Here is a 487,587-nt window from a genome sequence, read left to right as displayed (position 1 = left end):
TCTAGACCTGGATTGTCTCTATTCTTGCCCTCTTCACAGTGCTGAAATTGTCTCCACTCATTACCTTCTAACACCTGGCTTCCTTTTACTTTCACTTAGAAGGAGTGCAGGTTAAGACAAATGTCTTAATTGAGTAAGACAAATGTCTTTCCTGTCCTTTTCTTCTGGATGGCCTGAACAATTGTCACAACCAGTCAAATAACTGACTCATCTTCCAGACCACAGAATGCAATCTCAGAACAATAAGGTCCTCACTTCTGTTTACTTTTCTTTTGCCTCGACTGTTACTACACCTTCCAAAAGTGTTTTTGTTCAGCAGAAAAAGTGCCCATAACAACATCATTCTTTGGAATTCCTGCACTTTCTTCACACAGCCTATTTATAAGAACATGGAGTTTGTAGTCAAAAAGATCTGTCTTCAGATTTCACCCAGGCCCTATATTTTTATCTTGCAGCAGCCCAGCATATTGTTTTTCTCTGTCATATAAAATGAGTTGTAATAAATAGTTCCCATTGTGATTGCTGGTTTTAGCACATTTAAGAAAGTAGCACAGGTACCACACTGTTAACCACAGCGAGTCCTGTGGCTGATAATGGCAGTGCTCGCAAAGATGAATCACCAGCAGTGAAAGCAGGTCAAAACACACACACACACACAAAAAACCCTACTCAATCCAAAACAAAACCAAAAGGAACTCGCTCCACCAGGAAGGATATCCAGGGAAAGAGATAGGAGTGTAACTGGGAATGCATGCCTTGTAACATACTCTGCTTTGAATACATTGCTCACAGTATGGACTTGCCCTCAGGAGTCATGATCTGAAAATACTTTATTGAATAATGTGATACCCAGATTTTTCAACGAAAATGTATGGTTTTGTCCATTTTTCTCACTACTTCAAATGATGGTTGTACACCTTCCTGTAAAGCAGGTTTTCACACACCAGAAGTTCTTATGAATCCTTAAGGGGTTCTGCATTTTCTTAGCTCTTGCCTCACTAGAATAAATGATTGCCAGGGTAAAGATTATCTTTATTTGTGCTTTCCTACTATCTACTATTCTGGACATCCAAAATCTGTGGGGACCTTCATGTGAATGCCTTCATTCAAATCATGTCCATCACCCCTCACTGACAGCAAAGGCAAGAAACACACCACCATAACGCACAGGACAGAACAAAACAGAACAGAACAGTGCTTCAAGACAGGAATGATTCCCTTGAACTGCTTCCCACCCTATGAGAAGGAAAAGAGGGTGAGTCTTAGTATTTTCTTCTAGCTAAGGAGAAATAATCAAGATAGCTGCTACACCATCAGGTATTGCATAGGAAAATACAGGGAGACTTTGCCAAATGGACTGGCTGGCTCACTGCATTTTGAGAGCTTTATGAATCCTTAAAAAGCTCTTCTCCTCAGAATGACTTCAGGTGAGCAGCACACAGTGCAGCACACAGTGGCAGCAGCATTTGACCCTCCTGTTTGGGTATTCTGCTGGGTATTCTCTTTCAATACAAGATGGGCCTGGGAATGACAGAACAAGCACAGTGGCTTTTGAGGAAAAAGTGACTTTCTTTTTAACTTCTCAAGTGTCAGAGCTCAAACAACTGGAGGGCCATTCCATAACCATTCTCTCAGTCAGCCAGCCAGCTGGGAAATATTACTGTTCTTCAGAAGGAGAGGGCTGTTACTACAGTGGCCCTCTTGCTACATCCTTCATTTTCACATCTTCTATGAAGAGTAAGTTATGGACTGTATTAACTAGTTTATTATCCCTAAACCTCAGCATAATGGTCCAACTAATAGCTGTCAATTAACTTTTGTCTCAATAGGAGAGAGCAACTCCAACCCTTGCCTCTATTTGGGAAATGGTAGATAGGAAGAGATAGAAATGAAAACAAACACTACAGCCTGGTGTTTAAAGCTGTTAAGTTTTCTTATGAACACCCAATGTAAGAACACACAGACTACCTTAAATTTGACAAGGATCACGGGTGTTCTGAGAGAGGAAAATAAGTTCACATTTTAGAACACTGCATGTCTGTGAGTTAAACAAATCAGAACTACCTACAAATGAACAATAGAGTTTTCCTCTTGTTTCCCTAAACATTAAGAGTCATAGTGTGTTCACTATCAGCCAGGCACCTATCCTGTCACTGTACATTCACAGTAGAAAACCCTCTCTCCAGTGCGTGTTACTCATAAATGTGCTAAATCAGACTGCCTCTGCCCTTCTGTGTTCTAAGGTGAATTAGGAAAGGGTCTGTTATAGGATGATACAGGCCATTCTTTTGTAATGGTCTGCAGTTTTCTCTCCCAATACATTTTCTTTTTATTTAGCACTTCCATTTTTATCCTGTGCTCTTCTTCAGCCATCTCACACTCTCTTTCTATTTGCTGTATCTTTGCCACATGGACTTCATTCATTTGGATTAACTGGAGTTGCAAAATTGACATTTGCTGATGATGTTCTTCCTCATGCATCTTTTTCAGAGCACTTTCCTGAGATGCTTTACTTCTGTAGTTCTTATCTGCTGCTATTCTGATATCAGAACACGAAGGCTCAGGCTGGGAGGTACCTTCACATACTGGAAAATGTACCATCTCTTTGTCTTCATCACAAAGTTCTCTGTTTGACACAACAAACGACTCTATAAACAAAAGAAGAAAAAGTATTATAGTATTCTCTTCCCCTCCTTCAAGAAACAGAAATGTGGTAATATAAGTTACTGACACATGCACCTAAACCTTGTGCTCCAGTAGCAAAGCACAGGAGCCACTACATAATGCAGTTCTACTGCAGAATACTAAGGGCATAATGTTCTGAACAGAACCACTTGGGGCTCTGTTGAAAGACCTCCAAGGCTATAGTGGGAGTTCATAAGACTAAAGTGAATGCAGACACCTGTTAGTGGACAGCTAGATTTAGGTGGCTGAGCCTGGAGCAAAACCTTAATGCAGCCATTTAAGTTAAATCCATACGTGACTTGCGATATTTTTATGAAAGATCGGAGTGTCAGGTGAAGCTGTATCAACATTAATATCAAAAGACTGAGGAAATACTAGGAAGAACGCTTCTTATTTCTTCCTTATTTCTGCTGTAGATATTGTAAACACAGTAGTGTATATTTTTAGGAAAAAAATCCCATTATTCTAACTTTGAGAAGGCTCTATGAATTCTTTTGAAATAAAGGAGACTATGCAGGGAACAGAATAATTACCACTGCAAATGAGGGTCTCAAAATACATTCCTATCCAAATCCCAATGATTAATTATGGTAAATGCAATTATGAAAGACACATTCTAAGAATGTTATCTAGCAATGTAGCTGCTGTTGTCTTTTGAGCAAGGACAATCTTCTGTGTGAGATCCTGACATAATAAAATTTGCAAGAAACTGTTGTAGCTGCGCTCCCTTCTGGTATTGAATTATTCCTTCTGGGAATGCTTGCCAAACAAAGAAGAATGTAGAGCTGAACTTTTTCAGAAAGGCCATTCTCCAGTGTGGACTGCAGTGTGAAATATGGCTGGCTCTACGTACTCTTTTTAGTCCTTGAAAACAAAAGAGGAAAGACCTGCAGGGAACTGTTGCAGCAAGCAATTGTGTATCAATTTGCTGCTGGTGGCTTTTGTCTTTTTCTTTTTTTAAACCAGCAAAAGGATACTTTAGAAATTATAAAGATAGCCTTGGGACTGTTCTCTGGAAAGCCAGCAGGATAGCAACTGTGATGCTTGCCACAAAGCAGCAGATATGTCAAAAACAGATGAAAAAAAATTATGAAAAACCTCACACCCGTTTAACTCCCAGAGGCCAAGGGAAATACACAGAGCCTTGTAATATCATAGCTCCTAAATTACTTTTCTATATCCAGCAGTCACAGCTAAGTGGAGAGATTTGAAAAAGAATCACTGGCAAAATCACATACAAAGCAGTACTACTCACATCATTACAGCAACATTTATACCTTGACTAGAAGCGTCAGGCTGATATTCAGAGTCTTCTTCTGGTGGGCTCTGCAAAAAGTACATTTGCTCAGGCATTATGCCGGCAATCTTCTCTTTCCCTACGATGTGAGTATTTATAAGTGGGCTAATACTTCTTTTTACCTTCTCCCGCCTTTCATGTGCCATTATCTTTTTTGTCCGTGCCTTGATATTTTCCCAGCATTTCTTTAACTGTTTGAAGTCTCGCAGTGATACACTGGGCTGTGAATTATATTCATGAGCTAGTGCTTGCCAGGTGCGTTGTTTCAGAGCAATAGTTCTTGCATCACTTTTTTTACATTCAAGCACGTATTTGTATTTTTCAACTAAGGCAAGCAGCACACTCTTCTCCACTTCTGAGAAGTATTTAGCAGGCTTTATTATTTCGTTTTGCATTTTCTACGGTTTCTCCAAGAAGCCAAAATTCCTATGAAAACAACAATGAAAGAAAAAAAGAAAAAAAAAAAAAACAAACACAAATTAGAACTGGTTGCAGTATCAGGAAACTGATATCAAGGTTGCAGTGTTTCAGCAAAAAAACCCTCCTCAGGATAGCTTCTCATTAATCTTATTTTCTAGAATAGCTTGAGAGTAGTTCTAGAGTACATAATGGAATGATCAGGTGAGATATAATACAATTACACGCTGGTTTATGTTGCCACTTCAGTGCATACATAGTGCCAGAAGTTAATAATGAACAGTTGTCTTTGTTACAATTTGTCTTGCTACAAAATACTCAGTATGTACTTAGTATCTAACTCTTAATATCTTGTTTTCATGTTCATTGCACGTTTTCACTCGCTGAAAGTTTTCGAAGCCCTGAAGGTAGGAACAAATTCTGAAATCCAGCGCTCGCTAGCTTCAGGTTTATGTCTAAAGCCACCTTCAGCATGTTTGGGTTTCCTTTGGTGTAAGAAATACCATCTTCTGTCCTTGTTGATTGTGTATAACTAATTTATCCCTTCTCTCTACAATATTTGAAAGCTGTATGAGCAATGATAGCAAGAAGTTGTCTTTTTAAAGATTTTTCAGCTTGGTTCTCCCCCATGCTCTGTCCCCCCAACCCCTCCTCCAGTTGGTATCCAGTAGGCAGCAGGATCCTGACCTGTATTGCAATGCTGAGAAGCAGCAGGAGTTGCAAGGAGACAAGAAATAACTACAGGAACCAGCCATGTGGAATGTACAGGTCCTTCGCCCTTGACTGCTGGCCCTGCACGTGTGGCACTTCCTTGCACTTGTGCTGTTGATCACTCTGGGGAGCCAACAACCAGGCTAAAAAGAGTTTTGGAATTACTCAACACAGCCACTGCTATACACTTACAGTGTGTCAGCAGCCACTTCTCTTCTCAGGCCTGTTAGTATATACTACAGGAATAGTCAATAGCAAAAAGGTAGCTGATAACAGGGAATTCTTGGCCATTCAAAAAAAAAGAAAGGCAAAAAAGCAGTGTTGCCTTGAGTTAATAACATATGACTGTGAAACAAAATGTATTTTTGCTTCTTTTATATTTTCACACTTTTTCCCGCCTTCCTTTCTGCTGTAACTATGTAGCCCAAATTACTTTTAGATTTTGGACAGAAATGCTGCCTTAGCTCTCATTTATTTTGTTTTTAATCATTAAACCCAGTGATACAACATATATAACTGGTTCATATCCCTAACAGTCTAGGATTCTCCCAAAATTAATTTTCTAGTCTTTTGCCCATTGTTTCTACTACGACTCTCATAACATTCCTTGATGATGCTCTAGATATCACCATCAGGTTTCCTCCTCTCAATATATTTTTCCTTAACTCCACTTCACTAGGACTTTCTTTGTGGCATCCTTGTAGCTCCTTTCCTCCAAACATCTTAGTACTTTCAGTTATTCCCATCTCTTTCAGTAAAGGTAACTACTTATATTTTTAAAGCAAGCTAACAGACAAGCTAATAGTGAAATGAGAATCCAAGCCTGACATAAAAACAGCATCTCTCTCGAGTAGCCCATAAAATATGACAAAGCCCAGCTGCCCTGGTTTCAGTGCAGACAGACTAAATTTTCTTCCTGGAGGCTGGTACAGTGCTATGGTTTGGATTTAAAGAGAATAATGCTGATAACACATGGATGTTTTAGCAGTTGCTCAGTGGCGCTTATTCAAAGTCAAGGATTCTCAGTTCCTTGTGCTCTGCCAGAAAGCAGGTGCACAAGAAGCTGTGAAGGAGCACAGCCAAGACAGCTGATCTGAACTGCCTAAAGGGACATTCTATGCCATAAAATGTCATATTCAGTGTGTAAATGAGGAGGGAGTTGGCCAAGTCTGGCAGGTGGCGGGCAATTGTATTGTGCATCTTTTGTTTCTCTTGAGTTATCTTACTCTCTCCCCCTCTCTTTTTCACTACTATTATTATTATTATAATATTTTATGTTGTTTCAATTATTAAACTGTTCTTAGCTCAACCCACAAGTTTTACTTTTTTTCTGATTCTCCTCCCCACCCCTCTGGGCAAGGGGTGAACAAGCAGTTAGTTGCACAGTACTTGGTTGCTGGCTGGGGTTAAACCATGACACCAGCAAAACAAAGGAGTCAAAGAACAGGGGACACAGTGAAACAAAGCCTGGAATAGCAAAACTGAAGCAAAGTGAATAGAAATAAGTAATAGTCTAGGTCAAGTCAGTAGCTAAGTTGTACCCCTACTGAAAAAGGCGGCAAACACTTGGTTTGCACTTTCTGTCAGTGCATGACTGGTTATCTCCGGCCACATCCAGCAGCTGGGGCAGCTGGCACCTATGTGGGTCCTGGATAGTCACAGTTCCGCTCTCTCTTACCAAATCCTGGTGTCACAAGGACATGGGAAAGATGAAGTTTTTGCAGCAGGCAGGATCTAGGGGACTAAGGGAAAGATCCATAGGAAAATAGAATGTAATAGTGCTACGGCTCATAGAAGAGCTAATTTATTTTACATGAAAGCAAAAGGAGGAAGAAAAAAGAGAGCTGGGTGGCTGAGCATAAGGAAGAGAGTTTCGTGAGCCAGTATTTCCTCTGTCACACTGTATCAAGTTATTTTTTATGTTCTGTGAAAACTTAAGTCACCCCCCATGTTGGTGACAGGAATTCTTAAACAGCTATAAACTCACAGAACAAACTAGGTGTAAGAAATTTCTTTCATCGCATACCAGTCATTATAATGTCTAGGTCTAATAGGAGTGAATCTGCTTCAGTAGCTCCTTAAATAAAATACAAATTAGGAAAAAAAACCCAACAAAACATAGTCAGGAAACTGACATCCTAGAAAAGATACTGAAAAATGGCAAGTTCTCTCCATGAAACCACTCTGAGAAAAAGTAAAATAAAAGAGACCTATAATGGAATCAGCCTCTATCTATTAATCTACTTTACTTACATACTTACTGCACCATTCCAAACCATTAAGTTGCTTTAGACAGCTGCTGAAATGAAATTCTTGGGACTAAATATTGGTTCTCTATCTTAGCCTCAATTCCACCAAGGAATGGAGTGAAAATGCAGTCCCACCAGTAAGTTGCACGGCCCTATAGCTTATGACCCTGAAAAACAGGGATCAATCCATGTGGTTAGAAAGGACTGATTCTACCTTCCACTGATGCATGTAAATCTTACTTCTAGTTTTGAAAAGGTGAGAGAATCTCAGACAAAAATCGTTACATGTTTATATTTAGAAGATCCCTTTATTTAGAAAAACTGGATTTTCAGAACTTTGGAGACTACATTCAAAAAGTTAAACAATGTTTCTAGGACTTCTGTATTCCAGGTGCTCAATATCTAGCTCCACAGACTGGCTGAGATCAGCTGATGTCAGTAAATATCTGACATCATAATCATCAAAAATAAATCTCTATAAACATTTATAAATATGACTTCTGATATATTACCAAGTGATGTACTAGAATAAAAGCTCATCTTTCATGGATGAAGAAAATTTAATTATCACTTTCATACCACACTGTAATTTACTTCTATTATTTTTTTACAGTGGTAGCATCTGAGATCCCCAGTCATAAGTTCAAATACTAAATATTAAAGAATTGCAACATAAGTCCTACTCTGAGAAGAATATATCAGTCTTTCCTTACAATAATCACATTCCTAGTATTTGTTTTCCTCGTATTTGTTTCCTAAACATACACATTGTACTTGTGCCCTTTCTGTGAAGAAGTCAGGATTATGATCTAGGATGCATAAAGGAACTCAAGAACTGGTGTGGGTAGTTTAATACAGAGAAGAAAAAGAGTTTTGGAAGACTCTTCTCAAGCTCAACATGTTTAGCCTACTTTCTTCAATGTATTAAAACCCATTTGCAATTAGGTGAACAAGAAAGCACTCTGAGATGTCATGAGAATTTAGAATACCGAGAAGTTGCGTCAAAACACCACCATGTATTTATATTCACCTCTTTTTTCTTTATGCATATTATTCACCTTCTTGCAGCCCACTGGCTCCTCTGCAGATTATGAGAAAGGACTCTCACAAGCCCACAGAATTTCCATTTTGAGGCTAAGCAGTCCTTCTAGGACATATGTCTGAGATTTAATTTAGCAGGTAGGAATCTGCTGAAATCAAAGTAGTTTACTGTGTATAGCTCATCCCATAAACCGGATTGATTTGTGTGGGCACGTGAGGACAGCTGCAAAGTAAATTTTAAGAAACAAAGACTAGAAAGCTTCTCTCACTCTTACAGGTGCCTAGGCACCAATACACATGCAGTAAGAAAGCACTTTATCCTAAATATCTTCCCCTGCCATGACTCAATTCAAAACTTGCCTTAAAACAAAGCAGTGTTCTAAGTATTTGTCCTCTCATACAAACCTCTACAGTTTTAAGATAACAGAAATATTTCTCAGCTCCTCGTCTTTACTGTGAAATGTTGTGCAGCATTCTTCTTTTAAAGACTATAAGGCATGTGATGTGATCTTCTGGAAGAATAGCTTGAAAAAAATTTACACAAGTTAGGAAACGCACATATGTTCATAAAAATGACACACACGTGCATTATTTTACTTGCACACATCTAAATAGATACCCAAGCTCCAATCAGTTGCAAAGAAGCCAAGAAAAAGGAAGAAATTTGGTTTAAGTTGGCACGTGTGAGCATTTTTAGTCCTTGAAATGTTTTTTTTAGCCATAAGAAAATGAAGACAGAAAGTTATGGTGGAAGATTTACCCCAATTGTTAAAAAGGTTACACTAACCAAACCTAAAGAAAAGAGTTCATTAGCAAACTGGGGTCACTTATGGGGTGAAAATGAAGTTCACTGACCAGCGCCAACAGAATTACTACCAGAAATATTCCAGGATTGATAAAAACAAAATTTATGTCTCTAATGTAAATTGCAGGTGAAGCTCTTAAACCTAATCAGCCAGTAATTAACAACACTGGATATCCATCATAATTCTGTCCTTTTCATCCAGTGCTTGAGGACCAAAGAAAGGCATGGAAATGCAATGACCCAAACTAGTCACAACAGGTTTATATTTCATTTGAATGACAGAACCAGCAGTAAACAGTGTTCTTCTCCCTCAGATGTTATGTTTTCCTCACCAAGCTTCTATCAGTGTTCCAGGCCTGACCCTGCCTACCTTGAGACTTGAAATCACTAGGTAATTAAGAGCACATTGCAAATATGAATGAGATCTACACTCATAAAAATGTGTTTTAATCAGATTTTTAAAAAATCCCACCTCCTTGGGTGCTTCCCCCCACGCTTTAATACAAATGATGTTATCATGGACCATCCAGCAAACAAACAAGATAATCTATTAGTAAAATTCACAGTACTTTACCCAAATTTCTCTTGCCAGATTTTATATAGCTATACAGGGAAAGATATTAAAATATATACGTATCCGTATCATATTATACTATAGAAACACACAGATAGGTTTTAAGCGGGTCATCCCGCTACCTATGGAGGACATCCAAAGCGCTTCCCGCAAGCAAGGTAATGGATGCAGGTTGTTATTCCGAACGACTGCCAGAAATCCATCAAAAATAGGCATAATGTAGTAATCCTACCAGACTCTCCCGCACCCGAACTTCTCAAACATTAACTCGAGCTTGGTGGGTTTTTTTTAAGTCTCCTCGCTAGCTCCTCTTCTGCTCGAAGGAGAATAGAGAGCAGGTCCCGTCTCCACAAAGGCGGCGGCTCCCCGCCGGGCGGGCGCGGAGGCTGCGGCGCGGTGCGGGCGCATCAGCCGCGGCGGCGGGGGGAGCTCGGCGGGCGGGCGGCCGCTGTCACCCAGCGCCCGCGGGGACGGGCGCCGGCGGCGGGGACAACCCCACCCTGCGGCCCCGCTGGCTCCTCGTAACAAAGCGCCCCTCGGCTCCCTCCCTCGTTCCCTCGTTCCCCGCCTCCCTCACCTCCCCGCCCGCAGGCCGCCGGCACCGCTCCCTCCAGCTCCCCGCAAACCCCGCGCTGGATTCCCGCCCGCCGCAGCACGGGCGGCGCGGCGCCGGCCTCTCCCGCGGGAGACACCGCCGTGCCGCGGGGACAGCCGGCCCGGTCGATCCCGGGCCTGCAGGTGCGGCGGCGCTGCAGGAAGGCGGCCACGGGGAGATGCCCGAGTGTGTGTGTGTGTGCGTGTGTGTGTGTGTGTGTTGTGCGGAGCGGCGTGCGAACACCCAGCGGCCACCAGGAAGCGGGTGGGCAGCCCCGCCTGCACCGGGAGCGGGCGGAGTTCCCGGGACGCACGTCCCTGGCGCGGCGTGCTCATCCGCATGCCGATCGCGGGGCCCCGGAGCGGAGCGGGACGGGGAATCCGCGGGACGGGGAATCCCCGCCCCGGTGCGGCGGCCCCGGACCCAGCTCGGGCTTTACCTCCGACAGCGCCCGCCGGCCCGACGCGCCTGCGCGCCAGCGCCCCCAGCGGCCGCCGCGGGAAGGGCCGGGGGTGCCGCGGCCGCCCCGTCCCCGTCCCCGCCCGACGGCGCCGAGCTCAGGGCCGCGGTACCGGGATCCCGCCACCCTTCCGTGCCTCTTCCGCGCCCGGCCTGGCGCAGTTCCCGCCCGCAAGCGGATCGGTGGCAGGCTCCGGTGCGGCGGCGGGGAGCGCCCTCAGCTCCTCCGGGCTCTGGGCGCTGACGCGCCCGGCCCGCTGGGGTGAGTTGTGCGCAGCGGCGGCCCGGCCGTCTCCCGGCTCCGGCGGGAGCAGTGTCTGTGCCCTCCTCGGCGGGGCTGGAAGTGCCGGGAAGGGCGCTCTCCGGCGTGATGCCGCTCTTGGCGTGGGGCTTGGAGCTTCAGGGCCTCCCTGCTTCCCTTCCTTCGCTCCTTTCCCTCCCCCCTCCTTTACTTCCTTCCCCCCTTCCTTCGCCTCCGCGATTCGTGTGGGAGCGTGTCCTTTTCCCAAGCCCCGCCGTGTGCCTCCTGTTCCCCAGGCACGCCTCGGGCACTGCGTGCTGGCTCTTCCCGATGTGTCTGTCATCTGTCCCAGCCCATGGCTGCAGTCCTATCCCAGGAGAGAAGGGGGAAGCTTGAAATGGTTCGGGTTAGGTTTTGTTTCGCTAGTTTTTGTTCTGCGTAATCTTCTGGTGACGTTAATGTTTCCCGAGGGAAGCTCTCGGAGTACGGTTGTTTCCATGCTGTAGTTTTGCTCTCAGTTTGAAAATGGGATCATTAGCCTGGAAATTTAAAGGCTGAATATAACTCAAGGCGAGGCACAAATTAAAGCTGGAATGTGCCCAGCCTTCATATAGGCGGAACAAAAATATAAATAATTTTGTGAAGCTAAAACAACAGTTTGCAATCTTTCTGCAATTTTCCTAGAGTTTTTTTATCATCTAAAGACTCAATATGGACCCTGAAAATGAAATAAAGAAGCAAGTAAACCCCTTTTACTGCAATGTAAGTATTATTTACATTACATTACATTACTTACGTTACTTGTAAGCTAATTGTAGCTAATGCAAAGTAATTTTGGTGGAACGAAGTTGTACTAAACCAAGTGTGAACACTATTTTTTTCTCTTGAGCAAGCTTGAAAAATAGCACTGGAGCTGAACATATTTTGTTGGCTTTGTTATGTTTGACTTGGATGTGTGTTAAGAATTTCTTATTTAAATTATTATATTAAAATTATTATTAAAATGAATAATATTATGTTTCAAAATAAATACATTCTTTTTAAAAGTGCATGATTAAGTGTAGGTCCTTTTCAGAACAAAAAATCCTGATCTCTCTGGTTGTCAGGTTTATTGCTGTTTTTTTAAAGCATACTGGGATTTTTTGAGGAGAAGAAGGTAATTAGGCTGCTGCTGTTCATACATGTGAATTTAAACCTAGACTGCTCACATTCTGAGCTGGCCTAGGCATAAAACAGCTGTGACAGGGAAGTTTTCCAAAGTGAGCAAGGCAGGCTCCAAACTGATCAGAGTAAGTGTGTTAGTGTGGATGCAGCACTGAGGGGAGCTGGCTCACCTCAGGCAGGTGTGTCCTGGCTTGTCACAATTATGCTGTGTGTGCCTGTGGCTTGCCCTCTAGAGTGTGTGAGGAAGGTGTTGGATCTGTCTTCACTTATCCACACATGCCCACACAGAAAGTGCTATGAGATAGCTGCAGAGTTCTGGAGCATCTGAAATTCTTACATGATGTGGGGATTCTGGTTCATTCACTGTGTTTTGGTGGTCTTGGAGCCTTATAAAATTCAGTTTTAGGAGGCTACTCTAGTTTGTCTTTGAAGTAGTAGTACTCTTATAGAACTTAACCTATACCAACAGTTTGATAGTAGATCTGTTCTGGTATCAGTGGTATTTTATTTCTCTTGGTCTGTGTACAATGCTAGAAATACTTCTCTTTAATCTAGATTTGCAAAATCTGGTGTTCTTCTGCATTAAACTTACAGACTCACTTTCTTGGAGCAAAACACAAGACGGTAAGATCAGTTTTTGAATGCACATTTTGTCAGATTTTACCAATTTATTTAGCAATAGATTGTGGGGTTTGAAATCTAGTTTTTCATGTGGTGTTGAAACATACAATTTCAGATATTTAGCTAGTTTGCTAATTTAATGTCTTTTCTACTGTGATAAAGTAGAACTTGGTTTTGTACATTAATCCTGTCAGAAAATGTTATAACTTTACGTCTACTAAGGACAATACATGAGAATACTTGGCTGTTAATAAGGGGAGAAAGGAGTTACTTAAATCATAGACAATCTCCAGAAGAAAAAGGGATGTTTTTAGTTTTTCATTTTCATGTAATTGTTCACCTGAGATAGTCAATGCTGTTGGTATTAATCTAACTTATTAAATATATAACAAAAGCTTTGCATTGTTGTTTTTTGACTCTTAAGTGTCTTTCTTCCTTGTTGGTTGATAACTTGGTAACTCAGGTTGAAGAAGCATTGAAACTTCATGGCATGTGTAAGTGCAAGATTTTTTGCTTCCTGCTGTGTTCTGTACTTCCATCTTTCTCCCCACCCCAATGTAGTTTATGAAGCAAATAAGAAAAAGGCTTTCTCAAGACTTGTGCTTTAAGACACAATCGTGTCTCGTGTTTTTTTATGATATAACTACCTAATCGATCAGTAACATGAGCAAGAGGTATGCAAAGTTGATTAACAAGTAATAACTAGGATACTAAAAATCACCTACATTAAATTTTTGAGAAACCCTAAAGAATTCAAGGCATTAGAGACCTTTGAAATTTAAAATATAATTTAAAAACCTATGCTTCTTAAAGCATGTAGAAATACTGTATATACTTTATATTTGTTTTTGAAAATGGGTTAATTTGCTTCAGCTAATTAAGACATTTTTAATAGGTTTAATAAATCTTTAAACCTTCTCTGGGTCTTGATGAACTGGTTTAGTTCCAGAAGGAATGAAGGTCTAACTACATTCATAGTTGTTCTCCTAATTTGGTTTCATGATGCACCAAAATGTATTTTCAGGTTTCTACAGTTCACTGCTCCTAGAATTGAAAGTTGTTGTTCAAGTCAGACGTAGTCATTGGACCTACCATAGTCCTTGGTCTGAGAATTTTTGTTTGGACTGTAAGGGAAATTTAAGTGATGAAATATTTAGCAGCTGTATGCTGCTAAATGTCCTGAAATTCCTGGATGCCCTGAAATGTTTAGAGATATTGAACTTGATTGATCTTCCTCTCTGCCTACTTCATTTAATTGCTTGACGTTAAATAACTTTGTTGTTGTTTGGTGTGAATGTTTTTTATCCTGGAGCATGGTGCTAATGACACCAGGGTCATTGGTAACATAGTTTAGTTTTCCCATATCAAAAAAAGCTCAAAAAGTTTTTTATAAAGTAGTCAGTTATTTTACAAAATTGTTCTTTCAGTTGTACTAACAATTTTATTTCCACTTCTTTCGGGTTCTTTCTTTTGTTTTCTTCTTTGGTTTTTTGTTTGTTTTTTTTTTTAGTTAAAACAGAAAGTTGCTTAGGAAAGAAAGTGAAAACACCTGCAAAACTTCCTGATTTTGGTAAGAAGGTTTAATGCCTCTCCCCACACCTCCCTGAAAAAAAAAAAAAAAGTGGAAGAAATAAAAAATTTTGAAGTACAGCATTACAAGTGATGTCTAGATCTTAGCAGGTCATTGGGAATTCATTTCTGATCATTGTACTTTCAATTTGCAGTAATATTTTGTAATAATACTTAATTTTTGCAACCCAAATGCTTTAAAAAGTTTTATAATGTATAATTTTTTAAAAATGTTTCATAATAACTGATTTAATTTGTGATGTGGTATCACGTATGAAAAGGGATCCACTTGTATGTGAATTTCTTACAGTACCACTGGAGCCAGAGAAGTTTCATAGACCACAGAAGTTTCATGCACAGACATTGGAAGACCAGCTTAATACGTGTAAAGATTCTGAGCCTGCACTTGGTGAGAGCTTTTATTGCTGTTAATTGCTGGTTTTGTGATATTTACCTTTAGAGAGTTTTTAAAAATGTAAAATTAGGTAGTGAAATCTTCTTATGGGTACACTGGGTACTCAATAGTATGGTATGGAAGTGATAGGTCATAGTGACAAAATAAATTGATTTGGCCTGGAACTGATTTATTTAGATATCTCATGTTGACAATATCCTCTAGGAAGAATCTAAAGTGATATGACAGAAATTAACTTTAACTTAAAAGATCAGTGTGGCTCTTTGCAATTTTAACTACTCATCCAGTGGAGGGGAGATAGGAGTTGACAGAAAAAAATACCAGGGACGTATATTAAAATATATTCTAAATAGTTAAAAAATAATTGTTGCTACTATTTTTTAGCATTTTTTTAAAAAAATGTTGAGTCTTATATGGTGTCTCGGTTTGGAAGACAAGTGTCTGCTAGGGAGGGCAGGAGCCTTCCTTGGAATGAAAATGTAGACCCCCTCCCTCCGAATTACTGTGATTTTGAAATCAAGGGGCTCTCAGGCAGAGATCTGGGCATAGGAATAACAGTTCTTTACTAGTATGTATAACGAGGCAAACAAACAACAATAACTACAGCGTCAGGAAGGAAACAGAACCAGGGACCCCGTGACAGCTTTCTCGGCTGAGACGGGAAGGGATGGAGGAGAGGCTTTGCTTCACAAACCCCCTCGGGCAGTCAGTCCCGGTGCTCCTGCAGGGCTCCGAGGAACAGTCGGCTGGAACAGCAGGGATGAGCTGAGATCCTGGGCCGGTGGCTGAGGTGGATCAGCAGCTCCGCGGCGGTGGCTGGCACTGCCACACGTCCCGGCAGGACAGGGGGTGCGAGGTCCACCAACAAAGAGGGAAGAAGGAGAAGAAGCAGCAGCTCTGTCTGGGTGATGGCGAGTTCCCTTCTCTGCACAACAGCTCTGACAGTGTCTCTGTCTCCAGCCCAAGAAACCAGCAAGCCCCCAGCTGCCCCCGCCCTCCCCCCTGGGCTAGCTGAACTCCCTGTGTTTCGCAAGCACCCACTAAGTACCATCAGTCAGGTTTTCCGAAACTAATGGGCAAAAAATTCCATAGGTGAGACAGAACAAAAGGAACCCCCAACATGTGGAAAACGTAAGACATCCTAAAAACATCAGTTTTATATCTTTGATGTTCAAAAGTCTAGACACCCAAAAAATAAAATATCTGATGGTTCTAGAAGTCTTTATTGATGTATTTGACATGCAGTAGTAATCTTTTCCTTATATGTCATCCCTTCAAGATCAGTTCTTTTGCAACCAGCATTGATGATTTGTTCCAGCAAATGTAAAATTTCCTAAGCTGTTTGCGTTTTATTTCAATACAGGACTTAATTACATAATAGAATACCGAACAAAAGACAATGTTCCTTTTCTCTATGAATGTCAATTATGCCACTGTAAAACAGGACTGAGTAACATGTTCATGCATGTTTGTGGTTCCAAGCACAGACTGGCATACTTGGTAAGTTCTTTTGTTTGATTGTTTTAATGTAACAATTTAAGGAGAGAATTTTTTAGTCATATTTTGATTTTGTTAAAAAATCAAAATTAACGTTTTACATTAGCTTTTGTGAAAATCTTGTATTGCAGTTGTGGAACTGTGATGAATAGACTTAAAACTCTTATCATCAGTGATCTGTATGTCGGTCCATAGTGTCCATTGCTGAAACTGAGTTTAGTTTATTCTGTTTTGGTCAACCAGTAATGAAATCTATAGCTAAAATGGACTAGAAATAGATGTTTGACTGATTTTTGTATTATGTCAAAGAACAGGATCAGTGAAGAAAGTATTCCATCTTTGAGATGCTTTAAAAGGAATATATTTATAAATGAACGTGATACGTATTAGATAATGTGATACATATTAGATTATTAGATACTGTGAGTTGGAATCAGGTGGGGGGATGTGGGTGGGGTGGGAACCCAACTTTTATTCTGTTTTGAGGCTGGACAAGACATGTCTGTTCTGTTGCTTGTTTTATGACAAAGCTCTTCAGGTTCATGTCAGCTCACAAACATTCAAACACATTATCATTTCCAATATGTTTAGAGAAATGAGGCTCTCCAGTCTTTGAGTATTTGCTTGGGTCTGTTGACTTAGGATGGGCTTTAACAAAACTGAGAAAGCAATAGTCTGAAAAGTATTTTGATACTTCCCATAAAAGTCTCTCAAAATTGGTATTATATTCAGCATATTTTAAAGTCATAGCTGAGTTCACACAGTATTTTGGGGCAGCTTTAGGCCTAATGTTGTGTGTGCTGCTATGAATCTGCAGTGATGTCTTTCATAAACACCATGCTGCTTCTGGTCATTAATATAGACATATATGCTGAGTTTTGATGTTCTCAGCTATTGCATTTCTTTCTTACTTGGAACTGTTTCCTGCAATTCTGAATCTTACACTTGTTAACTGCATCTCTGCTAAATTCCTAAATACTATAAAAATATAATAATTTATGAAGGATAACTTTTAAGTCATGAACCTGAACTGGATTAACCCTAGGTAGCAAAAAAAGGCAGGAGACTGAATGACTGGAATTTGTTCTGCTGAAAAAGGAGCCTGGGGATCCTGGTGGATAACGAGCTCAGGATAAGTAGTGTACCTTCATGTCAGTGAAGGCTAGCAGCAAGCTAAGCTCTCCTAACAAGGGTACAGCCAGTAAATCAAAGGAAGTGATTGTTCCCCTGTTCTTGATCCTTGCTAGGCCATATCCCCAGGGTATTTTGTTCAGTTTTGTGCTACTGCAAAAAGGAAGCTATTTATGAAATTGAGCTAGTCCGGTGGAGAGCTGCCAAGATAGTCAGGGGGCTGAAGCACACTTGTACTATGAAGAGAAGTTAAGGTAATTGGGTTTCTTCTGGCTGGAGAAGAAGTGTCAGAGTGATCTAACAGTAGCCCTCCAGTACCTCAGAGGAGGTTATTAAGAAGGCAGAGCCAGACCCTTTTTGGAGCTTCTTGGCAGGAACATAAATTCAATCAGGGGATTTTCCTACTCGACATAAAATTTTTGCTATGAGGGTAGTCAAGCATTGGAGCAGGTTGTCCAGAGAAAGGGGGAAATCTCTCTCTCCAGATGTTTTTAGACACAAGCAGGCAAAGCCTGGTGCAACCAGTTCAGCATTCAGTGTCAACTCTGTTTTGAGCTGAAGATTTGGCTTCAGTTTCCTAAGTTATTCTGTACATAACCATTTTAAAAAGTTCTGCTATGTATATGTAGAAGTTGATTTAGCTCCCATGATTATTAACTGTGCTAGATCTGGAAAGAGTTTGTGTGACTTAAGGACTTGCATTTATTTTCTAGAGACAACATTATCCAGAGATAGCACAGTCTGATGAAGTTAAGGGTAAAGGCTCTGAACTGAACAAAAGAGTTAGGCAAGTTGGATTAACAATTGAGAAGAAAGAAGGAAGAAAACAAATACAGGTAAGTTTCTCTTAAGAATTCCAGAAACTTTATATTTAATAAAGAAACAAAGAATGTAATTTCCATTATGGTTGGAAGGTAGGAAAATACTGGTTTTTAAAACTTTATTACAGGTGCTTTTTGTCATTTTAGTAATTCTTCCAGGATTATTCTGGACAATATTTCCCTGAGTGCATAAATAATTCAAAATATATATACTAATATTTAATCAGTTCTCAGCTTTGTGTGTAAAATAAGTTGTTTCTTTGTTGCTAGGAAACTGCCTTTATAACTTTCAGAATATTTTCTGCTTTGTGAGCAGCTTGTGGCAATTCTCAGAGGAGCTAGGTAGAATTTCTGATAGTACAGATGGAAGTGTGGGAATTCTCAGGTTGACATGAGATTATCAGCAGTGCTATGGGATCACAGAAGTGCCATAAGCTTAAAGTCTTAGTGAGCTGCACCCTTAGAAATATATTCTTGTGGAGAAATCTTCATATTGCTCTCTGTTGGTACTGACAATGCAGTATTATTTATAATAGCTTTATGTGGGCAGGATATTGGTGAAGTTTCTTCTCAAGGTGCACCTTACCACCAGCTGGTTCATGACAAGCTTATTGAGGTGCTTACTGTTCTTCATGGTGCACGTTTAATTTGTTTTCTCCATCAACTTCAATTTCACTTAGCATCCTGCTTGTTAAGCAGTGTTTGTTGACAAGATCCCTTGTTAATGCTACTTAATGTGCATAGATGTCTCCTTCCAAAATGGAGTTCCCAAGGTTCCTATGTTAAAGCTGGCAGTGTTATGCCCATCTGCAAAAAGACCTGTGTTTCTTTCTGCATGATAGGTTCACATTTAGGCTCAAGAGCTTGTTCTGAACCTATCCTTTTCTGATAAAAAAACACATATTGAAATATTGTAAGATCAAGTTAAGAATGAATGCTGTAGAAGGGAGAGATTTCAGATTATCAAATCCATTCTGTCGGCATATCCTTCATTTTTAACTTCTGAAAAAGAGGTCAAAAGAAAAGCAGCTGACTGTTGGCAGCAACTTTTTCATTTGACCTACTTAAATTTCTTCTTGACTTGAGACTGTTTATTTTATTTGATATTTATGTTCATAGATATGGAAATATTTACTTCCATCTATATCTTCTAGACCTTTTTGTTTTTCTAGGTAGTTTATTATATCCATAGCAATCCATTCTTGATTTAAGGAACTTTTAAACAAAACGTGTGTAATTTTACTCCTATATCTTCTGAAACCAGCTGTTTAATTTTCTTTTTTTTTCTAAGCTCTAGAAGAAATTTATTTCTGGTAAATAAATGTCCAGGTAACTAACTTATTGACTTTTTGAATATCCATTGAGGGATTTGCATACGTGTTTTACACTACTGATCATATATTCTTAAAAAAAATAAAATTAATGCTGATGGAGTATCTTAAAAATATTTTATCCACAAAATAACGAACATACATGGGTTTTTATTTTTAGGTTGTTACAGGTGTTCCAATGAGAAGGAAATGGCAAGAATGTAAGTGTGCTCAGTGGGGTGCAAATTGTCCATTTCTAGTTTGGTCCTCCTTTGATCTAAATCAGACCAGGGTAGTCTCTGCAGCGCCACATACTCACAAGCATTTTGGTGAGCTGGACAAAAGGAGCAGGTTGGGGCTCTATGCTAGTAGTTAATTTGCAGTACAGAAAGCCACACTGAATTCTTAAAGCACAGCTATAGCTCTTATCTCTGGAAGAAAATTTTCTGTTTTACTAGCCATTGATACTCACAAAATTGTAGGAACGTGGTATCTGTGAGATTTCCCCACTCAGTTTAATGTTTTAAAATTCATTGCACTACAATGTTGTCCAGGTGGACAGACTGAATGCCACTTGAGGAAATGGCTAAACTTTGCTATGATTCTCATTGCCTGAAAAATAAAGATTTGAATTAAAATTAATGTACTTAATTTTAATGTATATTAGCATGTAAATGGTACTTTAAAATAGCTCAATAGAAGTAATGAGGTTAAATTAGCAGTGTTCTACTCCAAAGAGGAAAAATAGCCATTTTGAATCTAGGAAAGTGGTCTGAAATAAGTTGAGTCCTATTCAAATTAGATTTCTCGACTGTAACCCATTGGTAAATGTGTCTTACTTTGCATGCAACTTTGTGACACTCTACTACATTTACAGTGTTTATGTATTTTAGGAAATGCAAGTATGTAATTATAACCAGGCTATAAAATAGTTTAAACTTTGTTCCTGATTTGTAGTTCTTATTTAATATGCTAATACATAATAATGCTTGTAAAATTATTCTTGGTGTTTGTAAGTACTATTGCACAGAAACAGAGCAAGGTGAAATTGAAGTGCAGTGGTATAAGCACCCATTATCAAGATAATGTCCATTGTGCTACATTTCAAGCATGTTTGTTTAGTTCCCAGTGTAGAGGACAGCCCTTTAAAAGCTAAAGTTCAGCATGTGGATGCACCCCTTAGTAATGCAGAAAAAACAGATAATAAAGATGGGAAACTGACAGACCCTATGCAAGGTAAGAGGAAAAAAAATATTTCTTTATTGTTTGTTTTTTTTAACTTTCACCAGTGCATGAATTATTTACTACTGTATGTGCCTGTTCATGGCTTTCACAGCTGAGTTATAAAGGTGAACTTGCACAGTTGTGTGGATGGCCTTGGGGTCTGTGGCAAAGGAAGGAATAATCCCAGTGTTTGTGAAGAAAATATTGTATTTCTATTGATTTTTTTTTAGGTTCCATTTTTATTTTACTTCTTCATAAGATACCTCCACCTTTAAGTTTTATTGATGTTGTCTTTAGAAGTATTCTTTGTTTAGAATATTTTTAAAATTAAGACACTGGAAAAGCATTACTTAATATACTTTTTTATTTTTTTAGATGAAAATAATGTTCAGGAGGAGAATAAAGAAGGGCAGAAAGAACAGGCAAAACCAGATGAAAACTTTGAACCTAATAATGCTATTGAAAGCAGCAAAGTCAGCAACTCAGAAGGGTAAAAGAAAAAAAAATCGCCACCTGCAAACCCATTTAAATTAACGTGAAGGAAAATGTTGTGCATGACCATTGCTTGTAATGGATTTGCATAGCAAAATCCATGTCTTCTGAAATTGTGCTCAGCTGTAAACTTCTGTCATCAACAGAAAGCCTGTGTATGTAAAGTGACCTCAGACTTTGCTCTGGTTGCAGGTGGCTTTCGTATTTAACTGTTGTCCTTAAGGTATAATTGTCATGTGCTGTTCAAAATATTCAAGAAGAATGTTTCCTCATGATTTAAAACTGCCTGTGTTACAGGTTCATGTCAGGTAGTTAGGGTGGTATGTGAACTGATTTTGGAAGGGAAAGACAATCAGTTGACACAGTTGGGGTTTCTTCTTTACAAATGATTGGAGGAATACTAAGTGTTTCAAAGGAGCAGCAGTGTTTTAAAATGGTGAAACTGTGCTGGCTGCTTGTGAGCATCTTATTAGTAACAGAGTTGTGAGTTGAGTAACTGTCAGCCTTTGTGTAAGGAGGACATCTCCAGCATTGGTCATCTTTGTGTAGCACCAGGAGCCATGGGAGGGCATTTGATAAGGGATATACAGGCATCAACCCAAACACAGGACTTTTGTTCCAACAATTTAGTTACTTGTTTTTTTCTTAATGGTGTTCCCTTGGAACGTGTTCTAAGTTTAAACCAGTAATATCTCTCCCGGACATGGAGGGCTAACATCTTTTGCTTGTTTATTGTTAAAGGAGAAATTTTCATGCTCCTGAAGTACATTTTTTCAGACTTGCCTCTCTAGAGCAACCATTATGGAAAATGATCAGTTGAAACCAGATTCAAGTCCAGGTTTATGAATCTTTGTGTTTACTTACTGACTTTCAAATAACTAGCAGTTCTGAATCAGAGCTAGAAAACATGAAGAAGAATAGGAAATGAATAAAAGCTCAGCTATCCACCTTTGGAGACGCTGAGGTGTATGCCTGGTACTGATCTTCACTCTGCAGTCTTGTACTTTTAAGAACAACATCCTTTGGAATCACTTAATGTTTTTCTTTTAATCTGGCTCAGATGCATTCTGGCTGACTATTAGCAGCCAGGTGTTTCAGTGAGAGACTGATTTGGAAGTTAATTACTAGATTAGGACTTCAGCTTGTTCCTTTACTATTTATTTATTTTTGTGAGACTACTGAGAAGATATGAACTCAATATATAGTGTCTTAAAAGAATTAAGATCAGATCCTCATTGACAACTTGTTTCCACTTAAAGATTCTGCAATGTCTGTCTGAGAATTTCTATGACACCTCATTTCTTTGTAGTTAAGTTTCTGAACAAACAGTCACCTGAAGATGTAAATTATTTTATCATCGTCTGCTTTTACTAAACTTTTGATTCCTAAGAAACATTTTAAGTCAAAAGAGGGCTTAAACTTGGCAGCTATGTGGATTTGGTTAATTTAACAAACACCCAGCTACTCGCAGCCCTGATTCCTGGGCTTGCAAAGGGATGGAATGTATCTGTAGTAGTTGTAATGGCAGAACAACACAAATATGGCACAGAAGTGTTTAGCTATACAAATCATTTTATGCCCATTATTTGTGTGACTGCATTGTAAAACACTGATTTTTAATAGCTGAATTTTATAAAGACAAGTTTGTGAAGTGCTGATAAAAATACAGCTGTAATTAGGAGCCTTGTCTATGTGTACAATGTGTACAAAAATCTTACAGTTATTACCACCAATGTCAAGCTTTTTGTTAACTCTGGGTTTTAGAGCATATGTGCTAAATAATCACACTAAAAAGAATATCCAAACCACATGAATAATTTTTATGATGATCTGGGATGACTGGGATTTCTCTGAGGAAATAATATGTGACCTTTCTTTCAGAGTGTGTCAGAACTACTGTAGTAGTAGTGTGTCAGGAATTTAAACTGATTATCAGTTATTGGCTGGCTACAACTTTTTGCTGGATCAGCCAACTGAATGTTTTATTTATTCTATTTTAAGGTGTGAGACCAATAAGCAATCAGAGGAAGAAAACAAGGAAGCTCAGGTGAATATTTTTCTGTTAATGGGTTACTACAGTTTCCAAATAGTTGGTGAAATAATTGATATATAACTGGCAATGGTGTTTCCTTATTCAAATTAATATTACTCACAATAAATTAGCTACAAAGTTACTAATGCAAAACTATTAACATGTTTTTTTCCTACTTTTTAATGAAAATCTATGTAGACATTTCATAATGGTACAAACAATTTGAATTTTAGAGTAATCATAATTATTATTGTTTGTGTTTACTGCATATAATGGATCTCAACACCGCTTTCTTTTTATGTTAAACAGCAAGAACTTACAGCAAGTCCTGAAGAATTCACTAGTCAAGAAGAACTTTTGGGTTATTTGGTGAGTGTTAAATCTTACCTTGCAAGATAATTTTTGGGAAAGAAAAATAAAAAAAAAAAAGTAGTCACTGGTTTGCTAAGTCAAAAATGTAGCAAGTAATGAAAGCAGATTGTAGGCACTCTGGTAATCTAACAGATTACCATTTTGCCAGAAGGCAGGATTCAGAATAAAATGAATGTCAGTGAATTTACAATGTGTCTATTAATTTTCAAGTCTCTAGACATTGTTTTTGCCAAAGTACTGGTCTACTGTCAGAGGAATTACTTGCATTGAAAATTCTTTTTTTTCAACTATATCTTAGCTTCACTCCTTAACTACATGTTTAGGCAATATTACCTTTTTAAACTTCTTTTCTCCTTTGTTTCTATAACTGGTCTATAATTTTCAAATGAGGAATTTGGAAAGATGTAATTCAGTAATGGAAAGAAGCAGAATGAAGACAAATATCAGAGATATGTAGAAAGGAAAGGAGGGGTTTTTAAGAAATAAAATGCAAGCTGTGTATTTAAAACAGGGCATTCCCCCACTGCCCTTGCCCAGAGTGCCATAACTGCAAAATCTGCCTCTCTAAAATACATGTCAGAACACCAGAATTCTGTTCAGTTTTTGAAAATGTGTACTATGTACACATGTACAGCAGTGATACAGTGAATAAGCGTGGTAAAATGTTAGTTTCCATTTGTTCGATGTATCAACAACAGTTGTGGTCTTGCACACAGAAATAGTGATTTTCATAAAAGCACTGACAAACTCCACAGAAATCTTTATTGATAGCTGCTTTACTGATCTTGACTGAGTTGCATGGTAATTCAGGCTCTATTGGCTGCCATAATTTTTTTTTTCCTTTTTTTTATAGGGAATTATTAGGTATAGAGATTACACCTTGTTAATAAAACTTGAATTTGTTTTGAGGCATCTTCTTGCTTAGTATGATTGTCCTCTGAGAGGAAAAGAGGACTGTTGGGAATGTGATTGGAACAGTGTTCTGTTTTGGAAAATGTGAAGATTATTTATTTTTACATCTACAGTAATTTTTTCAAAAGCTGCGTTGTGTTTCTGTTGTTGTTGGATTCAAAGGTTTCTTCTGTGGTGAAAAGTAATTTTACAGGTATCTTTTTTGCACTTGCTGTTTGCATTCTCTAAAGCTGTCCAATAATTATCCATGCTATATTTCTTTTATTACCTCATAGCAAAGATATTCTTGCCACAATTTAGTCTTTTTTTTTTCCAGCTAGCTTTTGACAAGATCTTAATTAAGTACAGTTTGTGCAAACCAGGAGACAGAAATACTGTTAATGTTAAAAATGTAATACAATCCCTGTTATGCTGTCCCCTAAGTTTTTATTACTTATTTTCCATTGTTTTCCATTGTCTGGTGTGTTTAAAGGTGTTTGTTTCTAATCCAGAAGACTTTGAGCTGTTAGGACACACCTGGAGTTCTGTTTCTTTGTCCCCAAGAAAGTGTTTTCAGCAGAACTTTCTAGGTGTAGACAAGAGGGTGGCATATGTAGCCCTCTCTGTGAGTGCTGTTGGTGCTGGAACTTGCTTCCCTAGTAGAGCTTCACAGCTTCAAGACTGCTTTTTCCTCAGATTTCTATGGAAAAAGAAGGTCAATGTAAGGCAAGGCAGCATGTATTTTTAAATTCAGTAGCACTCTGGCTTTTTGCTACTATTCTAGAGAAATAGGTTATGACTATATATTGCCTCAGTGAAGGTATACACATTCATTTGTTTGCAGATGTCTTGGCAGGAGATCAAAATACTTAAGGAAAAGTGTTATCTTCTATATATTTCCAGACATATTTTTGTGTTACTCCTTTTCAAACAGAAATGATTGTGTTGGGTAGCTGCATCTTCCTTCTCTTAGGATTCTCTTTCATTGTACCTTCCTCCCCCCATTTATGGGTTTAAAAATAAAAACTGTATTTGTTTTGTAATTCCTTCCAAGTCTGACAGAAGGGTAGAGACACAGAGAAAATGAGGTGTCTGCAGGTGTTGTTTATAAATTTTGATACTTCAGTTTTTCTGAGGAAAAATGTTTCATGGTGTGTTGTTTTGTTTTGTTTTTTTAACCCTAGCAAAGTTTCGAGATACTGAATGAAGATGATGCTTCATTTATCCTGAAAGTTACACAGACTCTCACAAATGCACTGGTGGAATATCGTCAGCAGGCTGCATCAAACAAAGTAATGAGGATTTTGTTTTGGTTTTGTTCTACAAACCTGTAGATTTCTGTGATTGTGTTTTTATTATTCAATAAAACAAAAAATTATGTGGAGACTATATTAGAGACTGTATCTTAGTTTCTGTACAGTGGTGCTTGCTTATTTTTTTGTTTATGACGGAAACTAAAAATCATCTTGTCACTTATTTCTCCTGCTTTTCCTTACCTCAAAGTTTTTCTGATACTTTTGCCCATTTTTAATTCTAACTTAAGCTTTTCTCATCTCTACTGACTTGCCTAACACTCCTGTTCTGTATCCCATTTCTATTCCCAAGCTTCACTTCATTCACATTGTAATCACGCATCAGTGACATTAATTTTTTTCCTTATACAACTTACGGTCCCTAGTCTTACTCTTTGGACTCTTCTTTCGGAGGTCTCAGTCTTCTTCCATTGTTAGAAGCCCAGTTTTTCCCCTCTCTGCTATTACTTGTGACTGACTTATCTTCGCATAGGCAGTACATATGGAGGTGTCTTGAGTATGTCTCTGAGGTTGTTGACATGTTACAAAACTATGAAGTTCTAACTGAAATGACTTCTAACTTAGAAGTTGTGGAAGACCAAAATGTTTTCCCACATTAGGCCTTGTTAGTATTCTAAACTGTGATCTTTCAATTGGTAATTTTTTAACTAAATCTTCTATTCTGAGTATAAAATGCTTCCTTTTTAGATCTGACAAGTTGAGAATTAGGCTTAATGAGTATCACTTCATTGCCTAATGCAGAGCTTTTTCAGACATAGAGAGATATGATGGGCAGCGTATACACAGGAGTTATTTGCCCTATGATTTGCAAAGAAATACTTGATTTTGCAGATTTTGTAGCAGAAAAATTGGTCTTTTATTTGGTTTGTGACCATTAAAAATGTAGTGGCTCGTTGTTCCAACAGGTTATCCTGATGAGATTTCAGACCTTTTTTTTTTTTTTTAAACTCATAGGACCACTTAGATACTGGATATAATGGAGAAGCAGCACTAGAATATTCCACAGAACAACCTGGCCTGCCTTCAGCAGATAGTAATGACTTTGACACTGGTAATGTTGGCTTTGCTGTCTTTAGTGTGCTTTAATCTTAACACCGAACTTTGCATAAATGATAGTAAGCCTTTCTTCCTGCTTTTCTAAAAGCCATGCTTAAGAGAATAGCCAGAGAGACTAAAGAAAATAAAGCCAGGGTCAAGTAGCATAAATGAATAACTTGGATTTTTTTCCCCATCCTCTACTTGTATTAGAAAGAGAAGACTATTAAAACACATTGATCCTACTTAACTGTAGGATCTGGGGAGAAATTGAGTTAGTACCAACTCTGACATTCCTGTGTTTGAAGGCAACTGTTTCTGAAGAGACTTTCAAAGTCTTTTTGGGGTTTTTTTTTCCCCCCAATATTTTTTTCCCTTCTTGATGGAGGAGATGTTTCCTTCAGGTTTAGTCAAATCAAGATGTTAGTAGAAAGTTATGTGGTAGAGGATGGATAATTCTCTTTAATACCTGAATACTCCAGCTACTTGGCCTCAGTACATCTGATTAATTTTTTCAAAGAATCCTGGACTTGTTGGAGGTCATTTTCTTCTGATAGAAACAAATGGCTGTTTTTCTTAAACCTAGGAAGTACAATCCTATGCTTAGAAAGACAAAATACCCATAATACTAGTGAAGCTGTTTTGTGCGACCTTTTTCTTTTTCTGTACAGTGTCAATTTTCTAGTTTTTGAGAAAGTTTAGCTTTTGAAAACCTCAATTTTTACAATAGTAATAGAAAAAATTGCAGTGACTTTGAATATAAGAGATGTGAAACTTTTATTCCGTTTTTGTAAGTGTAATGGAAATAGCTTTCACCTACCTCCCCACCCTTGTTTCTCTAGGATTTCCTGTAACTGGAAAGCATTCCTGACTCTTGGTGGTTTGAAAATGTAGCAAAGTCAGATGTGAACCCTACCAGCAATGCTGCTGTGCCAGACTGGAAATGCTTGGTTTGAAAAATCCTATCTAGAGAAATAAGTAATGAAGGCTCTTCAGAATCCTTTCTTACTGAAAAATAATATTTCTCTTCTTTAGACTACTCAAGCAGCAGATCAGCTGAGCAGTTCTTACCAGTCAATGAAGATGAACCCCAGAACTTCTCAACTGGCTCTTTGGAAACAGCATACGAGAACAACATCACAACTGAATTTTTGAACAGTGTAAGGAACATGAATGCTGAGGAAGTTACTGCCACCCTACACAAAATAGCAGCATCAAATCCAGCTTTCAGAGGTAATTTTCATATACATGTATACACAAACACACATATATATATAAGAATATACATAACACCATTTTTTAGCTCTGTGAAATATTAAGGATTTATATGGGTCAAAGAACCTTGAGGTATTAAGGAGGGCTGAAGAGACTTCTTTTTTTCCCACCCTTTTTCAGGATCCAGTTTAGGAATGGTAAGTCAGAATAGCTGCTTTCCCATAAATGCACTAATAATTGCTGAAATTTTTTTTTTAAAATTCTTCTCTCATTTTTGCAAAGTAACATTTACATGGCAAGAGACAGTAAACTACAACCAAGCATATTGTTATTAGGAAATTAAAATCTTCTCTGTGCTATTAGTGGAGAAATGCTAGAATTGTGAATACCAACAGTGAAGAATTTTTTATTTACTAGGTCCTGAAAGAAGTGTATTTGCACAGTAACATAGAAATAATAATGAATCAGAAACAAGTAGTCTTTCTTTTGCTTGCAACTTTCTAGTGAATGTCAGCTATTAAACCTTCCCACATCTTCAGTCAACTACCGCTCTCTTTGCAGAAGTTTCCTGTGTACTCGGAATGTGTTTAGGAATGATAAAGGTTAAAAAAAGAACACTAAAGATGAGTACATTGTAGAAAAGTTACAGTTTCCAGGCACAGATTGTTCTCAGTTAAGATATTTTTCTTTTAATAAGGAAAGATCCAAAACTCATCTTAGCATCTGAATGTTTCAGTATAACTTGTTTTTAAGTTTTTAAGTGAATTTTATCATAAAATTGCTTGTTTTCTGATTTTGTTTGTTTGTTTGCCTTTAACTAAGGAATTGATATACCGAATGTTATAAGGATCCTGACTGAAAGTGGAACTCTGAGAGGACCAAGCAATGGCAGCACACAGTGACATGGTATTTAATAGAGATATTACGTGGGGACTGACAGTGGTCAAATAAGAGATTTTTCGGCTTCAGGCACTAGCTTGAGCACGTGGGAAAGTCAAGTACACAACACTCTCACTCTGGCCTGAGAAATCACAAGAAGGAATCCAAACAGTCCTTGGAGAGGGAAAACAACCTTTGCAGGTGTTGTTTGTTCCTTGTTGTTTACTTGTAAGAAAGGGTCAAGGGGCAATGTTCCTAACTGTCCCATGATGGTGATGTGTTAGTTTCATGACCAATGAGAGTTTTACCTGTTTGAACTTGCTTGGAACTGTCTATAAAAGAAGATCTGGAAGAATAAAACTTGCTCTCTTTTGCAACTAAGGCTAGAGAGTTTGTGTTGTCACTTCACCGTTCCTAATACAGTGCAACAATGTTATAGCAATGTTTACTTTCTGTAAGTTTGTTATTTTACTTCATTTTACCTCAGTGGAGTTATTTTGTTACATTTAAGCTTTGTACAGTTTTTTTTTTTAATTAAATTCATAATTTGGGTTTGATATTCTTGTTATTTATTTCTCCATTTAGCTGAAAGTTCCGTATTGTGGAAAAGTTGTAAAGCTCATGTTCATTCTTTCCATCTTAAAACAGCTCTTTAAAACAGGTAACTTGTTTTTTTCATTATTATTAAACACTGCACATTGACAGTCTGATCTCTTCTTATTGTTGGTTCTTTTACAAAGAATTATCAGCAGAATGAACTACTGCACTCAGCAAAACAAGCTCATCCTACAACTAATAATTGGAAGTTATTCACTGTGTCTGTTGGGACTGACTAGAAAGCCTTTGTAATCAAAAACCCTTTCCCATGTAAGGGTTACTAACAGGTCTCAACATTTTTTTTCTTAAGACGAAAAATAATAATAAAAAGTCAGCGCTGTAAATCTCATGCTGAGATGAGAAGTGCCTGGATTATAGCAGATTTGGGGAGTATAGAAGCTTCAGCAAAGTTAGTGGAAATTAGGTATGTTTTGCAAATTTAGAGATATATCCCAAGGTGTAACCAGGCTCTGGCTAAGAGGCACTGATGTGGTGGTAAAAGCATCTTTTGTCATTTATCCTGCCCGTATGAGAATGAAATGAAAGCTGGCTTATATTGTCCTTCAGGCTCCTTTAACATTATTTTTTTTCCAACAAAAGTAGTACTGGTTCTGACTGAATGTACATGTCTATATATTAATGACTTCTACTTTTGTAGGAGGGTGAAAAAAACATTTTGGATGGTTAGAAATCAGTTTGCTTGGGAAAAAATATTTTTTTTAAGTGAAGCTGTGTGAGTAAAATTCACTTCCTGCTTGTGATGCTGGGTAGCATTCATTGGTTCTAATTAAAGCTCTTCAGCTTTGCAGCCAAATACTGGTGTAATTTAGACATGCTGGGGCCAGATGGCAAATGAACTTTTTAGTGTTAACTTATATTTTTTTTGAGATCTGGATGGAATTTGAGAATATTCATCCTGATGGTTTCACATCTCCATACCATGGAATGCAAGATGCAGTAAAACTAAGGTAACAAAGAAAGCAGCAACAAAATTTATGAATTTGATTATATGAACAGACCCAGGGAGGAAAACAGTTTACAGACAAATCACTGTTTTAAAGAAACTGAGGAATTTCTGGAATGCACCTAAATCTGTTCTTATCAGAGGCAGAGATGGAACCAGAGTTCTTACAGTTCGTTTACTTTGTATAGGAAATGTTATTGCCTGCTTAACAAAGGATGAAAATATAAATGCTGAAAATATAAATATCTTTTTCCTGTTTGTTTTCAAGGTGCTGAACTCTCTTTGTATAAAAACAATAAAACCAGAATATTCAGCTGTTGTAAATGGCCATGTCTGAGACAGCTTCTTTTTCCTCTTACTGTGGAATCATTCCAAGTGGAAATAAAGTTACAATAAAGTTGAAATAACTTGGATTTGAGGTGGATTTTTTTGCTTGGGTGCAGGAGGGGCATGCTGAAAAAATAAGACCCCAAAATCTGTAGTACACAGACAAAATGGTTGAATGGTGTACTGCAGAATGCTGCTGTACCTCTCAAAGACATCTAAGAAACTTGAACTGGGTAAGAGTCACCAAGTGTGTGCTTCTGGAAACACTTACAAAGAACACAGTCCAACGTAGTTAATGGGGGTTAGGTGTCCTTCCTTTAGTTCTGGCTCACCTGTGGAATTTTTACCCATTAGTTGCGGGGAAAACCTGATTGATGGTGCTTAGTGGATGCTTGAGAAAGAATTCGGCTGGGCCCAGGGGAGAAAAGGGGCAGTAAAAAAGGAAGGCAGAGGCAGCTTGCCTTCCTTTCAGCTTCTTCAGGTTTCTTCAGCTTCAGAAAAAGACACTTTTGCTGGGAGCTGTTGCTGCAGAGAGAAGGGAATTCGTCATCACCCAGACAGAGCTGCTGCTTCTTCATCTTCCTTCTTTGTTAGTGGACCTCGCACCCCCTGTCCTGCCGGGACGTGTGGCAGTGCCAGGCACCGCCGCGGAGCTGCTGATACACCTCAGCCACCGGCCCAGGATCTCAGCTCATCCCTGCTGTTCCAGCCGACTGTTCCTCGGAGCCCTGCAGGAGCACCGGGACTGCCCGCCCGAGGGGGTTTGTGAAGCAAAGCCTCTCCTCCATCCCTTCCCGTCTCAGCCGAGAAAGCTGTCACGGGGTCCCTGGTTCTGTTTTCTTGCTGACGCTGTAGTTATTGTTGTTTGTTTGCCTCGTTATACATACTAGTGAAGAACTGTTATTCCTATGCCCAGATCTCTGCCTGAGAGCCCCTTGATTTCAAAATCACAGTAATTCGGAGGGAGGGGTCTACATTTTCATTCCAAGGAAGGCTCCTGCCCTCCCTAGCAGACACCTGTCTTCTAAACAGACAGTAGTCCATTCAGCTGTACAATTACTTCTGGTTTTATTTTTTTCTTTCTTACCTGGTGCAAATAGAGGATGAAAAAGCATTGTATTATTTTGTTCTTGTATCTGCCTCTGTTTTGCGATGGCTTGGTGTATTCTTATACTAATAGAAAACTGTATTTTTGTTCCAAAACACATTTTTATGTTTTACTTGTGCCAGTTCTGCAAAGTAAGGGGAAAGAAAAGGCATTATCTTTACTGATAATATTTAAACAATGCTGTTGACTGTATTTAATATTATACATTTTTGGTTTCTCACAATAGCAGCAAGGCAGACTTCTGCGGTAACTAGAGAATTAATAAAATTAAAAGTTAAGCAATAACAAGAAAAATTAAACCAAGAGAAAATAAATTTTCTATAAAGCTTCATCTAGGTTTTACGTATTTTACTGAGATCAGAGAGGTCTGAGGAAATTATTTTTAACAAAAAGCTGCAGCACTCCTATTCCTTGCAGAAAGGGGAAAGGAGAAGGGTGTTCACAGGTTAATTGACAAGAAATCAAAAGTTTAAAGTGTGCAACTGCAGAGTTACTGTCTGGTGTGAATTGAGACTATCTCTGTTGTAGAAAGGTATAGAAACACCCTCCTTGTTTGTTGCTTCCTGGGCCTCCCAGGGTTTTGCACTCTTTCTGATACAGGAATTCCTTACCCCTTGGGAGCAGCAAGCTTTATCTGGTATGCATGTCCAAAAGCGTATAGCATGCCTCATCATTTATATGTGATCTCATGTATGTGAAATAATAGCAACAACCTCAAATGCCAGTGCGTTTTTGGGTACTGGTTACTCTTAGTGTGTTCTTGTTGTCTGCTGTGGTGCTGGAGCAGCCATGCTTCAGGGCAAGGGAGTACATCTTCAAAGAACCACAGAATAAACCAAGGTGGAAGGGACCCACAGATATCATCGAGTTCGGCTCTTGGCCGGGGTATATCCCGCACAGGATACCCTTAGAGTCACACTATGTGATTCAGAGCCTTGTATAAGCACTCCTTGAACCCGGCCGTGGCGCTGTGATCGCTTCCCCGGGGAGCCCGTTCCGGTGCTCAGCCACCCTCGGGGTGAAAAACCTTTTTCTTACATCCAACCTAAACCTCTCCTGGCGCGACTTGGGGCCATTCATTCCCTCGGGCCCTGTCCCCTGGTCACCACAGAGAAGAGATCAGTGCTTGCCCCTCCTCTTCCCCTCTCGAGGAAGACGTACAAGGCAAGAAAAGCCCTGTCCCAGCCGAAGTCTCGGGGCTGTGTTCCCGCCGGGCAGGGGACACCGGCGGGACCCCCGGGGCCGCCCCGCCTGCAGGGGGCGCCAGCGCGCGCGGCCGCGGCGGAAGCGCGGGTCCCCATGGCACGCGGGGCGGGCGCTGGCGGCGCCGCCCCCGTGGGCGGCCGCTTCCGGGCAGGCGCTCGGCGGGGGCGGAAGCGGGGCTGGCGCTCCCGCGCGCGTGGTTGGTGAGTGAGCGAGCGGCCGCGCGCGGGAGGAGCAGGAGCAGGCGGACGAGGAGGAGGATCGGGACCCCGGCCCCAGCCCCGACCCCGGCGCGGTCTCCATCGGTTCGTCCCTGCTCGAGGGGGCCGCCGCGCTCGCCCGGCCCCTGCGCTAAGGGCCGCCCGCCTTTTGTGCGACCCGCCCTCCCCTCGCGTTCCTGCGCCAGGGAGGCGGCGGGAAAAGCGGGGGCCGCCGCGGCGCGGGCCGGGTGCCGCTCCCGGGGAAACCGGCGGCATCGGCTGCGCCGCCGCCCCTGCCCCACCTCCCCCGGCGGCTCCCCCGTCCCGCCCCCCCCGCCTCGCCCGCCGCTGAGGGCGCTCCCGGGGGCCGAACTCGCGGCCTCCCCGGCGCCGGGCCGGCACTGACGCGCCTTTATTTGAACGCCTCGTAGAGTGACTGGAGCGCGGCGGAGGGAAGCGGTGTTCGGGGAACGAACCGAAGGATGTCCCGGGACGGCGTGGAAGGCAGCGTGACGGCCTAGACCCGCGGGAGGAGCGGCCGCTTCGGCGCTCGGGTACGGCGTGCGCGGCGCGGGGTCGGGCGGTGCGGTGCGGTGCGGTCCGGTCCGGTCCAGGTGGCGGCGGCGGGGGATGCGCTGCCGGCGGGGGAGCCGCGCGGAGGTGATCGCCTGTAAGTACCGCTGTCCTGTGCCGGGAGAGAGCTGGCCCCGGGGGAAATCCTAATCAGATAGGAAGAGTTTGTTAGGGCGTGTGCCTTGCCTTCGGGTTTCTCAGGATTTTCCTGACCGGGCAAGGTAATAAGGTTCCCTAAGGATGCCGCTTGTGAGCTGCGAGGGAGTGAAACTAGAATAATTTGGTTGGAAAAGAGCTCCAAGATCATCGGGTCCGACCTGTAACCGATTTTTTTCTCTGAGCTTGAGGTGAGGGTGCCTGAGTGACATCTGAAATTGTGTCTGAAAAGCGCTTCATGCTGCTTTATGTTTAAAGAAGCCTGCATCGATGGGAGGTTGTTTTAATGTTTTGGTTTGTAAAACCTTGTTAGTGCTTAACTGTGAGGTGCACTTAGCTCAGTCCTGTTGGAGGAGGGCCAGGTGAAAATACACAGAATCACAGATTACTTAGGGTTGGAAGGGACCTGTGGAGATCGTTTAGTCCAGTCCCCCTGGCAAGGCAGCATAACCTAGAGCAGGTGACATAGGAATGCATCCATGTGGGTTGGATTGTCTCCAGAGACCTTCCTAGGCAGCCTGTTCCAGGGCTCTTATACCCTCCAAATAAAGAATTTCTTCTTCATGTTGAGGTGGAACTTCTTGTGTTTCAGTGTATGGCCATTGCTCCTTGTCCTGTTGCTGGGCACCACTGAAAACAGTCTAGCACCATCTTCCTGGCACCCATCTTGGGGAAATTTAAATGCCTTAATGAAATTCCCTCTCAGTTTTCTCCAGACTAAACATGCACAGCTCCCACAGTCTGTCCTCATAAGATGCAGTTTGTTTCAGCAAGAAGTTTCAAAGGCAGTTGTTTCAGCAAGAAGTTTCAATGAAATGTTTGCATACTTTCATCAGCTGTATGCAGTTTTGCCTGATGTCTTATTATTTAGTCTCTGTGGTGTTTACACGACTTTGGTTTTGTAAGGATTTTATCTTTTGATGTAGCATGGTACGTATGAATTAGAAATGGATAGTCTTAGATTACCAATTATTTCCAGAATATTTATTGTGAGGTAAGCCATGCTGCTTTTAGTAGGAGAAGAAATATTTTACAGGCCTCCTCCTTTAAAAGAACATAATTGACTCTGTTCAGGTGTGTGCACACCTGTATTGTGAAGTTTTTATGCTGATTGGGAGCCAAACATCTACTCTTGTAAAAGCAAGCCTTGTAAGTGGAAATAACTTTTGCCTCAAAAACTTCTAGCTATTTTTATATGTCAAGTAGTGAAATTCTTATAATTCTTTCCTAAAAGAGGCATATGGTAAAAATCAAACGTTTATAAAGCCATGGTTGTTATAGTTGGACATTAAAGGACATTTTTATTTCGGCACCAGACTCCAAGTTTTTTAAAAGCCTTTTGAGTTGATAGGTTACTTATACCTTATTTGTACTTAAATTAAAATGGTCTTGAATATAATTTTTTAACCTAGTGTGTGAAAAGCAGAAATTAAGTTGTAGTCAAATGTTGGTGTAATCAGTTGTTTAAATTGTTTTAAAATAATAGAAAATGAGTTTGCTTTAAAACATTCTTTAATGATTATCTTATTGATGTATATATGAAGTACTCTAGTACAGCACGAATTTCAGCTTGAAGTCCATTGGGAAAATCAGCTGTAGGAATGATGATCACATCCACCAAAATAGAATCATTGTTTGGATATGTTATTTAGAAATTTCTGGGTTTAGTCAACTGTATTGTTGAGGTTTCTGGCTTGGGTTTTTCTTGTTTCAAGTTTTTTTTGTGGGGGAAGTGGATGGTAGTTTGTTTGGGGTTTTTTTTTTTGAGAGGCTTAAAGGAATCTGGTGTGGTGTTTTTGGGGGCTTTTCCGCATGTTAATTTTTTTCTTTTTTAATCTAGTAGAGGTAAAGTACTTCAGTAACAAAGCAGAACAAAACCAAAAAATCCATTTTGAAACTTACGGGGGTTTTAATTTGTTTTGGTTATTGTACTTCTATTCCTGTATGTTTGTACAGCTAATAAATATAGAGGCTCAGATACCATGGAGGCTCAGATACCTAATTTCTTTTGCCTTATTGAAAGCATCTTAGTTTTCCATTCTTTTTACTCCGTTGTTGCGCATTTGACCTCTTCTTCCCCCCCTACTTCTAGTAATTTTTAAATGCACAGACTGGATTTTTCAGCGTGTACTGGAAGTTTTCTTAGGTTTTTTTGTGTCCTTTTATTGATGAAGTCTTGTTTAAACCTGTAATTGTACATGTGCAGACTGTGTGCTGTTAGTGATAGACTCGGTAAGGAACGTACTATTGAAAGGGAACAGTTTTCTGGGCTCCTTGGCTTGACAGTAATAAAGTATGTAAAAAGTTGCTTCGTTGCCAGGAACTTTTTAAAACAAAACCAAATCAGCAACTTAACTCTTAATAAAGCAGTGGCAGATGCAGATATCTGGATGCTTTATAATAAAGTAGTTTTCAGAGCATGATGACCAAAGGTGAAGCAGAATGTTTTCTGGACATGGAAAAACAGCTTCATGGAATCAGTCTGCGTGTCTCTTTAGTCTAGCATCTTGTCTCAGGAGTGGACACTTGTTTATGCATAGACAAAAGAATAAAAACACTAGCCATTGTTAGGAGGTTGCTGCTCATTGGTGGAAAAACTACTTTTGTTGTGTATTTAATCAAATTAAATTCTCTTTTTGCAGAGAATCAGGATGACTAAAAAAAGGAAACGTCAGGAAGATTTCCAGAAAGTGAAATTAAAAGTTGGGAAAAAAAAGCCTAAACTAGAGAATGCAACTGATACTACCTTCAAGACAAAGGCCATACAAATTCCTGAGCAGCTTAAAGAAGATGGATTGCTTCCTACGCAAAATAGAAAACTTAACATAAAGGTATACTGTGATACTGCATTATGAAATGAAAGAAAATTGCTTGCCTTTTATTTAGGTTTACTATGTTTACTGCAATTTGGGAAAAAAGCATTTATTTAAAAAAAAAATAAATGCAACAGGCTATCTGAATGCAGCCCCATTTTTAAAGAATCCTGTATTTCTCTGGGGGGTGAATTTGTTTTCCTTTCTTTGTGTCATCTTCTGTCTCTTGCAGCTCTCTGCTTAAACTGAAAAAAGCTATTCAGGCTGAGGTTTTGTAGTTCTGCTTTTGAGAACGAGAGAGAAGACTTGCCTTTGGTCATCCCTCTATTGAGTCAGTAGGGTTGTGCATAAACTTAAGACTGAGACCCAAGGACAAGTCACTATATCTTGTTTTTCCTATTACTGAATTCTGATTATTTGTTAATTGTTGTGCTAAAAATGCATACCATGTTTGTTCTAAACACATTTTGCTGTTGTGAACAGCAGTGCATTGTAAGAATCTTCTGTATTTTTAAGCGTTTAGGAAAAATGTGCAGAAAATAACGTGGAGGAAGTTTGAACAGCTTAAATAATGATAGCAAGTGTATATGTTTGTTTCCTTATAGGATCTGCTCTCACAGATGCATCACTATAGTCCTGGGGTTAAGCATAATGCACTTCTTGGACTCAAAGAACTCCTGTCTCAGTATCCCTTTGTAATTGATGCACACCTTTCCAGTATAATAAGTGAGGTGGCAGCTGTGTTTACAGACAAAGATTCCAGTGTCAGAGGAGCAGCTGTTCACCTGCTGCAGTTTTTGGCTTCAAAAATAAGAGCGGAACAGATTGCTCCATTTTTTCCTTTGGTAAGTGCCCATCTCTCTAGTGCCATGACTCATATCAGTGAGGGAATTCAGGAAGATTCATTGAAAGTCTTGGACGTTTTATTGGAAGCATACCCAGCTCTTCTTACAGACCGCAGCATTATATTGTTGAAGAATTTTGTAGAGCTTATTTCTCACCAGCAACTCTCAAAAAGACTGAAAAGCAGGGACAAACTTTCCTGGATGCTCTCTGTTAACCCAAATCGCAGAGTAACTTCTCAGCAGTGGAGGTTGAACGTACTTACCAGGCTCAGGAAGTTTCTCCAAGCAGTGGTAGACGGATCCAGTGATACAGAGGATGAAGGGCTTCAAGAGCAGAAGGACAACTCTCATTCTGTGAGGAACCCTGTATGTATTAGTTGGAAGCTCCATGCAAATAATCAGCAACATATACAACTGTTTGAAAGTGGTGGCTTACGACCAAAGATCAACTCATCATTTAGACTGAGGTGAGAAAATGTTACCTAGTTTGGGAATTAATGTCAACTGTGTGATTGCAGCTTGATTTTTTTTGTGGGTTTGTCCCTTAGTCATATTTTAGGACACTTAATGTAACGTGTAGAGACTTACTCTCTTACTGTAGAGACTTGAAAATACACAAATACTCAGCAGATAACTGTATTATGTGTATGTCACAAACTTTTCCATTATAAAGTCTTTATTTTATGCTATTAGTAATAATTTTGGATTACCAGCTCCACTGGGATATTTTTGGAATGCAAACTGACAACTTCTTGCAGCATGTCAAACAGACCTAGGGACAAGTAGGCAAATTTCTTTGTGAAATGTAAGCTTGTTTGTGATAATGAATTTTACTGAAATTTTGTGCTTCTACCTTCAAGAGTCTATCATAAGCTTAGGAGTCTGTTATCTTTGTAGTTCCTTTTGAAAAGGACAGCAGGGTGAGACGTGTCTGGTGGTATGAAGTTCTGCTGAGTTTCCAATTCTAGATGTTTTAATCACCAGTTTATATATTCACTGTGGATGAAGGATGTCTCGGCTGAGACATGCTGATGAGTATGAAAGAAATTGTAGTGTGCTTAGTCACAGAAAGGTTTGTGTGGGTTTCAGTAGTACTCTAAACAGATGTAAGCTGAAGTTAAGGGAGAAATAAACAATTGTTTTGATTTCTCTTCTTCCTCTCTGATTCACCCACTAGAGGGGAACCTCCCCACCTCACTTCGTGGTACTTTTTGAACAGTGGCATCCTTATATGCATTACTGTGGATGTTACATACCTGCTGGCAGGAGACCTGAAATGGTGACTTTACAAATGGAAGCAGTTTAGCTGTTAAACAGCTCTGTTCCCTGTAGACACCAAGGTGGTTTGAAGAGAAACCACAATCTTTTTTTTACTGCTGAAGAGGACAAAATAAGAGATATAAAGCAGTTATACCAAATTCATTTAGAAAGTCAGTGACAAAGAAGTGGGTATAAAACCCACTGCCTACTCCACTGCTATGTCCATCTTATGCCTTTGAAGGAATGAAGTGCAGAAGAGGTGTTCTCTTTGAATACCACAGGTGTGGACCAGAATTAGCAGGTGTTTTCCATCTCTGTCAGGGAGAGACACCCATTCCTGCTCTTCTAGGCTTCCTCTTTGGAGGTAGCATATTACTTATGGTAGGTATAGAAGCATACTAAGCTAAGTAAAAAGTGCAGCTTATTCTCCTAGAAGTGGTTGTCAGCATAAATGTTCAGTCATGACCAACAGTATCTGCTGCAGATAAAATTTTAGCTGGCAACTAGGCTGGTGAAGCCCCCTTGAGGCAGGGGAAGGTTCAGTGCTGAGCACAGAATTATCCTGTTGAGTTTGTCTTTGCAGTCAGAAGCACACAGTTGTGGACCACTGTATATCAGAGGATGCTTGTATTGTGCCCTGGGTGATATGCGGTGTACCAGGCCGTGTAATACCATTGTATCCAAGGTCTAGGAAAATAAACTTTACATCTGGTGTCACCTGAATTGGATTCTACTTTTCTGAGGAGCTAGATTTTGGTGGAACATCGTGATATATTTCTGGTTATAAATACTTACAAAAAGATGTTTGCAAGCATGAGGAGGAGCCAGAAGAATAGAAGGATGCATGGCTAGAATCCAAGGCGAAATTGGCAAAGCAAGCTGATGGCAGCAGAACAGAAGAATAGAAAGGGAAGGATCATCTGCTGAAGGTACTAAAATGTTCTTATTTTATTGCATTTGTGCATATTTTTGGTGTGTTCATTTTTCACAAAGGGCCAGTACATCTTGTTTTAGTGACTATGTGTGAAGTTCCAATAGGGAAGAGTTGTGGTGGTGATTTTTGTATTTGCCACTGAAATAATTTCTAATAATCTAAAGGTGTTTAATTCTGTTGCTTCCAATCCCATTTGTTGTCTTTTACAAACATTCCCAGGCCTCTACTGTGGCCACTACTTCAAGGACAAAAATTAGTTGTAATAAGAGGTGCAATACCCTGTGTATGTGTTTAAAGTCAAATAGTCAAGTCTAGGACTATCTAAGGATAATGCGTTGACCAAATAAGTACCTGTTTGCAGTGTGTATGTATTGATGGTCTTGTCACTAATACTGCAAGTAAGTTTCAACTTTGTTCTTTAACAAAGAACAAAGGCTTCCAAACAGCATAATTGTTTGCTAGATTTTTAAAGTTCCTGTATCTGTTTAATCTTGAAAGCTCATTGGACAGGACTGACATGTCACTGATAACCTGGTGATTATGGAATGAGATTTTCTGAATCAGTTTGCAGTATTAGTGTTTAATAAAAGGGATATATTCTGGACTTTGAAGGCTGGGTGATTAAATTATGCAAGTCTTAAGACTTCATTATGTTCTGTTGTGTGCTAGATCTTCCTACTGTGTGTAAATTAAAAATTGCAGTGTATTAGGAGATTGTTGGAATGTATTCTTTACATTATGTGCTGACTATGCTGCTTTTTGCATCAAACTCATTTCAGGTGTGGACAAATGGAAAGCCTTCACAACTCAAATGTGGTGGTACCAAGGCATGCGGTGATTTTTTTTTCACTGGAAGAGAAACAGTTGAGCTTCAGATTCTGCTGAGGACGATATGAAGCTGCAGAGAAAAGCTAAAATTACTTGAGGGACTGAAATGGAGGATGAAGCATAGCCAATAAATATGTACACGTGCATCAAAGAGAAAAGGAAAATGCAGTTCACTCAATGTCCTGTGTGTTTGCTGCATTTGGCAGTGCACACAGAAAAGGAGGACAAGTAACCTGGCTTAAACTGCAAGCCATAAAAACTTAACTTCCAAAGACTTTTCCTGTTTTAAAGAACAGCAAGTTGTTTCCTTATTTTCTGTTTCTTTTACACTTCCTTGACTTCCCTTTGCTGAATTTCTGTTGTCTTCATACTGTCAAATGGCAGATAATTACAGTTTTTACAATTTTTGTTTGTTTGGTCCTGCTATATAAAAATACTGTCATTTTAAGGAAAAATGACAGCTTAAGGGGTACACGAATATCTTGAAGCTCCCTCCAATAATATTCCATTCTGATATAAAGGTAATATGCTTTGCAGTGTTTCTGAGAGTCACACTGCCACTCAAGTGTAGTGATAATAGATATGTGACAAGAGTAATTGATATCAAACCTTCCCAGGTCGAGTGAACCTGTATTGCTAAGGATACTGTACTAATCAAATAAATGTTGGACAGATTGCTGTAACACTTGGTCACCATCTGTTACTGGCACTTAAATTTTATTTTATGCTCTTATTGTTAACCTTGAATATGTGGAGGAATCTTACCTTGAGAGATAGGGGCTTCTTCTGCAGGGATACATGAAAGCCATGCTAAGTATTCTTACCCAAATGCTTTCAGCAGCTGTGAGAAGTATCCCGTTTGGCATGAATTTTTCCTTTTTCCATTCCTTGTTTCAGAAAAGTACTGAAATAGTTGTGTGTGTGTTATACTTCTGTCGGAATTTTCAAGTGTGAATTACCAACTTCTCAGGATTCATGCACTATTCACTTTTTTAATTGGGAAATTTTTGTGTTCCTTAAATAGATTGCTGGAATTCCAGAGTTCTGCTGTAATATTACGTATTTTTAAAAAAGAAATTATTAAAGACTACTACTTCAGAACTATTCCAGCCAACTACTGGAATTTCAGACTCTCATCTGAGAGTGTAAACCTGTCACAGCATAGCATTTACAGGGCAGCTCACTTTTTCAATGGGATTATAGTCTTGGTATCAACTGTCTTTAGAATTCGTTGTGGTTGTAACTGAAAGATGGGATTTGTCTACTGTATTTGAGATGACTGAGAGTTAAAAAGTCTAAGATAGAACCATTCACCTTAAACTCTTTCTAGTCTGAAAGAAACCAGTGTCTACTGCAGTGCCTGCAGCACAGAAAAATAATAAGGCAACAAAAGACAGATAAACCAAATTATATTTAATGGATATGTTGGTTGCTGCAGTTAAAGCTAAGCTTTATAAAATGTTTAGATGTTAGATAATCATAGTAAATACTGAAGTAATACAAAATTTTTTTCTTATGATCACTTGTGTTTCCAGTTATCCCTTTTATTTTGTGCTGGAGATCGAAATTCTCCCCCATCTTGCCTTCCTTGAAAAATAGCTTGTATTTGTCTCACACTTTGTTTTTATTCCTTCTCCCTGTTCCTTTGACATGTCATTAATACCTGGGTTTGTTTTGGTTTAGTAATTTTCGTGATCACTGATGTCATCAAGAAATGGCAGAATAAAATTTTCTCTTATTATTTGTATTATAGATGATGGCAACAACATGTAGGTTCATAGAAGGATATAACTAACTGGATAATTGAGAAATTACTAGGGAAAACGGCTTTACATCTTCAATATGAAATTAAAGTATTTGTAAACAAAATTTCTGCAGATTTGTGGAAAGTTTTTCAGTTCTTATTTTGAGAGTATATGAGTATACTCATATACTGAGTGTATATATAAAGAAAAATGACTTGGAGATCATCGCTGAAATGGAAAGGAGTTTAACAGGAGGTTCAGTATGCTAATGTTAACGTACCTTAAGAAATCAGAATTACGATAGGAATTCCCTGCTATGAATTAGGAAGCAAAATTGTGATGGAAAACAATTTCACAAATGATCAATTGAAACTGTTATTGCCTTGTTTTAAGGAGTCTGTACTCCTTAAAATTAACAGGAATTATTCAGTTTTGGTTCTTAAAAGAATCTTCTATTTGAATTGGATGCAAATTGCTTAAATTTATCCAGTAGCAGGATTGGGTCTCATCTGCTGATTATCCCTTCAGAGACACAAAGTGTTATTTGAATGGAAGGAGAAAAAGAGTTGGGTTTCTTTATTTCTGGCAGATGTTATTTTAATTTAAACTATATCTTAGTTTTTAATGTTTTTTTTAACTTCATTATCAGATAATTTTCTGTTTAGTTGCTTTTCAGAGCATAATGGCTAAACATCAGGTGGGAACCAAAGGTATATTTTTACAGGAACATTTTTTCCATATTTAATATGAAAACCATTGTGTTTATGATAGTTTGAGATGGATATTAACTGTAATAAACCTCATGCATTTGACAATACCTTGTAGTCAGCTTCGTTATTTTGCTTTAATGAACTTAAATTTTTTTTTTAATTATTATTTTGTAGTGCTGAGTATACTTAATTCCTTCCTGTTGGTTGAAGGTGATGGGATAATGCATATCACATTTCTCCATTTCTTAGACTTTACATATAACAATGGAGAAAGAAATACTGAAATCTAAGAAGTTGTTAAGTAGCCACACAAACTTGCAGGGAGACTTGGGAGCAAGTTTGCTGTAGATGGTTTGAACTCTTTTTTGCTGTACTGAAATACCTATCAAGAAAGCCAGAAAATATTTAATGTGTAAAAAAAATAACTTTTCTCGTTATTCAGAAAACAGAAAAGTGGTATTACTGTAATCTTGTTTTGAAAGGTGTGATCTTTATATTTTTATGCTTTTTTTGCTTTTGTTGTTTAGGTCTCTGGCAAGTGTAATGGACAGTGCAGAAAAAGGCCTGTCCTCAGCTGAAAACTTAAAAAGTTTTATTGAGATAATAATTCCATTACTGATTGAGTGCTGGATTGAAGCATCTCCTGCACAATCAGCTCCCATTCTTGGAAACCTTTTGGAATCAGAATCTCAGCAGCTTATGCATCAAGTTCTTAGCATAATACATTTATTGTGGAAACTCACAAAGCGACATGATGAAACATACAAAATGGTAAGAGAGAAATGATCCATGGTATAATGATGACAGTTCATTTTGTTTTGATAAGAAACTAGTGGTTTGATGATTTGAAGTAATGAAGAATCTTTGTTGAGAGAAAAAGCCTAGGTGTTGAGTAGATTTTGTATCTGGATTTTGTTGTCTCTTACTGTAGAAAAGAATGTTGAACTGAGCCATGAGTTCAGTAAATAGTCTTCAGGAATCCTCCTTGGCTGCAGCACAAAAGCTTTGGAAACTGGAAGTGATATTGGAGAAGAGGGGCATTTTGTCTCCTAGATAACATCTAGAATATAAATTGGAACAATGTCTAGAATGGGGTTGTTTGTTCCTTGTTTTAGTGTGTTGAAAAATTTCATGGGGTTGGATGGGAATGAACAAACCCTAAATGTTTGGAAGGGTAGAAGATAATAGTGGTCTGAGATTCTGTAATTGCTTGGTGCAATCTGTGTTGATGTGTCATGATTCATAGGATCTTAAGAAATTGAATCAAAAAGAATTTTAGGAGGTATTTTGCCCAAGTTATTTTCTCTGTCTTTTACTTAGATAAATGAATTGCTTTTTTTTGGTATCTTTTGCTGCTTTTCCAAAAAAATTTTGCAAATTGGAACCAAATTTTGACTTTGGCTATTGAGTAGTTGGAAGGAATGTCTTGACAGCTCTTGATTTAGCCTGTGTATAGAGCTGTGGGTCCCTTTGCTAAATGGAAAGCAATGCATAGGGAATTATTGGAAAGCATTTGTGGAATCATTACATTAGACCAATGTTATCAAACATACACAGCCTTGAGAGATGGATTCAGTGTGAATGAGCAAAACACTCTGTTCCTCTTTCTCGTTCTTCATCTTTTCTAGAGGCCCTCTTGGAAGTGGGCAAAAAAGCAGGCACTTGACGTGGTAAATTCCTGTGGCAGCCTCCTGTCCCTTAGCCTTTTTCTGAAGGATCCTGCAGAGCTGCTGCCCTTAGCCATAGGGTGCCTGTATTTTGGTCATGTGAATGGCATGCTCTTCTGTCAAGATATGAGCTGGTTTGGGTACACACATTGGATTCTGACCTTAAGTTGTTTGTGGGGAGAAAAAAAAATCTGACGTTCATATAACTTGGTTTTTTGTGGAGCGAATTTCATTTTAGATAAATGGTTTGTTTTGTCTTTAATAGCTACCTTTATATACAAAATGCATTCAAATGGCTCAGTTTGAAAATGAAAGCTTTGCTTATTTAATAGCCTTTGGACTTACAGGCCAAAGTAGCTATTACAGTCTCTGTGGAAAACCACTCTGAATATGCTTGATGGAAAGCTATTGATCTTTGAAATAGTTTAATGGCCATTCCCTGTTCTTAATGGTTGAATATCAAAAAGATTATTCTGCCTGATCAATTTGATAGCAGTTCAGGCTTTTTTTAGTGGTGAGTTCTGCTGGACACTTTGTGGAATGGTGACTGTTAACTTGCAAAGCAGAATTATTTTAAAATACTGAATAATTTTTCTGTAAGGGTGGCCTTTCTACTGGAAAATATTTTGTCAGTGGGCTTTCAGCCACAAGTACATTAATGATACGGAAAGATGAAAGAAGTATTAGAGTACATTTTAATGGAAAACTCAGGACAGTCATTGCAAGTAAACAGTCCACTCTGATTTTAAGAGCCCTGAAAAATTGATATAAAAGTACTTTCATTCAGATCTGTAACTCAGTTTAGTATTACTTATTATATATTATAATATATAGTATTATATTATATATATATATAATATAGTATTATATATTTAGTATTATTGCACTTCACTTGGAAGTAAAGATGTATAAACAACTGTCAAACAGAAGTTAAAGTTCCTAGTTTCATTGATTCCAATAATGAATTTTGGAACATAATTGGTTGGATTTATTTAATTTACTACCATGTTTTCTGTCTATCATCTGCTTTCCTTAACAGGAGCTATGGCTTCGGATGAATTACCTTGTTGATTTCAAGCACCACTTCATGCGTCATTTCCCTTATTCTTTACAAGATACAGTAAAACACAAAAAGAAAGATCCGTGCAAAAGGTAAGAATAAAATCAATGTCATGTAGCAGCTTTTAATTTCGTAAGATAAATGGGACAATGTGACCTGTAAGTTTTTAATGGTGGAAAAGAAAACTTTTTATTGCGTATTTCTTGAAGATCTGTAGAGATGCCATTATAGGAAGGTTGCATTGCTTCAAATTGAGAAGTTTTAGTTGTTCATTATAAAAGTATTGTATAGGAAGTTGTCTGAATAGCATCCAGTAGAAAATTAAGTGCTGCCTTAGGGAAATGAAAGTATTTTATTCAACTCTTAAATTGGAATTTGCCTATTGCTAAATGATGATTGTTTTAGGCTGACTGGTTTCATATTTCTCCATGTTTTCTTCAGCTGACTGCTGAATTACATTAAACATAGTTCAGACATTCTTTTCATCTCCATATAGTCTTCTTAATTTGTATTTTGGGGCTGGGTGAGCACAGCTAAGAGTGGAGATATGGGGCACACCATGTCTGTCCTGTAGGGCAAAGTGATACTAGAGCAGAAGCCAAATACACATTTCTTCACAATTGAGCTGTCAGAGCAGATGCACCAATTCTATTTTGGTACAGGCCAATAGTAAGTTGTCTCCTCTCTCCGCTCCCAGATCTGAGACTACAATCACGCTAAAGTTGTTCTGAAATCATTCTGCACCTTTGCAGTCTACATAGAACACTGGTGTATGTACAAGGGGTATCAGCTGGTGTCTATTTTTATTTAAAAAATAATTTTTTGAAATATTTCTGTTCTTCCCCCCCTCCTTCTCTTAGCAACAGGAACTGTATGAAATCCTCAAACAACATAGACCATCTTTTACTGAATTTAACCTTGTGTGACATAATGGTTTCGTTAGCAAGCACTTCAACACTTCAGACGGACTCTGGTTGGCTGGACATGATAAGGAAATTTGTGACAGATACTCTGCAGGATGGCAGCAAGTTGAATAGCAAGCAAGTGAACAGATTGCTTGGGGTGACTTGGAGACTAATGCAAATACAGCAAAATAAGGGTAAGATGAGTAGTTTCTGGAAAACACAATTATGCACTGACAAAGCCGGAGTTGTCTTAGTGTTTTAATGTCTGCACCTTATGTTCTCAGTTGTTACATCATAATGTATTTTGTCATAGAGGTAAAACAAATTTCATGGTAATATGCATGTAGCATTTAGCATTGCAGACTTATTTGGAATGCTGTTAGATTCATGCTGTTCATATGCAAAGTACAAATATATTTGTACCTGTTTTCTGGTTTTGCTTCTCAAGATACTCTTATAAATGGAAGATCAGCTTTATATTGAAAAAATAACTACTAGGCTGTAGAGGTGCGTGGTACTTTAATATCCCAGTCCTTATTTAAAGTCATTAAGATAGCTGATAGACTCTCTTGAGTAGTGTCAGATGACCATTTTAGTTCTGTGATGATGTGAAATGCCAAGATACTTTTGATGGAAGCTGCTGTTGAGTGTTTTCCAAGGTGTTTGATTTGAATCCTTTTCCAAGAGAAAACATTTCTAGTTAAGATTTGCAGGACCAGTCCAATATTTTAGCTTGCTTTTTTTCTTTCATTTCAAATACTACTTGGTTGTATTCCAAGTGAGACCTTCGATAGAGAGCTTCAAGAAAGGACTTTGTCAGTAAACAGAAAAGTGACAGCAGTCTTTTATGTTTTACCAGTGTGATAGAAATTAATTCCACATCCAAGTAGTTTATAGAAAAGTCCTTAGCAACAGATACAATTGTTAGAGTTGTAAAATGAAAAGACGTCAAATGTACCTCAAATACATTTTGTCAGTTAGTTATATTTCCTGCCAAATCCATTTTAATTGGGCATCTGTCTATTCCCATGTCCCTGGTGACAAGGGTAATAACTACTCATTCCTATCTGTACTTCAAATTTAGCTTTGTGTTGAAGGCAAATAATAATGCAAAGTCAGAGCCTGTTGCACCACCTGAGCTAAACCAGAGGAGGAAAGTAGCTTCCAAACAATTGTTAGACTGTTAGATCAGATACTTCAGGCCTTTCTTGGTAATGAAATATTGATTTTTTTTTTAATTTTATTTTTTTATCTTTGCTGGACTTTTACCAAGTAGTGGATAATGGCTGATGTTTTTCTACTCAAAGTGGCCATTTTAGTGCAATAATTTCCCTCAGGAATCCAGAAAATAAATAAGCTTAAAAAAAGTTAAAATGAAATTGTGAAAGATTAATATGTATGGATCTTTTCTGCTAATCCTGTAAAAGTTCATTGTGAAATTAGTTACATCACAAAGCTTTGTCTGAGTGGATGGTTATCTCATCCCTTCAAGATAATACTTGAGCAGTATTGAAAACCTGACTAGATGCTGGATTGTAATTAATCTATCAGCTAGTAGAGGAGATACAGCCTTGACATACTGGAGAAGCAGGAGGATGGTTCAACAAGAAGTGCAAAGCCCTGCACCTGGAGAGGAGCAAGCCCATGCACCTTTACATGCTGGGGGACAACCAGGTGGAAGCAGCTTGGCAGTAAACGGCCAGGGCTCCAGGTAGAGCCAGCAATGGCCCTTGTGGCAAGAAAGCCCAGTGAGGTCCTGGGCTGCTTAAGAAGTGTTGGCAGCAGGTTAAGGGAGATGATCCTGCCCCTCTACTCTGCACTGGTGTGGCTACTCCTGGAGCAGTTTGTCCAGTTTGGGGCTCTCCAGTACAAGAGTGGCATGGACATACTGGTGAGAGTCCAGCAAAGGCTGTGAGGATGGTGAAGACACCTGGAGCATTTCACCTTGAGGAAAGGCTGAGTGAACTGGAGATAAGATTCAGGAAGCATCTCATCAATATATGTAAATACTTAAAGGAGGGGTGCAAAGAGGGGAGCCAGGCTCTTTTCGGTGTTGTCTGGTGACAGGACTAGCAGTGGGCACAAACTGGAACACAGGAGATGCCATCTGAACATGGGGAACACCTTTTTCACTGTAAAGATGACCAAGCAGTGGCACAGGTTGCCCATAGTGATAGTGGAGTCTCATCCTTGGAGATAGCCAGAAGCCATCTGGACATAGTTGTGAGCAGCCAGATCTAGCTGATCCTGTTTCAAATGAGCTCAGAGTCATTCATTCCCACTTCAATCATTATGTGATTCTATGGAAGAAAAACTTTCTGTCCTTGATTGGTTTTTCTGATAACACTCTAGAGATTTTGAACTGTGTTTTGTCAGATAGGACTGCAAAAGATGGTGCATACAAAAAAATTAACTCTTGATTTGTTGAAAACCTATTTGACATTGAGACTAAAGCCTGGAAGGGTATGCGTTTTTTAGAAGAGAAAGCAAAGTGAAAAATTAGCCATTACAGTAAAAAAAAAAGTGTAGAGCACAATGGAAATCAAAAGAGGGGAAGTTTACATAGAAACACCAAAAGAGCTAATGAAAAAGAGATTAAATAAAGCCATAGTAAACCTCCTGTGTGTTATGCCACACAAGCATGGTTCCATTTTTCTGGATTGCCTGTTTTGAGTAGGGATTTATGCTGGGGTGAAATGCACATATCCCCCTTTTTCTGTGAATGTGTAGAAGAGCTTGTAGCTGTGTTGTCTTTAGTTCCTTAAGCTTAAGATCAAACTTGGGACCTCTCTAATTAGGAGGTCTGCTCCTTTCTTGTGTTTCTCAGATATGACTGCAACAATAGCTTGCCCGCTAGTTGTGTTTTTGATAAATTTTCTTCATGCAACAAAAGAGAGCACACTCAGTCACTTCAGAAGGAGACTTGACATGTGCCAGTTATAACTGGCACATTTTAAAACCTCATGAGTTCTTCAGCTGTTTTGGACATCTGTATAATGTGAGCCTTTTAAAGTATTACTTTTTAAGAATACCTTATAAAACTGCTTCCATTTTTAAACTTGTCCTGTTCACATGAAACAATTCAAATAGTAGGACCTGTTTTAATTAACATGCCACAGAGTTACTAGGAAGTGAGAATTCTACTCACTTAGAATATTTATTTATTTTTATATTTTTTCAGTTAGCAGTTCATCAATTAGGTATAAACTACATAAAGATGTAATTGTTACTCATTTAAGAATAAGCCATTATTCTGTTTAAAAAATGCTGTCCAAGGTGAATCTTCACCTGAAGAATATGTGAATTGAGTAAGCTGATACTCCTGATACATTGAAAATAATTTAGTAATATTTATCTTAGTTACATGAAGTATTAGAATGGATTTTATTTTTCTCTTGAGAAATATGTTAGAGTTCAACTTCTAAATGGCTCCTGCTTCATGCTAGCATGTGACCATGCTATTTCAGGTGATTTTTATCCTTATATGGTAACTTGAAGTTGAGTAAGAGTTTTACAGACCAAGACTGGGCCCTGACTGGATCATTTTTAGAAAGGAACATTCTTGTCTGTCTCTGTGGGCAGAAGTTGCTCTGTTCTCTGGAACACAGTATTTTATCTGGTTTTGCCACATAACTTACTAAGACTGATCTGTGTACCTGGACAAAAAGACGTTTCTCAGCTTTGGTTTATGAAGATTATGAAGTGATTGCTGCTACTTAAGGGTGCCTTGATTGGATTGAATTCCTTGGGACCACAAACTCTTCTGTGGTGACAAACTGAGTCTGGTCTCATACCTCTCATGTATTGCTTAAGTTTTAAGATGCTTTCCTATTCTTTCCAGGCTTGTCTTCCCTGAATTCAGGTATTTTTCCATGCTTTGGTAATTTTTCCATCCAGTGGTTTAGTCTGGTTTCCAGAGAAAATGTTTGGTCTCTTTTTCAGTCTATTACAGTAAATTCTGTGTTTGCTGGCTAATTTTAGCCAATTTGGTCACAGTGGTAAAGCTTTCAAATGTTGCTTTAAGTCTGGTGATAACATATGGTTGATGAGAGCTTCAGAGAGGGAAAGGTTGCAGGGGAGTTAGCAGTTCTTGCAGTGTCTCGCCAGCAGCTTCTTGAGGTATTTCTTTTCTGTTTAATTAGCAAGTGTAACTTGGAGCCAGCTGGTTCAGAAACAGGGAGAGCTGCTGGTGAGGTTAGCATGTGTGGTGGGGAGAAAGGGATAGTACAGAGAGAACTGAAGGCACTGTGTCAGTGAGGTTTTGGGGAAAGAAGTAAATGAGTAGAGAACATTGGTCTGAGGTTACTGCACTAGGGGAGAAGGATTGGAAGATAGCTGTGAAAAGCAAGAATTTTTTGGTTCTCAGCTACCTTGCAGCCTGTCTTCAGGAAGTTCTGGAGTTTTCACTTGCATGTTGTCTCTATTCTTTTGTCTGTTCTTTTCACAAGCTGCACAAGAAAGTTTTGTTTCAATGGTTCAGAAGTCAGTCCAGAAGTTACTTCAAAACATTTTGATACTTCCCTCTGGAGTTCAGTGTAAACAGTTGTAGATAAAGATCACAGCTCTGTGTGTGTGTGCATGTATAAAATCAGAAGATTAAAAAGTATTACTTCCGTTTTTTTTATTTTTTTTCCAGTAGCAACGGAACCCTTGATAAGAGCAGTATATACACTATACCAGCAAAGGAATCTGCTCTTTCCAGTTCGTACATTGCTTTTGAAATTTTTTAGCAGAGTTTACCAAAAAGAAGATTTGAGGACACAAAGAATCAGGTAAAAAAAAAAAAACCAAAACCATATTCTTTTTCATTTCAAAACAATGTATTGGTTTCAGGAGTGAGAATACTGCATTTATATGTAGATGTCATAGAACTTCATTCTGAATCTGTTTTCACTGGAACTAGAAAGTTCGTGTGCTTTGTGAGATGGAGATGTATCAGCTTAGTCATCTATCTTAGCCTAAGTACTAAACAGATCTCAGTGACATAAATTTTAGCTTGAAGTACACTGCTACAAGCTTATTGTACTGACTGTGTGGCAGTCAGTGGGCATGTCAGGATAGTGCAGCTGTAGCCATGGAACATTGCCATCACTTCAGCCTGAGGTCATGAGCTTGTCACATAGTGCCTTTGGTGTTCTTATAGAGGCCATGTAGCCTTTCTGACTTACCTTCAAGAAAAATACTCTTGTTTTGGGGGTGTGGTTCTAAAGAGACTGGGTTTAAGGAAGTCCTTCTGGGCTCCTGGTTCATTGTGGGATTTATTAGATCACGGGCAGCTTTCAGATATCTCACTTGCTTCAGATGTAGTCAGTAAGAGGAGATTATTCTCTCTATGTAATGCTGCTGCAACAATTTTTCATTAATCAGATTGTCCAGATTGTCTCCAAATCTTAACTTTTCTAGAATGTATTTTTCAGCCAAGTCATCTAGTTCCAGGATGTAAAAAACCTTAAACCCAAATCATGTGTTGATGTGTATCCGTTAATCCTGCTTGTTTGGGAATGTTTAGGACCCCTTCAGGTACTGTAAAGCAGCTTTAAGGCTTTGGGAAGACCTTCTCCAGGCTGAGCAACAGCAGCTCTCTCAGCCTGTCTTCATAGGAGAGGTGCTCCAGACCTCTGATGATCTACATAATTTCCTTGGAATTGCTCCAATAGTTCCTGTCCTTCCTATTTCTGGGGACCCAGAGCTGGATGCAACGCTCCAGGTGGGCTCTCACCACAGCAGAGTAGAGGAGCAGAATCCCCTCCCTTCGCCTTCTGCCCACACTGCTTTTGATGCAGCCCAGGACACAGTTGACTTTCCGGGGCATGTGATCTATTTCTGCCACTAAAGAAGTCAAACCTTAGATCTCTCAGAAGTCCTGGCATCCGCTAACACAGTGAAGTTTTGGGAAAATTGTTCCCTTCTATAGCTTCTTTTCTTTGTTACATTGTTGTGGTAATGCCTGAGTACATGTAATTAGATCTACAGCCAGAAATAATCTAATGCTATGCTCTAAACATTATAAAAAGTGTAGAGCATATGAAAGACATGGAAAAACACTTGGGAATATCCCATTTTCCTCCTCTTTTCACACAGAGTGAAAAAGAGATCTTTTTCATACTGACTAATTTCCCTGAGGTTACATAACCACTGTTCTCTGTACTTACCTGAAAGACTTGAGCATCTCATTCAGTTTCGTGTGATCATATGACTATCTGGAAAGCTTTAACTTTCTATCTTTAGACATCACAAACAGCAGTAGTTTTGCTGCTGTTCCTCCTAGTCTTCTACATGGTTCTGTGACATTTTTAGTAACAGAAGAATTAAATCTCAAAAATTCTTTGCAAGAAAGTATGACTACACTTACGTCTGACAAGACATTTGAAGACAACATAATATTTGTGTACTGCACTATTCCATTTCTTTAGAAATAAGTGGGGTAGCTCCTGGACGACATTCATATTTTTCCATTCAGTTTGATGTCATAGCTCCTTCAGCCCTCCTATGGCTCTTCTCCTCATTCTTTTAATTTATTTTTTCTCAGAAGCTTGTCAAGAACAGTCTAAGAGGAACAGAATTAACATTGGAACATTTTTCCAGATTTTTTTGTGAATGTGTTTATTTTTTAGGCGTGTCTGTATCATGAGCTTTTCTCATCATTCCGTGGACCAGTCTAACTCAAGAGCAGCTGCAGCATCCTTTGGCAGGGAGTGACAAAGCTCAGCTGTGTGAAGACCCAAATTACTTTTGCTTGTTTAATCGTGGCTCCTCCTAGCTTCATTTGATTCTAGCATCTGCTTCTTTCTGTGGAAGATGGATCAAATGTTTTATTCCCATCCACTATTTCCATTTCAAGTGATTTTAGACCTCTGACCTCACCTCCAACTCGCCCACTTCAACGATCTGTTCTCCAGGCTTTTCCTGCTATTGAGCAGTTCATCTCTATGCAAGGCTCTTCCCTCTTGTGTTATGGGTATTTAATATCCTTTAAAGGTCTTTGATTGACAGGTCTTCAAGAGTGAAATATCTGCATCATCATCATGCTACTTTTGTTGACATCTTCAAAGACCTAATTTGAACTTCTTGATTTGCATTTGGCGGCTTTTTTTCTTGTGATCATCACTTTAGTAATAAGCTGATGAAATGCTTTTGGTTCCTAAATGATACTTGATTTGATAAGCCAGGGTGACACAGAAATTGTAGCTTATGAAAGATAGGATTAGTCCATACAGTTGTTTCAGTTTGAGCCAGAAAGGAGAAATGAAAGCAACTTGGTCAAGAACAGGAAGAGGAGTTTGGAGTTTCTGTTGTTTTGTCTTTTATTTTTCTCCAACTGATTTTTCTCTCTTTCTTTAGAAGTCGAAGTAAAGTTTTATCTCGTTGGTTGGCTGGCTTACCTCAGCAACTGGCTCTGCTTGGCTTGAGGAACCCTGAACTTTCCAATCAGCTCATTGATATCATTCATTCCGCTGCTTCTCGTTCAAACAAGGAATTGTTGCAAAGTTTACAAGCCACTGCATCTCGAATATACGGTAAGACTTTGGCACTATAGCACAAGGAATCTTGTCCCTCACCTGGCAGGCAGGTTGCAATAGGTGGAAAATCCTGTTGTTTCCTAGGTGAACCTAAAGACTGGATGGGGGGGCAGGGTTGCAGATTGGTTCAGTTCCCTAAAGGTTAAAATTAACTGTGCGTGTCATTTACTAGAGAATAAAAAGATCGAGATCTTTAGTTCAAATTCATAGGACTTAAATCTGATAGACTGGAAACTTCAGTTTTTGTGTGTCAGAGATTCACAGAATCATTTAGGTTAAAAAATACCTCTTAAGATCCAGGTGGTAACCCAGCACTGCCAAGTCCCCAGATGCCACATGTGTTTTGAACACTTCAGGGGATGGTGATAGCACCACTTCCCTTGATCCAATGCCTGACTACTCCTTCAGTGAAGAAATTTTTCCTAATATCCAATCCAAACCTCCCCTGGTACAATTTAAGGCCATTTCCTCTCATCCTGTCACTTGTTACCTGGAAGAAGAGTAACAAGTACCCTCACCTGGCAGCAACCTCTTTCAAGGTAATTGTAGAGAAGTGATGGTTCTTCTCCAAGCCTCCTATTTTCTAGGCTAGTATTGCCTTTTTTTTTCTCCTTTTTTCCCCCCCTCTTTCATGTCAGTTATGATGTCCTTATGTCAGTGGGTAGCTGAGGTAGCTGGTCAGTGCAGCCGGGGCGCGTTGGGCTCGTGCTGACCGTGCGTTGTGTGTGCCGCAGATCCGCTCGAGGGCACGCTGGTGCTGCTGCCAGCCGAGGCGCAGCGGCGCCTGGTGCAGCTCGTGTACTTCCTGCCCTGCCTGCCCGCCAGCCTGCTCGCCTGCCTCAGCCGCTGCTGCATCATGGGCAGGATGTCCTCCGACCTCGCCGCCACCCTCATCGGCATCCTGCACATGAGGTACCGCGCTCTGTGCTTGGCTCTAGCCAAGCCTGGTGGGGATATTTAGTCATGAAGTGTGAACTTGGTGACAGTTTGCACACAGAAAATCAATATAATGTGCAGGAACTGATGGTGTGGTTGGCCTGTTGCTTTGACTCTGTCTTTACGCTGCCTGATTTTCTGCAATACACGTTGAGAAAATCATACTACTGTTTAGGTTGGAAAAGACCTTTAAGACCGAGTCCAACCATTAATCTAGCACTGCCAAGTCCACCACTGTTTTTAAGTGCCATGTTCATCTATCCATGTTACTATACTGTCCTTGTGTATATTAATGAAGTCTGCCAAGAATTTTCGTCTTGAAATACAAACATTAGTGCTTTTAGTATCTGGGTCCTTTCATTAAGGATGCAAAGCAGCATTAGCCCTCTGCTTTACGAGATCTGTAAGGCTGCACTGTATTGAGCACCTTCTACCCAGAACGTCATCATCAGTGGTCTTGTTCTGCACTAATTGCAGCTTTTCCTTGTGAGTGCTTCAGCCTGACACAGGTGATAGTGAAAAACAACCAACTAGTTTTTCCCATGTTCTGCTTTCTTTCAGCTCACTTTTTCTCCAATTACCACACCTAAATAGCCAAATTACAGTTGCTAGGCAAGTGCCTTGTTCAAAATTATTCATGCTCTTGTTTTTGTTTTTTTTTTTCCCTGGCTTGAAAGAGGGTGGGTTTGCCTGTGAAGTCAGGGAGTGAAGCTGTTGTTCCATTCAAGTGAGTGGAGGGCTTGCTGAGATTTCACAAAGGTGTTTTGCTTCACTGCTTCTGGGAAAAATGTTTCTCCATTGGTCAGTATTGTGAAACCTTGGATAAACAGGCAGGAATTAAGCTTATGTGAGTTATACTTAAAGCGATTCTTGATGCTTTTTGGATCTGAAACATTTTTAATTAAAATAGAACACAAGACAGTGTGCTGTCAAATACAGACCTGCTTATATTAGCTGTGTAATGTGGGTAAGGTGAAGTAACATAAGCAATAATGGTGAAATTTGTATCCTATATGTGTAATGCATTACTGCTGTAAAGGTGAAATTCTGTCTAGTTTTGGCAAGGTGGACATAGGATTTTATTTTAAAAATTAAAAATTGTCTGGTGTATACTGCAAGCTCAGTGGCAAAGTGTAACCAATTCAAACAGTCATTGTAAGAACTGAAGTCAGTAATAAGGACTCAGGTGCTTATTTTATTGTTGGATCTTAGTGGATCTTCATTGTGGGAGATTTTTGTAGTAATGGAGTAGCTGTTTTCTAAAACTTACCATAAAGCTGGAGGTGGGTTGTGGACATTTGATCTTTTTGGCAGAAGATGCCAGTGGCAGACGGAAGGCTGTGTTCTTACCAAAAGTAGGTTACATTCTGAGAACAGAGCAGGAGTAAATTCTTTGTTTTGAGAGGCGCAAGGGAAGTATTTTGATTTTATGGCATTTGGAACACGTTTTAAGCTTGCTTTGGATTCAAAGATTCTAGATAATCAACCCAAGAAGTCTGTCTGAAATCACTAAATGAAAGAAAAATGTACTGATGTTCTTACTGCAGTGCAGCTTTTTGTATTGATAATCCCTGACAGTCCTTACTTTCTGGAAGCCTGCAAGTTTTGATAAAACTTGAAAAAGAAAGATTGCTGTTGACAGAGCATTGTTTTTATTTGATAAGGTTCTCGCTTCACTGAGAGCAATCAGTATTAAGAACAGGAAGTTGATTAGTTCTCTTTAGAAAGCACATCTGAAAATAATACAGATTATTGGATAGATTAAAATGACTCTTTCATAGACAAAGTAAATGTAAGGGATTGAAAATACATTCTTACAGATTACACCTTTTTTAACTTTGGCTTAGGTGAAATGTATTTTGTGGAAGACTCTTTCCCCAAGCCCCCGCCCCCCCCAGTTATCATGACAATAAATGTTTTATCCTAAAAGATTAATCTAAGGTTCCTTGAAGACTTAGGGAAACAAGGTGATAGAAATGCTTTTGGCTGAGGGGGATGTCCGAAAAACAGTTGCTTTGTCTACGTAAACATGCAAAGATAGGGAGATAACTAATAATAAATATTAACTTTTCAAGAACAGAAGAATCTGATATTTCTTCTCCATTAGAAAATAGTTTTTTTTAGGAAACAATAGTAGGTTTTCTAGATATGAACCTTAGGTGGGTTTTATGAGCTTCATAACCTGTTATTGCACACAGGATAAACTGGTTTTCTATCCTTTATCAGAAAGGCCAAGCTGAACTGTTGTATGCAGTTTTGTGGCTTGGTTTTAGATAATGACATGGACAGACTGGAGTGATTTTCAAGAAGAGCAAAAAATATGATAATGGGGAATGACTAACAAATTGGCGTTTTAGGCTGATAAGGCTGGGAAGAAGTCAGTTAGCTGTGTAAAGGCTGTTGAGAACGAATGGGAGAGTGCAGACCTTAAATGTCATGAGAATGTTTGGTCTGAGTGCTAGCAAAGTTTTATGAAAGCAGAGATACAATACTGGAATGGGTTGTGTAGCAAGGGGATACAAATATACTTCACTGGAAATACGTAGTATCAGGCAATCAGGTTGGATATGGATGGCAGAGGGTAAAGCCTTGAAGGAGGTAGAGAGACTGGTTAACACCTGGTCATCATTTACAGCTCTTGTGACACTCAGAATTAAACTTTCAAGTTATTCAAATGAATGAAACTGTAAAAAAACTTTAAATTCCACATTTCTGTGCCACAGCTTGGTTTGTGGGGCATTTATTGTACTTACAGATTGTGACTTGGTCAGAGAAAACTGTCCCAAATCCATGGGGAGCCGTCATTTACGATTACCCCGCTGCTGTCAGTAGATGGCGCTGTTTCTCTTCCGGTACATTCCCGTTCTCTGTGCTGGGGTGGGACTCTCCATAAATTTCTTTTCTCCTATGGAATCTACTTATCCGTCAGGCTTTAAATGGATTGCATTCAGGAGCGTCAGAGGGTTTGGTACTTGTTCTTAATGTCTTCAACAGCCTCCCGTGCTGCTTTGACGGGTAGAGGATGGCTGTTTTTACACTCACCCAAGAGTGCTCGTATGGAGCTGTATTTGTCAGGGACCAGCTATGTTAAGGTGGATTCACTGAGAGTACCTATAGATCATAATAAAACTTGCAGTTTTTCCCTGAACAATCATTAGAAACACAAGGAACTCATAGTTTTTTTTGTGTGTAAACTATAAAACTAATAGTAAGTGTATTCAGATGGTTCAAAGCGCAGCCCTGTGATAATATCAAGTGGTAACGTTAAGTTGTAATTATTTTGTGTTGCATTTCAGACCTTTTTGTTTGGTTGTTTATTAGAAGTGAATTTTGAAAATATTCAATTTTTATTTTTGCAATGTTGAAGTGAATACCCAAGTGGTGTGTAGGAGCCCATTAAGTGGGCTCTGTGTGCTGAGAATGAAAATGATGTTAGCAATATTTCCATATAGAATGGGAAGGTTTCTGAGGCCCTGGGAGGTTGATTACCTATACTGGTTAATTATTAGAATGATTTGTGTAGCGCTTTTGGTCTATGTTTGCTGAAACTGGCGCAGACCAAGGACTGTTCTGAAAAGAGAGCTGAAATGCAGCCACCCCATTTTGGATGCTGGTATGAATGTGGCCACATTTGCACTAATTGGTCTCTGTGCCAGTGAACAGACATTGCTGTTGTGTTTGGGTCACTGGGATGGCTACAGCTGGTGAGTTTCAGGTGAAACTGAGGATCAGAAGGTGGTGTAGTAGCTTAATTTCCCTGTTCTTCTCCTCAAATGCCTGCCTTGTGCTTACTGTATGGGATCTGAGATGTAAGTAGCTTCAATAAACCCAGGCAGGTAGAGTTCTGAGAGATGGAAGTGTGCCAGGGTTTTGGGGTATAAGTCATACAGGAACAGGTGAAGAAGGGTGTGGAGCTACATGAGTGAACAGTCTGTCACTTCTGCCTGAGAAATGAGAGAGCAGCTTCTTGACAGGAGATGAGTTTTCTGAGTTGGCCTCTGATGAGCTTACATTTATGGAGAAAAATGGAAGGATAGTAGTTTAGAAAATGTTTTGCATCAAATCTACTGGATTAATTTTTTTGGTGATCTTTTAGGTGGTATTGATATATTGAGATAGGCAGTTCATCTTGATGCAGTGTGCCGCATTTCTAGAAGAGTTAACTTCAGTATTTTTCATTTATGATTTATTGGAATAACTGTTAAATAAGCAACTAGTAGTTCACTGCTAGTTAAAGGTGAATGTTTTAAATGTTGGTTTGGAATATACAATATATGGCATGAGCATGACCCTCTTTGGCTTGAAATTCCAGTTGTAGCTTTTCCTTGACAGTTAAGTTCTGGTAATTCCTTGAGGCTATGGACAGATAGACAGTTCTCTCCAGGACATGAACAAATATATAAATCATTGATGGTTTGATAACGACTGAGGTAACAAACTTGAGCAGTGTCAGAGGTAGAACTGGAAAAAATTCTTGTATAATCTTGCTGTGCCTGCTTTCTGTGTTAATAGGGTGGAAGGGTTACTTCAAAATGGTTGTAAAGAACTAGTGAGGCATGTGCTTATTTTTTGAGCACTTTTTGGAAAACTGACTTTGAGGCAAGTATTTTTGTCAAATGTGGAAATGTATTAAATGTTGTAAATGTACCTTCTTATGTAAGGTAGATTACTGTGTTTGCCTGAAAAAGTGGTCTGCTGTTTACATACCAAACTCTGTACTATTACAGCTGCAGAGAAACCCATTTGTCAGGCTCTGTGGTTTTAGTTGCCACTCAGTGACTTTGTGGTGATTGAGGGTCAGATACTCTTGCAAAAATAAAAATTTTACTTTTTTTTTTTTTGCATATGGTGCTATGTTTAAGGTGATTAATATATAATATATTAATATATAATCTGCATACTTACTGTTATGTGTTCTATTCTGTGAACTGTGGATTGAGAAATGCAGGTTATGGGATTGTGATCAAATACATAAATCAGGAAGTTAGATTGCTGACTTTATGGGAAAATTTTGTCTCCTCTCATTCCTTGAAGTACAAATAAGGAAACTGAAATGCAATTTATTTATGTGCCTTATTTGGGCATAATAGTTATGGTTGTTTTACAACTTTTTATTCATTGGAACAGTGTGTCTGGAAATTATTTCACTGTAATAGAGAGTTGGACAGATAATATTTCACTGTCTAGATAAAAAACAATGGGAGTTAATTTATGGCATTTCTCTCTTGAAGTAGGGTGTCCATAAATGAGATCTCCAGTGGCTTCAAACAGCCATTTCTTATTCTTGTGGGACTCTTTCCCTGCTGGGGTCTTGCCAAGAGTTGTTTCTGTTTCTGTAGAAAAGGAGCAGGGTGAGTACCATATAAATGAAAGCTGAGTGCTCTCTGGAATAAATTGTGTGGGAGTTCCAAGTTTTCACAGGTTTGAGATAACCATGGGGGTAACTTGCATTCTGCTTGATGGAACTGTAAATGGACTCTTCTCTTAAGAGGTAGTGCCTTTAAAATATTCTGCTGCTTTCCAGACAATAATGAGGGAGCTCAGCTGGTGTCTCATCAAGCATCCAGGCATGCCTACTGGTTCCTGCTATCCTCTGGAATCTGGTGCTTAGAAAGAACTGAGATGGACATTTTAACATTTGTTTGCTGTACGGTGTAAAATTCTGCGTCTTCAGATACATTACTCAGAGATGTTTTAGGGTTATAATAGAGTTCCTTATGGATATTTCCTTTGTAATGAAATGCTGTTTTTTCTTTATTTAGCCATTCTAGTTATTTTATCTGCAACCTTTGCCAGTACAGCATGAGGAGGCACAGTGAGACTGCAAACTGTAGCTAATGAAGATCCTCTATACTACTTGATTAAAGAATTATTAAATGCATAACTGTAGTCAAGAAAAAGAAGAATAGCACATTTCCCCATAGTGTTTGCAACCGGGAGAGAACTTGGAGAGGATATTGTAACCCATTGTTGTGGTTAGCAACACTGATAGAACAACTGAATTCAGTAATTCTCATGCAAGTAAAGTGTAGAAAATATTCCAGAACAGTATATTTATTTTAAAAAGATGTGGACAAAATGAAAGTTTTGCCAAAATAAGCTTATTTCATGTTAAATAAATAACACAGAACAAAAAAGAGGAAACTCTAAATTCACTACAAATGGTATATAATGGAAAGTCAGCTCAGTACATCTTGGAGAGTAAGTCAAAAATCATACATGTATAGACAGGTGTAGTAGTTATGAATGGGTTGATAGGAAAAATGGAACAATAGTAAGGTCTTTGTTTGCTGAAGTACCTTTTCTGGCTGTATTTTTACACCCCTCAATTAGAAACAAAAGTAAAAGAGGAAAGTATCAAAATGGCAACAAAAGTGCTTAAGGCACAATTGAATAAATGAAACATTAGAGTGTGCTCTCAAAATTCTGGCTTTTCCCTGTTGGGCTACCACTGAGGATGAAGGGTAAAAAAAAATCTGTTTTCCTTGCTGCAAGATGAGAAAGGATCTGTAGTTCTTGAGAATCAGACCCTGGGGTGGGTTACAGCATTCCTTCATCCACATCTGGTCAGCAAATTTCCTTTTCCTTGCTCCCTGTTTTGTACATGTGTAGGACTTGAAAGAGGGAGAAGTCCAAGCTTGTTTTAAGGACACAGCCCCTAAATTTTTCCCCAGGTTGGCTGTAGTGTGAGGTTCCTAATCAAAGGAAAAAGAATTATGTTGCTGCACTACAATTGCCGCCGTCAGTAAATGCCGTTTGCTCATTAGTGAATGTTTCTTCTGATTTGTGCTCTCATTTATAATGTGAAAGCAGTGCTTTGCTTCAGACAACCTCTGCAGCTCTGGAGCAAATGAGCAGCTGACAGGCTTACTTTTAACAATGCATAGCTTAAATTGTTGTTTTCTTAAAACAGGCTTCATATTTTTCCTCAAATCCCTGGTAATTCCTTTCAGATGTTTGTTGTATTTTGCTGCATTTTCAAATGGGAAGACTTGATCCTTCAAAAGAGATAATGAAAGTTAAAACAAAAAGCACTCACTAACAAACCAGTGGCTACACATGGTAACCTGATGGAGGAAAAGGAAGATAAAAAGCTCTCACTTGCTCTTGGAGCTTAGATTCAGACCCTGTACTACCTGGAGCTAAGTTGGTCTGAATGATGAGATGGGTATATGGTTGAAGAAGTATTCAAAGATTCAATTTTTTTGTTTTTTTTTCTCTCTCTCTCTCTCTCTCTCTCTCTTTTTTTTTTTTTCCTTTTTTTTTTTTTTTAGCAATTTCAACATAATTTTCTGACAGTCATGGTTTCCTGTCTTTTTCAGAACTGATATGAAAACTGTGAGTGCTGATCCTCATTAGCAGTAGAACTCAAAACTGATTTGATTAAGGTGATGCAGGGACATGAGTTTATACTTTATTGCAGTTGCATTTCAATCTGACAGAAATTATTTTTCATTAAAGCTGAACAGGAATAAACTGTGCCAAAGCTGAGATAAATATTGGCACAGGGCTTTTTAATGTTTTAAAATGTTTTACAGAAGTGCAAGTACATGCCTACACTGGTAGAAAATGTTGTATATTTTTCTTCCATAAAGGTGCAATAGTCCTGGTGTGGTACTTGTATGTGATTTTGCTCCTTTCAATGTGTTTTGTTGTTTATACACACAGTTCCTGGCAATGATAATATGGAAGTGTTTGGGATGTATTGTAGCATACCTTCCATCCTCATAGGTAATTCCATAAGTGATCCGTTACCTTGTATTTGACAGGTGTTTTTACATGTTAGCACTGTTTTAAATCGCAGTCAGACAATGCAGCTGTCATTACACAGCTGGCTGGCTGTAAAGCATGCAGAGTTCATAACAGTCCTGTGAGAAGGCTGCCTAGAAAACACACCTGTACACTGTTGTCCCAATGTGGTTTTATCAGCAGAGCAGTGTTTCTGGGCTCAGACTGTTCCTGGGCACTGTGCTGAAGGATTCGAATGGGTCCTCTAGAGCTAAGGGAAGGATGCTGCAGTTTCTCTGTGGAAGTCTCCCACTTCTGATGCATACTGATCAGTAGCTGAACAGATCTGTGTTGATAGATAAACTCTGGGCTGATGCTAAACTTGCTGTGCTGGGAGGTCATAGATAGCACAGGTCATAAAAGTAAGAAGCCAAAAGAAACAAGGGAGCCTTTTCTCTACACTTCTCTGTGTATCAGTAAAGATTTTTTTCTCAATGCAATTTCTGGTTGATCACAATGGAAGATTCACAAGTGCTAAAAGAGTGCTGTTCTACATATCTGTGGCCCTGGGTTGTGAAGGAAAACTCAGCTCTGTTTCATGCAGTGGAAACAATTCTTTATGATCCTTGGTTGCAGTGTGATTATTTTGGCTATTGGGGAAGAACCACTTAGCTTTTCATATTTCCAAGGCCTTAACTGAACTTTGGATATGCCAAAAGGCCTGCCCTGCTGTATCCTGATGAGCTGCAGAACACCAGAATGTGGGAGGTGCTAGTGTATCATTTCCATTGTTAGATAGGTAAAATGACCTAATTGCTTTGTCAAGAGACAAAAAAGACAGTCTTGTCTAATATAGCCTTGTATATGTATATAGCCTTGATTAACTTACATGTCTAAGTACTTATGCTTATTAAATAATATGAATGCTTGTGGACTTCTGTCACCAGAGATGTCTGTCTTCTGCTGTATGAGCTGATCAGTTCTACCCACCATCTCCTGCCTTTAAGCCAGGTATCTCATGATACAAGGACATTTGTTTAGATTTTGCTTAGATTTCTGGAATTTTTTTTCCTAAGTGTTACAGGGTCTTTCATATTCGTGTGCAGCTACCGTTAACAAGACTTCTAAGAGGAGCATCATGCAAAAATTTTTCTTTCAGAAACCATTCTGTCTGTTCCCAAGCATTACACAGGTGTTCATGTGTCAGCTAGTTTCATCTGTTACAGTGTCAGTTTGTGTGGTGTAGGCACTGATGTTACAGACTTTAGTTATTTTTAAAAATAAAGTATACCAACCAGTTCCAAAAACACCCCACCAAAAAGCAACTGAAAAACAGCCTAAAACAGAAATTTGTCACTCCACGCTCTTGCAGGTGTCAGGGAAGTTCTCAGATATCAGGTTGCTCATGGCTGCTAGTTCAGTTCATCCTTGCCTTCTCTTGGAGGTCTTTTGCAAGGTGAATGCCATCTCATCCTGGTAATTTCCTTTTGGTTTGTTTGGTTCCATAATATTTTGTGCAGCTGCTTGAAGTTGCAACAGGTTATCTCGAGGAGGTGTCCTGGGAACCAGAAGAGTTTCTTCTCTGGTGATCAGAGATGGGCAGAGTCCCTGTAGCTGCTCTCCTATAACCTTTTCCTGCTTGATTTCCATCCTCATGCAGTGGTTGTCTGTTGGGTGTACAAAATTTCTGGAAATTTTCTGCTCTTCTGTGTGTTTGAAGGACAATTTAAAAATAAATTAATAATAGTATCTTGGTTGTTAAAGCACTTACTGAGGTTGCGAAAAGTCTGTGTTCACTGCCTTCATCTGAAGGGAAGATTGATTTCCTCTTTCTCTAACACAGTGACTTAGTCACTGAACTAGTCTGAGGATTTGTACTTAATAATTTTATTGAATGTTATTAAATTTTCATAGAGTTGAGGCCTAGAATGCATAGTTAGTTTTTTTCAGGAAATGAGTGTATCAGCTACTGACTGTGCCTGTGACTGTTTAAATGTTCTGTCTGGAACAGAAGTATCAGTGAAAGAAATAGAGGGGAAACTCCTTTTACAGTGCTTTTATAACCTAGAATTAAACAGTTGTCAGAGGGCTGGGTTTAAATCTTTGATCAATGGTTGATAAAATCAATTTAAAATAGGATCATTTAGTACAGTACAAATTGTGTATCTCAGGCTGTTGTCTTGCCGGTGTTCAAATAATTCTGTAAAGCTTCAGGAATGCTCTGCACTAGATATTCTGAAATTCCTAATTATGGTGCTGGGACTGTTTTCCTGGAAGGTGAGAGAATTGGATTTTATTTTCCTTGAATAGAAAACACAAACCCTTGAACTTGCACTTCTTGAGTGTTAGAACCCTCATATTTATGAACAAAAGGGTAATAGTATTAATGCCTCTGAAGAACTGTGCATCTTGCATTTGCTTTTTAATGTTTTACTTTAAAATACTTGGAGACTGAACTCGGGGTTGAAATTAGTCACATTTTTTCAATTTTATTGCTAAAAAAATAAAATCAAAACCCAACACCAATCCATATTCTGAGGAAAACTTGCTTAGCAAATGCTAGATAGGTGCATTGCTGTCTGTGCTGGGTTTTGAGTTTTATAGGAGGACAAATGGAAGGATAATTTCTAAAATGAATGCAGCGAGTTTCATCAGAATTCTTCTGTTAGAGACCTCTAAATTACCCAAAGACTCCTTTGACTGTATAAGCCAATATCAACACCTTAAATCTGAACCGTAAGTCAATTAATACCTAGTTTAGGTCAGGAGGCACAGAGATAGTAGTCTGCAGCTGAGGAATAACTACTCTTGCACAAACTGCAGTTTTATTTTGCAGCTGTGTGATACAGTCAACCTGAAAATAACAGCAGCATGAACTAAAGTAGTGAAGTCCATCTGGAGGTAAAAGAAAAGTTAGCAGCAAGTGATGAAAGGAATGCACTACACACTTGCTTTGGCAGAGAAATATTTGTTCTGCTACTGACAAGAGAAGCAATAATTTTTAAGTTAATTAGATTCAGCTTTTATTTCAATACCATATGGTGTACAGAGCAGGTTACCTAAACGTGCAATTCTAAACCTCAAAAGAGAAGTTCCCACAGAGAGCAGGTGACCTTATGGAAATTACAACATGTAATTCATCACAGTTAATGTGAGTTTGGACTACATGACTGGAGAGGTCTCACTCACACACAGTTTGATAACAGGTTCCCATTGTCAGTAATAATTTATACAAAAAAGACAACTTATAGTATGCTTATTACCTCTTTTCCCCATATAAAGCAGATAATTTTTTTAGTCAGATGTCTGACATGTAATTTACAAGCATCTTGAAAACACATTTTAAAAGTGCATGCAGTCTCCAATTATTCATGGTAGTCTTAATATATTAAACTAAGATTTAAAAAATATTTTTTATGTACTTGCAGTACATCAACATCTGTTCTAGAATGGAATCTCCTTTGTTCTCTGTTCTTTATCTTATTTTTTATTTCCTTTAATGTCAACTTCAAAATTGAGCAGCTTTAACAAGTGTCTACATTATAGGCACTTGGGCTCTAAGGTAATTGAGGTGATGACAGCTGGTTAGACTTATATTTAAACAAACCTCTGTGCTGTAAAGCTGCTGTGTTTGTATTATTATAAAGACATGGGTTTTGGTCTTGATTTATTGTGAGATTCTCATGTGGTGTTTCAATTACATGATTTCATGGTTTTCTTCTATCCTGCTTTCTGTGCGGAGTACATCATGAGCACTGAAGGAGCGTTTACTTCATGTGAGAGTTTGGCCCTGTTTCAATAGGAAGCTCCATGTTTTCTCTATTGTATTGTGTCCCGCTTGGAAAACAAAGGGATTCCCTCCCCCTGCCCTCACCCATGGAAGTATTTTGTTGTGCTCAAGTAATTTTCACAGCTGCAGGAGACGGGAAGGTGATGTTTTTCCCAGTTTAAAGATGAGGAACTGAGGCAAGGAAAGGTGCAGGCAGAAGTACGTCGAAGTACCTGATGACTTTAGGAATTCAATGAAACATTTGGGTTCTGATTTTTCAGAATATGTAGCATCTTTTGTCTTGAAGATAAAATATTGACCTCAAATTTACCTTAAGTGGAGAAGTAGAGATCAGATGGGTGCTGCTCTTAGAAATACTTGAAGCTCTATCTCTCCACAGCTGTTAGTGAAATTTTCATATTTTAATCACTGTTGAGCTGTTGCAGTACTAGAGATAACTAGCTGAAAAAAAGGGATGAGGAGCTTCCAGTATTAATAATATGAGCTTATTCTGTCTTAAAACTAAAAAAAGAAATAAAATCTGATGATACTTGAAGAAATGTGTTAACACTGATTCCTGTCTTCCAATTTTAAAAAGTATTTTTCTCGCATTTTGTATAACCTACCTGAATTTCTGAGCTAATACTTTCTTCTATCTTTTTAATTATGCCTCATACACTGTGCACGTTATAGATGATGCAATAAATAAGGACAGGTCAGACTGTTATCCTTCGTTGTGTAATCCTGACTGATCCATTCATCCGTGATTTGAATGAGACATAGTTTTGGGTTTTTTTCCTAGAGAAAATATGACACATAGTATTATCATACTCTAAGGTGTACTCTAAATGTAAGAGAGGCCAAGCTGAAGATCAGAGGCAACCTTCTATGTCACTTTCTAAATTTAATGCTAGATTATTTTTAACTATAATGCTCTTTTAACATTGCGGCTTCTCCTATGTATTTAATAGCTTTCACTTTCTAAAAAAGTAAACTGCAGCTGAATTTAGTGATCTTGATTTTGTGTGTGTGTGTGTGACTCAGTGTAGCTCTGCTTGTAGAGATGAATCTTAAATTAAACCATGTAATGGCTCTGTCAAGGGTTTGGTCCTTATGCTGCCTCCATGTTCCCAGGGCAGAACTGCAGGGATTCTCTCTGCTTCCTCTTATGTCTGTAGCAGTGGCCCTTAGCCTGGTGTTTTCTTAGGATACTTAACATGCTTCTCCTGTTTGTGAGTTTGTAGATGCATGGGAAAACAAAACTGATGAAGTGTTTGATTTCCAGATGTTTAGCAATAAGATTTGGAATTATTTTTCCTGTCCAGGCATCTCCTGAACCTATTGCAGTTTCTGCTTGCTAACCTTCAGTGAATCCTGAGTTTTTGTTCAGTCTCTTCTGGAGGTTATGTAAAATTCTTGCGTGCACTGGTCCTAATTGTAAAGCATTCAAAACGGTTGCATATGGAAGTGGAATTTTTCCAATATTGAATTTTTTTTTATATGTGATTATTTTAAACCAGATTCTAACAAGATTTGTCATGCAAGTCCCTACTTCCTGAACTGGGGCTTATCACATGTTCTTTCTTTCTTTCTCTTTTCCTACCCAAGATTTATTTATTTTCACATTTGCCTGATTGTCTTTGCAGCTCCTCATCTGTCATTATCTCTCCCAGCCTCTTGCATTCCCACCATTTTGCTCAATGGTTGCATCACAGTTTGAATTTCTGTGTCTAGTCTATCAAGTCCTAAACCCTTTTGAATCTCTCTCCATGCTCCTCAATGCTTACTTTGGTAGAATGGGTGACCTCAAGTCAGACTCATGGTCTCTCTGCATCAGATTAAAGGAGATTCTTCTCCTGTGCTGAACAGGACATGGATTTCACTCTCTCTTTTGGTGTATGGATCTGGTTCCTGTGTAAATATCCACCTTATGTAGGGAAGTAGTGGCAAGAGCTCTTGCTGATTTAGTTGAGTATGTGTGAAATTTCTTCCATGCTGTAACAAATGGGACTGGCACCTGGGCTGGGACCTCCTTGGAAGAATGGAAAAAATTCACCGTTCCCATGGCCAAGGGTTTTGTCCTGGGAGAACCTGGCAGCCAAGTAGCAGCCTTAGGACTGGGGAGCGATTGAGAGACTACAGGTTAAGAAAAGGAAGTAGTCAGCCAGGCCTCAGGGCAGGACCAAAGGCCTCCTACGAACCAGAAGGGAGCATGCAGAGCTAATCACATCACCTGAAATACAGCAAATCCCTACTGCCAGGCATTAATGTGAAGTGGGAGCTTTATTTAATAAAGCCTTACTTTGTGCTCTCTCACCTCTGATTTTTCCCTCCCTAGAATTAACTATCCTACATGGTAATCTGATGGAATCCTGAATTTTTTCTTTAATTTAAAGAAATTCTGGGGTTTTTCTCCTTTCTTTTTGAGTAAGTCCAGACACGTGCATATTCTAGCTGTCATTTTTGTGGATGCTGAAATAATATGGATGGATTTTTGTGGGTGGCAAAATGTATATGCCTGGCACAAAAGTATTCCAAATTTGATATTTTTGCTCCCAAAGCATGGAGCTGTAAAAAATTCCTGCGTAACAAGCTTTCCAGACTTTTGTTACCCATGAGCTAAGCCATTTTGGCTGTTGGCACAGAGAAATTAGGAAAAAAAAAAAAGATCCAAGGCAGAGAGTTGGCTTGGAAAATTGCATTCAGAAGCTCTGAAATTTCACAAGATTGTAAGAGTGGAAAGCAGCAATCTCTTATAGCAAAGATCCATAGTCTGCAGCACCAGTGCCAAAAGCAGCATACCAGGCAATTTGAATAATGTGCATTTTTGCATAATGTGATCTGGGTCTGAGCTGCAGCCTGGTGAGGAAAGCATGTGTTAGATGTCCTTGTTCCCAGCTCCTGGCTTCCTCCTGGTTCAGCACCAGCACATGGGCCAGACTCTGCCATTAGGTGGTCACTGGTGTCTGTTTGCTCTGAGTTTCCACGAGACTGGCTTCTCATTTGAGACACCAGAGTAGGCTGGTGCTTCACTTGTTCCAGATTGCCCTTGAGATGGAAAGTGTCAGACAGCTTTGATAACGGGTTTGCTCCTCTCTTTGCATATTGCTCCTTTTTGTGTTCTAAATTTCCAAACAACTTTTTTACTTAGCTGTCTTCAATAGCTTCAGCAGTTCTGAAAGAGATGCTGAGACTGCTTTCAGATGGGGTTTCTTGTTCATGTATTAAAAGTAGTGGATAAGATGAAAAATATAGCCCAGCATTTGTAATATGAAGACTTTTACCAAGTAAGGGAAATAAAATTAATTTAATTTATGGTGTCATCAGTGTACTGAAGATTATACCAGTATTAATGAAAAGTTGCTATTGCAGTTAATTTAAATCATCTTAGCAACCTAAGGCCATGCAGGGGTACAAAGTTCAGTATGTCTTGTCTTTAAAAGAGCCGGTCCTGGTTTTGGAGCTATTTAAAAAGCTGTTCTAAGAACAACAGTTAGAAACAGGGATGCTAAAATTGTAACAATTTAGGCATGCTAATTGATTGTATTGTGCAGGTAGGTTGTGAATTCTTAATTATATGTTTTTTAATAAACTGTCTGCTATTGGTTTTGTGTAGATCATCCTTTGCAGGCTGGAAGTGCCAAGTGCAGGATAATTCAGTGAATGATGTGGACTACTTCAGCTTCTTGTTTTCAACCCTTATAGGTAATCCATATGAATGTAATAATTCAGAATTAACAAAATGAAATTTGTTTTGATAGTCAATTATCAAATTTAATTTAGAGTAAATGGTTTAGTAAGTACTTCCTGAAAGTAATTCTAATCTTGTTATATATTTTTGATATGAGATTTTATTTTCTTGATCTGATTTTTGACACTCTATTTTTACACTTTTCCATTTGGGCTGAATATTTGCATACTTTTTTTTCATTCTAGCTTACTTAGGAAAGTATGAGGAAAACCTAAATTCAGCATATGACATAAACTAATTTTTTTTTTCCTATCTTGAAGTAAATGCCTTTTATTGACTCATAACAATATAAAAGATTGTCTCTGGGATTTCCTGTAAACGTGCTTACGCTATTTAAAACATTCCATCAGAATAAAGTAATCAGAGTACGTTTAAGTGAGCTGGCCAAGGTCAGTGTGTGAGCAGTACTTCTGCTACTCTGTTCTTACTCAGCTATAAAAATAGCTGTATTCTGTGGTGATGCAACTTTGGGAAGTTACAGTGGTTAAAGTGGTGTAATATTGCTAAGAAGTAACTCCTGCTGACTTTTGCTGTGGTAAAAAATAGTGTGTTTTCTTCATCACCTTGGTTATTTATAATGTTCAGCTACTTTGTATTCAAAAATTACCTTTTTGTTCCTAAAATGGTAAAAAGAGTGCTGAACTAATGGCAGAGAAAATGAAAGCAAAGCCCAAGTAACTCCTGTGGAGTACTCGTCCTTTTTTAACTAAAACACCTAATACCTTTCTAGAAAAAATAAGCTAAATGATATTTTTTTAGCCCTGAGGTTATATTATTTATTACTAAGGTTACTGAGTTATTGTGAATACATGAAGTATTTTGCATTATACCCATTCTTGTTATTTTTTAAAAGATGCATAGATTTAAAATAGCATAACACTGGTAATTTAATTTTTTTTTATATCACATTATAGTACTATTGGGTTTTAAAATATTTTTGTTTTCTGTCAAAAGTCAAAATTTGTACTTTGATATACTTAGTTTATTAAATCAAGGAAGAGCTTTTAAGAAAAAATGATTGTGTTGACATAGTGTAAAAGACAGTGTTTGTCAATGATGCTGTTAAAGTAGAACACTGTTTGGCTTGTTTTGTGATACTGTTGTACTGCTTCTTCTTCCCCAGGGTTCTCAAGAGAGGAGCTGACTAGTCTCCAGGGCATTAGAGGAAAACCACACATTAGCCAGACACAGCTTTCACCTATCCGTCTTTACCTAACTGATCTGGACCAGTTTTTACACCACTGGGCTGTGACAGAGGTAATACATCAACACTAATTCTAAATGACAGCATACAAACTCTGAGTGCTCTCCATCTCTTTTCCAGAGATGCCTAAATCCTGTCTTGATTTGAGTTGAAAAAAGAATGAAAAATATAAAAGCTGTCGAACAGCCAAGATTTTTTTTACAGCCAACAGATAATATTTTGAAGGATGCTGCTTTAAAAGTTGAATGTTTAGGCATGTAGTATGCAAAGCAATACTCAAGGAAAAAGTTGGTAGAAACCTTGGTGAAAATTCTTATGCACTAATATTAGAACCAGCAATATGTTTTGGCTTTTAAGAACAAATTAATTTTAGAAATACTAATTATAAAGAGTTTTCCTGGAGAATAAGTGCCACTATTAATTGAAAAGCACTTGCATTAAATAAAATTTGAACTTGGAAGCAATATTAAGTTGGCATTAGTCATTATTTTGAATGGTTCCTGATTAGTTAACCAACATATGCTGGGATTAGAAACTTCAGTCTGAATTCAGTACCTAACATCATAAGAGCTGAAAAATTAATTGGATTGTTGGTTCTAAAGGGATTTGAGCCACAAGATTTTATTCATAAGAGGTGGATTAGCTGTCTTTCTGCATCAACTCTTTTTATTGTTTAGCTCACCAAAAACCACGTTAAGGTGTGAAATCATGTTTTGATGACATGCCAATTTGATTGTATTTGTGAAATCATAGTCCTGAATTCAGAAAGAAGAGCAAAACAGAAGGTTTTAGTTTTATGGTTTTTTCATTCAAGAGAGCAATATAATAGCAATATAATATTCTACTTCATAGTGTTTGTGACAACATTCTGAAATTGATGATAGTCTGAGATTACACATTGAATCTGTGCTGCTATGTATTAGAAAGTATTTTAAGCAGGGCTGTTGTTTGGTACCATGACTGACTCACATATTTAGGTGTTCTGCCTTCAGTCATATTCAGCCTGTGGAGCAGCTGAACTTATTAATTTATTTTGCTTTGTCTGTTTCCTCACCAAAATACCTTTCTCCAGTTTGGAGGGATCAGAATGTTCTCTTTCCGTGTTCTGTTGCTCTGTGAATGCACAGAGTGATTATTTGTTTCTCAGAGTTAGCATAATCCAGCATCTGAAGGATTTATGTACACCTTCCTTGTTTCTGAAAATGTCACCTTTAGTGTTTTCTTTTTCCTCTTTTTGCTTCTATTCCAAAAAGCTTTCAAAGTTGGCAGTGAAGTAGGACTGTTTTCACGCAGGAAACAATGAAGTAGTTTGATTTCTTTTTTGCGTGTTTGGTTCCTGGTTGCAAGTTTGAGTGTCTTCTACCACAATCTTTAGTGTTTTGGTGCTATCAATGAGAGTTAGTATTTTCAGAAACTTGAGACTTGCTTTTGTTTAAGTACCTTTTCTGAGGAAAGATACAAGGTGCTCTCCCAAGTTGTTAGAAGGGGATGGTGATCACTAAGCAAAGAGCTAGATATCCTTGGTTAGTAATGAAAGATGATTTGGGCATCCTGTGGAGCACTGCACTACTTCTGCACTTTAATCTGAAGTCTTTTCTGGAGAATGTTTTATGGAAGACAATAGGAGCAAAAATCCCATGCATCAAAAATCTGTGTGAAGAAGGATGAGACCTTCTAGCCCCACCTGATTTTGTAGGTTCTTAACCAAAGAGAGTTTTGAACTGTCACTTTTCTCAGTGAGGGTGGTCAAATACTGGAATAAGTAGCCTGGAGACATTCTGGTTCCCATCTATGGATGTACTCAAAACCATGCTGGCCACAGGGTGGGGTGACCTGACCCAGGTGACTCCAAAAGGAGCCTTGGATTAGAGGAACTCAAGGATATTCCTTCTAACTAGGGATTCTGTGATTATTTGAAAACTCCTTCTGACAAAAAACAGGTCTTTTTGTTTCCCCATCAAAAAATCTCTTCATTATTTTTGCTTTTTGGACATAATGAAATTCACAGTTGAGTAAGGGTTTGTAGTTTTATTTGGTAGGTTTGTTACAGTTATATTTGATAGTCAAACTGCTCCCATTAAAGTCCTGCCAGGTACTGCAATGCTGTTTGGGGTGTGCCCCCCCACATTTGCTAATTTTCCTTTTTTCCCCATGGAATTTTGTGAACAAAAAAGCAGGGGCACCTCCTCAATAGCTTGCTTTCATGCTGGAGAAAAATCAAGATATTCATGCCTCTGATCTGGTAGTAATGGTGGCATATCTGGTTGTGTTACAATGAGAAGTGATCATTGGTATTGAGGCAACCACTTTTATGAGTTGCAGAATTCCATTCATTTTTCACTTGTCTGGTTTTGATTTCAGATGCAGTCATAGATATGGTAAATGACACATAAAAGCATTCTGAAGCTCTTCAGTTTTTAGATTACTTTTTTCTCTGTGTTTAAATATCTAATACAGCAGCATGTTCTTTAAGTTTTTTGGGGTTTTATCTTTTCCTTGTATCCATCAAACATGTTGATCAATATGTTATATAATGCTCAATTTCTGAAGAAATTATTGTGGGAACTGTAGTCCATTAAAACCTTGGGATTTGGAGTCTGACAATTTTTTAAAACCAAGAAGGTAAGGAAGAAAATAAACAAGAAAGAAGAGGGCAGGCTTGGTTAAAACTTTTCCATTCAAGATTTGCCATAAGCTTCACAGGAATACTTTTCTTAGATCAATTAGTTTTCACTAGGTACTGAACAAGCTAATCTGTTCTCAAAAGGAAAAAAAACCAAACAGCAGCAGCAACAACAAAAAAAATCCCAGCCAAAAAAGCAAACCCCAGAGTTGCAGGCTCTGGGGAAAAGAAAACTGCCAACAAATCATGAGGCTCTCCAAAGTGTCTGGCAAGACAGTGTGATATGAGGGCTCTGTGTGCATTGAGTCTGAGGGAGGTAGGCTTGGAGACTGCCTTCTTCCAAGTGGACATAGTTCAAGGTATGCTAGAATTTTGGAGTTAAAACATTTTTAGCTGTGGCAGAAAATTACTTTATTTAGATTGAGCAGTGCTACAGGAAATAATAAACCCCAGCTTGAATTAGTCATGCTTTTGCTGGAATTTGGTTGTAGTGCAGAGCTTCTGAATGCTAACCTTTCATCTGTTCCCTTGCTGAAGAAGGAAGTTTATGGTGATGTTGTAATGTTAAGCAAAATGTTTGTAGTAGTTTTAGATACCTGCTAAATGAGAGCAGTGTTTGTTGGCTGCAGACCAGGCCTCTCTTCTATGATGAGAATTGTTTGTTTAAGAGTTCTCATTATGTAGTTGTAATCTAGGATTTCTTCTCAATGGAGAAGTATTCTAATGTAGGTGAAAATAATTAAGGAACTTTGATGGAATTAGAATTTAATGGCCTGGTTTCCTATCATTTAATAAATAAGACTGGTGATCAGATTCCTATTAGTCCTTCCACTGTTGTCTTTCATCTCTTCCATCTCTAGTTTTGTCTAAACCATGGTTAGTTTTTTAGCTTTCTGCTGAAAAGAAAAGTTGCAAATAATAATTCCTGTAAGTTCTATGAAAATAAGCAGATGGAAGAGAAAAAGCTCTTGATTAGCACAGGGTGGGTTACAACTCTGCTCCAGCATCCTGCTTGGCAGGAGCTGTCACTTGGCCAGTGGGTTGTTGGGGTTGTGAGGCAGGAGTAGGGGTGGTGGGACTGAAGAAGGGACCCAGGTGTGAATCTGGAGGACAAAGCTTGTTGGCCTCAGTGCTCAACTTTGTTTCCCAGTGCAGGAAAAGGCAGTCCCACCTTCCTGTCCATAGCTGTGCAATGGGTGATATGTGTTTCTAAGGGTAAAGCGTTGTAAGAGGGAATTTCACGTATAAGATATATGTGCCAGAAATGTGGGAGAAAAAGCAGCGTGCCTTTGGAAAAGGGGCAAGTTCTGGAAAGGAAGAGAATAACTTGAGGCATTTTCAAAGAGCAGTTTGGACTTCTGGAGTGTTATTATAGCCAGGGCACCTGGTAGTATATATGGATGACAGTAAGCACTTCTGCTAAGAAGTAATGCTTTTAGGTAGTTGTTAACAAAACCTGTTTTGGGATGGGTATTATTTGTAAATTACTTTTCTTTTGTCTGGAGAGTGGTAACTGGTATAGTGGTAATCTGAAGCCATGTTTTTTTTTTTTTTTAGAAGCTTTTAAGTAGTGATGATTTTCAGTTGAGGAACAATGCTTCAGAAAAGTGTCTCTTTAAATGCTGTTTTCATAGCTCTAAAGGTTAGTCTTCATGATTTGTCTAAAAGAGATGTTAAATGTGGGAACTTTTAACAGGAACTTTTTAATAGGAACTTTGGTTCCTTTTCTGGAGGAACTTCTGCTTAAAATTACTTCTGTCTTGTTAAAGCCAATTATTTAAAATCACCCCCCTGTAGTTGAAATAAATGGGACTCCAGAATAAATGCTTGCAGCCCGAGGGAAGAGCTTCAGCCTTGGCTCATTTTAACTGTGCCCATAGTGTTTGTCAGTGATATTGTTCACTCCCCTGTAATTGAATTGCTCTGCCAGGATCAAATGAACAAGCGCCCACAGAAATGAAGAGTTTAGCGAGGTAACCGTGTATACATGGTAATTTCTGTTGTAATATTTGATGTTTGTGACGGTTGAACATTTTAGAGGGGGAAAGCAAATGATAATTAGAGGGTTTGCTTGAAGTCGAGATTCCAGAGCTGTATCAAGCACACAGCAGACTTGAAGAAATAAAATATTCAAACAATTGTTCAGAATGTTTAAGAGCAAACACTAGGGAAGGTCAGCTGCTTTTAAAAGCAGACTTGAATTCAAAAACCTTGAGATGCATGTAGTGTAATACAGTAATCTGTGTCAAAACCTGTTCTGTCTTATACATGAAATACAGTTGGGAAGGCTGGATCTTCACAGATGTGCTATGAAAAATTACAGCAAATCAATAAAGATAGCAAGTCAGTGCATATAAATTAAAAGCCCTGCAAGGATGTTTGTCTTGAGAAGTAAATGGTGGTGTTGTAGTGCTGTAGCTTAACTTGAAGCAGAGATTAATGCTCCAAAAAAAACCTCAAAAAATTTTACAATGTAGATTTTGAATTGAACTTCCTGAAAGATTTCAACTTGTTGTCTTTATTGAGATTTACAGGTTAGGGTTACACTAGGGAGAAAAGGCAGCTAAGGGTAAGTAAATTTCCTTCTAAATAAAATTCCTTCTCAACTAGGAATATGGTACAATTTTAATTTTCTTTGAAGAAGACAAAAAATTCTGTATAAGCCTGTTAGTGTTTAGTAAAGCTACATCCTATCCCAGCTTTAATGTTTAGAAGTGAGAATAATTATTTTATTGGAAAGTAATGCAAAGTCCAGAGAAACAGAAGGGAAATAATTTAAGTAAAAGGAATGCCTCCTAAAATTAATAAAGCTCTTTTTCAGAGGTCTCTTTCATAAAAACCCAAAGCAAACAGAAAGCACCAAAACTAGCCCCAACCAGTAAAAAAATAAATAGTGAAACACAAACTTCCAGAAAACCTAAAGCGATCTTCAGGCCAGTGCTCCATTGTACCTGCATCATATACTTCCTATCTTTTAACACCTTGGAGCTGGGACTTCACTGCAGTGTTACTGCACAGAACAACTCCACAGGTACTGTGTATTGTACTTTATATTCAAATCCTGGCTTGTGATACCTAACCAAAATTTGCTCAGAAAGACTGGCTCTGTGGGACAAGAGCTAAGTGCAGGGTTTTCACTGCACTTTGTTTTAGCTAAGTGCAGCTATGTTCCTGTGTTTTCAAGCCCTTTTGTTTGGAGAAGAGATAGGCAGGTGAATTTGGAGACTTCAACATCAGGTGTTCCTTTGACTGTCCTGCATGTAGTCTGACAAGGAGGCATCCAGAGGAGGAGCAGCTGGCTCTGGTGGCATTTTATAGCTGTGAGGAAGTTGCAGAGCTGTGAAATAAGGGCATATTATGGCTACAAAAGGATGAAACAAAAGCTGTTTTGTGCTGTCTTTTCTTTGAATTATGTTAATAAAATGGCTCTCGGAATAGAACCCAACCTGTGATGTTCTTCAGGTATTGCTTTGTAGCACAGTGGCTTTTGACCTTAAGCCCTGGTTTTGCTGATAACAGTATTTTCAGAAAAGCCCCTCACTTAGAGAACCTGGGTGATTGTCTCTAGCCCTCTCTGCCTTGTAGCACCAAATCTTGCTGGTACCCAGACTTGAGCACGTGTTCAGATTGTTGCACAGGTGAGCTGTGGTGCTTGCCATTCCAGTATTTGTGTCCAGTAGCAAATAAAGATAACTTCCCTTAGTTTAATTGATTCTCAAATACAGATTTTGTATCAGACCCCATGACAGCCAAGGAGCCTGCAGCCAGGCAAGCATCACGGTTAGCAGATGCAAGATGAATTTGTGTGCTGCAGTTACCCTGTTTGTGACCAGGACATAAACTGTGTGTCGTAATTCTTCTAAGTCTTTGGAAATACCAAATCTCTATCAATATGTGGAACACCATATATGTTCTTAAGTATTTGTAATTCTTTAATAAGTTTCTGCATTCCCATTTTGCTACCCCAAATGTAAAATTAGCCCAATAGTGGGTTTTTTACCCTTGTTGCTCACCTGTGTAATGTTCTCCTGCAGACTCTGTTACTCTTCTTGGCTATTTCTTTTTTTAACTTGGATTTTGTTTTATTGTGAATGTGTAGAGGTTTTGTGTGGAGGTTTTTATGTTTTTTTTTTTCTGGAGTCAGTGAATCAGGAATATCTTTCACATCCGCCCCTGTGCGCTTACCCAAGGCAGATGAACAAAGATCTCTTGTTGTACGCAGCTTTCTCAACAACTCAGGGCACTGTTAATATTGCCCTGTCAAATCAATTTATTTCAGAAAGAGAAGCAGCACCTGTCAGGGGAGTACACTGTCTGAAAGGCGAGGGTGCTTCGGGGGAGCTGGTCAAGATTCAGACGCCAAGCTTCATTGCCTGCCCCATCACCTGAAAACTTCTCGTTTTCTACGCTCCACACTAACATGTTACACCGGATACAGTCCTGCTCCAAACAGGCATTTCACTAGGGCTGGGGAATTCACCACAGAACAGCCTGTTACATTTTAGTTATCCATGTCTGAGGTACATGTTGATGTGAGTTGAAAAATATATTTTAAAGTTCACCTTAGGTTATAGTATCTGGTGTGTGCCAACTTTCTTTTTTTAAATAAAATCATTTCTCAGGGAGTCTGAACTGCACAGTGGCTCACTAAAATACTCGATCCATTATCTTTCCTACTTGCTTGGGTTTCTCTTTGTGCTCTTGCTTGTGTGTATCTTCAGAGGAAGGTGAGTATTTTTCTTTGAAAAAAGAGTACTTTGCAGCATTTAATAAACTTGAAATAATACAGAAATTTTCTCTAGACAGTTGCTGATAAGGTGTTTCCTTGAGACTTTGAATCAGGATTCTGTCGTGTTACAGGAAGCATTGAGGGAGTGGGAACAGTTCAATAATGAAGAAAACATTAGTCTTGGTTCATCAGGTGTGCTTGTTCCTTGGGTCATCCCAACTCTGTCGTCCGGAGGTGAGAGCATCTTAGAGATGAACAACATTAAACTGATGAATTCCTCTGGTTCTGCATTAGAACTGTGAAAAGCCTGTGTGGGATTGCATTGTCAATCAGGGTAGCTGTCAGTGGCAAAAATGCTTTTAACTCATCCAGTTGAAGTAAAATACTCCATGGTGTCAGGATCTCCAAAAAACCTGGATCAGGCTGTGCTTCTGAGGGGCCTTCCCAGCCTTTTTTTTTTTTTTCCTTTTTTTTTTTTTTTTTTTTTTTTAATTAATTTGTTTGAGGTTGTTTGTTTTATGGTGTTTTGTTGTTGTTGGGGTTTTTTTTTCCTTGTTGTGGTTGGCTGCTGTTGGAGTTTGTCTTCAGTGTGGCAGGCAAGGAGGCTTCTGTAGCAGTGACTTCCCAAAGCACTAGTAGGGAACCTGCTCTTGCAGTTGTATGGCTCGTGATACTTGGGCTTGTCTGATGAATACGGATTGGCTTGAAAATCTGACAGTGGGTCACAGAGCCCCTAGCATTTGCTGCATAATGCTAACAGATAAACCCTGTGTTTAAGAGAATGATTTTCTTTAGGTTAATTTTTTTGAGTGAACATTCAAACAAAATTAAAAAGGACACCCCAACAAAATATCTAAGCCTAACCCAAACCTGTTATATAAAATACTTATCTCAAAAATAATAAAACCTCCCTGATCAAAAATGCCTGTTCTCAGTCCATTCACTTCAGGATTGCTCTGAAACAAAACTACTCTGGCTTTGGTCCAAAATCAATCTATGAATGTGCCAAAAATGTGATAAATGCTAATCAAATGTAATGTAATGAATCAGCTGTGACATTTTATTATGGAAATTAAACATCATGCAAAACCTTGCCTAAGGAAAATAAATTGTCAGGGAAAATACTAATTTTCATGTGATAATTAAGTTTTCTTTTCCTTTCATTTCCATGTCTAAAAACGTTTCAGTTTCACTTTTAATAACAGGCATTTGGTATGAAAGCCATTTCAAGCAGGATTTAATTTAAAGAATTGAAAAGAATCACCACTCGCACTTAACTGCAGGAAAACAGAACTGATATAGGGAATGGTGGTGCTGTTTTGAGGGTCAGAAAGATCTAAAAGATTGAAAAATCAATTTGCACTTTACCACAGCCCTTCTAAGGAATTATGATGCTGTCCAGTGGTATGATGCCTGTTTTCCTTGCCAGTTCAGGAATAATCTTTGAGTGTGGGCATATTGTACCCATTAAATGCTCCTACAGTTTGTCCTCTCAGGGAGGACAGGGAGAGCCTGAGGGAATGGTGGGCTTACTCTAGGGACATAGTCCTGAGGGTGAAATATTAGTAATGAAATGGTGTTTTTGCTGGGTAGGACTGGTGGATTTGCCTTCAAGGTCTTCAGTTTGTGGGTCTGTATTGAATCAAAAGGAATCTCCCTGACGGACTGTGTCTGGTGTGATTTGCTCACAGGCATATGGCAAACCCCTTTGTAAACTTCCCAAGCTCTGTCCTATGATCAACAAATGCCTCCTCCATTTTCCCCTTTCATAATCATCCTTCTCAATTTCCCTCATCTGCATTCCCAGCCAGCCATGATCATGGTTATGTTTGGTTACATTTGTTTTGGTGCAGCATTTTTCACCACTTTGTAAGTGACAATAAGATCCCTTCTTGGGTGTCATTTTTCTAGCCCAGGCAGGTTAAGTTCTTTGCACTGACACCGGTAAGACAGGATCTCTGTGCAATTTTTCTGTGTCTGTTTGGTTTGAATTTGCCTTTCCTGAAAATGAGTGTCTCTTACTTTGCACAGTGTGTCAGAAGTGGTCTAATTCTTAGCAAGATCTTACAGAGTAGTATTGAAGAGATGATTCTTATTCTGTCTGAGCACTTCTATTTGGATTATCTTTATTTTTACATCCTGAAGTAACATTTGCCCATTTTGTGGTTGTCTCACAACCACTTGTAGTCAGCTGTTACAGAATTTCGTCATTTCCAACTGGTAAAACTCATAGCTTCATGCAGAAGTTTTTATCAGTCTCCAAGCACATGACCCACCACATCTTTTTCACTGATTTTTTTCTGTAGCTGTTACTCATCAAACCTGTGTGATCTTTTCCATAGGTTAGTCCCTTCCTCCTGCCTTTGCAGGGTTTCTCAGCTTGAAGCTGTCATCCAGCAGATTTCATCAGTGCAGCTTTACCTTTTGTGTAAGTGGTGCTCATTGAAATAGCAGCTCAGACTGGAGTCACAGTTTGTCCTTGACATGACAGTCCCCAGTAATAACCTCTGTTGCAGCTTGACTTTATCCCTTGACACAACTAATAACACAGATGTTTTGAGTGGATTTCTTGGGAATATTCCAGAGTACTTAATATTTTATCACTTTCAAATTGTAATGGACAAAAGCCCTACTATATTTAGGATGATGTACTCAGTTTTGTTTCATTATTTATGTTTCATTATAAAGTAAATATATAGTAAAGATACTGAGTGCAAGAGTATATATGAAATTGTCTTTTAAATAGTCCTACTAGTCAAATGAAACACTTGCACTACACCTGTGATACTGACTAACACAAGCAATGTCCTGACAGCCCAATAATGTTGTGTTCCACTAGGCAGATGTGTTAAGGATCTCCTGAATTTGGCTGGCATAAGCAGGGCTGAAACCAGGGTGTGGCATGTAATTTTGAAAAAGCTGAGTGTGCTTTGGTATCATGACAAATGGTGCTGCTTGGCCATTTCTGATTAAACTAGCACTGGCATCCACATTAGTTAAGGCTGAGTTTTCATACCACAGGACCTTGAGTTAATGGTTCTTTCCCTAACCTTTCCCATCCTCCAGCTGCAAATGTTGTGGACTATTATTTTTGATGGTTGATATGTTCTGTTTTGTCATTATCTCAGTTTGTCATTTTGTCATACTATGTTTTGGTGTCTTGACCTGCCTGAACTCAAAGTCTCAAAATCAAAACACTATCACAGAATTTAATCCCTCAGGCCAGATCCTCCTGTGCAAATTCTCTTTAGATTTTGAGTCATGAGGCATCTTAGAGGAATGTGTTTTGTGTAGTTGAGATATTTGTAAAATGCCTGGACTTGAATTCTTTCATCCTTCAAACATCTGATCTCGCTACTCTCTGATTCCCTTAAGCACAAAGAGAAGATTCCATTCCTCATGTATTGGTTCTTCTGTTAACCTTGTCCTTAGCAGGACATCACAATTGCTCATGGTCTGATAACACACTTAGGCTGTGCACATTGGCTTCTCCAGAGGCTTTAGTTGCCACTCTGGTGAGATAAGCAGTGGATGTGAACAAAGAGAGGGCATCCAAGCTCTCCAACTAGCTTGCAAATTATTGGAATAGAGGGGAAGGAAAAGAGGAACAGAGAAAGCCATCTGCTGAGGATTGCAGTACAGCTTACCAGCAGTTCTACTGGAGCTCTTGCTTCTTTATCCTATGCCCAGGAGACTTAAACATTTTATGGTAGTTTGCTAGTGCCTGATATATAAGCACCAGAAAGTTCTATGCAGTTTATAAAACTAGATTTTCCATAGTAGTATTACAGTTTGTATCGTTTTTGAACATGACATTTTTGGCACTGAAGAGGAAACTTATGTTGAAAAATGGATCTTTGCTATATTCTTCTTTGTTGTATTACTTTTCTGTTTCACTGTGACCCCTCTGTTTCATGCTTGATACAGTTATTTGGGGAGTTGTTTCCTGAAATTCTTCAGCTCCAAGGAAAGGCATTTGGAGGCTTGGTGTGGCAGTCTCACTTGATAAGAGTATTTTTTGCCTTCTATCACACAGAATGCGGAGAGCCATTCCCAAAAGCCCTAATGGTGTAGACCATCGTCTCTTTAAGCACTGAACTATGTATGTAGACAATGCTATTCATCTATACTGTGAAGAATCAGTACTTTGAGACAAAGCTGCTGTGTGTCCCTGTAGGTTCTTTGGATTTACGTCTGTCAGCAAAATATGACTGCACAGTGAGTGATTGCTGGTTGCATTTGGAGTGCTTAAATATAACTTTGTTTTATTAAAACAGGTGATCTGTCACAGTTTGTCCACTATACCTTCACAAAGTCAGTGTTTTGACATTCTCCAGACTGGCATCTGTAAATATCTTGTAAGTACCATTTGTCTTCTACATTAAAACTTCCTCGTGATAAATTTGCTAACAGTGTCATTAATCCTCAAATCCACTTATCCTACGTATTTAACATATAATTTCAGCATTTGCAAAAGCTTTAAACAAGATTTGGGGGACTTCAAAAAATACATAATAACTGTTGGTATCTGAACTTATAGGGGTCATTTTGCTCAGATTTGTGAATACTTCAGCTTGTCTTCAAGGTTGCTTATCCATAAATGAAACATTTCTTGGTTTGCTTTGCTTTTCAAAAGAGTGACCAGCAGCTTTTAGATGAGGTTTTTTACCTCATCTATATATTTAAGTATCTAAAGTATGCTAAGAAGATGGAGCCAGGTTCTTTGTGGTGCGGAGCAATAGGACAAGAGGCAGTAAGAAGAAACTGATGCTCAGGAAGCCCCACTTGAACATGAGGAAGAACTTCTCTACTGTGTGGGTGACTGTGACATGGAACAGGTTGCCCACAGATTATGTGGAGTCTCCCTCACTGGAGATATTCTAGAACTGTCTGGACACAGTCCTGTGCCATGTGCTTTAGGATGACTCTGCTTGAGCAGGGAGGTTGGACCAGATGAGTCCTTGTGCTCCCTTCCAACCTGACCCATTCTCTGGGTTTTACAGCCTGTCTTCTAATCCTGAATGTGCCAGAACTGAGCATGGGGTGGCAAAGCCAGAGCTGAGTAACAAAGAATGGTCAGGGACAGAATCTGAAGTTGATCCTGTGATGCTGTCTGATGAGAGAGAGGACACAGGGACTGCCCCTGCCCTCCTGTCAGGGTGGTTCTGTGATCTAACCAGTGTCTGCCATTCCCTGTATGGAGCCATATTGAGAAATTACTAGACCAAAGCTTCCATAGGGAGTAGCTTACCTATAACCATAGTCTGGATTTTTAGGGGTGGATGTTGACTTAAATCAACTTTTAAAAAGGCTTTTATGTTCTACTGCCCTGTCCCTTTAAGAGCAAACCATTAAGTGGGTTTTTATGGTTGGCAAGGCTACTGCCCAGAGTCTCCAACTGGCTGCTGACACCTCTCAGGAAACAAAGGCATCATGGAGGCAGTATCCTATATGGGGACTTACCTGAGCAGCCTCATCTACTGGACTTGTATAAATTGAAGTGTCTCTGTATCTTTCAGACTGGCTGACCAGCACATTCCATCAATATGTTAGCTCAGTTGATCTTCAGGATGGTTCTTTATAGATCCATCTAGATCATTGCCATTATTTATTTATGGTTGATCAGGAAGAACATTATTCTTTTTAATTGTTTGGTGCCTCAGTGTCCTGTAGTATTCGGCAGGGTCGTGGTAACAGCTGCAGTCCCACCTTCTGTCAGGCAGGACCATCATCATCCTCTTCTTGCCTCTGCACCTGACTAGCACAGGGTCAGCCTGGGACAGCGATCTGTGCTTGTGGCCCTGAAATACACCCAGTGTCTTGGGCTGGAAGGATTTAAAAGTTTCAGCTTGTAGTTGTTCTGTATCCCTTACCTCTCACAAGTAATGGTATGAATGAAATACATTTCACATTTCTGTAGCTTGTACTTTATTGATCTTCTAAACATTTCTAAAAGAAACAGCCGACCTTGTTAAGTGAACCAGCTCCCTCTGTCAGTTTAAAATAGTGTACTTGCAGGTGAGCAAATTAGACAACTCTCAAACTCCTTAATAGTTTTTTAAAGGTAAATGGTGCCACACTAGCAGTGCATGATTTTTTTATGGCTTTACAAGAGAAAGTTCTAGGGTACTTACTCCATAGTACTTCAAAATTTAAACTGCTTTCTAATTCACCGCCTCTACAAAAACCAAGATTTTATTTTAAATTATTTATCATGCCTATAAAATCGTTACTCAAGATGATGTTCTCTCTTTAACAACAGCAGAGCATCACCCCACTTCGGGCTCACCATATATTTCATTAGCTTTGATTTACCTCAGTTCATAAAGCTCCTGTTGGTCTTCAAAGGAGACTCACCCTGGTGACAATTCAGTAGAAGCTTTTCTTTCTGTAGCATAAATCAGAGTTTTCTTCTACCTCAGTGACTGCTCAGTGCCATTTCAAGACTCAGAAGGCCTTCCCAGTCCCATGATATATGGTTAAAAGGAAAGACCTGTTCTGCCCAGAAGATTGTGTCTGCACTGTCATTCAGAGCAAGGCTCAAAGCAGTGCTGCTTTTCAGATATGTTTGAGATGAGTGTTTGTTTGGAGGGGATGGAATGAAGATGTCAATTTAACCTTCTGTTGGTATGAACGGCAGTTTATTGGGAAAGCAGGGATTTGAAAAAATGCAGTGGTCTCTAGAGTTTGAAAAGAAACAAAGTAAAATATGTCACCACAGGAAAGCTCTAGGTTTGTGTGTATCCCAGCAAAAAATCTTGTATAAAGTGATGGACTTGGGTGGTTGTTTTTTTTTTTTTTTTTTGTCTTGTTTTAATACAGGTTGGATTGGCTGTAATACCTGATAGCACAGCTGGATCTGTTCTGTGTGCCATAAATAAGCTCTTGGATCAAGCCTGCATCATAAGTGAAAACCTGCACAGGTTCTTGGCCTCTTGTTGTTACAGTCTTCTGTACTTCCTGTTAACTATAGACAGAGAGGATGCAGAGCATTTACAGAAAAGGTAAAGCTGCTTTTCTTACAGTCTTGTCTCTGTCTTTGCAGCCACAAGTATTTAGAGATGTGAAATGAAAGGATACCCCCCTCCCTTCAGTTTTTTTTCCTGTCTCTCTTTTGCTTGCTTCAAATCAGCACTTAGATTTAAGAAAAACACCTGCAAAGTTACCAGGAATTACTTAAAACAGTAACTGAAGAAGGTTTCATCTCAAATTGTTTTGCTTGGATGTCACAACTACCCTGATTTTGTAAAGTTGGATATTTATACCTTAATCTTTAACCTTAGCTTCATTAGGTACATTGAAAAGCACCATGCAAAGGATTTGGCTTTATGAGTACATTGATTTGATATTTCAAACTTCTCAGGCATCATTACATAGACTGCGATGCCATTTGATTTAAAAAATCCAAAAGCTACAGATAACAAATTCAAATAAATTCACCTGAAACACAGAAATGTCTTTAAACAGGTCAAACTTTTCCATATTCAGAAAAGTTGTTGAAAGCTTCCTGAAAATTGAAAGCCCAACTCCTCCTTCTCTTACTGTATTTAATGACTTGCATTCACAAACAGCTGAGTCCATTATTTAATTTCTTATGAATCTTAAAAGTTCAGGTGTACCTGAAAAATGACTGAAACAAAAACCTCTTCACAGCTGCATGAAGCAGAAATTCACTGTGTGAGAGATTAAACAACATTTGTAGCTTCCAGGTCAGGCCCTTAACTTTTTTCCAGTGCTATACAAAATTTTGGAATATTTTCAAGTTTGGCATTTTCTGGTACAGATTTTCTGCTTTGCCACTAATTATAGTGAATGCAGCTGGTATGATTGAATCCACAGAAGCAAGTTTCCTTGTACAGCCATGCAGCCAGTTCACAGAAGCATCCTTGAAATGTGTGTCCTCAGTCATTTCAGTTTTGATTATCTTTTCCTCTCAGGGATATGCTGTGGAGATCATGCATTTCTGCATTAGCACTCCTGCCACGGTTACTGAGGCTGATGCTGCAAAGCCTGCAAGTGAGCAGGATCTGTCGGGAGGAGCTGCCCATTGTTGCTCAGTTGCTTCGCTTACTAATGCAGCACGGGCAGCTCAGGAGCCATATGATCACCAATGAGTTTCTGGTGCAACAGATCATCAAGGACATCATGGTATGAAAGTTCTTGTTTCCTAGAGACCACATGTATGTCATGTTTATTTTTAAAAATCATTGCAAATGTTCAAGAGGAGCTGTTTTTAAACGGTGGTGAAAGCAGATATAAGACATTATGGCAAGGTTCTCTAACCTGCAAGTTAGGGAGGGGGTTGTTTCCTTTTAGTGTAGAAAATACCACAACCAGTTCTTGTGTTGTTCCACCGTGGGTGGGTTATATGTGTTGCTGGGTTCTTTTAAGCCACCTATATAATCCTGAGAAGAGGGAATTCCTGGGCCTGGACTGGGTGGTCTGTTGGTAGCAGTTCCCCTTAGAGTGGGTTGGGGAGCTCTGCTGCATTGGTAGCACTGTGCTCATTTGCATTTTAATTGCCTATAAATTGCAGAATTGCAAAGTGAGCCACTCTAATTAAGAATAAGGAAAGCACATCTGGTGTTAACTCACACACTTGGTAATGTAATGACTTAGTGTACCCAGTTGTAACACTTTATTATTATTTAACAGACACACAGTGTTGAAATGTATAAAAGAGAGGAACAATGTCACTGTGTGCAGGGGAACAGGGCTGTCTTGTACCTTTAACAGTGCACCTGATTACCTGTAAAAACAAAGCCAGGTTTTGCAAATGCTGTTGGGGAAATTGAGTGTTACCTTTTTTCTCCTTCTTTCTAGACACTGAAGAGTGGTGAAGTTCAGGAGCAGTGGCTCACAGACCTCCATTACTGTTTCAACATCTACCTTGCCTCTCATCCCCAGACACCTGGCCCTATAAACACAGTATATTGAAGAGGTCAAACTGCATTTATTGTAAAGCATTTACTTCTATTTAGTTTTGAATGGAATATGTTGGAACAAAGCTTGTCAATTTTTTTGTAAGTGAAACAATAAAAATTTTACAGAGAACTGCAATACCTCTGCTGCCTTTTTTTTAAGCAAGTAGATGGTACTGAAAGGGATTTTACTAAAATGTGGTGATGACAATGAGGGGTGTTAAAGTCAAGTCCTTGATGCTGAAGAGCTTGCAGACAAATGGACTTAAATTGACTCTGCTCATCTATTACTGTGAAGCATCACATTATTTAAAAAAAAATAGAATTGTGTAATACCAAGTAGAAAAAAAAAATTGAAAACAGTATGCTTTAGAGTAACATTTTTTATTTTTGCTGAGTTCATATTTTTAAATACTTTGAGCAAGGTAAATACTGTACACTGTGGCAGCTCCAAAGCTATTAAAAAACTTTTTTTTTTTCCTAGAGTAGGGCTCATCTTTTCTTGCTTCTCTAATGCACATAGAAAAAGAGTTATTAAAAAAAATTGTGATCATTTCAAAGGGTAGAAAACACAGCCCTAATAGTTTCCATAGGTTGTGAAAGCAGTTTCTTTAGTGTTTTTTGTCAATAGGTCTACATTTCCTTCCACATCCATAGTTAGCTAAGGAACAATTGGTTCTTTAGGAGAGAAGTGGAGCATGAAGGCTGTTCTCCCATTCCTGCTTGGATTTTGAAATTATTTTAATGACCTTGAGGTAAAATTGAACACTGGTCTCTCAGAACTGTAGTATCTTCAGTACAGTTTCCCTCTTCTTTGAAACTCTGCTTGATGGACACATTCAAAATTCCTACTTTTTGCAATGGAAAGCTTTTATTGCCCCTGCAATGTTATTGCAATACTGGGCTTAGTGCTTCATTTTCTGTCTTCAAATGCAATTCAGATTTCATCCTGTACTGGTGAAGAAATTAACAGTTGCATTTAGAAATCAGTTTGTACACAAAATGAGTCCAGCTCCTTAGAAGTGTGTTTGGCATGTAATGCTGAGATAATACAAAACCGAAAATGTTCAGGTTTAATACATCATAGATGGCTTATACATTATGGAAGATAACAGCTGTACTGGAATGGATTTTAAATTCCAAACATTGTTTTGCTTAATGCTTGAGTCTTGTATTTTTTGGTTTTGCAGCAGTGGTTGGTCTCATGTTGTATGAAAATTGCCTTGATTTTTCCATGTTCTCCAGCAAATTAACACACTGTAGGTTGCTCACTGTAAAAGAACAAAATAGTTTTGATGAGTAACTCTAGTGGGTGAAAAGGAGCTTCAAATACACTGTGTTCTAGATTTCATAAGCAGCAAATCTCCTGGGAGCAGAACGTGCCTTTTTTCCTGGTAATCACTGCTGATGGTCTCTCAATAGAGTTTGGTTTCTGCAGCACTGGGTACAGCTTGTGTGGAACACAGCTGATGATGCTGCTGCTGCGTGTGGGACTTCAGCAGCCTCTCACGAGTGTAACAAGGTTCACTCCCATAAATGAACGTAGGACTCCAGACTAACACTAGACTTGTTGAAGAGAGAGATTGTGTTGAGCAATCTTTAGCAACATGAGGTAGGCAGTGGGCTCTTCCTAGAAAGTCTGGGAAACTGGTCCAGGGGCTAAAGTGAGTGCTCTGAATTGCTCATGCAATGTTTTTTTATTTCCTGTAATGTGGTACAAGTAATATGCATGTTTTCCTTTCCCAGGTTTGTGAAGATCAAACATTTCAATGCTTTCCATTCTAGCCAGGGTCATCCCAAGTGCAAATCTAAATGTTTCACTGAGGGTGTGAACCCAGCACATCTTAAGGACGTCTTTCTAAAGCCAAGAGTTGCAAAACCTGCTCCTTTGCAACTCTGAACACACTTTAATGTCCACAGTGAAACAAAGAACCAGGCTGTCTGGTTCTGCTGGAGAGCACCTCTTTAAGTGCCACTTGCTGAATTGACAAAAGGAATCTATTTAATTTTTAAAAAGACAGCAAACTAGAAAAAGTACACATTTCAAGTTTTGAAAATGTTTTAATGATAACAATCTTTAAAGGGCCTATTTGCCAGAATATTCCAAAGCACTTACCCTGTCCCTTTTCTACCTTTCTACCTGTCACCTGCCTTACTGAACATTTCCTTTGAACACCCTCTGCATATCCCCCCTTCCGCAATGTTTGAATGAGTTGGGTGCCAATCCCTGTTACAGATTTGTCACTGCACACTTCTTCCAGGAGCTCTATGAACATTAAAATTCGGGCTGACAGTCAGCCTTCACCTTCCCAGATGTACCTTCTGCAAGGGGAAATGAAACTGAACAGTCCATTCTGACCTACTCCAGGCACCTACGTCAGAAACGGAGTATCTGGCATTAGCCACTGACAGCTCTGAACTTTTCCAACAAACCTAATGTTGTCATGCACAAAGGCAGGCAGATGAAAAACATGTTATTGTCTTTTAAGTAAGGGCTAAAGTTCCCTGAGCTCTTATTAGGTGAATAAAAGTAGGTAGTGTTCTAAAGGAACTGGGCAGAGTTCCTATCACTAACCTATTCGTCACCAAGTTATGAAAGCAAAGGCCATTCCAGCCTCAAGAGAAAGCCTTTTTATTTCAGAAGACAGGGAGATCTGTTGTCCTGAAAAGTTAAACGAAAAGAGCTAAAAGCTCTTTTAAAATTTAGATTTGTATCTGCGTGAAGAGGTGGCAATCAAACACCTGTCTGGTCATGCCTCTTAATTAAAACAGTTCTCAGACAGTGAAAGAAAAAGGCCTCTGTCTCTTAGTGAGGCAGAAATTCACCTACAGTTCTAACAAACTCAAGGATAGGTCCACTGTCATATTTCCTTCTGAGTTCAGAGTTGTGTTAAACTACTTGGAAAATGTATTTTACTTCCCTTTGCAAATTACCTGAACTCCTGTTTCCTTGAAGCAGTTGCTGTGTTCCCATCTAGCTGTGGCCTGTCTGCCCGAGGTGTAGCACAGCCAGGAACACCAAATGCCCAGTGGGACACTGAAATTTCATGTGGTGAAACACCAACATGACCACAGCTCCCAACCCCAAGTAAGTCCATAATACACTTTAAACAGTCTGACAGATGGACTTCAGTAAAAATGTTTTTCATCTAAATGACTCAAGGATAGAAGTGCAGTGCTCAAATAAGCCCAAACGCAGTGAAAGGAGGAGCGTGCAATCACAACAGTTTGGCAGCAGTTACGCATTTTGATAAGAGATCCTAGTCCTTAAGCAGATTGTTTTCTTCTTAGATAAGAAAACAATCTCAGGTATATAAACATCAAAGTATTCTTAAAATGAGATGTGTCCTACCTGAGACCAGCTGCACATCAGAAAGTTTCAGCTTAGAAGGAGGTCTTGTTGACTGACACACTTTGCCTTCCTGAGAACGTCCTTTAACACACAATGTGAACAGCTCTGTGTTTATCACATAAACATGTGGCTGTGTATAGCTACAAAATATTTCAGTAAGATATAGCATTATTCTAAAAGTTACTCTCATTTTTAATGGGGAAACTCATGAGACATGCCGTATGACAGAATATCATGACATACACAACTGAAATTTAAGTAACATTACAATACATCTTGCAGCTATTTAAAAAAAAAAGGAAAACAAATTTATTATTTATTTATTTTATCCTTTTTGGTTCTCAAAGCTACAGAGCCATGATAGAAGTGACTTACCAGCTGCTAAAATACATATAATTAGCATATCCTTATTCCATCAGTCATCCATACTGTAAAGGAACTCAAGGTCTAGAAGCAAAACTTGGCCTCTACCTGTTGTTGAAGATGCATTCCTTTGCACGTCCACATCCAGGCACAGTGCAAAGCAGTGCAGAATTATAAAAGACAATCTTGCTTTTGCCAGAAAGGCCACTTATCTTCATACAGAAAGTTACCAACATTGAACATATTCTTCAAATGAAAATATTTTTAAAACTGTAACAAACAAAAAGTTTAAAACAATGCTTTAAAAAACCAAACCGTGATCCAGATAGCCACTCTGCATGGATACAGCCAGCTATCCCCAGCTTAACTGCTCTGTTCTCTTTCCACATTGATATATGGTGAGCAGCCCTGGCAACATAATTATTTGATTGCTCAAGATCTGTGTTGAAACAATGCTGTGTGGGGATTCAAACAGCTTTAGCAGCAGCCATTTTAAATCACCGAGTTGTTTGTTTTTTTTAACCTGAAACAGAAATACAGTTGCCCAGAACACCTGAGATTCAGACTAATTTTTATAAATAGCTGAAATCCTTAACAGTTAGGTAAGAAGTGCATAGACTAATAACACTCTGTTATAAAAAATAAAAGCACAGTTATTCAAAATCAATGATGGTGAAAAGAAAATTACCATATATCTGCTTTAGGATGGACTGCTTGCTGGTTTTTATGGCTGAGCTGGTTTTGTTTAAGGATTTCAGATTTTTACATGAAGGAACTGATTTCAGAGGGCTATGGTTCAGCTGTTTCTTCCAAGCAACCTGAATGAAGAAGGCAGCTGTCTCTTGTCTCCATTTGTCTTCATCTTCCTTGCACTGCCGCTTAGCACTAAGGAGCTGAAACAACTCCTGTCTTAGCTGGTAACTAGAGAGCAGAAAAGAGAAGAGCACTTGTTTTAGGTGACCTGTTTTTACTTCTGTGCTTTCCACGCATCAGTTCACATGGTGGATTACATGAGTAACTGGGAAAACAGAACTCCCACTGATGTGCTAAGTCACTTGGATGAGAAATGTTTGTTCAGAAGAAAAACTAGGAGTTGGGTTCAATTTTGGATGCATCCACTATTTCACATAGCTACTAAAGAACTGGCATTACAGGTATCAAAAGTTACAGTGCTTCAACATCAGCTTATCAGCTGTTTTATAAATAGAAAATCATCAGAAGACAAAACTAGAAATATTTATGGCAACAGTATAATCAGCACTGCTTCCCCATGTTCACTATATTCACAGCTTAATAACACCAACCTTTCTCGTGTGCCTTAGCACTTCATGTCCTCAGTCAATCAGTGCAAGAGACAAACCAAATCTGCCTCCTGTGGGTTCAACTGCACATTTCCTCTGCAGAAAACTGAGCTGCTCTCCACCCCTCCTCTGAAGATGCTCCCCTCACCTTGTTTTCAGCAATTTTTGTTTTTTCCCCTTCCCTTCAAAAGCTCCCTGTTTTCTGATCCAGCCTTGCCTCAGCTGCTTTGATCTTGCACGCAGTCACAGCCCTCTGCGAGTGGCAGCAGCAGATTGTCTGTCCCTCACACCCTCACACTCCGGTGGCAAATGGCACCAGCAGCAAGGAGTTGTTTGGGGTTTTTTTTTCCCTCGAATCGGACGTAAGTATTCAATCGGATATTGGCGTTTCACATTCACAAGTCAATTAACTGGCTTAGCAATTAACTCTGAATCCTCCCAGTACAAACCTGTCACAAATGAGCATTGAGTCACACTTGCAAAATATTTATTATAAGTGTTTGGTAACAGGCCAAAACACATTGATCATCATCCCCTCTGGCATTCAAAAAGGCTTCTACTGGGTGCCCCAGGTAAAGCAAAGGAGGAAGGAGAGAGAAAGAGGTGATTTTCTTCTGTTGCTCCGTCTGCAAAAAGTTCTACATTAAAAGACAGCCAGCCAGACACAAATTGTTTGAATATATGTTCTAAGCCAGCGAACTACCTAATTCAAACAAAGCAGCAGCCATATACAAAAAATGAGTACATAAAAGCACAATAGAATGCCAAAGGGGGATGATATGCTCTGTTACAGCCCAAATAATTTTAAACCTCCAATAAGCTTAGTAAATTACCTCCGTGAAATTTGCTGGGTGAGACAAATGTATTTAATCTTAATTTAGTGAAGCTTCAGAATTCAGGCATGTACTGTTATGCAGCTCATTAAAGTACATAACAAATGCAGGCAGCAACTGCATCTTGTCAGGGCCTGCAAGTTTTGAAGCATGGTATGAATTCAGAACAGGAGTGTTACTGAGACACAGAGGGAAAAAAATGATCCAGTTTTCTTAAATAACATGCCACCTTTAGCTTTTCAGAGGGGTAAGAGAGGAAAAGAAAGTGAAGAGGGAGCACAGTTGCAGTGACTTGCTAACATAATTTGAGCTAAGGATGGGTTAAGCGAATACTTAACTGCAGAAAAAACAATTGGGGAACTGTTTTATGCTGGAGCAGAAAAGAATACTAAGCTACTGTCTTGGAATTCAGTAATTGCTGCCAGATGCCTTTGCTGATACGTGAAATGACCCATTCACAGTCCCTCCACCTTTGCACCCAGCTGTGATTTCAGTTTGTAGAGAACCTCTGGTAGTTTTTAGCAACAAGAGAACAACTGTGAGGTTCTGACACTGAGAAGATGTAGGTAGTTATCTGTAGAGCAAGTGCACATTGTTTTAATTTAGCTCTCTCATAACAGATCATTCTGATCCTAGTGAGAAAAAAGGAGAATGGGACCAGCTTTGATACAATATCAATCTGACATGGTCAGAACGCTTAGTCAACAAAACTACTGCACATAAAAGAAAAGTGTAATATCCATGTGCAGAACAAAGCTGGCAAGTGGTATTTTCACTCATTGTTACAGAAGCTCTAATCTTAAAAACCACTGCTGGCCGAAGTATGCACACGGCAATAATATATTAAAAAAATACAGCTTGACTCCAGTGGGAGAACAACAGCAACCAACTTATTCCAGCTTCTGTTGGCTCCCTGTGGGCCCTGGAGCACAGTACAGGCCCCGGTGGCCCCCAGGAGAGAGAACACAGACACAGAATCTGTAAGCCTCAATGAGCAGGATAAGCAATTAACCTTTGGCAAGCCACACACCTTAGAATACACTTTTGAGGACTATATTTATAAAGTTTGCAGATTTGGGAATTGAAACATTCTCTTGAGAACGGCAAGTTTAATACACTTAAGTAGACCAGTACCACTCTGCTGTTGCGTTTCCCTTCAATAAGTGATTCAGGACTATAAAATCTGCAGTGAGACAACTGCATTTAATGCCAATTTAGAGAAATTCGAGAACTCAAGCATGTACTTTTACCTTTTTCTAATGTAGAATTACACAATAACATTGTATAATTTTACTTCTGTCTACAAGTACACGCTATTTACCATGTGCAAGTTTGGGAAAAAAGCAAACACAGGACAGTGAAAGAACTGCCAAATGAATGTCTCCTGCAGCCTTGCAGAATTTTTGATCTTTGTTAGTGTTCTATGAGTTCTTGCAAACAGAACAAATATATTTATTTTTCACTATTAAGTATTTAAATAACAAATGTAACTTAAACAATCTTTAATTCCCACAATTTCCAAAATGCAAAGTGTTAGTAAGCACATGCGCTTCTTGGAGAGAAGGCACACCATCCCTGTTTCAGCAGGTGGACAGTTTAGAAAGGCCTATCCAAAATCTGTAGTGTAAATGGAATGCAGATTTCTGTGCAGGTAAGCCAGCTTAATGCTTGGATCCCAATTCTTGTGGGGAGATTTGCACAAGCACTCACTACACATCGCTTCTGCTTTGTCTTAAAGCCATGGCACATGCCTGCCCCTCTGAAAGGATTTTAAACTGGTGTTGAGTGAAAGCAGCAGAGCCAGCAGCAGCAGCAGCAGCATCACTTGCAGGTACACTCTCCTAACCTACTCCTGGCTTCCTTTAGCTTTTGGTATCTAAGAAATTTGAACACATAAGACAAAAACTTGGGATCTACATCAGAAAAGGCCGAGGAGAAAGCAGCAGAGAGGGCAGAAGTGGTGCAACCCTTGGAGAAAAAGTAGCTGCTTTGCTTCACAGTTCAGAGGAACGTGGCATGGAGTCCCAGAACCACAGAGTGGTTTGGGTTGGACCATCTCGTCCACCCTCCCTGCCATGGCCAGGGACATCTTCAACTCAGAGTAACTCAGAGAAAATGTTAAAAACAGTGAGAGACATTGAAAGAATTTTGGTAAACACAAACAATTTATAATTTTCTGCATTCAGTAAAATCAAAGAAAGTTTAAATAAAAACAAGAAATAAGAATAATTTGAATATTATATACTTCCCTTACATACTCTTCCTGCCAATTTTGATAAGAAATTAAATATTAAGAAGCATGTACTTTTAGAATGACTGCATTTCTGAGGTTGAAACTCACACATTCATGAAAGCAGGATAATGCTGTGGAAAGCACTCTGTACATTCTTCTGTACAGCAGTTGTTCCTGCTTAATCAAGGCATTCAAGCTACCTCCAAGTTTTGGCAATGAACACTCAAAGCTCTCAAACATTCTGTGGTTTGGTTATGTGGTTAAATGTTAGGTCAGAGCACAATTTCAAGTTTGTCACTGAACTCCAGGTTTAGGCAAATCCTGATTTGCACTCTCTAAAGAAATGCTTGAAATAGTGCTTGAAATAGAAGTTTAATGATTTCTCTGATTATTAAAAGTCATCACTTACACCTTGCAGTTTTTATGAACTTTCTAATGTAACTGTATGCAACTGAAACCCACTTCCCCTTGTGCAGAGAAACATTATTAACTGCCTCGTTTAGCACTGGCAACATTGAAAGCCAAGTAAAGCACATTGCCAACAAGCCTAGTTTCATTTACATCAACTTGTATCTCACTCTTCTCTAGTCACTGAAACAGAAATCTTACCTTCTCCACGTCCTCTGTATGACTGTGGCAGCATAGTTCTTCTTCCGAAAAAGCTCTTTTCTTTTTCTTTCTTTCTCTATGATCTGCATTCGAATCTCTAAAGGGATTAGTTCAATATTTGTACTTTGCCATGGAACAGAACATAACTCATCATCTGCATTCCTGGATACAATTATGCCTGTTTTTTCCAAGTTCAAACTGTCATCAGAAGCAGAACATGCTATTGGGTTTCTTGGCACAGTCCTGGTAGGATCTGCCTCAGCAGACAATAATGAAGAGGCCTTTTTTGCTATTTCATTGTTTCCTGCTTTGACGGCTTGTTCTACAGCATGCAGGCTGTCATTTCTGGTGCTTACAAATACTGTCTTGGCACTTCCTGGTCTGCTAGAACCAGCTGGTGAACATCTCTTATCGTTTACCTCTTTATTTCTGGGTTTCTGCTGGCGCCTTTTGCCTTTGGAAGAAGCTTCACCCAGCTTTGAGTTTTGTGCCATTCCACTGGTACAACCAACATCACAGAAGAACACAGACCTTCCTTCTCCATGGTCCCTCTTGCCAGAGGGAGGCTGACTTGGATCCCTCAGCTTCTCCCCAGCACTGGCAGTCCTATGGGCAGAAGCAGAAAGCCTCCTGCTCCTCCGAGCACAGGCACCCGTTGTGTTGCCAGCGTGTTCCTTGTGCTTTTCTCCATCCAGTTCTGCAGCAGCCACAACCTGATGTTTCACTTCAACCTTTGTTCCCTCATTTGCTTTGTCACAATAGAAATGGACACAACTTGACTTGCTTTTGATGTGTTTCCTCAGTGAATCTTTAGACAGAGAAATTGAAAACAAATTCAGTCTCTGATCCAGCAAAACAGTTTATGTCTCTGATTTTTTTGCTCAGTTACCTTTGGGGCACATTAGGATTCACTGAAATGAACAAAAACTGCAAGCAGGAAGAATCAGAAGAGGACATGATTACCTGTCACAGTAGAATCCCAAACACCTTCATTTGCTTAATGTTTTACAAATGGTTTTCTTTCTAACATGACACTTGAGTTACATGCCTGAAAAACTCCTGCGGTATCCATGCTGTATCCTGGCACAGGATAACCCACTGACCCAGGAAACTCAAAGCACTTGGCTTCTCAGTACTTCCCTTGACCTCCTGAATGAAACTATGAAGTCCTTCCTATTCGTCCCTTGCTGCTGTGTGATCACTGCTTCTAAACACTCTGGTGAGGGTGACTCAGAAGCCAGGAGAGCAAAAGGGAAAATTCTCCATCTTCCATTCACCTTCCATTCTGCTTGGAAATTAACAGGAGAATGAAAAAATAGACCAGAGAGGATGAAATGTAACAGACAGGATGTTACAGGGCAGGTAGGAGGGGAAAAAGAAAAGAAAGAGATCTCTGAGATACTGTCATTCCAAAAAATCATCCAAAACCTCGTGAAACCATGCTATATTCGTAATGCCTTCACAGGATATCCTTTTGACTGGATAACCAGATCAGAAAACACTCAACAACTGAATCATAGTTTTCACAGGCCAAAAGGTCTAAATTTATATTTAATTCCAATAAAATGCCCAAAGTCCATTAAAGTTTTGGTCACAAGAGGATTGATCAGAACACCTAATGAGAGCTGAGTATACAACTTCATGGTTTGATCCTTATTGCATCAACTTTCCTGGCATCACTTCAGTATCAGAAAGAGAATGCATACCTAAAAAAGGCATAGCATTCTTTCAAACATGGATTGTTTGGATTGAGCGAGAGGATAAATCTCATTTGAAAACCAGAGTTACCATTTCTCCATTAACATTCTTTGTGTGCGCTACAGATGGGTCAAGTATCTTTAAACTTATTTATCTGAAGAGTGCAACTAATAGAACAATTGCCCACAGCCTGTTTTCACATATTCTGGGTATTTTTATAGACACCATAAGACACTGTACTGGTGTTTTTCACTACTTCACACAGACTAAAACAATCTGTATATAACTCTACCCTGCTGCACAAATTGCTTAGGTGATGAAAGAATATGAAATCAGAGAAAGACAAAATGTGTTCTATATATAAAATCCCCCCAAGAAGTGGATGAAGCAGATAAACAGCACAATTAAAAAAGATCACAAACCTTGCTTGATCTTATGACCTTCGCTCTGAGGCTCTGCTGACAGGCAGCTCTCCTTTGGGGTGCCTTTGTCATGACCAGCTTTAGGTGAACCTCTGCTGTTCCTCCCTGGCTGGATCTGTGAAGCATTGAGGGACAGAAGCCTCTTGCTCTGTGTGTCAGCTGCTTTGTTGGGTAACACTTGGACACTGGTAGCCTTCTCCCGATTTGTGGTATTCTGTTGTACCCGAAACTTATTTTGTTCCATGTTCTGCATCCCTTTCTGCAGCTTGGCTTCTTTCCTCTTACTTTCCTCTTCACGTTTCCTGCAATTACAGTCCATACCATAAGAATTCTGAAGATTAAATCTAGCATGTATCTAACTTGAACACACTCCTCTAAAAATCTGACACTGCCACAACAAATCCTTGATTTGACATCCTTTTCACGAGAAAAGGACATGTATTGCACTGAAATGTCTTAGCTTGATCCAAAACAACAACTGACTTGCAGCTACAGCATGATGAAGGTTAAGTCCTCATCAGCCAGCTGCCCATTCAGTTCGCAGTTGTTCTGACTGATCTTAAAACACTTTACTTAATGAAAACAACTATATTTAGGGGGTTTTATAAAGATACAAAAATCAAAAGCAGGATTTAAAAAAGAATCATAGCACTAATAATTGTGTTTGTAATTAGTAATGAGCAATATTTTCATGTGAGTAGTAATGCAATGCACCGTATTTGAAAAGCAAAAGACTTTAACAAAAGACACAATATCTTTGAAAATTACTTTTTAGTACTTAAATGTGTCATAGTTAGTACAGACGATTATAAACCAACTTTGAACTAGCTAGTGGTACTAACATGCTGCTATGTATTTGTCATTGGTAGGTAATTAATTTTACATAAACATTATATGTCATATAAATGACAAATACTGATGAGATGTGAATTAAAAACTTGTGTGCACATAGTTTGTCATTACAATGGTGACATTTGGATTTCCAAAATGAAGTAAATCATGCATCTTTTAATAGTGTAGCCATGAAAAAGAATTTTGGACGAACTTAGGAAGGGTGCATCCATTGAATAAAATTTTGCCGCCTATTTCGAAACAGAGTGGGCTATCATTACACTTTAGCTTTTAAATTCTTGCTAGTACCAAGCAGGATAAACCAAATAGCACACGGCAAACGTTACATACCTACCTCCCACTGAATCTGTTTTTATAAATTAAGCCCTGGTTGTTGGATGAAGTGACACTTTTCCTGTTGGAACGGACAGGCGGTAAATGCCGTATCATGTAGCTGCCTGGTATTTTAACTTGCTTCCAGTGCTCCAACACAGTGTGCAGGCTGTTGCCACATCACCTCCCAGCATGGCGTGTGACAGGTGAGTTATGCAGCACGCCAGCCCCAGTTCCTGTGAGCGGTGTCACTGCCAGCGCATGTCACTGCAGCTTGAGCTGCCAGCCAGAAGCCCTAACTTTATCTGTCAGTGCTATCTTATCAACTATGCTCTGCAGAAGAAGCTGATTGAACTTTGCACCTGAAAAGCTGCTAATTGATCTAAAAAAATACACTCCTAGCAGCCTGGGATTCAGTATTCCCTCTGGCATGAAAAAAAGAAGTGGCTACTTTCAATTAATATTGGCATTCCACAACCGGACTATGCAGGGATGTTGGGACTGTGTACAGTATGGATCTCACTGCCATTACTGTGCCATTTGAGCTGATAAATCAGATTTTGCTATTCACAGAATAGTAATTTTCTATTCTTCACAAGAATAGGCCACCTATTACCAATGTCCTCTAGTCAGGGTTTTAGAGAAGGAAGTGTGAGATGGGCTGTGTGGTACACAATCAAGCCAGAGTGACCTGCACTCCTCTGATGAGCAGATCAACTCAAAACAATAAATTCAGCAACATACCAATAGTAAAGTTATTGAAATGACACAGGACCAGAAACCAAGAAGTAACAAAGGGTTGTTTTTTTTCTTTAAAGGTCTTATCTGTGTGCTAATTTTTCAGATTCAATTGAAGAAAGAATAAGGGGAAGGGATTTCAAAGCTCCCTATTTGTAAAGCATCATCACAATTGTCACAGTACAGCTCAGTTGAATAATAGACTCCTGAATACATAAGAACCTCCTCTTGTGTTTTACTTTATTTAATCAGAAATTCAGCTTGTATTACAGTGAAGAATCTCTTTGAAATTAAAATTTCCAAGTTTTACTGTTGTCCAACTTGAGAGGCTAGGTTTCTTGAACAAGTGAAGGAAGTAGACAAGACTCTAACTTCAGGGCTCTCAGACATTCTCAGGAGGTTCTGGCAACCCAACAGGATCCAAATTTGGGCTCTCAAGTTAGACAGCTACAGCTCAAAAGTGGTAACAGAGCTGGCAGGCCAACATTTTCCATTGTAAATGCAACACAATTTTGTCCTGAATGGTCATAAGCTTGCATTTTGTTGCAAAAGTGAAAGAATGAAAAGTGAGCCTTTAGCAGATGGAAAGGAACAGTTTCAGCCTTACACACACATTTGTGAAGACACAGAGATGCTTTGAATTTTTGATTCTGCTAAAATGAATTCAACCTTTTCTATTCTGTTAAGAATAGAAACTTAACTTTTTTATCTGCACACTGAAGATTATTTTAAAAGAGAGTGTTTTTAAAGTTATCCTTGCAAAAAAAAAAAAACCAAAACTTAAAAAATCTCAACTGAAAAGAGATCTCCAGGTACGATCCTACTACTGGTAGAGCTTTCTCTAAGAGGACTAAGAGAAGTTATATTTCATGTTGTATTAACAGTATCTCCTGCTACACATCTAGCATGATGATTATTTTCAAAAGAATGATACCACTGACTCATGACATGTTCAGCTTCTGATCTATAATAATCTTTTAACCTGATAATTCTTAATAAATCTGTTAAGACAATGGTCAATTTCTGTCCAGTATTCCTATGTTGACAGGTCTTCCCAAATGTGTAGAGCAGTCTGTTATCTTTTATCTAAGTCCCTATATTTTCCTCAGTCATTTCTTGTATGTATTTTACCACCATTCCAATTTCTAATTGAGTCTTCAACATGCTTACCATCTTCTGTATCTTGGTGCTATTTTCAAATTCAAATTTACTTTTTTAAGTGAAAATACAAATTCACGATGGATTTATGTAAAATTCTCATCAATATACACTTCCAGTTAAAAGGTGAGAAATGAGAAATTTCCCATGAGGATGTATGAAGACTTCAGGCAAGTCTGAATGACAGCTACTGTTTCTCCATGGCCACAAAACTTGTTATTCAGACACAGAAGAAAATGGAGTTGGTTTCATGTAATTTCTTCTGAAGTAAAAAAAAAAAAACAACCCACAGAACAGTTCAGTCTACTTAGCATCTCTCATGGACCAACTGTTTCTTTACTCTTCCTTTTCCAATGAGTATGTTTATAATGGTTTATTGTGATTACCTATCACACATCCTTTGCCAGTTCTTACTTAGCACCTCAGCTTGTTAGCTTCATCATTGTATGTTCTTATTACTGTCAATTTTAGTAATTACATCAAATTTCCAATATGTGCTTTTCCCTTTTCAGGTTGCTGAAGAGCTCATTATTCTCTCTGTTGCCACACTCCTCTATCTTTTCTCAGCATGCAAGGGTAACCACCAGTCTTTTGTAAAACCTCATAATCTACTTGTACTCTCTTGGAATGAGAACATTTTTCTGAATCTACTGAAGGCCGTTTAATTGAACTGCTTATTTTCTTACTGTTCTTCTCTTCCTAAATATCATGAGCTACTTATTCACTTTCATCCATTTCCCTTTCACATCCATATTCTCAATCAGTTTCCTTCAATTGGTCAGAATGAAAAACAGAAGTATGGATTCAGGAACTCATCCTGAGAAAGTGAAAGGGGAGGTGAACAAATGAGGAATGAGTTCTGCAGCCCTTTCAAAATCCAATATATTGGAAATGAGTTTTCTCTGAATATGTTTTAAACACTTAAATATTATTTTCTTATTTACCTGGTTTTGCAATAAGTAAACCAAAATCCTCTTTTTGAAGTCTGGAAGTCTCTTTGACTCAGGAAGTCAGCAAGGCTAACAGGCTGCTCAAAACAGGGTCAGATTGGGTGGCCCAGGTTTTTATCCAGTTATGTCTTGAAAACCTTTATGGACAGAGACCATATAACCTCTTTGGGCTGTTCTACTGCTCAATTGTCCCAAGGGTGAAAGAATTTCTCTTTATTTCCAGATAAAATCTCAACTTTTGCCTGTTAAAAGTTCCCCAGAGACCAGAAACACCAATCAGACTACAGTTCCCCAGATAACTTTTTTGGTTCTTTTTGAAGCTGGGTGCAACATTTTCTTTCCTCCCATCATAGGGGACCTTCCCTGGTCTCTGTGACCTTTCAAAGACATTGACCTTTTAAGGGCATCAGTTAGTTCCTTCTGTACCCTTGGATGCAGCCAGTCTGGTCCCATGGACTTGTATGGGCTGAGTTCTCTCAAGCCTGGACTCATTCACAGCTGGCAGTTCTGCTTCTCCTTGAAGCAATTTTCTTAGCAAAGGTGTGGGAGACCTTCTTCTGGTAGACTGAGGAGCAGGAGGCATTGAGTACTTCTGCCACACCTGTGTCTGTTGTCACTAAATGCACCATTCAGCAACAGGCCCAAACATTCTTTGCTCAGTCTTTTACTAATGTATTACTGCTTTTATTAATGTAGAAGCACAAACTCACTTCGTAACCTGGAACATTTCTTTAAAGTCTCAACTCCATTTGAGTTTTGGTGTTTCTGACACCATTAACATGCCCAAGGAATGCTTCTACACCCTGCATTTGCAGTCTGTCCCAGCTTCTGCCTCCTGTAAACTGCATTTTTACATTTGAGCTCTGTCAAGGATTCCCAGCTTACCCAAATGGGTCTCCTGCTGTGTCTCTTTGCTCAGTGATGTAAGAGTAAGCATATTGTTTTGGCCTTTATCAAACTTAATTTTATAAATTACAATTTATTTTATATAGGTGAGAACATGGGAGAAGATATTTGTATATAAATATTTCACAGGCTTTAAATACAGTGATTGTAATTTTACTAGAAAATAATACAGGTATAAGATGCTGGCTTTTTGTTATGGTAAAAAGGAAAAAAAAAGCCCCACAGAAGAAGAACAGATTATCTAAACACAAGCAGATTTAGGAGTGATTTATCTTAGAGATACTCTCTAAAGTAACATATTTCAAAGCAAGATTTAAATATCTGCACTGAAATTGTTGGGGAGAGGGTGTGTGTGTTCAATCTAGGAGTTCACCATCATTCTGGATCCCCACATAATGTCTACTTTTATCTGGAGACCAGATTTTTAAACACCAGTAGGGATAATAGTTTTTTGTATGCAGGAACACCCTGGCCAATTTTAGCTGTGGAACGCACAGATGGGTACGCAGAATGATGACAACATAATGTCCCCTTCAGTTTATTACAGATCATAAAATTGCAATTAAATAAAATTTGTTATGTGACAACCTGATTTGCTTGTACACTCCAATTGTACTGTAATTCTCTTTTTATGGTATTTGGTACACAGACTTTGTTTCTATTGTTTTCAAACAAATCAACAACAGCTAAGTAAGTTTCAGAAACTACATCAGAAACTCACAAAGGAAAATTATTATAAAAATATCCCCAAATTTCCATGAGGCAATTCTTTTCCATTTAATCTTCCACATGGTGGATCAGAGATTCTTCTAAAAATGACTGTCATCACAAAGGATAAAACTATCTCATTTGGTAAAGTCAGTTGTGACCACACAGCAAGAAGCAGAGCTCTCCACTTTAAAAAGAAATATTTTCCAAGGCAGCTTCTCCATGCATGGTTTTAACTTACGTTGATTTCAGCAGAAAAGACAAACAGTGGGAGAGCTACAGGTTACAACTTCAGGATGTAAAGATGTGAGTAAGAGATGAGTTATCTGGTATTTCTAGCTTTGGTTGTTCCTGGGGAATAATAATTGTTTTATAGTAGCAGCAATCAAACCCAATGAAGGTCTGACTGGCCAATTATGCAGAACATCAAACTACAAAATTTGATACTGAGTGGAGCACAGCTGAATTTGTCTGTGATACACAGATGCAGCAAAAATACCTCTAGCTGCAAAAATTATATTGTATGCTTTTTTCATATGATCTCTCTTTATCAAAATGCTCCTCCCAAATCATGCAGAAATCCTTTCACACTATTATGTTTTTTAATTTCAGAATCAGATTTCTTCAAGAGAAACCAGGTGCTAATTTCATACTAAGAATCTTAAGGATGAACTCCAAGCAAGCAAAGTATTGTGATAATCATTTATCACATACCTTCTGATTTTAGAATTTCACCACTCTGTTACCATTACCACATTCAAATTGGGTTGAAACTCAGCCAGACCCTACATATCTTGCTGACAACAATTTGAATTGCATGTTAGTTATCTGTAATCCAATATAACCAATTCATAGGAACTCTCTAATTTAAGACCAGAAAATACAAGTGCAGAGAATGCTAAGGCCCAAAATGAAGTTGCAAATAGAAACCAGGAGTTCGGGTTGCTAGAGAAACAATAAGTTAAGCCTTACTAAACCAGGCTTCCCTGGTTTGTTTCCATCTTTTATCTCAGCTACTGATTAATTTCTGTTCAAAACTGATATCGAGACTTGACAGGCAAATAATTATTTCCACTACTTAAAAGTGGTAAGTGTTTTCCAAGCCTTTTCACCATCATGCAGAACATCAGCCAAAGGTTCATGGATGCTAACATGCTATTTCCTCAGTTTTTGGTATTTTGCCTTGCTGTGGTATATTATTAAGGTGGTTATGTGGTCTAAGTTTGTTATTTAAACTGGGATTATACGGAAAATAGCTTCCATCTGCCTATAGTTACACGGAAGTTATATGCTCCCTTCAGTTTCATGAATTTTACCAAGAGGAACAAAAGCCAATGAGCAACAGATAAAATCATACACTGGTAAATACAAACTTACAACAAATATGTGCTGGAGTAGATTTCAAGTCTCAGACTTACTTGGCAGCAGCATCTTTTCTCAGCTGTTCATGTTTCATTAAAAGATTCTTCCTCTCTTGAAAAGCCTTTCTAACTTTGTATCCTTTGTAGACAGCCTGAATTTTGAAAGCAGCAATATCCTGAATGGCAGCTATAGACAGAGCCCCGTGTTCTAACATGAACTGAATCACTTCATGGTGTTCACCAAGCAAGGCATAATCAAGTGGAGTATATCTAAAAAAAACAAAACCCAAAACCACAACAATTACTATGGATCTAGAATTCTAGCTATAATGTGCGTTTCTTCACCCTCATTTCATAATAAAGCAACTTCTAGTATGAAGACAGATTAAACACTGTGCAGTAGGCTGTTTTTCTCATCTTTTTAGGCATTATTTTTCTACCTTATTTATTCCACACACTGTGGTTATGTTTAAAACTTTTTTTAGCTTCCTAATATGGAAGGGGGGAGAGAGGACCTGAAGTGTTTGGACAAAATCTCCCAAAGCCCTACCCACAGCATTAACCGCTTTAGGAAAGCGGTCTTAAAAACGTGTTATTTAAGTTTTCATATAGAAATATAAAGGAAAAGTGAGTTAATATACCTTTGTGTTATTTCCATATGCATTTAACTTCTAAAAATCTACTGTTAAATCTCGTTTAGCTTCTATAACGTTGGCTGAAGACACCATGACTGACAGAGCAGCAGGATTAGATCCGTATTAAAGAATACTATCTTTTTTAAGGGACTAGGAAAACTTAAGTCTGTTTTCAAATGGACAGAGGTGTTCAAAGTATTACATTGCTTTGGGTTTTAATAGTGTCCAAGATGCCTAAGCCTTTTTCAAAATAATTCCCAAATTTCCCACTGTTGACATGGGAGCAAAATTTACATATCTCCCTCACCAACACTGAAAATTCAGGGAAAGACATTTAAAGACAGAAGATTATCAGTCACAAACCATAATCAAGACCATATAACATAAGACTATCCAATAACAAGTGTCAATGCATGTGATTGTGAAAATTAGGGCTCTTGTTGATGGTAACTTGCTGGGACACAGTGCTGGTAAGCAAAGAAAGACAGAAAGCACAATTAGACCTGCCACACAGCAGTGGTTTGATGGAAGGATAAACAGTATCTGAACTGAAGTGTCTGCAGGAATAAAGACAATGACATAAGACGAAAATTTGGATGTCAAGGTGCTGATAGCATTTAAAGAGATACAGATTTTTGATAACCCAGAAATGGGAACTTCAGAAGGAATGTTTTTTCAGAAAAACACATTTTTAAAAATATTCAAAATTAGGAATACTTTAAGACACAAAAGACACTAAAGTAAACTTTATGCCATACCGTGTATCTACCAAGACAATGTGTTCTATTGCAAATTCCAGTCACTAAGAACCATATTTTTAAATGTGGATTCTCCAACTCCATCCAAGCTACATTTGAAATTAAAAAAAAAAAAATCAGTTACTCAAATCTGAAGAGGGATTTTTATGACTGGACACTTACATACACTCCTCTGTTGTGTCAGTTCAAAGCCTGATGTAAATTTCCTTTTCCCTTGGTTCTCTCTAAAGCAGATAGCTTTTAAATCAAACTGGCCTCACAGGGAAACACATGAAGACATCAGCCTTCAGCTGTTATAGGCAATTTAACAAGAAGGTGGTCAAGCAGCAGCTTGATGCACCCAGGACATTAAGTTGGATTACAAAATAAATTTTCAAAGAACAACAAACCAAATACCCTCCAGATTAGCACTTGATAATATATCTGGCAAGCAAGCAGGCACTTCAAAATTCTGCAGTCTCAGTTCTATCTTTACTCTAATCTTTTAGTTAAAACCACTGTGTTTAAATTTTTAACTGATATCTCATACTAAGTTCTAAGAAAGTAAAGAAGGGAAGCTTTTTTTCCCTATAGGAATATTTGGGGGAAAAAAAAAGTCACTATGTACTGAAATTGTTACTGATTAAAAAACAATTTCATCCAATTACAGGTGAACTATTTCCATGAGGTTATTTTTCCTCTCTCTTACAACACTCAACTTGATTTTCTACTTTCCAAGCTTCCAATATCTTAACAATAAAACAAGCTTCATAGATATTCATTAAGATGCAATTGTGCGATTTTTATATATATTTTAGGAGAATTATATTTAAAGATTGATCCATCTAGAAATACTGGGGATCTCTTTTGTTCTGCACATGCACTAGTGCTTATCAGCAGAAATTCAGAATACTGCTAGTTGTATTTTGAGTAATCTACATTTATACATTATATATATATATTTTTAATTCCAGAAGGAAAACAAAAACACGTACTATCTGAATGACTGCAATAAACCAAAGCTAAGGTATTTTCTTTTCATTTGAACATCATTAGTACATTTCCACAAATAAGGATAACACCAGTCTCCAATCTGGCAAAATTGTGGCTTTTAATCTTACTTATTAAAAGCAATTTAATTAAAACAGTTTATTAAATTTTCAATCAAAAATTACTAAAGAGAGCCTTGACACTACTTAATTGGAAACAAGTTATACTTCCATTTGTGTTTCTCAAGAAAAAATAAGAACAGAAAAAGAAGAGAAATCTGAGTGGTTTAGAGTGGAGAATGAAAGAAAAATGATGGAGGAAGAAAGCATTTAAAACCTGGGGTTAAGTACAGAACTCTCAAATTTAGCACTGAAATACGGGGTTGCAAACGCCTTAAGTTATTTAAAATGCTGAAATATTCAAATTTATATGGCATGCTGTTCATAATCTTGTAATTATGAGGAGGTCATCTACTTTAGAAAAAGGCATTAGAAATTTCTGCTAATAGTAATTATCTTCATGGTCATGTGATTAATTCAAACTCCACAACCCAAATCATTTTTAAAAAACTATTATTTATATGTCAATGAAAGACAAAGAAAAGAGATGCAAATGTGCTGTCTCTTTGTGATTACAGGAGACTTTTTTATAAAACCAAGCCTTTAGCATACAGGTAGCCACCAGGTACTTTGTAATCACCATTTTAAAACATAACATTACATTTCTCCCATTTTCTTTCCTCTTGCTGTATTTGTGTCAAATATAAAAGAAAAATTCCAGTCTATTCCAAAGCAGAACTGCCTTTTAATCCTTTGTCCACACGTATCTGCCTTCAGCTCTACATAAACGAGAAAGATCTTTAATATTTCCAACAAGACCAGAGTGAGTGAATACTTCCAGAAGTTCATGGTTCGGAAGTATAAAAGTTGAAGTTGCAACATCTTAGCTAAAGAAGGGAACTTTCACATTAGAAAAGCTGCTTACGCTGAAGCCAAAGGTTACAGCACTCCTTTGAGATACAAGATGACGATTCTCTTGCAGAATCCGAACATTTAACATTTAAATGGAAGGCAGCAGCGCTTTGGCACAAGTACAAAGTAACACCTTCAGACAAGCAATACCTCTCCTCGCTGTTCTCCATGTGATTGGGGAAAGCATCAAAGCTGAGCAGTAACTTTATAGCATCAAGGTAGCCATTGTTGCAGAGCCAGTGCAGGGCAGTTCTGCCCTGTAAAACAACAGCACAGAACAAAAATAAACATTACCCCCCCACGCCGCAATAAAAGTCATAAATCATAGTCCAATTCAGTGCTTTTCTGGACATGAAGATAAAAAAAGTTCTTCTAAATAAACTTCCTTGTTAAAAAAGAAGAACACAGCACTTAAAAAATTATTTTTTTCTTAGAGAAGATTTCGATACTAGTGCTTTTTCACCTAAAACAGCTGAAAAGGAGCAATAGAAGATTAGCCTTAGAGTTGCCTTCTTTGCAAAAGATGCATAGCATGCTCTGTAGAACTCATCATGAAAACCACATTTCCATTATCTGGAATTATCTATGCCCTACAACAAATAGCTAAAGAAAATTTCAATAAATTGGGTGAGGCTCTTTTGACTGATGAGGTTCTACTGACTTCTGAGAAATTACGTCATATAACAAAGAAAACTGTTATAGGTTGCACAATTATTCTGGCTCCTAATTTCAATTACTGCCTGAATAATGGCACAAAAGAACATATAAACCAATCAGTATTCTTTTATTTTTTTTTCACCTGGAAGAGTGATACATATTATGTGGGTTCTTAATGTGGACAAGTTATTGTACTTAATGTGAAGCAGTTATTGTGCCATCTCACTTGCAGTACCTTACTTTCTTACTTGCTCTCTCTCTGTATGCTGAAGAACAGATTAAAATCACATTCCTATGTCAGCTGTTAATAAGGAATGATAGAAGAAATCAGATCATTAGTCTGATTCCTCATATCATCACACTTTGATAAGGAAAAACCAAAAAGTGATCTGGAAAAATATGAATCTTCAATTCATGTTACATATTAAAATACTGATTTTCTTGCGAGATTTTAGAAGTGAAGGCATAGGGAAAATGACATCAGGATGCATTTCCTTTTGTGACAAACAGCAGCACAGATGTTACTATGTCCTGGAAAAGGAATGACCTTGAAGAAAAGGAAAATGTTTTGATTTATGGTTATTCTAAAGTTAACGATATACCTCAGTGAAGAAGAACAACGTACCTCTTTATCCTGAATATTTGGATCTGCATTGTTTTCCAGCAACACTACCATGCAGTTAATGTAACCTCCATAAGCAGCACACTGCAGAGGTGTTCTACCTGCATAATCCTGCACATTAGGGTTGATTTTATTTTCTATCAGGATTTGGCACACATCAGCATTTCCTCCCAGGGCTGCCCAATGAAGGGGTGAATGACCATCTTGGTCAACCAAATCTACTCTTGCTCCTCCTGTGGAAACAAATACATTTTTGAGCACAAAAAGAAAATACTGTTGAATGCTAAGAACAGAGTGAGTTTATGTTCAACTAGAAACTTATTTCATAAACTAACAATTCAGCGAAGTATTTCGGAAAGCAATTTCAATTTTGTTACTCAAATCCTAAAACTTAAATCAAAATTAATTTGGAATGAAATAGTTTCAAAGAGACTCAGATATCTACCTTTTTTACAATCTTCTAACTATCCTCTAATATGCTTTACAATATCCAGACTTACCAAATGCCTATTAAAAAATCTATTTTATTTGTTTCAGGTTTATCAATTTTCAGTAGAACTTTTCTCTCTTAACAACAAAATAACTTCTAAAAATTAGATTTCAGATTAAATGTCTTTTTAAATCTCTAAAGCAGACAAGATAAAATATTCACAATGTAATAATAATTTTTAAAATAAACTTATTTTTTTTAATTCAAGCCTACTAAGACTCTTTTATGCAGATAATTAATTTCTCTATATGTTCTTGCAAGGTGTAAAAATTCTGTACAAAAAAGTTGTAAAACTCCACAAATACAAGAACTTGAACCAATCAGCAACAATGACTCTCTATATCACAAAATATTCAATTAAACATAACTTGGATTCTGACAGCCAAGCTTCTTCCATCTACAAAAGCTAAATGGCACAGAGAGTGGGAGGAAGAGCTTAACAGGAGGTTAAAATATGCCCAGCAGATCATGGAAGGAAGAACACTTTTCAGTAAGAAAAGCTGGTTGATGGAAAACTTGCAAAATTTAGCCTTGATACTACATCTATCCTTAAGTGGGATAATGTCAGAAGTAGGAAGGAGATGTTTCTGGGAAGCTGAAATGACAGAATTTTGCATCTAAGATGCCACTGTTCTTTCACTGTACTTCTTACCCTTCAGCAGATATTTTATAATTAACTAAAACTGTGTACTTTGTTAAATCCCATTTCTGTCTACAAAAAAGCAATCAGAAGAAAATATTAATGATGTAGGACTTTTGATATCTATCTACATTAAAAAAAAAATAAAGACTCACTTAAAAAAAGTCTTCAAAAAAAACCTAAAAATGGTTTCTCACAAAAGTGAAGAAAGCTTAAATTGGTCTTATTTATTTACTGGGGGGAAAATAACAAACAAACAAAAAGAAAAGTAAAGAAAAGGAGGGAAGGACTTGCTGAGGGAAGAGCTGGTTTGAGAGAGTGAAACGTACTTGCAAAGGCTTAAGCAGAAACAAACTGTGAAAAGAACAATCCCAATTTTGAAAGTTTTGTATTTAACACTTCCAGACATTTTGCACAACACTGAAAATCTTTTAGATTCTCTAAGGCTATTTCACAAGGGGAACTTACAAACAAAACCTGCTTTAGGAAAGCAGGTTTTCCTACCCCACCTCTTGCTCAGCTGCTTATTTCCCATTCCCACAGGAAGCAGCACCAGAACTCTGAACTCTGAAGTCCTGAGAGCTGACCTTGAATGAGTGTTTGAATCACTTCCTTGTGACCCATCTCACAGGCTCGGAAAAGCGGGGTGTGTTTCATCACGTCCAGAGCATCCACCTGTGCTTTATGCTCCAGCAGCAATTTCACTGTGCTGACGTGGCCAGAAAGGGCAGCAGCGTGCAGTGCTGGAAGAATAAAGTAGTTGGGGAAAAGAAACCACAATATCATGAGCTTTAGAGGTCCACAATTAGAACAGTCAAAATAAAAATGAATTATGACTATTTTGGTGGGAAAAGTAATTTTCAACCTCAAGAAACTGAAAAATCATAACACATGATGATGTAACAACACTTTCTCGCCATACAAGCAACAAGCAGAAAAACTGTTAGCCCTGAAACATGTTTCTAACTTGCACAAATAGAAATTTTACATTTAACACCATCAAGATTAGCTTATAGTGAGGATTTGTGGAAGAATAGCAGATTTTGATTAAGAGAACATAACATGATTTACTTCTGCCTCTGTTTTGTGCCATTTCTGAGATTGCTCACCACCAGTGAAAGAAAGCTTTCATTATTTCTTCAATGCTTTCCTGAAAATGACTTTTTTCTTTTAAATAAGAAAAGTTGACTCATTAAAACTAACTTCAGAAAACTACCCAGCTGTTCCTACTCCTCCCTGACACATTTTTTTGTTTCAAAATTACCTGAAGAAAATTTTATATGAAATTATGTAGCAAGACCATCATATCTTGTACAGTATCTCTGGCTCCCTGTTTCTTCAAGAAAAAGAAAAATATTACAGAAGTACCAGATGCTGCTACGCTCCAAATACTTCACAACTCAGGTAAAGATGTGGTGTCCTGTAACTGGAGTTGCTATTGCCTAACACAGCATCTTGCAGGCACTGGCAGCCAGAGTTGAGGATGACCAGTTCACAGCTCTTTTTGAATGAAAAAACTGCACACAGCAATGAGATTTCAAAGCAATGGAGAACACATGTATTGGTGGTTTCACTTACAGTTTGACTTCAAAATGCTTTGGGTTATTTCCTATACTCAGCAGTCAGATCAGACAATCTACATTCTCAAGTTGCCTTAAATGTAGAATATTTTACAGACAATAAAATCAAAATAATATAGAATAAAACCACAAAATAATGCTGTGTATAATTGTGCATTTAATAAAGTGAATTCATATTTCCCCATCAAATTTCAGAAATATTCATGCTTAGTGAGAACTGAATCTGCTCATGCAAGCAAAATGTGGGGCTGTAAACACTACCTACATGTCTGTATTTGTTTAATGTTAAAACAGACATCGGGATCCAGCAGAGGCATTATACAGAAATGCACACCACAAAGACCAGCATTAGAAGAAACAGCTTCTTGAACCATAGCCAGCATATAAAACCAGCATTTTTGTATTTGTCAGCTTCTGTTTACAACCAGTAGCAGCCTATGAGACAGTAACCCAGCACAACCTGTTACACAGGCCCTGCTAAAGCGCTCAGGTTGTTCATGCCGTCATTGACCCGAATCCAGCTGGTGTGCGCTGCCTTAGAAGAGTCACAAAATAATCGATAGTAACACTGTGACACGGACTAAGCATTGGGGTCAGAGACACTCTGAGAAGTGAAAATTGAAATCATGCCTTTGAGAGGACGCTGATTTAAGTGCAGCAGCCTAAAAGAGCAGTGGAGCTCACCGCGCTCGTGAAAAGCGAGTGCGGGTGCAGCAGCTACTGCGAGTGGGTGGCTATCAGTAGGAACTGGACCAGAATGAGATCCCTGCCGCGTCGTACATTTGGATGGGCCTGGTTTTCATGGTCTGACCTCACAATAAACTCTAGGTTCTGGTTTTTGTCCTGAATCCCTTATGAAACCAAAGGCAGTAAACCACTCCATCAGATGACACATGGGGTGTGTGTAACAATACAATAGAAAAAGAGCTGCTGTGTCAGCTTGGCCAGTTCTTCCCCCCTATCACTCATTCTGACGCAGGCATCTTGTTTCGCACTTTGTGCTCAATATTTTCTTGTAAGCCAAATTTTCTGTGATGGAGTCACGGTGACTGAAGAGATTCTTCAGCCAGCTGGTCACAATGGGCCCTTTGTTCAGCCGACAGACAGAGCCCTCTCCATTGTGCACAGTGACGGCAGAGCTATAAAGCTGCCCCTGTAATGCTCCTGCAGCGCTGATCTCTGAGAGGAGGGAAATTCCTTTCCCTTGGTGTCATTCTCCTACACAATGCCGAGAGTCTCGATGTTCTAGCGGAGCTCAATGGAGAGCTTGCTCTTTTTGAGTAAATGCAAAAGGCTGCGTTAACACAACATTACAACCGAGCTGAACTGAGTTCTGCACACAAAAGTCAGAAAAACTGCAGCCTTGAACTCTGCTCAGCAACTGTATCCCAGGCACGGAGGCATGTGTGCTATTTTCTATTAGTGCATAGTTTCCCCTCCGAACACAACACTGCTTTTCCCTCACGAAAACTTGGGAATGATTAAAGCCCTTTGAAAAAAAAATAAAATTTAAAAAAAAAAATCAGAGAGTGATTTACTGGTGGGCTTCCTTTTATGTTTCGAGCTCTTTATAATAAAGCCCAGGCGACGCACTCGCTGGCACAATGGTGCAGCTCGGGCTGCTCGGCAGCACAGCTCCCCACTTCCAGACTATTCCTGTGCTCTACACAACGGCACTCCCAAGCAAATGGAAAATCCATTCATTTCCTTGGATTAAAAACCCTACAAGGAAACCGAGATTAAAAGGTGATTACATATCACCACTACAAAAGGTTTAAGACTGAAAGATAATAAACCCAACCACCTGAATTATTCAAGCATGAAATCCACACCTGAGTAATTTCAGAAACACAGTATGTGATTACTGATTACTGCCTGCAAAGAAAAAAACCCTTTGTAAGGAGGTTTATACAGTAACAACAACATTGGTGCACCTTAAGGTCTGAAAGAAATACTGAGAGGTATTTGAAAGGGAACCGTCACGAAGTAGCAAGTGTGAGACTGATAAAAGGTAAAATAAGACTAAAATTGTAGAATATTTAGTTTGTAACATCATCAGATATGAAGACTGAGATTTTATTTGTTGCACTATTTCTTACCCTCAAAAATGTCAAACTATCACAACTTGGAAAGACTGATTTATTTTGTGTGTGTTACATTGTAAAAAACCAAGAATTTATATATTTAAATAGAATTTTATGTTAACTGTAAATTGCTTTTTGTTAAGATCCAGCACTAAGTTTCAAATCCTGAACCACACAACCCTGACATATATATTTTGTGCTTCTAACTCTGTGACTGTATCTGGCATTGGGTAGTTTCTGATCTCCCTACAGAAAGCCTACCCTGAAGCCCTGCTATCAAACCTCCCCAAATTTATACCAAATATATCCACATTTTCATTTAGATGCCATCAGCATACTATACAACTCAACTACTTTTCCTATATTTCCAATATAGGAAACAATTATGTTGAATACATAAAAACTTCAACACCTGACTCTCACCTGTCAGAACTGTTACTCTGTTTTTGTTGAAAGTACTACATAAGTACAACATTTCTACCAAAAAAATTCTTTTTTTTTTTTCCTTAAAGGAGATAAATTCATAGTTACCACCGGAAATTCTGTATTTCATTACTTGTATGCTTGAATACTGAAACACTGTGTTGCCTACTTATCTTTTGCTTCAGGGAGATAACAGGATGATAAACTTGGGGGATATCAGGTTCAATCTCTTGTTTGGACAACAAAAGTGCAATCTAATTTTTATTTCACTATCTTTACAAATAGCTATGGAATGATTTTCATGATGATAATTTAGCTACTTCAGTAGTTAGTTTGCTCCATATTGTTTCAAAGTATTTGTCACTGTACTGTCAAATAAATTTTTGAACAGGCATTTTTATGCAACTATGTTCCATTTTATTCTTCAAATTACAGAACAGCTTTTCCTGTCACAGGATTAGAGAACTAACTAAATAGCATTGCAGTACACTTCCTCTTGCTACGCTTCAAATGAACTGTTCCAATCTGTGCAGAAAAGGTTCATTTCTTTCCCACAGTAAGGAAAAGAATTGACTCACACATGTAATTCAACTAATGCAGAAATGTTTTCAGGATTGAAGTACACATACAGAAAAACATTAATACAGATTCTAACAAGGTTTCCACTTGGTGTAAATCACACAGACTGGAAACATGCAGTGGCTCTTCACTGTAAAGAAAGCATCTTACCTGTGCCAGCATATTTGTCTGTCATATTGATATCAATATCCAATTTTAAAGTCAGCATAGTCCTAATGACATCATCACTGCCTTTGCCAGCTGCCCACATGAAGGACGTTCTTCCCTCAAGATCCGAGTCATCTTTTACAGAAGGATGTTTCAAAAATACTTCAACTGTTTCCTGAAAAGACATACTGTTGAAATTAACATGAAAAGGAATCTGCAACAAGAAACCATTATCTCATGTTCATGTTTGTTTATGAAGCAAATCAAAGCCTCTTTTTTCCTTTTATGTTTATAAAGAGTATCAGCTCAACAGGAGCACTGTAACTTCTGCTATGCCTTTTCCCTCACCAATGATCATAGTGCATCCTTAACTATGAGTTTAACAGTGTCATTTAACACTTTTTTCTTTTCAATGTTAAATATGATGTGTTAGTCACAAGGAAGCAAAAGATGCTACAGTCTCTATGAAGAAAGCAATGGGAAAAATATCACAGGTTTATCAAAACATGACTGTAATACTGTGATGAAAAAATTACAGAAGCTTTTGAGTTGGAAAAGACCTCTGAGCTCAAGTCCAACCTATGACCCAACACAACCAAGTGAACCAGCCCATGGCACTGAGTGCCACACCCTGTCTTTCCTTAAACACCTCCAGAGGTGGTGACTCCACCACCTCCTTGGGCAGCCCATTCCAACATTCCACCAGCCTTTCCTGAAGGAAAAAATTCCTTCAGATGTCCAGCTTGAACCTACTCTGAAAAGAATATTCTTTCAAAATATTTTCCCAATATATTTTTTCTCTCCAATTATAAATACAACTGCACATGCAAGTATTTTACTTTGCCTATATCTAATATTTTGACTGTTAAAAAAAATAAAAAGGGTCAACATAGACATATTTCCTAATGTTTAATAACATCATCAGGTTACTAATTCCTGAAATAATATAACTCAGAAAATATTAAGGAAATCTTTACAGCTGAGTCCAGTCTTTCTACTGTAACTGTTAAACTAAAATCTCAAATCAAGGCAAAAAATAATTTCCTTCCTTCCTTTCCTTCCTTCCTCCCTCCCTCCCTGCCCTGTTAAGCTGTCAAGCAAACAAGTCCACTTGTTTTACCTGCTGCTAGTGAGTCGCCCAGGAAAGGAAGGGAGAGAAAATCACAACTATTAGAAAAAGAATAAAAGGAAGATTTTCCCTTTTCTATCTAGAGCCTTATAAGGCTGTGTGTATGTAACAGCTGGGAAACATCTAATATGAATCATTGGTAGGCTAGCCAATAAAAACATGAAAAAAAACCCATGTTTCATTATTTTACTTTCTATTTATATTTTATTATTAATGCTTTCTTAGCCTTTCTTCTGTGTGACCCCACCATAGCTCTATCACTGCTCTGGGTAAGACACGAATTTCCTGGCTATAATGAACTAAATTATTTTAATCAAGAAGACATTTGAATGCCTAAGTACCATTGATCAATTTGGATTTGTTTTTTCACTACTACTTACTACGTCATCCTTCTAAAGAATTAGTAAATTTCTCATTTATCTTATGCTACTGATCTAAGTTCCTTACAGCTCTGTGAATTTAGGTCTGAACTAGCATTTTATTGTGAAAAGGTCCAGGCAGAAGCAAGGAGAGATGGAAGCATAAAGCTTTCCACACAAACCCAGCATGAGTTTATAGCTCTGTGTACTCACACTGACCACCACAACACCTCAGACAAAAACAGCCTCTCATTAGGCCAGAAACTCAGCACCCTCCCAGGGCTCTGCACTGCTGGAAATCCTGCAGAGTGAAAAGCACTGCAAAGGCTGCGCTTCTTCAATACTAAGGCACATGTTCTACAAAATATTTTATTTTTTCATTAAGTTTTGGCAAAGCAACACTTCTTTCAACAACTCTTTCTTTTCTACAGCTTTTAATTGGAAAAAGTGGAAGGAAATTCCAGAGTGCTATAAGCACTATTTTCCAAAATGAAGTTACCATAACCTGAAAACAAAACAAAATTAAATTACACCAAGATAATTAAAAAATCAAGAAATAGAAGTATTAATCAATTTAATTCTACATGTATTGTGTAATGAAAGATCACATGTATTCTACCACTACTAAAAAAAGTGGCGTAAACAACATAAAAAACAACAAAGCTGAAAAATAACAGTAGAGGAGAGAGCTAAATGTGAAATATTTAATTCTGTGCTATCAGAAAACTGAAAAATACTACATATTATTTTTGAATATTTAAAAATAAGACAGAGGTATCCACATTTCATTTACTAGATCAACCTATATAAATACATGAAAGGAAGGTATATAATTTTGAACACCTCTGGGAAAATTCAGAAAAAAAAAATTAGCCCTGCATACTAAAATCAGTATGAAGAGAGCATCTTAGCTCAGTTGGTTATAGCAGGGTGTTAATAACACCTGGGTTCAATCCTTGTTTGGGCCATTCACTTAAGAGCTGGACTAAATGATCCTTGTGGGTCCCTTCCCACAAACAATATTCTGTGATCTGGAAATGAAGATTCTCCTAATTCAAAAATTTAAATAGCAACATTTCTTGGGACCTCCTCTGGGATACCCAAGACATCTAAATTTGGGTGGTTATATTAGGTAATGCCTCTTCTTCTAGAACTTTTCCTGTCTATAGTAAGTGGGGATTAGCTAGTCTTAGGGAACAAATTCTTCACATAAAGCACTAGCTAAATCTCTTCAGTCTTTAAAAAACCCAAAAATGTCATATTATAGTAAGTAACCCACAGAGAAACAGAACAAAGAACAAGACATCAAAGCAAATAAAACTGAAAGCTATGCCAATATTTACCATAAACACAAAAGAATAAACTTTCTTCTTGTTAGGGACTAAGAAACATCACATTTTAACTGAGAAAAACCACACCTAACCAAAACTGGGCAGACAGAATAGAACAAAAATGTGGCTCTCAAACCATGATTATAGAGCTGCTACTGCCAGAATAAACATAGATGTATCTCCACTCAGTTGTCTGATCATGTATATGGAGTTCAGTGGTGGGAATTACTCAATGATATGCATGTAAAGGAGAAAAAAAGCAAATAGTGGTACTCAGAAACAACTGGACTGGTGAAAACAGACTCCAGACATAATTTAGGCAGGGACTGCTGAGTACAGCACCAGCTAAAAGAGACTTGCAGATCTGAATGAAACTCTCCCGTGTGATTTTTCATCTAAGATGGAAAACAGTAAACAGTACATTAATTGTAAATATACAAGATTACAAAAGAATGTCTGATTCCACCATGTACTTCATTTCCCCTTGAAATGCAGATGATATCACAGTTTGGCTGGATGATGGGATCAAAAGGCAGCAACATAATGAAGATGTTTCATTCAACTGAATCAAGCCCAGGGAAAGAAATCCAGTATGAAAAATCTTTTTAGGAATACATCAATATAGAAAAGAAAAAAATAACAAGATTAAAGAATGTTGAGATAATTACCAGATAGTAAACACTTTTTTTTTATGAGTCTAACTCAAACATGAAAGAAAGGCTTTTACAACATAAATATTTCTGATGTGTAAGTTAGGCCCAAACTGTACACAGCCCTAAATGGACAAAAATCAGCATCAACAAAAAATTCTTTAAAGTGAAGATTACATAGAGAGATATGCTTCAATAAAGGTCTGAATTTAAAAAAATATCTGGATGGTCTTAGTAAGACCACCTCCAAAAAAACCCCACTGAAGCCCCAAAATTCACTCTCACAAGGGAGCAGAGATATTGGTCTGCTCCCTCTTTCAATACCACTTCTAGATTTGTTAACTTGAATTGTTCTCAAGAGCATGTAAATTTTCCTTTTTTATTTTCCTTGTTAACATGTAGGTATGCAAGAAAGACCCAAATTACTATCCCTGTTAAGAAAATGTTGCAATGTGGATTACATAACTATTACATTAACTAGGCACTAAACAATCCTTTCTGTAAAGGGAGGGTATGAAAACTATGAGAGGGGTAAAGGAGCTTAAGAAAAGTTTTCCTAATTTGCAGTGCTTGAGAACTACTTCTGCAACATCTGTGACCAGCAATCATTGAAATGCTGAGTTGGCTCTACTGTATCTGATCTTGGTCTGGAAAAAAAAAAAATTACCTATTATACCAAGGTATAAGAATTCAGCTGCCTGAGAAACCAACATTCTTTGTTGTCTGAGTTTAAAAAATATTTCTAAAAATTTAAAAAATATCGTGTTTGTGAAGAATTATGACAAAAGGCACTCAACTCTTGAGCCATGCTTCATGAGACAACAGTTCATTCATAATGCCAAATATTCATAAATCAATCACCTTCTTGAATGCAAAGACTGGTTTGACTGGTCCTGCAGCAGCTGTGCAAATACTCCTACAAGTCATCTTACTCTAGATACCTTATAACTACTTAGACCTCATTCTAATGAGCCCTAAAACCTGAAAGCACTGTGAAATAGTAGGTGTCATTCTGCCTTCTGTTGAAGTAACTGAATGAGTATTGTGTATTCTGATGCAAACATATAGCTAAAAGGGCCTTTTTTTGTACAGAAAGTTAGTTTTTGTAAATCGATCATTTAATATTTTCAAATTAACTACATTTGTATCACATAACATTGGAGAACTCTGAATGAAACTCGTGCCAACAACTCTGTGTTTATGTGATTTCAAAAACAACTCAAACACTCTACTAAACTATAAGGATTTCAGTATATATTTACTTCACATTTAGGGTATGTTCTACTTACAGCAAAGTTGCTCTGAGCTGCATAATGTAGGGGTGTTGCACCTTGACTATCAGATGGGATAGTTCCAAACTTATTTCTTTCCAGTAAGAGATGGACAATCTGTGCATGACCTGAGAAAAATAATATAATAAAACCAAATTTGTATAAAATCCTAAAGTCAATAAAAAGCTTAAAGTAAAAAAAAAAACCCGCTGACAAACAAAAAACCTAAACTCAAACAGAGAAAGAAAATGAAGAGTTTAATAAATAGCTATATATTTGTGTTTTAGCCATTATAGTTTAAATGTAAGAGAGAATATTGAGAGATTTGAAATTTGGATTATTAAGTCTGGCATGTACTTTTTTCCCAATAGTGCTCCAGTGCCATACTCTGTATCATCATTTTTGGGGGGCATCTATAAATCAGAATGACTTATAAACACAAAATTTCTTTTAACAGAAAGAGCTTTTCCCTAAATAAAGAAACCAGCAGTAACTGGCCAGATAGCTGTGTAATGAATTGGTTGAATATTTTCAGAAAAAGCTTATAATAGCTCAGTTGAGATGCTGCATTTGAGTGACAGGTCAGTCAGAAACAGTAAAGTGAGCATAGGTTGATGATAATGAGCATTTGTCCATCTGCATTAAAAGACAAGCTAAACCAATGTTGACAATTTCATCACACATCATACTGTTTTACAGAAAGCAAGTGTAAATTTTTAACTTTTATTTAACCAAAATTTCATCTGAGAATGTATAGCAGGATCAGAGGCTAGTCTACTTCTAGCTGCTCTATATGTGTTCACACACAACTCCTTCCATAAAAACAGATTAAAATATTTTGAGATTAAAATCACAGCGCTTTTGGAGGATGAGTAAACTTTATATTCACTTCACTGACAGGAAAACAAAGACAAATACAGTATATTGCCACTGAAGTCAACCAGTCCATTCATATATTTGTTTCTACCAGCATATGCAGCTCACAGAGTATCTTAATGATTTGGTATTTTAAGCAGTACTATAAAATCACTCTGATTTTACAGGTGAAAACTCCCAGTACCTCATATGTCAGAAAAGCAATCAATTTTTCAGTTTGTTACTTTTGCACAGTTGTCTTGAATCACTTTAGAATAAATGAAAAGGTAGGTAAACCCTCCTGCTAGCAGTAGACTACTTTTAATGAAAACACCAACAATTACATAATGAAGCTGTGCTATATTTGTAGTCTGTAGCTCTTAAAAACCTAAGACATGGAGGACTAGGTAAACCCTCTTTTGTGAAATGGTACTTTGAGACTTTATATGTACAGAAGTATCAGAAATGAAAGAAAGTGGTAATTTGGGTCAAAAAGGATGAAGACTTATGTGAGCATTTTTTTTTTTTCTAGGGGCCTTAGAGTGTACAGGAAGTTTCCTCTTTCCTGTCAGCCATTAAGAGAACCCTGGATGCAGAACATGACATTATTCTGTCCCTTCTTACAAAAAAAAAAAAACAACCCAAAAAGAGGAGATATTATTTTGCTATATATTCCCACCTCAAGAGTATAAGAAGTAAATTGATGTTCACTGGAAGAAGTCGCTTTGGAGTGGAATTCTAGCAGAAAAACCATAGGAGTACTGAGCCTGAAAAAAAGATTCCTAAACTTTCAGGACAGACAACTAGAAAAAAGAAACCTAACTCCATAACCAGGACAGGAAGTCTAGCTAAGTTGCCTAATTCCATAACCAGGACAGGAAGTCTAGCTAAGTTATCTATGAGGGTAAGGTTTGAGAGAGTTGAAAGAAGGAATTGTATTGGGTGCAACAGTAAATAAATTGGTGCAAAAGTGGATCTCACTTGGCCATTAATGTAAATATTAAAATTAATTTCTTGAGGTCAAGAAACGTCATTTCTGTTGCACTTCAGCAGAGATATAACTTGGCTGAGATTTTATCTACACAAATGAAAAGGTAAGAAGAGCAACAATGCCCTTAAGATGCAGTCACATGCAATCCATCACATCTAAGAAAACTCACGGCAGCACCGCTGCACTGCTTTAAATCTCCTGCTGTTAACCTATATAGTAACATCTTACTCTCTTTAAGACCTATTTAGAACATTAACTTCAACTTAAAACCCTAACCCTGAAAATTAATAATGATTTACTAACCAGAAATTCCCAAAGAGCATATGCCTCCTAGAGACCTCATCAAGTTCACAAAATAGTCTGGAGGTCTTGGCACATCTTCCCCCTTTATTCTACATCGATTAGACAATCCATTTTTCCAACAGACAAGACACCTCTCTTAAATACAATTAATTTCAAAACACAATAAATTTTGCTTCTTGGACAGAACCAAGTGATAATGACTATTTATTTGGCGAGCTGATCCTATTACACTTAAAATGCTTCACAATTTCTCTGTTAAAATTCAATATCCCTAAATATATGCAAATTTGACAACATCCTTCTCTCTTTTTTGTTTTAATAAATATAATCAAACTACATGTATATTGCTACTGGAGTTGCAGTAACTCGCTCCAGTGAACATCTGATTCTTATACTGGCATTCCTTGTCTGCAGTGTCCCAAAGGATCTTTGGGATGAAGCCTGTTAAAAGGGGAGAGAGACTGTTTGAAGATTCTTTTATCCAGTGGTTATTTTTTCCCCCTGAATGGAAATAGGAGGTAAATTTTCTAAATCATATTATCTTTGCGTCTGTCATTTTATGGATTGTGCTTCCCTACATTTAGACTATTTACATTTAATTAGATTTTAACTTGTTTTACAAGGATCCAGTTTTTGTAAATACAACCCAAAATTTACAATTTACAGAGCATCTGAGTCTCAGAGTAACAATCTAAACAGAGAAAAACTCTGCACAAATGAAACCCGTTGTCAGGTTTGATTAGATTGTCATAGCATGTCTGATGAAGAGCTTGTACCAGAAGTGTCAACTCTGCAATTTTTTTGTTTACTTGTGCTGGCATTGTCAGAGTATCTCCATTTTCTTTGTGGGAATATTCTTAAGCCTCTTATTTAGCTTGTGAGGGGTAGTTTAATTAAAACTAGAAAATATAATCATAAACCCACTTAACCAGGCAGACACAAACTGCAGTACATCACAGTAGGCTGAAAGCGAGCATGTGGCTCATGATGCCACCATCAACCACTCTGCATTGTGGAGCAGCTCAGCTCCCTCAGGCACCTTGCAAACCCCATGTGACCATCTTACATGTGGACCAAACAAGGGTACTAGCTTAAATCTGTATTTGAAATATTAGTCAAGTTATTTTTTCAGATAAAAAATACACTGAAGCTCTGATATTTTCTTCATGCACTCCCATACACTGTGTTGCTTTCATGCTGGGCTGTGTACACCCCACTTCAGACACCGATGTTCCAGAGTATCTGGGTTTTTTTTAACCTATGATCAAAGCTGCATATGCAAGAAGAATCTCAATATACCCTAATTGTTCTTAAATCATCAGCATATATAACCTGTTGAAGTAATGCATTGTACAATGTTTTGGAGAATCTGAAGCTAAAATAAGCAGTCTACACACAAACTTCTAATCCTGGTTGAGCAGAAACTCTTATTGCTCTAAGAGATTAGTTATCTTACTGCCAGGCTGGAATGAAATAAAAAGCAGAGACAAAGATTAAACAGTACAGTTAATTAATGACTAAGTCACTCCAGCAGTGTCCAGTTTACCAAGTAAGGCTGCCCAGTGGAGGGGAGTTCGAAACAAGTTGTCATAAGATGTCACATTGCAGCCTTCATAGGAGGTCAGGACATCCACAACTGCTACATTTCCATCTGCAACAGCAAAATGAAGAGGAGTTCGCCCTTCATAGTCTTGCCAGTTGAGCAGAGATTCTGTCGGTGCAGCTTCCTTTAAAAAAATAAAAGAAACAACAAAATTTTAAGAGTACTTAAATTGAAGAGAAAACCTATTCAATTTTACAGATGCTTTTTCAGAGAGATACACTATCCTTGTTCAGTAGAATGCAGCTTTACAACCAAATGCTTTTGCTACAGTGTAGGCTACTTTCAAGTACTTCTTATGGAATCCTTTTTTTATACTTAATTATTGTAAAAGACCTCATTTCTGGTACATTCATACCCCACAGTTTTACCAGTCTGCTATGCAAGTGGTTCCTTAAACAGATCTTTAAAAGATTAACTCCAGCTCTTATGAAAATAACTAGAGATTCTTACATTATTTACAAGTTGAAAATTACATATATATCTTCAGATTTTCTCCAAAAACACTTCAATTTTTGCACAAATCAATTTTATGATTTATATTTCATTATAATATTCTTCTAGTGTTTTATACCCCTAAAGTATTTCCAAAGGAGACGTCTATACCTCTAGTTGACAGGATAGAAGTGAGAGAGTACTTCTAATCATGCATCTACTTCTAATGGGCCTAATTTTGAATTTAAAAAGCCTTTTAAAGTTTCATGATTAGTCACTTGATCATGTAACATAGGCTTTAATAGACATGATTTGACTTTTCATGATCTTTTCTTAAAAAACATGCTTAATTACTTTCACATAAGGTCCTGAGCTATATAGTTTCATATTATAATAATTTCATCTCTCAAATGTTTTTCTATACAGATCTCTCTTCGTGACTTTCTTTTTCAGGGAAAAGAGCAGAACAGGTACAAATGAACATCACCTGAGCATTTGAGAGATCTTCAAATAGAAAATATCATAAAGGCCCATGAAACACAAACTTTAAACTTTTCTGAAAAAAAGGTATTACTTAAAAAAGTGATAAACAATAATACAGTAGGAACTCAGGATGCAGGACACTAAACATCTAGAGTAAAAGCAGATTTTCAAAACAAGAGTTTAAGTAAACCAGAGCGATAGAGTCTGCTTTTCTATCTCAAACAATTCAGAACAATTCACTGAAGTCATGGGAACCCTGTGCAGATTTAAATGGGATTGTAGTCCTGAGATTTTTAACTTCCAACACTAGAGGGGATTTTAAGCCATGATAAGTGAGAAAAGCAAACCTCCTGAAATACAGAGCCACACTATATATCACAATACATTTATGAAAGAGGAGCAAGGGACTGTGATCAGTGCAGCTTGTTAACTTTTAAATTAAGTTCCTGACCCCTTTCTCACTAAACTAACTGCAGTCTTTCCTTTTCACTCCACTAGGTACACAAATTGGCTGTAGAATCACTTGCATTTGCACTATTTGATGTGTAGTAACTATTACACAGAAAACAAGTACCTAACATTGAAAACAATAAATCAAGAAGAAGAAAGGAAATTTCAGAATTATGGTTTCTATGCAAATATTAATTGACCAAAGTTGTACATTCTATATTTTCTATGCAATGGATTAAAAAAAAATAATTCTCAAAATCCCGCAAACATTTCGAGTTATATTTCACTATATTTTCTAAGTGCAATCTGACTTAGTTAATACAGCAGTAGTAATTTCAACTTTGCAATGCCCTGATTCTTTGTTTCTTACACTGCCAAGTTAAGCCTCCTAATATTTGGTTAATGTAAATTTTCTAGATCTAAGGAGCTACACACTTTGCACACTGTATGTAAATCACAGAATCACAGAATGGTTGGTGTTGGAAAGGATCTCTGGAGATCCCCTAGCCCAACCCTCTACTAAAGCAGGTTCAACCACTGCAGTTTACACAGAACAAAGTCCAGATGGGTTTCAAGTATCTCCTGAAAAGAAGACTCTACAACCTCTCTAGGCAGCTTGTTCCAATGCTCAGTCACCTTTCATCTCAGTGAAGATGCTTTCCTTCATGTTCAAATGGGAATTCCATATTTCGGTTTGTACCCACTGCCCCTTATTCTGTTGCTGAGCACCACTGGAAAGTGTCTGGCTCTGTTCTCTTGACTTCCACACAAGGTATTTCTCATTGGTAAGATCCACTCTCAGTCTTCTCCAGGCTGAATGGTCCCATCTCTCTCAGCCTTTTCTCATAAAAGAGATGCTCCAGACCCCTCCTCATCTTCATAGCACTTAGCTGGGCCCTCCCCACTAACTCCTGGTCTTTCTTGAACTGGAGAGCCCAGAACTGGACACAGCATTTCAGATGTGGCCTCATTAGGGTTGATCCTCTAGGGATGATCACTTCCCTTGACCTTCTGGGAATGCTCTTCCTAATGCATCCCAGGGTACCAATGGCCTTCTTGGTTCCCAGGGCACACTGCTGGCTCAGTGGACAGCCTGTTATGCCCTAGAAGCACCAGGTCCTTCTACTGGAGCACAGCGTGATTCCTCCCCTGGTGCAGGACTCTCTATTTACCTTTGCTGAGCTTACATGTGACTCCTCTCTGCCCAGTCCAGGTCCCACTGACTGGCAGCACCCCACTATGGTGTACCAGCCACTCCTCCCAGTTTGACATCATTGGCAAACCTGCTGTGAGTACAGTCTTTCCCGTCATCCAGGTTATTAATGAATGCATGGAAAAAGTCTGGGCCCAGTACTGACCTCTGGGGAGAACTTCTAGATACAGGCATGTAACCAAGGCTCTGTGCCACTGATCACAGCCCTCTGAGCTCTGACATTCAGCCAGTCCCCAACCCACCTGCTGCCCACTCAGAGAATCCACCCTCCTTGAGTGGATTCTCTGAGTGGGACAATATTATGACAACGTTAAGGGGGACAGCGTCAAAAGTCTTGCTGAAGTCATGGTAGACAACACCCATTGGTCTTCCCTCATCTACCCTGCTGGTCCTGCCATCACAGAAGGCTCCCTTATTGGTAAGGCATGATCTCCTCCTGGTGAATCCATGTTGACTACTAATTAATAACCTTTTCCTTCACACGCTTAGAGATGACATCCAGGAAGAGCTGTTCCATCACCTTTCCAGGGATTGAGGTGACACCTGTCGTTTCCTGGGCTGTTCTTCTGGCCCTTTCTCAGGACACTGGAGTGGCACTGGCTTTCCTCCAGTCCTCAGGCACCTTTCCTGTTCTCCATGACTTTTCAAAGATGATGGACAGTATCTTAGCAATAACACCTGCCAGTGCTAATTAGATGTAATTAAGTTGCCCATCTCAGACAAAAAACTTCATCTGTTTTAGATGTTTTAGGTATCAGAACTGTCAGCCATGTTTTATTAGTCAAAAATTAACATACATAAAACATACTAGTGTTCACTAAGATATGTAGTCACCAGAACAATAATAAATAATCTATTAAAAACATAAAAAATTGATAAATATGTCTCTCAACTAAAAATACAAAGTTAACATTGTTACATGCACAAACCACAATAATCAAAGCATGTATAGCACTTCTTTTGAATAGCATTCAAAAGCATTTACCTGAACCACTACAGCAAAAACTTGTATGTGCTTCCCTAACTTTAATAATTCTCAAGGGAAAATGAACTGATAATATGCTTACTTTTTGTCTATTCATAGAGCTCAGCAGGGGGAGCATAGAGCCTACTGCAAAAATTCACTTTATGAGAATTACTTTCAAGAATAGCTAAACATGAATTATGATAGGCACAGAAGTTATGACTGAAATTCTAAGCCCACCAGAGAAAAACATGTTTGAACAAAATGGACAAACAAGAAAACAAATGCTTCTTCACTTATAATATGCTGATGTAATCCTGACAGCTAATTTTCAAGCCTTCCAGAAGCACGACAACATCCTAAATAAAAGAACCCTAAAATTCCTGGCTTAAGTCATTAATGTTGCCAAGAAATATCCCCATACTCAAAAGTGTTACTTTTGCAAAATGGTACAGAAGCTCCAATGACAAAGCCACTATTTATATTCTAGTCTTAAAGTATTCACGTGTTTTGAATTTTTTGACCACTTAAATAACAATTTTCTAGGCCTGTTTCTGCCTACATTCACAAGTATAATTTCTTTAGATTTTAAGCGGGTTTGGTTAGCTATAATTAAACTGTCATACTGTATTAATATGTTAAGCACAATGCAGAGAAGAAACAGAAGCTAAGCATTTTTCTATGGCAATTAGAACAATGGAATTGTAGGCAATAATGGAAAGTGTGGTATAAACAAATGTCATGTCTTTTACCATGAAGAATAAATAAGGAGAAGAGATACAAATAAACAGAGAGCACTAAGCTGTTGCTTCCATCATGATAATGGAACCTTATTCTGTTCTCTTCTCCTTAAATCTTCCAAATGTTTTTAATAACCAAGCAGAATCTGGAAAAGGAAGCTGACCATGAGAGGATCTCCAGATTAGAGTTGCTCTCTACTTCACATTTATTTTCTACATATGTCAAGTCTCTTTTTGGCTGTATTTCATGGATTTCAATACCAGATATAACCAATTTGTGTGTAACTGTCACCCCTGCATACCCAATCTACTTTCTCAGCATTCAGCTGAGCTCTTTTCATAATTGTTTATTTTGACAATACCAATGGACTATGTACTATTCAATATCAAACAGAAAGATGACCCTTAATTTTAAGAATTTATAAACAGGAGACAATATCTGGCCACACCTAAAGGGCAGAGTACAAAAAAACAAGACAGTATTTTTCAGTACTATAGACTGTGGTCTAGATAAAACCAGGAACTTAACATTTGTCAAGTTTTTGTAAAGCACAACTGAAGAATTCCAAGTAGGATACTAGAGAAAAAAAAAATTTCTGGGAAATTCTTCCACAGTGTTCAAGAAAACAAGAGAGAAACAACAGCAGTGTTGGTTTTCATAACTCGGCCAGCAGGCACCAAATGTAGTCTGGAAGTAGACATTGATACCTCACTGCTGTCTGGGCAATGGCACAGTGCTTAGAGAAAGCAAAGATAAATGGTTTGGTTGGATGTGATTAAAAATGGGGAAGCAACAGTGACACAGACATTTGCCTTTTATACTGCTAACATCTCAAGACAGTATTTTCACAAACTTAAAAATGCAATTATATGTTAAGACAAGATGACAGAAATCTTCACTCTGTGGGTACATCCATTAGAAATACAATGCAGAATGTGAAAAACTATAGTTAGAAGACCTGAGAGGAATGAGAATCAAATGTGATGCTTAGACAACAGACTTGGAACTGTGTAATATGGCAAAAGGTAGTTAAGAAAGGAGGGGAAGACTCTGAGCTCTGCTGTGTCTCTGCTGTAAAACTCTGTCACTTCAAGACAAGTAAGAAAAACACTTCAATTTGGAGAGAACATCTTACTACAGGATAAAAACTCAGGGCCCCACCACCACCACAAAAAGATATTTATAGTCAACAAAAAATTCAGTCAACAGATTGATTACCTATTAGCATTTCTGTATCATCAGCTTTACAGCTTAGCTAAATTGCTTTTTCATTTAAACTTATTATTAACCTACTCCATTAGTAAGCACATATAGATGTAACTAAGTGCAATATAAACAAGCAAGCTGATGCATGAAAAAGCCTAGATGAAATCAAGAATACACTCTTTTCAGTCCAGCCAAAGTGCCTCTATATCACTGCACCCAGCATGAGCAACAAACAAGAAGAGTTGGAAGCCTCCAGAAGAAAGCTATGACCCAGTTGCCACTACTGGAAGTTGGTGGGATGAATCCATGACTAGTGTGGCTACAGACTGTTCAGAAGTGACCGGACAGGAAGGAGGGTGAAAGGGGTTGCTCTCTACAATAGATAGATAGAGTGCAATGTGCTGCCCCTGAAGAGCAGCCATGAGCAGGAATCATGGCAATAAAAAGCCTGTAGGCAGGAATCAGAGACTGAGGCAATAAAGGGAACCTTGTGGTCAATGTCTACTACAGGCTGCCTGACCAAGGGGACCCTCCCAACAAAGTCTTCTAGCTCCAGCTGCAGGAGGAATTGTGCTGGAGGCTCCTGTCCCACTGTGGAATTTCAACCACCCTGACATTTGCCAGAGAAGCAGCACAGTGGGCTATAGGGAATTCATGAGACTCCTGGGATGAAAGGAGGATAACTTCTCAAGAGAGGTGACAGACAGCCCTAACAGAGGGAATGTGACACAGGATCTGATGCATTGCCTGACCAACCCAGTGGCCTTCTACGACAGAGTGACTATATCAGTGGAATGGCTATGGATGTTATTTTTCTGGACTGCTGCAAAGCCTTTGATGCAGTCCCCTACAGTGTCCTTACCTAAAAATTGGAGAGATTTGATGGGTGGACTGTTGGGTTGATAAGGAATTGGCAGGACAGTTGCATCCAGAGCAGTAGTCATTGTCTCAACGTACCAATGCATAATGATGATGTCCCTCAGGAGGCTGTGCTGGGACCAGTGAGATTTAATGTGTTCTCTAATGACACAGGTGAAGGGATTAAGTGCACACTCAGCAAGTCTGCAGATGACACCTGAGTGGTGCAGCTGTCAAGCCTGAAGGATGGGATAGCATCCAGAGGGACCTGGCCAAGCTCAAGAAGTAGGCCCACGGGAAACTCATGAAGTTCAATGAAGCCGAGTGCAAGGTGCTGCACCTGGGTCAGGGCAGCCCCAGTATTAGCACAGACTGAGGATGATCAGATGGAGAGCAGCCCTCCCAGGGGCTTGGGGGTGTTGGGTAAAAGATGAGAGGCTGGACACAAGCCTGCAATGTATACTTGTGACCCAGAAAGCCAAATGTGTCCTGGGCTGCATCAAAAGCAATATGGTCAGCAGATTGAGGGTAGGCATTCTGCTCCTCTGTTCTGCTCTCCTGAGACTCCACTTGGAGTACTTTATCCAGCTCGGGGGTCCCCAGCACAGGCAAGATAGCAACCTGTTGAAGTGAGTCCAGAGGAGGCCACCAAGATCATTAGAGGGATGGAGCACCTCTCCTATGCAGAAAGGCTGAGAGTTCTCACATGCAGAAGAGAAGGCTCCAGGAAGATCTTACAGCAGCCTTACAGTACCTAAAGGAGGCCTACAAGGAAGATGGAGAAGGACTATTTACAAGGGTATGTAGTGACAGGACAAGGGGGAATGAGTTTAAACTGAGAGTGGGTTTAGATAGGATATTAGGAAGAAATTCTACAGTGAAGGTGGTGAGGCACTGGGACAGGTTGCCCATAGGAGATGTGATTCCCCATTCCTGGAAGAGTTCATAAGGCTGAATAGGGTCCTGAGAACCTGATGTAGCTGAAGATGTTCCTGCCCATGGCAGGGTGGTTGGACTAGACAACCTTTCAAAGTTTCTTACCAACTCAAACTATTCTGTGATTCTTTTAATTGTCAGAATTTAAAAATAAACGAACAAAAACAAACAAAAAAAGTCCTCCAAAAAACCGGGACATGATTGTGATTCTGGATTACTTAAAGAGAATTGTTGAGTACACTTTTAGTAAGGAGTTTTGATTCAGTATTTTTGATCTTTTGCAGTACAGCTGTCTGAGATGCAGCTAATTTTCCTTGCAGCAGCTGGGCTTTGTATTTGTGATTAAAATGTTGATAACACACCCATGTTTTGGCTATTGTGGAATAGCATGGATTCTTCTTTTTCATGTCCTGCTCCCCTGCTTACTCCAGAGAATGAGCTGGGTGTGGGAAAGAGATTGGGACAGGACACAGCTGGAACACTTGACACAAACTTACCCAAGCAATACTTCATACCATATTATATCATGCTCAGCAAAAATCCTCAGGGACAGGGGAAGGGCAGGAAGGATGCTCATGGCTGCACTGTTTTCCTAAGCATAATTAAGCATGCTGAAGCTTTTTTTCTATTTTTCTGGAAGTGGCTGACATCCATCTGCTGATGGGAAGAGTGAATAAACCTCCTTTTCTGCATGCAGCTGTTGCTTTCTATACTGGGCTGGAATTATCTTCATCCACAAGTGTTTTGGGTTGCAATGCAAGATGTAACCAAAGTATGTGTTCTGTTACCATCTGTTAAAACCAGCTGGGCCACTGCTCTTTATCTCTTCCATGACCCATCCTTCATAACTCCTGGGGGACATCTTCTGTTAATGGGCCATTGAGTCTCACTGAATGACTGATAAAATTACATCATCCCATTGCCAGATGCTCCACCCAGGAGGAGGAGCCAACCATTCCTACCTGGATATAATCTGAGACTTGAAACACCACAGCAGCCTTTCTCCACTGGATTCCCAGAAGAAGACAGGGCCCATCTCCACCACCACTGGACCTTCAGAGGAAAATTACACTCTTCTCCAGGACCATTGCTTCAACAGAACCACATCTGTCACTGCAGGAGGACTGCAGCCACCATTTAATCTGATTGCTACCAACACCCTGACCAACAGGGCATCCGGTTATATTCTGACTCTGTCAGTGGTTTTTTGTACTACTGCATTTCTATTTTAATTTTCCTGCTAAAGAACCGATATTCCCATTCCCATATCTTTGCCTGAGAGCCCCTTGATTTCAAGATTATAATAATTGTGTGTGTGTGTGTGTGTGTGTGTGTGTGTGCTGTGTTTACATGTTCCCATTTCAAGGGAGGTTTCTGCATTCCTCAGCAGACACCTGTCTTTTCAAACCAAGACAACAAGTCTTCTTGCCTTCCTTCTATTTTCTCTGCCTTGAAAGAAAGCAGGTGAGTGAGTGGGTCTTGTCTGAACCCAACACACCACAACTTTAAAATATATTTGCCTTTTGACTACCAAATGTTTGAAAAAGACTGTAGTTAAATAGAGAGATCTTTATATATTTTGCAGCAAGTTTACTTCTCCAGTGTGGCAGAAAAGCAGATACAAATTCAAAGTTTGTAACAAAATTTTGTTTGTAACAAATTGTTTCACAGCTGGATACAAATTACAAATATATTGAACAAAAACCAGTAATACATAAATACATTATCTTTGATGCTGGAAACTTCTTGAAAACTATTTTTATGGTAAAAAGAAGTATCAGTAACTAAGATTGTCAGTGTAATTTGAAAGAAACAAAGGAAGTTCATTTTCATATTTAAATTCTCTTTAAATTTAAATTGCAAGCTAATTAGACAGACATACAAGTCCTTGTAGTTAAAGTACAATCACTATAAGTCTAGTTCTGAAAGACATTTCAAGGACAAAGATACAGGAAGATTGTTCTAATTTGACAGAAAATTTAAATTGAGGCTTCTGCATCTTTCCATATTAGTGAAGCTCAGAGATTTTCACAAAATAAAAATCAAGGTAAAAATCAAGCTGAGCACATTATTTCATTATACCCATTATAGCTGTCATTGCACAAGACAAACTGAAATAGTGAAGAAAGAGAAAATGTGGAATCAAGGAAACAGTATTAAATTCATATGCAAAATTACGTAGAAAGTCTCCCAGCAAACTGATTGTGGCCTGACTGACAACTGACCAAGTATTTCCCAGAATTCTAACTTGAAAAACCAAATTTAAGTAAGATTTTCAGTACAAATAACTAGATATAAACTTTCAAATAACAAAAGACATAACAAAGAAATCAGTGTGCAAAATGCAACTGAAATGAGCAATATGACTGGCCATTTTGTCCAGTAAAACTTTTAAGTCTTTCCTCTCCCTCCCCTTACAAAACTTAGAGCAAAGACATTCACCCATAGAACTCAAAACAAATTCTTTTTGAGAGAGCAAAAATATTTAGGATTATTTCTTACAAAATTCTGGATATTAGGAAAAGCAAATCATTTCATTCTCAAAGAGTCAGTGGACAAAAATGAGAAATCTCAAGAGAATAAAAACATATTTCTATTAGAGGAAAGTAGTAAGGACAGAAAGTGTTATATACATATATAGCAGACTTTCTTACCAGAATACATTTCACTGTGTGGATCGCACTAGGGTCCTTGTTGTTAGCTGCCCAGTGAAGTGGGATTTTTCCTTCAATATCAGGAATTCCAATATTTGAATCATGTTTTATGAGAAGTTTCACATGCTCTGGGTTATTGTAGTAGGCACTCCAATGCAATGCAGTTTGCTGCAATACAATTTTCACAAGCTTTTTCAACATGTTGAAAAATTGTTGAAACATGAAAATTAAAGTTGGCTAAAGCCAGGTTTAAACAACAGGTAAATAAGCAAGCTTTTGTTACACTTCAATAAAGAGGACTGACAAAATCTGAGCACATGTATCTGGTGTGGCTGACAACTGAAAATTTGTGAAAATGGGCTTTAAACAAAGCTGAACAAGTGGCCCATCTACCTCAGTAAGAGCAGATCTTCACACACCTTTGCTACTGAGGTCTGAATTAAGTCTAAGCTGCACCACCTTACACGAGAAATAAACTGAGAAGCCCTTATGCTTGTAAGTATCTCTGGTAGGAGAGTAACTGCTTTTTATGAAGATCTGTTGGACTATGGTAAAAGAAAAACGTGTGTGCCACTTAGCACTGCCCTCATGGCCGTTCAGACCTGGAGAAAATATCTGTGCTCGGTATTAAGCAATGACATCCAAGCTACAACAATCACCTGAACCAGGCCTCAGCACCAGAGATGCACTATAGAACAACTGCAGTGATTAGTGTGGTCCCTCTTAAATTTCAAACTCTGTTGGGATAACACAAATTGATAGAGACTACTCTCCACTAGGGGAAGGTGACACTGAATGCTGACACTAGACTTAGATCCATCTTGAACAAAGGTTTTGACTTTACTGTCTGTGATGACTCAGAATTCTGAGGTTGAATATTAGTGAATCTAATGCCCAATGACCCAATAGCAGTCCAATAAAACATCAAAAGGCAGTCCATGCTCCTATTGCAAATTATTGACTGCTAACAGCTTTTTTACAGGCCTTATCAATGTTCATAACTACATAAGCAGAACAATGTGTGGGGGTTTCTTAATCAGCAAAACATTGGCATATTAACAAGTATTTCATTTACCAGACACACCTCTCCCAGCTGCTGAGTAACAGAGAGTTATAAGATAAAGAATGAATTTTTTTTCACAGCTCTCTTACCCCCTCACCCCTACTAACATTACATAGTGCTTTGATTGAAAACAGAGAAATAACTCCAGCAGGACATTTTTGTATAGAAGTACGATACCCTGGATTAGCATCCTTAAACTGTGACATGGAATGTGTAAGTTCACTATCATATCCTTAACTGCTCTGTAAAGGAAGAATGCAAAAAGGAGCCTATTTGTGTTTGTTGCTGCCAGCTGTTAGCTTAGTACCATGGTAACAACAGTAAAATAACACAGCCTTCTTTTCTACCTGTCACTCACTGAAGAGGGGCTCCACAAAGTGCCACCACAGCCTTGTACCAGTAAAAATTTGTAATAAATTAATGAGTGTTACTTATTAAATGGAGCTGACCAGTATTTGTGGAAACTAACAGTTGCAATGAAAGCAGGAACTCTTGGTTATCAGAAGGCCAAAATAGCCTTGGTTCACTGCCTTTTCTCACCTACAACCAGTTTCAGTCAGTTATCCACATGGAAGCAGATGCAAAAGACACTTGCTCTCCCTCCCTCCCTCACGTTCAGGAATTATATTTGACAATTTTGATGTGCACAGTCACAGCGAGAAAACTGAAAAAGCCATGGGCCCAACAGGGTCAAACAGGTTGGACTCCATGCCCAAGATCAGTTTTCACCAATCTGAACTTCATTTTTGTTACTGTGACTACTCATGATGTGAACCAGGAGAAAAGCACTCCATGTTTTGTGGGGAACCTGGCAACGCTTTAAATACTGGCTTGGAAATCTGCTGAACAGGCAAGGTTGCTAAATGGTTTTGGCTGGTTTATGCATACCTTTGTTAATTAATTAGCATGGTCATGAAGTCAGCATGACCTCTCCAGAACGACTGCTATAATTACAGGCAATTTTCTATCAACTCTTATCATTAAAAGATTCTAAATGCGAGGTTTTTCAAAGCAAGAAAAGCAACATAAGCATATGCTATGCAGACTCTAACAAGGATCATAATGTTACAGAAAGACTTGGATGGTTTTTGAATCCTCTATTGTCTTAACTACTCTTAAGAAGAATGTCATTGGAGCCAGTGCAACTGAACTTTGACATCATTACATCAGGAAAATATTAATACTTCTACTTTGAAGACCTAGAAAAAGTTTATGACAAATAATTTTTTGCACATAACTGCTTGATGTAAAACCAATTTCTAAAGTTGCTACAAATCTTAAAATAAGCAGTTGTCTTAAAATAAGCAGTACTTTTACCTTGTTTCTGTCCTGAGTATCCACTTCTCCAGGTGCCATATGTTTTAACAACAAAGCTAAACATTTTGGGCTTTTGTGACGTGTAGTTAAATGTAATGGTGTCATATCCTCTAAGTCCTTCTGCATCCAGTTCCCTCTACGAGCCAGTAGAAGTTTCATGAAGCGGTAATTTCCCTGGGCAAAGAAAAATATCAGAAATTTATGTCAGTTTATCAAACCAAATTATGATACTTAGATATATATATATGTATATATATATATAGTATTACAGTGCCTAAAAAAGCTTGCAGCAAAACAGCTTAAAGCTTTGGAGACATCCAATGAAGATTTTTTTTGTTAACATGAACTCTTCATTCTTAGGTCTCTTGTGCTACCTGGTTTTAGATATTTATATTCCATTAGCAGAATAAGACAGGGTTCATTAATACCAAAAATTCTGCAATATTAACAGAGTTTTTTAACTTTGCCTCAGTAAAAATCATGTAAAAACTGAAGTAAGATCCTTACATGCTGGTTTCGGCAAGGTAAACAGGTATCAGATGAGGAATAAAACTAAACATGAAGAAAGAGTATAATTTTCAAAATGAAAGTACGAAAAATAACTGGGGATGATTCAGAAAGATAAAATGTACTCATCTGAACACATAGCAAATATATGCAAAAGTGATTGTTAGTTTTTAAATTGTGAACTGTATGAATTTTGGTCTACAATATACATAACAAATGGATGGAACAGCTAGCTTTACAACACATTGAAAATACTTACTAGGACTTCCACTAGGTTTTCACTATGTTTTCAAAAAAAGTAACATAGATCTGCTTCTTTGATATAAATATAATGATAAAATAAATGATGGTGGATCCCAAAAAGCCCAATCTGCTTTTATTTCTCAAATCATTGAAGAAGCCAGTGAAAATTAGTGACACAAACATGTAATCATGAAGAAGCTGTACTGATTTAGTAGTACAGCCAGCCTTGACATGCTTCTACCCCTTGCTTGAAAGTTATTTTCCTTATAGGAGAGATGTTACAATGTTTTTATGCTTCCACTTCCCAAAGCCCGTGGGTTTATCAAATCACCTTCAGCAGCAGTAACTCACTAAAGCAAAACATCCACACCTGCCTTCAGTCATCATGGTTTAAACACCCCTGCTCCTTTCACACTAACTTTTAACCCTTCCTAAAGTGAAAGGAATGTGTTGTCTCCTAATTTTGCTCACTGTCTTCCAATTTTTCCCCAAGATATCAGTTTTTTCCAATTTCCAATACAGATCATTACCTTTATAATGAAAATAGAAAGCTCAGAAGAGAAGAAAAATTGTACTAATTCTCCCCCACTCAGGGAAAAGCTGGAGCATTTGATGAAGCTTTATTAGACAATGTACACAGGAAAGGTGACACTCAAATCAATAGAAGTCATGTCTTTGGATTCTTCTGCTTATGAAACTACCTGCAAATTAACATACTTCAGTCTGCTACAATTCTTTTATAAATTCTGCATGTTAGCTTAGTCCCCTTAGGCTGTCTTTGGAAAAACAATGAAAAAAAGCAATCAAGTAGACAAGGGCAAGCAGTACTACTGCACGGGGGCACTTCGGTATCTCATAAGGCTCAGAATTGCAAATCATTTTTGTCAGCAGAATGGTAGGATGGAGACACGCCAAAGGATTCCAGAGGCCTCCACAGTATCCAGTGCCAGGGCATAAAAAATATTCAAATTTCATTTTTCAAAGCAGCCATGAACTTTGGAAGGGCACACTTGACAAAAATTAGTGTTCTGGCTCTTTGTCTAACAGCAATGGAAGACTTAAGTTTTATGGATGGAGAATGGATTTGACCAGGTATGGCCAAAATAAATGAATACGACTTTTTTTTTTTTCTCTGCTACACTATTTTATTTTAAAATACAAATAGGGAAAGCATATCATGAATGAGCTCAGACAAAATTACCTTGTTCTGCTTCTACCATTTATTGTTACTAGCCTTTGCTCGTCAGTGACAGCATACAAAAAAAGCCTGTCACAGAACCTACCACAAACCTGCCTGAACGTGCAAACTTCTCTTGCCAGAGACAGCATGGCTACTACACAGCATTCCTACTCAGAAGTGACCAAATACATCTTTTTCTTCTGCTGGGTGTCAGGGAAAACATAACCTCAGGATTTTGTCCCTTTAGTACACAGACACATATTAAGGCATACTCCAAAGTACAGGGACAGAGCAGCATGATGTCTGCAGAGCTCCTAAACCACAGAGAACACACTCAGAATTAATTCATGATAAATTTGGGGTGGAGCTGAGGATGAGAATACTACTCATATTTGCCATCACACTGTACAGGCAAATAGCACAAAAAATTTACAAAACTCATTAAAAAGAAGAATTAAAACTAGCGAAAAAAACAACTCTGTATCTTGATGTGGTTGGCAATTAGACTGGAGGAAGACAATATTAAATAACTTGAGAGAGTATTAGTCTTCAAAGAAATATAGCTGCATTTCTCCATCACAGAGGATAATACATTTGGGTTGTTTTCAGTATTTCCTGCACACAGTGCATGCATACCCATGAGAGAAAAAAAAAAAAAAAGATTTTGTCTTGTTGATGGGTACTTAATGGAAGATTTAAAAGTATATTCTGCTTTTTAAATTACTTCCACTGTAAAGAAGACTGAAAGTTAAAATAATGCATAAAACTAATGAAACATGCCCCTTTATTATTAGAATTTCTCTCTCTATACTGTATTTTACATTTGCTATTACACATTTTTCCATCAGTTACTACTACATTATTCTCTTGCATGCTTAGTCAACAAATCCTTTTCCTTAGAAAATGAATTTGTAATAAATCCCTTCATTCTGAAACACAAAAGATTATGTTTCTTCCAAGTGATTTAAGTTTTTTTTTAACACTACCACAGAAAACACCTGTACTTACATTACTTATTTGAATTATCTTATTCATGCTTTTGCTTCTGACTGCTATTCTTTTCTTTAGTAATACCATGAATTTTGCTGTCTTCTTTTCACTTGTTAGAAAACAATATTGTGCTTTTTAATGACAATCCACCTTCAATTGATTACTGCTTAAGCTTGTAAGTATGGAATGTATCAACGTGCCTTGAAGGCAGATGTAATTTATGTCTTATTAGGTGGAGGGAGGGAAAGCTTAATTTGAAAAGCCAATTCCTCAATTTTTATAAAATTTTTGTGTATAACAAGTCTTCAAGCTGGCTATGTTTCTGCTCATAAATAATGCACTTGACTGGCCTAAACATTCCTGGGCAGCATGAATCTCCCTGAGTCAGTCCATGGTCTCTTACCATTGATAGTGACTCAAAATTTATTCTATTATAAACAGAAAACATTGTGAGCAAGCAGGATTAAATACTTGTACAGAAAACTCAGTTCCTGGCAGCAAAAATTTACCTTTCCAATGCCAATTCTGAAAATTCCTTTAGATTCTATTTAAATTACTCAATCAAAATACTTGACTCTGCAAACTACAGCAGAGTTTCAGAGCACAGCTGACTTCAACATAATCAGAAGAAACACTTCTGCTATTTCAAAAATTCACCCACAGGTACTAACTGCTCTGATGTAGAACACATTTTTGGTAGACGGTAAGCATATAGCTCTGCCATCAAGTAATGACTTCAAAGAAAGTTCTGGACTCCAAGCTAAACTACTAAGCAGTCAGAAAAACTTTCCTTTCCTGAATGTTTTTATGGAAAAGAGAGTTATGGAAGAAATATTTTAGTCAGAATCAGTGAATTTGCCAGAATTTAGATTATCTCTGAAATTGAAAAAATTATCCCCGAAACTGCAAGTCTGGTCACTAAAATAGCTGTCTAGTATATTCAAAATGATTCTACTGCCAGGGGAAGGTTTCAGTGGAAAATCACTGGTAAACTTTTCTACCTAGTTTTCTGGATCTACAAGAAAATGTGTTTTTTTCTTTATTAATCTAAAGTGGCTTTTTCAATTTTCTCTCCCTGGCTTGTTGAGGAAGTGTAGTGAGAGAGCAGCTGGGTGGGCATCTGTCAAACAGCCACAGTCAGGCTGTCCCATATGGTCACCTAAGTGAAAGGCTAAAGGAAAAATGAGCTCTGCTCAGCAGCGCTATAATTCTAATCATAGGTTGATGCTGAAACTACTGGTTTTATTACCAGTGCACTAAAAACATTTGCCTCACACTTCACATCTTTCCACTCCCTACAGCCCACAAGTCCTGTTCTGAGTCATTCAGTGCCACGTGCCTCTGTTTCAAACACTTCCTCAGAAGTAGTTTTCACAGCAAATTTTAGGTATTTCACAAGCATACAAACTTGCTTTAAAGAGTACACCTGGTTTCCAGAAATATTCTAGTGACATGCAACAGAGCTCTGTGAAAATTTATTTCCATTCTCATACCACTATTTCTTGGTGAGTTAACTTGGTTATTATATTAAACTGTGTGCTTTTACACTCTGGCTAACCACTTCTCCTACCCTGTAGTGTGGCTACATCTCTGACATTAAACTTTTCATGTTCAGATTTTAAAAACACACTGCAGAGATAAATACAACACATTTTATAAGGGGAGAAACTTAGCTGTACAAGGTAAGGCTAAGAGTCAGAGGCATTTGTGCATCTCTCCAAGCACATCAAAAGCATACCCATAGTTAGGCTACCATCACCTCGTCATCAGTGGGTTAAAAGTGGACAATTAATCCAGAAAAATTGCTTATTTCCCTATTAGTTGCTGAGACCACATATTAAAAAACCCTAACAATTCTAACCCACATGAAGCACTTAACATGACTTGAAAGACTGATCTGTAATAATTTACAATGTAGAGCACATGAACTGACAACTGTTAAAGTACAGTTAGGCTTGATTTTCGGAATACCTACAATGGGCCTGTGAAGATTTAGTGCACTGTGAGGGTTGCCAGAGGAACTGGGGAAAAGCAGCCCAGCATCTCTATACAACCTCCTGGTAAAAACAGCAGGGGTCATTAAAAAGAATGCCAAGCTGTTAAAGCGTGAAGATGCTACCTTGGCTCCACTCCAAAATTACATACCTGCTTTCCCAGGACTGGGAACAGACAGACCAAAAGAACACAAACCCTTACAAAGGAGGTGGTTTTCAAGGGCTTTTCATTGCTGACAGTCATAAGCACTGAAGATGCAGTCAGGGCATATACTTGCAGCAGAACAGAAAGCCTTAGAAGTATTTATAGATAAACCACAAATTAGAACTGAAGGTTAAAATTGACCCTCTGGATTAGTAAATCCATCCTCCAGCACCATAGGGAGTAAGAACATCTAATCCTTTTCAAAAAATTCCCAGTGATTTCTTTTAAGTGGAATTACAGCGTTCAGGACTTTTTTCCTCCCAGTTCTCTGTTTCAGGCTGGGGCTTTTAGGTTTTGTTTCTTGTTTGGGTTTATGTTTTTTTAAAGCCAACACACACACAAGGACACAATTTCATTCTTCTACCCATGAAAATACAGTGTGTCTTTTAAAATCTTAACAAGCATTGGTGATTTTATCTCAGGAACAAAGAATAAGCCCTACATTGTCCTCAAAAAATAATCAGCTCTCTGCACTCATTCTAGTTGGAACCCTTCTATTTTGAACACAAGTAAGGAGAGATTACAGAGCTACTGGAGGGGGTGTCTCACAAAGTACCCTCCTGAATCCCAGTGACACTTGTCTACTGCTACTGCATATATCTTGTCAGATATACTTAGAAGTGCATTTCTCTCATAAATTAAGTACAATCTCCAATCAGTTAGCACATTACATCCTTCTCAGACATGTTCCAAATAATAAATTCATAATACACAGAACAAATCATTACATGCGTCATCTGTCCCCCCCCTGGGACCTGCATTTTGGACTTTAACATTTCTAATAATTTCAATTACTTTTAGTATTCCTATTCTTCTGATATCCTGGCCACCACCATCCTCTCTTTGACTGACAATCATGCCTAACACTGGGCCACTCTTAAGTATCCTTTAAAAAAATACTACTCATGATTGTAAGTTAGCTTGTGAAAAATATTGACTAATATTAGATTCAAGTGCAACTGTTAAGGAATTCTAACCCATGCCTTCTGATCTTATAGCTCATATTTCAGCTGTATCTGTTTTCAGTTCATTATCAAATAATAATTTACCATTGTCTTATATTTTATGTCCAAATTTCTAATTAAACTCGCAATTTTCCATCTAGCACTATTGTTAATATTTTTGTACATGCCTAAAAAGGCAGCCTATTGAATTTCTTTCTATGAAATAACTTAACTAAATATCCAATTACTCTTAAAGAACCTACTGCTGGCAGAAGGTGCTCATTTTACCTGATTTTCTATTTCTGCTTACATATTTATCCCCATAATTTTAAATTCTTATATGCTTCTGAGGTCAAATAGGCTGTCTCTCTCAGCTGCTTCCTTCTTAAAACATTACTTACTACTATTTCAAAATGTTATTGAATACCCTAAATTCTGTAATGTCATAATCCCTAAAGGATGATTTATTGATTAAAATATTTTTGCACCTTATCCCTTACTGTTTCTGTACTTGTAAGATGAGATTTACCAAAAATCAGGCATTAATCACTGACCACAGCCCCAAACACAGAGCCCTGCAGTAACTAAGCCTGGTCAGCAAGTGTGCAGCAGAGTACAGGGAAGTGGTAAAACAGAGGCCTCCACAAAATCAGAAGCACAAAGGTCAGCCTATTGAAAAGGGTGTGTTTGAAGACAGCAGTGCAGCAAGTCCACCAACTAAGACAGAAAGGATTTCAGAGATCTGATAATTATACATCTCTACCATAGATTAATAATTTATTAGCTTATTAAATTTTGATTGTTGAAATATATTCATTATTAATTAAGCAGCACTTATGTAAGACATTTTAGCAAAATTTTCTTAGCAATCTTTTGTAAAAAGATAGACTATTTAACAATCAATAAATCCTCTTCAGAGGAATATAATATATAATTCAGTTACTTTTACTCTTTCACAAACAGAGCAGCAAAAAATTATTACAGTCAAATTAATTGCAAAGATAAAACATCTCCTGTTCTAATACTGCACCAATCATAACATGGACAGTGATTATACAACTATTAGATAATTATTATTGTATTTAAATATTATTAATGGTTTAGTTTTTCTTTTAAATGCTTAAATAGTATTTAAGAAAGTAGAGCTGGATATATAACAGCATCTTGAGAACAGAAAAAATACTTATATCATGGGTTATTGCATATATATAGTCACTCATGTACACTGTTCATTTGCTTTAGGCCCAGATTAAGAACCAGTAAGGTACACTGAAATTTAGTATACCACGCCCCACTTATCTCCTTTTCCAGAGAAGCACATTCCACCCCAAATATACAAATAGATAAATAAATACATACATACATACATGTAAAAAACTCCAAACAGATCGCTATGATCTTTTAACAGTCAGATTAGATTAGTTAAGCCTTTTAAACCCCGGACTTCTTAGGAGTTGGAGTCAAGACTTAATTGTTGCTTATGCCTGAAACATAAAAATGTCTATACTTTTTAATAGTGACACATCAGTTTCTAAAGCCAGTAGAAATCTATACACTGACAAACACTAAATCATATTGTACAGTCAGACACTCATGGAGGTAAAACATGTACAACAGGAAAGTATTTTAGATTTTGCCTTAAAAACCGAAGCAGAAGATATCAGCCACTTGGCACTGCATTAACACACTTTGCCAACAGATTAGCACAGATGCTAAAGCCAAAGTTGAGAACAGTTCTTCGCTGTCAGACGCTTTCAAGAAGCAGTGAAAGTCAAAAAACTTGAACTCCTTAATTGCTAGCTAAGCCTTTGAAAGATAAATACATCCACGAGGTTTCTCTTTAAAACAAAAATGGCAACTGAATTTAACCTGCTTATCTTCACAGAGTAGAAATCGCTCTTTGATCTATTTGATCTTACAGAAGATAATCTTACTATCTACACAAACGTGCTCGCTCTCTTTCCAAGTGAGGAGGTGCTGAAGAGAGGATACCTCACCCCACAAATAAACTTTGTACCAAATAAACAGATTCTCAAATTTTCAAAATTTTAATTACTTAGGAAAGGGACTGTGCACATGGTTTCTTTAGAGGTTGTTTCATCTTTCAGTGTCTCTTTGAGAAGAGGCACATTCTAAGAATGTCAGAAACCACTTGGAATGATGTGGACTTCTGTCACTAACACCTACCTGTTTCCGTAGCTTTTCAGGAAACAAACTAAGCACTTAGAAAAACAGAATCTGTCCTATCATACTTCTAATTCAATATCTATAGGAACAGACTACTGTTCCAAAAGTAACTGAAATCCATATATCAAAAGGAGTATTTTGATTTGCTTACATTATGAGCTACTCTCCAGAAATCTCAAAAGAATTCTTCGGAAGAAAAACTACTAAGAGATGCTAGCAAGTAGATATATGAATTTAATTGCAAATAAGAATTACTTGGATTTATAAATTAGCACTTTTGGTTTGAAATATTACCCATACACAAAATACTACATCATCTTGTTTTCTAATACACTCAAACAGAATTCATATTGCCTGGTTACAACAGCTAAAAGCCCTGTAAAAGCTACCCTTTACAGTATATGACTGCACTGTTCTTACACTCCTTGAATATCAGTAAGTTTGTTTAAACAGCTCCTGAAAAAAAACTGAAAAATAAAGTCAGTGTTGTTACTTAGAACCACAGTTTCTAGTTAAAATTAGTGAAGTCACCATCAAAGTAGCAGGCTGCCTCTCTGGTTATCATTAACTAAGGGTTAACTGCTTGATGAATAATATAACTGAAAAATAAAAGTAAGAGAAAATCTTTAGGATTCTTGTTTTAGACATAACCCTTTGCAGTTATCCATTGGGCTACAGCTTTGAAAAAAAATATCTGTAAGCTCTTTATTATTATTATTTATTATTATTAATCTATTAATTTTATTATTAAATTATTATTAATCTGTGTGGACAAGGATGATGCCATGCCTTCTATCTAACAAACACCACTGGCAGACTTAAATATGTAATGTTCTGCTAACCCTTCCAAGCCGACCATGATGAAAACACTGATTTTTGACACTGGGTTTAATCTCACCAAGTACCCTTTTAGCAACTTCCTTAGCAGCATTCTAGACTCAAAAGTAAAACACTCAATTGGAGAAAAATCTCTCAGACAGCTGAACAGAAACCTTATTTACCAGTTTTCAAGCTGAACGTGTTCATCTGTCTGGCAAAGCATCTTAGGCAATACATCAGCGGAGAACATCAGCACAACTTGAGGCCAGTTCTGACTATCAGACATTTTGACTGAAAGCAAGGCAGTGTCTCAACTAAGAGCAATTCTCCCTAAAGCCTCTTGCAAGATTGGCTTTACTCTCTTGGTTTCCATAGGAATAGACAGAACTATCAACTGGCACACAATTAAAGAATACAACAGACAAGACAACAGACCAGTGCTGTAAAAGCCAAGGTAAAACTCTTTCCCAGCATAGGCTGAAAGAAAAAAGGTGTTTGTATCTTACAGCCTCTGACCTCATTTATCCATGGCCTGTACATGTTGCTTCTATGTAGTGTTCTCAGCTCTCCAGCAATAAATGTTATGGTCTACCTATAGAAATTAGTGGCTTTCATGCAAAAAACACTTCAAGGATGAAAATGCAATTAGCATTCTCATTTCCAGTTGATCTCTTCCACTGTTACTGAACTTGTTTTCCTGTAGTGTTCTTTTGAAGTCACTCAGGCAGAAGTCCCCACAACACACAATCTCTGGGGATTTACGACAAAGCCTGAGACACATCATCCATATTTACAGGATCACTGCCCACCTCTCCATAAAGAATCAAACACTAAGCTTTCAAAAAATATTGTATTTCAAAAAATAGTGATTTGAAAGATTTCTCAGAAAGTACTGACTCCCTGCTCCCCAAAAATACAAGTACTAGAAAATAGTCACTGCATTCGTTTTCCTTATTTTAACGGCTTTGAGTTGAATTGTCTTGAACTAAGAACACCGTAACAAAACTAAGAAAATATATCCCTGAAAGAGATGTATGCCTTTTAAAAATCTAATTAAAATGTTACAAATCCTACAAATCCAAAAATTGCTACATTTTTATTAGATTTTTAAAAGGCATAATATAATCCATGACAGAATTCTACCTGAAAACAAGTCTAAATAACAGCCCATTAGTCCAGTCCAAGTCTTTTTATCCTACCTTTGCACAGTACTATTTCATTCTGGAAGCAAACTAATTGCCATTACTACTAAGCATCACTCTGACTAGTACTGTGTCACTACTGCCTTGTACTTCTTAATTGCACCCCTCTATGTGCATGTCATGTCTTTACAGACTGCTGGAAGCAGCAACGCTTGCAAAGTGAAAGTGCTGCATATATGCTCATTTTTGAGCACAGCTTCACAGAATTTTTTGTTACTATTTTAGCTGCTGTTCTGTCTGCAAATAAATGCATGCCTTTCATGTGATTTAAATATGTTTCAAACCTATTAAGTTCTAAAACAAACCACTATGTGAAATAATTGCAAATCTACCGATCAAATTCTATTGGCTGAGAAAAGGCTTTGAGCGAAGCCTCCAGAACTATTACAGAAGTAGACAGACAATCCATATTAAAAACAACCAGCAATAAAGTTTTACTCTTTATTTAAATAATTATTCAGACACTTCAGGCTACTTTTACATATGGCATAATTTTATAAGTTCTATATACACTGCAGTGGTGTTTGATATTTAAAATGAAGCCATAATTTACTTACAGTACTGGTAAATAAATCAAAGCCTTCATAATCTACTCAAACTGCATCTTAGCAGTAATAAAAGTACTAGATTTATTTTTCTTTTTTCAGACTAGAGCCAGATAAAATAACAATTCAAGGTCGGTGCCTTCCCAAATCCACACTATATTAACAGCGTTGAAAAAACACATCCTTTGTGAATATCTCTATCTATGTTTAAATGTTCCCATCATAAGGCTGAACACATACAGATGATATTCATAACATAAATCAGTATTTCAGTAAAAATCATTCCTTGTTAGTAAAAACTGGTAGCATTCTTCCTTAATCCTTCATTAATAAAAAAAAAAAGGTGTAAGAAAAGGGGGTTCCAAACCTCTACAAAGAGATGAGAAAATCTAGAATCTAAATAGGCAAGTTAAATTAATTTTGTATTTTATGAAATGCAGACATTAGCTGTTACTTTTAAGGCAGCAACAGAATTTGCTTATACAGTTCATACATATCCATTTTGACTTAAGTGTGATTCATTTAATTCTCTTTAATCAACAATTTAACCAACTGTTTACAGACAAAGAGAGAGACAAATGAAAGATTAGTGCTCCTGGAGTTTGTGGCTGGCCATAAGATCTAAATTTATTTTTCAAATACCTCCTATAGCAGTAGCCTTGCATGCTGAAGATATCCTATCTAGTATCCTATTGATTCAAATGACAAGCCTGAGCATCAGATTAAGGATGTGTCAGACACCTGATAGAAGATTCCTGGAGATTTCAGCAGAAAGGTGTCCTGTTTCAAAATGATCTATTGCTGGCACTTCATGTATTGAAGTGTATGTGGATACATTTAACACAAAACTAATTCACCTAAAATTAGAATAACATTTATAATCAGTGAAAACAAATATCTTCCCTTTTTACTGTAGAATAACTAGAAAAAGACACCTTATTCCAACAGAAATTACTCTACAGTTCACAGAATGGAACTAATAATGGGAGCTAATAATAGTGGAAATCCTGTTTTAATTTGTCAGTGCCAAATCTGGACACAAACAAGTAAGTGGCTTCTCAGTCCCAACAACAATATTTCTTCTCATAACCATTAACGATCAGTTGTGAGGTCAGCTGCAGAGGGGCAATTAATGCAGGAACGATGTTTTAAAAAGGACACTCAAACAGGGAAATGTCTTTGTCTGCAAAGGTACTTTTTAAGGTACAAACTTGGCAGCAGACGTCAATGCCCAGGGAGAAGAGCTGGACAAGTCTCTTGTGCACCGAGGGATGCCACAATACTAAACATGCTCAAGGAACAATAAGTGAAACAAAATGAATTCTATTCAGACCTGATTTGTAACTCTCCAAGTACCATATGCACCAATTTTTTTTTTAAAAAAGTACCATTTTGAAGATACAATCATTATCTTCAAGATCAAATGATAGAGAAATTTTCACCTGCCCTTTGAGCAAAGCAAAATGAGAGGGGGAAGCTGTTTGATAACAGTATGGAGGAGACAGCCAGCAGTTGAAACCCAGGATAATTAAGCCAACTTAAAAGAGCCAAACCTCAAGTAATATGGAATAATGTTCTTATACAAAAAGCACTGCTCATGCCTGAACAAACTACTTGCGTCTTTGCTGGGCATATTTATATCCTGTTCAGTTCTAGCTGATCTTTGCAACAAAATCTCTTGAGTTTAAGTTATGCACCAATACTTTTTCAGACTTAAGTACCCATTTAAGATGTTCTTTTAAGACAGGACTGTTTTACCTATTTGCTGTTGGTAACTGAGAGTCTTCAAAAATTAATATAAATTATTCTATTTGTTGATAGTAGCCTGAAAAATTATTGTTATGGGAGAGGACTTAGCAAAGATCAGAAAAAGCAGCAATAGGTGAGTCATCAGTCCAGAAGCTCTTGCAAATTTTACTCACAAAAGTATGCACTGAACTCAGTAGATGAAAATAAAGTAATTCTACCAGCTGGCTGTACAGATATTTAAGATATCATTCCATATGCTATGCAGAATTAGTTCCTTTTCACTGAGAAACACAACACAAGCAGAGCTTTGCAATGTTCTGCCACCATGGTTTGCACTTAAACCCTATTTGCAAAATCTTTTAGAAAAATCACTGCAGTTGGAGACATTCCTTTTCTTATTATTTTAATGGAATTTCATATTCAAATTTCAAGTGCCTGAGAGGAAGACTGCTCAACAGGGGCAGAAGGATGATAATACAAAATATATTCTAGGCCTGACAGTATTGTCCTTGGATTATTTCAAGCATAGAAAGCATGGTGGCAGAAGATATAAAGCCAAGTAAAGGAAAGGAGGAGAGTTACCAGAGCAAGAAGTGGAACAGAGATGCAGAGAAATAAAATTACATCAAGTTTGAAAATGGGAGAGAATGGTTTGTATAATGAAAATGAATAAACTGGACTAATGAAAATAGCTGTAATATTGCTGGAGCAATAGAGAAAGAAAATATCACCAATAGTGATGTTTGACCTTGAGAAAAAAGGGAAAACTAGGGAAACCACAGATCACTGCCATGGCAAGGAAGCTGTATGGGAAAAAATACTGGGTAAGGATTTTCATACCAACTGTTAGGTAAAACTCTAGAAATTAAGATACCAAACTATGACACTCTTTTTTATCACAATGAGTAAAACAAAAGACGGAACTTTGCAAAAAAAATTTCAGGGGAATGGATAGATTTTCAATAAGCTAAATATATACTTAAAAATAATAATAAATAGGCCTGGGCTTATTTTATTAAAAAGCTCATTTTATCACAGTGTGTCTACACTGCAGACAACCACACAGTACAGAAATGCTGGGTTAGCTTCACGGATATTATGGATACTGAAGCCAATCAGGGCACGGCAGCACAATACTTCTCCTGTAGCTCAGCAACCTTCAACACACTTCAAGCTGTGAGAGGTAGGCTATGATGTCACTTCTTCATCTGTCCATCCTGTAGCTCACACCAGAAGGTTAAATGTGCTTAAACCAGATTATTCAGACTCAAAAAATAAATATCAAGATCATGAAGTCTGAGTTGGGGAAGCAATGAAACAAAGCAGAGAAAGATAAGTCAGGAGAACTGGATTATCAGAAAATAAATTACAGAAGTACAGCAGCTGTCAGATAAGTAACTGCAAACCCAAAAATTATTCAACACACATGAATCCAATCTCTCACACAAAGATGGGTCTTTGAGAGCACGGCAGTTAATCTCAAAGGGATAAAACCCCTATGATTTCTGACACATAACGCCACTGAAATGTGATAACAGACAATCTGTTTAAGATTTCTGCCTCTGGAATACTTACACTATTCTACTAATCTATGAAGATAAACCTGTGATTAAGGTTGGGTTTACCAGTATTTACAGCAGACTACCTGTAAAAACGATGTTCCAAGTCCACATGACCATCAGTAAGTGCTGCAGAAGAGAGGGGAGCAGCAGGGGAATCAAGCCAAATTGAAACACAGAGTAAAACCACTACTTCAGAATAAATGACCAAATACATAAGAAAAAAAAATAAAAAAATAAATCTGTGAGTTTTGAAATACCTACAAGTCCATTAAAAAAAAATAAAGATAAAAAAAGAAAAATATAAAAAAATAATTAGCTGATGCAAAATAAAGAGCTATATTCCACCATCTAAAAACCTTGCTATTTCCAGATCCATTACACAGATATCTATGGCCAAGTACTACAGATCGCCAGAAATGTGTTACTTAGAGAAGAGGAATACTGGCATGGTTACAGTTAAGACTTACTTTGAAGAAAATGGAAAAATAAGATGACAAATAAAGAAACCACCATTTCAGTAATTTTATAACCAAATCCTTCATAAAAATGTAGTCCTATTATTTATTCTGGTAAGGTAAACATTAGCACATCTGAGACATTAAATTATTTGTTCTACCAGCATAATGGGTCTTTCATCGGATTTATCTTGTTTAGAACAACAGGAATCTTTCTCCACGAAACAGGCAGAAAGCAAAGATCAAAAGCAACAGTAAGAAAATGTAGACAAAATTCAACTGATGATTTTAGAGTCCGTGTAGGACTGGATCATAATACTTACAGCAACCTTGAAACAATTGCTTACATCTCAAGAAATATACTGGTATTATAAGACTGACATTTCTTTACAACAAAATATGAAAATAAAATACTTGATTTCCTTACAGCTTCTATTAAGTGATTCCTTTCATTGATGGATATTTTCTTCCCCCATGTCATAATCTTTGGCATTTATATTCCCTATCTGAGTAGTTAACTGGCTTTTTCTCAAGACATAAAACCAGTCTGATCTGGTATAACGCTGCCAAATCTGTTTCACACAAATTCTGCTTGTCTCAGAGAGAGAGCAAGAGAGAGTGCATACCACACATCCTCATTAACTAGAAAGATCAGTAATTAAACAAGAAAGGGTTAAAGCATATGTTAGTCTATTCTACTTTACTATCTACTACTTTTTAAAAAGCTTTCATATGTCTTCTTCCTTGTTTCTGAAAGCTAACCATTCCTTCTTCCTTTCAGGAAGGCTGACATTTGACAGCTTAACATAGCTGACAGGGTTACCCAACAGCTCACCCTCCCTATTCTCAATCCAATTAGACCTCTAATCCTCCAGATGAAAGGCCCAGCTACTCACGTTCCTCATGACAACGACAGCTATTGATTATTTGTCACTACAGCTAACACCTTCTCTGTCGAGGCCACTCTGACAGAAGCAAACCTACCAAATTAGACAGCACTTTATCTGCCCTGGAGGCCAAATGGCACAACAAGTAAAGGCTAATAAATGGTATAAAAATGAACAAATCATAACATTATGACAGGTTGATCGTTGCCAGCAGCTTCACAGCTCAAGCTTGATGCTCTGTTAGACCTGTTCCTTCTCTTTTCTCTTCCACTCCTGCACCAACTTTGACTGAATTAAAGGCCAGAACAATTAAGGCATTTGACCAGCAAAGATAAGCTAGGATAGAAGTATCATCAAGGGACACGAATGTCAATAGCACACTACCGTTTGTCAATAAAAACATTCCAGAGATGCAAATGCTCATGACTCTGCTCTCCACTAGGCTGTACTGACTCCCTTTGTACAGGGCTCTTTGAAAGCCCAGACAGACACTGCGAAAATTAACCCCAGAAAACCAAGCTTGAGCTGGGAAACATTGAGGCAAGGATCTGCATCACTGAAAAAGGAATCACAATACTGTGCTAGATGGCAGAGAGATGTTACAGGTGTTATTCCATTTAATATTTACACTTTTTTTTTTTCTTTGTAGCAGAGCGATAGAAACCAGGATTGCATAATTTGAATTTATCACTATAAATTTGCTTCAAATTTTTTTTTTTCCTAGGACAATATGAGGTATCTAGTAATACAGGACCTCACAAGTCACATCACTCTGAGGCAAACTGAAAACATTTATTATTCTCAGGGTGGTACTATCCCAAGCTAGTGAGATCAGAGGCACAATCCCTAAACTGAGGCTTTTGCTACAGCAAATGTTAGAAGACAGCATTAAAAAAAACCCAAAATAAAACACCACAACCACAGGAATATTGTTAACATGAGGCAACCAAAAGCATAATGCAAGTAAAAACGTGCAAGTTATTTAAACAGTTAAAAAGCAACTAATACTGCCCTGACAAAAATAATGAACTGATCCCTAAAAGGATGTATGCTTTCCAGCAAGGGATTCCTATGCTTCTGAATATACTTAATAATAGAAAAATATTATTAAAGCAAATTACATGAAAACTTTATTTAAACTTAAAGTTTTAGTTAAAGACATAAAACATGAATATCTGCTATTCTACTTTAACTGAGGAAAATGTTCCTGCAAAAAATTCAGGTTGCACAGATAAAGGAAACAATGTGCAAGTGCAACAATATTAATTTAAGAAATCTAAACACTGTGAAAAGATCTGTTTAGTTAAAAAAATAATAAATCAAAATATGTAGTATTTTATTGTTTTAACTTCTTAGGCGTACAAAATATTCTTGGGGATGAATACTTTATTAATAGTTTCAACCAGACACAGATGATTTAACACTTTAACACAGATGATTTAACGGATGACTTAACACTTTAATTATGGGCAGTACAGCACAAAATAGAGATATTTAAATAAGCAGTTTGGCAAATGGATCCTTTGTGACTCCTACTGCCTGAAGAACACTTGAGTCTACAGGACATTTGGGTAAGTTGGCTCTCACAAAACTCAAGCAAACCTATAAATAAAATTTGAAACAGTATATAACATTTCTACAAATAAAATATAATTATTACTATTCTACTCTAAAACGTGCTCCAAATATAATAAATCACTGCAAACAGAAGATGAATATTGTCATTTTCAAATACCACAGAGTAACATTTAGTAGACACATTTTTATTTCCATTTTACACATTTTTAGTAGCCTTCTGTCCTTTCCAAAATGAGACCAGTTCAGAATTCCTAATGCTGAGCCCCACAGAAGCACCTGTGTGAAGGAGACCTACAGAGGTGCAACTGGCCTGGCTCAACCCTCCACACCAGGGAAGACTGAGCAAACTCTTTCCAAACTCTCACCCATGTTAAGGCATCTACGCCTATGCCGGTGACAGTGAGTCCACAGGGGTCTCGGAAGCTGTTTGGGTTTTACAGGATCAAAAACTCCTTTATTGTTTACATTATAAACCTCCTACTTATCCTAGGTTATAGCCATTGCTATGGTTTGTTCTTATTTAGCAGACTCATTCTTTTTAACCTTTACTTTTTAACATATCTTGATTAAAGAGAAATGGAATATATACCTTCTCCCAATTTGCTTTTATTTTAAAAAAACCCCACAACAATGCCATACTGGAGGACTAAGTGGTGCCAAATAGTGAAGAAAATATACTGTTCCTAACACATAATCTTATCAGCAAAATCTGTAAATGTCTTTAAGATTTAGACTTACTAGCCCAATAAGTTGTCTGCCTGTTATTACTTGTGACTTCTCTGCTGCAAGCCTTATTTATAGTATTTGGTTTATGATCACTATTCTTGATAAGTGAGAGTATTTTCCACTATTGCAAGTCAGAATTGGTACACTATTGTATTTTTCAAGTTGTGTCCCAGACATGCCTCTTTGAGAATCACACTGAACATCCCTTATACAGAGCAAGAACTAATCCACGCATCTTCCCAAAAACCTTAGACGTATTTATTCCTTCTTCTGTGTTTAGATTATGTTTGCAACCTCACAATTAGAACAAAATCCTTCAAAATGTGGATGCTAAAATGATGGCTGCCAGTCAACAACTGCCCCAGGCAACTGGAGACCAACACCTCAAATGTATGTCAAAGGGAACACACTCAGTCCATCCCTTTCCATGCAAATATACTCTACTATTGGGTAGACTATTGGGGAAAATACTCCACACGTGCTCCTACTGCAAGCCCTCTTCTTAAACATCCTCCATCCTCCTTCAGCTTTTACTTCTTCTATTCTAAAGGGGGGAAAATAATATTTTGCTATTCCAAACAGAAGTAGGTAGAACCATTTTGTCTACAGCAGGCTATAGAGCAAATCTGTCAGATATTTATAGAATAATTCATTTTAGTGTCTCAACCAGCTTTATTTGTTTTCTTTCACCATCCAATCCTAAACACAGACAGTAACAGATGCCATGTTTTTTGGTTAGCCATGCTGTAACTCCTTTGATGTATAAAATGACTGCTGGAAACTAACTATAGTCAGGGAGGTAGCCACACTTCCAACATATTTTACCAGAGTAAGTTAGTTTAGTAACCAACTGTTACTAAAATAATTTAAAAGTCAACTCCTCAAGTTCCATTGACTATAGACATTCATATCATATTTATCAGTAAAGTCTATATAGAGACCAAGTTTGATCTTACAGCTTAGTCTAAAATTCTGATCTTAAACTTCAAGTCAAAAGAATACTTTGGCATGTAAATTTTTGCATAACCTTGTCTTAAAATATGGTTTCATGCTAAAATAAAACCAGTGAGAAATCAGATTCAGATGTCTTAGTATCTGCTGTGCAACTGAAACCTAACACGTAGAACAGTATTTCCACAGCTTTATCTTCTGCAGAGAAAAGAATTGGCTGGATTTTAACCCACATTTTGACAGTAGAGACAGACAATTGCTGGATACCATATGATTATAGCAGCTTAACACTTAATGAGGAAACAATAATGTGCATGTTCTTGCCTTGTTACAAGACATGACAGCGTCTGCAAGCTGAAAATGCACTGCCTGAATATATGAGAATCGCGTATCAGTCTTGCAAAGTAGTGCCCAAAATTTCACTCTGAATCAAGACACAGCAGAGACAAATGGAAGTATTAATGAAATCTAAAGAAGAGTCAAAAGCAGAATTAGGAGAGACATACAAGATCATGAAAGAGAGTCACAGTTGCAATTTATCACACACAGGAAAACACCAATTTCAGAAAGGTTCCTGTCCTTCCTGAATTCAAATAGGATGCTAAAATCCTTACCTATGGTTTTGAGAGTATTTTTCATTATGTCCATTTAGGAAATTCCAGTCTTGCAAAGTCTCTGTTTTATTGTTCATTCTCAGCAGTGACAGCACAACTTTCTTGGGGAGTATACTGGGAATTAGATCTCTGTAACAAAGCAAGTATTCTCCTCTTGAATTTTTCCTGTAGCTATTTTTAACCATTTCAATAAGGGCTTGCAGCGGAGATCAATGGCAGTATCAAAACAAATAGCAAAAAGCATTTGGGAACATGGGGCCTTGTGTTAAATAGGCAGAAAATTAACTGTTCTTTTGTAGAATTAATTTTCTGTCAACTCATTGCCTGTTGAGCAGTGCTACAGCTGTGAAAAGGGGTTGGGAAGGCTGTGGATGGTACTAACCCCTTGGTATCTAGGGCAGCTTCTGTAGTATAAGGCACACAAATCACACAAGGAACTACTCTGCCTTCCACCCTTCAGCAACTTCAGGCTGCATTCACTAGAGAGAACTCCTTGTTTGGGAAAGTGAAGAAAACATTTGTATCATGGTTATTGTCTGTGGCTTGATTAATCACAGAGGAAACTACAGTCCCACATGTCAAAAAAATCACCTCTTCTGGCAGGTCAGCAAACACTCCTGGTTTCACATCCTGGTGTGTTCAAATTTCTCACATTTAATCAAACTGTACATTCACATGAAAATGTCACAGAATGAATGTAAAGCTCATCCACATTTCATGAACCTACATGCATAGAATTAATATTACTGATTACGAGCTCTCACTTAAGGGGGAGCATCATAAAAGGTTATTGGCCTAAGGATAAAAAGAACAGGAACTGGCAGCCATTGTCTCTGACATGATCATTTATTTTCATTATATAGATTGGAAAAGAAAGTTAGAAGCACATGTGCTCTTTTATACAGATCAAATAAAGCCTTATGAAAGATCTGAGAGACTACAGCTCTAGGAAATACATCTTGGAAAAGGTAATGAGGGAAAAGTGTATAAACTTGCTCTCAGGCAAGTTAATTCAAGCGTTTTTAATACAAACACCTTTTGTTTGCTCAAGAAAGAGGGAAAAAACATTCTGTTTTTGCAGTTCTTGGACTAACCTAACTGTACTCATTAGATAAGACTCGGGAATAAACTTTCATAAAATAAGTGAACTAAAGACTACCTTGTGTTTCTAATTTTCTACCATGTCTAATGCTTGCCACAGGCTGTCTTTTTTTACTTCACCTTTACTGTTACTGCTGAGTATACAGGAACAACCATTTTTTCTAGTTTAAGAAAAATCAAAGGCCATTAAAATATATCCTTTTACTTTACACAGAATTCCTAACTGGATCCTGGAAGTACTGTTATTTATCAACAACCATGTCAGCAAATAAATAATATAAGCTACGCAATATTTAACGCTTCTAAAGTCACATTTTCCCACTGGGGGTGTATTCGTTTTCCTGAAGACAAAATTAATATCCTCCTGACATTTAAGCATCCTGATAGATTATTTTAAGTGCATAATATTAGAAACCAACCAAAAAATATTGAATTTTTTCTTCTATCCCTATGAACACAGAAGGCTGTTCCTCAAGTATTCAGAAAGATTCAGGTAGGTTACTCCCCAAAGTAAACAGACTGCTAGTGAGTACTCCCTGTGAGAAATTTTGAAAGAGGCAGGCCTGCTTCCCAACCCCCCCCACCCCCCCCCCCAAATTAAACTGGAATTACTTAATGAAAGATAAATGACAAAACATATACAGCTATTTTGGGTACGCAGAAACATTTTCATTCATAAGTATCACACGTGGGTAGTTTAAAAAAGTTGCAATTTAACACTAGAGGAAAATTGCTACAAATGCAAAATGCCTACAACTGAAAATGAATGCCTGTTGTTAAACTGTAATCCCAGTACTCAAATCTCCACAGCATGTTTATTTCACAATAATCTAAGTTCTACAAACTTAAACAATCTGTACCCATATAGTAGTACTACAATTCCTCAGTGCAAAATCACTGGCAAATTATGCTAATGATTCTACTTCTGTTGCAATCAGTCACAGTTTCAGTTTCAGTAAATTACATCCGTGTTCAGGAAGTCACAACCACCCTCTGAAACTCCCATGGCAATCTTTGCAGGTGCACTCCTGCAATAATTTGTATCATTTTCTGGTGGGTTTGGATTTTTGAGGGTTTTTTTGTTTGACAGCTTTTAATTTAAATTTTATGAAGTTAATGACTTGACCTCCCCCTTTTCTTGTTTTTTTAAGGGATATGCACCCTTTCAAAATTGCTTGTGAGACCTGTCCATTTGAAAAGAGAGAGCAAAGGAGTGGAACAAAAGAAAATCTGAAAGGAAAAACACCAAGTAACTTAATTTACATGGCCTTCTGCCTACAGAGACTGAATAATCTTCATCATAAGGCTGATGAAAAAAAGACAGATACTATGAAATATCATGTCAAGGAAAATTGTAAAATGAGTTGCTAAAAAAAATTTATGCCTTGGGTGAGATTAATTTGTCACAATTACAACACTGACAACACAAAAACCTCCAGTAGACAAATGCCCAAAAGAAAGAATCAGCTAGTCAGTGTGCCCTAGAGTACTCATCTCACTTTAGGGTGAATGACTGCACCCTCAAGTGCATTACTTTTAAGTTATCTATATGACTAGCTTATATGTAAATGTCTGCAATGTAGATTTTTAATTACATGAGATTCTTCTCAGCCCATCATCTCACATTGCATTGTACCATATCATTTTACATTGAAAGAAGATATACTTGTTACATTTAAGCACACAGAAAATTAAACTATCTCTTTATTCAAGCTAAAAATCTTTTTCAGACCAACAGATGTATAAAACTTAAGAGCTGTAGTACTTGCTTATTAAAAGGATGCCCATCACTAAACAGAAGACTAACCATTAAGAACACAATTATTAGCATGAAGCACCCACTCATTGAAGGTTATCATATCTGTATTTAACCACAGGTGCTTTTCAAAAAGCATGAACGTTTCTAATAGCACAGCCAAAATTTCTTGCCTTATTAATTTCGGGAACTTTCTGAAAAGAAAGGTGTGGGAATGCTTAGCCTTAGAAAGGTGACAAGGATAATAAGGGAATATCCTAAGCCTTACTTCTTGAAAATAGTCCAGAATGTCACTAGTGAAGTGTGAGGCAGAGAGATTATAAAAATCTTTTGTTGAGATGAGAACAGATGAGAACCTGACAGCTTTGCACCTAACTGCTGCTTTGTACACATGCTCCAGTAACAAAAACCATTTGAATGAAGCATGGCAAGACCAGGATGACACAGCAACGCTAAGTTCCAAGACAGAAGTTTCCTCATTAACTAGTAGATAGAGCCTGGTTATTAAAACAGCACTAGACAGAGGTACTGAAATCATCAAATCACCTTCACTTCTTACCTGTGTTGAAACCCTTGGAACAGAAAGAACATGTGAGAGCACTGGCCAGTCTGCCTAGGTATGCTATCAGAAATAGTTTTGGTAGAGACTATGACCTGCTTTTATATCAAGTGCAAAAATTTTGGTACTGCTTTGTGAAACAAAGCAAAGGCACTTGGAGCGCACCAGAATATGGGGAGGAGATCAACTACACAACTGCAAATAATGAAGTAACTACTTCAAAAGGACTTAGAGGTACCATTAGGAACAGAAAAAGGATTAAGGAACAATTGTGACACTACCACATCAGATAATGCTTTATATGACCATATGGATAGTGCTGAAATCTTTACCTATAATTTCAGAAGAACTCTGTACTATCAACACATAAGAAACTGCATTTTGAACAGTGCATGTGATTGCTGGCATTTTGAAGGACTGGAAGAAATGCTTTTACAGAATGAACTCCTTATGTAACAGCAATGACAAGCATGATGGAAGCATAAGGCCGTCTCCTGCTCTGAAGACAATAGCCGGAGGCATAAAACTTGCCGAGAGGTGAATGTTAAGAATAAAATATAATGTAGAGCTGCTATGTACATATGTGTATGCATTCACACACTTACGCAGTACAGCCAGGTTTGCAACTCACACAGGTTGAGTCAGGAACTAGCTATGCAAGTGTTGATGGCATGATGTGTTACAGTTGTTCATTTAAGTCCTACCCAACCAGAAATCCATCCTAGAGAAGAAAAGCCACTGAAGTCCTAATTCATTTTACTTAATACTGATGATTTATGACTGAATTCAGGTCAATGCCACATTTCTGAATGTTTGTTCTATTATAGGGATTAAAAAACCCAGAAGCAATTTTACTAGGACTGAAAGACATGAACTGGCAGCTCTCTTACAGTGAAATCTCAAGACAACAAAACCAACTGTTTTTATGATAACCAGGATTACTAATGGGAGAGACACCATCTTGAATCCAAACACATGGATGAAGACATTCAGCTCTCTTCAATCCAAGATGACTAAATCATTGCTTCTGTTTGGCATTAGAAGAGCATTTTCTCACAAACTCTTTGCCTCTGAGACAGTTCTGTGATTCCCAAAGAAAGGCAGCAAAGACAATTTTTTGTCAAATCAGCTGCGAGACTGTTTCAGAGGAACAAGCGCAAAGGGACACGTAAAGACAGCTTGTAGAATGATGACCCAAGGAGTCTCAAATATTCTGGCAACAAACTCTAGCCCCCAGAATGTCTGTCTGCTGTGATCTGATAAGCAAGGTGTCCCAAAAAGTCCTTCAAAGATACAGCAAAGAACAGCAAAAATAATCCTGGTATTTAGAGAGGAAGGTTCTGACTCAGGAAACCTTACTTCATTTTAGCTCCATCTGCTTTAGTTAGCATCAGTGTAGAAAGAAGTGTCTTTTCTTCCTACCTCTTCACTGGTTGAATGTAAAGGTCTGTAAACCTTAGCTTCTCTCTCCCAAGAAAAGGAAAATTAGGATGCAACACATAAAGTACAATTTATGAATCTGAATCTCCAAGTACTGTCCTTTTAAGCAACTTGTACTTGTGACTACCAATTAATGGGTATTCATAAAGTCATATGAATCTGTTTTTGATGAAGCACAGGACAGCTACTGACTCACAAGCTTGAACACAACAAATAAAATACAGTGGCCCTGGTAAATATGTATATTCATGATTAACCAACAGACAAAACAACTTTGGAAATGGGCGATCTCACAGCATGCTTCTTTTTCTATCTGAAAGTCAACTGTACTTAGAAATTTTATTTTTGGAGAAAACAAGTTAGAACATAAACCAAAAGTATCAGCAAGAAATAAGCAGAATGCAAAACTGCATGAAACATTAAGTTGTTTTGAATTTTAATCTTACGCATTTTTCAGGAGACACTAGTGACAGAGATGTAGATCTTAAAATGTTAATATGGAAAGACTACAGACAAAATTTTACACACATGAAATGTTCATTTCAAAAGCTGGCATCAATACCACGTAACTGTTCAGAAGACACAGAAGGGAATTTTAAAGGACAGCTAAGAGAGGCAAATAAAAAGCAGTTGCAAGGGCAACTGCTTTCCTGACCACTTCTTGCTGTGGGGTGAATCACATCTATCTAGTACATTACACAGTAGGAGTGTGACTACATAAAATCTACTGCTACAGTCTATCTCATGTTGTTTTACCTTCCTTTTCATCTGCACTGTCAACTGAAAACACATCTAAAGTGGTACAAGTATCTCATATTAAAATTTGCACTTTCAGGATTGAAGCAAGGTGTAAAGGAAATAGAAAGCACATTCAGTTTATGGATATTACACCAAGGCAAAATCTCTCTTGCCTTTAATTGCTATAATATAAATATCCACAATATGAACATTCAGACAAAGATTTAGACAAGACATTATATTGTTTCAATATGCTAAAATGTATTTTAATAATCTGGGGAAAACATAGTTTTTATAATTAAGTTTTTAATATGGTTAAAATGTTCATGTGTCTATCACATCATAAAATCAGAATGCCTGTATGAATACCAGGCAAGTAAAGTATGTTACAGCAATTTTTTAAGTCTCTGACATTGCTGCTTTTATTAAACACCTATCTTTGAAACAACAACATGCATAGTAAGCTGGTTGGTCCCTTAGAAATACAAAATTAATCCCGGAAACAAGGTTATGATGATCACTGAATTATCTTCATCAGAGTGCAATGGTATGTAACCAAGCAGATGAATTAGCCTATTTCAAATCAACTACAACCTACAACACTTTATTTCCCTGCAAGGTAAATAAAGCGTTATTCTGTGTTACCACATGCCACACAGTCCCTATGGACTCCCATGCAAATGTACCTGGAGAATATCACCTTATTATAGTCTTCCCAAGTTTTTGTTTTATTTAACTGCTCCTTACTGAATACCATGACCATACAATAGCGACCTTTAAGTAAACCTATTTAAAATAAAATAATAAAAAATTGCAGGTGTATTAAAACATCAGAAAAATGTGAACAATTATGAACAGGTGACAGGTGACAAGATATATAACAAGATATATAACAAGAAATGGTTTGCTATGAAAACCATGGCAGACGCTCTGATACCAAAAGACAGCAAACACAGACAAAAAAAGTGTTAATTTTTGAGCAGTTACAATTTTAAACATACTATAAAAACTAAAATAGTAAAAAAAAGACTGTTTCCTTCAGTTTGAAATTCTACTCTTCTCTGTGGAGTCTTTTCCACAGTTTTTGAACTCAAATGTCTTGGTTAGCAGCCAAAGCCGCTCCCCCCCTTTTTTTCCCCCCTGCCATCAGCAGCCTGCTTAGTGTCCTGTGGAGAGACTGTGGATACTTCCCCCCGGCCTAACCACGCTCAAAATTTCTTGCAGCTCTGAAGTTACGCTTTCAATTACCTTTTATTTTATTGCTGAATACTTCCTTTAGCACTTTTTCAGTGGGACAATATAACTGGACAGTACAATAGACTGAGATTGTAGAAGGAAAACCAGACAATAATGAACTGACCACTGGCTGCAGGGTAAGGTATAGAATTCAGGAGTTAAGTTAAGCCAAGGAAGAAGGGTGTGGGGAAGATGATTTTAAGGTTTGCATTTATTTCTCATTATGCTACTCTGATTTGACTGGTAATAAATTAAACTAATTTCTCTAAGTTGACTCTGTTTTGCCTGTGACAGGAGCTAGTGATGGATCTCTCCCTGCCCTTATCTCAGCCCATGAGCCTTTTGTTATATTTTCTCCTCCCTGTCCAGCTGAGGAGGGGAGTGATAGAGCAGCTTTGGTGGGTGTCTGGTGTCCAGCCAGGTTCAGCCCACCTCACAGCTGTGGTGAAAACCCTTACTTTGTAAGCACTTATAAAGTAATTACCTTTTGTGCAGCAAGATGGAGAGCAGTTCTTCGGCTGCGATCAGCTCTGTTAACATCAGCTCCAGCCTTCAGCAATGCCTCTGCACAGTCCAGCCTGTCAGCCAGCACACAGTACATAAGTGGAGTTCTTCCAAACTGGTCCTCTTTATCTTTCAGCTCAGAGTTTCCTAAAAGCCAAAACAAAGCACCCACTTAAACCAGTAAAGTATATTAGTATATAGCTAAAAGCAGTACTTTTTAATAAAAAGTCATCTTATTATAATATGAACAGCAGGTATGTCATTAAAATATATCTGATGTGAACAAAAAATGGAACATGTGATAAATTCAGAGTTATTACATTTTATCCTACTTTTACTGACAGTTACAGAATATTTCAAAATATATTTACAAAAAAAAAGTATATTCAGAAAACATTAGTTCCATAAATATACCTACCACCAGTAATATTCTGCAGTGGCATAACTACAAATAATTTTCAAAAAGTAATATGGATCTCGGCTGCACAGAGTAGTTTCAAAAATATCAACAATAGCACAGAAACCAAACAGACCTCCTGAAACCTGCAAACACTGTAACTAAAACAAAATTTGAAGCCTACTCACAGTAATGTTTATTTTAAAAGCATAAACGTCAATATTACACCAATACCGTTATTTACTTCAGGGTGCCTTACCATATGGAAACTACTGAAATACTTCTCAAGCTTTATTAAATTGATAAGGTTAGTAAGGCAGTAATCTGAGATCCTATTCAAAAAAGTCAAAACATTCTTATTCTTATTCACAGTCCAAAAAACCCTCCAAACAAAGCAGTTTCACTATAAAGTTTCATATTTCCATGATGTCACCACATAAAGACAAGCACCTTTAACTTCATGGGTATCAACTACCCCACATGCCCAGATTCTCCAGATCTCCAGTGGAGCAACCTTGTCTACAATTACCCAAGGAACATTGAATTTTACAGGCAAGTTAGTTTTGCTTTTTAATTATTCCTTTGTCTGCATGACTGTTGATGCTTCAAAAGCACTCCAGCAGAGGCACGCTGCTTCTTCACAAAGTCTTTGCTCTCCCCCAGCATATTATAGTTATCTACATATCCAGTAATTTTATTCTTAATTATAATTCACCCAGAAGAAGAATCACGTGGATTAAATATGAATCAAGGGGAATATCAAGAATTAAAATTCATTCCCTACCAATCAAGCCACTTAAAAAAAACACTGTCAAGTAGGATACTGCTAGTCAGAGAAATCATTTACTCACTCAGTACATTTTTAGTTCCTTTAAAACTATAGAGTGAATACTATGTCAGTCACATGACTCATTCTGTAACACATTTTTTTTTTGCCTTGAAAGTGTGATTTGCATTAAGAAAAATCTTTTTGCTCCACAAAAAAAAAGTTTAAGAACGTTTCCAAACTCCTCTGTGATACAGATATAGTAAAATTATTTTTATTCTTCGCCTGTGGCCTTGTCTTCTCCGACTGCCACTTCACCTTGGCAACCCACTGGTTTTCTAACTAATTTTTATGCCACTAGCAATTTACTGAAAACCAAAACAACAAACAAACAACCCCCAAAAAACCCTGCAAGAAGTCTTCTACTTCTTGCAGACCTATATCTAGATTTCTCAGGAACAGACTGGCTTTTGAACACCTTTTTGCATTATAACACTAAACTTCACACTGCTGTTTAGCTGGCTCCGCTGCATTTATTGTGGTTCCAAGCATGATTTAACATATCACTGTTCCAAACCAACAGGCCAGATTCTCTAATTAACTAAGTACAGTCATGTGCTCTTCCAGTATTAGTTCAATGTGGTCACTTAGACATCACTAAACCACATTTCACTACTAAGTTCTAACATAACCTAAACAGTGTCTTAAATTGCTTGAAGCCAATGGGACTTGAACACTCAAATGTATTAAGAGATACATAAACATTCATTTCTTCCAATAAGACACAAGCACATGGGCTTATGCTCAGGTAACATTGGTTCTTAAATTGGCAGTGTCCAAAACCAGTACCTTTCTCTCAAATTCCAGTTCTCTTTCTGTTACAGAATGTTAGGGGAGACATATATATATATATACACATATATACATGTATATATATGACTTAGCGACTAACAACAAGCAAAAATGGCCTAAAGCTCACGCGCAACATAACTAAGTATAGCAACAGATACCTATGTTCATTTTCAGTTCCCAAAAAGTGATGTAGCTGATGACAAGGAGTTTCCATGACTGCATACAGTCTGAGGGAAAAAGGAGCAAGAGCTTCAAAATTAGATGCCAGTAATTTGCCTGATGCTCCTGCACTGTTTTTTAAGGCAAAGAAACTATCTTTAGGTAGCAGTAGGTTTTCTCCTATTGTTTACCAGGGCTCTGTAAGGCCCTTAGAATGGCTAAAAGAGCATTTCCCTAAAAGGCTGTCTTTGCACTCAGGCTGAGCTGCTATATCACCATCAGCTGCTAAGAGGAGATTAAGCTGATGAAAGTCACTAGCCACAGACCTTGTGAACTTCACAGCTGCAGCAAATTGCTATTTTCTGCAATCAAGAAAGCACAGGTAGCCTTCAAAACGTCCGCATATTAGCGTACCTAATAAGTGCTCTGGCAAAAATAAATTCTCTTCACATACCTGCCTAATAAAGGAATTTTTTAATCCCCTTTTAGAAACAAAGCCTTCAGCCCACTAGAATATGTACTCCATAAGCTTATTGCCAACAGAGATCATGAACACTACAGAATCCAAGTCCAAAATTTAACTCTCACAGCTGTACTTCACCACTTCCTCACACTCTATGCAAGCAGTTCTATCAGACTCTTAACATCTCTATGCATTTTTTCAAACCAGAAAAGGAGAAAGGGCAGCAGGAGGGTGTGAATTCTCCCTAATTGTTAAAGGATAGATAATTTCTTCTCACTTGCAAGAATCTTGCCTGCTGCAGCACCTCAGATTTATTCTACCACCCACAATGTACAACACGCAAGAGAGAAGTAAGAGAGGAGGATCAAACAATAGCACACAACTGCATATTTGTAACCCATAGTTTAGTTAAAATTTACAATGAAACATCACATCAGAGATTTAGAAGCATTAGGATGCAAGCAGTGCATGATAAGGGATTTAGAATGAGGAGCTGGACTGAACAGACACTTCAGTAAAATGACTATTGTAATCATTATGATGTTCTTTAATTAAATTAAATTAAAATTAAATTAGATGCCTCTTCCCAAAGCATAAAATGGAAAATGATCCTCCAAATACAAAATAAACTTTTGCTCACTTTTTTCCCTAGGATCAAAATCATACAGATGGATTTTAACGCTGAAGAACTGTTAATTAAAGACATGTTCAGTGTTGTGTAAAAACACAGGAAAGAAAATACTGTGAGCATTTCCCAAAGCCCAAGAACATACAACTCTAAAACAACATGGCACAGTACAGGACAACTCATGCAAGGTAAACAGTGAGCACACTTCTGTTACAACACTGGTAATACATGACATGTACCTCATGGTATTTAATCCACAGGCCTTTTAGAAAGTCCTGTGATTAAGCACTAGCAGCAGTTAACATACAGAGACACTTTGTTCCAAAGCCCCCTTTCTCTAAATTAATTTTCTACTTACCTTTGATTCTGTCTGTGCCTCTTTCTGGCACAGGGTGTCAAAAAGAACACAACATCCAGAACACGCTGTATTACTTCAAACACTTATTCCTTTAAAATTCATCCATACTCTAATTATATGCAAATAAAGCATCTATGTTTGTATACAGCCACACACGCTCCCCAAGCTACAGATGGCAGAAGAAAAAATCACCAAAGAGGTTTGAGGGGCTGCTCTAAGAGACCATTTGGCTAGCATCTATACCCCTCCTATGTTAATAACTGAAGAAGAAAAGCATGGAGAGGAAAGTAATAATGAATTTAGGGCTAAAAGGTCCTCCCTGAAAGGAGGAGAAAATCAAGACTTTTCATTGCTGCATCCACCACTAGCTATGTATCCAAGATATGCAAAGCTTGGCTGTATTAGAAAATCAGTGAATAGCACCGGTCGCTCAGTTTGCTTCTGGCATCAAGTTATACTTTCAACAGTTACCGGTAAACAGCTAAAAATATTACTCTAATGCATTCTTCTTCTGCTAGGCAATATGTGAAGTTTTTTTGGTTTTTTTTTTTCCTTTTTGGTCCAGTTCTGGCAAAAATAAGGTCTGTGTCATATCCTGTAAAAACACGGCAAAGCAGAAAAGCCAATTTTGCTAGTACAGCAAATGCTACAAGGATTGTGCAGTTTTCTCTCCCATGCAGAAGTTAAAGAGCATCTTTCTCTTGTTACTGCATGATCATCATTAAAAGAAGAGCAATTTCCTTAACTGATTCTAATGGCTGTTTTGTGGTATATTTGACAAAATGTACCAGCAACAAGAAATAATTTTTCCTTAGCGTTTTCAAAAATATGTCTTTTGGCTGAGATTAACAAAAACACACTGAAGTTAGCAAAAACTCTTCATTGCTTCTTCAGGATTTGAAAGCCCAGACCTTTTTCCACCTCTACATGCAGGCAAAAGGGTGATTTAGAAACCCAGGTATTTAAAGCTACTTTGTAGTTGAATCTCACAGATTTCTAGAAGTATCTCTGTATCATCTGCTGTTTATAAAATGTTTTTAAAAAGAGCAAACAGATAGCATTAAATGCAAACAGTATATGTTTGAACCATCATATGACAAAATAAAGTTGAAGGTCTGACAAAAAATAACTGTTTCAACAAGTGCAGCTTCTATAAGTTCCCTCCTTCTATCCGTTCCCTCAAACGTGTTCCTGTTGGAGACAAGTCAGTTCTAGTTATGTTTTGACAAAATTAGATACACCTCGTAAAGAAGAGCCCCTTGCTGCTTTCTGTACAGCTTGGACAACAGATCCACACAGGTCTTCACCTTGCCTTCAACATAGGTCAGCAGAAGATACATAAAGAACCCTGACTGCTGGTGTCATGCTATTAACATTAAATTCTTCACACACATTAAAACTGACAGTAAGTGGCATAAATACAGATGGTGCCTCTTACTATTTCACAGTTCTTCAACCCTTGCTAAGCTCTGGGAATAGGATTTTCCAAAAAATGCTGAGCATACGGAACTTCTTCAGTATCACCTGGAATTGCATTTAATCAGAAGCTCTGAAAAATCCAAGTCTTCACCTATCATGTGGCAGCCTTCCAAATATATGCAAGACTGTTTTTGGAACACAGAATATATACTGCTTTTGAAAACTCTTAACCTGGAATGTAATATTACTCCTGGAGAGCAAGGGAAAGCAAAATCCTGAGCTTTTTAATGGACGGGAATTATTTTTTTTTATTTCAGATTCAATAGGACTAGACTTTCCCACTACCTTTAATTTCTCCTGAGAAACACTACCAGTCTGTCTATGAGAATCAAAGTAACAAGTAAGGCTGGCTCATTTTGTTCACAAATGCTACACAATGACAAGACTTCAGAAACTGTAATAAATTATCTGTAAAAGTACGTTTATCAAATTTCCCAAAAAGCAATTAAAAAAAATAAATGTTTGCAGCCAAAGTATTTCAGCACAAAGCACTTCTCCAGAACTTCAAATTTTGTGAAAGGGGTTCTATAACTTACCAATTTTCTATTTTACTTCACAAAGAAGTACCAATCAAAGGGAACAAGTAATAAAAAGTAAGAAAAATATGTCATATTTTCAGGCCAACATTTATTCTAGAAGCACATATAATCAATAAATCAAAAATATCTTAAAGCTCAGAGCTGTAAGTCAAAAACCAAAAAGCTTCAGTTCTGAAGTAATCCAAATGCATCTACAATGAAAACATTTACCTGCTATTAGCTTTTGGAGGGTACTCTTATCTCCATTAACAGCAGCAGCATGCACTTCAGATGCTAATGAGGAACCACTGAAGAGGCAGTTTGCTGAAATATTCATACTCTTCCAAGGTATTACTATAGGTCAGATCTGTGCCACCAACATTTTTTGTAGAAATTCAGTTCTAGGAAAAAACCCAAAACCACGTTAATAAAACAGAATTATTTTCATATTAAGTCATTAACATTATTCAAACAATCTAAAGAGAATAAACTTCTGTTAAAAACATTAAAGAAAAAAATGTGGGGTTTATCTGTGAATTAAATCTACCTATAGCCAAAATTCACCAGAAAAATAGCCTGCATTAAGAAATACCTACCTATATATTGTGGTTTCATTGCCTTAAACACAAATTTCAGTCCAAAAGCATTGCAAAATTCAATAAAGTGTTTCTCTATAAATCAAACAGATTATTCTTCAGAATGCTGCCATGCATGCTTTAATTCCGTAACCAATTAAGTTTGTTATGAAGTATGAACTTATTATAATTCTGCAGTACAGAACGACAGAATATCACAAAGTGGAATGGACACAGTGGGACCACTGAAGTCCAGCTCCTGGCCCTGCACTGAACATGCCCAAGAATCACACCATGTACCCAAGAACAGCATACAAACACTTCTTGAACTCTGGCAGGATGGTGCTGTGACCAATGAGTGGGGAGCCTGTTCCAGGGCTCAAATATCCTCTGGGTGAAGAAACTTTTCCTGATATCCTGCCTAAACCTGCCCTGACACAACTTCAGGTCATTCCCTTGGGTCCTGTCACTGGGCACCACAGAGAAGAGATCAGTGCCTGCCCCTCCTCTTCCCCTCATGAGGAAGTTGTGACTGCAGTGAGGTCTCCTCACAGCCTCCTCCTTTCCAGGCTGAACACACCAAGTGACCTCAGCTCCTCCTCACATGGCTTCCCCTTGAGGCCCTTCCTCATCTTCATTGCCCTCCTTTGGACACTTTCTGATGGATTAATACCTTTGTTATATTGTGTCACACAGAATTGCCCCCAGCACTGGAGGTGAGGCTGCCCCAGCTTAGAGCAGAGAAGGACAATCCCCTCCCTTGCCCGGCTGGCCACGCCGTGCCTAATGTCCCCCAGGACAGGGTTGGCCCTCCTGGCTGCCAGGGCACTGCTGACTCATAGTCAACTTGGCATCAGCCGGGTCCCTTTCCACAGCACTGCTTTCCAGCATCTCATTCCCCAGTCTTTTCATACAACCAAGTGCAGAATCCACCATTTTGCCTTGTTAAACTTCACACAGTTGGTGATTGCCCAGTCCCCTGACTTGTCGAGGTCTCTCTTACAGGGCCTCTTCTCCCTTGAGGGAAATAACAGCTCCTCCAAATTTTGTACCATTTGCAAACTTGTTTAGTATCCCTTCCAGCTGCACATCCAAGTCAATAATGAAGATAGTGAAAATCACAGGGTCAAGGATGAAGCCCTGCAGTGTCCCACTAGCAACAAGTCCCCAGTCTAATGTCACCCCATTCACTGTAACCCTTTGTGCCTGACCCATGAGCTAGTTGCTCACACAGCACATGCTGTGTTTACCCAGTTGTGTATTGGACATTTTGTCCAGGAGAATACTCTGAGAGACAGTATTGAAAGCTTTACTGAAATCCAAAAAGTTGCTCACACAGCACATGCTGTGTTTACCCAGTTGTGTATTGGACATTTTGTCCAGGAGAATACTCTGAGAGACAGTATTGAAAGCTTTACTGAAATCCAAAAAGATTCCATCAACTGATGTGTCACCTGACCCTACTTCCATTTGGCATACACCTTTTTCCATTAGCTTCAAAAGAAGATCCCTGGTCAGCCAAGCCAGCCTTCTACCTCGTGTGCTTGACTTCTGACATTTTGGAAGTGACATCTCCTGTGCCCTTAGGAGGTGATGCTTAAGAAGTGACCCACACTGATGGATCCCAATACCTTCAAAAGCATTTTCTCAGGGGATCTTACTATTTAGTTCCTCCATTTTCTTCACATTTTACCTCTCAACAAATAAACTAAAATATAAGAAATCCAGGGCCAGTATCATAAAGTTCAACAAATACCAAATAACTTAGTGAAGAACCAGCAACATCCCAATAACACTGACAATAATTTTTCCATAAAACTGACTGCATACAGAAGAGAATTAATAATGAAAGATGTTAATAGTTTCTACATGAAAGCAACAGTTACTTCTTCATAAAGTGTTCATAATCGTACAGGTGAGAGAAGCAACCCATTATCTCTACAGCAATTCTTAGTAAAGTGACATGATTCCATTGAATGGGCTAATTCTGCATCAGAGAAGTTCTGAAATATTAAGAGGGACTAGAAAAGGAAAATTTTTTAACATTCCTCAGGTATTTTTCTCATATATATAATAAACAGATGAACTGCAGTCTGGAGGACTTGCTTTAAAATCCTCATTGACAAAGCAATGAGACATTTTCAATAAAAATCAAGAAATAAGAAAAAGATCTGCTTATAAAATGCTACATAATTGGCATTATTTATTATATGCATCATATTACTGGAATCAAATAAATAATTCACTTTGCTTCTTTAAGCTAACTCTGAGTAAAATATGAGCCTTCACAAGTCACAAAATAAAGGGACACTCACATGGACACCAAGGCCTCTTCAAGGTGTGTGAAATTCCAACCAAACTACGATATGTCTACTTTGCATTATGCAGATAGCAAGATTTACATCATTTTTCTATTCAGCAAAACATGAGGTTGTGAAAATTTGTACATAATAGCACAACTATGCTATCAAAATTTATTGATAGTTTCCAAGTGAAGACTGAGCTTTGAAAAAATATCAAAGATTTTTCAAATGTGAGTTAGCGCACAAGATGTTCCTTTTACAGATCAAAGAGCACAAGTTCTTAAGGTAGTCATAGGTGAACTGATAAAAGCCAAGTTTCAATTTCAAACTATAAAAAAAACATCACTTGTATGTACATCTTTGCGTGTGAGTGTTTGCAGCTCATGAAACTGACAGGCCACAAGATTTTTGCAGGGTCTTACAAAATCGGAGCTTGTCAGGCTTTCTTTGAAACCAAGTCAGTCTTGACTTGGAAAAGGTTGATGTAAAGGATTTTCTTTTAAATGGTGTTATACCCCATCTCCCTCCTTACACTCGGGTACATACTGGAAATGTGACAAATGCAAAGTGCAGCTTTCTGTGATCTTTTTGAGACAGCTCTGCAAGGTCTCAGAGCATCTACGTATTCTGCAAGTTTTCCGAAGTTTTACTGGAAGAGGGCGAAGCCCTGAATTTTGGGTGTTCTTCATTTTCAGCATTTACAACTGAGGAAGTGACAGAAAGCGCAAATCTATTGAAGCGCCAAGGGATAAACATCAGCGATGACGTCCCGCTCAAACTAAAGTTTCCCGACCCTCCCAGCAGCCGCTCTGCCCCGTCACACACAGGCTTCCAAGCAGAAAGTTTCCTCCCAGACTCCGAGGACACGAAGACCACAAGGCGCACAGTGCCCAAATACCCCCTTCTCATATTCCCTGCAGCCAAACCCGTGTGCCCAGTCCCGGCGGCTGAAGGTACACGGCGGGATCCGAAGGAAACGCGGACACCCTCTGGGGGCTGGCAGGGAGCGAACCAGAGCGGAAGAGGGTGCGGTGTCCCAGGACACCCGCGCCACCAAGGCGGGAAGGGTTAACCCTCCCTCAGCCAAACCGCGAGAGCCGCCTCCGCCACTCCTTCCCTCCTTCTCCCCTGCCCGACACTGCAGCTGCGCCCCGTAACTCACCTCCACCCCGCCCTTCTCATCGCGCCGCCGCCGCCTCCAGGCACCGCCCCGCGGGCAGCCCCGGTGCGCTCTGGGATCCACTCCTCCTCCCTCCCTCTCTCTCTCTCCTTTCCTTCCTTCTCCCTTCCTTCTCCTCCTCCTTGCCCTCCCCTTCCCGGAACTACGGCTCCCGGCGTGCCCCGGGCGTGCGCGGCGGAGCGCGGGGCCCCGCGGTGGAACTTGCCCGGGTGTTTCCTGGCGACGGGGGGAAGTGGAGGAGCCGCCGCCGCGGAGAGTGGGAGCCGCGCTTCTCCCCTCCCCGCTCCCGGGCGCCCGATCTACCATGAGACCCGCCATCTTCCCGCTCCTGCCTGACCCTGGCTGCCTCCTGCTCCTCCTGGTAAAAGCCGCCGGCTCCCTGCTGCCCTTCCCTTCCCCGCGCCGGCTCGGGCAGGGCGGCGCTGGGGTGGCCGGCGGGCCCCGCTCGGGGTTCTGCTCTCGCTCCCCTCCCCCGCCCAGCAGGTGCCCGCGGCCGGGAAGGAGGGAGGGCGGGAGGTCGGGAGCGGCCCCGGCGGCGGGGCCCGGCGGTGTGGCCGAGGCCGATAGGCTGCGCGCACGGGGTGGGGCCGCGCCCGGGCCCGGGCCCGGGGCAGTGGCCGGGCGGGCGCTGCGGCCTCGCCCCGGCTCCTCGGGTGCCGGAGCCGGCGGGAACGGCCGTGACGGGGCCCCTCTGCAGCCCCCTGAAAGGAGGCTGTGGCAGGTGGGGGGCGGCCTCTTCTGCCAGGCAGCCAGCACCAGGGGAGGTGTAGGTGGGACGTGAGGAGGAATTTCTCCACAGCAAGGGTGATTAGACACTGGAATGGGCTGCCCACGGAGGTGGTGGAGTCACCGTCCCTGGAGATGTTCAGGAAATGACAGGATGTGGCACTTAGTGCAGTGGTCTAGTTGACACGGTGGTGTTGGGTCATAGGTTGAACTCGATTGTCTCAGAGGCCCTTTCCAGCCTCATTGATTCTGTGATCTTTAGTTGTCAGACTACAGCATTTTTTTTTAGGCTGGCATTACATGCATGATCTAAGCCACCTTCCGGCTTTGCCAGTACACAAATGCAATCACTGATGTGTGTGCTTTGTGGAGATAAGTTGCCGGTACTATAGTTCTTTTTTTTCTGTTTTTTCTGTTGTTTTTTTTTTTTTTTTAAAAAAAAAACAACCAAAAAAACCCAAACAAACAGGCTGGTGTGGTGATTCTTACTTTTCCAGAGATGTATTGGGCCAGATTCTGCACCTTTCGTAACATGACTTGGAGAAATAAGGAGGACTTGGTGTGGATAAATTTTAATGGGATTTTTCTCTTAAGATGCTAAGGATTTTAATCAATCTATTTTAAACATTTGGGAGAATAAAATGGGCCAGAAAATGAAAGAATAATTAGAGGTAATGGTGGCTAGATCTCTAGAAGTCCAGAGAGGAGCACAGAGTAATACAGCTGCTAATGAATGGAGGAACTGGTTGGGAATGCGAGGACACATCCGCAATGAACAGAACAAGTACTCATTATCCCTTTGAAATGTGCACTTCTACTTGGGTAAGCTCTGGTTAAAGTAAAATGAACATGCTGTCATTTCAGGGTTAGAAAACACGTGTGATTGGTAGGGTTTAAAAAAACACGTTTGAAATGTTTATATATAGACAGCAATAGCATACTAAAACACTATATGAGAGACTGAAGTGAGGAACCTCATACTTTTCAGTCACATCTGTGTATTAAAACAATATCGTTTATGTGCTAGATTGGTTTTCACTACTATTTTAAATACAGACTAATGAGCAAAACCAAGGAGTGTGTACTGTTTAAAGACACGATGGAATGTGTCCATTAAATAGACAACTACAAATTTGAAAAAGTGGGCCCAAGTTAGTGAGTTTTTCTTTCTTCATAGCACAGTTGATCAATGCAAATTAAATATGCATCAATAAGAACTATGTTTGCCAACAAAAAAGAAAACCAGCAGGAAATAGCTATGATCTGCAACTTGTCTGTATTTTTTCTGCTGTTTCTTTGTGTATAGGTCATTTAAACCCATTTCTAATGTGATTTAAAAGAACTGTACACATAAAACTTTCAGAAGAATACAGTTTAAAGTTGTTTTTTAAAAAAATACAATTAAGTGTAATGTTATCTGTGTAATTATTTAGTGTCATAAAGCCATGGCCCTGTGTTGTAAGATGCCTAGTTACATGAATCATGCCAATGAACCATTCCTTTTAGCAGATTTGTTAAAGAGTTTTGGAAAAGTTCTGAGCCGTCTAGGACTGTGAGGGGATCCTCTTTCTTTAGAAAGGCTGAAGAAAATTTGTAGAAGTGTGTTGTTTATTTTCTTGTGCTATTCAGTGTCTCTGATAAGATGTATCAGATTAGCTTTGAAGCTCTGGTAACTTTGTTTTTCTTGTCAGCTGCCGCGAATACTTAATACCAGCAATGCAACTTGGCCTTGTGCTCCACATCAAAAGGATGTGCCAGCTAACAGAGGCATTTGGAGCATGGCATGTTTTGTGGATAAGTGAATTTATTAATGTTACACAGTGATATGTAGCTGCAAAAACAGCTTACCAAGCTGGTCTTGCTTAGTAGTAGCAATGAAGTTAACAGGAATTCTTTTCCAGACTTTTGGATAAGCATATTTATTTTCCAGATGAGAATTTAATCTGCTGAAAAAAAGAAGAAAATATACAATGTCAAATCAAAAGAAATTCTGTTGTCTAAAGTTTGACAGTAGGAGATCACTGCAGTTGTAAAGGGCTTTGTGTCTCATGCTAATATCCTTCTTCCCTGGTCTCACTGAAGTTTGGGTTGACATGAGGGAGATTGCAGTGCTAAGGGGATACCTGCAGTCTCAGCACAACTCTTTGCCCTTCTAACTTGTCAGCATTGTACTGGGCTGCTGGGAGTTGAAAGGAGACTGGAGAGAGGACAGGGGAGATACAGGCTGGCACGACCTCTGCCTCCAGAGCTGAGTGGAGAGGTGAGCAGGGCATGGCACAGGCTGTGGTGGGTCTTGTACAGCAGTTTGCAAGACTGAAATAAGAGATGCGTAGTAATGTCATGGGGGCCCTTGGAGAGTGAGATGTTTCTGCCTTGTTGGTGTGTTGCTTAATACTGGGCAGGACAGATCTTTAAGATGAATCCAAGACAGTGGAATAAATGTTGATGGAAGAGTGTCTCATCATATTCTCCCCTAAGGCAAGGTGTGGCTTTTTGGCTTTGCTCTATCCAATCATTCTATATGTTTGCCTGTACTCGCAGTCAGGTATACTTTGCCTTTAAAGAAGATTCTAGAACAAGACACTGTTGCACCTACTTCTTCTGCATGTGTTTGAGAGGCACTTCCATTGCTCAGTGCTTCCCTGGGAGGCTTGTGCACAGTGCCCCTGAGCAAAAGCTGTGGCTGGAGGAAACCACCAACGGATAGTGAGGGAATGTGAAATGAATGTTTCATTGAGGGAATGAGGAAATGAAAAGGGAAGTTCCTAACTGGAAAAAAATACTGTAGGGTAGTATTTTTGTTTCTTGTTTTACTGTCACTGCCTTTCATGTCTTGATAATATGACACCAAGTACCCAAGTAATGAAAATAAAATTAAATAAAAATTGTCTTTTAGCTTAGTGTTAAATGTGTAGTGAGTTGCCCAAAGAGAAGCTGAACTCTAAATTTTATGCCTAGAGCGTATATCTGTGCATTTGCCTCTCCCTGCATTTGTATTAGAAAACTAATTTTGTAATTGAGACTGATGCTCAAAATACTATATTCTGAATGTGAGCAGGAGTCAGAAATTGTAATTACAGGTAAAATTTAGACCACTGAGCTTCATACAATGAAATGGGTTCCCTTCAAGAGTAGCACAGGACTTCTGAGTTGTCCATCATCTGTCCACGATTTCTCAGAAAAAACTCAATGTTTTTTTCACTGCTGGTTGAGGATGCTGTGTTTTTCCAAAAGGAAATAGTAGGCAACTGAGGAACAGTCTGCTTTGGAGAGAGGAAGTAGGGAAGTCTTGAATTCTTATGAAGACAACTTGTATTCTTTGTGCTATGCCATAGGATGGGCAAGTTTCCTGTTTGGAGAGCTCAGGAGTGAAGAGAGAAGAAACTGAACTGTTCCTTGGAACAGAAGACTCAAACAATGCTGGAAAATGTATAAATGAGTTATTGACAGTAAAATCTCAGAGATTCTGTTGTTGTGGCTGTGACAACTCACTCCTTGGTTTTTCTTGTGATATCCTTACTGTTCGCCTCCGTAATCAGCTTTGGTTTTTGTTTGGTTGGGGTTTTTTGTAGTTTTTTGGCAGGACAGCTTTCTTAAGCAAGAGACTGGTCCTTATATTGCTTTCTCAAGAAACAAGAATTACCACGTTCTGTATGTGTAAATCAAACCTGTTTCATTTGAAAGACTTAAGGATTGTATGCTGCTATTCAGGAGAACAAATTTTTCACCTTGCAGACTCTTTTGTAAGCTTCACTTGTATAGCTTCCAGATATTTTGTTTGCTTGAGGGGAGGGAATTGTCTTATGCATAAGGCAAGTGTACAAATATGCTGTAAATTTTATACCAGGCCTTCTTCAAAACCTCTTCAGGAGAGTCTAGAGTTACATTCAAAAACAAGTGCATTAATAATGCTTTAAGTGGGTTTGGATGCATTAACAACAACTTGTTCATTGAGTAAGTTCTCTGGTGGTCTAGAGGAGGAAACACAGGAACATTTGGGGACGTAAGAAGAAGCAATACAGGCTACAGAGATCAGAGCCTAAGGAATATTTTCTTCCAAAACTCCAAGCTGGAGAAAGCTCCTGGAGAAGTAGAGGAGGAGAGGTGTGTTATAGAGAATTAGGAAAGGAAGTGAGATAAAATTTCCTTTTGAGAATTCTGCCTTTTACCTTCTTCTTTCCCTGACATGTGTTCCTTCATCAGGAGCATCCCAACCATCAGTAGAAACACATGCAATTTTCTTTTCCAAAACTGTTAGTAATGTCAAGTGCTCATATAGTCTAATTACAAAAAGTTCATAGATAAGATTTTAGAAGTTTGAATAATTTTATTTTCAAATTCACTGTCTCTCAGGTATTTCTTTTTACATTGTTAAGGGTTATTCTGCAAAGTTATTGCTATACTTGAACACTTACTCAGAATGTTTTTTTCACTGCTGGTTGAGGATGCTGTGTTTTTCCAAACCAGCTGTAGCACGGTTTCCATATTTAATCATGCTTTGGTAAAAGTGCCTTACAAAAAGCAACAAGGCATACATACTCAAAAGCAATTTTGTATTTTTTCCTATTTTTACATATGCTACTACAGAGAAACTTCTACCCTGACAATAGTCTTTATAGCTAGGAGCCAGCCATTCATGCCATTAAAACATGTACAAAATTCCAGTATTGTCTTCCAGATAAGCACCTGTGACTTGGAGCTTCTTCTACGAGTGAACCAAACCTGGAAGCTCTTTCACATGCATGCACATAGACCTTTTAATGGTAGTGATCCACAAGATCTGCGCTTTGGGTGGCTGATAGGACATAAATGTTGTTCTCTACAGTGGCACTAAGCAAAATACAAAGTGCAGTGCTCTGTGCCTTAAACTATACAGTGGCTGGAATGGTGAAAGCAGCGAGGACAGAACATTCCACATAGTTACCTAAAGGCAGGTGCTCTGGGCATACTTTCAGCAAATAACTGGTAATCATGTGTGCAGCACAAGGTTTCTGCTGAACATAGTAAATGTCCTTTTCATCTGAACGCAGTAAATCTCCTTTTCATCTGTTCTTATTATGGTAAATGTTCTGTGTTTCTTCCATCTCTTGTTTCTTGACCTATGTCTGGCTTTAGCAAGAGAGCTTTCATGGAGGGGGGTATTGAGAGTCTCACTGTGTTTACCTGATAGGATCAAGCTGTAGAGTTCTGTTTTTTGATTGCCACTGGAAGTTTGATCATTTAAATTTTAAAGGGCTTCTTAAAGTCATCTGGTATTACTCCCTGCTCAGTGCAAGAGTAACTTGGATGGAATTGCTCAGTTTTTTTCCAGTTGTCTCACATAACTCCAGGGATGGAGGTTCTGCAACTTGTCTGGTCACCTGTTTTGGTGTTGAATGGAAACTTTATTGCAAGTTTTCTTTGAAAAATCTGTCTGGAGATGTGGATTGTGTACATTGTCTTGTGTCCTGTCACTGCATCTCTGGGAAGAGTCTGGCTCTGTCTTCTCTATAACCTCTGATTAGGTTGCTGGTAGCAGCAGTAATAGTTTTTCTTTGAGGCTGAACAAATGCAGCTGTCTCAGCCTTTCCTTGTATACTCTGGTCTCCAGTCACTACTCACCTTCATAGCCATCTGCTGGGCTCCACTTCCATATGTTAATGTCTTGTACAGGCGGTCCCAAAGCTGGGCAGAAGCCTTCACATGTGCTCACACAAGTGCCAGATGAAAGGAAAGAATCACTTCCCGTGGTCTGCTGGCTACACTTTTGATAACACAGCCCAGTGTGTGATTGTCTCTGCTGCAAGGTCATGCTGCTGACTCCTGTTCAACTTGCTCCCCAAGACCTTTTCTGCAAAGCTGTTTTCCATCTGGTTGGCTCTCAGCCTGTATGGGGTTATTCCAACAGAGATACAGGACTTTGGCTTTGTGGAACTTTGGAAGGTTTCTGTCAAGCCACTTCTCCAGCCATTTGAGGTGTCTCTGAATAGCAGACATTCCCTCTAGCTTCTAAAACACTTCACCCAGTTCCTGTGTCCTTGGGGAACTGCTGAGGAGGCACTCTGTTCCATCTTTCTGGTCATTACCAGAGACAAATCTTGTACTCAGTATTGGTCTGGAGTAACTTCCTTAGAGGCCACTTGGATGTGGTATCTTTGTTTACAGCCCTTTAGCTCAGCAGTTCAGCTGCTGTGTCACTCACTTTATAGTTCACTTATTCAATTCATGCCTCAATAATTTAGGTCTAAGGATCCTTTGAGGTGCTGTGTTAGAAGCTTGCTAAAGTCAAGGCAAACAATGTCCAGTACTCTTTCCTTGTTTACAGAGCTAAATGTCTTGCCACAGAAAACAGATTGATTGACTTATTCCAAATATATGCTGGATGGATGTGGCTTCTGGAAAGAAAATTTGTTTCCATAATTCTCCTGGTGACCCAGGGAGAAAACATTTGGTCTGGTTCTGTGGCTCTGTGTACGTCCCAGTTGCTGAAGAGCTTTCTAACTTGGTCTTCTACTCATGTGAGTAACATTTCTTTTCCCTGGAACTCTGCTATGTGCTTAGACCTCACCAGTATAAAATTGGCCAAAGACAATATTTAGTGTCTAAGCCTTTTCTGTGTACTTTGTCTCTATGTCCCCTGCTAGCTGAGCAGCAGGCCTACAATTTTCTTACTCTTCCTCTCTTCCTTTTGTTGCCAGCCTTCCTTAACATTCCTCTCTCAACTCCAGCTGAGCTTGGACTGTTGCCAGCTCAAGCAGTGTTTCTCTCTTCCTACCAAGTATTTTTCTTACCTGTACCTTCTGTCTGCTCCCTCTTTTTTTTTTTTTTTTTTTTTTTTTTTTTTTTTTTTAACTCATCCAGAAATTCTGTGTTGACCCATGCAAGTCTTCTGCCATACCAGCTTTCTGCCCAGTAGAGTGGATTGGTTTTGAGCTCTGAAGGGATTCTCCTTGAAGGTCAGCAGGCTCTTGTGGGTTTCTTTTGGCTTTCAGAGCTGTGTTTTATGAGTGAACTGAATTAAGACCCAGGTGCCTTCAGGTCTTGTCACTTTATTCAATGGTCCTGTGAGGTACATACTTCTAGGTAAAAAATAAATATTGTAGTAGATTATAGATGGGATTTAGTGTGAGCCCCAGTCATATGTGTAAAAGTTGCATTAGCAGTGGCAATGAAATGAAACACAGGAGGTCCAAAGTCTTGTCTCCTGGAATATGTAAGTTTCCACATGTGGTGGAATCTCCCAGCTTCTTCACTTTCGGTCTAAAATGAAGGATATGTTAATTCACAGAGACATTTCAGGTGTATGGTTTACTACATTGTTTCAAAGCAAGATGCTTCTCTGTGGCTTCGATTTCTTTTAATTATCGAAACTTTGTATTCTAAATGATGTTCATGAAACAGGAACATGAGCAGAACATAAAAATGTAGAAATGAAGTATGGTAAATGACCTGGTTCCTTGGCATGTTTTTTTGCAGCCAGCCTGTCTTCTGTCTTGTTTGGCATCTGTGATTCTTGCCTGTTTCTTGTGTGTTTCATTGAGGTGCATCCAAAAAAAATATGAATGTCTGCAAGGGCTTTTTGGGTTTTATTTTCATAGATTTGTGAAAAAGAGAGAAGAGCAGTCTAATCTCTGTTGTAAAATAACTGGCAGTAAAGCTTATATTTTGTCTCCAACGGGATTCGTGTGGCAATTGGGCATAAACACAGAGAGAACTTGTTCATTAGGAACTCTGCAAGGAAGTATTTTGAAAGGCAAGGAATAGGTGCCTGTTCCAATGGTCTGGAAAAAGCAAACAACAGCTGTGATAGTGTTTTCTGTTTCCCATAGCTGTCGTGATTATGAAGTGATGATATAATTAACTTTCTCAAAAGCTGCACAAAGGGAAAGCTTTTTTAGTGACGTATCCATATTTGTAATCCCAAGAAAAGCTTTTTGTTCCTTTAGTCAGTCTATCACTTCTGACTCTCATAATTTACTGAAATCCCCTTTCTTAACTCTTGCTAGAAACACTTAGCTCCTAGATGCTTTGCCTGTCATAAAAATTATGAATTTTCATAAACGTGTATATGAAAAAACTTTTTTCTTTTTTTTTTTCTTTCTCCCTTTTGAGTCAATTCACTTGGGATTTTGGACACAATAACTGAAAGACAAATTGGTTGCTTCACAAAGGTAATTAAGACAGTATGTGGTACAGGGGGTGAACAGTTAGGGGTTCTTTCCTACTAATGATCCGTTAATTAGTGAAGGGAGCTCAGCAAGTGTTCAGGCCTCTCAGGAATTACCTTGGAATGGCATTTAAATCTGCTTTGGTTAAAAAGGTATAATTGAAGGGGGAGAGGCCTTTTTAGAATTTTTTTCTGTCAATATAGGCAAGCAGAATTTGCTAAACGAATGCAAATGTCTACATATAATTGGTGTTATATACATAATAAATATTTTTAAATAAGCCAGTAAATAGCTGTGATACCTCGCTGGGGATTTTGGTAACAGTTTTGGTTGCAGCAGCTTTCCATGTTGTGAGCAGTAGGATAGCTACATAAAGCTGGTTGACTGCAGAGCCAGGGTGTCCAAAACTTGCTCCCAGTTCAAGGACTGCACCATGTTAGTGTGTTCATACTATTTTTAGGACCAGTCTGGAATACTTGCTTGGATGTTTTTGCGGTAGTCAGCTTGAAGCTGGCAGGTTTAATATTCCTTGAAGAGAAGTAGACCAACATCTGTATGATTTTCTTTTGTGCATTTCAAAATATCTGTGGCATGTGTCTTGTCCTCTGCATTATTTATTCTTCTGCTGTCCAGAGTTATGCAGGATAAATTGACTGCATATGTGCAGGACCTTAGCAGCTGTTTAGGGTAGAAAGAAAATAGGTCTCATAGTCTGAAATTAGCCTCTCATTCTTCAAGGTACCTGCAGCTGTGGTCCCAAAGGTGAATTTGGGTTCAGGAGGTAGCATTGCTTTAATCAGTGTTCTTCCCTAGAAGAGAGCAAATGGATTAATTTGTAAAAAAGGTATCTTTTTTTTTTTTTTTTACCTCCTCATTTGAATTGGGAGATTTTTCCAATGCCAACTTGTAAATTAGAATGCAGCTGTGGAGTAGTATTTCTATGACACAGACCTACCACTTATTTGGAAAGATCTTATCCATTATCATATACTACTCATATGTCATTTTAAGGTAGCAAATAATAAATGCTTCCTAAAAATTGCTTGCTAGAGACAAGCTAATGGATGTCCCAAGAGCTTTAATATGCTATGATTAGCAGTTTGCATGTGTAGAGTGGAAGTTTGTGGAGTGTGCATCACAATTATGCCTGGAATGAAGAAAATAAAATTACCAAAGTAATGTAAGTTTTGATTATGTTTTAAGTGGATTTATTCTGGAGTTCAGAGTGTTAAGGGAATGCCATTGTATTTTAGAAAGCTTGTAATTTTGAAATTCAGAGGTGTTCCTCATTTTGATTTCACAGAAAAAGGAGGAGGAGCAACACAGCTGGACTGAATCTCGGTAGTTTCAGTGTATGGGCAAACTCTTCATACACCACGAATGGCTAAATCACAAGTTACTGTAGTTGTCTTTTGATAGCTTTAAAAACAAGTCCTTAGCATCTTGCTGCAGTATTAGAAGGTAATTTGAGGAAAAGTGGCATCTCAATCATGATGAAGGAAAAACAAAATCTGTAGCACAAGGAGAGTCATAGTGATACTGGAAGTTATTAGTGCTGAAAGCTCTAGATCTGAGCTTAGTAAATGGGGTGGTTACATGTGGGTTCGTTGTGGTGGAGATTGCAGAGCTAAACATGACTATGTAATAGTAAAAGTGGAAGAGAGTCAAAATTTAACTTGAGCTGCGAACTGCCACAGAATCATCCGTTTGTTTACCGCTCTGCTCTGTTGTTTAGTTCTAACCATCATAACCTTCAGCATCAAATAAGGATGAGCTGAATCATGATGGCTGTGATTCTGTGCTTTCAAAAGGATTTTGTTATTCAGAACTACAAACAAGCAGCTGCATTAAGGTAAACGGTACAATTAAAAGAGTGTTATCAGAGACTGGCTTGTCCACTTGTCTTCCCTTATGTTCTTTTTAGAGTGCAAGTTAAACCAGTATGTTTTGCATCCCTTTGGATGGACTAGGTGAGGAGAATGACCCAGCTGTATTTTTCATTTAAGTATTTTGTTTGTCTATTTGTTGCTTTTACAACCTTTCTTTCCCCCTCTTAACCCAGTGCCTCAGCTGCATGATTTAGAGCAGTGTCAGTCCAGTGTGAGTATTTTTCCTATGGAGGGCCAGTTGCTGTGTGTTTATGGTAGTCCTTATATTGGCATTTGAGCAGTTGGTTACAGTAATTCATACCCACTCTTAAAACAAGTTCCAGCTGAAAGATAAAACTAAACAGGTTTGTCTTGGCCTAAAGTTCCCACCTTTCACGATAAGGCAAAGATCTGGAGAGCCTGATGTTTTGGAGAAGAAGGGTAAAAAATGTATTCAGTATTACAACTACATTGTGTAATTAATAAAAAGCTAAGCAGCTAGAAGCAAGTAGGTGTTGGAGTTCATAATTTCACTTTAGAAAAGGTTGGATTTGTCTTATTGAAGAATAAAGGCAATATGTAGTAAAGTTTGTCAAAATAGAAATTGTGTTTATTTTTATAGCAGTAGAATGTGTATAGGCAGCAAGGATAGAAAATACAGTTATCCACTAATATGTTAAATCCTTCAAATTATTAAAAGGTAGCCATTATTCATGTGACATAAGAAATATGGTTTCTTATGGAAACACTACATCTGCTTTCAGTTTCTTCCTCTAAGATTATGCTTTAAAGGTGAGATTCTGAATTCCATGGTCAATCCTCCCACAGAAAGATATAAAAATTTTTGTCTCATTTTAATGTACCTTTTCACAACCTGTCCAGGAATGAACAAAACATAAATACATTTGTATTATTTAAGAAAAATAAAAGCTAATTTCTTGTTCTGTGATGGCCCAGTGTAAAAACTACAATAAAGGGCACAGGAAAGCTTGTAGATTATAATGAATAACAGGAGTAGTGTTTTGCTTTCCGTAATGAGGAATGGGGTTAAAAGTACACAGTCTCTAACATCTAAACTGTCTCCAACAAGTTTTTTGGTAGTGGGTTTTACATTTGATAGCAGTGGCCAAAATAGAGAGCAGGGTCTTTTTCCTTGACTTAGCGAAAAGGGGCAGCAAACTACTCTGCTCTGCCAGCCTTACCAAAGTCTTGACAAGACTGAGCTGCCCTTTATTTCATATTGCTGGATCATGCTTTTAAAAGTTGAGGACCTTGAGGGTGCTGGCTTTCATACACAGCAACAGCTGCTTAATTTGTGCTAATCATTTTGGAGATTGCATTTTTATTTTATGTGTGTTACTCCTTCTTGAAAGTGTATCCTTGTGTTGTTGCCAAATAATCAGAGCAGTTGGCAAAAGGGAAAAGAAAGAGTTATCGGAACATGAGGTGTTTTTTCCTAAAAAGCTGCACAAATGTGACCTTTCTTTTTCAGGGGAATTCTGGCTGCTTGTTTACGAGAAGCAGCTTGGTAAATAAAATATCTAAAGATTCAGAGTTTTCAGTAGTTTCCTGGGGAGCTTAATTCGTAGCTTTAAATCTGTGAAACAGACTTTAAGGTAGATTCCTATCTGTGAAGATGTGGGGCACTCTGAACATTATTCACAAATTAATACGTATGTTCAGACATCTGTTTACATCTTTTGAAGGTATATGGGCTACATTCTCTGTATGTGGATGTATGAGGCAAGGAAACCAGTGGATCATAACCCTGAATGGAGATTACTCTTTTCCCTAAAGGCCAAGAGAAATAACTGAACGTTACAAATAATTCAACTGGAAATATATTACAGGTCTTATCTCTGTGACATTTTTTTTGACACGCCTCATGTCATTTTTTTGAGCCCTTACTTAAACATTTCTATAAAAGACCATGATCCATAGGTTTGTGCCCAAAGACTTAAGCTTTAGAATTGTGTTTGGGTGCATAATTCTGCTGCTAATAGCTTTGTGGAAAAAAATGCAATACATTGGACAGCATGTTGTGATAATGATGTTTAATTCTCATCTCTGCAATGGACTTTTTGAATTAACATCTTGTGTCCTCTAATGATTGTTTACAAACTATTGAGAGGTCAACTGATCCATTTTTCTGGAAATCCTTGGTGCTGTGCTATCAGGCCATTAAGAGATCTCTGCAGCTGTGAGCCATTCCCTGTCAAATGGGACAATCCATCCTGCAACTCCTTTTCTTATGTGTGAAGTTCAGTTTTAGGAACCATTAGCTGCGAGTTCTTTTTCCTAATTTAGTGTGTCAAGTCAATATAATTTGGATTTTCAAGGATAGCATTATGAATTGTGAATTCTTCTGTTTCCAGTATTTTCATTTGAAAAGAAGTTTTTTTGTATTAATAAGATATGCACTTACACAAAATATTCCTTCCACACACTTAAAATGGGAATATACAACAAGATATGTGGAGGACAAAAAATTTCATTATTTCTTTTTAATGTGGTAGTCTCTACTTAGCTCTGTGTAGTTACAGCGATGTTTGGCTAAAACACCATGAAAGTGAACTGTTTATTAAGGTTGAAGAAGTAAGTTTACTTTTCTAATTATATATTACCCATATTTCTGTTTAGTTAGATTTTTTTCTCTGTTCTTCTGAGCATTTGTAACTGCAATCTTTAAATCTTTTTTAAATAGCTTATTTTGAGCATTTTTAATTTTCTGGACTAAATTTAAGGTATGGCTTTTAAGTGAAAACTTATAAGAAAATTACTTTTTGTTGCCCATTTAAAAATTGCTCTAAAAACTTGAATATAATTGAGAAGGGATCGTTAGTTAATGTTTTGAACTAATAGATCTTTGTCTCATAGTCTTATAATGAAAGCTGCTTGCATTACCAATTAAAACCCTGCATATTCATCAGGGATGGCAGCAGTCAGTCTAAGTTATGAAAATGTTTGGGCACAGTCTGGAATCAAGTGGTGACAACTGAAAGTTGAACTGCTCTCACTGAGAGGGTGAATAATGTTCTTTTTTTATTTCCCCTCAGCATTCTCTATTTACTGTTACCTCTCTCTGCTCTGAACTTTGTGGTTCATTACGGGGCTTCTGGGAATGCCGCCAGCAAGATGTTCCTGATTGATGGTTCTGAAGCCAAAATTCAGGGGCTCTTACAACGTCTTGCCAGCTTTGGCATTGCTGTCTTCTGGGATTGCTTTCAATTTGTATCATCCTACAGCAGGCTGTAAACCCGTCTGCTTCCTGCTGTCCAGGAGTTTAATGCAGACCTCACAGCAGCAGCAGATCAGCAGCATGCATAAAAAAAGAGGTACTCAGGGACTAAGAGTCAGCAGCAGGGTCCTGGGGGGCTTGGACTTCAGGTAGTAACTTCAACATGTCAATCTGGATTAGGTGTGGGCTAGACTTGGTTGCCAAATGTAAAATGATTTTGTGTTAGAGGAGAAAGATGGTTTAGTTGTGTGCCTTTAGGAATTCCCAGCAGGAGGAAAAGGTAAATGAAAAGTTCAGCAAGTGAAAATGAAGGCTGCTCTTGTTGATTGCCTTGCAGGTGTAATACTAATTAGAAATCATAATGCTCCATGAATACATTTTCTATATTTTACAGATAGTTTGCTTTGGAAATGAGGACCTCTGTTTCATTATGTGCATTAAAAAATAAAGGCACAAAGAACCAGAATGCAACAGACCTGGGTTCCTGTTTCCTTTTCTTGCAATTTTAAGGTTATGCACATTTAAACTGTTAAAATCTTCTGCAAGAAAGTGGCATGTTAAGTATAATAAACTTGAAAAGGAAATACTTTTAAACCTAACAACACTAACTGGTACTGGTAAAATGTTTATAAAAAGTTGACCTAAATCTCATGAATAGACGAGCAGGCTTGTTAATTGGATGTGTGGAATGACAATTGAATAGCAATACTGTCAGCAGAAGGTGAGTCAAAACTGTAAGTGCTTTTAATTCCTCTTTGGAAAAGTGATGTGAAACCTAGCAGAGATTCAGTGTTGGGTATGAGTTGAATAGGTTCTGTCCAGGCATTTTGTTTTGTGTAAGGATACTTGTGTGGCATTGCATGGTGTGTTTGGGAGGATGATAGTGGCTTTTGAACAGTTCTTTGATGTCTTTCATTGGAAACAATCAGAATAAATCTCAGCTGATTTGTAGTTACTCCTCAGAAGTGACTGCTACTGGCTCCCTAAGCTATTGGATAACTTCAAATGAGGACCAAAACTTGATCAGAAATACTAAGATTTCTGTACTAATTAAACTTTCCAGTAAAGCATGACCACTGTTGTCTTCAGAAACTCCCAGGAACCTGAGCCATGATGTTCCTGCTTTATTTGTCAGGACCAGAAGAGTGAAAATGTATGTCATTTCCTCTTCTTCCCTCCCCACCTATGAGCTAAACCTAAACTTTGTGAACACATTGTTCAGTTCCTGACTTTTTCCCCCCAGCAATGTATTCTATAAGTGGGTAAAGCTTTCTGCATTAGCTTGTGTCAGTCTACATTTGTTTTGTCATTTTTCTGTAGTGTTAAATTATTGTGGGTAGATTATAAATATCCGAATCTAACTTGAGCAGCTTCATTCAAGTATTTCTCATATTCTACTCTATTTTTAAAAATCTTTTTATTTCATAGGTACTTAGTTTTACCTTCAGATTTTCAGTTTGAACATTTAAAAAATAGAAATGTAAAAAATACTTAATTTAGTCCAATGTAAGTGCAGAAACCTGAGTTGTTTTCAGGTGTGCTTAAGTAGCCAATTTTCCTGTTTAATTATTTTTTCAAGATGCTTTCTTCAATGAGTTTGTAGATATCTTGTGATGCCAGTTTGAAATTTATTTTTTTTTACTTCAGTATAGATATGAACTATCATCCACATGTCCTCCTATGAGCCAGTGGAATGTAAAGTTTGAATTTAAAAGTGAAATCTGAATACTTTTCTTAGCCAGTATGTTTTTCAGAACTTATGTTCAATATCTATTCTAAAGTGTATAGCTGATATTCAGAAATTACTTCCTCAAAAATATCTTGTTTTCTCTTCATGGGTATCAACCACAAGCCTCAATAAAGGTCAGAAAATATTCTCAAAACAGTGTGCCTTATTAGAAATTTAAATACAAATTTGTATTCCTTCATGATAAATATTAATACTAATATCATAAAGCCTCTTGCATCCCATGGGACAGCAAGATTACTGGGTCAAAAGGAGGTGTTTTCTTCCTTACAGGCATTATACCTTAATGGAAACTTCAGCTGGAGTGAGTCTTGCATATTTATTGACATTTCTTCAAGGAATGATTTTTTTCCCCTGAGTCTGTCTACTTATTATTAAAAGTTTGGCACCCACAATTATTTAGTCAGTATAAAATGTTTGAGAACATGATTATGAATATATTTGACAAAACAGAAATTTTCATACTTCTAGTGAAAAAAGTATTTCAATTATCTCAGGTTTTGTGCAACTTTTGGGGAAAGGTATTTTTAGTGTCAATATTTATCCACTTCTGTAATGTAAAGGGACAATGGGATATATGGTTAATTTGTTTTTCGCCTTCAGTATATGAAGATGTTTGGAATATTTGTTTTGGCGTTAATGTCTTAGTACATGCAGCTTGCACATTTCCACAGTAAGAGTTAAGAAAGCAACCACAAAATTTATTTGTGCTATAAAGAAGTATTAGTTTTAATTTCTTTTTTCTGCATATAGCACAATCTAGAAGAGGATCTCATTGGTTAGTAAGTCCTGTGCTTTCATGGTGCAGTTGAATATTTGCATTGCAAGTTAAATGTATTTTAAGTGTATTGTGGCAATCTACAAATATGACTACAGTTGCTGATCCATTGAAGTATATCTGCTTAAGTAACAGAGCCTATTTCTCAACTGCAAATAATATGTTTATCTATGTTATGTTTAATTTATGTGTAATTTATCCTATTAGATAAGATTTGTCTTGCTGCTGGAAAGTTATATTAGTAAAAGCCAAGAGGGTTTAACAAATTGTTATCTTACCCATTTGGTTTGTTTAGACAGCATGAACTACTACTGCTGAGCTCCTGTGAAAACTGTTACACCAAGACCTACTGTGGAAGCTCTTTTCAAGTGTGAATGGTGATGCAGAGCTTGTGTGCAGCAGCTGAAAAGTTCCTGCTTTCTAGAGGCTTGTGTGGATTTTTCTCTGTAAACAAACCTTATTCAAGATTACAAATAAGTAACTCTGTGGTCTTCAGGGTGATCAGAGGCTCTTGAGGCCTTGCAGGGCAGCTGAAGGCTTTAGAACACTGAATCTGCAAAGTCACCTGCAGGAGGATCAGATGATGGCCAAGACAATTATTGTTGAAATATCCTATCCATTATTGTCTAGAGCAATGTTCCAACTATTATTGTTAATTGCAACTACTGCTTCAATTGTACACGTTAGGTCAAACCTAACATTTGCGACGAAGCAGCACGTGTGTGTACAAACAAAACCTGTGCCAGCACATGCTGACCTGACCCATTACTCACTACAAACATAACTTCTACTACCAGAACCTCCCCCCAGCAACACCATGGAAGCTGTCATCCCATGCATCACCTAAGGGGTGATGGGGAGCTGTCTGCACTAATGGTTGCCATCAGCTGTTACTTCTCTGGGGATAATTTGGCCAGTGTGGATCCAGGTCCATACAGGTAGCTTCTCACTCCAAAGGCAGAGTCCTACTTTCTTGCTACTCAGTAGTCAGCACTGACAGCATCTGCAGAGGAACTCCCTGAACACTAGCCTGCTGTAACTTGTGCATTGCATAGCTTGCTTAATCAGGTAATTTTTTTTGCCAATTGTGTTGTTACGCTGCCTGTTTAATCTGTGGACTGCACAGCTCAGCCATTAGGTTTGTTTCTCTACAGTTGTCCTAGAGCCACAGTTCAGACATTTGTCTCAGGCAGTTGAAGTGCCACAGGAAGACTGTTCAAACTCCACCATAAATCTTAGATTTGCATTTAAGAATGGTGTCTTGTTCAACTACCAAGAGAGAAGCACCGGTACATATTTTATATTCCAACAGCTGATGTGTTTTCAGCCTGTAGTGTCAGAGTTACATGCTACCCAAGGGACTCCATATGGGAAATGCGAAAGGATCAGTATCTTTGCTGGGAAGTGATTAGTGATCCACATTATTAATCTTTCTGATTAGTGATCCACAAATCAGAAAGAATTGAAAATGATTGCTGCAAATGTCAGCTGTATGCAATTTACAGTGATTGTTTCAGAGCCATTGACAGTGTCTCACTGTTGAAGTTTCCCACCATTTTTGAAGCTGATCTTAAAGAAAGCAGGGATCCAGTTTGGTGGTTTTTTTTCAATCAAATATTTCATATACACTTGTAATAAATGTTAGGAAATTTTGTATGTGACATTATATGAGTCTTTTGATAAACTGTAAACAATGTCCAAGGCAGATATATCCTGGAGGCTTGTTCTTTGTAGTCATGGTCCTACTATGGGTTCAGGATAGATCTCAGGCTCTTCCATAAATGCAGAGTACATTGTATCACTGGTTCCTGCTATATAGCTGCTCTATATGGCTTTATTTATATGGTCTTTATGCTTTTAGCTGTGTTTTTTCTTGATGCCTCTTGAGCCATAGGCAGATTTTCTTTGCACCTCAAGGAGTAAATAAGTCTCTAGAAACATCAATAGCATGTATATTGTGTCCTGCCAGATCTCAGTGCGAACTGTCTCTGTGAATCTCTGGTCTCTCCCCAACTCCTTGACCTTTGCATTCCTGTTGGTTCTCTTCCAAAAATCTTCCTTTTCCTTTCCTGTTACCTCTGTCAGCTGAGGAACCATACATCAATTAAAAATGTGAAGGCATCACAGCAGAGCATCTGGTCCAAGCCCTGACTGTGCTCAGAGAAGTAATGACTTTCTGACTGGCTTGCTCAGGATGGAAACATTCATGTCCCAGACAAGAATCTGTATTACCCTACTCAAAAATTTTTATTTGCACACTTGTCTCTCTCAAAGCAAAAATAAATTGTAATTCACTGATGCCTCTCTCACCTGGGATAGAACTTTACCTATTTCTTCCACTGCATTTTAGAAAAAAATATATGGGCCAGTTGCACTGAAAATGAGTGTCCTTCCATAAAACTGTGTATCACTATGAGAGTTGCATTAAGAGTGATATAAATGTTGCTTTGGAATTGAATGATTTGGCTGATGTGTTGTCTTGGTTTTTATAGTCTGATGAGCCTATTGCATGCTGGGACTGAAGCAGTGTCAAGTGGAAATACAGAAAGAGATAAAAGACTATAGTGAGTTGAGTTAGATGTATTTAAATTGTTTCCTAAAACAGCAATAAAAATGCAGGCAATTGAGGCTTTACTTAATGAGAAACTTTTTAGCCAGACAAGTCCTGTAAGTGACAGAAGGAATTACTTGTCTCTGGGTAAAACCTCCATGCCCACATGCTTCTGGCCTGTGTGAGGTTGCTGAAATGGGGTTTCATTTTTTCTCCTGAGTGAAGTTATGACTATAAGTGACTCTTAAAGGTGCAAAATTTACCTGTAACATTTCTGGCTACATACTAGAGAATTGTATTAAAAGGACTAATTTTGCTTTAAATGTGAAAGCGTGTTATATCTGTAGTTTGTATATTTGTGGTACTGCTGTCAATCTAAAATGCATTGACTGAATTACAGTTCTTTTACTGTTCTTCTCCAGCTTTTGAGCTGCAACACTTAAAAATCACACACTTTACTGCTGAAACATACCTTACCTGGTTTGCTTTCTCTTTTTAGGTGTCTTGGCTTTTTAATCCAGCAAGAAGTGAAATAACAAGTCTAGATAGTGGAAATATAGATGACATTTTAAGTGAGTACTTAGAATAATTTTTTTCTCTGTATGTCTGCAGTTACTTATCTGTGTGAATATTGTAGTGATATTAAATGAATATTCATACCCTAGCTTTGAATATATGAATTGCAATCAGCTTAGAAATATTAAATGCCTGTGGTTGAAATTAGCTGTCTGAACTAATGTATTGCAATGAGAATTTGAAGTATCTTAAAAAAAATAACTGTTACCTTGTTTGCAGAAAGGAATGCTTGATTACATAACCAAAACCAGTCTAGAGGGCATTTTAAAAGTTCCCCCCTAAAAACAGCAGCAAGTGAAACCCATGGTAATGGACCTTAAGTATCTTGCTTGTTCAGCTCTTTCTTTCCTCAGGTTAAGCACTGTCCTGATTCTGGTGGCTTATAGAATGGAAATCTTTAAATTAAACAGATATTGTTTCTTGTCTGAAACCTTTCTCCCTGAGAACTACACAATTTGTCTGTATCTGGTTGTCTTTGCAGGGAAAAGTTGTTACATTGTTTCAAATATGTTCAAGGGAAAAAAACCCTTTATTAAGGTTTCTGGACTAGAATCTGCCTTACGGGATTGCTTTGTGATATGAGAGCTGTTTGTAAATACCTTTTCTACAGTGGACAACATAAAATTATTTTATACAATGTAATTCACAAAAGGGAATATATGCTAAGTGTAAATGCTTTTAAAATTCATCCCATTACTTTCAAGAAATACTTCATGTGTTGGAGGTAACCTTGTTATTTACCTATTCACCACTTGCATCCCTTGCTGATAATGAAAATCTTAATGCCATAATTGTAACCAAACTGTGGTGCTCTCCAGCCTACTCAAGAGTTGTCTTTATCAGCATGTTGTCTTTTCCAGGCTTTCAGCATCCTTATCTTCACATGTAACTACTGCTCTGTAACTTTGTCAATTTTCTGCTTGTCAGCATTTCTGCTTTATAAAGCTGTGGCTGATACTCTGTAGTTTGATTATGTACTTAATTTTTTTTCAGTGTCTAGGCCAGTAGCACTGCTAAAAATGAATTTAAAGCATGGTTGGTTATTATATTCTGTAAAGATCATACTTTATTTTTGAGCAGGAGAGTTATCCTTTTTTGATTTTTTTTTTTAAATATGTGGAAAAGGAACGCATAAGAACGTTATTTCATTACCTTATTATATGAATCCCTATAGTACTTCATTTTTTTAGTGTTCCTTAGCATTTTTCTATTTTTGGTGACTGAAAATTTCTACCTTTTGCCATAGTATCCAGGTTAAATTAGACAAGTAAGGATAAACCAGAGTAAGTTGCACAAACAGGCTGCCTGTTCATCAGTCTTCTGCTCCAAATAGTTGTGGGATTTCAGCTTTTGACTGGTTTTTAACTGTTATGAATAATAGAGCTAGTGCTTAAGAGCTACTAAAGTTCAATTTCTGGATGTGAGTGCCTTAATTTTAAATCCAGAAATAATTTTTACTGCATGTGTCACTTAATTACTTCCTGTGTGTCTTAATGCCTTAAGTATTTACATTTTTTTTTGTCTTGTATATCAATAAAGTCAATAGAGCACTTGACTGAAGGCCTCTTTCATCTCTTTCCCATTTATTACAGATTATATTTCAGCTAAGATTTACCCCATCAGTTTTCTAGCAATCAGACTAAGCTCTATGCTGAATTACCTAGAAATACTTGCTTTTGTAGTTTTTTTGTGCATACTTTTATAATCTCAGATGAAAGAACTGAGAAGTTTGCCTCACAATGTGACATTGGGCTTTTTCTTTTTCTTTCTTCTCAGACAATGCAGATGTTGCTTTAGTTAATTTTTATGCTGATTGGTAAGTTATTCAAGTTGGTTGTTTCTTTGTTTTTTGTTTTTTTTATGTTTTAACTTCTGTCTTTTGAAAACTGTCATGTTTGGCTATAGTTTTCTAATTGAAAATACAGTAGTCTGTTGCTTTCAAACTAGTTCTTTCCTGGGTTTATGTCTTGATTGCTTCTCCTTCTGTCTATGTTTGCTTCACATTATAATAGGCTGTAGTTTTACAACCTTAATTATGATCATTAGTTTTAGGCATACAGCAATAACCCCTCAACATAGCACACTGCCAGTCTGTGATGTAACCTGACTTTTGAGTGAGAACAGATCAGTTTTGGTTATGAAAGTTCTCTGTTTTAAGGGTGGAGAAGAACAAGGGACAAGAAGCCGTTGTATAGCTTTGTATACAAGCCATTTGTAGCATATGTATACATGGTAACATATACAAGCTACATAAATGTATAGCATACAGCTGGGCTGCCCAGAGTCAGGTTTTTTCAGAAGATGGACTTCAGCTGTCTTGGCATTTTGAGAGCAAGACTTGCTCTTCACTTACATGTTTGCTGTTGCAGACATAACTGCATCCCCAGGCTGTCACTGTTAAGTTTAAGGTGGGTTTCAGTGCAGGCTGGTTTTTATTGCAAGTCTACTTCTTGAAGTCTCATTCTCACAATTTCTACAGTGCCATTATGCATCTCCACTTTAAAAATCTGTCATATGTTTGGAAGAACAGAATATAAAATAATCTTATTGACATATTAGTAATGGGCTTGTGCACTACTGTTACCCTAAACTTCCTTAAGCCGCTGAAGCATCTTTACAATCCTACTGCCTTTTCTGTGGGCAAAAAGAGAGAATTTGCTTCAAAATCTGACATTACTGGGAGAAGGGACCCTTAGGGTTCTCTTTGTTCTTACTGCTGTAAAAGCAGTCTGCTCAAATTCTGCCAAAACTGAGCAATAATATAACACAAAATACTTGCAACTTGTACTGTTGGCCCGTAGAAAATTACATGTGATATTTCTTGAAGGTGTTGGTGAATATTTCAGTCTCAGCAATCTAAGGAACTTCTTTTTCTACATTTTTAAAATCACTTTCCATGGGTAATTCAGGTAGAAAAAAATGAACAACATACTTTCTGAATAGAATATATTTCCTAAAGGCTTATAATTGATTAATGGTGCTTCCTAGGGAGATAAAGCAGGGGAGCATATCTTGAACTGTGTATTCTTTCCTAGTTACTTTTTTTTCCACACCTGATTTATTCAATTTACTTTTGAACTGATTTTTATCCAGTCAGTTGAATGATTACAGGTAAATGTGATTTTTCCAATGGCTTTTCTTTCTTTTCTTTATTTTTCTTTTTCCTTCAAAGATTGAAATGTTCCAGTAGTCATCAATTGAAGTATTTCAAAGTGATATTTTGGAGTCATGATTTTGTGTTCTATTTACAGGTGCCGCTTCAGCCAAATGCTGCATCCTATTTTTGAGGAAGCTTCTAATGTAATCAAAGAAGAATATCCAGATAAGAATCAAGTGGTGTTTGCTAGAGTAGACTGTGATCAGCATTGTAAGTAAATCCTGATTTAGTTTTTTTCTGTGCTGTTTTGGTACCAAGTTAGTAATTCTATTGAAAAATATGCTAAATAGCCATGCAAAGTGTAGCTGTAGTTGGCCCATCAATTAGTCAAGGGTTGCTTTTATTACATCAGCAAACCTCTTCTTCCAAATTTGTCAGGGCAATTTCCAATGTTTCTTTCTCATTGAATCCATCAACATCCTTTTTTTTTATCAGTTCAGCCTATCTCATTTAATGAGGCAAAAAAGGCTGTGATTATAAATTGAATTGGCTCAATTGAGGTGTCAGAGAAGCACTAGTGCAACAAATGATGCAAGTCTTCACAACCAAGAAGAGGAAGGGGTAACCTACCACTGTTATCATGAAGAATATGTTCTGATCAGATCTTCCTTCCACCTTGAAGTCAGGGTGGGGCTGTAAGTTTCCTTTCACGCAGCCAGGCAAGGATCAGAGCTTTGCTCTGCTGTTGTTACACATGCCAGCAAACAGTTGCCTATTTGGGTTTTCCCCGTGCCCAGACATACGTGAAAATGATATGCAAAATCTTATTTTATGCTGGTACTAATCCCTTAAGTTCTTTTTAAATCCCTTAATAAGTAAAATGTGAGGAGTATCTGCTGCACATTGAAAGGCAAATGGATAGTATTAGGATTTTTATTACACTATTGGATCAGCTGTGTTGTTTCATGCTTCTTGGAGAACAGCATTTCTAGGAATAATTTCTTTACAGTGGCTTGTGATTCCCAAAGAGTATTAACAGTAGAAATTCAGTTTTATCAATACTGATTATACTATTTGGGCTTTACAAAGCTGTTTATTTGTAAGAGCAAGCATCACTGGAAATTGGCTCATCTTATCAAGATAACAACAACAGAACTTCATAGAAAGGTCTCACTAAGGACCATAGTAAAATCAGCCTGTGTTGTTCTGTTTTATTGTTAAGATTTAAATTAGCTGCTGAAATCCTTACTTTCATTCTACTTCAGTAGCTTGAATAACTTAGAGAGTCTGGGCTGCTGGATGCCTGGTGTTTAGCTGTGAGATGCTCTTGTCTTAGCAGTTACAGTTAAGAAAACATTTTTTTGCTCCCCACCAAGTGTTTGAAACACTTTAAAAGTTTGTTGCTTAATCCTCTCATGTGCTCTTTGAATTAAGGTAATTGGCACTTGTTACAGAGAGTTAAGAGGAGGAGATGCTACAAAAGGGATTGTCATCCTTCTCCTGGGAGTACTTGTAGTGGGCTAAGTAGTAGGAGGCAGCCAGGGGTTGCAGTTTTTTCTTTTTATTTCTGGAATACCATTAGTTCTCTGTATTTACTATTTCTGTCCTTAATTTAAGTAGAGGTGCATGACTGCTATTGCAGAAGATGTAAAATGTGAGAATTAAAAATAAAATCCTTTAATGACAGGCAATTGCCTTTTTGAATTGAAATAACAAAGTTGTGTATGTCATTCCTAGTTTCTAGTATTTGTTTGCTGGGTTTTAAACGACAGTGCATTTCATGGCACACAGTTACTGGGCATGTACTAAAGTTTTAGGTATTTTAACATGTGCAATACCAGCTTTTTAGTAAGAAAGTGGATATTACTATATTATAAAGGCTGGGCCTGCTGTAGTATTTTGCTGAATGCTAGTGTCAAGACTGTTGGTGGTTTGGGTTTTTTTTCTCAAGCTTTATATTTTTGTATGTGTTTACATATTTTAGCAACATTAGAGGTTTTATGTCAATATTTTGGTGGTTTGTTATGCCTGTAGATTTCATACCTCTAGTAATTTGCTATTAGAATGGTGTTCTAGAGATGGTGAATTATTTGCATTACAAATGATCTGATTCTTTTTGAGGCCAAGACTCTGTAGGGAATCCAAATAGCTGATTTCTGGCCACTCAAAAACAGCTTTCAGAATGGTCATTCAGGCATAGATACTTTCTATTTAATGCACTATTATTGAAGCACACTGCAGGGCCCAACAGCTCACACCAGCTTCTGAGGGTAAAGCAAATTAAAGAGAATTATTGATGTACTGCCAAATGTTTGATGCCTAATTACAAAACCATCACTCTGTCTGCTCTTATAGCCAATATAAAGATGTTTTTATGGAAAGTGATAGTATCTTATGTGATAAAATACAAAATACAGATATTAACACTATATTAAGCCTCTGTATGTCTTATATTTTACACTAGTTTATAATATTATGGGAGATAATTATACCTGAAATGTATAGGCAAAGTCACCAGCCTGTGTTTAAGCTGGTGTGTTTACTACAGGTAAATCTGAAGGAGGTATTTGAAGCAGGTCTCTTAGCTTTTTCAAGACCACATCCTTTTATAACTTAAAAATATCTGAGTTCGGTTACATTATGTCTTGTTAAAATCTTTGATGGTTTTGGTATTTTTCACCTATCTTAAATATTAGATGCCTCTCATCTGAGTATAATACCTAGTAAAAGTGATCTTCCATATAAAATCACAGAAGATTTTACTGCATAGAAATTATTAGGAAGGTTTTATTTCATGGTTTGGGTTTTTTTGTTTGTTTGGGGTTTTTTGGGTGTTTTTTTTCTTGTTTGTGTTTCAGGGTTTTTTAATCATTTGTGCTAAGCAGTAGTGTTGGAAACTCACTTGGTACAATAGATTTCCTATGCTTCTCTGTGAGTGAATATTACAATATGGAACTCATTTCTCTTGGGGAGAGTTTATATTTTGGACAGTTTCTCTAAATCCAACATTACGAGCTGTGGTACAGAATTATTGTAATTGAAGTATATATATTGGGGGTTTGATTCTACTGCACCATGATTTCCTTTGGTTTCTGAGTTAAATAAAAAACAGTAGCTATTTTGAATAGATCTTTGTGCCTCCAAACATAAATCAATTTCTCACTGAGGGTATGTAAGGAGATACTTTGCTGAACAGACTGTTTAGGGAACTGTTATTCTTCCATTCAAAATGTGTCTGGAAAATGTTATTTTCCGTCAGTTTTGTGAGCTGCTGCTCTCTCTGTGTCTGTTTGTTTCTGCAATGTGTGCTCACGTTGCTAATGTTAGTCTGCAGAGATGAGATTGTGTTGCTACTGTGCCTTTGGTAAGCAAAATAACTCAGTGATAACAAATTTGGAAGTTCATAAAGGAACTCAAAATGAGACTCTAAACAAGCATGAAGATTTCATTGCATTCTTGTCACTTTGCTTGGGAAAAAAAATCAGTCTGAGAGAGTTACCATTGGATAAAACAAAAAGTGTAAGTGAATTGGAGAGGTTGTTGATGGCACTGCTCAGGAGAGACATTTTATTAGTCTGTCAGAGAAGGTTATGGGATGCCTACTGATGAGGCCCTGCTTAGAGCAAGCATGGCTGTTGTGCATGCTCCTTTGCAGCAGAAGGTGGTTTAAAATTGCTGTTACCTGAGTTTGTTACAGAATATTGATTGCTTTCCCTCTACCTGTTTCGGTCCGTCATACAGATCAGCAGTATCACAATCATTGGAGTAGGATGCCTAGTTTAGATGGTTTCCCAAGTTTCTCTCTAATTCTGCTTCTTCTGAGTATTCCTTCAGGGCTTATGATTTCTTGCAAGTGTCACAAGAGAAGTAGTTTAACCGGGTAGAATTTATGGTGTATTATGAAAGTGAAAAGTACCTATCAAAGTCAGATTTACTTTGTCATCTGTAGTGCACCCTGGTGAGTAGCCTGAGGGATTTCAAAAGATGTTGACTGATCTCAAGTGAGCAAGCAGAATACTCATGTGGTCATTCCAGCTTCAAATATACAGCTGAAAGAATTTGTTATTTTTGAGATGGAAGATATTGCAGAAGGGTAAGGAAGACTCAAGATGATTTGACACACAAAGATTAGTGTTAGATCTAGAAAATTCAAGCTCTCTCTATATGTAGCTGTGCAACTCCTACAACCATCATGTAACACCAAAGTTAGGAAATGCAGTATCTTGGGTTTGTGCTAGCTCTTCCTCAGACAACATGAAGATACCACCCCCCTCTAGAAAAAGGGGCACTGAGTATTTTCAGAAATTATTTTTACAGGGTTTGAGTTTTGAAACTTTGATTTTCTTTCAGATAACTTTTCAGGCTGTTATAAAGTCCTCTGTTGGGCATGTGAATTCTTCAGGTGGTACCTTGTATGATGAGGTAGGCATTTAGGATAATTATCAGTATTGTTGAAATCCTACTGGACATATTTTTTGAGAACCAGTCCTGTAGACTAAAAATCTAAATATTTGTTTAGTCATAGTGTGAATTTTGAAATTCACACTATGAATTACGCACTGAAAAATAAGAACAGTGTACTGAGTTAATAGTAACCTATGTAAATATTGCTGGTCCTTCACTGGGAAGGACCTTCTTAGCCACATTGTGGGTGAGAGCCTACTTCAATATAGTGGGTCTTGGTTCAGTTTTCAACACATTATTCATTGTACATTTAATTACAACTTGGTGGCAATGGAATTGAGATTCTTGGTGGCACTGAACTTTGGATAGTGTATTGTGGTGTTAACCTAGAATGGTGGAGTCTGAAGCATTCTGGGAAACGAGTCATTGGCTGTATGCTTGCTTGAAGCTGTAACTTGGGTAATATGTGTACACACTGTGAGAAAAGCCTGATGCACCCCAAAAAATAGACTTTAGCATTCCTTTGAATAGAGGAGCACATGATGCTCTGATAATGGAGAAATGGCCGGTAGTACAAGAGATTTGATAAAGATATGTATCACAAATGATAGCTTACAAAGCCTGCTTTCTTAGAGGATCTTGCTCAGAAGGTGATGTAGGAGACTGTCTTAGAAAAGATGAGTGTAAATGTCAGGTTTCACATAAAAGTTTGCTTCAAAACAAGAGCTTCTGTGTCTTTCCTGTTGTAAGACAGAGCTTTGCTCAGGAGAAGTATCAATCAATGCAGTGCCTCTCTGAAGAGAACAGGGCTACTAAGATATTCTTAAGATATTCCTGTTGGAGTTGGCAGAATGAATAGTGGAAAGAAGTCCTGGCAGTTTGGAAATGGTTGGATTTCAACAGGTAAATGTGCAAAATGGAGAGGAGAGAATCATCTGAATCCAACAGTCATTTGTGTTTTCAAGTTTCTGATGTGTAGAAGAAAAGATGATCAAGTCTTTTGGTAGATTTCTGTCATAACTAATGTGAGACTATCCTGGTAGCAAAAACACTAGATTTGTGATTTAATGATTAATTCAGCAAAATACAAACACAAGGTTTATTCCTTTTAGGTACCTTCATATCTGAAAAAAATAAAAAGTCATAAAGTTGTAGTTGGGAGACTTTTTTTTTTAGGTACGTTGCCCTCATCTGTTTCAAATACCTCTTTTCATCAGAAAACGGCCAGTGGGAATGTCAGGAAATATTTTTAAATTTAATTTAGGATTTACTATAACTAATGCAATCTGTGAATGAGCTCAAACAATATTCCATGTATTTGCATTGTGTATTTCCAATTTTAAAAGGAATATAATTTTGTAGTTGCACTGCTTATGCTAACTCTACCTGTATCAAATGCCAGGGCTTAATGAAGCATTTAAGGTTTACTCTGTTTGACTTTTGAATTGATTCAAACAATTTTTCATGTACTTGCATTTTAGGTTTTGTAAAAAGATGGTTTTCAAATACTTACTTGTGTAGGAGTGTCATTTCTCTGTGTTAGTTCAAATACCAGCATTCATGGAATCTCAATGTAATTTGTAAAGATCCTGCAAGTACTGACTTAGGAAATAATGTTTGAATTCAGCTTTGACAGTGGGCATTTATTACCATTAATTTTTTTACACAACTTCAGCCCTTGATGAAGATTCACATCCTTGGGTAGTGCAATCTCCATCTTGAAGAACCTGCATGACCCTCTGAATGCCCATTCTTCAACCCTTGCCTCCTCGTATAGCTGTGGAAATAATGTGAGGGAAAAGTCCAGAGTGTGGGCTTTGGTGTTCTCTTGCCATGCAGTTCTGTAACAGGAGGAGCTGTTAATCTCAGTGTGTTTTTGTGAAACCTTGACACATTGTTCCATGTCCCTTATCAGACCCTGGTCAAGGTAGGATCAACTCACGTACTGTCAGACAAAAGGTCCTTCTATCAGCAGGGAGAAGGGCAGCAAATGCCTGCCTTGCAGATGTTGTTTGTCTTCTACCAGGCAAATATAAAGTGATTCCTCCCCTGCTGTACTTGCCACCTTCTTGCAAGCAGCTCTTAGGTTCTTTTACTAAAACATGGTAGAGTTTGAGGAAAGAAAACATTATTAATCTAATGTTCATTAATGTTAAATATATTGGCATCCTCCCTGAAGAAATTTGTATTAATTTGAAATAAAAGTACTCTTCACTGAGGACATAAAATGTTTTATCTTAATTTGAACTGCAATTAGTGCATTAAGAAACGCACTTCTGGGATATTTAGGAAACAAGTCAAGCCCTCTTAGTCAAAATTGATAGGCTGAATTCTGTGCCATTTTATAGTGATGCAAAGCTTTTTAGGAGCTGGGCTAAGGTGGTGAAACTTGGAAGTTTGCTTGGGAGATGTTAGAGAACATTTTCGTGGAGTAGACCTGGTTCTTACTATTTGCTATGCACATTTTGTTTTCAGTTCTCAGACTCATCTAAGCTTTGCAACTGGTACAGAGACTGTTTTCAGTAACTAAAGCCGCAAGTAGGATTGGTATTGTTCTAGCAGCAGTTGAAATTGCTGATGGTTTCACTGAGAGTTCTCCAGGCAGCATGGAATTCAGGCTTCTGCATTATCTTGAAAAATGAGTAAGTGTAAGATGGAAAGCAAATCTGCTTTCTGGTAAATATATAACTGAAAAGGGGACGTTTTTGTCAGAGTGGATTTGTTCTCACATCATTCAGTACTATGCCACATGTGCTCATGGACCCCATTTGGTTGCCTTCCTACTGTGAGCTAATCCTGGTCACCTGAAGGGTACCCTGTGAGTTGTAAGGAGTCCAGGAAAACTAAGGACATGTGTACAGGCCACACTTACAATGCCTTCCTCTCTCTGTTGACTGAATGAAACTTCTGTCTCCAAACGATAACTCAGTCTGCTGAATCTGACAGACCACCTCTGTCTTTCCTTGAGAGAGAAAAGAATGGGAATTGCGGTGGGTGTGGTTGTCTGCAATGAGTCTCTTCAAATGGTTAAATACTTTGGGGAAGGTGGGCATATTTGTGGGGCATTGAGTTGAGTTTAGGTCCAGAGGTATAGGTAAATCACATCCCACTCTGTAAAAGGAGATAAAACCGTTTTCACAGGATCTGTGAGATTTTATTTTTTTCTAGATTTATTTCCAGGGGAGGAGTGAACAGGAGGGAATAATAAAGCAAAGCAAAAGCCAAAGCAAAAGTGCTTGTGGAAATCTATCTGACATTATATACTTTGTTTCTATTACTTGTTTTTATTCTTCCTTTCCTAAGAACCCAAATTGTATCTGGCTGCCTCATTTCTTCAGTTCCTCCTCATAAAATTGTGAAGTTCTTTGCTGAACTTCAGCCACATCTGAAAGGGGGAGGAGCATTCAAAGCTATTAAATAATTTAAAACTTTGATTAAAGCAGTTGCTGAATATTAGAGATGCACAAACCTGATTTCTACACCATAGCAAAGGTTGTTGTAAAAACTCAAGGCAGCTGGAACCTGCTCAGTGTGCCATGAATCACTTGCCGGTTATGTGTAAGCTTCCCCATCAATGCATGGCTGGGAACCAGCTGCAATTCCTATTGCAATTTGCTGTGTCCCTGTGATTTAGCAAGGTGGAAGAGGGACAAAAGGGCATGTTAAGAACTCTGGTGGGGTGCAGTAAAAAACCACATTAGTGCCTTAGTAGTGGTTGAAGTTAAGGGGCACAGGATGCACATGTGTGGGGAAACTGGACTGTATTGCTTCTGCTTAACTTTCTTCTTTGCTGCTCTTCTAATTTTCCTGTAAAGCCTCTTCCTGGGTTTATTCTTCTACATTTGTAAGTCTTGTGAATAAATAAATAGCTGACCTGTTACATAAAGATAAAAAGAGCTAGTGCTCTTCTCCTAGATAATACCAATACATGTTACTTTGTTGTGTGAAGCTCTGTGTGGTCCAAGTCTAGAAGAAAACTGGACTGCATGTACAGATGTGAATGAAGACCTGTCTTTAAGGGAGTGATGAGACTAGTTGAGCAGAGAGTTTGCCTTAGTTTAGAAACCCGGAATTAAGGTTTTGTTCAAAACCTGAACATCTCAGAACTGTAACAACAGTCTTCTGGCCTTCACAGCCTTCAAAAATACTTTGCACAGGGTTTACATTCTCAAACATTTTAGACATGACAGTTATATTTCCAGCATTGCAACTGAGATGAAAATGACAAGTTTAAAGAATAATAAGAGGTGATTTATTTTATTAACACTTTCTCAAGTAGAATTATTTACTGAGATTGGCAAGCTTTGGAGATTCTTGCTATGCTCTTTTTTGACTTCCTAGTTGTTTGTAGGAAGTGTGCTAAATGAGTGTACATGACCAAGTTGAGTCTTTGCTTAGTGCAGATGTTGGTAATTTTTTCTTTATGAAGATGAGTACATGGGATGAATATAGGTGTGAAGGGTTTTGGTAGTTTTGTTTGTTTGTTTTGTTTTTTGGAGTTTTTTTGTTTTGCCTGAGTTGTTTAAAGATGTAGAGTTGCTGGTTCAGAAATTCCACGTACATATATATATATGTGCTTAACAAGCCATGTTCTGTAAATGTTATGTCTGTATTTGTATGGCTTTGCTTTCATTTTTTAAAATTTCTTTTTAGCTGATATAGCTCAGAGGTACAGGATAAGCAAATATCCAACTCTGAAACTCTTCCGGAATGGCATGATGATGAAGAGGGAATATAGGGGCCAGAGATCTGTGACAGCAATAGCAGATTACATCAGGCAGCAAAAAAGTAACCCTATTCGGGAGGTCCAGGATTTGGAAGAAATCAGTTCTCTTGATGTAAGTGTTTCAATTTTATTCCTTCTCTGGATTTTTTTTTTTTTTCAATGTTGAACTGTGGAATGTTCAGCAACTTGTGGGTTTTTTTAAACTGAGTGGCAAACTGGATCATTTGCAGCATTACAAATTAGTCCAGTGTAGTCATTTTGAGCGGCATTCACTCCACTACTTAGTTATTTATCTTGCTTTTAAAAATTTGAAAAGAATCATGTTATATGTAATATTCCTCACCAAAAAAATGCTTACAAAGATTCTTCTGAATATTGAAAAGGGAAAAAAGAAATAATTTCTGCATTTACTGGCTGTTGAATGAATGGCATCTCTGTATTTAATATCTGTGGGAAGTAATGACAGTTTTTGATAATTTGATGCAAGTTATAATTTAACCTTTGTTTTTACAGCGCAGCAGAAGAAATATTATCGGGTACTTTGAGCAAAAGGACTCTGATAATTACAGAACCTTTGAAAGAGTAGCGAATATTTTGCATGATGATTGTGTGTTCCTCTCTGCCTTTGGGTAAGTTTTGAAATGTCTTGATTTTGTGACTTTATTATTATGAGGTCTATATAATTTAATTAGATAGACTTCTTTATTATCTTCAGCATGGCATAACTGAAGAGACTAAACATTAATAGATAAATACACTGAGGGGATAGAAGTAGAAAACTCTTCCTATCCTAAATGTTTGCTGTGAAATTAAACTTTCATTTTTTGCTTCCTTTTTCTTATTTTTTTACCATTCTTTGTCAGTATAGTTTGAATGTACTTGAGGAGGTTTGGGTGGGGGAATGGTAAACATTTGTGTCCCAAAAACTTGTGTTATTAGAAGGAGAGGGTTTTTTGTTGTTTGTTTTGGGTTTTTTTGTTTGGTTGGTTTTGGTTTGGTTTTTTTGTGGTTTTTTTGTTTTGTTTGTTTGTTTTGGGTTTTTTTTTTTCTTTTTCTCTAAGGAATGCAGGCAGTTGCTTACTTATTTCCTCTTGGTGTTAGGGGAACAGACTTTGTTCCAAAATACCTAATTTCTGTGCCTGGGTCTTTTTCATGAAAGTTTTATGTCACTGCACAGTGTAATAGCTTAGAAAGAAAATTGCATTGGTGAGCTACACAGTGTAAGTCTAGAAGAAAAACCTACAGGAATTCAGATTTCTCCTTGTACAGATTTACAGTGATATTTCAAAATATCCAGTGGAACAAGAACAGATTGGGAGTAATTCACTTTTTAAGTATCAAAATAAAAATCAAGATTCATTCTGCAGTTTAATGTGCCAGCACTGCCCAATTTGAAGTGATTGGTCATTAATGTGATTATAGTGGTTTCCAGTCTACCCACAGCTGCAAAATCAGGAATTTTCATGGGTTATCCTAGATTTTATGCTGCACAGAGTTGCCTCAGGGTTTTTTTTAATTGGGTGTACTGGAGATTAGCAGAGAAACTGAGAGGATGTGTCAAGGTAGAAAATGTTTCATCTGTTTGAACAAAACCTGTTGTCAGTCACTGATGCCTCTTCCAATATGTCTCTAAAAATAGTTTGGGGGTAGGGGAAAGTGTTTGCAAAATGCAGGAGTGCACGTGGCTTTCTGTTCCTTTGGTCCCCAGTTAGGTAATGCTATGACTATATGCTATGTGTAAGCAGCCCTGGCCATGACTGTGGTCTCTCAGTCTGTCAGTCTTATCCCCGGTGACTGCCAGTATCTCAAGTGTTTTCTGATGGGTGCATCCATCCTTGTTCTCAGCACAGCCAGTCTGAGTTGCTTTTAGAATTTAAAATTATTTTTTTGGCCCTCATTCAACTTCTCAATCTTTTCAGAAATAACTTTAAAAAATTATTAGTAAATAGCACTACTTTTGACATTCACTCTCCTGTTTTTTTGATTCTCTTCATCTTTGGTTTGCTGTTTGTCAATTGCATATAATGAGAAATAGTTTCCCACCACTCAGTGTTAGCACATGGTTGTTGGACACTGTTCTTGAAGCAGGTACTATAGGGGTTTTATTTTTGTTTTTTTCAGATATAAGCAATATGCAGACATAGTGGAATGGATCAGAGTTTGATTATTCGTAACGTGCCTGTGTAAATACAGATTGCACAGCAGGTTTATCGTTATTCTTATCTCCAGACACCTATTCCCTTTCTAGCCTGGAGCTGTTAGTGTTTTAAAGTGCAGCCTTCCCAACAGCAACCTTGGGAGCTAAATGTTTTCATCTCTCAGTAGCTGAGGCTCTTCAGCTTCCTAAAAAATTGTATGTGAAAAGACTTCCAAGGGAGATGTTGACTACAGATCAGTGTTTTTTATTCAGATTATATATATATAGCAAAATTCTTCATGGGGAGCTGGCATTGATCAGTTGAACTCTTCTGACTGAGCATCCTAACAGCCCCTGGAAAGGACTTTTGGTTTTGCTATGGACAGGGTTCAATGGCTGCATGTTTTGGGGATGTTACATGAGTGATTATGTTCAAATTTCTCTTAAGCTAAAATAAAACAATCAATTTGACAGGGGAAAAATAGTTGCTTGACTAGCTTCTGTAAAGGCAGAACTGTCCCATTATGCCAAAATTATTCTGGCTTTAGGTAGCTGTAATAGCTTATTTAAAAACTCCATTAATAGTACTTAGTTGAGGATGATTTTGATGGTTAAAACTGTTCTTAAATCAATTGGTCTTTAAAGTTCTGTTAAGATCTGAAGTGACCACAGAACAAGATTATTGAAAGAAGACTTTTAAGCAGTAGGAGATAGATGAGGAATGTGATGAAGAGATTGTTAGAGGTGGATTTTAGAACTAGAGAGGAATGAATCCATAATGTTTGTAAACATGGAAGAGAATGTTGAATGGGAAAAAAAAAGACAAAAATACTTTTATCTTAAAAGGCTATGATGAATTGTAAGTAATTCTTGGAAGAAAGTGATAAATCTAGGAACTGTTTTAATTTTACATTAGCAAGTAAATACGGCAGGTGAGGGGGGGGTTTGTGTGCTTTCCAGAGATTCACCTTGTACATTAGTGTTTCAAAAAAAGACTAAATGCCAACTGAACGGTTTCCATTTTAGTAGTTGTTTTAAAAAGGTGTATCTTCAGGCATTTGGGATTTTCACATCATGTCCCCACTTTATCTGAGTTATCTGAAAGAAAAAAATCAGTCATAGCTGCAGCTATTGGAGTGGAAGAACACAGAAGAGGACATTTTGGGTTCTACCGCAGGGTTACCCTAGAGCATATATTTCATTATAAATTATCATCAGTTTAGCAAGCAGTGATTGGGCAGGTGGCTTCTATGGCTTCACTTTCTTATACCATGAAGGCTTATTTGGAATGCAAGTGGTTTACCTCAGTAATGATTGTCACTAGGAAGCCTCATTTTGGGGAGAGTCATGTTGGGAATACAAAAAAGCATTTTAAAATACGCATCTCTAAACTGATGAAAATACTGGTGGTATGTTACTGGTGTAAGTAACATAATTCTGCAAGGCACCTTTTGTAGGTGATAAGAAAAAGATAATTAGATCAAAAGAAAACAATAAAACATAGGTACTTTGAGTAAAGCCTTATGACGACTGTATTTTTCTTTACACTCTAAATGGTTCAGACTACTGGATGATGTAGCTCATCTTGCAATGAGGTGAATTCAGATAATTTGACTTCTCTTTCTTTTCTGTCTACTCCATTGGATGCACAGCTGTTCCAACTTGCTTGAATAAGATATGATAATTTTGGGGTACAAACTAGCAGCTTTCAGGGCACTCTGCTGTGATTTGGGGTAAAATATTCTAAAGGCAAGAGAGGAACTTACCAAGGTGAGGTAGTAAGCTGAATACCAAGGAGGAACTGAATGTCTTAGAGTACACACATGCTATATCATCAGTGGGCAGAAACTGCATGCTGTGTCTTCTCTCTAGATGTGTTCTGAGGGTAAAATGGACAGTGGGGCTCAGTTGCCATCCATTTTCTCATTGCTCGTGCCTGTAGAGCACCTCAAAGCCCTTCTCTGTCAGGGTAGAGGAGATGTAAATTCTTAGTGTAAACAGTGGAACAGGAAGAGTAAATGCAAACAAGAATCCACCTTTCTCCTTTCTTCTTCAAGACTATTTTTTTTTTAATTCTCTGATGGGCTATACCTAAAACTGTCCTGGCATTTATCACTTGTCACTTTGATGCCTTTAGTCCAGACTTCTGATCTTAGGAATGCATCTTGCTGGCTCTTTTAATGCCATCTTATCCAGGCAGGCCAAGTTTCTATGGAGTCACTTTACAGTTTACTTTAAAAATGAAGGATTTTAATTCTCAAATTGTGAAAGGGTAAAATAATAAGTAAGGAAAAGATAGCAAATTGAAATATGAATTTTGGTATCTCAGTTATTTTATTTGTCTGTACCAAGACATGCTTACTGGTTGGTTTGTTGTAGGGCTATTTCAAAAGCAGAGAGATTTAGCGGAGACAATGTAATCTACAAGCCACCAGGGGTAAGTGTAACTATGTATTTTGTTTTGATTGTTGTGATTATATGTGAATACAAACAAATGGAGACTGTATTCAGATCATTCAGTATGTTACTGCATCTCAGATGTTTTATTTCATCACTAAATAGTGTGAGGAATAGGATCATAGGAATTAGTGTTTCTGAGTCAGTCTCAGAAAAGATCAGTCTTGCATGTTAACAGTTAATGCGCAGAATGTAAATTTATAATTTGAAATATCCATGTCAAAAAAATTAATCTTTTTTTTTTCTGAGAAACACAGTCAACACATCATGTGTAAAGATACTGTGTGTTCTATAGAACTCTTTAAAATCTGTGAAGCTGGTACGCTTCATGTTTTTCAAGGCAAGTAACAATTACTGTGTATTATTCTATTACTTGACTATCTTGTAAGCTTTAGTCTACAAGGGTTAAGAGCTCTTCTGTTAATTAAAAAAAAAAATTAACTACAGGTTAACAAACTCTCATAAACATAGTTTTACTGGAAGAAAAATTCAGTACAGAAGAAAATCTGCAAGAATTGCTTTATAGAGATATACTATCTAAAAATCTATTCCTTTCTCAAGTTTACTGTATGAAAAGAGCTGTTTACAAAAGAGGAAATAGATGCAGATGGACCTGAGGAGGAAGGGAATTTCAAAGGTGGTTTTTTTTTTTTCCCCAACAACAGAATTTATTAAGTTACCTATTTTATATGGCATTTCTGAATTAAGGTGTGCTTAATCATGGCCACAGCTTGCAAAGTCATGCTTCACTTCATGTTAACCAAAATTGTAATTAAATTAAAGGATGCTAGCACTGAATTACAAGTTAAAACTACTAGCAAATAAAGGAAAATTATTATTTATTCATATCTCTTCGGCAAAGCAAATGTAAAATACCAGTTTCAAGTCCTGTAGGGTGTTAGGAGCAGGTTTTGATGAGCCTTTGTAACTGTCAGCATGAAGCAGCTCACTATCTGCATTTATTTTAGGTCTGGAGATATTATTTCTCAGACTAGTAGAAAGCAGAAATATAAATAGCCCTTACTTGAATTTGGAAACAAAGTATCTCCCATTATTTATAAGTTGTCTTATAAAATGGAGTTGACTGCATAAATTACGATATGTAATATTTATTTTCTATTTGTACTTTTATCACATAGTTAATAGAAATCTTCCATGCACATGGTTGAATGTTGGTATAAGATTTGTTTTCAATATTTATATGAATATTGTAATTTTATGTTGGGTAGGTAATCTTTGTAGGTAGCAATGTAATTTTTACTGTTTCTTATCCTACTGTATTTTTCTTTTCAACAGGAAAATGCTCCAGATATGGTGTATTTAGGCTCACTAACTAATTTTGATTTGATTTATGCATGGACACAAGATAAATGTGTACCATTAGTTCGAGAAATCACATTTGAAAATGGGGAGGTAAGACTTTTTCTACTATTCTGCATTTGGGGCTTCTTTCTTAAAACAAAAATGTCTCTTTCAAGATCCCTAATCCACATCAAAGAACTTTGTGTGTTTTGTTTTAGGCAGAAAATGGCTGTCAGATAATGCCTTTTCATTCTTTAGTAGCTTTTTGGTTACTCTTGAAATTCACTGGAGACAGATCTGTAGTAGTTTCATACACTACCAAAGTAAGAAGTTATAATTACAGAGCTATTAAGGTTGGGAAAGACCTCTAAGATCATTGAGTCCAGCAGTTAACCCAGCACTACCGTGCTCAACACTAAACTTTGTCACGAGGTCCCACATCCACATGTTTTTTTTGAGCATTTTACAGAGATGGTGATTCTACCACTTGCCTGAGCAGCCTGTTCCAGTGCTTCACAATACTTTCAGTGAAGATTTTTTACCAAATGTCCAGTCTAAACCTATCCTGCTGCAACTTGCGGCCATTTCCTCTTCTGTTGTTGAGATGAAAAATGAGGGATGGGACCACAGTGCTATTTAAGATGATTTATTGCTTAAGTAAGCCAGATAAGATACCAGTCTCAAAGGCCTGAGATTTGGAGAGAAGCAACAAGTCAGCCATAGCTTAAGGTAGTCATGGGTTTCTTCTTCACACAGCAATATAATAACATTTTGATCCAGTAGACAGAGTGAAACATGTTTCTACTTAATAACCCATCACCTTTGCCTAATTCTGCTGCAGTGCATCTGTCTTTCAGCCAATAAGCTGACAGGTCACATAACCACACACGCCTCTATTGTGGCTTCTAGATCCTTAGCCTATCCTATAAGTCACATTATTACAGCTCAAACCTCTCACTATTTTACCTAATATAATTTCTTACTTACTCAAGGCATATTCTAACTTACAATTATAGGAACATAAGTTAATAATTTTTCTACTTAATGTTTGTGTACCTTTATCATTACATTAACCCAAGCTCTTTCCAAGGCTGCAGATTGAACCCTTCAGCATCTGTGGAAGTTTCTATTTTTCCATTTCCCTCACTTGTCACCTGGGAGAAGAGGCCAACCCCCACAAGGATGCAGCCTCCTTTCAGGCAGTTGTAGAGATCAATAAGGTCCCCCCTGAGCCTCCTTTTCTCCTGGATAAACACCCCCAGCTCCCTCCCATTGAGGTTAATGTGAGTGGTAGAAAAATATTACTGTATTAAACACTTCCAAGGCATTATCTGATAAATAAGCACATTAAATGGTGGCCAACCATTTAATCTTCTGGGAATGATAATGAAAACTATGTGGTGTTTTTATTTTCAATCTGTGTTAAAGCACTGGTACCTTAATCTTTTTAGGTTCATGAGTTGTTTCTCATGCTTTTCTTCTTTTGGCTGTAATTTGTCAGGTGGAATTTGGGAGATTGTTTTTAAACATCTCTTCTCATTATTTCTTTTAAGACTTTTTTGTTTTCTTTTGTAACTTGGTCTTCTTTTGTCCATTTCCAACTCCATGTTTTATTTTATTCTTAAAACAACAGGAAAAATAAAATAAACATAAAATAACAGGAAAAAAGTCCTTGAAAAGTTATAAAATTTGTAGCATCTCAAAAGGAGCATTTCTACTTAGATACAGAATCTGTTAAAAAATCTGCCAAGGTTTGTCTCAAATTTCACTACATTGTCCATACTGGATGAGAAGCCAAAGAATCAGCAATGTGATCCATTCACTTTGCACACTTAATTCTTTTTATCCTGAATCTGCTGTTCTGAGCACATGCAGCACTTCAGCTTTCATGTCAGAGAGAGGGACAGGGTGGTTTTACTTAAGCCATTTTTATTGACTGTTTTCTAGTCAATCCTGCCAGCTTTTATTGGAAAGTTCTGATAGTTAACAAATCTTAATTCTTCATTTGCAGCTCAGTATGTAAAAGATGCCACATGTGGTAGATTTTCAGTGTACTTTTCCCATGGTGAAACAGGATTCTGAGCCTTGGAAGCCAAGGTTCATCTCTGTCAGCTTGTACCACATTCTGTTGTGGTTTCTCTGGTTGTTCCTTTAACCCTTCATTCCTGTTTGCTTAGGCAGGTAGTTACAATTGTGATGTGATATTTTGCCTGGCAAAGTTTGTTTAAAAATGTCAGTGTTGCTGGTACCCAAACAAATTTAAACATGCCAAAATTGAGATATTTCTGCATGCTGAGATTGTACAACTATTTAAATGGTCTCTTATTGTGTATACTGCTCAATATTACATGATAAAAATATGAAGTGTTGTGATTGTTAAACTGTATTGATGGCATCAGAATACACTTTAAACACACAGTAATTGAGCTCTGAAGCAGAGTCTTCTCCTCGAGGAGACTGCCCATTCGAAACAGTTCCTGTGCTTGACTGACAAAGGCTGTTGGGATCAGGATATCATTCAGAAGAAATCCCTATCTAATCTATAACCAGGCTCTGTAGTTCTGTGTTAAATAAATGCAGTGAACCTGTGTGGTCTTAATGGTGGTGCTGAACCACTAAGAAGTTTCTCAAAGGCTCACAAGTGATATGGGAAGCTGAGATCTAGTGGAAAGTCTTGATTTTCTTAGTGCCAAACAACACAGCAGCTTTTGAGGGAGCTTCCACTTGTCCTGAGACGTGATATGAAAGCTGGAATGGCACAGGAAATAAAGAGAGGTACCTTGTAGGAGGACTAAAATTAGCAAGCTTCACGCCAGCTGTTCTTACAGCCTGTTTGGAGATGAATTGATCTTGTGAGTGTAACTTGCTGAGGTTGTCATTCCAGCTGCTTGCAAGCAAGGGAAGATCTTAGAGCGAGAATACCCTGTTTAGGAGTTCTCCCTCTGGAAATGTACCTGCTGAAGTGAGTGGGGAAGTGGAGCCATAATTGTAGTGGTACAAAACAGACCTTTTCCCATCCTGTAGTAGGAGAAAGGCTGAGACCCAGCTGAATCTGTGTGTGTAATAATGAGAATGAGCAAATATGATAAGTTGTTTTAGGGGTGGATTGGGAAGTTTGGATTTCAAGAGCACTGAAATTATGAGGATCTCTGCAGTCTTCTGTTTAAAAGACTATGCTTCATCTTACCTGATGGACTTGAAGGGAGAACAAGAGCCATTTCATGTACCCTGTGTAACTGGCTGCCTACTGATAAGGAAAACATTTCCTTCAACTTACTGCAAATTGAAGATATCTGAAGAAATGCTTCAATTTGGTAGCAGAACAAGCCACTACTATCTTTTTCAAAAAGCATAGTTTTTATGCTGATGTAGGCTAGAATCAAAACAATAGCAGCACTCGCTTGTTTTACCAGTTGTGGAAATGAAAGATGGGCAACTGTAGGCATTTCTTAGATGATACATAATTATTTCTTCAATCAGGCTGTAGTGAGTTGAGCTGACAAAAATCACTTTTGGAGCAAGCAAGTGCATGTTGTGTTTTGTTTGTGTTTGAATAAAAGAAAAAAAAGAGTAAATTATTCAAGGCAATCCTGTAATTGTCTGTGGGCAGAGATCTTTAAAAGGCATTAGGCTGCAAGAACAACTGTGAGCATATATCAGGAACTAAAGTTTGCTGTCCAACAAAGGATGACCAGTCAGGTCAGAGTTACTGGCAGGAGAGCAGTTCTTGATCGTAACTGTTCTGGCTGTGTCATTAGCTTCTGCTTTTCTCTGTTTTGGTGAGGAGGAGGTAGAGTTATTCAAAGACACTTGTGTTATGCTAAGAAAGCACTAATTTACTATATGAATAAGCTAGAACTGGATTCTAGAATATACCCTCAGCTTTTTGTAGCATTTAACACGATGGTGCTCAGGCCTCATTGTGGTTTCTCTTGAGCTGCTGTGTTTCCTCAGAATCAGGTTATTTCTTTAGAACAAGTATTCCAGTGAAAGTGTATCCCTTCCCAAAATACTGATAATGACTTGCTCTCATCCTTTATCTGTTGTTTATAAGAGCAAGGAAACATGGTTAACTGTGTCACTCAGTATCTCAGAGGAAGGGTCAGCAGTTAACATCATTAGTCTTGCTCTTTCATCTGTTTTTAAAGTAGAGATCTCACTGAATTTGAAAATTGTTGGAATCTCTTAATTTGGTGCCCTTAAGAAATGGAAGAAATAAGTTTGTCTTTTGTTTTCTGTGCAGGAACTGACAGAAGAAGGTCTTCCTTTTCTCATACTTTTCCACATGAAAGATGACTTGGAGAGTTTAGAGAAATTCCAACAGGAGGTTGCACGGCAGTTAATAGGTGAAAAAGGTTTGTAATAATTCCCACTATTCTTGGTTTTACTGGTATAATTTTTTTCAGACAACTCAGTGGATGGAAGAAAAGGCCATACAGAATTGTAGCTTTCAAGCTCTTGAGACTGAAGGGCTTGATGCATTTTTGACAGTGAGGACCAACTCCTCTGGAAATTATTAAAATAGATGCACAGTTTATTAGTAAGTAACTTTCAGAAATCCTTCTTGTCTAAATTATTTAATGTGTTTTGAGAGGGCAGTAAACAAAGCTTCAGTTTGTAATATGGGAAAAAAACACTTTAAGAAAACCTGTTATTTTGGTGGTGTTGTTTATTTAGACCTATTTTCAGGTTTTGTATGTTGTATCTATCTAATATTTTCACCTTTGTAATACTTAGGAAAATAGTTTCAAATGGGTTTCAAGACAATAATAATAAAATATCTTAACATGGGCTTTTGTCTGCTCACAATGTTAAGGTACAATAAACTTCCTCCATGCTGACTGTGACAAATTCAGGCATCCACTCCTCCACATTCAGAAGACTCCAGCAGACTGCCCTGTCATTGCTATTGATAGCTTCAGGCACATGTATGTCTTTCCAGACTTCAGTGACTTGTCGTAAGTATCTTTCTTGGTGCATTTTGAGAAGAACAAATGAAAAGGCTTATACTTTAATCAGTACTGTGGTGGGAAGATGAGTAAATCTGGGATAAGTAAGGCTGCCTCTGTGTAATTTAGTGTCAGAGCCTTAAAGCAGGATGAGTTGATGAGGCAGGATGAGGCATGAAGTCATTGTTTAAGTGGAGTTGTATTACTTTATGCAAGAAAGGAATCTCATATGAAGTTCTTAGATGCTGGTCTTCTTCTACAGTTTTCCTATTTTCCATCATGATTAGGCATTTGGAGCCTGGCATGGTGTTTTTAGTAGTGATCTAGACATGTCAACTTTAAAAGATTAAAAATACTACATGTAATGTGAAGTACTGTGTTATTCAGGGATTACTGTAAAATGCAGCATGTAATAAATCCCAGCCTGCTGGTTTGGTTTTTCCTGCAGTGTAATTCTAGCCTTCCTGCATTAGTCTACACCTGGAAAGCTGGCAAAGAAGTGGTTGTATGGGTTTGTGAAATTTTCCATGTGCAACTTGGAAAATGGCCAATCACCAGCATGTTTATCTGGATAAAATACGTGACAGCAAAGTACCAGGGTGCTTAGGTGAAATACTGTTGTGGTAACCCTCATTACTTCAGCCTGACTCTGTATGGAGCACTGCCTTGGAAGCAGATGTTCTGTCTTGCATGGATTGGTCAAGGAATGAAGATGTTTAAATGTTCTCTTCAGGGGCTTTCAGCCTGAAACAAGCACTCTGTCTTTATCTTCTGGTTTGGTGTTAAAACTCCAGTTCCTGTCTCAAAGGAGGCAGCTGCACATACACTGCCTGCTAACTCCTGGTTAGATGTCTAGGCTGGGTGTTTCATTTTTGTCAAAACCAAGGATTCAAAGCTCAGACTTTAGCGTGCAATGTGAATGTAATATCATGTCTGATTCTGCTATTCCAGGAGACAATTTTCTACCTGAGATACTGACATCTGGGAGGAGAGTTCAAACTTAGCTTCTGTCTATAATTCTCCACAGGCTTATCTATAAAATGTTGTCTCTGATGTATCTTGAATAGTGCTTTTCAAATACTTGAAGCTATGTATGTTGAAATTCTTGATAAGTGACTATTTTTCTCCCCGTGTTCCTGTTTCTTCGGAAAATTGTATTCACCGCACACCCAAGCAAAAAAATAGCAGGATATTTGCATTTTAAAACCACTCTTTTTATTGTCACTTTTTAAACAGCCCTAAAACAAATTAACATCTCATACAGAGGTAGTAGAGATGTTTAGTTTAGACTTTGATGTTATGTTTCTTAAATGTTCAGTTTCTGTGAAACACTGTCAGAATAATGAGAGCTACTTTGCTTGATGTGTACCAGTTGTCACTTACAAATGAAGCTGAAAGAGAGATGTCAGGATTGTAGACAGTTGTCTAATGATAAATAATTACTCAACCTTACTCTAGGAGGTTGAGCTGATACACAGAAATAGCAAAACACAGTTTGGGAACAAGAAGAGCTTGGAGCTCCTGGGAAGATATTATTTTGTGTATATGTGGTTTGGATGCTTGGTTTGGTTGTTTCTGTTGTTTCTTGGGTGGTTTTGTGTGGTGGTTTTATTTTTTAATAAGTAAAATCTTAATTCTGAGACTTTCATCTACCACTTCAGTAACCTCCTGGACTCTTTTACAAACTGGCCCCAGGCTGTCTCTTGTAACCTCAGTGCTGCCACCAGCCAATAGGGTTTGGATTTGGCACTTTCAGAGCTGGCCCTCTAAAAGATATCCTTGCTCTTTAGGGAGTTCATTGTCTTTTTGGAGAATAGGCACTTGGCAGGTAAATGAGACCATCCCTATTTTCTCCTTGTCTGTTGGCCACCTGGCCCTATTCACCATGCTGTTCCAGGCTGGAAATGATAGCAGGAAGTGTCCTACAACCAACAGATGGGTGTAGCTTCTTAGCAAGAACAGGCTGAGCTACACGAGGCTGCAGGCACCAAGTGCCCTTGCTGCATTAGGAGAAGAGAATGTCTCCAGCAATGTGCTTGACCTAGAACAGGGCAGGAGCCCGAGGAAAAGCAGGGAGTAATAAGTCTGCTGTTCCTATAACCAGGCTGGAATGAACCCCTTTTTCTCCATTGGTAATAATCCATGATCTCTTCTGGGCTGGGAAGAGGCCCCTTAAATTACTAGTGTAATACTGATTGGTTACAGACACTGCTGTAATGATGCCCTCTGAATCGGTATTGCTGCATTTTATCCATAGAGTTTTCTGATGATCTTAAATATTGCTGATAGTTTGTCTGACCACACTTTCTTCCTCTTTCCTAAATGTGATAATTAGTTTGATGAAAGACTCCCTACAAAAACCTGTGTCCATTCACACATTACCTTTAGATTTTCTGTGTAGTCCTCACTAGATTTTTTATCTCATCTCTAATACTTACTAGATAAACTCTTCACTTTGAAATTTTTAGTCAGCCTGACATTTCACAAATAAAACTCGATGCTGTAGTTTAGTATGTTTGCTGTGGGTGACAGTAGATGATCTCAGATTAGATTTACATTGATATCCTCTTAGTGCTTATCTGTGGTGTGTGTGCAGTTGCTGAGGCAGTAGAGAGCCTTTCAAAGATGTTTTGTCAATACTGCTCCCCAAGTGTCATTTGTATCTGTAAACTGTGCATTTGGAACCTGCTGTTCCCTCTTACATTATGGTTAGTGGGGAGCTGAAGGGAGTTCACAATGAAGTTATTGGCTGGTACAGCTCTGTGGGAGTTATTGAAAAGATGAAATACTTGCTGTGTTCTCAAGAGACAGTGGAAAGAAAAAGAAGCTGGTGGGATACCTTAGCAAACCATGTGGCTCCCTGTCCTCTATTAATCACCTAAAAGTAGGCATAGTGTGCTAGATAAACAGAAGTTAGCTACTCTAAGCAGTGCACTTTAAATCTTCTGTGTTTGAACTTAACTTGTAATAAACATGTGGATGTTTCTATTGAATTTGTTCCAGAATTCCAGGTAAACTGAAGCAATTTGTACTAGACTTGCATTCTGGAAAATTGCATAGAGAGTTTCATCATGGCCCTGATCCAACTGATGTAGCACCTGGTCAGGTAAGGTTACAACAAATACATTTCATTTGGCTGTTAAGACCTTTTTTTTTACTCCTTGTCAGAGCTGTACCTTCTAGTATATTTGTTCTTTTAACTTCTGTCTTTTGAAAATCTGTTAACAGAACATAACATTTCCCACCTTTGCTTGGTTCTTCAACCTTCTTTGGGTAAAGGCAGGGAGTATTAGGGGTAGTAGGCATTAGGGTTAGTATGGTACCTATTTGCCTTGAATAAGGGAAGAGCATAAGAATATTTATTTTTTCTACTGAAACAGGAGATCTTGGGCTTGGATGACTGTTCTGACTTCATAGAGCTGCTCCTAGGTTCTCCTGTGACTTCAGTGCAAAAACTGATAATACATCATAGATGCATTATTTCCCACACAACACACTACTAGAGGGTGCTTGTAAGGGGAAACAACAATTGATTGAATGTTTCATATATTTACCAACGTGAGCAGGAGGCAAATTACTAGAGCATCAAGAAAGAATGGGTGAGCAGTAATAGGCTTTAGTGCTTTTGTTAATGCGGTTGACAAACAGCATTAGCAGTGCTCACAGGCTGCACGTGTCAGTTTGATTTCCTCATGGTTCTGCTCAAAGCTTGTCATGTTGTGTAATTACATGCCTGGAAGACACTTCTGGGATCTCTTCAGAAACACAACTACTAGATCCTTCTTCAGACAAAAGTCAGAAGCATCTCAGTGTCAGAAAAGAAGGGACATGACCAGCCCCAATTCCCTCTGCTCATCCCAGTCTTGTAATGGTGTCTCAATCAGCCTTCTATCTTCTTGATACTCAGCTCACATGGTTGGGGTCCTGCTGAAAAGTGCAAATTTAACTGTCAGGGAACATTTTCACTACTTTGGGCACTTTCCAAAGAAAAAGAATCATTTTCAAACACTTCGTTCAAGGCTTGCATTGTATTATCCAAGGTTCAAAGGGCCCTGGTGCCCTTGTGTTGGGGAGCCTTGGGCCATTCCATGGCTGAGGGACAGAAACTATTTACAGCTACAGCCTCCTTTTCCTGCTCATCTGTGGGATGTGGTAAGGATGGCACTGCTCTAAGTCAATTGAGTGCAGCCTCCTGTTGCCCTGCTCAAAAGATTTGAAAGTGTGAAAGCCCTGGAGGGCTTGCCTTGGCCAGGAGAGTAACTGCTTCTGAATGTTGTTATGACTGGCTGTGAAAACACGTGGGCTGAATTGTCTCAGCAGTAATTCATTTGACTCGTAGTTCCCTGTGTTTCTCAGAAATTCATTGAGCAACCAGAATTCAGGTCATCAGGAGAAGGGGCTGAAATAAGGGCTGGAGACTGCGGCATAGGCCAGGCACCTGCCCAGAGGAGGCTTGGCCAGAGAAGAAGGAAGCCTGTGGAGCGCCAGGATCCTGCTGCCTGCCTGTTGGCACAGGCACAGGACCCAGAGCTGCAGGCTTGCTCTTGCCTCATTTCTGCCTTGAAAAATGCACACAAAACCTGGGATGTTTATGTTCCCATCTCTGTATGGCATCCTGCCATCTTGTGGAATATGTGGATGCAGTGGAAATAAGTACTGGCCTTAACTAAACTGGAGGCTGTTGTCGTGGGTCACCTATGCCCATTGAATTGCATGCATTTTTGTATGGGGTGTTTTCATTTCCATGGAAAAGTAATTCTAAAATACTTTTGCAATGATGTCACTTCTGTCCTGGTATATCTGATGAAACAAATGCACATAAAACTAGAATACCTCCAAAGCAAGTGGTAGATTCAGGCAAATACACAGTGGGGTACATTTGAAATACTTCTGTGTGACTCGTACAGAAACTCATGTGATGGGTGTTGCCCTTGAGATGTTACAACAAAAGGAATATCCTTAACTGGAGTTGCTTAATTAATGTGTGTTTGTGTCTCTGTCGGTGTTCCATCTACTTGGGACTTGGAACATGCCTTCCAAAAAAACCCCTGAACTAAATTTGTGAGAATGCAGGACATTTGTGCACTCCCATAATGCTAGAAATTTATTTAATGAAGATGAATGGTTATTAGTCTAACAAAGTTTTACTCTTTGTTCTGTTTTTCAGCCAATTCAGGATTTAGCAAGCAGCCCACCAGAGAGCTCATTCCAGAAACTGGCACCCAGTGAACATAGGTACACCTTATTGAGGGAAAAAGATGAACTTTAAAAAAACTTGAAATAATCTTGCAAGCCTTTCAGACAGCAGCATTGACTTACGTGTGGTGGAAATAGTAAACCTATATTTTCATAATTCTATGTGTATTTTTATTTTGAATAAACTGAAAAATAATTTTTTTCTCCCCAGGCTTGTAAATACATTTGTTTGGTGGGTCATTCTGTACAGCATCTTTCAAACAGTACATTCTTAATGCTATAGTAAAATATCAGAGACCCATCCAGACTCTTGATCTAACTCTGTAAAACTTTTATAATCCAAATGAAGGTATCCTTGCCAGAGACATGCTGTTAACTTGCACTATCCCATTAAATAGGACTTTTGGGTTGTTTTCTGTGTAACCTTGGTAGTATGTGCTTTTTCTTCTTCTGTGAACAGCTATTCTGGTAATCTATTTCTTTGTCACATTTTTCTCCAACTTAAGAGGGTCTTCTATTCTGGATACTTGGGAGGGGAATAAATTAAAGTTTTACAGAATCTCGTGTGGTGCTTTACTGGCTATAGATGTCTAAGCAGTTAACCAATCCCGAATATTAAAATACCAAGTGAGGAGAGGAAAAGTTCTGATGATAATGGCTGTATTTTGAATGAAGGGGCTGTACTGACCTGCTCCAGTTTCCTGGAACCAAGATTGTTATGCTGTCCACATGGTTGTGGTAAAGACAGGAATGTTAAAAACCTTTCAAAATTAGAGAGGAGTAGGACAAGACTGGCATCTGAGTTTGTCAGTCCTAAATTTATTCCTTTACGTACATTACCATTAGTCTCTGGGTATTTTGTTTTTTTTTTCCCTTCAGTGTCCCTGCCTTCCTGGCAGATACTGTTCAAACTACCATTATAAATTTTACTCTTTTCACCTGGCTTGTGCCTTACTTATTGTTTAGTCTTTGAATTCTGCTCTGAAGAAGGAATTAGCACTTTCCTTGTGGGCTTTCTGTTATGGGCTTTTCTCAATGAACCTTCAAGCTGCTGGGTTCATGAGGTTAACATATAGAGACTGTGAGATGGCAGAATAGCTGTTGATTAGTTCTGCATTGCTGGAGATGAAACAGTACTGGATTTGTACAGTGCACTTACTGCACAGAATGCAGGTCTGTGACTTAGGCCCCAGGGTTCAGTGTCCTTGGAAGCAAGTTTGTTCCCTGGACAGGTGAAACACTGGGTTTGGGTTTACTTAGGAAAATGCCCCACCCTGTGCAGTCACTGCTCAGGACCATTTTGCCTCTCAGCTCGATGCCACTGGCTCAGTTTTTGACAGAGGACTTAGGTGGTCTGTGCAGCTGGGACCTGCAGCACCAGGCACAGCAGATTCCTAGGGAGCATTTCTGAGGACAGAGTTGCTGGTACTACACTAAGCTACAGCAGACTAAGCAGCTGCTGAGTTGGGAGCTAAAACAGTATTGCAAAGCTTTATTTACAGCTATACTTTTTTGTTGGTTTTGTGAATCTGCATTTTGGAGTGCACATTATATGCTTGAAAGCCAGGTCTTCTCCTGTCCCGTTCCCCATCTCATCAGAAATCAAGCATTTTTGGCAGCTGAGTCATACTGCCTTCCAGCTGGCATCAAAAGATGTGAGCAGGGTGTGGTTTTAAGGCTGACACTTGTTATCTGTAGGTTCTGTTACACAATTTCTGGAGGAGTTCTGGCACCTGAAATTTTAGTCAATTCTTACATCATACCTCCAAGTACTTACCTTACTCCTCTGAGGTTCCTATTTTTCCTTAGGATTCTTGGAGGAATGGGATTTATAATTGCTGTTTGGTGGAAGATGTCTAGACTTCTCTTTCTTAAGAGAGATGGTTCTCATCCACCCAGCAGTCCAGTGGCTGGTGCTTTCAGATAGAAAGTGAAAGAGATAAACCTCCTCTGTCATTCCTTAATCCAAATTTGGTTTTGAGGGTAAGGACTTGCTCCCAGAGCTTTGGCATCCCAGCATTAGGCTGACAGTGAGATTTAACAGTTTTATGACAGTCATATGCACAAGTAATTTTGGTGTGTATTTATTGGAGCTGGATCTGATTCTCCTGAGTACTTGATGACCACTGACCCAGCTGCACCAGTGCTCGAGTGCCTTTTCTCTTTGCAGGCAGGAGGTTGAACAGCTAAAGCTGACCTGGGCTTACCATTCTGCTGCTGAGGGACACTCGAGCTTTTACCTGGTGATACAGAGAATTTGCCTCGAGAGAGCCAAGTCCTTGTCAAAATCCAAGTTGTGTTTCAAATTGAGCCCTTCCACTCTGATCATCTGCATCTTTAACCATTTGGTGCTTAGCTTCCCCCTCCCTTTAACACTTCTCATGGCTTTTCCAGGAGAAGTTGTTAAAAATATTAGTGTTATCTCCTTAGGAAACAAAACCATTCCAAACTCTTTTCCACTGAACTCAAGTCCATTTCTGAGCTACCGTGTGTGTAGGAGTTACTGGATGCTTGTGACATTTTAGGAACTTGTATTCATTTCAGTCAATGTAAATATTTCGATAGTTGAAGTATGTGTTTCGGAACTCATTACAAAATTCTTATATCTTGGTAGTGCAATTATTTTAATAATATAAAATTTGGGAGGGATAAATCTTTTAGATGCCAAAAGGAAATAAACCCTGGTGTTCTCAGTAAATGCTCCAACCACTCTCATAGGCAAAAACTTTTATTTGGTCTGAAAGAATTATTTATATCTTACAATTCTTCTCAGTAACATGCCTAGCAATTTAATTGCTAGTTAGGTTACTCACATGCTGATATTTCTTCACATATGTAAATAACCCACCTTTTAAAAAATATCATAGCTTAAATAACAGTCTCCCACATCTAGTGTGTACACAATGATTTCAAATTGCTTCCATAAAGACGCAAGGGGGAAGAATAGTTTTTGTGGTAGACATTTCATACATCAAGCTGAATTTGTATAAGCTGGGGCAGGCATTCAGTCTTATGAATTTAGATTGTCCTGGCATTATTCCAGTTTGGGGGGGAGAGGATGGAGTCCACAACATCGCTGATGTGGCTGTTGTCATTTAAATGCATGAGGTTTCACAGCATACAGCAGGAAAGCAGCACATTTGAAAATCATACAAATCAACCAGTTTCTGATTAAGAACGCTTTTTTTTCCTCGGTGTCTTCCTTTAAATGTAGAAAATAAATATCAAAGGAATGAACAGCCCTACTATGAAGTTACAAGCTTATTAACTGTGTTTACAGCTGAAGTAGATGCATTGAAAGGAAAGGGCTTTTTGCCTGTCAGGAGCAAATGAGCTGAACTACTCAGGTCATGTTTTGCACTCCAGCTGATTTTACCAGTGCAGGCACCGAGGCTTCAACACATGCAGTTTTGACAATGTCTGCAATTACTTGTGAAAATTATTCTTGCACACATTGTTTCCCTGAATCTCAGACCTACTTAAAATAGACATAATGCTCTGGCTGATAGCAATTTCAGTATTTTAAAAGTAATAAGGAAGCACTGCTTAGAAGAAGTTATTTGTGCTGTAACTAACAGTGGCTTACAATGACTCTAGGCACAGAACCCCATCATCTGTCATTAGCAGACAATGATTTCCAGTGATGATATCAAAGTACTGGTTATTGAAAGGGAGCTCTTTCTATAGTACACTTTCCTGGACCATGTTCCCTGCTAGGGAGCCTCATCTCAATGCTGACTTCACTGTGCACCTGAGAAAACAACTCAAGCAGAGCTCAGAATGAACTGACCAATTAAAAAACTTTAAAAAGCAGCTTCCCAACCTCAATTTCTGTTCCCCCAAACAGTAGCAGCAGTAGTGTGGGAAGTGTCCTGAAAGGGTGGAGGTAGGACTACGTTTGGAACAGTAGATTATGTGACAACTGTACAATTATATGAAAAGAACAACACATTAACACTTCTGCATTTAACAATGGAAGTTCCAGAAGCAAAAGGCTTCTTAAGGAGGATAACAGTTGTCCACTATAAAAAACAAGCAAAAGCACTGCCATCTCACAGCATACAGGCTCCACAGCGTGTCCCAAAATCTTGAGGGGAGAAGCTGGTTCCAGTGCTGATCTGATATAGCTGATGGAGGCAGATGTGATATATACATAACTTTTTTCCACTTTGCTCACTCAACATTCTCACCTTCTCTTATAAGAGCACATGCTTCTCTGTGCATGTGCTTCCTTCCATGTGCCTAAACAGGCATAGTCAGTCATATCTTGGGGAATCACAGGAAGAGTTTGGGAATCCAGATAAATGAAAGTAAATTTAAAATACTATGAGCATGAAAGAATGATGGCATTTATTTCTTTTTCTTTGGAGCACTACAGTAAAAGCTCCAGCTTCTCATGGCATTCATGGGAAAGCACTAGGATTTTCCAAGTATCTCTTTGCATTGTCTGCAAGACACTTTGTGCAAATTTGGCATGAAGCACCTGTCACTCATTATTACAGCTGTGAATATAGCTTACCTAAGAATTATGTAATTAAAAGTTATCCATATAAATTTCAAAGGACTGATGTCACCATGTCTGAAAAGAGAAATTCTGACACGACTGTTTCAGCTCACCCAAGGAACAGAACTGTTACCAAAATTCACACAACTCAGCCTTGTATATAAAGCATAAGGCTGCAAGTCTGTCACTAGCTCAGCTACTACACTGTTGTTCCTGGCCACAGTGAATCTGTACTTCAGCTGGATTTTTTGGCACTTTGGTGAGAAAGCTCTGGACAGCTGGAAGAGACCTGCTCAATCATTTTTTGTTTTTTTCTTTGTATCAATTTTCCACCTGTGAAGCCCAAAATCCCACCACCAAGTGCAGCTGCAATTCCTGCTACTTTGAAGCCTGCAAGGAGACCAATAGGACCCCCCACCACTCCACCAATGACTGCACCTGCCACAGGCAGTGCTGCCAGCTTGTATTTTGCAGCCTGTAAAGGAAAAAAAAAATAAATTAGAATACTTGCCTGTGGCTATGTGCATTTTCCCCTCACTGCTCTTGGCAATGACTTGAATGCTCAGTGATAAATAAACTTTACAAATTAGTATTTTAAAAAGTACAACAGGACATGCTAAAACCAATTCAAAATCAGCTGTCTCGTGTATGCAGTTGTGAACCAGGTCCTTTCACGTGGTTCTGGCTGCTGTGCACACTGGGTTTTACCTGGTCGCCATCATTAAATCAAATCAGAAACTGAGAAAATGCTCAGACTTTTCAGTGATAGGCCTGACTCCAGCTTTGGGGTTTATTTAGCAACTGACATGGAACAGGATGGAAATGACAATGATCTCTTGTTTATGTGATTCTTACGAGCCAGTCACTGACTGCACCTGTCTTTGCAGGTAAACCAAAGTAACCATCAGAATAGTGTTTAAAAAGGCCTCCCCCCCACCCCCAAATAAAATAATTGTATTTTCTAGCAGCCTGGATGCAATAGAAAATTACAAGAGAGATTGATTTTTTTTCTTTTCCCTGCTACCTGTGGGTCATTTCTTCCTTATTTCCTTAATTGCTGGTTCCCTCAGCATTAAAGAAGGCAGATCAATGGGGTTAATACAGAGGGTGGCTGGCAGGCAGAGCACCATTGATTCACCAGCAGGAGCAGATCCTACCTTCCCCAAGTTTTTGGTTCCCTCTTCAACATTCGCAGCAGCACTGTTGACATGGTCTTCAATCCTGTCAATCTTCTCCTGCTGGGACTAGATGCAAAGGAATTATGAGTGAGGGAACCTGCTGGGAAGCAGCAGTGAGCCAATACACACCATTTTAATGCCTGTAATCAGGGCCCCACAGCAGCTTTCATCTGCACCCGGCAGCCTTAGTGGTGCTCCATGATTAGCATCTGATAAACTGCTGAAAGTACAGACTTACTTTAAAAAAATCTAAACTATTAAGTAATAATATGGGGTGGATATTAGACAATGTCCAATGTGCAGTTAGAGAAAACAACTCAAAACAAATGATTTCTAAATCTTTTCTATGGATAGAGGAATTCGCATTCCAAAAGGAAAAATAATCCAAACTGGCCTGTTTTGTTTCCTGCTGAGTCTCACATTTAAAAAAAAAAAATTCCATAAAGGGCATTTGTAAGATCAGTACTAACTCCAATATACAAAGCTAAGATCTAAGAAGAAATATTCTAGATTCAAGAAATCTAAGAAGTGTTTAATTATTACATTATAGAACAATGACTACAGAAATAGTAACACCATGGAAAATGTACTTGATGTTGCTCTGTATTTTACTGTTTGATTTTACAAAAACATTCTATCTTTTCTCCAAATGCAGTCAGGTTCCCCTGCAGTCTCTCCCCGGGAACACTGGAGCAGAAGATAAAGGGGTCTGTGGGTTTGTTTGTTCTTATTATAATCTCAGCAGTACACAGGCTGTTTTATGTCACAGAATAATGAGATGGCTGATGTTCAGCTTAAACTAAAGGGCATTCTGAACTTTTTGCTTCTTTCTAATTCAGAAACTGCTGAGTGCACCAGCTCTGGTATTCACCTACAATGCAGTCCACCCACCTTAGATGGTTGCTATTACATCTAATTATGGTTAAGTGCAAAATCCAGGAAGTCCTGGGAACAAGACCTCTTCCTTTAACCTTTAGAATACTGACTGAACATTGCTGAAGTTGCTCTCTGGTCTAATGGTTCTTACTTGAGTTTTTTTGTATAGATGAAGCAGCAACTACTCAGCAGAAAAATTAAAAGCTAGGTTATTTATCCCTACTAACCCAATAGCAAGGAGATTAAAGAACTCTCCTAGGAGATGAGAATTGTGCATTTAAATTCCCTGTGGCATGGGAAGAACTAAACACTGGGAACCGACATTTTGGCAATGTAGTGAGAGCAGAGGAAGGGCATGATAAAGGCGAGGATTTTTCTAGCACTCCTGATTGAGTGAGAAAAGGTACCTGACAAACAGGTACTACACCCTGTGCAGTAAAAGCTGTCACCACCATTACAATTAATTAGAAATTGTAAAAACAAACAGGACCTGGGTAGAAGTCTGCAATCAACGCTGCAGAGCTTCTGCTAAGGTTCAGCTCGTGGCCATGTGCACTGGCTGGAACATCATAGCTGCTCCAGTGACAAGAACTTGTGAGCAACTCCCAGCACTAGTGCTGAAAGAGGAGATGCTGCCCCCTCAAAGCGTCACCTTAGCAGAGCCTGAATCACAGGAGAGACACAGCCTCAGCTTTTTTTGTCCCCACCTAGGAGTTACCCATTCAGCCTGTTTTTGTAGGATACTCTGTAGGACAGAAGGCAGAATTAATACTTACACAGACTAAAAGAGAAAACTCAGTCACCAACTGGCTGAGCTCAATCAAGTCCTGCAAATAAAAAACAAATGTTATTCTGTGATAGCTGCTAAAACCAAGAGCACCAATATGGCAAGGAGGGAGTTCCAACATACCCCTTCTAAACTTTCCCAGGACTCAGCTGCATTTTCTTCCTGAGGTATTTCCGGAAGGTGGGAGTAGATCTGGATCAAACTTTGGGAGCCATCCTTCGCTTCTATGTTACATAAAGTTTCTGAATGACAAACATGATATTTGTAAATAAATGCACTGAACCAGGATGCAGGCATTGTGCAGACTTTCTCACTCTTGACGTCTCTCAAGGGTAACCCAATACTTAACCTAATTCAAGCCAAGCAACTGCCCCAAAAATGATCCTACAGGGAGAAGCCTTACAGTACTACACTGTTTCTTAAAAGGATGTTATTGACAAAGAAATAGATTCATTTCTACCAGCACATTTTCACAACCAGTCCTGAAATGACACTAAATTATACTCCTGAATTCATTTTGTATCGACCAGGCTGAGAAAACTGAGCTTGGGACAAAAACTTTGCATTTATGGATGACAAATAAAAATGCTGTGCTCCCAAAACTGAACAGATAGTTATTCATCTTACAACTGATTATCATGCTACTGGTTTGATTTTCAGCTATTGGGAACTAAAAGAAACTGGAGGAAAAAGCTTTCAAAGCAAAAGCAGTGAAATCCAAGTAATGTGGTACCCAGCATCCCACGCTGGATCAGTTGGGTAAGAGGTACTGAGGATGGCAGACATTTGCAGCTCAGTGCTGTACACGAGATACTCTCAAGTGTGTTCCTCCCTAAATTCACCTGGACTGAATGCAGAAGACATTAGGACAAAGTGTGGTGTTAAAAAGGGGAATGACAGACAGTGAGGTGACACTGGGGAGCGCAGATACAATAAACAGGCACACACACACCTCCAGTCAGAGCCCACTCTGGAGTCACTGCAGATGTCACAGTGTCACAATGCCTGTAATTGTGGACAACAAATTGAGTGGCAATAAAGAAAAACAACAAGTTTGGCTTGTCAGTACAAGGACTCAGGAAGAGCTTGGGAGTCTGAAGGCAGACTGGAGAAGGTGCGTATGTAAACACAGTGCAAAGATCACCTCAATTCAAACAATTTCAGCTTCTGAAGGGAAATCACTCCTTCAGTTGGACACTGGTGTCTCCTTCCTTGGGAAGGCAGTCCCAAGAGAAAGCTTATTATGAGGAAGTCTGGTCAGATATGTCTAACAATACTAAAGTGTAAATACTGTATTAAAATCTTTAGATACAATGATTGTGCCAAGGTATGATAATAATATTATATAACTGTTACAACAACAGATATGACCAATGGAAAACAAATAAACATAATCATATTCATAAAAAAATAAGAAATAGTGCATGCTTATTCATGGAATTAATTTAAGATAAAATAAAAATGATACATTTTCATAACATTTGTCCATTTCTCAACATTTTTATCCCAATATCTAAAAATAGATTAAGGACCCACTCTTCCTACTCTTAGCTCTGTAGAAGTCAACATGAATGAAGTTGATATTTTATATAAGTAAGCAGATTAACAAGAATGCACTAAGCAATTTGGGGGCTTAATTTCAGCTGGCTTTTCTTTCTAATTATTTCTACCCCTTTTCCTTTAAGAATCCAGACACGGAAGGCACTTCATGTTCTACAATCATCACCTGTTCTTCCAGAACATATTTTTGATTAATAACCTCAGATTAATTAAGGTTGCATACTCAGTTCTAAAATATTCCTTTCCCTTTTTCAATATAATTAATTATATATCCAAATGTGTGCATTTTTTGAGGAAATTGTTCTGCCACATACTCTGACATTTATCACAGATTTTGGGGTTTTTATTTTATTTCAATCCTACACAAACATACTTCAAAATCAAGTTTCTTCTGCCCAGAAAGATGTACTCTTCCCTAATCAGCCACATGCATGCTAAGTTGGTTAAACTTAAAGTACTCATAACTCAAAAGCAAAATAAAAATCTCACTAAGCAAAACTGCCTCCTCCCAAGATCTTGCTCTGGTCTGTTCCTAACAATCTATGCTGTAGGAAAAAAAAAAAATCTGCTCTAGAAAAGCACATCCTTGAAAGTATATAAATTATACCAAAAGTATACCAAAGTTTTGCATGACACACATTCCAGAGAAATTAAAACTGTAAGTAGGTTCCCATGTTATCATTTTGTAATAACTTTGTAATAAAAATCAGTGAGGAAAAATTCCTCACAAAAATTCTTCGCTTTAAAAAACTAAGGTAAAGAACAGGAAGGGTACGAGGTGGTCACATTTGGGCTGAAAGTATGAGTAAGAAATTTATATTCACTACTTTTTATCAAGTCTAACCAATTTTAATAGAATTGAGAATGGAAGTGACTCCACTAGTTCATTTATACAGCATCTCCACAGAAATACAAGAATACAAAACACCTCTGCAGATTTCACAGAGGAGCTTTACACCTCATTACACTCGAGATAAAAATCTAATGCTCTGGAAGATTCAATATGTAGCTTAAAAGATTTTAGTAATTTTAAGAGTGGAGTCTCACCTTTTGTTAATATTTGTTTAATATGCAATTAAATTCCACTTCTATTGGCCCTCAGTTGAGGATGGTGAATGGGAGAAGGGACTGTATCATATCACTGACATGCCTTCTAAATGGGAGATTTGACTTTGTAAACTCCTTCCTTCTCTATGAGATGGGAAGCAACACGTGCTACCTAGAATAGGCACATATTGAACCTCCTTTGATTAAGATCAACAGCCGAGATTTGCTGTCAGGACTGCAGCCTCTAAGCACAAAAGAATAGGCAATATACTGTGTCTGGGTTAGCAATTCAACAGGGCTGCTTGCACAGGCAGGCAAACTTGAAAAAAAAAAAATCTGTTTAATTGTATTTAGTTGTCTGCCTGTCTGTTTCACTTTAAATGGGGTGAATTATTTCCACATTCCTGAGCAGACTTGCAGATGCCTGTCATTCCAGTAATATTTTTGTGTTCTTCTCATCCCCATCTTTCTAATCAATTTATTTGTCTTTTTGAAGTGGTGTTATACTCAATGTCCCCCATACTTCAAAGGTATTCCAGATTTCAGAAGCAGTCTTGTTCTTTGAAATTAAACCCTAGTTCCCATTTGCCACCTATGTGTGTAAAAAAGAGAAGCAGTAAGCTAGGACAAAGTCTAGTACTGAGAACAACTGCACCAACAGAAGAGGTATCTTAAATTTAGTTCTGATTGTAACAGAGAAGAGCTCACAAAGAGACTTAAAGTAATGGCTAATATATATGAAGGGAATCACTGAATATTGAAGACAATGATCTCTCCACAAAAGAAATGTCAACAAATAGGGTAAAATGATTAATAGAAATTATGTGGAAGAAGTTCCTAAAAGGTAAAGGACTACAGAATTGCTGGCAGACACTAAAAAGCAGGCTGCGCTGAAGATGACATCAAATTGTCCTGATGCAGAGGAAGATGTTTATGGCTTCAGCAAGAGCTCTTCAGTGCCCTGGATGTCAAGTATTTGACACACAATATAAGTACAAAGAAAAACATAAGCATGGAAAGCAAATATCAGGAAGATCAGGACATAAATACATTGCAACTACTAAGAGGCATAAATGATAGCAAGGGAGTTTCTGTGAGTGTTTTTGAAGTTAGAGGACAATGAAGGACATGGAACTCCATTGCCAGATAAAAGCTTTAAGTCTGCATTTAATGCAACTAATTTAAATAAAAAAGAAAGAGGCTGAAACATAAGGAGAACAGGTTAAAAATATTTAAATGAGCTTGGCCTATTTAGGGTGCAAAGGTTTGATGAAATTCACTCTAGAGCATTTTTAAGAAACAGCCTCTGAAATTTCAAACACATTTTTGAGAATTTGAGTAAGGTGGTCCCAGAGGACTGCAAGAGAAGAGACTTTGAAATTCACAAAGATATTAGAACAAGTTACTGAACAACCAACTGCAACATGTTGAAGGTGTTGAAGAAGTCGAGATTTTTTTATGTCAGAAGCCAATTCAGCCTATTCTGTTGGCCTTGTAAGAAGAGCAAAGTTTTTTACAATGGGGGTGGTGAGGCACTGGCACAGGTTGCCCAGAGAACCTGTGGATGCTCCCATCACTGGAAGAGTTGAAGGCCGGGTTGGATGGGGCACTGAGCAGCCTGGTCTGTTGGAAGTGTCCCTGTCTGTGGCAGGAAGCTTGGTTCTAGACAATCATCAAAGGGTCCCTTCTAACCCAAACAGTTCTATGACTATATTTGATACATCTTCATGTTCACAAGGTTTTCTGACTCCACAACACATGACATTCTTGAAAGCAAGCCCAGTTGTCAAATCTCCTTTTCTCCATGCTCCGCCACAAGGCTCACTGGCTTGTTAATCACACTTGAAAGAGTTCTTGTAGTTCTGCATCCAGCAACAAGAACAGTCATAACATCAAATCTGACAGCATGTTCTCCTACAAGGCTACTGACTAAGAATGCTCTTTCGATTTTAAGACACATGAAATGCTCAAATCATTTTAAGTAATACTGCTACTGCAGCGCTCAAACTAATTACAGATATGTGGAAAGGTTTAATCCTGATGTAACCAACCTTCTCCCACATCATCAGGAGAGAGAACCAGCCGGCACCAGGGCATAATAGAGACTTCTCTTGAAGACAGAGCGGTAGAACAAAGATTGAAACATTTTATACAGAAACATATCTGACTTCTAGCATGTCACAGTGTGTTATCAAAATATTTTATTTAAATGGATTTATACTCCTGTCAGTTACCAAGTTAAAATGCTACAGGAAGAGATATTCTTTACCTAGGGACTTGCTCCTCTTTTCCATATATTTCAGCAATACTGTATTACACTGTCTGTCATATAAAAATCTGGTATTTCTTCACTAATTCAGTGAAAATGGCCAAAATAATTACTTGCACATGATCGAGTGATTTGCAGGGTGGAAAAAAGAAGCCAAGCTACTTTGAAACATGAACGTAAGTATTCTGTTTCCTATGAACAGTCCACAATTTCAAGATTCAAGGCTACAGGATCTTTGTCATGAAAGGCCTAGATATTTAATTTTTTTAGCTATTTAAGCATTTTCTGCTTATCAAAATTCAGTCAACAGGTCAAGACAAAAGCGTAGTGTAGGGAAAAAAAAATCTACTTTTTCATTAACAATACTCTTCAACTGAAATCTCATTTGTTTACTTCATTTATATCTGGTCAGAGAAATTACATACTGGATATAATGACAGAGACACAATAAACACAGAAATTAAATTCTACTACCTTGTCCTAGAGTTGTAGATCTGGTTAAAGAGGCATCCTCCTGTCCTTTGAGTTGCCTTTTAAGTTCTTCTGCAGATTCAGAATGCAGCTGCAGGAAGTCTTTAGTGGCAGCTGAAGCCTCCTCTTTAATGGGATTTATCATTCTCTGCAGAACTGGGATGTCTTCCTGCCGGACTCGCAAACAGAGTTTCTCCATCTCTCTCATATTGGCACGGAGTTGCTGCAAGAGTATTAAAATTATTTTGTAGCTTACTGTGTGAGCACATCAGACACTTCCAGTGCCTGGGAAGCACCTATTGTCAGGAGCAAGGGAGAAACATTTTTGAAGCCATCACCACCAATACTTTCATTTTTCTGGCTGTCAGTTCTGTACTTTATCCACTTCTTCAAGACAGTTTAATTTTGGGTTTCAATTAAAGTATTTAACTAATTAATTCACTATGTAATTGCTGAAGTTATTTATGTTTCTCTGGTCAATTTAGGTCTCTTCCAAAATATTTACACAAATTGCAATAATATCCAAGTAAGGTAAGTGACTACTTCTCAAAATTTCCTTTTTTTTATAATAAGTAGTGACTGTGATCATCACAGGACCTCAGGATATAGTAATTCATAATCCCCTACTACCCCAAGACAACTTCAGGGACAAAGGAGAAAGATTACTTTTTTCTTTTCATTTTTTTTTCTTCAGATGAAGGACAAATATATTTGTTTGACTGGAATATCAGATTTAATAAAATATATTAATATTTCTTTAGTTACAAGACTTCTGAAAAGATATAAACTGTTCACGACCAGCAAGAAGAGTATATGTGCAGGCATTTCTCATGAGATATACTTCTTTCTGAATTAAAAATAAAGGGCTTTTTCATTGCCTGGGCATTAAAAAGGCACACAAATTTTCTCATACCAGAAATGAAAAGAAGAAATTTACAGTTTAAATTACACCACTTATTGTTTTAGGACAGAGTTTTTATCTAATTATTAAAAATAAATAAGTAAACTGTAATGAAAGTATATTCTCTGCATTACTTTACAGTGATACAATAAATTCTATTCTTTGTCGCATTATTTACCAATTGTTTTGAATATTCTTCTTACAACAGAACAAGAGAATGGGTTGACACCAATGAGTGGTTAGAAACAGAAAGGTTTTCTTCCAGAATACAAACCAGGTACAGGTAATGCCTTAGAAAGGTAAAACTGGCCATCTGGAAAAGCAAGAACTAGATGGAACTAAAATTTGATTTATATACACTAGTGGAATTAATTGTTTTTAATATTTATGAAAAAAATAGTAGAAAATATAATTAGAGAAGAAGGAAGGAAATTATTCAACAACGTGGTGAAGTAACATTGCACAAGCTTCCAAGAAAGAACTATTGATTTGTTAAAATCATGTATCAAATTACTAAGATTAGATTATATTGTATGCTTAAATTAAGAGTACCATTAGCCAAATTAGGCTGCATTATTCAAGACTAACCTCAGGTAAAACCACTGATTGACAATTAAAAAAAGGGAGATACAGAAAGAAAAAAACAACATTGGAAGACACTGAGCTGAGTTAGAAACATGGTAGCCAGTAACTTTCATCAAACATTGCTAGTCTCAGTCTACCTCATGCTCCTGGTATCTTCCCCCCAAGGTCTGCCCCTAAGTACTGAAAAAAGGAGAATGTCACCACTGTCATAGTGTACCATGTGCCAAAACTCTTGGTTTATAGAGTCTTGGAATTTTATCTAAGAAACAAATTGGGACTATCTAAACACAACACTCAGCCATCTAATTTCTTAGAACTATATGCAATGACTGAGATTGATCATGCTGTTTTATTTCACGAAAAAAAGAAATTATTATTACCCTGTCTTTGGCCACAATGAAGACAAAAAAAACCAAAAAAAAACCCCAAACAACCCAGACGTGTCAAACAAAAATTTGTGGAATAGTGACAATTGTGAGTTTGGGCTGAGATAAAAATGGTTCCACAGTAGCTTCTTTTTGAAGAAAAAAGATAATTTTGCCATTGAAATTGAGTTAAAATGTAGTTCTGCTTGGGATCTGTACCATTACAAGTTTGTGCAGTGACCAGCACAACACAACTGGCTGATGGGAGTTTACACAGATCCTGATTAGAAGTTTCAAGAGGTATGAACTGTTCACTGATCCTCACTTTCACTGTTCATTATTACCTTGCTAGTCAAAGAGAAATATTTCTGAGCAAGAAGACAGAGAAATCAGATAATGATATTTTCTTATTTAGTAAAATTTAATTTTAGTAGCTCTTCCTTTGTGGTTTTGAAGAGATAAGTCTTGTTCCACTTACTATGAATTAAACAAACAGTGAATGGATTCAGCCTAGCACCAAGTTCAGCCCTGCTGTGAGGAGACACATCCCAGGAGCTCACCAGGATGTGACATCATAAATGTTATGGATATGCAAATGACTGTGACTACTTATAATAATTATAATGGCACCGAGTTTAATTTCTAGGTAGAGCATAAAAGTGTATCACTCTCATCCCAACTGTTTGCACTTTTAAAACCAAGCTTAGGGAGGAAGATAATTCAAAATTCTCTTTTCATTTGTGGGAACTCCTGAGTTTCTAACTGCAAGTTCAGTCCAAAACACACAGAATTTTTCTCTATAATAATTGCAGTTTTGGTCCATAAACTTCCAAAATCAAACTACAATTTTTGTTTCAAGTGGCCTTCTCACAAAAACTGTAGGAAAATAGAACTGGTGAAAACCTTGGGAAGTTATCCCTTCAATTCAGGATTTGCTGTCCCTATATTATTTCTATCAGTTGTTTATCTAATCTGGTCTTAAAAGGACTTCTTCATTAAGAGCTACAACCTCCTTCACACCTCACTGACAGAATTCAGAATGCTATAGCATCTCCTTATGTCTTACAGAAATCTCTTTGGCCTCAGTTTAAACCAGGTATTTCTAATCCTCTTTGTTCAAAACAGGGAAAGACAAGCCCCTGTCCTCTTTGCAACCATCCTCTCCATCTTTGCAGACACAGAGCATGATGTTGTCAGGTGCTCTTTGGGCAAAGTAACAAATCTGTTGATCTTTACAAGAGTTAATTGTTACAACTGTTTTCTCAATTTCTGACTGCATTCACTGGTCCCTCCCTATTCACTTCATGCCTTCCTCAGAAGTGTGGTGCCCAAACTGGATGGATTATTCTACTTTGGATCCTACTACTGCTGACTGAAGTGACTGCTCTCCTGATTATATATCTCCCACTAAGTTATCTGGCTTTTTTGGATCACTATCACACAATCAGTTCACTTTTACTCTGTGTCCCTCAAGTCTTACAAAATTTTTGGCCTAGGTCAAAGGAACTCTGAGTTTAAGGATATCTTTACTGTGCAGATGGCCACAGGCTGCAATAATGAGCTGATTTTACATGATCCTTCACTGATACCACAAAGAATCTCCTGCAGAAATAAAGTTTTCTACACTAATCCTCATGCCCTCATAGCACATCTACACCGTATGCCAGAGAGGGACCTAATCTGAGGATCATTTTAGAAATGCTACAGAAGACCTGAGCCATATAACTGAACTTTGAAGATTTATGCAAAAAAGAGCTGATCAGAAACCCTTAACTTGTAAACCATTTTCAGCTAAAATAGAAACCATAACAGTGAAAAAGAAAATACGGATTAACATTTTTCAAGCAACTTTCCAGGCCAGAGTAACACAGTGGAGAGATTATGTAAGCCTAAATATGTTTTGCAGAACAGAGTCTCTTTGTGGGCTGAATACAGACTGAAGTCAGACTGTTCATCTACTGCATTTTTCCTTTTTTTTTTTTTGTTTAATATCTTATTTCCTCTCTAGTAACTGCAGCATTTCCCTTCCTCTCACCACCAAAATGATCAGAAGTCCTTAGATGTTACAACAAAATACTGCTATTTCATTGAAATTAGCTTAAACCTTGCAATAATTAACTAATTGTGTGATTACAGTTGGCATGTATGTGGACAAAGCCTAGAAAACTGCAAATTCATTCAGGCCCTAACGTTTTAAGAAGTCCACGGACTGTCCCTAAAAATTAAAATATACAAGAGCATGTTCAGAAAAACTAATACATGATATACAAGAGCCATTTTCTCAGTATTTTTGAAAGGGTCTCTTCATGCCCTGTGCAAAGATTTATCCGTTTTCTTCACCTTCCCTTATGGAAGTTTTTTATGTGACACCCAATCACTTGAAAGCAGAGCAACAGATTTACTCTCATCTATACTTCTATTATAATTTTGACCATCATCAAAATTACAACAGAAGTAATTATTCTGGGTAAACTGAAAATTCAGAAAAATGGCTAATTATGTGCACATGGATTAAAAGTAGAATGGCTGTGCATATATTTGTCTAAAACCTGTGGCGGATGCCTTGGGTCAATATTGACTTAGGGATTCCTAATGTATTTTTACAACATCTAATTTTGAGAGCAAAGTGTGTGCTGCAGAGAACATTTGGTATCACAATAATTAATCTGATTTCTTTGCAAACAAACAGATCACAAGTCCATCGGTAAACATTTAAACAGCTTACAGCAAACACATTCTACATGTCATATAATTTATTATCAAGTACTCCAGACTCCTAACTATTTAATTAAAACAAAGAGCCAGTCTGCTCTTCTTGCATGGACCCAGATACTTACTCTGCTCTCTGGGTATCAGAATGTGAACCACCTTAATGCATCTAGATCTATATCCAGAGCTAGAAGCAATAAGCATTAAATAAAACCTAAGAAAATTTACTTTGACTGAAAGTGAAAACAGCAAGCCTTAGATTCAATTCAAATATAAATGCTTCTACAGACAAATAAGCAGTTCTCTTATTAAAGCACTTAAAATATCTAAAAATAACATCTTCAACACAACTATTTTTTCTCTAATTATTGATATATTTTTGTCTCACTAAAGAAATTTTACTGGCAATTTAAAGTTACAAGAGAAGCCTCTCCACAACTCACATGTGAAAACAGATTAGAGAACAGACATAAGCAAACATGCTTACTACACCACACCTGTTAAAATGCCATTGTTTTAACAGAACTTACACCTTTGAAAACCTCCTTGTATATGAAGAATAAACTTGTATTAAAATTTCAAAAGTACTTGGTGAAAAATCAAAATACACACTCAAACCTCCAATGAGCAAGAATATCAACTGGATTTCATGTGTCACTTCCTGTCATCTACACTAAACAAAAAGTTCACTAGCACCTTCCATTCCTCAAAAAAGACACATAATTCCAGTTCTGCCTACCATCTAATTATGTTGTTCAATCAGGATTAAGTTCTTCTTTCTGAGGTGAGTTGGTTTTGTCTTGTTTTTTTTTTCATTTTTAGTCTAATTTCGCACAACAGTCAATAAGACACTGAAACAAACATGGGAATTCACAGTATTAGAACTGTGAGCAATGGTTTAGGACTGTGCCACCTGTGCTGGCAAATTCTGCTTGTCCATGTGCAGTGTAAGTCACTCACAGTAGTAAAGACAAGTCCCTCCTCTGAACAACATCTATGTAACCAACACAAGATGCCTCTCCTGGCCAGCACATGTCTGTCCCTAGAATACTGGCAGTGCAGCTGTTACAGCCACCAGATGCTGTATCTGCCTCAGCAAACTTCATGCTGCAGATGTCGTCTTTGTGTTCTTCTGTACTGACAATCTACTTTGCCTGTGTGCTACTTAGTTGATGTTTGGCTGAGTTTCTGCATCATTTTCATCAAGACATAGGTATTTTTAGAAACAGTGTATGATTCCCTGTGTGTTGAGTTATGGATGACTATGGATGAAATCACAGATGACGCCCGTGATGACAAATGTGCTGGTATTTCCTCCCCTGATGATATCATGTACCTAACAACAGATGTGCACACCAAAGTAGTAGTCCAGATGTTCTCTACATCTGAAATCATGCTTTAAAATTAGCAGTATCCCTTATTGAAAGAGCTGCCTTTTAATTTAAAAATGTAAGAGGATACTTTGCAAAAGATCACAGCCTCCAAACTTTTGCTTCTTCAAGAATATGGAAAAATTTCTGTATTTTGTGTTTGCCTGTATTTGTATTTTGCCTGACTGTATATGCCTCATAGGACACAATTAGGAAATCCCTAACTTAAACGAAGGCAAAACTGTGTGCTTGCTTGTCAAACCCACCTGTCAAATGTATGCCTCTCTGAAGATCCATCCCTGAGGTAACCAGAACTATGTCTGTAATTCAGTCCCATCAGCAGCACAGCCATTTTTACATCCTTACCTGAACTGTTCGTCCTGCATTGATGTGCTCTTCATGCAATCTGTCCCAGAGCCTGCATCTCTGATACTAAAAGAAAGGAAAAAGACTCCTTAGAATTGCTATATTTACCAACTGGCTATGCAGGGAAAAAACCACCTTTGGTAAATGATCACTTTAATTTTCCAAAACTGAAAGCAAAGAAGTTGAGTCAAACAATTCCACTGCAGAATTAGAGAGGTAAATAACAATGTATTTTGTGAAAAACTTTGTACAATGTATTTTATTGCATTACAGACAACCAGGGTTTCAGCATCAGTTTTTAACACCCAAGTGATATTGCATCCTGACACTGCTGTGGCATAAATCACTTGGTGGGCAGTAGAACAAATGGTAGAAGAAGGACAAAGGAGGGGAATAGTGGATAAGCAGTACTGGTTGCATAGGACAATGAGGTATCTGATACTATTGACATGGAAAATGGCATTCATTACACAATGCTGCTGTCTACATTTACACTGAACATTTCTATATAGTTACAAACAGCTACAAGAACCATCAGGCCAGATCTGGCACCTCCATGAGGCTCCACTAACTTCAGTAGGAAACTATCCACACAGTACTTCCAACAGGACAGAGACTAGACTAACTATTACACTAGCAGAAAGTTTGGCAAAAGAACAGTGTATTATCACATATCAACCTTTTCATCATTAAAATAAATCAGTCCCTGCTACAGACAGTTGACAACAATATAGAGACTTTAGCATGAGAAAGAGTAGTAAAATAATAAAAGTAGAAGCTGTGATTCCTGGAATGTGTGCAGAAACTATCAAAAAATGTATTTACAATATTACACAATATTAGAATATTTGTTTAATTGCTTAGATAACAAGGCAAAATATTTACCATGACTTGTAAGGTATTTTTATTTAAAGTTTAATTCCTCAATTTCCTAATAAGTTTTGTTATCAATAAAAAACTTTATCTACAGCCTCTATCTTTCCATAACTATTTTCATAATTTTAGGCGCCACAGCAATAAGGATCACAAGTTACTCAGCTTCCTAAAATACAAGGAGAAATCTAAGGTTACTACTTATTTTCAGAGCAAAAAGTTATTTCATGTTAGGACTTTGTAGTGCTATAGAAGATAAAAGGTTTAGTGTTCAACAAACTCAGATTAATGTAATTCTTCTAGGACACTGAATAATAACAACCTCTGAATAAATTGCAATGCCATTAAAATTACTGCCAGTGTTCTTTAAAATAAAATGGATGAAAAATCCTGTATCTGCAGTAGACATTCCAATTTAGTAACCCCTGAAAGAGTACTGAAACAAGAATTTCTGAGATTTTAACAAATGGGGTTTAGGGAAAAATCACCTATTTGATTTCAGCCAACTGTAATGCATTGTCCAAATAATAATAAAAAATCCTGTTATCCAGTGAAGAAAAATTCCTCAGGAAACTTTTACAGCTCTTCATAATTTCTATTAGAGATGTTCAGCACATTCATCTGCTTAATATATTGTTCTATTACTTTGCTTCTAAATTCAGAATATGCTCATGATGAGCCCAAAGAATGCAATGACTTAATACACCTACATTCATGTGGTCAGAGAATTCCTCCTTGTTGATTTCTCTTTGCCATGCAACACAAAGTAGGCCATACTCCTGGACAATGTCACCCTGGGGGCCTCAAGGATAGTAAAGCTTGAGAAGAGATGGTATTGACATCATTTATTGTGGAAATTGGGGCTGTTCAGCCTGGAGAAGAGAAGGTTGCATGGAGACTTCATTGCAACCTTCCAGTATCTGAAGGGGTCTACCAGGAAGCCAGAGAATGAATCTTTATGAGGAGCTGTAGTGACAGGACAAGGAGCAATGGGTACAAATTGCAAAGGGGGAAATTTAGGTTAGATATTAGGAAGGAATTTTTTACTGTGAGGGTGGTGAGATACTGGAACAGGTTGCCTGGGGAAGTATTGGATGCCCCATCCCTGGCAGTGTTCAAAGCCAGTTTGAATAAGGCCTTGAACCTAGTGGAAGGTGTTCCTGCCCTTGGCAGAGGGGTTGGCACTAGATGATCTCTAAGGTCCATTCCAACCCATTAACATTCAATGATTTTATCCTGAACAAATATGTGTAAAACTAAGGGAGGTCCATGAAGTAAAAACATCTATGGAATCCTAACCTGTTATGTCAGGTCCAGAGGAGGGCCACAAAAATGGTCCAAGGGCTGGAACAGCTCTCCTATGAAGAAAGGCTGAGAAAGTTGGGATTGTTCAGCTTGGAGAAGAGAAGGTTCTTGAGATATCCTATTGCAGCCTTTCCATAAAAAATGTAGGCTTAGGAGAAAGACGGAGACTTTTTACTAAGGCCTGTAGCAACAGCATAAGGGACAATGCTTTTAAACATTTAGAGGGTAAGAAGAGAATGGATATAAGAATTTTATTTTTTTTAATGGGGGTGGTGAGGAACTAGAACAGGTTGCCCAGAGAAGTTGTGGATGCCCCACTCCTGGACGCCTAGTTTGGATGGGGCTTTGAGCAACCTGATGTAATGAAATGTGTTCCCACCCCATGGCAGGGGGGTTGGACTAGACAATCTTTAAAGCTTCTTTTCCAACCCAAATCACTCTATAGTTCCATATTTCTGTGATATTTAATCATAATTGTGCTGTAGCCAAATAGTTTGTATTCCACAACAGAAATATAAAACATCAGGTTACTCTTAGACACTCAATCTCTTCTGCTCTGTGTCCACTCTCTTGAGACCTCTCTTTAGAAAGAAACTTTCATGCTTCTGCTTTGGATCTCTTCTGTCTCTCCTTGAAAGTATCCAGTGGACATGGAGAGAACTAAAAAAGTTTGCCATAATATCTCCTGCTAAAAGCTCTTCAATAAATGTCTTACACAAATGTCCACACTTGGATAAGACTGCAGGAAGACTCAGATACCCTCATTTCTTGTTTTATGTCACCTTAACATCCCTTCCCACCATAACAATGGTTCCCCAGCCAAAGGTAAAAAGTGTTTCACACAACATCCTTTGGCACAGTCACAAGAAATGAAATTAAAACTGAAAGCAAGAGAGAAAAAGTGTCTTACAGCACTTTTTCTTTTTTTAAAGGATTGCTGCATATCGCCAACAAAGCTTAGGACAGTGAGCCAAACAAAATCTCCACCTTCCTGTACTACCAAGTAAATCGCTGTTATCTAATAGAGATCTATAGACAGCTATACCTCTTTTGGATACCCATGCATTTTACTCCCTCTTGGAATGAAACACTATCCAATCCATGGAATGTGCTTTAGAAAACAAGAATTTTCATGGGGAAAGCATGGAAAGAAAGAAAATGTACAGAGAACTTATTTCTCAAGGCTATAGCTTTTAAGTCTTCCAAAACTGTCATACAGAAAGTTTGACTCTCATATATAGTTGAGAAGCAATGATGATGAATTTATGGTAGCCACTTCCTTGAAAAGGTGTATTCAAGGTCAAATTTCATTATATATTGATTTTATAGTTTCTTCAAACAGTGATTTAGGAGATTAATTGTTTGGACTATCTCTGGAACCTAAGGTTTAAATCAATATTCATGAAATGAGGTTAGAGATATTGGCTTCATCATAAGTAAATAATGCTGCTGCTCTAAGCAGTTGGACATAATTAGTGATTTTTGCTTAAAAGTAGCCTGTAAAATAAACAGGATCAGATTCTATAAAATTATCCTTTTACCTCTAGGGATGTTTGGTTTACATGGCTGAAAGTTAATTTTACAAAAACTATTGAGGAGAAAATCATCATGACAGCTCACAAAAGTACTGTAACACATTCATTATGGCTAAAATGCACGTAAAAGATGTAAAATGCAAATTATCATACAAGTATTTCAACCAAACTACCATTAACATTGGTGTTTACTACAAATGTAAAGGCTTTTGTGCACACAATTATAAATACAGAACTTTCATCTTCAGCCAAATTTGAATCAAAGCATTTTGTCATCAACTTCTCATTGAAAATTCTACATAATCTTTCAGTGTGACTGCTTCTACACTGCAAAAAGAACTACATTAGCAAAAAGTGAACACTAACCTTCTCAATATTTATTTGGTGTTTTCTTAACCTTTCCAAATCTGTTGGAATTGCCACTTTAATGAATTTCTGAATTGCAGGTTCGATTCGGCGGAGTTTAACTTTTTCCTCATCTTCGGACATCCTAAAAGCAGCTTTCAAGTCAACAGTTGTCCAATATACCTTCACGAAGGTAAAAACCCCTAAAATCCCAAAAAGTTAAACAAGAAAGGTAAACTTAAATCACTTTTATAGAAATCAAAATAAGATAAATCAGTCTCACTAATGATCACATATCCCCCAAACCCACAATTAAACAGCATTAACAATATCTGGACATTTGCATTTAAATGTATTATCTCTACTTATTTGAAGGCTTTGGGGATCATTTTTCATAAAGCTTAACACTAATAAGAAGATGAAAAACAGCTGAGTAATTAAGGCAGAGGCAAACACGCTTTGCAGCATAATGATACATGAAAAGGTTTGAAAAAACCTTCCAATTAGATGTTTGATTGATCAGAGTTCACATTTTTCCAATTCACATTCAGAATCGTAAAATTTGTAAAATGCGTCCTGAAAAGACACCAGAATAAAACTAATTTTCGAATTCCATTTCCTGGAAATGTTAAGAGCTTCTGAATAAAGATTTGCACTGCAAATTGTGTATGTTCCCTGCTGACAATGCCTACTAAGGCATCACCTAGCAAGGGATACAAACAGGCTGCTGAAATATTTGCAGGACCAGTAGGTACATAAGCAGCCTGATTTCTGTTCCCTGCATAGTGTAAAACATAATTTTTGAGTTTCACTTCTCTAGAAGAGAGATGTGTAGTATTGTATGTAATAGCATTTATCTACAGAGCATAGGAGTAACATAAAGAAATTCCATTATGCTGAATGCACACAAGGGGAAAGAAGACACATATGAGTAAGCTTTTTCACAAGTATCAGCAGAAAGACGTGCTAACTTGGTCATATGGAAGTACCTGAAGTACATCAGCTACCGTATCAGAAAGCTTTCTCTGATTTTCCTCTTTCAGTAACTAAACTGATTTAAAGGAATGAACCCAGCATAATCCTCCTGCTACAGGTGAGGCATGGCAGAATGTAACAGGTTAAAAAACACTCCTGTTTTTCAAACAGACAAACATATTATCAACAGTGAAATTAGACATCACTTTTCTCACATCTACCTATGGTGTGAAAATGCAGAGGGAGGGTGTTGATGTTTTTCTGAGATCTGTGATTCCAGCAGGCAGAGAGAACATGAGGACAGACACCAGCTGATGGAACTGGGTCTTTGACTGAACTGCTCAGTGCTCAGCCCCAGCCCTCTCATGCAGGCTGCAGAGAGCACACGTACAAACCTGCTCCAAACTCAAAGGAGCCAAGTGGGGAGCATCTTCCAGCAAGAAAGGGAAAGCACCTCTGGTATAGGGAGGAAGATGGTTGCAAATAAAAAAATGCTGCATTTTTCAGAAGAACAGAATGCTAACAGGAGACTCTCCTCCTTTATCTATCCCACTCAACAAAGAAATTGAAAACTGTGGAAAGCTGAATGTTTACTGAGCATAGACCAAGTTAAGGGAAGTCAATCTTTAAGGTTTCAATGACACATCTTTTTTCAGAACCTCTAAAGGAAATTATTTCATCAACTGACTTTGCAGTCATTGCAAAATCAACCCCACTTCAAATTATACAGACACTCTATCAAGCAGTCTTACAAATCCCCTTCTAACCCAAGGTATTTAATAATAACCTTCAAATAAATACACAGTGGATGGGTGACCTCACACTTCTGAGGTTGCAAAAAGGACTTTATGCTTTTGTATTGATTCACTCTCTTCACCATTCTAAAAACAGCAGTTTAAATGCAATATGATAAAAAATACATTCTATTATACCTTGGTCACTACAGTCCCTAACTTTTGAAAGAGGCACTAATATATCACAGTTGAACTCCATTCTGAGTCTAGAACTGATTTCTTTTTTTTTATAGTGTCCGAAAGATAAGAAGCATCATACTCCAAACTTCCTCTTCAAACACACATTTAATTTCCTGGCAGCTTACACACTAATCCATGAGTTTATGAGCTAGAATTAATTAAAAATTGGTTCCCTGAAGATATTAAATGGCCATGTCATGCATTTCCTTAATACTGAATCATCTCAAAGAAGTGGTGGCACAAATTCTTCGAAAGTATAACACAACATGAACTCACAGAAACACACAGCCCATTCTGTATTAGAAGAAATACAGCAGAGACTAAGCTAAATTCACCATAACTTTGTCCTTAACCTTTCATGGCATCTGGCGATTGATGAGAGTCAAAACTAATAGTTTAGATGACTTACAATCTGGAGCACTGTGAAAGCAGAGTTAATATAAACAATGGCTATGTGCCTTGAGTAGATTATCTGAATTCTCAGTTTTGAAGATTTGGCTGCATGCAGGGCTCCGGGTAGTCATTTTCTTCTCATTAAGAACTTCCAGACAGTAACTTCCGTGACAATCTCTTAAGGACACTGCTGCCTAAAATTCACTATGCAGTAAGTTTGAAAACCTAAGATAAAAATATAAAAACTCCTTACATTCTCATTAGATTTCCTGCTTAATTTTCTCTCATGTAGTATAGTAGCTTCTGCAACAAAAATTCTAAGCCATAAATTATCAATGCAATGTCTTACATCTTTTTTTTACATTCATATAATATTAACGTTAAACAAACAAAATTAACATTATGCATTTCTATTTGTTTCTGATGCAATTTCAAGGAAACCCTGCATACTTTATTTGACTTGTGCTCTCCTAAGCATAACTTTAACAACTCATTTCTGAAGTAATGCCTGTTCTGGCAGCAATCACAGAGTAACAGGCCAGTTTAGGTTGGCAGGGATTTTCACATGCCAGGCAGTACAAGCTGAATGAGATGTCATTTCCCAGGTCCTTGTCCACTCAAGTTCTAACACCTTCATGGATGGACACTCCACACTCACCAGACCCCTCCTTAGTGTTTGACTGTTGTCCAAGCTAAAATCAAACAAACAAAACAAAACCACGACCACAAAGACCTTCCTTGTAGCTAAACCAGCTTGTGTCCACTACTCCTCATCCCACTGTTGTGCACCTCCAAGAGCAGCCTGCCTCTACAGCTTCTACCTGCAACAGCAGGATCTCCCCTTCCTTCACCTTCTCTTAAGGCTGAACAAACCCACCTCATTCTCCTAGAATACCACGTGCTCCAGCCCTCTAACCAGCATGTAGTCCATCACAACACTCAAGTCCTTTTCTGCAAGGCTGCTCTCCATCAAGTCTTCCCAACCTGTTCTAGGTGCACGGCTTTCTTATTTCTTCTGCTGGAATTTGTGAGGTTTCTGTCTGCCCATATCTCCATCCTATCAAGCTCTCTACCTCTATCCTCTCTATCCTCTGAGTAGCAGCCCTGTCTGGCCTATGAACCCCTCTCCTCAGGCAAGTGAAAACACTACACTCAACTTCAGCTCCTTAGGAAGGTGATTTGCCTCTGCCCTTGGATCTGAGTATCAGTGACTGAAATAACACTAATCCAGAAGTGATCAAGACCGAGATGCAGAATAAGTTTCAGCCAACTAAGTAAATAAAAAAGATATATCCAAAGCAGCCTGTAGCAGCTCAAGTCACATAGTTGCAGCCAACCAGAAGTAAAATTCTTCCCAGGTATGGTAACATACTTATTATGAATTTCAGAAAATGCTAACACATCTCAAGATGGTTAACACTCATGAACTTTTGTTTGTTAACACTCACGAACTTTTGCTAAACTGCTAGTGTTCTCCATTGAAACCCAGTACAACAATGCACAGCAAACCTCAGGAGCTCTGCTTGCCCAGGGAAACACAATGTAATTCACTGATTTTAACTCACAACACTTTAGACAACCACTGCCACTAGAAAAAGTACCTCTAGCATAAATGCCTTGTTGATAAGGGTTGAAAGGCCAAAATATTTTTCCCTGTAAACAAAATTAATTAGAATATAAGGACGTACAACAGCTTTCTCCCTAGGGTGACCTGAAACATTTCCTAGAGTAGTACTGACCCCAAAATTGCAGTGACACTTGCTCACTTGGCTAAGGCCTGTAGTTAGGAACACATTCCTGTGGTAGGCTACAGCCAAACTGCGCTTCGGGACTAAATGACATCTTTTTCTTTTTGTCTGTAAAATGACTCAAAAGAAAATAACTTTGTTAGGCTGAAATAAGGCACAGTCACCAGCCCCAGCGTGTTCACAAAGTAACATGAAACTGCTTAGTGGGATAAACAGCCACACGTGTGGGATCTCCCACAGAACACCCAGAATGAACAGCTGTATGTGTCAGGCTGTGGCCCCCAGTATATCTCTGCTCTTGTGGGTCACCTGGCAACACAGACTTGATCCAGGCAAGGCAAGGGCACATGACTGCATTTTGAGAAATCAGACCAGACAACAGGCATTTTGTCTTGGATTTATATGTTTAAGCCAGTTGCAGAAGGGCAGAAAATACCTAATGACTAACAGGTGAACACCTTTTACACAAAGATGAACTGGTGGAGCAAGTTTGCAGTGGGCTGACGCCTGCCAGAAGAGGCCACAACAGTTCAACCTGCAATCAGAGCCCTAATACTGAATTCTCAGCATTACCTGAGCTGCACCTCTGGTCTCGCCCCAGAAACACAAAATCAGGTTGGAAATGACCTCTGGGATCATCAACTCCAGCCTATCAACACAACCCTGTCAACTAGACCATGGCACTAAGTACCACAGCCAGTCTTTCCTCAAACACCTCCTGGGACAGTGAATCCACCACCTTCCTGAAAAGCCCATTCCAATGTCTAATTAACCTTTTTGTGAAGAAATTCTTCTTGATGTGCAACCTAAACCTCCCCTGGCACAGGTTGAGACCAACAGGTTTCCAGAGGCCTATCCTGCCTGTACCATGCCCTGAAAAGGCAAGGCAAATGTGAAGAGAGCAGAAGCATAAAAAATAAAGATAGGCTTTAAGTCTTATATAAAGACTTCAAGCGGACAAAACTAGTTCTTTTTTCCTGACTTACAGTTTTAAAAGCTTGGGCAATGCCAGTGTTTAACGATTTGTCACACTGCAAAGAATACGTAAATAAACAAGTAAATAAGTAAGACAATCCAAGCTGGTGTGACAAGTTCTGTCCCGATCAGCGCCCCACAGCCCGACAGCGGAGGGACCTCGGGCCCAGCCGCTGCTGGGGGCATCCCCGGCTGGGCACCCCCAGCCCCTCGGCCGGGCAGGGCCGGCAGCGGGACGAGCCCCCGCGGCTGTGCCACCGGCCCCGGGCCCGGGCAAGGCCGGGGGGAGCGGCGGCCGCCGCGGCCTCGCCGAGGGCCCGGAACCGGGAGTGGCGGGGGAAACCCGGCGCTCGCTCCGCGCTGCGGCTCCCACCGGCCCGGGTCGCAGCGGCCCAGCCCAGGACTCACCGCGCGCCCGCCAGGCCCCGGCCCGGCCTGGCCCTTCCCTTTCCTTCGCCTCGCTGGCACAGCGAGCGAAAGCGAAAGCGGAGCCGCCCCGGCCCCGCTGCCCGCTGGTCCCCGCTCCCTCCGTCCCCCGCCCGCCCTCGGTCCCTCACCCGCTCACCATGGGGCGGCCGTGTGACAGGCGCCGAGCGCGGCCGGCGGCGGCCCCGGGACGCTGGGCGGGAGCCGGCGCTGGGCTCCCCCTCCGCCGCGGGGCGCGGCCCAGCCCCCGCCGCCACACGCACACCCCCTCCGCTTCCCCCGGGCCATCCTCCACGTGTTTGTGGCCCTTCGGGAACCAGCGGTCGGGGGCGGGAAGGGGACGGAGAGGAGGAGGAGGAGGAAGAGAAGGAGGCGGAGAAGCTGTCCTCGCCACGGAGCGGGTACCGGGAGTCTGAGATAAGGGCTTACCGGGAGGTAAAAGTTAAATTTACTCTTCTAAAAGAGACCCAAAGATTCCCGACAAAATTTTAAGAGCTTTTCATAGAATCATAAAGTGTTCTCAGCTAGAAGGGACCCACAAGGATCATAGAGTCCAGCTCCCGGCCCTGCACAGGACCATCCCCGGGAGCGCACCGTGTGCCCGAGAGCGATGTGCAAACAATTCTTGAACTCTGTCAGCCTTGGTGCTGGGACCTGGGGAGCCTGTTCCAGTGCCCGGCCACCCTCTGGGTGAAGAACCTTTTTCCGATATCTAACCTAAACCTCCCCTGACACAACTTCAGGCCATTCCACTAATAAGTTTTGAAAATTAACAAGTGTAACCTGTTAGTGCCTGACACACTGATTATTGGATCCTACCCCGACACCACATCCCCTGGCTGGCAGAGCATCTGCTTTCTGTAGGCGTTCCCTCACATATGGGACAGGTGGAGGAGAACCTCTGAAGGCAGCCTGGTATCACTTCTGATCAATTTATCACAACTGAATAGAAGTGTAAAACTGTCTGGCTACCTGGTAATATCTGTAGAGTGACTACATTACGTCAATATTAGACCATTTTTTAGCTAAACATTAATAAAACAAAGTAAAGAAAGATCTTCAGAGTAACAAATATGAATGTATGTTGATTGTGATGTTCTAAACAAGATTTATGTTATCTGTTCATCTGTTGTTCCATGACTTTTTGGCCAGTTCCAATCTAATTTGGAGGAAGTCATTATGGTCCTGTAAGTTTTGTGGAAATTGATATGTCACTGAGGAAATAAACCTAAATTTGTTTCCTCAGTGAAGGAACAGTACGCAAAAAGCTCAGCTCTTACACATTCTTGTAGCAACAGCCAGTTATTGTGTATATATTAGCCATCTAGTTTATGCAGACATAATTCCAGACTGCTTGATAGGATTTTCAGAGGGCTAACAGAGAATAAATTTTAGTTATAATTAAGCCTATTTAAGGGCTGAAGAATCAAAATTAACAGAATCCCATGGCTTCATTAGTTCTGTTGTTCACAGCACAATTTCTGGAATGGCAGTGGAATACTGGGGAATGCCAGGGTACTAAAAAAAAAAAAGCTGACATTGAACATATATTTTTAAAAGGTTAAGGAGGATGACACAGTCTAACAGTTTCACAGTTTGACCCAGATTAGGAGCAGAATCACAGAAGTGCTGACCTTGGATACAGTCATTAAATGTCAATAATTAAATACCAGTCAACATATTTTTATGAAAAGTATTTGATTAAATGTGTTTGAATTTAACTTTGGTAGATAAAAGTGGTAATGTTGAAGTAATAGCTTCCATCTGATGTGAAGCAGTATGCTGTTCTCATAAATACAATGAGGAGTGCAAATTCTGTGTAGTTCACAGAATCACAGAATTACAGAATGGGTCAGATTAGGAGGGACCACAATGGGTCATCGGGTAAAACCTCTCTGCTCAAGCAGGGTTGTCCTACAGCACATGGCACAGGATTGCATCCAGATGGTTCTTGAGTATCTCCAGTGAGGGAGACTCCACAACATCTCTGGGCAATCTGTTCCAGCACTCAGTCACCAGCACAGAAAATAAGTTTTTCTGTGTGTTCAGGTGGCATCAATTTCTTCCCGTTGCCTCCTGTCCCATTGCTTGGCACCACCAAGCAGAGCCAGGCTCCATCCTCTTGACACCCTCCCTGCAGATACTTGTAGAAATTGATGAGGTCCCATCACGGTTGTCTCTTTTAAGGCTGAACAGGCCCGGTTCCCTCAGCCTTTCCTCATAATAAGTGATAATAAGATCATAATAAGTGATTCAGGTGACAGTTCTTGAGAGGAGTGATTCTAAGTGAAGATTTGTTATTAGGTTGTATTGGTGTCTTTCTTGGCCTGGTGCTATTATAGATCACTGAGACAAAAATAACAAATTACTAGTTTGCTCTTATAAATAGAGATAAGAGCAATTTGCTTAGATAAACTCATTTTAATTGCTTTGTAAGCTTTTGTGCAAAAATACTCCTCTGAAGCCAGTCAAATTGGAGGTCATGCATTCAAAATAAAGCCTTAAAAGGCACACCTGGAATCTGGGAGAATGACTGGCATGAGACAGTGCTAAAGAGGACCTGGACATAATCAGCTAAACATGAAGTCTCAGAACAAAGTTTTTGATAGCTAATACTCTGAAGAAAACCAGAGGAACATCAAATACAACTGGAATGGATATTTCCCCTTTCTATAGTACTGATTAAATCATTATCAAAATAATGCATTCAGTTTGAGCATTATCACTTTAAAGGGATGTTAAACACTGAAAAGAGTCCACAAGAAAATTATGAAAGGTGTGGAAGATGTGTGTTAACATGAGATATTTAAAAAATATAATCCAATGCAGGTGAGGAAGTACTTTTGTCATAAGCATAATAGCACTTGTTTAAGTAGTACTTAGAGATGTTTGAGAAGTGTTGGTTTTCAGAAAATTACAAAACTCTGGAAGCAAAACTAGAATAAAAATGAGACAAGAAATGTGATGCATCTTAATTTGCTGTAGGATCAAATTGTCTGTGAAACTCTTTTGGAACAATGCAAGATTGTCAGTAAAAACATGGATTTTTTTTTCAAAGATACAATATAGCTCAAGCAAAAACAGCAGAATATATTGGTACAATATGGAGGTGGCACAACCAATCAGCCAATCCTTTTCTTACACTTGATGATTCCAGAAAAAAAGAAATCTACTTGTATAACAGCAAAGGAAGGAACAGGATCACAATACTATCAAAAAGGAAGATTTTTGTGTGTGTGTGTGTGTGTGAGTTCTAACAGACAACATCTGAGGAACTCCTGGCACGTTTCATTGCGAACATGACGTTCATGCCTGACTATCCAGTTCTTCTACAATGGCTAATGCGGTTTTCCAGACAACCCAGCAGTGCCTTCAGAGAAGCCCAAATCTCCTCAAGCTAAAACTGACAATGCAGAATGCTATGTCACTCATGTGAAGATCATCAAAGGAACAAGAGTTCCACCTTCAGGTCTGGGAAAATACTACCTCTGATGGCAAAAGATATCTCAGGGAAAAAAAAAAAAAAAAAAAAAAAAAAAGGAAGCTTAGATGGAATTTGACTTCCTGAATTACAGACTTTTATTGCAACTCAGTGATCACTTCTGAGTGGCCTCTTACAGAGCTGATGACTGTGTGCATCCCTATATAGTTATCAAAGTGTTCTGTATTACCAGTAAACGTGTAGGAGAAAATGATGGAGAATCCTAGAAAGGCACAGAACTTTGCTATACATCTGACTAAGGAAGAGCTTACAGCAGTTTCTTTTTCTTTTTCCACATGAGCTCATTCATAGTCTTCAGATACATGGTTTCAGAATGTGCAATTAATTTAACATGCTTAGCTCTATTCCCAGCAATCTTTCTTTACACACAGACTCTCAGATAACTCATGCTGAGGATATTTCAGTGAGTGTTGCTCAATAAACACAGAACTTCCAAGATGCTTTCATTATGTTCCCAAAGATGTATCTTTTTCCAGTAGAGCGTTTCAAAACTCTGTTGCCTTTTTCAATGCATTATTACTACAGAGACACTGATTTCACTGTCCAACGGCTTGTGCTGGCAAGAACCACTCATGAAGTTTCCACTGTGTCATGGAAAACAGCGTTACAGTGAACACTGCTCTCTCTCACAGTCTTTCAGGAGCACAACCTTCTTTGAAATGAGATCCCCTTTTAACATACATCCGTGGAAAAAAATCAAACTCTTTCCATAATTCTTGATTGAGGGACATTCTCTGGAATATATGACAGTGTTTTATAAAACCATATTCTTGATGTAAGCAAAATACTGAGGGTTAATTTGGGGGCAAACTCCTTCCTCTCGCTGGCAAAAGTTGTGCTATAATTTTTGACAGATGCTAGAATTCTGATCCAAAGTTCTTTCTGTCTATTTTGTGGCAAAACCATCTCAGATTTGGTTGAGGATCATTTGTATAGTGTTGCAGAAAGTAGGGCTCTTAAATGGGAGTGAAATGGAAGAGGTTTATTGTACATTGTATTTACGGTAGCAGTAATACTGCAGTGTGTGTAAAAGTAGGAGAGAAAGAAATGAGGGCAAAGCAGATTCTATTTTGGTAGAAGCACTTCCTTACTTGTTGCTCTGGTTATTTGGGTCTTTTCCAGCATATTCACAGGTCTCACAGTGTGACCTTGATGCAGGAATGGTTTATAGTACCTGCCACTGATGTGGCCCTGCAAAGGTCGTACAGGAAAGCCTGTACAGAGAGGATGGTGGGTACAGAGACTGTCTACAACATCTGGTCTGCAGTAGGATCTCCCTTCAGACAAGAGCAGGGTGAAACAAGCATCACCAGCTGGTGGGAGCTCGTGTTGCAGGCACTTAGGGAATGTGCACCTGTGGCACTTTGCCTGGGGTGCCTTAGATATCTGCTGCTGGCATAACCAAAGGAGGTAAAATATTAAAATTGTGCTGCTGGGGTTGTGGCCATATCTGGGAACTTATCCATGACTAGAATTTCATTAAAATCCATGTTTGCTGTTTTCTTCCCAATGTCTTTTTGTTCCCACAGAAGAAGATTTCTCCTACTCAGAACTACTGATCAGCTTTCAGCATGTGCTGTAGCAATGGTTTAGGAGATATTCCCAGTTTTGTTTGTTGGGTCGCCTAAGCACATTTGTTTCAGAAGAAGGTTGAGCTCACTCAGCTGAAAAGCTTTCAGTGGGAATGTCTTTTGTGCACATTTGTCTCTTATTATACCAGATTGTATTGAAATCACCTTAAGCTAAATCCTGACAAGTTACTCTAATTAAAAAAAAACCCAGGAGTTTCCAAACAAAGCAGTTTTCCCAACCAAAGGAAGTTAGTCCTTTTCCTTGGGGTTTTCATTCAAGACCTTAGAAATTCTCTATCAAATCTTAGTGCCAATCAAGACAATGGCAACATTTCCATTAAAATCAGCATGGTGAGGATTTCATTCTTTGTTGAGGTTCCAATGCTTCCTGAGTCAAAAGAAAAAAAAAATACTAACTATATTCAGGGATAAAAAACAGAAAATGGCAAATCAACTGAACAAACATTCATTCATCCATCCAGTTCATCCGTGATATTTACCAGAAAACATTCCTTTTCTAAAACCGTCCAGCCATGAAGGAAGGATTCAGGATGTCATGTAATTGCAGAACCAGAGGTGTAATAGCATCATCTTACATTCATAATCAATTTATATTAAAATCTTTTTTAAAGCCATTTTTAATTTTTCTTGCTTAGTTAGGACTGTGCTTCTGATTCTGTTTCTCTAACATGAGCAGCTCATGAACTGCCTGTTCAATAAAACCTTCAAGGAATTTGAGAAAAAAAAATAAAATTTAGAGTACTTACGTTCATTTAGGGTCCTTTTCCACTGACTTGATGTTACATGTTTACTTTTAAGATTTGTAGAGTTGTCTTTGCCTTTTCTCTCCCCCCTTATGGGATAACCAGAAAAACCTTGTTCAGCTTGGCCAAAGAGGTTCCTTGTTCTGAGAGGTGAGTAAACAAGGGTGCAGGGAACCTTTCACTACAGCCGGTTGCTTAGACCTCCACCTAATATGGTCTTGAACACTTCCACGGATGGGGCATTGACAGTTTCTCTGAACAATGTGCTTGAGTGCCTCACAATCCTCACAGAAAAGAATGTCTTCCTAATACCTAATTGAAATCAACCTTCCTACAGTTTAAGGCCATTGAGTTGACATCAGATTGATGAGGAATTTACCTGTCAGTACAATGACCTGTTAATCACACTGCTGATTCAAAGGCCTTGTGTGCCGCAGAGCCTTGGATTGTCTCCAGCTGTGGCTGCAAGTGCACGGTGAGGTCAGAGTAAGAAAGCATGTGTGCTAGTTCCTCTTTCTTATTCTCCCAGCCTTCACCTTTTTTCTTGGCGGGGCTTCCAGAACCAGAATTGGTTTGGGTTATCAGTAATCTCAGTGGATCTCTTCCAAATGCTCAGCCAATCTCCCCTAGAAAGAAAGGCTCTTTGGGGCAGAAAGGTCCTTTGGCAAAGATTTTCATAGGTCTGCTGCTGTCTGTATAAAGAAGCTGATTCTTCTGACAGTTCATTGCTGTCCAACTTCTTGCTACTCATTGCTCCAATGACCTCATTTCTGCCCTGCATTGCCTTTTCTGGGTCTCAGATGCTCCTTGTGGTCAAGGTACTCAATAACTTTGATCAATCATCCTTGTCATTCCCCTCCCCATTCCCATTCCCTTCATTTTTTGGGCAAATACATGTTTATGCAAGGTTATAATTTTATAATTGTATTTTCTATTTTGTTGCCTATTACTCTACTAACAACTCCTACCATTTGATGTATCTGTCTCTATTTTTTTTTTTTTTAAACCATGTCTGAGAAGTTTTACTGCAATTCTTTATTCATACCTCAGACCCTTACTTTGAATGGTAATGGCCAACAAAATGGTTGTCTCCTTGCCTTAGGAACGGGCCACACAGTTGCACTGAAAATTATTGAAGGCAACATAATGAATAAAGCAATTTACAGAGGAATACTTCCGCTCACAGGAAAGTCAGGGTGAGTCAGAAGTGAAGAGAAAGAATGGCTGAGATATAGTTCAGAATCTATTGCTAGAAAGTATCTGTCATTTCTAATACATGGCAAGTGGCATACAATTTTAAATGTAACTGAGAAATTATCTTAGCAAGATAAAAATAGGTCATAAAATATTCTTTCTCAAATGAGAGACCTCTTTGGCTGCTTTGATTATTTCTGTCTTACACATTTTCCAGAATCATCAAATTCTTTGCAACAAAGGAACCCCTCATGACCTGGATCTTTACAGCAGTGCTTGCTGTTATTATATTGAAAAGTTTAATTTGCTTCTAGCAGAAGTCAGACCCTTTTCTCTGAAAGACACAAAATGAGAAGGTAGTCACTTAAAATTAACTCCTTCACTGTCTCCTGCTTCCTCGTAGGTCATAGGTGTATCTATGCCATAAAGAGAGATGCTGGCATAAGACAAATGGCTTAAGTTCACATTTCAAACTTGTTTCTTTCTTCCCTGATAGACAGTTTTAGTGCACAGGTGCTCATCAGCACTTACTGAAAAAGAAAATCGATTATCTAGCATCAAAGATGCAAAGCTGAAGGGTATCAACTCAGTTGTGAAGTCAGGTAGATGTTTACTTCTTATGCAGTGCCATGTGTTCACTAAAACTGTGAAGTGCTCAACTTCTGTAACAGTAGAGACTGAAACAACTGCACAAACAGATATGCAAAGAGACTTGATTCCATAGTAAGAAGTATTTTTATAAATGATCTTTGAATCTTATTCTATTTTCCTTTAGTATGGCAGTAAGAGTACGAAGACCTGAAGTTCAGTGTTTTAGAGACAAACCTACTTTAAAGTTTTGTCTCAGAGAAAGAAAGCCTCTGAAGCCTATATTACTTTAAAATGTGGTTGAAAATTTGGTTTTCTTGATAAGTACTTTGGGATAAATGTTCAGCTAGCTATGTGGAAAATTAGCAGTATTAGTCTATTCTCTGCCCCATTAGTCTAAAGCTACTACTAATTCCCTGCACATCATACTGAATATTTACATCTTTGTTTAGTATCTAGATGAGCCATGATAATATTGTTTTCTCCCTGCTGCAGTTTTCTGTAATACTAAAAGGGAAAACATAAACATGTAATAAAGACCATTTTTCGTTAAATGTGTTCAATTCTATTTAAAAGATAGTATAATTACAGTTTGAATTAAACCCTAAATTGTGACTAAAATGGCTTCATTGCATATCTTGGAAATAGCAGATTGGATTAAAGTTCTGTGGGCACTGTGAATGTAGATAATTTCCTTGTGTGCAAAAGCTACGAGTTTCAGAGAAGCTTAAGAGGGGCATTAGCCTAACGCTGGGGTGGTACAGAGAGTGAGTTATATTAGCAGTTTTAAATCTGGTGGCAAATACTGTCAACAGGATGGATTTCAATCATTTATGAATGGTTGTCTTCTACATCAGCTGCAGACAAGTAAAACACTGGGAAAACAAAACAACTCTAATTGTTGTGTTGGCAACATTGCACATTGATTGCACAGTTTGAGGAACATGATTGGATCTTATTTTCAGTCTATCTGACTGCTTCCTGCTGAGGGTCATAGCTGAGCTGGACAGCAGTCCCAAAGTGAACTGAATGGAGGTGATCAACTCAAAATAGCTTTTATGAGCCCCAGGTTTCAAAATAAACCAAGACAACACTTCTATTGTTGTCTAGCCAAGTGATAGTTATCTTTCTTTTGCAGGTAGTTTATTTAGTTTCTTAGCTGTTCCTCTCAATTGTAACTTTTAATGTGACTCTGATTATCTTAGGATTTTATTGTAAATATTACTGCTCCACTGCTGTACTTATTACTGACTTGTCCAATAATTAAAAAACAAGGACAATATTGTAAGGACAGGAAGAGGTGTCAAAGATACATTTTCACTGCCACTCTTAGCAGGATGGAGTCTTCTGTAGTTTTGTTCTATCCACTCATTACTTATTACTCTCTTGCTTTGTCTACAACAGAATTATGGCTTAACAGTAATCATTGCCATCATTTGCCCAAGCAATTCACCAAAAATTTGGAGGGAGAGAGGATCCAGTGCCTCAGAAGATCACCACTGTTCTTCTTGATTTCTCTTGTGAAAAATAATCAGGCTCTCTCCACCAGTCCCCTTCACTCCTCAGCATTAGGCCTTGGAAGCAAATGGGGAGTCTGCCAACACTTCCACTTTTAGTATTGGAAAAATTAGAGGTAAGACCAGGACAAACTTGATGTGGAGGGTGTTCTAGGTATGGGGGCTGCAAGAAGCAGACCAGAAAGTGATGCAGTTCCTGGATGAGAGCAGAGGACACCTGATCTTCAAGGCAAAAGGACTACAGTGAGGGTATGAATGAGTTCAAATTCAATTTGTTTGTCTGGGAAGTCTAGAGGATATATGGGAGGAAAGTAGTTCAAGAACTAAGCTAGAGTGAGCATTAAAATTTTGCACTGGTGTGTTTCTAACACACACACCTACATCCTAAACAACACACCTAATGCTGTGTGGGTTAAACTTCTGGTTTGGGATTGTGACTCAGGGCTTTGTCAAATTAGAATTTGGTTCTCCTAAAAATGATTATTAGCTCTTTAGTGAATCAGGTGAAAGTTTGCTGGGAATATAAAAGTGCCTTGTGATTCTCAGGACTGTTTCAGACCTGATCACTAAAGAAATTTCCTGGGACTAGTTGAACCTTGGTCTCAGGTTAATGGACTCACAGCAGAACTTGATGTTCAGACGTAATAAACGAGATTCCTGTAGACTGCTTTAGGCTCCAATTACTCTGTAAGATTTATGTTAATGCATACATTTCTGCCATTTCAGGAATACCTTCAAAATATATTTCAGGAGAACAAGTTAGTCTTTTGTGAATTCCCTCACTGTAACCCTCTGTCCTTTATGACTTTATTTCCAGCATTACCAGAATGGAGCATGAAAAGCTGTCCCACCAATTGATGCTCTTCATGCAACACCCAGCTCTCTACCAGTGGTTGCTCCTAGGAATAAAGCTGCGTGCAGATACAAGTGGAGGAGCAGTGAAGTGACTTGTGTTTCCTGTGGAAGTCTGTCTTCACAGGTAGTTCTGCAAAGAGAGAACATAAGTGGGATGGTAGTTTGGCTCTGCATCCTTTGGATAAGGAAGGAGGTTTTCAGGGAGCAGTAGGATGAGCTTGCTGATTGGAATGTTGGGATCTGCCATCTTCCAGCCCACACCCTACATGTGTTTCTTGTTATTAATAGCCTTGTTCTTTACATTGCCACCCTCTTCTCTCTGTCCTTCTTGTTCCTTCTCCAGCTCTGTTACCCTATGGATGATTCATCCCAGCAGCTTTTCCTTCTTTTCCACTGTCCCAATGCCCTGGGTCTATACTGCACTACCACAGACCTGGAAGCACTACAGCAGTGCTAAAAGCATTCATAACAATACAAAACAAGGACAATATTGTAAGGACAGGAAGAGGTGTCAAAGATATATTTTCACCACCACTCTTAGCAGGATGGAGTCTTCTGTAGTTTTGTTCTATCCACTCAGTTGTTGAAGCAACTTCCAAAGGCCAGGCAAGCTGCAAGATATAGTAACATTTCAGAAGAAAATGGTATGAAAAGTTAAAATTATATTATCAAATGTTAGATAGATGTAATTATAGAAATGTATTTATTTTATCCAGTTGTTTTATTCTTTTGTGGGTTTGTATGTTATAAAACAAACTGGAAACAACAGAAATTCAAACTATATAAAACTCTTTGACTCTTTAACAATATATCATCTCATTAGCATGAGGCATGAAGAATGCAGATATTATGCTTTAAAACTCATATTTTTCAATTTAAATTTCTCACATAATGGTCACATTTTATCACAGTAAGTGGGAATCTTGCCATTAATTTCAGTCACCAGTATTTGACTCATTTAAGAATAAAAAATATCCTATTTCAGTGATGGCATATTGGAGCTCAAGCAAAATATCATGATTACACAGCATAGATGTGTACTTTAGAATTTAGGTTGGGTTGGTTTTGGTTTTTTTTTTGCTTCACACTGCAGGTGGGCTCTGTAGTTTTTGTAGTGTTTCTTCCCTAGATTGATGTCCAGTCTCTCAGCAACCCTTCAATAGACATTTTCTGCTAAGGCGAAGTGTTATTTGTCACTAAGTGCATGTGAATACAAACTGAATCATCAAATCAGGACTTTAAAAAGCAAGAGGAAGAAAGAGATAAAATAAAGGTGATTGCTCTGTATGAGACACTGGGCCCTTTAAAAAATGGGGAAATGGTAACTCCTAGAAGATGAGCTGGATATTCATGGACACAAGCAAGTTAGCTGCTGTTACAGATAGTGTAAAACAGAAAGCTTTTGTAGTTTTTCCCTGACTGCTACTTCATTTAATCATTTGCAGCAATGAGGAGTGACAGTAAAAGCACATACAGGAAAATCAATGTGATAATGTGTATATATGTATTGCACGGCATCTGTGAATGCACCAGAGGTTATCCACCATCTACTGCTACACTTCTGTCTTATAAGAGAAAATGGAAGCATAGTCTGAATAAAAAGAACAGTGGGAATCAATCAATTTCCTGCCAATGTGCAGACATCACTATTGATAGTCTTTAGCAAAATTACAATATGTTGTCCAAGATCTGGGTTTGGCAGAGATGGCTGATGAATCTTCAAGGTAATGTGATGATTTTTTTATATCTACTTTTATTTTTTTTCTCTAATATAGGCATTGTTGCTGTGGTCTGTGACTCAGCTCCATCTTAGTTACACTGAAGGTTTCGAGAGACTGGGCAGTTGTAGGAAACACTGACTGAAAGGTGACTAGTGGGGGAATTTTATCACCTAATACTGAAATTGCCCTGACACGCCTGTGTGTAGAATTTTTACCTCAAACTTCCGGGCTGCAAACCTAAATAGCACAGCTCAAACATTTAGCTCAGAGGGGGAGTTTTGATGACAAACTGAGTGTGCAAGGTGAGGGAGAACTATAGAGCAAAAAGATGATTAGTCAGACAAAAGCAAAAGGCTGAGGCCAAGGGAAAGAAGAAAAGTGTGGAAACCAGATTTCTGGATGTAAATCTGGTTGTAGTGTAATCCCCATCATCCCAGGCTATAAGGTAACACACTTGGAGCATTTTTGGGGTCAAAAAATGCTCAGATTTAAAAAAAAAAAGAGATTTTAACAATAAGCAGATGCTTAGAAAAGAGAGGCCAAGTGAGAGGTACAGCAGGGATATGGGTGGCCCAGGTGAGGGCAGGTGTCCTGAGGTGCAGGACCTCAGGGCCGTGCCATCTGAATTCCAGCAGCAGATCAGGGTTCACCTTCAGCCTTTACTTTGATGAAGGCATTGATAGGGCTTTTGCTTTCCCCTGTTTGTCCTGAAACTTGGAAAGGATTTTCTTCTTTAAAATCTCCACTTTCCCATTGTATTTGGTATCACCCAGTGGGCTCTGAGGGACAAATCACAGCATTAGATTTGTTTGCCTAGAAAACCTGGCTAGAGGGGATATGAAATAATATTATAGATGTTCATGGCACAGGTGGCTGAAGTAAAACAATTTGAAGAGAAAAAGATGTTCTTGGGTTTAACCAAGATGGATTCCTGTGGCGAAAAAGCATATTTTTCTGTAATTGTGGACTATATCATAATGCTTATACAGGAGGGAAAAAAAGTTTCTTCAGGCACTGAAGATTCTTCTTTACTCTTATTTCCTAACTTCTAAATGCTTGACTACAGCTACATAACTTTTTTAACATTTTTTTTCTGAGTGTGTGAAATACATGTATAGAGTACAGCAACTGTTCAAGTGTGAATTTATTTTTAAATAGAGTTGACTCCTTTTATTAGTATAGGTGCTATGGAAGTAGAAACATTTCTATATTATCACCATCTATCTTTTGAAAAAGAGATATATATTTTTACCTTGGCAATTCTGGTAGCAAGGTGGAGGCAGTTTTACAATAATCTGAATATATTTAAGGTGTGCAGTTCATTTTTGTACCTAATGAATAACTGTGTGCCTGAGTGGGTGGATAGAAAATAAGAAGCTTTTGGATCAGATAGAGAAAGTGAAACATGTTACATCTATGCACATAACATAGATATTTCAGTACATTTGATAAAGCCACTGTTAAATACCATTTTTAATGCATGTGATGGCAATCGGTTTCCTTTGAAAACTGTGGTTCTGGGGGTGGGGAGGAGAAATGTCTGTACCTTTCCTAAAGGAATACAAGTGTTTCATTTAATTAAAGCAGAAATCACATTATTTTGCAGTCAGATTTCTCCCTGCGGTGCTGTAGGAAGCGATGGAACAGAAGCTGGCACCGGCTGAAAGCACTGCCAGCAGAGTGGGTGCTCGCTGACGGGGCGGCACCGGGTTCTCCTGCACCCACTGGAGTCCAGCACCTTTGCTCTGCAGCTGCCCCGTGCAGCTACAAAAGACAGACTACCAAACGCTTTGCTCACACACATTTGGTAATTAATAGTGAAATGACAACGAAGAACGCTGAGGCAAATTAAGAAGCGCGTTATCAAGAGAGTGCTGTGGAAATGGTCCAACAGTCTGCACCAGGGAGGCTCAGGCACAGAACAGAAGGAGACCTGCAGAGATGTCTGAGGTTGCACGCAAGAGTCTTCTGCCCCATTCCCATGCAAAAGGATGGACAGTTCAAAAGCACCTGTCAGTCCTGCTGGCTGAGAGGTCTCAGCTCCTCACAGGGCAGCTGCTGTCCCTGTTGCCCAACTAACCACCAACTACAACTAAGCAGCTAACCAGCTAGAGTTTGGGGAACAAGATGCTCCCTGGTTACTCAAAAGTCATCTTTTGGGAGGACTACAGAGCTTTGCTTCTTTCAAGCAGCCCCATTTGTGAGCCGGTGCGATGAAATTCTCTGTTCTTTAGCGCTTCCTTGGTAAAACCAGCAAAAATTTATCTACAAGGGACATTATGTGTTGATATAGAAAAAGTAAGCATCCCTTGGGAATTACCTGTGGTGGCTGCTGTTCCATTATTTTCTCTAACCCTTCCTTTGGCAACAAAAAGGGGTCCTTCATTCATCAGGAACATTTAGGTTGATATAGATTATCTAGAAGAAAAAGAAACATTACATACAACAATCAGGGTGGCATTGATTAAGTTGTGCTTTTCTTTTTCACCTGTGTGATTTTGATATAAAATATCAAAAACATGATTCCATCAAACCACTTCTGAAAGACCCTATGGCCTCAGAGCTTACAGTCTTTCTGTGTTCTGTGCCTTTTAGAGCAATTTCATCCAGCCTTTGTATCAGCTTCCACTGAATGTCTTAGAAATGTTAAAATCATCTAATTCAGCATTATTTGATTGCTGCATATCAATACAGAGAACGGTGCATTGCAACATTCTCATCCTTTGTGAAAAAAAAAAGCAGCATTAATAATGAGAAAGGAAAATGAAGTGTGACACTAAATTCAAGAGGCTGTTCATTTAAGCAGCTTCCAAATGAAACATTTGCACTTTGTGAATAAATCTACATCCTGATGCCTGATATCTGGAGCAAATCTTGACACACCTTGGGTATCTTCATGTTTGGGAGATAGATCCAGTTTTAAGGGTAGAACTGCCACTTTCCACACGTTTGGCTCTCAGTACTCTCTTCTCAACAGGGTTGCATCATGAATTCTGCAATCAGTAGTTCATGTTTCTGGAATGAATGAATCCTGGGAAGGAGACACAGCAGAGGGAAAACAGATATGCTATTTCTTGGCTTCCAGGTCCCATGTGAGCTATTAATTACAAAGCAATCTTAAGAATGCTGATATCCGTGTATAGCCCCCTTACCAAAATAAACTTTATCCAGAATACACATACACCATTAAAATTCAGATATAATTTCAACATATTGAAATATTAATTTTAAATGCATTGCCCTAGGATAGTATAACAGAGGGTGAGGCATGGGAAAGGGAGAAGTACCAGGGGAAAAAGTTCATGACAGAGATGGATTACTCTACTGAAGGCTTGCCCATTTTCCTGGTTCTATGTCTCTCTCCCATGGATGCCTTGGCCACAGCAAGTGGAAGGCTGCTGCTGCCCAAGCTTAGTACACCCATAATCTATGCAAAACAGCTAAATCCCAGCCTCAGAGGGTACCAGCAATTTTTAGCCAGAGCTAGATTTAGCATTTTCAAGTCTTCAGATCATTTCCATTTTACCTCAGACAGGGATGTGGTCAAGCCATTGTGTGGAAAACATTACTTGAAATTTAGGGAGGGACTGGTAAACTGATATTTGTGGAGAAATTACTCTAAATTTTGAGATGTGCATGTTAGAAGGAGAAATAAGCTCTTTAGATCATCCTTGCTTCCCCTGACTGATAACAAACTACCACCATTTTGAAACCTAATGGTTAGTTTATTTATGCTTTCAACGTTGCCTCTGGAAAAAGAAAATAGAGACAGAAATTTGATTTTAAAATGACATATCTCCAAAACTGATGGTATTTAGGATGCCTGTCACTGAAAAGGTAGCGCTTGAAATAAATTGCAAGTGTGATGTATATCAGGGTAAACCTCAGAATTTTCCCAGATATTCTGAAAAGTCTAGAAAAAGAGATGGGTGCCTGGGGCCCTGCTTAGGCATCTGTTTGCCATATGTTTTCACTGAGGAAATAAAATAAAATGTCAGAAAATCTGCAAGAGGTAAAATGTAGGAGGCACCAAACTAAAAATAGCAAGGCTTACATGGAGACTGGACAGCTGGGTCTTCATGGGCTCAAAATGGAGTACAGCTAATGCAGTTCCTACCAAGTGCTTCTGAAGCACAGTGGTGCTGGTCCTCACAGAACCCATGGCTGATCCACAGACCTCCCCCAGACACAGAACAAGGAGGAAGACTGGATTGATTGCCACAGTTGGATACAGGAGACATTAGAGCAGCAAGTTAAAAAGTTATGTGTGTCTGAGGTGCAGGTGTCAGACATGAAGGGAAACTTGTCATTATACGGGGTGCAGGCTATCATGACACCACCCCAGGGGAGAGAAATGTCCGTGTGTACTGACCACTACAGACCACTGGCAGTGAAATAAAGCAAAATATTGAGGGCTCAGCTAGATGGGAAACCACTGGAAAGACAAACAAGCACAGGGAAAAATGCCGAAGAGAACCTTATGGGAAAAAAAGAAGAGAAAACTTGGAGCAATAAGGGGGAAACAGCACAGAAATCGAAATATAAATATGTACAATAAGGTGCATAACTGTATACAAAAACTGTACACAAAGCCCATTAAACCTATTAAAAGCTAATATACCTGTGTCCTTCAGAAAACAGGCAATCCATAATATTTTTTTGCTATTGTGGCTATCAATGTTATTCCTTAATGCTAGATTTGGAGCTGGTGAAACTGGAATAGCCCTGTAAAAACTAATAGAGACAGCAGCTTGTACCAGCAGGAAAATCAGGTCTTGTCTGTTTGCACAGAACCTTTGTTAAGATGGTGTGTGATGAGATTGCTCTGCTGCTTCCTAAAAATAGAGTAACTGGCTGTGTCAGTGATGCAGTGTCAGCATGGATGTTACTAGGACTGGATGAACTATTTAGACTTTTTTTGTTATTCACTAATCATCCATTGACTAACTGATCTTCATTCCTCAGGATCCATTAATTTTTCAAAGACCTCACCTGAAGATTTAGAAGGAAAATATTGTCAATTCTTGTGAGCTGTTAATTGTGACTGCTTGCTGCTTGTGACTTCAATTGCATTGCAGTTTTTATGCTCCATGATGGGACATATGAATTATTATGCAAATTTAATCAGTGGAAACTGTAGCAATGACAAAATAATTCACTAATAGATGGATAGGAAACAATTCCAGAGTTACCTCCTTTTAGTTCCATATAATGTGATGTCTAAAATCCATGGATAAATGATTTGAAGTAAAGGCATGTGAATATAGCGTATGAGGACAGCTGTCACTGTCAACCAGAGCATTAGCTGTGAACCAAAATAAAGTAGTAGAAAATAAAACAAAGAAGGTTTATTTTACAAGACCTGCATTCCATGTAATCGTATTGATTATTGTTAAATGCACCTGAAGTGTTCAATTCTATGTTATGGGCTTCTAAATGAAACTTCTCATTATGTGTCCAGGTTCAGCATCTGAATAACACACCTATATTTTCCTGTATTATCTCTCTGCTCTTTTAAAATAATTGGAATATATTGGGAATTCAGAGGTCTTTGAGGTTTTTCCTGTTTTCCATACTGTGTTTCCCTCTAAGCTGTTTGATTTGTACATCTGTAGTTGCAGCTGACTCTGCATCATATTTTTATTCATTCTAGATGCCAGGTTTTCTGGACCATCTACAGTGTTTTATTGGGCAGATTTATCCTCCTGCTTCCTTCTGAAATCAGAAGAGAGATAGTGATGAACACATCTGTCTTTTCTGAGCCGCTGTTCAAAATTGTAATAGCTGTTTCTAGCAAAATGTAATACCTGTTTCTAGCAAAGGACCAATATTTGGTGCAGAAATTTTTTACTCTGTTTCTTGCATGTTCCTTCTAACTATGTTGCCCATTGATTTTTATGATATAGCTGTTTTTAGCAGGGTACATGCTTTTAATTTCACAGTTAATTATCCTTTTTCTGCATTCTCTGTATTTTTATTGCTAATATTTGACTAGAACTTCTGCATGTTCTTTTTTTTTTTTTTAAATACCCAGTAGAATGTTCTTGAACAATTTCCAATTCCTATTAATATTTCCCACATTAAATTGATGTTCCTAGCATGTTAAACCAACAGGGTTTCTTAAGCTTGGACAAATTGTCCCTTTCTTTTTCTGAGTGGTATCTAATTCAGTGTGCATGAAGCAGATGAGAGAGGATTGTGATTACAGGTAGCCAAATAGGCAGACCTTTACCATCTTAAGGTGTCTGTACTAGCTGCAAGATGCCTATGAAGGCAATGGTCCAGTGGGATGCAGGAAAAAGCACAGAACTTCACTAGTATAGGTATGTAGTTTATAAATAAATAAATGCATGTATGTACTTTATACATAAATATGTGCATATTGGGGGTGCATGCTCAAAAGTTTTTTAGTGATAGTGGCTCACAAAAGCAAAAGTCTAAACTTTTGTTCAGACCAGCACTTGATGAGTAAGTACTCTGTTAGGTTTCAGTGATCCTAAAGTCATGATCAGCCTGCACAGCCCTGGTTTGTCCTGGCCACTGTCAGATGCTGGGATAGATGGACCTTCACTTGGAACTATCATGACTCCTTATATAGCTTTAATCCATAGAATTAAAACCTTCTGCAATGGTCGCTCATCTGCAGCTTTCTGAGAATATATGGGTTTTGATTTAAACTTTCTTTCTCCCTCTTCCCTCCCTACTGAATCTTTAAAATGATCTAGTCATAAATCACCCTTCTACTAGTCAGTATTGAAAACAAACTCATTATACAATATTTTCTTTTTTTTTCACAACCTAGTCTGATTGTAATAAATATACAGACAGTTACAGTGACATCCTTTGCTTTATATATTATGACATGCAGGTTTCTGTGACTGGTTTGGACTCCACTGACTTGATGGTGACAATCTCAGAGCTCTGTGAGCTCTTCACAATATGGGGGGGACTATAATTTGAGATTTAAATCAGTAGTCCGCTTCCAAAGAGTTCCTGTGGTCTAGAAATGTATAGGTTTAAAAACAATATTGAGCCAATTAGACTCTTGTTTTAGGGCAGACTGTCCATTGCAGCTTCATGTCTCTCTCTCTCTCTCTCTCTAAGTTCAGAAAACACATTAGTTTTGGGAGGATTTACTTTTTAGGCCATCTTAACATGCCTTCTAGCCCTGCAAACCTGATGGGTTTTGCAGTCCTGGCTGAGTCTGATCGAAGCTGACATCTGTGGGCTTCTGTGAGGAATGTGGGAAGAACGTACTAAATATGTCAAGTTAGAATCTCCCCAAGCAATTTGACGATTGCTAGTTCAAAAGCACCGCTTTGGAAAAGTGTGCTGACTCATGGCATGAGAGAGGAAGGATTTTTGTTTTTTAAAGCAATGGGCTAGTGTATGGTAGGATCTGGATTCACTTCTTAACTTCCTCAAAGTTGCCACGTGACAGAACCAATTTCTAAAAGCCTCTGTCCATAAAACTTCTCTCCATACAGCAACTATAATATTTTCCTCTGTCTCTTTTCATTTATTGTAAATGTCTTTCGACCTGGAGGTGTCTGTGGATGTCTCCAATTATGTAAGTGAAGAGAACTTGGCATAATGGGCCCCTTATTTCAACTGGGAGTTCTGCAGGCTACTCCTGTGCAAATAATATATGGCATTAAGAGTCCAAAAAGTACCCATGTCTATTATTGCTTCTATTTGATGCTATGTGTATGCAGCAGATCTAAAACTTCAGCCAAAGTATCCTGACATCAAATGGGTAAATAAGTGTCTATTAATAGCATTGCAGACCTGTAAGGAAGGGACAGGAATCACAGAATCACAGAATGTCTTTGGGTTGGATGGGACATTTTTAGTTGAATGGATCCAGTCCCACATTCCTGTAATGGGCAGGAGCACCTTCCACTGGACCAGGTTGCTCAAAGTCACATCCAGCCTGGCCTTGAACACTGCCAGGGGTGGGAAGCCTTCTTTCTACATTGAAAGTCTACAACCAGGTCTCTGTGGACCGTTCTCTTCTCCAGGCTGAACAACTCCAGCCTCTCAGCCTCTCTTCATAGGAGAGGTGCTCCATCCCTTTGATTATTTTCATGGCTCTCCTCTAAACCCTCTCCTACAGGTCCACCTCCTTCTTACACCAGGGACCCCAGAACTGGACAGAAGGAGCACAGACAAGATCCCAGCCTGGGAAATCCAGGTTAGTTTTAAGGCAGATGAGTTTCTTCCTCTTTCTTCTCCCATTCACATGGTCCCTGCTCTGGCCCAAGGAAGGGAAGGCACTGCAGAGGGAAGATGTGAATGTGGTGTGTTGGTGTCCCTGCTGCTGACAGCTGTTCAGCCGTGTGCTGGTCACATCTGCAATGCTGCAGCTTAAATGATGCAGTAGCCCAGAGAGAACCAGGCCTTTACTTGAGCTGCAAGAGTAATGCAGTATGGAAAAGTGGAAAATGCCAACACCGAATAGTATTTTCCACCATATTTATTGGATTTTGTGGATTTTCCTGCCCCTGAGAGTCCAGTAGCATGATTCTGAAGCCCTTTAATGTTGCATTAACAACTCAGTCTGCTGGGAAGAGAGGCTGATTTGGAGGCCTGGAGTAAAACAAGCTTTTTTTAAAAAAGTGTCTTGTTTCACAAGAGAATTTGAAGATTTCAGTTAAGTTCATGACATATATTTTAATTTATATATTACCTGTATTTATCTGTATTTTTAGTTTCTTGGGTTCAGCCATCCTTGTTAACTTACCTTGAAAAGTCTTTCACTGAAACCTATAACTTAGGTTCAAAGTGGGTGTAATTCTGCAGCTGAACATGCAATGCATCCTGATTCTCTTTCCGAAAGACTGAAATGTGCCAGCTTGCCCAGTGGATGGAAATACTTTCCACTGTGTTTGCCTCAAGAGATCAGTTTAAAACAGAGCGTTGTTGCTTCTGTAAAATTTGAACCCAGAGCCCTCCAGCTTTGGCATTTTATTTTCATGATTTAAATTTGTTCCCCAACTCCTTAATTTCAAAGGGGCGGCAGTCTACCAGAGTTTCCTTTAGCAATCAGACAAAAAGCAGATGTTCATGCTGAATATTGCTCTGTACAGCAGGCAGGAAACTTCATGTAATAAAATTACTCAGTGTGGAAATTCTTGACTGTGGCCCAGTTCACAAAGTTTGCAGAAAGCCCTGTCATGAGTTCGATCATGCCCTTCAAAATTAAGGATAGGGGGAACAAAGTTAAGTCATGAAAATAAGGTCCCAAAGGCTGAAGGTCTCTGGGTTCAAATTTCTCAAAAGCATTAGGACTAGGTTTTAAAACTGATCTTTGCAGTGAACTGTGGCAGGAGGCATTGTCAAAAACTGGGCAAGCTGGCACAGTCCAGTCTTTCCTCAAAAAACAGGAAGGCAAACATAAACTTCTGAGGCAGCAGGCTTTTTTTCCATTAAAGACTTTCTTTAAATGTAAATGTCAGCTTTCCCAGTGTCTGTGGGAATACCATTCTTCTAATGGCTCACTCTTGACTTGAATGTCCAATCTAAATTTATTTTTTTTTAACACATCATCCTGTTTATTTCAATAAGATGTCCTTATAAAATATAGGAAGAACTAAGAAGTATTCTTCCCTGGTTTCAACAATGATCTCCTAAAAAGATTCAGTGATTTACCATCAAGACTGACTCTCAATTCCTTCATACCTTATGAGACATTTTCCCAGAGTTTAAAGGTTTTTTACCTCCCCATCACATAGGGAAAGAAGACGGCAATCAGACTCAGAATTTATTCTTCACATACTCATTTTCCATTAATCATGTACAAAATCCTTTCTGTATTAGGAACAAATTATATGATTTCATCTGTAACAAAGAATGATTCAGGTGGATCCACCATTTTTCTCCTTCTATCAAGTAATTTGTAGTGTCTTTGAGTATAAAAATACTCTAACCAATTTGATTTATCATATTCCTTTCCAAATTAGATTTTTTCTCCTTGGTTTTGTTTGGATGTACTTTTTATTGGGAAGCCAGTTTGACAACCAGCTGGGACTTGTCTTCAAGTGAGCTGCAGAATGGGAATATTTTACTTTGAATGGGAGACACTTCTCTTTCTCACTCTGAGCATGCACAATGAAATAAAACTTCCCCTCTTGCTGGTGATGCCATCACAAATTTACCTTCTCCCTTTGTTAACAAATGAATACATTTTGCTTTTTGAGAGGCTCAAAAGTTCACTACCAACATAGGGCTTTATAAGACTTTTGAGATAAGACTTTTGGGCACTAACTCAACTAGATAACCATAATATGTGATTAGTCATAGAGCCATAGAATGGTTGGGGTTGGAAGAGACCTTAAAGATCATCCAGTTCAAAACCCCCTGCAAGGACCGGAGATACCTTCCACTAGACCAAATTGCTCAAAGCCCCATCCAACCTGGCCTTAAATCGGGATGGGACACCCACAGCTTCTCTGGGGAACCTGTTCCAGTGTCACACAAACTTCAGAATAAGGAATTGCTTCCTACTGTCTAATATAAATTTATCCTCTATCAGTTTAAAACCACTGTCCCTTGTCCTATCACTATACTTCCTGATAAGGAGTTCCTCCCCATCTTTTCTATAGGCCTCCCTAAAGTACTGGAAGGCCACAACAAGGTCTCCTGAGGCCTTCTCTCTTCCATGTGAACAGCCCCAATTCTCTCATTCAGTACTCATGGGGAAGTGTTCCAGCCCCCAGTCTTCTTTCTGGGCCTCTTCTGGATGCACTTGAGCAGGGCCATGTCCTCCTTATACTGGGGGCTCTAACCTGAACACAATATTCCATGTGGGGTCTCAGTAGAGGGGAGTGGAAGGATCACCTCTCTTAACCTGCTGGCCGTTTTTCTTTTGATGAGTCCCAGAGCACAATTGTCTTTCTGGGCTGTGAGCACACACTGAAGGCTCATATTCAGTTTTTCATCTGCCAGTCCTGCTGCGTCCTTCTCCACAGGGCTGCTCTCTGTTGGCTGATCACCCAGCCTGAATCCATGTTTGAGATTGACCCAGGCACAAGAGTTTCCACTTGGCCTTGTTAAACTTCTGAGGCTCATGTGGGCACAGCTCTCTATATTATTGCATAATAAGTGTCCATAAATGCTTTTGATATGCCTGAATTAAAATAGTTAATATGATTTTTTGGATGTTCACAAAACGTAGACTTCTGTGAACAGAAGGTTTGTAGTCCGCCTTGAGCAAGATTTAGCATCTACCTTTAAAAGTATCTTGGAAGATACAGCTAAGCCTCCATACCTTTCCTTACTACTTTTGCACATGCTGGTGTAGAAGCCAGCTGGTTGTACTGAAACTTGGGCTAATTTGACATGGAAGAGATGGAGCTTAACACAAATGCAGGTAGAACTGCAGTTGCTTCTTAACTGAGTGTGTGAGAGCGCATAAGAAAAGTGGCTGGAAATCAGAGGAGGTATTAATTGAATCCTGAGGTCATGCAGGAAAAAACCTGTACACAGACTGAAGAAGTCAGTCGTTAAAGTAAGGTATAATGAGAAAGGAATAAAAGAGGGAAAATTATTTGGGACCACACTGAAAACATTCCAGGTTGCCAACCCTAATTAGTGTTTGTGAAATCCCTGACTGTTGCTATGGCAATAAATGTGATACTACAAATGCAGCATTCTGACTTCTTCACAGGATCAAGCAAAGTTGGAAAGGAGCAAATCCCTATGTAAACATCAATATCGTCAATTAATTAGGAAACACAGCAAGATAAATAATAAGAACCCATGAAAGGTAAATTAATTTCTGTTTTCTGCCTGCTATATTTGAAAGTTTCCCCAGTATCACAAATTTTTGTAATTCACTTTAATTCTACAGTAATGTTTTATCACAGATCACTGTGGAAGTTGTCATGATGAGATTTTTTAATAAGTTATTTAGCAAGTTAAAGACTTTGGCTTATTTGAGCTATTTCAGCTACTTAAAATAATTTCTTTATTTACATGCCACTTAGCATGTTTATTTATTTATTTGTTTCTTTGGGATAAAATTCCACCTGAATAAGCCCCAAGTTCTTCTCTGTTCCTTTTAGAAAAACTGGTAAACAATTTAAAATGGAGCAGATAGTCCTGAGTGCCAGCAAGTGGTATGTGCAAGACAACTAGGGAATCAAGTCCAGAGAACATGGGTTTATGAAAGTCATGTCCCACTCGATCAACTTGATCTTCTATGACAAGGTGACTCACTTAGTGGATTAAAGAAAGGCTGTGGATGCTGTCTACCTAAACTTCAGTTACAACTTTGACACCACTTCCCACAACATTCTCCTGGTGAAACTGGCTTCCCATGTCTTGGATGGGAGTATTCTTTGCTGGATAAAAAGCTGTCTGTATGGCCAGACCCAGAGAGTAGTGGTGAATAACATCCAGCTGATGGCTGGTCACAAGTGGTGTTCCCCAGGCCTCAATATTGGGACCAGTTCTGTTTGATATTTGTGTCAATGATCTGGATGAGGAGATCAAGTGCACGCTCCATAAGTCTGCAGATTCTCATCAAGTTGGGTGGGAATATCTATCTACTGGGTGGGAATATTCATCTACAGAAAGGCTCTGCAGAGGGATCTGGACAGGCTGGATTAATGGCCTCAACAAGTGACAGGTCCGGCCCTTGGGTCACAACAAGCCCAGGCAGGGCTGCAGGCTGGGGACAGAGTGGCTGGAGAGCTGCTGGTGGAAAAGGACCTGGGGGTGCTGATTGACAGTGCCTGAACATGAGCCAGCGTGTGCCCAGGTGGCCAAGGAGGTCAGTGGCTTCCTGGCCCTGATCAGGAATAGTGGGGCCAGCAGGACTGGAGGAGAGATCATCCCTGCATACTTGGCACTGGTGAGGCTGCACCTCAAATCCCAAGTTCTCTTTTGGGTTCCTCAGAACAAAAATGACATTGAGGTACTGGAGCGAGTCCAGAGGAGGGCAGTGGAGCTGGTGAAGGGTGTGGCTGGGAAGTACTTTGAGCAGTGGCTGAGGGAGCTGGGACTGTCTGGGGAGAAAAGGAGGCTCAGGGGTGACCTTATCACTCTCTACAAGTGCCTGAAAGGAGGGTGTAGCCAGGCGGGGATCAATCTCTTCCCCTTGGTAACAAGAGACAGGACAAGAGGAAATGGCCTCCTCTTGGAAGGTGCCAGGGAAGGCATTAGATATTAGGAAATTTTATTCACTGGAATTTTATTCACTTGCATATTAGGAAAAAATTACTCACTGAAAGGATTGTCAAGCACTCAAATGGGCTGTCCAGAAAAGTGATGGAGTCACCATCTCTGGGGTATTTAAAAGGCATGTAGATGTGGCACCTGGGGACATGACTTTTTCATGGACTTGGCTGTGCTAGGTTAACTGTTGGACTCAATGATCTTAGAGGTCTTTTACAACCTAAATATTTCAATGATTCTATGAAAATATTAAACAAATGGGAAAAAAATGCCTTTTTTTCCCCATGGGCTTGTCTTTGGCATGACTTAAGAACCTTGTACTACTTGAGTAGTTCCACTATACACACATAAGGATCTTGCCATATACAGAGTATCATTTTCATCTGTGCTGTGGTTTAACCCCAGCAGGCAACTCAGCCCCACACAACCACTTGCTCACTCCCCACTGGTGGGCTGGGAGACAGAAGAGTAAAAGGGAGAAAACTCTTGGGTTGGGATAGAGACAGGTAAATAGAGAAAGCAAAATCTGCGCATGCAAGCAAAGCAAAACAAGGAATTCATTCATCCCTTCCCATGGGCATGCAGTTGTTCAGCCATCCCCAGGAGAGAAGGCCTCTATCATGCTTGGGGCTTGGGAAGACAAATGCCACCACTCTGAATGTCCCCACCTGCCTTCTTCTTCCCCCAATTTTTGTTGCTAAGCATGTGTATGCTATGGAAAATCCCTTGGGTCAGTTGGAGACAACTGTCTTGGCTGTGTCCCCTCCCAACTTCTTGTGTACCCCCAGCTTTTATTGCTGGCAGGGTGGGGAACAAAAAGAGCCTTGGCACTGTGTAAGCTCTGCTCAAAAATAACAAAAACATCCCTTTGTTACCAACACTGCTTCCAGCGCAAATCCAAAACACAGCCCCATACCAGCTACTGTGATGAAAATTAACTCTATCCTAACCAAAATCAGCATAAGATGGAATTCCATGCTTCTTTATAAAGAAAATCCTTGGTTTTGTAGGGTTAGGTCAGAATCTTTATCTCAAGTGACTTTCACAGCCACATCACAATTTCAAGTATTTAAACTCCTGTAATCAAATGCAGCCAGAACATTCCATATAAACATAAAGGTGACTAATGCTAAAAGAGAAAACAGAGTAAAATTTGCTATAAGGGTTTCCATTTGATAAACAAGTTTCTTTTGCTTTTATTTGACAAATCACCACATTGGTAATACTTACAAACGCAGGTCTGGAATACAATTCTCAAATATGTCCTCTACTGCTAAGAATTTGATTAGCTGGCACTCCATTTATTCAATTACTACATCAATAGTTTGGCATTTTTAAAAGTTAATCATTTTTGTCCATTATTAATTATTGTTTAATCCATATCTTTCAATATTCCTAATGGTTGACTTCATTAATTTAATAAAGGACAGATAAGTATTTCTTTTCTAAATACTATCTAGTTTGGTTGACAAAACATGAGATTGACCAGGATTTTGATAGTCTCATGGATGACTTCATAAGCAGGTTAAGAAAGGTCAGTTTGAATACTTGGGTTATTTTGAATTTGTCAATGTTTTTATCGTGTTTTTATAAATTATTACAGTGGCAGCACAATGGGAAAAAAAGGAAAACTAGATAAGAGTATTCACTGGACACTAGCTCAGCAAACAGAATGTTTTATGCCCAACTCTGTGACTGAGATGCTATATGCTCTTGGGTTGACATTCTCCTATTTCTTTTTATTTTGTCTATTCGGACTGGAGCTTCTCCTGGGTGGGTACTGGAGGTGCTGATTAGAGTAGGTAGCAAAATGGGGTCCTGATCTCTGTTGTGGCCTCTAGGTGTTGCTATAATACAAATAATTAATCAAAAGACATGTTTCAGTGTCCACAGAGGGTGTTGCAAATTTTTCCAGAACCATGCTAAATTTTATACAGTTAAACCCCTCTCTCTGCCTCCTCTCTACAGCATAACAGAAATTTTAGCTTTGTATATTGGGCAAGTGAACCTGAATGTGAAAAGTAAAAGTAGGAAAGCTGTAGAAAGATATTTGACTCACCTCTAGTCAAAGTCCCTCATTTTTGGGTGCCTTTGTGATAGTCTCTTGTCCAAGGGTGGTTGCTACTAGAGGAACCTGCTATTATATTCCTGACTCAGCCCAAACTTCCAGTGCCAAAATCAACCACTGGGTATCACATCACTTAACAAGGCCTCTGCTGCTGATGTGGTTTAGGGGTATAAGCACACAAGGCACACATAAAGACACAAGTGCAGGTTAGATCAGGACACAGACCTGTTCTCATGTCTAAGTACACGAGGCCCTAAAATAATTACAAACTGAGATATTTGTAAGTTCAGTAAGGATAAATGAACTTTGCCTTCTAGGGTGAAAGTTAAGACCCTGGTGTAGCTTGATCTCAAGTTCTACATATTTTGCTCAACAGGGGGCTAATATGCAAAACTCATTGTCATTATCATTAACAATCTTAAGATTTGTAGTTTAAATTTTAAAAATATGGCATAGGGAAAAAAAAAACCAACCAACAGAAAATAATTTGGAAGAGTTAGTGCAACCATTTTGTCATATTTCCAAGGAAGGGGCTGCCAATCCTGCAGCCCAGCACATCATTTGATGTAACCTCCAGCCGAGCAGCTCCTGCAGAACAGCCCTTGCAAAGGTGTGCCCGAGCCATCAGTACTCATGGTGATGCCTGGAATAGTGGCAGATGCCTCTCAAAACTGCATTTGTTGGAAATGCATTTGTAGCCAAACAGTCTGGCAGGGGATAAGTGATCCCTCCTGCAAAGCAATGGCACGGTAAGGAAAGGAGCTGGATGCACATTTGAAGAAAATGATGCAGGTGCCTGCTGGAGCAATGCCTTAGCAGGATTTACTGACGCAAAGGGGCTGAATACGGGATGGGAGATCTGTCCTCTTTCTGGCCAGACATAGATGCTGTGAGCCCCGTAGCCATCCACTCCCTTCTCTGCAGCCTCATCAGCTCCGCATTAACTATAATAATCCCTTTTTGTCATAGAGAAGAAATACTGTGAGGGGTGAATAGTCTCTCTGCTCTGGTCGTTATGTGGTTGAACCTCTGGGACAACCATGGTCCAGCTCTCAATATCTAATTGAGATTGCATAACCAGATACTGCAGGCATGTATTTATATAAAAGCTATTTTAATCAAAAGATTAGCCATTAAATTGCCAGTGTTCTTAAGCATGCTTCACCAATTTTTCCACTTTTAAGACTCAAGTAGACAATTTTTTTAATGTTTTATAAATGATAAAAAATTCACATCAGATTTTAACAGAATTAAGCATACTTATTCAACACACATGGGGCCTCTGAAAAAAATGTTATTCAATTTAATAATTTTAATTTACATTGTATATGTACATGAGCATTTCTTTCAACCCACAGGTTAACACCACCAAAAAAAAAACCAAAAAACCAAGAAGAAATAAAAAAGAAAAAAAAGTACTGTGGTTAGCTGAGTGAAGAAACTCTTGAGACACGGTTGTCTGAAATAAAATCAAGGCACTCTCCCTTAACACCTGATATATTCCTGAATTCTGCCTAGACAAAGGCATGTTCACACTGAGAGAGCTCTAAGAATAGTAGTAGATTTTTTCTGCATTAACTCTTTCTTTTACCACTGTGACAGGTCACCGGTTGTACTCTAGGATGAATCAGTGTATTGAAGTTGACATGAAGGACAATTCCACAGATGATGGGATTTGGGAGAGTATCACAGCTAAGACTATCTATGGAAGACTGGAGGACACAGACTACGTGAAATCTCACACGGGGCTTTCAACCTGCTTCCTCCCACTCACATTCCACTTAATAAATAAACCTTGCTCAACAAAAAAGCAATTTTACTGTACTATGCTGATTTGCTTGAAAATCCTTGATAAGGGCCCGCTCGCAAAAAGCTTCTGCAAGCCCTTGTCTGGCTGGTGCTCAGCACCTGGCAGGATTTGTCCACAGATAAAAGTAATTTCTCAAGGGACCTTGTGTCTTACACAAGGAGACAAAAGCAAACGTTCTTTTTTTGGATTTAATGTCAGTATGTTTTTGTATGCGCACATGTGTGTGAGTGTAGATATATATATATGTGTATATATATATATATTTAGTATATACAAAAGCAAATTCAGTCAAAATATATTTGTCTTGCTGGTCAGGCTTGTTACAGCAACCTACAAGAAACATTAGCTTCTCTGATATTTAATTATGCTATTATGTTTGCACATAAGCTTAAAAGTCAATACAAAAAGCAATACTTTTCCAAATATTATCTGCAGGTAAACCAGAAATATTAACTATAGTGATTAGAAGTCTGTTTCCCTATTGACACTACTATAAATCTTGATATAAGAATAATTTTTTCATAAAAGCACATCCAAACATAGTAAGTGATAAAATACCAGATTACTTTTTGAAAACCATACAGTGACTCGATATCTGGGTTATCCTTTGCAGCAATTAGGCAATTCATTTGGCATCTGTTTGATTGTATAATTTAATTTCCATATAAACAGCATAGTTTAAAAAAAGACAAAAGCTAGAATGTTTAAAGCTAACAAAAGATACAGTGACATCAGGTTGACATTCAAAAATTTTTTTAGCAAAATGACCAACAAAATTTTGACTTAATACAGTGCATATAAAGTTTTTTAGAACTGAACTTTTTAAATATTATTTGAATTTAGCAAAACATGAGCAAGATTTTAATATCAAAGTGCTAAACAGTACTGCCTTAGAAGTCACTGCAAATAAACTGTAAAACAACTCTGCTTGTGATTTGACAGATATTTTATATACATATGGTTAATAAAAAGACACGCGCGCACACACACACACTCACACAAATATAGGTATATACATATATATACATACACATTATATATATGTATATAGTTTTCCAACTGGTGTATCTGAGTCAGTGTGAACACCCCATTTAGTTATCATGTGTAACAGGGTTCCCATGAGCTGGCAGTCATTGCAATAAATACAGGCAAAGCCATTACAATATACCATGCATACAAACATTTATACAAATAAAGACACTATGCAACAAATTATCTCATATTAATATGGCATCAACAGTATAAACATACAAAAAGGAGTACGAACACGGAATGTTTAAACGCAGCCCACTATATCCTTCCTAGCACTTACATTCATACTATTTTACAAGACTTGCTTGTTCTTGAAAACCATCTTCTGTCTGTTTACTAACGAGTCGCTTGTGTTAGAAGTCTAGAACTGAACTATCCCTGATACTGACCCTGTATGCTCCAGTCACTACTTACTCGGGTTTCCTTAGCTAAGGAACAACTGAGCCACAATTGCTCCCGTGTCTTCCACATACATTTGTCAATAAGTCACGCTACATGGAATCAAGTTTGGAAAACTCTGTCAGGTAAGTTAGTGCATGTAATTTTCTCCCTTGATTTCTTTTGTTTGTTTTCCTAGTAAAATAAATTAGTTAATAAACGAGACTTAGTAAGACAGCACTTGAAAAAATTGCACTTGAACATGGGAGCTAACAGCCATTGTCATTTTGCTATATTTGATTTGTATGAAATGTTTAATTCAATGTACTTGCTAAAAAAGTGAATTTTTGTTTAGATTGTGCTGATGTATGTGCCCTTGATGCAGGAAGTATGCTAAAGGTATCCTCACAAAACACATACTACCCTGGCAAACAACAATTTGCTGTTCTTTCAAACACAGCTTCTACAATTTCACTCCTCATAGACCATGAGGTGTTAAACAACAGATTTAAAACAGTCATGTTAACCTTTTACTGCTGCTGGGATAGCATTGTCCAAAAGTGCCATATTAGCCATTTAAAAAACCCAAATCACACAAAAGAAAACAAAGAACACAACCCCAAACCAGTAAGCCAGTAAGTTTCAGGCCTCAGGTTGTAAGGACAAAGCGCCAGAAAAGACCTCATGTTAGACTCGGAGCGGCTTTTCTGTTAAGTGAGGGCAGAAATGTTAGCTATAAGTCACGATCCATTTGCCTGCTCTGGTGGGCGTTTGCCTCTCAGGAGGGTGGTTTGACTCAGAAGGGTAAGGTGTCCAGAAACAGCCTGTCAATGATGGAAGGGGCTGGCACCAAATCTTCCAGTTTCAGGTAAAAGATGCGCTGCAGTCCCAGTGTGCAGAGAGAACGCAAGTCAGCCAGAACACCCAGTACCTTCGGCTCTGCAGACTCGAGTGGTTGTCCTTTGTTTTGGCAACTGAAAGTTAAGTGATCTTTCAAACTGCTTGTGATCTTGTTGCATAGCTCTTCCACTTTCTTTGGTTCTTTTAATCCATGTCGTTCTGCAAAGCCAGAGGAAAAACTACATCAGCATCCCTATCACAAATAGAGAGAATGCGTTTTCTTAGGTATAACCCAGGTGCATACTCTAGAACTCAGAGCAAAAAGTGCTCTGAAAGTATAGATTTCTCAGAACAGCTGGGGTTACATGATGTCAGTTAACCTTTTTGCCACACAAAATAAGTGCCCTTTTCTCTTTATCTACTAAAACAGGCGACAGAGATGCTCAGTTATGACTGAAATTCTGGTACAAGGAATCCAAGCATCCTGCGTATCTGACATAATTTTCATGATATGAGACAGAATTAATTGGGTGATTTGCCAGCAAAACTATCACAGGAGGTGTTTTGGACAATTCTGTGCTTCCCCACCAGTTGTGAATGCTCAATAACTATGGCAACCATTATTTATTCAGTGAATTCAAGTGGTGATCAATATCCTTAGCTAGCTCCATCAGCGCCCAGCCTAGAATTCCACCAGGAATTTGCAGACACTCTTATAAGAAACTAAAGGCACCTTACTACCCTTTGTTATTTTGATCAGCTGCTGCTTTTTAGTTTATTCATCTTTAAAAGCTCTAAGATAAAAGAAGCCTGGAAGTTAACTATTTTGCTTTGAGTGAGCAATGCCTGAACAGCTGCTATGTTATCCATCACAAAAACCTCAGCACTCCTAAAAGGAAGGGGAACTGGGGTTTGTTCCCCTTCAAATGTCTTTCTAAAATACTACAATGATGTTAAATGCATTCACAGTGCTTTATGCATAAGTAGAATGAATCAGATTTGTGATTCACTAAAAGCAGGCTTTTTACAGGGGAGAGGATTCTGTGTTGTTTGCTATCAAGGCTTAGTGGATGAGCTCAAATAACAGAACAAAAAAAATTCAGAACAAAAAAATCTCAAATTTGTGATGTATTAATTTGTCTCTGACTTTATACACAGGTAAGTAAGAAATGGCTTCACAGCAAAGTTGTAATAATTTACACATGAAACAGAATTGTGCCAGATATGGTAATCAAAGAAAGTGCAGGTTATATTAAATCAATTAGATATATAAAACAATCACAGCAGTGGATAAGGAGAAATTGTGGCAGTTCTTGTGTTGGATGCTTTTAAAGTCATCTCCTTCCCTTCTCTCACCCATCCCTGGCAGCCAGTAGCCACATTGTGCCCATTGTCCCCAAGCCTTGTTCCTCCGTGGCAGGAGGAGCCAACAAAAGACATGTCATCTGTCTGTCCCTTAAAGAACAGTGAAAAGAGTACAGTTCTCTTTACTTCCAGAAGCAGGAGTAATGCCTGCACCAGGTGCAGTAATGCCTTGCCCAGGCCTGTGTATATAAACTCCTTGCTCACCACCTGTTTTGGCTTAGATACTCTTTACAAACCAATAAAACAGATGGGATTCAATGAGGGCAGTCAGAAATGCAAAGGTCTGGTGTTCCACTGATATTCACCCATTTTACAGGTTTTTTTTTCAACTGTATTTACTTAGGCAGAGTTAGCTCCTGAATAATACTGGTTTGGGATCAGAATCAGAGATGTGCAGACATGGACATATCTGTCCAGAAGCTACTGTGCTCTATCATTTAAGTACCATCAATCTGCCCTGTTGTTTGAAAGCAACACTTATCCACCCAGTGACATCTGCTTCAGACATCATTTTCACCTTGCAGGAATTAAAAACCCTAGGTATTCTAAGTGCCTTGTTTACATTAAAACATGAGAAGTCAATGAATATTTAAAGCCTTTCCAGTAAATGGTCTATAGTGTAATTATGTAAGCCTTAGCTATACAGGTCACTTAGAGTAAATACTTAGGCAGATTCTGCCATTAAAAATCTTGGCAGATAAATATTTTATACAGGTTGGAAAAGCTGTAGGGCTTTTTTTTTTTTTCTTTCTTAACTAGCCTACTGAGAGAATCTGCAGGACATTAAATTAATCTTGCAATCTTTGAAGAGTTCCCATCTTTTAATCTGTTTTGTTTTCTAGCTGTGTAAGTGAAGATATTTTTATAGATGTAGGGAGCTGGGATACTAGAGTGGATCCAAAACTTGACTACAAATTAGCAGAGCACATTTTCAAACCACTGCCTCAGTAGGTGTGTAGCTTGCTGCAGAGTATGGAAAATTATCTCTGTCTCTGGAGCACGCAGCAACTACTTTGTTAGCATTCCCAGCCAGAACTAAACGGCTTGTCTCCCACTGACAAGTTCAGAAGGTTTCATGAAAAAATCATGCCTTTTGTGAATAGCCATGAAATGTAGGTAAAACACTATGTATGCGAAGATTATCATATTAGTAGCCTTACTTTACATAAAAAAATGGTGGAAAATCAGAATTAAGAGATACTCTGTCCTTAAACTCTGGTGCTACAATATTAAAGCAGTCCCTGACAAACCAAGTTTGTTCTCCCCTGAGTGAATTGCCATACAATGGCCTTCTCTACTTGCAAATCTCCATAAGGGTCAATTCCTCATCCCTGGGACTGCCTCTAGGGGTTTCAGTCTTAAATTCCTAAGGCATCCATAGAAAATCAAAGCCATCTATGTGGAAACCCCTCTGCTAGGGAAGGACACCACATGCACTGGCACTGCCACTGCAGTATCTGGTGTTAGAACACAACTACTTTCTGAAGAACACACTCATCCAAGAATAGGTTCCTCTCCTTAGTAGACTTTAGGCATCTAGGGCCTAATTTGTTCAAAGATTTAGATTTAACAGGGTTCAAATAACAAAAAACACATTTTCTTGCCTTTTTCACATGCCCAGTTCTGTTTGCACAGAGGAAGACCCACAGAGGAAGTCTTTCTGATACAGCCTAGAGGGAGCAGCACAAGGCCCCTGTGGTAAGGGTGTGCAGTGGCACTGAAGCCAAGGGCTTCTAATAATTCGCTGTCTTCCACAGGATATTCTTATCCACATGGGAATGATAAGGCCAAGATTTATCCCAAGAAGTACAGCTGGTCAAAATAGATTTTCTCTAACTGATTGAGGAGATGTGTAAATATTACTGTAGTCAGATTTTCTCATAATGACAAAGGCACATGTAAAGTGAATATAGGATTTCTCAGCCTGTAACAAACCAGGACTGTGCTTTAGGATATCATTGATTTTTGTGAGAAAATTGGTGATTTATGGCAGAGATGCTGTCAAAAATGACTAATCAAAAGTCTTGCCTCAAAATCTCTGCAAACTTAGCTCATCCTAGTAAACGGAACACAGCATGTTTTTTACACCTTTTTCCTTTTCTCGGGAATCTGAATGTGGTTTTGTGCTATCATTACACTGATCAGCAAAAACTCAACAGGAAGAAAGCAAAGAAATCCATCCCCAGCTGTGCATGTCCCTCTTTCTCTAACCTCTGACCTGAGGTAGATTATGCCAGGGTCAGGCAGACTGAGCACTGCCTTTATAGAAAATGCCTCTCAGAGAGCACAAGTAGCTCAAAGACCCTGGGCTCTGCACTCTGTGTCACAGGGTATCACTTTTAGTCTCAATTAATTCTGAGGTGTCCAGAAATGCAACGGATGAACACTGCAGACTTAAAATAGGCCTCTTGATTATCTTGGTTTCAATATAGTTATGTGATTTTCTCTTCCCCCTTCACATTCCTCTTCCCCTTCTATAACAAAAATAAGCACAAAACTCAGTTGCCTACAGCTTTCTCATGCACACACATGGGAACATTGCAATTTGGCAGATCCAAGAGTCTCCTTTCCTCTTGCAGTCTGGCCCATATTTATCCTGCCTAACTCTCAGACACTTCACAAGGTACCCCCAGCCTTGGTGCACAGATCTCTCAAACCCCTCCTAACATCAGTGTAAGGATAGGCATTTTTAGAAGATTATTACAGTTTTGGGTGAATGAATCATCTTCTGGAGGTGCCCTATATTCTCCATCAGCTGTGCAAGGTACCTAAAGTCAGGTGAGATGAGTGGCCACACAGAACACCACAGTTTGCTCCCTCTTTTAAGAAAACCACAATGTAACACGGAGACTGCTGGTTGCTGTAGAAGCAAGGAGTTCTTGCCTCAACAAAGAGGTGGGAGTGAAAAAGGAGGAGTGAGTACTTTACTTTGACACTGACAGTATTTCCCTCAGCTAAGTGATGGGGGGAAGGCAGACAATGCAATCTGGAGGGTATATTTTTTATAACTAGCTCTCCTACACTCCTCCAGTCTGCCACCTGCTTGTATGTAGACCCAGCACATGAAGCACCCACTCCAGAGGATATCCTGAGAAGAGGACTGAAGGATAACTGCTGCTGAAGAGTAGGTAAGTCTCGATTCTGTTGGGAGGTTGGACAAACGCATGTACAGAAGGAACTGCAGCAGTCATAGTCTTTTTAGCCAGACTGGTCTCATTACTGTTTCTTGGTATGACTGATGGTGCTAAAAATTGTGTTTGTAAACTGGAACAGAAAGCCCAACAGCAGGAAGACAAACACAAACTCCTAATTAATTGAAACCTCACAATATTCTTCAGTGGTCTGGTGCCAGTCTAACAAAGCATTAGGAGTATGAATAAGCCCAATATATACAGTGGTTCTAGGCTGGTCTGTAACACACTTAAAATAAACCATATGCTGAAAGAGCTTGGCTGAGTGAGGGCTAGCATGCTCTGTACTCAGCAGCATCCCACTGAGAGTGTCAAGTAAGCAAAATAATAATGGTTTGATGTGGACAGAGAAAGGAAAGGGCCAAGAGGGAAACCTAATCAATGAGGAGAATGAGAGAGAGAGAAAATACTAGCAGTTCTAGAGCAGGCAGAAATTTGAGGCTAAATTAGAATGTGCCCTTGAGATGATCTGCACTGGACTCTCAGTCTTTCTATTTTCACACTGTTAAAACAAACCTAACAAATGGTCATTTGGAAGTTTAGGAAGCATTTTCAAGCATAGGCTGAGTTAGTATCTAGTCTACTCTGCAAAGCTTCATCTTCAACACCACGCAATCCATCACAGAGTGACTGTGCAGGGACACTTGTGATCCGTAAACACACTAAACTCATAGAAATCGTCCACGTGGAATTAACAACAGAACTTGACCCAAGATCAAGCATCTCCTTTCCATGCTGCCACTCTTCTTTAGCTCATTAGAGGCTACATATCAACAGAATAAGTGATCCAAAGGAGAAGAACATGACAGACCTAGTTTTTTTACTTTCATAGTCATGTGAGGTGAGTGTCATGCATTGTTTCCTACCTACTTTCTTCTGGGTGATGCTTAGAGCAATACTCATATGTTGTGGAGGAAGTTGTGTCCAGCCTTTCTAAACCAACTAAAGGAAGTAAAAAAAGAGAAGAGAGACAGAGAGAGGAAGATCCTAAAGGAGCACCTTACAGTAAAAAGATGTGTTTTGGCACAACAGAGTTCCAAGTTAACTGTTTGCAAGCCTCCACAGTAAACCAGATGCCACTTCTTTCATTCTGGGTGCTCTTTTAAGCTGATGTTTTATCTGAGAGGACCTGAAAATTAATCAGCAATCTGACATAATGATTTTCCTTCTAGACAACATACCACAGATTTCCAGGACACATAAAATAGATAGAAAAATCAAAAATATATGGACTTTCTAATGGAATATATAATGCAAAATATTGTACATACCTTTAGTTTTACTCAAAGCAAGCAATCTAGTGAACTACATTGAAAAGAACAAATGACCCTACATGCCTATAACCATGCATCTTATGCTGTCACCTGCAGCTGTGGCTGGGATAGGACAAGGAGCTTTGTGGCTCCAAACAAGTCAGTAGGGTTAATTGAAAGTCACTGGAACTACTGGGGAGACAATTTGACATCCCAAAATTAAGGAACAGCCTTCAGTATATCTTAGGACACAGGGACCAGTGAAATGTCTTTTAGTCTCCGACACCAAACTTTACATTTATTCCCTCTTCTTTCACTGGGAGACAGATGTTAGCTCTCTCTGTCACTCTTGAAGAACACAGAATATGTGAGAGTAGTGACTCGTCTTACTCTTCTCCCTCAGAAAAAATGTCAAAATTGGTAGTATACAAGAGGTTTTGCTTTCTAAGAGCCCATCTTTGTTTGGGCTAAGAACAGCACTCATGAAATCAAGAAGAGTGAACAAGTCATTATTGCCAGAAGAAATTATTCTTTGAATTCGATGCTACCTAAGATGCTGTACAGTATTAAAGCAGGCTATGACTACTACAGATCACAGGGCTGGTTTTTTTTCCTCTTTTTTGGTTAAGCCATCAAATCATAAGCAATTTCTGTGATAATCAAGAAAATTTTGCTCAAGGTAGCATTCTGGTTTTGCAATGTTGTTACTAAAGGCAAACAACTAGATTCACAAAAGAATCACAAAAAGCTTTCCCAGTCCTTATTTTAAAGCCTAATGACATGTTCCCACCTGGAACATGGGAGAACCATGGTCAGATTCCCTTCCTGTTGGAATCAGACCAGAGATAGGGCCTTGGGTGTCCCTCTGACCATCAGCTTGTCCACAAATCACCAGACACATCAGCCATTCTGCGGCCTGTGAAATATTTCAAGTTGTCTTAAGACAAAAGACAGCCGTACTCAATAATTGGATATCCTGTGTTCCTGGGAAAGGCTGCTCTTCCTTGGTCTGACTCACAGAAAGGGCTTGAAGCAGTTTGCCAGCTACCAACATTGCTTCCAACAGGCCATTACAGCAGAAAAGGGTGCTTTCCCTGGAGATAAAGAATGGCAACTAAACCACCCACCTAAATCTAAGCCAAGCTTCAAAACAATGTTTAAAAATGTTCAACATTTCAGACTTCTTCAGGTTTCATTTTTCCAAATTTTCTCTTTGTTATTTTTTCTCTTTTGGTGTGACTAGTGGAAAAACCAACACATGGCCCATCATACTCAAACTGCAGGGAGGAGACAAGAAGCCATTTCTTGTGGGATGCCACATCAGAGCCAAATCTCAAGGTTTTCCTGAATAAAAAGTTTCAATACACTAGCTAGAATCACCTGATTTCCTCTTACTTTACTATTAATAGTAATATTAACACTTACTGCTTACTTTAATAATAATTTTAATATTGTTCATAGTTATACAATGCTACTTTTTTTCAGGTTACCAAATTTCTGGCTGAGTCCCTGAGTTAGCTAACTGCCCTTGGACATCTGAAACCTCTGACTATTAAGTCACTAGAGCTTTGGTCTAATTTAGATCACATGAAAATACATGCTGTCCTTAGACCAAATCAGCAGAGATATACCAGCCTCATGAAATAAAAGAATAAGCAGAAAACAACATTATTTTTAAACACCATCTCACACAGGAGAGAAAATCAAGAGCTTCTTGACAAACAGAGAAAAATCTTAAAGCTTGTATGTAGGGAAATGGTCTCCTTTTAAAGGCAACTACTGCTTCCATTTGTTTAGAAACTTTGGGAAGACCAGCACAATATAGCAAACTCCTGGAAGTGCTGTGATCAAGGAAAAGAAGAAATGTGGGTTATATCCAACTAAAAGCTATTTCTAATTATCCTACGGTGAACTGAGCCTGTCACTGGACAACTTTGACTCCTCATGAAAGGGCAAGCAAGCAGTGCTTAACTGAATAAATTACCATGTTAAAACAGAACATGGGTTTGCAAGGGGAGTAAGTTTTCCTCCTATACATTTGCTTTTGCTACATTCACTTAGCTTGATGGGAATCCTGTTCATCAATCTGCATACTCTCGGTCTCCAGGAGGATAATCAAGAACTACCTATTGCTACCTAAAAAAGACATATCTCATATATAGTAAATAATCTAAATCATTCATATGTGCTATATATATGAGCATATATGCCTGTACGTAAATATATAGAGCGAGGGACAGCACCTGCCCTTGATTTAGAGATCTCTAAATGCATATACATACATAAAAACATTATGTATAATGTATAACATAATTATGCTTACACATACACATATATGTAAGTGTTTATAGCACATATATGTAAGTATGCATGAACATATGCCAGTGGATGTATATATGCAGGAGAAAAAAAGTGAATTGGGAATGTTCTTTCTGACTTTAACATACCACTCATTTCAGGAATTTTTTTATACAGAGTAAAGCAGCTCCAATTAGTTCCTCCGGTCCTAAATGTTTTATCAAAGACCTTAAACTACCCTTTCCAACTGCAGAAGAAATTAACAGAAATTAATAAAGAAACTGAAAATACCTAAGAAACAAAGAGCTACATACATACATTAACCCTTCACCAAAATGCAGGAAGGCAGCATACCGTGCAAACTCTGAAACCAAAATCTTGGTCCCACAGATGTCAGCAGGAATTGGCCAATTTTATATCTGTCAATGAGTGTTTTATCTCAGGGTTGCCCTGACATCCTCTCATCCTGGGTAAAATGAAGACTACAGCTGGTATTGTTGAGGCCACTGCTTGCAAAGTAGTGGATGACTGAAAAGCAGAAGGAAATCAATATCTATCCCAGTGGAGCTTATATACATCCCTGGGAAGATTCAGCTCAGGGCACGCTGAAGCCCTGTCTCACACTGATGACACAGTTACACTGTTAAACTGCCAGTTTTTCTGGTATGAATGTGAGGCTCTTTGTGGAGATGACTTCTGCTCCAAATTCAGCTGAGTGGTTGTCAGACACCCTTTCTCCCAACCCCTTCTGCTGCCATCAGCCATGACTCTTCTATTGCAAGATGTCCAACATATGCAGTGGCTTTATTGTTTCAGGAATGCAGAAATTACACTTTAAAAGGTTATGTTCCTCTGTTTTGTACTTACTGGACAGATTTGGCAGATTCTGACATTAGTTCCCTGCTGTTCACCCCAGCAGGCAGAAAGGGTCATATGGTCACATGCACACCCAAAAGCTTTTGTACAACTGCGGAATGTGACTTTTTTCTCATTATTCTCTGATTTTCCTCTCTCAGAAAAGCAGTACATGGAATACCTAGGCTAGCCTGGCTATACCAAAAAGCCTGCCTGCCCTCATGGAGCACTCTTTCTGGTCTAGCTATCTTGCTGAGAGATGAGCTATGCTAGCTGTATGGCTTCTAGGTCTCAAGCTGCCTTGATATTACTATTCCTACACAGGAGACCTAGCTCTGGTAATTTCATTAATATTTTCTGGGACTTCAGCAAGTGTCTTGAATATTTTTGTAGGAACTACACCATTTGCTTGGAAGCAGTTTGCTTTTTAGAGACTACTCCAAGAAAACAATGAAGTTGCAAAGAAATAGTTTACATTTTAAGAGAGGTGTCTGATAGCCTAATGTTAATCCACAATTTCAGGATGGGCATGTTAGTGCTTAAAAATCATAATTTCTTCACCCTGAATATAGCTAAATTAACTGAAATTTCTTGAATCTACAATAAAGCACAGCACCAGAGTATGAAGTTTTCTGTTAGCAAAGGAGCACTTACCTGTAATCATAGTTAGAGCTGATAGACTTGCTAAGGCTGGGATATCAAGGTTAAGGCTCTTTAAGTTTAAGGAAAAGTCTTTAATAGAGTCGAGCCACTCCCCAAATCCACGAAGGCACTGAAGTCTATGAAGCACGAGTCCATTGCAGAATACAAACTTATCCTCAGCAGTATCAGACCTCAAATAAAAACAATTGAAAAAATTACAAATGCGTCTTCTACTTTACAGAAAAATGCATAACCAGTATTGAAGCGTCTGTCATTTAAAATCCAAGGCATATTATCCTGAGACATATGTGGGCATTCACGTTTGACAATATGTTTCTCCCTTGGGGCCAAAGTACAACAAACAAGCTTCTGTGATTGCTTACTTGGTAGAGTTATAAGCCTGAGGTTAGCTGTAGCATGTGGTGTAGACTGTCTAATTAGTTAAGATTTTGGTCCTGCCCAAAGGCATAAACAGAGAAGACATTTTGCATTAAATACTGTATGTTTGAACCAAAGGAATACTAAGTGAGTGTATTTTGACATACAAAACTAGTAAAAAAGATAGGTTCTGCAACTCTCAGCATATACTTAGTATCATCTGCTTTTATCAGATTGTAAAAATTGGCAAGCAAAAAACAATGGAGAACATGTGCAGTAATGCAGGACAATACACATAACTGCATAAACTCTTTTATATGAAAACCTGTCAGCAAGAGGGAAATTACAGCCAAACTCTCCTCTTTTTCCCTCTCCATTACCAATAATTTTGTTAAAAAACACATGCAAAGGTTATTTTCAACCTAAATAAACAATGTCATAGCTGAAATCACCAGTCTGCAATTTTGCCAGTTCCTGAAAGTGGATTTGGTAAAGTGCCTTAACTAGTTCTAGACTGACAAACAGCATCTCACTCTATTAAATTACTTGGCACTAAAAAGAAAACCAATCTGAGCAAGATTTTAAATATTTTAAAAGGGAGATGACAAAGGGAAAACAAAAAAACTTTGATACTTGAGGTGTGTTTCTATATTCCATACTTAAGAGTATGAAGAAGGCTTGGTCAAATAGTACCTGAGGATCAATTTTGATTATTATGTAGGAAAAAGATGGGACAGATGAAATAAAAGAAGCACATAAGTGACACCTATGATCTCTTTTTAAATTACCGTCTTGATTTTTCCTGCAGTGTAAAACAAATTAAACATTATAACCTTTGTATGCAGACATTGCTGATTTTTTGTGCTTTTTTTTTTTGGTACAAATGACAATGTTCAAAGATAGCACCATATTTACTCCTTAAAAATATTCAGATAGATGATTTTTCACATCATCTTAAGAGGAAATTAAATAAATAGTTACCTGATGGAGAGTCTTAGTACAAACAGCTCCAAAAAAGCTGATTCTATGAGTAATGTCTGATCTTCTTTTGGGAGGTCAGTAAATCCTGGGATTTTTTCTGCCCAGCCTCTAGTTATGTCAATGGAGGCAGTCAGAAGATTATAGAACTGTTGTACATGTTCTGCATCTGTGCCTGCAGCAGCCTGATCAGTGGAACAGTACTAAAATGAAAGCCACAGAAAGCAAGGTTATATGCATTTAAGGGCATTCTGTGAAACATACAGCATTACTTGCCCAACAACATTTCCTTCTGTGGCGAAGCTGGTATTATTTACAAAGACATAAAAAATAGGTCTACATCTACCTACTTATTTGGTTACCTATGGGCATTTTGTTATTCAGATAGATATTACAAAAATATTTCCATATGTATAGAAGTAATTTCAAATTTATAACTAAAATACAATATCACATTTTACAAGTATCTATATGCTATTAGTAAACAGAAATAGAAACCTGGTGGGTAGGATAATTTGCATCACACTAGAAGAAGAACATTATTTAGCTTACTACAATGAAACACTTTTCCCATTGATGAATTTGTCTGAGTATGTCATAAATGCAGATTTCTTCCAAAAACCTCACAAAGTGCATTTTATCTGACAGTGATAGAGACACGTAAGATAAATCACATTTTATCTGACACATGCAGCATTGCTTCATTTGAATACAGAATTGGTTCAAAGTAAACCAGCTGCCCCATATCACCTCTTATCCTTCAAATTGAAGCATTTGAGGTTCAGCAGAACCTATTATCCTGCTTATGTGGTCATAACTCTTCCAGGCAGCTATTTGACAGTCTCAGCTTGCTCAGCTTCCCTGTGACCCTCTGACAGCTCCCTCCCCACTATCTCCTACTTCATCACCGGTGGATCCCTGTCACTCCTTTGACACTGCTCTCTCTCTCTTGGCAGAAAATACAACAGGAGCTTTTGTGGCTTAGTTCAATTCTGTGCTTGGAAAGTGCTGCTGGCTTTCTAAGCAGGTACTGAATAATGTGGCATTTATTGTAGTAACATCCTCATCATCAGACAGGGATGGGTTATTTCTGGGAGAGACTTCATACCCACGAACTCTCTTATGAGTTCAGCCAAAGAAAGGCTGAGGTAGTCTCCCTGGCTAAAAGAAGCCTGCATACCTTTTGGAAACAATTTCCCACATGCATTTAGGCTTGAGTCCATCGGCCCAAAGGCCACTCTAGCAACTCTCCAAGCCAGAGCGGAAGCAGAAAAAAACTCTTTCCCCATCACTAACAGTGGTCTGGCAGCCTGGAAGGACCATATTACAAACATGGGCTGCAGATATCACCCAAGTTGCTAACTGCAACCCAAAAGTCACCTCTGTGCAGGACAGAGAGATGGGGCAGCAAGCAGAACTTCTCAGGTAGCTGTCCTGCGCTCCGCCTCTCCTAGCTGGAGCTGGTTGCTGTTGGCAGGTAAGGGATGAAGGACAAAATGTCAGAGTTGCTGACTGATGGGAGAACCACAGCAAACCTAGAGACCTCTGTCTGTATCTGGGTCCTGGTACTAGCTCTTAGTGACTCTGTTCTGCTCACCAAACACTAACTGCATGAGTTTAATCACAGTAAATTCCAGCTCACATCCCTATTCAGCTGGTGACACGTGCAATCCTTCTTATAAAGTTCATATGGAGACAAATTTTGCCTCAGCTGCTCCAAAGGATCCTGTGACACTGAGGCCGGTAGAGGTCACAATACAGAGAAGGTGGGGAGCAGCAGTAGAGAAATCTGTATGCTGCATCATCTTTGTGTTCAGACCCCCACTTGAATGGAGCAGTTGAGGATGCTCAAGCATCAGGAACCAACTACTCCTGGCACCGGACTGCAGCAAGATGCACACAAGAAATTAATGGGTAGAAAAAGACAATTTGCTTTTTCAGAGACCATGCATGTTCTGGACCCTCTCTAAGTGAAGCTGCAGAGCAAGCCACAAGTGTGCATTCTGTCTCTGGGAGATATACCTTGCTACACAGGGGCTGACCTATGACTCTTTCTTACTGTACGGGGAAACTAAACAGGCTGATGGAAACTCCTGCCTCATGACAGGTATTGCTCAGCCAAGACATGTTCTTGATCCTTTGAGCAGTAAAGGAGAAGGAAAAGAAAAAATATACTACCCATTCTGAATGAGTTCATTCTAAATATAACTCATCACAACAGCATAATTATGCAAGGTGTTAATTTGTTCCAAATATTTATAAAACATTCCTTTGGCAAAAGTAAGGTAAAGTTTAAACATTTTCTAGTGAAGCTGAATGCTGCATTATGTCGTGTAACTGTGAATGCTACAGTGTGGTATACCCCATGCTGGGCACTGAATCAAATTAAATGCATCAAAAAAAATTATAACCTGTATTTTTTAACATAGACTATCCCACGAGAGCAATTTTAGAAGAAAGGTAAAAGATTATATGGAATTGTATAATTTTCAGCTGCTCGCTATAAAGTATTAGAACTTAAAAATAGTTGTCAAAATAAAATATTACTTGTAACAGACTTAGGAGGATACAAGTAACAATAAACAATATGTATGTTTCTGTTTCATGAATCACAATTACGAGTTTTTTCCATGATTATTTCATGGAGAAGAAGTGATATTTGATCTAACTTGTGACCAAGACAGCTGGCAATCCTGCCCTTGGTCAGGAGGCCACAGGACGGAAGGGCTTCCTCCGATCTGCACTTCTAAACCTGCCCTATGTAAACTGGAGCCAAACGGGGAGAAAGAAAAACAACAAAGCTCTGTCCCCCTCTCTTCCTTGGAGCTCCTTTGGGAATCAAATTAAATATGACTGTTACTTAAGGAGGGGGTTGCTTGTGCAAGCAACATTAACTTGTATGTTATATCTGAAGACATTTGGAAAGCCTGAGGTTGGGGAGCCTGATAGCACAACTTAGCTCTGCCCTTTGCCTGCTTTCATCAGTTGCTCATTGACGGCTATAGCTGCAAAAGTCTAACAATAACTTCTCTGCACAGACGAAAGCCTACACTCATTTTTCCAAAAGCCATGATATGTGCTTAATTTTGTGGCCCAGGAAGGGGATGGGGGGGGGGAGATGATTGCCTAAATGCTGCACTCCCCCTCTGAAAAGGCAACATTTCTATTCGTGTTGGTGCCTACTCTGCATGAATAAGAATGGCAAGATATTGGGTCTGTTTCTCATCTCACTTCCTTAAAAGTGTAAACTCGGACTTGTACCAGTAAACAGGTGTGAGACCAGACTACGGCCCTTGGCAATTGCCTTTTGAAACCAAGTACCTAAATATACCACTGCTGTGGACTGGTAAGTTAAAACCAGCGCTGAGATGAAAAGCAGCCATGTTCTGAACAGAACTGTTTCCAATGTTTTGGTGTAAAGTTTGTAGCTTATGTAATTTATTTTTTGTTTTGCTTTCTTCCTGGGTTGCTCTGTGTGTGTGTGTCTGCAGGGCTTTCTGGAGGGAAGGGATACACTCCTTTCTCCGAAACTCCTATCAGTATTTTTAAGATGGTCAAGATATTACAGCTTGTAAACATTAAGACCATGCTGAACTTTAAGGTCGTATCTGCAGAAGTGTCAGGGATAACTCCAAAGCCAGGTTTCCAGATCTGCCCATTTGCGGTGCACAGCAAGGTCACAGCCTAGCTGAACATGCCGTAAGCTAGTCTTTACAGGTACACGATTATTCTTCATAGGAATATTTTAGCATTGCAGTGTGTTTACGGCATGTTTCAATAAATTCATTAAATGCAGTTAATCTTGCTCTTTACACAGCTTTTGTTTCTGACCTCTTCTAACTTTTCAAAATAAGTATAACGGTCTATGAAAAAACATAATTTATTGTAGAATATTTTTGTCATTTCAGTACCGCTGGGCATAACAGACTATTATATATTTTAGTGTAAAGAAAAACTTAGATATTAATATGTTCTAACAGATAATCATACTTAATCTTTTAGCTACCAAGACTAAATTAATTTACTTTCAATCATATGCTCCCTGTAATGTCCAACAGAATTGCTCAACAACTAAATCTGTGGGTTGTTTTCATTAAAAGAGAAATAATTACTGTAGGACAAAGAAAAAAAAAATCACATAAAAGTACGTAAATTTTGTTCAGTTTTCTGTAAATGCAAAAGAACTTTATATCAATAAATAAATACAAACTATGGCCTCTGGACTCCTGTAATTCTGTGGAACCCAGCAGATTTCTATCAAAGAGCACGGCTCGTCACACACCTTGGTATTTACAGAATGATCCCTGAGACATTCTGGGTAAGTTAAGGTACATGTAGATACTGCTAATGCATTCTCCCCATAGTAGGTTGTCATACACTGAACAGCTAGATTCTTGATAATAACTTGAAAAATTGTATGATTTAATACTTACAGATTAGTTTGAAGAAAATATGTTACAGCATGCTTTAAATTGCTAAAATATATATAAGTATAGTTTAAAATAGCATAACTTAATTTTTATATAATTGCAGTAAATATGCTTTAGGATTAAATATTACTTAGCAACAAGTGATAAATGGCCAATGGAGTTATTGTCTGAGTGCAGTTTCTATTTTCTACAATCTCAAATTTAATCATATTTCTTTAAGGGGGAAGAATTTGATTTTGTTTTTCCATAGCTGTATTCTTTTCTTATCCTGTATCAACTTGCCTAAGAATTGTATTAAACAAGCCATTTCAATGGTGTATTTTGATAACTACAGAACATTTTTTTTCAGCTTTCAGAATATTCCATGAATATTTATATTGTGAGTATGATACATTAAAGAACAAGGTTACAAAAATATATTACCTTTAGTAAAGCTTTGCTGATTTTTCAGAATTTTAATTTTTAAAGGCTTGTTTTAAAAATGTGAGTTTTACTGAAGGAATATTTATGCTGGGGTATCCAAAGCCAACCCTGTTCCCATTAAAATAATGGCAAAATTCCTATTGATTTCAACAGGAATTGTCCTATTCATCCACTGTCACATTCTGCAACCCTTCTATCTGAATATTAGGGAAGTGCTGTTAAATTTTAGCCTTCGGGAAATGGAAGTTAAGACATTGGACATTCAAGTACTTGCTCCTGGTTAATCAATGACATCATAATTGATTGTGTTTTGTCACAGCCTTTTTGCAAGAAGAGTGCTCTATTTATCTATGCATTTTTGCTTTCACTCAGCCACTGAATGTACTGCAGATTATTAGATTATTTTGTGATTGAGATCCTCACAATGAATAGTTACAAACACTAATATCTACTGCACTTCCTTTCCTCTCATTGTCCACCTATCACGAAAAGACAACAGCGGGCTGGACAGATTTCTACACTCATCCGAATTTCACACTTAATTTCATTTTGGCAAACCAACTGGTCAGGAGAAATGCAGCTTGCAAATCATTTCTGTGCGGAAAGCAAATAGGGAAAGAAAAGTGAGACATACTCTTGAATAGTCCAGCTCCCTGGGCGTGGAGTCGGTTAAAGCTCGAACGAGGGCATTCATCATGCTGATGGGAGGAGAGGGCGGGGAGGGCTGAGAGGGTTCTTGCTGTAAGGGGCTCTTTGGTTTGGAAGGCAGCCGACCTCTTCTCCCTTTCAGGCTGTCGGTACGGACAACTAGGTGAAAAAAATCCGAAGGGAATCAGTTGTGAAGGTACTAGCAAATAATGTTCATAAGAATGAACACCCTGCTTTCCTTACAGGGGCAAGACCAGCAAAAATAAGAGCATTTTCCAGTTTCTGCACATGTTCTTTCACTGCAAAGGAGCACAAATGGCACCAGAACTGTATCAGACCTATGATCATAAGCAGCAATGTAGCTGCTTAGTGAGAGCCCAGCTGTGTTCCTTGTGTCCATGCTTTGTTTGCAGCACGTCAGCGTGCCCGTGTACGTGTGCCCGTGACACTCCACTGCTGAAAAAAAGCTGAATGTGAAACATAGATTTTAGTATTTCTACCACCAGTGTCCCTGTTAAATGGCAGAGGCATTCATTCAAAGTAATTTTAGCTTTCTTGAAGCATTTGAAAAAATACGGTCACACTATATAGGTTATATTATCCATGTCAGTATTTGCAGTGGGGCTGCTCACACAATATTACTCACATGCTTAAATATTTGCAGAATTGGGACTAATGAGTTGATCCTGTTTCCATTTAAATTAATTGCAAATTTACAATCAGCTTATGGGAATGAAAGGAGATCCTATGTTAAAATGCACACAATCCAGTGCAGCCCCCAGTGAGCTAACAAGGGGAAGACAACAGCATTATCGAGCAATGTTCAAAGTTAATAAAGGAGACATTTTGGCCACTGTCAAATTATCCTCTTGTGACCTTGCTGCTCTTGAACTCTGGGGTCTATAGTCTAAATATGATAATTGGGGTGAAAAGCACAAAATCAATACATTATTACATATATGCACATATTTTGGGGTAAATTATGAATCTCATCACTGACAAATTTATTGTAGAGGCATCCATGTTCACACACACACACACACACACACACACAGAGACACAGATTCATTAAACATAATATTTTAGTTTTCTGGGATCATAAATAGCCACAGTCCTTACCTTCTTTAACCATGCCGACACTGAGACACTTCTGGAACCGGCAGTATTGGCATCTGTTACGACGTCTCTTGTCCACTGGGCAGTTTTTATTTGCCAGACAAACATATTTTGCATTTTTCTGAACTGTTCTCTGTGAAAATGCAACACAAAAATAGTAAACTGATTGTTTCTTGAGCAACTTAGAACCTGACAAAATGCGTTTTAATTACAACATGAAAAGTGACAGTGCAATTCATATAATTAGATAAAATTAATTTCCTAACACACTAGCCTGCAGGAAAAACAATTTTATTAGTGCTAGCTGCTGACAATGAAAATCATCTAGGATTGTTCTGAAGCAAGTCTCTGGAGACAGGCAACTTTGAATGATAAAATCATATCTGAAATTACCAGGTCATCACATCTACCTTTGGGGATTAGATTATCTCCGCTTTTAATATCCCTTTGGGAACAATTTTCTACTTGGTTCATTCCCTTGATTATTGCTGACCTTATTAAAATAAAATCAAAATTATCTGCAATGTATTTCTCTTGCTATCACTATTGTTAGTCAGATACCACAATAACTGGTTTGGTTAGCCATTAAAATCATCAGAGAGAAAAATAAAAATACCAGAAACCCCTACAAAATATGTTTTGCTAAATACTTTCTGAAAGTTAACCTGACCTGAGGAAAAAAGACAGAAAGATGACATAGTTATGTAAATTTAAATAACTCTAAAGTCATGTTGAAAAAAATAAAATCAAAATTTGTAAAAACCTGGTAAGCTTTGAAAGAATGCAAGAAATATTAATGCAAAAAGCTACCATGCTGCCATGCTTAAAATGAAAGATACATCAATAAATAATATCCAAAAAAAGTATTACTAGAAAAAACACCAGGAACAAATTTATCAACTCAATATTCAATATTAAATCTTTCACTGCAATTAAATTAATGGATAAATTTTATTCCGTAATTTGTGTTTGTTATAAAATAACAGCCTCAATGTACTAAATGTAAGAGACAAAGCAAATATTGTTCACTGTGATTTGGAGCTGAAAACAGTTTAATTTTGCAGAATAAGTTACAACTCAAGGACATGCTATTGATTTCCACAGGGGCAGGTTTGGGATAATAAGAGTTGCTTTTTCCATGTTATTTGTGTCCCTTTTCTAGTTATATCTAAATAACAAATTAGTTTTATAGGATATATGTATGTTGTCATATGGTCAAAGGATTATTATTATTAATAGCTCCACCTACAATAAAATAATGTTGTAAGCCCTCCCCCCAAATATTTAGGGACTGTTTTTGTTCCCATTGTATCTTTTACCAGAACAGAAGCATAACTGCTATCTTAGAAAGAAGAAATACACAAAATCAACCCCAAACATTTCAAATCTTAAACTTGCTGCCCAAAACCATCCTACCAAAAGTCTTCATTTAAACAAGCTATTTCTGAAATTAATACTGGAATCCCAACTCAGTCTGCTGAAAGGAAAATACAAAGCACCCAAACCTAAGATAAAAAAAGAGTATATTCAGCTCTTGAAAATATAAGCACAGAGCTTCCACTGAGAAACTGCTGTGTGCAATTTATTTGTGTTGCTATTCAGCTGCAAAGCTGCCCTCATTGCAGAGCAGGCACCAGGACTCTGTGCAGTGCTTAGTCACTGCTCTGCAGGCAGCTTTCCCCTGGTAAGGATTCCCCGGGCTCCTGAGCTGAAGGATAATGACTAGGCAGCAACCAAAAGCAACAAGAAGTACTTGGGTTTGTCCCATGAGTGAAACCAGTTTCTTCCTGGTGCTGACCACCCTGAATTCCTGCTCACACCGACCGCCCCTGGACATCAAACGGCACCGCTGCCACCGCCTAAAATACTAAATGGACTTTACGATTTCAGGGATTTTTTTCAAAGTATAATTGGAATTGATGACTGAGTAAAACCCAGGCTGAATGTACTCCAATGAGTTTCACTGCAGAATAAATGCAGTTCATAGCTTAAACTGGGGCGAGCTATGTCCCATTGAGGAATGCTGGCAGACCGGAGATATGATTCCCCCAGACCACTGCCATAGCCTCTTCCCAGCAGAGACTGCCTGATCCTCTCATCCTACAGAGGGCTCTCCTCGACCTTCTGCAAAAACTTTGGGTCTCCCTCCCACCCTGCCGGGGGGACCCTGAGTTTTAACACACGATGTCCCTGAAGGCCGAGGTCAGGACCAGGAGCATGTGGGGACAGAGGGCAGTGAGGTGGGAGCAAGCAGGGAGGGAAGCGAAGCGCGGAGCTCTCACCTTGAAAAAGCCCTTGCAGCCCTCACATGTCCGCACCCCGTAGTGCTGGCAGGCGGCATTATCTCCACAGACAGCGCAGGTGCCTTCCCCAGACGAAGAGCTCCTGCTGGGCGGAGACGGGAGGCCACTGCTGCCGCTCCCGCTGCTCTCCCCCATCAGGCTGGAGGTGGCTGCGTTGAGGCCGAGTGGTGAGAAGGCTAAGGTGGCTGGTCTTTTGGCCAGGTGAAGCCCGTAGGAATGGCCCTCCATGGGAGCCTGGCTGGCGGCGGGCCTGTCGGAGCCCAGGGGCAGGCTCAGGGAGGCAGGGTCGTAGCACATGTGGGCGGCCGCGGACGGCGTGTGCGGAGGCGAGTGCTTGAAGTGGAAGAGAGGGAAGCGCGGAGGCACGGCCTTCATGGGGGGGGCGTCCATCAGGTGGCCGGGAGGCAGGCAGGTCTGCGTGGGCTGCAGCGGGGGCTCGTCCCACAGGCCCTGGTGAGCAGGGAAGCCGGGTGTGGTGGGCGTGGAGGGTGGAGATTGCTTGAAGTACATGGAAGTGCTGGGCATGCCCTCATCTGTGGATGGGGGCAGGGAGGGCTGGTATGGGGACAGCCGGGTGTCTTCCATCTTTATGAGGGGCCTCTGGCCAGAGGAGGCAGTTTGCATTTGGTAGAGGCAGGAAGGCTTGAGCTCATAGCTGCCAGAGTAACCCTCCATGAAGGTGCTGAAGCTGGGAAGGGACGTGGTGGCAGTGGCAGTGATTTCGGTACTGCTCAGCTCCATGGTCAGCTTGGCATAGTCAGGGTTCATGATGTCTGAGCTGTACTCCGAGCCATACGCGTAGGTCTGGGATGCATAATTCGAACCGGGCGGTGAAGGACTATACTGCGCTTGCACACAGGGCATATCTGCGGGGGCAAAGGGGCACGTTAACAACAGGCCCAGTGCACCAGGCCGTGGCCAGTGCCCTCCCAAACTTCTTTCCTAGAAGCTTTCCCAGAGCTCAGATAGGCACCCAACTCCCATCCAGACATTTAAATTAGCCTCGAGCCTTTTCCTTTCAACAAGAAATATGCGTCAGGCACCGACTAAGCCTATGGAGCCTCCTCTCATCTAGTTAAGGGAGAAACTCACATTTATACCAGTGTCAGTGAGAGAAGAATCCATCTCAAGCTGCCCTACATCTGCTGCTTAATATACATAGGTGTCAATGAGAATTAGATAAGCAGAATGAGAACAGTTTATGACTCTAAATCTATCTCTGTATGCATGCAATCATGCTGTAAAATTTTCATGAAGGGTAAAAAGATTATCAAATGCATAATAATAAAAATTGTAGTTATTTTAAAAGAAACAGCATCTGCCGTGCATGTCAGAGGAATTACTCAAATCACAAGGTTTCCTACTCAGGACTTGCAAACATCAATTTTGCTTAATCAGCTCTGGACCTTTGAAGAATATTTCTGGTCAGCTAATAATTTAAGGTTGCTAATAATTTAAAGTTGCTGTCTCATTATTAGTTTTAAGGCTTATCTCTGGCAGAATGTTCTCCTTTAAAAAGTGGAAGGTACAACAACCCCTTCAATTAGCAAAAATGTAGGATAAAAGGTATGTGGTATTTCTGTTTTCATGGGAAAGCAAAGTTGAGGCCAGTAATACAGTTGGTTTTATTCATTAGTCATAAAACTTAATGCGGTTCACTGATAGCTGGGATGGTTGAAGCAATACAGTGCCTGGCTAAAAAGATCTGATTGTTATTTTCTTTTACATTTCCTACTAGTCTGCCATGTAATTTGCTGGTCACAGGAAATAAGAGACCCAATTCTGCAATTCACTGAGGTTTGCCTGACTAAACACTGTGAGGTTCTAGACCAATATTTGCAACTCAAACTAAAAGTGTGTGGTGTATTTTGGTTCTACAGCAGAAGAATAAAACACATCAATTAGTAAAAAATTTATCATAAAGAGAAAAGTAAATAAGGATTAAATGTATATCTAAATTAAGTGTAGTTCATCTCTTCTTAATCATGGTAATTTATATTCCAGAAGCACTTGAGAAATAATTTATGTTAAAAAAAACCAACAAACCTGCCTTGAAAATAATGAGGTTTTCCTCAACATTTTAAGAACTCTTTTCACTTACAATTTTAAAATATTCACTCCTGGCATGCAGGAATCCAAATAATTTGTTTTAAATCAAGTTTTAATTCTTTTCTGCCTGCTTTGCAGATAAACATATTTAAACTAAGCACCAAATTTGAATTATCACTCTGTCACAAACCATTCACATCTTTCTTCTTCTCAAGAAAACACTAAAATCTGAGAAAAATATTAGTGCTGTTTCCTGAAATTAAGAACTTCCTTGCCTTAAACCCAAAAGCTTGAAGCAGAAGGCAGGACAACCCTCCCCCAAGCCTTGCCTCCCAATGTTATTTATGTATTATTCTACTGTTCTCTTTTTTTCCCCTGTCAATTTCTGTCCATGCCATTCCACGCACACACATTTCCTGGCAAATCGTATCACTATCATTTGTTAGTTTAAGGACTGGCTCTTAAAACATAGTGATCAGTGCTTAATCAAATAAAAAAGGAAAGAAATTCTTTCCACACACCTCCACTGAGAACTGACGGAGGAACACAACAGTGAGTTCACAGCTAATGTCACAAGTGGACGTGTTGATACACAGCTCTGTGAAGGAAAAAGGCTTTTTTGCTAGCTCAGAAAATGAGCAGGAGTTCAAGGGAACAGATCATTATGCCCCTTTTCTGCATTTTTTTGAGCATAACAGAGTTATGCCACTGAATTCTGTGCAAAGCGGAGTAGAAAAACAGAAGTCTAAAATAACTCTGACCGGAGGACTGAAAAAATATCCCTAACCTAAAGGTCTGGTCTCTCCTGGCTCTGTGGGACTCCTCCTACCTCGCCTTTTGCCAACGCACTTGTCTAAGTCTAACCCCTACTTTTCCACTTAGGGCACCAGTATTAATTCCCCTGGCAAAGTAAATAACTTGGGGAATTTTTTCTTTATCCAATAATATTAAAACAAGGGAAGAAAAAGCCCCACAGGAGGTGCATTGAAGAGCAAGCTGTCATCAAAACCCAAATGAATGGGTAAAAGCATCCAGGGCAGGGACATTAGGAGCAATTACCATGGTGTTCTGCTTTCTTTGCGAGAACTTGAGGTAAAAGATGCCCAGTTTAACGCCAGGCAAGCTGGGCTCCTCACAGGGACACTAGCACCCCCAACCAGCTTCCCCTTAAATCTGGCACGTCTTTGGCGAGGGGCTTGCAGCCCCGTGTGCCTAGGCACGGCATCGCCAAAAGCGCTGCGAAAGGCATGCGCTTCTCTGATCCTTTTGGGATTTAAACTCCCCGGGACGTCGGGCGCCGATGATGCCGAAGGGATTTGGGAAGACTAGGGGCCCCGCCAGGAGCTCCCGCACCCCTCTACTCCTCCTCCTGCCCTTCTCCCGGGGCGGCAGCTTACCTGGTGGGTATCTTGCGCGCTGAATGGTGGGGCTGGAGGTGCGGACGGAGGCGGCGGCGGGCTGCGGCGGCGGCGGGGTGGGTGCCGGCTGGGACCTCTCTGCGGAGGCGGGCCCGGGGCCTGGCCTGGGCGGGGGGCGCTCTTCCGACCCGGGCTCTGTCCGCCGGCGGCGGGAGACAAGGCACAGTCAGGGGCGGCGGTGCCCGGAGGGCAGAGGGGAGCCCCCCGCCTCCCCCCGGCGCGGCGCTCATGGGGAAGCGGGGGGACCGTCCCCCGCGCTCGCACGCCAATCCCCCGCCTCGCCCCGCGGGTGGGAAGGGAGAGCCGGCCGGGGAGCGCATTCCTGCCGGCTCCCGCTCCCTCCTCACACAAAAGGCAAGAGAGCACCGGCTGAGACAAGGGAGCCGCCGGTTTGGTTTCCGAAAGAGGAGCTTGGGGAAGGCAAGAGGAGAACCCCGGGCGGGGTGACTACAACAAGCGGGACAGCATCCCTGAGCGTCCACTTCCCCGTGAGAACTTTATCTTTTTGTGATGCAGAGACCGGGGAAAAGCAGGCTGGGAGTTTCTATGCAAGGTACCGGCCAGACTTGAGTGGTGTCCTGCCGGCCCGGCTAACCCTTTGCGGTGTCTCCGGGCCCATCACTGCCGGCGCGGGGGAGGGAGCGCAGCCCAGCCGCCTCCCCCGGACCCTCTGGGCGCTGCCAGCCGGGCTCCGCGGCAGCGCGGGGGATGCGCGGCCGCGCCGGCCCCTGCCCACGGAAGCCGCTCCCCGGCGACTCTTTCTCCCTCTCCTTGTCTTTCTTTTGCCTGACCCGCGCCCCTCGCCTTTGAAGCCCCGCCAGCTCCCGGGGTGTTAAGTGCCTGTCAGCTCATCCCTTTCTCTCCCGAGGTTTTCTTCCCTCACGAGCTCCTGCGAAGCGGTTTCCCGCTCGGCGCGGAGCGCCCTAGGGCTCCTTTCTGCACCCCCACCCCCCCCTCCCCCGAGCCGCTGGTTACCTAGAGACACTCGCTGCGCTTTTAACCACGCAGCACCCCTCCGGGCTGCCGCCGCCCGAGCCAGGAGCGCAGGGCCGTAAGGGCTGTAAATTAGGAGGAAATAACTACCCTTGTCAAAGCTCTTTTCTTCCTCCGTGCACTTTACATTCAGCCCCGAGTGACACCCCTCCCCACCCTGTAATACGAGGAGGAAACCGTGAAATACTCCATTGTGATTGTGACTTCTTCAGGCGAGTTTCGAAACCTTCATTTACCCGGGAGGGACTGCGGAGGGGGAAGCTCCATTCAACTAAAAAGTTTCGTGCTGGATTTCCACCGCCGGTTAGCTGGCGATTTTTTTGGGGGGGGAGGGTGTGGGACGGATCGCCCCGAGCCGCACGGTCACTCCAGCAAATATCCACGAGATCGCGTGAGATTCACCTCCGAAGAAACCGTCTGGTCTGGTTTAGTCCATTGTTTTTAACCGGGGCTTGACTCCAGCATACAACGGTCTCCACGGAGGAGAGAAAAATAGGGCGAAGAATGTAATCGAGTGAAGCGGCTTGGATAAAAGTTAGCGATTCATTCCCAAACTTTTTTTTTTTCCTGGAGAAAAAAAAATCCTATCCCAGCACACCAATCCCCCTACATAAAACAGTGTCTTACGCCCTTTCCCTGAGAAATATCCTCGCATGGATTCCATCGTATCCAAAAATTGCAAGTTAAGTAACAGCGTTCTCAACTAGCCGCGCTAAGGTGAGCGGCATCTCCGCTCGGGACAGGCTATCGCGACAGTGCTGCCCCGATAACTGTCCGTCTACATAATATCACAACCCAACGCCCGCGCTTTCTCGCCTCTTTCCAAGACTGAAACTTCTTTCGCAGCTATTAAAGCGAGAAGGCAAAGGAGAGAGGCGCCGCGGGGGCAGGGAGCGGGGCAGCGGCGGCGCAGCCCAGCCTCCCCGCACGGTGCCGCCCGTGCCGGAGCACCGCGGCCCCTCGTTACCACTTCTGACCTCCGAAGGGAAAAGTGCACATTTCCGAGGAGCAGATGCCGGGCAGACGTGCCGTGCAAACATCCCGTCTCATTTCAATACAATATGTCACATTCCAGCAATTACCTCTTGGGCGAGCTCTTTGGGCTGCCGAGTGGGGGCTGCTGTCTCCCAAAGTGAGATGAGCTCAACCTGCCCCGCCGTCCCTATTAGACAGCTGAACTTGTGCAAACAGAACCACCTATTTCCCAAGCGCGGCTAAAGGAAGGAGACAAATTGCTGCCATTCATCACCGGCGCTGTAAACTCCCCGCCGCCGCCGGCAGCATCATTTCCATGACAACAACTAGCAGAAATACCTTAGTACCACCGGCTTCGGCTCCCGCTCCTCTCAACCACAGCCCTCCCGTTTGCGAGGGGCAGCAGTGCCCCGCGTACGGCAGGAGTTGCCGAGACGGCAGGCTGGGAGGCTCGGAAGACGAGCGGCAATTGAGCATCCATGGGGAGGATGGGGGAGGAGGGGGGGAAGGTGAGGGAAAAGTTTCAGCGAGAGCCCGGCACGGCAGCGCATCGGCTGAGCCGCATCGCTCGCCGCCGGCATCTCCCCAGCATCTCTACCCCGGCGGCGTAACTTTCACGGAGTGGGGACATGCCGCGCCGTCCCTCTCCCTCAGCCGCTCCCGTTCACTCGCATACGTACTCGGTTGCTGTGGAGGTTCCGTCTTTACATCTAGTTTGTAGGTGCCCGCTTCCTTAAAGGCGTGTGTAGGCGCTGTCCAGCGGCAGGACCCGAGACACAAAATCCCTCAGACTCCGGGTAGCTGCAGGTCCAGAGGGTGCGTTATCCCGAGGCATGGAAAAGGATTGAAAAAGCCTGAGGAGCCAGGAGCCCGTCCCCGGGCGAAGGGAGGGAGTGAGCAGGCGGGCGGGCGAGGGATGCCGAGCGGCCGCCGCCGCCGCCGCGATGTGTCTTTGTGCGTGTGCGGCGGGAGCCGGGCCGGGACCTGTGCCCACGTCCCGGTGCGAGTGCCCCGGGGTGCGCGTGTGCCTGCGCCGGAGAGAGGGGACGGAGGCGCCTCTCTGCGCTGCTCTCCCGCTCCCTCTCTCTGAACGTCATTTATGTGAGAGGAGCCCTAGCGGCCTCTCCATAGAGCGGCTGGAATGCGAAACGTCAATAGTGACGCCATGGGAGCCTGACGCTACTGACCCCCCCCCCCGCCCCAGTGTGTGCGCCGCGCTCCCGCCGCACCGCGCCGCGCCGAGCCGTGCACAGCCGCGCACAGCCGAGCGGTGCGGAGCTCCGGCAGAGCCGTGCTGAGCCACCGGCAGCGGGGCGGCACGGCCGGCCGGCCGCCTCGGGGCCGCCTGCCCGCCGCAGCCTGCCGAGTCGTTCCCAAGCATGATGATGATGATGATGATGATAATAATAATAATAATAATAATAATAATAATAATAATAATAATAATAATAATAATAATAATAATAATAATAATAATAATAATAATAATAATAATAGTTATTATTATTACTATTATTATTAAGATAGTGATAGTAACAAAATTAGTGTATCTTTACTGAAGTGGCTCAAATGAAAAGAGCTTTGCTTGGTTACTTAGTGGAACTTTTAGGATGAACTAATAAAGGATTCTTCCACTTTATTTTTCATTTTTTCAAAATGCTTTTTCTTTTTGCCTTTTAAAAATTTTCCCTATTATTTTCTCTTCTTTCACATATTTTTTTTTTTTTTTTCACTCTCTTTTTCTTTTCTTTCGAAACTTTCCAGTGCGCAGGAGCAAGGAGCAGGTTGCGGAAGGTGCCGCTCACAGAGCGGGCACTACTGCGAGCGGCGCTGAGAATCGTCCGGGCTGCCGCCTGCTTTGTGACTGCCTGTGTCCGAATGTCTTTCGGTGTCCGTGTGTCTGCCTGGGGCACCGGGCTGGCGGTGGACGACGTCCCTGCCGTCTCCACTGGCAGCGGTCGCCCGCCGCCGTGTTTACATCCACCGCCGGCAGCCGGGATGTTCGCGACTGTCACCGCAGCCGTGACGGCCGGTGCTGCGCTTGTGCCTCGCACAGAGGGACTCCGCCAAGCGAGTTCTCCCGACGGACGGGAGCCTGGGCGGACGAGGCGCCTGCCGCCCCGAAGAGGAGGGATCGGCGGCAGCGCCGGCACTTTCGCTTTGCCTCTCGCTCCACCATCCCGCCGCCGGCACCGCCGCGGAGCGTGCTCCCTCCCCGGGAGGCAAAGCCGGGGCTGGTGCAGGACTCGGCGGGCGCCGCGGACCGGCGGCGCAGCGACCACGTCCGAGCCCGGAATCCCCTTCCCGAGGCGGTGCGCGCCGTCTTCCCGCGGGCGCCGGGGCGTCCCTCGCTCCCTCCCTCCTTCCCTCCCTCCCTCCGGGGCCGCGGCGCTGCCAGACCCCGCTCCCCCCGCGGGGGAACCCGCCGGGCTCCCCGCGCGGCCGCGCTTCCCCTCCGGCCGCCGCCGGCCCCTGCGGGGGCCAGCCCGCGCCCCCACGTCACCGCCCTCGTGCCGCCGCCGCGGCCAATCCACGCACAGGACGCGGCGGGCCCCGTTCCGAGGGGCGGGGCGCGGCGGGGCTGACGCACGGCGGCCGCGTCATTGACGCAAGCGGCGTTGCTAAATTTAGCCCCGCCGGGCCCCGCGCGAGGCGCTCGGGATCGCGCGCGAGGGAGGGGGCGGGGCCGGAGCCCATTGAGCGGCGGCGGCGGCGGGCGGGCGCGCGGGGCTATTTTTGGGCCCCCCCCCCCCCCGCCCCCCCCCCGGTTGTGATCCGGCCAAACCAAATATAGATGCGGGCGGGTATTTATAGCGCCGGCGAGTCCCATTGTCGTGGGGCCACGCCCCCGCCCGGCTTCCTCTGCGCAGGGGGTGGAGTGCGGGCCAGCGCACGGGGACCCCGGCGCGCACACCCGTCCTCCGGGCAGCCCCCCCAGGGGGGGAAAGCCGCAGAGGGACGCTGGCAGGGGGTGCCATACCCGGCTCCCTCTTAAAAAAAAAAAAAAAAAAAAAGTCTCCTGGTGGCTGTGGCTGGAGTTCCCCTCCGCGTGGCCGCCTCGGTGCAGTGCGCTGCCTTCCCTCCCCGTCGCATCGCATGCCATCCCTTCACGGCCCCCCGGCGAACCATTGCTGACATTCCCGAGCGACGGCCGAGCGCCCGCTGCGAGAAGGGGGTGGTGGTGCGGAGGCGGCGGAGGGGGTGCAGGCAGGATCACCCCCCCGCCCCGCCGCCGAGGGACACGCGTGGCAGCGCCGGGTGTTTCCGCGGCGGGGATGCCCCGCTCGGTCGGCCGCGGCGGGGATACCCCCTGCCTGACGCAACGGAGCGGAGCAGGGGCGGCGGCGGGCACAGCGCATAGCGCCGCGGTGACCTCATGGCAGAAGCGGCGCTGGTTGGGAGTCCTCCCCCCGCCCCCCCTTCAAAGCAGCCTTCCCTCCCCTCCCGCCTGTTGAGTAAGCGCCGGGAGAAGCGAAAATGCCATGACGGGCCGGTGCGCTCATCCCCGGTGCTGACACGGCGCGACAAGGGAGATTCCCTTTGATGCCGCTGCCGGCGTGGGCGGCTGAGGGCAAGGGAGGAGAGACAGAGAGAGGGTGGCACTTTCCGCCCACCCCTCACCCCGGGCACTGGCCCCGATAAAAATACTCCGCTTTCCATGGTGTCATTTCTCCTTTGCATCTCGGGCCTCTCTGCTGGGAAAGGGACTCCGCGGAGCGCTGCCGCCCTCCGGGCCCCTCGCCCCGCTCCGAGCGGGTTACCCCCGAGAGGGGTATAAAGTTCCAGAGTTATCCCGAAACTTGCAGCTCCGCACTGAAAGTGTGTGCAAGAACAAAACGTCGGTGCCAGGTGGACTGTCCTAGAAACCGTATTGCCCCCCCCGCCTTTCCTCCCCCGGGTACTCCGTGCAACTTCGCAGCTTCCTCGAGCTGTTCCTGTCTCCCACGACGTGAAAATATCGTCATGCAAGAAGGCTAAAAAAAAACCCCAACCAACAAAACCCACTCCAAACCCAAAACCGGTGGCAAGAGTGTTTTGAAAGCCTTTAAAATAATCTTTGAGGTGCTATTTAAAGAACAGGAAATGGGATGTTTGGAGAAAATGATTAGAAAGTGGCATTGAGTGTGCTGTGTGCTTTGGGCAGATATGGGTGTTGTGCAGGGAGCCGGGCACTTGCTCACCCACCGACCCAAGCCAGCGGTTCCCTCTAGGGAGAGCACGGTCTGCTGTCCTGCAGTTATTTATGACATGAGAGGTCACTCACTATACGCTGTGTGCTTCCCATGAGGCGAAAAGGAAGTTCTTCGTGCAAGGAACTCCCAGTCCATTAAGCATAAACAGCGAGGCGGGGGGAGAGATAAGGGGACAGGAACAACAGTAGGCAAATTGTCTAACTGGTGTGTACACAGCTTGATTCGCTGGAGGCGGTGGTGCAGGAGTGAGGGCCAGGAGGATGTTATTCCCAGGGCTTATTGGATAACTTGGAATAATAAAACCAGGCACTGCAACAACGGGAGGAAGCCTGCAGCAGTATAAAGGAGGCCTTGGGTGAAATAAAGTTCCAGGAAGGGGGGAAGGTTGTTGAGGGTTGTTTGCTGGGTGCTGCTAGAATTGGGGAGACTGAAGGTTACGCTGGGAGCAGACAGTGTGGAGAGGCTGAGGGGTTCACTTCCAGTTCCCAGCCATGCATTTACATTTATGGCCAAATAACGTGATGGCAGCTCATCAGAATTTGCTTGGCTTCCCCAAGACCAGAGCCATCTTTAGGCTGCAGATTTCTGGGGCCAAGGCCATGAAATGTCATTGTTTTTAGGGTTAAGATACCCAAATCAAACTTCTGAAATCCTGACTGGCTTGCCATCTATCCAGAAGTGCCTAAATCAGACAGTGGCAAGGCAAGGGGGAATGGCCTAAAGCTGAAGGAGGGCAGGTTTAGATTTGATATTAGGAATAAATTCTTTACTGTGAGCATGCTGAGGCACTGGAATAGGTTGCCCAGAGATGCTATGAATTCCCCATCCCTGGAGGTCTTTAAGACTAGGGTGGATGGGGCTTTGAGCAAGCTCGTCTAGTGGAAGGTTCCCTGCCTATGATGGGGGTTGGAACTAGATGATCTTTAGGATCCATTCCAGCCCGGGGCATTCTATGATAGATTCAGTAATAACATAGAAATGGCATCTACTCTAACCTCCTATGCAAAGAGTATCTCCTGGCATTTTTTAAATAAAATTTCCTATCTTCCTCCAGGATGTAGAAAACAACTGTTCATCTGCCTAAATGCCAGATTCTAGGGAAACCCCAAAGAGGAGTCGGTTGGTGCACCTAAATTACACAATAACTCAGTAGTTTCAGCACTTGCACAGAAAGCAAGACATTCAGATTCACCTAGTTTGTGTGGGGCAGGGAGGCAAGGGTGGGAATGGGGAAACTCAACCTACATTCCCCATCTCCCAGGAGATTGCTGTAACCCCTACATCATTCTGGGTGGTATCTCAACCACCTGTTTGAAGTGGTGAAAGCACTTTCAGGTTTGTGTGCAAGCTCTGTAGTCTAGTGCTTCAGGCTGTCTGCTTGGAGGAGATCTGCCTATCCTATCCATTCCTGCTCCAAGGATGGCTCGTGTTATATTATGTTACAGACCTACAATATAAAAATACTGCCATGGCCTTAAGAGAACTTTCTTGCCTGACTGAGCATGATTTCTATGTTAAAGTTCCTTTTCTCCTCCATACCTTCCTAGACAACCAATAAACTGGTGATGAGGCCATTATTTCAGATAAAGGTCAGTGTGGATTTGGGTCTTCTTAAGATAAGAAATGAGCTGAATCACAGATCTTCTGTTTTCTAGGGAGTGCTGTAATTGTCAGATCTACAGTCAACAGAAAGTAGCACCTCTCTCCTTCCAGCTGTGTCCTTGAAAAATCTCATAGGTGAGGTAGGGTTCTACTACCCTAAGACTTCCTGTTGTCCTAAGCTACATCTCCTTGCTCCAGAGAGGTGGGATTTGGGATGCAGCCCTTATCATCGTGTTGAAGTTGGTCTGTTTCGTACCCTTTCCTCACCCTGCATGCATGTGAAGGGTTAGATGATTAATCTGTATTTCTGAATTTGTGGGCATGGGGCATTAGAAAAAACTTGTCAGTTTTTAATTTCATCTAAAATGTTGTTTGATTTAGGTGTGAGTCAGAATCCTGTCCTTCAGAGGTATTCTGTTGTTCAGAAAATAAATGTAACATCTTCTGGTGCAGATCAAAGTGACTAAAGTCTTGAAAACAGGGTGTGATCTTGGTCAGAATGACACTTAGCAGAGTTTGATAGCCTAGAACAGCAGCTCTGTCTCAGCTGCTTTAAAACATTAGGCCAGCACATTTCTAGATGAGAGGCAGCATGACACAGAAGGTTGTTAGGACACCCAGTTTATCACTGTTCTGTTTCCAAACTGAAAGAGGAGCTCATTCCACCCCCTTTGCTTGAAAGGAGCCTTTGTCACAGAGAGGTCATGATGAGGAAGAGGGGAAGGCCTGTCTTAGTCTTTGGTGGTGTATTTGGCAGGCCATGCCCTGCTAAAACCGAGTCCTAGTCTTGAGTAAATGAGGTCCCAATATAATCCAGCTTGCTGTCATACTCTTACAGTCAAACATTTATCTTTTCTTTTCACAACTAGTTAATGACATGGTTGCATGGTTTATGCTCAGATTTTCCAAATGACTATAATTGGATCGTGGCCATGCATTGGAAATTTTTGCCCCAAAGGAAGAAATTTTGAGAAAGATTCAAATGATTCAAACCCAGTCTTTTATGAATGTTAGAAATATGTACAGTATGCTTTGTTCACAATAGCTCTGTTTTCCCAGACAGAAGCTCCACCAACTGGTGGAATTGCCCTGGAATTCTGCAGTACCACAGATGGGGAGGCTTGAATATTCCTGGACTGACTCAGCCTGTTCACTTTGCCTGGCTTGGAAGACAATAGACAATTCTTCCTTGGTTGTGGAGATCCAAAATTAAAAGTAAAGGAGGTCACATATTAACAAATGGAACGACTGCCTTTTAGACAAGCCCACAGACTGAACTGTGATCACATTAAGTAGAGGGGCTGTTGAGAGTATAAGTCCTACTGCCAACGTAAGAGCTGATTAGGAATGGGAGAGGCTGGGACCAGACAAGGTTCAGACATGCAAGCACAGCAGATTATTAAATAAGGAGATGAAGGAGTATTCAGAGGGATCTTAAATTAAGTACATTAATTATGTAATAATGAAGCAGATTTAAACTGGATTTATAATGGATACAGAAGAACTACATTTTGCATTTGCCTTGATACTTTCAAAAGGACAATATTACTTGATTGTGCTCACTTAAAGAAAAATGAGAGAGTGGGGAAGAAAAGAAAAAGGCTCAAGCTCATCTTATCCTAGGCAAAGTTCTAACAGACTTTAATGTTTATTACAGAGATATGGATTTTAATAAAGGATCAAGGCCATGGGACTGGTTTAGAACCCCCAAAATTGAATATTTCCCCCCTCTATCTCATAATTAATAAAATTATAACAATTATAATTATTATTTTAAAAGTTATTTTTATGGCTTCCTTTTGAGCCCTTCATTTCTACATTTAATTCTTGACTGAATTGTCAATCTTTATTCCTAAGAAGGAATCTCTTTACTTACCACATGAAGTACTAAACAAATGCAACTCTATCACTGAAAAAAAAATAAAAATAGTTTATATCAGATAATCATTTAGGCTCATTCATCAGGCACTGCCTTTTCGGCAGACTTCCAATTCGTGTTGATAAAGGATAGCTCTTCAAAAGCGACAACTTGTTACTTAACTTACTTTTTCAAGGACATTTTAAATTTCACCTGCTTTTTCTTACATTGTCTTTCTGGCTACCCTGTTTGTTTTGCTCCTAATGATTTCCAAACCTATGGATACTTCCTATGTTATTGAGCATTGCATTTCATTTACTATCTCTCTTACCTCTTCTTGGACTGCATTTTCTCTGTCTCCTACTGTTTCCCTGTCTGTTTCTCTGTCTGTTTCCCTGTCTTCTCACTATTGTGTTATCTGAACTGCCCATTCCCAAGACCCAAGCGGTAGCAGTTCTTCACCTGTGGTAGGATGAGGGGTTTGAGGAGAGAAGAGAGAGATCCCAGCTGCCAGGGCAACTGCCTGTCCAGGTTTGCTTTTTGCTTCATCTCTCTTCTGACTTGTGCCTTTGCACAATTTCATTTACCTCTGCCTGCTCTGTTTCCCCATCTGTAAAATTACAACAGAGTGTTTAGGAAATAAAGGCACAGAAATGAAAACTGATTACTATTATTGTTTATTTCTTACTAATGCACAATGCCTCAAGCCCCTCAATGGCAGTAATTCCTTTTTTTTTTTTCTCTTATATAAAGAAATGAATCATTTACCTGAGAAGATCTGCACTATTTCTTTCAAGCTTATCATATCTTAAAGATCAGAAGTGGGCACTAGTATCACGTCACAGGTTAAGAGAGTTTAAGCATCCGCTTTCTTCAATCGTGTCTAAACCTTCTGGCATCTCTGAATCAGCTGAAATACGCTGCTAGAATGAGCTGATGAAATCAGTTCCATTTCCACCCCCCTGCACTATATATGAAAGACCAAATTGTGGTGTATGCACCTGAACTTACAGCCCCAGCTCCAGGAGTAGGGTGATGAGCTCAGAGTCCAGTCTTTGGGGTATGAAAATCATCTTGAAATCCAAACTTGAATGAAACTGGCAAGTCGGGGCTGCTACAGGCCATGGTGTGCTGGGAATGCCATGCCTGGAGCTGTGTTATGTGTGCTCCTCTGTGCAGCCCTCTGGAGATAGTGGGAATGAGGAGTGCCAAAACAAACTTAAGAACAAAAGGAGCAAAGTGCACTGAGTGCAGGTGTGCTGCTTATATGTTGTGGTTTAACCTGGCGGGTAGCTAAGCACCACACAGTCACTTTCTCACATGCCCCCCACAGTGGGATGGAGGAGAGATTTGGGGAAAAAAAAATAAAATTAATGGGTTGGCATAAAGACAACGAAACATACAACAGAAATCGAAGGGAAGGTCTTATTCCTACTACTACTAACACTACCACCACTGGTTAGAATATACGAAACACGTGATGCACAGTGCAAACCCAAACCTGCTGACCAGTGCCCAGCCTGCTCCCAAACTTTCCCTCAGCTTTTTACTCAGCATGATGCCATATGCTATGGGATGTCCCTCGGGTCAGTTGGGATCAGCTGTCCTGGCTGTGTCCCCTCACAACTTCTGCATGCCCAGTCCACTCACTAGTGGGTTGATGTGAGAAACTGAAAAGTCCTTAACTTAGTGTAAGCCCTCCTCAGCAACAAGCTAAACATCAGTGTGTGTTCCCAAAAAACTACGCAAAAACTTACGGGTGGAGTGCTGTATGAGATGGTGGTGTGGTTCAAATAGCAAAAAATTTGAAGTATTACAACTAGAAGTCAAAGTCAAATCCATCTAAGTAGTTTTGGAGAGCAGTCATCACTGCTTCTGGGGCACTTAGAGAAGAGATCCAGTTACAGAAAACCCATGAGTCTCAATGATGAAGATGAGGGGGAGAATGGCAGTGAGGAAATTACATGATTTGTCTTCTGCTTGCTTAAGATATCCTCTTCTGGGTGTTTGAGCCTCACAAAGGCAAACAGGAAGCACCAAGTGGAACTGAAAATCAGTGGAGGTGCTCACTGCTGCACAGATGCATTGTTCCTGAGCAGTGTTCAAAGCTGGGTTGGACAAGGCCCTGATCAACCTGATCTAGTGGAAGGTGTCCCTGATCATGGCAGGGGGGTTGAAACTAGATGGTCTTTAAGGTCCCTTCCATTCAACCCAAACCATTCTGTGATTCTGTGTTTCTCTAATAAAAGGACCTTTGCATTTTCCAAAGCAAGAAGGCCAGCAAATGTTTTTGCAAAGACTTTGTCCTGCATAGTTTGGGCTGATCTCAATACTCTGCCTTACAGGAAAAGAGCAGAATGTTGCACAGCAAGAGAATTAATGTTTGAACAGTCTCCTATTTTTTACTAGGATATGTTATTATTATAAGAAATTTGTTGTGGATGATGAGGCAAAAGCTTTCTCATGTTGCAGATAAAATTGGCAATAGAAACTAATTAGAAGTTCTGGGCAATTTAAAAAGCAAATTTCATTCCCATTTTCTCTTTCCTTCACCAAAGCTTTCAAGTGCTGAGTGTGAGAATAACTGTGGTGTTTTCACCCTACCAAAATTCCCCACTGATCATTCTGTACAGTTGTGGTTCCATGCAAGGGGAAAAAAGCTTCCTGCCATCTGTTCTAAATTAGATATCTTTTCCTATTATATTTCCCTGTTTTATTGTTTTTGTTGCTGATGAAGTAGTAAGTTAAATTTTCAGTATTTCTACCCATAAGAATTTAGGCAATTCCCTTTATTTTCCAGGTTGCTGCTCTTACATTAAGCCATATCATCATGCTTTCAACCGAGAGGTAACAACACTGAGCTTTACAACTTTATCATTCATTATACCTGCTCCTAGCACAGTATTTAAATAATGACAAGCACATGAAACCTCCAGTTGGGTCCTTTCTAACACTGGAAGCCTTTGGATTTCCTCTTTCCCATCTCCAATAGCATCATCATCCTCGTTACCAGATTGTATCACCAACAAACTCCTTGACTATTTACTTTTTTTCAGCCTAGGCAATAATGGATCTTCCTCTGTCTATATGCACGTATCTCTTGATGCCCGAGAAAGTCCTCGGTTGAAGGTTGGACTGGATGATCCCGGAGGTCGTTTCCAACCTTGATGATTTTGTGGTTCATAAATAGACTTTTATTTAAAATTGTGCCATTTCACGATTCCTTTCTTTCTAGCTGTCCAATTGGCCCTTTAATCGCTTTGCCGTATTACAAACATGTCTGGGGGACTCCACGTTACCTGCAGGATTTGTGTCACACCAGCAACACTCCACTAAACTCCCTTTAATCCCTCATTTCTCCTCGCGCGCTGCTTTCGGGTTTGTTTTTAAACCTTCGCCGGCGGTGCTGCTGCCGCTTCCCCACCTCCCCGAAGAGTTTGCTGCCATTTGCCATGCCGTGGGGTGGAACCCAGCCAGGATTAAGTGAAGCCGTTGTTCCCAGGCAGAGCGGGACGCCAGCTGGGACTATTTGCTTTAACCCCTTTTTCCCACCGTTTACCGGGGGGGGGGGGGGGGGGCGCCTCGTGGAGGGGGGGACGGGGACCTTCCACTTCCCCGTTTCCTCGGGGCTCTCCCCGTGGGCCGCCCTGTCCCCCGCGGGGCGCGGGCAGGTGACAGCGGTGGCACGCGCGCCCGGTCCCGTGACGCGCGCGCCCGGCTGAGCGGCGCGTGACGGCGGCGGCGGTGCCAACAGGTGTCCCCGCATCGCTTCCCGGGACACCCGGGGCGCCCCCGGGCTGGAAGGGACCGCTGGGGATTATCTAGTCCAAAGCCCCTGCCAAGGCAGGGTCACCTAGAGGAGGTTACGCTGGAACGCGTCCATGTGTGTTTGGAGTGTCTCCAGAGAAGGAGACTCCACGATCTCCCCGGGCAGCCTGTTCTAGTGTTCTGCCACCCCTAATGTAAAGAAGTTGTTCCTCATGTTGGTGTGAAACTTCTCGTGATTTAGTTTACGGCCATTGCTTCATATCCTGTTGATGGGCACCGCTGAAAAGTCCGGCCCCACGCTCTTGGCACCGGCCCTGGAGATATTTACATGCATTAACGAGAGCCCCTCTTCAGTCTTCTCCAGACTAAACAGGTCCAGCTCCCGCAGGCTCTCCTAATAAGAGACGAACTCCAGATCCCTTTCGGGTCTGTTCTCGGAACGGGGAAAATGAAAAGCCTCTTTGCAGCTTTCGGGAGCTGGGAAGGGGATGGGGACGGGGGAACACCGAGAGCAGCTGTGGCTCCGGGGAGCGCCACATCCCCGGCACGGATCTGCTCGGGTCCCTTCCCACAGGGGCTCGCTAGCGCCGCGGGGGAGCCCCGCTGCCGCCACGCTGGGACAAGGCGGTGGGAGGAAGGCGTTTGGAAGCTGTCGTGGGGCTGCTCGTCCCACGCAGGCGGCGGGAGGAGCAGCGGCTCCGGAGCGGCACCGCCAGACCCGGGCGGCTCCGCTTCCCGGAAACCCGAGCACCGCCACTTTGACACTTTTTATTTTCCATGGGGGGGTTTCCCCGCCGGGGGAGGGGGGGGGGGGGGGAAGAGGGAGGGGGGGGAATCCCCCCGCGCGCGCCGCCAGCTCTCGCCCGCCGCCTCCCCGCCCCCGTCACGCGCGGTTCCCCCCGCTCCCGGCCCTGTCACCTGACGGCGCCCATGCCCTCCCCCCACCAGCGCGTGCGGACGGCGAACAAACGGCCCTTTCCCTTCCTCTCCTTTCTTTCCTTTTTTTTTTTTTTTTTTTAAATTTTTTTCCCTTTCCCCTCTCCGCCTTCTCCCGACTATAAATAGCTCCTGCGCGCCGTGCGTGTGTCACGTTCCCATTACGTGCGCCTTACGCTGACGCACGGGGGCGGTGCGCTCCGTGACGTCAGCGCGTATCCGGGCCAAGCTATAAATAACCTTCCGGCGGCCGCTGCCAGTGGCGGGCGCGCGCTGGCGCTGGTGCTCCTGGTGCCGCTTCCCTCGGGAGCTGCAGGCCCCGGCGGCCTCGCTCCCTTGAGGGCCTCTGGGCTGCGTGCAGACAACCCCCACGCCCCCGGGCAGGCAGATCGCTCCTCTGTGAGGGCCGCGCTGCGCTCGGGCAGCAGGTGATGCTGGCTCTGCCTCCCTCTTTCGCCCGGCACCGTAACGGACCCTGAGCGGTGGCGGTTCACAGCTTGTTCACAGGTCAACATCACGAAGTGTTAAAGGGTTTGGAAGGGACCTTAAAGATCAACCAGTTCCAACCCCTCCTGCCATGGGCAGGCACATTTCCCTCTTGACCAGGGCACTCAATGCCACATCCAACCTGGCCTTGAACGCGGCTGTGGATGGGACATCCATGTCTGGCCTGGGCAGCTTGTTTCAGTTTCTGACAACCTTACAGTAAATAATTTGTTTCGTATATCTAAGTCAAAATTCCCCTTTTTTCAGTTTGAACCCATTACTCCTTGTCATATCACTACAGTCCTGATAAAAATTCCTTCTCTGGCTTCCATGTAGGCTCACTTCAGGTACTGGAAGGTTGCAATGAGGTCTCCACACAACTCGCCCATGCTGAAAGCCAGTATATTCTTAGCATGTCTTTTCAGACACAGAAATCACTATGTGCCCAAGTGTTGGCTGTGAGTTAGTAATTCAGGAGTCGCCCTGCAGTCAGCCTGAGTCCATGTGCAGCCGAGTTGGGAGTACATAGCAGAAGCAGTAACTTCAGTGCTGCTGTTCTCTGTCTAGTCTGATATCCCAGGCAGGGTGAAAGAAAATCTGTGTGTATTTCAGTTGGTTATTGTAAACATAATCAATGTATTCCCAGCTATACAATGGGTGTCTCAATAGGCTTAGCTGCAGCAACTTCCCAAGAGGTAGGCAGTGGTTTTTTTGGATCTCTTTAGGTCCAGGAGGAAAGTGAATGTTCTCACTGCCTAGGCAAGTGCTTTAGCCGGTGGTCTGCTGTATAGAAGTGGCTGTGATCGCTGGTCTCTGTGTGTCAGCAGGCATTGGGCCCCTCGGGGCTAGGAGTGTAGCAAGATAACTCATTTTGCAAGCAGCTGTGCTGGCTGAAGATGCAGCTCTCCCCCAGCGATTTGCTGCCTTTCCTCTGCCAGAGTTACCGCCCCCACAGCTCTTGAGTTGATGTTGGATAAGCGAGCAGCTGGATGAACTGTACTAATACTGCCTGAGGCGCCCTAAGGAGCGTTTCTGCGATCTCTTTTGCTGACAGAGGTTTGGATTGGGTTGTCTATGGCTGTCTGTGATGGGACCACTGTATGGCAATAATACCTATTGCAGTGATACTCAAAAGAAGATGCCTGCCTGTCACTTTAGGCATTGGGACAGCTTTCCCGTGAGTACATGGGGTACCTGGGGTTCAGGGTGGGTACACAAATCCTCAGGTCAGCCTGGCTGGTAACACCTCTGGGTCTGTTCACAGCAGGGCTGTATGCCAGGTAATCTCTTTGGGTGAGGGTGCAAGCAGCATGTTTGGCTTTCCTGTCCGGCCGTCTCACTTGCATCCTAAGTGTGTAGGGCTAGGTTCAAAGATTGGCCTGTCTGAAGAATCTAATGGAAAATAGTTCTGTAAAAATAAATTCAATTCTAATGATTAGACAGTTGCTAAATAGTGTTAAAATTAAATCATCACCTAGTTTTGATTGTAAGCTTTCTGGGTACAGGAACATCACAGTTGTCTCTTATACCCCTTACTGTTAGCACCAAAGTGTGTATTTCTTCCAGAGAGTCTTTGCAAACCAATAACAAAGAAAATGTAAATAGCAGATTTACTTAATAGAACTCTTCTAGTGCTTGGGGTTTCAGGAAATCCAGCCATTTTAATGGTTTTCTAGTGTGTCGTTTGTTGTCCTTTGTGCTTCATTTTGTAGGTTAACATTAAAACTGATTGGTTTGCTTTAATTACAAAGTACTTGATGTTACATTTCTCTTGTCTTGTGTTTTTATATTAGTGGAGTTCAAAAAAGCAACCTCTCTCAGTTTGGCGATTTAGGGTTTCCACCAAGTTCTGTGCATTTGGGGAGTTTTGTATGTGTTTTCCAGCCCTGGTACAGTAGACAAATTCATTTCTGTCTGCAGAAATTTTAAAGCTAGTAGCGTGTTGAATAGTGATACTTGTAATTTCCAACTGCTAGTCAGCTTTCTAGGGCATATTTGACATAGTAATTTCTTGGACAAGTGTGAACATTTTTAAATCTCATGGTGTTTTGGATGTATGCCCTTCTCTGAGGTACATGGTCTGTTGGAACATCATGCAGAGGCTACGTCAGCCTTCTAGCATCATCATTGATGCTAATATCAGCTTCATTTTTCAAGCAAAATGGTTTACTTTAGTAATTGCATTCATGGAGAGAAACTCAGTGGTTCTGCAGTTACTTTATCTGTCGGGAGGAGAATTTTCCTACACTGGAGATGGCTGCACAGGTAAACTGAGACTAGGAACAACGCAGTTATCTGTGACAGATTTCTTTTGGCATATTCTACCATTGCAATAAGAAATATTACCTGTGACATCATCAGTGGGATAGATGGTATTATTGCCATTACCTAGTCATCCCCAAATTCTGAATTCCAAGCCATTGGCAGCTGTCTAGAGGCAAGGGAAAAACATTAAAAGATGTAGTTAAGAACAAGCTCTCAACCAAGCTTTCTGAAAATGGTGGAGTTGTGTCACAGCATTGCCTTCCTAGGAAATGTTGACTTAGGATCTACGTCCTGTGAAATTTCAAAGAGAACTTTGATGAGAACTGTAGTGCCATGTACCACTGGTGGGTGAAATGAAATCTTTAGATGTATTTGACCATAAACACTCTTAGCAAGCTTCCCTTAAACTCATCTTGAGCTTTTTGTTTGAGGTTCAAGTGTTTAACTGATTGGCAGTCGTCTTGGCTTGAAAAGACAGGTGTCTGCTAAGGAAGTCAGGAACCTCCCTTGAAATGGAAAAATGTAACACTCCCCTGCCACTCCGAATTATTATAATCTGGAAATCAAGGATCTCTCAGGCAAAGATATGGGAAAAGGAATAACAGTTCTTTACTAGGAAAATTAAAATAAAAATGCAGAAATGCAGTAGTAAAAACAAACAAAAAGCCAACCAACCAACCAGCCAAAACCCCCACAAAAAAACAACCACAAAAAAACCCAACCCACTGACAGAGTGAGAATACAACCTGACACCCTGTTGGTCAGGGTGCTGGTAGCTGTCCAATTAAATGGTGGCTGCAGTCCTGCAGTGACTGATGTGGTTCTGTTGAAGCAATGGTCCTGGAGAAGGGTGTAGTTTTCCAATGAAGGTCCAGTGGTGGTGTAGATGGGTCCTGTCTTACTCTGGGAATCCAGTGGAGAAAGGCTGCTGTGGTGTTCCAAGTCTCAGATTATATCCAGGTAGGAATGGTTGGCTCCTCCCCCTGGGTGGAGCATCTGGCAATGGGATGATGCAATTTTATCAGTCATTCAGTGAGACTCAATGGCCCATTAACAGAAGATACCCCCAGGAGTTATGAGGGATGAGTCATGGAAGAGATAAAGAGCAGTGGCCCAGCTGGTTTTAACAGAAGGTAACAGAACACATACTTTTGGTTACATCTTGCATTGCAACCCGAGAATTTAAAGGTTTTTGATTGCAAAAGGTTTAGGTGTACAGTCAGCTCTCTTCCTGCAGAAAGTCTAGAGTTGAGACACTTGAGAGTGGGACACGTAAAGATAACTTTAGCACCATGTCACTTCTTGATGGTGGGTCCCAAGGCCTTGAATTAAGGAGTATAAAAAAAGTGGGAAGTCAGAGGTGATCTTGGTGGGGCTCAGCCCAAAACAAAAAAGTAGCAACTCTCTCACTTCTTGTGCATGGACATGTGCATTTTACCAGTGTAGTGATTTCATTTGAATAGAAGAGAAATTCTATTCTTTGAATAGAAGTTTAACCAGAACAAAGATAGAGCTTAGGGAAAAGCAAAGAAAGATGAGTATGACACAAAGTCATACATTGCAGCGTAATAAAGCAAAATATAGCTGTCTCCTTTGGCTTGGATGTTTCTTAATGCTCAGTGTTGAGGGTAAACAATCTCATACGGTGATGCTGTCTGTGATCAGGCTAATCAGAAGTGTTTCTGTGATTGCAAATGGTAAACAGTAAAAATATATTTGCAGCAAAAATTGGTCAAAAGAAAATCAGATATTAATGTGACAATATTCTACATTATTTGAGTACTTCAAATTAAATTCTTGAGTTGTTTTTTTTTTTTTTTTTCTTTTTTCCCAATATCTATTCTTTCTAAAGGTTTGATCTCTAACTTCAGGTAGACTGAGATGCTTGCCAGTGAAGTCACTCCAGTCTGTTTTACAGAATTCAATGTGTCAGATACATTTTCTAAATACAAAAAAGAAAGGCATTCTATTCCTTCTGTCATGTATGTCCAGGAGCAGATTTGCAAAGTTTTATCTTGAGCAAATTCCTGTTGATTTTTTTCCAGGAATATTTCATTTGTTGAAGTGAAGAAAATTAATTTAGAAAAACATGTTTGGATGGAATATAACAGTATGCATGATTGTATTAAAATCCGGTTTGGTATCTAAATTGCAAACAAGTGTGGCTTGGTACATTTCTTGAATATGATTGTAACAATACTGTATGCAAGGGTTCCATGTTTTAAAAAAGATTTAAGTGGCATTGTTTTCTTTCTTCCCTTGTTTTGCATTTAATGAGAAGCAAAAATGGGATAGAGTGGGAAGTCATAAGCAGACGAACACAAGATAATGTGGTTTGTTAATGTCAGCCTTCAGCTTATGTCTGTGGTCACACGTTAAAATGCCCTTCTCGGTTTCTATGCTTTCTGTTCTTCTTTTCACTCTAATCTCTCTTCTGCCTTGTACCTCTAGAGTTTCCAGTCTCTGTTTTGGGTTTCCTTTCTTCCACAGTAGGCCAGTTCTGGACTTTCCTGCTTCATACATCCATAATTGATGGATTTTTTTCATTTATGTAGTAAAATTAAGAAGTGATTTCATGTTAACTTTCTAGGGTTTTAATAACTCTTATTTACCTTTTTTTTTTCCAAGCTGGTCTCCTTGTAGGAGAAGTGCTAATGAAACCTGCTAATGTCTAAAGCATGTGTGGCTTTTTCTTTTCTACATTAATTGTTTTTCTAAACATTTTTTGACATTTGGCTTTCATTATGAACTCTTTACTGACTTTGTTGTTCAGAGCTCACTTCAGTCATGAATCAGAACTAGTAAGGAACTCTGCTTTAGAATCTGGTATGTGAGGGAGACAGAGCTGCTTACATATGATGAGCTCTGCACATGCCTTTATGTATCATTGCCTTTTCTACTAGGGAGTAGATCTTCCCCACTTCTTTGGTCTGCAACTTGCTTACTCTTCCATGACAAAACCAAGACTTTTGCACTGGGAAGAAGATGCAGGCCTGAGAATGTGATATTCTTAAGGCTTTTAGAGCTGAAGAGCAGCAAGCAATTGCAGAGGACTGGTAACTGCTTTCCATTTCCTGTTCTCCCAAGCTGATTTGAAGAATGACTAATCCCCTCTATGTGAGGAGAGGCAGGTGGTCTTTCTTTGTATGAAGGGCACTGGTTACTATCATGCTGGCCCTTTTAATTCTGTGTGTCAAAGTGATCTGATATTGTATGCATTCTCAGTAATTTACTTACAGGAATATGTTTGGGTAAGTTTATTGCTCGTTTGGAATTAATTTGATACCTAAAAAGTACATGATACTCTTAATTAACTGCTTGCACTTAGTTGTGGAAGAAGTTCTACAAAACTAATAGAAGGCAGAAGTAACCCATACAGTCATCTGCAGGTTGTTTTAATTTTATTTGAATTACCTCAGTCAATGGTGAGGGAAAAGATAGAAAATGAATTATTTAGGATATAAGTGTTTGTGGTTATTTGGGCTGATTATTCATGGACATGGTTGGGTAGGGTAAGGGTAGATGAACAAGAGAAATTATTTGAAATTTGTTGTCTATATAACTTGGTAGGAGTGATAAAACAGGAAGAATAGAAAAATAGAAGAAAAGAAGTCTTGGTAATACTGGGCAAGATTTCTTAGAGGTTGTAAGGGCTAGAATAAGTGCATTGGGAGAACCAGAAGAAAAATATGGGAAATGTCACACTGAAGTTCTACAACTCCAATAAAGATTTTGGTTGATTTAGAGCTTGTTTTTTGCAAGTTTTTATAATGTAAAATAATATAACCTGATAGTTAACTGCTACTTCAGAATGATGCTTGAATTGCCCTCATAAAATCAGTTTGTGCATCCTGGTATAATAATTGTATAGATGTAAAGATCTGAGCTTCGATGTACACTCTCACATGAACAGTAAATGTTTCCTTTTTGAAAACTCTCCTAATTGTTTTCTAAAACTGAAGAAAGGAGTTAAATGCTAAGCTGAAGTAAGTTCTTGGTTGAAGTGTGTGGGATTCAGTAGATTCATGGATGCATAATTGTACTGATAGGAGGAATGGGTGTGTATGTTTTTAGAAATGACTTGAGAACAAGTATTTGAAAGAATGGTTGTGGGTGTAGGAGATATGTAGTATTAGGATTGGGAAGGCTGTACCTTCCTAGTACCTCAGCCAATGGGGAGAGGAGGAGGGCAACAGGCGGTCAGGAGTCTAGGATAAAAGGAGGCTGTGTCCTCCAACAACTCGAGAGATCCCACAGGGATATGGCCCAGTGGACTCTCCCATTATTTGAATAAAGCTGGTTTCTGCAGAACTGCTCTGTCTCATTTGTGGACACAGGCCTTTGGCAGTGTGATTTTCCACACAGTACGGATTTATTTCTGTTTAAGCAGGTTCCTGAATTCAGATTGTGCCTCTCACTTTTATAAGTACTGAACCACTCCCTCCCCCCATAATTTCACAACAGCCTTAGAAGCTACAAATCCTTGTGCTTGGGTTGGCCACTGACTTTTAGTAGCCAGTCATATGGTATAGATTTGCAAAGCTGACGCAAAATGGAGCCATTCATCTCCTTCCTATTACAGGCTGCTGAAAGCATATTGCCCTGAAGTTCTGCTCATTGCACTGTAACCCTGCTGAGCACCAAGGCAAGTTCAAGGTTTTGGTTTTGGTCTTTCACTTTACAATACTTGATGGCAGCATCCCAGGCTGCCTGAGGGAGCACCTTCTGCAGTCACGGCTGCTCATGACAGCTGCATTCCTCTGGAACAATGGCATTGTTGGTGAAATGGGGAATGAATGGGAGAGACAAACTGCTTCTGCAGCTAGCCCACAACTGAGGGATTGATTCCTGGAACACATCAGAGCAACTGTAAACCTCCCTGTCCTCGGAATTAAGCGAAAATTCACTTGCTCCAACCTCGACTTTCCACAATCACCAGGGGAAAAAAAAAAATCCCTAGGGCATAGACTAAGATGATTTCCGTTTCTTTTTTAAAAGCCAAAATAACAATGTATATGAAAGTATAGGGTAAGAATAAGGTAAATATTGTCTGCTCTCCTGTGTTTGCTAGTCTCAACCTCATAAACTCCTGCCCTCACAACTTTCACTTTGCTGGCCAGCAGTAAAAGTGTTACTTAGGCTTGTTTTTTTGAGTGAGGAAAAATCCCAATCAAAGAGGAGACAATAGAAAGACAAGCAGAAAGGCAACTCAGAAGAATGTTTCTAAAACTTATAGCTTAATTTTATCTGCTTCCCTCTTTCCTCTGCACATCCATTCTTAATATACTTAAAATTTACAGATAAGATATATATTATTGAAAGAGTCTAATTTATTAATTGCAGGTGTGTTGCAACTGCTCTTGGGACAAGAACCTTACTGATCTGTTGCAGCTTGCATTTAAATTATAGATCAAATATCAAGGAGAAAATTGCTACAATTTTTTCCAGAAAAGCATTGGACAATGCTGATAGCCCATCTAACTGTTGTTGTCCTTTGCTCAATAGCTCAGTTTTGAGCCTAAGCCTAAAGAAACTCTGAATCACTTCACAAATAGCTGACAAATGGCTCAGTCTTCAAAAGCAGAAGTCCACCAAATTATGGGTGTCATTGGAGGGTGACTAGAGCCTAAGTGTCTGTGGTGCCAAAGGAAGCTGGTGGGTGTCACGCTCAGAATAAGAGGAGGTGGTTCTTTGCACAGTGTGTTGCTAAGCTCTGACATTCCATACCCAATGACATGACAAACACTAGAAGTTTCTCTGGGTCCAAGGAGGCAGCAGTTCGGAAAACCAAGCCAAAACTATAAACACAGCATGCAAACTCAGGAGTAGTCAAGAGTGGTAGGTGTTCCAGGGTTGTGTTCTGATGCTATTTCCTAGGCGTCTTTGGTTTTAGTCAATACTGCACAGAATGCTTGGGGGATCACTGATCTGGCACAATGCAGTCGTCTGTATTTTTACATTTTTATTATGTTTAAAAGAAGTCTTTTAAACTTCTTTTAAGAGGAGAGTGAGAGGAATGATGAAGCTTACACAGACATGAAACCTAAACCTGGCTATAAAGCAGTGCAGAAAATCTTGCAGTTCTTGCACAACTGAGTGAGAGAATGGCAGAGGAAATTCAGAACAGATAAATGTGAAATATTGCATGTCCACTAATTATACATATGTAGTGATGTGATCTGTTTTGCTTATTATCACTCAGAAATTATCCTGGACTCACTGTTAATAGTTACGTGGAAATGTCAGCTCAGTACTCAATAGGGGTCGAAAAGACAAGCAGAAACATGTTAGGAAAAGGTAGAAAGACCACAAAGAAAAAAAAAAAAAAGTGGAAAAAAGGAGAAAAAAAGCCATAAAACCGGTATACGAATACATGTAAATCTTCAACACTGCATGCATTTTGAGCCACCTTATCAAAAGGAAGTTAGAGTAGAATTAAAAGAAACCCAACCTCCACAAAGAAACAAGAATCATTGTAATAGTTTTCATATAAAGACAGAAAAGTTTTTCCTGATAAATAATAGATTTCAGAGACTATTAAATAGTGAATGGAGGACACACATAAATTAATTTATTTCTCTGTAATAAACTACAAATTGAATTTAAGTCTTCAGGATGAAAGGTTAGAAGCAAGCAAGAGAGGTGGTTTTAAAGAAAAAAATAAAAACTTATAAGCAAAGGTGGTGATGTCACTTTTGGTTCAGAAAGACCTTAAACTGGCTCTGGCTAAAGAGGAATGGTGCTATGCTTTCCCCAAAGTAGCCACTGTCAGGGGTGGCAGAGTCAGTGAAACTGCAGCCTGTTCTGGGGAACTAAGCCCTGACATCGGCAGAAGTTGCTGTGATGCTCCCCAGCGTGACCTGTAGTGGAGGAAGTATCTTGAGCACAGGATGTGGTGTGTGCCTGTAACAGTTGAGAAAAGGAATGCTTTGTTTCTGAATATAAATGGAAATGAACCAAATTCAATGTAAAATCATACAGAAGACCATGGCCTGGTTTGTTACTTGCCACACCTTGGTTCGATGGGTGATTAAAATATCAAAATGTTTATAAGCTTTCTGTAGGTTGTGGAAGATTATCAGTGGGATGGTCCAAAGCCACATAGCCTCAGGTGCATCTTAATGTCAGTGTACCCATTTTCATCTCTAAGCCTTTAAAAAGCAAAAAAGGAATGAAAAAGTTGTTTTTACTGACCTTCTGGGTATGCTAACTTCATGGACTCAGGGGAGAACCTGGCAACAAAGACAGTCTTGTGAATACATATCTGTACAGTGTGTCAGATGCATTTGCTGGACCACAGGCTAACAATAAAAAGAGAAAATGAAACTTACAGTTATTGTTTATTGTCTGCAAGATTTAATCACTCACACTGGAAGTAACTTTACTCTTACCAATGTGTTCTTTTTCCTCTTTTTTTTTTAAGAACACTGTGTATGAAGCAAGTGAAATAATGCTGAAATATATGTTTTCTAGTGCCTACCTGCTCAGCACCTGATAAAAACTATCAAGAAATTGTCCCCATGGAAAGTGTCTCTTGAATCATACTGAAGGCAATAAGAGAGAGTCTGTGGTTAAAACTTCTGCCTACAACCAAATTCTGAGAATTGGTGTTGTGACTCCCATCTTCAAAAAGAGCATAATAATTAGATAATGAGGAGAATAGTCCATATACAAGGAACAAAGATGCTCCATGCAAGTATACCACTTTTTACAATTAATATACAATGCTAAGTGGTTTTTAACTCTTAAAATAATAATAAAAATATGTGGTATATGTATGCTGGTTTGAATAATTTCTTTCTTCAAGTTACTGGACTGAATTTATTTTTTATTTAAACATAATGTCACACTTACCTCCTTTAGCAAGGTCTTTGCAGAGGCCTTTACATGTCCATTTTTGTCAGACAACCGATTTTCAATTTTTCAGTTGGAAGGCCCATAAAAATGTGCAGTGTAGTAGGAAGAGCAAATTTAAACCTGTGAAAGTTCTCTTGGTGAGTTTTTGGTCCTTGAGTCCACCAATGCTTTGAGGGTCTCTGGAATTTGAAACAACTTACTAAGATTCTTAATGCTTATAAAATAAGTAAATGAAACTTACAAACCCCTTCTCTACATGGACACTAACAATTTATTCCAAGTACGTTGCTGACTTTGCCAACAGCTTGCTTAGCACATTCATTCATGCATTAACTAGAGATTTTCTTTCAAGTAACTTGCTGGCATATATGTGACGGGCAATGGAAGATGGTCTGGCCATGTGTGAGTCTTCACCCCACAGATGTACTTCTTCTCTTTTGTTGATTGCCTCTGATGTCCTAAGACAAGACTCCAGGAGGAACTCTCTGGATGCTCTTGTAAGGAATACATTCACTTTTAGGCAGGTGAGTAAAATGCTAAGATATGGTCACAAGTATCATAAAGTAGCTCCATAGGTGCATTGCGATTGTGTGTTCTGCAAAGCCAAAATCTTCAAACCTGTAAATTTCTAGCTCAACCGGTTTATATTGTAACCCTTTAGACCTGCTTATATTCTATACTTCATTATCAATATTTAGATATTGTATTAACAATAAATGTAATCACAATCATCCACGTAATCAGTGGTGTATTTCTGGTGCCTGACTAAGATAGTTTTCTTCTACTACTCTGTTACAATATAGTCAATCAAATTTATTATTCTGGACTAATAGCATCTGTTTAAGTTTTCCTTTCTGCAATACTAAGGAAGTTATGAGCTGGTAAGAAAGCTGCTGTTCTGTTCACATATTACTCCATGCATTTTCTTTATTGTTAAAACAAATGACCTATTCCTGTATGCTATTTTTCCCTTTCTCTTTTTCAGAAGTCTCTAGTCAATTACTAGAGGCCTTTACTGATTTGGTCAGTAGATCAGACATACTGGTCTTTGGTTTCTAGGATCCTCTTCAAGCCATTAAAAATCTTTCATGTTCAGTATCTGTCATTTCCAGAGGCTGAAACAAACTGAAGTAAAAAGTTATGTCACAGACATGATAGTTTGTGATTTGGGAAAAGTACTTTTACATCTTTGCTTTTTTCCTAACCTGTCACAATACAGGATTCAGCTGACTCCAGGTTATTGGCCTAGTGTTCAAACTGCACTGGCCTTATAAAGTGCCTCATTCATCCCTGATAGTAGTGGCTTCCAACAATGTAACTGCATTACATTCTAATTAAAATAGTGTAAACCCCCCACAATTTAAACCAACCAAAAAATCCAAAAGGTAGGGAGGTCATGAGAAAAGACCCAGATTCCTTTTCCCAGAGTTCATTCTGGTAGTCAGCCTGTTGAAGAAGGGGAAAGCTTATTAAACTCACAGCATTATGAACTTCTCTGTAAATTTTTTTTTTTAGTAAAAGTAGTCTTTGCTTATCCATATTTTCAACTCTTCCACTGTTTGTTTTTTAAAAAAATATGAATCACAAAGAACTATGAAATTGCCGTGTCCTTTCTACAAGGGCAGAGGATCAAAGCTGTGATGTGCCCTTGGATGTAGGCACTTAGCATCCATGTCTCCAACACTTTCTCTCTCTTTGGTCTGCTTGCTCCTTTGCTTTTTCCCTCCATTCTGAGTGGTAACCAAGAGAACAGGAAGGTAGAGGAGGAGTGTGTTCAGCAGAATTGCTTTCTCCTGATACTCTCCTAAAGAGTATCTCTGGAAGAGGGGCCTTCTGCTTCAGGGCTTTCACACATTATTAGTGTGATGTTCTGACTCTGCCTTTGGAGGGTACCCATCTGGCTTTGTGGTTTCTTCAGGGAGCTTTTGTGTGGTAACAGCTTGCCCAGTGAAGTAGGCTCACCATGTGTGAAACTAAACTGGGCCAAATTGAGAAATTTTGCCAGCTAGGTGGAGCTCCCCCACTAAGTTTCTTCCTGTCCTGGTTTGTGCAGCCTTAATCACTATTGCTGAATATGTGAGATCATTTAAAAGATTTAAAAGTTCATTTAAAAGATAAAAGATTTACACAGACTAAAATCAAAAGGTGAGACAAGCTCTCTCTTTGCCTTTTAACACCTTTGACAGGTGGAGGTGAGCACACAGTAATCCAGGGATGTATGGATCTGCATCGTTGTTCACCCTCTATTTCTCTGTTGGTGTTTTCATTCAGTGCAGTCCTGGAAGTGCTGGTGACACTTTCAGTAGTTTTCTTTGTGGATAATAGAATTTTAAAAATACTTTCCAGTTACTAAAACATAGTTTGTAGGTTGTTGTAAGGTAAACTTACCACTTAGCTGTAACAAACACCTGCTCATGGCAAAACTTATTCTTCCCTCCACAATCAAAAAGGTATTCTCTAAGCTAGGCATCTTGTGTTTCCATACTTGCTGGGTCTCTAGAGAGCACCAAATGAGGGGATTTATGTCTATGTATGATGAGGATAAGACTTTCTACTGCAGCCTGAGATCTGAAGATCAGATGAAATTCGCCACACCTTTCTATTCTGTCTCCACAGTAAAAAAAATTGCAGAACATTTTAGGCACTGATCTACATTGGACCACATAATTTTTCTATAGGCCTTTAGTGATGCTGAAGACACTTAGTCTTCAGTAATTTTCAGTAAATATATGAAGTGAAGCTCAGTACATAGTTTTGCTGATAGTTCAGAAAGAAATGCAGAATCTAGACTGCTGTCTTAGAGCAAATTTTTATTTTGGAAAAAGAGTACTGCATTGTTGGGGCTGTGAGAAGAGCATAGTGTATATCCTCACCACTGTTCAAAATAATGGATCTGATTTTGTTAAAAGCACGCGTGGGGTCAGTTACTGCTGCTCAGCTGCTGAGCAGTAATTGTTATATTCCAGTAATATGTTTGTTGTTTGCTGTGATATCCATATGGTGGAGTAAAAAGTTATGGTTCTGGATTTGAAATGTAATAAAATAGAGCTAGTAAGAAGCTAATTTCTTTTTCCACAGAGCTACTTTTTATAGTACGTTTGAAGTTTTAAGGACCATGTTGAAGTATAATTAAATAAAGCTTTTTGGGGAAAAAATGAGATAGTGAACAAATAACTCTCTGTGCCAATAATGAAAGACATTTGTTTGAAACCAAATTTCTCCAACAGAAATTGATGTGTATATGTTTCTTCTGTAATTTGACAGTAGACTGTAGCCTTGTGTGTGATATGTATGAAATATATTGAAACACTAACATTGTTTCAATTCACCAAATAACCATCTATAAGGAGAAAAACAGTGTCATGTTGTAGCATTAAAATTGGCAAGTCCTTTTTTCTTTCTCCTGAGGATATGCATACATTAGTGTAATGTTGAAATTACTTTAATTCCACTCGCATTGTTTGGGAAAAGTTTAAGGAGTCTGAAGAATCCCTTTAGTTTAAATTATAGCAGTCTCTGAGATACCTGCTGACTGATTTCCAAAAAACAGTGCTAACAGGGAGTAGCAGCCTTCTATTACTTAATGTCTTACATTTTAATTAATAATGGTGGCACATTAACACATTTTGTCACAACTTGGGTATAACATGGAAGATGAAACAACAGAAGGAGAAGGCAGGAATTAGGAGAAAAGTTCAGCAAGTCATTTTCACATGCCTGATTTGGAGTGGTAACTACATTTATTAAGTTGTGGAAAGAAGGCTATTTCAGTGTAATGCTAATTTAATTTTATAAATACAGAATTGTATCATGAAACCAAAATCTATTTTTATATATTTGTCATTCCATAACATTGGGGTAATTATTGACCATAAAGCATATGCAGTTGTTGAAACTTAGGAGCCTGTGGATTTATTTAGAATTAGTAGCAATTCCCACTACTTGTTAACTGAAGATTTTTTAACACTGTCTGTAGAATGAGCTCATGTAGTTTGTGCATTCTGTGCATGATGTACCTTCTCATCACAATGTAGACCTAAAGCTGTGCAATGATGACTTTTTTCTTGTCTCTATGAGCACATTTAAATTTTGGAGGAAGATGAGGGTTTGGGGCCTTGGTTTCAAGGAACAGATTCAATCTTCTCTGCAGCCTAAGTACAGTCTTTCATCTGATGATTCTGAGCTAAGGAGTGACCAGATGTCCATTGACTACCACTGCTTTGGTTCAAGGCAAGCATTCAAAGCATTATCTGCATTAGTGATTAAGGATTTATGTCAGTACCATTTTGGTTAGAACAGTTCATTGAACAACAGGATTATTACTTAAAATAATAATAAAAAAAATTAAAAATTGACTTCTTAAGCAGAGCTGTGCAAAAAGATCTTCATACTCTGGACAAAGTCACCAGAATATGTCAGTGCAAGTGTTTTACTTTTCATGGAATCATGGAATCACTCTGTGAGTCACGCAGGCAAGAGGTGGGGCTTCCTCCGCTGGTGAGTAAGTGGGCTGATTAAAAGAGGCCTCTAGGGAGCGCGGTGAACAGGAGCAGGCAAGCAGGGGCGTGGTACAGCTGTTTGTAGGGCAGGGAGGCAGGGAAAGCAGGCAGGTTGCAGGTTTTTCCTGCTAGTAAGGTTAGTTTGTTGTTTGCTGTGTTTCTGTTGGTTGGTTGGTATTTGGGGTTTTTGTTAGTAGTGGTTTTTTTACGATCAAAAACTGTACTTAGTACAAGTCTGTGTAACCAAACAGAACCCTCCAAAAAGGATGTGTCTGTACAGACCCATTCCTGTGTGGAGTGTTTGAGCTTGGTTCCAGGGGCCATTGCAGAAGAAGCCTGCCTGTGGTGTGAACAGCTGAATGATCTCGTTTCACTGGTGGCCGAGCTTAGGGAGGAAGTTGAAAGCCTAAGGAGTATTAGGGAAAGTGAAAGGGAAATAGATTGGTGGAGTACCACCTGTACATCCTTGAGGGAGGCCCACCAGGAGTCAGAGGACTCCCATGCCTCCCACTGTCAGGCAATAGAAAGACACCTGGTTGATGAAGGGGAGTGGAAATGCCTCCCTACTCGGGGAGGTAATAATAAAAATTTCTTCTGATCCCCGTCACCTACCCAGGTACCACTTCAGAATAGGTATGAGACCCTGGATCTAGAGAATCAGCGATATGATTTAGAAGAAAATGATCTGCCCAATGGGTCTCCCAATTGCGCTTCATCTGTAGGATGGATCACCACCTCTAGCAACAAAAAGAAGGGTAGCTATAGTGGGTGACTCCCTTCTGAAGGGAACAGAGGGCCCCAAATGTCGAGCGGACCCATCCCACAGGGAGGTCTGCTGCCTCCCTGATCTGGGTACGGGATATCCCTGGGCTGATTCAGCCCTGTGATTATTACCCACTGCTGTTGCTCCAGGCTGGCAACGATGACATTGAAAAGAGGAGTGTCAGGACAATTAAAAAGGGCTTTAGGGCACTGGGTCAGGTGGTTGATAGGGAAGGAGCACAGGTGGTCTTTTTCTCAGTCCCTTTGGTGGCAGAAAAAAAGGGTGAAAGGAATAGGAGAGCTCACATTACCAACAAGTGGCTCAAGGGTTGGTGTCATCAAAGGAATTTTGGGTTCTTTGACCATGGGGCAACTTTTATGGCACCTGCTGGAACTGGATGGGCTACATCTCTCTGTTAAGGGCAGAAGGAGTTTAGCTCATGAACTGGCAGAACTCATTGTGAGGGCTTTAAACTAGGTTTGAAGGGGGAAGGGGATGCAGCTGGGCATGGCTACAAGCTCTTCAGAAGATATAGGACAGGGAGAAGAGGTAGAGGGGTGGCCCTTTATATTAGGGAGGCTTTTGATGCCATGGGTATTGAAACTAGTGATGACAAAGTTGAATGCTTTTGGGTAAGAATTAAGGGGAAGGCCAACAAGGCTGACATCCTACTGGGAGCCTGTTATCATCTACCCAACCAGGAAGAAGAGGTGGACAAGTTACGTAGACATGCTGCTGGAGAATGTTTCAAGATCATCAGCCCTTGTTCTTGTAGTGACTTCAACCTGCCAGACATCTGCTGGGAACTTAATACAGCAGAAAAGAGGCAGTCCAGAAAGTTTTTAGAGTGTGTGGAGGACAACTTTTTGTCATGGCTAGTGAGTGAACCCACCAGGGGAGGGACTAGATTAGACCTGTTGTTTGCAAATAGAGATGGGCTCGTGGGAGATGTGGTGGTTGGAGGCCACTTGGGGCACAGTCATCATGAAATTATAGAATTCTCAATATTTGGTGAAATCAGGAAGAACATCAATAAGATTTCTACAGTGGACTTCCAGAAGGCAGACTTCGGCCTATTTAAGACTTTTTCAGAGAGTTCCTTGGGAAGCAGACCTTAAAAAAAAAAGAGTCCAGGAAAGATGGGAGTGCTTCAAAACAGAGATTTTCAGGACACAGGAACAGACTGTCCCTGTGTGCCAAAAGATGAGTTGATGAGGTAAATGTCCAGCCTGTATGGGCAATAAGGTTTTGAAGGAACTTGGAAATAAGAAGAGGATGTATCATCTTTGGAAGGAAGGTCAGATCTCTCAGGAAGTATTTAAGGGAGATGCTAGGGCATGTAGGAGAAAAATTAGGGAGGCCAAGGCTCAGTTTGAACTAAATTGGCAACTTTTGTAAAGGATAATAAAAAATGCTTTTACAAATATATTAATGATAAAAGGAAGGGTAAGACCAACCTTTGTTCTCTACTGGATGTGGGAGGGAACTTAGTAACTGCCAATGAGGAGAAGGTGGAAGTGCTCAATGCCTTCTTTGCCTCAGTCTTTAGTGGGAAGATGGCTTGTCCTCAGGACAACTGTCCTCCTGGGTTGGTAGATGGTATCGGAGAGCCGAATGGTCCCTTTGTTATCCAGGAGGAGGCAGTCAGAGAGCTGCTGAGATGTTTGGATATTTATTAATCTATGGGACCAGATGGGATCCATCCCAGGGTGATGAGGGAGCTGGCAGATGGCTTGCAAAGCTGCTCTCCCATCATTTACCAGCAGTCCTGGCTCACTGGTGAGGTTCCAGATGATTGGAAGCTGGGCAATGTTATGCCCATTCACAAAAAAGGTAGGAATAAGGATCCAGTAGTTATAGGCCAGTCAGCCTGACCTCAGTACCTGGTATGGTAATGGAACAGTTTATACCGAGTGTTGTCACACAGCACTTACAGGATGGCCAGGGCATCAGACCCAGCCAGCATGGGTTTAGGAGGAGAGGTCATGTTTAAGCAACCTGATCTCCTTTTATGACCAAGTGACCCGCCTGGTGGATGCAGGAAAGGCTGTGGTTGTGTCTATTTGGACTTCAGTAAGGCCTTTGACACTGTCTCCCATAGTAAACTCCTGGAGAAGCTGGCAGCCCATGGCTTGGACAGGAGCACTCTGCTGGGTTCAGAACTGGCTGGATGGCCAGGCCCAGAGAGTGGTGGTGAACAGTGCTGCATCCAGCTGGGGGCCAGTCACCAGTGGTGTCCCTCAGGGGTCTGTGCTGGGGACAGTTCTGTTCAATATTTTTATTGATGACATGAATGAGGGTATTGAGTCCTTCATTAGTAAATTTGCAGACGACAGTAAGCTGGGACCATGTGTCGATCTGTTGGAAGGTAGGAGTGCTCTGCAGAGGGACCTGGAATGGTTGGATGGATGGGTGGAGTCCAGTGGGATGAAGTTCAATAGGTCCAAGTGCTGAGTCCTGCATTTTGGCCACAATAACCCCCTGCAATGTTATAGGCTGGGGACAGTGCCCACGCAGAAAGGGACCTGTGGGTGCTGGTGACAGCTGGCTGAACATGAGCCAGGAGTGTGCCCTGGTGGCCAAGACGGCCAATGGCCCCTGGCCTGTATCAGGAATAGTGTGGCCAGCAGGAGCAGGGAGGTCATTCTTCCCCTGTACTTGGCACTGGTGAGGCCACACCTGGAGTGCTGTGTCCAGTTCTGGCCCCTCAGTTTGGGAAGGACGTTGAGCCGCTTGAGCACGTCCAGAGGAGGCAACAAGGATGGTGAGGGGCTTGGAACACGAGACCTGTGAGGAAGGGCTGAGGGAGCTGGGGTTGTTTAGCCTGGAGAAAAGGAGACTCAGAGGTGACCTTATCACTCTCTACAACTCCCTGAAAGGTGGGTGTACTCAGGTGGGGTTGGTCTCTTTCTCCAGAAAGCAACTGACAGAATGACAGGACACAGGCTCAAGCTGCTCCAAGGGAAATACAGGTTAGATATTAGGAAGAAATTCTTCATGGAAAAAATAATAAAGTACTGGAATGATCTGCCCGGGGAGGTGGTGGAATCACCATCCCTGGATATGCTTAAAAAAAGACTGGATGTGGTACTCGGTGCCATGTTCTAGTTGTGGTGTTAGGGCATGGGTTGGACTGAATGATCTTGGAGGTCTCTTCCAACCTAGTCATTCTGTAGAATTCTGTTGAATCACAGAACTATAGAAACAATATGAGTTGGAAGGGACTTTTAAAAACCATCTAGTCTAATCCCCTCTCCCATGGGCAGGTATATCCTTCATTAAATCCAATTGCTTAAGGCTTTGTCCCATCTGACTTTGAACACTTCCAGGGATAGGGCATCCACAGCTTCTCTGGACAACCTTTCCCAATGCCTCACCACCCTCATCATCAAAATATTTCTTCCTTACTTAGAGTTGAAATTTACCTTGTTTCAGTCACTTGCTTTGTTACTACAGGATTTGGTAAAATGTATCTCTTTTAGCTCAAAGTATTAGGCCTTGCAGTGTAGTGTTTCACTGTATGCTAAAACACTCTCAAAAGCTCTATGTAAGATTGGCCATAAATAGTAATGAGTGCCATCATATTATGTGCTGGGGGGGAGAGTTGTTAGTTTAAAACCACAATGGCAAAGATATAAAATCAGTGTTATCAGAGCAACTTATAAAAAAAAAAAGGTTCACTTAATGAACTCCACTTCTGGAGCTGACACTTCAGTGTTAGTGATATTCTATTTCTCTAGACACATAGCAGAGAATTTAAATGACATTTTATAAACTACTAATGTTTCAAACCAAACAACAGGGCTGTACATTTGACTGGAGAAGAAGTTTGACTAAATATTTTTTGGAAACCTTGAAAACTGAAGATGATGGAAGTTTTGCCTTTAGGTAAAGGCATCACTGGTGTAACTGAATGATTTCTTACCTATTGGCGTATGACATCACTTTCCTCCTGGGTTGCCATAATTAAATTGCACAATAATGGAATAGTCAAGCTTTCACTGGCACCTTATATTTCAGACCATTACCTGAGGATGTGAGGGTGTGTTTCAGTCCTAAGAAGATGGAGCCACTGTTGGAGTCAGAAGCCAGATTTCCATCAGTGATACAAGCAGTGATTTATATGTATCTTTATATTTATGGCAGGTAATATTACCTATCCTTGAAAAAGTATGTAGGTATGAGGTTGTCAGTCACTGTCTTCAGATCTTAAAGGTTCGCCATGGAGGTGAAGCCTTGAAGGCTGAACAGGGTTAAATGCTGGACCCGCCAGGCATTGTTTTCTTCTGAGTCACAGTCACTTTACAAATAGCTGGACTGGCTGGGGATATTAAAATACCATCTCTTCATTCATTTCCCATCTTGCTGCTGAAGAGCATCACTCTGGCAAATCTTGTAATGGAAATAAATGTGCCTATGTTATCCACTACAGGCCCATCTAGAAGGTTTGATTAAAACAGTTGATAACCTGCCGATGAGACTGATGTAAGTGACGTAGGGCTCTTTGTCTTTTTGATAGCGAGGCTCTGCAAATGATAACTAGCACCTGATGGGCTATGAGGAGCAACTAGGAGTGGCAGCAACTTCATTCTACACAGCTAGATCTGAAAGAGGATGCATGCATGCAGAAGAATTCATTCATACTCAGAGTGCTACAGCTTCAAATTATGTCAGTATGGGAGAACGAGTACAACTTCCCCTTCTCCAAACACAGTTATTACTAGTACAATGTTGTGTTTTAGCTATAAGCTGTGCCAGTGTAATGCCAGATTGGTATCCCTGTGCTTCCTAACAGTTTTGCTTAAAACGACATACCCTTTACTGAAATCTTCAGCTGTCTACAAAAATAAAAATAAAGTTATATAATTGATTTTTTTGTGGTTTCTCAGTAATATTGCTCTGGACAGGTAAATAATTTAAAGTGTTAAGTCAGAGAGATTTCTTAATAGTGTGGACTGCTCATAATAAATGTATTAGAATAAATAGGACAGGTATTTGTTTTTACTTGTTGAGTACAAATATTTAAATTAAATACAAATATTTAAAAGGTCCTTAATCCTTGGTTGACTGTATATTGGTTTTGTTTTGCAATTTGTGAAGAGAGACTCAGAGAAGGAAGTGAGAAGTATTTTACAACTTGAAGTAGTTGTAACCTTCAACAGACTTGTTGCAACACCTGTGGCAGGAGCCTGTGAGGACATGAATACTCTGAAAAGGAAAGCTTCATACCTACTTAAAGAAAATTGTATATTTACTTGTTTAACATCAGCAAATGGAGTGGCCTTGGCACTTCAAGGCTCTTGATTAGGAGAATGGTGTACTTCAGAATGACTGTAGTTTACAGACTATTTTTCTTCTTCATACTGATTCAGTAATACTTATATATTTTTTCCTTTTCAAAATACATTGCAAAACCATGAGATAAACATAAATATATATATATTGCATAGCACATGCTGAAAAGATTATACCTCTAGAAAGAGATATCAGAATAATTTTAATATAAAGAGTCTACTTTGAATCACAACATCGTTTCAAAGGCAAATGTATTAGTACAAAGAAAACTTTTGATGTCTTTGTGTCACATATTTAAATTATTTCTGCTGCCACAAATGAAAGGCTATTAAATGAAAGCTATTAAGGTAGCAAACAACAAAACAAAGAAGAAACCGAAATATTTATCAGGTAAGGAAAAAGGGCAGTACTAGGATGATGAGATTAGTGTGGCTCGATGTGGATAGGGTTTACAGTAGCATGCGCTGTGCAAGTTGAAGGGAATTTTGAAACAATGAGGAGCTGCAAGCAGGTGTAGTTTTGATTTGTGATGATGGGTCTGGTAAGTGAAGAAAAATACACACATGGCATAGTTTCTCTGATATTGACCATGCTCTGCTTACTTGCAGCTAGAGATTGTCCTACACTTTTGGTTACAGCTATCATATCATGCAGATAAAAAAAATTATGTAAGTTTCTCCCTGGTTTTTACAACACAGATGCAACTGCTTCTGGTTCTCTGCTCTCTACTGTTGAACACTGATGAACACTTGTAATGTGACTAATATCTCCGAAACAGTAATGATAGGACTCCCTATCTGTGCTGTGCTAGGGAAAGAGGCTGTTGCAAGGGTGTTCAGGACCTCCAATGGAGTAGTTTTCAACAGTGACAATCTTTGAAATTATTGACAGTTCGCAGAATATAGGGCAAGTACTTCTCATTGTTCTTTCTTCTTGATGACAGTTTTCCTGCCTGTGTCTGCAAAAAAATGTCCTGGTGAGTACAGAAATAGGCAGAAAGGTGAATATAGTAGTGCCAAACACAGGAAAAGGATAGGAAACTCTAACTGTTAAGAAAAGCTAAAGCTTTTTGATGTTTCAAACCCCATTCAGTGATTTATCTTCTCAATACACGATCTGTCTCTAGTTTTCCAAGTTTGCTAATTTCTGATGTGTCCCTGATCATATTTTGAGAATACTAGGGCAAAATTTCAAATGATTGAGGAGCTGTAGTAGACAGCAAGTCTAATTTTGGGTATGATGGTAATTCTCAGAGAAGTAGCAAAACAAATTCTAATACTAACTTGAGGAGCAGCTTTGCTTTGTTCTGCTTCCAAACAGGATACACTTGGAGATATGGTCAAGGTCAGATTTAAGTGTTGTATTGACCAAGAAGACATTAGAAGTTGGTATGTTCTCCATCTGCGCATCCAGGAGGGAGTTTTAGAAAGTTACTTCTTTTAGAGATGTTAATGACATGTATTGCAGAATTTGTAAAACCATGAGACAGGCATCAAACTTACATCTAAATCTGATAGTAGCAGTTCCACAAAAAATACAACCTAGAGTAAGTCCATCTCAAAAAATATCAAAAAAGGAACATCAAAGATCCTGTATCTGCTGTCAGACAACTCACATGGCATTTGTAATTCCATAATCGCATTTTTTCTTTTGATGAGCAAATCAATTATGTAAAGATTCCCCATATTGGTTGCAGTACAGAAATGTGTAGAAAATACAGCAGCACATGGTAGGAAGAAATATAACCTTTATGGGAGTAGTTTTTGGGCTTGTCCATGAGTGAAGGCTGTGTTGAGAGCAGAGGTCCGAGTAATACCAACTGTGAGATATACCCTCAAGCCTGAGCACCATCTGCTGAATGACACTGCATTTCTGTGACCTACCTGTGTCACAATTACTGGCTGATCCAAATTTGTAGAAACACTTCTTCTATCCTTAAACCACAATGAATGTGTCTTGGAAAGGCATCTTTTCTCTTTTGGTACTTGGAAGAAATACCCACGATTAAGAGCAGTTTCTAAGGTAATGATCCAGGCATTGCGGAAACCACAATGTGGTTTCAAGCACAGAACATCCTGGTCACTCCTTCCATGAGAGAGCAGATTGGTAAGAGAGGGCAGGACAGGCATCTGTAGCAATACTGTTTGGTGTGAGCTCCTCTTGATTAAAGGACAGTCACATAGTCCCGCATGCTGCATAGTCAGCAGCAGGGAACACCACCACTTTAATTTCAAGTGCCCTCTTGTAAATGACAGGAGACTTGTTGGTGTCAAAAATCCATCATTCTCTTTCTTAACCACAGAAATCTTACGCAAGATGAAATCAGATAATCTAGTGGCAATAAAACTAAGTAGGGAAAATGTTGGGCAATACCTGTTGACATCACTGCCTGTAGACAGCCTGTATGCAACTGCATTCAACTGAAGTATGTAAACTTCACTGAGCTGTGGTGTGCTGCCAAGGCTAAGGTTACTCATGCTGGAACCCTAGCGAAAGGTCTCTTGAAGGAAGCCCACTTTGGTGACTTTTAATACCCAAAAGAACTGAAAAGGCAGAGTTTTTCTCTAGGCAGAGATACCAACATCAGCAGGGTGATCATGAAGATGAGCATTGATGTGGCTCTGCAACCTGCTGCTCCTCAGAAGAGCTAGAGCCTTGATGGAGAAGAGGAATCCTGGTAAGGATGTTCACATGCTGGAGCTTTAAATCTGTAGAGGTGTAGCAGGCCAAGGGGTAGAAGGGGTCTGAAAAAACTAGCAGGAGTAGGAGGAGAGGGGGAAAAGTAGTGTAGGTTGGTAGTTGCCAATGTTTCTGATGGATGGATGCTTGTTAGCCTCATTCTTTCTCTGGTACCACCGCTGGGCTGTCTCATCAAACCTTTAAAAGAGACACTGTTGAAAACAGAGTTTTCATAGACTTTTGCTGGCCAGCCTTAGAGCATTTAGCCTGGCCTGCTACACCATACTTTGTGAATGCCTTCTTAAGGAGAATTCTAGTCTACTTTTTGTAATAAAGTTCTTAATTCATTGTCAGAAGACTGAAACTCTTTTGGGGATTCTGCACTATTGTCATTTGACATGGTGGCTGTCGGGGATTGTGGATGGTTTAGAGGCTTATGGGGGGTATTGGCCTATCACAGATTCCCTGGAAGCTGCTGTGTACCATGGGGGGCCTTGGAGTCTATTCTGTCTTGCAGAAGGAGCATGCTCTACCACCCCCAAGGAACAATAACTTTCAGACAAAGAACATTTTTCCCAGATCTCTTTTGCAAACATGGAGCTGAGTGTAGAAACATTTCTGAGCTGAGAGGTAGCTGAAGAACTTTGTGCATCTGCTCAACCATGAAGCCAGGATGAATATTGGGCAGAAGCTTCTTTAGAGGGTGATGTTTTGAGACTGTCTAAGTGCAGATGGTTCTCATTACTCTAAAATCAGAAAAAGAGCTTCTGAACCCTAGACAGAAGGTTTTCTATCCTTGTTATTGAAAACAGATCCACTGAATTATGGAGTAAATGACAAAACACCTAGAAAAGCAAAATGGAGTGCTCTGAAGCCATAGGAGGAAGTTTGATTCCTGAGCAAATAAGCTACTTTTGATGGAATTCCAGGATAGCTAGTGCACCGCTGAGATAAATTGAGGATCTAGACCAGGTGTGGAATGTGTGGAACAAAGACACAGATATTTCTGCTCAAGCAGTATCTTTTTTAGGTTGATGAGACAGAATGAGCAGGCACACCAGCTCACCACTACCAAAAAGATAAGATCCTCTATCCTTCTCTCCCTTTCCTTTTCTGTCATATATTTAGTGCTTTCTCTGACTTCTTGTATTTCTCCAGGAGCTTATTTAATTCACTGAAATGGAAGACCTATTTGTGTCATCTATGTTGTGGGCAGTCTTCTGAAATTTCAGCTGTAAAATGTGACAGTGGACTATGGTGGCTTTCAGAAGAGGAAGAGAAAGACAAGAACACAAGGGCACAGAAAGAGAAAGGAAAAGAAAAGGACACATAGACTTCATATTTTCAGCTGCAAGGAGATATTTATTGCCTTTATCTACCCGTTGAACTTATGCTGTGGCTTTATGCCACTTAAAACAATTTTTCCAATTAAAATTGAAGTTTTCCTTACTAATTTTTGCAAATGCCATTTTTCTCTTTTTTTCACTTGCATAAGGAACTGATATACTGCATTTTTAGCTCTTCACATGCCTGATTTTTTCTGAACTCACTGCATTCCATGACCTAGATGTTGGTCTTCTCTTGTTTCATGAGGTATGTTCCATGTCTTCTGGAGTTTTTTTTTCACGTGAATCATTTAACATCTATTAAAATCTCCAGCTAAGGGAAAAACGGATAAGTAGATGTCAAAATACAACAAAAAAAAGCAAACAAAATACTGAATGTCAAGCATATGGAACTCCAATTTAAAATGTGGAGTAAGCTTCTCTGCTTTACCCAGTGCTTTGTTCCTGTGGCCATTCAGATTAGAGCAAGAAGAGATGGGCCATAAATACAATGGTCTTCAGAAGCAATGACTAATAGGGAAACACAGGTCAAATATCAACCAACAATTTCAGCCTGAGACTCATGAGGATTATACACTAACAGCTAAATACAGGATCATTCTCCTAAATTCAGACAAAATAATTAAGGACAGAGAGAATTTTATGTTGTTCAGGGCCCACTAGGAAGAGCAAAGTCAAGTAATATATTTTCATAAGTCTGAATTCTTGTTTTCAGTGAACAAATTTACTTGAATGACTGACAGCTTCAACACTCAGTTGGCCAGAACAAACCTGTCCCTTTCACTGATGATTGTAGAATTTTCTTTACCAATGAAGAACTTTCTCTCTGTAAAAGAAACTTGTGAAAAACTAGATTTTACATTTGGGAGTATTAGACTACCTAGGTACTTTGCCTCTTTTGAAAGTTGTGTTAGTTGAATAAAAATAAAAAGCAGAAATAATAAGACCTCTTTTTAGCAGGATGAGCAGTACCCTTTTTAGTGCTATAAGCTTTAGTGGTTCAAGGGTCCTACATTTAGACTTTAGAATATCTCTCAGGGAGTGGTTCTGTCTATAATGACATTAAGTAAAAAAAGGAGATATTTTTAAAAAAAGTATTCAGAATAATATATCTTTGCAGCCAGCTCAGACCTTTGGGCATGCACCTTCGCCTTGGCCCTAGGTAGTGTTTTGCATTGATGCAGGTATTTCAGGGTTCCTTTCCCCCCTACATGCCAGCTCAAAACTGTGCTTGCTCTTTGGATGGGACTCTGGAGTTTTTGTCTTTAAATTATTACTAATAATTACCAGTGGACACTGAGGCAGCGATCAGTAAGAAGGGATGAGGGGCAGGAAGCCCCACTGAGAAGAGGCTAGAACACTTGGACTTGGGGGCAGTGAATGTGTGCCCTGCAGAGTCAAAGACACTCGTATCAGGATCAGGGCAACAAGGTCACACAGAACACTAACTGAAGATGAAGAATGGGGAAAGCAGGTATAAGGCACACATGGAAAATGAGGAGCATGAGAAAAAGGGGAGAATGGGAATGTGGTGTGTTACAGTGGTTTTACTGCTTTAGTCTGTAGGTGTGGTGTGACAGAAAATGAATGGGATACACATTTCTGCAGTTCCTTACACTTTCTTGTCATATTGCCTGGTTTGCAGGTGTATATCGGAGAATTCATTTACGTTTTTTATTTATAGCTGAAATCTGCTCTAGAGGAATTTGTAGGTCCTTTGCCGTAGATGTTTTTATCCTTTGTCTTTGTAAAAGCAAAGATCAACCCACCAACGTTCATATTTCTTTACTAATTTAGTATTGAGATGTTTATTACATGTCTCTTGCCTGGGGAACATCCCATTTGTCTGGAGCACACAGTAGTTTATTCTGTTTCCTGTGAAAAGCTGTTCTCAGTAGGCTGTGCCTCAAAGATACTTGCTCTAAAAGGCAGGCTCAACAAAAGCCATGAAGTTTGCTCGATCCTATCTGCTTTAAGCAATCACACAGAAAGAGCTTCTCCTAATACAAACAAACAGTGCATTCTGAAACCTGAGTATCTTTGAAAAGGTGTTGATGGAGAAATGTAAATTAAAAGAAATCAAGTTGACAATATTTTTAAACCTACGTTTAAAGCTTACTTTAAACTTACACTTGGAGTAAGTAGGAGGGTTGGAAAGAGGTGTGAGAAGAAAAGGATCTCCCTCTCTCTCTCTCTCTCTCTTTCTTTCTTTCTTTTCTCTCTCTTTTCTCTCTCTCTCTCTTTCTTTTCCTTTTCTCTCTCTTTTCTCTCTTTCTCTCTCTCTTTCTCTCTCTCTTTCTTTCTCTCTTTCTTTCTTTCTCTCTCTCTTTCTCTCTTTCTTTCTCCCTTTCTTTTTCCCTCTCTTTCTCCCTCTCTTTCTTTCTCCTTTTCCAGTTTGTTTACTCTGTCCATGTGCCAGCACAGTGTGGATATTCAGTTTCACTCTTTTCATATGAGTTTTATACAGACATGCACTGAGTTCTTTTAATTTCTGTAGTTATGGAATAAGTTAGTGGAGGATGTGGAACCTGTTAAAAAAGTAGAGGTTCCATACTACAAAGCCACAGAAAATATCCCATGAGATTTAAGGACAGATATGGGATTTTCCATGTTTCATACCACCTTTAGATTGGTTAGAATTCACCGTGGTGTAATTGCTTTGAAGAGATGGTTGCCACAGACTGTATCTCTATGGACTGCTCTAAGGGTGACCTCAGGGCATGGTAAACTACTTTTGGCTGCTACTAGGAGCAAGTTTACAACTTCTGGCTGCAGCAGCATCCTCCTCCTTCTTGTCATGTATGCTGGGTAATATATGGCAGGGGAACAGTGTAATGGTTCTCTAGATATCCGATCAGTCACAGGAAATAGCTGGCACACAGCCTTGCTAATCTTTAATCTGAGATTGGCTGCATAGGAGAATTTTCTTGTTTCTTCTCTCCATGGTTATAATCTGACCTTGAGTTTTTTACTCTAGATAATATCTGATAAGAGATTAAGGATGCGATAAGTAGCTGTTTTATATGAAATTTAAGAGACCATTAGCATTCCACTGAATTGTAAAATTGTCAAGCTAAAAACAGCTCTTGGCGTTCTGCACAGATGCAATAGCAAATCACTGAGTCACAGGAAATGATTCAGTCAACATTTCTAAACTTTCAATGTGTGTTTTATGGAAGAAACTTGATGTAAATGTTTAGACAGTTATGGTTTTGGAGATAAATATTGCAGTTTTATGTAGTGTGGGGTTTGACGTACCAGAATTGTGGTGCACAGTTGTCAATTTACTGAACATCTAAAGCTGTTTGATCATTGTATTTGATTCCAGTGTGGGATGTATTTTCTGTGGCTAATGAAACGTGGTGTTGTATTTGGGCATAACAGATTACACATCAGAATATCAAAGAAAAATTATCTTCTAATGACCCGGGATTCCCTCTGCACTGCTGGAAGAGAGCTTTCATTGGCCTCCACACTTTTTTCCTTAATTGCTTGTCTCCTCATCCTGTAAATACGTACTTCAGTGATATGACCTCTCATGGCAGGTTATCCTCTGCCCTAAGTGATCTCACAGGGTTAAACTGTTTTAGAAGGTTAAGTTAAATATTTCCTTGCTTCTCATTTTATTTTCATTAATTAAAATAGACAGAGTGTTGATAATGCAAAAATCACCTTGTCTTATGTTAGTTGCTTGTAGTTAAATTATTTCTTGTGTTTTTCAAGTAATTTTTTAGATTTAAAGATTTAAAAAATGTTTTACTTGATAAGTAAATGGACCTGCACTGTCCTGTGCTTCAAGAAAATTAAGTAAGTGTTATGGTTCATGTACAAAAGCCTTAGGTATACTTCTGTGAAGAAGGCGTGCTATCACCAGCATGATAGACAAATTCCACTTTCAACTATATAATTTTCATGTGCCTAACTTGTCTGTACAGGAAAATAATCCCAGGAGACAGCTTCTGCAGGTGAGCAAGTGTGTTTCCACGCTCTGCTGGTGTATGGGAATCAGTATTTGAACCTGAGACAGTGGACGAACAAGGTGTTGAATGTTTCTGGCTGTAACAGGTGAGGACAGACGTGTCAAAACTGGTAAGGTCTTTATGGTTTCAGATTTCCTCTTAGAGGTGGGCTACACTGGAAAGATGGAAAAAGAGACCCCTCTGAATGACCAGGAGGAATCAGCCATCCTATGCACCATAGGACACCAGAGGGTGACCAAGGAGTTTGATTCTGTCTGGGCCATGCTGTACCAGGTGTGGGTGCCCAGGTGCTGGCAGGGGGTGCTGCAGGGATCTCTGTGATAAGCAGCCAAGGCTGCCCTTTGCTGCCCATTGCCCATTTTGGACGAATCCAATGGCTCCACCACAGCCCTTGGCTAAGCCCTTGGAAGCCAAGGTGGTGGTGCTTCAGAAGTAATGTGTGTAAGAAAGGCCAAAATGCTCCCTGGCAGTGAGGAGGTGAGGAAAAATATGAGAGAAACAGCCCTGAGAGCCTTGAGGGAAGAGCAGCAGGAGGGGAGGAGGTGCTCCAGGTGTCCCAGCAGAGACTCTCCTTCAGTTCTTAGAGAAAACCATGGTGATGGAGGTTGACGCCCAGCAGCTCACAGGGGAGAGAAATCCACACTGCAGCTCATCAGCTCACATGCACAGGACCCCATGCTGCAGCAGTCTCATCCTGAAGGAATGGCAGCATAGGTGAATAGCCAAAACTGGAGCAGTCCGTGAGGATCTGCAGCCCATGAAGAAGACCCAGGCTGGAGCAGGAAACAGCATGAGGAGGAAGGAGCAGCAGAGAGAAGCTGTTATGGACTGACCATAGATGCCATTCCCCATCCCTCACACTGCTTGGTGAGGAGAGGGTAAAGGAGTCAAGGGTAAAGAAGTCAGGGGTAAAGGTAAGCCTGGGAAGAAGGTAGAAGTGAGGAGTAGACGGTTCTATTTTTGTCTTTGTTTCTTGATGTCTTCTTCTAGCCTGTTTTTCCTGTGGCAGTAATTGATAGCTGACCTCCTTTTCTTTATCCTTTCTAATTTTCTCCCCCGTCCTGCTGAAGAAGGGGAGTAAGACAGCTGCTGGATGGGCATCTGGCAGCAGAGCAAGTTCAGTCCATCGTAAACACATTTCATTATATGTGGGGACTATGAATGTTCTAATTAAACCATATATCTGCTGTATAATTCCTGAAGATGAAGTCTGATATTTAGTTGTTTTTGAGGGAGATGTAAAGAAAAGGTGAGCAGGGAAACATACCTAATATTGAATAGATACTCAAAGAGCAAAACAAACACAGGTAGCTTCCAACGAAAGTTGCCTTAATTTTCTTGCAAGATTTGTAATGACAATGTTTCTTGATTTTATTTGTATCTCCAGGGTGAATTTTCTTAATTAAAAGGCAATAAATAGTAAAAAACCAAAAACGAAACAAAATAAAAAACCCCCAAAAAACAATATGCTAGTGATATGTAGCAAAAAAACCCCAACCAAACCCCCAAAGCTTCAAAAATGAAAATATGTCCTTTGTTCAACAGCCTGTAATAGGAGGTTTTGATAAATCAATCCTGAAGCTTTTGCATTTCTTTTAAAAATGTTTAAACTAAGTATTGATATGGCCACTTGGGATTGCATAGTCTTCTTGAAAGGACAGAGAAAAGCATCCTTATAGGGCTTATACACTGTATTCAGTTTTGTAATTTATAGCATTTTTTGGAAAAGTGCAGCATTCTTTGTGAAATTTGACAGGCAGCTGTTGGCCAGAAATAAATTACTTTTACAACAAAACAAAAAATTCCCTTTGTATCACTGATACATGCAATTAATTGAAACTTAAAGAAACTACTCTTAATTAACTCGTCAAACTTGCATCCCTCACCTATAAATCCTTTTCAATGTATCTGTTGCAAACTAATGTTCACTTTTCCTGCAGAGTACTTACTACTATTAATATAAAGTTTTCTTAAAGTAAATAACGTAGTGATTATCATAGCAAAGGTTTAATATTGAAATAGTTGAAAGTGTATGCACATAGAAAGTACCGTGACTCATGGCTTATCAGACTAGCTCAAGAAACAAAAAGTTGGGGCTTTTTATAGTATAATGCTTCTGTAATTCTTCTGGGTCTGTCAAAGCCAAAGTAGTTACAACAACGAATGTAAAATACACATGTCAAGTGGAACACAGTTAAAAAGAAATTCTGCATAAGAAACAGGACAGACTTCTTTATCTCCCATTTTGAACAGATTTTACATTTATCCTGACTTACGTGATCCTTTTCTTTTAGCTAAAGTGTAGTAAAATGAGTCTGCAGTAATACAGTAAAACAGTAAGGAGGAAAATGTTAAACTCCTGTTTAAAGAATCATTCGTGAAATTATCTGTCAAAATGAAGTTAATAGAAATTCATCAAGGACAAATGCCAAACCCTGTGACAGGGAAGGAGGGACCCCATGAGGATCACAGGCTAGTGATAGAGTGAGCAGCTCTACGGAAGGGGCATGGAAGGCTCATGGACATTGGGTTGAACAGGATCCAGCAATCTGTCCTGGAAGCAAGGGAGGCAAACAGCATCTTGGGCTATAGCAACAGGAGTGCAGTGAGTAGCTGGGGCAAAGGGATTATTCCCATGTGCTCAACACCTGTGATTTGGATACTGTGTTCAGTTTGGGGCCCTTGAAAACAAGAAAGACAGTGGTAAACTGGTGTGAGTTTAGTGGAGGACCACAATCCGGGACTGGAGCCCTTGCCCAGGAGAGTCTGTGAGTGTAGGGTTTGTTTAGCCTAAGAAAGGGGAGAATGTTTTGGGGCCCCCAAACAGCAGCATCCCCCTATGTGGGTCATAAGGTCATAAAGACAGTGCCTGGCACATCTCAGTGGCACAATGTGGGGGAGTGACAATCAACAAGCAGAAATTGAAGCAAGAGAGGTTCACTGTATGAGTGGGGAGAAACCTTTTCATATCAAAGAAACTCAAGATACTGGAACATATTTTCCAGAGGAGGTTATCTATTCCCCATTCTTGAGGATTTTGAAGTCAGATTGAATGGACTCATGAGGTTTGTCATGCTTTAAGGAAGGTATTGGACTTGAGATCTCCTTTAATCTGAATTATCCTCTGATTCTATGTGATGAGAATATCACATAGAGGGTGAGAGACTTTGACAAGTTAGGGATCTGGGCAATCACCAAATGTATGAGTTCAGCAAAGGAAAGTGCCAGATTCTGCACCTGGAATGGGACAACTCTGGATGTACAAACTCAGAAATGAGATGCTGGAAAACAATTCTGTGAAAAGGGACCTGGAGGTCCTGGTTGATGGCAAGTTGACTATGAGTCAGCAGTGCCCTGGCAGCTGGGAGGGCCAGCCTTGTCCTGGGGGACATCAGGCACAGCATGGCCAGCTGGGCAAGGGAGGGGATTGTCCTGCTCTGCTCTGAGCTGGGGCAGCCTCACCTCCAGTGCTGGGGGCAGCTCTGTGTGACACAAGATAAAATATTAAACTATTAGAGAGTATCTAAAGGAGGGCAATGAAGATGGCAAAGGGCCTCAAGGGGAAGCCATGTGAGGAGTGGCCAGTCACTTGGTCTGTTCAGCCTGGAGAAGAGGAGACTGAGGGGAGACCTCACTGCAGTCACAACTTCCTTATGAGGGGAAGAGGAGGGGCAGGCACTGATCTCTTCTTTCTGGTGACCAGTGACAGAACCCAATAAAAGGGCCTGAAGTTGTGTCAGGGGAGGTTTAGGTTGGATATCGGGAAAAGGTTCTTCACCCAGAGGATGTTTGGGTCCTGAAACAGGCTCCCCAGGGAAGTGGTCACAGCACCAAGCCTGACAGAGTATAAGGGTTTGGACAATGCTCTCAGGAACATGGTATGAGGCTTGAGGTGTCCTGTGCAGGGCCAGGACTTGGACTTGATGATCCTGATTGGTCCCTTCCTACTTAACACATTTTATGGTGATGATGATGATGATGATGATGATATTTTAAAATTATTTTCTGTGAGAGGTTGAAAGACTGTTGGGAAAAAATTTCCTTTCCAGAATTTACATTCAGTCTCATTTCAAAAGTACTCTTAAGTACTTTTTGTTTATGCTGAATGTGATTTGATATAGATGAAACAAATTGTGTCTGACACAGAAGACTTCAGAGCTTTTAATTCTATAATCTCAAGACATTTAGATAATTACACATTTTTCCTCAAATAAAAATACTCCTCTGCTCATTTTGGCAAATATTTATTCATCTCCCCTGTTTTAATTGGCAATCAAATGAATGGAGCATGACTTTTTTATCAAATAAATACTTACTTCAGAAATTAAGGATATAATTTGAAAATAAAATGTAATCTTTGAGTTGAACAGATTGCTAATATTCAACAACTATTCATTATCTATTTTCACTTTGTGTCTTGGCTGTTTAAAAGGATTTGGGAATATATTCCTAAACTCAGCATTAGATGCAGTTTTCTGCATCTAATTTCTGGTTGGAAGTTCTTGAACAGACCTTACAATAGGCTCAAGTGAGCTAAAAATAAACTTCTAGCAGTTCATATTAACTGGGTAATAACAGGCAACAGCAAAAAGCAGTATTCAGCTATGATGAAAACAGGAAGCACATTACACAATCTGCCCTTTCCAGATAGGTATGAATTCTTAAAGGCTTAACTAAAATAATAATCCCTCAAAGTTTTTAATAAAAGCAGAGAGTTTTCTATTGTTCACAGCTGAGTGGAGACAAAAAACATGCACCCCAGTACATTGTGAAAGATCTGCTGTGTCCTGGGAAACAATACTATTTCCATTTGGTTCTTGGTAACCCTGATTCAATTTTAAGTAATGGGTTTGATCCTGCAAAGGACTGAGTATCTGAGCCTTATCAAGCAAAGCTGCATGATGCTGTTAGCCTGGGAGCATTCTGAGGTAGAAACCCAGAAGGTGACCCTGATTGACTGGGATGAGAGGAGAGTGTTGAGCTTTTGTCATTGATGCTGAAGGTATCTGCTCCAGCATCTCCCAGGAAATCATGTTCCTTACTCTGAAGCAGTAGCATCCTCTTCACCTTATTTTGGCAGGTAGAGGTGGCAAGAGGGTCCTTTCCTTAGAAGTGAAGAGGGAAGAACTAGCTAGACGTAGACCAGCCCAAGAGAGGTTATGGTACAGACATACTACACATTTTATTTCTGTGGTCAGGCCAGTAAAAGAAACAATGCCTCTGCTGCCAACGCAAAGTACCTACAAAAGATTTGTGTTTTCTCAGGTCCTTTTTCTGCTTGTGAGGTTGTAAAAAGTAGTGAAAAGCAGTCATGTGCAGAACCAAATATCTGGTGTATCCAAATTCCTGTTAAGTCTGACACAGTTCTGAGTACCTAGGTGTTTTGGATGCAGGACCATCTTGTTTGCATTTTTTGGGGTTAACACTTTTTCTGACACGTTAATGGGACAAATTACAGCATCTTAAGCATGAAGTGTTTCAGAAATGTCCCTTGCTTGGTTCAGGACCCAGCCAGACTTTAGTAAAAGAGGGTGTTGCCTACCTGGGAAGGGCATTCCTCAGCCTAGCTATGGCCTTCTTCTGTCCTGGAGTGCTGGCTGGTCCTTGCTGCGCTTTTGCCAGTGTTGTCCCTGCACCATTGGGGTGCCTCCTCAGGGAAGCTCTTACCCCTTTTCAGACCAGCCTTTCACACCGTCCTCTGCCTTTGTAATAGCCCTGTAACAGGACTCTCTGTGTAAGTGGTAAACATGATACAATATAGCTCTCTTCAACCTGTGTGTTCAGGATACATTTGCATGGCAAAGATATGTCACTGTGTATTTATCATACCAAACAAGATCATGTTAGACCTTTAGGTTTGCTCTGATTTGTGTGGGTTTTTATTTAATGCTGCCCATTTGATAAACTGACCTCTGAAATTAGGATGTTGGAAAGTCAGAATCGACTATTTCCACCCAGCAGGATGGAATGCAAGCATATTATTAAATAATGACAATGTTGATTTACTCCTATCAAATTCTTCATAGAAGCTAAATGCATTAAACAGTCTGTGCAGATAATACTGGTATCAACCCAGACCCATGGATGAACTATTGCCGTTATGATCTTAGTCTTATCATACAATTTTGGTACCTTGGTACATTGGAAGGAGCTGATACTATTTGTATTCATTAAATTATTATGTTGTCTGCAATTGGTTCTTATCATTTTTCAGAAATACATAGCCAAAATAATTCTTATGATATACAACAGCAGAAAGCTTCTTTGTAAACTATAGATAAGGTTTCCTGTGGAATCTCCTCAGGTTTAAAAATTGGAAGTCACATCATCACCTACTTAATTTGTTTATGTTTAGTTCATGGATTACAATAAGTGCTTCCATTTTTAAGCACATCTTGCTCCAATGTATTTCTTTTTGCTGCTTGTTGTGGTTTGGCTCTGGCTAGACACCAAGTGCCCAAAAAAGAAGGAAGAGAGAAATAAAAGCCCAAGAGAAACAAAGAATGATGCACAGTACAATTGCTTACTAATCGAGTGATGTCCGGTCAGTCCCTGCCAGTGATTGGTACCCCCCAACTATCTTCCCCTAATTTATATCCTTTTGGCTAATTTGGATCAGCAGTCCTGGGTGTGCTCCTCTCCTGCTTCTTGTGTGCCTGGTCACTGGCAGAGCATGGGACACTGAAAAGTCCCTGACTTAGGGTAAGCATGATGGATTGAGGTAACAACAAATCAGACAAGAACACACTAGAACAAGTTGGTTTTATTAGTTTAGTGGTCACTGGGGACAACATTGATTCACTTTCTCTCAAAGCTGGTCTGCTTGTTCTTAGAGCTGCATTGTGTGATACCCAGCTTGCAGTAGGTGTTCCCCACTGTGCTATTTGTCACCTGTGGGAACTGAGCCGAGGCTATCATGTTGTACTTTGTAACTCTGGTTTATGATATGGTAGAATTGCTGGCTCTGAAATGGATCTTGTATTTGTGCTCAGTCTTGCCATCATCTCTATACTTTGGAAGAATCTATCAGAAATTATTAATAATTGTACCTTTTATTTTTCCTTCTTGCAGACCCAGTCTGTGGTGGAGATACCTCCCTTCATCTTCCTCTTTTCCTCTAGGCTAATTACAACAGCTCTTGAGAATTTTGAATATATTTGGGATGTTGAAACCAGCATGTTTGTATTGCTATGTGTCCTGAGTGGATTCCAGGTTTTGTTTAAGAATAAACAACTGTTTAAGAATACCAGGCAGTGGTCTGCCCTGAGGACAGATAGCAGCAGGGTGTGTGGGATAGTATGGGCAAGTGCCAAAGACTGTGGGCACTTAAAGTGTTTCAGAACTTCATCCCTGAGCAAGTGCAGAATCTATGCAATGTAATAGGTAATGAAATATTTGGAAAAAGTGTGCTGTCACCCTGGAAATTTCAGAGACACAAAAATCCCTGCAAAGTACTGGACCATGGCTTAGACCTTCTTAGACCATGGCCTTAGACCCTCTTCAACCACATTTGTTACCCTTAAGAGGAGAAAAAGGTCTGTGGATCAGACAACAAAACTACATCCTGTTCCAACCCCTGTGACAAGCACTGCAGCTGAGCCAGAGAACCAGCCTATACAGAGGAAGAAATGGAGCCATGACTTTTAGTAAAGGAGGACTAAGCAGAGCCACTGCAAGAACATGAGGAAGAGGCAGAAAACGAGGTAACCACTTGATCTCCATCCCTGAGTGAGCTGCAGAATATGCAAAGTATTTTAGCTGTCAATCAGATGAGCACATCTGGCTGCCTTGATGATGGGGTGATGAGGGTATTAGCCTAGAATTAGTGAGCAAGAAAGCCAAAGAGATGGGATCATTTTCTAGGGAAGGGGGCATTGGAAAGGCACTTGGAAAAGGGATGCAAGTTCTCAGCCTCTGGAGACAACTCCTGTCAAGGGTGAAGGGAAAGTATACCTTCAAGGAAGGTATTTATGTCACTCAGGAAAATGGACTTCCATGGAGAGAAGTCTCCAGTACCTGAGGGAATTAGCCATGCTAGAGATGATTTATTACGACCTGAACAATGTGCAGCCACCTACAGATCCAGAAGTCTAATTCACATGTCCCCTGTGGCAGAATCTCTGTGTATGTAGCAAAACACAGGAAAGGTGTATTGGGAAGTGTGGGACTTGAACACGGCATAAATGTAATAGAATAAGGAGTGGGTACTGTCCTGGTTTCAGCTGAGATAAGGGTAATTTTCTTTCTAGTACCTGGTACAGTGCTGTGCTTTGGATTTAGTATGACAGTAATGTTGATAACATGGTGATGTTTTAGTTGTTGCTAAGAAGTGCTTACCCTAAGTTAAGGAGTTTTCAGTTTCTCATGCTCTGCCTGTGAGGAGGTGCACAAGAAACCTGGAGGGAAATGTGGCCAGGAGAGTGCTATTTAGCCAAAGAGTGATACAGCTGCTGAAAGTTTCTTTGAAGGAGCTTTTTTGAATCCTGAGGAAGCTGGGATGTGACTGGCAAAAGAACTTAACTTTGCTAGGTCTCTTTACCTTCATTTTGCCTTCTTGTGAAAGACTCCCTCTTAAAATTGTGGTGGGGTTTTGAAGGCTTGAAGAGTTCTCCACCATCTGCTGTCAAAAAATCCATAATTAAACTGCAAAGACTTAAGGACTGACACTAAGATGGCACATTCTCAGTGGTTTTGACAGATGAACATGGAGAAATGCCCAATTATGAGAATTGTGGGTGAGGTCCTGTCTCTGAAGAGCTGTTTTATTGTTTCCTGCTGACAGAATACTGAGGAGGAAGAGAGGCAAGGAAACCTTTCTGATTGTAGTTGCTTGTCCTTTGCAGAGTGTCTGTTGGAAGTGCTGCTGCAGTGGATTGTGGTCAAAAAATGCCCCTCAGCTGCTGCTTGGAGGGAATAGGCAACAAAAGAAAAATTAAGTGACTAAAGAAAGGCATGGGGGAAGGAAAGAGCACATCTGGAAGAAGAGATCTAGAAATAAAGTTTTAACTGCAAATGACAGTGACAGAATTTTGACATGTTAAGGGGAGAGGTGAAGAAGTACTTATTATTTTCCAAAATAATTTTTGAAAGGATTGAAACAATTATTGATCCAGTTTTCTGTATACTCTATAGATATATACCCCCCTTGCTATACTTAACACCCCACCCCTCAAAATTCTTAAAATAATGCAATCTGAAATATCAACAAAGAAAAAAATTTAATAAAATGGCTGTTTAATGAAAAAATTACCAACCTGGTTTGAAATATTTTTTCAAAATTGCTGATCAAAACCCCTTGAAGTTTCTTACTATATTCCCTGGTTTTCCTACTGCAAAGCAGGATCATTCCCAATTTTTTGTCAATGCTGGTGTTTATCTGATCTACTATTATGCCTATTAATTGAGTTTCAGAGACCAATTAAAGGTTTTTCCTACTGTTGAACTTCAATGCTCATAACTTAATTTTTCCTTGATATTTGTGTAATACTCTCTTGTATCTCTGTAAATGATTCTGCTTATGAACCAGTGGAGAGTTTGCTTATTTTAAATATTTGTTGTAGATGTATTTTTAACTTGGTGTCATTTAATCAACACTATACATATATTTTCTTTTTGTTTAGACTCTCCTAATTGTTTTTGCAGCTTTTCTTTGAACTTAATCCAATTTGTCTGTGCTTTTCTGGTAATTAGGTGCTGATAGCAGAAGAGCTTTTGGACAAATTCCACCTGTTATGTGAAGAATCATCTCCTTTTAATTCTTCAAACCTGTGTCTTACTAGCTCTCACTAATGCCCCTAATTCTTCTGTTTGGGAAACCAGCAGTCCCTTAATTTCTTGCCCTCTTTCCACAGGTAGTGTGATAGTTTTGTGTTCTGTAACTCCTTCACAGTTAATTTATTTTGACTTCCTAAAATGCTTACCTTATTATTTTTCGGTAGGAAATAGGTAAGGTTTGTTCTGCTTGTGGTTTCTGGAGCAACGTGGTTTTCTTTCTTCATCAATAGAACTGTCTCTGTTTTCCTCTAAACTTCTACTATTTATTTAGTTATAGAGTCATTCCCTAACAACTTTGGCAGTTGTTGATGCTTGAGCTTTATCTATGATTATGCAAACAGTTGACCTGTTAAAATAATGTTAATGTGTCAAAGTGAAGCTCTTAAATGAAAAACAGAGTTACAGATTCCTGGACAATACTAATTTTGGACCTCTCTCACTTGTATGATGATTACACTTTTTTTTTTTTCCTTTTACATAGGATTCTGTCTCACTAAATGCAAGAATAGATAACACCAACCAACAAAAAAACCAAAACACTCCCACATATCTTCCTTAGCCTTTAGCTGTATCATCTTTAAGACAAGAAATTATGTCAGAAAGTACTTCTTATGAGATAACAGACTTTTGCTAATGGGATAATGTCTGTCAGTGTGGAAACTCCCAGCACTGCTCTGGTCTTCAGAGCTGGCCATAAGCATGCCTAGGAATGCACACTTTAGAAAGTCCATGGTCATATCACGCCTCTGAAAGACACACCAAAACTGAGGACTGAAAAATATTTTAATCTTGCGGACAGGAAGGGAAATCTGGAAATTTCTGTGAAATTTCTGGAAGAGTCAGGCATGGAAGTGAGTTCACCTGTCTGAATTTCTGCTTCCTTAACTTTACATTCTCACCCTGAAGTCCCTCTGCCAGGCTCCTGTAATGCATGAAGCCATGTAGAAAATGAGGCAGGTACAGAATCAAGACTGTTGGTTGCCCTGGTCTGTGTGTACATACCCTTCTTTCTGTGAGCTGACTCAGACACAGGGGAGATTAGAAAAATCAGGATTTGAATTATAATTGAAACCAAATTGTTCTCCTTGTGAATAGTGGACATTATTCTTGCTTGGGCAAGAGTCTTAATCCTGGACTTCTGAAGCCTTGAGTGCTATGTCCTAAAACTATTCTTCAAATGTTAGTTTAAGGAAAGAAGGAAGGAAACAAGCAAAATTAATCAATTCATTAGAAGGTGGAAATTTGGTTTCTGCTCATTGCTTTTATATATAATTCTAACACTGCTTTCTGGAAATCTTTTAGTCAAACAGAGGTTAAAAGCTTCAGAATATGTCTACTACTCTTTGTAGACCAAACAGAGGAAGATGATGAAGCCTGTGACACACTGAAACCCTGTGATATGCATTATACAAACCCATAACTTTTATTGTATTGATTCTAAAGGTTATCCTGAGATTGTCTACAGAACCAGCTCTGGTCGCTGTTGGCAATGACCTTGCAAGGGAGGGCTGAAGTGAGGCCAGCTTGTGGGAAATATCATGTGCAGATCTCTCTGACATGATGACTGTGTATCACTGTCATGTTGGACTGGCAGCATTCTCCTCCCCCTTCCCCTCCCCCTTCCCCTCCCCTTCCCCCTTCCCCTTCCTCTTCCCCTTCCTCTTCCCCTTAATACATATTTGGCACTTAAAAGAAATTACCCCAACCTTTCCTTATCAGGAGGAACATTTATTGTGAGTTGGACAATGTTATGATGTGATGTCGCTAGAGGACAAAAAATTATTCACACGAACACTCTCAGTGTCAGAAGAGAAAAAACAGGTACTTTATTCTCTGACTCCAGTATTTATAAATTCTCAACAATGTCCAGGGATTGAATAATTAAGTTACCACCTTCCCAATCACACTGGTCATGCGAAATGTCCATCGAAAAATGTTTCTTAGAAGGAATGTGATAAACAACTTATGTTTGTAGGACTTCCATGGGAAAGTAACTAAAACTATGAAAACATTATCAGGAGGCTTAATTTTCAGTGACAATGTGAGATACATTTTGTTATTTTCTTTTCCCCCACCAGAAGTTTCATTTCTCATGCTGCCATTCAGTGATCATTATATGCTCAGTCTGCATGTGTCTACATATTTTTACAGCTCCCTTTTGCCTGTAAACCAGTACCTGCTAAATTCTGCATCCCCTCTTGCCTGCCTTCCCTGAGTGCCTGTAGAGCTGGGTCCAAACTGCTGTAAGGAGCTGTGCTACAAGAGGACAGGTAAGGGCAAAATGAGTCACTAGGTAAGAATCAGCCAGAGCAACAATCAAGGAGGCAGTCTATGTAAATCATGTAGTTGGTTTTGTTCAGTATTTTTTCAAAAGAAGCAGACACCACAGTAGCAGAATGGACAAATTTATAGATAAAACCTGTATCAGTTCAGAATACAGAGTAATGTACAAAATAACTCCCTGAGGTGCTAGGGATTTCCTTCATCTCACAGTGGATTTTTGTATAATAACCAATTATGTGCAATTGTAAACTGTATAATATTTTATCAAATGTCAGACAAGTGCCTTAAATTTGCTCTAAATGAAAGATTATCAAGGTTCTGGGCAAAGGGAGAAAAATTAGCAGGTGATTTGAAAGGATTTAGAAATCAGATGTTGAGGACTGGTCTTTCACAGAGTAGTTGGACAAAGAAACAAAACTTACAACTACTATGGACTATCATAAGTGCTCTGTGTTATCATTTAAAGTGAGATAATTTAAGGAAGTATCTGAGGAAGATTATTCCTTCCAGATCATAGTCTTAGAAGGATGCCAGGACAACTGAGGAAATTTTGTATTCCATGAGGTTTATAAGAACAAAGCAAAACCCAGGACCCTTTCTCTATTTTGTGAGCCTTTAATTAAGAAGTAATTATGAACACTGGGTGCAGATATTTTTTAGTAATGTAGATTTTAGCCATCCTTAATAGTTCCACTAATACGTTTATTTGTTCATTGCTCATGGTTCTGCTGTGATGAAAGAACTTGATCTTTTGGCATCCAGTAATATTTTAGCTGTGATCCTGTAACCAAATGATGCTAGCCAAAATTAAAATTCTTTTAATTTTGTCATTATTTAAGTTTCCAGTTGTGTGTGCCAAAACCAAACTGCATAATAAGTATACCATTATACTTATACCATATACAACATGGAAACTTAACCCAAATAACCAGTAATATCTTTGCAATTATGTCGAGCAATATTTGGCAATTATTTCACTGTATGTTTTTGGCAGGTGTTTGACACTGACCTGATTTCAAATGGGAACAATTGTGAGTTTATGAAACCAAGCATGGAAATATAAACTAAACAGCCAGTCATCTCCGGCAGGAACACAGCAATTATACTCTTCCAATAATATTTAGTTTTAACTGGAAATCAATACTCAACAAGTAATGGGTGAATAGGAGGCCAAATAATTCCTTCTAAAGAGGCTAAGAAGGTGGCTAGGCAAGACTTTGTTTTGACCTTTGTATTTCATTTTATTTCTGTTTCACGTTAGAGTACTTAACTGGATTTTACAATATCCTTGAAGTCATTCAGCCTGCTGTAGAATAATTAAAAGAATGTTGATTGATGTGTGTTGCTGTATTGGAAGCCACTGATACAGTGTTTGTACAAACAGTGTTGTAGAGGGAGTTATGTGCAAACCTTGAGTTTTATATCACAATGAATTTTTAAAATCAATTTTAGATCTTGCTAAATGAAGAAAAGAGAGATTATTCCAAAACACAGGCATCCTATAAGTACAGCTGAGTCTAATAGGTAAGGTAAGAAAACAATACATTGTTTATGGAAAGAATAGTTGATACTATCTGACTGAGGGCACAGTCTAGGAAAAAAAATATGAAGTAATATAATATCAGTCTTGATAGGACATCTGTAATGGTTAATAATATTGACATGTAAGAGGAAAGTTTGGGACAGAATCATTTAAAGATACTTGGTAAGGAGCAAGACAGTTAGTTCAGGGGTTTTAGTCTGGTTAGATTGGATTACTAATCTCAAATCCTTATTTCATTTTAGGGCTAGTTTACATGCCTTCATCAGCCAGGTAATATCCACTTTTTATAACTTAACCATAAAACTAAAAAGATTCATAATATCAACATCAACTAGGTGATGGGGTTTTGAGTCACAAATGTGACTAGATGTGTAGATGATGGTATTCTTGTTACTGTTGTTACTGTTATCATCCTCATCATCCTTGCTATCATCCTCATCATTTCAGATTTTCACAAGATCTCCAGTGAAACTTGTTTAATCTGGGTTTAGGTGATAATACTTTCTGCCAGCTCCTTGTGATTAAGCATAGTGGGGATAGGTACATAAACTACATCTCAGTCGCATTTTCTTGTGGATACTCAAAGTTTTATTTCACATAGGTTAGTCCTGAATCTGCCAAGATAATAATTGTTAGGTAATTTTCTGTTTCATGTTGAATTCTGTGATAACCTGAGAAGAAATTGCCTGGGTTGTGTTCTTTTCATATCACTAAAGCTCAGAAGTGGAGTGGCAGTTCCACAAATAATATGTAACTTCAACATAAAAGAAACTTTCAGAAAAATCTGAAAAACTGTTTGCCAGAGATGAAGTGTTAGATTGTAGAAGTGCTGCTTTGATTTTGTTGCACAAGTCCAGGTCTGCTTCAGATGCAAGAAGAATTTGGTTTTAACAGGATAGTTCCAACCATGAAACCAAATGCTGTCTATGAATTATTGGTTATAATTTATTATGTTATTTGTTAAGTTATAGTTTAAGATAACATGTACAATAAACCTTTATGTCTGTCCAGAGATATTTAAAATTAATTACAAATAGCTGTTAATAAAAAGTTTTCTAAAAGAATAGACATTTCTGGTTTGCACTGTAGAGGAAAATGCTATCATATTGCTGAATAAAACCCTTACCGACCATAACTAGTATTGATTGCCCTGACCTCTCTGTTTTACTTGGCAAAAGGAAACATGGAGTGTTGTTCCTGTTACTCTTTCCATTGCCCCTGAATGTCTGCAAGAGTGTCTAGCTGAGATGGCTACATGAAATTTTGGTATTGTGCTGAACTGAAGCTGCCATATCTTCAAACAGCACCACATTTTTTCCTGCCAGATCCAGATAGTTCATACATGCAGGTGAAATGTTGCTCTCACTGTTTTTTGGGATATTGTTCTCAGACTCCTATCAGCCGCATACATTAGGGAAGTGGGAAGAACTTGAACTGTCATTCTCAACAGGCACAGATATTTATTGGTGAAATCAATGTGAAAGACACTACTTTTACTTTGACATTTAACTCAGCACTCGAAAATTGTGGCCTCTGCTTTCTAATAGACGAATCCTAAAGAGGAATTATGAACAAGTTAAAATCTATTGTAATTTCTCTCCAAGCATTCCTTGTGTGCAGGAGGCATGGATAAACAATTTTCTCTAATAATCTGCATCACATAATATATTAGTTATAATGAATTCTTAAAAAATTATTCTACATAGTTTTTATTCATAACTTCCATTGTTTGTCATAAAAAAGCACTTTTGACATATACTTAGGGCTAATTCAGTCTTGTCTTTTTGTTAGCTCAAAAACTTGCCTTTGAATGTGGAGAAAATGCAATAGGTGGAAACTTCCTAGAATTGCAAATTACTTCAAATTTGTTTTTCCCAGCATTATAGCTAAAATTATTTTATTAATTTGTACTGGTTGTTATTTAAATTGCAGGCACTGAATATCACACAATTATATGGTGAAGGGGCAGGGGAACACATGCATTGCTGGAAGAGAGTAGGCTCTATAAGGACTTTCCTATTTAAATATTTACTTAAATACTTAGAATTTTGAATGTTTTAATTTCCATATCACAGAAGTACATTAATTATGTTAAAATACAGTAAGAGGGATAACACCAATCTACTTTCCCTCATTCTGAAGAACAGAAATGATGATGGCTGTCTCGGTGACCTTTTGCTTTCTTCAGAATCTCCCAGAGGATGCTGCAGTTGTTAAATGTGGGAATTGCTCACAGCAGAGCTGATAAAGGAAATGATTTATGAATGAAAGGCATTGCTGGACAGTGTCAACAAATTCCCTGCCACTTTTGTAAGACCTATTGTTAATGACTGTTTTGAGTTCTTAAATGGGACTTTGTCACAAAAAAACTTTTGGGTTAGTCTTCTGCAAAATGGTGAATATCCTTCTCCATTTCCTCCTTAAATTTTCTAGGATTGTTTTGTTTCCTCCTTCATGCTTTGTAAGGCTCAGGGTGGTGAATGCAGTATTCAGCTATTCTGACATCCAAACATTTCAAACAGTATGTCTGTGCTCAGAAAGTCTTATTTTTAAGTGAAGTGTTCTTTTATTGATACCTTGTTTAATATAGTCCTACCATTCAAATTCAAGTTGATGAATATCCTGAAAATATTTGCACAGAAGCACTTCCATTTTTATCCTGTTCTGGTGAAGAAATACTTGCATTAAGCAAAACTATTTTCTTCCAACCCTCCTCCAGTCTGCTGGAAGTCAATGGGCTGATGGTGTTGCAGCAATTGCTGTTCTTGCTGCCAGGCTGGGGAAAGGTCTACAAAAGCCCTCTCCTGTCTACAGTTACGTGCATGTGCTGTCATCTCTCTTTCTCCTTGAACTGAGGGAAGCTTCTTCAGAAAAGGGATCCTTGCTGGCCACTTGGCAGTCTCTAAAAATGCCCATTGCTGAGGTGTACTCAGGCTCTGTCCAGATTGATTGCTTGGTTGTTGGGGCTAGCCTTATTTGTAGCAGGAAATTTCTGAATGTGTTCGGTAACGCTTGAAGAGTCAGAGCTTCAAGCTTGGGGTGTGGAATTTATTAGTTGCTGTTCTAATTAAAATTGCTGCATCAGAAAACTCCTTGTGAGCAACCACAGTTGTCTGATGAATGCTGAAATGAGGTGCTTCTTTTTTTTTAAAAGTCTGTCATACAAGACCTGAAATAAAAGCCTCTAGTCAAAATGCACCTATTACAGATATTTATAATTGGGCTCAGTTAAAAAAAATATTAAATTGCTACATTTTGAATGTAAAGATTTGGAAAAAACAAGATAAATTCCTAAATGAGATAGACTGATTCCCCCAGGGGACTACCTGATTGTGTTATTTCCACTGTGGTAATTTTTAAGTGTTATTTTTATGTGCTACTCAAAATATTTTATAAAATATTTTCCCCCAAATATTTCAATAGAAGAATCAGTTGTCTGGAAAGGTAGGCTTCTTTTTTCACTACTTTTGGTAGGTATTTTTCATAACTCCAGGGTCTGGTACCAGTCCTAAAGAATGGAAAGGAAACATGCCATTGTTAAATGAGAGGTGTTAAAAACCAAAGCAATTAGCTGTGAGCATTAGAAATGCAATTCAGCTTTTTATACACATACTTTATTTTATCTTAAAGAACTGTTTTTCTTAGATGCGAAACTGCTATTATAATATTTGTTTATGATGTGTAAGCTTAACAGACAGAAGAACTAAAAATGCCCCTTGTGTTGTGTGAAACACTTGGAGAATACTTGGAAAGATGTACACTTGCAAAACAATTGCTTCTTTGTTTCTTGGAAACTTCAGTAAGCTTGAAATTCCCCAAATGTCAAATAACTAAATTATTTATTACATAGAATTCATAGTCTCCTTGCCTTCTTAAGTTGTTTGGTGGTTTTTATTTGTTTTTATGTTTTTTGTTAGTTTTTTGTTGGCTTGGGGTTGTTTTTAGGGTTTTTTTTTACATTTTAAGAAATGTTAAATCACGTGACAAATATTAACTGGCAGTTTGGAAGTATTTATACAAGAGTACCTGGATTCCATAGTCTAGTAGTGATAATCAGAAAGATGAGTCTTGTGCTCAAAGGTAGAGAAATGTTATAGAGAAATGAATTCATTCTTGCTAAATAATGTGATTTTACAAGACAAACAAGATGCTGAAGTTTATAGAAAATCCTTATATCAGCCAAGAGGTTTGAGATTTCATGAGATCATGAGATTTTATTTTATTTTTTTTTTAATAACTAAACAAGAAATTCGGGAATCACACCACTGCAAAAATTGTAATTACTTTTATGACATTCAAATCTCTAGTACTAATTCTAGTTGAATGACTGCTTAGAAGAAATTATTTTTTAAGCTGATTTCAAGGTTTTTGGAAGAGACTTATGCTGTGGTATTGTCTGTCCCTCTGCCATTTTTACACTACTATCTTTTCTTTAAGTCTTGTGAAAAATTAGGGGCTGCATGGAGGAAAAAGAATTAGATTTATGTGCGGCTGAGGAAAGGCTGAGCAGAAAGCAAACACTCCATGCTTTACTAGGCGTCGATGGGCAGAGTCTAACTTTGCACTATCCACATTGCATACACTCTCTTGCCTCATCTATGGGTTGAAGGGGACCATTTCTCATTAGTACTACTGCTCACAGAAGATCTCATTTGAATGGCATTGCTATAGCTACCTTAGCTCCAAAAGACAGGATTTTGAAAACCAATATCATATGCTTTAATAAACTCAAGTCTTAAGTAAGGCTATATATAATCATTTTAATTTCTGAGGTTTGACAAGTAATCCTGCTTAAATATATAGAGAAGATTTATTGTAAGTTGTTAGAGCCATTTTTCTTGGTTATCACTTACTGAGGCTTCAAAGTACTCACTTCAAAGTGCTTAAAAGCCAAGTACTTTTTTTTTTCTTGCCACAGCATCCAGTAACCTAATAAAAGACAGATTATCTGATTTACTGTGAAGTACAAGGGATAACTGAAATATTAGGGTTGTTTTTACATGTTTGTCCCATAGGTTTGTGAGTTATTCCAGTTCTACTGGCAATATAGATAATTTTATATTACAGGTACAGAACATTCATGTTTTTTAAAAATCATATTTGGCTTTCATATGACAAAGGGCATGACAGAACGGGAGCTTTGCCTTCAGTCTTGAAGCCACAAGGATTCACGGTCATTTGGCATTTCTGCTACAGGAATCTGTCTAAAGACAGAGTCCCTGGAGAAGCACTGTCCTGCATGGCTTTTGGCAGGAGACCATGAGGATGCTGCCCTCGGAATGCAATGCTGTCTTGCAGGCAATGTTCAGCTGGTCACTCTGGTTGTGCCTGATGTGCCAGCAGGCTGCCTTAGGCCACTCTAAGCCCCTGAGCATCGTTGGATGCATGCCTACTTTACCCCTTGCAGTTCTGTAGGGACAGAGACATATCCAGGCATCCTTCAAAAGTCAGTCAAGACCTTTTCCTTGGCTTCCCAGCACACTTTAGGTCACTAATGAAGCTGTGGATTTCACTCTTTGAGAAAGCTTCAGTGTTAAATTATTTTCCTTTAGGTGAGAACTTAGAGCCCATGGAGGACTCTGAAAGGAAAAGCAGAATCTTTTCATTCTGGTTTAACCTGACAGTCACTGTGGTAGGTGCTGGGTGACTGGTGTGGCTGAAAGAGTTGGGCTGATGCACTTTGAACTCACTGAAGCAAGTCAGGCATCAGTTAAAAATGGCAAAGCTGTTCTTGCAATGGCCAAATCTGGAAGCTATGCTTAGGAGAAGGAACTTTAATTAAATCCATCAGGATTGGACAGAAAGGCTACAAAGTGACTGAAATGATAGGAAATACTCTGCTATGTAGTATTTGTAGTTCTGATTTCAATAGCACTGCTGAATACAGGCTGCTACATTTTGCACCCTTAAATTCTTTCTTGCTTCTTAGCAAGCGTTAGAAATCACCCAATTCTCTCAGTTGTGCTGGAGTCATGGAAATAATTATGGGATCTCAACATACCAAGAGTAAAAACATTAATTTAGGAAAGTTATCAGCAACCAAAAATAATGTAAGAATTGTATCAGACTAGACTGATAGTACATAAAGATAATCCTACTATATATGTATATATATGTAATATATATATGTACATATATATGCAATATATATACAATATATATATATAATATTTGGATTGCTGCAATGACTTAGATCCACACTCTTCAAAACACTTATATATTATGGTTTTGAATATGTCTATGAGATATTATTTCTGTTATTTCTTTTATGGACTGCTTACATCACAATGACTCTGGAAAGACAAAAAATCTCCAGTCACAGTGGGAGGAATGGGTGACTGCTGGACCATGCAGTCCAGCCTGTTTTTCGAAAGAAAATGATGCATGGGTAAGGTAAGTAATTTCTGGTACAGGGATCTGAGGCAAAATTTGGAATGGTCAGGTATCCTGAGTCATGGTTCTCACTATCATTGTATTACATACAGCACTTTTGCAGGTCCACTGTATGATATTACTTAAAAAATGTAGTGTGGATAGAAATTAGGTCATGTTTAATACTTCATCTCTAATACCCTGATGGTTTGGAAGGCTGTGTTAAGTTTTCTGGAGCAGATCTGAAGAACTGCATGGAAATGCAATGTTTATGAACAAACCAGTGCCGTATGGTGGATATTGTTGTCTGCCATCAGTATCTTCCTTGCTGTGTGACCTCACATGACTGCTAACTCCCCAGCATGTGACAAATCCCACGTGGATGGTCCACAAGATTCCAGGAGTGGTTCAGTGCTCCAGAGAAGTTTGGGAACTTTGATTTATCCCACAGATAGAAAGGGATTATCAAAGTTTTCTACTGTTTTACTCTCCTGTTAATTGCTGATAATGTTTGTGGAAGAATAGGATCACTGTCTTTGCTGTGCGATCAAATGCTTCTACAGCTGGCAACAAGGCTAAAGGGTGGAGAAGAATGAAACAACAGCCCCCTCTTTTCCCCCTTTCTTTTAGCAGTGTATTTTAATTCTCCATTCATTTTTCAACTTAATAAAGAAAGCTGGGATTGAATCTGTGAAAAATCTTCACAACTTTTTTCCTTTTCCTGCAAAGATTATATCTGTGCTCAGAAGAAAACTTGAGGGCTTAGTTATATCTCATGGTATTGTTTTCTGGTTTTATGATACTTCGTTTCCCCTGGCGATGTTGAGAAATTTGGATTAAGCTTTAGGAAATGATAAATGTTCTGTTGTATGTTTAATGAACTAGACATGTTAGTCCTTGTCTTAGCATGTTGTGGAGGGAATAATATGATGTCAACCATGGAAAATCGAAATAAACTCACAAATAGGCATTTCTAAATCTTCAAACCAAGGGCACTGTAACAAATAAGGCAAATAGGCCGGAACTGCAGGCCAAAGCCCTACTTCAGAAAGTTCTTTCTTGCAAAAAAGAACTTTCATCTCATACTTTCTGTATTGCGCCAGTGGGCAGTCAGCAGTGTTTCAGCAGTCAGCAGTATTTCTTTGAACACACAGGTTTGAAAGGCCTCATAGAGACTTTTTTTTTCACTGTCTTGGAGATGAATCTGTTTTTTCAACATGGATTAGTGGATTAGTTTTATGCTTGAAAGCAATCAATTTCATGCAGTGAGATACAAGTGGAAGTTGGGCTGAAGCTCACTGATGGATGGTGTTTTATTTTTACTCTGCTGCTGTGATGTTTTGGTCCCTCACATAAAGAGAGTGAAAGATTCAAGTGGAGACCTATGGAGAAAGGGGCAAGTGGAGTGATCTTGATCGCTTGATCTCTGATCTCTCTTGATCTCCTAGAGATCATCTTGAGGGTGTTGGAGGAGAAAAAAGCTTCTATACGCATTGGTTGGGCAGAGGAGGGATGTCTGAGGCTGAGAGCTGTCCAAGGAGCAGGGAAATGGTTGTGGAGAGCAGGGAGCAAACACACAACTAGGCCTAAGTGATTCTCAGGATTGAAGGGGGCACTGCACAGAGTTGAGCTCCAACCTCAAAAAAATAGATTGTTGGGCTGCTAAAAAGCCTAGAAGAAGGGATGTTATTCAGGAGAATAAGATAATCAGAGGACCTTATGTTGCAAACCATTTTAAAATTTAATTTATGCCTTACCTAAGAACTTGATTTACGTCCATTATTAAAAAATTAACTCTTCTTGTTTGCATTTTACTAGAACCTAGCTTTTCACTTGAAAAATATTACAATTGTTTTAGGAGCAAGGGAAGTTCTTCCTGCAAACTTTAAGCAAGTGTGCCTCACAGTTCCTATCTAATTGGAAGTTTAGTCTTCGCTCACCTGAAAAGTGATTTTCAGAAACTGCTTCTGACTTTAATTTTTCTAACCACATGTTGACTGCATCATGAGAGTGCAAGTTTAATTTGGAGGCTTAATAATGGAATACTAAATCTATTGTTTTTTTGGTTTTTTTGGGGGGGGGAAAGGATGACTGTTTTTTCTGTCCTTTGAAGGAGATTCCTTATTTCATTAGTTTGTCATATGAATCAAACATTTGCAGAGTGATGCTAAAACATATCTGTTGATTAAACTTTGTTTTCAATGTGGAACTTTTCCTGTAGGAATACTGGTACTATATAGAGCCATTCGTATGTGACGCAAAATTTGAAACATCCTCTTTTCCAAGATTTATCCACAAGTAATACTTCTTGGTAGAGCTACGACTTTGTGTACATGATAATAATGTGTTCTCTATCAGATGAGAAAATAATTAAATTTGTTACAATTACAATTAAGTTGGTAAAAATACTTTCTTTCTGGCCACAATCTCAAATTATGAAAATATCAATGTGTCTGCTAGGTGTTCATTAACACAACATCGAGAGTGCAAACAACCTCTGTCTATTGATTAATTTAAAAAGAAGCAGTGGATCTGTATTAGGAATAATTGCAATCTGGAAATGTACAGTGCATGAAAATTATTTGTCTTTTGAAAACATATAATCATTTATACTCATAAATCTAACACTGACTTTGCAGAAACAATGGTAGGTTCCTGATCCCCTTGCACAGCAAAGTATGCTGTACATAAGTTATTACTCAGATTAAAAGGAAAAGTGCAATCATGTTCATAGTAACCTTTTTTCAATGGCCAGAAGAGTTCCAGAGTTGCCAGAGATATTTCATCAGCATTGAATATTTGGAACTACTGATGCATAACTCTACAAAACTATTATCAATGCTATAAATTTAAGATAAATGTGTTAATTGTGCAGTTGAAGAGATCTTGAAAAGTTTCCTCACTATTAGAAGTTCATTTTCTACATTAGGCGAAGATTGCTTAATTGCAATTTCTAATTTCTTTAAGGATGAGGAGGATGGGAGTGATGCTTTCAATGACTAAATAACTACTTAAAAGATTTTTTTTAATGACACACTTAAAAATCATAACAACCTGCTCTTCTGTGTGCTGAAGTTAATGATGTCATACTTTTTCTGAAGGGTAATCTAGGAAAAGAATTGACAACTGATTCATGCATCACAGTCTAATTCTTAAATACACTTCACATGAAAGCAGAAAAAACAGCAAGCATTTCATTCACCTTTCAAATACCAGAATCTGTATGAAAACCATGACAAACAAAATTTAAACTGAGCTAGTTGCTTCCTCTGGAAAAAACATTGTCCTTTCAGGAAATCACAGATGTTTGCTGCAGACTGAGTTTCCAAGTCTGGGTAAGGAACTTTTGGCTGAAGAATTTTGTGGAAGGCAAGCATGTCAATAATACACCTGCGGTGCGAGCCTTGTGTAAGGAAATTGTCTATGGTACTATTCTTAAGCTCTTGTTGACTCAATTTTTCTAAATTCATTGACTTTAATGTACCTTCTGCTGACTTGAGTGCACACTCTGGAGAATATTTTCCTTTTAAAAACAGATGGTATGGAAATTTTTTAAATATTGCGTCTGTTAAGCACAAACTATATATTAATGTTAACTTGAGCTGAACAAGGATCTGCAAATTGATTTAAAAAAATACCTTAAGAACTAATATATATAAAAAGGTATTCACTAGTGGATTTATCTCAATAAATTTAATATGATTGTATAACAGTGAAGGCAACAAGGATGCTGAATGAGAGCAAATTGGAATGGAAATAGTATTTCCCTTCTCTATTATGTCTTCACTCATGAAAGATGATGAGCCAATTTCCAAGGCAATTAAAAGCTATGTTGTCAAGAATATGGCATCCCATATGGATCTCTGGTAACTGTACTGCTGGTCCGCCCTTTAATCACGAAAAACCTTATCTTTTTAAGCTGCACCTTGCATATAGGTATCCATATTAAGTGGCAGTAATTTCAAGCTTGTTATATTTTTGCTCTTTATAAAGCTTCTACTCATAAACAAATTCATTTTTTTTGTTCTGGTCTTGTCTTCATTATACTGGCATGTGCAGAGGCTTCATTTAGGTGTGCAGGGACAGTAATTAAATTTATCTCGATAAACTTCATAGGTTATGTTTTCTAATTGATTGTTTTAGACTTATTTTTGGAGGATTCTTTTTCATGATCAGCTTCTAGAGCTGTGGTACTCAAATACAACTTCTTTATTGCAATTAAGGCCTAGTCACTGATGTCTGGACTGCAGTAATGGTGTTGGTTATTTTCCTGTAATAACCCTATTGACAGGCCTCAAAATAGCACTGGTCCTTTTTTTGGCAGAGCTGATGTTTGCTGACTGTACAAATATTGGACTAGCAGCCATTGCATGTAGTGTGTTTTTTTGCCATAATGGGAAACTGCATTAAAGATAGAAACCATCTTGTAAGTAAAGGGAAGTCTTTAGGCATCAAGATGTTTTTCAGCCCTACTTTGGGAAACCTTAGTTCATAAGCTCTCCATATCCAGGTTGTGTCGCTCTAGGGAGTGGTAACTGTTCTTACTCCCTCAAGGCAAAAGGGTGAAGGCGAGAGCTGGAGTCTAATAAATTGCAGGCTGAAGGCAAATTCACTTTTCTGTGAAAACTGTGGTTTTATTATTTTTCAACAAATTGGGCATCAGCCTGAAACTTACTGTATTATTTCTTGTTGTTTTATGAAAACAAGTTCTTCTTAGTTAGCTGAAGCACCAAAAATATCTGTTTCTGGACACTGAGAGTCATAGATCTCTGCTAAAAGCTGGACTGGTGTGATGGAAGGTTGTAAGTGCCTTGTCTGGCACTTAAATGTCTGAGGAGGAAGTTCCAGAGGCCTTTTTGGCATAGCAAGAACTTCTACAGTAGCCCTCCATGGTGTCAACATGTTCATACTTCAATTTGAAAATCTCCAAATCACTTTAGTCTGAACACTAGTCTTAAGATAAGGGCAAGAAAGTACGACTGAACAAAGCTATCACAGGCTAGGCCATCCGGCATTGCTCATTGCCTTGGGGTCTGCAATGAGTATCTTTGCATGTGAATCATTCTTTCTTTTGTATAATTTTGTTATTAATATTGTTGCTGCTACTGTTTATTTCTAGGCTCATTGCTGTTTCCAGTAAATTGTTCTTATCTCAGCCCATGATCTTCATTTTTTGTGCCTCCAATTCTCAACTTCATTCTACTGCAGCAGAAGGGACAAGGGAAGGCATAGTGAGAGGGTGGCGAGTAATTTAGGAGAGTCTGAGTGAGGGCACTGAATTGGGAAGTACCATTCTTAAACCATGACAACTGCACAAAAATCCTCCTTTCCATATGTATCTTTGGATGTGAGATACTTGCTTTTTTTTTTTTCTCCATTAGTATTCATAAATTAATAGAGCAATAGACCACAATATATATGTATCTTTAATTGCAGTATTTGTTATAGTTAAGGAGTCCACACAAAATCACATGAGAAGAAGAAGAAGAAGAAAGGGACATGACCAGCTTCCCACACAACAGAAACCCATAAATATGTGCAATAGATGAGTAGCTAAATCAAGTACTTTGTTGGTCACTGTACTGGCTTCACATAAGGTGCTCTGCTTGACTGACACTCAAGAACTTCAAGACTAGAAGTCTGAATTCGTTTCAGACCCTCCAGGGTTCTTGGGACAGTAATCCCACAAAGAAGGAGATACCAGTCCTAGGGAATGGGGCTCTTATGTCAGACTGAATGAAAGTACATAGGCTTGAGTTGACTTCAGCTGGCTCTTGAGCATATCAAGCAGGGTGACAGAAATCAGTACACTCTTCCTGACTCTGTCAATGATCTTCTGGTGTTTCCTGGCAAGCTACTTTATCTTTCCCTGTAGCTTCAAAAAAGGAATAATGTTATCTTAGGGAAAAGTTTCACCTAGAAGAACCAGTTCATTGTAACAGAAAGGTTTGTGCCTGTGATGTTGTTATAGAAATTACCATAAACTTGTTGCAGAAAAAAGGTTCCTTGCCTCTAAGCCATCCATTTCCTTTATGCATCACTTTTACACAGTAGTTGATTCAAGCTGTTCAATTTTAAAACAAGAGAGGACTGAGTGGCTTCCATGAAGATGCATTCTTGGTAGAAGAAGCTGTCTTGGTAAGAAGCTAAGTCCTGGCCTGAACTTAGGCTAACAGAGAGATTACTGGGCTCCAAATTGGAAAATCCTGTACATGATGCAATAAAGCAAGGAGCTGGCAAAAGCTGCAGCTGATACTATCAGGAATGGCAGAATCACCTGGATTAGAGTATCAGGCTATTTATATAACAGCACTGGGGCCTGTTAGCAGAACAGTAAGCAGGGATGGTTGGTGTTTATTTGGGAGAGAATGAGAAACAAATTAGAGTGAGAAGGAGAAAGGGGAATATAATAGGTAGTAAGCTGTGATTAGTGTTGTCTGGGGATAGGTGTCGGGAAGTCTTGTGCTTTATCACTGTGGCCTAAACTAGGGCCATAAACCAAACTTCTTGTCCTGACCAGAGCACACACAACAAACTTTCTTCCCTAATGAGGAGGAACAGGAGGAGCAACATGTTTTCCTAAAGCTGCCAGGGAACACCTGAGTCAGACCAGGCACCAAGGTATGACTATGCCTGTGCCAGGCCTGACGGCACTGGCATCCTCATAAAGACTTCCTGCCAACATCCACAGGTGCCAGTGTAGACCTTTTGCAATGAAACCCAGTAGCAGCTTTTGAGTGTGTTTCTTCCTGTTTCTGGTAGAATGAACTTCAGGAACTATATGAGATAGTGGGAAGGACCTCTGATCACTATCTGTTCCTCAGTTTGGCTAAATATAATTCCCCTAAAACTGAGATGGTTCATTAATGTGCCATGCTTGGAAAGCACTGGTTCATCAAAAGACCTCTGCAAATACTTCTGATAGGGGTGAGACTTAGAAAAGTATGAATAGAAGAATCAGCTTTACTTTGTTAGGATGAATCTGTAAATCAAGTTGCCCTCTGAAAATCTCACTGCTAACAATGCACTTTCCACCTGTCTGGAAATAATGGTAAAGATGGGGCTGAAGCTGGGTGAAACTCCTGTTTGCCATGTGGCGACACTGTCCTGGCACACCCAGCTAAACTTTTGGGGAGACAGCTGGAGATTCTGGTGGCAGTGAGACAAAGTGAGGCACAAACTACTTTTGGGATCTCAAATGGTTAGTATTGCCAGAGATATATCTGTTCTGTTTTACTCAAAACTAGACAGCATAACAAGATTTTAGAGTCTGAGATGGATCATTTGAAAATTAGTGTTTCTCCTCTGTGGATGGAACAGAATTAATTTTTTTTCCCCTCCAAAGGACCTACTTTGCAGCTACCAAACAGCCCTATCTGCAGTCATCTGTGTGTTCGTAAATTTACAACCAAATATTTATTATTCTATTGGCTAACAGAAACATTTTTCAAGACTTGGAAGACACTACTACTTGCCCACATCCACGTTGACTGTTTGCTGATATGTCTAGGTGCATGGAAAATTTATAAACTTTCACCATCCAGAATTCTGCCACCTCTGGCAAAAACTTGCTGAAATTAATTTTTTTAAAAAAATGTTTAACATGAATTTTGATTTGTGTTCAGTTTTAACAAAAGTTTTTAACTTTCCCTCTCTGCAACATTTTAAAATCAATTATAGAACTTCTCAGAATTTCACTAAGTTAAAGAACTTGACAGTTTTGTGTAGAAATTCTTCCTCCTCCTGTCTTGTTTTGTCACTGTTGTGACAGACTGTAATGGCTTGTAGGATGGTGGGAGGCAACTGGGAAGAGCAGTGAACTCAGGAGTGCTATGCTTATCCTCTGTGAGCTCTCAAATGATGTCCCAGGAGACTGATGGAATAGTGCTTCTTGAGAGCAAATATTTTCTCTTTTGGAGGTCAGTGTATCTGTAAGTGATACACTCCATAGTGATTTGTGCAGGAGCAGGTTTTGCTGGCAAGAAGGGGGAGCTACAAACTGGTTTATGCATTTCCATCTGAGAAGAATCTGCTGGTCACCTGATGGGAACTGTGCCAGAGAATATTTGGAGCGGCCAGCTTGGTGTCTGGGGGTAACTGCTGGATTTAACTGTGGAGTTTTAAGGGATGGCTGGTCCCCAGCTGTATCGTTTCCCAGGGATTAATGCTTCTGCTACAAAAGATGCAAAATGCTTTGCTACTACAAAAGTAGCAAAGCAGGATTCACATCAGTTCCTTGGCTGCCCCAGGTCACTATCTAGGATTTCGGCATAAAAATCCACCTCAACTGATAAAACTGTGTTAGATAGTGGACTGACGGGCAGACCCATGCACTCTACCACTGCCTGCTCTATTGGGGTAGGAATCTCTGGCAGGGGGTGTACAAAAGAAGCATTCAACAAGTTACAGTTGGCTCAGCTAAATATATTTTGCAGAGTTTGTCTGCCACTCATCTTGGAAGAGGTAGAATCAAGGGAGAGCCTGGTAGTGAGCAGGGGCCAGCTGGAAACCACTTCTGCCTTCTCCTGTACCACTGGCACACTTCAGAGTATGAATTTCCTAAAATAGGTACAGGGTGTTCTTGAACATCCCTACCACACTGACCTGCATAATCTGAGAAACTTCTGCCTGAGTTTGGTTGTTGCTATGAAGTTCTTTTTATTATTCTGGCTACACACAGTGTTGTATCATAAATGCTTTTTTTACCCATGTGCATTCATTTTTGTAGGTGAGACTCTGTCACATCCCTTCAGATGAGGGACAGTTGTTAGCTCCTAAATTTTGATGGCTAGTGATTGAAATATAAAACATTTGAGTCAAGGATTGGAGTTTTTTTAGAACAAACGATTCTGGCTGTCTTGTCTTTAAATGTATGGGTTAATAGAAAATTATAAGAGATAGGAAAAAATACATATAAGTGGTGAAACACAGAGAAAAAATATTTGAGACTGGTAAGATGCTCTAATGGGCAGGTTGGGTTAGAAAAAAAATGGTTGATTTGAGATTTGTGTTTCAGGAGAAGGATGTGACCAGATTGGAAATTCCAAAAGAACTGAGCTCAAAGGAAGGCTCTGATAGGTTGGTGAAAAGGAGAAAGGCCTTGTTCCTTTATAGATCCATGTATTTATTGTGGTATGAAATAAGCTGTGGTGGAATCTAAGTGATCTTTGTCCATAAGCCTGACGTGTTTTTTCACTTTAGTTTACTTAGCTCTATTCAGTACTTGTGGGGTGCTGCATGGTGTAGTGGAGGGCTTGCACTTCAGGAGTAAGTTCTGGGAGATAACATATTTCAACCATGAGGGACCAGCCTTAAATCATGTGGGGACAGAAACAGATTCCATCATTTGGATGCCAAAGAGAGGATACAGAAGTTGAAAACTAGAGCTATCAGGTGAGTAAGTGTGCTGAACCTTCCCATATTCCAGAAGTTTTAGATTGGAAGGAGATGACTGGCTGGATTGGAAGGAGATGTCTTGTCTGGCCATGCATAGCTTTGTAGCAATAAAGTCTTGCTCTGTTCTGTGTCTTCCCTAAAAATGTAAAGCAGGCCTATCTTCACCAGCTCATAATTATTTTATGCAAGACACCCTATGTTTATTCCTTATGGCTTTCTTTCCCACATCTTAATTGTTGTGGCAAGGGTATGAGGCTGCTCCCAGCATCTCAGTAAGTTTGCATAAACAAACCTGTGATCCAGAAAAAAGGTCTTAGCTAGGGAACTGAGATATGGATGAGGAAGGCTTGAAAGGCTACTGATCAAATGCCAAAGCATGGCCAGATATTGCCTACACAGGTGTGTGTGTGTATAAAGTACTGGGAAAACCTAGGACAGGAGTCCTCTACTTGCCATACAGTGGAGGGAAAGGATGGTTTGAACTGTGGTTCCGCTGTCACAGAGCATCCAAAATAACCTGAAGCTTTAAGTGCTGGTCCTGTAAATTCCTTATCCCTCTCCAAAAATACTCAGTGGTCCTTAGGATAGTTCCTTCTGGTGTTTGCAGGCATCCACTTAACCCTGATGCCTGAACCACTGTTTTCCTGCCTTTAGGGTGGTTTCTTGGGACTCGAGTGTAGTTGCATTTCCCAGAAGCAGTAGAGACCCTGCTCTGAGTGAATTGACTTCTGTGGGCTACTCATGCTCACAGAAGCATAAAACTGCAAGGAAATGGCAGTTTTGATAAAAAAGCAGCAGGCTGGTGAGCACTGAGCACAGAGGAGCTTGGTTAGGGCTGCAGGGCTGCCTTCAGTAAGAAATAAAGTTAATTGTCATCTGGCTTAAGTTAAATGGATGACCTCATGAGCAATAGTGTGTTTAATCACAAAGCCACTAGAAACATCTTGACATGAGATGGAATTGCTTTGTCAGAATTTGTTCTAAAGGGACTGGGAACAGGAGCAGTGAGGATAAAACATGCCATCAGTACATAATAAACCTTGCTGTGTCTCTCTCCTTCCTCACTGGCTTGTTGTGAAACAGTGGAACAAATGTGCTGCCATCTGAAAGGTACAACCTGCCTTGAAAATTTAGGTCAATCCCACAGTAGAGAAATGGGGACCATCGCAATTACTTCATTGTAGAACCACACTTCATGTCTGAGATCCTGAGTGAGATTTTTAAAATATATCTGAATTAATTACTCAGCACTTTTGTGGTGGCTGGAACTCTGAATTAATTGAAGAACCTAGTGATTATCTTGAGTAAAGTACAAAAAAGGGGAGAGAAGGGAAGGAAAAAGGAAAGGAAAAAGGAAAAGCAACGGAAATACAGTCTTCACAAATCTCTGAAAGAAACTATAATTTTCTTTCTATTATCCTCTTGGAAGAACTGCTCTTGAGTGACTAAGTTAAATAACACAAGCAAAAGATGATGATTCATGCTGCTTTTCCTGATAGTTTCTAGTGTTCAAAAGCCAGCTGCAGCTTTGAATAAATGCGTGGGGAAAGGAATAAAATTATAGTAGGTATGTTAGCGTAATGTTCCCAATGTGCAGCCTGTGTATGTGATTACCTAATATTCCTTACCAGCTGTTTCTTAACATTAGTCATAGTGATCTAAAACAACCACCCTCTCTTCATTTATCTCAGTAAACATTGTTATTTTTTTGAAGAGGTAAGCTGTTTAGGAACAAAAGTTGTTCCCTACTCCCCTTCAGCTTTTTCGTCTGCATTTCGTAATCGTCTTGAATTGGAAACAGCTATAGCTGACCGTGTAAGTAACAAACAGTGAGGAAATATTTAAATATGGTAATAGCTATATTTGAGTACCATTATGAATGTGTTTCCTAGTAGTGTCTAGAAAATGCAAGGCTCTGTTCTCATGCCAGGACAAAACTACGATAAGAGGAGGAAATGTTTTAATTTTCATGTTTAACACCACACTTCTGTCTTTCTAAATGGAATCAAGATACCCTCTGTAATTCAGTGTTTACTTTCTCATTTGAAGCTTCTTGTACTATGCAAACATTTTGGTTTTATTTCAAATGTGCTTTGTCATAATTCATAACCTGTTCATGCTAGCACTTTTGTAAGTGTCTGTCCTACTTACTGTAGGTGAGCAGTGCTTTATTACTGCAAAACTCCCGTGAAACTCAGTGGGACATGTTTCCAAATACACTGGGACACATTCAGTGGAGACAAGTGCTGCTTGGGGTGAAGAGAATCTGCTCAAGGTCTGTCCGAAGAGGAAATGACGGGAGTGCTTGTGAGGCTGAGGAGAGGCAGCAAGTGGATCTCCTCTGTGGCTTCAAGCACATTCTCTAGGCAGGGTGGTGACCTTCAGTGACAAGGCAAGCTGCAACCAAAACCTCTCTGTAGCTGAAACCACAAGACTCGTTCTTTTCTCCAGAAGAAGGCCAGAGTCAAGACATGAAATGATAATGGGTCATAAGCTGATCATAAGCAACCTGGGTTGGACCATGTGATCTCTAAGAGAGCTTCTTTGTTTTTGTATTACATCAGTGTGAGCAAAGCTGAAATTCTGTTCGGTACTTAAAAGCAATTATTTCTCAATGGTTTGTCTAAGGAAAGACCATATTAGTCTATATTCTAATATGGTACTGAAGTGAAAGCTGAAATTTCCTACCTGACCTTGAGCACAGAACTGATTGACAGGAATTCTTTCTTGTCAGCTGTCAGCAACAAGAAACCTTTGTGCTTTTGTGCAAAAATAAATCATTCATGAAACAGGATCAATTCTATCTGAAAAACTTTATGAATAAGTATTTAGAAGAGGCTGAAACATCTTAAAACCCTGAACAAAAATAAACTCAAAGGACTAACCAGTGTGGAGAAATAATGAAACTGGGCATATATGGGGGGAAAAAATACCCTGTTTGCAAGTTTGAAAGCTAGTACTGATATCAAGGAAAAGTGTAGAGAAGAGCTCAGCTGGGGTCTGATTAAAGACCAGTGAGGAAGTCTCATTAACGTGTAATGTGCAGTGCACATACCTCTTTGTCAACCTGTATCTGGTGCAAAATGAAGGTTGATTTCTGAAAAAAAACCTCACATTTTTTTCTTTTATCTTACTGCTAGTCTACTCAAACTGTGTCCTCTTTTTCTGTCAGCACCATGTTCCTGATCAAACTAATGGACAACACAGAGGAGGAGTCTTCTAATCGCAGATAATGTTTGTTCTTTTTTTAATTTTTTTTGGAAGAAAAATCAACAGGTAGGAGAAATTAAAGTAATTATTTTTCAGTATTTGCTGCTATGTAGTTGATAGCCAAAGCTCTTTACAGAAAGCAGTGTTGAAAATGAAGTCCCAGAAAATGAAGTGTGCCATCCATAGACTATAAAGAAGCCTTCAAAACCGAAGTGCATTCATCAGTCCCACACATTCTGCCCTTAAAATTGTTTAATATATGTGGAACACCGGCATGAAGCATGTACAGTCATTGTTTCTCTTTGTACATAACGTTTATAGATTTGCTGCAGCACCAGAAAGAGATGTGTCAGCTGAAGCATATGTTGGGATACCTGACAGAGTAAAATTCCAGACACAGAATTCAAATACTAAGTTCAGGTCTTTTTGTGTAGGTAACCAGATGCTATTTAACAAAAAGATGCCACGTAATTATTCACAGGGAAAACATTTGTAGTGAACACATAAGCAATGAAAGCATGCGTTCTTGAATAGTTTGAAAACAACAGTATAAATGCAGTTTATTTCCAAGGAAGTTTAATCCAGCATACTGCCATACCAGCTCACACTCCTGCTGTTGCCTGTACATTGTGTTTATGAAAAGGAACAGCTGCAACATCTTTATCATCACAGCATATTTTCAGCACAGCATTAACACACATTTATACCATTTATATGGTCTTTCTCTTCTCCTCACCTCTTCATCTGAGACAACTACCCAACCTTCAATATAAGCATACTGTGCCTATATAACCTGGACCTCCAGAAGATGAAAGACATTTGCAATATATCTGGATCTATTGCCAAATCCTTCTTTACTGAGAGCATACAGAAGACTGGCTGGGAAAACCTCTGCAATTAAAGCATTCAGGGTTCTTGAAAATTAGTACTTTCTTCATTTTAGTTTATCTGATACAACAAGGATATCCCCTGAAGTCAAAATGTGAATATTTCTGGGGTGTCGGCAAAGACAGTAACCTATCTCCTGGATTTCCACAAAGAATGTTTTCTTCTAACAGTAATTCATACACTCAAATTTCATGGTCCTCTCATGTTGTCCTCCATATTTATAAATCTGCTGTGAAATTTACCTCTAATTTTAATAGGGCTTTGTCTACTAGAAAGATGAAGTAGCAGCTGTTTGTCATCAGGCTGTTACAGATGAGGAGAACCGAGTCTGATGACACAACTTCGGTCTCCTTTTTCACTTTCTCTCATTCAGTTTGTGGGTGTTTGGTTTTCACTCAAAGCCTGACAGTTTGATTTCTTGGGTTATTTGAGCTGACCAGTGCTGTCTAATACCAACCTCTACGCAACACATAGGGTCACACCTGCACACTTAGCTAGCTAGGTTGGTGTTGCTCCACATATCCTCCTTCACTACTCAAACATAACAAGAGTTCATGATCAATATGAGCATAACTCTGTTTCAAAACCATTCCAAAATGAAAGCCCCAACACTCAATACTCTATGACTAATTGCTGATGTCTCTGGTGATTGCTTCTCTTGGTAAACTCTGGCAGAGTTTAACTCTTGATAGTCGTTGACAATATTGACAATTATGGATAATCATCTAAGACTGCTGTCTGTGTTCGCCCTGTCCAGGTAAAACAGCCAGTTTAGAAACTCATATGTTTCTTCCTTATATGATCTTAAGAAGGTATAGTTGAGATGTCTGTACTGTAGGACTGTTTGAAATTACGTTAGTGTTCATCTTGGGTCACCAGTGCTATCTGTGATCTGTTTTGTTATAAATAGGCACAGCATAATCTTCACGGAATAATAGTAATACTCAGAACCTCATATTAAAATAAGTCTTGTTTTTACACTAATTTACACTGTAAATATCTGCAAAACCCCTATGACTCTGGTAGTAATTTCTGAATGAGAGAATAACAGGCTATTGATGATATACTTCAACCTGGATAACACTACAAGCTGCTTACTCCTTTGTTACTAATTGGTGGCTTGCTATGAAACAATATTGTGTCAGGCATGGTGCATCTAGAGAAAACTCTAACATAAAAACCTTATAGAAATCATATTTCAGGGAAACCAGGGGTGCATACAATTACACCTCCTTTCCTATTCAGTATCTAGAATTATGTTGTTCTCATCATCCTGTGCTTAGATTTTTCACCGTAATCTCATGTACAGCAGCAGTTTCTGAAACTCACAGTTTACATTTCATCTAATAATGAAATAAAAGGTAAATAAGGACATGAAGCTTTGTATACTTATAGATCAGGATGCAAGTCTGTGTTTGCACTCATTGCCATGTACATTTCTGAACTGATCATGTTGCTATAAGAGCAAACTCTTTCCTGAAGAGTTTGATAACAGCTATGCTTGTGTGCAGAATGCATGAGGCTTAAGGGGAGTGGAGGCAGTCAAGGGTTCAAGCAACATTTGAACTGGCAATAAAAATCAATAGACATTATTGAGTGATTTTAACGAATATTGTATACACAGTTTCCATGTAATAAAAGTAATATGCTGCAAGGAAAAGGCAATAGAGCTAAACTGAGACCTTTGATAACATGGCCACCCTTTCAGATAAGGCAAAGCTGAAAGGCTTCTTGGAAACCATCCATCATGTGGGAAAACATGCCTTTGCTTCCTGTGCCACAAGGAACCATTGTGCAACTTGAGCAAGGACAGTCAAAATGAAACAGAGTGAAGCTGTTCACTGTCAGCAAGGTGACACACATGGGGTCAGGCCAGAGCATGTGCACAATTGCTTCCCTGCCATGTGTCCCAGTGTGCATGTGAAATGTCAGTCAGGTTTCTGCAATGCCTCCAGTGGATGGTAAACTTGTTCAAACTCGATGTATGCCTTCTGTCTGCATTTAAGTCACAATTAATAACATTATTTATTGTTTAATCTTCTAAAGGATTTTTTATCATTTTACAGAATGACTGCCATGTAAAGACAATAAAATATTGATGGTGTTCATGCAGTAGCCTGGAGCAACTCTCCTTTAGCTCAAGAAGTTGCAGGATGAAATTCTGTGTCTGGTGTTATACAAAAAGATCAGAACATGTGGGCCCTTGTTGGTCTGAGTAACCTGTGAAACACCTCAATAAAGGTAGCACCTTATACTCTAAAAAGACATCTCAAACCCAGATATTGAATTTTTTTGTCTTTGTTTAATAGCATACAAGAATAAAGAAATGAAAGCAGGGATGACAAAAGTAATGACACTTTGAAAGTAGAACATATAAGAATAAGAGACAATAAAAAGTTATGAGAACATATTAATCACACAGTCTCACCATCTGTTGACTCCATATATATACCCCATCCTACTACTCCATATGCTACTTGAAGATAAATACATATAATGATGGATAACAAGCAAAAAATAGCACACAAAAGGTCTAACATACACGTAGTAAATAAGCATATGGCATAATGACCCCATTTTGGTGTATCTGGTGTGTCCTCCCAGAATACACAAGCAAGGAAAGGAGCTGATCAGTGACTGAGCAAATGTGGCATTAAGGAGATCTAGTGACTTCAGTCATTGAAAACTCCAAATACCTCATCCATGGAAGAAGCCTAAACTGAATAAACTATCTAGGAACATTAAATAATGGGGCGTAATACTGACACAGAGCTCTGCCCAGTTCCTGTCACTGCTCTTCCATCATCCTCTCTCTCCCTTCCATACATGTCCAAATATGAGTGACTTTCTTTGATCACAAATCCTCTTTTGCTCTGTCAGTGGGTGTCTTCAGTGATGGAGTCTCACGTTTAAGGAACTAGAAATCTTTGAAGGTACTTTTTTGTGGACTGTGGAGCAGAGAAGAGAGGTGGAGAGTCTGTGCTTCCTCTTTTCCTGCTGGCTGTTCCCTGTACAAGGTAGAACATCCCTCAGCTAAGAGTAATGTCCTCTTGCATCAGAGCACAAGGTTGGCCTCTGTATGGCGAGCAGAAGTGATATTGCTCTGAAGATGCTTGGTGTTCCAGAGGAGCTGGTAACTCTCATTTTAATTTCCCTCCTTTTGCTTCTCCAGCCTGACAGGTTCTGGGTGGGAAAGAAGTTGAACTCTCTGCAACATGATGGTTAGCTTTGCATCCAAGTTCTGCATTATCTTTGCAGTCCCTGCCAGAAAAGTTGGCATTTTTCCACCTGTAAACTCTGGGCACAAGGTAGGAGCATCTTCAGCATTTCATTCTGGTTGGAGAAACTGGATTGACAAACACCCTATGGTCTTTTCCAGATGTTATTTTTGTGTCCTCTAGTCCCATCACTGCTTGTTTGGCCAAATATGTAGTCCCACAATGCTTCATAATTTATTGTATGTGTAATTAATGGATGCATAAGCTGTTTAGCACTGTCAACATTTCCCTCTCAAATATGTAGAACCAAGGATAGAATTTGTTTTGCTATAAGTAGTATCAGTTCCTAAATGAATTTTCATTTGAGGATCACCTTGCACACCAAGGAGCTGGACTGTGCCAAACAGATGCAGATCTGATAGCAGCTATCTGTTCCCAGTTCACAATAGCCTTCCTGATTTGTAAGGAAGCAGGCAGTAGCCTGGTGTGCAAATGCCCCTGGAAGAGAGGGGTTTCCCTTCTTTTGCATCCTCTTTTCTTCACCTCTGTTTGTGGGCCGCCATGTCATGCAGAAGAGATGAGCCTTTGGCCATTGGTTACTGTGGCTTTTATGGCAGCTACAAATATTATTTTGAAATAGCTGGGAACTTCAATATTTATTTCTTAAGGAGTTGTGCTCAGTGTACAACTATTTTTATATTTGTGCTTCTGTTACAACTCAGAGGTTTCCCTTTGCTTTTTAAGTGGGAATACTTTCAACCCAGCAATAAAATTATGCCTGTGCCTGAAGGAAAGCCACTGTGAACTGCTAATTTAGTGGCTGTGCTGTAGGGTTGCTGTCTTGGTGTTGCTGTGAGCTGCATGTCAAGGGACTGACCATTCTCCATTCACTTACCTGGTCCTGTGCAAATGATAAACCTGGTGTGTGCTTAGATTCTTCTTCTGGAATGTGGAAGAAGAAAAGTCCTGCTGTAGCGCTCTACCTTTCTGTGTGAGTAGCTCCAACATTTAGAGCAAGTGAATTTGCTACCCTTTTACAGAAGAAGGAGGGGAAGTGAATTTGCTACCCTTTTACAGAAGGGAGGGGATTAAATCTGGTTCACTTCCTCACTGCTTTTGTGATTAAAAACACAGAGCTCTTGTTAAGCTCTGTTTACTGTCCTTAGTTATGTTTTCTTTTCTTGCAGCTATGTGATCTTGATGGATACTTACGGTTGCTGATTCTCTCTTTATCACTTCTGTTGTCCGAGCAGTTATATGTGTTCTGCCAGGCAAAATTTAGGGGTGTCTGTCTTTTTGTGGCAGGACAGTGAGCTAAGAGAATTTTATGAAGGAGTTTCTCATGAGAATTTTCTATTTGTTGACCACAGATAACAGATGAAAGATCCAATAAGAACTTTCATTTCTTTCTGGAAAAGTGAACTTTTTTTTTTATTTATTTTTTTATTTTTTATTTTTTTCCCTCAATGGTTGGGTGTTGGCTGCCTTCACAGACAACCATATTCCCTGCCTTTGCCTCAGGCTGGCTCAGGGTGGGTTCTGTTCTGTGCGCTAGCTGTAGAATCTGACAGACTCTGGCATTGACAGGGTTGGGGAGAAGGATTTCAGTATGGACCAAGAAAAAACACCCTCATGAAATCCTTTGCCACTGTGTACTATCACCATTGTGTACTATAACTATTCCAAAAGACACCCATCTAGAGTAACACTCACATAGCCTCAAGAAAATAAGACTGAGTTTTCCTCTGTAATATTTTTATTTTACTTTGCTATGTTTTTTGCAAAAAAAGCTCATACCTGATCTGCCTAAATGTGCCATCACAGGGGACACATTATTGACTGTTCTACGTCTGGAGCTGCACTCAGACCTAGGCTGTGCAAAACTAATTAGTGTAAATACATATCCATATCATCTCTCCTAAGGTCCACAGACCGGTCTTTCCCCCACCAATACCCTACCTGAATGTCTGACTGAACCTAAGTTTTTCAGAAAAGAATCCACTTATAACAGTAGTATGTATAGTGTGTAGCACAATGGCCTACTTCTCCTGTTAGACCTTTAGATTCCAAATAAGGAATATTAACACAAGCAACAAGTAAATATCCCGTGATTATAAGTGATTTTTTTTCAAATGGATCTAATGTGACGCTTATTAACCAAAACCTTTGAATGACAGAAGAATCTGGCATCACTTCCTGATTCCTTTTCAGTTAGGAAATGTCTGTGGTCAGAGCATTTTCATCTATCATGAACCCAAGATTCTAGATTAAGAGAAGTGGCTAAAATGGATTTTTATAAATTCAGTGCAAATGCCACTATTTTGAGGAAGTGAACTTCTGCTACAAGGTGTACTTGTTGTTTGCTATCCAGGTTTCTTGATCTAAATTATTTGGTGTTTATTGCCTCCTGAGGCTGAGAAATTTTTCATTCTTACAATGAAAACTCCTGGAGAGATGCACTCATTTGTAGAGTGCTTCAGTTCAGATGAACTGTATGAGTGTGTATATAACAGTACCAATGACAGACCTTCTTGGATGATTTTTTCCAGTGTACCCTTGTGTATTTTTTCTTTTTATAAATTTTTATTTTTGGGGCATAGTATCTGGGGATTATAATCTTGATTGGGACTTCCAGTTCAAAAAAGGAGCAGTAATTCTTTCCTTTGTTTGACCGACATTTATCAGAATGGTGCTTACTTAACCTTGTGGGCGTTGTCGTGTGATACCACTTTTGGGTCTGACAGGCTCAGGAGATTTCCTCCTCTACCACCTATGACTTAGCTGTGCAAATAAAAAAAGGAACTTAGTTTACTTCAGGGAACAACTTGCTCCTAGTCTGATAAGATTTGGTGTCTTTCACCTCTAAGCTTACCCAGAGTTGCGAGAGATTAACAGTGACGGTAAACTGAGTTTAGATGAGCTGTGCTTTTAATTCTGCCATTTAAAAAGTAATACTGAACACTTGAGGGGTTCTGTTTATTTGTTTGTTTAGCTTTTTTGATTTGTTTTTTTTGTTTGTTTTGCTTGTTTTACAAGTCATCTAGCAATCAAGGAAACTTTTGATATGAAGTGGAAATATTTCAGGCCTGCGACCTGTCCTACAGTGTACTTTCCCCCTTTCTCCATTCCTTTTCCTCCTTCAGTAGCTTCTTGGACAAGCAAAGGTCTGAAGTCCTAAAGAGTGTTCCCTACAGAAATCATGAAGCTGCATGAAACAGAACAAGGTTATGTGTTCTTTTAATGAGATGTTGACTTTGGTGACCTGGTCGTCTTCTGGACACCAGAAGGTCAAAAAGAAGAACGTTTTAAAAGCCTCAGCCATGAGAAAAGCTTCATCTGCATCTCTTGCTTGGTTGGATTCCAAACTCAGACAAGTATAAATGCGCAGAAAATGTGAGTCTGGGTTGATGAAATGGCATCATAACCTAATGCTCTCTCAAGGCCCAGTCTCAGCTGAAGATTTTCCCTTTACTATCTCCATGCCTGTCCTCTTCTCCCAGTCCAGATGAGGAAGGATTAGTTTTCCAGCCTTCAAAAACAATGAGTAGAAATGAATAAAAACGAGGCCCACAAGGGACCTGAAGAGACAAGCTTGTTGCCTCATCTTCACCTTGGCTGCTGTCTGGTACTGTGCTTTGAATGAATCCCTTTCTCGCTTCTGAAGGAAGCCTTGTGCTAGAGTCTGTGCTGCTGGTGCTCTGCATGGCTCTTTTGTGGGACATGGACTTACATGAGAGGTGCAAGAGCTCTGCAATGGGGATGCCTTGGACCACACAGTATCCCTGGGGTACAGACCACATCTGTTCTTCTGTAAGAGACCTTGCACGTTTTTTTGAGTTCTGTTGAGAAGTGTTGAATAGCTACATCTCTACTCTGTGTTCTATGTAGAGAAGCATTAAGTCTCAGCTAAAGGACAGCAATGAACGTAATTTTGAGACCATATGTGACAGATAATTTCCTTTCCAGGCAGATCAGGAGCGTGTATCAGCTGTGCCGTGTAATATGCTAGACCTATATATAGGCTTCTATAGAAAGATATTCTTGCCTCTTCACTTCAAGAAGGCTGCAGGTTAAGCCCAAATTTCTGTTAACAGAAACCACACATTGTGTAATTTATAACCTCTGAAAACTCTCTGAAGTGTTTGCTATGAACCCAAGCTACCTTTTATTTCTGTGGAATTTCAGTGCATAACTCTTACAGCAAGGTACAAGTCTGGGAGTTACTGGCACTCTGCAGGAAAAAAAAAAAGTCACCAAAAAATTTGTGGTGCCCTTCTTGAATACTTAGTCAGTGGGATCATGCCCATGATCCACAGTTTGTGTTAGAGCATTTTCAGAAAGGGGTACAACACATAGAGTAATATTTTCTGTCATGGTTAAGTCCACGTTTCATGAGCAATTTGAAAACCTGGATCTCTCAGAGTGTTTCACTTTTATACACATAAATTGCAACACTTGTTTGAAAGTGATGACACGTAACAGTCTTTTCTGCACAAGGACAGGGTTTCAATTTTCCCTGATTTGTGATATAAACAAATGGTAAGTTGCTTTGGAATGTGCATTTGAATAGGCCAGCTAAGGAGTAGAGATGGCTGCTCTTTCTGTCATATTTTCTTAGCTTTTGCAAGTTTCCTACAGTAGAGGAGACAGGGCTTCTGCTGAGGCAGGCACTGCTAGCTTCACTAATGAATGGAAAGTGATGTCTGACCATGTGATACGAGAACAGCACTTTCCATGTTTGCCTGATTATCGAAGAGCTGGAATCAGCATTGACGAAGATAATGTGATGTCACTCTTTAATCTGGCAAGCCTGCAAAACCACTTCCTCCTTGTGTAGGCTGGAGGTCTCATGATTGCCATTTCACTCTAAAGCATTCATTGAAAGTGATGTAAGACAGAAGAGCTTTGAGTCTCTCCTGTTTTTTAAATGAATGAATGCTATTGTGAAATTCCTTGCAGCTATATTGGGAAATACACTGGTTATTCAAGAGAATATAATGATTATCAAACAAAAAGGGAAAAAAACCCCAAAAGATTAGCTTCTTCAAAAAGTTTAGATTTCTTTTTGAGCTTTAGCTTTGATTTCATTTAATATAGATTAATAGGCAAGCCATCACGTTAAAATTCTTGTTCTGAAACACCAGAGCCTGGACATTGCCAGGATTTAAAGAAGCTGGTCATCATAAAGATGAGGGACAGGTGAGCATTTTATACCATGAGGATCCTGTCTATAGCTTTATTTTAATATAGTTTTAATGGGACCCCTAGAATAGATTCACATTTCTTGAGATTTGTAGATGGAAGACCTTGCAGGAGATTACTCCTGTCAGGGTTTTGTACAGCTGTGACTCATGTAGGGGGGTACGTGCTTTTGCAAGGAGTAGTCCCAGGCTACGGCTGGTGGTCAGGGGTCAGCTAGGGATGGCAGTGAGGTTTCTTAAGTCCTTTTACACTGCACAGTGCCACAGCTGTTATTGAATGCACGCTGCTACTGCAACATAGATAATTATAACATATATATATATATATATATAAAATGAATGTTTGCATGTGCATTTCACTCCTAGTGGAATGCATCATTACAGGAGCTGGCAGAAAGTTTTCTAACTCTCCTCTCATGGTGTTCTCATTCTGCAGTCCTACTCTCTCCTGCCACTGAGGGTTGTGGACTCCTTAGCTAGGTTGTCAGCTTCTCCCAGTAGATTCACTGTAACATATAGAAAGTGAAACTGATTTTTTGGGAGGCCTTTGGGACCTTCTGCTCTACAAATATGAATTTCTGTTTCCTTATTAGAGTAGTTTAGTTTGCTAATTAGGGATAAAAGTGTAAAGCAAAACAATTAATGTAATTTTCCAAACAAAATTAATGAAATTTTGTTTGGAAAATAGATAAAACGGATGGGAAAACCTCCAAACTATTTTTCTTAACTTGTGTTTGTACTAGATCCTTAAAAGACCAGTAAAGCCAATGCTGGATGCTGTTTGAACCAAATGATGAAATGAAAGGTGCCATAGTAGTAGATCACCAAATTAATTAATCAATTTTTCTATTAATGTATTTTCAGGAATGTAGTTTGAAATTGTGATTTACAGGATCTTCTGGCACATCATATTGTAAAACAAAAAGTGTGTTGTCTCTTTAAAAGATAGCTGGAAAATATGAAATCCTTAGAAGTCAGTTATTCTAGGGCATTATCCTTTCGGAGAAAGAAGTATGATAGCTATATATGATAGATACTTAAGAGTTGGACTAGATGATTCTTGTGGTCTCTTCCAACTCATTTTATTCTGTGACTCTGTGATACTGTTGTTGTTGAAGGAAGTGGGGAAATTGAAGCAGAAAAATTATATCCTGATTAATAATCTTTATTTTTTGTTTGCTTAGATTGCTGAACTAAAAAAAAATAAGCAATTACTGGCATAACCCTGTTCAATTCAGGCTTTTGTGAAAGCAAGCAGCAAGAGGCTCTGTGAGCTGTATGTATGTCACAACTGTTACAGAACAGGACAATCCCTCTTAAAATTATTCTTTATTGTAAGTGACATGAGACACAAGCATGCCTGCACACGGACTGGGACAAAATGTGACACGGAGTCTGATGGCAAGGTATGCTGGGTGCAAACACCAGAGCTGGAGGGCACAGCTGAGCCCTGTGTGGTCACATCGCGTGTGCTGCTCTTACTCTGCTGGGGCTTGACACTGGCTGAAGGGCACTGGGAAGGACACACTGGTTAAAAGAGTGGACAGTGACAAGGTGTTCTCCTGATGGCTCAGGGAGAAAAGGAAAACACAGGCTCATCTAGAAGGTGAGGATTTATAGCTGTAGCTTGTTTCGAAGCTTCACCCTGTGCTCAGAGAGATTGCCCATAATCATAACCTTCAAAGTCACTGGTTTCTGTGACATCGAGATGAACCTGAGGCTTGCAATTCTTAAAGGAAACCGTGGAGTCTGAGAAGTGTGTAAATTCTGTTATTCAAATTCCTGGCCAACACCTGTCAGATATTTAAATTTGGATCCGTTCCCTGTCTTTAGTGACTAAAGTCTCAGTGGCACAACTGAAAGTGCCAACAGAAACAACTTTTGAACCCCAGCCCAAGCCATCACTTTGCAATTCATCTTGTGTAGTTACGCAAGGTCTTTGATGCTGAACACCAGCCAGCAGGTTCCTGAGGTAATGCTGATGATGCCCTTGAGAAAAGCTTATTCTTTCATTGAGTTGGTGCTAAAACCACAGCAACAGAATGTATGTTTGGGACATTTCAGGGTGGATGTATCAGGGACCAGGAGGAGTGGTATGCTGCAGTGTGCCTGGCTGGTGCAGAGAAGCAGGAGTGGCCTAGACAGCTTTTTACTAAATAAAGCATATAAAATTCATATATTGTACTGGGATTGTAAGACAGAAGCATGCCTTGAAAGGTAGAAATATGATGCTCTTACAGGTCTAAAAGCAAAGCAAAGGTAATTTAATGACCTTTTTTTCAAGTTTCTCTGATGACACAGCTTTCTTTTGCCATTCACGCTTTGTTCAACTTCTGGTAAAGTGCCTTATTAAAAGATACCTGTGTACCACAGAGACTCCTAAAATTAGGGTTCCACATACAAGCATTCTTTGTTTTCTTCCTAAACAGCTGAATAACCTCTTCTGTGTTCTTCACTGGTTCTTTCTGAGTGGTTTCTTAGTTCTTGAAACTTCTAGCTCTGGACATACAAACAAGGCAAACTTTTAACTGCACAAAATGTGAGATGCTTGTATATTACCAAATGAATTCATAGAAACCAATCTTTGTGAGCACAAAGGGAAGTGTGTCTTCCTCGCTCTTTGAAAAATATGAAGAATCAGTTCAATGTAAGAACCCTAAAATCAGCATGTGAGAGAGCTTCAGGTGCAGCTGCCTGGCTCTTATTTTCTTTTTTTCTCTCCCCACCCCACAGCAATGACAGCAGCACTGAGTGGACCATTGAAAACTAAGCAGCAAGATGCACTGTGTGAGGAGGTCCTCCCACTGATCATGGCTACAAATACAGCAGTTTGGCAGTTTCTGCAGGAGAAACTTCAAAATATTGAAATTCCTCATCTTGTGCTGTCGTAACTGCAGGGAAATTTCCCCTCCACATGTTGGAAATAGAAAGAAATAGAAAATTTCAACTAGCTAGTGATCAAAACTGATTTAAAAATCTTTTCCTGTCCCCTCACCTTATCCCTCTACGACCTTTACTACCATGGAGTGCATAATAATATGTTCTGAGTATATTTAAAACTATTGTTTTGTATCTCTTTTTGTATATCTGAACCAGCTCACTGGGATGCTCTAGTTAAAAGTTTAGTGTCACTCTGGAGCTTCAGAGGAGGAAGGCTAAGAATGTAGATGCTTTGGGATCTACTCTTCTAGCATGTGTCTGAATGACTCACTAAGGCTAATTTTAAATGCTGGTGGCATACCTTGTCATGTTGGCTTATATTGGCATTATTCTTTAACTCTGAACCCAGGGCCAGCTGTAAGGTCTGTGTCCTGCTGTAGTCTGATGGCTAGTTTTAAAAGTTCATGTCACTGTTCTCCACACCAGTTGCTTTGCTGCAAAGTCCTCTAATAAAAGTCTTCAGAGTCCAAGATAATACCAAAGCTCAGAGGTCAGATGACGAGCTTGTACATACCAATATTGTGGTTGGAAGAGTTATGTTGATTTTTACAAGGGAACAGAATATCCAGCAACACTAGAAGTAGTAGATGTATTAATTCTTGACCTTTTCATTGAGTTCATTTGTTGTGCTCATCTTCTTTCAGAGAAATATGAAAGGTACCTACCCTACAACAGTTCCCAGTTTTGATCTTTTTTTAGGAAAGCCATTACAGGATGCTCCTTTTTTCCAAATTTATTTTCTTTACCTCTCTTCCAGGTTTCTCCTAGAGCTTCTATATGGTGGTTGTCTTACAAACAGTAATGGAATAATCTTGACAATTTCTTATGAGAAGGCTTCAGCAGATATTTAGATATCTGTCACAGAAATCTGATTCTTTGAGTCATTGGAGTTATTCTGAATTCTTTCGTTGATTGAGAGAACAGAATTTTTCTAATGTTTAGTATATATCCCAAAGCAGACATTTTTGCATTTCAACAGGAACCAGAATGTAGAGGGACATACTGTCTTGTTTATTGTGACACAGGAAGCCAGTGGAAACACATCATTTGTAGCCAGATCTCTGTTCTGCCCTAGGACTTTTGTCCTGGCTTGTGTCTGAAGGCCAGATGTCAGGACTTTAAGAAATGGAAAGCTGTCATGATTTATTACTGTGGAACATATCTGATGAGCTGACTGACCACTGTTTCCTTCAGTCCAGAAATGGTCATTGTCTTCTACTGTCATCTGTCAGATGTCAGTTATAGCAGCTTGACTTGCAAGACAAGAAAAGCAAGCTACAAGGTTTCCTAAGGAGAAATTAGCTGAAAGCTTGCATAGAGCTATTCTTCCAGACATTGCCTGGTTTTAACTTGCAGTGGAGAGTGAAGTCTGTCCTGTCTGACATCTGTCACTGGCTGGGGTGTGGGTCTGTACTCTGTAGCAGGGATGTTGAGTGAGGGAGCTGTGTCTCCCTAGGAAGTATTGGGGGACACTGCCATCTACTGTCTCCCTTACCTGAAATGACTGGTTATCGACTTCAGAGAAGAGTTTCTTGTCTTGCTGCCACAATTTAATTTTTTTTTAAGCTATTTTCGGGTTTTTTGAGTTTACTACTGGCACATCTCTCCTAAATGTGGAGGGATTCTTTTTGTGGTGCAGTAGAGAGAACATGAAGCTGGGATTCAGAGAGAAGAGCTTCTATTTCTATCTCCACCACTTGGCATATTGGAAGACCTTAGGCAAATTCCTCTGAACCTATTTCCATCCTGCTAAATGAGATGAATGATGCTGATCTGCCTTATAAATTGCATTAGTGTTTTAGCAGCAGGTCACCATCATTAATACTCTTTTTAATACTTACAGATTTGGACTAGTCCAGAGGAGGAGTAACTCCAGTCTGGGAAATCTATGCACACGTGTGAGGGAAGTCATTGCCACAATATTATCTTTTTTGGAAAATAAGCCAGTGTGCTCTCTTCCTTTCCCCCTGGTGATGAGGACTGTAGCATGACATGCTATCACACTTCTTTTTTATCCCTTCATTGGTCTCTGTACCTTGCCTCTGTACCTTGGACCGGGCATAGACAGAATCTCCATCCTCATCCATACAGTGGGGACAGCATATGTACAGCAGTTGAGGGGAGCACAATTGAGTGATTCCACAATCACCATATCAAGAAGTGTTTGCAAGGCAACACAGCCACCCCAGTGGCCTTAGATTAGTCATACTGCTCGGTACAAAACCAATACAAAGAAGGCTGGGTTCAGTTCTAATTATCCATTCATAATTCATAATTAACAGCAACAAACGGCACTGCTGTCCCACTAATTTAATGTCTTCAATATTGAAGGCTCTGAAGCAAATTTTTTGTGTGTTTGTCTCAAAATACACTCGTGTGAAACAGCTATAACTCAGCAATGTACTCATCTTGTGGAATTGATTATCTTGGGTAGTAAAGCTAGGCATTCATGATAGGGAATAAATAAAATTGCAACTCCTTGTAGAGAGCTTATTAATTTTTGTCAATCTCACTTCTGGCCTATAGTTATCACTGGGCAGTAAATGACTTAGATCAGGTCCCAGGCATCAAAAGACAGAAAAACTGAGAGCAAGCATTCCAAGATGTTGTCTTATATTCTTTCTCCACAGGCACATGCATCTAGTGAGAGCTGGATGAATCGCTCTTCCCCGCTGGTCAAGCAATATTTGCAAACTTGTGTGTTTCCAAGCAGTCAGTACTACAAGGATGTTCTGGGTACATGCCATTGTCTGACAAACTCTTCACATGGTTCACATGAACTTTCACTTCACAAGTTAAAGGGAATTAACTTTTTACCTCATCTATAGTAAATAATAGGTACAAGCCAGCAGGTCACAAGGGTTTCTTGGTGCTCAGATAGAAAACTATGTATTTCATTGTGTGTCCATCACTCTTGTCCTGTCCTTGGGCTATAGTGAGAATTATCTGGCTCCCTCATCATTCCTCTGATCAGATATTTATAGGTTTGATAAGATCTCCCCTGAGTCCTCTCCTCTAGGCTTAATAGTCCCAGCTGCCTCAGCTTTTCCTCCAGTCCCATAACCAACTTCTCTACCTTTTTCTGGACTTGCTACTGTAAATCAGTATTTTTTTGTACTGTGAAGCCCAGAGCTGGATGCAGTTGTCCAGACATGGCCTCACCAGTGCTGAGCAGAGAGGAAGGATCATCTTCCTCTTCCTGTTCCTAATGCAGATGGCTGTGCCACACAGTCCTGGGAGAGACCCTCCCAGATGAGAGTGACAGGTAGTTGTGGTTGAGTGCCATCATGCTGGACATGTTTGCTTGAGCTGCTTGTGTTTGGAAAAGACAACCATGAAATCTCTTACCTTGATCATTGGTGGTACACCTCCTCTCTGCTATAGTTTTGCATGGAACTGATAATCCATAGACCAAGGTTCCTTAGAACTTCTAGACAAAATTCTCATTTTTCTCATTTCTCACCTTTTCTCATCTCTTTTCAAGCACTCTGGTGCTTGAAACTTACATTTGTATTTTCAGATGTATTATGGAAGAAGCAGACAAGCAATGAGAACTGTGAGGGTTCTGAATCCAATTATTTTTCAGTGTGAGAAGCATAGAAGATTTATAGAACTAGAAAAAAATAATGTCCTGCATATATTTCTCACTTTCCTTATCAGATTATAACATCTTAATGAGTCCTATAGGCCATCCAGATCCAGAATCCTAGCCTTTGCATCTCAGAGCTTCTCCTCACACTACAGTGCCTCTCTCTCACTTTCCCACTCTCTGCTTGTCTGTCCCTTCTCTCCTTCTGTAGGTAACTTATTCTTTTGACCATGACTAGCCTAGAGATCAGTCCCATATGCTCCTTATGTTACTCTTGCTTGGTTTTTACTTAGTTTCTAAAGCCTTAGTTCTTTCTGTGGTCTTTCTGTTGTTCTAGAACTAAAAAATCTCAAGGGAGTTAAAAAAAATTCTCTTAAAGACATCCTGTCTTTCTGCCTATGCTAGTGAATGGTGTTTCTTCTAGAAAAAGATTTGTACCTATGACTCTCCCATCTCCTTAGCATAGACCATGAAAATCAGTTGTACAGCTGTCTTCTAACCATGAGCACCACTTTCTGCAGTACCAAGATTTACTGTCTTCACAGAACTGCTCCTGTGACCTTTGTTTCATCTCTAGTGTGATAGAGTGCATCAAAAAAGAGTTTATGCAGAAGCTAATAACTGATGATCAGATACATGAAATCAAATTGTGGTCTTAAAAAGCAGTGAAATTATTATGGCTGACCTGTAGAGAGGGGAAGGGGAAAAAAGGACAGATTTTATCTATGATAGATTAACATATGTCTATGGATACCAGCAAAGTAATTTTCAGCCTCTATCAGTAAGTCATAGTAGTAAATACTGCTTTTCTGTTTATTGTGTCTTTAAGGAGAATGTCACCTGAGGATAAAACATGAGGCAGCTTTACTTATCTGAGATGAAACCTTTCCTTTTCTGTTAAGACTGCAGAATTTATAATAAATTAAATGGCAGGCTACCATTTTTTTACCATTTTACCTTTTTTTTGCTGGGTAGTGCCACATTTGAGATCAAAAGTAGATGAGGGATGTGGTTCAGAATTCAGTTACTGAACTGGGCAATTGTGATAACATCTTGAGTGTCTTCCTGTATCTTGTGGAATTATCTATACAGCCAGGGCAGAAACACTCTTCATCTCTTAAACCTGCTGCTGTAAAACAGACCTGACTCCCTGGGAACTTCCCTGTTTTGATGACATAAGGTTAGATCTCCTAGTGTTGACCAGATAGTAACAGCTACTGAGAGTATTTTATAGGATCCAGACTATTTTAAATTGGTTGGTTTTTAGTCAGATTAAGTCTCTTACTACACTTACAAAAGAACTACAGAGAATTACAAAACTCAACTGTGCTATCAACTGTGTAGCAAACTGGAAAGGACTTGATAGCATACATAATAAGTCCTGTGATGTTTCCACCACTGCGCAAGATTATTTGAAGAATTACTCCTCTCATCCCTTGAAGTGGTTTGCAGCATGTACCGCTGTGATGTAGGAAGTTGTTTAACCAATGAGCTGGTTATATCCTCAGGCATTTGAGTCTGAATGAACAGAGGGCAAAATCCTCTTTGTTGAGTCCAGATAATCCTCCCAAGTAAAGGGCCTCAGCTGTGGATCATGACATACTCTGATCATGAGGACTCTGGCATGGCAAAGTCAAGAGAGGATATGTTTGGTTCAGTGTAGTATCATTCAGCACAAAGTAAGAAAGTGAAGTATCACTCATAAGGTGCCAAGAAAGGATTGTGCAACTTGGACAAGGAGGCACAAGGCAAAAGAGGAGGATACCATTAAGAATAAGCCTGTCAGCATGAGGAAAAAAAAAAAAAAGTTAAATAAAGCCTGAGGCATGGTGGAGACATAATATAGAAGACAATACTGGTCCTTAGAGCAGTTGGCACAGATGAACGTAGATAGTAAGTATCTATGAAGAAAACCCTAATTTTCCTGACTTAATAACAACAACAAAATTATTTTAAATAATCAAAGTACTAGTTGAGGCAATATTAGCATTGATCAATAGCCATGTAATTATTACATGAATTGCATGGTCAAATATTAGCAGTTTCTGCATAGCCTTACTTGTGGTAGCCCATGCACATATTTTTCAATTTGCTTTTAATGGAGGATGTCCTACTGTTCAGTGCAACATTTCACAGTTTAATACAGATAAATCTCCTCCCTTTCTGTCTTAGATGTAAGCTGACCTATTGATTTGAAAAGTGCAGCCACTGAAGACTGAAATTTGTTTTCACTGTAGAGTTTTCAAGATACATGGATCTTGCTGGCAATCAGGAATTGTCATTTTTGTCTCCTAAGTATGAATCGTTTTCCAAAATTGCCTGTCACTGATGATTCAGGACAAAGAGAAATGAACTATTAATGCTTTTCTAGCAAAAGTCTAAGTAGTTGCAATGTAACTACAGTCACCTGAATGTCAAGAGTGACCCTTTATGACAGTGTTTTGCTCTGCAAATAAATATCCACTATGTTGACATTTTTATAATGTAGCAAGTAGTCATCCAGATATACTGACTGCTCACTACTTAGCCAAAGGCTCTCCAACTGCTTCTGCTGGGGATTGTCATTGTTTTAGTGCAAGGACTCACAAGGTTAGTCTTGGCATAGCCGTAGTAACAACTGTGTGTTTTAAACCCAGTCTCTGAGCTGTTTATTGCCTGCTTCTTCATAAAAAACAGAGTTCCATAGCCAAGAAACCAACACATCTTGGAACTTACGGAGCTTTCTGTAGACATCAGCCCTGCTCTTTCCTATGACAGCGGGGCTCTTGTGGTTGAAGGTAAAGCTTAGTGTCTGTGCCTTCAGCTCAGCTGTGAACAGCAGTTAACTATCATTGCATTTCCCCTTTGCTTTGCCTTCAGACACAGGCAGAATGCTCCTCACATTGACACAGATCATAGAGTCTCTGTCAGAACTCATAAGTTAAGCATCTAAACCCCTCCTGAGCCATAAGGAATGACATACAAGCCTGTTGGTCCTGTTGGCTGATCTCTAAGAATAGCTGCACCAGTGTCCCTCTTCTGCAGCCAGACTCTTATTAAAAACATGCTCAATCACAGGAAAGATGAATCTTCCTGAAGGGTGCATGATAGCATTTCCCCTGACAGGTCTTATTCTCTAAGCATATTTTTGATTTAATGGCTGTTCTCTATCAGACTCTGAAATATGATATTCCGAGTTTATCTGGTAATCTGGCCTGGACTTCAGAGGGGGATGAGTAGGAATGTGACAGCATTCTGCTTTCACTGGGGGAAAAAAGGAGGAAGAGTATGTAGGCTACTTTTTCCTCCTTACAGCTTTTCTTCATTTAATTATAACAATTCTGATAAATCTCAATTTGACACTTTATGGACTGGGCTTATATTTGAAGAAGCACCAAAGAAATACAAGCTTGAGCCTCTGTCCCCATCCCACCAACCAAGAAAAAAACAACCTGGGAAAATGAAATTGACCCATCTGTTCTTCAGTGGTCTGTTTTTCCCTTGATGTGCATTATTCAACTGATTAACAAACACCAGTTTATGAAAGAGCAAAGGAAACAATCAGGAAGGCAAATTGACAGAGTAACAGGCAATGTTAAATGATGTTTTTCCTGAAATCTAGCAGTTCACACTCTTCCTTTCCTTTTTCACTTGGGCTGCTGATAGGTCACCTCATGGCTTCCCACTCCCACTGCTAGCATGTCTCAGCCTTATAACATCAGATGGAGGGGCAGAGAGAGGCAACTGAGAACAAAGTGGTGTGTTAACTTCTCTTCATGTCCTGTCTTATGTGTGGATAATAAATGGAAAAAAATACTGGACTCATAAAAATTATGAAGACACTGGATCAAATCCAATTCTTGTAACACAAAGGACTTTGTATTATGAAGCCCAAAAATGGAGGCCAGTAAAGTCCTTCTTCAGAAAGTTCTCAGAAGACCAGGGAATTAATATTTTGTCTTTGGTATACCTGTTTTCCTGATCAATGGCTGTCAATACCATTAGACCATCCTGGTGGTGATAGAGCCACCACCAGAATAGAGCACCTATGTGTTTGTCCCTCTTTCTCTCTACACAGACTATGTGTGGGTGTATCTGTCACATCCCTGCACATTAACAGGATATCAGAATTCTTTTTGTGCTCGAACTGATAAAACTCCCTGTGATAAAATTCCCTATGAAGCAGTTGGCAAACTGGTTTCTTCCAAAAAAATTAGTCTGAAAATATCTTCAAAATCTTTCCTTTAGGATGATGCAACCTTGTGTCATCAGGAGTACAAGAGCACCAGCTCTCAGAAGCCAGCTTTGCAAAATAATTCTTACAAATTCCTGAAAGGTTTCCAAAAACTGAAATAGTTTGCTTAGATTTGCACTAGGAGAGGTAAACTAGTACAGCTCCTTGGAAAGCCCTCTTTAATTCTGTTTCTGCTTCAGTTCTTTCTAAAGTCTTAAAAATATTGTTCACATTTTTTTGCTGACCGTTAGAGAATTCCTAGGTTGTCAGCAGAGCTCACTGTTTTTCAGGAGCTGGAATTAATCATGGTTTATTAACACTGCAACATTGTCTCCTGCTGGCCACTGGCAGAAACAGAGTCGTCAATTCTTTGGTGTGCCAAATCCCACCAGATCCCAGCCCATTTCCCTGCATTTCAAGAATATGCTAGGAGTGTATTCCCTTGAACTCACAAAGAAAATTAAATATTTGGCAAGGAATACCCCTCTTCCTTCATATCTATGTGGTGCTTTAATGATGCAGCAGTGAAAAGGATGTAAATGGTTTTTGTGGTTTTTGGGGTTTCTGGCTATTCATGTAGACCATTTTGCTTTCGTGTTCGATCAGAGGACAGGAAAGAAATAAGATTTATTTTTATCCCACTTCTTCAAATGTAATAATTGGTGGCTGTGACAAACTCCCTGGGGAGCCTTAAGTTTGAGCATCTGCTCCCCACAATCTTTTCACAGAGACAGCCAGAGAGCCTTCTTGGTTACTGCTGTCCGCCAGAAGACACTTACGCATCTCCAGACTCGTGTGGTCCGGATCTAAGATTTCTGCTTGTTTCCTTCAAAAGAAAGCCAGGAATGTCAAAACAGCCCAAAGTGCTTTAAATACTTGAGCAGAACTGCTATTCAATTGGGATGCCTGTGTACTACAACTTAACTTATATTCCATATACTTGAGTAATAAATGTATTGTCAGTGCTTACCTAGCTTGGAATTACTCTTAACTCATTATTTTAAGGTAAATGCAAATAAAAATTTTCAGGGAAGATGATGCAATTAGAAACATTAGTGACTCTTGTTTGAGACCTCCAAGATCATAAAATAACAGCAAAAGGCATGATAACAGGGTGACTAATCCTTATTGCTTTTTTTTCTAGACATGAGCAGTGAGTAAAAAAACTCGGCAACACTTCCATGCTTTTCTTCATATCTTAGGCAAAATTGAAAAATCAGAATCAAAGAAGATGGCTTTCTCGAGTGTTATTTTGACATTGCATTTATTCTCTGCTTCTTTCAGTTTTTTGGTCTGACATTGTTCAGAACTGGGACATCCATGTCTTGGTCTCAGAGTGACAGATTACATTTTATCTTTTTGAGTGCATGGTGAAATTACACAATTGTTTTAGAGAGAACATAAATGTAGAGGTAGAATAAAAGGGCCCAGAGGGCCAAATTCTGCATAGACTAACACCTGTTTGCCTTAGAGATTTAAATTAAGATAGAATTTCTTTCTTGTGCTAAATTCATCTCTCTTATGTGCAAGAAACTTTCACTTAAGCAATTTTGAGTTATGCAGATCTAGCAAAACAAAATATGGCTTTTTGAAAAGAAGTGCCAAGTTTTATTTAATTTGAAACCCCACTGACTTCATTTGTGCTACACAAGTAAAGGAGAGCATTTTTAAACCCAGAAGCTTATTGGTGAATTCATTATGGTTTGGAATACTTACACACTGTAACTTGTTCTTCCGAAGGAAGACTTTTTCAACCACTTCACCAGAAAGTAATTCAGTGGGTTAAAGCTATAAAGAGCTCAGGTTTAAAATCCTTCTTGCTGCTGTGAAGAATAAAATCAGAAGAGAAAACTCTGTCTAAACCAGAAGTAATGGTGGACTGAGTTTTACTTGGAAAAAAAGTGGAAAGGATGAATTTACATCCCTAGTTCAGAGAGTTCTCTGAACTAAAGTATTTGGCCTTCTCAGACATCCTTTCAAACTGAACTAAGTAATTGCAAACAAAGGCTGCAACAAAACGTGAAATTACTGAGATTTAAAAAAAAATCTAATCAGTGTTCAGTATCAATGAAATCTAGCCTCTCATCTTTTAACATTGGTCCTATGCACTCTGGGCTTTTGCAGAAAAACTGGATTTCCACATTTAATCATTAAAGTAGTTGTCATCTTAAAAGCTATCCAAAAAGTTGAAGTGCTCAAAATAATTAACGCTCTCCTCTTTCTGAAGGCTGGTTGAACCGCCAGGTACTTGAGTAACACAGGCAAAGTGCTGGTAACACATGCTGGTAACATGCACATCTACTGCTAGGTATACTCATAGAAATTTTGTGGCTTGATTAAAGGGTTTTCAACCATATTTCAACAGCTACTGAAAGTCTGGAAAGGGAAGATGACTTTCTGAGTAGTTTAAATGAAGGGATTAAGATGTGAACGTTTGCCTATCTCCTAAAGACAGACAGTAAGGTAAAAACGGGTGTGAGAGAAAATTATATTGCATTATTATTTTATTTCTTTATTAACTATATTAAATCATATTCCCCAACCTGTGTGTATTATAGGAGCTATGAGCAGGTGCTGAGCTCAGTACCTACATTTGGCAGCCAGTGATTGGTGTCCTTTAGCTATTTAGGATAAATACTGTAGCTCCAGTAAGCTTTGCCTAATTGCTTGTACCTGGGACTTTTTTTTAAGCAGACATGAAGTGAAACAACATTCTGAAGGTGAAATGCAGTCAATCTACTGGGCAGTGTTTTTTGTTCTGGACTCTGAACTGCAGCTCGTATCATATCAGACTGTAATTTGCTATCATAAACATGGTTGTCCTCTTGTCCTAATCAGCACTAGCAAGAAAGGGAGGAATGGATGTGATTTTTACAGCATTGATTGCAACATGCCTTCTGAAAAGGAAAGGTATACACACAGTTAAATTATGCTTTCACTTCTCCAAATTCTAAACTTTGCCCAAAGGCTTGGTCATTGCTTTAGAGGCTGTCTGGGCCTCTGGGCAGCATGGGAATGGCAGGTAAATTGGCAAGCTTTCCAGCCAAAAAGGCAACATTCACAATGCTCATGATAATGTTACTGTTTCAAATCATCCAGCCCATTATTTAGATTAGTTTGTAGAACTTATACTGAAAGAGATTTTAGCCCTGAGAGCTCAATGGAAGAGAAGTTGCTTTGCTGTAGTTTTTCCTTTGCAGATCTGTTCTGAGAAAAAAAACAAACCTCCTAGTTGAACAACATTGCTAAAATTATTTTCTATTTTGAGCATGTGTTTAAGCTAATCCTTTTGTTCCATTCAGAGCTCATCCGGTGATGCAGTGTTCCCTTTTTTAGTTCTCAGAATTGTTGCCCATGGCTAATCTATGCTCATATCTAAGCCTTTAGTGTTTATACCCTCTTTACGTGGACACCTCTGATTTCAGCCAACTGGACTGGACTTTGTGAAACTCTAAATGAATAGATTGAACAAGGCTCTGATGACATCTTGTAGGACATGCAGCTAGCAGGAAAGCATGAATCATGAAAGAAAGAGTATACAACCTCATCACTGGTCTAATTTATGCTACAGCCCAGCAGTGGGGCCTCTGCATAAGGATGGACAAACCCTCAGATCCTTCTAAATTTTCCTTATACCCCTTAAAAAACATTCTGCTCCCTTCACAGTGGGCAACGAGCATCATCCTCAAATTGCTCTGATCTGGATAGATTCCTATGCCTAAAACATAAAAAAGTTATTGAAGAAAAAATACAAGTACTTTTTTTTTTTTTTTTTTGGGCTTGATTCTTTTAGATGGCTTCAACGCCTACTCAAATTCCATGTATTATGTAAGGTCAGTGCTTAAAATTACCTTTCCAAGAAATACTTTCATTTCTCAACTGCTTCGTACCACCCCGCTCTTCCAGCCTGTGTGGCCTTAGCTCCCAGCTACATCCTACACCATTTCACCATTTCTCCCACTTACTACACTGTCATCTAAAAATAAAAGATGGAAAAAACCTCTGGATTGTGACTACTTTACTGTTATCTCCAGGCACTGAGTTGCTTCCTATCCTGCCCTATGTGGCAGTATTCAGCAACACAATCTCAGCTTTTAGGGACAACTATGCTTCCAGGAAGAAAAAGGTCTTCCTTTTTCCTTCACTTCCTTCGAAGTATTTTGGAACCACTGAAAAGGTTTGATGAAAGTGAAAGGGTCCTTCTAGTTTTCTATTCCTTATGATTTTGCTGTATGAGCATAACACTACAGGAATCTGTGAAAGTGCAAATAATGTTATACCAGCTATCCATTATCTCATGTATCACAATTTCTCCACAACTCTTGGAATTTCCCAGTAAATCCTTAAGTCATCTTGAGCTATTTCCAAAGCACAGCATCCTGTCCTTTAATCAGTCCCCACAAGTCCTGAAGACTTTTATATTTCTCCAATTTCCAAATGTTTTTAATAGATCATTGCAGTGGCTTTGTAGCACTGTGAAGCATCCAACCCCTGCTGGGCAGGAGTATCCAAGGATCCACCACAGGTAGGCAGATACACTCTGTTTTAGCAGTAGTGACAGCTTCAAATCTTTTGTCTCAGAAACTAGGTGCTACTCAGATGACTGGATGCACAATCCTAGTCCATGCACAATCTCTTTTGGGCTGGGACAGGTGATGGGAGCAGTGTCAGTCATTCCCATGGGTGCTCTTCTGCTAGCAAAGGGCATGCTGACATTCCTCTTATTCTGTGGTGATTTAAAATACCCTAAAATGCTCTAAAGCAGTCCTCTCTGGAAGAGCTTCCAAATAGCTTGCTGTGATCTTGTTGTTATATCTCTTGCCAGTTGAGACCTACATCAGTAATTTCTCTTACTGGTCCTGTCAATTGTTACATACTTATAACAATAGTCTTAGAAAAATAGAAAACTACTTAGTGGTTAAGGTAAGCCCTTTGGAGATGGATCAGGTTCTTGTGGTAAGGACAAGAGTGAAAAGAAGGGATCAATCCAGTCTTCCTGTCTAAAGGTTTTGTTTTTAATACTAATGCCATTTTCTAAGAGATGCCTTAGGGAACATTGTACTCATATTGTGAAAAACAATGGCTTATGCCAGACACAGCACTTCACATGCTCATTATGACACAGCCTTCTCTGTTACTGAATGTTGTTAAAAATAAGCAAACAAATTGAGACTACACATCTGTAACACCATGAAAGCTACAGAGTAAATGCAGTACTGCAGATTCAGATGAATTTTTATAATAGATATTCACACAAAAATATATTTTTTCTTTAATACATAATGACTATAAATATCTATATAATAAATACATGCCAAAAAGTCTCAAAAGTGAATATATTGCAAATCCCACACTTTACAAATAGATGAACTTGGAAATTTTTAAAAACTCCCTAAGAAGTTTCAACAGGACTAACACTCAGTAGGAACACTTGGAGAAATGATAGTCAAGTGCCTGAAAAGGATCTCTGCACGATATCCTGAAATAAGCACAGTATCTTAATACTGCCATCTATTTGTATGCGCGTGCTTAGATATCTATACATGCAGCTAAGAAAATAGGCACCTATATGATTGAGAAGTGACCTTTTTCTCTCCATCTTATAGGTTTTAGACTAAAAAATGTTATTATTCAATGCTGTTGCATCGAATTTACTGTAAATAACTGTGAACTATTACTTAACATTCAGAGACTCTACCCATTCATCTCCTCAATCTTCTAGGGCTGATGCTATCAGCTGCCATTGCTTTTATGCCCACTGTAGATACTACAAAAATCTTTCACTCTCCAAAAACAATTCTGTTTTGGGCCTATAAGAGGTAGAAAGAAGCTTTTACAAGTAACTGACATCTGTTTCAGCATGTCCATAATATCTAGTCTCACAGAATTTCCTCTTTTACCAGTGAAGATATTGTTTTAGAATTTCCTTCTTTACTAGTGAGGACACTGTTTAAAAATATAGATAAATTTGAGGAGAACACAGCAATTTATATTTTCCTACCAAAGAGAAAATGTTCTGCATGTTTTCAACCTTTTTTATAAGGCTCAATAAATTGAAAATGAATATAAATCCTAGGTTTTATGCCATGGAAAGATTATTTGAAAAAGGCCAAATCAGAGCATTTTAAAAATAACAATATTCAGGGCACATATTGACACAACCGGAAATATGTATCATGTATAAGGAGTGCCCAGAAAACTTACAGAGATGCTAAAACAAGACCATCAAATATTTGAATTTGAAAATGTATGAAATGATCCCTTCCCATGGTGCTGGTTCATTCTGTTTGTTTGTTTTTATTGTTGATTTTTCTTTTTGTTTTCTTCTTTTTTCTTTCAGAAAAAGGAGACACCTCCACTTGCATTCCTTTTTTCTTTTTTTTTTAATTCCTTCTAGAATCTGGAGACAGAAAAAATATATTCTGTATCAGTATGTTCATTTGCATGTTTTGTTCCCTCCTTCCTCCTCAATTCTATGCACGTATTTTTGAAAATTTTCTGCTGTATTGAGCATCACTTCATCACTGGAAATTTGGGAGCAGGTGAAATGTGCTCTTCTCAGGTGTGCCTGTTTCAGTCACCTGCCCCTTAGAATACACTTTAACCATTTATTTTGTAGGGATAAACAGCCTAAGCAAACCCCAAAGACCAGTCCTGGGATCCAATCAATGGGAATACTCTTACTGACTTCAATGGAAGGAAATGAAATATCACTTCAGTGAACCCCTAAGATTTAAGTGGTTTAGATAGCTCTCTTCCTCCAGCTGCATCCCTGAGCCCACCTCTGCATACACCAGCAGTGGCTGCTCTCTGGCTATACACAGGCTTTGTATGAAGCACTTCAGAAATATCTCACTGGGATGCACAGAAAAATCTCCCAACAGCTGGGGCAAAAGAAAATTGTGGTTTTGAGGAAACTTAATGTCTGAGGAAACAGCTGATGGCAGGGTGTGATCCTCTTTCCCTGAAGCCAATGGATCTTCTGTCATTTACTTCAAGGGATGCTGGACCACACAGGTGGGCTGTGACTTAGAGTTTGATCCTCGTGCTGATCCATTGGTTTCTAAAACTTACATGATGACTGATGGGGAATTCCTCTCATGAAGGGACAGCACAGGATTGCTCTTTGTGCTCACACAGCATCCTTCTGTCTGTCTGACCCTCTTTGCACTGTCTCTTTCTAGCTGCCATAGTCTCCCTGTGGCACTTTTCTCAGTCTTTTCTTCCAAGGCTGGTCTTAACCCCTGCCTATCCACAAGTCCAGAGAGACACAGAGCTCAGTGGGATGGGTGATGCAGAGCAGGCAGAGCAGGCTGTGCTGACAGCCTGCTCAGGGCCTGCTCCTTCAGTCGTGTGCCACAGCTTCACTGGCTCTCTTGTACAAGAACTTCCTCCTCTTTTTCATTTGGGACTGTTCTCAGCAACAGGGCTATGAAAATGCCTGCTGATGGTATCTTCTTGTAACAGAATAGATCAGCATGTCTTCCATACATAAAAGTGGTCATATTTAATAAGTACATTTAAATTTCAGACTTATCCTCTAGATCATAAAAATATTGCTGGGGTTTTTGACAACATCCAGTACAATTTGAACTCTTATTTAGAAGAATAAAGCAACATAAACATGCAAACATGAAGAGGCAGATAGTTGTCATTTGCCCTGTCCTGCAGAAAACACTACAGTGATCACAGTGGCAAAATGTGAGGGTCTGAATCTAGCAACCTCTCTTTGTATTTAGTGTGATCTGTTTAGGAAGAGTTTTCAAATACTTCAAATACATCCTCTTAGCTTGTTTAGGGTTTGTTTTTTGTTTTACTTTTTTTTTCTTTTTTTTTTTTTTTTTTTTGTCAGATGACGAAGATCTCAGCCACACACTCAGCTTTCTCTTGGTGCTGGTGGTATCACTGCTAATTTCAGGCTCTAGCATGGTAACGTCACTTCTGCATGGTTCCAGGAGAGCTGAAGTAAACACTCCCATGCAGTGCTCTGAGAGCCCACATACAGTGGCTCATGCTTGTTCTGCCAACAGAGCTGTTTCATCCCAGACACTATATTGTCTGCATAAATAAACTGTAACAGGAATTCATACACCAGCAATTCGTCAGAGATTTTACTTCTATTTTTGCAGCTTGCTGTAATTATTTCCTCATAGGGAAGCTGATTCCGCTTATATGGACTTTTCTTGAGATGGAGCATCTTTTCTGTACATTTTCTTACACTTGTTATAAAGAAAGATTATTCATCTCTAAATTTATAGCATCTAGACATGTTCCCACTTGCAGCACCCAGACAGACAGTTATTCACTTAGCTCTTCTCAACACCCATTTTGAAAAAAATAAGAACTAATATTTTCTTTTTGAAGACTACCAATGCCTTTCTTTTTCATCGACAGCTTTTTGATCTTATGATATTACAAATCCATGTTTTTCTTGCCAAATTCCAAGAGCCTTTCTGAACTTGTTTACTCTCCTGTGCAAATGCTACTATCAACCTGTTTGTGACCAAAGTGTAATAAACCCCTAGAAAATAAAATATTCATTTAATTAGTCAAATTAATGACTAGCTTTTAACATGAACATACATAAATGAATGTATTTTTGATTAATAGAACCTTGTAGAACCATGTAGAATGTGATTAAGCTTGTCTCTGGGCTTTGCTTTCAGACTTTGTGAAATTAATCCCCGGTGATAATTTCTGGAAGCTAAATTGTTCCTCATTGACAAGCTGATGATGCAGATCTTTGAGGAGTTTTCTGCATAGGGAAGATGAAAGGTCTGAGTTGCAGGAGGAATGTGCCAAGGTCTCGTTTTCTTGTGTATTATATTTTTCCAGCTCACTATTCTGGTGGAAGGCGTAAGAGATTGCTAGTAATACATAGGGGTGTGAAAAGGCTCACAACAGTGGGAGGAAGTAAGTGAAGTAGGAGGTTCTCATTGCATCAGGTCTGACCAGGTCTGAATCTGCCCTCTGACTTGTCTGCATGTTCAGTATGTAGTACTTGCACTCATGTTTGTTCCTGTCATCAGGGGAAGAGTGATGGCCCTCAGCTCTGCTGTCTGTATTTGCCACAGAGCCTCTTTTGCACTCCTGACATGAGGCCAGCCCAGGGTTAAATTCAGGTGGCTCCATGGCATGACACAAGCCTTTCTGTCACATGACTGACCTGGAAGTGGGCAGGATAATGGCATCTCTGAGGATGAACACTGAACTCACTGAGGAGAGCCAATCAGTATGCCAGGGTTAGAAGGGAAACTAAAGAAAAGCCTTCCAAGTGGCACAGCTTGGGCTGCAGTGAAGGGAACATGGAACCCTCAGCCAAGAGGGAAGGGCCAGAGGAGGTCAGTCAGAGTCAGTATGGCATGTTGGTGTGCCCAGGGCCCCAACACCTGTGTATGATGCTCAACTGGGGGCATGAGCTTGCGCTCTTGACTATGAAGGAGGAGCTTGTGAGATGGAAGAGGGAGTACAGGTCTTGAATGTCACCCTGAAAACTTTTTTATCTCACATACCATTGACTCAAGTTTAGTCTTTGAGTCACTGGATCTCAAGTCTTTGGTATTAAGCCCAAAGGTCACTGTGGGGAAACCAAAGTTTTGTGAAACCAGGCATTCTGCCCTTGCTCAGGTCCACCAGGTCACTGCTGGTGTATGCTAGGTTCTACCTTGCAGTCTGTAAGTCCATTTCTTCCAGGGAGGCTGTGCTGTCTTCACAGGCCAGCTCTGTCACCCATGACTTTGTCAGACCCCTGGCTACCAAAACTGAGTCTTGACTTTCACCTTCTTCCTGACCAATCTATTGAAACGCATCTGGAAATAAGGTGAAGGGACAGAAAAAGGGGGATAAAAAGATAAGATGAAAATTGAGAGGGAAGAAAATTATCATGGAAACAAGGATCTCAGTTTTCTCCTGCTAGACACTAACAAAAAGCTTTTGAAGTGTTAGACCACATATTTTCAGATGGGATCTCTGCTAAAGCTGCTGATCACCTGCTTTTAGCTGTGAGGTTGACTCTTATGCTAAATGCCCACTCTGCCAAATCCATCGTCAAGGCAAAATACTTCACCTGCTGTAATTAAATCTCATGATTTTTTAAGCTTGTCTCCTGATTTTTGGAGCCTGACTCATGGTTTCTGCGGAAAACTTAGGCTTGGCAAATGCTGAAAGCAGTGGGAGTATTTGCAGCTTGAAGGCACTGTTCAGCGAGAGGAAGGGTGGAGGAATCTGCCCCTCAGCAATTAGTAGACTCGCTTTCTACGAAAGGACGTGTCATTTGGTAGGTTATTTTAGCATGCTGTACAGATGCAGATTATTTTTTAGAATTTTTAATTGGTGATACCATAGCAACTTTATACAATGAAAAACAGTCCAGGCCAGATTGTGCCTGACAACCACCCGCCTGTTTGGGGGTGGCAGAAAGCTGTACCGACCCAGGAGGACTTGGAGAAGCTCTTGACGCTCTGATTCCTGGTGAGGAAGGCTGTCAGATAGGTGAAATGGGCTCCCAACCCCACAGCTAGAGGGGACCAGTCCATTGCCTTGTGACCTTACAGTCTTTTCCTCAACATTTTGGATTGGACAATATGTTACAGCTAAATCCCTGAGATGCCAGAAAATTATTTAAAATTCAGGGCTCTGATGGATTTTTGCCTTCTGTGAATCAGAGATGGGAGAGAGTCTGAAGAAGTAGTGCAGGGCAGAAATACACGTAACAGATAGTGTCTAGGCTTACTGGTGCTGCAGCACACAGTAGTGATCAATAGGAACTTGGATTTTCCACTGTGCATTTGTCTTAAAACATTTCCTACCTTCTGATGAGAAAAATCTGGATGGGATATGTTCAGTGCTGGGCCCTCTTCCCTCGGTTTAACAGTAAGGGGCAGAGAAGAGTGTCACATCACTACCTTGATGTAGGCATTTTCTCCTTGGCCCTTTGCAGTTCTCTTCTTAGCTAAAGGGCTGAATCTCTTAACTTGGTGCACATAAATCTCAGCAAAGAGATAAAGGAGCCAAACTCAACTCTGTGCAGTGTTGTGCTGTCACACACAAAGTCTTTGCCTTTCTGCCATGTCTAAGACATGTACATGTATGTGTGCAGGCATATATATGACTCTGAGACACTTTAAAGTCACTGAAAGGAATGGAAATGGACAGGGCAGTAGGCTGGGAATCATCACAAAGAGGTTGAACATCTGAGGTGGACAGCATTGATGTGAGTGTGTGTATGAGAGGGAAGGATCTTGACTAAAAGATGGAGAATAGAATAGAATAGAATGATCATAAGAGCATTGTGGTTCCCAGCCCACCTAGGGAAGCTGGAGAGCAGACAATAGCTTTAACTGAGAAACCCACTACATAGTAATGGGATAAGAGACTAAGGGAAGTGGAGGGTCTTTCAGAGGAAAGAAAGATGTGATGCTCAAAGCCAGGTTGGATGGGATTCTGAGAAACCTGATCTAGTGGAAGGTGTCCATGCTCGTGTTGGGGCAGTTGAGTTAGATAGCCTTTAAAGGTCCCTTTCCACTCAATATATTCTGTTATCCTTACACTGTGATATGTAGTTAGGATAAAAGAAGATCAAGGCAGTGCTGTGTATATGCTGTTTATTGTGGACACATATGGCAGCAAAAATAGTCTCTTAGTGAATATGAAGTCTTTACCTCGAGACAAAATTCAACACATAATTAAATTGCACCAAATATTTGGAGAATGGTGACTACTTGGAAAGAATATAGTAACAAGAGAGACAGATATTTTACAAATTGTCCAGAAGCTTGAATGCAAAGAACTGAGACTGATCCGAGTAATGAAGACATGAGGGAAGCCTCCTGAAAGAGGCTTTTAAAAACCTGACACCACTGATTTCCCCCTTTCTGTATGGAAAGAAAATGAGAGATATGGAAAGAAGGTAATTTACCTTGATAGCATCAGACTTCCTTTTGCAAGGCTTCCATCAGCCCTCTGATGAACATTAATATGTGTGTGAGAATGGAGTTTGAAGGAAGAGCAAGTCCAACACTTGGGAACTGTCTGCTTCATTCCCAATGTAAATTCATAGAAATGCTAACATGTAGTATAACCATGCTAAATACTCATGCTCAAATGTTTCCCACCCTTGTGGGTAGCCCTGTGTCCTTGGTCATTCCCTAGAGATATGTACAAATTGGCTTGAAAAATACAGAGGAATGTTGCTGAGTATCCTTTAATTCAAACCACTTCCCAATGGATTTTCAGTGTAAGAAGGAAATCTGACTGTGGGAAATTAAACACTTTTGAAGCTATGGGCAGAATTTATCATAAGCTAATGCTATCTCAGTAGAAAAACACCTGAAAATATCCCCAGGATTTTTTTAATAATAATGTCTTAATGGATTTCTTCTTTGAAGATGGAAGAACATGCTGTGTCTCTGTATATTTATGTTATCATTCATCTATAGGAATTTAGTATTAATTAACAATTTAAAGAAATCTACCAAACACTAATTGGATGTATTTTTATAAGTTGCTGCCCATGAAAATGAAGTTCTGCATTTTGAATAGTGGTCTATGAATCATGGAAGTGTTTCTTTTTTAATTAGGGAGATATTAAATACAGATCCTTTATTTTGCCAATGTGGTCAATGAATACATCCCTGCTAGGATATCACAGTTTAAAACATTTGTGGTGGTCATCTATTTTTCAGAATGCATTCGTGATAAGAAACTGAGTTTTTCACTCAAAATTAATTTATTTTCTTAATGAGATGCTAAATAGGAAATGAAGCCAAAGCTTATGTATTTACTTCTTCATAATGAATGCCGTGCTCCCCACATCCCTTCTCTGCTTTATTAAACCGTGGATAACTGTTCTCCTTCCCAAGTAATCTCAGTTTGGTTGAAATCTTTATATCAGTTTATGATAACAGATTATGGTAACAGAATGTTACCGTTTTTTGAAGAACCGTATCACTTCATCTTTCATAAATACTAATTAAACAACTCAGGCTTACGTCAGTGCCAAGATTCATGTCAGCAGTTAGTGCAACTTGTTATTGTAAGATTAGTTCTGACACATTCCTTCCAGCACAGCAAGCAGTGGGATCCTGTGCAGCACTGGGAAGAAGTCATCTCTCTAGAGACTGCTGGTAGGTATCCAATAGGAAGGAAGACTGCTTTCTTTAACAAGATTAAAAACTCTCTGCTGACATACTCCCTAACTGAATCATCCTGAACTGTAAGTCTCACCACGCAGAAGGAACGAGCTCACCCATCACCCAGGCTTCTCCCTTTACAGCACTCAGGCCCTTTCTATTATAATGTCTGTGCCCAATGGGACTGGCTTCAGGAGCCTTCTCTGGTCTGGTAAGGGATCATTCACAGCTGCAATAATTGGCAATGATTTCTTGACTACAAGAACATCGAGTGAGGCTTACTCCTCTGAGCAATTTCTTGCTGTGAAGGAGATATGAGGGAGAGAAGTGACCTTATTCTGTCCAGCTGGCACATACACTGCTGATTCAGGGGTATTCCCTGGGCTCTGCTTGAAGGGGTGCTGATGGTATTGTCACTGTCTAAATGTTACTGTTTGAGCTGAGCAACATGGAAACACTGGAATTTTAAGAGATGTGTAATTTTAAGGCATCTCCTTAGTAGAGGTCATCCTCAAGAGAATTGATTTCATTGTTCAGATTCACAGGTGTTACAGTGACCATTGAGCATAATTTCTTTTTACTCTGAATGCTTGTGAAGACACAGAGTGTGGTGACAGGGAAATAGGGATAGAAGGAGTCTGCTTGTCCAGCAGTGCGCTGTGGGTTCACAGAATACTGGTTAGTATTGTGTCTCGTTTCACAACAAGTTAAGACTCAAATTTTTCAGAATGGTGGAAGCATTGGTGGTGTGTCCAGCTGGCATATGCAGTAGCCATGAATATGTGGCAACTGCAGGAATAAGTAAACTTAAGGGACAGAATATCTATCTATTGGCCTGTGTACCTAAAGTGATTCAGTGAGCAGGGCACTCGCATGAAACTATATTTTAATCCCGTTGCAATCCTGAAAGCTTGGATCCTCACATGGACTGAGGCATAAACTAGCCTTACTGTGTATGCTAGATAGTATTCCCTCTTTTTCTCTTTTTAATTTAATTTTTCCTAATCAGATACCACTTATTTTCAAAAAGGCACTGCATATCCTCAATCAGAAAGTTATTAAGTAGGTAAGCTTTCTTTATCCTCCTGTTGCTGCTCTGACTTAAAGTGAGTACATAAAGCTTTGCTCTCAGTTTGGGTAGTTATGTTCAGACCTCAGCATTAATGTGAAGAAAACCATCATGACCCAAAGTACGAGGGTCATGATGAGTATGATCCAGGAACTTCATCAGATTAGACCGTGCCAGAAGGTGCATTTAGACCCTGCAATCTGTAATCAAGTGATACTTGGATTCAAGTGTATAATTCAGAAACTGTCTTTGGCAATGTGTCTAAACACATATTGGAAAATAAGCAGTTATGATCAAATGACAAGATATGTGTCTTTCAGGTGGTGTGTGTATGGTGCTTTTCTGAGCATGCTAGTGCATGGAAAAGAGTTATAAACATGAGAGATGGCAGAACAATTTTCAGTTTCTTTCTGCATCAGAACAATTTTTCAGTTTCTGAACTTCAGGGGGGAAACCAAGGCATCTTTACAGAAGGCAAAGCTGTGAAGTGTGATGGTACTTTTTGGCTTTGTCACATGTGCTCCATGAGTGACAGATTAGTCTAAGCAGTGTCTTTTTTGAAGAACCTAAGTGCGCACTACTGCTGAGGCTGAGCAAGACTTGGCCTCAGAGAAAGATGCATGAAGAGTTTGAGTTCTCTAAACCTCCCAGACTGGAGGGTGCTTCTTAGCAACAGTTTATGAAATAAGCAGAGATACAGTGGTCCTGGCTGGGTGCATCAATCAACATCTTTGTCATTATCCATCCAAAATGGAGGGGTGTTGTGATTTTCTTTGCTGGTTTTAAATCTGCAAGTGTGGAACAAAAATACGCTATAAACAAGTCCTCTTGTTTTTGTTTTTTTTTCCTGAAAAATGCTGAATCCCTACTCTGAAGAGAACTTTCCATTATTAAATATATTAAATAGAGAAGAAAACCTTTATTAAGGTTTTTATGAACTGCAAGGGACCACAGCTATTTAATATGACTTCTAAAAAATGTCTCAAATACTGTCATAAATATCACCTGGATATTTGGTTTTCTTTAACATAGAGAGAAATAATTTTAGTCTATTTTAAGCTGATACTAAGACTCCAGTCAAGAGCTCATACTGCATTGGCACATATGGGGCTGCATCCGGAGACAAAGGCAATTAGGGGATTATTTTTGAACTCTTTGAAAATTATTCAGAGGTTTTAATGTGTTTGTTTCTTTGATTTATTTACTCCAAGGTCTGCATATTATAGTTTAGACAGCATGTCCTTACATGCAGAATAATATCACAGAGACATGGGAGAGATGGTGCTAAGAAAGGCTCTTATACTAAAGGAGAAAGGAATGGAAAATAGTAATTAGTCACATTAATGTATAGGAAAGAGGTGGCAAAATTAATGATGATGCAGACATTGCTGAGATGAAATTTGAAGTTTCTTCCTTCAGGCATTCTTGAGTTCTGATTGTATAAATATTTTGTGTAGAACATATGGAAGAAACAAAGCTTTATTTCTACTTGTGTAACTCAAAAACTGTTGAGTTTATAGGAAAGGAAAAAGAAGAAAAGAGTAAGGAGAAAAGCAAATTTGGATGAAATCAAGCATGAAGGATATGCATTCAAAAGAAATAATTTTATTTTGTTTTGTTTTGTTAGAGTATATTAGAAGGAGTTGTGAGTGACTGAGAAGGGGAATCTGAATGGGAACCAGAACACTACCTTGACAGATAATCAACTACACATACACCCAGATATATTTAATGCTTGTGAAATTTAAAGAGTATGATTTATTCTGTCCTTATGCTTAAATTAACTGCATTTCTAAATGCATAATGTGCATATACTGTAATGTTAGGCATGGTAAATCAGAGTGCTTTTTAAAGTGTATACCACTCTTTAGTATGTTCCTTATATTGATACATGACAGGTATTCAGTTGAATATTACTGAAAGCTGACAAAATAACTGGACTTCCCCAGAAGGAATGAATTTATTCTCTCCCCAGAGCAGAGATTGGTGTTAACTATTCCAGAACAGTAACTGTTAAAGCATTCAGTGTCAGAGATACTCTAATGAAGACGGGAGGTTTATATAGGCTTGGCTAGTCCCCATGGAAACAGCCTTTCTACTGGGTTACCATAGGAATCGTCAAAGCCTTTGTAAGCCTCCCTTAATAGCGCATATACGCTTTCCAGGCAGACTGGAATATCTGCTAGAGGATACACCTCCTGTTTTTAAATATAAATACAAACAGATTTTGTTTTGGAGCGGTACTCATCTCTGTTTAGCTAGCTATGCTATTCTTTACGTTAGAGTTATATTAAACATTGGAGTCACCTGTGATTACAGGAGAATGTGTGAGGGCTGGATGGGTTTACGATCAAGGCAAGCCATGTACGTTCGTGCCTAACCTGTGGGGAACTACCAGTGAAAATACCATTCCATACAGCACTTCTGGCATAGCCCAAAACATGTCAAAACATTACCCCTCCACCTTCCTGTGGACCTTGCAGTGCTTTAGTCAGTCTGAAGCTTTCCTGGACAAAAGTTGTGCAGTAGGCAACAAACAAGCAAGAAATGGAGCCAAAGGAAACAAACAGAAGACTTTGCTGAATGAAACTAGCAGAAAGCAAGCCATGGGGTGACTTCAGCTCTCTAAGTCTTTCAAGACAGTTTCTGTTTTGATTTCTAAATAATGTTCCTTGAAGCCATTACCTGGGCACAGGATGAGTAGTTTCTTGGATAACCAATGAATTGCATTTTCACACTCTTGATCCTGAAGCTTTGTAAGAATGGGGAAGTACAGTAGAGAGCAGCAGGTTGTGAGGGAACCATGCACCTACTTTCTGGTCTTGTCATTGTGAGTTTAATTTTATTCAAAGGACCTTTATAAATGAAAAAAATTAAATATATGATTTTGGTTCTATTTAAACTCCTGGGATTAACACAGTGTTCTCCATACAGTAGATTAACATTAATAAGACTACTTGTTAAGGAACTCTAGCTAACATCTTCAGGGCTTGTTATTTTCCCAAACAAATGCTAGCTACACAGCTTTCTACTGTAAAGCCTGACAACATCATAATGCTTTTATATTCCACTTTCCAGTTGGCTAAATTTCATTATGCAGTTTGGGCATATAAATCAGTGGAGCTGAATTGAAGGATGTGGTCTTTACAGGATGACACTAGCAGAGAATTTGGCCCTCAAGTTCCAGTTACCAAGGTACCAGCTCCTATACATGTAGAGATCTCCATGAAAAGCAGTGGGACTGCTTACATGTTTTGGTTAGGCATGCAGGCATTCCTTCTTGCCTTTCCAGAGAAAGAATTCTGATTGAACTAAAGTTTTGGATTTAACCAAAAATGTATTTGTTTTAAAATGGATAATTGGAACTACAGATGTGAAAACTGCCATGTATTAAGGTAAGTTTGCACAGATGGTATAGCAAGGCATATATCATGTATTACTCCTTTCCAAAGCTGGTAGAAAGGCATTATATTTTTTCCAGGAAAATATTTCAATGAAGCCAGAAATGTCTTTGATTTCCCAAGTAACTGAGTTACCACTATTAAGGACATTTTTGGACACCCTAGACCAAAGATAATCTCTCTAGTTACCTAAAAGTAGGCAGTGAAAATCTGAGGGGAGAAGAAAAAAAAAAAAAAAAAAGAAAATTTGTGGAGGAGTTAGTAAGAGATTCTTCTGTGCCTTGATAATTTAAAGGCTGCTTCAACTGTCCTCTGCCAATTATGAGTTGCTCTTACAGACAAGTTGATCCCATAGTTTTGGTTCCATTTTAGGATCTGACAGAGGTGTCAAAGATGGTGTCTGGAGCAGCAAGAGGCAGGATTATATTGGGTATGACAGTGTGAGTGCTCTCTAATGTGTTCTCCCACCAAAAATATAGAATCCTTACTATTTTTGGAGGTCTGACTCCCCATGCCATGCCCTGTCTTGCCAGAGACAAGGATAGTTGCAGGAGTACCTGAAATGAAGTTCTAAAAATAAAACCATGAGTAATTCGTTGTATGGTTCAACTAGTCATGTGTCCACCAAATGGAACAATGCAGTTGTAATCTCAGGCATTTTGTTCTTTGACCGTGAAAACAAAGAGGATGATGTGGCCCACATAACATACCTGAACTCACTATTATTACACTTTCCCTAAAAGGTCTTGCAAGAATTACCCTACCTGTAGGCTTTCTCTAAGAAGTGCACTCAATATATAAACTGCCCGTTTACCATGCTTGTTGCCACTAAAACATCTTTACTGGTTCACCCAGAGAAACTGTGGATGCCCCATCTCTGGAAATGTTCAAGGCCAAGTTGGATGGAGCCTGGATCAGCATGGTCTAATGGTGGGTGTCCCTGTCCACAGCAGGGGAGGTTGGATCAGATGGTCTTTGAAGCCCCTTCCAACTCAAACTACTCTATGGTTCATGTTGCGGAAACCATCACTAAAACTTTTTGCAGGTGAGAAATCCACCTAGCTTGTGATTTGTGTTTTGAGATTTTGTGGCTGGAAATTTTTGTCAAGTATGTCAGGTTGTGAAAAAACTGCTGCACCCACTGCAGCCTTCCAACAAAGTAGACATCATGTTTTTATGTTTGCAAAAGAAATCACTGACAATCAAATTGTATCCTTGAGCAAAACATGACATGTGAACAATTTGCTTGGCCTACAGGGCATGCGCCACATCTGCTCCATTACTGAAGGTGCTAAAATGGGTGGAGTAGATTAAGCATATTTGGCAATTTAATGGTAAAAGGAGCTCCTTTTCTAAACTCCACTTGTAGGCTAAGTGCTGACAGATAAACCATCTCAGTGGGAAAAAAAATTTGGCATAACACTTATTTCTGGTGTCTGTGTCTATCTTCCCCTGGTTCTACTTGTATTCCAACTCCTTTGTCTCCTCCCCATTTTGTCTTCTTCTCCAGAGCCAAGGGTCTGGAACAGACCTCACAAAGGGCTGAAACATGCAGCCTTCTGTAGTTCTCTCTCTGGTGTGGGTTTTTTGTAGCAGATGTTTCCATCTGTGGACCTTTTTCTCATTTCCTCATGATTATGGGTATACATATGCATGACAGTGCATTACCTTTGTCTTTCTGATTTGGAGAACCACTTCTCCCTCTGGCCATTCTCAGGAATATATAAATATACCTACTTATGCAGCCATGTCTGCTGTAAATCCTGACCAGTGAAATCGCCTCTCCTAGGCACCAGAAGTACCTATAAGGAAGAAGTAGATGATGAATTCTTCAGACAATAGGAAGAAAGAAGCCTCATGTTCACAGGCCCTGTTTCTCATAAGGGAACTTCAGCCACCACGACAACTTCTGGAGGGACAACAGAGAAGGCCACAAGTGATCCAGTGGTTCAGGAGGTCTGTGGAGTGCACTAATGACAGTTTTCTAACCCAGGTGGTTAAGGAGATGTAAAGTTCAGGGAAGCTTCTTCTCAGAGACAATGAGCACAAACTGTAATACAAGAAACTCTACTTTTTTTTTTTTTTTTTTTTTTTTTATACTGTGGGGATGGTCAATCACTTGGCAGGTGCCCAGAAAGTTTGTGGAATCTCCGTCTTGGGAGGAATACAAAATCTAGCTGGACAGAGCTGGGAGCAACCTGCTGTAAGTAACTCTGCTTTGAGCAGGGGGGAAGCAGCAGAAAGATTCATGTAAGAGCAAAGGAGAAAAGGAAAAAATTTGGATTGCATTGTATCCAGTGTAGTAACAAAAGGAAGGACATAGCAATTTCAAAGTATAAACAGAAGGACAGTAAAATAGGGAAAATCAAGAATGTCCTACTCTACTGCCCATCCTTTCTAAGCAATAAAACATTAAATAGCAGCTCTTTTCCAAAGGGAAATGTGGCATACCTGGGTTGGAAGGAGGTAGTGGGTAGGGACCCACCCTGGGACAGTACTGTTCTGCTGCCTGTGTTGTATCCTATCAGCTGTAGATCCCTTCCTTGTTCCCAGTGTGGCTCCTCACATGCCATATGTGCTGTATGGACTGGTGGGTCTTCATGCCTTTTCCCTGCTCCTCACCACATCTCTCTTGCTTTGGAGCTACTGTGAGCTTAGGGCCCCATGGCAGCATCTCCTCTCCTCATTGTGACCTGACGGCATTGTCCAGCTGGCCCTCATATCTGCTGGACTGCAGAGCAGTCACACTGTGGTGTAGCACTAGAGGAACTTACTCCCTTTGATTCTGTGTCTGCACGTATCTCTTCAAACTTGTATGACAGTGCCTTTTTGCTGTCTCAGAACCTTTGTATTCTGCTGATGTCTGGGTATGTCAGGCCTGAGCTGGTTTAATGTTCATGGATACTTTTTAACTTGAGGGAGGACATGTCTCAAACAAAGAAAACCAAAAAACAGCTGAACATGATTATATCCCTGTTTGGAAAAGCCTGGGCAACCATCCCTAGGGTAACAAGGAAAAGAGGTCACTGAAGAAATACTGCAACCTACAGCAAGAATGGGAGGAGAGTTGAGGTATCTGAAGCGTAGGAGCTGCTGACAAGTAAAACTGAAGGCTTTTTAAAGGCAAGAGAAATTGTGTCAAGGAATTCTGCCTGTTTCGTCACAGGTACCTTTCTGAAAAAAACTAAAGCACTGCTACAGGAAAGGGCTCATGGTGACACCAGCGGTGGCAATTTGCGTGCCTAGGGAAAGTGATCAGTGTTAAATGTAATTAAAGAAACTGTGTAGTGTTTTTCTTGCTGCAAATGAAAAGTGAATGCCAATTATAAGGTCGTAGAAAGGCAGGAAAGTAGCTTGTTTTAAAAGATTTAACACATGGAGAATGAGGTGAAGACTCTAGCCCAGACAGCAGCCCAGAGCTGAGACTCAAAGTGAAGGGAGCTCTAAGATCTTTTGAGTTCATTCAGTTTTGTTTGTCTAAGATATTTCAGCAGCTCAACAGCCTGTAGAGCAGCCTTAAGTGCAAATGTGCATAAGTCTTTATTGATTTTTGTGGAAATGTTCGTGTGAATATGCTCTAAAGGATGCACGCTTGAAAATCATTGCTTCATTCATTTAATGCCTATTTATTAAAGTATTAACAAATTACATATCAGAAATAAAGAAAGAAAATAAAATGGATGTATGTGGCATGGGAGGACAGACAGTTGAGGTAGAGGTCGGGGTCTGCTGTAAAGAGGCAGAGAGTGTGTGTGCCAAAGGAGCTGTTGAATGGAACTGTGCCAGGAAAGACACTGGAGAATTTACGCTGCACAGACAAGGATGATCTTACTTTCTGCCCACAGTTAGTCTGTTAACAGCTTGCAAGATCACAGTAGACATGAGGAAGAAATAATTTTAAAAGATCCCAGAAATGCTGAGTTGAAAGCAAGGAAGTGAAATTTATGAGAAACATTTATGAGAATATTAACTGTTGGCAACGTAGGCATCCCTTTCAAGTTGAATGAGAGGAATAGGGTTTAAAATTATACGGAACCCTTTAAAAATTAATGCCAAGATACAGCCTAATGGGAGAAAAAGGGTACTGAAAAATATTTGAGAGTATTGGTTGCATCCTTGTTTCATGTGTGTAGAGTAAATTAAAAATGGTATTTAGTAGGAGTGATAAGAAAACATCAGGTGAAAAATGCACTCACACAAATCTGTCAACAGTCATTTATTTATTATTAGTTGGTCAAATAATGAAGCCCTAGTGAAATATTTCCTCAGGTTTTAATTCCTTTATTCTGGAAATATTTATTGAGTAAGGAAAATTGAAATAAGAACTAATTGTTTATGGAAAAGTGCCTGCAGTCTCTGTATGGACATTATATTGTCTGTATGGACTTTATAAATATACCTAGTGTCTGGTGATTGAAAAATTTCTTTTCCAGAAAAGGAAAATATTGCTAAGAGCTGTAGAAGATATTGATACTATAATTTCAACTTTTTTCTTAATTTTTCTTATACTGATCTGTGGCATTGCAGAATGGAGATTTAAGAGACAATGTTGGAAAAAGAAACAAAACTATAAATTATTTATTGTAAAAACAATATGAAGAAGTTAAAACTTTTTAGCTCCCATACTTCTCAGCAGGAAAAAACAGGTCATGGTCTTTTAAAGGACTTATAACTTTTCATATACAAATGTGTATAATTTTCCACACACATGCATTTTTTTTTTCCTCAGCAGAATTACCAGGTCTGACACTATGAGCCTGATGACAGGCAGCAAATACTCACTAAAGGCTACACCTTGTAGCCACCACTTTGTGCTGTAACTTGTTGTAAAAGACTTTCTGTAAATGCTTACTTTTCTAACATATTCAAGTTAACCTTTTGACTTAAATATTTTGGGATCTGTGTTACTCATATTCTATAAGAAATGGCTCTGCTAAACATCATTTATGTACATACTCCTGCAGCCCTACTGCAAAGGACTCTGTTGAGATCCCCACCACCTAGGAAGCATTTAAAACTGCTTTTTAATTTTAACAAATAGAGTAAATATGTGTTGTTTAATAGATGGTTTTAGTTGAGCATTTTGAGTGATTCACACAGAAACTGAATTAGAAGAATGAGAAGTCACAGATCATTTTGGTGTCAAAAATCAATTTCTTCTAAGCCTTGTGTTTGCAAAGTATGTGAATGAGCTTTGAGACTGAAATTACTATCTTCTACCTCCTGAGCAAAGATTAATAATATGGATTTTAATTGGAGATTTTGCTGCCCATCTAAGTAGAAAAATGTGAGCAAATGGAGAAAAAAAATCTAGAACTGAATTTTCTAAACTAGACTGATACCAATCATTGCAAATATAAACATTCACTGCCTCAGTTTTCAGTTTATCAGCATTAAAGAAACACATTAAAAATTCATGTGCACTTCAGCATCTGGTAGCCTGTGTTTTTATATTTCAGAGCAATATTCCTGACATACAATCATAATAAAGCTACATCTCATATAACGGGTAGATATTTTGTGTCTTTACTGGTCTTGGATATGCATTATTGCATCCAATCCTATTATTTAGCACTAAAATATTATGGGCTGACTCTCATTTGTATTTCTGTTCCTTTCTAAGTGTCTGGTTGTGTAAAAGAGATGCAGATTTGGCAGGAGCTTTCATAGATATGGCAGCCTTGATGAGTTCATAATGACTTATAGTGCCCAATATGTGAATGATGCAGAAAAAAGACAGTGGTTCATTTACTGTCACTTCTTACACTTGCCTCTGCTCATGCAATGTGGCTGTGAAACATTTTCATATTCACAATAATGTGTTTTGCTTGCACTTTGCAGTCATCTTCCACATGTAAATTTCCACGTGTAAATGGAGCAACAGGTGTAAGAGTCCTGTGTTTTCAAACTTAATCCCTTCCCACAGATGAAATTGTAAAACATAATAGAAGATGAGGGTATACATGCAGACAAGAAAATGTCTGTTCTTATGTTTTTTAAGATGATATGTATTAAAAATGCACACACATTTAACAAGCCCAGTCCTTTTGATATGAAGACAACTTTAGACAGAGAAAATTGTAGATGTAGAAATACATCTACAGTAATAGTATGCACTCAAATGCAGGCTTGGCATAGCACCACATAATAAATTAGCAAATGTTGTTCATAATGCTTGTTGCAATTAGAGATTGGATTTAACTGCAGTGAATGACATGACCAGATGACATCAGGGGAAAATAAAAGCTCTTTTGTCAATACTCTTGTTTTGTATCTTGCTACTTGTCATTATAAAGTCAATATTAAGTCAAAAGTTTCTATTTAATATAATGCAAGATCATATGCCCAGTACCCAGCTGACCTAGGGTGATTTTCTGAAACCTGTATCTCAGTTGTAAATGTGTGTTCACTGTATTCACAAATAGTGGTCACCACTGTATATTCAGTTTCTCCTGTCATATCTGTTCAGGCCTGTAGATTTGTAGATGCTCTTCTGCTTGAATAAACTGGTGTAGTTCATGCAAAATTGCACATAACTGAGCCCAAAAAATACATGCTTTGCTTTAGTTTCCTGTTTGGGTTCAGTTGTGACTGAAGTTTTCTGCTTGTGCCAATTACAGTTCACTATGTGTAAATGGTATATATAATGTATAAAAATCCTCAGTCTTGCCACTCCTGGGAGACTCTCCTTTCTGATACCATCATAGAAAAACCTAAAATTTCCCATCAACAAAGCATTTAAGACCACGGACAACGACAAAGTGAATCAGTTAAAGGGATTCCCTGTGAGCATTTAACATTCAGTTTTCAAGAATTCTTTGCAGGTAGTTTTGTGTCTTGGGGTAAAGGCAGAGATCTTTACAGCGAGCCACTGTATCACAGGAAGTGGGGAGAAAAAAAAAAGAAAATTTCTGGCCTTATAAATTCTCTGATGAGTTGAATGAAGAAGAAAGGAGGGAGTTACTTTCTTGTCTATTTTAAAAACAGCAAATCTGAAAGGACTAAAACAAAACCAACAATAAGTTTCAAAAGTAGTTAACCTTTCAAATACTAATGTGATTGTGAGAATCAAGAGCAGCAAATCATGAAAATCATGGTAAAACATGTGTGATACTTTTACATGGTTAACTGAAGCCTGGTGTGAACCAACAAGCTTTTGTGGCTAATTCATATTCCTCTGGTTGAACACTTTGGGGTGCTTTGGAACATTTTTAAAGATAATGGTTTAAAAGAACCCCATTAACTGCATTATAGTTTTTTTTTTTTCCCAACAGGTTAGTTTGATGAAGTAAAAAACACCCAAATTCTTCCTTGTAAACATGCAATATTAGATGAGCTATGAAAGGACTAGATACTGTTTCCAGGTATGGTCCGGAGCAAAACCAATGGATGAAAGATTGTCTCAGGGGAAGCACAAGGAGAACCTATCAGTTTGAGACACCCCTCTGAGAATGGTTCCTCTGCTTTTCCTTCTTATTCTGCCTCGGTGATATGAATATAACAATGCAATTCCACCTTAAAAAGGCCAGCATTCTCAACAGATATCTTGTCAGTGCAACAGGATGTGTGCATGTGTGGGGGGTTGCCTGGGACAGAGCAGAGATTCTTTCTATACATTTGTCAGTGGAGGGGCTCAGAAATTTTGAGCAGAATGTTTTTCAGAAAATGCCAATTAATTCAGTTGTAAATGTTATGTGGGAATGTGTCAGGATTGACTATATTTTGTTTGTTTTGCTTTCAATCAAAACAAAGCATTCTGATAACTTTTTTTATAATCTAGTCATGACAGAATATTTGAATGTTTCATTTTGGAAGACATTTCATTCAGAATTGTTTTCAATATTATAAATTGGGGGGAAAAAAGGGTCAGAATTAAAACTTTTCATGTAAGTTTACCTTAGGTGAATTAAAAAAAAAAAATAGTTCTACTATTCACTTTGCTTCAGTTTAGGATCAGTGAAATTTTAATGTGTAAGTGCTTTCCAGGAAATGAAAATTCTATTTTCATGAAAAGTATCTGACAGAAGTCTATCTCTTATTGTTTAAAAATGAAAGTTTTACATTTTCTAAAACAAATTAAATGTGTAGTTAAATGAGTGGAAATTGTCTAGAAATAATTTTTGGAGTTGTTTTTATATATATATATATATGGGTTTTTTATGTATTAAGTTACTGAAAATATTCTTCTAAATGTCCAAACCACTGTTTGTATATTTGAGTCCTGTCATTGGCCACTACTGAGAACAGCCTGGTTTTCTTCATTGCCTCCCATCAATGTGTGTCTACACACATTTGTGAGATTCTCCCCTGAATCTTCTCCAGGCTGAAGAGTCACAGCTCTCCTCATCTGAGATGCTCCAGTCCCTCAGTCATCTCCACAGCCCTTCACTGGGTTTGTTCCACATCTCTCCAGTACTGGGGAGTCCAGAACTGGGCTCTGTATTTCAGACATGGCCTCAGCAGTATTGGATAGAAAGAAAAGGTAACACCCTTCAGTCTGCTGGTAATGCTCTTCCTCCTGCAGCCCAGAATGCAGTTGGTCACCTCTGTCACTATGGTGTATTGCTGGCTGGCATTCAACTCGCTGTCCACAAAGATCCCAAGCTCTTTCTCTATGCAGCTGTTCCTCAGAAACTCAGTGTGTACTGGTGCATGGGGTTATTGCCCTGCTTTGGCAGAACTTTGCATTTCTCTTTTCATATTCCTCTCTGCCCAGTTCCACCCTGTGTCAATGTTCGCTTCCTCCAATTTTATATCTCTGAACTTGCTGAGGGTTCACTTTGCCCCATTGTCTAGGTTTCTAATTAAGAAGTTAAACAATATTTGCCTCCCTATTGACCCCTGTGGTACACCCCTGAGGTGCCTCCAACTGCACTTTGTGCTATTGATCATCACCCTCCAGGCTTGGCTGTTCAGCCACATTCAATCCACCTTATCCATACCATGCACCAAACCCACACAATGTCACCTGGTCTGCAAGACTGTTATAGGAGTCTGTGCCAAAGGTCTAAATAAAGTTGAAGCAAAAAACATTCATTATTCCTCCCATCATCTGACAAGGTAGTCCTTTCACTGTGCGAAGGTATCTACTTGGTTAAGCATGACTTCCACTAGGCAAGCCACACTGACTTCTTCTGATCACCTTGTCCTTCATGTGTTTAGAAAAGGCTTCCAGAATTAGTTGCTCCATGATCTTCACAGGGACAGATGTGAGGCTGACCAGCCTGCAGTTCCCCAGATTTTCCTTTTTGTCCTTCCTGAAATAACATTTGGTTTCTTTGAAGATAAGAGTATAGCAGATAGGAGCACTCTTTTCATATTTCTTTTCTTTTCATTTTCCTTTCTGCTATGAACAGACACACAGTATTCCTGTATTCATTTATTCCCTTACTAGAGGCACAAGCAGGGTTATGGATTGTCTTGACATATGCAGTCATTGCTGTAGACTCCTGCTCAAAACAGTGGGTAGATTAAGTAACAGTATACTCAGATAGTACCCTGAAAAAGCTTTCTTCTTCACTCAGCTTCTGTTTTTAATGTATATACAGAGGTTATTTAACTTTTATTACAGACAAAAGAAAGAGACAGAGGGCTTCTTCCTTCTCAAATAAAGAAGTTCTCTGGACCCCTTGGTCTTTGTGGCTGAGCCTACAACTGACCTGGATTTTCTTCCTGGTTGGGCTTAAGAACTACTTTAATAAAAGTGACTTTAATAAAAGTGACTTTAACTAAATCCTGTAATGTAACTGCTCTGTCAGGAGTTCAGTTACATATGCAGCCCAAAAACAACAAGGTTTTTAAATTTATAATAGAGAGAAGTAATAGGGAGTTTGTTGCTCCATATAGCACTGTTGCCTACATGCTGGCTCTGAACCAATCTGTCAGCAATCTGTCTAAGGCTGAAGTCTTTGTCAAGGATAGGAAACAATACAAAGATGTAGAAAACTCCTGCTCATGTGGAAACTTATAAACATGCAGAACCGGGACACCAGAGAAATATCTGAATACAACTGTTGACATAAAGGAACATTAAACGCCAGAACTATGTCCAGAGATAGTGACACATGATTTGATGGAAATTTTTATTTAAATGATTATGGGAAAATAAGGAAAGAAAAAAGTAAGCTGAAAATAGAATTGTTATCTTCTAGAGACCACCAGGCTAGATCAAAATAATAAGATATTCCAGATCAACTCATCTGGTACTCAAACCACATAGTTCTTTTACCCAGGGGAAAATTTTAAATATGCGGACATCTGCTGGATTACAAACATTCAAATTTGGTTTATTTAAGTGCAGTTCTACTCTTTAAAGTAGATAAGTGAGAATGATATCTAAGACTTTCATGTTTTGTGATCTCTCAAAGGTCACGCTATCAGATTATTTCTGCTTCTGTACTACCACCACACAACCTTATTTCCTCAAGGTAGTCTGAATTTTCTGCTTATTTGGTATTGCCATAGAACATTCTCTGCATGGTACATTTGCACCTTAAACTTTTCTAGATATTTTTAAGTAATCAGAAGGAAGAAAACATCACTGTTGGAGAGGCAGAAGGAGGAATAAAAGTAGTTTCTCACTTGGTCTTCCTATCTTTATCCTTTGGGGCTTATTTTTTCTGTACCCTTAACAACTGTGATCAACACATGCCACAGAGGGGACATGGCTAAAGCAGCCCCTTTGCCTCTTGCCTTTAGGAGCTAATTTATTACCTTTACCTTATTCTAGAAGTCACAGACTGAACCTAATATTAAGAAAGCAGCCATGAGCAATTGTTTTGTGGAGAGCTGCTGTACAGTCTCCAGAAGAGAATAATGAAGAAATTTTAATTTACTCTACAGACCTGAATTGGATCTTAAAAAGAAGGTGCTCAGGAGTGAACTATGAAGAAACCACAGTGTTCACCTATGATGAAGGAAACAAATTAAAATCAAGGGGCTTATTTCTGAGTCTACCATCCATTCTGCTTGTTAATTTAACCATCTAGATGAGCAAAGTAATTTTTTGAAGTATATATTGCTCCCATAAGCTTTCATTTACTCTTCCTGTGTGCGAAACCAACCAATGAAAAAGTGCTGGAATCTATCCTCAGATGTGGATTGGAAGGAGCAGCCACAGTGTCCAGGTAACTCATGCCCAGTTATTGCTCCCATCAGACAAAATAGCTAAATTAAATTAGTTTTAAAAGGAAAAGAAGGTGCGGGAAGGTGCGGGAAGGTGCGGGAAGGTGCGGGAAGGGAAGGGAAGGGAAGGGAAGGGAAGGGAAGGGAAGGGAAGGGAAGGGAAGGGAAGGGAAGGGAAGGGAAGGGAAGGGAAGGGAAGGGAAGGGAAGGGAAGGGAAGGGAAGGGAAGGGAAGGGAAGGGAAGGACATGTAAAATCACCATTTATCATTCTAGATCACATTTTTGATATATGAAGTGGATGATTTTTGTACAATCCAAAAAAAGGCTCCTAAATGTTTTAAAGTATGATTAGACTATATTACAGTATCAAAAAAGCTGTTCTGAAGAAATATATTCTAGCAGTCTCCTTCCTTCCAGAAGGCAGCAGCTACTTGCTGGGTCATTACTGAAAGGACCTAAATTTTCCATTTAGGAATTTAGGAGTAAATAGAAGAAAGTAAACTGTCCTTATTCTCCTGTACAGAATCAGAGATGCTGTGCTTAATTTATTTTACAGGTTATGACAAGGGCATATCTTATCTGTTGAGACATTTCTGGAATATGCTTCATACAACATTTGTTGTATTAATGAATTAATATCATTAAAATATAGTTTAACAACGTAACCTAGTCCTACAAAGGTAAATAAAAATATTGTATTGTTCCAAGTCTCAAAGCTCCATAAGAGCAGAATCCTAAGCAAAATCACATTGTTGTTAGTATTATTAAAAAAAAAAAAAAAGGTAGGAAAAAGTTTTTCTCCTTCTTCATAGTGAAATATGAAAGAGTATCGAATTATATTTTGTGCCATTCTTTTCTCCCCTCCCTGTTTTTACACAGGATGGACTGTGCCCTCACAGTGGAGAAGGCTTGCACAGCCAAGGAGTCTGCTCTTTGTAGTCTGCCTTCATTAGCTGCAGAAACTGGAGGATGCACAAAGAGATCGGGGGCGGGGTGGCCTGGAAAACAAAAGTTCCTCATTGGATGCTGTTCAGATAATTGAATTTTATTTGTTGTAGACATGTGAGAACTCCCTAAATCAATTGTTTTATGTGTGATCACTTGAAAATTGTTCTGCTACCGATTTACACTTTTGCCTGTGGATGGCACAGAATCAATGGGATCCTAACACTGGGTACATAAAATGCTGCATATCATCAAGCGCTCTTAAAAACCCAACCATGAGGCATCCCAAAATGGACACCCATGTTTACTTAATATTTTTGGTTTTAATTGCCCTTTGTTTCTGCTGTAGCTCTGCAGCTTGGGGATAACCAGCCTTGTGTCTTCATAGCAATGCTAAAAACATAAATTACTTGATATTTTCAAATAACTTTCATTCAGAAGCTGCAGTGATGAATGCCATTAGTGAACTTACGGAAAATTAATTGTAAAATGTTGCAGATTTCCTCACTCACTGACTGACTCAGTTTTGAACTGAGGTAGGAATCCTGAATAAAAGCAGGTACAAAATTAATTAGTTCACTTACAAAGTGTTATATGAAAGCACAATGGCACTCAGTTAAAGTTGCACAGCAATTTTAATTCCTACATTACGTACTTCCTAAGAAATTTACTTTGCAAATTTATTATTCTCCCAATGCAGATACTTGTTGGTTTACAGCACAATGTAAGCACTCTTATAATGCTTTATGTGAAGGAATTTATACTGTATTATGTGTAGTACCTGGTTCTTTATTCTTACCTCAATTACACTCATTATCAATGACAACTAATACTGTCATGCTTTTTAGGTTGCATCCTGGAAGGCCATGTGGCCATTTCCTCTATAAAAATATGTTTATTGTGTATCACCATCAACTTCTGCAATGCACATGTAAAATACTGTTACATGAAATTTTGCAAATGTGTACGCAAAATTTTGTTTCCATAAACTTTAGCATGAACTGATATTTGTAAGCAATTTTTATTTCAAGAAAAGAACATCATTACAATTTAAAGATGTAACATGTTAAAGCAAACATATCAAGAAGAGAGCTGAAATGATTCACTGAATTAACTTTACCCTCAGTTTTCTTTTGTTCACCTGACATACAGAATCTTATAAGCCACAGAGAATGCGAATTCTGCCTTCATCTTGTACACTTTGTTCATCAAGCACATCCCTCTTTGTGACTCCAGTTCAATAGGGAACTTGGTACACAGTAACATTTAATAACTGAGGAAGCCTGTCAAATTTAATGATGCCACTAATGGATGTAAAAATTAAGTATGTGCCTAAACACCATATTCTGGACATTACCTAACACATACATACAGTCCTTGATTAATATGCAAAATTTCAGTCAAATATAAAATGGAACAGCTTTTACATGTGTAAAGCTGTGATAAGAGGTGAAATTGCAAAGCCCATATGTAAGGTACACAATATAGGAAGATAACTAAATGGGTATTCTATTTGTAACAAATCCCATCCCTGTGGGTGATGTAGTACTGGACCTGTGCTTCTAAAAAGAAGCAAGAGTGATACACTGAACTAAAGCTGCATCTGCTTTTTAAGAAAGACATTGATTCCACTCTCACCTGTTCTCAAGAGTTTGATTTCAATCTCCAGGAATACAGCACACTTCAAATCCAATAAGGTTATTTTTTTAAAATGACATATATTGTATCATTCTCTTATACACAACAAAATACACAAGTTAGGAAGGCTGTTGTTTGTTGGTTTGGTGTTTTTCCTGGAGAAATGCTATCATGACACAAAAAAATAATTTAGATTTCATCTGCACAGAAGGTGAATATTCTAGCATGCAGAAAATTTTCCATGCTGCTATGACACAGCCAGAGGTACAAAGGTAGTTCTGTTACACCTGTGTGTTCAGTGTTGCTTCTGGCATGTCCCTTGCTATAAAGTCCATAAACTCCCCTTCAGTACTTTTTACAGAGCTTTACACTTTAGCTTAGCTCTGATTTGTGTCCCACTAACAGGTGATCCTTTCAGGATTTTCTTTGAAATTTGACCTTTATCTGTCTATCTATCTATCTATCTATCTATCTATCTATCTATCTATCTATCTATCTATCTATCTATCTATCTATCTATCTATCTCTCTGTCTGTCTGTCTATTTATTTTTAAGTGGATAACATTTAAAGCAACAGTTGAATTCTGGCAACTCTTAGAACTCAATTAGAAATACATCCTATTCAATACCAGCATTTTTCTAAAGCATTTCCTTACAAGGAATGTGTACTTGTGATGGATTTCCACATTTTTTCCAATGTACCAACACTGCATCTTCTGTGATATCAGCACCTTGGTCCTCTGTTACAGTGTTCTCCAGCTGTGAGGTTTTTAGATGCAATCTTTTTCATGGAGTCTTTTGCTCTTTTGAGATGTGATGTGTTATAATTCTCTTCCTGAAAAAAGTAGTTTTTTAATATTATTTTTTAATATTGTGGGTTTGTTTAGCAGCTCTTGACACCATTTACCCATTGCTTGCTTTATTTCTTTTCTGTTTGAGAAATCCTTCCTTGCTTATCATAGGAATGTCTCTAATCTTACCTGCTGAAATTCTATTAAGCTGATAAAATATTAATATTTCTCTATCAGTACCAACTTCAATATGCTTAAAAGTATTATGTGCATCCTTCCTTTTCTCTTGTCTCTTACTGCTTTTTTTCTGCTCTCTGTCTTTCATTACATATAGAATTTTTGCCTGGTCTTGTCATTTTTGAAGGTACTTCGGAGAAAGTTATTTTTTGTTGTTTTGTTTTCTTCCTTTCCCCTCATTCTACTTATTCTTACTTCTCCAGATTTCTATATGGCTTATATGTAAACCAGATACTATTCTGATAGGTTTTGTGCTGCTACATGAAGAAAAGCTATAGAAACAATGTTTTTTGGTAGACTTAAATTTTAGTACCCAAATATTGTTCTTGAGGCAAATTTGAATTTGCTTTAACAATATGTCTGCTCATCCAGTAACTGTCTCATTGCAGATGCAGTTTTTCTCCTGAATTCAAACATATATTTATGAACCATGTTTTTATTTTTAATGCTTTATGAAGGCTGTGATTTAAAGGTATTGCTGCTATTTAATCCTGTCTGTTGTTTTCTTCATGAATTGATAGTTTCTTGTTATGCATTTAATTACCATTTAATTTGTAAGTTCTTTTCCAACCACTTTATGAAGCCCCCTTTCTTTTGTTAATTGCTTTGTAATGAGAAGCATGTGAAAGAAAACATAAAGGTCATCATGTTGTTGAAAAATGTTCTTGACACATCTTAGCCTCTTTTATGACTGCTGGACTGTTGCCATTTGCTTCGAGGGTGGCGTGAACAGGGTCTGGAGGGTAATCTTCCTCTCTCATCATTGCAGCATGAATACACCTCCAAGTCAAAAGACTAATATCTGATATGTGTGTTTTCTTATTCTCTCAAATAGTCACAATCAAGACCCAGGCTCTAAATGTATTAATTTCATTGCACAACATGTTTTACAAATTCTAGTTGTTCTGAACTAAGTGTGAGCTTTAGATCTTGCCTGGCTCTCTGTAAATTCCCATTTAATTTAGGCATGTGAGTGGCTAATTTTGGTGGTGGTGGTCGTGAGCAGCAAAGACACACAAGAGTAGCTGAGGCCTTGGAGGGAAAAGCATTCTTCTGGATAACCCAGGATGAGATCAGGTAAAGTTTAAAAGTGATTCACAAAAGCCCAGTGTTTCAAAACAGACATCAGTTTTCAGAAGGGGCTCAGTATGTACAACTTGCACAACTAAACATGCCAGTGTTTTAGGGGAATGTTATCCTTCAAGTGCAGAGTGAAAGATCATTGTTGGCTGTACACCCTGCTGATGAATTTTCTTTTCATTTTATTCCATATTAATCATTCCGGAGTTGGTTCTCACATTTAAAGTTGTGTATTGGGACATGATGGGGGCACAGTATTCCAAACTTGTGGACATCTGTAGCCCTGCCAATTTCAGTAGGGCTGCAAGAATTTTTTAAGTATAATCTGGAACAAAATGCTTTAATTGTGTGTGAAATTCACACAGCATGACCACAGATCAGTTAGAAAAAATATTAATGAGCAATTTACGATGATTTTTTAATTAATGTGAGTATAGAGGATGTTGAGTAGGTTTTCCTACAACAAAGATAAACTAAGTTGGACATCACCCATTAGCTACTTATGATACTTCACTGACCACTTAAAATTTCACCTTTCTTCACTCAGATGTATCCAATTATGCCCTTTTTTTTTTTAGGTTAACAAATGTATATTTGTCAGATTTTCTGAGCCATATTTACTACCTTCCATAAATATTCAACTCTAATATTAAAACTTATTTTTAAAAATGGCTTGCAGCACATCTAGTAAAGTATTATTCTTGGGTTTAGAATAATGACTGGCTTAAGAGCAGTTTAGAAAACATAAATAAAAACTGTAAATGAATATGGTTCTGCTTTTCAAAGGACTCAAAGGACTGTCCTGCTTGTTTTGTGCTATGGTAAATTATCATTCATACATACCTTAAGCTTGGTTTGAAGTTCATTTAAGTATTAAAATAACCCAGGAAGCTGTATTTTATGCATATTGTGGCTTAGGATCAAATCTGATTTAAAATAATTTTCATGGCTATTGGAAAGAATCTCCTGTGCCCTCCTTGGAGAAGCCAAATCTTTCATCTGGAATTTAATTATTCAAACAAATAAACAAACAAACAAACAGACAAAAAGCTTTATTTTGGGTGAGTTAGAATGTTGCTCTATGATATAGTCAGAAAAATGTTCTCAAACAACCACTGCAGAAAAACATAATTATGCTCACAAACAGAGTCGTTAGAGATGAATGAGCAATGAGTGGACAGAATGTGTTGCTTGATAAATTTAGCTCTGCCTCTGACTGCCGCTTGTTTGTGAGCTGCTTTGGTCTTCCTTGAATCCGTTTGTTACTCTAAATTAGCCTCCAGTCATGGTGGCAGCTCTCATGTGTTCCCACGGCCCTGGGAGCTATGCCAAGCATGTTCTGCTGCAAGCAGAGCCTTCTGAACAGGCTGGAGGGGATGGGCCAGAGTCAGGATCTGGTCGTCTTAGCTCGGCCTTTGGGCAAAGCCTGAATATTCATCTCCTTTTGGTACAAAGCCAAATAAATATTACTGATATATAATAATACAGATACATTATCCAGGTGTAGAAAACAGACTGAGAACATGGAGCATCTCAATCTCATCAAAGGCAAAAATCTCGGCCAAATATGGCGGAGCAACTATCTCTAAAGCACGTCCTAATCTCAGCAGAATGGAAAAGAAATGGAACCTCTGAGTACAAAAATCTGTTGGTGCAGGTACTCTCTTTGAAACAAGCTGTGAGAAAACTCGCTACCAGCATGTGTGTTCTCGCTGAAGAAACATAAATTGAGTCTATTGAGAACTTGAAGGAGCCCATACCAGCTCTCAACACTGACACTGAAATGATCCTTACACTAAGGCATTATAGTAGGGAAATAAGAAAGAATTCTACCTGTAGCACAGCTGCCTACACTGGGATCAGAATAACCAGCTCATTGTACTCACAGTGGTATTTGCAAGAATATGTTAATACTCAGAAATGGAATTCTTACCTAGTAGATCAACCACAAGCTGTCTTAAGACAACAGACTAACACAGAGCCTAAGGGAACCCAGTTGTGGTTCAGGCCACTGTTGTGCAAGAGAGAAAAACTTTCCTGTAAAGACATAAAGATAAGAGATGAGGCACAGCTAAAAAAAGAATCCAAAACAGCCAGGAGCCACACAATGGTGTTGGTTACCAAGATCTGGCTTTAAAAAAGCATTGATTGAAATATACAGACAGCATTGATACTGTAGCTCTGTTATAAGATATACAGGCATATTAAGAAAACAGTTTTAATGAGTATCATCGTGGTGAAGTGAGCAGAGACACAGATTCAGAGACATTTTCTAGGTTGTAGAACCACTTGTGAAAGCAATATTTTCAAAAGAACATAAGAAGGCAACCAGGTAATAAAAGTACAACAAAATTTCCAATGAACTGTGAAAACATAAGAAGATACAAATTAAGTCTAAGCTATTTCTATGTCAGGAATTCTGAGAAAAACACAATTAATAGAAGGGAGTATTTGAGTAGGTACAGGAACTTCTTACCTCACAAGATCCCTTCTGATTTTTACAGTTTTATATATGCTTAAGAGTTACATGGAGGTTTGTTTTTTTTTTTTTTAATAAGAAAATATAAAAGCATTACAGAAAAACAAACATATTGTGGCTCAGATATTTTCAGTTTGTCAACTGCTTGAGAAAAGATGGAAATACATGATTTTGCAAGAAGACATGGGATGATTTAGCTCAAGAGAGTACTGTGGTCACAATGAAAACTTTGGATTCCCAGGAAAAGTACTGAACTTTGTCTTTGCAGAATGCAACCAGGAAATGAGATCTCTGCCTAATTTGTTATGAAGTGATGCTACTCAGAGTCTACCAAGTGACCAAAAAGAGGTTGTAATGAAGAGGTGACTGGCCTCTTCTCTGAAGTAAGAAGTGACGGGACAAGAGAAAATGTCAAGTTGCACCAGGAGAGATTTAGGATGGATATTATGAAAGCTTTATTCACTGGAATAATTCACTGGAAGGGTTGTCAAACATTGGAACAGGCTGTCCAGGGAAGTGGTGGAGTCACCATCCCTGGAAGTATTGAAAAGATGTGGGTGTGGCACTGAGGCACATGGTTTAGCTGTGGACTTGGCAGTGCTAGATGAACAGTTGGTCCTCATGATCTTAACTGTCTTTTCCAACCTAAATGATTCTATGATTCTATGCCATGATAAGGTAGGAATTGTTATAATGGGAAGGGGAAAAGTGCCACGGTAATTGCAAAAATCTGTCCTTGTTTTAGGTGGCCTTTATTGACTTCTAATTTGTGCTGATACATGCTGGTGGTCAATTTAGCATGAATTAGTCAAAAAACAGGATATAAATGACTGTTTAAAAGCTGTGCTTGAAGCAGCAAGAGAACTCCAAATAAATCTAAAACTATGAGGGGACGCTGAGCAAGCTTGCTAAGTAATAATCTGATAATACCAAGAAATCAGTGTAATACTTGGAAACATTTCTTGCTAATAATGCCTTGTGAATGATGTGCAGCAGAAGCATGATTTTCTGTTTTTCTAATGAGCATATTTAGGCACCAACAACCACTGGGGAGAAGTAATGCTGTGTGTCTGTATTTTGGTCCTCACATTTTTTATGAGGATGTGTGATGAGCACATATAATAAAGATGAGAAACACCTGATGTTGAGACACTTTTTGGTGAGGAAGGACAGCTGATATATATAAATAAATCTTTGATAAAGATTTCAGGGAGGTTAATGAAGATTAATACCTGTGAAAGAGGTGATTTCTGATCATTTATGTAGGCTGAAGTGCTGTGATGTTAGAATAAAAGCTGATTGAATATCTTGTGGTGGGCTTTTTACATATTTTTTAAATGTGTGGCTCACATTTAAATGTGAGGCACACAGTAAAGAAGTACAACACAGAGTGAGCTAAGACTGAGAAGTTTCAAGTAAAATACCTGCAACAGGAAGAATATGACTATAGTAAGTTGTTAGAGTGGTCCAGGATGCCTAGCACCCTTTCTGCCTCATTGTCAGCCCTGATTATTATCCATTTAAAGTAGGTGATATGAAGAATTTAATAATATTTCTGTTCCTAGATGCAGACCCAGCTAATGGAAGAAGATGACAGTGGTTGTATCCAGCTAAGGAAAAATCTGTGAACCATGCTATCTGTGTGTATGTCTAGTACCTGCACACTAAAACTGCTCTTCAATTTTCACTGAATTTGCTATTTTGCAAAGCAAGTTCCTAGAGCACACTTATGAATAAGTGGATGTGGAAAACCACCCCACAGAGTCATACAAGGTAAAGTGAATGGAGTTTTTTCTCTTATATATATATGCAGTATTTTACTTCTTTTGCTCTAATTTATTTTTTATTTTCCATCTCTTTCTGGGCCTTGAACTTTATTTACTCTTTATGGAGGTTAGAACTTCTGGAAAAATCCAATTAATTTGTGAGCAGTTGGTATCTTCAGAGCACATACTACATCTTTACATTAAACCTCTTTTGAAATAGTTGTTATTGCATATATAACAACATATAAAAACAGCCAGCGTTTGAACGTAAATTTTTTGGTAGAACCATTGTGCACTAACAGAAACAAGATCTCTTAGAACTACATTTCCATTAATTTTTAACTTTTTAAAAATTAAAAAATATCCAATGGATTAGTACCCGTTCCAGATATCTATCTGAGCCAAGCAAACCACCAGATTTTTGAATAACTGAAAACTAGTTAATTGACTGTAAACTCACAGTGCTTTTTGTGATACGATTCCAGATTTATCTGAGAGAAGAGACTCTGGCAAAAAGGACTCACATGATTTGGGATAAGAGATGACAAGTGGCCAAGAATATTTGCTGTAGATACAAGGACATCTACTCGTAGAGGACAGTGGAACATAGATAACGAGGTTACAGTTCAGCTTAGAATTAAACTATAAGAAAACATCTGAAGCTAATGCGTTTGTACCAGAAACAAAGAAACCAGAAAAGTCCATATGAGAGAATATTTCATACCCTCTCTGCTTTATCCAGTTTAATACAGTAACAAGCAATATATGTATTTTAATTTCTTAAAAGAACAATTTTTCAGGCAAATATTTCTTGATTTCTTTTGATGTCAGAAGATATTACCTGAAATTTTTCACTGAAAATATTTGCTTATAAATTCCACTAATTTTTCACTGAAAAGACAAAAAAACCTATTTAAATTAAACTGTTAATGTATGCTGTTATATTTACTATATATGTACTGTTACATTTAAATAATATTTTTAATCCATATTTTCCCTGGTAGCATATTTTTCATACATCTGGTATTAATACACTTGTATGAGAATTTTCTTAAAGATTCTCAAAATTGTATTGCCCGTGGTTAACCCATATACTGTGGATAAAATAAGCAGTGCATCATTTAGCAGACACACTGAGTTACTGTAATTCATGGGATTCAGAGTTCATCTTATTATTTGAACACTGCTAGCTAGCACAAGGCTACATATTGTATCCTCAGTACTCAGTAAAAAAATAAGAAAGTAAATTCTATGATGTTTCACTCTTTATGGTGCATCAAATTTCCTTGGTGCTTGAAGTTTGTAAAGGCATCCATTAGACAAAGGGAAAGGGGTAATAAGAAAGCCATGTTTATAAAGTCAGGGTTCAGGGCAAACCTTAGATCATCTTTTCACAGGCAAAAATGGTACCTATAATTCAAAGGAACTACATCAGAATAATTAAGATCAGAGAATGACCATTCAGGACACATCCTGCTGACCCTTTCTCTGACCTTTTGTACAGCTCTGTAGCAGAAATGGGACAGGGAGATACTCCCAAGAGGTTACACAGAGATCCTCATGACATGAAAGGATATGTGGGTGCCATTAAACTGATGCATCAGTTCTGTCTCTGCATTTCCACCCAAGGGATGTCTGAGCTCGGCTGGGATCAGTGGCAAGTGCTGGGTAACATGATAGGAATTGTTGTGTGAGAGAAAACCCTATAAAAGAACAAATAAATTATGGGTATAACCTAGTTATGTAAAATACTCCCAGACACATGTGGAAGCAGGAGGTTTGTACAGCTTTCTGTAACCTCTGGCTGGAAATGGCACAGATCTTTCCATAGGAGGCAAAATATGGCCCTTCTGAAATAAGGGTCGAGCGTTAGCACACAGATTTTGTTTTCTGGTGTGGGGCCTGATAAGGATTTCAGTGTTTGCCTGAGGTTTCAGGAATGGTGCTAATTGTCCCCGTTTGGGGGAAAAACGGGGAAAGGAAGAAAAAGAATTGTATGGTTGCTCCAAAAGCTTTTGCTGACTTGACAATCACCTAATTCAGCTCTTTATTGACTCTCGCTAAGGAAGCAGATCAAAGGGGCTTTCACTAGAATAATTTAGGGGAGAGTTAGGTGTGGCAAGAGGAACAGCAATTTCAAAATTGTTCTGGTTCTGCAGTGAAATACCACGGGAGCTGGTTGTCTATTGGGACAGGGATTTGTTTTCTGGGTATGCATAACAAAAAGGAAATGGCACCCCTTTCTTTTATCAAAATCTAGGTCTTATTTTGATAATGACAGTAATAAAGAAGGCCAGGAAAGAGCAGAGCTGTAAAGAAAAAAGCTACATTATCACCATGATTTCTCAGCAATGCTCATATTGATTCCACTACTTAGAGAGAAGTTTTTGGACCTCAAAAGGTCCATCAGAACACTTCATTGGCCAAATAGAGGCTATCTCACACTGCAATATGTGTTTGTTGCTCAGTCACCACTTTTTGTTCCCAAGAAGGTGACACATCTGAGTAGAATGTGGATCTTCACTCCACCAAAAGTCATGTACCTAAAGTGACCTGAAAATGCTGTTTGTTAACAAATTCTTAATCTTTTTCGTGTCTGAATCTTGCAACTTTGAAAAGCTCCCTGTAGGTGAGTACAGACCATTGCTAGCCCAGGTATATCCTGAAATTCAGTAAGGTTTGGTCACTTTGAAATTATATGACCCTCAAATAGACCATGGCCAGATTTCCTTTGATTTCAAACAGCTGTAATTTTTTCATACATATTAATGTTGATGGCATGTAGTAAGTCTCGGGAGTTTCCTGGAAGCTGGCAAATCTTTTCTGTGCCAGTAATGTGAACCAAGAGATGTCTAGTGTTGCTGAGTGAAATGCTTTTTAGTGCTTTCTTTGTACAGAGAATAAATAAAAATATTTGTTAAGCCTAGGTTGTTTTAACTCAAAAGGAATCAACTTGATATTGAAGTATTCCAAACAGAACTTTTTTTTTTTTTCAAAAAATTCAATCTTAGAAGTTAATTACATTTAATAGTGAAATAGATAAAAAATAATAAAAAAATTAAATAAACCCACAACAAGCAAAAAAACCCCGCCCAAATTTAACAATTTCATTTGATCAGAAATGGAGCAGCTTTCACCCTTTTATTTTACTGTGGAAAAAAATATCCAGTTGTCAAATGGTATAAGTCATGTTTGTGCTGCCATAGTTATAATCACCTTTCAGTTCTGTGACAATGAAGACAGTTTGCATGTTTGATGTTCTTTTTCTTATGGCCCATTTTTACTAAAAAACATATTTATTATCCGTGACCTCATACAACGCATTTTTTTTTAATAACGAAAAATATGCTTAATTACAAATATTAAAGCTTGAAACTGTGAACAAAAGTGGTATTTTTACCAGTGACACAAGGTTGCTGGTTTTCTGTGGAAGGCTGTGTGCGTCCATGAAAATGATTAATGTTCAGTCCTGGCTGCAAAGGGATAACGACATTCTTCGACATTTTCTATCTTACATCACGCTGTGTTCGCCCTTTTTCATAAGCAAATCTTTGTAAAAGAGAAAACTAACTGAACCTGCTGTCCCATCCAACACAACTTTCCAGAGCTTCATGTGAAAAAAGTTATTTTCTCTACCACTAGTTTAAAGAGTAGTAGCAGAAATTGATGTTAGTGTTGTCGTTCTCAATGCTAACTTGTTGGCCTTAATTTTTGTAAAATTGCTGATGTGCTACCTAAATTTTAAAATACCTGAATTTTACTTACAGTATCATTAGAATATTGATTTATTTTTCAGTATAAATATTTTCATTAATTCAAACTTAAATGAAAAAAAAAAAAGAAAGAAATTTCCCTCCCCCTTTTCTAAGGAGCACTTAAGGAAATGTGTTTAGAAATGCCATACTGAAAGTTTTCACCCTTTTAATTGCACACTGTCCAGTCCTGCTCTTTGTGGTTCCTGGAGCTTCCAGCTGAGATCTGGGTCTTACTCCTGCAAGTACTAAATGTACATAATCAGAAGCAATCCTGTTTCCAAGGCCTTCAAGGCAAATGAAGCGAGACAGGAAAAATAAGCACCAGTGTTCCTGCTTTTTCCAGCTGGGCACTAAGGGACTGAGTGATTAGGATTCTTGCCCAGTGTCAGTAAAGTTTATTGCAGTAACAGGAATTGAACATATGTCTTCATTTTCCCAGGCTCCTGCTTTAAATAGAGACCCTCTTTCCTTCTGTGAAACCTTATTCTGTCTGAAATGCTGTATTCAAAATTCATAATGGTTGAACCTGAATATTTGAACATATGGTTTTCAAATTTGTTATATATTTGAAAACTTAAAAAAAATTTGCCTGCTAACATTGTGTCTTCAAAGGCCATTAAATAGTCTGGGCCTAGATGTCAGGCCACAGTTTCAAAAACTTTTGCCAGCAAAAATATCTTTCTATGCAAACAAATCAATATTCATGTGTCCTAGCTGGACATTTACATGAACAAATATGAGTTTTGCCTGGGCAAACACCGATGCATGAAGCCTCCACTGGCAAGTCTCAGCATAGAGTTTTAACTAAACATGTTTTCTAGCAGTAAGTAAAGTGTCCATTTTGCAAGTGTAGTCTTTTATTATATAAGGAGAATGATGAATTTCATATTAGTAGAATCTAGAGAAATAAATACTAATGGGACAGAGGAGAAATGTTTGATTCAATGTTTTCTACTAGCTCTTGAAATTTAGTAAGCATTCCTCTTAGAAAGTTATTATTTTCTCCTTTTGCAGTGTACTCTATATTTTTACCATAATTTCTAGATGCAAGCTCTCCTACACAAATCATTAATTCAACGTCTATTTAACTTCTAGGTTTTGAATGACATGCTTTGATTCAGGGCAATAAATGAACAACTTTTGAGGGGGCAGGGAAGAGAGAAAAATCCTGTGATTTTAATTTCCACAGAAGGGCTGTTTGTGTTCTTTTGCTTAGGATTTGTCTTGCGTTATCCTTATTAGCTGTAACTGCCCAGCAACATCAAATAAAACATCCTAACCTGAGAAATGGAGACTGTCCAAAGTTTATGAAATTTAAATAAATTTAAATAAATATAATCTCACCTGCAATGCAAGTCTCCTGTTCAGACTGGGAGGTCTTGATGGAGTCTGTTTCCTTCACTCCTTCTAGTGCCCTGGAATTCAATCCAGAAAAAGAAGTAGGTGCCCAAATTTAAAACTGCAATCCAAAAAACCTCTGCTTACTTGCTACCAGCTCCTAGAAGTGTTTAGACTCCACAGTGTGATTTATTTTTTTCTTCAGACATTCTTAGGTATCTGAAACATGTGCCTCTCCTTCAGATCATCTTATGAAATCCTTTTTCAGCCACCTCCTTCAGTGAGAGACAGAGGGATGATCTATCTGACAAACTAGATGATTTCTATAAAGAGTCAAAAATCTGAATCAATTTCTCTCTTGACTATTCCTTTCCTTTTAACATTCAGTTAAACCAAACCTTCCACTGATCCCAGCCAGTAATGGAGCAGAAGCCTCACATTTTTTATTTGCTATTTCAGACAGCACCAGCGATGTTTCCCAACTTCTAGCCAACTGCAGAGGTGTGCCCCCAGGCTCACTGAAAGTGTGTTGATACAGATACTGCAGTCCCTGTGGTCTTGCACAGTACAGTCACACCCTTAAAAGCATTGTACCCCTACTATCATCTCCAGTTCCCTTTGTGTTATCTGGCAGCAGGGACTTTCAATATATTCCCCTCTTTCTCGTGGTCCAGCAGGTAAAACAAAGCCAGATTGGCCCACTTTTGGGAACCCTCCTGAAACAAACCACAGCAGGAGTTTGTTTTCAAGAATGTTGAGCAGCATAAGCTAGCCTGGCCTTGAGAGTATTCTTACACAGGATTTCTTTCACACAATAATTTTACCTTTGTTGAGAGAATCCATTTCCCTTCCTATCTTTTTTTGTTACATAATTGTCACAAGAGGAATGTGAGCTTCAGACAAGGCATGCCTTAGCCTCAGGTTTTGGCAACAGTTTAAATTTAAGGAATCACTCTGACCTGCATCTGGCAGATCAGGTCTATTTATAAAATGAATTTTTCATTAAACCAACAAGAGATAACAGATAAAATATCCTAATCAGAATCTCTTACTACTTGGTATAAAACTAAATAGAGCTACTAGTAGATTACAGCATAACATAAAAAAGGGAATGAGATCAAGATATCTATGTTAAATCTAGTAAAAGAAATAGGATTAGGAGCTGAATGTAATTTATCACTGAAATGACAATAACATGCACAGATTCCTTCACTTAATCCCTGGGGAGTAACCTCAAAGCGGGCTTCTCTATACATGGGAGAAACTCCACACATTTCCAGGGAAATGTATGTAAGATTTCTACTTTGTGGAAGTTTGGTGTAAAGTAAGTGTCTGTCAGTCAAAAATCCAGTTTATCTTCCCAGTTCTCACTTAACAAATGGTAAGATATTTACTGGCAGCTGGAGATGCCAGACAAATGTTAACCCCAGGGCACAAAATAACTCACTAAAAGACATCTTGTCCTGTTTGAGTTATCTGACTGGTTACAAAGCAACAGATAAGCTCTGGTGGGGGTGAGATGCCCTGCTGCAATGACGTAATTCTGCTTCCTCCTTCACATCCTTTTCATCATGCAGCAAATAATACTAGATGTTACCTGTCACCACAGATGTCCTGGGCCACAGACAGTGGATTTATTCTCCCTTCATTAAAGGGTAATCCCTCTGGGCCTCAAAATTAAGGATGAATAGTTAATCCCTTAACTTCTACCATGGTTAAAAGCAAATTGAAGTTTGTGTTAAGAAAGAAGGTTGTAAAAGTTAAAACAAATACCTCAGTTACTTGTGCTACTTGAAATATAAGGCAAAAGAACTTCAGGATTTCTCTTTTAAGACATCTCTTCATTTGGACTGATCCCAGTTACTTCACAACTGATCTCTCATAGTCAGTAGTCATGGTGTCAGTTGCTGGGTGTATTGGGTGATGCACCTAATGTGCAGAACTTGTTCTCTTGCTCTAGGTGTGTCTTATGGTTTGCAACTCAAAATGAGTCACAAGCAACTTAGAGTTTTATTCCCAAGTGCTCCTTGACTGTAAACTTGGGGAAATTTTATCCTTCCTGCTCTCAGAACATGCCTGAGAAAATTGACAAGAACTTGTCACAACTCCTAATAGCTGAGTTTGACTCATCAAGCATAACTTGATCCTCCAGAGTTCAACTTTACAGAACAGACGCTGTGTCAGGAGATATTGCTTTCATCTGAACAGAATCAAACATTAGAAGTATTTGAAACAACCTCTTCCTCCTGCCTCCTTGACATAGATGAAATTCAGTAGCCCATAATTCTGCTTAAATGATCCCAGATAAACAACAGAGAAAGTGGAGGAACCAAGCTCAACACCAAACTCATAGAGCGGGCAAACCACACATGCAGTTTGGGCTTGGGTCAGTTGCTCATTAACACAAGGCCTTAATTTCTTTCAACTTTCTGGAGCATCTAATGAGATGGTCTACTGCACAGCTCCAGCAGGCATGATATAAGAATATTCCTAAAAAGCTATCTATGGCCTAGCAAGGAAAAACTTCTTTAGTTCCTTCTGTAGTCAAGGGCCCAAGTTTGGCTGTAGGTTAAATACAAATTTGATTAAATTCTATTGATTAATTTCTAAAGGACAATATGGTTAGAGCCTTGGTCTAAATAACTTGCTTAGAGAGCACACTTTTCAGTGGTGACTTCAGAGGGCTGAGAGAGATTAGCTGTTGCAGAGGCTTTTGCCGTGTTAATAATAATTTATCATCAAAAAAATATGTTAAATATTAACAATTACATGCCAGCCCCAGTAACATTTGTTCTTAGAACTACTTAGAAGCGAAGCAAAATACATTACTAATACCAGGAAACAGAAGTGAAAGTGTACTGAACAGATACTTCCCCATTAAAGGTTTGGGGAAATCCAGTTACTTTCATACCACCTTTCTCTTCTTGCTTGCTGGCTAAACATGAATGGCTGACATAGCCAAATCTCTTTTAGTTTTTAGGTATCTTACTTCAGATAAGAAGGAAGTGGTTGTTCACAAACATTTGTCTATATTACCTTTAAATCTTATGTTTAAAATCAGATTGTTTAATATGGTTTTGATGTTTTCCACAGTAGGCTGAAGATAGTAGTAACTCAGGAAATACAAAATAGAAGATCACCTTGTCTGGGTTTTCCTTCCTCATTTAGTACTCTATGAGCTAAAGTGCCTGAATGAATAAAACTCGTGGAGAAGAGACACTGAGAATTGTCTGAGAAGTCAGAAAAGAGAACAAAACGTGATTAATGTCTTCTCATTCATTCACCTTCAAACTGGAAAACTTTCAGAGGTCTCAGTTCAAAGAAGCCTACAAGCTACCCATTAGGTAGAAACCATGCCATGGTATATTGACTCCATACTTACCCAGCATTAGTACACAGGGTCCATGTCCTATATTGATGTAGATAATGAGTTCAATTAGGTATCCTTCATGAATTTGAGACTATTTTTTCAGCTCAATTCTCCAGTTTGTAGACATCCAGCACTCTCATAGATCTCACCTCTTTTGTGTCATTGACTAATTAATGTAAGCATTCTATCAGTTTCTTCATATAAGCTGTTAATGAAAATATCTAACAACTTTAAACCCAGAAGAGCGTTTCATGGATCTCCATTCAACACTGTCTTTGGCTTGATGGTGAACCATTATTAACTACTTGGTGTGCAAACTGTGCTGTGCCTACACCCATGATTTGACTCAGAGGAGCAGTCTCTTTGTCATGCTTACGCATGTTGATTTAGTTTTATGGAGATTTTGGAATGTGTGACCTAGACTCCTTTAAGATGAAATCTTAAATTTGACTCCAGACATATAAAGAGGGCTCTGCAAATCTGTGCAGAGACTGGTGGAGTCCAAATTAGTGATTGGTTCTTTTGGTGTTTTTCAACACAGGCCTCTAGTTGTCTGCTCCTGTTGTGTCAAATTAGGTGTTGTGTACGCATGTGTTCCACACTTGTTTATCAGACTATCACCAAAGACAAATTTGAAAGTTCTATTAAAGTATAACACGCTTTGGCATGATTCTGATTCCATAACTGTGCTACAGTGACTCCACTCCCTTGCTTTAATGTTTTCTTTAATGTATGAAGGCTCCTTTGTGATTTGTGACTGACTAAAGGAGTATAAATCTATGAATGCCTAAACTGCCTCTTGATATGTCATGGGAGCTACAAATCATCACATCAGTCAGAATTTTGTGAAGCAGAATTATAATCTTTCTCTCTGAAAGCTGCCAATTTGAGCACAGTACTTGTCAAAACTGTTTCTTCCCACCCCCCCCCCCAGTTCACTTTTATTTGTCCATTTTACAATCAAGCAAAGAATATGTTTAGTATGACAGTTCTTTCATCTGTCTTGGTCCCTGAGAACCTGTCTACTGCAGGCTTCATGTAGGAAATTGAGCTGGTCACTCATTTTTGCTGCTAGTAAAATGAATTGCAGGATCTTCTAAGCAGCAGGACCCTCTGTAAAATTCTTTCATAAAATGTGTCTTTCCAGGGCAAAGTACAAAGTCATGCAACTGGGTGAAACAAATGAAAGAAAAGACAAGTTTCCTGTCCCTCTTTCTACCTTCAATGAATGCTTCATGTTGGGGAGTATCATGTTTCTTGAGCCAGCAGAACTGGGATGCTGAAAGTTTGTGGGAGGAAGCTTTAGTTGAACACAGACCAAGATGCTGGGCCCAGTCCTCTTCTACCGTAAATGGGTGGAGCCCCATCCATGGAGAGTGTGCCATTTGATACTATTTACACTTTTTCCATGGTACTACCAAGCGTCTTTTCCAACTACAAACTTTTGCTTTGTTCTCTAACTCTGATTTGCTAAGAGCAGTATATTTGCTTAGTAGTATTTACTAAAAGATTCAGTGCCCAAAAAACTTTGATGTATTTATCACAATCTCTGATTTTGGGTCCAATTCTTCTCCTAAGCTTTTCATCAACATGAAATAATGTGTGATGGTAGTGGCAGTGCCTTTGGTGAAAGCCACAGAAGACTCAGGCTACACATATTTTTGTTGTTTGTATACCCAGAAGTTCCTGCTCTGAGATTGATTACGAGAGTGTCAGCACCAATAGTGACTGTGGCAACAGGACTACTTTGCAGACAGACTTCTCTTTGGTATCACTTTGGTAAATCAAGAAGCCCTCCCCAAATATGCCCAAGCCTCCCTGGTTTTTGCTGGTTGCATGGCCTAAATGGCCTTTCCTTTATCTCAGCCTCGTGCTTCCTGTGTCTGGACTAAGTCAAATAGAAGGTCCATCCAGATTGCTTGTGTTCAAAGTGCTATCACCAGGGACAATGCTCAGATCAGGCTGTCACTTCACATGGTAGCCACAATGGTAAAACACAGGATTCAGTAAGAAATGAAGCAAAGGGGAGCAAAGGAGGGCCTGTGAGATTGGAGCCTTCCCTGCAGCCAATGAATTGTGTGTGGTGCCTTTCAGAAGAGTGACTTTGATAAAAGAAACAGCTCAGGCTGTTGAAAGTGGTCTTCCTAGGTTTCTTCAAGGAGGAATTACTGATTTAATCAGTTGACTGGCCTCAGCATCAGATCATTGATTCATATGATGAAGGTCTTACTTAAGGCCAGTGCATGCAGCAGTCACTTTGTCTCCTTCCTGGGGATCTTTCAGCTTCAGGAAGTGATGGGGCAAGCAATAAAAAGCCCATTTTGTAGAGTTTCTGATGAGTTGTGAGGGCCAGTCAAAATGGGACAAATACTTCTGAAAAGGCTTTGAATGTCTATGAGTGAATCTCTGGTTATCATGCAATTAGTAAAAAATAATATCCTTTGTAACATTTAAACTTTTTCAATTGCTCACTGTTGCTTGCAGTTCTGGTTCCCAGGACCTAGAGACCATAAGCCTTCATGTAAAAGCAATGACTTTTATTTTGATTTATGTGAGATGTGTTAATATATGTTAAGATATGGCAATTAAATTCCAGAGCAGACCAGACTTCAAGGGACATCTTAATGCGATCAGAGCAGAACATTTGCAGTTCTAGCTATAGTCCAAATCCTATTGGCTCAGAATTCTTTCCATGTATCAGTCTTCAAGATTCTTTACTGGTTTAAGTAATCTTAGACTGGCTGGCCCATAATTTCGTAAAAGTAGATCTTCAATCAGAACTTTAAATATCTCCAGAAATGTCAGTTTTTAACACAGAAGAATCTTTATGTAAAAGATTTTGTCACTGTGGCAGAATAGTCCAGAGAAGGCCTTTGGCCAGGCTTGAGAAGTGGGACACAGTGATTTTGTGGATGATTATGATTAGATTTTTTGCTACTACCATATCTAAATACTGCCAATGCTGTATTTAAATAACAGCTCTTACGAGTACTAGAAAGGATTTTAGTAGGTTGTTTTGTCACAAGCTTCACTGAGACCCCCTTGATTTCTAAATTTCACAGAGATGCCTAGGTGTGGTTAGATCCATTTAGTCTCAGTTTTGATCAACACCTTATGTCTAAAGGATTATAAGAAGATCCAGCTAGAAACATACAGGTTTAACATTTTCAGCCTTGCAGGTTTGCCATTACAAAACAACAAAGCATCTATGTAGCTGCTTTAGGATTTTATCTCCCCATTCAACCAGATCTTAGTCCTTTTTACTCACCAGTCCAAAAGTGAGTGTTCCCCATTTTCAAGTTGGACATATCCTGCAGATGTCTCTGCCAGAGGTGGGGATCTGTCCAGATAGTTCATCCTGAAATACTCGCCTTGCATTCTTATCTTAGGGCAAACAACACGGCCCATCAGAGAGGGAATGTGTGTGTGTGTGCATGAGGACATGTGAAAATACACAACTTTCATCACCATCACAGACAGTCTTGTCTACAACTTCTGTGTTCAGTGTTGCAGCATGAAGTCATTTGTCCTAATTGCTTAGTTAGCCTCCAATACAATATAACTGGTTATGCCTATAGCTGATATCTTGCCATTACTTTCACTTCAGCAGTAAGATAAAAGTGCCACAACTTATGCATTTAGTTTCCTGGATAACATGGTTGACTGGTGATCATTGGGTTCTTTCCATCATGTGAGTGGTTTAACTGAAAATTTTAATTTTAACCAAGAGATTTGTGTTCTTTTGTGTACCAACTAAATATACATAAAGACCCCCGTATTATGTAATCAGTCACTATTCCATAACTTTGTTTTCATAATCATTCAGTGTGTTATATTATGAGAAAAATAAAAGAATGTGCTTCAGCAAACTTATCAAGTCTTGTGGTTTATCGAGGAAGCTGTGCTTATTCTCCACATTACAGTAAATTGTAACTCAAAACACTCAAGTAAAATCTGCTGCTTGAAATCTGGTGGGAACTCCAGTCTGCTCCCCTGGAATTCTAAGCATAATGCTGACCCATGCTCTTTGTAAAGCAGTGGGCAGCAATGTGGTGCTAAGTTCTATATGAAACTGAGTGTCATCTGTTGACAGCTGAGTCACACATGCCCTGCTGCTGGATCTGAGCAACTTGCTCCACCTGAGTCCTGCTGCTTCTGCTAGGTATCATAATTAGTTCTGTTAAGGTTCCAAATATATAAATACATATCTGAGACACTTTGCAGTGAGTGCCATCTATGCTTTTATCTATCCTTGAGAGCTCAAATATGTTGAAAAATCTGGAATAACAGTCTGTATTGTCTACAAATGTTACCTACAAACACAGTGAAACAAAACAAAACAAACAAAAACTCTATCACTGAGCTGAGAATGGTGGAACACTTGCCCGTGCTCCACCTTCACCTTCAATTTAAAAATTACCTCAGGCAGAGCAGCATTCATGGCTTCCTGGCTTTTGACACTGGGAGTAGTCATTTGCAATGACTTCTGGAAAGGATAATGACAAACACTGATTTATTACCAGTCCTTGCCACTTAGGATCCCTAAATTTCCACAGCAATTCTCTGGGACTTGGTTGCATCACCATGGACTCATCATCATCATCTTGTCCAGGCATTGGACATCAGTCCTAAATGGAGCTGTCATAAGATTTGCATACGCTGTGTAATGAAGAGGGCTGGTATCAGCAGATTTTCGACAGCCTTTAAGATATACCAGCTTGGACATTTCAACAGTAAAACTATGAGAAAACAGCTGCCTGTTGGAGCAAATAACCTGAATGATCTGGATATTTGAATTATTCTCTAGCAGAAGCTTCTGGCTTCTTCTTGTCCATTCTGTTACTTTCTCTAGTCTCTTCTCCCAAGTGACAAGCAACAGTACAAGAGGAGATAGCCTCAAGTTGTGCCAGGGGAAGTATAGTTTGGATGTTAGGAAAAAAAATTCTTCACTGAAAGGGTTGTCAAGCATTGGAACAAGCTTCCAGAGAAGTTGCACAGTCATAATCCCTGGAGGTATTGAGAGGATTTGTATACGTGGCACTGAGGGACATGGTTTAGTGGTGGATTTGTCAGCATTATGGTTGGACTCAAGGGTCATTTTCAAACTAAATTATTCTATTATTCTACTCTATAAGGAGCTGTTCATCTTGCTAAGAGGTCTTGCAGAAATTTTTCATAACTGAAGAAAGAATTATTAATCCAATTCCTACTCTCATCCCACTACAGCTGATTTAGTAATCCATGCTGGCAGTGGAAAACAATGAGGACTATTAGCATGGGATCCACTTTTAAGATCCATATGAAAAATCTGCTTATGGTGAAGAACAGTATCTCCACAGTTTGTGTTAATAAGACTGACTAGATGACCATTGACTCTAAGAACAATTTACAGTGATTAACTCCTGTGTAAATGTCCACATTGTACCTTTCAACCATCAGGCAAATGGTGTTCCTAATACATGAAGTGGCTGATTCCACTTTGATTTAGCAAGGTTTTAGAGAAAACTTAGAGAATGCAAAGACTTGTATAAAATAGCTGTTATTTTGTTTGGTGCTCCAACTTCTGACCTGTTTTGCTCCTCATACTGTTGCCATTGTTACTTTCCATTGGAGTAATATGGAACACATGTATCAGGACATACAGAAGAGAACAGGGCACATTCCTTCCCCCAGGAAACTTGGTTCTGGTTATCCAAGGTTGTGCTCTCCTTAGGCATTGATGGTGCATCAATTGCAGAAAGCACTCAGCATGCCTGAAAAGCAAATTATTTTGACTTAGGTGTCTTCCATACAGTTTGAGTGCTCTCGTCCCAGGCTTTAGCTGTGAAGGAAGGGTGGTTGTGACACTGGGCTTTGTGCTAGAACATAAAGTAAAGAAAACACTCCCATTTTCATTACCCAGAAAGAAGGATTCTCGCTTCTCCCTCCTAACTGCTACTCAGATTTTAAAAGAAAAGGCTAGCACATTTTTTGGCACAGAAACACTTCCAGATTGTGTCTTATTTCTTTGAACTATGCAGGCTAAGATAATGATATAAGGATAATTATATTTCATGCTTCAAACTGAAGTTGATAGGAGAGAAATATCCTTCTGTGTGGAACTTCTACATCATGTTTAAAACATCTGTTATTAGCTGAAGCCAGAAAGACCTATGCATGCACTTAATGAATATATTTAAAGAATAGAGAACACAACCAGCATTAAAAAAAAAAAAAAGCCTTTTTCTCCTTATATTAGCCAATCTAATATTTCAGTTGCATCAACAGTGAAATTGCCAGTGATATATCCCATGCTGATCATGAGTATACCAGAAAAGTAATTCACTAGCAGCTTCAAAACATGCATTTTCCAGAAAAAGATAACAGTAAAATTATCTTTATGCAAAAAGACACAAAAGTTCTTACCACATAAAAAAAAAAAAAAGCTTCAAGATAAGTAGAGAATGCTTCTTTAGAAAGAAGCTCACCAAAAAGCAAAGAAAACCCATTAATTTAGTCTGCTCCTCTCATCATTCAACTCCATGTGCAGTAGAGATTAGGTCTAGAAATCTACAGGCTGTTTCCTGAGGGCTGCTAAGCTCCCTCACTGAGGGAGACCGTGGTAAGGCTGTCTATCACTTCTCTCCAGCCCCTGTCACTACTCAGGAAGATGAGTAGTGATGTATTGAAGGCTGCTTCAAAATGAGTTATTAGATAGAAGGTTGCAAAGGGCCTGGATTGCCCTTCTTTTAGGTTTTGCCCATTTAAAGACCATACTGAGTGAACATAGATGATGCAAAAAAAAAAAAAAAAATAAGGAAACTTGGAACCTAGAAGAAGACTTCTTCTGAGGATCTTTTTTGCTGGGAGGGGAGCTAGAGGAAGAGCACTCCAAAAATGCCACAATAAGCAGTGAGATGTGTTTGGCATTTGGATGTCTGCTGCAACATGAAGCAGCAGGACTTCTGTGAGACAACTGGTGGGACAAGTCTAGCAAAATGCCTTGTGAAATAAATGAAAGCCATCTTCTGAAATGAGGAATGGTGGTGGATTGAGACTTATTGATCCTTCCTCTTTTATAGTTTAACCTATAAGCTCTAGGTGGAGATGTCTTCATGAGAGGGAACTAGAATGTAATGGAAATTCCTCTGGAACCAAATTAATTCCTCTGGAAGAAGAAGAAGAAGGAATTCCTTTGTTGCCTTCATTTATCCTTCAGAGCAGATTTTGCAAAATTCTAGAAATTTTGCTCTTCTAGTCCATTAAAGAATGATTGAAAAACTCCTTATCTTTTTCTTTTCAGGCACTCACTGTTTTTGATGCTTTACATTTGAATCACTGTGGGTTCCTGAAGGTGTGACAAATATATCAATAAATAAAAAGCTGTAACTTTGGAGTTGGTTCCAAATTTGTGATTTGTAGTAAGGGGCAGAATATCAAGATCACCGGAGTCTGGTAAGGATAACTCTTTCACACTATTAGGGTAATAAAGGACTGCAGAACATAAAGTGGTGCCATTTGGAAAGGAGCTGGGGCAGCATCTGACAGGATATTTGACAAAGCAGTTTGTTTGTATGTCTCTTGCTGTACACAACATGAAGCTGAGCACTGGCAGAAACTCTCTCAGTGAAAGGATGTTAATAGGTCCCCCTTGCCTCTGCGACTGGCAACGTGACTGTAGCTGACTGATTAGTGAAATTGCTGATCATAATTTTTAGTCTTGAAATTGTGGGGCTGTGGTTTTTGTTTTGTTTTGCGTTGTTGTTAGAGAGCAGGATAATAATTCATGATGAGACCATATAGGCTACAATAAAAAAAAAAAAACAACATAAAACATAAACCTTTGCAAAGCAGTTGGTATTCAGTTCTCCAACCAACAGAATTTAGAATAAAAGGTTGCTAACATTTTGGCAGTGTTTTCCTCAGGCTTTCTCTTGTATTTGTGCCAAATATCTCACAAGGCTCAGATTTGATTAAAATGGCAATGCTCTCTGCTACTTGAATGTAATTAGAGCCATTCATTACAGCTTTAGTTGACAGTTTGGCAACCTGTACATTTTTCTGAATATGGACAGCATTCCATGGAAACAGTTCAAGGGAAGAGTGCAAGAAGAGGGTCCTCTCTTGAACTGCAGCAAATGGAAGGCTGTCTATGTTTAGAGAAGTTTACAGGTTTCCAAACTGTCAATCGAAGATGCAAGGAAGAGCTCTAATTAGATTAACCTAGCAGAGCACTGCAATTTTTGTCAGCCAGCTCCTCTGCGCCCCTGCTGTGTAGTTATCACATATGCTACAGGACCATTAAGTATTTCTATTGCAAGTCACTCTATTTTGCTGCTATTAACCCCAGCCTTAGAACACTGTTGGATGGAAAGTAAATCAAGAAAATGTGTTTGCCTATGAAAATCTTCTCTTCAAGACAGCTTTTTGCAGAATTTAGAAGGCTTTTAATCTGCTTGAATTTCCCCCTCTTTCTAGTATGAGTAAAGCAAAATGACACCAACAAGGTCAGAGAGGTCCTGAGCTTCTTTCAGGTTACTAATGAATCCTATCTTTCAGTTCAAAATAGTAAGTCAACTATGGTTATATTCATTTTGCATTTTTCTGTGCTGTGTCCTGAAACTGAAAAAAATATATCAGGAGATGTCATTTAAAGCATTTCCCAAATCATCTGAAAACATGAACCTTGTTAATTCCAATCAACTTTTCTTAAGATTAAAATAGGAATGTGTTAGCCCAAAATCTGACAAGAACAGCTCTTTGTTTTCCCTGTGGCTCATCACTGTTAAAAGGGAGAAGCAAGACTGAAGATTAATGGGTGGGGAAATGTGTAGTTCAGTTTTGCACTGCTTGTTGCTGGGCTACTTTGCTGTGCAAAGTGGGGGATGATAGCCTCATTGCCCTTTTGGTTTCATGGCAAACTGAACACTGAGGCTTTGCAGGAAAGAGGGTGTGTCTGGATGAAAAATGGTTTCAAAGTTTGAAAGTCTTGAGATAATTTGTTTATTTACATAATTGTGCACAAAACCCAGTTCCTCTCAGCAGCAATAAGAACATGCAGACCAGGAGCTTTTGCCAAAGTCTCCCACCAGACAGTTTAGCCATGTGCCAGAGAAACATCTGTTTCTTTCTGCCTCAATTCCTTTATCCTCTGACATTTAACTGCTTTCCTCATTCCCAGCCTTGTTAGATGTCCCTGAATCCAGAATCTCAAAAAACCTGTTAGCTCTGGGTGGAGTCATGGCTTCGGGCTGGACACTTAGAATTGCTTTTATTCTGCTCTGCAAAAGTTGCAGAGCTGTCACAGCTCAGGACATGGAAGACACAAGGAAGCTGTTACCTTCCAGATCCTGAATACTCCCCTTTCCTTCCAGATCCTCTGGACATCCCTGACTTAGCTCATGTAATTGCTTTTACAATACCTGTGATGACCCTTGCTGTAGTTGCTTGCTTTGTCCATTCTATTGAATTTCCCTTAATCCTTGTGTAATTTTATACTGTGTTAAATACATTAGGTAAGAAATCAAGTCAAGTCTAACAACATCCTTACTGTCACAAGCGTAATTACAAGTGTTTAACTATTTATGTGGTATTCTCCCTTTCCAACTTTTCAACTCATCATTTGAAAATCCATTTTATTCTTTTCCCATTCTTGTTGGAACCTTCCTCTGTGTGATCCTCTTTCTTTCCCACACAGAATGTAAATAACAGCTTTCAGATGCTGTTGTTTGGCTTGGCAGAGGGCCTCATGGGCAATACCTGCTCAAGTGATTTTAACTCATGAACTGGGATTTTACTGGCAGGCCAACTGTACTTGGTGCCTACCTCTGTACAGAAGAATCACAGTTGTGTTACATTCTCCCATGGGTGTTTTAAAGTCCTGCTTCTCATGGGAGTACAGTGAATACATGAAAATGCTGGAGGGTCCCCTATGCCTTAGAAATATTTTTATGCAGTTCTATCTGAAATTTTCTCAAAAATGTATACGCATTTAGATGTAAGAAGGCCCTCATGTCACCTAAGAAGCATCCTAAGCTTCATGTATTCCACAAACATTAATATCTGAATTGAATAAGAAAAAGAATTTGAAACAAATGTAGATAAGTTTATGTAAGTACACAATTTGACTCTGAGACTATATAAAGTTGACTGAAAGCAAAATAAAATGTTCTTTAGAGAGCTGTGTGGTTAGCTTTGTTTCTAGCAGTTTTCCAGTAACTGATTTGTGGTCAGCTCCTCTGTATTGCAGGCTGAAGACAACTTAGATGTAGAGATGGTCACAAGTGGCCTTCAAAATGCATTCCCCACGTGGCTAGGATACTCAGCACTATTTCTTTCACCTGATGCATGGGAGTTGTTGTGGCCAAATGTGATGCACAAGGCTCCACAATTCACACTTCAGCTTGTCTGAAACTACTATAATTCATGAGTGATATTACGTTCATATTGCATAGTTGGTCCCTAGCATTAGAATCACAAAATGGTTTGTGTTGGAAGGGACACCTTTTTCCCCAAGATGTCGCTATCTTGGCTTCTGGGCTCAGCCATGCTCTGTGGTGGGGCCACTGGAGCCATCTGGAATGGGCTGTGTCCAACTGGAATCAGCCTGGCCACTCCTCATGGAGGCTCCTCTGCAGAACCCACTGCCAGCGCCCATGCAGAGCAACCCATATTCATTTCTAGACAGCTGAAAAAAGCCATAAGCTGGCCTGGAATCACCTTTTTCAGAACACATATAAGGCAGATGTAATGGTACTACTTTGTTGGCCTCCTTTCTCCTCGTTCCTGGTTGTTTTCATCCCTGATGCAATCCAATTCTGCCACAGAAACTCTCCCGCCGTCTGTGCATTTGATCTGCTTTCACTGATGTTGATATGTGAATTGAAATTCAGCTGAGCTTCTCAGTCTGGAGTACCTTTCATTTATCTGGGGTGGCCTCAGGGGTACATGGTGTGTTCCAGCTACATCTCTCAGTTCAGTCTTCTTTTTTGCTTTTGCACTTAAGCTCATGATGAGACTGATGGCCGGATTATGTTTATACACCAACAGCTTTCTCTAGGGACAAGCCATTTTTTCCTGGGCCAAGCTCCTCAGAACAAAACTGGTGTGCTTATTTTGGCTGCTCAGGTTCCCTTTTGTCACCACCATCTCTCACATGGTTACTGAGGCATACTGTTAAGTTGGACCCCTTGGGGTACTTTTTCTCTCGAGTTCCTCAGGACCACAAAGGTGGGACATTTGTAAATATCCTTCTGTGCACAGAGTCTCTGATTGGCTTGTCAGCGTATCTTGCTCCCAGACATCTGCACAGAGGAAGAAAGGATGCTCTGGCAAGTTGGTTGGTCTTCTGGGCCTCCCTGGCATCTTGTTACAAGTCAGAGTGCTTTTCCTGGTCATCGCCAGACAGTGGAAGACACTTTCATCTGTTTCCAGAGTTACCTACCTGAATAGCTCCTGACGTGATCTACTCTGCTGCTCTTTGGCTACTCTGGAAGGTGTGTTGGGCAGTGATCTTACATGACAAGGTGCCTTGGGGCCCTGCTTAGGGATTTGCCACATTTGTTGGTCAGGAATGTACCAGTGATATCCATATAAAATCATAACTCACTGATGTCAGGTCATGTTAGGGTTACATGACTCATACATTTATATATGCAATGTACACAATTCTCTTATAACAGATTTTAAAATAAACAGGGAAGAAAACTCAGGGTTAATCCATTAAAAATTACATCAGAAAAGTTGCTTTTCCCCCCTCTTTCTTCCCTGTAGTAGCTTGACCTTGCTGGGATGCCAGGTGCCCACCAAACCACTCTATCAGTCCCTGTTCTCAGCTGGACAGGGGACAGAAAATACAATGGAAAAGGACTCATAGGTTGAGATAAGGCAGTTTACCTAAGCAAAAGTGGAAGTTAGGGTGCACACAAACAAAGAGAAAAAAAAAAAAGTTTTATCCTCTATTTCTCACCAGCAAATGATGTCTGGCTACCTCCTGGGAAGCAAGGCTTCAGCACTTGGAGTGGCTGCTCCATAAGGCAAAAATTGTAAATAAGGAATGATTCCCCTTCCTTCTTTTTCATTTAGCTTTTATATCTGAGCTGATGTCCTATGGTATGGAACATCCATTTGTTAGTTTGGGTCAGCTGGCCTAGATGTCTCCCTTCCCAGGGTCAGCCTTCTGATGGAGGGGGAAGGTTGCAGAGCTCTGTGGCTGTGCCAGCCCTGCTCAGCAGTGGCCAAAGCACAGGTGAGTTATCAGCACCATCCACTGAAAGGGTTACCCCATTCAGGCCTTCATATAGCCTCTACCTTAGTGAAACACAATAACTTTTAGAGCAAGATTCTTGAAGGTGTTCTTCACTTTATTTCACCACGAGGCCCACTCTAGACTACCTCTTGGCCACTCTTCTTGGTTAAATTAGATACTATTTCTTTGGATCTGCAAATCACTCTCTGTTAAGCTTTCTGCACAGTTCTCCTGACTGGAAAAATTAACTCCCACCCTTTGACTTTGGTGACTTTTAGGCGCTTTTGTTTGTGAAGTAGACAGAAATCAGTATGTTAACAAACATGCTGGATGTATAAGGGAATTAAGTGCAAGTAGGTAGTTTGTTTGGTTGAAACCAGATACTGTGACACTTGCTCCCACAGCAATTTGACCCTCCCCTTTAGCCTTTCTCACTTCAGCTCCCGGTATTGCAGCTGTCAGTCTCAGCTCCCCCTCTCCTCTCAACCCTGTGACCAGGGCTGTGCCTACACTCTGGATGCCAGAGCCAGCTCCAGACTCACTGCATGGTGTTAATGTGCTACCAGCTTCCCAGAAAGGAGGTGATCCCATCACATGGCAGACGGCTGAAATTGCTTAGGCAGCTCTTGTCCTCAAAGTACCCATTCTCCTCTGAAGTTGAAGGGTTCATATGTGGGTATCTGCAGATAGTGTTTCAATGTTGTGTGTGTAAAACGTGAGAATTGCAGTGGTTTGTAACCTAATGGGGCAAAATGTGAACATAAATACCGTGTTGTTTTAATCAGGCAATTGGCTAGATACGACTTTTAAGCCTTCTGGAATTTTGTTCTGTAAATTCTCTCTGTTCATGTTTACTCAACTGATTTCAATCCTTCTAGATCCTATGAAATCACACAATCCTAGAATTGTTTAGGTTGCAAAAGGCCAAGCAGCAATCTAACACTGCCAGGCCCACAACAAAGTTATGTGTCTAAGGGCCATATACACATGATTTCTGAACACTTCCAGGTACCGTGATTCCACCACTTACCTGGCAGCCTGTTCTACCCTCTCAATGAGTAAGTTTTTCCTAATATCCAGTCTAAGCCTCCCCCAGCACAACCTGAGGCTGATCAGAATGAGGTACAAATAAATTTTGTGCATGTATTGAGCCTTATCATGAGCTGGATGCATTTGAAGCAAGGGCAATTCATACCTGAACTACCTTTAAACAAAGTATGACAGCTGAGGCAACAAGGCCACCACTCAGCCTGTTTGACCACACAGCTACCCAGTACACTGGGTAGGCTTCCCACTGTGCTGAACTGCCCAGCACTGGGCAGGACACTTCTGTGGACACTTACATCTTTATCTTGCAGTCCAGTCTGAGCAGTGCCTTGCTGAGCACACCAGGATGAATTCCGGCCGAGAAACAGAGAACTGGAACCACATCCCTGCATGTGCTCTGGGTGAGTATTTGGTGCAGGACCTCAGTAATGCTGGATATGAGATAATTATGGGTATCAGCCTCTGTTTTGGCAATCCTGAGGGCTCATCACTCGTGTGACTCTGGCTGTGCTGGGATCTGTTTTACCTTGCACAGCAGTGTGCTTCTGGAGCCTGGGATCCATTCACACAACTCTCCAAAAAGAGAAGCAGGTTTTTAGTGGGTCATTTCTGATGTCCCAGCTTTATGAAGGGAATTTTACCTAGCCAGATGGGTGAGTGGCAGCACAAGGGCAAAACCTAGCAAGGTGTTGGTTGCTCTGTCAATACACACATGCTGACTGGCCACCTGGCTCCCATCTCTGGCCACACAGTGGCTGGATTCCTTTGGCAGAATCAGCTTGGTTCTTTTTCATTTACCCAAAGAAGTGTTTTATCTTTGATATCTTCATCATCCAGTCAAATGTGAATAAAAATATTCTGGTTTTTCAAAAGAGAGAAGGAAAGAGAAATGTATGAGTGGGCAGATTGTGATCATCTAAACCTTATTTCCTTAGAAACCATAAGTAATCATGGACCTCCAGAATTCTGGAAAATAAGAAAAACTCTCTGGAATGTTACAAATGAGAATATAGTATAAAGGGCAAAATGTGTTCTAGGTTTAATGCTTAGGTTCAAAGCAGTAGGGCTATGAAGCCAAAGCTGGAATACATATGGGGAGGGGATTTGATTTTGATGACTAGAAGCCAAAACATGGCCATCTCAAACCAAATTTCCTTCCTTCTGTACAGTTTTCTGAGGTAGGATTTAGTGTTTTCCCTGGAGAGAAAAATTAAATGTTTTCTTGGAGAGTATTTCTAAAACTGAAGCCTACATGCTTGTGACATCAAATCACAAATGTAGTGCTATATTGCCCTGTGGGCATGGAAATTTCAAGCTCTTGAGTACACTATTATAATAAGTTTAAAATGCATTTCTTGCAAACAGTGTAATTCCTGGAGACACTTTAGTTGTACATTGGCTTACAGATTGTTATCACAGTTATGTAAATAAAAGAAGAAAATATTTCTATTTCCAAACACCAGAATCAGGCTGACAGGCCTGTGCTCTCTTTGAGGGAGCAGCGGGGACTTCTGTTTTCCTCTGACTGTAAAAATGCCTTCCAACCCTTATGCAAAAGCATTAATCTTTGCTAGAAAAAAAGCAAAGCACATATATTAATTAAAATTCCTTGAAAATTTATCTCAGTATGCTTTCAAGTAACAGTTTTGAAATAATTTCACTAAAGCAGGTTAAATTTAAAGAAAGATTTGACCTGGAAAAATAGCAATGACTTTTAGTCAGATACCCATGTCTGGCCTTGCTGTCACATTCAGGTTACGAGGCCATTGTCAGCATACTTGTCTGTTCCATGTATTTCAAGAAAACTGGGTTGTAATAAATGCCAACAACGTGTGACAACATAATGTTTAGCTCACCAAAGCTATTTCTGATGATTTGGGTTAGAAGGTAGTGAGTGGATTCCCCAGTTCATGTCTTTGCATCTTGAAAGCTCTGATTTCATTATGCTGAAGTGACTCCCCACAGACCAATATCTTGAATATCCCCTGTGAAGTTAATTTCATAGCTTTTCCTGGCATCTTGTTTCTGCATTTTCATCTGGGTTTATTTTGCCTTCACATGGTTATGAAAATTTCTCAAATTTTTAATCTGCTTTTTCCCTTGTTAATGTTTTATTTTATTACTTCCTGGTCTTCCCAGTGGGTTGATAAGACTGATTTATCTTCTATCTGATATCCATTCATATGTCTGTGAATAATCCTGCTTCCTCCTGGTCTTTCCTTTTCCATGAAAGCTCCATGTTTGAAAATGTTTTCTCTTAAACTCTTTCAAATTCAACAGCATTTTTAAAATTTTCCCCTATATCAATAAAGGAATAGAAAAAAAAATCAAGGAAAATTGATTGGAGCTAGATGTAGTTACATAGCTGTATATTTAACATGCTGTTTTTATTAACACTACCCAACATAGTGTTTGACTTCTCTCTGACAGTCACAGTAACTTGAGTTCAGTGTATTAACAGTTTTAATCTTCCTCTCACATGATGATGTCTTTATAATGGTGATTTTGATTAAGTCTGGATCAATGTGAATAAATTTTCCTCATTTGATTCAAGCCATATTTATTTCTGTAAAACCCTGGGCTTCTGTACAAAAAATCAGTAGTGTGTTTTAACTGTCTCTTTTGGCTCATGAACAGACTTCAAATGCAAAGTTTTTGATGCTTAATTCAAGAAATATAATACATTTTAAAAGACTCAGTTCTTGAAAAATGTTAGAAAGCTCAAGCTATGAACCCCTGGCTTTGCTGACCTAAGGAGAGCTAACTACACTGCTATGACGTGGTAGAAACATAAGCAAAGGTAGAAGAAACTGCTGGGATAGTGGGAAGAAGCTGGTAGCTGCTACAAGGAAGAAAAACACATGTGAAGACAGTAAAACAGACCTAGGCTGGAACCAGCAGCAAGAGAAGTAGTTTTTTTGGAGCCGTGACTGAAAGCTGAAACATTATAGACTCCTAAGAACTTTTGATAGCAGTACATGATCTCATAGTAACCTGCAGAAGGCAACTGGATAACGCTTTGGACTGGATAACAACAATTTCTAGCCTGAATGATTTACCCATGCTAATGAAGATGGAAATGGGCTTTCACATCCAGCTCTTACAGGGTTTTCCTGTATGTTGTCTAAAATGGATTTTCATTTTATCACCGATGGCAGGAAATTACCCAGCTCATAACCAGGATGGAATAAACCTACCTAATCCAGGTATGAAATGGTATTCTATGAAAATAATGTTTTCCCCTAGCACTAGGGAAAAACAGTCCAGTCTGATTTGTAGTACAGATTTCCTGCATGTTATTAACGTGAAATGGACTGCTGAGTAAATCTTCTAATTTGGGCTTCTGCTAGACTAAAACCATCCACTTCAAGGATTGTCCATATCACAACAGTGAAATAGATCTCAGTGCTTGTTTTAAAATTCTGAATTGGGACTGGTATTTTAGACAATCCCAAAATTTGTTCTGGTTCTTATGAAAAAAATACTTAAATGTCTGTCTTCATTTCCTTATCCTGGGTAGGATACTGGATATCCCGGGTGGGACTGGACTGGATTATAATTATGCATCAAAAAGACTGCTACAGAATTCCCTTGAGCAGATTTAAAAGTTCTTGCATACCCTTCCACTACGGACAGTACCTTTTCCATTCTTGCCCCAGATTTGCTGCTACAGAACCAGCAACTGATTTTCTGTGGCTTACAGGTCTTCAAAAAATCACTTAAAAGCTGTACCTTTGCTTCAGCTTCATGCATCTCTACCTCTACCTTGCCTCTTGCTAAAACAAATAATTTGTGTTGTTATGGAAGCGCTCCAGCTCAAATTGTGTATGCATGCTGGTGATCTTCTGTGATGAGATACTGTACAACTTTACAGTGCCACACACTAAACACAGCAGCATGCAGGAGCTCACATGATGGTCATTTAATATCCATGACTCACAGTCCACAGGACTAGGATTCCAGCCAGATGGGATTTGTTCTAAGTGGCGTGAAATGACAAACAGTGCATGATATACAGCTGAGATACCAAACATGGTGGCCAAGCTTTTACAAAAACATGGCTCCTTTCCCTTTCCATTAAAAGAAGTAAAAACCAAAAAAATTTTAAAAAAATAAATACAATAAATTCACCTAATGACTACTGAATATTATTTTTCAAAAACTTATGAAAAATTAAGTGCCAAGATAAAGAGCATGATATCTCGGCCTTTCTAGGTGGTTTCTGCACCCTCCCTTTGTTTAATTTTTCAGTTTGAGTTTTATGTTGGAAACTGATAACTCCTCTAACTTGTGCTTGTGATATCTCTCCCTGACTTTTTTTTTGTACGTAAAACTTCAGCTTATTTTCCCTGGCTTGATATTCAGCTGGGATGTTATACAGTTGCCGAGTGCAAGAGGGATTAGATGTTACTCTGTGATTCACCCAGTCCCCGAGGACAGCTATATAAAGATCATCCTCTTCCCCTTGGCCCCAGGGAAGCTAGGGGGCAGATTACGAGCTAGCAGAAAAGACGAAGGCATAAAGAAAAAAGCTCACCGTCTGCAAAGAGGCTCCTGGAGCACACATTCTCCTGCTCTCACGTTGTACAGAACTGGGAAAAAGTGCGCTCCACTGCTCGCCTACAGTCGGCATAGACATAGAGGGGCAGCTCAAGGGAGAGCAAAGCCACTAAAAGTTCTCTTTCCCACATTGGGACTGCTGCTTTCACAGAAGTTTCTCAAGGTTTCCTTTTCCAAGGAGAAGAAGGTGGTGGGAAAGGCAGGACCCAGAGACCCTGCTGTTTACAGATGCTTTTTCCCTATGGCCTGGGAATCCTGAAATGTGATTGCCTTGTAAGGGCAGGTTATTTTCAGCCACTCCCTTCATTATGTTCCTGTTAAATCCATGGCTCAAGTGGGGCTTCTGTGCTGGAGAGATTTTGCACTGGCTCTCTGCCCAGGGATAGATTGCGGCAAGGGTAGACTCTGACAGAAATAGGTGGATATGTGTGTAGACCTCCAAGTCTTGAAACAGGAATATCACTGCTAGAGGTCAAGGTCTGAGCTTGCCAGTATTTCCCTCCTTTACTGAAGTCAGTTGATGCTCCCTTGCCAGTGCTGGCTATTTTTGTAACAGTCTCACAGTGGTAGGGATTTTCTCATTTCAGACTGTGTCACAGAAGTGACACAACTTGGGATACTTTTGACTCTCAGTTAAGAACTGCAAACTCTGCATTCTCATGTTACAATTTCTTCTAGGTTACTTGTTTACAAGTAAGAAGTACTTCAGTTTTTTAAAAATATTTAATTGTATTTTTATGTGTGTTATCTGAGGCTTTAATAATTTAAAACTATTATTTTTTCCTCTAGAAACACTTTCTGTCTTTTCTAATTTCTCAGAAACAAGGTTTTAAAACAAAAATCAAGATTATTGGGTTGAAGTTTGTTTTTCTTTTTAGCAGGTATCCAACAATTTTAGACGGCTTTTCAAAACACTTGGAATTACAGATTTAAATCCAGAAGTCTCATATCTGGTCCTTTTCCATGTTTTTTATGAAAGAACCAAGATATGATTTGAAAAAATTGAAGAAAGAAGGAACCTGAAAGCTGACAGCTATGACAACACCTGCCTCAGCTTTCTGTGTTCTGCAAGGCACATTTAGCTATATTTATCCTTCTATTTTTGCATCACCATTTTGTCCTGCATCTCATCACATGCAGCATGGTTTTGCTGCTTCAAAGTCTTTGTCAACTGTAAAGTCGCTGCTCCATGTAGCTTGTTTGAGATTAAAAGCCCTTCCAAAATTGGGAGGTTTGTTTTTTTTTACAATAGGAGAAGTGTATTCTTCTTAATTTTTTAAAAAAATTTTATTATGAATTTTACTGCAGCACTACCTGGTATTGCCATTGGCTTTACTAAGGCTTCACTGCCTTAACTTTTGTTTTGAATGTTCATTATGTTCAAATGTGTTTTGTTTTAAAATGTGTTGCTATTCATGTTACTGAGAGCAAATTCAAAGTGCCCTGTACAAGAAGGTAATGAGATTTGTGATGATTCCCAGTTCCTTAGGGAATTATTTCAGCCTTAGATGGCACTTTGGGAGTGCTCTGTCCTTGCACAAGAAAGCTTCCCATGGTTATAAGTAGATACTTAATGTAGGGCAAGATTAAAATCCTTGGCAAAGGTTGTAATGACTTCATTGGGTCAAGGATTTTACCACAGGATAGTGAAACAAAGAAATGAACAGAAATGAACAATGTACGACTGTCTCCCTTGTGAAGGGAGAACACTTTTGGCATGGATCTTGGACCTCAACCAAGCACTTCATCTTCTGAGTGAGAGCTGTAGTGTGCATGAAAATGGATCCACACCACGCTACCTGCTGGACTTTCTGGATTGGTTTGTATTTTCTTGGCAATAATATACAAGGAAGAGAGGTGTGAGTCTGCGATAATTTCTATTAGCAGGTGACATTGGTAAAATGTATTTAAAAATTTGTCTGTCTGGCCTCAATTTCTTTACTGATAGGCAGTCTAAGCTATATTTGTTACAAATTGTTGGGCACTGAATCATAAGATATCTCTCAGAACACTGCAGTCACCTTTTGACAATAGCTGTTGCTTTCTATCAGTTTCCATTCAGTACTGAGCTATTCAAGAACTCATCTTGTGTCAGCTAGGTTCTGGAGGCTACTCCAGATGTTTTCTGGTACAAGTATGGGAAAAATGGACAGGATTATAATTTTCAATAAAATGTTGGGTTACAAAGAACCTAACAGACATTTTGCAGAATGGTTATCTCAACTCCCTAATGTCATATAATTTGGAGGGAAAGGAAGAAAATCTAAAAAAAAAAGGAGGCATTGCTTGGGTTTGGAATATTCATTTTTCACTACCTAGCTCTATGCTTCCTTGATTTATTTTTCCAAGGAAGCATTTGCATTGGTAATGTGTTGACTGGGGGGAGAGAATGGTATTCTGAGCTCTATCCTGTATTTTTCAGGGCTGGCAGTGCTTTCTTACTCAATCTTGTGGTACCCTACCTCCCACAGGCATATAGATGAAAGGCCTGAATCAAATCACCTTGCTCATGTAATTCCCAACACTGCCTCTGTGCATCAACTGCTTGCCTACTGTTCCTTCTTTCTACTGTCCTGCACAATTTCTTCTGTCCTGTGAGAGGAATACATGCAATACACAATTGTGTAGGTCTAGTTGATGTATGTTTCACTTTGCTTTGCTTAATGGCTTCAGCGTGCTCACTTTTGTTTGCCACCTCCTCCCTAGTGTGGGTCTTTGACTGGAGGCCATGATTAGAGGGTCATGTCTATATGGATGTACTGGTTTCTGGTATTGGTGTACTCAGGATCAGAAGATGTTCTGAACATCTGGAGAAGATATATGAAGCTGCAGTGAAGTTGAAGGATCTGTTTCGCATAACAAAATGTTAAAGGAGTCCAAAAGGCTTTTAAGTGGGAACTATTGTAGGAAACCATCTTTTCATCTACTGAATAGTTTCTCTTGTAGAAGAATGCCCCAATGCAACTTGATATCTTTTGCATCTTTAGCTTAGCAGACAGAATGAAAAGAAAAAGACATTTCTACAGTCTGCAGGAACCAAATTGTAGAATCCAGTGTCTCATTCCACTTGGACCTTGAAGGTCTTCAAAAACCATTTGAGGCAAAAGGAAAGGAAAACTTGTAATGATTAAACATTACATGTGATAATAAAACATTACAGTTTTGTAGATCAAATTTCTAGATAGAATCGGATTGATTTGTGTAGATGAATTTGCCAGGAGTTTGCCACATGGATGAAGAAATACCCAGCTTCAGAGATCCGGTATGAGGCTGGTGGGAACTCACTTCAGTAAATTCTGTGTGTCCATGTGAATGCTGGTGTCAGTGACATGAGTGGTGGCACTAACTTTTTTGGGAGGTGGGAGAAGGCACAGGGTGAGGGGATGCAAATAGCTTCAGAATAACACTTCCAGGAGGAGAGAAAGTGACTAGTAGAAAACTCTCCTGTTGTCTGTCTGTCACTCATGAAGACTGATTAACCTCTCTGCAGCTATGTCCTGGTCCTTTTGGTGAAGAACCCTGCTAGCTTTCTCATAGCGGCAAAAGTAATTTAAAAGGGAATCGACTTCAGAGGAACATAAACCACAGCAAAAGTGTATCTTTAATGATATCCCCTCCATACTTCACTGGCAGGCATTCTGCCAATCTAACTCCTCTTAATTCTATTTCTAATCAGGTCTATAGCTCACCAAAGGCTGTTTCATATCTAACAGAAGTACGTTTAACCATTTTAATCCTTGGCTGGGGAAAAAGTCTGTTGCTATGGAAAGAGATTTTACAAGAGACTGGAAGACATGGCACACAAGACACTGGAAGTTCAAAAGTTTTTTATTGTTGTTCAAAACCACCTGTAACTTTTCTCTAAAAAATCCTTTTTCTGTTTCTCTGATTCTGCTGCATTTCTTCTGTATTTTTCTTTCTCTTCCTGGATTTCTCAGTCTCTTTTGGACTGAATTCTTTTGGGATCTTCCCTCGTGGGGAGCCCTGCTTATCTTAGTTCTCTGGTTTGAAGAAAACTCCCGAGCTCATTAGAATCTTGTTTCTCGTGTTTATTAGAAGGTCATCACAAAACTTGGCAGGTCTCTCCAGACTGGCTGCACAAGTTTAAATCACTGCAATCTGGTACATTTCTTTCTTCTGATGGTACAACAAGGCCTTGTGGCTCACTTTGTGTTTGATAGCACAAAATGGCCCCGAAAAACGCCGCTCTTTTATCTTTATACTTATTTTTACCCAATTAACAATAGACATGTATATTATTTTTCTTAATGACCCAATGACCCATCATCTATGTGCTGGACTGCAGCATTTTCTAACCAATCACTTACTATTACCTAAAAACCTTTAAAAGAAGAACATGAAGAAGAAAGAAGAAGGACAAAGGACAACACCCTAAATCCCCCATCTTGTCTTCTGCTCTCTAAACTACCTTTTTCACCCAGTGACTTAAGAAAACTCTCTAATCTACACACTTACACTTTTAGCTTTTTCTATCTAACTTTAACAGTTGTTTTCATGTATCACCATGAAAACATGCTCATTAATTTCACATTATATGAAATTCAGTGTTTTTCTGGATCTTAGAACTAAGTATCAGAAACAAGGCCACACACTGTATCTCAGACTCCAACACCACCATGGAAGATGAATGGAACTACGCTACTTTGAACAGCAGTGGATTTTATAGAGACAAAGTTCAACACAGTCATAAGTATATTAACTTTCATTACAGCTGTGTTTCCTGCAATGTTTGAAAACTCAGAAAATTAGGGCCACTGTGATAGATTGGCATTTAAGAAAACTAAGATAAACACCTAAGGAAGTTAAAACCGCTGGAGGCTGACGGGAGTTTTTCTCCTGGCCAACAGCTGGCCATTTCTAAGAATTGACAGCAGTTTTGACCATTGAAAAGCGAGATCAACCTGTGAACACCACCTTAAGACCTAAGCCTGGGAATTTCTTGGTCTCTTTGTTTCCTGGCTGTGAAAGGTAACAGAGCTTTAGCTGGCTTCCCGACCCCTGCCCAGGCCATGCAGCCCCGTGGGGCAGGGGCTGGGCTGGGCCTGCCACGGCTCCTGGCCGGGAGATGGGGCCTGCGGGGCTTGCCCCGGGCTCTGGCCGGGCCAGGCCTGTCCCTGGCTCGGCTGCAGTTTTTGCCGTGACAGAATTCACCACAGACTGTCGAGTAAAGAGAGACAAAAAACCTCTTGACCTGCGGCGGGCTGAGACAGTGACCACACTCTCCAGAGCAGCCATGAAAAATCTTCCATCGCAGACAACTCCAGCTGCTGCTTCGGCAGAGGTCACAGAACCATCTACAAAGTCTGGGCAAGATTTTAACCTTTTCATTACCCAGATGAGACTTGAAGATTAATCCTTTTTTCCAGAGAAAGAAAGAGAGAGTAATCAACATATAAAGAGACTTTATAAACTATCAGAGACAGTAAAGAAAAGAATTAAGCTTCAGAAGAGGTAGAGAATAAGGAGGTGTTTTAATTAAGCTGAAATATTTTTCTGTTAAAGTTATGGAGATGGACAATAATGTCCTGAAAAAACTCCTATAATTCATGACAGAGTATATTGGGAGGAATAGAGTATTCAAAGTGTGAATTTTGAGCAAAAGGTGGAGTAATTGTGATACAGTGAGGTGCTGGAACAGAGTGAGGTGAAGTAATAGTTTAAGATTTGAGAGGCCTTGAGAGGCAATGAGAAAACTTTGGTTCCAGGGAGGCTCACAGAGACAGATGAAGAGAACTTTTGCCTTTGAATAACTCATCCTTAAAAATGACATCACTAGATTCATGGCCCATAACACACCTCAGAGTGATGTGAAATGGGAGGAATAGACTGACAACAGATTTTTTTCCGGGCAGCTGGCATCAGAGAAATAGGAAGCTATAACAGAAATAGTTTTCTTGTAAAAAACTCCATAGATTAGCAGAAGAAGACTTCTGTTTCTCTACAAAGACTGATGAAAAGACTCTAACAGGAATTGGGACTGATTTAAACACCAAAGTTCCAAGTTTTTTGTCTCTAAGTTGTCATGTGAACAAGGGAATAGTTGGGTAGTGGGGGAGAAAGAGGTTTTCTGGAAGTTGATCTGGTTTTCTTATTCTTGTAGTTCTGTTAATAAACTTTATTCCTTTTTAGTTTTAAGCCTGTTTTGCTCTTGTTCTAATCCATATCTCACAGCAAGAAATAAGTAAGTTTTCTAGTAATTTTTTAGTTACTGCTTCAAAACCATGACAGCCACTATGCTGTTGGAATATTGGAATTATGAATAATTCTCATTTCCCAGCAGCCCTCCATCACTCTAATGAGGCAAAGAGAACACTTGGGTGTAAGGTGCCCCCTGCCCAGGAAGGCAAAGATTTAGTTTCAGATAAGCGTCGTTAAAGTGAGAGGTGTGGCTCTTTAAAGCCAGGGAAGTGTGAATTCAATTCCTCTGCTTCAGGGGATGGGCCCTGTGAGCCTGGGAAAAATTGCTCCACCCTGGACCCCTCATGGGGTGGCAGCCCAGGGGTTCTGATTGGGTTTGGGCCCCTGGAGTTTCTCCCTTACTCTGTTCCTATTAGTTCCCAACCTTAAACTCCACCCTGGTTCTGTCCCACAAAACCCATCACCCTGCCTCTGTTTGGGGCTCTCTATCTCTGGTTCTAGGCTGAGTTTGTTTGCGTGCTGAATAAATGGTTTCCTGAGCAGAAGCCTGTCTCATTGGAGTCCCATGTTGGTCACTGGTAACTGTAGCCTGCCTGGACATGATCCTGCAGCTACTGGGAAAAGACAGCCTCTGAAAAGCAACTATATATGTATCTGTATGTATTGCCTCTTTTGAGGGCAAATGTACCTCTCTCAAAGTTAGGCTGAAGTTTGATCAAATATGGTTTGATCAATTAATATTTCAGTGAGGGTGAGTATTTCACAAGTATTTTTCATTACTTTGTAACTCGGGTGTCCAGTAGAATTCCTGTCTGAGTTGCTGGATTCCTGGCAAAGGTGATAACTCATCACTCAGGTTCATGGGAGATCCACGTGGCATGCATATTGCCAAATTTTGGGTTCCTTAGTAGAGTCTGAGGTTCCCCAAAACTATAAGTCTGAAGGCTCTGGGAGGAAGGAGGCTCTGAAAGCTGCAAGGTTCCCCATCACAGAAGGTCCTGAAAATCCTGGACTTGGCCTCCAGGGACTGTAGCTGGAGCACTCTCATGAAGTTTTCACAGTATCATGAAATTATCATAGACCTATGAATCACATATGCTGGCCAGAGCTTATAGAAAGGGGTCTCCAAACATAGATTTTGTGTTGGAATAAGATTAATATGTATCCAGTGGTGACTAGATAAAGATAATTTTGAAAACCAGGCCATTCACAAATGCACTGATATGGCTTCATGTGCCTTATAAAATTTCCTTGCTAACAGAACCCCCTCTATTTTTAGCTCCACTTGTGTGGCTGGTCATAATTCTGTCTGCAATTCTTCCTGAGCAGCAACTTTCAGTGAGGTTGAAGAGTAACGTAAATAACTAGAGTTTCAGGAGTCAGGGCTGTGCTATGGAACACATTTCATCTAGATCAAACCTGACTTGTATTGAAGGAGAATCAATGACAGTCTTGTCAAGGAAAAACAATTCTCACAATTTTTCAGAGACTTGCTGAAACTACATTTGGAAAACAGCAATCAAGGTATTCAGTCTTCATACTCTTATTTGCAGAGATGGTTTCTTTACTATGTCATAGCTATATGAAATTAGTATATGGGGCTTGCACAATTGTTCTGCTCCTGGAAAGGTCGCACTGGGCTGGCTTGCATAGCATGAGGAACAAATTTCAGGGATTCACTGAAGGACCTCTACTTGAAGAAAATTTGTAAGTACTATCACACTGGGATAGTCTTCTCTAAGGAACTGGATCTGAGGTTATAAGGAGAGAGGTGCCTTTGAGTCTTTGAATTCCAAAGGATCTTATGGCCATCTAGAATGCTTATAGTAATGTAGGGCACCAATCAGGCAGAAATAAGGTTGTGTATTTCCTGTATGAACTTCTTGTTATTCCTAATAATAGCAGCTTCTAGCACTGTAGTTCTGTTCACTTCTCACAATTTGGGTCCCTCAAACTCCTGTATTATATGCTTTAACCCTTCAGTTTTTAATTTGGTGCCTTATTTTTTTTCCCAAATATTCACATCCTTATATACTGAAAGAGCTTGCACAAGACTAAATCAAGCCAAAAGAAAACATCTGGAGATGTCAAAATGTGGATGAATGGAAGTCGCAGCTGGATTGTTCCATACAGTTTTGGATACCATACTTCAGAAATATGTGGTCCAAATGGATGTACTCTGCAGAGATTAAAAAGAATAACTGGAAACTGTGATCAGCAAGGAAAACAAAAGCAGAATTAGGTTTATTTAGTCTGAAAAAGAGAACTCCAAAGGAAGGCAGAAGAAATATTCCTTAGGTATGCAAGCGCTTGCTGGGAAGTAATAGCTTGTTGTCAGAGCATTCACAGTGCGTAAGACAAAAGATAATGGATCTAAACTGCAGTAAAGGAGATTCATGGTCAAATCAAGGGGTAAAGTATGAAAGGGTACCCTAGCAATGAATTATATTGCCTGAGAAAGCTGTAAATCTCCATCATTAAGGGAGATAGTTGCTGTTGTTTCAGGCAAGTATTTCTCAGTTATGTCTAGACGTGGGTTAAAAGGAGAAACTAAGCTGACTTCTGAGAATGCTTCCAGCCATATTTTTTATAATATGTTTTGGAAGTAGGGAAGGAGGAAAGTTATAGAGTTTGGAGGTGAAACCTGAAGAAACATCCAAAGATTATGCTCTTTCACATTATTATTTTATTCGCAAATACCACATATAAAACATAAAGGAATTATTTGTATCTTCCCTGATACATGAAGATTTCAAAAAGTAGCTGTCTGCTCTTCTGTTTTGACAAATGTGATGAATTGATAGCCCTGTTATTATCTCTCTCCTTGCTCTGTTATGGAAAGAGCAATTTAATAAAGTTATAATACTTATCTTTCAGTAGTTTTAGGTATTAAGGCTCAGGTAGTGTTATCAACCCTGCAATGGACTCTCACTCTGATCTTGTGCAAGATTCAAAACTTTTTTAATGCTCTTCTGCCTTACAAATGAGGCATAAGCTATTCAATACAGACAGTTTGATCTATGTGTTTCAAGAAAATATAAAATATTAGTATCTTACATTTTAAATATCCCCTAAAACATCTTTTTTTCTGTTTTTGCTTTTTCTAATAGAGCTTTTATAACTAGTATGTAAAGATTAATGTAAAGATTAATTAGAGTGATTATCATGTAATAGGTATTTTTTCCTCTTAACTTGCTTTCCCATGAAATGGTACTTATGCAATACCTTCCTTCCTTCCTCCCTTCTTCCCTCCCTCCCTCCCTCTTAATTTTATCATGCTTGTTTTAAAAATCTATTGCAACTCAAAGCCTTTAATGCTCCTCCTAACCTCCCTTAAGAGTTTGTTTGTTGCTGGCTCTTCTGCATGTAAGGAAAGCAAATGTCACATTGGGTGGCTGCCTCTTCTCTTGGGCATGGCCCCTGCAGATTGGCTCTAACCATTATTTGCCTATTTTTCAGGTGTTCTGGGGCAAAAGGATCAGACAGGAAACATCTGAGTCTGACACTCCTGTGGCATGGATCACACTGGAACAGCTGGGGCTTCTTATTCTGCTGGGTAACCCCTGGCTCAGGCCAAACTTCCATGGTACTTTTTCACCTCTCCTGCTGTGTATGTCCTAGAAAAATTGTGTCAGGGTCCTGAGTGCATTAATGAGCCTTAGCTGCTCTTATCAAACTCCCATAGGGCATCCACCCACATGTTCTGCTCAGGGGCTCCACTGCAGCTCAGTCTCTGCTGAGTTCTGCTGTAGCTCCAGCTGTGTTTCAGTCACACCTGGCCATGGCCCCTGCTCCTAGCTTGACATGGGACCTGTCTTGCCTGCTGATCATGAGAATGTGTTTGACTCTGGCCACTCCTGTCAGGCCTGGCTTGACCCTGACTTGGTGATTTGTATATAAATGTCACTACAAAATGCTTGGGACTACAGAAAGCCTCACTCCTCAAAGGTGCAAGGCTGTGGCTTGTCTTAAAAGGACTGAGGTGTTTCCACAATCTGACTTCTCTGTCCCTTCTGAGAAGAAAATTAGCCCCAAAATTAGATCAAGAAAAACACTGTTATTTTGGTCAGCCTGTGCACATGGATTTTCTCTTATCCCTCATTCTTGCCCATTCAAAAAATCTTGGCTAAAATCAGATGTCTACCTGCACATACTGGTTTTTACACATATGGGGTGGCACACTGCAGCTAAGGCATGGCTTGTTATTGCTAACCCCTTCCCCAAGGAATGGAACTATCCTGACAGGACATAGTGGGACTTGCAGTCCTTGAATTTCAGTTACAGGTGGGGGAAGAGAGAGAGGGAAGGAGAGCTGGGTGTTGTTGCTGTCTGCTTCCCTGTGCACAGCACATATTTCTGCATGGGTTTCCAGCAGCAGTTATTGATGATCGCATCAGCAGTAATGTCCCTTGATGCTTGCAATCCTTCTTAAGGAGTCCAGGGATGGTAGCACTGCATGGAAATGCACCTGAAAGCAGGAAGGAATACAGGTGACAGGTGACTAGAGAGCAGAAGAGCTGCTCTGTCTGTGGAGAAGTTCTATGCAGCCTAGCACTTTTTCTCTGATGAGCCAGCAGCACATCCCTGCAGAACTCAGGAACTGGCCCTTTCTGGAGTGACTCCTCCTTCCTTCTTATCTCCAGCAGTCCCTGGGCTAGAGACTTACGGGTCAAGAACCCAAGCTCTGTCTGAAGACTCCCAATGGACATGACCATCATGCATGTGCTTTGGGGCAACCTAATTTCAGCCTTCCAATACCTGAAGGGAGCCTACAAGAAAGATGGAAAGGCACCTTTTACATAAGCATTTAGTGATAGGACATGGGGGGATGGTTTTAAACTGAAAGAGTGTAGATTTAGATTAGATCTTAGGAAGAAATTTGTTATTGTGAGGGTGATGAGGCACTGGAACAGGTTGCCCAGAGAAGTTGTGAAGGCCAAGTTAGATGGAGCTCTGAGCAATCTGGTCTAGTGGAAGGTGTCCCTGCTCATGGCAGGGGTGTTGAAACGAGATGGTATTTAATGTCCATTCTAACCCAGGCCATTTTATGATTCTATGTCTATTCTATTCTGTGTTCACTGTCTCTCAGAGAAGTTTATTATGCCTGCCTAGCACAGGGTAACACCAACACCCATAATTTCAATATGCATTGTGCAAATCTATCCTCTCTATTTCATTCTTCCATACAAGGTCTTCCCTTCTAGAGATCTACCTAGGCCTGCCAGGGTATATGAAGAAAAATATAGTTTTACCAAATCTCCAATATAAGTCCCCTCAGAGCCTGAGGCTTCTTCCATTCTGTGAGGTTTTGCTGGTAAAGTTTGGGTTGTCTGTTTTGCTGGGCTTTGTGTTCTACCATGGGAAAGGAAGAACCTTTTCAGCTGATATATGTTGATTCATTTCTTTTTCAGGGTGGACAAGAAATAACACATTACCTTGTGCCTAGCTAATTTATTCCTGGAGCAAGTAATCTTCCATGGCTGACAGAGGATAACTTGACCTCACTTCTGAATTGCCAGCTGTGACTTGTGCAGCTACACATGCAGTGGGTAGAAGTCCAGCTTCCTTGTTTCACTTTTCCATGAACTTCCCAGTCTAGGAACTCTGATTCCTGCAGTTTTCCCACTGGAATACCACAGAAGATTATGTGACTTAGCATACTTCTGTAGATAAAACCAGATCCAGACCAACAGCTCTTTTGAGCTGGCTGAAGCTAGGTCACATCTTTAAAGCTATTAGATATATGGCTAGATGGGCTGACTTGGTTATTTACCTTTATATATGGATTATATGGATTTATAAATTCTTTATTATTTTATTTATTATTTTTATTTAATGTATGGTGTCTGAAGATTTTCCACAAAAGCCACTGTTATCCTCATTTGTATTCTCCATTCTTCCAGTAAAACCCTACCAGATGACAGTGGAGAAAGGAGGAATTTTCTGAGGTTATTTCCTGCTATCTGGAGATAGGCAAGAAGTTCCATTATATTGCTTCTATAAGATCTGCAATTCCCAGTCACAGGAATTGCTTGTGTGACTGTTAAGCCCTTTGTGGATTCAGATAAGAAGGACAGTGGTTCTCTGGAACAGATGTGGTGTTTAGGATGACATAACAAGTGCTACCAACACCCTCAGTGTGTGACTGAACAACTTTTGCATGTCATCCTTCTTGGCACCCACAGAGATGGAGGATGAGGTTTACTATTTAACAGCTGTTGGTGACCTTCTCTGCTCACCAATTTGGAGTCAATGATGCTCTAATACACTTGTTTACCTGGCAGCTGACATTCTAGAGGCAAAACAAAGTTTGGTCAGTCCCCTGGTCTGGATTCCAGTGTCTTAATTAAATGTTTCTTCATTGGCCTGTATTCTATTCTGGTCAATAAAGCCCCATGGACTTTGCTTGTCTGTGTCCTCTTATTTTTATCCTTGTAATTTCCCAGGTAATTATTTAACTGGTGCATAACTTGGTTTCAATCCTTCCTGGCTAAAATGGAATTAATGAATGTAAGTCCCTCAGATATGTGTTTCAAACAATTAAAACTTGCCTCAGATCTTCATTTCAAACTCTTTAAATAAAGTATTTTTAAAATGACAGAATTACAAGAAAAACACTTAAGAAAATTAGTTTTCATTTTGGTTACCATGAAGAATGCTTTTAGTTTAATTATTTTTCTTTGTATAGTAGTCAACATCAACCTTGGAAAATGGTTGAACTGAGGATATTTCCTGTCAATTAGAAGACGGGTTTGAGTTGAATTAAATTACCACTTAGAATTCCACCTTAAATTCTACAAAGATGGCACTTGCTTAAGGTTCTGGAGATGGGAATATGATCTGCTAAAAATCAGACAAGTGAGCAGAAACAAACTATGACTTCTGCCCCTGGGGTAATGGAGATGGAGATGAATCCTGACAAGCACACACATGACAAGACCTAGGCAGAGCAAGAACGCGTGACTCACAAATTGTAGTGGCACGTTCTCTCCAAGGGCCTCAGTGTGCAGTAATGCCTGAAAGATCTCAACCAGGATCACATGATGCATACAGTGGTTGGCTGACTGTTGAGCCATATAATAAAACCCCAACAAATTAAGTATAAAACAGCCTCTGGTGAGCTATAGCCCTAATTAGAAATAGAATTAACAGGTATTAGATTAGCAGAATGCCTGCCAGTGAAGTATGGAGCAGATATCATTAAAGAGACAGACTTTTGGTGTATGTTTATGTTCCTCTGAAGTTGATTCCCTTTTTAATTACTTCTGCCACTATGAGAAAGGTAGCAGGATTCTTTCACTGAAAACACCAGGACAGAGCTGAAGAGAAGTTCATCAGTCTTCATGGGTGAAAGATGGAGAACGGGGGAGTTTTCTACCAGTCACTTTCCCTTCTCCTGGGAGTGTTCTTCTGAAGCTGTTTGCATCCCCTTGCCCTGTGCCATCTCCCACCTCCCAAATGGTGAGTGAAGTTAGTTCTACCCCTGATGCCACTGTCACCACCATTCCCCTTGCACGTGGGCACGAGGAGTTTCCTGCTGTTTGAGTCTACTGTGAAATGAGCTCATGTTCAGTCTCAGCCCAGATCTTTGGAGCTGGGTATTTCAGTCTCCCAAGGTGTTTTCATCTGCTCTTACTTCCTTCACAGCCGCTTCTCTTTGTCCACTCTGGTCCTTCTTTTCTCTGCCCAGTCTCTTGTTATTCCTTTTCTTTCTGCTCCTTCTGGATATTTGTTTTTTTTTTTTTTTTTCTTTTCCTTTTTTAACTTACATCCTCCTTAGTTTATCTCACTTTATCCATTCTGCACAAAGTGCAGGTCTCCAGTGCTTCTCCCTCATCTTGCCAGACCAGAGCACTGGACCATCATGCCATCTGAATAAGGGTAATCCTGGACAGACATTGCACACAAATCTTCATGCAAGCATGGATATGGCAAATACTCAGAGCAGAACAAACTGCAGTGACAGTGGGGGAAATCAGAAGTTGTCTCATTTTCTAGTTCATCAGTGACCTCCTTCTAGCCCATAATCCTGAGATTCATAATCCATTAAAGAGACCCAAGGACTTTATCCCTTAAACCCATCAGAATGGACTCTGTCACAAGCCATCTCTCCTGCTGTCTGATGAACCTGTAAGCCTACTGTTGGTCTGTGTCCCTGCCAGCTCTGCTGGGTAAAATAAAACCCACCAGTTTTCACACCTAAACATTGGAGGGGTCCTGTTTCCCACAGTCTCACTGCAATTCTGCTGTGTATAGCATGGATCACCTGTCAGGTGCAGTGGCCTTGCTGCACTTACAGTGTAGAGTTTTTCTGGGCAGATATAGTGGTTATATAGTCATGATTATGGTGAAACTACAGTCATGTCTTTGACTTTCAAAGTCTGCTGCTCTTGCATGTATCCCTGCCCAGAACTCCAAACTTTTAGTGAAAGAGAGACCATATTTGATTGAAAATCTTCTGTGAAGAGGCCTTCTGCCAGAGCAGTCATGTCAAGGGAATAGATTGGCCAGACCATGATGTTCAGAAAAGTGGCACTTTTTACAGTGTCCTTTGAGAAAATCAGGTATGGGTTTCAGTTAACTGAATACCCAGAAAGAATTGTTGTCTCCCAGGTTCTCAGGTAAGTGTAATTCATAGAATTACAGTTTTAGAAACTGTTATTTTCAGGATGCAACTATGCATCTCAGTCTAGGTAGTCCAATTTTGCCAACATGAAGTGCTCCCATTCAGGGTCTGAAGGCATTATTTACTTTCTACTAGGTGTGCTCTGTGCAGATGGCTTTTGTCTATTTCCTTCCTATTAGGTGTGACTATAATTCATGTGAGATAGAGAGGGTTCCAGCTGAAAAGATGGGTAGATTTTAGTAATTCTGTTCTTTTAAAGCCATGACCCTAAAAGGCACTCATGGTATGAGTTGGCCAACAGTATTCTGGCAGATTCTGTAGAAAGCTATTGAAATCAATTTTTGTCAGGAATTTAGCTAGCTGGGTTGTGACCACACTTTTTATATAGCTATTGTGGTTTACTTTGACATGGAGGGAGTGATGTGGCACACACAGAGAAAGCTTAGATTGTTGTCATGTTAATGCTAAGAATATAGACATCAAAGGGTGGCAAATGTGTTTCTGCAGTTCAATGAGTTTCTATTGTTTTTGCAAATCAGCTTGATATTGATCAGCTTTGAGTATATCTGGATGTGGATCAGCCATCCTGAAGTATGAAGTGGAAGCTGCATACCTCTAAAATACCTGTCTTCTTCCCTAGTGCAGTCTCATTTTCTTTTTCAAATCTGTGCAATGATGGCTGCATTTACGTGGTTGCTGTCCTGTTCAATGACTATGTCTCAACCAGCAAAGGCATTAGAGAATTCTTCTTCTGTATATGCTCTATGTATGCTTCTGTGAGGGCTTGAAGAAATATGCTGTAGTTAGAAATTAAGGCTGCATTTGTATTCTATGGAATTAAAATGCTAGATTGGGTCATAAATGTGAAGCCTATTTTGCTGTTATTAGATATGATAGTTTCCTTTTATATATTTTCTTCCATGCAGAGAGACACAGAGACACACATACACAGTGTTTGTCACAATTCAGTACAGCTGGTAATTTTCAGTTCACCAGAAACTCAGAATAGCAGAGAAATTGTTCAGTCAGGCTTGATGTGGAGAACAAGTGTTTGCACACACTCCTCACTCTCTTTCTGGGAGGAAACTATCAAGAGATGTTTAAAAAAGAAATGTTGAAGAGAAGAGAGTCAACACATTTGCCTGTTCTTTTTAATACACTTATTGCTGATACAGAGGTGCAGGTTTAGCTGAGAAGTGAAGCAGGAATTTAGATGCAATGTCGTTTTAACTGGAAAAGTGGACAGGAGTAAAGCAGGCAGCACTTTGCTACAGGGAATCTTCTGCTGAATGTCATATCTACCGAAAAGACTTGAGAGGGTGTTCTTGAGAAATAACTTTTTTATCTTTTTCATCTTTCCTACCCTAGTAGACTGGAAATCTTAAGACCCATCACAGCCCTCTGACGAGGCAGGATTGACACATGACCAGAAAAGAGTTTGTTAGCTCAGGACATTGAAAAATACAAACTGTAGATAAACACAAACTGAGGATAAAATATCTCTCTTCTACCTTTCCACCCACCAGACAATGTTCTAGAGAACATCAAAAGTCTTTTGATTCCATGAGTTCAGTCATACACCAAGCACCAGACGCAGGTCTCTTTTGGAGCTGTGTATTCAGTGTGAGAAAAGCCAATTTATCTCAAGAGTCACAGTAGATTTTGCTGTACCAAAAGAAGTTGGAGTTATGTAGACACTTAAATACAAATGCTTCCTCATTCTTTCTCTCAAGGCTGAAATATTTCCTCAGATATACATATTAATTTTCATTGAAGATAATGAGAACTAAGCAAGTCTCAAGGCAACTGCACAGAAACCGACTGTTATTTTTTTGCAGTGAAATATGATTTTATATAGAGTAAAATAAGTCTCTTTTTAAAAATGTAAATTCCATATATAAACTCTTCTTGATATATCAATGTTTCTAAAGAATCCCTCTCTCTTTGCTCTGTTAGCTGAGCAAGGAGACTGACCACTTTATTTGTTGGTCTTTTGTGACATTGGAGAAAAAAAATAATCCATTTTTGCTATAATATTAACATTAAGATTTAAAACTGAAATGCATCTTGTCTTCATGAAACAAATTTGAAATTTCTGTTTCAGTTACATATATTTTATCTACATCCAAGAGTACCAGACAGCTTACTGAAACCCATCCTTCTCTGACATTGGCAATATCAAAGAAAAAAATCTAAATGTAACATGAAATATGAAAGTATTTAACACATTATAAATATAGATAAGTGTATTTTTAATATAGATAGATTAAAGAGGCATGGCAACCAGTTAAGTTCCTTTGAAAATGCCAAACCAATTGTTTATCTGATGCATGAAGCTCTAGGCAAGTATCCTAGTTATTTGCTTGCAGTGTATGAGCTTTTGTTCATAATACACAATGAAGACAAACAAAATCTGCAAACTTCTCAAGTTTGTTTACAATATGATCCAATTAATTCACATATGATATTGAATTACCATTTCTGCTGTATTTAGTTGCTAACCATTTTTGACATCAAATATTTTTCCTAGTGGTTTTAGTATTCATTGTCAGGGACAGGAGAGAGGAAGATGTGAGATCTTGATGGGACTAGATAGGAGAGATCCATCTACACCCATGTGATTACCTCAAGCTCACCTTATATTCTTTGACAGGTTTGTTGCTCTGCATCTTTCTGGTGCCTCCACTTGCCAGGGTACATAATGTTCTTACATTTACTGTTCTTATTCTTCACAGACTGTAATAGACAGTGGAAAGTCAAATGCACAATATTATCTCTCCCACCCTCTCTCAGACAGGCGGGCTGAGAGTTTTAAGCTGGAATTTCCTTAATGCTTCGGAAAAGTAAAAATAGTACCATAGAATTACACAGTATTTTAACTACAAGAATGACTTCATGGTTATTTTGCTTTCACTGCAACTTATGTGCATTCTCAGATCTTCCAAAACCTTTCTAGGGATTCCACCAGAAGGTAGTTGGCATTGCTCCTCTGTGGTGTACACACCGGCCAATTCAAGCAGAAGACAATTTTGGCTGAGTGAACTGTGAAGCAGTGATGTATATTCCATTAAGTACTCTCATTCCAGCTGAATGTGGTTGCTTCAAACTAAATCTGTACTGAAGATAGTGAGGTTGGTTCAATTATTCATTTGCACAAAACTTACCCCTGTTCTGTTTGAGAATCAATCACAAACATTCATCTGCAACATATAAATGAATATTGTTCATGATATGTTGAACTGTTTGTTTGCTGCAGGTTGGTGTCTGATGGGTAGTTCCTGTAAACACACGGGAGCCACTCATGATTGCATTCACTCTGTTGAGGAATAATTTCTAATATGTTTTTTTTTTGTGACTGCTTTAAAAATATTTTAAACCAGCATAAAGATTTTAATGGCAGACAATACTAAATAATTAATTTAAAAGTCTGGGGAAATAAGAAATTATTCAGTTTGTGAACAAGTGCCTTTGTCGACTTAAGAAATTAGGTGTGAAATGTGTGAGTGCCACTTAGCAGCTATTGGAAGAATAGATGGACACAAGTGGTCCTGTAAAGGACCCTCTGGACTACGGCAAACATATTTGTTTCGCCCAACACCTGCACAGGCTGCATCACTGCTGCTGTTTTCATCCAAATCCTGCCAATGGGTAATCAAAATCATCGGGGGGCACTCACAACAGTGAAACATTGTCTGTCTTGAGTAGTTACAGTGTATTCATCTGGACAAAAATATGAGTGTGGTGTAAGTCCATTTTGCAGATACAGATTAGAAGATAATAATAGAAGCAAGGGCTGGCCAGCTATTATAGCAGTTATAACAATAAGGATGTCTGGGCTGTGTCTGCTCAGATGATCCATGCAGAAATAGAGTAACCTCATATTTGCACAAAGGATAATCTGGAAAGTGGTGACTCTGAGGGATACTCAAATGTAAATGAATAACCAAGTGAATGTGAACTTCTGTCATCTCTGCCAAAGAGTGCCAGAGCATGCTCTGTAAAAAGCAGTACTGTCAAATAGAAATAGAAGATGCTACTGCCTTGAAGAGACTGCCACAAAAGTTCCTATCTAGTCCTGTCATTAGGAAAGGGCTCAGAAGAGAGTAAAAAAACTGAAAAACCTATGTAAGTGTGATGGATGCAATATGCTATTAAAAAAGAGCTTAAGAGAAGAGTCATGCCAGAAAAGAACTGTTGAACATTAAAGAAAATGGCAGAAATGAGAGTTCTATTTCTGGAAAGTAAATGCAGATAAATCAAGCTCAAATTAGGTGCTTGCTTCTTGGTGTGGTTAGTTGACCCCTGGAAACTTCTTACCTAGACATGAACCTTTCTCCTGTCACTTGAAATCTGTAAGCCAATACTGGATATATTACAAAAGCTGTATTCCATCTCAGTCAGGAGTTATGGGTTTGCAAGTGTTTTCAGGTGTTGGACCAAAAAGATCAGCAATCAAGTAATCCCAAAGATCTAGTTAAAAAGAAGAAAGTATTTCAAAAAACTTACTTGGAAAGCACTCAAATGGAAATATTAGTCATGGACTGGAGCAAACAGATTTATACAATGCTATATATAAAAGCAGAATAATTTTTTGCACTGAACAGTAAGGAAGTTATCAATGCTGAAATTTTGAGCATTTTATCACAGTAAAAAAATAATAACTGGCAGCTTGCCTGTAACAGAGGAATTTCATCTAAGCTTTTGTGCGGAAGCAAAGGGTCTCATAGCACTTGCAGCTGAGCTGCAATGCATCTCCGGCATAAGCATCATTTGATAACCATTATGCTTTCTAATCACTTTCTAATTAAGCTGTGTTATTACAAATACGATGTGCAGCTGTACTTTATTTGTCATATTCTTCCTTGGACTTATTGGCTCCAACCTGTAGTCTAATTTTCGTATTTATGGGGCTGCCTGAAAAAATTCATTATGTTAGTTGTGGCTTCTAACTTTATTCCTTCTGCAGCCTGTTACCTACGCCCATCTCCTTTGATATTCACATTCCTTCCTTCCTTCCTTCCTGCCTTCCTGCCTTCCTGCCTTCCTGCCTTCCTGCCTTCCTGCCTTCCTGCCTTCCTGCCTGCCTTCCTGCCTGCCTTCCTGCCTGCCTGCCTGCCTTCCTGCCTGCCTCCCTCCCTGCCTCCCTCCCTGCCTCCCTCCCTGCCTCCCTCCCTTCCTCCCTTCCTTCCTCCCTTCCTTCCTCGAAACTAAAAGAAACCTGTCCCAGACTTCCAGTGTAATTATGGCATGACTATTTCTGCAGCTGATGGCACCCAAGGCTGACTCCTTCCACTTCAAATGATCAGATCAGTTGGAAACAACCTTTGCTACACAGCCTTGAATTCCCAACTCTGAATTATCATGACTAAGGAATAAAAGGCAAAAAGGGTCTTCTGACAAAACCAAGCAGCTTTCGGATGGAACATTTTATTCAACATTCCTACATCTGAATGATAATCACATTTTCAAATGTTTTGTTCATCTTCTCACCTAAAAAATACAATGTATTCGCATCATCAGCTCTAATTGCATTTGTAAAACTCATTGACATCTTTCATGTTTTACACTGCTTACTTGTTTAATTTAGTGCAAAAAAACCCACTAAAGTGGACTGCAGCATTATAAGGCATAAGGTTTCACGACAAGGGCTCTAGATATCATAAAAAACCCCTACAAAATCCCAAATGGACACTATAAGTAAGATGGGGATGCTATAAGTAAGATAAGTACAATGTACTACTGTATTGTAAATTAATGGCATTCTACTGACTTCACTACAAATGTTACAAGCCTGCAGTACAAAATATCCTCCCAAGATTTTTGATATTTAGCAAAATTTTTTATGTTCAAGTTTCTAAAGAGCCATTCTATGTATGTTTCTGCACTATCATTACCCAAAAAGGAAGGAAAAAAAGAGAGAGCATAGTTAGTTTTATTCACTACTCCTGGTTACTACTCTATTATTTCTGGGTTTATGTAACTGATGTTACATAATGTGTGCGACAACTATCGTAATATTTCCATTGTAGGTTTCTAAAGAAATGAAGACATTTAAAATATCTGTTAACTTCCAAGGTAATGTTTTATCATCCCCTTATTTGATGGTGAAGCAAATACAGAATTGAAAAGATGAATCTCCATATTCTCACGCTATACAAGCAACATTAATTAATTCAACATGACAAGCTTTGTGAAGTATCTGGGTAAGTCAATCTAGTATCATTTTGTTCATGAAGCCCAAAATATAGACTGACAAAGCACAAGTATGAAATGCATTTCAATCAGTTTAATCAAATGGAGTCAATGTAAAGAAAAGGGGCATTGTCAAGATGTGTCAGTGAACATTTGACCTGCCTTGCAGTTAATATTGTTTTTGTGCAAATTTCTCTTGGGGGGATACCCGCTCTGCTCTGCATCTCAGTTCTAAAAACTGAAAGTTTTATTTTTGATCTGGTGAGTGGAAATCTTTAGTAGGAATGATAAAGGCAAGATATCTCTTGCAAATCATTATTCACATACAGTCTGAACTTGTGAAATGAGACTTTAAAGAAACTAGGCTATTCAGTGTGACTTGCACTTGTTTGTAGGAAATTCTGCTTTCTCTGAATGATCTTTTTTGTCTGTTTTGTGAGATGCTAAAGATGAGACTATAGAGTACCAAATACATAATCTGCTGGAGAGTTTAGCTTGTTCTCTTCTCTAAGACTTGCACAGGAAAAAGATGAGGGCACAAAGTGAACTTATACCAGAGCCAAGTGGCCACAGAGCTTGCCAAGCTGTGACTTTTAAGGGCAGTGGAAGTGGCTTGCCACAGATGGCTTCAGTGAGACTTCAAGAGGGATTCCCTGGTAAAATAATTCAGTATTTCTCCCAGTAGAGAGTACCCAAAGCTGCCTTACTTCTCTGCATCCTAAATCTCCCTGCATCACTTTCCAGGATCCCAGTGGAAAGCAAAGCAGAATGCAGGTCTGTATTTATTCCTGAAAATTTCTTCACAGATTTATTTTCACAGTGTTTGATCTAACACTACGGTTTCTGATCATGCTCAATATGCAGAATAATTTAATGGTCAAATCACAGCACAAAAGGATTCTGTTTTGTCTGTAAATCTACTCCTCCACCAAGGAATAATGCCATTGTTTTAAGGGTTTTAAATCTGTCTGTTACTTTCTTTGAAAACTATCGATTAGGCAGGATTTAAATTCACAGACTGAAGGCACACATGTATGCTTAGCAGAAACCAGAAAAGTAGCTGTTAACTTTTTTTCTCAAGAGAAGAGAGAGCTATGGACGTGACCAAGATTTGGAGAATAATTTCAAAAGCCCATTTCCCACAACAGTATATATTTGATAGTCTTGTTTTGTTTCCTGGACCTTCAGCGTTCACTGCCTGCAAAAAAATCATCATTGTCTAGCAGCTGTGGTGACCTCAGACACATGAATCAAGATTGTCAGGATATGGAGAGATCTGCAAGGTCTCTAATAAATGCCTGAGCAAACTTCTCTATCCACCCTTTGAAGTGTGGAGTGTTACTCCCCCAGGAATGAATGCTGACTTATCAGTGCTAAGTTTCATACCACTCTTAAGAGACAAGAGGAAACCCAAAAATTCCATGAATTTCATCCCCACTGATAACTGCCATTCGTACCTCCTCCCCTGATTCCTGGTCCCTTCCCCTCCCCAGACATTGATGGAGCCATTCCTAGAGCACACCTTAGCCTATGAGAGCATGACCAGAGCACAGTCAAGCTCTGGGATCCCAGTGGACCAAGTCATACTTCCAATATGTGCACACTGATCTGAGCAGGGACCATTGTAGAGACTCATCTGCACAGCAGGTTTTTGAAGCAATGCTCCAAAGATCAGGACCACACATTTTTCTCAAACTCTTGATGGGTGAACCTCGAGATGTTCACAAATCTGGAGAGCTCTCCATATAATTCAGTTTCTCCTGGACCTCTGAACCTCAGTACTATGTGGAAGGGTTCCAAGTTCTTTTAAACGTTTTTTTGAATGCTTCCTTCTTCAAGCTTTGATGGAATGAATTTAGAAATATGTGGAAAGAATGATTAATTGCAGTTTGATGAATCACAGGAAAGGTTGATGCCTAGTTCCAGCTCTGGAGATGCACCTGTATCAGTCTTATTTATTTGAAGTGGTTTACCCTGTAGTTTTACAGCCAATGAACTATAATAACCAAAATGGTCTGAAGTGTCTTATTTTGATATTAGCAGCATTTTCACCCCAATGTTTTATATAAACCTTTCTAGTTTTCATGA

At 39.2% G+C, this 487,587-nt stretch overlaps 7 protein-coding genes and 2 long non-coding RNA genes across 26 annotated transcripts; 5 read left to right on the top strand and 4 right to left on the bottom strand.

Moving 5' to 3' along the window:
• Window positions 1-1,969: 1,969 nt before the first annotated feature.
• On the bottom strand, window positions 1,970-10,836 carry MSANTD3 (Myb/SANT DNA binding domain containing 3). 5 transcript variants are annotated; one of them, XM_014254115.2, is made up of 4 exons: window positions 10,012-10,155; window positions 4,105-4,408; window positions 3,963-4,011; window positions 1,970-2,648 (listed from the first exon to the last, which is right to left on the bottom strand). In XM_014254115.2, exons 2-4 carry the CDS (start codon window positions 4,375-4,377, stop codon window positions 2,239-2,241), a joined length of 732 nt encoding a protein of 243 aa, XP_014109590.1. In that variant the 5' UTR covers window positions 4,378-4,408; window positions 10,012-10,155; the 3' UTR covers window positions 1,970-2,238. The 5 variants fall into 5 exon arrangements, with proteins under 5 accessions (XP_014109590.1, XP_087909415.1, XP_087909406.1 ...); XM_088053289.1 differs by lacking the exon at window positions 10,012-10,155 and adding an exon at window positions 10,814-10,836 and having other exon boundaries at window positions 3,963-4,408; XM_088053280.1 differs by lacking the exon at window positions 10,012-10,155 and adding an exon at window positions 10,357-10,784 and having other exon boundaries at window positions 3,963-4,408.
• A 131-nt stretch (window positions 10,837-10,967) lies between these two features.
• On the top strand, window positions 10,968-30,948 carry LOC106628515 (uncharacterized). 4 transcript variants are annotated; one of them, XM_088053266.1, is made up of 18 exons: window positions 10,968-11,095; window positions 11,759-11,836; window positions 12,794-12,862; window positions 13,284-13,353; window positions 14,370-14,429; window positions 14,739-14,837; window positions 16,207-16,343; window positions 18,185-18,307; window positions 19,784-19,823; window positions 20,725-20,838; window positions 21,202-21,316; window positions 23,320-23,365; window positions 23,660-23,719; window positions 25,798-25,905; window positions 26,881-26,977; window positions 27,997-28,194; window positions 28,999-29,082; window positions 29,641-30,948. In XM_088053266.1, the coding sequence occupies exons 2-17, from the start codon at window positions 11,786-11,788 to the stop codon at window positions 29,076-29,078; spliced, it is 1,467 nt and encodes a 488-aa protein (XP_087909392.1). In that variant the 5' UTR covers window positions 10,968-11,095; window positions 11,759-11,785; the 3' UTR covers window positions 29,079-29,082; window positions 29,641-30,948. The 4 variants fall into 4 exon arrangements, with proteins under 4 accessions (XP_087909392.1, XP_014113843.1, XP_014113839.1 ...); XM_014258368.2 differs by having other exon boundaries at window positions 13,323-13,353; window positions 28,999-30,948; XM_014258364.2 differs by having other exon boundaries at window positions 28,999-30,948.
• A 2,437-nt stretch (window positions 30,949-33,385) lies between these two features.
• Window positions 33,386-88,263, top strand: TEX10 (testis expressed 10). 3 transcript variants are annotated; one of them, XM_088057458.1, is made up of 16 exons: window positions 33,386-33,457; window positions 33,886-34,008; window positions 36,826-37,014; window positions 37,602-38,308; window positions 43,846-44,089; window positions 46,025-46,137; window positions 46,906-47,144; window positions 51,587-51,722; window positions 54,292-54,467; window positions 55,205-55,382; window positions 70,520-70,608; window positions 71,778-71,911; window positions 83,488-83,568; window positions 86,033-86,214; window positions 87,148-87,358; window positions 88,034-88,263. In XM_088057458.1, exons 3-16 carry the CDS (start codon window positions 36,835-36,837, stop codon window positions 88,145-88,147), a joined length of 2,784 nt encoding a protein of 927 aa, XP_087913584.1. In that variant the 5' UTR covers window positions 33,386-33,457; window positions 33,886-34,008; window positions 36,826-36,834; the 3' UTR covers window positions 88,148-88,263. The 3 variants fall into 3 exon arrangements, with proteins under 3 accessions (XP_087913584.1, XP_014111751.1, XP_014111735.1); XM_014256276.2 differs by having other exon boundaries at window positions 33,886-34,124; window positions 51,590-51,722; XM_014256260.2 differs by having other exon boundaries at window positions 33,886-34,124.
• Window positions 88,264-88,499: 236 nt separating this feature from the next.
• INVS (inversin) lies at window positions 88,500-173,760 on the bottom strand. 5 transcript variants are annotated; one of them, XM_005517338.3, is made up of 17 exons: window positions 173,624-173,760; window positions 169,815-169,984; window positions 163,944-164,110; window positions 137,292-137,465; window positions 134,912-135,079; window positions 124,918-125,098; window positions 121,241-121,350; window positions 116,486-116,657; window positions 112,257-112,412; window positions 110,543-110,772; window positions 109,411-109,517; window positions 105,985-106,197; window positions 98,943-99,244; window positions 96,823-97,630; window positions 92,535-92,767; window positions 91,484-91,564; window positions 88,500-89,402 (listed from the first exon to the last, which is right to left on the bottom strand). In XM_005517338.3, the coding sequence occupies exons 2-17, from the start codon at window positions 169,918-169,920 to the stop codon at window positions 89,287-89,289; spliced, it is 3,324 nt and encodes a 1,107-aa protein (XP_005517395.2). In that variant the 5' UTR covers window positions 169,921-169,984; window positions 173,624-173,760; the 3' UTR covers window positions 88,500-89,286. The 5 variants fall into 5 exon arrangements, with proteins under 5 accessions (XP_005517395.2, XP_087916162.1, XP_014111463.2 ...); XM_088060036.1 differs by lacking the exon at window positions 173,624-173,760 and adding an exon at window positions 173,287-173,529; XM_014255988.2 differs by lacking the exons at window positions 169,815-169,984; window positions 173,624-173,760 and adding exons at window positions 156,630-156,758; window positions 166,137-166,246.
• A 37-nt stretch (window positions 173,761-173,797) lies between these two features.
• On the top strand, window positions 173,798-222,099 carry ERP44 (endoplasmic reticulum protein 44). The gene is made up of 12 exons (XM_005517337.3): window positions 173,798-174,002; window positions 193,196-193,268; window positions 195,049-195,088; window positions 196,524-196,639; window positions 205,427-205,611; window positions 206,013-206,128; window positions 210,016-210,073; window positions 211,390-211,506; window positions 215,639-215,750; window positions 216,212-216,353; window positions 219,348-219,450; window positions 221,512-222,099. The coding sequence occupies exons 1-12, from the start codon at window positions 173,946-173,948 to the stop codon at window positions 221,611-221,613; spliced, it is 1,221 nt and encodes a 406-aa protein (XP_005517394.1). The 5' UTR covers window positions 173,798-173,945; the 3' UTR covers window positions 221,614-222,099.
• Window positions 222,100-224,252: 2,153 nt separating this feature from the next.
• On the bottom strand, window positions 224,253-256,063 carry STX17 (syntaxin 17). Of its 5 annotated transcripts, none has more exons than XM_088060074.1 (8): window positions 255,918-256,063; window positions 244,608-244,789; window positions 240,529-240,594; window positions 234,236-234,455; window positions 229,009-229,127; window positions 228,875-228,925; window positions 227,202-227,288; window positions 224,253-226,519 (listed from the first exon to the last, which is right to left on the bottom strand). In XM_088060074.1, the coding sequence occupies exons 2-8, from the start codon at window positions 244,728-244,730 to the stop codon at window positions 226,280-226,282; spliced, it is 906 nt and encodes a 301-aa protein (XP_087916200.1). In that variant the 5' UTR covers window positions 244,731-244,789; window positions 255,918-256,063; the 3' UTR covers window positions 224,253-226,279. The 5 variants fall into 5 exon arrangements, with proteins under 5 accessions (XP_087916200.1, XP_087916208.1, XP_005517393.1 ...); XM_088060082.1 differs by lacking the exon at window positions 255,918-256,063 and adding an exon at window positions 250,672-250,774; XM_005517336.3 differs by lacking the exon at window positions 255,918-256,063 and adding an exon at window positions 250,217-250,310.
• Window positions 256,064-256,250: 187 nt separating this feature from the next.
• On the top strand, window positions 256,251-265,757 carry LOC148185105 (uncharacterized). Its single transcript, XR_015773313.1, has 5 exons — window positions 256,251-256,732; window positions 257,017-257,110; window positions 259,101-259,462; window positions 260,031-260,192; window positions 263,396-265,757. It is a non-coding gene; the product is annotated as an uncharacterized LOC148185105 (long non-coding RNA).
• Window positions 265,758-278,325: 12,568 nt separating this feature from the next.
• On the bottom strand, window positions 278,326-307,491 carry NR4A3 (nuclear receptor subfamily 4 group A member 3). Its single transcript, XM_005517335.3, has 8 exons — window positions 307,092-307,491; window positions 304,423-304,578; window positions 300,956-301,842; window positions 298,677-298,806; window positions 297,544-297,716; window positions 292,060-292,259; window positions 290,713-290,891; window positions 278,326-281,315 (listed from the first exon to the last, which is right to left on the bottom strand). The coding sequence occupies exons 3-8, from the start codon at window positions 301,838-301,840 to the stop codon at window positions 281,053-281,055; spliced, it is 1,830 nt and encodes a 609-aa protein (XP_005517392.1). The 5' UTR covers window positions 301,841-301,842; window positions 304,423-304,578; window positions 307,092-307,491; the 3' UTR covers window positions 278,326-281,052.
• Window positions 307,492-462,822: 155,331 nt separating this feature from the next.
• LOC106628313 (uncharacterized) lies at window positions 462,823-477,058 on the top strand. Its single transcript, XR_001331638.2, has 3 exons — window positions 462,823-463,168; window positions 474,141-474,267; window positions 476,093-477,058. It is a non-coding gene; the product is annotated as an uncharacterized LOC106628313 (long non-coding RNA).
• Window positions 477,059-487,587: the final 10,529 nt, after the last annotated feature.

This window comes from Pseudopodoces humilis, chromosome 1 (assembly GCF_049639895.1).
Source record: "Pseudopodoces humilis isolate 2021_Gansu_Grassland_sample_001 chromosome 1, ASM4963989v1, whole genome shotgun sequence".
Taxonomy (NCBI): Eukaryota; Metazoa; Chordata; class Aves; order Passeriformes; family Paridae; genus Pseudopodoces; species Pseudopodoces humilis.
Note: the sequence above shows the minus strand (reverse complement) of the source record. Positions and strands in the feature narration are given on the sequence as shown.

What these genes read in the sequence shown, in the direction of transcription:
- STX17 (XM_088060074.1), bottom strand. Translation starts at nt 244,730, where the DNA reads ATGTCCGAAGATGAGGAAAAAGTTAAACTCCGCCGAATCGAACCTGCA. An exon ending in CCTGGGAAAGTTTAGAAGGG is followed by an intron (nt 228,926 to 229,008) that starts GTATGTTGGAAC and finishes TTTTATTTGCAG; the next exon opens with GACTTGATTGAGCTCAGCCA. An exon ending in AGTTTTCTCTTTTAGTCTGT is followed by an intron (nt 227,289 to 228,874) that starts GTAAGTATTAAT and finishes CTTTGCATCTAG; the next exon opens with TCCCAGCAGGAGAAGATTGA.
- MSANTD3 (XM_088053289.1), bottom strand. Translation starts at nt 4,377, where the DNA reads ATGCAAAACGAAATAATAAAGCCTGCTAAATACTTCTCAGAAGTGGAG. An exon ending in GCCTGACGCTTCTAGTCAAG is followed by an intron (nt 2,649 to 3,962) that starts GTATAAATGTTG and finishes TTTTGTTTATAG; the next exon opens with AGTCGTTTGTTGTGTCAAAC.
- NR4A3 (XM_005517335.3), bottom strand. Translation starts at nt 301,840, where the DNA reads ATGCCCTGTGTGCAAGCGCAGTATAGTCCTTCACCGCCCGGTTCGAAT. An exon ending in TGTCGGCATGGTTAAAGAAG is followed by an intron (nt 297,717 to 298,676) that starts GTAAGGACTGTG and finishes TTTTTCACCTAG; the next exon opens with TTGTCCGTACCGACAGCCTG. An exon ending in AGCTCTAACTATGATTACAG is followed by an intron (nt 281,316 to 290,712) that starts GTAAGTGCTCCT and finishes CTGGCTTTGCAG; the next exon opens with AACGACATGGATTAAAAGAA.
- LOC106628515 (XM_088053266.1), top strand. Translation starts at nt 11,786, where the DNA reads ATGGACCCTGAAAATGAAATAAAGAAGCAAGTAAACCCCTTTTACTGC. An exon ending in AGATTCTGAGCCTGCACTTG is followed by an intron (nt 14,838 to 16,206) that starts GTGAGAGCTTTT and finishes ATTTCAATACAG; the next exon opens with GACTTAATTACATAATAGAA. An exon ending in AAGAAAACAAGGAAGCTCAG is followed by an intron (nt 23,366 to 23,659) that starts GTGAATATTTTT and finishes TATGTTAAACAG; the next exon opens with CAAGAACTTACAGCAAGTCC.
- TEX10 (XM_088057458.1), top strand. Translation starts at nt 36,835, where the DNA reads ATGACTAAAAAAAGGAAACGTCAGGAAGATTTCCAGAAAGTGAAATTA. An exon ending in AAGAAAGATCCGTGCAAAAG is followed by an intron (nt 46,138 to 46,905) that starts GTAAGAATAAAA and finishes TCCTTCTCTTAG; the next exon opens with CAACAGGAACTGTATGAAAT. An exon ending in ATCGGCATCCTGCACATGAG is followed by an intron (nt 55,383 to 70,519) that starts GTACCGCGCTCT and finishes GGTTTTGTGTAG; the next exon opens with ATCATCCTTTGCAGGCTGGA.
- INVS (XM_005517338.3), bottom strand. Translation starts at nt 169,920, where the DNA reads ATGAATATTTCAGCAAACTGCCTCTTCAGTGGTTCCTCATTAGCATCT. An exon ending in AGACAAATATGCTGGCACAG is followed by an intron (nt 112,413 to 116,485) that starts GTAAGATGCTTT and finishes TTATTCTTCCAG; the next exon opens with CACTGCACGCTGCTGCCCTT. An exon ending in CAAATATTCAGGATAAAGAG is followed by an intron (nt 109,518 to 110,542) that starts GTACGTTGTTCT and finishes GTTGTTTTACAG; the next exon opens with GGCAGAACTGCCCTGCACTG.
- ERP44 (XM_005517337.3), top strand. Translation starts at nt 173,946, where the DNA reads ATGAGACCCGCCATCTTCCCGCTCCTGCCTGACCCTGGCTGCCTCCTG. An exon ending in AAATATAGATGACATTTTAA is followed by an intron (nt 193,269 to 195,048) that starts GTGAGTACTTAG and finishes CTTTCTTCTCAG; the next exon opens with ACAATGCAGATGTTGCTTTA. An exon ending in GTGTTCCTCTCTGCCTTTGG is followed by an intron (nt 206,129 to 210,015) that starts GTAAGTTTTGAA and finishes GGTTTGTTGTAG; the next exon opens with GGCTATTTCAAAAGCAGAGA.